Genomic DNA, 502,267 nt, shown 5'->3' with positions numbered 1-502,267 from the left:
GGATATTGCTGCTCTTAGGCCATTAAATTATTGCTTTGTAAAATTGTAAAAAATGATCCTAATTATTACTAGGAATCTCAGATTTTGGTCCTTTTTTTTTTTTTTTAATAGCGTGGCTATCATATTTTCAGAAATCTTTTTTTGGTTGGTTGGTTCAGTGAAAAAAGTTCAGTCTCATGGTAACAAATCAGCAATGTATTTCAGAATATTCTTTTACACTACAGTGACCAAAACAGCGACCAAGTTTTGGGCACTCCAAGAAAGTATGTCTTTGGGTTTCACTGGAGAGCTAGTTTTCACCCTCTCCTTGCTCATGTTTGAACAGTAGAGAATAGAAAATCTAACATTGATGGTTCTTCTTGTAAGTTGAGGCTTTTAAGCTTTCAAGGTACAGAAGTATATGTTTTAAAATGAGAGTAACATTTGTTTAGCTAGTGAATGTGACAATATTTTTTATGTATATAATGAGTCTAATGTAATTTTAATCAACTTGGTAATGATGTTATTAAAGGGCAAAACAAATGCAGTGTATTAGCAGCTGAGCACTGCACAGAAACTCCGAAAAAATCCAGATACCACAAGGCTCCTGACTCAGATCATGTGGAAGCTGCGAAATAAATGTATATAAAAATGGAGCTGGGGATGTGAACTCCAATTTTAAACCATGATTCTGTGACTTGTAATAATCCAGGCTGTACAATTTAGTTTATGATAGCAGCATCAGAGCTGCTTCAAAATATATATATATCAACAGTGGTAAATACTGTAGATTTATATATATATATGCAAAAAATATATACACACACACTATTTTCTTATGTCATCTATGACATTTTTTATCTGTATGCTTTTTTTGATGTGACTGTTTTTAACATGCCGAAGAAGTATATGTTGTTTGTGTCTCTTATGTGCTTTGTTCATGTGGCATCTTTGATTTTTCTAAACCTCGTTCCCTTCTCACTGAGAGGATATGACCCAGTATCCGCCTCCATGACTATATGTATTGCAGTTCTATGTTACCTGCTGTACTAGTTTCCAGTAACTCTGTATTTAGAACCGTATCACCTGCCTTTATTTAATCAGCCATTTTTAATAGCTTACAAGTCTGTTAGTGTGTGAAATTCACTCAGTTGTGTCTAACTTGTTGCTACCCCCGTGGACATATATAGTCATGGAATTCTCCAGGCCAGCACACTGGAGTGGGTAGCCTTTCCCTACTCCAGGGGAATCTTCCCAACCCAGGGATCGAACCAGGTCTTCTGCATTGCAGGCGGATTCTTTACCAGCTGAGCCACAAGGGAAGCCCTTTTAATAGCGCTAAGGAATTATTTTCAGTTTTTCCCCATTGTGAAATGTCGCTGTTGGTTTTTCAAGTAGGAAAGTTTAATTTGAACTTATTTTGCCACCATCCACTTTTTTACTCTTTCAAATTTATCTTTTAATAAAAGATAAATAATGAAATGTTAAAAGATGGAATAATATTCGTATAGGAGGTTAAGTATATTTATAAAAAATCTGGTAAGGATCTTCATTTTTTTTTCTAGATATATATGAGGTAAATATGTTACCACTGTTAAGTCTTTTCTTCATAGCAGTTTTGCTTAACACAGCAAGCACTTTGATATAGTTTATATATTTTTTTTAATACTTTGAAAAATTAAAGAAACTAGACCTAGTGTCTCAAAGAGTTTTAAAACTTCAACTCTTTCAGGTGCTTATGTTGTTTCCAGGATGTTTAAAACAGAAGACAGCTTTGGGAGCCAATAGATGCCTATACTGTCAAACCAGGAACAAAATGGCTTTTCCTCCTGCCATCTAGGTTCTCCATCCCGACCTCGTAGATTGGGCAGATAAAGGACAGACAAGCAGGAGAAAAGCAACCAGAAGGTCATTAACTCTCATGTCCTGCCTTCAGGGGCTATCCAGTGATGAGTTGCCCCAGGGGAGGGTTAGCTTGGGGCCTCTCCACCCAGCTTAGTTGGGGAAAGGAGGGATGGGGAAGAAAGGGCACTTATGTAAAAGCAAATGACTTTCTAGAAAATAAATGGGCCTTCAGCAAAGCAGATGGGAGAAATGATCATGTGTCCTGGGGGTTGAGTGGGGTGCCAGAAGAGGAGATTATATATAAAGTCGCCTGGGGAGGGGATTTATGACAACTGCGTTCTTTGGGAAGGCTCTGCTTTTAGGCAGGTAAAGGATTTCAGGGACTCCGATAACTTCAGCTCAAAAATCATTCATACCCCCAAAGTGGCCTACTTTGGGGTGACAGGTCCTGAGCCTCTTCACCATCAGTGACAGAATGCTTCTCTAAAGAAGGAAAAGAGATTCAGTCAGTGGGACATCTCCAAAGAAGAAAAATAGGTGTTTACAGGGTGTGATGTGATTGTTTTAACTTCTCTCATTTTAAGAAGATAAGAAGTTTTATGTCACAGTGAGCGTCACTTTATATTTGTGATCATTTCCGATCTTTGTCTCAGGGCTCGTTACACCGTAAGCACAAAAATGATGCCTAGTCAATATTTTGCTAAGATCTCTTTTCTTTACTTTTCCTATGATTAGAGAAAAACATTCCAGGTCCACAAACAGGGCTTTATTCACACAGGATCTACAGCTTAACCTTCTGGAAATATTATTACTTCTCAGTTATCTTTTAGATTCACGCCTTTGTTTTCAGATGCTCTTGATTGTGGGTTATTTAAGATTGGTTTTGGCAGTCTGTTTCTTTGTTTTAATTGTCCTTTAATGGATTTTAAATTTCATTTCTAATACTAACATTAATACTTATCGATCAGACAGTTTTAATAAGTCAGACTTTACTTTTACAATGGCGTAAGGTGTTGAGAACAGGAAGAAAGGACTCCATTTAACACTTATTTGTGAATTGTACTCTCAGAAGGGTTTCCAGTTATAGATAAATCTAAGCATAACTGCCACCATTTTATCAGTAAGAATCCAGAAAAATAGAGGAAAAATAACGGATTTCGTAAGAGTGGATCTTGACCCCTGCTGCTCGTTAGAACTAACTGGGGAAATTTTTTAAAAAATCAATTGTATATTCCCACTGTGAGCTGTCTCAAAAATCCTCAACAGACCCCATTCAGAGTTTTGAAACTGATTTCCGGTAAGTTAGGAACATTTCAGCTGGAAAGATGAACATCCCCAGCCACCTCACGGTTCTGATGAACTGCTGGCAGTGGTGGGAACTGGCAGTGACTTCAGCCCAAGGCCAGACCCTGTGCTTCCTCTCATCACCTCTCACAACAGTTCTTCCAAATAGATCGAGCCTTATGAGAATTTCTGTCTTCCTGGATAACTTCTGTCACTTTTCCTTAAGTGACCTGCTGAAAAGAGGCCCAAGCTGTCAGGAAGCCCATGGAGAAGCCGAGAAGGTGCTGCACACTGGTGTCCACCTGACCAGTCAGCATTTCATTGAGCCCATACGGTGTACTAGTCGCCTTGGGACTGTGCTGGGTTCATACTTCAAGATAGGAGGTGTGTTTTATAGTCTGTGTCTCAGGTCAGTGCTGGCGATGGGACGTGTACAGGTGACCACTGTGGGCACAGAAGAGCCCGGTGCTGGAGGGTCTGGGGGGGCCTGTGCGGGAGAAGGCTCAGAGTAGACGGACTGAAGGGAAGGGGAGGGGCGTTTGTAGAGAAGGGATGGACGAGCAGCCTCATGGCGTGTGTGGGGAAGTTCTCGCTTTGGTGTGTGTGTCTGGGATGGAGTGGGAGAGTCTGCAGAGACCTGTCCTGGGGGCATGTGTGCCCTGTGGAGGTGGATGTAAGGGTACAGGCCTGGGGAGGGGAAGTTTGGACAGTTGCAACAGGTGTTATTACTAAAAGGTGGTACAGATCTCAGCATCAGGGAAGAAATTACCAAGAAAAGGTAATGAACTTGAGAGCTATTTAAGTAAAAATCAGCTAAACTTGATAATTGATTGAATGTAATCATAACAGTTAAGGATAATAGCTAACATTACTGAATGCTCGCTGTGTGTCTGGCATTGTGCTAGGCATATTACCTGTATTAACTCAATTCTCACAATAACTGAAGTGTATGACCTTAATTCCCAGTGTACATATGAGAAAACCAAGGCTCAGGGAGTTGAAGTGATTTGCCCCAAGTTACACAGCTGGTAGGAAAAGAGACCCAGGCAGGACTTGAATCTGAGTCTAGAACTTCCATTTCCTCACTGACAATTTTAAGAAAGTATTATTTACCTACCATAAAATTCACCCATTTAAGTATACACATCAGTGATTTTTTAGTAAATTTACAGAGTTGTGCAGCCATCACAGCAAACCAGTCTTCGAACATTTCCATTACCTCAAAAAGCTCTTTTCCCCATTTGCAGGATCCATTCCCACCCACAGCTTCAGGCAACTGTTAATCCACCTTCTATCTTTCTGATTTGCTTTCTCTGGACCTTTCATAGAAATGGAATCAGACAATATGTGGGGCTTTTTGCATCTGGCTGCTGAGGTTCATCCATGGGTAGCAAGTGTCAGTAACCACTTTCTTCTTTGTTGCTGGATAGGATCCTGTTGTCTGACTCACATGTTGTTCCTCACCTCACCAGGTGATAGGCGTTGGATTATTTTCGAGTGTTTGTGTGGCCTTGTTTTCATTTCCCTTGGGTATACATTTAGGTGTGCTGTTGCTAGCTTTTATGATAAGCTTGTGTTTAACTTTTAAAGAAGCTGCCACACTCTTTCCCATCATATCTGTATCATTTACCTTCCCACCAGCAATGTATGAGGGGTCTGATTTCTCCACATCCTCACCGACGCTTGTTGTTTTATATTTTTGGTTAAAGCCATTCTAGTGGGTGTGAAGTGATACCTCATTGTGACTTTGATTTGCATTTCTCAAATGGCTAATGATGTTCAGCGTCTGTTCGTGTTTTTATGACTCATTCGTGTGTATTCTTTGGTGAAATCTCCATTCATATCTTTTGCTCACTTGTTTAATTGGGTTTTCTTATTTTTTTAAAGTAAGCATTCTTAAAATACTCTGGATACAATTCCTTTGTAAGACATAAGATTTGCAACTATTTTCTCCCACTCTGTGACATGTCTTTTCAGTTTCTTAATGATGTCTTTTGAAGTATGAATGTTTTTAACGAAGTCCAGTTTATTGTTTTTTTCTCTGGATCAAGCTTTTAGTATTGTATCTCTCTGCCTAGCCCAAGGTAACAAATGATTTTTCTCCCGTGTCTTATTTCGGAAGTTTTACAGTTTAGCTCTTAATACATTTAGATCTATGAGCCATGTCAAATTATTACTGTTTTAAGGTATGAGGGAAGGATCTAAGTTGATAGGCGTGTTTAGTGGTCTCAGAACCAAGTTTAAAAGACAGTGCTTTCCAAAACTGAATTGCCTTAGTACCTTTATCAAAAAATCGATGAATCATATTATATAAGTGTTTAAGTTTTGAAAACAAGAAGTGTACATCCTCCAACTTTGTTCGTAAGTTGTTTTGACTCTTCCGATCCAGTGTTACGGTTCTTTTGTTAAAATGATTCCTGTTGTATTTTTCTTGCACTTGTGACTAGAATTGTGTTCTTCAGACCCTGTATGCTTGCACACATCATTCTGTACTGCTGAGGGGAACGAAAGGCTGGAGGTTGATTTCTGCAGTTCCCTGAGCGGGTCGTGGGAGGGACAGTGAGGCCACCATCTGATGAAAAGAATCCAGGAGAAGGACTGGGTTTAGGGTTGGCGAGGAGACGGCTTCTGTTTGGACATGTAGAATCTGAACAATGGGGTACGGACATAAGGTGCAGATGGGCAGCTGGCGATTGTGGAGAGAGTTGGACTTGCTGGCATGTAGGGGTCCGTCCAGTCATAGGAGAGCGCCTGCCTGGGGAGGAGATGAGCTGAGGATGGGAGAGCAGGGCGTCACTGACAGTCGAGAGGTGCCCCAGGGAGGGGAGCGTGAAGGACTCAGAGGGACCTGCCTGGACTGGGGTTCCACGGCACACAGAGGCCCGGTGATTAAGGATGGAGCTTCGGCATCAGGCTGAGACGAGTTTGAAATTGGCGCTCAAGGCATCCTCTGGCCTCCGTCCGGGGGAAGGAGGAGCAGGGCCATAGCATCCGTGCCCTTCTCTGGAGTATGCAGACCGCAGTGCTCGTTTCCCGGAGTTGTGAGGCGTCAACAAGCTGATTGGCGCACAGTGTCCAGGACGGCATCACCACACAGTAGTAAGGAGGAAGGTTACCTGTCTTCCCAGCCCCCGCAGAGCTGGGCGTTAGTGACCAGGAGGGCCACGGCCCTGACTTCATGGAGCTGAGAGTCTCATGAGCAACACAGCGGCACATGTGTCATGACAGGACACGTAGGGGGAGGGTGGCCCTGGCTGGGGGGTGCAGGTCCCAGGAAGGAGGAAAGGTCAGCAGCCTAAGTGCAGGAGAAAGATCCAGTGACCTGACTGAAGAGATGGTTGGAGTTTGACGGGGCTTTGGGGCTGTCATCTGCTGTTCCTCCTAGAGCCACGACCAGGTTGGCACGTGTGGGAAGCAATGCCACTCTCCCCAGGGCAGGGTGGGGGCGTAGTGGGAGGGTTGGGTCTACATGGGGCAAATGATGCCAGTTAGAGGGCAGTTCTGACCCTTCACACGCTTGGGAACCACTACCAGGCTGCCCTTGGTTTTATTCCAGTTTCTTACTTTCTGTATTCCTGGAGATTAAAATATCAATAATTAAAACTCCCTGTAGATCAAACTTTCCACTTTAATTTGGAGGAAAGTCAGCATAATTTGAAGATAAAGCCAGTTGCGTCAAGACCTCTCATGCCCTTCCCTGGAACTCTGTTGACTTTGGAGAGCACTTCTGTAAGTTTTGCTGCAGGTGTGGTACCCTAAGGAGATTTGATGTGGGAGTTGCCGTGTGTGGGCGTGGAGAGGCTCACTTCTCTGAAAGCCAAATACGAATCCACTATGAACCACGGCTCCCAGATAGCTCAGCTGGTCTTGAATGCATTCATCAGCTCCATTGAGATCCTGGTGTGACTCTGGACAGGTCCCTGAGCCTTTTGGGGCCTGATCTGCAAACTCTGGAGGTGGAGGGGAGAGTCTGAAAAGGGTTCTGCCCCAAATTCTCTAAGAGGAGGGTGTCCCAACCCCAGGCCTGTTTGTCTGCTTTGTGCAGCTGCCATGTCAGGTGGTCTGGAGATAGTGGTGAGCAAAGAACAGATGGCCTTGTGGCATTAAGGAGCAGGCGGACGTGTGGGGAAGGTTGGCTTCATGCTTTCTTACAAATGAAGACCCACATCTATGGCAGGGACCAGAAGGGTGGGGAACCCAGTGCGCTCAGCCCCTGTATGACAAGCACAAACATGATGCTTGTGAGAAAAGATGCGGCTCAGATTGGACCGGCAGGGAAGTCACCACGGAAACGCACGGAGGAAACCGGCTGACAGCCATGGGAAGTGAGGGACAGCCATGGGAAGTGATGGATGCAAAGGAGCAAACAAGACCTAGACACTCAGGTTGCTATATGAAGGCAGTGCTAAGTCATCAACCGCATCTGTACCCATGAATCACACCATTAGCAGGACCACCTCTGAAAGGGCAGAGCGCGATGGCCCTGGCGGTGCACAGCTTGGTGGAGTGGACTGGAAGTCGTCATAGCTGTGCCGCGGTCTGAGCTGCCACTCACCAGCAGGGTGAGCTTGGGAAAGCCACATTTCCTTCCGGGCCTACTTTCTCAGCTCTAAAACGTGGGCGTTGGAGCTGGATGGGCTGGTGGAGATGACCTCGGAAGAGCAGGTCTCAACCAGGGTGGTGAACCAGAGTCTCTTGGGAAGCTGCCCAAAACACTGGTGCCCAGGCCACCCCAGTGAATGAGGCAGATCTCTGGGAGTGGGGCTCAGGAATTAGGATTCTTCTTAAAAATTAAGCCCACAGCAGCCCAACAGTTCAGGACTCTGTAATCTGTCTATCAGACCTGAACCACATGACACAGTTGTATAGGAATAAGCCACAAGCAGCCGAAGTCCTGGGGTCAAAAACTGATGAGAACCCACGAATGATGTGCCTGCTTCTGCTGCCAAGCAAACTGTTTTGACCATGAAGAAAGGAGATATCGCTCCATCGCCGCCTCTACATCATTGTTCTAACTTCTGTGGCCGCCTTCTGTTACTGTCTGCAAACACCTTACAATCATGTGAGGGCATTTCTATCCAGAGCATGAAGTGGTGTCTGGAAAGAACTCAGGTTTCCAGCAAGCTTGGAGATGAGTCTCAACTTTCCCACTAGCCTTTCTGAACCTTTGCCTCTTGAGTGAAATAGAGAAGATGAGGCGTTCTCCACAGGCCTGCTCTGAAGATGCACTGAGGTTATGTACATGGTGTGCCATACAGTGCCTGGGACCCATGTGCTCAGTAATGTTAAATGATGAATAGAAATGTTTGTATAGGGAATAGACTAGTATCACTTATATTTGAAATTTGTTTTTCCCCCTTGAGACTTGTGAAGTACCCCCAAGTGGAATACGAGCAAAGAACAGTTAAAAGAAAATGTATGGATAGAGAAATACAAAGCTATTAAACATATTCTCCATCCTGCCAGTAATTCAGTTCAGTCGCTCAGTTGTGTCCGACTCGGTGGCCCCATGATGTGCTCTGCATGTGGGCTCCATGGTGGCCCAGTTGTTGAAAGAATCTGCCTGTATTGTGGGAGACCTGGGTTTGATCTCTGGGTTGGGGAGATCCCCTGGAGAAGGGAACAGTTACCCACTCCAGTATTCTGGCCTGGAGAACTCCATGGACTGCGTAGTCCACAGGATCGCAGAGTCAGACACGACTGAGCAACTTTCACTTCACTCTGCATTATAAGTTAAATAAGCGGGGTGACAACATACAGCCTTGACATACTCCTTTCCCAGTTTGGAACCAGTCCATTGTTCCATGTCCGGTTCTAACCGTTGCTTCTTGACCTGCATGCAGATTTCTCAAGAGGCAGAAAAGGTGGTCTGTTATTCCCATCTCTTTAAGAATTTGTTGTGATCCACACAAACTCTTTGGCATAGTCAATAAAGCAGAAGTAGGTGTTTTTCTGGAACGCTTGCTAAATGGAAGCAATGACCGACAAGGCCAGTTGGCAGAAAGGATGTCCATGCCCTGCCAGTGGGAGGAAAGGTGCCTCCTCAACGTGCCGAGTCCCACACCCCTGCATGAGCAGAAGTACAAGCAGAAAAAATTGGGTGTAAAAGGGTGTTTGTCTCACCACTGTTAGAGAAAAAAATGGAAATGGCCTGGATTTCCAACAGCAGAGGATCGGTTAAATTGAGGTTGAGTTCAGTTCAGTTTCTCAGTCGTGTCTGACTCTGCGACCCCATGGACTGCAGCACGCCAGGCTTCCCTGTGCATCACCAACTCCCAGAGCTTATCCAAACTCATGTCTATCGAGTCAGTGATGCCGTCCAACCATCTCACCCTCTGTCGTCCCCTTCTCCTCCCACCTTCAATCTTTCTCAGCGTCAGGGTTTTTTCCAGTGAGTCAGTTCTTCACATCAGGTAGCCAAAGTATTGGAGTTTCAGCTTCAGCATCAGTTCTTCCAATGAATATTCAGGACAGATTTCCTTTAGGATTGACTGGTTTGATCTTGCAGTCCAAGGGATTCTCAAGAGTCTTCTCCAACACCACAGTTCAAAAGCATCAGTTCTTCGGTGCTCAGCTTTCTTTATAGTTCAACTCTCACATCCATACATGACTACAGGAAAAACCATAGCCTGGACTAGATGGACCTTTGTTGGCAAAGTAATGTCTCTGCTTTTTAATATGTTGTCTAGATTTGTCATAGCTTTTCTTCCAAGGAGCAAGAGTCTTTTAATTTCACGGCTGCAGTCACCATCTGCAGTGATTTTGGAGCCCCTCAAAAATAGTCTGCCACTGTTTGCACTGTTTCCCCATCTATTTCCCATGAAGTGATGGGACCAGATGCCATGATCTTAGTTTTCTAAATGTTGAGTTTTAAGCCAACTTTTTCACTCTCCTCTTTCACTTTCATCAAGAGGCTCTTCAGTACCTCTTCGCTTTCTGCCATAAGGATTGTGTCATCTGCATATCTGAGGTTATTGATATCTCTCCAACATCTGGCAATCTTGATTCCAGCTTGTGCGTTATCCAGCCCGGCATTTCGGATGATGTACTCTGCACAGAAGTTAAATAAGCAGGGTGACAATATACAGCCTTGACATACTCCTTTCCAGATTTGGAATCAGTCTGTTGTTCCATGCCCAGTTCTAACTGTTGCTTCATGACCTGCATACAGATTTCTCAGGAGGCAGATAAGGTGGTCTAGTATTCCATCTCTTTCAGAATTTTCCACAGTTTTTTGTGATCCACACAGTAAAAGGCTTTGACGTAGTCAATAAAGCAGAAGTAGATCTTTTTCTGGAACGCTCTTGCTCTTTCCATGATCCAGCAGATGTTGGCAATTTGATCTTTGCTTCCTCTGCCTTTTCTAAATCCAGCTTGAACATCTGGAAGTTCACAGTTCACGTACTGTTGAAGCCTGGCTTGGAGAATTTTGAGTGTTACTTTGCTAGGATGTGAGATGAGTGCAATTGTGTGGTAGTTTGAACATTTTTTGGCGTTGCCCTTCGGGATTGGAATGAAAACTGATCTTTTCCAGTCCTGTGGCTACTGCTGAGTTTTCCAAATTTGTTGGCATATTGAGTGCAGCACTTTCACAGTGTCATCTTTTAGATTTGAAATAGCTCAACTGGAATTCAGTCACCTCCACTAGCTTCACTCATAGTGATGCTTCCTAAATTGGGGTATAACCATATAAAAGAACACTAATACTGTTCACTCTCTAAGAATAGCAGAGATAGCCTGATACGTGCTGCCGTGCAAAGAGGTCTGATTTATTGCTCAGTTAACAGAGCTACAAACAGCCTTCACCTAGACCTTGGTTGGCTTTCCAGCTTCTGCCTTTGCATCAGGCCAACCTTGAAGCTGATGGCGTTGTGCTATTGAAGGTCATGCATCAGGTGGGGTCAGGGGTCACTTAGCGTAGGTTTGGGAGGACCAGGGAAGTTCTATGTATACAAGGGTTCAAAGCCTTGTGGGCAGACACTAAAGAAGGTTTAGAACCAATGGGCAGGTGTCTAGGATTTTAGAAGGAGCCATGTTGAAATAAGAGGGAGGTAAGGAGGGCTTAGGACCCTTGAAGAGGAGAGGTGTCCCAGGCATGTAGGGATGAAAACTAAGAGCCAGCCGAGACGGACAGGTCCCATCTGGGGCACCGTTTAAAGGTTCTAACAATGAATGTGCCTAACAGGGCTTGGGTGGAGCTCAAAGGAAATGGCAGCGTACTCCAGTATTCTTGCCTAGAGAAGCCCGTGGGCAGAGGAGCCTGGTGGGCTACCGTCCATGGGGTCGCAGAGAGTCGGACACGACTGAGCAGCTAAGCAACAGCAGCAGTAAATGCCCATGCTCAGTGAAGAGGCCTTCAAACCTCCATTCCCACCACCCCGCCCCAAACAGTCCTGCTGCTTTCCTGCCTGGTCTGTCAGTTCAGGGGGGAAGAAAGGGAGGAAGTCAGAGGGGCCCCTGGGGCAGCCCTGAAAGGCAGCCGGGGTCACAGGCCTGCCACTCCGAGCTCAGGGCACGTCCGAGTGGAGGCCATGTCCCGATCCCCCAAGGATGGTGTGGCCCAGGACAGAAGGGCACATGCTTGTTTTCATATCAAAGCTACAGGTCAAGTGATGCCAGTGAGTGAAAGTTCGAAAGGCAGTAACTGTTTTTTGGGAAGTGAGACATCTCAGGAACATGGAGACCTTGAAGCAAGGGGAGTCCCATCCCTGCTGGTCTCTTGCTGCCAGTAAGTCGACACTGGACTTCTGTTTCAAAGCCTGTGTGGGAGGCTGTCTTCTCTTCCCTGCTGGCCCCGCAGAAACTGGTGGGTGTTTATCAGTTTGAGAAAGGGATGGGGACGTCTTAAGCCTGGACTTGTCCCATCTTTTAAAAAATCACCGGATGTTTCATTAGCCTGGGATAGCCTATCTTTTGGAGTTCATGGATCAGTAAAATGATTTACAAAATTTGAGGCACATAGAACGGTCTTTTTTTTTTTTTTGGTTGCTCCTTGTGGCACGTGGGATCTTATTTCCTCGAACCACGTGCCCTGCCGTGGAAGCACAGTCTTAACCATACAACCACCAGGGAAGTCCTGTCCATTTTTATTTTATCAAATATATTTGTTAAAAACATCTTAAAGAATGTTGTTACACACATGAGAAAGGAAGAGCATAAACTCAGGACAAATGGACAGTCCATTAAACTGAATGTAGTCAGCCTTTTAAATAATCCACTGCATTGACCTTTTTTTGTTGTTAACACCCTCATTGTCATGGCAGACTGGTGGAGACTGGGTTGGGCGCGGCCCTGGTACAGTCATCAGCGTTTAAAGGCCACTGAATTTGTGTTTGTTTGAGTGCCAGATGATATGATTAGATTGTGGTTTGTAGAAAATTAAATTCTTCAGCTAAACCAGATGCTAAGCCTCTGCCCCGAATCGATCTACTATTCGAAGGCCTGGAAACTAATAAACATACCATAACATTAATTTATGGATGGGTTGTTGGCAAATAACTTCAGAGAAGGAATCCAGGCTTGAAACAGCTTTTGTAATGCCAGATGGAGTGTGGATTCAATCAGTCCTGAGAAGGGGTATCTGTACAGTGTCTTTAAAAAAAAACAACAACACCTTAATCTCAGTTAGGTCTGAGATAAACTCTGAGAAAGCAGGGGAAACCAGAACCTAATTGAAAGTGTACAAGCAATTAAGCCCCATGCAAAGAAAATCAGAGGTTCTTTTATGATGAAACGCATTGGCGGGGTTGGGCAGGGACAACTTACCCACCCAGAGTCCAGTCACTTGGCAGCTTCACCCAAGGACAAGAGGCCACAAGGGACTGGCCTTACTAACCAAGCAAACGTTCTGCACGCAGGGTGGCAGAGCTGGAGCAACTCTCAGGACAACGGACTATGCCCGCCTCCTCAGCACACCATTTCTCTTCCTACCAAGCGTGCACACAGCCCAGACAGCTCAGTAGCGGTTCTTTACTTCTGCGTGGATGACTCTGTGGGGAGAAGACAGTGCAGTTCAGCTGAACCACGCTGTAGGCTGAAAGTTATAACCCACCTAATTCCTTAAGGAAGCTGTAATTAAGGCTGTGTCCCCGCCATCCGCCACGCCTGGGCCTCTTGCCATGCAGGCGGTGGCAACGCTGACCACCTGTCCATGCAGAACCCAGAGGCCCTACTATGTTTGTTTCCAGCAAATCTGTAGCCTCTGCCCTCCTGCCTTGCCCCCACCCCTGCTTCCTCCTACAGCATGTTTTGAAGTCCACGCTGAGACAGGTCACCCAGCCCACTTGTCATTCGATGGGGCTGCAGAGTGTGGTGTCTACTGAAGACTTTATCTGGGCCTTCGGAGGCCAGTCACCTCCCCGAGAGAACATCTGTGTTGACCATTTGGCACAGGAGCCAACACCTTTCCGGCCCAAGAGGTCCTTGGCTTCTCTCCAGGGAGGAGTATGAGGGTTAGAACTCAGAGATAAGGAAAAAATGGGGACAGAACCCCAGGAAAGAGGCCCCCACTGAAGGAAGAGCCTTTGTAAATGTGCCTTTGCTACCTGAGTGGATGTTCAATAAGCATTTGTTGAATGAATGAGTCAAACAAAATCAAACAGGGAAAAGCTATTGCATATGAAGCTCGGGCATCACCACCAAGTGTCCTCCCACCAGTTCCATGTCAGGCTCTTGTCTGAAACACTCTGGGGCCTGTGGGGACCTTGGTGATGGTGTCCCGAGAAGGTGAGTGGTGACTCTTCATGGGGTCGTGGCAGCTGTGAGTGGAGCTCCTGGACCTGGTTGATAGCAGAACCTGGACTAAAACCCATATCCTGTGACCCCCAGCTCAACACGCTGTCTAATCTGTCAGGCTGTTGACCCAGGCAGGAAGTGGGCACCACCCATGTGCACCCGGCTAAGGGCGAGCAGGGGGTGATTCACTCAGGTCCTGCCCCTGACCTCAGTAAAGCCAGGGGCCTCCTTGAGAACTTGCATCCCAGAAGGAAGACTTGACCTTGAACCCTGCTCTCCTCTTCACCTTGGGCAAAGCTTTTTACTCAGAGAGTTTACCTCTGCCCCCTTGTACAGTGAAGATGATGCCTAAGATCAACAGATGAACGAGCTCACCGTGACTCCTCTGTACCTGTGCTGAGTGACAGACGAAGGGACAAGTGCCCAAGTCGCCACAATATTCCCTTCCCTGCCGAGGAAGCACAGAGGGCTCTAGCCTAGAGCCCAGGTGAGGCTCCGCACTGCGTCAGCCTAGATTTTTTTCTGGGTTGTTTGAAGCAAAGAAGTAGTGCATCCCCTTCCCTTTTTCCTTCCCTCCTCTCCCTTGAACAGTTACTGAGTATTTGCTGTATATTGGGTACTGGGGATAGAGCAGTGAGGGGCTTCCCTGGCAGCTCAGATGGGAAGAATCTGCCTGCAATGTGGGACACTTGGGTTTGATCCCTGGGTCAGGAAAAACCCCTGGAGACAGGAATGGCAACCCACTCCAGTGTTCTTGCCTGGAGAATCCCACGGACAGAGGAGCCTGGCGAGCTACCATCCATGGGGTCCCAAAGGGTTGGACGTGACTAACTAACACTTTCACTACACTGTAGAGCAGTGGACAGTGGCTCACATTCCAATGGGGGAGACAATAAAGTCACCACATAGCAAGGTAGCCAGTGAGGAAACAAAGCTTGGAGAGAGGGTTGGAAGGGGTTGTGGTTTTATTTAGGATGGTCAGTGAAGAACCCCCTCCCCTGGGGAGAAGTTGACCTTTGAGAATAGACTGGAAAGAGGGAGCAAGACATTTAGGTATTTGGAGGAGAGTCTTTCAGACTGAAGGAGTAGCTACTGCAAATATCCTGGGGCAAGAGTGGCCCATTTGCTTTAGGAAGAACAGGAGGGGCCACGAAGCTAAAGCCAAGAGTGGGTGTTAGGGGCTGAGACATCTATGAGAGAGAATGTCTGGGGCCGGATCCTGAGATGATGAGGTCATTAGAAAGATGGGAAATCACTGGAGGATTATGAGCAATAAGTAGCTTGATGTGACTTTGGTTTAAACACTGTTCTCCCATCTGCTGGCTAACGAACAGGTCAGGGTGGCAGAGGGCAGGTGGCAACGGGTGGAGGAGTTGGCACATCTCAACTGTTAACCAAGGGGAGGCGATGAGGCCATGGGCAGGGCGGGCCAGTGAGGAGTGAGAAGCGGCGAATATATGTAAAATATATTTCAAAAATGGAACCAGCATCCTTGCTGCTGGACGAGATGTGGGCCATGAGCCAAGGAAAGGGGAGAGGACCACTGCAGGTGTTTGGAGTCTCTTTTTGGCTGAGTAGCTTTGAAGATAATGTGCCCTGACCTGGGATAGGGAAGACGTGGGAAGGGCAGAGGGAGCGTGAGGGCACTTGTATCGGGTGTGTTAATCTTGAGTTCATGTGTAATAAGAGTAAGAACAGCTCTTCCTTTGCGTCAGGCACTGGGCAAAGCATCCTACAGATAGTGTCCCTTTTAATCCTACAACAGCGCCATGGTCGTCTCCATTTTCGATGTAAGAAAATGGGCAGTTGTGCCCATTCACAGCCTGACAAGACCTGCAACAGCAGCAAAAATAGATCTTTCCCGTTTAATTGTTCTGCTCTAACTGCAGGGTCATGGTTGGTACTGGCTCGTCACACTGTTAATGAAGAGATGAGTTTTCTCCTTGCTCCCACTGAAGAGTGAGAGATTATCAGCTTTGTTCTGCTCCTGGAGCCCTGTCGATGCTCCATAGACACTTGAATGACTGAGTGAGTGAGCTTGCGGAACGTGTGGACACCGACCACATGCTGGGCTGAGTACATTTCTTGCAGGATGGGGTCTGTCTATCTACTGGGCACACGACAGGTTCAGGGGCGAGTGAGCTTGAAAACCAAGGGTACGGACGGTTCACGGTGAGCATCTGGGCTTCGTAACTAGAAGCATCGAAAACAGAAAATCTGAGTCAGCACCTGAGGTGAGCAGTGTGGAGCAAAGTACGAGTCATGGGGTAGGAGGAGGTGGGAGGGGCGCAGTTCACGGGTAATCTGCGGGACTAGGCATGCTTTGCTGTTACTAGCTGGGAGGGCCTTACTAGCTGGGGGAGTCCTGAAGAGGTCAGCGGTGTGCGCTGAAAATCAGAGAAGGGGGAAGAGCTCCAGGTGTCCCATTCAAGAAGTGAATTCGTTACCTGTTGGCTGAGTAACGAATCACCCCAAACGGAGTGGCCCACGACTACGTTGATTTACGACATCTCACAATCCAGGAGCAGCCGGTGACATCTTGGAGGCTCGTCGCTCAGGCTGACTGTCAGAAGCCTGTGCCCATGGTTGGCCCTCGTTCAGGGGCAGAGAAGCAGGCTCACCTTTCTCTGGAAGATGAATCCAAGAATGTGCTGCCATGTTTTATAACCACACAGAGGCGTGTGACGTGGTCTGGGGATCTCATAATTATACCATCCTGATTATCCAGGACACTTATCTATCCAGTGGAAAGTTTCTTGGTGCCTTCAATGGTTGGCAATTTGTGTTGGATGGGCAGAGGGGATGATGTGACGTGCAGACAAGTTGGCTGAGTCTAAATATTATGTCAGTGTTATTACCAGGAAACCCCAGGCCTGGAAACACTGTTTTTCTGGCCTCAGGAGGGTATATATCAGAGCAGACTGTAAAGTAGTCTATCCACAGGGATACAAAAGAGAGCGAGGAATGCCGAAAAAGTAAGGAGATTGCGCTGGAAATGAGAAAGTGGGCTTGACTTTGTTGTGTTTTTGACTTGATACAGCAGCAGAAAATTCCAGGTCTTTGAGAGACAGCAATATTCTGGACCACCTAATCGGCTGCCTCCATGACTGTTAAAACCAAGAGGGACACCAGTCCTTGCAAAACCAGACCCCTCGTGCTACTGATCCCAGTGTGAAGGCCCTTGGGGTTCTGTATGTGGAAACTGGACTGTAGATAATTGTTTTGTTAGAGGGGATTGGGATTTTAGTGAATATAGTCACTAAATATAAGTGAATTAGTGAATTCAAATGTATTTCCAAGTGGAGTTTGAAAGCCTCCTGTAAGGACATTGATGGCACCATGGGATGTTTGCCTGATGCCAACTAATTAGAAAAGTCCATTCTGGGCTTGGCTTGAGTGAGCCCAGGGAAGCATAAAGTGTGTCACTGTAGCTGGCACCCTGGAGTTCCTAGGATAACTTGTCATCTCCTTGGTTGAGTTTATTCAACACACAGATTTTCACTAAAGTCCACCATGTCCCACCATGTGAAGCAATTGCCAACATGTTGTGGCACCAACAACTGGAGTTCTCATCTATGGAGGTTAAACAATTAAAGAGGAACCTCAGTGTCACCGGAAGCAATTCCTTGGACCATTTGCCACTGTCTGCAAAAGAGTCCAGATACCACCGCTGCAGGGCCGACTGGCTAGCAAAGACTCACTGAGGCTGGGGGACTTGCCATTTTGGGGTCCAGCCTTAGGACCGACGTCTCAGTGTCTCGGGCTGGGCAGATTCCCATGAGGGCAGACCCCAGACCCGCATGTCTTAGTGTGTGATGTTGTTCAGTTGCTAAATTGTGTCCTCCTCTTTGCAACCCCATGGACTGCAGCACGCTAGGCTACCCTGTTCTTCACTATCTCCTGGAGTTTGCTCAAACTCATGTTCATTGAGTCAGTGATGCTATCCCACCATCTCATCTTTCTTTATCCACTTCTCCTCCTGACTTGTCTTTCCCACCATCAGAGTCTTTTCCAATGAGTTGGCTGTTTGCATCAGGTAGCCAAAGTATTGGAGCTTTATCTTCAGCATCAGTCCTTCCAAGTCCTTCCAATGAATGTTCAGGGTTGATTTCCTTTAGGATTGTCTGGTTTGATCTTGCTGTCCAAGGGACTCTCAAGAGTCTTCTACAGCACTGCAATTTGAAAGCATCAGTTCTTGGGTGCTCAGCCTTCTTTATGGTCCAACTCTCACATCTGTACCTGACTACTAGAAAAACCATAGCTTTGACTATATAGACCAGTGGAATGTAAGTTGGCAAATCTCACATGTATTATACAAAAACAAATTAATAAGTAAAAAAAAAAATTAAAAGGGAGAAAAAGAGAAAGTGAACACATAAATTTGAAAAACTGGACTCAATAAAAAAGTTTATTTTTTGAAACAGGATTCCTCAGAGCCTTTACTATGCTACCATGCCTAGTGAATGTCCAGGACAGGCAGCATTTTCACATCCTGTGTGACCGTCGGAGCCATTTTCCCTGAGATCACCTTGGATGACTTTGTTTTCCAGCAGCAACTTTGGAATACACAGGCCTAGACTAGAACTGCTTAGAGTGTGGTCCTTTGCCTGGTGGTCTCCAATGGGGTAAGTACGGAAATTGGGAATACGTCTTTAGAAAGTTTTCTGGTACTAGGAGAGAGTAATTTTATGTCTGTTGAAACTACCAAAGTGGTGGGCTTATATTTTGTATTTCTTTGGTTTATTTCATGTTCTGAGTCATTATGTTTTAGGGTACTTCATAAAAAATATCCATCTGCAGCATACCAAAAGTGAAAAAAAAACAACAACAGTCCTTCTCCTCATGATTTGAGAGCATCCCCACCAACAACAAACCCCAAATCAGATTTTCCTAGTGTGAGGCCGTGAGCACAAAGGTTGCCCCCAGGTGGACTCTAGACACCCTTCCAGCATCCTCTAGCCCGCAGGGCAGGCAGCCCTGCCTGTTTTCACTACTTCATTCACCCATGATTTTATAGTCTGAGTGTGGAATCTCAGACCCTTGCCATGGTCCATCCACTCCTTGCTCATGGGCGAGAAGCCCCAGGATACTACCTTGTCAGGAGAGAGTTCTGGAGCAGAAAGGAGGCAACAGCCATTAGCCTGCCTGACCTGCCCCACATTGAGCACCTCCCATCCTTGGTGTGTTGCTGACAGCTCTTTGAAAACTTCAGAAAGTATCACAGGCTTTCAGGAATGGTGACTTCCCAACTGGGAGCTGAGACCTGGGAGGATTTAAGGAACTGAGTTTAAACAATGCTTGCCTTTTTTTCTCCCTAATTGTGCTTGTTATGTGGGTTCCCCCCCCTCCCCACCCCTTCACTCCTGCCAGCTTTCTGAAGTGTTCTCCAATAGAGGACTTCAGTGTTTTAAAATAACAATGGTAATTGCCTTAACTGGAGTTCTTTAAAGGTAGATCCTTCTTGCCCACCTCCTCTGAAGATGTAAATCATGCTCTGATTTATTGCTCGATGCTCAGTCCACATGGTATTATTTCCTCTTTATATCTGTTAATGGGCATTGTAGGAGGGGAGGCAAAAACTTCCAGAAGTCCCTATTTTTTTCAGCCTAGAATAATTACAAGTAATTTTTCTTTGTTTCCAGGAAATGGTAGATAATCAGCTTTATGTAAAGAAAAATATGCACATGGCATATGGCTGCACATTCCATCGGGGCCTCTCACGGAGAATTAGAACTCTTAACGCCCCACGTGCTCCCCAGCAGGAGTGGTTTGCCTGTCATGTTTCTGGAGGCCCAGTCCTGTTATTAAGGGACAGTAGTTGGCCCTGCATAGCTTTTATCCCAAATAGCTGCATTCTTTCAAATGGTTGTTTGGTCTGCGTGACACACTCTAGGGAAGCAGGCGAAACACGGTGACCTTCCCTCTGTGTACGAGGAACATGAGGACGAGGCATCCACATAGAAGGGTGCTCATGGCTGGGTGGAGGGAGCCTGGGATAAGTTCAGGAACCAATCCTTGGAGCATCCAGACACCCTCCTCTGCTCCTTATGTTCTTTTGTATGTCAGAGGGGACAGAAACAGGCCAGCTCTGGTGCTTAGAGTTCTAGTTTATGTTGAGTTTTAATCTCCTGGTTGGTGTTGTCTGAAATTGCTGAGAAATGTATCCATCAAAGGTAATCTATAAAGGGGGAAATTGGGAAGCATTGAGTTTTGCTTCTAAAATCCCTCTTGGAGTGTGATGAACAAAAGTGAGTAATTTGTGTTCTGGAGTTCTTATGCACTTACACTTGTGTGTCATTTCTTCGCCTTTGTCCACATTTTAGAAAGACAGTAAAAATGCATGTTTCCTCTGTAGTCTTCTGTCTGTCATCTACCTATCTATTCACCCTATACCTGTATCTTTATCTTTCTATGCATCTATCTAACACATTCATCTAACTATCTGTCTAGCTATCTGTCCATCATTATCTATCCACTGTCAGTCAGTCAGTCAGTCAGTCAGTTCAGTCAGTCAGTCAGTTCAGTCGCTCAGTCGTGTCCGACTCTTTGCAACCCCATGAGTCACAGCACACCAGGCCTCCCTGTCCATCACCAAGTCCTGGAGTTCACTCAGACTCACGTTTATCGAGTCAGTGATGCCATCCAGCCATCTCATCCTCTGTCATCCCCTTCTCCTCCTGCCCCCAATTCCTCCCAGCATCAGAGTCTTTTCCAATGAGTCAACTCTTCACATGACGTGGCCAAAGTACTGGAGTTTCAGCTTTAGCATCATTCCTTCCAAAGAAATCCCAGGGCCGATCGCCTTCAGAATGGACTGGTTGGATCTCCTTGCAGTCCAAGGGACTCTCAAGAGTCTTCTCCAACACCACAGTTCAAAAGCATCAAGTCTTTGGCCCTCAGCTTTCTTCACAGTCCAACTCTCACATCCGTACATGACCACTGGAAAAGCCATAGCCTTGACTAGACGGACCTTAGTTGGCAAAGTAATGTCTCTGCTTTTCAATATGCTATCTAGGTTGGTCATAACTTTCCTTCCAAGGAGTAAGCGTCTTTTAATTTCATGGCTGCAATCACCATCTGCAGTGATTTTGGAGCACCCCCCCCAAAAGTCTGACACTGTTTCCACTGTTTCCCCATCTATTTCCCATGAAGTGATGGGACCAGATGCCATGATCTTCATTTTCTGAATGTTGAGCTTTAAGCCAACTTTTTCACTCTCCTCTTTTACTTTCATCAAGAGGCTTTCTAGTTCCTCTTTGCTTCCTGCCATAACAGTGGTGTCATCTGCATATCTGAGGTTATTGATATTTCTCCCGGCAATCTTGTTTCCAGCTTGTGCTTCTTCCAGCCCAGCGTTTCTCATGATGTACTCTGCATATAAGTTAAATAAGCAGGGTGACAATATACAGCCTTGGCGTACTCCTTTTCCTATTTGGAACCAGTCTGTTGTTCCATGTCCAGTTCTAACTGTTGCTTCCTGACCTGCATATAGGTTTCTCAAGAGGCAGGTCAGGTGGTCTGGTATTTCCATCTCTTTCAGAATTTTCCACAGTTTACTGTGATCCACACAGTCAAAGGTTTTGGCATAGTCAATAAAGCAGAAATAGATGTTTTTCTGGAACTCTCTTGCTTTTTCCATGATCCAGCGGATGTTGGCAATTTGATCTCTGGTTCCTCTGCCTTTTCTAAAACCAGCTTGAACATCTGGGAATTCATGGTTCATGTATTGCTGAAGCCTGGCTTGGAGAATTTTGAGCATTAGGAGGACAAATTCTCCTCTGTCCTCTTTAGGTCTCCAGTTGGGTCTAATTAAACAGACAAAAACAGATGAACAGGGGAAAAGCATACACATTTTAGTAAATTGTTACACATTCATAGGAGCCTCCATAACAGAATGAAGAACTAAAGAAGCAACCAGAGCAGAGTCTTTTTATACATTTTGGAAAGAAAAAATGCATTTGTGAAGAATGGTTAGGACAGAGGGGTTTGGGCCAGAGTTAGTAAGTGGTGGAGTAGTGAGGAAGATGAGGGTTGGCTGAACAAGGTTTGCTTGTACACACTCGGGCATCTGTTCAATTTGTGCTGTATGTCCATTTCAGCCCAAGCTGTCAATGCTTCTTCCAATATGATTTCCTTAAAAATGTTGTGGACGCCCTGTGGATCCTACTGGGGGCTCCTTCCATTAGGAAAACAGCCTCACCTGCAAAGAGCTCCCATGTGCACTTTGTGAGGACAGGGCTTTTGAAGCGCCCAGCCTATGGCACTTCTTGTTTGTATGGGAGCCCAAGCCGACTAAGACAGCCAAACACTTGGGTTCATCCCTAAAACTGATTTTCCTGATGGCACCCTGTACTTAATTTTCCCTAGGAGCCCTTTAAGCTTAACATCATTTACTGTCTGGAGACGGGGAGAGTTTTCAAATCCGGAAAGTTCTGCCTCTCCTTTGGTCAGCAGCTCTGCCTTTAGCTCATTTCTCTTGTCTTTTTACTGAAAGCAGCAAGAAATCAAATGGCCCCTTCAACGTTCTGCTTGAACCATCTCCTCTGCCACCTCACCCCAGACAATAAGGTATATTTTCTACCCTCCTTATTACTTTGGAAACAGTGCTGGTAAAATTGCTGTCTCTACTAACATAACAATTTCCAGGAAGATTTTTCTGTTTCCTTTAATCCCTGGCCATCCATGCCTGATGAGGAAGAGGTGGGACCCTGACTAGTAGGAATACAAGTGCATCCACGTTTGTGAACATGCCACGCTGTCATTTAGAGCCTTGTATCGTTCCAGGCGCTGCTCCGTCTCCTTCCTTCAGAACCTTATTAAGTAGACTCACTGATGAGAACACAAGAAAGTCGTGTGAGTCTCTCAAGTTCACATAGCTTATGGCAGACCGAGATTTGAAAACAAGTCTTTATCAGAGCCCATGACATTTCTAGCATGTCAAAGAGCAGGTTGTCTAAGGGGGCCCTCTGTGTTGGATGGTTGGATGGACGGATGGATGGCTGGATAGGTTCCTCTAAGGTGGCTCTGCCACGGCCCCAGGTTTTGTGGTAGAAATAGCAGGGGGTTCTGTTAGATGGGGATGGGTGGAATGCATGCTGCTGTCCTTGCTAGGTGCTTATGACTGAGGAGTTCAGCTCAACATCAATGACTGATTAAGGCTCTTTGGGTTGACCAGATGGACCCTGGGGGAGGCACACAGGGATCAACTCAGGGGTCTCATTTCCATTCCCACCTGAACCTGAATCCAGTCATTCACAAGGAGCCTATGCCATCCCAGGGGCAGTGACTGCTGCTGCCAGAGCCACTGGCCCTCCATCCCAGGGTCCCTTGAGAGACCCATGGCCTGAACATCTTTGTGCAAGGCAGCCAGAGGATGCTGGCACCACCCCATCACACGCCCTGCTGGAAGCTGTCCACCCTCCTGTCCACTGGAGGGAGGGGCGCTTGCTCCCAGGCCCTGTCTCTGGGAGCAGCCTTGGCCAGAGAAAGGCTGGCTGAGCAGGTTCTGTTCATCTGCTCCATCTGTTCCCATCAGCATGGAAGGAGTCACGATAGCCCACTTGTGCGCAGCAAATTAATCAGGGAGGGTTTTGCTGATATTGGAAGAGGCATGTGTGGGCTTTGGAGTTGACTGGCTCGTGACCAGCTATGTGGTTTTGGCAGGTGACTTCATCTCTCTGAGTCTCTGTGTCCTTATCCACAGGTTGGGGGTGCCAACCTCTTCAGAGTGTTGTGAGAGTTCAGTGTTGGACAAACGGGAGATGTTCAAAGATGTAAGTTTCCTTATTTAGTAATAAGGAAAAAGGTTTCCATTTGGGGAAAAGTGAGGTGCTATGTGTGGGAAAAAAGAAGTTAGAGGGACTTTCCTGGTGGTCCAGTGGCTAAGACTCTGCACTTCTAAGCCCGGGGGCCCTGGTTCAACCCCTGGTCAGGGAACTAGATTTCATGTGCTGCAGCTAAGACCTGGTGAAGCCAAATAAATAGGTATTTTAAAAAATGAGATAGCTTATTAGCTTGATGAGGAAAAAGATGTTGCAAACTCCTGTGCTATACCGTAAAGAACCAGGAGGGCCCCTTCTGTCTACCATGGGGAGGTCCTCAGACCACGTTGCTTAGTCCATGTTATGGACTGAATTTTGTGTCCCCCAAGATTTGCTGAGATCCTGCCTCCCAGGGTGTTGGTATTAGGAGATGGGGCCTTTGGGAGGTGATGAGGTCTTGAGGGTGTAACCCCCTGATGACGTTTTTGTTGTTGTTTAGTTGCTAGGTCATGTCCAGTTTTTTTTGACCCCCTGGACTGCAGCATGCCAGGCTTCCCTGTCCTTCACTATCTCCCAGAGTTTGCTCAAATTCATGTCCATTGAGTCGGTGATGCCATCAAACTATCTCATCCTCTGCCACCCACTTCTCCTCCTGCCCTCAATATTTCCCAGCACCAAGGTCTTTTCCAATGAGTTGGCTCTTTGCATCAGGTGGCCAAAGTACTGGAGTTTTAGCTTTGGCATCAGTGCTTCCAATGAATATTCAAGGTGGATTTTCTTTAGGATGGACTGGTTTGTTCTCCTTGCGGTCGGAGGAACTCTCAAGAGTCCTTAGAATTAGCGTCCCTCTAAAGAGACCCCAGAGAGCTTTCTAGTCCCTTTGTGATGTGAGAACACAGCAGGAAGGCTCCATCTGCAAACCAGGAAGTGGCCCTCACCAGGCACAGAATCTGCAGCCTTCGCCACTGGGAGAAATGAACATCCACTGCTTAGGACACCCGGCCTGTGCTGTATTTGTTACAGCAGTCCTAGCTGACTGAGACAGCCCCATGGCTGATTTGAATGAACCCAGACACAGCATCGGAGAAGGCAATGGCACCCCACTCCAGTACTCTTGCCTGGAAAATCCCATGGGTGGAGGAGCCTGGTAGGCTGCAGTCCATGGGGTCGCTAGAAGTCGGACATGACTGAGCGCCTTCACTTTCACTTTTCACTTTCATGCATTGGAGAAGGAAATGGCAACCCACTCCAGTGTTCTTGCCTGGAGAATCCCAGGGACGGGGGAGCCTGGTGGGCTGGCGTCTATGGGGTCGCACAGAGTCAGACACAACTGAAGCGACTTAGCAGACACAGCATTCCTGTGGTGCAGAAGCAGGCACAGACTTGATCATTTATAATTATTTTTTGGAAAATCGACATTTAATTGTCTCTGTGCCTCAGTTTTTTGGAAGGCAATGGATTTGAGCAGTCCTCAGACAGGCTCGGAGGATGATAGTTCATCATATCTAGGGCCTGACTGCCTTCAAATGGACTCTCAGTCTTGGCTTTGCCCCAGATTGCTTATGTTTCTGTCGCCCAGCACTGCACCGGCACATAATAAGTGTTCAGCAAACCTAGGCTGACTCTTCAGTAAGAATATTTCTCACTCTGCCTGACCTTTATTACATGTCTCCACCATCCGAGATTGCTGGAACTGAAGCAGGATCTCCAGTTTGCCAAACTCTGCCTCCTTCAGTGGCTTTAGCAGAGCCTCTGTGTGTCCAGCCTCCCATGAGTCCTCGTTTATATGTACTTTTTCAACCCTGAAAAAATGTGTGTTTGGGCACTTGATTGGACTGGGCTTACAGGTGAAAGGCAGAAAAAAACTGCCACCCGCCCCCCCTTGCCGCCCCCACCGCCACCGCCAAATCCTCATCTCTGATTCTATTGCAAATCCTCCTCCAAGACTGACCCAGCTTGCAGCCTTGACTTGCAGTCCTGGGAAAGGAGTCACGTGGTTGTGGTCTGTGTCAAGTGTCCTGCTGAGACCCAGTGGGAGGACGAGTCATATTAATTCTGTGTGACTCCAAGGGCCTCCTTGCAATTCTGTGCAGTGCCTGACCAGAGGTCCTCAGAGAAAAGAATGTTTTTAAATCAAGGACAAAAGCTTGGTACAGGCAGCCCCCCTGGGGTTGGTGGCCAGTGCTCGATAGAGAAATCATGTGTCCAGGGTCAGGCTTTCCACATGGAGGGCCCTGCCCACGTCCGTCATGAACGTGGAGCCTGCTGGCCTGCTCCAGTGGTTCCTCCCTGCCCTGGAGCACTCTGTCTGGTGACTGACTGTAAGCTTGGTCACTGAGGGGAGCTGTGGCTCTCCATCCCCGGACTGGTCACCGACCTCGCCCTCCTCAGAGGAGCAGGTCTGTGGCCTGAGAGTCGTTTGATGGGGTCGCTGTCTGGTTGGCCGACCAGGGGCATTGATTCCGTGCTGCTCTGTGAGCTCCCTGTTCATCCGTATGGGAGCTGCCCACGTGGCTCAGGGCTGGGGGCACTGGGGAGCCTGGTGGGTGGCTGTCCCCCAATCATGTGAAATGCTGTGGCCGTGTTTCTTTCCTCTAAGAGCCTGTTGATAAGTGTCATTCTGGATGTGGCTGCATCTCCGCGACAGCTTTGGGTTTTAATTTATTCATGTGTATGTTCTCAGAGCCCCATGCCACTGCCAAAGGCTTTATGGCCTCTTAAAGATTCAGCACGTTTGCTTTATGGCCAGTGTTTGTTGAAGGGAAGTGGTGTTCAGGGAAATGATCAGTCTGCCTTCTGACTGGATGACGGATGAAGGATTAGACTTTCCTCTTTCATTTAGAGCTTGAACACCGCCTGGGCATATGCTGTCCAGCGCCGCCGGTGTTCCAAGGTTTTCATTAATTCGTGCATACGTGCACAGGCCCATGGGGTCCACTCTGCTAGACTCGGCACTAGGTGTGTGCTAAGTTCTCGTGACTCATCATACTGAATCCTGTGGGTCACAGGTTCCTCTAAGTCCTGCTGCAGCACTCTGGGGATCTGGATGTAAGTCCCACATCCTCCAAGTGCCGTGCAAACCCTCTCCAGACTGGCCTGCCCCGGGGCGTGCTAGACTCAAGGCTGAGAGTGTTGATAGCAGTCTACTGAATAGCTTTTTTTTTTTTTTGCATTTCTTTTCCATGGGGATGATCTTGATCCCTCTCTCCTGTACAATGTCACGAACCTCCTTCCATAGTTCATCAGGCACTCTATCAGATCTGGACCCTTAAATCTATTTCTCACTTCCACTGTATAATCATAAGGGATTTGATTTAGGTCCTACCTGAATGATCTAGTGGTTTTCCCTACTTTCTTCAATTTAAGTCTGAATTTGGCAATAAGAAGTTCATGATCTGAGCCACAGTCAGCTCCCAGTCTTGTTTTTGCTGACTGTATAGAGCTTCTCCATCTTTGGCTACAAAAAACATAATCAATCTGATTTCGGTGTTGGCCATCTGGTGATGTCCATGTGTAGAGTCTTCTCTTGTGTTGTTGGAAGAGGGTGTTTGCTATGACCAGTGCATTTTCTTGGCAAAACACTATTAGTCTTTGCCCTGCTTCATTCCGTATTCCAAGGTCAAATTTGCCCATTACTCCAAGTGTTTCTTGACTTCCTACTTTTGTATTCCAGTCCCCTATAATGAAAAGGACATCTTTTTTTGGCATTAGTTCTAAAAGGTCTTGTAGGTCTTCATAGAACCGTTCAACTTCAGCTTCTTCAGTGTTATTGGTTGGGGCATAGACTTGGATTACCATGATATTGAATGGTTTGCCTTGGAAACGAACAGAGGTCATTCTGTCATTTTTGAGATTGCATCCAAGTACTGCATTTTGGACTCTTTTGTTGACCATGATAGCTACTCCATTTCTTCTAAGGGATTCCTGCCCGCAGTAGTAGATATAATGGTCATCTGAGTTAAATTCACCCGCTCCAGTCCATTTTAGTTCACTGATTCCTAGAATGTCGACGTTTACTCTTGTCATCTCCTGTTTGACCACTTTGAATTTGCCTTGATTCATGGACCTGACATTCCAGGTTCCTATGCAATATTTCTCTTTACAGCATTGGACCTTGCTTCTATCACCAGTCACATCTACAGCTGGGTATTGTTTTTGCTTTGGCTCCATCCCTTCATTCTTTTTGGAGTTATTTCTCCACTGATCTCCAATAGCATATTGGGCACCTACTGAGCTGGGGAGTTCCTCTTTCAGTATCCTATCATTTTGCCTTTTCATACTGTTCATGGGGTTCTCAAGGCAAGAATACTGAAGTGGTTTGCCATTCCCTTCTCCAGTGGACCACATTCTGTCAGACCTCTGCACCATGACCCGCCTGTCTTGGGTTGCCCCACACGGCATGGCTTAGTTTCATTGAGTTAGACAAGGCTGTGGTCCGTGTGATTAGATTGACTAGTTTTCTGTGATTATGGTTTCAATGTGGAAAATTCTGAAAGAGATGGGAATACCAGACCACCTGACCTGCCTCTTGAGAAACCTATATGCAGGTCAGGAAGCAACAGTTAGAACTGGACATGGAACAACAGACTGGTTCCAAATAGGAAAAGGAGTACACCAAGGCTGTATATTGTCACCCTGCTTATTTAACTTATATGCAGAGTACATCATGAGAAACGCTGGGATGGAAGAAGCACAAGCTGGAATCAGGATTGCCGGGAGAAATATCAATAACCTCAGGTATGCAGATGACACCACCCTTATGGCAGAAAGTGAAGAGGAACTAAAAAGCCTCTTGATGAAAGTGAAAGAGGAAAATGAAAAAATTGGCTTAAAGCTGAACATTCAGAAAATAAAGATCATGGCATCTGGTCCCATCACTTCATGGGAAATAGATGGGAAACAGTGTCAGACTTTATTTTTTGGGGCTCCAAAATCACTGTAGATGGTGATTGCAGCCATGAAATTAAAAGACACTTACTCCTTGGAAGGAAAGTTATGACCAACCTAGACAGTATATTCAAAAGCAGAGACATTAGTTTACCGACTAAGGTCCGTCTAGTCAAGGCTATGATTTTTCCAGGAGTCATGTATGGATGTGAGTGTTGGACTGTGAAGAAAGCTGAGCACCAAAGAATTGATGCTTTTGAACTGTGGTGTTGGAGAAGACTCTTGAGAGTCCTTTGGACTGCAAGGAGATTCAACCAGTCCATCCTAAAGGAGATCAGTCCTGGGTGTTCATTGGAAGGACTGATGCTGAAGCTGAAACTCCATTACTTTGGCCACCTCATGAGAAGAGTTGACTCATTGGAAAAGACCCTGATGCTGGGAGGGATTGGGGGCAGGAGGAGAAGGGGACGACAGCATGAGATGGCTGGATGGCATCACCGACTCGTCGGACTTGAGTTTCGGTAAACTCTGGAAGTTGGTGATGGACAGGGAGGCCTGGTGTGCTGCGATTCATGGGGTCACAAAGAGTCGGACACGACTGAGTGACTGAACTGAACTGAACTGAATAGCTGTGGGGAGGAGCCAGGTGTCATGGTCAGTGTTCCAGGTGAAGGGAGCACAGGGATGTGGAGACGTGTCTGGGCCCCATCCAGCCTGCCACGCATCAAGGGAACGAGACCGTTGTGAGGAGCAGGAGCAGCAGGGGAAGCAGGTACCACTCACAGCGGTTGGGCGAGTGTGGGTCTCACTGTGCAGGCCTGTTCCACTAGGCGGGGTGGATTCAGCAGGAGCCTCTCTCCTTGCTGCTGCTGCTAAGTAGCTTCAGTCGTGTCCGACTCTGTGCAACCCCATAGATGGCAGCCCACCAGGCTCCCCCGTCCGTGGGATTCTCCAGGCAAGAACAATGGGTTGCCATTTCCTTCTCCAATGCATGAAAGTGAGAAGTGAAAGTGAAGTCACTCAGTTGTATCTGACTCTTAGCGACCCCATGGACTGCAGCCTACCAGGCTCCTCCGTTCGTGAGATTTTCCAGGCAAGAGTACTGGAGTGGATTGCCATTACCTTCTCCGTCTCTCCCTGCAGCCACAACCTTGAAACAGGATTTTATTACCTTCTACCCTGGTGCCTTGTGCAGGACAGCCAGGTACAGCAGCGGGGAGGAGAGACAAGCGTGGTGGGTGGGCGTGGCCAGCGACCCTGTCCCACCAGAACCAGAAGAGAAGTGAAGGGCTCTGAGCTGTCCAGATGAGCAGTGACCCCACCTCCAGTCTGCACGAAGCCAGGAGAGGATTCCTCATCCCCTCCCCACTAGCAGGGAGGTGGAGAGCGACAACTGATATCCAAAGAAAGTCATGGGCTGGACGGACCCTCGCATCCTTGTGACAGTGGCACCCGGTTGGGGTTGAGGGACATTCTGGCTCCTGGAAGGGCCCCTCCCCACTCCCCACCCCCAGGGGGCAAATGTCCTGGCTTTGGAATGACCTGATCCTTTAACATCTTCCTTAACATGAAGTCCCATAACCTTCTTTGGATATCAGTTGTCGGTGACAAAAATTCTTGGGTCAAATTGGAGGATTTCACAGTCTCCTCTACCTAACTTTGGTTTTATGAGTTTGCCCTCCAAAGGAAAGATGGTGGAGCAAGAAGATAGGTGGAAACGCTGCTCCTTTGGCTTTAGATTTTGTCAGAGACAGCAGAGTCAATGGAAATCATGCCAAGCATGGTGTGTCTCACTTAGAATTGTATGAATATGCAAGGAACAGAAAGCCAGCTAAAATGGCTTGAACACATACGGGTTTATTTTTCTCACATAAGCAAATGTTCAGAGGTAGGGCTTGCTGTCCCTGGTTCCCTTCATCCATGATGCTCATGCAAGATCCTCCTTTGCCTCATGGTTGCAAGATAGATGCTCTGGCTCCAGACACTGTGTCTGAATTCAAGGGGGAAAGAAGGGAATCGAAGAGTCAAACCAACCTTGTCTATCACTTTCATGGGAAAAGTGAAGTTATCCCAGAAGTGTTCTTAATCTACTTCTTCCATTTGGGTCCAGAGGGGATTGTGAGGCCACCCTTGGTTGCAAGATAAGTTGGAAACTTGGGGAACAGGATGGTCACAATGATTTGGTCTGGGCATGTGGCCACAGATAAGAGGAAGAAGAGGGGAAGGAGGATGCGGAGGCTACAACAGGCGCTTTGACTGAACTGACTTTTGAGTCACATCTCCAAGCAGAGAACCACCAATCTAGGTTAATTTAGGATCCCATCTCGAGCAAACAGGGTCTTTTCACCTGCTGTCTTATGTAGAAAAATTGTTTCTACAGGTGACATTATTAACTTCTTGGCCCAGCAGCCCCATGGGTTGACCTTCACTTGCCAGTTGAGAGGAAACTGCTGATTCCTGCATCTTTACCAGCTGTTCTGTTCTAAAGGGTTGCCTAGTTGGAAAGAAAATGAAGCAGATGGGTCTGAGGTTTCAGGATGAAGTTGAAGGTAGGAAGGAGGGACATCTTTCTTGAACAACGGAGATCTCCAGTCTCAGTGAAACACTGGTTTGTGACAAGACTTTTGAGAGCCAGGGCCAAGTGGCGGTTGCCCATGGAAACCAAGGGACCTTTATTCCTGATTGGGTAGCTGGTCTCGAAGAGGATTATGGCAGCCTGGCCACCATGTTTATTTATTTTTTTAAATTCTTTTTTAAATTGAAGTATAGTTGATTTACAATGTTGTGTTTCTGATGTACAACAAAGAATGATTCATATACATATATATGGCTTTCCTGATGCCTCAGATGGTAAAGAATCTGCCTGAAATGAAGGAGACCCAGGTTTGATCCCTGGAGAAAGGAATGGCTACCCACTCCAGTATTCTTGCCTGGAGAATTCCATGGACAGAGGAGCCTGGCAAGCTTATAGTCCATGGGGTCACAAATAGTCAGATACAACGGAGTGACTAACACTTTCATAGATATATTTCATATTATTTTTCATTAGGAGTGTATTACAAAACATTGAATATAGTTCCCCATGCTATACAATAGGACCTTGTTCTTCTGGCCGCCATGGTTTCATGGAGGTTTTTTCTTAAAATTACATACATGGAGAGAAAACACAGGATAGGGGATAAGAGCCCACAGCAGATGGACTGTTGGTTTTCTCTCAGAAAGAGACTTCAGGAACCTCCAGCACAGCTCTGCTAGTTATTATTTAAGGATCCAAGGAGAGGCCTCTCTCCTTTAACGCTAATGAGAGATCTGATGTGAAGGGAGTGTTCAGTTCAGTCGCTCAGTCATGTCCGACTCTTTGCGACCCCATGAATCGCAGCACGCCAGGCCTCCCTGTCCATCACCAACTCCCAGAGTTCACTCAGACTCACGTCCATCGAGTCCGTGATGCCATCCAGCCATCTCATCCTCTGTCGTCCCCTTCTCCTCCTGCCCTCAGTCCCTCCCAGCATCGGAGTCTTTTCCAACAAGTCAACTCTTCACATGAGGTGGCCAAAGTACTGGAACTTCAGCTTGAGCGTCATTCCTTCCAAAGAAATCCCAGAGTTGATCTCCTTCAGAATGGACTGGTTGGATCTCCTTGCAGTCCAAGGGACTCTCAAGAGTCTTCTCCAACACCATAGTTCAAAGCATCAATTCTTCAGTGCTCAGCCTTCTTCACAGTCCAACTCTCACATCCATACGTGACCACAGGAAAAACCATAGCCTTGACTAGATGGACCTTAGTCGGCAAAGTAATGTCTCTGCTTTTCAATATGCTATCTAGGTTGGTCATAACTTTTCTTCCAAGGAGTAAGCGTCTTTTAATTTCATGGCTGCAATCACCATCTGCAGTGATTTTGGAGCCCCCCAAAATAAAGTCTGACACTTTCCACTGTTTCCCCATCTATTTCCCATGAAGTGATGGGACCAGATGCCATGATCTTCGTTTTCTGTATGTTCAGCTTTAAGCCAACTTTTTTGCTCTCCTCTTTCACTTTCATCAAGAGGCTTTTTAGCTCCTCTTCACTTTCTGCCATAAGGGTGGTGTCATCTGCATACCTGAGGTTATTGATATTTCTCCCGGCAATCTTAATTCCAGCTTGTGCTTCTTCCAGCCCAGCGTTTCTCATGATGTACTCTGCATATAAGTTAAATAAGCAGGGTGACAATATACAGCCTCGACATACTCCTTTTCCTATTTGGAACCAGTCTGTTGTTCCATGTCCAGTTCTAACCGTTGCTTCCTGACCTGCATACAGATTTCTCAAGAGACATGTTAGGTGGTCTGGTATTCCCATCTCTTTCAGAATTGTCCACAGTTTATTGTGATCCACACAGTCAAAGGCTTTGGCATAGTCAATAAAGCAGAAATAGATGTTTTTCTGGAACTCTGTTGCTTTTTCCATGATCCAGCGGATGTTGGCAATTTGATCTCTGGTTCCTCTGCCTTTTCTAAAACCAGCTTGAACATCTGGGAATTCATGGTTAACGTATTGCTGAAGCCTGGCTTGGAGAATTTTGAGCATTACTTTACTATTATGTGAGATGAGTGCAATCGTGTGGTAGTTTGAGCATTCTTTGGCATTGCCTTTCTTTGGGATTGGAATGAAAACTGACCTTTTCCAGTCCTGTGGCCACTGCTGAGTTTTCCAAATTTGCTGGCATATTGAGTGCAGCACTTTCACAGCATCATCTTTCAGGATTTGAAATAGCTCAACTGGAATTCCATCACCTCCACTAGCTTTGTTCGTAGTGATGCTTTCTAAGGCCCACTTGACTTCACATTCCAGAATGTCTGGCTCTAGATGAGTGATCACACCATCGTGATTATCTTGGTCATGAAGATCTTTTTTGTATAGTCCTTCCATGTATTCTTGCCACCTCTTCTTAATATCTTCTGCTTCTGTTAGGTCCATACCATTTCTGTCCTTTATCAAGCCCATCTTTGCATGAAATGTTTCCTTGGTATCTCTAATTTTCTTGAAGAGATCTCTAGTCTTTCCCATTCTGTTCTTTTCCTCTATTTCTTTGCATTGATCACTGAAGAAGGCTTTCTTATCTCTCCTTGCTATTCTCTGGAACTCTGCATTCAGAAGCTTATATCTTTCCTTTTCTCCTTTGCTTTTTGCTTCTCGTCTTTTCACAGATATTTGTAAGGCCTCCCCAGACAGCCATTTTGCTTTTTTGCATTTCTTTTCCATGGGGATGGTCTTGATCCCTGACTCCTGTACAATGTCAAGAACCTCATTCCATAGTTCATCAGGCACTCTATCTATCAGATCTAGACCCTTAAATCTATTTCTCACTTCCACTGTATAATCATAAGGGATTTGATTTAGGTCATACCTGAATGGTCTAGCGGTTTTCCCTACTTTCTTCAATTTAAGTCTGAATTTGGCAATAAGGAGTTCATGATCTGAGCCACAGTCAGCTCCTGGTCTTGTTTTTGCTGACTGTATACAGCTTCTCCCTCTTTGGCTGCAAAGAATGTAATCAATCTGATTTCGGTGTTGACCATCTGGTGATGTCCATGTGTAGAGTCTTCTCTTGTGTTATTGGAAGAGGGTGTTTGCTATGACCAGTCCTGATATTTCTAATTCTAAAAAATTCAGAGCGTTTTCAACCTGAGGTAAGGTTAGGTGCTGGTTTAAGAGAGGATGAGTTCTTACTTGAGCCAGATGGTTCTTACAAATGAAACTTATGCTTATTTAAATAATATATATGTTTATTTATTTGTATTTACAAAAAGAACTCTGGACTGGCTCACGGGTTTCCTGATTCCACTTTCCTGGCTGGAGAGGAGCGGTCCCTCAGACCCCTCAGGCCACCTGGTGGCCACAACGGGCACTGCAGTGTCCAGCGGGGACAGTGTCCAGGGGGGTGGTCCCTGCCAAATCCAGCTCCTTTCTGTGAGAGAAAAGACACACTGGCTGATCGGTGCTGCTTGGAAGGTGATTTGGGGGACTTTTGGATTTCACCCTCCTGTCTTTTTTCATAAGTGTCTATTGCTATTATGCTTTTTATTGTAAAAAATACATAACAAACTTTGCCTTTTTCATAACATCTTTACTGTTTTCACCTGTACAGTTTACAGTAATATTGAGTATATCCCCATGATTGTGAAGCAGAGCTTCAGAACTTTTCATCTTGTTGAACTGAAACTCTGTATCCGTTAGCCTACAACCCTCTCTGACTTCCTCTCGCATTGTCATTCAGCGGGGAGTGTTTAAGCCTGTCTGGCTGACCACAGCTGAGGACCTGGGGCTTCAGTGGAGAACTGGCAGCTTGCAGCCCATGAGGCCCCTTCTCCACTGAGGGAGATGGAGCTGAAGAAGGTAGAGCAGTTTCCCAATGGAGGGCTTACGGATCACCATGGAAGGGGGGTTGGTGCAGCGGGGAGCCTGTGAGGCGGCCGTGGGCGAATGAGCCAGGCTCCCTCTTGAGGACCCTGCTTCCTGGAGGGGCCAGGGGTCTAATTGCATGAGGTGTTTGCCATGGAAAGAGAAGCTGGTCAGGCCAGTGAGTCAGTTCAAGGCAGTGGAGCTGAACTGTGTCTTTTGTGTCGAATTTGCCTTATGTTGATACGTGGAGGAGACTGTTTTCCTGCTGGTTAATGTGAATTACAGTAATACTTGCTTTCTTTGACAGAATCGTCCCAAAGTGACGGGAAGCAGTCCCCGGTGCTCGTTGCAGCTCAGCCGGGCCCCTCATCTGCTGGGAGGAGGCTGGTTCCGTGGACACGAGCTCCTATCTTCTCCCCAGTATCCCTAGCCACAGGGTAGGACATCTGTGTGTAGATGTATACGTGTGAAGATACAGTCTGTTTGCATGTAAAATGTGTGTCTGTTTATAAAATGGACAAACCAAAGACTGCAGGGGTGCAGGACAGGAGATGCTGCCTGTAGGCCTGGGTGAGAGGAGTCCCTGCCCAGACCTGGGGGTGAGGACCCCAGGGGCCAAGTGACAGGGCGCTGACAGCCTCCTTTCTAGACCATGAGACCCTTAACATCCTACATGACCCCAAGCCCGCTTTGAGGGCCCCATCTCAGGGCCCGTCCTTCTGAGAGCTGACTAGGGCTGGCACGTCCACGCGTGTGTGCAAGGCCCCCTGAGCCGTGGGAAGGTGTGAGGGAAGGGACCAGAGGGGGAGTGAGGGGCAGGCTGCGTGTGCCGCTGTTCTCAGGGTGGGACTCTGGCTGTCGTCCAGTCACTGAGTCACGTCTGACTCTGTGACCCCGTGGACTGTATCCTGCCAGGCTCTTCTGAATGGGATTGTCCAGGCCAGAATACTGGAGTGGGTTGCCATTTCCTTTTCCAGGGCATCTTCCCGATCCAGGGATCAGACCTGTGTTTCCTCTATTGGCAGGAGGTTCGTTACCAGGGGAGCTGTGGGGCTCCGAGGAGCCCGAGTGCTACCTTGGAAACTGGCCTCTGTGTCCACGTGAGGAAGTGCTTCTCCAAGAAGAGGATGGCACATACTCTACTTAAGAATTTGTTGGCTCAATTTATTATTTTAAAATACACGTCCACAAAGAATGTAGGCCTCTGTCTGTGACCTTGTGCCAGAGCCCACACATGTTAAGGGCAGCCTATTAAATTCCCCTTGTGTGTTTACCTTTGAAATCATGAAAATGTGTTACATAATGATGACATGAAATTATATTTTAAGGTGTGCTTCCTAAACGTTGAAAGCAAAGAGAAACAACGGCAGAACTGGGTCTTGGACCAGTGGCGTAACTATCCCCAAAGGGACTGTTTCAGGTGACTATAAACGCAGTCATTTGACACTACATCCCTGCTTGGGCTGTATTCTGAGGATACAAAGAACCGTGAACCATCTTAAGAACTGTATCCAGTGACTCTGTGGTGTGTGGTGGTATTAGGCGGTTTCATTCTGAAATGATCGTGTGTACATTGTGTAATAAAGCACAGGAGTGCGTCCATTTGCCTCCCGGAAGCTCCAGCCCCAGCCTCGTGCTGCCTTTGTAGACAAGCCAACGAGTCTCATGTGCCGGGACTCAGGTCCTCCCGATGAGAGCAGGGCTGGCAGACCCCTTTGCTGAGGTTGCCTAGTGCCGTCCCTGGGGCTGCCGTGAAGGTGAATGACTTAGTTCTCGAACAGGCGCTTAGTCAGCTAGCATCCCTGTTCTCTGGCTGCCTGTGCTAGGACTGGTAGCCACATTAGGGCTCCTGGGGAAGTGTTTGCTGTTTGAGTAAATACATCCTTTCCAGCTGCCCAGCTTCAAATGAAAACACCTCAAAACTACTGTCTGAAAAGCACCATCCTTGCTGGGTGTTTACATCTGGGTCCAATCAGGAGGCAGAAACCATACAATAATTTGAACAAGGGACATTCACTGTAAGAAATTATGAAACAATGGTACGAAGGTGGCTATAAAGATGGAAAAAGAACTCAGGTGCCTTAGGTCAGGAAGACACCCAAGAAAAGGCAGACTTGGAAGGGGGTTCACCATGGATGAAGCAGGTATGGTGTGGGCTGGGGTGGGGACGGTCACTGGCTGGGACAGAAGTTCCCAGTGCTGACCCGTGTCCCCTGGCAGCAGGAACATGTGTCCCAAAGCACAGGCAAACAGGGCTGATAGGTGGGCATGCAGAGAGTGGTCAAGCCACTGCTGCCTGCACAAGGCTGGCAGCACAGCGGTGTCCCCACTGGGGGTCTGCAGCTGGGCAGTCACCAGCCTGGGCCAAGGCTCTGATGCTGCCTGTGCGCTAGGGCGGAGCACCACTGGGCATTCACACACAGACACACACGCATACACACGGCTGACAATGCAACAGGGATGAAAAAGAGCAAACCCTTCTCCCTGAGGGGGAAGGACCTGGCCTTTTCCTGCACGGGTCCTCTCTTGCCCTCTACTGACAGAAATTTAGCATTGCACCCACGGTCAGGGAGAGCCAGTGAGTGCTTACAGCCCCTTATCACAGAGCAGGTGCTGCAGGCGAATTTGGATCCCATAGGCAATAAACTGATAACTGGCTCGCTGGGTGAAAATCTGCAAGATAGAATTGTATGAAGTTATTGAAAATTCTGTTTTATAAAACTATTTCATGCCCTGAGAAAATCCTCATGATATGCTGTGAAAAAGTAGATTACAGAAACAATCAATACACTGTAACCCAAATTTAAAAAAAAAGAGAGAGCTAAGATCTTTGTTTATAAGATTCCTGAATGTCTTCTCTTCTCCCACTGCCTGTCAACCCCCATAATTTGGTGAGAGTGAGAAAATGAGTCAAAGTTCAGGCAGTGATAGTCACCTTGTGAGTTAGAGGAGTGATGATTTTAATTCCCTTCCTGTCATCTCCCTCACCCCTGGCCCAGGAGCAGCTGGGGGAATGTGCAGGGAAAGCATTATGTTACTCAGTTGCTTGGCCACTTTCCTGCTCCTTTTTTGCTTTCAGAATCCCCTCAGTGATGTTGGACTGGCCTCTCCTCAGGCCGGGAGAACTGGAAAGGATTGGACTCCGGCTTCAGGAAAGGGTGTGAGAAAAGATGGTTGCCTTTATCCCTCAGACCAGCAGGGTCAGTGGTTACTTGAAGAAAGGTGATCAGTGGCTGATGGTGCGAGGTAAGCTGTGCTTAATCACTTTTATTGATACAGTTTCTCAGGGTCCCTGTGTGCCCTGGACTCTCTAGCTGGTCAACAGCAAGCCCCAGTTTTTATTTTAATTCATGTGTGTGTGTGTGTGTTGTGGAATATATGCTATGGAAGCATATGAAAGATGTCTACAAACATTTTTAGAGCTATAATACCAAAACACCTTTGACCTCATAGCATATCTTCTTATACTAGTGATTGACTTTTGTTACAAATAAAAGTTGGTCCTCATAAAAATATCACTGCCTCTATATACATATACACACATATATATGCACATGATATACACACATAAATGCACGTAATATACATAAACACAGCACACTCATGTATACATATATATGCACACAACACACACACACCTGCACGTACATGGGTACATACACATACTATACACACGTGTAAACATAATACATGCACATGATATAAAACATATACATATACCTGAGCCGATATATGCATATACATATAGACATACCATATGGATACATATATATATATACATATGTTGGACTGCAAGGAGATCCAACCAATCCATTCTGAAGATCAGCCCTGGGATTTCTTTGGAAGGAATGATGCTAAAGCTGAAACTCCAGTACTTTGACCACCTCATGCAAAGAGTTGACTCACTGGAAAAGACTCTGATGCTGGGAATGATTGGGGGCAGGAGGAGAAGGGGACGACAGAGGATGAGATGGCTGGGTGGCATCACCGACTTGATGAACGTGAGTCTGAGTGAACTCCAGGAGTTGGTGATGGACAGGGAGGCCTGGCGTGCTCCGATTCATGGGGTTGCAAAGAGTTGGACACGACTGAGCGACTGAACTGAACTGAACTGAACACACATAATATGCATACACATATATACACACATACATATACCCTTACATACATACACTGTACAAACATATGCCATCTAGATTTGTCGTCGCTTTTTTCCAAGCAGCAAGTGTCTTTTAATTTCATGGCTGCAGTCACCATCTGCAGTGATTTTGAAGCCCAAGAAAATACTGTCACTGTTTCTATTGTTTCTCTATCTATTTGCCGTGAAGTGATGGGACAAAAAGCCACGATCTTAGTTTTCTGAATGTTGAGTTTTAAACCAACTTTTTCACTCTCGTCTTTCACTTTCATCAAGAGGCTGTTTAGTTCCTCTTTGCTTTTTCCATAATGGCGATGTCATCTGAATAGCTGAGATTATTGATATTTCTCCTGGGAATCTTGATTCTAATTAGTGAGTTATCCAGCCCGGCATTTCATATGATGTACTCTGCATATAAGTTAAATAAGCAGGGTGACAATATACAGCCTTGACGTACTCCTTTCCCAATTTGGAACCAGTCTGTTGTTCCATGTCCAGTTCTAACTGTTTCTTCTTGACCTGCATACAGATTTCTCAGGAGGCAGGTCAAGTGGTCAGGTATTCCCATCCCTTGAAGAATTTTCCACAGGTTGTTGTGATCCATACAGTCAAAAATTTTTAGCATAGTCAATGAAGCAGAATAGATATTTTTCTGGAACTCTCTTGCTTTTTCTATGATCCAATGGATGTTGGCAATGTATACACATATATACAAATAATATACACATATAAACACATGCTTGCATGTGATATGTATTTATAGACATACAGATACACACATACATGTAATGCATATACCCACACATATACACTACACATAATATACATTACACATAATATGCATATAACACACACATGCACTTAGCATATACATGCATATATACATGCACACATGATACAATGTATGTGCACATGCATGCACACAGTATACACTCATGTGCATGCATGTATACATGCACAGAGACACATATCTACACACTGACAAAGATGGAGCCTTCTGTGCCACGAGACAGCTCTCTTCTCGTAGGGATGAAATTATGGGCAATTTATCCTGTCTGTGTGCTTTTGTGTAATCTCCAAAATTCCTGTGGTTGGTTGTTGGTTTTGTACTAAGGCAGAAACACCCGTGAACTGCCTTCTATTGTGTTTTCATTGTAGCGTTACAGCCACTTGGAAGGAGGGCTCGACACACCCCATCAAGGTGACTGCCCAGAGGCTGTCTCTGCCGTCACCTCTCCCGCTGAGGCAGCCCCATTGCAGATGTCAGCGGGGAAACTTCTCTGACCTGCTAATGGGCTGCGTCCAAATCGGCAGGGTCTGCCTGCCTTTTCAGGGTCATGCTTGTGTTTTCTCAGCTGCTGGAGCCTGACCCTCTCTGGCAATTATTACTTCATGTCAGAAGGCTGCTGGGCAAGCTGTCTGGAGCTGCTGGGAGAGACGGAGCTGCCCCCATCAAACTCTGGGTGGTGAGGTTCTGGCAGAGAGTTAAACGTTCCAGAGTTTTATGTAGAAAGACATCTCGGCCGGTTCCTATGCCCACCTCCCTCCTGGGCTCCCTCATACCCCTCACCAGCCTGCAGCTGGAACAGAGGCCTCGGACGGTGGTGCCATCCTGGGGCCGGGTCTGTGTCGTGACAAAGAGACAGGAGAGATGGCCCTGGGCTGCCCAGTGACTATCTTCAGGCAGATGATCTGAGTCTCCTGGGATTTCTCCCAAGAGGAAGTGCAGAAGGCCTCCCTCTCCCTATAATAACGATGACCACCCACTTCGAGAAGGAAATGGCAACCCACTCCAGCATCCTTGCCTGGAAAATCTCATGGACAGAGGAACCTGGTGGATTGTGGTCCATGGGGTCGCAAAGAGTCGGGCACAACTGAGTGACTAACACACACACACACACACTTGGACTCCAGGTTTCCTCCAGGCAGGAGGGAGCGAGGGGGCCAGTGTTTGCTGCCTCCATCGCTTCACCAGCTCTTATTTACAGATGCCGACTGGGGCCTTCCTGGAAGAGGAATTCATCTGAGAGGAAAGCGAGGGTCCCTGAGAAGGATGAGGGGTGGCGGAGGGCAGCCACCAGCTCCTCCCACTTTGTGTGTCCCAGCAGAAGGCCCCAAGATGGCAGGAACCTGCCTGGCTCAGGCAGAAGCTGACGGATCTTCAGATTCTGACTCCCAAGCTCAAGAGCACTGGTGACATGGAGCTCCAACCTGTGGCTTCTCCCACCTCACTCTCTGTGCACCCGGGGGTGGCCTGGGGAAATGCCCCTGCTTCTTGCCAGCACTGAGAGTGCCCTCTGTTTACATGGATGCCTCTGCGATGAAGACGGCTAGTCACCACCACAATGGCTAATGCTTTTGGAAGGCAAAAAGTGCTTGCGATGGATTCTTTCATTTAAAGTAGTCTTTCAACACATACATGAACACATCCTGTGTGCTGGCAAGGTCCTAGGCACTGAAATCAGTCGTAGATGAAAGAGACGAAATCTCATGAAGGAATAACACGTGTCCTGTACACAGGGTGGAACAATATTCAGCCTTTGAGGGGACACAAATGTGCTACAACGCATGAACATGTGAATGTATATGCTGCAACACAGATGAAGCTTGAGGGTGTTGTGAAGGAAATAAGCCAGAAACGAAAGGACAAATACTGTGTGATTCCACTTACCTGGAGCAGTCAGGTGTGTAGGGGTAGGAGCAGAAAAGTGGTTGCCGGGGGCCGATGGGAGGGCGGAAGATGCGACGTTGTTGTTTAATGGTGTTGATTTGAAACAAATAGATGGCTAGATATTTCTCTAGCAAAGAGGTTTGTTCAGAATCAGCAGAGAATTGCAACTCAGCAATGGTGAGCACATCTAAGTCCCTGCCTAGCAAGGGAAGGAGGAGCCTTTTACAGGGGGATCGCGGGGCTTTAAGAACGTGGATGCCCAAAGCCTCTTCCCTGGGTTTTTACAGAAAGCTCCTCAGGTAATTCTCTTGGGCAGCTGGAGCTGAGAATCCCTGTTTCACAATCTTGAGTACACCTTTAATCAACTGGGGAGCTTTAAAAATAATACCGATGTCTGTGTCCCATCCCGAAGTTTTGATGTGGTCTGAGTGCCCTTGAGCTGTGGGGCTTCTGAAAGCTCCCAGGATGGCCCACTTTGCATCCCTGACCATGAGCCGGACTGAAAGCTCTGCGTCTCTCTGCCGAGGCCCAAGCCTCCATCGAGCACAGTGCCTGGGACTCATGATACTCTCAGGGGTCCACAGCACTTAGTTTTCATTTCTTTAAAAATCAGAAGCAAAAAGAAAAGGAACGTTATGTTGAAGAAAATGTTGTCATACCTACTGTTAATATATTCACCTTTGTACCAACACTGCTATAATGTGGAATTTTTAAGACTTTTTTGTTCAGGAAGAGCGCACACAGGTCATGGTACTGTCCTAATGTCTGCTTTGATCTCAGTGGTCCCCCAAGGTCCCATCCAGAGCTTTGAACCCAGTGGGTGCTGAGTGAATGAGGGAGGAGACTCAAAGGATTAAACGGAAACGGCTACAAGGAAAAAAAATTGTGTTACGAAGGGGATGGATGAACATGGAACATTCCATGGAACTCGTCCATGGAATGAACTTGGCAGAGCTTGAAAGATGTGGCGAGATCGGGCTGGGAAGAAAAAATCAGGAGAGTGGATGTCTGCCCCCACCAGGCACCCGTGCTTTTTTAGGGGAAGTGACACCACGCCTTTAATACCCCAGGCCTTCCCTGGTGGCTCAGGTGGTAAAGAATCCACCTGCAATGCAGGAGATCTGGGTTTGATCCCTGGGTCAGGAAGATCCCCTGGAGGAGGAAATGGCAACCCAATCCAGTATTGTTGCCTGGAGGAATCCATGGACAGAGGAGCCTGGCGGGCTTTAGTCCATGGGGTCACAAAGAATCAGAGATGACTAACACACACACACACACACACAAGCAAACTGAGGTTCCATTTTCACTCCCTGTAGAAAGAACCCAGCCCTCCCTGCTCAGCCCCAAAAGCCACTTTGGTCTGGAATCACTGGGATTGTCTCACCTATGTTCTGCTGCCTCTGGACACAGAGCTACCAGCCGGGAATGCAGCCCACTTCCTTCATCCCCTGCAGCACATCAGCCCAGGCCTCTTCCTGACAACTCGTGACAGCAGAGGTGAGTTCATGCCAGAGCTGACAGGTGGCCACTGACCTTGTGCCCGTGTCTGTCCCAAGGGACCCCTGGGTTTTCCACGAACCTCCTCACCAGCCGTCTTCTCTTGGGGTGCTGCCCAGTCCCTCCGTTCCTCCCAGAGCTCCCCCTGCCCCTCTAGCCCTCCAAGGAAACTCCAGATATAGGGCTTAAATCACTGTTGCTTTTTTATGCTGACCTTTGAATCCTTTTGAGGGAAGGGGCAGGCATTTCTTTTAAAGCCCAAAGACCCAAGAAGGCCCACTCAGGGCTTCTGCACCTGCCCCGGCACTCCATGTTGTCTTGTTCCAGAAACGCACTTTCTTCCTTCTTTCTTCACAGCAGGGACTCCATCTTGGGACGGACGCTGATGTCCAGGAAGGGCTGGTAGGTGGACTCCGCAGGACACAGCTTCCTCTCCAAGTTTTGTGATGCCTTGGCATGGTTGTCCAGGTCCCTGGGTGGGCGGGGTTTCCTGTCTTGGGTCTTGCTGAGTGTGCTTTCTCGCTGATTCTTTGGGGGATGGTTCTTCCACGGAAAAGTTCCGCGCAGAGTTCATCTTTCGTTCCAGATCCGGCTGGTAAGTCTGGACAGGGAAGCTTCCTCTGGTCCCTTATGGCTCTTCCTTCTCCAGATGAGGTCATATCCGGTTTGGAAAACTGAGATCCCCAAGGAGACCATCGCTAGGTCTCTGTCCAGATCAGGATCCTCCCGCGTTCTGGCTGAAGTTTGAGGGTGGGGCTGGGCCTCAGGGACTCCCAGTGATTCTGAGTCAGAGAGGACAGCAGGGAGCCTGGCTTCCTGCAGGGTGTTGACCACATGTGCACACATGCACATGTGTGTGCTAACACAAGCACGTGCAAACATGTGCACACCCACGTACATACTCATGAGCACACCCTTAGCTGGCCCTGCACACTCACAGCTGTACATCTAGATGGGGTGCCCAGGGATCTGTGCACACAGCAGTCCTCAGCTTCAGAAACAGTGGTTCTTGGAGTGTATTCTGTCCTAACTTGTAGGCAGCGGAGGAAAATGGCTATGGAAGAGTCTAGCCCCCAACCTGCTTTTGTGGGCAGGCAGACAGGCTTTCGGGGGAAGAGAAAAGTATGAGGTCTGAAGGATTTGGGAAAACAGAAGGACCTAAACTGGGTCTTCACAGATGGGTAGGATTTGGATAAACAGAAGCGTGTGGGGCATTTAAGACAGAGGAGGGTGGTGTAAATAAAGGTTGGTGTCAGAGTTAGGAGCTTGGGTGAGAGCGGGCTGGTGGGACTGGAGTGGAGGTGGATGAACAGACATCATGGGTCAGAGGAAAGGGGGCTTGGAAGTTGGTACAATGCGAGGGGCGCTAGGAACCACTCAAAAAGAACAAGAAGAAAAGGAATGGATGTGACATGCACTTACTATTCACCAGATTCTAAACCAGACACTTTACATTTATTTAGTCTTTTCCATAATTCTCTAAGGTAAGATATTATTCTTCCTGTTTTTACAAATGAGGGAGTTGAGGCTCAGAGGATGATGTAATCACATCTTGTAATTGATGTGGCCAGCTTTCAAACCCAGTTCTCCCAAGTTCCAAAGGTCCTGTTTCTTTCTTGGATCACGCTGTCTCCCAAGAAGAGAAACAGCTAAAATTAATTTGAGGAAAGATTAATCTAGCTGCAGTGAAGACACAGACAGATTGGAGGCGGGGGTCAGGGGACCTGCTATTGAAATAAACAAGACTGAGATGAATGTACAAGATGAGCCTGGACCATCTTGTCACCCCAGAAAGCACAGAAATGTCAGGATAGACGCAGGAGCCAAAGTCCTACTGGCACAAGAGGAGACAATTCAGATGCCACAACTCCCTTGATGACTGCAAGGGACCGACTGCAGTGGATTAGAGCACATCAGATGTGTTGAAATCCGAGCCTTTATTTTATTTTTTAATGTTTATTTTGCCATGTCAGGTCTTAGATACGGGTGCATGGACTCTCTAGTTGTGGCACACGGGGTCAGTTGCTCCACAGCATGTGGCATCTTAGTTCCCCAACCAGGGACTGAACCAGTGTCCCCTGCATTGCAAGGTGGATTCTTAACCACTGGACTACCAATGAAGTCCCAAAAGCCAAGCCTTTATAATGATGCTAAAAATCAGACACTCTTTGGTTACTTTTGAAGAACGTTAGGAGAGCAATTCAACCTTTGGGAAACTGGTATAAGAAGGGAAAGAATCAAGTATTCATTCTGTCCTTCCTGCTCCCAATATGAAGCTTCTCTTTTTTTTAGAAGCATTCTGGCCAATCAATGAAGGAGTTACAGAATTAGAGCACCACCGTGTGACTACCTCTAAGAAACGGATGGATCTGGCATCCATGTCTGTTAACATCTCAGAAGGAACTGACCAGACTTGCTGTACTTGCTGATGGAAGGTACCACTGCCTTTGAGGTGTTTGCCAAAAATAATCCACTCAGTCTCTAGATCTAAATATCCTTTTACAGGGAAGTCAAGGGACAGAGGAATGTATCAAAGGACATCTTGAGGGGCCAGTCTGAAAAATCCAGACGTGGGATCACTGATTGGATATTTGATAATATTCAGAAACTGATATTTTTTAAAGGAACAGCCTTGTGGATGTGGGTTAAGAAAACTGATCTTTTTAAGATACTTTCTATAATAATTACAGATGAAATGGTATGTTGTCTAGGGTGGAGGATGGGAAAAGCAAGCTGGATTATGCATGAAACGCAACTAGCTATGAGGTGGAAACTGCTGAATTTAGGTGATAGAAGTGCATTAATTTATCTTCTTCACTTTTGTAAATGTTTAAAAAGATGTTTCAAGTAGGAAGGTAATGTTGGTGAGTTCACGGCAGTTGGTGCATGAATGGGGCATTTTTAGAAGGGAAAGGAGTGGACCAGAGCTGGATCAGGGCAGGAGGAGCAGGAGGCACCGGGGCAGGAGGGGAGGCGGAGCTCTTGGCACCCCACCAGCGTACAGCCAGGAACGAGGCCTGGCGTGACCCGGGCTCCTGGGGCCAGGCCCTGACTGCAGACGAACTCCTCTGCCTTGGGGAGCTGAGAAGTGTTCCCAGCCCAGCTGGAAGTACTGTCTGCCAGCTCATAATGAGCTGCTCAATGTTCCAGCCCTGAGGTCACCTCCTCTGTGAGTCTCCTGGATCCTCGGGGGCAGAATCGGTCCTGCCCTCCTCCAGGCGCCGCAGCTCCTCAGCCCTGATGGGCGTTGGACTTGCATTTCAGAGACTGTTCAGTCTGTGGTCCCCACTGCCTGTGTCCTCTGGGGCAGAGCCCAGAGCCCTCCACACAGGAGGCATTCAACACCTACACGTTGGTTATGAAATGGACTGCCCCCTTGTTGCCTGGCAGACAAGGACGCAGAAAATGTGGGACTGGGTTGGGGGTCCGGGACCAGAAGAAGGACAGCCTTAGTTTCCCATCGGTGAGCACACCCCCTTTTTCCCTGCCTGGCAGATTGTGAGAATCTGCTGGGGGTGGCCCGGAGGAGAGATCCCTGAGTCACAGGTGGTCCTTCTGGTTGCCATGGTGATAGCTCACTCTTGCTCCCCCATCATGTGACATCATTGGGCTGGCCAAGGCCTTTGGGTTGTGAAACTTTGGTGTCCACATCCCTTTGTTGTTTTTGTTGTTGAGTCGTTAAGTCACGTCCAACTCTTTGTGATTCCATGGGCTGTAGACCTTCAGGCTCCTCTGTCCATGGGATTTTCCAGGCAAGAGTACTGGAGTGGGTTGCCACTTCCTTCTCCAGGGGATCTTCCCAACTCAGGGATTGAACCTGTGTCTCCTGCACTGAAGGCAGGTTCTTTACCAGTGAGCCACCTGAGAAGCCCGTCCACATTCCTCTCCTCTTCTGAGATTTCTGGGACACTCACGTAAGCAGGTCCTTAGGATTCTTCACAATTCCTTTGCAGGTTTCATGATGGATGGGAAGCGGGAAGGGAACTCAGATGGGTCACTGCATTGCTTGGGGTGACCCCAAAGTTTCTTCCCAGCTAAGAAGAACAACAGGAAGCACAGACCAGGGATGAGGTGGAATCTGGTTGAGGAATCCTGATTCTCTTTCCTGAGGTCACTTGCCTGTAAGAAGTGATTCCCAGCCTGATGGGCTTGGAAAGCCTGGGAGCCATGAACCCCTTTGTTTCCATTCAATTTAGTGGGAGTGGCTTTAATAGGACCGGGTAGAACCTGTTTACATTTTCGCCTTCTGGGCACCGGGGCGCTTGACAACACATCTCATCTGTGGAGGTAACCAAACTGCTTTTGTCCTTTCCGGAACACTTGCTGGATCCCCACATGATTAGGGGGCTGCTCTTAGCTTTCTTTTGCATAGAACCCCCAACTCCAAGTTCTCTTCCTTGTTAGGTATCACTTTCTGAAGATCAGATGATTTCTAAGCAAGTGAAAGTGATTGGAGGGCGGCTAGGGCTCAGCATCAGACCTCAGGGCAGTAAGGGGCACTCTCTGTTCTTGTGGCCCCTGGCGGAGGCGCCAATGGAGTCCTGGCCCAGGGAATGCTGCAAGCCCAGAACACTTTCTGTTTTTCCAGCAGCAGCAGACCAGTGCGGCTGAGCCCTGCACACAGGACTGATTACTAGGAACATCTCGGTTGAGTTCTCTGTTTTCAGTTGTCCAGTTGCTATCATATTCTTCACTGTCCCTGGAGAGCGCGTCCTAAGATCAACACAAGTCAGGCAGCTCCCAGCCAATGTCACTTCCCTGGCAGGCAGTCCTGCGGCCTCTGAAGACCTCTTCTGGCTCCAGGAATCTCTCACACTTCCTGCCTACTGGTGAGATTAGCTGTGGAACCTTCTAGAGCACTGGAGATTGGTCACTAGTACACACGGATGAATGTCTGTTCGGCCTATAACCACTGCCTCCTGGTGAATCCATCTTCATGCTCCAGATCACTCATGGTAGGAAGTTCTTCCAAAACTCTTAAAAACTTTGGGGCTATAGTCAGTGACCATTTCCTCCCTGCTTCTCTTCAGAAAGTAGGAGAGGGGCTGGTTTCCCTCCTTCACTTGCTCTTGGGCCATTAGCGGGAGGAGCCGTTCCATTATCTGAGCTCTAATGAGCCCAGGAACTGGAGAAGATGGGCCTGTGGGGGTGATTCGATTTGAAATTCAACAGCCCAGTTATTCCAGGGGGCTTTATTCCTGACCCTGGGGCCCTGCAGAGTGGGGTGTCCTGCGCAGGCAGATCTGGTACCTACTGGGGTGTGGAGGGCATTCAGGCGGTGGTGGAGGAGAGGGACCCAGCCAGGGACGTCTGCCTGTTGTTTTCACTCGTAACAACGGCCCTTAAAATGATCTGGGCCCAGTTGTTGCATGCTCTGTGATTTGCAGCTGTAGGGGCTTAATCACACTTTTCCAGCTTTTATAGTTAATATAAACTGTTTTAGAGAAGAAGCTTGGCTTGTCTGTGGGCAGTCGGATGGCCCACTTCCAGGGGGTAATGGGATGGCTCCTGTCTGCTAGTCCAGACACTGTGCTGCCGAGGGGCATAGGTGGCAATTTGAGGACAAACCTTACTCAAAAAAAAAAAAAGAGCAGGCCTGGTTTGTAGTCTCTCAGCAGATGTGTTGAGTATTCACTCATCAGCTCATTATATTAATTCATTCATTCAGTCCATGTCCATGGTCTACACAGAGTGTCCCCCTGCTTCCTATCCCTTGCATGCTTGTGCATGTGTGTACACACCCCCCCACACCATATGCGTACACACATACCACACACACACACCCCCCACATGCATGCACACACATACCCACACACACACCACACACACTCGCACACACACACACCACACATGCTTGTGCACACACACACCACACGTGTGCACACATACCCACACACACCCCACATGCACGCACACACACCACACATGCTTGCGCGCACACACACCACACGTGTGCACACATACCCACACACACCACACACGTGTGCATGCATGCACACACATGCGTGCACACACATACCACACACACACCACACACCACACATGCACACACACACCCACACACACCACACACGCGCACACACACATACACCACACATGCTCATGCACACACACACACCACACACACACACACATACCCCCCACACCACACATGTGCATGCATGCATATGTGCACACACGCATACACACACACGCGCACACACACACCACACATGCGCACACATACCCCCACACACACCACATGCCTGTGCACACATGCACACACACACACCACACACGTGCGCACGCACGCACGCACACACACACACACACACACCACTTCGTTGGGATGCTTTGATTATAGGCTCTGACTGCTCTTTGTTTCCTGCTTCATTTCTGTTGAGATGGAAGAATTGTCCCTCCTCTTTCTCAAAGCCAGCATTTCCACCTGCCTTCTTGGGATCCAGTGTTTCTCCTCTACTGGCTCTTTTAAAAATTTTTTATTGGAGGATAATTGCTTTACAATATTGGTCTGGTTTCTGCCAAACGTCAACATGAATCAGCCATAGGTATACTCGTGGCCCCTCCCCCTTGGGCCCGTCTCCCGTCTCCCGCCCTGTGCCACCCCACCCCGGGTGGTCACAGAGCACTGGGTTGGGCTGACTGCATCACACAGCAAATTTCCACCTACTGGCTCTTTTCCATCATCGGTCAAGTGTGTTCAGAACTTTTCCCTTTGAAAACACTCCTTTAGGACCCCTAATCTCCCAGCTGTGACTCCTTCTCTCCCCTTGAGTGCCCAGACCAAATATTCCAGTGTTGTCCCCCCACCTCTCCTTCCCATGGATGTCTGTCTGTCAGCCCTACACGCCCCTAAAACTGCCCTCACCCAGGGCACTGCTGGCCTCCAGATAAATCCATCTGACTTCCACTCACTCCCCATCCTCTCATTTTCCAGAGCCTTTCTCACCTGAGCTTTTGGGTGGTCCCCTTGCATGGGAACCCCCCTCCCCGCCCAGCTTCTGCTCCGGAGCTGGGCTCTGGCCCATGTTCGCATCACGTGACCCCTCCCTGCAGTATTGGGCTGAGCTGGGTGTGTAGGCCAATCAGATTTTCACTGTGGGGAGGTTGGACTTGGGCTTCGGAGATGGCCAGCTGGCTGCTGCACGCAGCTGGGTGTGAGGACACACGTGTGTGATCCTGAGACCCCGTGTGTCTTTGTGTGCACTTCTCTGAGGGCTGAGAAGTGAGGGTGCTGGCCTGGAATTAGGTGGTGGGAGGAGTAGGGTGGGGAACTGAAAGAGCCTGGGGGGCGCCCTGGGGGCCTGAAGATAGTCTAGACCCTTGCTCTAGAACTTTTCCCAAGGCCCACTTGAGTGGATTTCCACAAATCACCCTTTGTGTTGAAAGTACATCTCTCTGTTTCTCATAATCTGACTTGGACTGGTTTCTCTTACTGTGACCAAAGGCACTCTGAACTCTTTCCTTCCGTCTCATCACTTTGCTTTTCTCTCTCTTGCCCAGGCCTCTCTCCCTCTCCTCCTGGTTCTCTCTTTTTCTTTCCCTTCCTTTGTTATCGCTGAGCCAAAAGGGAGGGGGTTGTGTTGGGAATAGCAGGCTCCAGGCTGCCACAGCCAGGGTCCTTCTCTTCTCTGAGATGCTGGGGTTCAGTTCTCCCAGGTTCAGTCATGGCATGAGGGGCCTCTGGGCCCCTGTAAGTCATATTACCAAGTTTAGATCTGTTTCTTTGATCTAATAGACGTATTTTTCTTATGTTCTCAAGTTCAAAGCCACTACCCTAGTGATGGGAATAGGCACTTGTTTCTGTATGTTTATATATATATAAATATATATGGGGCTATTTTCATTTATACTTTTGTCTGTATGGCTTTTCCCCAACAAATCCTAAAAGAGATATTAGCTCCTGCAGAGGGGCCTATTGTCCTCATTGGGTAGAAGCAACACAGCAGGCGTGTGTGTAGTTAGTTTATACACAGAATAGAATCACAGTAGTGCAATTTTAATGAACAGGGAGGAAATAAAAACCCTTTAAAACACTTTGCTTGATCAAAATTTCAAGGCCCTGTACTTCCTATTTGCTAACCCTCCTGGAAGAAAAGTGCTCCAGTAATGACTAAAGCATGCTGAGTTTGGCCTGTCTTTATTGAAAATGTTGTTGTTGTTGTTGTTTAAAGTAGTTTAATTTGAGCATCAGCACCAGCCAGTCTCCTTTTAATTACAGCCTTCCCTTTCTGCGGCTAGCTGCACCACGCTCCAGAGAGTCATGGGGCGAAGTGGTGGTGGGGTACAAGCTGGGGAAGCCTTCTTTCTGGGAGGGTTTCAATGGCTTTCATCTGGTTTATTTTTGCTTTCTTAGTAAATGTACACTTAGAACACAGGGTGAACAGTTGAATTCCCAGAGCAGTGCTTGCTGTGAAAGCCTATTATTATTTATTTTTTCCCCCTGGAAAAACTTCCTTTGAGTCTTTTCCTCTTGGTGTCCTGCCCTCCCTGTGTTCCGCTCGCCTGCTAAGTTGTGAGAATCAAAGATCATCACACAAACAGAGGAATCAGGGACCCGAGCAGGTGCTGGCGTTGGTGGTGGGCCGGTCAAGGAGACACTGGAGCTGTCCGCTGTCCCCAGGGATTTGTCTCATCTTCGCGTTGGCCACCTGCCTCTCCCCAGCCCTGTATCCTCCTGGAGGCTGTCTTCAGGGCCCGTCCAGCATGGATGACTCACGGTCCGTCCACCGGTGCCAGATGTCAGCTGTCCAGATGTCAGCTGTCCCTCATCCTCAGGTCCTAGCATTTATGAAGAACAGCCTCTTTCTACCCTGCACCAGCTTGGGAACAGAACTTGAAATGAACAAACCCCTGACCCAAGAACCAAAGTCAGCCAAGCAGGATCCCTAGGGAGGGAAATGAGGGGGTTTGCAGCAAACGACTCAAAGATCCGTTTCAGATGCTCTGCCCCTCGAACATCCTTTCGCGGAGCGTCTTTCCACTTCCCTGTCCCCAGGAAGTGCCCGATCTGGGTGACTGTCCCCTCTTCTTTCATGAGAAGCAGAGCAGCCATGCCCAGCCTCCACTCCCAGACTTGTAGAAAGCTCCGTACAGATCGTGGTGAAGCAGAGGGCGACGGGGTTAACTAGAGCCACATTCCTTAAAGGCCATTCTGTGGCCATTTCTGATGATCGTGTAATTTACCCCAAATGACTTACCAAAATATTTATTTCAGGTAGATGTCTCTGCCTAAGAGGAATAATTGAATAATGATTTCTTTTTCACTGTTGAGTTTTTAAATGGTTGTTGTAAATGTGGTGTCATATTTAGTGTTCTTTACACTCCTTCCCTTTGGATTCCCGTAGATGACACACTATCCATTCACGCACTCTGAGAATCATGTTTAATAAACTCTCGGTTCCGAGTACTGACCTGGAAAGCTGACCAGGGCAGGAGCTGGCATGGGGGAGAAGCATGGAAGAGAGAGGGGCCCTTTGGAGGGCATGAGTGGTGCTGCCAGCATACCTCTGGACACAAATTCCAGTTGCCTCTTGCCCCCTTCATCGCCTTCCCCTTGCTTGCAAGGAAAAGCCACAACTCTTAGCTAGTGTGTGAGGACACCCACAATGGGGCATTAATGGCACTTTCAAACCTCACCTACCACTTCTCCACACTTTAGGCAAGCTGGGTTTTCCTGTAAAATGCTGTTCATTGGGTGTTCTCTTTTTTTTTCATTTTTAAAGATCTATTTATTTATTCGTTGCGGGGGGAGGTCTTTGTTGCTGCACGTGAGCTTTCTCTAGTTGTGGTGAGAGGGGGCTACTGTCTAATTGTGGTGCTCAGGTTTCTCACCGCTGTAGCTTCTGTTCCTGCAGAGCCGGGGCTCTAGGTGCGCAGTCTTCCGTAGCAGCAGCTTGTGGGCTCAGTAATTGCGGGGCACAGGCTTAGGTGCTCTGCGGCAGGTGGAAACTTCCTGGACCAGGGGTCGAGTCAGTGCCCGTCGCATTGCAAGGCAGATTCTTAAGCACTGAACCACCAGGGAAGCCCTTGCTGGGTGTTCTTAATGTGGTCCCTTACACTGTTGCTGTCTTAAGCGCTCTAGGTTCTTGTAGTATCTGAGGCCACACCCCATTCCTACAAGCCCTCTCATGCATGGAAGGCAGACCCTTTAAGCTGAGGGAGGCTAGTCTCCTGGGCCCTGCTCCCCGAGGCTTCTCCACCAGTTTGGTTGCCTTGGAAAGCATGCAGCCCTACCCCTCAGGCCCTTGGAGGTTGGGAGTGAATAGCTGGGATCAGAAGCCATAGTGTTGCTGGATATTGATTCAGCCATATTGCAGGGTAGTACATTAATACCTGGACTGGATGAGAATTTGTCCCAGTAACCTGGACCACACTGACAGATTTTCAGGGTGCAGCATGAGTTCTCTTACCCTCAGGTCATGCCCGGAATTCCTGGCCCATCACCACACACCTCACAGGGGCGTTCTGTCCTGAGCCAGCGTCAGAGGTCCAACTCTGTTGCATCCCTCAGCAGAACCTGGGTGAGATGCTGATGGAGAAGGACTAGGGAGTTTCATCGTGGGACCTAACCTCTGGAATGGCCAGGTGGGTCTCCCCTGCTCTGATTTGCACCTGTATCACTTCTGATTCTGCCAGCCAGGGGGCTGTACATGGGAGCTGTGGGAGCTCTGAGCCTCCCCGAGGCCTGGTCTAGCTTGTTCTGACCTGTGACCTACTTCTTCTCCAACACCAAAGACATTTCAGAGATGCTAAGCAGCTCATCTTAAAACCCCCCTATCCATATGGACTAAAACAAACAAACAAACAAAACAGCTCTGACAAATCTAGACAGCATATTAAAAAGCAGAGACATCACTTTGTCGACAAAGGTCCATATAGTCAAAGCTATAGTTTTTCCAGTAGTCATGTACGGATGTGAGAGTTGGATCATAAAGAAGGCTGAACGCCAAGGAACTGATGCTTTCAAACTGTGGTGTTGGAGAAGACTCTTGAGAGTCCATTGGACTGCAAGGAGATCGAACCAGTCAATCTTAAATCAACCTTGAATATTCATTGGAAGGACTGATGCTGAAGCTCCAATACTTTGGCCACCTGATGCAAAGAGCCAACTCCTTGGAAAAGACCCTAATGCTGGGAAAGATTAAAGGCAAGAAGAGAAGAAGGTGACAGAGGATGGGAAAGATTGAAAGCAGGAGGAGAAGAGGGTAACAGAGGATGAGATGGTTGGATGGCATCATCGACTCAATGGACATTAGTTTGAGCAAACTCCAGGAAGTAGTGAAGGACAGGGAAGCCTGGCGTGCTGCAGTTCATGGGGTCACAAAGAGTCGGACACAACCAAGCAGCTGAACAACACCAATCCATATGAGAACCGAGATTCGGAGGGTGGAACCATGAGCTAGACCTGGTTCCCTGTCCTGGTGGTGGGTTTGGAATATCCCATTTCCACCCTATTGGGGGCAGCTGCTAACCTCTCTCCCTGTGACATTTCTCTTTTAGTCTCTAAGACCTGAGCTTGCAGCCTTATTTTCTTTCTTTAAAATTCCTATGGCCTCGCCTTCCTCTTCCCCACCCAGACTAATCATGAAGGTTCTGGAAGGTCCTCAGGTACTTTACGAAGCCTGAGGTTTTTGTTGAGGCTATGAATGTCTCCAGCAGATGCTTGGCTGGGTCACGCTGAGGCTGAGGGTGAACCTTCCCTGCTTCGCTACCCTTTCCACTGCCTTGTCCATGGAATTCCCCAAACTCACCTCCTGCTCAGGGTCTTTTTACTCGCTTTCTGCCAGGAGGTAAGAAATTTAGCTTGGATTTTCCCAGGACTCTTTCCTTCAACACACTTGCCTCCCCTTTCTGGAGGATGTTTTTGCCTGAAAGCTCGGGGCCAGCAGAAGAGTGCTTACTCCCATTTCCCGAACTGGTTCCCGAACCAAGAGTCTAACTACCCATTCCAAGTGCTTCTCACTCTGCGAGGCTGTTCTTGTTGCCATTACCCCATCTCCACACCCCCTACCCCAGCACTGGAACAGCTCTGCAACTTGGCACTTCCACCTCTGACTCTGTGGGACCCCATGTGGCATTGAGGTGCAGAGGGACCACGCAGTGGTCTGGAGATCCAAGATGCCAGCCTCCCCCACTTTTCTCCTTGTCTTTCCAGCCAGGATGTGAGGCAGACTGGGTAGGAGAGAGCCTGAAGGACCCATTGTCTTCTGTTTTTTAGCTTCTGAAAGTGGCTCATAGCCCACAGTAAAGATATTATTCTTGCCTGGGTTGACTAGAGCTGAGGGTTAGGGCTTTCTCTATACCCTTGGCTGGGGCCCCAACTTGTCCACCATCCCCTTAGAGCCAACAAACATGAACTCAGGAGATGCCACGGATGTTCAGATTCATCATAAGGTGTAAGAAATTTAAACCGAGAAGGAAACCCAGGCATGTTATGCTCCTTCCCACGCCACCCCTGGGCTCCCTCCAGGAGTTGGCTCAGCCCTTTGGGATGACCCTAAGTGGGTGTCCCCCAGGCCAGCATGAAGCATCCCCTCTTGCTTTACTAGCTGTTTCTTTTCTTCCTGCACAAGTTTTTCTGCCTGTTTACCTCTTCCTTCTTTCCTCAAGACCCCTCCCCTTCTTCTCCACCCCCACTCCCAGCCTCCACCAGAATTTGAGAAGTTTCTTCTGCTTGGTGAGCTTTCGCCACCTCTGAATATGGTCGTAAGCCAGTCAAGCCATCCGTTCTGCAGCTTTGTGGAATGAAAGAGGCATTGGCCATTGGTGACTGACTCGGTCTCCAGCTCTGCCCGCTCCGCGGAGCTCAGGGGAGGGGCTGGAAGTGCCAGCCCTTCAGGCACTTCAGTCACATAACAAGGACACTTTTTCAGTCTCCTCCCCTAGGTAATGCCGAGGGTTGGGGAGCTCTGTGCTGGGATCAGGGACTAAGGACAAATTTATTTCCCCTTTTGTAAATTGCAGCATCACAATCCTTCATGGTGGGAAGCCTGGTGTCCAGCGTTCCCCTTCCCCATCCATGTGGGGTTGAGGCCACACGTTACATGAGCCCCTTGGTGCCCACCACCCCTGGACCCCTGTGTGGTCTCCAACTGCCCGAGCTCGGGCAAGCAGGAGAGGAAGCCTCTGTGCTTGCAGGTCCAGCTCCCGGAGCTGCTACCCCCCGCCAGCACTACTTCCCCAGCCATTCCTGTGGTCTGTGAGCCAGAGTGGAGCCAGCCAGGGAGTGAGCCCAGGGCCGGACGGGATCCAGATCCTGGAAGTGGGGAGAGGAGCAGCAGCCAGCGCCTGGCATGGGGGAATAGCAGCTCCGCCAGCCCGGCTCCACGAGGAGCGTGCGGACGGCCCTGCTCCCGCCGGTGACAGATAAAGAGGCTGAGCCAGGGGACCCCTCTGCAGCAGTTAGCAGGCTGAGTGGTGAGTGGCTGTTCCAATTGTGCGTCCAGGGCACTGGGCCATCCAGGGCTCGGGCTCCAGAGGCGGCCAGCAGTGTGGTTCCTGTGAAGAGGATGAGCAGTTGGCAGTTTGAGTTGAAAAGCCAGCTTTTGAAGGGTGATTTCTCGGCTCCTCTAATTAACGAGAAACAGAGGTTTCAGGTTGGCGAACAGGGCTCCCTCTGGCCACATGCACGTTTTTGCACTCTCTTGCTTTTCATGCCTTCATGTCTTTGAAAAAGACTGAAAAGAATAATAATAATAAGCTTTTGGGGGGGCTCCAATTTTCAGATTTGACAGGAATGTGCAGGGCTGAACAAAGAGCTCCAAGAATCCCTGCCTCAAGCCTTGTCTTTGGAAAGTGCTGAGCCAGACCCTCTGTGCCTGGGCTCAGATGGAACCACCCTTCTGCTCAGGCTGGGTCTTCTCACTGTCTTCGAAGTCTGGAGGAGTCCCCAGTTCCCCCTGGGGACACTCCAAATGCCCCAGCCCTGGCGACCAGGTCCTCCGTGGTAGTTTTTTCCCTCTTTCAGGCCAAAATAAGCCCAGCTTCCAAACAGACAGACACTTCCCAGAGGGTCTGTGATGTTCTTGTCCTCTCATCCTTTACGGGCTGGTGGGGGCCCTGGGTGGCTGTCAGATTCCTCACTTATAAAATCAGGAGCCCCTCTCGAGTCAGTGGGTCCCCATCCACTCGGCCCGTGTTCACAGTCCTGCGGGTAGTTCGACAGCTGCGAACCACCGGCCCTGTAACTTCCGGGGTCCCCTCCAGCTACAGAGTTCTGTTTCTGTAATTTATTGAGTGTTCGCAGTTGTTCCAGAGTCAAGTTAATTTGATACATGATCTGCCCTTGAATTAAAACCAAGTCCAGTGGGGGATCTGGCTCAGGCAGGCCGGGGCATGGGACTGGGGGTCCTTGTTTTCATCCTGGTCCTGGGCTAGTCGCTGTCTGTGAAAACAGAGACCGTTTCCCTTTCTCACTCCATTTCCTCGTCTGTCAAGTAATGCGTCGCTGCCTCAGCACAACCTGGTGGAATAGCCAGCCGTGCAGCCACTGCTTGTATCCAGCCAGCAAGTCGGGGGCTGCCTCCCTCCACGGAGCCTTCCTCCTCTCTCCATTTCTTTAGCCCCTCATGGTACAATTATTTTGGGTTAAAATGAATATAAATGCTGCATGAGTTTAAAAAAAAAATCAATTTGTGACACCCCCTGAAGAAGCTGAAGTCTCTCTGGACCATCACCAAGCTAGTCCCTATACTTCGTCTCCAGTGGATCTTCCTGACCCAGGGATGGAAGCTGCGTCTTCTGCATTGCAGGCGGAGTCTTTGCTGCTGAGCCACTGGGGAAGTCCACTGTCCCTTAATTTCCATCCGAAAAGGCAGGGCTCTTGGCCACATACTGCCGCCCGGGGCGGAAGCCAGTATTTCATGTGTTGGGAGAAGCGGCACCAAGGTTTCAGGGTCTCACAGACTCACTTCTCAGCCATGTGACTCTGGGAAGAAAATGAAATGGTGGAATTTGCCAAGGTTCTGTGGGAAGATGAAATCCTGGAAGTCTAAGAAGCCCCTTTCCCCTCCCTCAGGAAAGCTCGAGAAGTGGTGTCTGGCTTCCTCGAGAGACTGTTCGGCTTCTTAAAACCAGAACCCAAAGCGAGAGATGCTGCTCGGGGGCCTGGCTTCCTGTGGGGGCTCCCTGCTGGCTGTTCTCTGCTGCTCAGGCCGCCCTCACACCCTCGCCGGCATCCCAAGGGTGTTCTCCAGGCTGCAGCCACTTGTGATTCTTCCTGCTCACCCTTCCTGCTCACCGGCTCATCTTTGAAGTGAACCCTGGGAATGCAGACGAAGAGGTGAGACGCTTAACTGATGCCTACCGCTAGGTCCAAGGTCTTTTTATTCACCAACCCTGCTCATCTCTTTTGTCCTCGAGAGCTCATTCAAGGGGAGAGTTTGGGCCCAGTTTCCTTTTTCTTCTGCGTGGTCGTTGTGGGCTGTTCTCTGTCCATTTCCTCATCAGCGTATCTGCCTCCGCATCGGGACCTGTGCCTTCTATTTCTCTGCAATTCTGTGCTTTCTGCATGGCAACCAGGTGACTGACCCCTCTTTAAAGCTCAAAGAGCTGTTGCGTAAAGCTTTCTCTGAAAAACAGCACCCTGCCCATATTCAAGCTCCATGGTCGTTAGAACCAAGGGGAACCTTTGAAGTTGCCCTCTCCTTGCCACCAGCCTCTACAAAGAAACAGACCTGCTGGCCACAGCCTTTCCCCGGAGTCTGCCCTACTTAGCTAGCCAAGGACATCCGGCTCTGAGCTTGCCTCTGCGGCCTCTGCCTCTCAGCCATCAGGGTTTATGTGGTATTCAGAGTTTGGACTGTTAGCTAGTCACCCCCTTTCAATCACAGGCCTGGGAGTGCAGGCAACAGAGGGGGTCAGTGTCCAGCCACTTCCCCAGCTGTGGACACCATCCTGGGGAAGCCCCCTGTTTTAGCTGCAGCACAGCAGAGGGGGACAAGCAAGGACACCAGTGGCTGCCACTCGGTCCATTTCTTGAAGCCTCAAGTTTCCTTATTGAGTGTGGGGATGAGAAGCATAGTCAATCAGGTAACGAGGTAAACGTCCAGCCTTGTGTCCACATGTGGTGGGTGGAGTGGGTTGAACAGTGAGCCCTGCAAGGCCATGTCCATCCAGAATCTCAGAATGTGACCTCCTTTGGAAATAGGGTCTCTGCAGGTACAGTGAAGGTAAGGATGGAGATGAGATGAGCCTGGATTAGGGTGGGTCTGGAGTTCACCAAGAGCATCTGTATAGGGGAGAAGGAGACAGGGACAGAGAGAAGGCAGCTGTGTGAGGACAGAGGCAGAGACGGGAGTGATGTGGCCACAAGCCAAGGAGTGCCAGGAGCTGCCAGAAGCTGGAAGAGGCCAGGAAGGTGTCCTCCCCAGAGAGCATGGTTCTGCTGACACCTTGACTTTTGGCCTCTGGCCTCCAGACTGTGAAAGAAGAGTTTCTGTTGCTCCAGGTTTGTAGTGATTTGTTAGGGCAGCAGCAGGGAGCTAATATGGTGTGTGCTTTTTGTTTTTCGGCCACACTGGGCCTTCATTGCAGCTCTCAGGCTCTTTGTTGCTTGACGAAGTTGTGGCGCGTGGGCTTCTCATTGCCGTGGATTCTCACTGCAGAACTTGAGCTTCTGTGGTTGTGGCCTGCGGACTCTAGAGCTCGGGTTCAGTGGCTGTGGTGCGTGGACTTAACTGCTCCATGACATGTGAAATCTTCCCAAACCAAGGATTGAACCCATGTTCACACTGGCAGGCAGATTCTTATCCACTCTGCCACCAGGAAGTCCCATAGCGTATTCTTGATAAGGGATGGTTATTACCGTCTTTCTTTTAAGGAGAAGAGTGAGAGCATTTGGAGGCTTGCTGGCAAAGGAGGACAGAAGGGCAATCAGAGGAGGATGCCCCTGGAGCTGTAGGGGCAGGGCTTTGCAGAGCAGGTCAAGGTGCGTGGGTAGAGGCGCTGGGTGTTAATGCTCTGAGGAGTTGACGTGCCCCTTCCCGTCTTTCCTGCTCCCATCCGTGCTGACACGCTCCCCAGGGGTGGCGAGGGGACACAGAATGCATTCCATAGCCTCAGAAAGCCAGTGGACAGCCCACAGCCCCTGGCCTCCTGAGCCAGGACTGGACAATGCTCAGAGGTGGTGTGACTAAGCCTGGACCTGTGGTCTCCTCGGTGAGGGCTGAGCAGCTGGGTGGGGATGGAGGACCGAGGGGAGAGGGATGCCCCCGGCCCCGACCCGTTCGGCTGCCCTGCACACAGGTGCCCAATAGCAGAAGCTGGTGGAGGTCCCAATTCTGTTGCTCAGTTATGAGGAGACGCAACGTCGGCGCCCTGGTGTCTGGGGTGTGTTTAACCTTTGGAAGCTTCTGACCACAGACATGCAGCAGCACCTACCTGATGGGTATCTGTGGTGCCCCGGGAAACAAAGCCTGCTGCCTACAGATCATCTCACTCTGTGGAGCCTGGGAGGCCTGGACTCCTGAGTCCGACCCTGTTCCAGCAAGAAGTGAGGTGTGCTCCCCCTTCTCATACCGTGGGGGCAGTTTCAGCAGCTCACTCATGTCGCGTTAACGGATCTCAGAAGGGTGGCCCACCTGCTCCCTCATCCTTGCTGCTCCCTCCATCGTCATGAATTTGGTTTGCAAACCCTGAACCACCTTGCAAGAGAGGAGGCTGCAAGGACTAGGTCTCCAGCCCCACTGGAGAGCTGCCTGCCGTAGCTCCCACGCCCACCAGGGAGAGAGACCTGGGCCTTCCCTGTCTGGGGGTTAGGGGTGGGGGGCGCCTGCTCTGACCTTGACCTTCCTCCTCAGGGATGCCACTCCCAGCACAGCCTCCCATGAAGTGGGAGGAGCAAGGCGTGGGATGCGGCTGGAGCCAGGGCACCGCCAGACCTCCTAGTGGTCCAGGCTGGAGCTTTGCATGTTTTCCAGAAGGCAGCGGTAAGCCAGGGGGTGCTGGGCTGGAAGGAAGGTCAGCTTCCTCTTTGTAAAAAGGTTGTTTAAGGGAGAAGAGATGAACATGGGGACAGTGGAGGCAGGGATGTGGGTGAGGATGGAGCAGAGAGCTGTTCTGAGAGGTGAACTCGGACTAGGGTCCATATGCACAGAAGGTGCGGAGAGGGGGAGAATTTTCCCATACAGACCCCGCGCGCTCCCAGATAAACCAGGCCCAGCACACAGTGGGCTTAAAGAAAGACTTGCTTGGTCCCTCCTAGCGCCCACCCAGCGCCTGACCTGCACCCAGTCCTGCATTTCCCGCCCCTCCCCCTCCACGGCTGGATCTGCAGCTCCATCAACCAGGCTCTGACTTTTTTTTTTTTTAAATACTGCAGATGTCACTGATGGGCCACCCCAGAACTGCGACTCTGTAACTCCACGGAATGTGTAATTATAGCAACACAAGCATCAAATTACCAAGGACAAGTAGCTGCAAAGTAATTACATGATTCTTTGTTACTGGGAGGGTTTGGGGATTTCTCCCCCCTTTTAAGCTTTAAAAGCACCCTTTGAGTGGGCGGGTGGGGAAGCAGGTGGCAGGTGGGCCAGAGGATAAGGGAGACTAGTGAGCGAGTTCCATTCGCTCCTCCTCAAGCTGAGAGGGGCCACTGGGTAGAAGGGTCAGGGAGATGGGGGAGCACCAGGGGGTGGGTGGTTGTTCCTTGGGGGGCAAACTCCAGAGCCACTATGAAGTGATGGTCTCCCACGCTATATCCTCAGCATGCTCCCTCAGCCCCTTTCCCCCACCCATCACACATTTCTCATGGACCCTTCAGCCTCTGCAAAAACCACAGGCTGCCACCAGAAGGGGACCTTGGTCTTGGTATGCCTCCTGAGCAGCAGATAGGAGGCTGTGCAGCCCTGGCTCCGACCAGCACCCCAGTGGCCTTGAGGGTGGGGAGGGGTGGTTCTGAGTGTAGCCCTCCCGACCTGCATCTCCTGTCCACCAGCACCTGATGGTTGTTTGTGGTGTAATCATCCCTCCCTTGCTCCCTGGCCCCCACAGCTGCTTGGCCGGCCAGGGACAGCCCCAGCGTGGCCCCTGATGGGCTCAGCCCCAGGCTGCCATCTGCATCTGCCCAGCTCAGGCCTGGGTGGCTGGTGACTATGGAACGGCTGCAGGACTAGACTGAAGTGGGACTTGGCTCTAGAGGCAGGACACCAGGTAGGAGAAGGATGTGCGGTCCCTGTTGTTCTCCAGTGGGTGCCAGGCTGCCCATGGCAACCTGGAGGCAGGTCTGCCTCTGAGACGCTGTGCAGGGGCCCATCCTGTGAGCCCTGTGCTGCTCTGGCAGGCCCTGGTGCTGACTTTAAGATGAATCATCTGCCCCCCGCCTCTCATCCCCTGTGTGCACAGTTGCTAATCTGCACTTACTTGACCTAATGCCTCAGAAAGCTTTGGTCAGCTCCCTGCACAAGTGTGTGCGTGGATCCTGTCTCTACCACTGGACACCCCCGCGGTGCTCTCGCCACCGTGGGACCCCACACGGCCAGCTGGTGCTCTTTTCACAGGACACTGTGTCTTGTGAACGTCCTCAGACGTGCAGAGCAGCCACTCTCTCACACCCATTATGGTTTAGATTACAGAGCAATTATCCCGCTGAGCAGCTGTGTAATTCACAGGTCACATCCACTCACCCTGCTAATGGCATTGGCAGACCCACGGTGAGCAGAACCCAGAAAGCCAGAAGCTGATGTCCTTGAACCCTTAGTGTGGTGGGGAAGTGATGGGGGCTCTTGATTCAGACTCCCAGGTCTGTGGAGTGGGATGTAGGGCTGGGGTCCCTGAGGGAGCATGGGCAAGGGCATTTTGGCTGGGTTTGGGATGTCATGCAGCCAGTTCTTTGAATGGCCCAGTAACATATTTGATCGGGGTGCAAGAATTCCATTTCTAGGTCTCTAGGGGCAGGTGCCCAGCAGAGAAATGCCGCCAACATAGCAGTCCTGCTGGATCCCCATCCACGCCACCATCTGTCTCTCTGTGATGGGAGATCGATGGAAATATCTGGAATTGTAGAGTCAAATACATGTAGAGTCATGTAGAGGATGGTCGTCCAAGACATTTACTCATCTGCTCAGGTTTAGCAAAGTCTAGAATTTAATTACTCGAAGGGAAGGGAGCAAACTAATTATACTTTTCAGCTACTTTCTCCACAGAAGCAGAGAGGGAAGAACAAAAGCCCCTTTTCATCCCAGCCCAAGCCTGGTCTCCCACAAGCCCAGGAACAGCCTTTGGTAACAGGCAGTGTATGTACTTCTTTTAGTTATACATTTATAGAATCCCAGGGACAGGGGAGCCTGGTGGGCTGCCATCTGTGGGGTCGCACAGAGTCGGACACGACTGAAGCGACTTAGCAGCAGCAGCAGCAGCAGCAGCCGATAGGTCATGCACACCTATGATTTTTAAAATCACTTAATGGGCCACTCTTGTTCTGTTAATTTGTTTGTTTTCCTTGACAATCTGCGGGTGGAAGCCTTTCCGTGTCGCTATGTACGTGTACATGTGTGCTCACATCACCTTGTTGCCCACTGTGTAGTGTTCCGTAGTGGGATGGCTCATCATTTATGTCACTGCTCCCATAGCAGCTGTTCCCATTTTATGATATCACAGGTGATCCTCCCGTGTCTGGGAATGCATTTTCCTGTAGGTTATAGATTATGAATAGGAATGAAATATAAACATGTATCTGATGAATAGCCTAAATAAGATTCTTTCCTCCGTCCTTCCTGTTTTGTTTCTTGCTTCTTTCCTTTTCTTAAATGTAACAGGAAGCTGGAGGGAGGTGGTCCAGGGCTGCTCAAGGATGTTTCCTGTCTCCTGGTTCTGCCATCCTCATGTGTGGCTTTGGTCCTCTTAGTGAAAGCTCCATTATCTTCTATATTTCAGCAAGGTAGGAGGAAGAGTGAAAGAGAAGGGCAAGAGCCAAGGGCTTTCTGCTCCTGAGAACTCGTGTGTGTGTGTGTGTGTGTGTGTGTGTGTGTGTGTGTGTGGTGGGAGTGGGTATGGATGGCAACCCTTCCATAGGAGTACACCACTATGTAGATAGCCAGACTGTGTCACGTGGCCAATCTGAGCCTTAAAGATGGCTGGAAAGGGATTTATTTTATAGGCTCAGTTGTTGAGGAAGGCAAGGGAGGAGGTGTTTGAAACCGTGTGTGATCTGTCCTCAGACTTCCTCTGCCCCAGGATATGTGTGGAGAGAGCTGTAGGAGACATTCCTTAGACTGGGTTTTGTTTCATTTCAAGCTGTTTGACCTGCTATTCAGGGTCTAAGGTCTGACCTTCTTTCCTTCCCTGTCCCTCTGGCTCAGTTTCCTCATCTCTGAGCACTGAAGAATCATATGCTCTGTGCACCCTGCCTTGGACCCCACTGTCTGGGGAGGCCTGGCCACCTCTTTCCAGAGCCCACCCTTCTCTGAGGTTCAGTTACATCTGATGTCTTCTCTGAAGCATTCTCCAGCCTGCTCAGCTGGGCAAAGCCTTCTTTTTCCCCACATTGGAGAGTCTGCTTTTGCTCTCAGTTCCCCTCCCCATCTTTCCTAGAATTATTCCCAGGGGTCTGTTTGCCCCAGAAACTAAGGAGGGAAGAAGTAAATCAGCAGAGAGAAGGCCATGGCCTCAGGCTAGATTCAGAGACAAGGCCTGCCACATGGACTCAGGTAGGGTCTGTATTCAGCTAAGGCCTTTTGGATTTGTGCTGCAATTCCGGAGCTTGGTGGCTGCAGGGAGAAAGTGAGGAAGTGATTTTGCCGAGTCTGCCGGGTCTCTGGGGCCAAGGTGGGCACTGGGGTTCTTCTTGGAGTCAATGTTGGAGGGCCTGGGGGGGAGCTGCCGGTGGAGAATCGGGTCAAGAGATCGCCCACCCGAGCCTCTGGGTTCCAGCACCCGTGGAGAGTGACACTTGGAGGTCTGTGAGCAGCAGTGACCTTGGCACAAACATAGGAACCTTTGGCGTCGCTGGTGCTGAAGGCTGAGAGGTGGCAGGTGGCCATGATGGCTGGAGGATGGCCCTGGTGAGCCCCCTCAAGGGGTCCTGGGGGTGGGCAAGGTGGGGGGCTGGAGTTGCAGAGGCCTTCATAGCTGGTGGGCCAGAGCCAAGACGTGGTGCTGTATAACCAGTATGTTGATGCCTGCCTTAAACTGGGGAGCAGATTACTTATGGCAAGGCTGTCTTCAGGTCTGGGTGACAGTCCCACGAAGCCAGGCTCTGTCCAGTTCCTGCTCACACAAGCTGCCTGCTCTCGGGGTGGGTCCTCTTCTGCTTTGCAGCTGCACTTTGCTGCAAGGTGACTTTGGAGAGGACTCCAGGAAGCAGTGCTGTCTGGGTGCTGATCACAGACGTGCCTCCAGGTTCTTCCAGGCAACATCACTGTATTTTCTCGGCAGTGGAGTTCTCAAGTTTCTGCCTTGTGCATGTGAGCTCAGTTGTATCTGACTCTTTGAGACCCCATCGATTGTGTAGTAGCCCACCAGGCCTCTCTGACCTTGGGATTTCCCAGGCAAGAAAACTGGAGTGGGTTGCCATTTCCTCCTCCAAGGGATCTTCCCGACCCCGAGATCAAACCTGCCTCTCCCTACGTCTCCTGCATTGGCAGCTGGATTCTTTGCTGTCGGAACCATTCTGCCTTGTATCAGATTCCAAGTTATTTTCCAAGGAGAGTTGATCTTCTTAATTTTTCTTCCCTTCTGTCTCAGCCAAGCTGACTTCCCTCCGCAGCTATTTATTAAGCTCACAGTCATTGACAGGAACCGTCTCAGACTGGCTTCATCACGTACAAGGTGGCCACGTTGAATGAATTACTTGCCTTCACTGTCCATGGTTGGTTTAATCTATTAAGAGGAGGATAATAGTCATATCTTGTTTGATGTTGGCAGGATTAAGTGGCTTCCTACAGGTTGTGAACCAGTGAAGTGAAGTTGCTCAGTCATTTCTGACTCTTTGTGACCCCATGGACTGTAACCTACCAGGCTCCTCCATCCATGGAATTTTCCAGGCAAGAATACTGGAATGGGTTGCCATTTCCTTCTCCAGGGGATTTTCCCCACCCAGGGATCGAACCCAAGTCTCCCACATTGCAGGCAGATGCTTTACCTTCTGAGCCACCAAGTGCTTAGAATCTCTGATTGGCACCTAGTAAGAAGTAAACAACAGCAATGGTCGCTATTATTATTGCACGTGACAGTAATGGTGGTTGGAGCTCAGTGGACAAAATTGACATGGTTCCTGTCTTCACAGAGCTCACAGCCCAGTGCTTTAATCAGCTCAGGAGCACTGCTGAATGTGATGATACAAGACTTTTGCTTCACTGGGTGCATCAAATAGGTCAGTCCTGGGAAGGATAATGTGATCCGACCATTGCATTTCTTGCACTTACAGGAACACTCAAAGCTTTTCTGCCCATCTTGTCTCCCTTTCTCCCTGCCTTTGAATCTACTGTTTCTTCTACCTAAAAAATAGATAGTAGCACACATTCATGTGGCTGTGACCACGTGCCAGGCGTTGTTCTGACTTATATACATTAACATGTTTAAGTCTCATGTCAGCCCTATGGGGTAAGTGCTGTTGTTATCCTGAGCCACAGAGAGGTCAGATAACTTGCCCAGGGTCACACAGTAGTGAAAGGGCAGACAAAGTAGGATTTGATTCCAGAAAGTCTCTTAAACCCCAGGCTGTGCAGAACACTAGGCTTCCGCCCCCATCTCAGCACTGGGTCCTTTCCTGTCACTCAAGCATATTTCTTCAGAAAACCTTCTCTAACTGTCAAATCTAAACCAGCATAATCCCTCATGTTGCCATATTTCTGTTTCTTTAACATCGTTAACATCATTCTGCAACTTGGGTTTTTGCTCAATAATGTTTCTGAAATTTGTAAACATTGAAGATATGGTTCTAGGTCATTTATTCGAATTAACAGAAGTGTAATCCATTTTATGACTACATACCTATAATTCACCTACTCTTTTTGATGGCCATTTAGGTTGTTTCTGATGTTTTTCTGCTATAAACAATATTGGAATGAGCAGTCTTGGGCATGTGTCCTTGGAGACATGGGAGAAAGCATCTATATAAAAAATTTTGTACTCAGAAGGGTCATGGGTCTTGAAAATATTAAACTTTACTAGATGTTGCCACATTTCTATCTGAGGGAGATGCTAGCAGTTCATTTCCCCGAAAGCAATTTATAAGTCTTTCTTTGTCTCCATGTCAAACAATCCGATTTTGTTCTGAGAAGATCACTCTAGCGACGAGTAAAAAGTGAGCTGGGTGAGGATAGGAAGGAGTGCATGGGGGTCCAGACACATGGAGAGCTAAGAACTGGGACAGTCAAGGTTTCTCGCTCCAAATTGGTAGTGGAGAACTTCCTGCACGGTCCTCTGCTTTCTGTTCCCATTTTCCCTTTTATCTTCGGGCTGGCGAGAATGGAATTATCTGCTTGTCAAGTGTTATCAATCAAATATCAAATTGTGCAGGCAACTGAACTGCTCTTCTTTGTAGAAAATTATTATTTATTTTTTATTTAACAAAACTCAAGGCTGAGAGGGTGCTCCATTTTGCCCTTCTGTGGTTTTAGTGTTTTCTCTGCTTTGGCTCAGCCCTGGGTTGTTTATCATGCGTGTGTTGTAGTGCAAATGTGGAACAAATGAAGCCGAGATATCAAATTAATACTGTGATCTGTTTTTCTGTTTTGTTGCCATAACAATCTGTGGCTCTTGAAGCAAAGAGAAAATTAGAATTGTATTAAAGGTGTTTACACCATGTACACTCCATCCTGCATTATTATTTATTGCTATAATAAGTGTATTTAACATTTTGCTTAAGGAGGGCTCTCTTCTACTTCCTTTTGCCTTGTGGTTTTTCTGCTTGTCCTTCTAACCTGGCTGTGCTTTTGACCTTGATGTTTCCTGTAGTTCTGAGCAGAAAGGATGCTTCATGACCTCATGATTCCTTATATTTATTCCTCCCCTTCGCGCCTCCACTTCCCTCCAATCCTGGGAGCTCCTTTGAGTCAGGAGTCTTGGTTAGAAACAAAACAGGACTTGGAGTATGTTTTCCTCCTTTGTCTGCCTCATTCTTTCCTTCTAAACCTGAATTGGAGGTTCAGCATCGTTTGCGAGAGATGAGGAGAAGCTGGGGTGGAAGAAAGGAGAATTAGAGCAATTTATGCCTCGGAAGAGGAGAAGGCAATGGCACCCCACTCCAGTACTCTTGCCTGAAAAATCCATGGATGGAGGAGCCTGGTAGGCTGCAGTCCATGGGGTCGCTAAGAGTCGGACACAACTGAGCGACTTCACTTTCACTTTTTACTTTCATGCATTGGAGAAGGAAATGGCAACCCACGCCACTGTTCTTGCCTGGAGAATCCCACGGATGGGGAAGCCTGGTGGGCTGCTGTCTATGGGGTCGCACAGAGTCGGACACGACTGAAGCGACTTAGCAGCAGCAGCATGCCTCGGAAGAAGTGCAGTGGAAATCAACACGGCACGTGGAGGCCCAGGATGCGGGTCCCCTAAGATCTCCCTCCATTCCCTCTATTCCCATGGTTAAGTGCTCAGCTCCCCAGAGCCCTCTTTGACAGACGACCTTACTCTCCCAACCATCACAAGCTGCAATCCAGTGGGACACAGTGTGGCTGAAATGGTGGGGTTGGGGTGATGGAAGCCCCTCCCCCCACTAACTAGATCAGGTTACCTGCATGAGTAAACTGGGACCATCCAGTGTCATAAGCTCTTTGAAAGTCGATGCCATTCCTGCTCCATTTATCAGTCTACAATTCCTAGATAATGCTGGGCACACACAAGGAGCTCAAGAAGAGCTTCATCCCCTGATTGTTTGGGTTATTGGTGAGGGAAGATGTGTGTAAAGATGTTTATGAGTTATGCTCACTTCAGGGCATCTGTGGCTCCAGAGGCAATAGAATGAGAAGGAACATTGCTTTTCTTAAAAAAAAAAAGGATTTATTTTTGGCTGTGCTGGGTCTTGAGTGCTGTGTGAGCGGTTTCTCCGGTTTTTGCAGCAGGGGCTCTCTAGTTGCAGTGTGCGGGCTTCTCGTTGCGGTGGCTTCTCTTGTTCAGAGCTCAGCTCTAGACAAGGGCTGCGGCAGCTGTGGCACACAGGCTTAGTTGCCCCACAGCATGTGGGGTGTCCTCGGACCAGGCCTGGAACCTGTATCTGCTGCCTTAGAAACTGGATTCCTAACCGTGGCCCACCAGGGAAATCCTGGAAAGGAACATTTCTGACCCTTCTTGGAAGAGTCCTCCGGGTGACCTGTGTCTGCTTTCTTCTGTGGGGAAGAATGTGGGCAGAGAGAATGGGTCACCTCCACCTGGTGACTCTCTGTTCAAAAAGGTCAGAGCCAAAGAGGCCTTAGAGGGTGACAGATTTTTAAAATGTCCTGTTGTTCTTTACTGCCCAGGGGACCTTGAATCAGGTCTAAAACCTGAGTCAGGGCATGCTGAAAACCCTTCCTTGTGTGAGTCTCTTTTTGAGACTCAAACCAAGGGTGCTCCCTGGTTACGTCCGTAATACAGGCAAATAAAGCCCATTGGGCCCAAGAAAAAAATCAACCTTTCTTTCAAGGCCAAAGTTTTTTTCTTTCTCAGATTCTTGCACACGGGCACACACTTGAGTACACAAACATTTTTTTTTTTCTGGCCAAGGCACATGGCATGCAGGGTCTTAGTTCCCTATCAGGGATGGAACCTGTACCCCCTGCAATAGAAGCGCAGAGTCCTAACCACTGGACAACCTGGGAATTCCAACACACGTGCTCCTAAAAAGAAAGGATAAAGAGGGCAAAATTGGGTTTGTGTCCAGGTTAGCATGTGAGTGGGCTGCTTGTGACTGTGGCAACTGGGATCCCGAGGGAGGAGGGTGAAATGGAAGGAGTATTAAGCAGGCTGGCGAAGGGAAGATGCAGGGAGTGACGGGAGGGTCTGCGATGGTTGGGCAAGGTTGGTTCTGGGCGCATCTTTGAAAAAAGCACGTCCTGTCAGGTTTCCTGTCTCTTTCTTCAGAGGCTCCTTTTTTCGCCTGGATGCCCATCCCAAGTCTTAGGGCAGAGGCTCCTCTAAAAGTAGGGTTGTGGTGGGCAAAATTAGACAGGAGGTACGGCCCAGTCATCCCCAAGCACCCACTCTTTGCATTTATGAATAAACTGTTAAAAATGTTCCTCTTTAGTCCCCTTCTCTCACTCAGTCATGTCTGAGAAAGGTGAGTAAGTACAGTAAATTCTTTTGTATCAGTGGATTTAAATTGCTTAGACAGTGCCGCATCCACTATTTCAGTCAGGATTTCTGACCAGAAGGGTTACTATTGTAGTGTGATTATTTTTATATTGCACCCTTAACTCAGGTATAGGGATGTGAAGTAACTTGTCCAAGTTCACCCAAAGAGGAAATGCATGACTTCAGAGCACTCTGTGATTCTGCTTGCTTCAACAAGCACAGTGTGTATGTGTGAGACTAGGGAGCAGTGGAACTTTGCTTTTATTTGGTTGAATTCCCTTGTGTCTACATGGTCTGAATGTCAGTGGCTGAAACAGGTACAAGGGAGTAGGCTGCAGCAACAGTACTTGCAGAAATGTGCACTTCCTAACTTATGTGGGACATGACAGTTTTGTTTGTTCCAAATAAATTGCAGTATCCTGCAGATAAAATGTGCCTATTATCCTTGCTTTAAAAACCTTCACAGAATGCGTGCACTTCTGTTTGTGTGGGAAGATGTATTGTGAAACATTAATATAATCTTTCTCCTCACAAACACACACACGCAGTTGTTACCCCATGGTACTACACTGAATGAGGGTAACAGAAAACAGGTCTTTCCCAAAATAGAATTGTCAGACTTAGCAAATAAACAGGACACCCAGTTCAATCTGATTCAGATAAATGACAAATACTTTTTAGTATATTCTATGCAACTTATGTGATATACTTGTACTAATTGACATTTATCTGAAATTCAAGTGAAATGGGTGTCTTGTAATTTTCTCTGGCAACCTTATCCCAAAGAATGAAGTCAAACAACGAAAGTAACACGCTTGGCTTTTAAGTTTAAAAACGGTGGCTTAGTGTAAAACAGAAACACCAGGAAGACGAAAGCTCTGGGTTGGGGAAGGGATGATAAGCCAGGGAGGAAAGAGATAATGGTGACTGTAGCTATTTCCCACACCTCTCTGTGTTCCACAGATAACTTCAGGGTTTGCAGGTACCCTGCGGTACCCAGAATCAGCCAGGATGCTGGAACGAGGACCCCCCGCAAGCTCCGCCCACTCTCACCCCACGGCCGTCCCAGAGTGCCTTGCCCCAAAGACCGGATGTCCCAGGATTCCTCGCAGTCCCTCAGGCCGGAAGGAGGTGTTTGGGGTTTGCCCCGGGCCGCGGTGGACCTACGCCACCTCAGCCGTCGTCAAGGGTCACGGGGAAGGTCAGGGACTGGCTGCTGAGAAGCAGCACCAGGACACTGCGGATGCCGGAGGAGGCTGCTGCGCGGAGTTCATGCCCGGCCTACCGCCAGGTAAGCCGCCACAGCCTGTCGAGATTGGCCAGAGTGGGGCAAACACAACGTGATATCCGCGCTTACCCAGAAAACCTGAAACTGATGAGGTTTAAGTTGAAAACAAGGGCCAAGTGAGAGGGGATGAGCGGGAAGGACAATAATGGGCCTTGTGCTCCTGAGGTCGTGGTCGGAGACGTTTGTGCAGCCTGTGGGGTTGCTGTGGGAACCATGCCAAGATGCCGAGGCCAGGACGCCTGTGAGGGGGGAGGGATTCAGCTCCACCTTGTTGTCAAGTGGTGAGGCTGCGGCCTAGTGACCCTGAGGCCTGGCCAAGCACGACTGGGAGGGAGCATATCCTCCCACCCCCTGAATACAGGAGCGCACGCTTCCGTCGCACTTGACAGTGTACTGTGCCCCTTGTAGCCACCAGGGAGCGTCTGGTGATGTGCCGTCCTTGCCCTCCTGATCTGGGCTTTTATCAGCTGTGCGTCTTTAGGTCATTAGGGAAACCCCGGAACCGAACTATTGGCGCAGTTTATTGGCTGATGAACACTCAACAGCTGAAACTCATTTGCTTCCCTATAAAATGGAAACAATAATACCCCCTTCCTTGGGTCCCTCTGAGGATTAAATGAGGTAATGAGCCAGTATAGTGCAACAGGTGGCACATGGCTGGGACACCCAAGGTCAGCTTTTTGGGCAGAAGCGTTTTGTTGGGGCTCCGCCCCCCCACCCCCCAACCACATCCTTGCTCCTCCTCCTTTCGGGCTCCCCCTGCCATCTGTCCTATTAAGATCACCTCCCAGAGAAGGGCCATTCAGGCTTCCAGGTGGAACTGATATTGTATAACCTCTTCCCGAATTGTTGCCTTTTCGGCTTTTACTGAATCGTGGAGTGCAAGGCTTCAGGTTCTAAGTGGAGTTTGTTAGGGAGGAAGTGTTTGGACCAAGGAACCCTTTCCTGCTGTGGTGGAAGGGGGTGGATCAGAGCAGATGGCGAGTGCAGCCTGAGAGGAGCAGGATGGCGCAGTGCTGGGCACTGGTCTGGGCCTGTTCCCCGCACATGGTGATGCTCTGGTGTCTCCAGCAGTTGGCCAGGAGATGCCTCGGTGCTAGGAGCCGGCTGACAAAATTACAAGCCCACGACCCTGTGGTATTTCAGCGTCACACTGCCACAGATGTCTATTCTTGGCTGGGGTGATTAGCCTCAAGGTGGAAAGTTGGCAGGAAGAGAATGCGGCCTTCTTGCAGCGAGGGACTTGATGATGTATATTTGGTACAGTTATCAGCTGCCAGAGAGGAAAGGCAGCTAATCAGATGAGCTCATCCTACCTGGAGATTACAGCTGGTCCAGGCGAGGGTAGAATCATAGCTCCAGGTCAGATGATTCCTTGTACTGATTTTGAGGCAGCCATTTTGACATAGGCATGGCAAAAAGGAAAAGTTCCCCCCCCACCCCCCACACTGTTGAACCTTAACCCATTTTGAACCTCTTCCTTGCTCCTGAGTAAAGTTCAGGGGTGCACTTAAGCCAAGGATGCGGTGAGGGTGTGAAAGGGGTAGGATGAGGGTTTTGAACATGATTTTTTATTGCAGTATAGTTGCTTTACAACGTTGTGTCAGAAACACTGCAGAACAAAGTGAATCAGCCATGTGTATTTATGTATTCTTTCCCTTTGGATTTCCCCCCATTTAGGACATGGCAGTCTATTAAGTTGAGTTCCCTGTGCTATACAGTATGTTCCCATCAGTTGTCTATTTTATTCATGGTATCAGTAGGGGTCCCTAACCTCTAGGATTTGATGCCTGATGATCTGAGGTGAAGCTGTTGTAATAAAGTGCACAGAAATTGTAAAGTGCTTGAATCATCTGAAAACCATTGCCCACCTCTGGTGCATGGGAAAAGTGTCTTCCACGAAACCTGCCCCTGGTGCCAAAAAGGTTGGGGACCACTGTTTCTAGATTTCCACATGGATGCGTTAGTATATGATACTTGTTTTTTCTCTTTCTGACTTCACTCTGTATGACACTCTCTGGATTCATCCGCGTCTCTTCAAATGACCCAGGTTTGTTCCTTTTTATGGCTGCTTGCATGCGTGCTAAGTCATTTCAGTCATGTCTGACTCTGTGTGACCCTATGAACTGTAGCCTGCCAGGCTCCTCTGTCCATGGAATTCTCCAGGCAAGAATACTGGAGTGGGTTACCATTTTATGGCTGAGTAATATTCAGCTGTGTATAGGTGCCATATCTTTTTAATCCATTCCTTTGGTAATGGACATTTAGGTTGCTTCCATGTCCTGGTGATTGCAAATAGTGCTGCTATGAACATTGAGGTGCATGTGTCTTTTTGAATTATGGTTTTCTTTGGTGAAGTCAAGTGGGCCTTAGGAAGCATCACTACAAACGAAACTAGTGGAGATGATGGAATTCCCTAAAAGGTAATACTGTGAAAGTGCTACACTCAAATGCCAGAAAATTCTGAAAACTCAGCAGTGGCTAGAGGACTGGAAAAGGTCAGTTTTCATTTCAATCCCAAGGAAAGGCAATGCCAAAGAATGTTCAGACTACCGCACAATTGGACTCATCTCACATGCTAGCAAAGAAATGCTCAAAATTCTCCAAGCAAGGCTTCAAACAGGACATGAACCAAGAACTTCCAGATATTCAAGCTGGACTTAGAAAAGACAGAGGAACCAGAGATCAAATTGCCAACATCCGCTGGATCAGAGAAAAAGCAACAGAGTTCCAGAAAAACATCTACTTCTGCTTTATTGACTATGCCAAAGCCTTTGACTGTGTGGATCACAGTAAACTGTGGAACATTCTTCAAGAGATGGGAATACCAGACCCTTACCAGCCTCCTGAGAAATATGTATGCAGGTCAAGAAGCAACAGTTAGAACCAGACATGGAACAATGGACTGGTTCCAAATTGGGAAAGGAGTATGTCAAAGTTGAATACTGTCACCTGCTTATTTAATCTATATGCAGAATATATCATGCAAAATGCTGGAGTGGACAAAGCACAAGCTGGAATCAAGATTGCAGGGAGAAATATCAATAACCTCAGATATGCAGATGACACCACCCTTAACAGCAGAAAGCAAAGAGGAACTAAAGAGCCTCTTGATGAAAGTGAAAGAGGAGAGTGAAAAAGCTGGCTTAAAACTCATCTTTTGAAGAATGAAGATCATGGCACCTCCGGTCCCAATACTTCCTGGCAAATAGATGGGGAAACAATGGAAACACTGAGAAGCTTTATTTTCTTGGGCTCCAAAATCACTGCAGAAGGTGACTGCAGCCATGAAATTAAAAGGCACTTGCTCCTTGGAAGAAAAACTATGACAAACCTAGACAGCTGACAAAGGTGTGTATAATCAAAGCTATGGTTTTTCCAGCAGTCATGCATGGATGTGAGAGTTGGCCCATAAAAAAGCTGAGCAAAGAATTGATGTTTTTGAACTGTGTGGTGTTGGAGGAGACTCTTGAGAGTCCCTTGGACTCCAAGGAGGTCAAACCAGTCAATCCTAAAGAAAATCAATCCTAAATATTCATTGGAAGAATTAATGCTGAAGCTCCAATACTTTGGCCATCTGATGCAAAGAACTGACTCCATAGAAAAGACCCTGATGCTGGGAAAGATTGAAGGCAGGAGGAGAAGGGGATGACAGAGGATGATATTGTTGGGTGGCATCACCAGCTCGATGGCTCAGGAAACTCAAATAGGGGCTCTGTATCAACCTAGAGGGGTGGGATGGGGAGGGGGATGGGAGGGGATATATTTATATATATAATATATCTATGGCTGATTAATGTTGAGGTTTGACAGAAAACAAAATTCTGTGAAGCAATTATCCTCCACTTAAAAAAATAAATAAAAAACGACTGAGTGGACATGAATTTGAGCAAGCTCTGGGAGTTGATGATGGACATGGAAGCCCGGCGTGCTGCAGTTCCCTGGGGTCGCAAAGTCAGACACGACTGAGCGACTGGACTGAACTGAACTTTCTCTGGTGTTTGCCCCTAGAGAGATTGCTGAGCCACCTGTTAGTTCTAAGTTTAGGTTGTTGAGGAACCTCCATACTGTTTCTATAGTGGGCTGTATCCAAGTAGCCATTTCAGTTGTAGGGTTTCATGGGCGTGGGTGGAGCTTGGCAGTCCCCTGGCCTGTGTCGAAGAGGGGCAACGGAATTGCCTCCACCAGATAGAAATCCCTGAGTTTTGTCATCAAGTGAGCAGAGGAGGAAGGTGACTGGGGCGCACAGGCTTTGGATGGAATGTAGCCTCAAGATGTTACATGCCAACTTTCCCAGAGTCCGTGTGCTGACCTCCTTTTGGGGATAGGAGAAATAAAGCCCCTGCATGTTATTAAGTGTTGAAGAAGAAACGTTGCCTGCCGTGTTAGTAAACAAAAGATCCTGTGGCTGTCAAACTATCACACTGCAGCCACCCCCAGCATGCGCCGTGAGGAGACTCAGGATGAGAAAGTACAGGACACTGGCCTCAGAGAGCTGAGGTGCACGTCAAAGGAGTGATTCTAGTGAGCCCATCCTCTTGCATCTTCCTATACATAGAAAAGTGCTAACTTTCTTAATTTGAGGTATCTGGTTTTCTTTAAATAACAGTAATCTTTTGATGTTCTGACTACCTGATCTTTGTTGCCAAAATTCTCACATATCCTGGCTCCCCCTTTTACCTCTTTGGAGCAGTCCCTCAGAACTGTTTGAGAGGCTGTGTCTTGGACTTCCCAGGTGGCGCTAGTAGTAAAGAACCCTCCTGCCTGTGCAGGAATCGTGGGTTCGATCCCTGGGTGGGGAAGGTCCCCTGGAGGAGGACATGGTAACTCACTCTAGTATTCCTGCTTGGAGAATCCCATGGACAGAGGAGACTGGTGGACTACAGTCCATAGGGTTGCAAAGACTGCAGTGACTTAGCACGCAAGCGTGCGTGTCTTGGGCTTAAGTCCTCAGTTTTGTCTGCTGAATAAAGCAACTCTGAACTTTTAGGCTGTGCGTTTTTTTCAGTTGACACAGGGACAAGCCCCTTTCCTTCCTTCATTTTTCTTGCCTGTTTTATAATGAATTAAGCTGTGTCGGTTCTTAGTTGCGAATCTCAGGGTCTTTCATCGTGCTGCATGGACTGGCTGTCATCCTCTGCTAGTAGTTGTGGCATGTGGCTCTGCAGCACGTGGGGTCTCAGTCCTCCGACCAGGGATTGACGCCGTGCCTCTCGCATTGCAAGGAAGGTTCTTAACCGCTGGACCACTGGGGAAGTCCCTCCGCCTTCCTCCTGTTGATACTCTTGTAAGGTGAGCCCAGCCACCCCCCTGACTAGTGATCCCCCAGATTCATGTCTCCCACATCTGTTTCTGGCCCTGGCTCCTGAGATCAAGATCAGGAGAGAGATGAACATGACATAAACCTACCTGATAACCCACAACCCCCTCCCAGGATTTCCTTCCTCCCTTCCTCTTTCTCTGATTGTCACATTCAGTATTTTGCTATGTTTGAAGTACCTCTAAACCTGTTTTCCCCTCCAGTCTGACTGCTCCTTTCTTCTCGGCTTACCTGAATTATTACACATCCTTGCATCTAGTCTTTTCCTCTTCAGTTCACTTCCCACATTGATCTTCTGATCTTCGCTGGTTGATTGGTTGGTTTTAACATTTGTGCACCTCAGTCCCTGTGGAAGAAATCTCAAAGCCCTTAGTTTGGAATACAGAACTGCTAAAAATCTAATGTCAATCTCATTTCCAGTGCATCCCCCATCTTCAACCAAGCTGTACTCCAGTCAGATCAGGCTGCTTACTGCTTCCCAGTCAGGAACAGTGTTTGTTGCTATCTTCCCCCACTTCTTTGCTTGGTGACATCCATATGCATTTGAGGATTTCTGTTGATTTGGCTATGGATTCTCTCCTGAAACCACCATCATCATTAGAGATACTATTCCTTCTCCACCTCCAGTTCCAGAGTCCTCATTTGCACCTTGTTCAACACTTTCCATCAGTTATCAGTTTAGTTGCTCTGTCGTGCCTGACTCTTTGCGACCCCATGGACTGTAGCACTCCAGGCTTCCCTTCCATCACCAGCACCCTGAGCTTGCTCAAACTCATGTCTATCAAGTTGGTGATTCCATCCAACCATCTCAGCCTCTGTCATCCCCTTCTCCTCCTGCCTTCCATTTTTCCCAGCATCAAGGTCTTTTCCAGTGAGTCAGTTCTTCACATCAGGTGGCCAGAGTAGCATCAGTGCTTTCAATATTCAGTCCTTCCAGTATTCAGTCAGAATAATCAGGACTGATTTCCTTTAGGATTAACTGGTTTGATCTCCTTGGAGTCTGAGGGACTTTCAAGAGTCTCCTCCAACACCACACAGTTCAAAAACATCAATTCTTTGCTCAGCTTTTTTTATGGTCCAACTTTCACATCCACGCATGACTGCTGGAAAAACGATAGCTTTGATTATATAGACCTTTGTCAGCAAAGTAATGTCTCTGCTTTATAAAGTGCTGTCTAGGGTTGTCATAGTTTTTCTTCCAAGGAGCAAGTGTCTGTTAATTTCATGGCTGCACTCACCCTCTGCAGTGATTTTGGAGCCCAATAAAATAAAGTCTCTCACTGTTTCCATTGTTTCCCCGTCTATTTGCCAGGAAGTATTGGGACTGGATGCCATGATCTTCATTTTTTGAATGTTGAGTTTTAAGTCAGCCTTTTCACTTTCCTCTTTCACTTTAATCAAGAGGCTGTTTAGTTCTTTGCTTTCTGATAGAAGTGTGGTGTCATTTGCATATCTGAGGTTATTGCTATTTCTCCCTACAATCTTGATTCCAGCTTGTACTTTGTCCTGTCCAGCATTTTGTGTGATGTACTCTGCATATAAATTAAATAAGCAGTGTGACAGTATACAGCCTTGACTTACTCCTTTCCCAGTTTGGAACCAGGCCATTGTTCCATGTCTGGTTCTAACTGTTGCTTCTTGACCTGCATACATATTTCTCAGGAGGCTGGTAAGGGTCTGGTATTCCCATCTCTTGAAGAATGTTCCACAGTTTACTGTGATCCACACAGTCAAAGGCTTTGGCATAGTCAATAAAGCAGAAGTAGATGTTTTTCTGGAACTCTGTTGCTTTTTCTCTGATCCAGCGGATGTTGGCAATTTGATCTCTGGTTCCTCTGTCTTTTCTAAGTCCAGCTTGAATATCTGGAAGTTCTTGGTTCATGTCCTGTTTGAAGCCTTGCTTGGAGAATTTTGAGCATTTCTTTGCTAGCATGTGAGATGAGTCCAATTGTGCAGTAGTTTGAACATTCTTTGGCATTGCCTTTCCTTGGGATTGAAATGAAAACTGACCTTTTCCAGTCCTCTAGCCACTGCTGAGTTTTCAGAATTTTCTGGCATATTGAGTGTAGCACTTTTACAGCATCATCTTTTAGGATTTGAAATAGGTCAACTGGAATTCCATCACCTCCACTAGCTTTGTTTGTAGTGATGCTTTCTAAGGCCTACTTGACTTTGCAGTCCAGGATGTCTGGCTTTAGGTGAGTGATCACACCATTGTGGTTCTCTGGGTCATGAAGATCTTTTTTGTACAGTTCTGTGTATTCTTGCTACCTCTTCTCAATAGCTTCTGCTTCTGTTAGGTACATACTGTTTCTGTCCTTTATTTTGCCCATCTTTGCATGAAATGTTCCCTTGGTATCTCTTAATTTTCTTGAAAAGATATCTAGTCTTTCCCTTTCTGTTGTTTCCCTCTATTTCTTTACACTGATCACTGAGGAAGGTTTTCTTATCTCGCCTTGTTATTCTCTGGAACTCTGCATTCAGATGGATATATCTTTTCTTTTCCTTTTCCTTTTGCTTCTCTTCTTTTCTCAGCTATTTGTAAGACCTCCTCAGACAACCATTTTGCCTTTTTGCATTTCTTCTTCTTGGGGGTGCTTTTGATCACTACCTCCTATATAATGTTACAAACCTCTGTCCATATTTTTTAGGTACTCTATCAGATCCAATCCCTTGAATCCATTTGTCACTTCCACTGTATAATTGTAAGGGATTTGATTTAGGTCATATCTGAATAGTCCAGTGGCTTTCCCTACTTTCTTTGATTTAAGTCTGAATTTAGCAATAAGGAGTTCATGATCTGAGCCACAGTCCGCTCCTGATCTTGTTTTTGGTGACTATATAGAGCTTCTCCATCTTCGGCTGTCAAGAATATAATCAGTCTGATCTCAGTATTGACCATCTGGTGATGTCCAGGTGTAGAGTTGTCTCTTGTGTTATTGAAAGAGGGTGTTTTGTATGACAAGTGCTTTCTCTTGGCAAAACTCTGTTACATACTGTGTCACTTTACATATTGTGTCATAATTATATACCCCTGTCTCTAACAAGTTGGTAATCTTCCCATGGAGAGGCAAGAGCCCTGAAATGACTTGATTGTCTACCAGTATTTCTCAAGGTGTGTCTTATAACACTGATTCTTTGGATGTTTGTCAACATTATATAGTGCTTATATTACTGCTGCTGCTGTAAATATTGAGTTGGCCAAAAATTTTGATCAGGATGTTCCATAACCTCTTATGGGAAAACCTGAATGAACTTTTTGGCCAGTTGTATACTTTGCATGTAGGTATGTATTATTGTTATCCATTTTACAGATGAAGAAACTAATAACTAATAAGTGGGAGAGCTAATTAGGATTCAAGTGCAGGCAGTATTGTTCCAAACGCCATGCACTTAACCCGACATGATTTGAACCTATGACATCACACTATGCTGTCCCTTAGGTTAATAGATATTATATGATACAGAGCTTTAAGAATGAATGCCCTGTTTAATAAGCATTAGGTTAAGCAAAGTTAAATAGTTGGCTCTTTGCTTCTTGGAGGTTTTTGTATAAATTTTACTATACATTTTGGATTTTCCAAGAGGAGGCTATTTATTGTGTGTTCTCAGTTATGTCAGCTCTTTGTCACACCATGTGCTGTAGCCCGCCAGGTTCCTCTTTCTCTGCCCATGAAATTTTCCAGGCAAAAATACTGGAGTGGGTTGCCATTTCCTCCTCAGGGGATCTTCCCAACCCAGGGATCGAACCCGGGTCTCCTGCCGTGGCAGGTGGATTCTTGACTGAGTCACCTGGGAAGTTAACGGCATTTCTCACACCTTCTTGGCTACCAAACCCTATTTTTTTCCCTGTAAATTACTTATCTTGCAGGTTAATGTCTGTGGAATGTAATTTGGAAAACATTGCTTTAGATTAGGGTTTTCAAATTTGTGCACACTGTAACTTCATAAATTACCTAAATTTAAACTGTGGACTGTTGTATTTATGTGTGTGAATATTATATATTTGTATTTATCACATTCTTTTTTTCCCTCAGTTTTACTGAGATATAATTGACATACCTCACAGTATAAGTTTTGGAGTAGGAAATGGCAACCCACTCCAGTATTCTTGCCTGGAGAATTCCATGGATGGAGAAGCCTGACGGACTACAGTCCATGGGATCGCAAGGAGTTGGACATGACTGAGTGACTTAACACACACTGTATAAGTTTAAGTTATATAGCATAATGGTTCAACTTCCATGTATTGTGAAATGATTACTGTAGTAACATTAATTAGCATCCATCATGTTATACGGGTACAATAAAAAGAGGCAGCAAAAATTTTTTTCTCATTGAGCTCTTAGGATTTAGTCTCTTAATAACTTTCATTTATTCTGTGCAACTATGTTAACTGTAGTCATCATGTTATATATTACATCCTTCATACTTAACGTTTCTCATAACTGCAATTTTATACCTTTTGACTGTCATCTTCTACTTTTCCCACCTCTGGTAACCACAGATCTGATCTCTTTTATGAGTGGTGTTTTGTTTTTCCCTCCAAAGGGAGATCATATAGTATTTGTCTTTCTCTGTCTGAATTATTTCACTTAGCAAAATGCTTCAAGGTCCATCCATGTTGTTGGAAATGGCAGGATTTCTTCATTTTTTTAAATGGCTGAATAATACTCCATGGTGTGTGTGTGTGTGTTTGTGTATCACAACTTCTTTATCCATTCAGCTGTTGATGTTTCCATGTCTTTTTATTGTAAATAATGCTGCTATGGACATAGTGGTGTAGATATAATTTTGAATTAGTGTTTTCATTTCCTTTGGATATATTCCTTGAGGTGAAATTGCTGGGTCATATAGTAATTCTGTTTTAATTTTTTTAGTATCCTCTATACTGTTTTTCACAGTGGTTGTAAAGTTTACAGTGCACAAGGACTCCCTTTTTGTCCCACCTCTTCATCAAGCATTTCTTTCTTTTTTTTAATGGCCATTCTAACAGGCAGGAGGTGTTATCTGTCTCAGTGTGGTTTTGATTTGTGTTTCTCTGTTGACTAATGTTGTGCGTTTTTTTCATGTACCTGTTGACTGTTCATATATTGGATTTTCAAATTTGTTCAGGTCTTTTGCCCTTTTAAAAAAGTTGGATTATTGGTTTTTGTGTTATGGAATTGTAGATGTTGTTTGTATATTTTGGATATTAACCCCTTATTAGATGTATGGTTTACAGATATTTTTTCCCATTTGTAGTTGTCTTTTCATTTTGTGGATGGTTTCTTTTGCTGTGCAGAGCCTTTTAGTTTGATGTAGTCCATGTTATTCAGTTGCTCAGTCGTGTCTGACTCTTTGCAACCCCATGAATCGCAGCATGCCAGGCCTCCCTGTCCATCACCATCTCCCGGAGTTCATTCAGACTCACATCGATCGAGTCCGTGATGTCATCCAGCCATCTCATCCTCGGTCGTCCCCTTCTCCTCCTGCCCCCAATCCCTCCCAGCATCAGAGTTTTTTCCAGTGAGTCAGCTCTTCTTATGAGGTGGCCAAAGTACTAGAGTTTCAGCTTTAGCATCATTCCTTCCAAAGAAATCCCAGGATTGATCTCCTTCAGAATGGACTGGTTGGATCTCCTTGCAGTCCAAGGGATTCTCAAGAGTCTTCTCCAACACCACAGTTCAAAAGCATCAATTCTTCGGCGCTCAGCCTTCTTCACAGTCCAACTCTCACATCCATACATGACCACTGAAAAACCATAGCCTTGACTAGACGGACCTTAGTCGGCAAAGTAATGTCTGTGCTTTTCAATATGCTATCTAGGTTGGTCATAACTTTTCTTCCAAGGAGTAAGCGTCTTTTAATTTCATGGCTGCAGTCACCATCTGCAGTGATTCTGGAGCCCCCCAAAATAAAGTCTGACACTGTTCCCACTGTTTCCCCATCTATTTCCCATGAAGTGATCGGACCAGATGCCACGATCTTCGCTTTCCTGAATGTTGAGCTTTAAGCCAACTTTTTCGCTCTCCTCTTTCACTTTCCTCAAGAGGCTTTCTAGCTCCTCTTCACTTGCTGCCATAAGAGTGGTGTCCTCTGCATATCTGAGGTTATTGATATTTCTCCCGGCAATCTTGATTCCAGCTTGTGTTTCTTCCAGTCCAGCGTTTCTCATGATGTACTCTGCATAGATAGTCCCACTTACTTTTGATTTTATTCCTTGTGTTTTAGGTGTCATATCTAAAAAATTGTGACCTATGGGTACATGTTCTGTGTCAAGGAGCTTTCCCCCTATGTTTTCTTCTAGGCGTTTCATGGTTTCAGGTCTTACTTTTAAGTCTTTAATCCATTTTGAGTTAATTTTGTGTATGGTGTAAGATGGGGCTTCCAAGGTGGCCAGTGGTAAAGAACCCATTTGCCAATGCAGGAGACATAAAGCAGTTTGATTCCTGGGTTGGAAAAATCCCCTGGAGAAGGAAATGGCACCCCACTCCAGTATTCTTGCCTGGAGAATCCCGTGGCCAGAGGAGCCTGCCAGGATACAGTCCATGGGGTCCCAAAGAGTCGGACACGACTAAGCGACTTCACGTGCACGGTATAAGATAGGGGTCTAGTTTCATTTTTATTAAACTGGAGCGTAATAGCTTTACAGTGTTGTGTTAGTCTCTGCTGTAGAGTGAAGTGAATCAGCTATAGGTGTGTGTATAGCACCTCCCCCCACCCCATTTCTGTGTTATCTCAGAGCGTCAAGCCGTGCTCCCTCTGCTGTACAGCAAGTTCCCGTCATCTGTTTTACACATGGTGGTGTGTATATGTCTATCCTAATCTCCCAGTTTTCCCCACTGTCCCCTCCCCACACTGGCTCCACGTATCCAGTCTCTCTGTGTCTCTGCAGATAGGTTCACCTGTAGCATTCCTTTAGATTCCACATGTATGCATTGATATATGATTCTAGTTTTTCTAACTTCACTCTAGGTCCATCCACATCTCTACAAAGGACACAGTTAAGTTCTCCTTCTTTGAGATTTATCTGTTGCTGGCTGCACTGGCCCGCCGTTGCTGTGCTCGGGCTTTCTCTAGTTGAGGAGAGTGGGAGCTGCTCTTCACAGTGCTGCTGGCGTTGCTCACTGTGGCTTCTCTGGTTGCAGACACAGGCTCTAGGCATGCAGGCTTCGGTACTTGCAGCTCTTGGGCTCTAGAGACTGGGCTTGGAAGATGTGGCACATGGGCTTAGTTGCTCCAAGACACATGTGGCATCTTCCTGGACCAGGGATTGAACCCGTGTCCCCTGCACTGGACCACCAGGACCGCTGGACCACCAGGAAAGTCCTGCGTTCCTTCTTATGGCTGAGTGACTTTCCATTGTTTACATGTAGCACATCTTCTGTGTCCATTCATCTATTGATGAACAGTTATGTTGCTTCCATACTCTGGCTATTGTAAATAGTGCCACAGTGAACATTGGGGTACATGTGTCTTTTTGAATTATGGGTTCTCTCAGGATATGTGCCCAGGAGTGGAATTGCTGCGTTATATGGTAGTTCTATTTTTAGTTTTTAAAGGAACCTCCATATTGTTCTCCGTAGTGAGTGAAAATTGCTGTCGTGTCCAGCTCTTTGCGACCTCATGGACTATACAGTCCATGGAATTCTCCAGGCGAGAATACGGGAATGGGTAGCCTTTCCCTTCTCCAGGGAATCTTTCCCAACCCAAGGATCGAACCCAGATCTCCCACATTGTGGGTGGATTCTTTACCAGCTGAGCCACAAGGGAAGCCCAAGAATACTGGAGTGGGTAGCCTATCCCTTCTCCAGGGGATCTTCCTGACCCAGGAATTGACCCGGGGTCTCCTGCATTGCATGTGGATTCTTTGCCAACTGGGCTATCGGGGAAGCCCATCTCCAAGGCTCTCAGATGGCCCTCCAGAGTTCTCCATAGTGGCTGTATCAATTTACAGTCTCACCAGCAGTGCAGGACGGTTGCCTTTTCTCCATACTCTCTTCAGCATTTATTGTTTTTTGTGATGATGGCCCTTTTGACAGATGTGAGGTAATGTCTTATTGTAGTTTTGATTTGCATTTTGCTTAATAATTAATGACATTGGGCATCTTTTCATGTGCCTCTTGGTCATCTATGTGGCTTCTTTGGATGCCTATTTAGGTCTTGGGCCCATTTTTTGATTGGGTTGTTTTGATATTTAGCTGCATGAGCTATTTTTGTACTTTGTAGTTAATCCTTTGATTGTTGTTTCATTTGCAAATATTTTTTCCCATTCTTAGGGCTGACTTTTTATTTTGTTTATGGGTTCTTTTGTCATGTAGAAGCTTTTGAATTTAATTAGGTCCTGTTTATTTTTATTTTCATTACCCTAGGAGGTGGGTCAAAAAAGCTCTTGCTATGATTTGTGTCAAAGAGTGTTTTTCCCTAAGAATTTTATGGTGTCCAGTCTTATATTTAGGTCTTTAATTCATTTTGAGCTTATTTTTGTGTGTGGTATTTTAGATAGTGTTCTGTTTTTATTCTTTTACATGTAGCTGTCCAGTTTTCTCAGCACTGCTTATTGAAGAGATTGTCTTTCCTCTGTTGTATATTCTTGCCTCCTTAATCGTAGATCAGGTGACCATCTCTGTGTGGGTTTATCTCTTTGCTTTCCATCCTTTCCATTGGTCTGTATTTCTGGTGTTTCTGGTGTGTGCGTGCGCGTGCCAGTACCACACTGTAGCTTTGTAGTGTAGTCTGAAGTCAGGAAGCCTGGTTACTCTAGCTGTTTTTCTTTCTCAAGATTGCACTGGCTGTTTGGGGATTGCACTGGCTGTTCGGGGTCTTCTGTGTTTCCCTACAAATTGTAAAAATGTTTGTTCTAATTCTGTGAAAAGTGCCATTGGTAATTTGATAGGGATTGCATTGAATCTGTAGACTGCTTTGGGTAGTATAGTCATTTTGACAGTATTAATTCTTCCAGTCCAAGAACATGGTATATCTTTCCATCTGTTTGCATCATGTTTGATTTCTTTCATTAGCATTTTATAGTTTTCTGAGGTCTTTTGCATTCTTAGGCAGGTGTATTTCTAGGCATTTAATTCTTCTTGATGCAATGCGAATGGGATTGTTTCCTTAATTTCTCTAATCTTGTGTTGGTTGTTAGTGCATGGAAATGTAAGGTGCATTAATTTAGTGTCCTTTGCAACTATACCAAATTCACTGATTAGGTCTGGTAGTTTTCTGGTGGCACCTTTAGGATTTTCTTGGTGTAGTATCATGTTATCTGCAAACAGTGATAGTTTTACTGCTACTTTTCCAATTTGTGTTCCTTTTACGTCTGTTTCTTCTCTTGTTGCCGTGGCTAGGACTTACAACACTGTGTTGAATAAGAGTGGTGAGACATCTTGTTCCTAATTTTAGAGGAAATACTTTCAGTTTTTCACCATTGAGAATGAATGTTTGCTGTGGGTTTGTCATATTGGCCTTTATTATGTTGAGGTAGGTTCCCTCTATGCCTACTTTCTGTTTTTTTTTTTTTTTTAAATCATAAGTGAGGATTCAATTTTGTCAAAAGCTTTTTCTGCATCTATTGAAATGTTCATGTGGTTTTTATTCTTCAATTTGTTAATATGGTGTGTCATGTTGGTTAATTTTGCATATATTGAAGAATCAGTGCATCCCTGGGATACATTCCAGTTCATCATGGTATATGATCTTTTTAATGTATTGTTGGATTCTGTTTGCTAGTATTTTGCTGAGAATTTTTGCACTTTTGTTCATTGGTGATATTCTGTGATTTTTTTTGATGTGTGTGATATATTTGTCTGGTTTTGATAACAGAGTGATGGTTGCCTTGTAGAATGAGTTTGCGAGTGTTCCTCCCCCTGCAATTTTTGGGAAGAGTTTGAGAAGGATAGGTGTTAGCTCTTTGCTAAGTGTTGGTAGAATTCACTTGTGCAGTTCTCTGGCCCTGGACTTTGTTGGAAGATCTTTAATTACAGTTTCAATTTCATTACTTTTGGTCTGTTTATATTTTCTATTTCTTCCTGGTTCAGTCTTAAGGTTGTACATTTCTAAGAATTTGTTCATTTCTTCCAGGATGTCCATCTTATTTGCATATAGTTGATACAGTAGTCTCATTATTTCTTTTGTAGTTAATTTATTTGGCTGCATTGGGTCTTAGTTGTGGCACTCAGGATCTTTGCTGCTTCGTGCAGGATCTTCTGTTGTGGCTTGCGGGCTCTCTGGTTGTGGTGTGTGGGCTTAGTTGCCCCATGGCATAAAGAATATTAGTTTCCCGACTAGGGGTTGAACCTGTGTCCCCTTCACTGCGAGGCGGATTCTTATGCACTGGACCACCAAGGAAGTTCTTGTTGTAGTCTCTTAAATGATCTTTGTATTTTTGTGATGTCAGTTGTAATTTCTTCTTTTTCATTTCTAATTTTATTTATTTAAATCCTCTTTTTTTTTTTTCCTTTTTGAATCTGGGTAAAGGTTTATCATTTTTATTTTCTTCTCAAAGAACCAAGTTTTAGTTTTATTGATCTTTTCTATTGTTTTCTTCATTTCTATTTCACCTATTTCTGCTCTGATCTTACGATTTCTTTCCTTCTAATAACTTTTTCTTGTTCTTTCCCTGTTTGGTTTAGGTGTATGGCTTGATTGTTTGAGCTTTTTCTTCTTTAGGTGAGACTGAATTGCTCTAAGCTTGCTTCTCAGAACTGCTTTTACTGTGTCCCATGGGTTTTGGGTCATCATGTTTTTGTTGTAATTTGTTTCTGTGTATTTTTTTGATTCCCTCTTTGATTTCTTCAGTGATCTCTTGGTTATTTCGTAGTGCATTATTTAGCCCCCATTTGTTTGTGTTTTTTATAGTTTTTTATTTTTTGCCTGTAGTTGATTTCTAATCTCATAGTATTGTGGTTGGAAAAGATGATTGATGTGATTTCAGTTTTCTTAAGTTTACCAAGGCTTTGATTTTTGACTCAAGATGTGATCTACCCTGGAGAATGTTCCATGTATACTTGAAAAGAAGATGTATTCTGTCACTGTTGGGTGGCATATCCTATAAATATCAATTAAGTCTAGCTTGTCTACTGCATCATGTTTTCCTGTTTATTTTCTGTTCGGATGATCTGTCCATTGGTGTCAGTGGCATGTTAAAGACCCCCATTATTATTGTGGTAGTGTTGACTTCCCATTTTATGGTGGTTAGCATTTGCCTTGTATTGAGGTGCTCCTATGTTGGGTGCATATAGATATATTATTGTTATATCTTCTTCTTGGATTGACCCCTCGGTCATTATGTAGTGATTTTCCTTGTCTCTTGTAATAGTCTTTATAACATCTGTTTTATCTGATTATGAGTATTGCTATTCCAACTTTCTTTTGATTTCCATTTGCATGAAATATCTTTTATCATCCTCCATCAGTCTCTATGTGTCTCTGGGTCTGAAATGGGTCTCCTATGGACAGCATATATATGGGTCTTGTTTTTGTCTCTGCATGTATTTATATGTGAATATCCAGTTTTCCCAGCACCTTGTATTGAAGAGGCTGTCTTCTCTCCATTGAGTATTCTTGGCTCCCTTGTCAAATATTAGTTGACTCTATATGATTGGATTTATTTCTGGACTCTTGATTTTGTTCAGTCAGTCTAGTTTTCTATTTATATGCAGTACTGTACTGCTTTGATTACTGTAGATTTATAGTATAGCTTGGAATCAGAAAGTGTGATGCCTCCTGTTTTGTTTTTGTTTCTTATGATAGCTTTAGCTATTCAGAGTCATTTGAGTTACATATAAATTTTAGAATTATTTTTTCTACTTAAAAAATACCATTAGAATCTTGATAAGAGATTACATTGACTTAATTGATGGCTTTTGGTGGTTTTGACATTTTAACAGTATTAATCTTTGCAATCCAGGAGCATGAGATACATATCCATTTATTTGTATCATCTTTGATTTCTTTCCTCAGTGTCTTGTGATTTTTGATTTTTAGATCTTTCGTCTCATTTTTAAAGTTTATTCCTACATATTTTATTGTTTCTGATGCTATTGTGATTATTTCTTTTATAGATAATTCATTTTTTATAGAAATGCTATGTGATTTTTGCATGTTAATTTTGTATCCTGAAGTTTTACTGAATTTGTTAATTAGATTTTTACTTTTTTTTGGTGGAATCTTTAGGATTTTCTAGATATATAGTTATGTTGTCTGTAAATAGTCTTACTCCTTCTCTCCCCACCGCCCGCCTCCCCCCCCACCAACGCCGGCCCAACTTTTGAGGCCTTGTATTTCTTTTTCTTGCCTAGTTACTCTGGCAAGGACTTCTAGCACTGTGCCGAGAGTAGGAGCAGTGAAAGTGGGAACCCGTGTGTTTCTGTTTTTAGAGGTAAAACTTCCGCTTTCTACCACTGAATATGATGTTAGCTGTGATATAATCATATATGGCCTTTATTATGTTGAGGTACATTTCTATTTCTAACTTATTAATTTTTTTTTTTACCATAAATGGATGCTTAATTTTGTTAGATGCTTTTTCTGCATTTATTGAGATGATAATATGATTTTTTTTTCTTTCCAGTTATGTAATGTCACTTCAACTTGTGTACTTGAACCATGCTTTCAGGTATAAATCCCTCTTGATCATGTGCTAATATGTTATTGAGAATTTTTGTATCTGTATTCGTGAAGGATATTTATGTGGTAGTGTCCTTTCTGGCCTTATAAAATGGATTTAGAAGTGTCCTCTTTAGTTTTTTGGAATAGTTTGAGAAGGATTGGCTGAAGCCTTCTCTAAATGTCTGGTATAATTCACCAGTGAAGCCATCTGGTTCTGGACTTCACTGGGATATTTTTGATTTCTGATTCAACCTCCTTATTAGTAATTGGCCTATTCAGAGTTTCTGTTTCTTACTGAATCAAGCTCCTAGTTTATATGCTTATAAGAATTTTTCTATTTCTTCTAGGTTGGTCAGTTTGCTGTTCTATGGTTGTTCATACTAGCCTCTTAGGATTGCTTGCATTTTTATGGTATTATTTTTAGTGTTTTCTTTATCACTTAAAATTTTCCTGAGTTGGGTCTTCCTTTTTTCCCTGATTGGTCTAGTTAAAATTTTGTCAATTTTGTTTGTCTTTCCGAAGAACTAATTCTTGATTTGGTTAATGTTTTCCAGTTATTTCACTTGTTTCTGCTCCAGTCTTGTTTATTTCCTCCCTTTTGCTAACTTTTGGCTCAGTTTGTTCTTTTTCTGGTTCCTTAAGGCGTAGAGTCAGGCTGTTTATTTGGGATCTTACTTCTTGACACTCAGGCATTTTGCTGTGAACTTCTGTTTTATTTTTTTATTTATTTATTTTTTATAGTTTTTTATTTTTTTAATTTTAAAATCTTTAATTCTTACATGTGTTCCCAAACATGAACTTCTGTTTTAGAACTGCTTTTGCTGCATCCCATATGTTTCGGTATGTTGTGTTTCCATTTTTATTTCAAGATACTTTTAAGTTTATCCTTTAATTTCTTCTTTGTTCTATTGGTTGTTTAGAAGAATGTTACTTAATTTCCATGTTTTTGTGAAGTTTTCCGTTTTTCCCTCATTATTGATTTCTAGATTCATACCATTGTTAGCAGAGGAGACAACTTGATATGATTTCAGTTTTCTTGAATTTGCTAAGACTTGTTTTGTGGCCAAACATGTCATTTATCCTAGAATGTGTGTTCTTGAGAAGAGTGTTGTCTACTTTGTAGGACAGAATGTTCTATATATGTCTGTTAGATTCATTTGCACTACAGTGTTGCTCAAATTCACTGTTTTCTTATTGATTTACTGTCTGGATAATCTATTCAAAGTTAAGAATGAGATGTTAAAAGTCTCCAACTATTATTGTGTTGCCATATATTTTTCTTTTAGCTCTTTTATAGTATTTGCTTTATTCAAGTGCTCTGATGTTGGATGCACACATATTTACAGTTGTTTTACCTTCTCGATGTATTGACTTCTTTATCATTACATAATGACCTTCTTTGTCTTTTTTTGTGTGTGTGTGTGTGTGTGCCATTTTCAGGTTAAAGTCTGATGTAACTTTGTCGGATATAACTATAGTTAACCTTGGTTTTGGTGCTTCCCTGATAGCTCAGTTGGTTAAGAATCTGTATGCAATGCAGGAGACCCCGGTTCGATTCCTGGGTCGGGAAGACCCCCTGGAGGAGGGCCTGGCAACCCACTCCAGTATTCTTGCCTGGAGAATCCCATGGAAAGGGGAGCCTGGTGGGGAACAGTCCATAGAGTCACAAAGAGTTGGACAGGACTGAAGCGGCTGAGCACACATGTGCCCTTGGTTTGATTTGCTTGTGCTTCACTTGAAATAATCTTTCCCTGTCCAGTCATGCTCAGTCTATGTGTGTCTTTAAGGCTAAAATGAGTCTCTTGTATCATTGCATTTTTCTGTTTTTAAGCCATTCTGTATCTTTTCTGTCTTGAAAAGTATCTGCTGAGAATATCTGCTGATAGTCTTATGGGGTTCTCTCTTATGTAACTTCTTTTTTCTTGCCGCTATTAATGATCTTTTGTCTTTGACTTTGACAGTGTAAGCATAGCATGTATTGGTATAGCTCTCCTTGGATTCACCCTGTTTGATAGTTTGGACTTCTTGTATCTGGATATGTAGCTTTTGCCCAGTTTTGGGAAGTTTTTTTTTTTTTTTTGCTTTACATACAACTTTTTAAAGAAAATATATTTTTTTGCTTTCAACATACCTTCTGTGTCTTACTCTTCTGGAGTTTCCACAGTGTGAATATTGTTTCTCTTCATTGTGTCCCATAGGCTTTCTTCACTCTTTTTCATTCTTTTTTCTCTGACTGGATATTTTCACATGTTCTGTCTTCCAGGTCATTGATTCTTTTTTCTGCATGGTTGAGTCTGCTTTTGAAGCTCTCTATTGAATGCCTCAGACAGTTTTTGTGTTTTTCAGCTCTAGTGTTTTTGTGTATTTCATCTTTTTAGATGGTTTCTATTTCTCTGTTGCATTTCTCATTTTGTTAACTTATTTTGTGTAATATTTTCTTAATGTCATTTAGTTGTTTTTATTTCCTTGTATTTCACTAAACTTCTTGAGGGGGATTATTCTGAACTCTTTGACAGTTCATAGGTCTGTATTTCTTTAGGGTCAGTTATTTGAACTTTATTAATTACTTTTGATAGTGTCATATTTTCCTGATTTTTTGTAATCCTTGATTCCTTACACTGGTGTCTGTGCAGTTTGAGTAAGGGGTCTTCTCTTCCAGACTTTGCAGATTTTCTTTGGTCGAGATAGTTTTTACTATTAGCTCATTTTGGGTTTCTGGGCATATGTCCTTAGACAGGTGGCCCCTGATACAAGGTCTGATTTTGGTGCTTTAAGCTGTGAGATGGGATGAGTGGTGTGCACCACTCACTGGGAGCAGCTGGCAGGAACACTAGCTTGTTCTCTGTCTGGGTGAGGCTGTAGGGTGGGCTTTGCGGTTGCCTGGGTTCTCTGGTCAGGCTGGGTTCCTATATTCAGCTGTAGGTGGGGCTAAGAATTAGCATCTCTGCAATTTTAGGACCTGAAGCAGGCAAGAGGGTACACTGAACATTCTAGTCAGATGATGCCACAGGCTTTCCTCTGCATATAGGAAAAGCCACAGCTTTCTGGGCAAGTGTCACTGTAAGTAGGGCTGTTGGATGGGCTGTGCAGCTTCTGTGTGCTCTGGTAAGACTTTCCTGTCTAGCAGGTTGATGGCTGTATTCAGTGATAAGTGGGGCTATGAATTAGTTTCTCTGCCTGGGCACAGAAGCAGCTCCAGTGCCACTCAGGCTGTTTGGGGTCTCGTCTCAAGCTTACCCCTGTCCCAGGTGGTCCTCTGGCTGAACAGGGCCACTGGCTTTGCTTTGGGGGTGATCAGCTCTGCCTACCTGCCTCTTGGCTTGAGCGTTGCTGGGTTATACAGCAAGTTCCAGGTGTTCTCACAGCTCTTTCTGTCAGGCGGGGCTGGGGTTATGCTCTGTAATATATGGGCTGTGTGACTCAGCTCTCCGACCTGGGTGGAACTGAGTTGGGCCCACTTTAGGCAACTCCGAAATTTTCCAAAACAGAGTTTCTGGTGTGGGGTTTGTGGGGGTGAGGGCCATGCTCTGAGCAGGCAGGGCAGACTCAGCTCTCCTGCTTGGGTGTGAGCAGCCCAGGCTCCAGAGCCAGGCCAGCCTATTTGAGGCCCTGGATCAGTCAGACCAGCACCCTGCCGAAGTCTCTGGTCACTCTACCCCACCCAGCTAGTGGGGGCTACGGCTTAGGCTCTGCAGGTGAGAACTCAGTTTGCCAAGGCTCAAGGGCTGGTTGTTGAAGCCTCTCCCCTCTTCTTCATGACCAGATTCTCAGTCATCGAGCCTCACAGACTCCCATGGTTCCTGTGGAGTGGAACTAGAGTTGGGGCTCCTTGTGCTGGGAGGCTGGACATCACCCTGGGCTCTCCTTTCCCACTGGAGGAGCTGGAGGCTCAGGGAAGGCTTCTTGGCGTACTGCTGTGCTGCTCTGGGCCGTGTGGTCAGGGTGTGGCTGCCCCTCCTACTCTTCTGTGGTAGTTTGTCTTGTCTGTGTGGTGGTGGGGAGTGGGGTGCTTCAGCCCCACCACCCTGTTCAGGATTCTCTCAGTGGTGTCTTGACCATTGTAGTTGTTAGCTGTTCTTGTGAAGGGGAGTGAAGTCAGTAGACCTATGTCACCTTCCTGGTGATGAAACTCCTATCATATACTTAAGTGACAGAGTCCTCAGTGTTTCCGTCTTGGTTTATTCTACACAACATGTGACTGGGATGAAACTGATACTAGGAATAGGGGTACACTTTGCCCTGTAGGAGAAAATGAATGGGGCACCTGGATGGTGGAACACACTCCCAGGAGGATGAGGAGGTCGGAACTGGGTGGAGAGCAAGCTTATGGGCTTGAGATCTGGAGCTCTAGGTGGATGGTGACTCCACCATCAGCTCTTCAGGAGTTTTCCTCAAGCCATAACTCCCTCACCCCTCCAGGGCCCTTCTCCCCTTACCAATCCCCTCCCCACCTCATTGTACTCCTCGATGGGAAAGCTCCCATTTGTTTCAGGTTATTGGATGGAACACATTTGGTAGAGTAAGGATGTGCCACAGGTGGCCACTTTGGGAACTGACTCTTGAGCACATAGGACCACTTTGCTCAGCTCTGCCCTGGGTAGAGATGTTGGTATTGAGAAGACCCTTCCAGCTCTTCCACCCCTGTCACTCACTGTATTTCATTCTCCTTCAGGACAGACCTTTAAGCTCTAGCTGGGAAGACATTGTGTCTGAATAGCCCCAAGCTCAGTGAAGGACTAGTCTGTGGATCTTCAGTCTATAATAACCCTGCGTGGGTACTGTGGTGACAAAGTGTCCGTTGTGCGGGGAGAGGGCTGTGTTTGGACATTTACTCTTGCTGCTTTGAAGAGTTTCTCCTTATTTGGCAGATATGCCAGTCAAGGCAGACTTCTGGAAGCAGGGCCATGGACTACTCTCTGCACTACCCGCCCTGGCCTGAGTGCCTCCCATGGGGTAGCTGCTTAATACCTTTCGAACAAGTGACTGATGAGTGGATTGTGCTCTGTCTTTGGGGTAGCTGTTGACAAGTTGGGACACATCACGTAGATTCAGGTGCATTTCCTGGATGCCTGGAGCCACACAGCATCTGGGCAGCAGCATGGACTGCCTGCCTCAGGGCTGTTCTGATGAGTCAGTGGTGCTGTGCTGCTTGTGGGCTGGCGTGGCCCCTCCAGCTCCAGGCCTAACCTGGCGGGTTGAACAGTGGCTGCAGCTGAGAGGGTGAAAGGGTGCTGACCGCTTCTCAAGAGTGCCTTGGCAGTCAGTGTCTTTACTCATAGCTTTCTGTTGGATTGTACTCGGTTCAGTGGTCTGATCTCTTCAATATTAAACATCTAGGGATAGTCCCTAGATTAAAAAATGTTCCCGAGAGGGTTCAAAATTTAGCTTAGGAAAAGCTGACAGTACTGCTCAAGGAGTCTGACCTAATTACAGGAATATCCTTCCATTCAGGACCGAGTAGCTGATGAGCTCTGTGGCAACAAGGCAGAACCTGTCTGTTTGGGATGCACAAGCAGATGAGTGTTCCTCATCCCCATCTGTGCCCCAGGCCTCCCACAGTGGCTCCTGACTTCCACCACCAGTTTCCACCATCCTCATCCCAGACTGTAATCAGACTTCTCTCCACAAATATCTCCTGAGTTGTCCGCTTAACAAGGAATGCTTCTCCCAGCCCTAGCAAAACCACCTGCTGCATTCATCCGTCCACCCGGTGGTTCTGAACACTGACTGTATGGCAGGCACTGTGTTGAGGCACTGGGGATACAGAGATGAATGAGACATAGTCACCGCCTTCACAGCTCCCAGTCTAGCAACATGTAAACAGCACGCAGTAAATAGTGAACGTCATGATGCGTCAGACAGTGAACTATGGGAACACAGAAGCAGTAGAGAGAGGAGGAAGGGAGAGGAAGGAGAGACTGATTCCGAACAATAAATACATGTCACAGAGCTTAAGTAATAGTGACCCTCTCTTAGGACCACACCCATATAAAGCAGTGAGTTTTAATCTTTGTGCTTTTAGTAGCAAAACTATGTTTCTAAATAAAATTCTACTTGGATCACCAGTAATCAAAACAAACAGAAGCAGTTAAGCTGGGACTGGGGTGAAGTGGTCTAGAGAGCTCTGTGCTTGGCCTCATCCAGGCTTCTGAGCCCTGGCCCTGCTCTTACAGAGGTGCTCAGTTGCGGCTTCTGAGCCCAGGCCCTGCTCTTACTGAGGTGCTCAGTTGCGGCTCTGGTGCCGCAACTGAGAACACAAGTGCTTTGGAAGTCTTGTTACAGGCATATCTCCAGGTGATTTCTGTCATTCCCACCTTGGACCTAAACTGGAAAGCGAGGCTTTTCTTTTGGGTAAGAGGTACGTAAGTATAATACTTAAAGGTAGGAAGGGGTGGATTTGAGTGAGGAATGTTTCCTTTTCTGAGAATCGAGTTAGTTGTTACGCAAGGCTTAGGGCAGCCTGAGAGCGGGCCTGCCTCTCATGTAGTTTCTTACAGTGGGCCTTGTTAGTGCACACCACTGTTAACTGGTTGGCCTTACTGAGGGCTTACAACATGATGGACCCTTACCACAAGTGTTTTGTAAATATTGGCTTAGTTAATCCTCCTAACAGCCCTCTGCATTTGGTATTATTCGTGCATCAGTTTTGCCAGTGAGGAAATGAAGACACAGAGAGGCTACACGGGTGATGGGTGCTGGTGCTGGCATCCCCACGGAGGCACGTGGCTCCAGAGGGCACCGAGGCACGTTCTCCACCTTGCACCCCAGCCTCCAGACTGAGGGGCCACCTCACATCTCAGAGCTGGGGATTTTTATTTGGGGGTTTAACTATAATTGATCAGTTGCAGATCATAGGCCATGTCTTTTATGTTTATGTATATAAGTACATATTTATATAGTTTTTATTTGTAAAAACATCCTTCAGATGTGGGCAGGCAGAAGTTGGTGCCAGGTGGCTTTGCTGCCAGTAGAGAAAGTTTCAGAGAAATGGTGCCTTCCTCCTAAAGCAGCTCCCACCTGACAGACCCTCATGCCGTTGCTCTGAGCTGGTCCCCAGCACGCAGCTCTTGGCTGGTGAGTTCTGGAGCGGGGACGATGGAATTGGGGCTGCAGGCTCAAGAGGGGCATACATTGATGTTCATCCTTTTTTCTCTGAGGCTCAGAGCCCATCTTCCCATTATTGCTTTGGATGTGTCCTTTTTCACAAAGAGGATGCTTTCTAGCTGAGACTGATGTTGAAGGCCACCCATTCTTCAACACCCAAGCCCAGTTCATGTAGACCAATGGTTTTCAAAATGTTAGCCTTTTTAAAAACAGAATCTCTGCCTCAACCTTAAACTGCATGAGCTCCAACAAGTGCATCAACTTTGGCCCTGGGACTTTGGTATCCTTGACTGTTTCTCTGATCTCTCACTTTCACTGGAAATTTTGGTTTTGGTCACAAATATGAATTGGAGATTTAGGGTGGGAGGAGGCAGAGACTGGAAGAATAATTTTGGATTATCTGGGGATTTTCATTGACTGTGCTGTCTCTGTCCCTCATTATCGGGATGAATAAGGTTTGTTTTATAAAGGATTAGCATGCCTGTGCCATTTTGCAAGTAGAAGTTTAGGACTTTTTCTTCGAATCAAACACTAAGCAAGAAAAACAAATCTAACACAAAACCTCAAAGCAAAAAAGAAAATCCAACAGAAAATGCCATTCTGTTCAGACTTATGGCCCATAGGAAAAATATCAAAAATATTCCTTCAAAGGGCTGAGCAGCAGGCCTCCCATTTAAGCTTTGCAACTGTTATAGGATGTCTCTCACATGTCACTTTGAAATTTTACCCTTCTCATCCTGAGTGATCAAACCCCTTCTCTTGCTTTCTTTCATTTTGCAGTCCTGAATAGACCCGCCATTGCTCTCCAGCAGGGTATGGTTTTAGTGTCATCTCATTTTGGAAAAGCATTGATGCCAACCAGCAGTATTCTTGGATCTGCCTTTCTTTTTCGTCCCCTTTCTTCTGAGCCTAAAGAGATCACATTCAGAAAGGCAGTGGGGTTTTCTAGGTCAGGGCAGATTCTGGATGCTTTCCAGGGGTCTCTTGGTGGTGAAGGGATTGCTTTCTTCTGCCTCCTCAGATTTGCCACGGCCACCAGTAAGGGAATGGCTTTCCAGATGTTTCTCGCTAAAATACACTCGGAAGAACTCCCCCCATCCCACTCCATTTTGTTTCCAAAGTCAATGTATTAAGTCATAAAGCCAGTGATTATAATTTTAATGAAAAATATCCTGTATCACTCAAGACAGAAAAGAACAAAAATACCTCTTATAAACACTGCTTTGAAAAACAGTTAACATTAACTTTACACACAACAGAATCCTTTCTTAAGCTTTATTTAAGAAATCGAGTACTATATAGTTCAATATATATAAGACACATCCAGTATTGTGTTCCTGATAGCAAGTGCATAGATTTTGTTAAGATATCATTTTCACTCGATATAAACGTTTCATGGTCACATGAAGATAATATTCCCAGTGATTTTGCCCAAGCATGAGAGGAGAAAACAGAACACAGCAGAAATAGTGAACTACAACAACGATGAAAAACAAAAACAGCGAATTAGCAGAACAGTCGATTCCTGATAAGTGAATAAGCTGATTGTTTGGTCACAATGTTTTTATTCACTTATCAGGAACGATTCACAGTACATTAACGTTCACTATGTTTCCTCGCCCGCCAGCTCAGAGTGCCCGCCCGAGACTGCTCAGAACCGCTGTGGGCTGTGCAGACGTGTGACGCTGTCAGCAAAGTCAACCTTGACAGGTCTCTCATTTCCCAGTGTGGTCTGTGCACGGCAGGCAAAGACGCCTTGCTGACACTGCAGGGGCGTTTTACAGAATCAAGAGGGTAAGTGTGAATTTAAGCAGGGACCAGCTTTACATCGTACGTGCTTAAGGGAGCTAGCATTTTTGTCCCCTCCTTTGGAGAATTATTGTTTTCGTTGTTTTTCTAAAACAACAAAAAAAATTCTTGTCTTTCCCTTCTTTTACTTAGCATGAGTATTTTGCCTTGTGCCAAATGGTGGATGTAGATACCTGTATGACTTAAATGTTGAAATAGTAAACACTCGCATCTTGGAAAGAGTTGATCACCCTCTTTACACCCTTCTCCCCTCCCTCACACCCTCCACCCCCGCAAAAGTATTTACAAGAAAGAAAAGGAAATCACACCCTTAGCACTCTTTTCCCCACTAATGTAAGCAGTGGGTTTTCAGAGGCAAACTGATGAAGGCTCTGATGAGGTTTAAAGCAGAAGTATTGGCAGGAAGTCAGCTCCCATCTGTGCGGGTCTGGAGCTAGTGGAGGCTGCTTCGCTGAGGTGTTTGGCCTGTGTGGGAAACTGCCTCCGCCTCACCCAGCCCCTCTGTGCTGTGCCGCCAACTAGAAAAGAGAGGCTAGGGCTCAGAGGGGCTGCTGAAACCGGAGGGCGAGGGGCCTGAGCACCTGCAGGGAGGATCTCATTGGCAGCCGGGGGATGGCTGCCGGTGCCGGGTGGCCTGAGTCAGACAGAGCTTGTGCGTCTGAAGAGTTGGAGGGAGAGATCAGACAGGGAGCAGACGTCAGCGGAATCTTGTAAGAGCACTTGGAGAGCAGTCAGATTCCTGAGCAGAAGAGATGGGCAGAAAGGGAGGAGGGCCTGTGGCTTCAGCTTTCAAGGGTGCACAAAAGGAATGGTTTTCTCTCTAGTTTTCTACCTGGGGTTGGGCGATGGTGGGGGACAAGGCTTTCTACAAAGTATACACTTTCAGGAGGGAGGGTGTGGATGTATATGGCATTCTTGGTTTTCATGTGGAAATGGAAGATGTCTTATGAAGACTTGAGCATGAGAAGCTTTTCCTTTCCCCCTCCCACCCGACCGGACTGAGTAGAGCTTCCATTTGAGCCCTTGCAAGTATTTTCTCTTCCATTAGTTTTAATAATTAAAGCTGCTCCTGGATTCAGCTAGCTCTTAAAATAATTTACTTTTCTACACATATCTATTGATTGATGGCAATGCATGGATTTAAGTTTAACGCCTTTCATATCTATTCACCAGGTAAGTAAAGTTTATTTTCTTCCCTTAAGGAGCTCACTTTAAAAAAAATGTGACTGGTTTCTGAGAAGAGTTTGATGGTAATGATAGGCCTTTGGACTCATGGGTAGATAGAAGAAACCCCAGAGCTGCTGCCTCTCTGCTGATGTTTCTTAAGATTATGAGCAAAGTGGCAGCCATTTTTACTGAGTGTTAAGAACTGCGTACACACATCAAGAGAAGAAGAGAAGGGACAGAGAGCAGAGGAGAAAAGAGATAGTGCAATGTACCAGTGTGGTCAAAAGACCGGACAAGGTCTTGGCAAATCCGACTCTGCAGGCAGTTATGTAGGTGAACCACAGACGTAAGTCTTGGAAGTAGTGGTTAAAATAGGCTGTTGTACGTAAATCCGAGGTGGCTGGTGTGTAGTTCCCCTTCCCCAAATCAGATATTCACTTAGGTGGAATCGACTGTATCTTTTTACACAACATATAGAAAAAAACAGATACGTGAAACAGTGAGGTGTGTAGATGTATCACCAACATACAATGACTACCAACAATACAACACTCAGAGAGAGAAACAAGTATTAGGAAAATGGTTTAATATTGGAGACAGAAGCAAAAAACTGCATCACACAATAACATACGTTACAAAAATAAGTTTGACTGTTTCAACTACACGGTTATGTTCACAATGAGGACAGAAGAATCAGAAAAAACTTTGATCTAAACAGCAAAAAAGCAAACCCCTAAAGTTTTAACTAATACATTTATCCACTTAAAGTGACTGAGTACTTCTAAATCTAATTACCTTATTGTGTAACTGCACAATACAGAATAAAAAGGGAAACTTACCGCGGTATTTTAAAAGACAAAATTCTAATGCTAGATATAAGCAAAGGGAAAAAAGAAATCAAGCCAAAGTTTTTAATTCTCAAAAGAAAAGCAACTTTCTTTCTATCAACCAGAAATCAAACTTGAAATCAGTCATTGTCGGGGGCCCACTAGAGTAAGCCACAAAAATTTCCATTTTTTTTAATCTCCAGTATAAAAAGTTCCACTGGTACAAAATGCAGAAGTACAATCAGTTGTAGAAATAGGAAAGCCTGCGTTATTTTTTTTTTGGCTCAAATTCCATCAAACAACAAAATCCAAATGCATCAATAAAACAAACAATACTCAAATGGTCTTACAGTTTTCCACTAGGTTGCATTAACTTTGGCTTTTCTCAGACAATATTTAAAAACTATTTTGTAATTCTAAACAAAATGATATTATTAATCTACAAACAACAATTCTCACAGCACAAAAAAACACATACTTTTTTTTGTATGACATTATTCAAAAAGGTAATGAAACTACAGGTTTTTTTAAAATTTTATTTCTTCTTAATTAGCACTTAAGATAATTAAAAACAAACAGTAAAATGAATCCAGAGTAGCACAAGCCAAAGAACTATAACCCCTATGGTGAAAGAAAGATGAACTTGTTACGCCTTTGAGGACTGCCATTTAATCACAATTCTCTAATTCAGTTTAAAAATGACTATTCTCTACACTTGATTTTAGAAAAAGCAGTTTCCCTGTGTGTTTTCTTCTGGCACAGGCCCTTCGCACCCTTGCAGCTTTTTCCTTTTGATATTAAAAGAGAAAGTGAAGAAAAGGACAACTTGTCTTTGGAGGAGGGTTATCTTTTTAGCAATGAAACATGCAAAAAAAAAAAAAGGACCTTCCCCCTAACGGTACTGTCTTGGTTGCCTGTAGAATAAACACTTAGCTCTAAGTGCCCGCCCTGAGCCTCTTGTCAAGTGCACTCAGTTCCTCTGGGGGAGGTGGAGGAGGGGAGGGAAGAAGGAGGGCACTGGAGCACTTCTGGCTTCAGTGAAGTGGGGGGAAGATGGTTTAAGGTTTATGTATAATTGATGAGAGATTCTGAATGAAACAGTCCAGGAAATTCAGATGGTGTTGTCTTGTGTTCTTACATGTGTATCTGTGTTACCACCGTATCATATATACGAGAGAGACATGTGCGATAACCTTTATTATTCAGCTGCTTGCTGCGGGAAGTACAAAATAGCCCTCGAAGGATGAAGGAAGGCCCCAGCAGTAGTAAACACATGTGAGGATAATACAGGTCATTTCATTTTAAGTGCATGTGCTGTAAGAAGGAAACTTTTTTTTTTTGCATCATTAGAGGCTAGTCCTTTCCCTCCCAGGGCTATCACATCCACACACACAATAAACCAAACAAGGTGGTCAGTGGGAAATGGAGGGAGAAAGTGGAGCCAGCAGTTTCTGAACTCCTTTACGAAACAAAGAAGGTTCCAAGAAAGGTAGGAGTTTGAGTGGGTTGCAGGGATGACTTGGGGTTTGTCAGGACAGCAAGAGACCTATTCACATGAAGTCAAAGAAACGTGGCACTTTAGAGAATGGCAGCAGGGACTGGCGCTGAGCATTTGGTCAGTAACTGTGATTGAACTGAGTTTGCCTTGAATGCTCAGTCCCCTTTAGATGCATTCAGTTCAGAAGGAACAAAAAGGCAGGGAAAGGATGGTCAGCGTCTAACTCCAGACACGTTGCTTATTCAGAGGTATCCACTGGGGTCGGACAATCCCCAGCACAATGGCTGATAAGAAACATTACCTTGGGAATAAGTAAGAAACGAAAGCAGAATCCCTCCAAAGACTACCCCATCATCACAGAGTGGTTTACCTGGACAGATGCACGATGTTACTGTAAACTGGAACATACCGCTCACCTGACCTCAAAAGCAGACTGAATTTAAGGTTTATTTAGGTGCTTGACTCTATCTACCGTTCCCGTTTATCTCGTAAACTCTCTTCCTTTCTTTTGGATCTCAACCAAAGGATTAAAAAGTAGGAAAGACAGAAACAACTGAAAGATATATGCAGAAAAAGAAATCCAAATTAGAAACACCCCAAACAAACGGAAATGATGACAGTATAAAAAGTTATCAACATTCCAGATAGCTCTGGGTAGAAAGGGTTAAAAGTTCAAAACTTTCTCACCTTAGAGGTTTCCACATATCATGAAGAAAATACATTGTGAGGTTGCCGTCACAGCATTGATGTGCAGAGTGGTTAAAAAAGTGAGACATGGGCACTTATACAATGTCTTACAAAAAACATCATAGAGAAATAACAAACAATAACAATTTCAGGCAACAAGACCACAGGATAGCAAGTTAACAAACTTTTTAACTTTTTTTGTTTTTTGTTTTTTAAATATTAGGGATTTATACAAAACACATAATAAAATACCCATGTTATCAAATTACTTCTCACAAGAAACACACTGAAGCTCTAGGAAGGAAGTACCTTTGGAATTTGGCACTATATATTTTCACTTTTTTTCTTTAAAAGAAAAAAAAAATCACATTTTGCTGAACACAAACACATCTAAATAGTCCACAATTAAAAAAAAAATGACATCAATGCTTTACAAGCCAACACAAAACTTATTCTGGAATAGGTTTTTTTTTTCCCCTCACATGAAATTTTTTTTTAAGCAAACAACTTTTTTTTTGAAATTCTTTTTTGTTTTAAGTAAACCAATTCTAAACTTGTCTTATCAACAAAGAACATTAAGACCATAAGACTCATGATGAAACCACAACTTAATTCACAGAAGCACCAACGTAACACAGTTTACAGTAACCTTTCTCCTGTACATTGAAACAGTATAAAATATAGGTAATTTCATGTGCATTAAACCATGGATTGTCTAACTGTGAGTCAGTTCAGCAAAAGGTGACACAAATAGGTAGCATTTGCCCCAAAACAGGGTAAATATTTTTCTTATACTAATCTACAAAAAGTGGTTCTATATATATATCTTAATGAGAAAGTGAGCCACCTAAAATGGCCTTATCAAAAAACTTTACACTGCCTGAAAAATGTAAAAACTATTACAGACCTCTAGAGACTTAAAATCAGACAGTTTTTTTCTCAAACTGTTTTTGGAAGTAGTCTGTTAGAAACCAACATTCTGTGTCCCTGGACACATATTGCTATTGTTACCAGTGACCGGGAAGAATGCCAATCCCTGTATAATACTTTCAAGTCTGTTTTATGAAAAGAAAGAAAAAATAAGAAAGAAACATTTTTGCCACAGGTTTTTTTCTATAATTAATTTGTCTAATAATAAATTTCAGTCTTGCATGAATGCAGCAATGTTTTTCACATTGACTTCCCAGAATTCATAGCTAGATGAGGTCACATGCAAATTTCAAAGGTCAAACTAGATCAAAGGTCAGTAGGAGAACCAAATATGATGTGAGGTCAGAAAGACATCAGAAACAATGACGGGACGATGAAACTTTTTTGAGACGCCACAGGGACATGCTAGGCAAACGGTGAACTAACGGGCATGAAGATGTCTAGGGAGAAAACAGGGAGAGTAAAAAGTTACACAGAATCTACGCAGCAGCAACAAAATCACTCTTCAGGGTGCAGGAGAGAAACTAATGCAAATCTTAGGTCATTAGGGAGTCTACCAGCCATCCACGTAATTTGCATTTCTTACACTCTTTATCCACAACACAATGGAACCCAAGAGAATCCATCCGGAGAGGGAGAAGGGATGGATTCTGGGTGTTTTGGGGTGAGGGACTGGCAAGGGATGGGGAGAAAGAGGGTCCAGTTTCAACGAATGTAACAGACGGGAAAGTCAGACGACCAAACTGTAAACTAGATAATGGAGGTTACGAACAAAATCATCAGACAGATACAAACACCGAGAGGATAAAGCATGAACTTTAGGCCCAGGGTTCAACGGTGAAAAAAAGCCCGTTCCTAGAATGATTCCTCTAGAGACTACTTCAGAAGAATCTAGCTAGCACAGAGAACTGCTCTTCAGGTACCCAATAAGTTAACAGTAGGCAATAAATAGCTTCCATTATTTCTGAGGCAGTAAAAATTTTGTACAAAAATAGAAATGCTTTTTTTACAAATAAAATTTACAGGCCTGTGGCTTTCTTTTTTATTTATGTATTTATGTATTATTTATTTATTATTAAATTTATCTTTCAAGAAACATCAAGTATTTTCACTCATTTTTAATTTTTAAACCCTGTAGCTTTAAGAAACAGATCTCTAAATCTTTTTTTACATTAATCCTTTCTAAAAACTAAAATAAAACAATAACAAAATAGACAACCAGTGTAATAATCTGACCAATAAATGTCATGTTTCTTTGAACCCTAAAATAAAATCCTACTTCTTAAAACAAACCAAATGTAGTGGAAAGACATTTTGTGTTGTTAATTTTAAGTGCTTCTCCTGGCTTTTCTCTGGCGCTATGCCACCACCTTACCCTCTACAAACAGCTGGCGCCCCCCTACGGGGTGGGCGTGGGCAGGAGGGGCGAATTCTCCAGGCAGTGCTCTGGGGCACAGGGGTCTCAGAGTTAGAATTGCACGTTAGCCTTTGTTTGCCTTGTAAATTCTCAAGATGTCATTTATTGTATACGTGTTTTTCTTAAAAAAAAAAAAAAAGAAAGGCAAAAAACCCCCAAAACAAAACAAAAAAGGTTAAAGGAGATTCAAATTGCAAAACGAAGGAGAATGCAGTGGCACAAGTGGAGGAGGATTTACTTGATAGAAACAAGGTAGCCGAGTTTAGTTATGGCGAACTGGGTGGGGGGCGGGAGGGGAAATGGAGGCCTTATTGTAAAAGAACCGTCTCTCTTGGTAAAAGCTGGCAATGTGGTCCTCCTCTGCCTTTCCTGTTGAGCCCAGGCTGGCTCGTGGGACTTACCCTAAGAAAGCTAAAATAAGAGCAGGGAGCCTCTGGGGGGAGGATCAGTAAGGTTTGCTGTCGTTTTTGGAGCGCTTCAGCTGGACCTTCAAGCGTTTCATGCCAATCTGAAAGCCATTCATAGCCTGGATAGCAGCTTGCGCAGACACGGGATTGTCGTAGCTAACAAAACCTGGAAGACACGAGGGGAAGAAGGGCGGGAATCAGGATGGAAAGGCAGGGGAGCAGTGCAGGGCGGCTGGAGAATGTTTCTGCAGGTGGGAGTGATGGGGCCCAACCTGGGGCTCGGGTCAGCTCTACTCAGTTTGCGGTCGTGGTTTAGGGGCAGCACTGGAAACATCCACTGTGAAGCAGTGGAGGTAACTGGCTGTCATGAGAACAAGCCCCCTCTGCAGAAAGCCAAAACTCACACAGCATTGTCCTGAGTCAGTTTAGTCTGTTGACTAATTCCAGTCGAATCTGTTTGTGTCTAAGTCGCTGAGAATCCTCCTCTAAGAGTCTCCAGTATATCAGTGCATGCAGGGCCCTCAAAGGGCCCCGGGGGCTCCAGGCTCCAGCCAGGTGAGGTTTAGCGGTACGATAATTAAGGGAAGGCAGCTGATGTGCTGCCAAAGACCTGGACTGTTTTCATTCCAGTTCTCCCTGGATACAGGATGGGGTCAGTGAATTAACTCTATAATAATTTGTACTTGATTTCTACCAATTGGAGCTATTACTGAGAGGAACCTAGGGGCCCAGGGGAAATGCTGGGCCATTCTATCTCAACTTACATTTTCAAAGCTCCACTGAATTCACTAGAATGGAAATTGCTACCTTGTATATCCCCAAGTGTTTCTTGGAGAATAAATAGTCTAAACAGCTCAGGGCTTAACAGCCATCCTAACACATACTTCCCACAGTTTTTCTCTGTACCAACACTCAGATGCCTCTGACAACCGTCCAAGCTCTGCCAAGACCTAGACACAGAATTCTGACCACATGGTTTGTATTAGCACTGGGGGTAGGGGTTATTCGCCAAGGCTTCTTCAGTTAATGCTAGTGCAGAAGTGTTGACCCTACTTACTTTTGTTGTTGGAAGAAGTTATACTGATTGGATTTCAACTCCGACCATCCACTGTTCAGAAGGTTTTATACCAAGTTTCTCCATCTAAGGAGAACATTCCTTTACAAGTTAGAGGAAGAAAGGGACATAAATATACCTTTAGCGGAGTTCTTAGCTGGTAATAAGAGGCATATAGTATAAGGCAGAATAGCTTCTCATAGGCTGGCTGTATGCAAAAAGATGGTTTAAGTTTTTATTAAATTTAAATTCCCAATAAATGTGATCTTGGATCTAAGACTTTGCTGATATTCTTCTTCTACATCTTAATCCAGAGGTAGCAAGATGATTACAAGAATGGAAATGTGTCAAGGGTGAAGTGGATAATGAAACCTGGCCAAGAGCTTAGGATAAAGAAATAGGGTGTGGCTTATGACTGGCAAACCTGGGACCCCAAGAAGTGATGCAGTCTCACTGAGACACCTACATATGGGATGCTACAGCTTTTTAATAAAAACCAAAACACAGTGCCTAATGCTAAGTATAATCATCTGCTACATTACTATGTGTTATTATACACACAGTGGTTAAGTAATTTATAGGCTGACTCTTCTCAAGACGGTAAATATTTTCTCAAAATCAAACTGCAAAGTACAACCCTTTCCAATCGCCAAATAAGCTCAGACACTGTTTAGTGATGAGGACTATAAACGTCTGGCTGGAAGCCTGGGGCAGGGAAGCTTCCGGTGGTGAGCTCTTGCAAAACAGGCGCACACACCCTCTGTAACAGCTTACTTTCCATTTCATTCTCTCATGAACCATTACAAGGGCATTTATATACTTGTAATGGGTTCAGGCTAACAGCCTTTCCACTTGGATAGAAACAGTGACTTTAAATGGCTGACACACTGATTCCCCTAACAACAGAGGCTTCAGACCTTCCTGGTGACAGCAGAGAAATTAGAAGGATGTTATGATAATGGAATTTTAGAAGCCAAAGCACTCTCTTTAGACGGGTTGCCCCATTACCCATCAGTCAGATACCAAGTCTGAGGCTCTGCCTCTTTGAGAACCACCCCCACCTGCTTTTCTTTATGCCATGCACTTCTTTTCATTTCCCGCTGGCCCCTATCTGTTCTACTTGATCTTGTTCTGTGCGGCTGTTAGTACCTACGGCCAATGTCAGTCATTAGATCAGAGGAGTGAATAAAGCAGCTGTTACACCTCAGACTGGGCCAGAGCTTGCCACGTGAGGCACATACACCCTAGACATTTGAGCCTCCAAACTACTGTGGGAAACACAGGAGTTCACAACATAAAACGAGAACTAGATTTAATGAATGCTCACCTCTTTTGTAAAATATTAGGGCATGCAGGGAGCCTGCCTTCCTCTCTCTGGGAGCAAAAGTCACCCTGGGGAGGCAGAGTCCAGGCTGCCTGAAGGAGGAGGCTGTGACAGCTCAGGCCACCACAGATCAGGGCTGTCCAGGGTCCTGAGAAGACCTGTGTCTCCGGGGCACTCTGCCTGCCTAGGCCACCACTGCAGACCCCACCCCCGCCAGACCACAGCCTCTCAGGTCACCATGAGCTAAATCTGCCATGGTCCCTGTGCCCGTGGAGCTGGGGCTGTGGGGGCGGCATGTGCACTTAGGTGTGTGCGCGTTTATGTACTACTAGATGCTGGACCATAAGCCCCCAGCACAGTGTGCTGCCCACACCGCAGTGTCTGAGTCACAGTGAGGGGATGGGGTTCACGCCAAGTGTCTGTACTGCCCCTCTATCAGGACAGCCTCGACCACACTACAGTCTAAACCGTATTTCCATCTGGTGAAGCTCGTCGTGTAGACTGTGGGGCCCAGAGACCGATGTTGCTCTACAGTGAAGATGTTAGTTCCCAGTAGTGAGGTCCCTGCACAGTGCAATATAAAGCATCACCTCCTCTGTGGGCATTCAGTTTCCCAGATCTTTCCTTTTTGTATAGCCCCTTTTCCTCTTGTGGTTGAGATGACTTTGCCTAGTCTGCTTAATGGATCTAGAGGGCCAGGAACCACCACACACACTGAAGGCCCTGTCCTGGCGTCTAGAATACTGGCCATTGTACTTTGCCTCCCAGGACGCCTTACTGGGAGCGCCCTGTAATGTTCTAACTGGGTTTCTTTTGCATACCAAAGCACTTGCTCAGATTGGTCTGTTTGTCAATGAAGACTTTAGCAGAGATAACATTTCCAAAAGGCATGAACATCTGCAGGATGTCCTGGTCTCCAAACTCCTGTGGAAGGTGGTAAATAAAGAGGTTTGCACCCTCTGGACCTAAAGAGGAAAAAAAAAAAATCAGAGTAAGGTATTCTTCACTTCTCAGTTTCCAAAGCTGCTTCTTAGGAATGTTTTAACAACAGATGGGCTAAAGCACGTGGCTTTCTCTCCTGTTGAATGAGAATGGAGACAGACAGATGTCCAGTGCTGGTATGTCTTTTAGGATAGGAGTCATGCTTCATATGTTTCTGATTTCCAAAGAGAAACCGGTTAAGAATGGCGTCCTTTTCATCTATAATCTGTGGGTCACATTTGCTTACTGTGCGTGAGCACATATTTTCAGTCTTCCTGGGTGTGAAGGTAGCAGTCATGGGGTGGAGTGGAGGGCAGAATTCAGGTGTGGGTTTTTCCTGAGTGGCTGTGTTTTGTAGCACATAGTATATACTGTCACTTGGATAGAGTATCCTGTCTATTCTACGCAAACTGCAGCAATTTAGACATAATGGATATAGCAGTAATGCTGCTTGGATTTCTCAATCATTTACCTAATTATCCATCCAGTTTTGATCTGGCAAATCGCTTAACACACAGTCTAATAATCATCTTTATTAGAAGTGACTGGCAGTGAGTCAAGGCAGGGAAAAATAGGTAGCCAGACTTTCACAACTGTGATCAGAAGGATGTCCCTGGGAATTAGCCTTGCACACTGAATGTACAAGGTACAGAAGCTGCTCAGACACTAAGCTGAGCTTCACTCTTAACCATCACTTCCAGAAATACAAGGAGGAAGAGCAGAACAGGGGAGAGCTTAGCTGTACCAGAGAGGAAAGCTCTCTGAACTTTATTTCCATTCCATTCTCCCATCTCTCTAATTCCCCGCATAAGAAGTATCTTCAGCTTAGAGAAGGCAAAAAGGAGGGACTCCCAGTGACCTGACGGCAGATAGTCACCTTCTAATACGTAACAGGTAAGCATGCTTTCCAGGTCAAAGGGTGTTTGGGGGCATTGCAGATCCCTCTGCAGAGGTTCTGGGGAGGCCCTGTGGCTGGATGCCTCTGGGATGTTCTGGGCACGGTGTCTGGGAAGAGGGGAGCTCATCCAGCTGGTGAAGTGGCCAGGCCATTGGTTCCTGGGACCTGAACTGACCTTCATGAGCAAGGACTACCTGTGCCCCTGGGAAGCCCCAGGGGACAAGGTGCAGTGGGTCCCCAGGGGTTGTGTAGAGCATATCTATCTGAATGGGTTGAAGAAAAATAAAACTGGGGTAAAAAGAACTTTGTAAAAATATAAAGGATAAACATCTTTGCAAAGAAAACTCAAAACAAGTTTCTTTCCACACACACAATCATAGAAGAAAAAAGTATTGTAATGAATGGAACTTTTCACAAGGAAATCTTTTTGGAGCAAATTTCTGAAGCCACAGAGATGAAGCATTTCCTTTTATTTAAGTCTCAATGAGGCTACTTTAATTTTCTGTGTTGCTCACAATTTCCAAGGGCATAGCCAGTGCAAGAGATGCAGTTTGTATTTAAAGGGACACAATTACAGGGTTTAGGTCCCCAGATGTTTCCTGGTTAAAAAAAAAAAAAGCTAAAAGAAGTCAACACGTAACATAAATAGATGCAAAACCAGAACCCGGGAGATGGATGTTCCCAGAGCCACCATGCAGCATGTGAAGCAGGAGGCCTGGTACGGCCCAAACGGGTCGTGCTTCTAAATAAAAAATCCAGATAAACAATGAGAATTAATGGGACCCAATTTGAATTGTGAAGTCATCTCACCTCAAGCCCAGGGAGAAAATGCAGTTTTAATGCACTATGACAGATTACTGGCTGCGCATGGCAGTGCTGGCCTTCTCGAATGCCTTTTGAATGTGTCTGGGGCAGACAGGGAACCGAGGACATAGGAAGAAAGTAAATAAGCCCAAGGAGGCTCTGTCTTCCCCCTCATCACCAAGAAATATTTGGATTTTGCCAAAGTTGTTAACACAAAAATGAGAAAGAGGTGACTTGGTATGGAATCTCTCTTTAACATTCAGTGAAGGTGGCTACTGCTAGAGATGCCAAGGGCAAAGAAACAATTTTTCGAGGGTTCACCCTCTGTATCTTCCTTCCATCTCCCTTCAGTAAGAAACCTGCTGATCAACCACGCACTTGTTGGACTTCCACTACACCTGACTTGACTTGCCAAAGCTCATCAGATTGTGTTATTCATTGGTCCAGATGGCTGGCACCCGAGTTCTTCTCACAGGGCCCCAGGGCCCCTGATGCAGCAGGAAGCACTGGGGGTGCCAGCGTCTTGTTGGGATCTGGGGGCTCTACCTACACGCGCACGCGTGAGTGTGTGTGTGTGTGAAATGTGCCTCCTGCAAACTCAGGGAGACAGGAACGTGTGAAAGAGGTCAGAGGCTATTTGGGAATGGCAGGAAAGGTGATCAAGTTGCCTGAATTCAGATCTGTAGGGATGCCTAATGCTTCAAAGTCTTAGCTGGGAGAAATACTAAAACCATTTCTTTACAAGGCCAGACTGGTTCACTTCCCTATGGGAAAATATATACCAGGGTACATGACTAAATATATCAGGTTGACCACGCTCTCTAGATTAAAGAACTAAGGAATAGGAAATCTAAAACTGTTTAGCAGTGGAATTCACTGTGGCATTTTTCTTTCCTTCTCAGTATTACTTGCCTTTTAAAATATGTTTTAGTTACGCTAATGTTGTGCTGTGCTCTGTCGCTCAGTTGTGTCTGACTCTGTGACCCCGTGGGCTGCAGCTCACCAGGCCCCTTTGTCCATTGGGAGTCTGAAGGCAAGAATACTGGAGTTTGTAGCCATGCCCTCCTCCTCAGGATCTTCCCAACCCAGGAATCGAATCCAGGTCTCCCTCATTGCAGGTAGATTCTTTACTGTCTGAGCCACCAGGAAGAGATGGTTTAAGTTTGTTGAGTACACGTTAACAGGGTGAGATGATGATGATTGGAAGAGACATGCAAAAAGATGGGAGATTAAAAAAGACCTGACCTGAACAATCCCGAGACACCGCCAACAAAGACTGAGCACCTACCATGTTGCTGGTAGCCCGCACACCTGATATAAATAACCTGGAGAGGCAGTGTTTATTCTGAATTATTCTACGTTAATCCCAGAGGGTTCATTATTGCACAAGCAGTGCCTGAAACTCAAGGCACAGAAATTTAGGGCTCTGAGCTGGGGTGAAGCAACTTCGGGGCCCAGACTCTCCTAAGCCACTAACTTTCTAGTCTGCTGGTATCTAGTGTGATCTGGGTTACACGGTTTGCCCCAAGGCCATCCCTGCTGGGTGATGGGGAAGTGACCAGCACGCAGATGCACGTGGGGAACTGGCTTTCCTGGCTTCTCTCAAGGACATGATTATCTCGTGGGATATTTCCTACCTCCCTCATCTGTTACCGGGGAAGTCAGACCTCAGAAAGAGGGACTGCCACACAGGCTTTCCCTGGGGAAGCTGAGGTATTCATGGCACGGGGTCTCCACACACCTGGGAAAACGCAGCTGTCTGGACAGTTGTGTGAGCTTTAAAATAAACTACAATAACATAACTGAGAGGAAAGAGAGTTGAGAGAAACTCAGATTTTCAAGTTCCTTCTACTTTGAATGCTGTTACAGAAAAACAGAAAAAAACCCTTAAAAAAACAAAACAAAATGACAGATCTTTAAAGTTGTGTCCCTGTTACAGTTCCCAACTTGACAAAGTAAAACCATTCTACTTCTTATTGGACACCATGTTTAAAGTCAAAGTCTTCAGACAAAAACCAGTTTGGAACTATGGGGTGAGGATCACAACAAAAAGGAATTTTTAAAATGTCTTCAACACTTTATCCTTGCTTCTTGTATGCAAAACAAGTCAGAAAGAGAATAAATATCTCAGTGCACATTTTGCTTTAAAAGCAACTTCAGTCAGGAAGAAGGAACCAAAAGGAGGAAAGAGAGAAGCCCTCCCTAGTCAGGCCAGTTCATTAACTGCTTTATAATTAGTCTTCATGTATTCTTAGCATTCACTTCCTGATGTTTATTTTGCCTTATTGGCAGAGAAGCAAGGCAATCAATCACTTATTTGCTTCCCCAGAAGACCCTGACTAAACAAAGACCGGGTCGATCTTCAAGAGTAGATTTTGTCATTAACCTGGACACCATCACCACCTGCAAGGCCAGCTTCCCCATCAAGGGGGACGTGGACCCTGCAAAAGCCGGGTGAGACCACAGGACGCTGCATTGACTTGGCCTTCTTCTAACGGACTCTACATGGAGGGGGAGAAAGGAGATGGCCCTTCTGATTCGGGAGAGGGGGCTCCTGGCAATGGTTTGGCAGCAGCAGCTACCAGGTAACTGCAATATGGCACACAGAGGGTGGCAGGTCCATCTGACCAGAGAGTGGGATGGTAAATGAAAAGACAGCTAGAAGACTGCAACAGAGTGTTCAGGCCTGTCAGATGTCTTAAGCCATGAGCAGGAGAAATGAAACAGCCGCTCTTCTTAGGACAGCGGCTTATCACTTCCCTTGGGACTCTGCTCCGGGGCCGAACGCTGCCCACGGGCCGGGTTGGGCACCCACCTTCCTTCTGGCTGCCGGCGGCGCTCTGCTGCTGTAGCAGGCTCTGGCTGTACAGCGTGGGCAGCGCCGCGGCCGCGTACTGCTGGATCCCTGAGTAGGCCTGGGTGAGGGCGTCCATGGTGCCCGCCGTGCCATTCGTCAAGCCCGTGGCGCCAAGTCCTCCATTCAGAGCCGCCATACCTGAGAGCATTTGAGCAACTTTACAAAAAACCCAACAATAGAGAAGAGAAACAGCACTTTTCATTAGTGCTTTCCAAAGGAAGTCAGAGAATCATTTGACACAAGTACGACAGCAAGTGCATGCAGCAAGCACACCAGTTACACCAACATGAACTTAAAGACAAACCCATGAAGGAACAAGTCGTAAATAATGGCAGACATACAGACAACCACCACAACCCCCTGAGCGATGGTGAGCCTCACTCCCTAGGCCAGGGAGCGAATGCTCTGAGGCACTATAGGTGGGCAGGACATCTGAACTCCGTGCAGGGTGCTACTGGCAAGACTGGGGCTCTGTCTTTGAAATAAGAGCCTTCTGCTTCTTATAGCTTGGCAGCACGAAAAAAAAAAACATTAGTGGCAGAGGCCTGTGATCTGTACACTTAACTCTGTTTACGGGGTTCTTGAGGAGCCATGGGATGGCCAGGGGGTTGAGAAAGGAAAGGAGAGGATGAACCTTCTCACCCTAAGCTGCCTGATATGGAAATGGCCGGGAAGATGAGCGCTGTACTCAGTGAACTGTCCGTTCCTTTCACTGGCTTCCTAAGCAGCTGAAGGATGCTGTTGGGGATGAGGATCTTAGGGAGAGTCTTGCTGATGAAGAATTAAGGTGCAGGAAAAAATGCAGCTCCCTCCCTTCATTGAGGAGGACTGAAGCCGCTTATTCAGTATGAAAGGCTAGAAAGGGGATGGGACCATTCTCAGAAGCAAACACACACACACGCCCAAATAATAATTAGTGCTCGAGGAACTGGGATTTCCATCAAAGAGAGCATTCCACGCCATGTTTTCCAGTTAACTGAAGTGACCCTGCATCTGGAGCTGGGTCTTGGCTATTAACCCATGTGAACTGGGTGGCGGCCAGGACACTTCTGATTTTTTTCCTTGTCTTCTGGCTGCTCTTTTGCTCTGTTATGGTTGCCGACGGTGTCACTTTTTCCTGAATACTGAGTAAAAACAAGTATGCTTTAATAGAGTGTGAACTTTTCAATGAACTCAGGAAATGGAAGAGGTGACATCATAATTCCTTTGAGTTCCCTTTACGATGAAGACTTTTTTTTTTTTGTAAAGACCTGTTTCTGCAAAGAACTAACTCAGTGAAAACATTAATGAAAATCGAAGGAATTAGGGCTATTGATTAAGGATGTTAAAATAGCAAAGATGATTAACTGAAAAAAAATTGTAATAAGCAGTCTGGTGAGAATAGAGAACAACAAAATAAGGATGCTTAGATATCATACAGAGGACTCAAATATCAGAATCATCTCAATACTTCCATGCATATTTTTGCTTGCCATCCACAGGACACAGGGGAGAGGGGACAGGTACTTACTCCATCATGCTCTGTTCTTCTGACACCTTCACCTCTTAGAAGATTACACACGAGACAGGAATGAGAGCATGGCTTAACCGTAGAGGAATCTCATGGTGCCTCAGGGCTGGTATTCTCCCTGGAGGGCTTGAGGGGACAGTGCTGCCCCTGGGTGATGTTTGGGGTGAGGAAAGCCTGGGGGTCATGAGCATGGAAAGCCAACTTCCTGAAAAAGGAAGTGATTTCAAGCAGCTCTAGCTGATCCCAATTAAGCTCAGGAGGTGCTGGCCAGCAGAGGCCTGCTAACTCTGCTTCAGGTTTCTTTCCATGAAGGAATTTATTCTGACTGTTTCTGAGGTGTGTGTGCCAATGCCAAGGTGGAATGGGTAACTGATCACCAGGCAGAATTCAAAGAACCATCAGAGAAGGATTGCAACTTCTGAGAGTTATTCCTGTTGATGATTTAATGTTATTCTACATTAAATAATCATTATATGACATTAACACTTGTCAGTTCAGCTGCTGGTATTTGATTCCACCTAAGCACTTTGGACAACAGAAATAGAGGTTTGAAGGTTAACTGCATAAAATGCTTCCCCTTAAAAGAACAGGGCTTTCTTCGAAAAAGCCAAATGGATTGATCATTTCATCCCAATTTGATTGAGATTCCCACAGGTGCTATTTGTGTGAGGAAGGCTGGAACAAAAGGACAGGTGTGGCAAACCTCAGTGAGGGCGGGAAGGCCTCTGCAAATGGTCTAGCGATAAAGTTAGTGCACGTCTTAGTTCAGCTGTTAGTATGTGCCACCTGCCTCACATAATCCAGGAGGGAAAGCTCTTGGCAGTGAACTGCCTGTGCTCCCTCCTTCTCATCTTGCTGTTCTGCTTTTAGCTTTAGAGTAGTGTCCTCCTTTTTAGTCCCTCCATCCATGCATGAACTTACAAAGGAAGAACAAGGATATGGAGCTCAAATAGTGTAGCTACTTGTTTACTAACCTAAACTTCTGTTTTGTGGGGAGATGAGGAACCCTCTGGGAGGGAAGAAGTAAAATCTGGGAATTAACTGGATCCATCTACCACCTACGTTCTCCTTGGCTCCTTTGTCTGCAGAGAAGAGTTGGTTCTACTCAGAACACCAGAAACCTCTCCTTACGATGGCAGGTAGTGGTTCCTAGGTGGAGTCAGGGAGCAGATGGCAATGACACGGAAACTGGTCTAGTGGCCTCTGCCCAGGTTCCCATTTCTTGCCTTCCTTCTCTGAGGGACTGTCCAGTGGGATGGGTGGCGTCACTGTCTGTGAAGGAGCGGTCTGAACGAGGACCCTCTACATTAGGTTTTCTTTTGCTGTCTGAGAAGCAAGTATAAGCTCCAAGACAGTGTTGGGATTGTGAAATAGCTCTGATGGTAATTCACCGCAGCAGGCAGAATGTACTTTTCTTTGTGCCTGACTTTGGGTTTAACTAAACATTTTCTTAGTTCATACTGGTTAGCAGGGGTTATTTGAGACTAGAAACAGTCTTAATTTCCCATGAACTATACTTATAGTTATCTAGTAGCAAAGTATTTAAAAAACACAACAATAAGGCCGTTGTTCTTGCCAGAAGCAAAATTGAATAACACAGACCCCACACAAGAACCAACCATGGTCTCTCTGCCATTCAGCAGAGTCCCTCCCTAGCCGCTCACGATAACAATGGGAAGACCCCAACAAAGGGCAACAGGACAGGCTGAGGAGGCGGACCACACGGACAGGACGACACACAGCAGTCATGAGCACGCGCTGAGGAGGACAGCCACTCCCACTGGCCTGGTACTGTGCAGACCCAGGACAGGCAGGCGGTCAAATCAAATTCCTTGTTTTAGGGGAACTAGGTCCTGGGGCATAGAAGCAGCATGGAGGGGTGTGTGCAAACACTCGTCTGCAACCGAGGGGAAGGACAAGTGAGTTGGAGCGTCTGCAGAACAAGGTCAGAAACAGGAGTCAAGGCCATGTGGGCTGCTGGCAAGAGGGGCGCTGGAGGCAGCTTTAGTGGGGTACAGTACTCTGCTGTCACTGGTTACCACTGTATTTACTGTTTGCTCGCTAATCAGGAGCCATCCGGTCTGGAAAGAAAAAAAATCTTTTTCCTTTCTGCTTTCTTTGGCCTCTGGTCAGATAACACTCAGTCCAAGTTCATGTTTGTTTTCCCCAGGGCATCTGCATAAAAGGATTCCATAAGACCTGAAAGAATTCCCTACCTCTAAATGTGTGACTTATACTTTCTATTCTGGGTGATAACAGCTAGTCTTCATTTGGGTGAGTTCTAGGTTCTTCTTTACAAAATAAATTACAAGGTATTCTTTCGGGATTTTAGGATATAGAATTATTCGTGTTTTTGTTTTTTCTTTTAAATAGACTGTATTTCTTGATCACCCTTTAAAAACTGTTCACTTAGTGAATTGTGGCTAAGAATAAGGAAACTTGTCAAAACTCTTTTCTTAATACTTAAAACGGGCAGAGGTTGGGTGGCCTGCTAGGTAAATGGCTCCCCAAGTCCCATCTCCTTAGGCTGTTGTGGGCCTGCTGGGTGTGGCTGTTGTCAGGCACAGGGTGTGGGGACCGAGCTGCAGGAAAGGCAGACCCGGGGTCCCCTCTGCGGACTGAGGGCTGTTCCCTCTAGTGGAGGAGCCGAGGCTGAGCTCGAGCCTCAGCCGTGACTCATCCTCGGGCTGGGAGCCATTCTCCCCACAGATCTAAAGCACCGGAAGTGGGCAGGCCGCGTAGACAGAACTCAAGAGTTCTTTGGTTAGTCTGTGTGTTTCAGAGCTGAGGAATTCTGTACATGATCTGCCTCACTCTGCTTCAGCCTGCTATAGGAGAATGGGGCCCTTCAGGAGACGCACTGCTGTAGGGTGACCCCGGCCGCCGAAGGCTTAAGAAAGACCCTAGACGTTGGCTCCAGGGGCGACTCCTCTCCACTCAGCCTTATTTCCTGCTTCCCTCTTCTCTCCTCCTGGATGACTGTCATAAACCTCTGGATTTTAGACCTGGAGGGGACCCTGAAGATCACCTGATCCAGAACGTCCCATTTTCAGATGGGACCTGAAGTCCAGAATGGGGGCAGTGACTGGCTGAGATTCCTGCAGGAGACTGACAGCAGACTGGGCGCTGGCCCCGTGGGCCTGACCTCCACCCCACCGATTCCTCTGTTATAACTTATTCACAGCCTCTCAGAAGAAGGGCACCAAACCAGAACCCAGCCAGAGTCCCGGGAACCTGCGGCTGCCTGTCAACCGCAGACACCTGTGAGCAAGCACACACCCTGCACCCCTGAAGACTCAGGGTGGTGCGGGGGCTGTCTGTGGAGACACAGAGTGGACACAGGCAGCACAGCCCTGCCTGAGCGGGTGCTCCTGCCCCTCCTCCCAAGCTGCAGTTCTCCGTGATGCAGCCTCTGCAGGCTGTCTCTGGCTGAGCACTATCTGCGGAGAATTTGGGGGAAGGCTGTCCACCAGAGCAGCAAATACGCACTGTTGATGGTACCTGCTAGTGCATTAATGTTATTCAGTCCGACAGTGGCTCCCGCCAGTCCTTGCAGAGTCCCGAGAGAGGTCAGCGAGTTCATGGCTGCACCAGCGGTGGAGCTGGGGGTTGAAGCCGCCACTGCAAGACAGACAGGGAGACAAGGGAATGGGGAGAGAGAGGCACTGTGAGTGAGAGCCCGCTGGCCCAGGACGCAGTCTGTCCCGTCCTAGCAGACAGAGCTGGGGGCGTTCAGTCACGGAACGACCAGGAGCCTCGCTTAGGCTTTAGCGTGAGAGACATGGCTTGTAGCAATTGTGACTGTGACATTTAGTGGAAAAAAAATCATCACGGCTCTGCTATGCCAGCCAGTGAATACGCGCTCTGCTGGCTGGGGGGGGCAAGCCACCAGAGGAGGGCCCTTCCTCCTGAGTGGTGGGTCTTTCATCAGCCCCTCTTTAGGAACCTCTAAACAAATGACCAGCACAAAGTGGGGGAGGGGGAGTGAAATGGCAATTCTTGGCTTTCTTGTTCTTTATGCTTCAGACACGGCATTTTCTCAATGAAGTTAAAAAAAAAAAAGTCATACATATTCCTGGGTTTGACAGAAGACTTCAAGATCCAAGTAGTGGTGCTTATAGAAGGGGAGATGAAACAATCCCCCACCTTTAACTAATAGCTTCATTGGGATATAATTCATGTTATAAAATTTACTCCTTGAAAGTATGCAATTCCCTGATCAGTATATTCATAGAGTTGTACAACCAGCACCACAGTCTAATTTTGGAACATTTTTATTACCCTCTAAAGAAACCCATACTCATTAGCGCTCATTCTACATTCTCTCCCCTCTCCTTGGACAATGGCAACCACTGGTCTACTTTCTATCTCTGTGGATTTGCTTAATCTGGGTATTTCATATTATAATATGAAATCATAAAATATGTCATCTTTTGTGACTGGCTTCTTTCACTGAGCAAAACGTTTTCAAGGTTCATCCATGTGGCAGCATGCGTCAGTACTCTATCCCTTTTTATTACTGAATAATAGTCCACTGTATGGAAACACTCCACTTTGTCCATTCATCAGCCGTGGACACGTTGATTGTTTTCACTCTGGGGCTGTTATGAGTAACGCTGCTGTGAACATCTGTACTCAAGTTTCTGGGCAGACATACGTCTTCGGTTCTCTTGAATATGTAGCTAGGAGGGGGACTGCTGGTCATATGATAAAGCTCTGTTTTCCATTTTGAGGAAATGCTAAAATATTCTCCAAAGTGGCTGTCTTCCCTATTCATTTTTTAATAATTTTCATTAGTTATGAGTATTTCCCTGGGAAAAAGTCCTCAGATGTCCTCATACTGAAGACCATTCTGGAAGGTCTTCTCTGGTGTCACCTGAAATCATGTGAAAGCTCTTCAGGGCTTTACCTTTTCATTTTCTTTCTCCCAGGCCTTTATTACTGGCTGAGAAACAGAACATGCCCCAGGGATAGTTTCTGTCCCTCACTCGCTGGCACATTAGTTTGATAAGAGCTGTCACATGTAGGCTCATGTCAGACTAAAATGCATTTCTCCATGGGAAATGCAGGGGGCTTCTGTTTCTAGTGGTTAGGTGGTCTAGGTACTGGAGAGACTCTCCCACTGAAACTAAAATGCTCAATAAGATATTTTAAAGGATGCTTTAAATTGCATCAATAACTGACCATTTGGTAAGAGATACTCAGAATCAATGATATAAGTGAAAGTGGGAACCGGGAAGGTAAGCAGCACACTGAAGGCAGCATTTGCCTTAAGGGTATCTGGTGAGCCAGACAAACTTAAGCTCCAGTTCCCAAAGCCTTCCAGTGCATGACAGATACGAGAAGTCTAGGGTCCACCTGAGGTGAAGTGCGTAAGAAGAGACTTCCAGCAAGAATTCTGGAACCCTTGAAGGCTAAACAAGCAGTGTGAGGATGAACAAGATACACTTCCCACTTCACAAACTATAAGGACAACTGCCTGTATCAAATCAGTGCTGAGCAGGTGGAGGGGACTCCCTCTGATAGTATATAATAAACTAGACCTCACGTAAGTCTGCAAAACAACTTTGTTTTGTCTGATTGGTCAAAACCCATCCAACCATCAATTTAAAGTGGTCCCCAGCTTATACTCTCTTCTAGCAGAAGAGGGTACAAGATTCTTGTAGAATCAACTGTAAGTCAACCTTGAAAGGGCCCATTTTCAACAAAGAACTCTCAGAAATAAGGCTCCAAGACAGTTAAGCTCACAATTAAAAAAAACAAACAAGTAAACCAAGTACCAAGAGTAAGAATCAACAGAGACAGAGTTAGACACTATAGTTAGATCCACCAAAACTTCAGATACTGGAATTATTGGTGCGCAATAGAAAGGAAGTGTATTTAACATGTCTGCACAATATGAAAGGGTGAAAAATGAAAAAAAAAAAATGAGGCTACAGCTGTAAATTACACACCATCACCATTTCATTGCCCTCTTTAAAAAACCCAGGAAACTGGAAGCAAGTGGGGCTGCAGTTAAGACTTGAGAGCTTTACAGCAGTTATTTATAACAGCAAAGATATGGAAGCAACCTAATGTCCACTGACAAATGAATGGATAAAGACATGCATATATATGCAAAAATATATATAAAATGGAATACTATTCAGCCATAAAAAGAATGAAGTAGTACCATCTGCAGCAACATGAATGGACCTACAGATTGCCATATTAAGTGCACTAAGTCAGGCAGAAGAAGGCAAATACATATCACCTATATGTGGAATCTAAAAAAAAAGAAGAATTTATTTATTAAAAAAATAGAGCCCTAGACATAGAAAACAACTTAGGTTACTGAAGGGGGAAAGTGGTGCAGGGATAAATTAGGATTTGGGGGTTAACATACACACACTGCTATATGTAAAATAGATAATCAGTAGGAAAATTCTGAAAGAGATGGGAATACCAGACCACCTGACCTGCCTCTTGAGAAACCTGTATGCAGGTCAGGAAGCAACAGTCAGAACTGGGCATGGAACAACAGACTGGTTCCAAATAGGAAAAGGAGTACCTCAAGGCTGTATAGTGTCACCCTGCTTATTTAACTTATATGCAGAGTACATCAAGAGAAACGCTGGGCTGGAAGAAGCTCAAGTGGGAATCAAGATTGCCTGGAGAAATATCAATAACCTCAGATATGCAGATGACACCACCCTTATGGCAGAAAGTGAAGAGGAGCTAAAAAGCCTACTTGATGAAAGTGAAAGAGGAGAGTGAAAAAGTTGGCCTAAAGCTCAACATTCAGAAAATGAAGATCATGGCATCCGGTCCCATCACTTCATGGCAAATAGATGGGGAAACAGTGGAAACAGTGTCAGACCTTATTTTTTGGGGCTCCAAAATCACTGCAGATGGTGACTGCAGCCATGAAATTAAAAGACGCTTGCTCCTTGGAAGGAAAGTTATGACCAACCTAGACAGTATATTCAAAAGCAGAGACATTACTTTGCCAACAAAGGTCCATCTAGTCAAGGCTATGGTTTTTCCAGTGGTCATGTATGGATGTGAGAGTTGAACTGTGAAGAAAGCTGAGTGCTGAAGAATTGATGCTTTTGAACTGTGGTGTTGGAGAAGACTCTTGAAAGTCCCTTGGACTGCAAGGAGATCCAACCAGTCCATTCTAAAGGCGATCAGCCCTGAGATTTCTTTGGAAGGACTGATGTTGAAGCTGAAACTCCAGTACTTTGGCCACCTCACGCGAAGAGTTGACTCACTGGAAAAGACTCTGATGCTGGGAGGGATTGGGGGCAGGAGGAGAAGGGGACAACCGAGGATGAGATGGCTGGATGGCATCACCGACTCGATGGACAGGAGTCTGAGTGAACTCTGGGAGCTGGAGATGGACAGGGAGGCCTGGCGTGCTGCGATTCACAGGGTCGCCAAGAGTCGGACTCGACTGAGCGACTGAACTGAACTGAACTGAACTGAAGGACCTACTGTAGAGCACAGGGAACTCTACTCAATGCTCTATAATAACCTATATGAAAAAAGGGTCTGGAAAAGAATGGATGTATGTATAACTGCATCACTCTGCTGTATACCTGAAACTAACACAACATTGTAAATCAGCTATATGCCAATGAAAAACAAAAAAAATCTGCAAGTTGGAGGTCTCTGCTTTGCTTTTCTATTTATTTAAAGCCCAGAAGACCGGCTGTCGTGCACTGTAGTCTTCTGCCCTCTTGCTGTGCTGTTCCCGGGTAGTCCAAGTAGGCAGGTGGGAAGAGGGTGAAAAATAGCGGGGAGAGGAACCAGACATCAGAGTAACTGAACTAAACAACCTGCCTTAACGTGAGAAGACTCCGTGTGCGCCAGTGCTTTGGACAATACTCTGAAAATTTAGCCCAGTTTAAGTCTAAATTGGGAAAGATATCTCAGTTGTGTATCTGGCTGCCTTTAAGAACCTTCTGGGTTCTAGAAAATAATCTCTTTAAAGCAAAAGGAAAACTTAAATGTGTCACACAACCAGTCTCAATCAAGTACTTCAAATATTCAGGAGAAACACAACAGAGAAGCCCCTCGACACGAAAGACAGAGATGAACTAAATGCCACTGACATGTCTGTTTTTCTTATTTCTGTGCTGGCAGCCTGGCAGGAGGCTGCCTGCGTTCTGCCCACCTAACATTAAAATTCCCTTCTGTCTCCACTAAGAACCGTATCCTCTGCTTTCTCAATTAAACTGTTTACAAGATGGCACAGGAACGTTTCAAGAGAAGGTGGTAAATAAACATTGGTTCATCTTTGCCCACGGCATCTCTTTTAGTCAAAGGATGCTCCATGCAGGGGATAGGCTGTACCTCAAAGCCTAGAGGAACGTGGGGCGTGGGGGGGGAATAGGGGGCAAAGCTGCCTCACTTTCCGGGCAGTGAGGGGCAGACCTGGTTACACACCATGTTTCATGCCTGCAGTACCGCTGGCTCTAGACCACCAAGCAGGCCAAAGAGGTGGTGAGCAGCTGGCCAGCCAGGAGGCGAAACAGCCACGCGACCCATCAGAGCCATGTGTATGTGACCCCACACAACAACTCAGTTCTGGGCCTTCTGAGGACAAGCTGGGAGGGGTGAGGGTGCTGGAGAAGGAGGGGGACTGGGACCAGGTCAGGAGCAGGGGCCCCCTTCTGCGAAAGGAACCAGAGCCCACTGAGGTTTCTGAGGCTACACGCTGGCGCAGCCCCTGGAGAGGCAGGAGCCAGCCCTGACGGCCTCGTCCCCCTTTCCCTGGACTGTGAGCAGGGACACAGAGGAGATGCGGCCTCCTTCTTATTCTCTACACGAGGCGGGGTGACAAGCAATCTGGGGGGAGGCCGACTGCTGAATGGAGGGAATGCGGCTCTTCCCCCTTTCACAGATTGCAGATCCAGCCAGAAAGGTGGCCGTTTGGGGCACCAGCCTCTGACACTGACCACGTCTGCACCATCCTTCCTACACGAAGGGGAACCTTCTCTCCGTTTTATGGGCGCCCTGGCAAGTCCTGTCTCCAGTACTCGGTTCTAGAGATGATCATGCCTCCTAGGAACCCAGTGCCTCCATCTCCACCTGTGAACCCTCTCCCCACTTTTCCTGGACTGCAAGATTTTTTTAACTTTTCATTTTGTATTGGGGTATAGCCGATCAGCAAACAATGCTGTGAACAGAGAAGGGACTCAAGTGTACATATACATGTATCCTTTCTCTCTACAAACCCCTGCCCATCCACTGCCACATAACATTGGGCAGAGTTCCACGGTGGACCACAAGAGTTTCAAAAAGCTACAATGAAATGACATCAACAGAAGACACCAAGAATCTGCCTTCAGCGTATCTGCAAGACATTCAGAGCACAGCAGCTTCGTGGTTTAGGAAATACAACAACTGCAAACACAAGAGAACACTGCCTGCACGGACCAGATGCACTCAGGACAGCGGAGCCTGCAGTCACTGCTCTGCGTCACACAGCGCTGGTGTTCCGAAGGGGGCAGAGTGGTGAAGTGGTGACAAGGGTGCCTCTGTCGTTAGCGCATCACAACCCGAGGGGGAGCTCAGCACCTCCTCTCTTGTGGGGTCTAGTTACTCCACAATGACCACACCTCTTACTTCCACTTCTTCCCTAAAAGGATTTTTCAGGGGGAGTGATGGGGAGAGGAGAGATGACAGGGTGGGAGGAGGCTGTTTGCCTTAGAAAAGGACACTGAACGCTGCTGCGGTGTTCTGATCTCAGTGCCCAGCCATCTGTAATGCGCATGCCCATTACCCCACAAACACCCGCATCATCTTCTTCCTTCGCTAACCCACTTCCAAGTCACAAGGAGCTCAGTCAGCAACCTGGCTTGTGCCACACTGGGACAGACAAGTTCTGCAGATGGGCCAGAGGAAGCCTCTGGGTCTGAAGGGCTGACTAGAGGAAGAAGTCCCTTGCAGGGACTCGGAGCCCCTTTCGAGGCGTTACTCTACAACAGGGGACGTCTCCAAAGATGAGAGAGTGGTATGGGAATGGACGTGAGCAGTATCATCCCCTCTGTGTCCACAATTGGTCCCGCCGTTTTCCTCACTTTAATCTCCAGTGCTCCCTGGAGCCGTCATTGGGGGGTGCTACTAAGAAAGAATCTACTCAAGAGTTGTCAACAAGCTGCACACCTCCTCACCTCACCTCATTTCCAGGGTCCTCCCCGGCCTGTAAAGAGGGACACAAGAGTGACGGTGTCATTTGGGACCATAAACTTATTTTAAACAGTTTTATATAAACTCCAGTCTACCTGGATCAAACAAGAATGGAGCAAAGGAAAGGACAAATTGGACCTGCTTTCTCATCTAGTAATATTTTGCTTATGAATCACCAAACTAAAAGCACACCCTTCCTGTAGCTGGCCCCAGGTATTTGCCTCTTTTTTTACAGATGGTCACGGACACAGCTTGAAAAAAATTCATGGTGATTTCAACCTGAAATATAATTCTAGGTGCCCAGGAGCTCCTGCTTTTGAACATTTCCTGGGGCGGCAGGAGCGGTGACCCCTCAGTTGCGGTTAATAGCCTGTGTTTCCTTGGCAGGTCACTTGACCTTGTAGGCTTCTGTTTCCTCATGTGGATCACAGAGGGAGGCATCTTCATGAATGAATGATCTTAAAGATTCCAGGTGCTTATGAAACGGGTCAGATTACTGTTTGACCAGGCTCTAGAGAGGAAACACCAGGAACACAGATTTCTGTAGAAAGCAAGTCCCTGGGAGGGTCCTGGAAGACCTGTCTGGATGCTGGTCTTAGGATGTCCTGGGAAGAGGCAGCTTTCCCTGAGGACAAGAGGAGCACACGGCCGGCAAGAGGTGACCTGGCAGAGTCCAAGGTCTGACATGCTGTGAACCACCCTTCAGCTATTTGCATGGTTTCCTTTGGAAATGACAGACCACAGAGCACATGCTCAGTATACTGCCTGAAAAAACCCACCATTCACCAAGGGCTTCACCCTCAGTGATGACAGCTATAAGGAAATGGGTCCGGTCAAAGTCACCATGCTCTCTTTACTCCCACGGTGGCCACTCTGTCTTTGATAAGCAGGGTGTGTTGATTCTGTGACCTCAAATCAAGTTTGAAGTTCACTGCCAACTTCAGCGAAGTCCCAGAGCAGAAAGAAGGAAGGAAAGGCTCTACTCCCTGCATTTATAGTCTAATATTTTTAGAACAGTGGGGAGGTATTTGCTTTCCAAAGTCAAATGTTTAGAGAAAAAAATATCACTGGGGCTTATTCCAGGTTTAACCAATTTCTTATTGTTCAGAGGAGCAGAATTTTGTCATTCCAAAATAATCATCTTACCCATATGATACTTTAATGCTGTCTTAAAAAGCAATAGCATACATTATATAAACATTCCTTTGATAGTTCAGTACATGTAAAAATGGACAATTTGATTTCACGATGGAGAAACTAAACAAAGAAAGATGAAATGACTTGCTTTAGTCACAGTCTTCCAGCTCTTGGTCAAGATGTCCACGTCTTCTAAATGAAAGTGAAACTGTAGTTCCTCTATCGCATTCTTTTAACTATTTTTTTAAACCTCTGCACCAGGCATGAATTTTTTATGGTTTCTAGCCCTAGACATGTACATTCTTGTCTTCCGCGTGATGTGAATACCTGTCTCAAATCCTTCACAGCCTGCATAGTCCTGGGTGTCTCAGTGGTGGAGGTGTTCCCTCTCTTACGGGTACCCAGTCCACTCACTGAGCATCCTCTCCGCTCTGTGCCCTGTCCTGTATGATGGTGTCTATCCCAATGCTGGGCCGCAGCTCAGAAGGTGGGGTGGGGGGGGTTGGGGGGATGGGGTGGGGACGGGGCCTCACACATGCTGCTGTTTCAGGCACCAGAGAGGAGGGTTTGAGTCCTTCCCTCCAGACTCCTTCCCCCTTCAGTTCGTCAGTTTTTGCCTCTTGTCGGCCTCTCATCACCTCTGTTCCATCTCCTCTTAAGTCTAGAAATATGTCTTTCTCTATTGTAAAATTTCTCCTTCTATTGACCCTTTTAGACTTAAAAAAAAATCACCACACTGCAGGAAGATGTCATCTATAAACACATAGCTCCTGCCTCCAGTCTCATGCCCCCTCTCACAGCTTCCAGAACTGTGACATCCCTTCCACGATCACAGTGACCCCCAACTCAGGGTGGGGCGGTGAACTGCCTGCCCGTGGCCGAACTCAAACACCTCTTCTCCGCCCTCACCTCGATCTCCTTCCTGTTGGAAACTCCCGCACTTGGTTCCCCGAAACCACGCTTCCTCAGGGCTCCCTTCCCACCATGTGGCTCCTCCCCTCTGCCCCGCAACCCCCAGCCTGCTGCTCTGCTGCGCTTCCAGCTCGGTGGTCCCCCTCAGGCCCACACTGACACCTGCCCACCTTTGCAGCTGCTCTGGGACAAGCTCAGGGGTCAGGGACCCATCTGCTTGTGGGATGTATTTACACGACATATCAGTTCATGCGTGCCCCGCTGCTCAATGTGCGCGAGTACGGAGTACCTTCCGCCGCAAGCTCCACCTGCTCCCTACCGCCCTCTCTCTGCTGAAGATGCTGCGTTACTGGTCCCCTCACTCGGCACCTCTTTCCCTCTGCTCCCTCACATCCAGTCAGCACCCAAGCCTCGCTGACACCCCTGTGCTCAGAGTCCTCACCTGGCTCTTCACCGCCTGCAAGAGGAAGCCCCAGCTTCTCAGCCACAGCTTCCAGGGTTCGCCCTCCCTCCCTGGTTCCTATTTCCCGTCTATCTCACGCTGGTGAAAAGGGAGATGGATTTCCATTTGCTGACAGAATGCCTTTTCTGTATTTTCTCACACCTGACACGTCTGATAAATCTTCCATTTCTACCTCAGAAAGCTTAACGCATCTTAAAGTTCTGGCTCCAGCGCTGACTCTCCTGTTACAAGTCACCCATTAAGACAGGATCTCTCCTGTCACTCACACCGTGGGCCTTATCCGATTCCCGTTCTTCCACCGGAAGAGCCCATGTTGGGGCATCCTGCTTGTTTCATACATGTGGCCACTGCATCCAGTTTATGGGACTAAGCCACCTACGAAAGTAGCATTTATATTTTGCTGCTTTTAAGTCTTAAAGCACAGACCTTAGGTCATAAACTTCTGAGAAGCTGGGACTAAAAGTGTTGTTGCTTTTCCATTTAATACAAAACACAAGCAATCCATACACGCTTTTACCAGTGGCAGCAGTGATATGAAGGTCATGTCAGACAGTGGGAGAGAGTGTCTGGGGTCGGGCGGGGGGATGGGTCTCACCGAGTGCTTGTGTTGTGCAGCAGACATGCCTCTGAGCTCACACACACCTCACAAGGGCCCCACACACAATGCCTGGGACTGTGCAAGGCAGTTTATGCTGAATCATGGAAACAGCATGGTCTCCAGAGCCTCTAAAGCAGGGAACGAAAGCCCCTATCTCAAATACTGAGAACGTGCACCCCAAACAAAGTGAGCAAGTCCGAAGCGAAGCCACAGCTCTACGAATGCACGACGGGGTGGGTCTGCGCACCCAGGGTCAGACTTGCAGACAGTCAAGCTCTGCAGCAGAGGGGAGATCCGTATCTACCGCCACCCCCTGGGCCGGGCAGCTTTCGTGTTAGCTCAGCACTAGGAAGAGACAGCCCGGGGGCAAGGGGACTTACCCCAGCGGGGCTGTGTCAGTGCTGGAGGAAAAGAGAGAGAGAACTGACTGGACACGGTGACCGATTAAGGACAGTGGACCACAGGCTGGCTGAGAAGGTCCCGCAGGGGCTAAGGATGGGTCAGGGAGAGAAAGAGGATGTCTCCATGCGGCAAGAACAGGTTTGTAGAAGAATGGCTGGCTTTAGTCTTCCCGAGGTTGTGGCATCACCGCAGCAGCCACAGGGATGGCCTCTCCCAGAGGCTGCTGTCTGTCTGTCCCTCCAGGCTTAACCGACTGTCCCTTGCATGCAACGGACCGGAGGGGCGGCGCGGGTCCAACCCGTTCTCACGGACTTGCCTGGCCAAGCAGAAGGCTAGGGAATTCAGGTTAAATCAGCCTGGGAATCCACATCTTCCCACAAGGTGAGCTCTCTTGTGACACACGTGTGGGGACCCTTGGGGGATGGAAGGGAGGAAGCCTCTCGTGACACTGAAGGGCTCTGGGATGACTCAGAGGGTGACTTCCGAGTCCCCACCACTCAGCCAGCCTGGTGACGCTGGCAGATGACACACCACTCGCCGGCCCTTCTTGTGTGAGGAGCCAGGGCAGGTCTGAATCTCATGGGAATATGGGATTTGTTTCCCTCAAGGAGTCCTCGAGGAAGCATCTCCGGTCCCCAGGACGCAGTGTCTGTTGCGGCCTCTGAGGAGGCGGCCATGTCTCCAAGGTGGGAAAAGACGCTGCCTAGACTTCACAGCAAAATCTCAGGGGAAAGCCAATGGCAGGAGTGCGAGAATGTGCCCAAGTATCTAAAAATGTGCTAGACCCTGGAAAGAAATCTGTTATTCTGAAGTGTGCACTTGACTGAGTGCACTTACAGAAGGATTAGAGAATTTTAAACCATCTTTTTAAAAAAGAAAGAAAATAGGTCAGCAGGATGATGTACACAGATAAGACGTTACGTTTTGGACAGAGAACGCCAGAGAAATGCTCTCAAGTGGGAATGCTGACGCTTGTGTCCATGCTCTCAAAGCCACCAGGCCGAGGCAACAGATCCACAAGCTGGGCAGACTTTAGTATCTTTCTTTAAGACCCAGCCACATAAGTGTCCCTTACAGACACTTTATCCCTTTCTACCAATACTGAGACTTATGCCTCAACAACAGGTTTGAAATGGGGTAAGAAGAAATGACCTAAGAATTAATTAACTACATAGGAGACTGTAGTAAACAAAAGGAAAAATTATCATACCAAAATAAAAGACAAGAAACACGATTAAATCAGGCTTCAAAAGACCCATAAGAAACTCATAAAAGGCATAATAATGCATTTAGCTGGTTTTTATTCTTTCCTGATTTCTAATTTTATTCCTTACCATCTGATAATTGCATGAAACACTTATTCTAACCATGGGCAACTGAGACTATTTTCATGTTTATTCCAAGGCCAGGAGTCAAAGAAACCTATATTTATTGCCTAAGGGGATCTTTTTTTTTTTTTAACAAAAAAATAATTCTTAATCTTTCATGTTTTAAAGCATAGACTGTTTAAAATCATTTACAATAATGCTGTAGGGAGTTTGTTCCTGGGTGTACAGAACTGAAATGATAAATTTACAGTTGTTAAAAAATGAATAGTTTGGGGGTGCTGAGCTGTCCCTGTACTTCCGAGATGGATTTGTCTGAAGCACAAGAGGTGTCTCAAGAACAGGTGAACCAAGATCTGGGCAGGCCGGGAGATGAAGATCTGCTTTCAGTTTGAATGGACTGGCTGGTTATGCATGGTTCAACAGGAAGCCCTGTTGAACATTGGCGTTGGGACCAGCATTCCATCCCTTTTATTTCCTGGGAAATTGCTCTGATGAAGTGGAGAGTCATGAATTGTTACTAACCACGTTTTCTGTGACTTTGAAGAGTCCCTGATGGAAATTAGACAAATAATTTACTTTCACTTAAACACCAAATTTTTTTAGTTACACTTAAGATAAATAATTGAAATGTAGATTTAAATCGCTTCTGCTGCCCACATTTCAGGACTCTAATGAAACATTTTCAGCTCTTATGCAAAGCTCTGCTCAACACAGAAGAGAGAAACACATCTCCCTAACACAGTGCTTGGCAGGATTTCTGGTCGGGCCAGACGCCATGTGAAGAGCAAAGGGAAGGATGCCTGGCTGGGGTCGGAAGAAAGAAAATACATCTCAGGACACATTTTCCCTTTCATTCAAGTCTCAGGAAAAAAGCTGAAAATGGCCAAGTATGTTTCAAGTTTCCTTACACACTCTGGCCACCTTCCTAGGCTGTTGGAGTGCTCTGCATTTTAAGAAGGTCACTACATCCTCGCGTTCCTGACCGCACTGGATGGAATGAGCGTGGATCCGCGGACATGGACCTCACCTCTCACCGCTTCCTCAGGATGGCGTCACGCCAGTCTGCCGCCTCCTCGCAGCCTGCTCCTGCTGGGTCCTCTGCCTGGACAGCCCTGCCCCAGATCATCGCCATGCTTCCATCACCTTCCTCAGGTTTGTGCTCACACGCCACCTTTCGGAAGGGGAAAGCCTCCTTCCATCCCCTCTCTCCATATTCTGCCTGGGCCCTCTTCGCAGCGCTTGCCTGGCATACACACGGCTCCCGTGACTGCTCCCTGTCCGAATTCCCGTAAGAGACAGGAGACCCCCGGGGGCAGGAGTGTGTCCTGCTCCCGGCTGTGTCCCCAGCACCCAGGCCCGCGCCTAAGGCTACACAGTCCCTTGAAAGCACTAGCTATCAATCACAGGATCAACACTGATCAGCTGACAGACGCTTTTGCACTTGGCTTCTTAAACCCACGAGCCTTCTACTAAAGGAGAACAAAATGTTGGAATATTAATTCCGATTCCCTGGAACCAAGGCACATTCCCAACCCAGCTATCACAATGGACGAATATATTTTCATAAAGTTGAATGAAGCTTCCCAAGCAAAAAACAGGCCACATACTCTTCACCAAAATGTCCATATATGATAATGGTCACTTCTAGAACAGGAGAATAATTTCAATGTAGTGACAGTGTTAAACTCTTTAAAGCCTGCTATTGGTGAGCCAAATAGCAGACTGCCTCCTTGCCATGTAAGGAAGAGTCTTTATGGGAAAAAGTGTTCTTTTTTCCCTACCTTGTTATCAGTGATGTGGTCAGCTGCTTCTTTTTACTCTCAATAAAAGGTAGTCGTCAGCCATGGTTGGAAAAATTACAATCATCTACCTCTGCCAAATTAAAGTTAATAGTGTTTTCTCTTAAAAAAAAAAAGACCTAATCCTTTTCCTTCTTATATAAACAAATAAAACACCCCTCAGATCTTGAGAAGTGTGTAGTTTTTTCACTCCAAACAAAATATAGTTAAAAATGCTGACAAACAGTCCATGTATATACACTGTTTTTTTAAAAAAAATTTTATTGGGGTAGAAATTTTTATAGTTGATTTATAATATTGTATTAGTTTCAGGTATTCAGACTGCTGTTTTAATATAATCTTTTCACAGTCCTCACAGGGAGATGTCCCTTTTTTTTTTGGCCTCACAGCATGCAAGATCTTAGTTCCCCGAGCAGGGGGTCAATCCAGCACCCCTTGCAGTGGAAAGAGTCTTAACACTGTCGGGGAAGCCCGAGATGGTTAATTCTTAGTTTTCTTATTTAGCAAAACACTCTTCAGTCTAATGTCTAAAACAAGGACACTAGTGAGGTCAAATACTTGTGTTTTTAAGAAAAACAAAAAATCACTATCATTTTCATAAGGGGGAATACATTGTGTCAAAAATGCATATTTCTTTAAAAGGATATATTTAAATAACCAGTTTATGTTTTGCATTAGTTATAACTTAATCTCTTGAAAAAAATTACAAAGTTGATTTTTCAGGAGTATTATCTGTTGTGTGGAATGAGGCCCACATGTTGTCATGGTATGTTTTTGAAGACATTTCAAGAATGAAGGCAATGTCCCACATGCTGTTGCTCTGAGATGAGGTGATGGGTACACTGTCCAGCCTTTCCTCAACATCTCTTCAAGTTTCTCCCTCAACACTGAACTCAGAGGGAAATGAGTTAGAAACGTGGTGTTCAGGAAACAAATCAAGGACTGTGGGGCATCTCTCCTCCCCACGGTGGTTGCCTGAAGAAGGCTGGTCTCCTGGGCACTGTAGCGTCCCTTCTCCATTTTTCTAGAAGAAAACCCTGCATTGTTACAGAGAAGTGTAGGGGCCAGTCAGCTCATCTTTTGCGAGTGGCTGACAGAGGGCCGTGGGGTTGTCAGTTAGAAAGGGGCCTGGACATTGTCCAGGCCAGTGCCTCCACGTACCAGAGCAGAAGGTGAGATCATCCATCAAGGCCCAGAAAACCCAGAGAGGAAGGCAAGCCAGCAAAACACTTTTTAAAAAACAAATCCTGGTGTCTAAGCAACCACATTTGGTCTGGCTCATATGAAAAAGAAAACAGCATCTGCCTTTGAATAAGGCAACAGAATTTCTAAGGAGGGGGAAAGAAAACCTCACTTTAAATGACAAGGCCCAGAAGGGGACCACAGAGGAGCAACAGAGACAGTCCCCTTTGGACCTCCATGCTGAAAACCAAAAGTAAAGGACGAAGCTGGTGTGAAGTCTCACAGGTGATGATTCGGGGTTTTGAGTTTTAACAGGGAATTCTTAAATTGCTAAAAACCACCACCACAAAACGAGGAGAAAAGAGCTTTCCTGAGGAACTGAGGCGCCTCGTCACTGGGCAACTTCACCAGCATGGAAGGGACGGCACAATTTTCAAACAAAAGGAATGTGAGAGAATTCCCTCGCAAAGCTTTTCTTCTCATTTTATCCTTGGAAGATAAAACTGCACATGCTCAAACTTTTGTTTCTTTAAAGGGTAACTGCACACCTATGTTCATAACAGCACAATTCATAGTGGCCAAGACACAGAAACAGCCTAAATGCCCACTGCCAGCTGAAAGGATAAACAAGATGTGGTGCACGTATACAATAGAATAGTACTCAGCCATTAAAAAAAAAAAAGCCATCTGCAGCAGTATCAACCAGAGATGATCATACCAAGGGAAGTCAGTCAGACAGAGACAAATACCACATGCTGTCACTTCTATGTGGAATCTAAATTATGGCATAAATGAACTTACCTACGAAACAGAAACAGACTCATGACATGGAGAACAGACTTGTGGCTACCAGGTGGGGAGCAGGGCAGGGATGAACTGAGTTTGGAATTAGCAGGTGCAAACTGTTTTGTATAGAATGGATAAGCAATGCGGTCCTCCTGTACAGCACAGGGAACTATGTTCAAAATCCAGGCATAATCCATAATGGAAAAGAATATAAAAAAGACTGTTGACATATGTATAACTTTGCTGTGCAGCAGAAATGAATACAACGTTGTAAATCAACTCTGTTTCTATAAAGATACATTAAAAAGACAAATGAAGTAAAGTGGTAACTAAGTCTGATGCCTGGCGGGGTCTGGGCATGTCCACCCTGCACCTGGCCCTGCCCCCCGCGTCCTGTCTCCCAGCGGCAGGACCACCCCTTACCGGGACTGGTGAGAGCTCCCAGGGCGCTGCTCGTGGTGGACAGAGGATTTGCATTGGTGGTGGTGGCTGAGGTCTGGGCTGCGGCTGCAGCCGCCGCCAGCGTGGCCAGGTTCTGTAACTGTAAAGCATTCATGCCTGCAGTGGGGAGACAGAGGGCACGTCAGCACCAGGCCCACTTTACCCGTTTCCCAAAAGAGAGGGCAGGTGATGAGCACAGAGGGCCCTGGGGCTGGCACACTCACCCAGCTGCCCTGAGGACTTGGGCAGTACCACATGTCCCGTCCCAGCCCAGGACCCTCTGCCCAACTGACCCCTCCTGGGCAGTGCAGCTCAGCACAAAAGACAAGAGGTTTCCGTATGGACCATGCATGGCAGGGCCTTCCACTTCGAGGCTGTCACCTGGAGGGAGGGCTTCAGGGTACACTCTCCATCCTTAAACTCGACAAGTGTGCATTTGGGGTGTGACAGAAGAACTGATGCTTTATTGCTCTGAAGTTACACTGATCTGTCTTCCAGGATCTGTAAGCTGTGTGACTCTGGACAGATTTCTCAACCTCTCTGATTCTTGCTTCCTGAATGAGTAGTAACAGTTACTTACCTCCTCACTCATGTGGTGGTTGTGCAGATTAAATAATGAATGAAAAGTGACTCAGCACAATAACTGGCATGACATGAGCCCCCCAAATTATCAGCAACTACTGTGACTGTCACCATCATTACAGACCCCCCAAAGCTCTCTCAGTTTACTTAGGAACTCAAATAATATTTGCGAAGGAAGAGAATGAAAAATGGCAGTGCCGTAATACTTTTATTTGAAATATTTGTATTTTAAATATATTTGTATCTCAAAGAGGAACTACTTACTAGAATGAATTGTGGGCTAATGAAAATCAAGAAAAGAATGGAGAGAAACGAAACTCTGCAGACAGGTCTGGGGGGACTGGCCAGGCACAGACTCTATGCCTGAGTCCCCCAGAGGTTCAAAGATTCTCTACACTACGTCTTTTTTCCATGATTCATTTCTCCATCATGTACATTTGAGAAGCAGGCAACAGCAGTTCTTTCCTCATACAGTGGAATTCTGCACAGAAAGGTAATGAAGTTAGCGGCCTACTTTTACCTTTTTCTCATGCCTCAAATCCAGGCATTCGATACACGTCTACATAGTGAATCCAAACTGCTTTTCAGACAGTGGCCTGACGACAGGGCTGGGGGATGGGAGATGGAGAAGGGGCAAGAGAACATTCTAGGAGCACGCCTGCTGGAGGCCCTCAGCCGTGTGGAGCCTCAGCTGGACTCAGAGCCTGGATGCCAGGCTCACTTACCTACCCTGCTCCTCCACCCCAGGTGCCTTCGTCAGGACTTCATCCTACTCAGGAAAGAGTTCCTCAGGTCCATACTGCGATCTGGGTTCCCATTTTGCACACAGTGATACTCAGGCTCCTTCTGGGAGGCATCCAGCCCTGGTGGCTTAGGGAGAAAGCCAGCACCTGTTTTGCAAACCCACATAGGTCCTGGGGATGCTGGGAACAGGACGAGGCACCAGCGGCATCCTGCAAGCGTGAACACGTTGCTCCATCGAGCACGTGCCACTGGGGACAAAGCTCTGTCCCCCGCTGGGGTCAGGGGTCAGGCAGGGTGGTGGTGACAGAACCCTGTGAAGGGAAAGTGCAGGGCCTATTTTTTCAGGTTTGCCTGAGGAAAACGGAGCTGGGAGAACATGAACTGCACACAGGCCTCCCTGGGGTCCCCTGGGTGTGGCTCCTGAAAGCAGCGGACCACACTGGCTTATACGCCTACGGGCTGGGCTTGGGGGGATGCTACCACGGACCCGCCTGGTCCCTGCGGCCCCTCTAACGTGCTCAGGATGTAACGCAGATGACCAGACACCAGCACGGGCAGACGGCTGTGCACACGAGACAAGGGTTTAGCACCGATGTTGCAGTCTGCACATCTGGCCACGGGTAACCATCAGCCGAGCACCCTCCTCAGCCTGCGTTTCCCAGGATACCTGCTCTGACCCGCGCTGCGGAACCGTGGCCCAGTGCTGGGGTGGAGGAGCTCAGCCTGCTCCTCTGGGTCAGAGCCTTGCGGGCCCTCCCGACATTGAGGCTCTTCCCCTCGGAGGGTGACTGACGGGCCGTGTCCAATGGCACCTTTACTGGTTAGCTGTCCTCCTCCGGCTCGCCATCTAACTCCCAACGCATCCATCTCAGCCTGCTTCCACATCACACGCAGGGACTGCTGACCTCCATGGCTAGACACTAAGCTCCTTGAGGACAAGCCAACGTTGTCTTATTTGCTTTCAAGCCCACCTGCACACACACACAGAGCCATGTTCATTCACAGTAGGTGAAAAGTGGGGCCACAGGAGATGGATGAACAGGGCAACCAAGAGCACGAAATGTTCCCACGCTGCTATAAAGAGCATTGCCTACAGACCCAAACGAGGTTTTCCTTGTTTGTTCTTCGTTCTTCAGTATTTGCAACAGCTTCAAATATTGACTATTTTCCTCAGTCATTAATTAATCCATTCTGCAAATATTTATTAGGTCTGTGCGTTTTCTTCCTCTCACCCACCAACACTCGGCGTTGCCCTGGAGTCCAGCCGACCACCCTCGGGTTCTGTGTCCCGCCGTCTTCCCCGAGTGTCCCCTTAGCCCCTCACCCCGAGGGGCTGCCTTGCCTCCACTGTGAAGGCCAGGTTCTGGGGCGCCACACTGGGAGTGGCCAGCTCTGTTCAACCACCGACCACTACGGAGCAGGAGAACATGGACCCCACCCAGCAAAGCAGAGATGAAGGTGGGGAGGAGAGGCGTCACGACCCCAGCATCGGAGGGTTTGAGGCGAGGAGGTGGGGGTTAGGTAGAGAGAAGCAGAGGCAGGAGGACCTGCAGATGCTGCCTAGCTCGCCAGCTGTCAGCACGTGGCCACGACAGGCCAGACCCCAGGCCCCGGGCTGAAAACTAAGCCTCCCATCCAAGCGGAGGGGAGCCAGGGACTGGGGGAAATTCTGTTTCTGGAAATAAGACTCGGACCCAGAAGCTCATTCTCACGAAATGTCCTAAAAGGGCCGCGAGTCCTGGTAGAAAACCATCGAACGACAGCCCTGGGCTTAGCAACAGCCACTGGGAGGAGTCAAGAAATCCGAGCTCAGGAATGACAGCGCAGAGAATGGAGCAAAGAACACAGCTCCCCACAACCCGCTCCCCACCAGCCCCGAACCATGATGCATATACAGTCAAGCCAACGGAAGAGAACAAAACCAGCCAGAGATTCTCCGAGAACATCGGCGCTGCAGGCTGACACAGGGCAGGGGCCATGCCAAGGCCGGACCCAGGAGCCCAGGGGCAGCGGGCACGGGGGATGTGACGGGCGCTCCTGTCCACCTCCCAAGGGCAACAGAGGCAGCTGCTCCCTGCAGTGTCCTCCTGTCCGGCCAGGCAGCGGCCTGAGGCCGGTTCCCCAGACCGTCCCTCCAGCAGGAAAGCCTCCCAGCGAGGACACCCCGGCCCCACGGCTGGCATCGGCACGTCGCAGGGACACGTGTGGGGTGCGGGGAGAGCCCCGGACACCAGTGGGGCAGGATCCCACTGTGCTCACAGCAGGCGTGCAGGGCCCTGGAGACGGACGCTTTGGCTCTTCTTGCCCCTGGCGCTCCCGTAACCAGAGGGTCTCACCTGCAGTGTGGACATCTCCCCTCCCCTTCCGTTTCGTTCAGGGCAGGAGCTTGGGGGCCTGGCAGCCCCACTGCTGCTGGGAAACGCCTCGGACTCCAGCTAGGAAGGCAGCTCAGGAGGCTCCGAGGGGACACACCCTGAGCTCCGTCCTCTGCCTGGTGAACTGCACCGACTTCCCGGTACCAGCATCTTTCTAGACCTCCAGCTGCCACAGGCTCAGCCCCGATGGACAGTCAATCCTGGCCACCCCGTCCTGCTCCGGCTGTCTGAAAGAGGGTGTTGCTTCTGCTGATGCTGAACTCACATGTCTGGTTCTTCGTTGTTTTCTGTGTGTGTGTAAGCACACCCTGTCCTGTCCTTCTCAGCTCTTTTCTCCACCCCCTGGGGCCCCCCTGGGGGGGGGCCCTCCCCACCCCCATCTTATCTCTGCTCCCCTGACACAAAAATCTTCAAAGGGCATGGGACGGCGGAGGGCTGGCCAGGGAGGAGGGCGGGCGGGCGAGGTGATGCTGGTTCTGGTTGGGAAACAGCTCTTCCCTGAGAAGAGAACCACCACCTTTTAACCTCACAAAGCACTCTGCTCGGGTGGGCATCCCGCAAACCAGGGGCAAATAATCTGAGCGACGAGAAATGCAAAACACTGAGATAAGTTTTAGGAAATCCAACAATGTGCCAAGATCGAGATGGCCGCGGCGGGGGGGGGGGGGGGGGGGGGGGGATATTTGGGCATACAGGGGTTCAACTTTCCCCTCATTACTCTGGAAAAAAACAACCCTTCTCCAAATGAGGAAAGTGTGTACCGAACAGTGCACACTGTGCCTACTTGAAACTGAAGGTTGTTTTTTTTTTTTTTAATTATTTATAAGGAGAAAGGCATGAAAATTTAATTGAATGTTCACCTTAGGTAATTCTGTGTCTTATTGTTCAGAGCAATTACCATAAATCTGCATTTCAATAAGCGAGAACAGATGTCAGTTGTTACCAGCGCTTGCCAATCAGGTCTGTTAGAAAGTGACAGATGGGTGGTTATGGAGCATTCTCGTAAGGACTATTAGCAGGGAGTGCAGGGTGTGGAGGAGGGGAGGCTGGGCTCTGGGAAGAACCTGGGGCCTTTGTGGGTCCAGTTTGCACACCTTCCAAGTGTGTCCCCAACATGAGGTCCAATTTTGGCCAAAGTCTTCTCTCTTCTCTGCTCATCACAGACATGCTGAGACCATCTTTGCTCTGAGCCAGATCTCCAACCCATACAGAAGTCGCTATGTGGTTCTTTCAGGCAAACACTTGCCCTCTATGATTTCGCTCTGACTTTGGAAACTTAGGCCAGAGATTCTGAAAGCGAATTACTACACGCTTCTGAACGTCAGCCCTGGAGAAGGAAATGGCACCCCACTCCAGTACTCTTGCCTGGAGAATCCCATGGAGGGAGGAGCCTAGTAGGCTACAGTCCATGGGGTCACAAAGAGTCGGACATGACTGGGCAACTTCACTTTCTGAATGTCAGAAATCAAGCGAAGCAGTTTTCCCTTTGTCTGTCATCAGATCCTCTTCTTAGGCCACTGCTTCATAACCTCTGCAATTTCGTACTAACAAGCCCCCCCGATCCTAGAAAAATATTTCCCTTAGCAGAAAACCACCCCTTGATAAATCTGTGATGCTGTCCAGAATGAAAGGGGGTTTTCCTGAGGCCGACACTGGATTGCTTCTCTTGGAGCGGTTTTGGGGTTCTTGTGCGTTGTTCATTGACGGCTCAGATTTGCCTCTTAGTTGGTCTCTTCACTCGTCTGAGTGATAACATACCTGGATTTGTGGACGCGCAGTGCACTGAGTGACGGCCGGGGGGCGGGGACAGGGAGCTCAGGCCACTTTGAAATGTGGATCCGCCATTTCTTACCTTGGTGACTCTGCGCAAGTTTGTTCTGTACCTTCTCTCATCCTCAGTTGCCCCGTCTATGGAATGGGATGCTGAGAGTCCCTATGCCGCACAGCGCTGCCATGTGTGGGAGTGCTGTATTCTGACCCGTGTACCACCACTTCCTTGCCCTTTTCCTACTTCGGTTTTTCCAACTGTTACGTAGTAACCGGTGGTGGTTTTCTCCTGGGCATGCTGTGAAGTGTGAGGATGAACCCCAGGATTATTTCGAAGTGCTCTGTGAAAAGCAACCTGGTGTAATGCTACCCTCGTTTTTCTAACACGATGCTTTTTCCAGATGATCGTTGTCATAAAGAAACGAAAGACTGAAAAACCGGTTTCCCCTTATTCTTTCTTTTCTGGAAAAATCCAGACTCTCGGCCTGAACTCAGACCCCAAGTTACGGAGATTTCAGAAATTCATGGGGAAAGTACCACAGTGTGAGTGGGAAATGGACGAATTTTTATCACAAGAGGGAAAGTAAAATCAATCAACTTGATGGATGCACAAAAAATGAAAAGGACGCACATAACAGCAGTCGGCTTATGAAGATTTCAGCCTTACTGTTATGTTCTCTGCTTTTTAAACTTCAGATTTATGAAAGGTTCCCTTTCATAAAATCGTAAAACACTTCTGAAGTTACTTTTAATTTGAAAGGAAAAAAATTTTTTTTAGAACAAAGAAGTATATAGTTGATGTCTCATTTGATTTTATTGATGTAACTACTTTAGAAACTTGTCACCTAATTTTTTTTTTTTTCCTTTTCCAGCTTTATTTTCTCCTCAAACAGAAAATGTTTAGTCATTCAGATGAGACATTCTAGACTGTGGTGAGACACCTCAGTTTCCTGTAGGACAGACCCTGTTTTCAGAGCTGTTCACAACATGGTATCACTGCTTTCCGAGATGATATTCACCGTCTGTGGATGGTGCTCTCAGCTGCAGTACTCAAGTCTGCCACGTGGAGTCGGCTCTCTAGACATGAACATGGGTCTTCCCAGGTGGTTCTAGTGGTAAAGAACCCACCTACCAACGCAGGAGACATAAGAGATGCAAGTTCAATCTCTGGGCCGGGAAGACACCCTGGAGGAGAAAATGGCCACCCACTGCAGTATTCTTGCCTGGAGAATCCCATGGACAGAGGAGCCTGGCGGGCTACAGTCCACGGGGTTTCAAGAGTCGGACACTGCTCTCGCTCCTCCACAGCCTCACTCGCTTACAGGCGCTGTGGCCCCAGGAGGGGTCTGGGATGAGGCACCTCTTCGTGACAGCATGGTGAGAACCACGCTCGTGTGTTAACGTGCAGGACACTGTACCCATTCGCTGACCCCAAACCTTCCACAACTCATTCTTTTTTTGTTTTGTTTCTTATCTTTTATTATTTTTTTTACAAGTCATTCTTAAAGATACTGCTGTTAGTTTATGGAATGGTTTGTGGCTTAGATGTCTGGCTAAAGTCAAATTTCTTAATTCAAAAACCAGGCATTTCACTTGAGTTTCATTGGGACTGTATGCAGAACGTAAATTTGCACTTGCCAATTTATAAGTTTACTCACTCTCAGCAGCCCCAAAATAGTCCACAAATGCCAGTTAGAGGAGGCCACACCCTCTTAGCGTCGATACTTCAGGAGAACTCACAGGTGAGGGAGGACGGGAAGGAAGTGAAAGTTTTTAGGGAAACGGGGAAGAGGGCCCCCCCATTCAGTGCGTGGGGGAACCTTCTTCCATGAAGGGACCCCTATGACCCCTCCACTTTCCAGGATGGGTTTAGGTGACTGACGGTGAGAAAAGCCCTACTTTGGGGAGACAATGAAAGAGCCGGGGGCCACACAACTTGGTTGAATAAAAAAATACCATAATGCTTCCTGATTTTCCATAGGAATGAAGGGCACTCGTTACAGAAATGGTGAAGCAGAAGAACCCTGACACCCCCATCCTCAGTCCTCACTACTCAAGGTGACAGCAGAAAATGGGACACTCGGCCTTTGACTGCACAGCCTGGGCAGCCTTGGTGCTGGGTTTCACACTGAGGGTTCGAGAAAGGGGTATTTTGGAAGGCCGAGCGCATTTACAGACTGACTTTAAATTGGCCATCTGCTCCACACACCTAAGGTGACTCCCAGATACCCTCCATTGATAAATGAGTGCGCGGTGCACAGACGCCAACATCCTGACCCAAGCTGGTGCGCCACGGGCTCACAGCCTAATGAAGAGTGGCAGGGCGCCCTGTCCACCCGGGAAGACACGCCCGGCAGCAGCCTCGGGACCCAGTGACCTTCTCTGCATAATGGAACCACAGCAATGGGAGAGCCTGAGGCTTCCTCTAAGGGAAGACTCTTATTCTGAATTTGGGGGCGGGGGGTTCCGACTGATTAGAAGAAAAATCCTGCCTTGGTGGAAAACACGATGCATCTTGACATTTCTTTCAGAGTGTGCAATCCGGAGGTTTTCTCTTTAAAAATGTAGAAAACTCCCTGAATATTTAAGTTCTGTCTCTCCAGCCCCCTTCACAGAACTAAAAATAAATCAACCGTTCAAGGAGATGCTTAGCTCTGAGGCCAGCTTTCTCAACTGTGTTCATTAACATTCTGCCGAATGATTTCACTCCTTATTATTTTAACATCTATTTTTTATAATAATCCCAAAGCTGTCTTATGACAGAATAGGTGGGCGGTGCCCGCAGATTTAAAGGGCCACGGGTAACCGAGCGTTGCTCTTACTGTAGGCCAGTCCACCCCGTCAGAAAGGGCACAGTTTAGCCCCAGGGGCCACCACGGAAGGTGGGGCTGACCGCCACAGGACGCACAGGAGGAGGGATCTGAGTGTGCTCCTGCCAAGTCTCTCCAGTTCCATCCAAAGTGACACAGGAGAAGAAAAATTGTAACACAAGGCTATGGATTCAGGAGAAAAAGAGAAAAAAGGAGCTTTCACGGTGACAGATAAAGAAATCAGGCTTAGACTCTGCATATCCTGGGTTTATCTCATTGACTCAGGGTGCCACTGATGGAAGCAACTGTGCTTGCCTCTAATATGCCAACAATCTGTTCTCCTCACCCACTCTCCTCGACATTTTTGGAACTGAGGAAGAAGCTTCCTGACTGTTCTTCACGTCAGGTTACTGGCCCCCATGTCCTGATTCGCTGCACGGGTCAGGGTATCAGCCTGGAAGGTGACTCAGTGGATCCACCTTTCACTAACCACTGTCCCTAGGTCACTGCCAACACAGCTCATTATCAAAAGAAACGCTTCACGGGCTGGCTTTCACTTTCAGTCCTACTGTGATTTTTTTCCCGACAGCGAAGATTTCCACTTTCCCATAAAAGCTTCTGATGCACAATTCTATCAAGTGGGATTCTTTTAAATTAAAAAAAAAAAGGCACCCCTGTTAATTGTGGTTATCAAGGGACTGAAATGGTATCAGTCAGAGATAGGTCTGCAAGTCTAGCTTTCATTATGGAGGACAAAACATTTTTATTGACTGCCTGTTATTAAAATTTTAGAAGGACGTCAATCATGGCGGCTGCCTTGGATACACGACTCTTGCTGGAAATCCACCCCCTCCCCACCTCCCAGCAGTCAAACCCATTGGAAAAAAAAAACACACACACACAACTCTGGAGGGTAAAAGAATCTGCCTGCAATGCAGGAAACCTGGGTTCTATCCCTGGGTCGGGAAGATCCCCTGGAGAAGGAAATGGCAACCCACTCCAGTATGCTTGCCTGGAGAATCCCGTGGACAGAGGTGCCTGGGGGGCTATAGTCCATGGGATCGCAGATAGACACAGCTCAGCGACTAACACTTTCTATTTTCTGGAGGGTACTATGCAGGAATTCTCAGCCCCCAATTTTCTCGTTATGTAACTGTTGGAGATGCCAGGGGTAAAAAATCAACTTCTGAGCAGCTTACTCTAAGGTTTAACACCTAAGCCAACAGGTCAGGTTTGTGGTTCTTTCCCCTTACTGTCTTCTTCGCCCTCTGAACCCACCCCAAAGTCAGACAACAGCGCAGTCCAAACGCCAGGCGGGCCTCATGACTTACCCGCCATCTGCTGAATGCCACTGAATGCACCCAGGTTGCTGGAGGAGGTGGCCTGCTGCAGAAGCTGGAAAAAAAACAAAACACCAAGAACAGAAATGTGCTGTCATAAAGAAATGGAGCTGAGGACAGAGGAACTCCCTGCGTCCACAGGGACACATCCAGTTCCTTTACATTCACACAGTCAGCTACTGCTGCCTCTTAATGGGTAAAGGTTCCCAGTGCTGGAGCCATAAATCCGCATTAATGTCTAATCTCTATTAAGAAGCACAGACACCGGGGAGACCCAATAACGTCACTGCCTTAAACAATTCATCAATTTACGATTTTTAACAACCAGGTGTTAGATCTATGGGAACCAACATGGCGTGACTAATGCTATCTCTCTGGAGCTTAGTAGTTCTCGTAACTCATCTCTGTCAATCAGGGTCCAACCCTGGGTCTCCTCCGCTTTCCTTCACAGCTCCCTGTCCTACGGCCTTCATTAGGAACGCACAGAGTCGCTGACTCCTGGACTAACAGAGAAACCGCTGAGATACCTACAGAGAGAGATGTATCTATTCACAGCTCCACAGCTGCAGTCATAACTACAGGATAAAGACAACGGTCAACCATTTTAAGGTGGGCACGGAGGAACATACTATTTGTCAAAACTTAGAACTATCTGGTGCTATATACACTGATGCTATTATTATAAATATAATCAGCATCTTCTAAAAAGAAATGAAGACAGCTGCGAAAAGGTCTCTGCATTTTGTCTCTGGAGCTTCCAGAAGTACATTTATCCTGCATAGAGACACAGGGCAGCACAAGGTAAGGCATGTGATTACCATTTGAAAGCACTCCTTTATTTATCCAAATAGGTTGAATAACAGGTTAACTTAGGGTTTCTCTAGTGGCTCAGAGGGTAAAGACCTGACTGCAGTGTGGGGAAACCGGATTTGATCCCTGGGCCGGGAAGATCCCCTGGAGAAGGAAATATCAACCCACTCCAGTAGCCTTGCCTGGAGAATCCCATGGACAGAGGAGCCTGACAGGCTACAGTCCATGTGGTCGCAAAGAGTCAGACAGGACTGAGCGACTTTCAGTTAGGTGCTGCACTAAGTGTGTGCCTAGACTTACTGATACCCTCCTCCTGGTAGACCAGTAGAGCCACAGTCTGTACCCTGGAGCGAGTGTGGGGCTGTCTCCTATACTCAGAAGTCCATGGATGTCAAAAGCACAGATTCACCAAACCTATTATTAAAAAACTGCCACGGTTCTGTGAGCTGAGGAGGAACCAGAAGAATTCACTATTACAAAACAGGCTCTCATCATTCACTTGGAGCTCTGCGCAGCCTAACGGAGAGTGCCGCCACTCTGGCAGGTTGTCGGTTTCCTCAGCTCTAGGAGGAGGAGACTCCATGACGGTACGGGACTCACAAATGGGCATCCAGCAGCTGACTCGATTCTACCCAAGTCCTAGTTGCCACGATACTATGCGGATTAATGTGAACAGTTATCAGAAACAGGTCTCCACCTTTCACTCATCCTTCTGGATTCAGTGTAACAGACTACCCAGATACTATACTCAGACACACACACACAGAGTGAGGAAGAGGAAGAAGCCAGGGATGATCCGTTTTGACAGAAATCCCTTCTCTTGGTTTGATTTCTAGGGTTTCCCATTCTCTTGTGGTTGCAAGAGAATGGAGCTCTGCACAATTTTTTAAAAACCGAAGTTTAGTCAAATTAAATTAGCTTTGAAGATCCTTTGAGGGATTAATAATTTCTACTGGAGAAAGTTGCAATACCTGGAGGGTCATTAACCTGAGGATTCTTTCCACTGACAACCACACTCTGGTGAGCCAGAGTCAGAATCTACCCTCCACACAAAAAAACAGGTGCTGGGGAGTGGGGCCAGAAGACTGGGACAGGCACAGGGGTCCTGGTTCCTGGAAACAGTGGAACACGAAGCTGGACTCTTAGAAACTCTGAAAAGGTGAGCTTGCCACCAACCTAGGATAGAAATCCTTGTTTTTATTTTAGCAATAAAACTTTTAAATATTTTATTTCATATTTAATATATTATATAAAACAAATATATGACTGATATATAAATATATAACTATATAAATTATAGATAACTTATTTTATATTTTATTTCAGCAATTTTACTTCAGCAAGATATGAGGAAATTTCACACGGGGTCCTTGTGGATAAGATGGAAAAATGGCAAGAAGGTGACAGCAAACTTGGTTACTGCTTCTGTCAGTGACTCAGGGGAAGGCAGGAGAGGCATGCTTCTCCCGCAAGACACGCAGACGTGTCATGAGCAGTTACTGCTCGTCAGACCCCGACAGGCCTGAGGGTGGGAAAGGAGGACTGAAGGGGCTTCCCTGGTGGTCAGTGGTGGAGGGTCCGCCTTGCAATGCAGCAGATGCAGGTGTGATCTCTGATCTGGAAACTACGATCCCACCTGCATGGAGCAACCAAGCCTGCATACCGCAACTGGAGAGCCTGTGTGCTGCTATGAAAAATACTGCGTGCTAACAATGAAGATCCCACAAACCTCGACTAAGATCCGACATGGCCACACCAGTAAATATTAAAATAAAAGGGGAATATGAGTCACATCTCCTTGGAGAAGCAGCCAGGCTGGATGGAGAGAGCACATGGAGCGTTGAAATCCTGCCTGACCACCAGCGCCACGACCTTGGGTGAAGTAACAAAACCTCTTTAAGCCGCTTCTTTCCCTCACCTGCAACAAGGGGATCACCTTTCAAGGTTACAGGGAGGGCTGTTTTGCAGAACAGTATCAGTTCTACTACCAAGTACAGCTCCTGGGTCATACTATCCTGAGGGCAACAGTTCAAAGGTCAGGACAGAATTAGGATACACATACATGGACAGCGGCTAGCATCAAAGGCCCAAATGCACAATATAAAATTACATTAATTAATGTGTAGCCCTGCAGAAAAGTGGGGTAGCGAAGCATAGTTCGGCAATGGTTCAAGAAAAAGTAAGCAAAACCTTAGAGGAGTATGAAGTGCCTTCCACCACTTTCAAGTGACATGCAGGTGCTCTGAAGTTCACACTAGGGCTTGCTCCTCGTGCTGTTTAGATCTTACCAGGGGAACAGTCCTAGGCTTTGACTCTGGCATTTTAATAAAGACAGTGGCAAAGTGAAATGGGCAGCACAAAGGGGCAAAAAACCAAAAAAGGAGGTGAAAGTTTAGAAACAGTGAACTGTAAGGGATGGCCGAAAGAACAGGGTCTATTTGTTCTGAAATAGGATCTGAGTTTTGGGTTTCCAACAGATAAAGAAATATTTGAACTGAATCAACATCCCTCCTCTGGGAAGACCCAGTGAAGGACGGTTCCACGAGGCCTCCCTCCTAGGTCCTGCCGAGGAACGCCCTGTCCCGGGCATAGAGAGGGGGCATACCATGGCTGCCTGGGGACCTTAAATCACAGTGCAGGGAGCGTGCTGCACCCCTCCTAATGCAGGAGTTGATGCTGGAACACTGGTTAACACCCAGCCTTGTGGAGCCCAGCTTAGCCTCCATCTAGGTAGGCAGAAGGGCCCATCCTTATGCTCATCAATTTCACCTGGAAAAACTCTGCACTGAGGCCCAGAATTTCCTGGCATTCACAGCGTCCTGAGGCTGAGCTTTTGGTGTACTGAGGGAACAAGGAGTCTGGAAGAGTTCCAGGGCGGGGCTCTCTCTCTCCCTGGGGACCCCACGTCCCCCACCCGCAGGAACTTACCGCCAGGTACTGCGGGGTGAGGCCGCCCAGACCCGTCAGGTTCCCCCAGGTGGCAGTGTTGAGCTGCTGCATCTGCTGCGCCAGCTGCTGCTGGAGGCGCCTTTGCTCCTTGTCCTTCTGGGTGTCCGCGAACTTCACCACGATCGGTGAAGAGCAGCCCTGTGGTCAGACACAGCGGAAAGTGAAGAGGGGGTTACAGCCTGGTCCACTGGGCTCGGGACATTCAGTCAGCGTGGGGCCTAGCTTTCTGAATGACTGCAGCAGAGGGGACGGTCCTTCGTCTTCTCTGAATAGCACCATCAACAGAGTATTATTCCAGGGTCTCTCACTGGTGTCTTTGGGGCTCTGGTGCTTGAAAAAGCCATTTTGCTCTTGTGATCTGCTGATTACACTGCCTCGCCTTCTCTCTTCAGGGGTCTTCCTTCCACCATCCCCAGGACCTCCTCAGGGACAAGAGACCTGATCACTGGCGCTTAATTAAGCTTCACAGTTCATTTGTCTGAAAGATGGACTTGTCGTGGTGTGTCTGTCTGTTGCTATGTGTAACCAGGGCACAAAGAGGGGGAGACGTAATGGGAGTGAGAGTGCCTGTCATTCACGTCTTTTTTTTTTTTTTTTTTTTTTTAACTCTTTCCAATGCTCAGTTAAGCATTTTTTAACTTTGGAATGGTGGGAATTACATCAACCCAGCAATACAATCGGGAGCAGTGGGTTTCGTTTTTAGGAACATGGATGAAGGAAGGAGATATTCAGGGAATGCAGGCATGAACCAATGTCCCGGTCCCCATGTTTTTAGAAAGGTCTCCTCCTCCTCTACCACATCTAATCTATCACTAATCCTAGGCTACTGCAAATCACAAAGGACATATCAGGATCGTGTTCTAGTCCAGGGAGGTGGAGGTTTCAAATGGAAGGTGGAGATTTCTACTTGGCTTCTTTTCCTAATCAATCTTGCTGTTCTAGGAGCTTCTTTCCATGTTCATTTCCTTTAAAAGGCAGGATCAGGGGTAGTGAGCGAGAAATGGCCATAGGTTATATAACAGGACCAGCATCTTTGAGATGGAGGCGGTCCTTAGGGAAAGTAAGGGCCTAACACCCCAGGCAGGAGGACTTCCTTTTAAAAGCACTTTTCAACATTCGCCACTTGGAAACACTCAGTGGAAACCAATTGGTTTCCCTCTCCATACAGCTTACTACACATTCCATCACAATTAAAGCTGTGAAATTTTGCTGAGAAAAAAGAAGTTAATTCTACCCAAGTGATTAAAAAGAAAACAACAAACTTTTATTGAAACTCAGCGTGATAACAGACCTCTCTCTTCTGTCAGAAATTTAATATTCCTATTTAAATGAGCTTCCCCCTTCCCTTTGGGTTAATTTTTCTCTCTCTTAGAAAACAAAGTTGCATTTTTTTTTCTTGTCACCTTGGGTAGTTCCTGGGGATGGAGCTATGCATAGATGAGGCAATCATGCCTGTTATTAACCCCCAAAATGTGGGAAAACTGAGGTGACTGGTTGCTGAACCTCCAGTGGCTTGATCTTCAGCTCTGGGGGGTCACAGTCACAACCCAGGACGTTAAGAGTCAATAAACTAAATAAAAGTAACATTTCCACCATTAAAAAAAAAATCTATACTTCAGTTTTTGTCCGCTCTGTGTATTTTAGTGCTTCATCATTTTAAACAGAGCAAAACCACTCTGAAGATGGAAATTACAGAGAGCAAGGGTTTTGCACAGAAAGGGTTGTTATTCTATCAAATTCATTCCATAACAAATTAGAGCATCTCCTAACAGTTCTCTTATGGTTGACTTTTTTTCCTCCTTAAATACCAGAAAATGATATAAAAGCAGAAATTCAGGCCAATGATTATAGCTCAAAAAATGACTTGTATAAACTATGAAAGGGAAAAACAGGGTGGGCAGAGATTGGAGGAAGGTGGGAAAAATCAAGGTACCATATAAAATTAATGACTTCTTTTTCTTTAAAGAATGTGTTCATTTAAACTTAAACAGTCATATCATTTTGAATTCGTATCTCTTAGATCATACATCTTGGTTGAAGATGTGAGCCAGAGTCCTAAAAATAATGTGATTAATTAAAAAAAAGAAAACAAACTTCAGTTATACAACTCTAATGAGACTGCATAATAGATAATCTTCTATTTAAATGTCAATATTTTTGAATTAAACAAGAAATTTAAGTGTCTAAGGGCCCCTCTGATTAAGCATGGATGTCCATATTTAAAAACAAGTGCATCAGATCTGATTTCTGATACGACCGATATTAACAAAGGGTCAACGACTTCTGAAGAATAAATATGCCCCACTCTCTATAGCAAATTCTTTTCCTTCTGAGAGCCTGTTATTTTCTTGGTTTGGGTTCATATCTCGTGTTCTCCGTCTGTAGGGACGTACAGAACATGGTCCTCCCATTCGGGTGGGGGGCCCTGGGTGAGGGTACTGGGGTGGCAATGTTTCCAACAGGCCTGAAATAGCTGGGGTGAAAAAAATAATCTAAGGTGAGACCAATCGGGAACGGATCACTCCACCACAGGAAATAAAAATATTTAAGAGTGAAACACACATGTATATCAAGACTTTCTTTCTCTTAACAGTCCTTTTGTTTTCATTTCCAGGCTGATCTGCAGCTGGAAACCAGGGTGATCCACCACAGTGGAGCTGCCCAAGGTAAGAGAAAGGGGCGGGGACGAGGGTGGGAGGGGTCAAACACACGATCACATGTGTAACTGCTTGTTGTTCGAGACTGGATTCCTAGGTATTTCAAATCCCGCTAATTCTCTTATTGTGGCCGACTTTCACCTGAGCTTGCCTTCACGTAGGGGGGTGTGAATGCCTTAAAAATGCATTGCACTGAAAGGAAAACACAGTGATTATATAAGGTATGTTAGGAATACTGAAGTCAAAAGGAAGTTTGAAAAAGACAATAGGCTTTGCAATGCTATCAAAACTCAGAAAAGTACAGTAAACACTGAATGACAATGCCATGCACACTCTCGTCCCCCACACTTCCACCCACCCCTCTGCTCCCTAGAAAAAGTCTGCCCACAGAACAAGACCCAGAAAGATCACTGAGCTCCCGGCATGCTTCGGGAGATGCAGCATGGCCAAAAAAAAACAAAAACAAAAAAACCGAACAACAAAAAAATCAAAACCCCCCGCAAAAGTGGAGGCAAAAAAGAAGCTCAAACAATAGAGAACTTTTGGCACATTAAATAAAACTGAAAAAAAAAATTCTTTTTTTCTTTCAAAAGATGAAAAACATAACTTGAGGTAAGAGTACAAAGCCACCTCCAGAAAAGATCACCCATACACAAAGATACAGTTTACATGATACAGCAGAACATGCACTCCCAAAGGATTCTATCAGACAATACAGAGTAAGGAACTGCATATCACTCTTGGAATGCTTTTGTGCAAAATCCTGAAAGGCCATGACCCGAATCACAGACTCAAAGGACAGGGCCGTCGTCTACATTTGTGGGCCCATGCCAGCGTATTTCTCTTCCCCCATAGCCACTGTGTCTCTCATTAGGAGATCACATTGGAGCCTTCGAGTTTCTTGGTTACTGTTTTTATTTTTTAGCAAGGGGGCAAATCTAATTTTCGGGGGGGGGTGTGCTCTCATACATGAACATTTGCACTGGTTCCATCTTGTAGGAGAAGTCTTAACTTTCTCCAACACCGCTGACGCAAAAACAATTCTGTTTGTCTTGATTAAAGGTCACTTGACCTCACATTTAAAAAGAAGACAAAAAAGAAATCAAAGAACGCTGTGACTGAGCACGGGGCCCACTGCAGTTTGGAATGGGGGCTGTCAGCGTTCAACCCATCCCACCCTGGGGGCTGGCGAATGTACTTGTTCCTTGAGGGGCAAGAGGATGCCCGGGTTAAATGGCATCATGCACTTTACGCGGCAGGACCTGGGCCACCGCCAACAAAAGGCTCAGCAAAGAAGGCAGAGCAAGTGGAAGGCTTTACTAGGTGCGTCTCCAGCCATTAGGGGAAAAATTCAGAGGAGAGAGAGAGCGGGAGGGAGAAGGAAGTGGGGCGGGGGGAGAGAGATTCAGGGAGGAGGAGCATGGACAAACGGAGAGGGAGGAGGTGAAAGTTTGCATCTGTGATTGCCATGGGAACAGTCCACACAGGAGAGGCTCGCGTCCCACTCCCCACCATTTGCACAGGAAACGAAGGAAGGGCAGATGATACAGTACCTCCATGGTCTGGGACTGGTGCATGGCTTTGATTGCATTCTGTGCCATTGCCCTTGTAGAAAATGTGACAAACGCACAGCCTGTGGGAAACAAGGGGGCAGGGAGCAGGAAAGACAAAAACAACAAGACAAAAGGTTTGGACGCTTGTTAAACCAACACAGTCTACGAGAACCGCCACAGGACGACACTGTTCTCAGTAGTACATGAAATCAACAACTTCTCTCTCTGGTTTTCATCTCATGTTGCTTTTTTACTTGCAGTGCTGACTTGCTAATCTGACCAAAGCAGAGAGATTTACTGATGGATTAGTTTATTTATTTTTAGAATGCAGTCCAGGGAAAGGAGGCTGGGTACTCATTCTTTTGTTTTTTTAATTTTTAAGTTTTTTTTAGCCACAGGTTTGAAATGTGCAAGACCTAGTTTGCATTTTCTAAAATAAAGAGTTGCAATTTTATATTTTCTCCTTGGCTGACTATCATGACTGAGGGCATCCACCCATTCTGGTTCTATATTTCAAACGGGAGCCTTGATTTTTAAGCAGCCAATAATAAAATCCTCACACCCGGGGCAAATTAGCAAAGAGATTCCAATAGCTTGAAATGTCAGCAAATAAATATACTTCATCTTTTCTGGGTGGTTTAAAAATTAGATATATGTATAAATACACATTCATGTTACTTAAATGCAAATAAATACACCCAAATCCTGTACAAACTACTTAGTAACTGTTAATGATGAACAAAAACAAACCCCCTATTAACAAATGCGCCATTACTCTGGGAATATTCAACAGTGCATATAAAGTAAAATGTAAACATTTGCATTGGATTTGTTATTTGTATCAAATCTTCATGACTTCTGAAAGGTGCAACTTGCGGTTTCTATCAGAGACTGGACCTCAAGACAAAGCACATTTCTCTGAATGTCTCCCCTGAGGCCCAGTGAACCCTCCATGGCTATTTCTTTTTCCGGCTGTAAAATAACTAGCATCCATAGGACTCCTTGTAGCAGTGTCAGCTACCATGCAGGTCACCGCTCCAACTACATGGCTCACTGCCCTTTCCACTAATACAAACACTGCCTTCTAAAATTTACATTTTATTTATCATGCACCCTTGGGCTTCTCAGAGAAAAAGACTGTGAAATTAATGCAGATTCAGGCTGATTTTATAATAATACCACGGCACACTAAAAGCTTAGCTAAAGCAATGCAGACTATTTCACTTATGATCTCTAATGACTTTAAAAGTGCATTGATTTTCAGCTTCTTTAGCCTTGCACAGTTTGAACTTAGGTATCAGAGAATAATTTAGTGTTCCACTCAACTGCCTCAAAACATTATTATTATTGCTACTTAAAAAGATTTGCAAATGAAGCAGATCTAAACACTGAGGGGCCAAAGCCTGTCATCTCGGAGTGCACAGAAGTGGAATTCTGGCGCCCATCACACGAGATGGGCGCCTCTGTGGCCAAGAAGCCAAGCAGAAAACTCTACATCTAGACAACCAGCACGTGGCTCGTGCATGGGAGTCCCTGTGGGGGCCATCAAGTACGTTTTCTCTGTTTGCTCTGCATGGGTACCTGGTGAGATTATCAAGTCAATACTGTATTAGCACTTTTTCATCAAACAGCAATAAGAGAAAGCAATGCCTGCCCACACCCCCAAAGCACAACAACATCCAGTCATGAAAAAAAGTCAATGCATTTTTTTTTTTTTGCATCATGCTGTAAGTTTTAATACACAAAAACTCTCAGTACATGGGAGGTTCATCTCATTCACCTCTACGTTAAGCTGTCCTAATGAAGCCTGCAGTCTAGCTCACTAAGAATGCCAAGCTATTTCTTAGTTCTCCCGACATTACAGCAGCTGGTGAAGCTGTTTGAGCATGGTGCCTATATCTATACTGGCTGTGGTTTCTGTCATCAACAGAAGCAGCTGGGCGGCCTCCTCTAAGGCATCTAGATGAGATGATGTGTGTAATGCCGTGAGAGACCTACAGCGGGACCTCTGCTGGCTCCATACTGAAATGTACTCAGCTCCAAGATGAGAGAGTCCCAAATTTACCATCCGTTTCAAAGTAATATCTCTTGAAGACTGTGATTATCACTGACACGATTAGCAGGGGAAATAAGACCGGGAGACTTTTCTTTCTTATTTCTTATCTGGAGACTGCAGGAGAGGCATAGGAAATCATCTCACGGAGGCAGATCTGAAACCGTGGGCTAACTCTGTTTCATTCGCTTTGCTCTTATTGTTCGGGGGCATGTGCCAAACTGAGTGTCCAAACGGAGGTTCAGAACGCATAAAAAAACATGTAAAATGTCAACAAAAATCAATAAGGCACAGTATATGCATTTACTACAGTTTCAGAGCAAGCAGAACTTTTGTTAACTTCAGGAGAAAGATCTAGCAATTAACAGGTCTCAAAAGAAAAGTCTAGCAAGAGAACAATGAAGTGATCTCTCTATAAACTCGAACCATTCACTGCCCTTTGCTCTATGAAACCTGCAATTAAAAGCTTGACTGATGCTTCTAATTATACAGTCCTCATCCCCTCCCAAAAAATGATCTGACAAGTCTGATGACTTCTTTAACCTTTTAATTCTGTCGGCAGCAGTGCAGGGAGAGAAAACCTGTCTCCTAGGGACTCTGTCAAGTTCCACGCTCTGTGCTGTGTTCAGTTACTTAAGGGAGAAAAACGACTGTGTCATTTATAAAAGGGGAGCACGTGTCTGTTTGCTGCTCTGGATAAAGTCACGCAACTTCAGAACCAGATGTTCCACAGGCTGGTAGCTTGTTAATCTTTGCAACGTCTCTAAAACAGGAGGGTGTGGGTAGTCCTACGACTAGGTTCATTTTGTTTTAAGCACCACTGAAAACACTGGCTTTGGAGTGAGCCCTCAAATCTGTGGCTTTTCACTAACACTCGAGTGCCTATGGTCAAAATGGACTGGCACCTTCTTCCACAAGCCAATCGGATGACTTTCCACTGGACAGAAATGTCTTAGGTCCACTGTCCCCCTTCTCTTTCTACAAGTGAGCTTCTGGGTACAGTGGAGTCCACTGGGTCTCAACAGGACAAGTGCTCTGATCTTACACGGTCAGCCCTCAACTGTTCTAGGCTGTCGCACATGCTGGCAAAATGCGGGAGAACTTAGATTTTGGGGAAAGAAGTACCGGTACCAAGATAATGAAGCCACTTTTGGTGGTGGTGGTAGGGTGGGGAAGACAGCCTATATATCTTAAAGGTTCCAAATACATAATAGCAAAAAAAAAAAGCAAAAATTCCATCTGTAAATGTATCCAACCTGTAATTTAGCTTGCCACTATTTATTGTCTCCACTTTCAGGGTGTCAGAGACTGCTAATAGAAAAGAAAGGAGTTGAATTTCTCTTATGACGGTGACACTGTCTTCCTGCCATTGGAGTAGATGAATGATTGACTGGGGAAAGGGTTCTCAGAGTGATTTCCTCCTACAGACAGGATCTAAGGGGAGCGCAGAGCCCTGTCGCCGAGCGGGTTTTGGTCCCTGTCTAATACACTTGTCATTTCGATTGAAAGGATGTCTTAACTCAGGTGTTCTACCTTTTCTCTAGGGTGCAAGGGAATTTTGAGAGAACTAGATGAATTCTTGCTGTGGACCAAAAAGAGAGCAGAAGAGAAGACAGACAGAAAGGAAAAAAGCAGAGGCACTAGCACTTTTAAAAGCACATAAAATGATGCCAAGGCCTCTTGTTCTCTGCTGCTTCTTTGAAAGAGCAGCAACAGCCACTTTACTTCAACTGAAGGAAGCATAATTTAAGATAACTTGTGTGGCATGAGAAGATGTCAGCTTACGGAAAACCTCTTCAGCTGTAGGAAGATCTTAGCGCAGCCAGTTTTCTTCTCTGTATCTTCTGAGCAGGATTTAAACTACTCCATAAGTAAGACACTGGAGCATCAGAGTTAATACTATGATGCACAACCCCAAGGTAAGGTTCGTTTATTTAAAACTGGCATGGAGAGATCGTTCATTCATGGCTCCCGAGGTTGAGGGAAGGCTGGGACTTCAGAGTTGGCAAAATCTCACCCCTGAGATGAGCCTGGAAGAGTATCCAGAACAGGACGACATGCGTGCTCAGTCACGTCTGACTCTTTGTGACCCCGTGGACTGCACCCACCAGGCTCCTCTGTCCATGGAATCCTCCAGGCAAGAATACTGGAGTGGGTTGCCGTTTCCTACTCCAGCAGATCTTCCTGACCCAGGGATCGAACCCACATCTCTTGCGTCTCCTGCATTGATAGGTGGATTCTTTACCACTGAGCTACCTGGGCAGGATGACAAGATGCAGCTAATAACTCAGGAGGCCTCTGGCACAGGTTCCCATATATCTGAACATTTGGGCACCATGTGGACATGACTAAAATGTCACGGTCAAAACTGAGTCCTCTCCCTGTACATGTTTTAAAAGTCAAAAGCCCACTCCCATATTTCAGATCAGATATAATGAAAACAAATGAGGACATAATGGCTACATCCAGACTGTGCTCACCAACATCCCTGAAAATATCGCCAATTCCTGTGTCAAGGGTTTTGGCAGGAGAATGTTGGAACATCATAAACACAGCTGGAATATTCTTAAACAAGCAGAAAGTTACCTTAAATGGCAGTGAAGATCTGACTGCAGTTCATGGGAAAGAAGAATGAAATCAACCCCTTCACTGTCTCTGAGTTACAGATATTCCGTTGCCACGGTGTAGCAAACCCAGCAGATCGTACCCAGGTCATTCAATCTGACCATGGGATTGCGGGTGAGAACGTTTATATTTTAGGAAACGGACACGCTCAGGTTACACTGTCCAGCAGATGTGTTGGTGTGGCAGTCTGAGGCTGTGCTTCTAACAGCAGACGTCTTGTTTTGCCTGCCACGGGTGGGCTCATGGAATCTGGCCTGCTTCTTAGTGGAGGCTCACGTGGGGGCCCTGAGAGGCACATCTGCCATTGCAGAAAGATCTGAATCTCATGAGGGGCTGAAAAGCATTCCAAACTAGGTTTTCCAAAATGGCAGAATGGGTTACTGCCCCCAAAGGAGAAGATGCATGTTTAGATGTGGGCACACGGTGTAAAGTGAGCAGAGTCCGGATGTCTGTTGGGTCGTTTCAACAGGCCTGGCAGGTGCTGTCCACGTGTAGACACGACAGTTTCCCTGGGGGAGAGGGCAGGATAGGAGGTTCTGTCTCAAAACACCGCACAGATCTGGGTGCTGGTGAATAACTATGGGGCCTTTAAAACAGTCTTTCCTGCCTATATGGAGGTCATGATTTTTTTCTTTTTTAAACAGTGACTCTAACTGAAAGTATAGTAAGGCTTGATAAATGTGAGCTCTGGCAACTCCTCTCACTTGGGGCAAGGGTACTCAATCAACAAGCCTGGAGGAACCGCAGCGTAACACCTGCCAGGTAGGAATGTCAACTAGTGACATGGCAGTAGAGAAGGAAAGACATCAGACGCCTGTTGGAGACCCAGGGCTACTAACTGGAAATGTGCTCGGCTCAAGGGCATCTCTCCCCTATCATAATCACGTGGTTTGATTTAAATCCTTTCCTACTGACTAGTTTATACTCTGGTTTAGTATTAAAAGGTGCTTTTCAAAGCAGCCAATCTCTCATTTCACTTCATTTTTATTTATTCTGTAAACAGCTGAGCCAGCAACAGGCATGGAGACTGGAAATGCTGAGTGTTCCTGCTCAGGAGTGCCGCTGATGGAGATACTTATTAATATTTGATTGAAAACTGCAATTTTTTAATGAAAGCAAAATAGTAGCATGAAAGAGAATTGTTCTTTCAACAAATACACTGATTCAGGAGCAGTCCCCAGTACCCAGGAGACCCTGGGTACTGCTAATTGAAAAATGCACCACTGTCTGTCTTTATATTTCAGAACAAATGACTATAAATGAGTATTTTCTTTTTGCCATAGGGGATTCTCATCAGTTTGCTAGAAATTCAGAAATTACTTTTCTGTTGGAAAAAAAGCGGGGGGCAAGAAAGAGGATTCTGCTCTTTACATTAAACTGGTATTTGCATAAAATATTGAAGAAAGTGTAACTTGTTTCAGAAATAGGCTGCTTCTGGTGCCAAGTGCTGGTTCATCAGCCGAACGGCAGGTTGAACTGGCCAATTTCTCTCAAGTACAGTGTCTTGATGCTGTTTTCTGTGAAAGTTTTGGGTGCTTTAAAATCTCAACTGCAAAAGTTATCTACCATATGCTTGAGGATCTCGAGACACCAGTGCTGTTCCCATCTCTGCCCCCCGCGGAGAGGTGGAGAAACTGAGTCAGAGACTCAGTTTGTAAATCAGCAGAGGGAGAACAGAAGTCCAGCGTGCCTACTTCATAGTCAAGGCCTCCAGGACACCCTATGAATGGTCTGCTTCTACAAACACACAGAAGCATCCCCTGGCGGTCCCGCGGTTAGGACGCCGCGCTTTCACTGCCAAGGGACCGGGTTCGATTTCTGATTGGGGAACTAATCACACTGCAAGCTGCAGTGTGGCCAAAAAAAAAAAAGATAATAAAAGTGTGGACGCTAACCACGCCCTATTCGAGAAGGGCACATATTTTGACTGCTGCCATCATCATGGGGGAAACTGAGGACAGAGACAGGGAAAGGAGTGGACAGCGCCCCAGGAGTTTCTCTGGAGAAGCTCTAGGTCTGGACCCCAGGGTCACCGACCTCCAAGGCACTATACAGCTCACTATGGCGGTCTGTTCCTTGTCCATACAGCACACCTGAGCAAATGCAAAATGCAAAGGAAACACGGAAAGGCGACTAAGAATTCTAACGGGGGAGAATGGTGGTGCTTAGGAGTAAACTGGCAGCAGACAAGGGTTCACAAAAATACTCTCGTCTTTCTTGCCTATGTAATTCAGCCACGCTGTATTTCCCCCAGGCATTTGCTCTCCCGGACTGTGTGCCTATCTGCCTCTCCCGGCTGCAGCAGGCCTGGATGACCAGATGTGATGATCAGCTCTCCTGGCGTGGGGGCTGCTGGGGTGCTGCAGAGTGATCCAGGATGCAAACCCCAGCAGCCTTCTGCTTGCGAGGCTGTCCAGGCCCCCAGCACAAGGAGCCAGCCGGGGTGATGCTGGTGGAGGCACAGGCGCTAAGTGACAGATTAGCTCAAGGCACCGGGTCTGCTACACAGGGACCCCACTTGACATGGTGTTGTGCTCAGCTTTTACACTCCCATCTTTTCAGGGCGTGTTAAGCGTCTTTTCCAGGCCGCCGCCTCCTCCTCTCTGTCTCCTTTTTAAAGCCACCTTCAGAAGGAAATGTAGGGATCACAAGATTGGAGTTGTTCCTCCTCCGCCCATAGTCTTCCTCAGCACTCCCTTTGTTTGGGGCTCTGGGGGTGGAGGCAGGTGGAAAGCTTTTGTTCCCTGTGCCTCCGAGCAGCTGACATTGTGTTTTATGTCTAAAAGTCAAAAGAACACATGTTCTTCTTCCCAGGGTGGAGAGTTTAGGTAAGACAAGGGAGATGGGTGAACACTAGTGCCTTGATACTTAAGGCCCAAACTTTTCTTTCAACACAGGGTTCAGGGCAGAGGCAGGCAGTGCAGTCCTAGAAACCAGAGATGGGGACCCGAGAGACGTTTCTAATTATCCCTGTGGAACCTGCCTCGGAAACTTGACTAATTGAATGAAATCCTCTCTGTGTTGCCAAAACAGCTTTCTTATGAGAATGGACAAATGTGTTTTACATGTACGGCTTCCCCTGGGCCTCGCTGAGCTGACTCAGGTAACTTAGATGACTGGGGACCCGGTGACAAGCCTTATGAGTGGTTTCAGGAAGGAGGTGTATGGCCTTGTCAAAGGGGGAGATAAGTGTGGAAACAGAACAGTCACCTCCAACCACCTTACATCGCTGTTGGTGAAAATGCTGGTTTTCATCAGTGCTGGAAAGCCCAGCCTTTGCCTCTATCCTGGTGACAAAGAAGAACCTGCAATCTCCTGGATGAAGTCATTTCTCTGTCACTTAATGGCTCTCTATGTTTAGGACTCCAGAAGGTTTGCTCCTTGCTGTAAAACCCTAACACCCTGAGACAGGCTGGGTTACTCTGAGTCTGTATCTGCTCTATGCTATGCAGGGCAATTTTTTTCCTTGGTTTATTTCTCTGTTAAGATGCCCACACCCTCAACACCTCTTCCAGGAACACGCAGAAAGTCAGAAAACTAAGATGCAAGCGGCACACATTCTCTCTCGCCCGCCAAGTCTCTCCCCCACCCGTCCCCAATCTCCTCTAATCTGAGACTGAAAAGCGATGTGTAATGACAGGGCAGCCTGAAGGCCTCCTGACTGACAGTGATAACCTGAGCTAATATGCTGGCACCAGGACCTTCTCGACTCAAGAAATAAGAGGTGATCATCCCCGCCACGGTGAAAAGTTCGGGCTGGCTAAGTTCGTCCCGTGGGGCGTGTCTCAGGCGACCTCCGGCCGTGCGCGTGGCTGCGTCTACCTTGGCTGGGACGCGGGGGCTCCAATTAGCGCAGAAGGGCAGAGACGCTGCAGACGGCACACTCACCTCGGCTCAGCCCGTCGGGCCCCCGGAGGATCCGGCATTCTTCTATCTGGCCAAACGGAGAAAACATCACCCGGATATCATTCTCGTTACATTTCTTCGAAACCATTCCTATGAACAATTTTCTGTCTTCCACGGCTAGGAGATAGAAATAATGAATGAGCCGAGGCCATTTCATCTTACTTCTTGCAGGCAACGTTTTATCACCACCTCCGACTGGGCCCTGAGGCTAAATCTTCAGACGCCCAGGCCATGCACAGGCCACCTCTGCCCTCCCACCCGGCCCTTACTCAGCGTCTCAGCTCCTATTCCGACGCCAGGAGTTTGTACACTAACAAAACATCTCCAACGGACATGGAACACTGTTTTTAAGTCCTTTCCCTCCCATTTTTAAGCAAACAGTAATATGTTCACTAAAACGGTAAAGTTCTGGGTAACTGCGAAGTGATACCCTTGCACAGAGGTATTTAGGGACACAAATTTTGTTTTGTGGTTGCGGGTGGGGGATAGATGTTCTTCTAACTTGAGTGACAGGGAAAGGGAACGGTCAGGAGAGGAAAAACAACAGAAACTGAGTGAAAAAGTGGTCAACAAAGCTTTTAACAAAGCGCTGACGGAAGAAAACATTCTCCTGCCTTGATTTCAAACAGCTTCGTCCTCGGGGGTCCACACGAGAACAGGAGAGAAGAGATGAGAATTTCTCCAGGGGGCTGAGCAATGGCCTTCTGTCCGTAGCACTGGCTACACAGCCCCACCCAGGGCAGCACACGTGGTCTGCACGTTATGATTAAAGATGAAGGCAACTGCCGTCAGGTGAGTGTGGCTGCAGTTATCTGAGAATCTCGTGTGGGGGGTGGGCCCCGTCTCAGGGTGAAATCTATCAACGGCAACAAAAGCATAAGGAAGGAACAATACTATTCTGTCCTTTGGGAGGCACTTTCTTTTTTTTTGTGTGTGTGTGGCTGTACACAGCATGTGGGATCTTATGGGGGGCCTTAGTTCCCCGGCCAGGAATCAAACCTGTGCCCCTTGAAGTGGAAGCTCAAGAGTCTTAACCACTAAACCACCAGGGAAGCCTGCGACGTAGGATTCATGATGCACAGAAATGCATTTGGGTGTCAGGGCAACAACGCACAAAGTCTAACCTTGGAAGCTGACAGTGGGTAGAGATCAGGGAAGGTTTATTCCTGATGACCTGGGAGATTTTCCCCCTAAACCAATGTGCTTGAGCTCAGGATAACAGCGTATGCTTAGTCTCAAAGGCAGGACTACTATGAATTTCAACACAGCCTTCTGTAGGAGAGTGCACAAGATCGTCCTAGAAGCCCTCAGGGAGAAGGCTTGCTTATTTCCCATGTTTCACTTCATTTCTTAGAATAATAATAATAAAAATAATAATAAAAAATGGCCAGCTACAGCAGCACTTCAGAAAGTCCTAGCTTAAGGGATCCTTTTTTATCTGTATTATAATCTTGTCATTGCTATTTAATTGGCTTTCATTCCTGTTTCTCTTACTCTTTCCCTGGACAGTAAGTATCTCATTATCCTCTAACTGGCAAGAGTGTATTTGAGACTTGCCAGGGCCAATTGCTTCAGGTACCGAAGTCAGACTCTGTGGTCTGTGTCTTCCAGGAGCTGGAACGGACGATCTGTTGATGTAATAGAGAAAGACTGGTTTCCTCTGAAGCAATGCCATCCAGGAGAGCTCGGCAAGAAGGGGGAGTCTGGTCTGTGACGTCCACCCCAGTAGCTAAAGCCGCCTGAGGCCACTGAGCACTCTGAAAGCTGGCCACTGTGCGCGAGAAGGTGAATTCTTCCTGTGACATAATTTTCACTAATTTAAAAGCCGCATGTGACTGCTACATTGGACAGGGTGGCACTCAGGGGCTAAGAGCTTGCAGTCACAGAATCCCAGGCTGGAAGCAACAGCCTTGAAAGACGTGTTGTATGACTCTAATGAGACGCCCGAGGCCCAGCAGGGGGAAGGGTCCAGCCAGGGGTCCTTCCGCAAGTGGGTAGCCTGACCTGGACCAGGATCCGGTCCCCTCTCCAGCCGGGGGTTCTGCTCCCTCCACTGTGTTTCTGGCAAGTCCGGAGAAGGCAGATGAGGCCAGGAGAGGAGGCCAGTGCTGTGAGCTGGGGACCCTGGTCCTCACTCCAGCACTGCCCAGAAGGTGATGGGTGACCTTGGGGGCTAAGCAGACCTCTCTGGACCTTAGTCTTATCATCCATGGAATGAAGGTTTCCATTCTTTTTCTTTTCTTTCCTCTCTCTCTCTCTCTCTCTCTCAAGTGATGGAGAGAAGGCAGCCTGGTTATATGGTTCGCCTACCATGAAATTAAAAGACACTTACTCCTTGGAAGGAAAGTTATGACCAACCTAGACAGCATATTCAAAAGCAGAGACATTACTTTGCCAACAAAGGTCTGTCTAGTCAAGGCTATGGTTTTTCCAGTGGTCATGTATGGATGTGAGAGTTGGACTATAAAGAAAGCTGAGCGCTCAAGAATTGATGCTTTTGAACTGTGGTGTTGCAGAAGACTCTTGAGAGTCCCTTGGACTGCAAGGAGATCCAACCAGTCCAACCTAAAGGAGATCAGTCCCAGGTTTTCATTGGAAGGACTGATGTGGAAGCTGAAACTCCAATACTTTGGCCACCTGATGCAAAGAGCTGACTCATTGGAAAAGACCCTGATGCTGGGAAAGATTGAGGGCAGGAGGAGAAGGGGACGACAGAGGATGAGATGGTTGGATGGCATCACCGACTCGATGGACATGGGTTGGGTGGACTCCGGGAGTTGGTGATGGACAGGGAGGCCTGGCGTGCTGCAGTTCACGGGGTCGCAAAGAGTTGGACACCACTGAGCGACTAAACAGAACGGAATGGAACAGAACTAAAGCACTTGGGTTTGGAGGCTCATGGACTTCAGAATCCCTTTCTACTAGCCCCCCTCTCCATACCAGTCGCAGCTCCCAAGACAATGCAGAGAAAAGAGGGTTCCAAGGAATTTAGGCTGAAAACCACAATTCCACAATCCCTGTGAACTATGAATTGTGCTCCAGAGATTGAGAAAGGCTTGACATTAGATGTGGAACTGAAGCTGGACTTTAAGAAGTATTGGCAGGGTCTGGATGGACTGGTAGTGGGCTGGGGACATCACATATTAATCAGACAAAGTGCAGAGTTAGGGTAGAACAAGGACGGTCCTTGGGGTGTGCAGAGGCAGGCAGCCTTACTGGAGAATCATATGTATGAGTTTCTGCTTCACCAGCAGAGAGGGGCTCATTGCGGAAGGAGGGTCACCAGTGGTCCAGGGCCCTTGACCCTGTTGAGACTTGTCGAGGAAGCAATGGGAATCACAGGCTCTGATTCCTGGGCAGAGGCTGTGGAGAACCCCAGTTACTTTGTGCAGATGAAGATTTTTTAATTTAAGAAAACTTTTTTTCTCCTGTCAGAGTAAGTGGACTCCCGGTCATCTAGTAGGAGCTGGTGAAGCACAGTTAAGTCGAAGGTTGGGTTGGCCCAAGGATCCAAGCATTTCTAGAAGCATCAGATACCAGAGAGGATGGTTTCTTGCCAATGGGAGCTTCTGAGCTCCAGTGTGAGGGCCCCGAGAGTATGAGGACCCCGACAGTATGAGGCATTCCCATGAACCAGAAGGGGAAGACGGGACTGACGGAAATGAGACCGAGGAGGGAGGGAAACTTAGGGAAGGAGGGGAACTGTCCCGACCCCTTCCCACCCTCATCTCTGGGACTCCCACCCTCAAGAAGCTATGGCTGATATCTCGATGAGTACAAAGCTAATTTCTGTTGTATTTCTTCTTATCCAGAAGAATCCAGTTTTGGTTCTTTCAAACAAAAGCGAGGGATAAAGTCCCAGTTGGTCCTTGGTTTCCCTGGTAAACCTATAATTACAGTCTTTAACCAAAACAGGTCTCAGGGTTTGAGCTTTGCTGGGGTGGGACAATGCTAGAGCCACCTAAACGTGCAGCTCCTGAGGAAGCTAAAAAATGATTTCTTCCTATAAGAACATTAAAAAAAAAACGGAAACCACTTAAGAAATCCTGACTTCCTAGGCTCAATGGAGGGGTAAACTCTGACAAGCAGAGGGAGGAAACATCACTGTCACTTTTTCCAGTAACAAGTATTAGCTTAAAGAAAATCTACACCATCCACATGCTACTGAAAGTGCTAACTTCCTTCCCTGTGTGTGGATGTGTGTGTAACATATGTGTGTGGACATGCCTGTGTGCATGCATGTGAGTGGACACGTGTGGGGACATATGTGTGTGAACGCACATGTATGCATGTGTGAGTGGACATATGTGTGTGGACACGTGTGCATGCTGAGTGGACATGTGCTTGGACACGTGTGCATGCATTGTGAGTGGACATATGTGTGTATGCATGTGTGAGTGGACGTGTGTGTGAACACGTGTGCATGCATTGTGAGTGGACATGTGTGTATGCATGTGTGAGTGGAAATGTGTGTGCACGTGTGTATGCATGTGTGAGTGGACATGTGCGTGTATGTGGTGCCACGTGTGTGCATGTATATAGGAACCTGAATGGCAGCAATCTCTTGAGCCAAAGCTGCTCTGTCGTTTTAACAGTTGGACCTTGTTTACTGTAGTGGCAAAATGGGAGTAACTACAAACACTGAGCTTTCCTCTCCTTGAGTTCTCCTGGATCTTCCAGTGAAAATTTATTCCTGAAATTTATTCCTCAGATTCCCATTCTAAGGATCGCTGAACAGTTCCGTCAACATGTTAAATAAACATAATCATCCTGAATTCACTTAACTTTTTCATCAACGTTAGATGCATTTTCTGCTGGGCCTTGCCTAAGTACTCCCAAGCAGTTACGTAGCTCACTAATTTTCTTTCCCTCCACAAGAATGCCAGGTGCTTAAATAAACCTACCACATCCATAATGTTCTGCTAAGTGCTTTAGGGAAACTAAAAAAAAGAAAGATAACGTCTTTTCCCTCTGGAGGAAAAGTCCATCTTCCTTTAGGATAACCAATGAATGAATGAGGGGAAATGCTTCATACACCAGGGGCTATACAGTCGCGGTGGCCACAAATGCCGGCAGTGGATTCACAGCAGTGATCACTGCCAGCTCCCCTTCCACAGGGTAAATAGGAAGGGTTAATATTACAGGTACCTGGGGACTTTTTAAGTTCATGGACTAGAAACTTAATTTTTAATGCGCCCCCACCCCCAACTGTAAGTCTGTGCTAATACCCTGGTGTACAACCTGTCAAAGTCGCACCTGTATTCAGGGAGGCCTGAATTCATTAACAACTTTCCAATGTGTTGGTGCTAACATACGGCATTTAATTACGGCCTCTGAATGGCAGAGTCTACTTTGAATTTCAAAATGATTTCTTCCTTTTCCAGTGCATCAGCAAGTGACTGCAGGGGGACACCCAGATCCCCATCTCTACAGGCTTCACCCTCCCTGGACAGACAGCGTCCCCTCATACTGGCTCTCGTGAGCCTGGAACTGGATGGCCGGTCACTGGAGGTTTCAGAGGCCTTGAGGAAAGAGATGGGGGCTTAAGTGGCATTTCTGGATGTGAGGCTCTTGGGACCCTTGACAGGCTGTGAGGCTGGAAGTTAAAGCAGAATGAACCTGAACATTCTGTCCACCGAGTCAAAAAATAATCCTTGAAGCTAGGAGCATGACCTCATAAGTACACATGGCTCCAGCCCCTGGGACCCCAAGTCCAGAACCAAAGGCGACCACCACGACTTCCTCATCACCCACTGCTGGACTGACTTCAGACCTAGTAACTGCCTTTAACCGATGGAGGATTAAAAGCTGGAAACAGGCCCTCTGATGGGAGAGAGAACGAAGAAGAGTGTGTGTGTGTGAGTGTGGCTGGTCCCTGCAATAATCCACGCCTCCTCAAACGCTCTTCCTATACTGCCCACTCAACTAGGTGCAAGGGAAAAACAGCCACGAAAGGTGGGTGCTGTTGAGACCCGGGCATATCTTCAGTGTGTTCCTCTCAAAGTCCCTGATGTTTTATTGCTGGTCCAGAGTAGGACCTTTTTATTTGGATGCCTGGTGCAGTAGAAGCGCAAGAACATGAAGTATTGATGAAATGCTGGGAGTCTGCATAAATGTGCTGGAGGCTACAGCTGACGCCGGAGCCACTGGAAGCGCAGGTTCCAGGAAGGCTGGAGATCTCGCAGGTTTGTTCCAAAAAACATTCAAGTGCAGGGAACACATACGAGAGCAGACTCACATTTCTCAGTGGGGGGCTTCCCTGATGGCTCAGTGGTAAAGAACCTGCCTGCAATGCAGGAGACCTAGGTGTGATCCCTGGGTCGGGAAGATCCCTGGACAATGAAAGGTCAACCCACTCCAGTATTCTTGCCTGGGAAATCCCATGGACAGAGGAGCCTGGCGGGCTACAGTCCATGGGGTCATAAAGAGTCGGACATGACTTAGTAACTGAACAACAAACCACATTTCTGGGCCCAGCACAGAGGTTCCCTCTGTCAGAATCCCTGAGTGGACAAAAGCTTAAAGGAGTGATTGCTTTTCTGGAGTTCATTTGTACATCACTAATGAATCTGTGATGAATCTTGCTCAGCAAATATGAAGTTGGAGAAATCTGAACACACTGATAATGAAGAGAGTAACTGTCTCACTATGATGAGTCCTTTGTGCCATCCATAAATGTCAGCAAACTCAGAAAAAAAAGTGCAATTAGAGCTCATTATACTTCTTTCACAGCCACAGGAGCTATTTTGAGCATCTGAGCCCAAGAAATCTTGATGCTCTCTGAGCTGCAGAAACTATGAAAAAGTGAAAAGTTAAAGTAAAAGTCTCTCAGTCGTGTCTGACTCTGTGACCCCATGGACTGTAGCCCGCCAGGCTCCTCTGTCCATGGAATTCTCCAGGCAAGAGCACTGGAGTGGGTAGCCATTCCCTTCTGCAGGGGATCTTTCTAACTCAGGAACTGAACTGGGGTCTCCGGCATTGCAGGCGGATTCTTTACCAGCTGAACTACCAGGGAAGCCTCTCAGAAACTATGCTTACCTGTCAAAAATGCCATGTGACATCAGAAACGGCCTGCAGCGTATATCCCTGGCTTTGGGACATAATACCTTTCTCCTTCTTCCACTCAGGTCCAAGGAGAACCCTGAAGTCTGCTCATGACTACGCAAGGCGGGAGCCTCCGTGAAGAAGAGCTCTTTAAAAGCCACCTTCGGTCCCTTTATACTATTTGATTTTTTGTTTCTTAAATGAAAATTCAGAAAATGAAGTTCAGTCTGCAAGCCAAGGGACCAATGGCCCAGAAAGAAGGTTTGTGGGTTTTCCTTTGTGTGTTCATATCTAAGGTTTGGCAGGAAGAGCCCAAGGCTGGAAGGGCCAGCCTCTGGTCTCAGGAGGCACCAGAGAAGCTGCCTCTGAGGGCTAGAGTTATGTCCTCAGCAGAGCCGAGTGGATGCTCGCCTCGCACCAGGTGTGACCTTAAGTTCTGCAGATGTCAACTGTGGGATGACACTGTCAGGCGGGCCTTACGGGCAGAGCACAGACTAGAACACCACAGCCCTTCTTACAGCTGGAGACTTGGAGGCTGGGTGCGGTTAGAGGAACTTGCCCAAGGTCACAACCAACAAGTGCACGGTCAGGGGTCAAGTCCGGGCTCCTCGAAAGAGGGTGCTTCTTGAGAGCTGGCATTTTTGGGTATTTGCTTATCTTAGTAAAACTGTGCCCAGTCCTGCTTGGCTTCTGAGACTGTGCAAAATGGGGTGTGGCCCTGGCAGTTGCACCCTGTTGCTGTGGTTCCAGACCCCAAGCAGACACCACCCTCAGTGTCCAGAGGACCGTCACGGTTTGTACCTGCCCAGCAGGCAATGCAGAAGAAACCTTCTCTTGGTTCGACTCTTCAGGTATTTTAAGTCACACATTTCCAACTCGGTTCTCTGTCAGATTTATCACGATGGCCTAAGGCTCAAATGAAGCCTCTTTTGCAGACTTTGATCCCATGACTGGTGTCCTGACAGTTTGGAGGATTACGGAGCCAAAGGACAGGGAGGATCTCCTGGTGGCTGGACACGCCAGCATGACCTTCGCTGATTCATCCCACAAATACCAGCTCCATCCTTCCCCTCTCCCAGGAGGAAGAGAACGGACTGCAGGAATGCCCACCTGGAGCATGTGGGCTCAGGGAGCCCGCCTTCTGCCTGGGCAGATGCCCTGGGTGCAGGACCCTAAGGGCTAGGGAAGAATGGGGGTGGAGACGCCAAGCAACACTTTATACAAGCGCTCAGTCACTTACAGCACTATCCCAAATATCTAGGAAAAAAGCTCAGCTCTGAGAGGCAGTTACCTTTATTTCTATTCTATGAATGAGACTAAAGTCCAGTCTCTCCGTTACTGTCAGATACTGAAACCAGTGACAACGGACATGAGTTCCAGGAGAGAAGGGACAGTGTCTTTTGCATCCTTTTCTGCTTTTAAAAATTCACTGCTGCAGCCCCGGCCCCTGGCAACCTGCCCGGCAGAGTGAGTAACTGACGAAGAATTGTCAAACAAAGGATGAAGCAAGTGGACTAAGACCCCACAACAAAGCAGTGGCGGGTTTTAGACCCTCTGACACCCAACACCACAACTGTGATAAAGCTCTGTAGGAAAAAGGGAATCAGACCCAAAGAGAAGGGTGCGGCTGGTTAGGATGGCGGTGAAGCACCAATGTTTACTCCCCGACAGGCGAATCAAGTGCCAGCAGCCTCCCCATATGAAAAGGAACTCCCTTCAAAACTTTCCAGTTGATGTGGCCAGAAAATGGGATGCGCTACAATCAGCAAAAACACACCTCGTGGAGAGGCAGAGCCTCATCATAATTTACACATGCGGATATGCGGATCTCCGAGTGCGTGCCTTCTGCCCCATGACTAATTAATGAGGTGCAGAGCTGCCTGGAGGCCGGAAGCCACGCTGATTGTGTCAGTCTTGTGGGATGGGGGTGCTGGGCTCCAGGAAAGCAGGAGATTCCTCTAACACACATTCAGTCAATCCCAAGAACAAAATGGGGAGAGACGGTCTGCACAAGTGGAAGCAGAAACTCCAGAGAGAAACGTGCCCATCAACCCTCCGGTGTCATGGAGAGGCAAGTCCATTATTCCACGGACCTCATCAAATGCATACATAATTTTTTTTTTTTTTTGCACTTAAGTGTGTGTTTATTAACCAGCAGACTGAATTCTGAATGAACATAGATGCAAATGCATGGATACAACCTAGAGAAAAGTGCAATCAGACACTCTCAAAGCCAGAGGACCAAAGGAAAGGAGGGAAAAAAAGACAGCCCAAGTCCTGGTGGGCGAGGCCCTCCTCACCTGGCTTCTCTGCCTGGTGTCATCCCTCCCTCTTGGGCGCCTGTGCCACTGTCAGAGGAGGTAGACAAGAGCCAAAGGTCACAGGGTCACCATACTGATCACGTCCCAAACAGAGCGACACGGAAAACTGATACTTGTAGCATCTTCACAGGTCTTTACAGCAGATACAGGAGGGAGGGGACTGAAGTTCACGTTTCTCCAGAGGTGCCCACCCCAACAGAAGCTCCTGGAGCACAGCTCTCCTCCTTCCCCAGAGAAACAGCCAGCTCCTCCCCGCACCCCCTCCCTCCGGCAGCCTCACTTCTGTGCTTAAGAAAACAGACATTAATAGGAGACAATTGGTCACCACCTACCGTTTGATTTTTCACTATCTGCAGGTTTCATCTGAATGGGATGATGCATCTAAAAATAGAAAAGTGAGAAGGTAAGGCAGATTGAACAACAGTTCAACAGTCTCAGAAACCCCATGCTGTTCAGCAAGACTACAGATACCTTTAAAAGGGCATTTAAATAATAACGAGACCTCTCTCAGTTAACAGAAACTATTATATACTAAATGCAAGCATGTGTTTGACGTTCAGCAACAGGATGCTTTTAAGTCCCAGGGCTCTGTGACATGGTATCTTAACACGTGAGCTTTGCAGTCAGGCTCAAGTTCAAAACCTGGTTCTACCACTCAGTGTGGTTTCTGCCTGGATCTGACAGGTGACTCTGGCTCTGCTGTTCATTACAGCGGCGTGACCTTGGGCAAGCGTCTTCTCTGAGCTTTAGTCGCCTCATCTGTAAGATGGAGGTGACATCTATACAGTAGGGGTGGAGAGAATTATCAGAGAAGATGCATGTGATGTGCTTAACAAATGAGGCATAGGAAAAAAACAGCTATCATTATTTTGTGTTATTACAAACGGTCCATTTTCCTCCTGGTCATTCTATATCTGCTGCATGGCTGTTTCTTGGGTTTTGGAGTTCTGAGTAATTTGCAGGTTGACCCATTGATTGATTTAGGTGTCATCATCTAATTTTTATTAAACATGAAGTATGACACAGGAATGCAAAGGCAGTGAAAGAATGGACAGAAGGTGAGAGGGAGGGAGTAAAGGATGAGGGAGGGGCTGACAATCTCATTTAGTGCGCACGTAGGTGGAGAAAGCACCTGAGACAACGTGGGACCAAGATCCTGCATCTTGGAGGAACAAGACGCTCCACGCTCTTTAAATGATGCCAATCACACTCCTGTGCGTGATCTGCAGAGTTGACTCCAAGCACAGAAAGCTGCCACCGTTTCCAATTAAAATAAATTCCTCAAATGACTTTCACGGGCTCTCTCGCTTCATATTTCATCCTACCCCAAGGACTGTCGACGCCACGGGGTAGATGGAATCAGTGGCTGTGCAAATGCTTTTATTATAATGGGTCCCATTCTGTCTGAACCTTTAATTTCCCCAGTGGACTTCCCTCACTTGCCAGCCACAGCTCTGGGTTTTATCTAATTTAAATGAAAGGGGAATGCTACTTGGCTCTGGCACCGAAATGATGGGAAGTGATTATCGGGCGGTTGAGACCATGTGCACCTAATGCCTGCCAGGGTCTTCCAAACACTAGAGGAAGAGGATGAGAGAGCAATACCGGGGGACGAGAGGCTAAATAATTCAGAGCTGCTTCGTTTACGCTCCAAGGCAAGATGCTCTTACGCACAGAACACAGGCCTTGAGGTGTGGGGTCTACTTGTATTCCCACTCCACTCATTAATACGTTCAATTTGTAGAGAAGAGACCAGCATGAGAGTGGAACGCTTAGGGGTCAGTAAGCAGACTTGTCTTTTCAGAAAAGGGGCTGGGGGAGTCCAGGGGAGCAGGCACTTCACTCTGCCTGGTGAGGCCCGTGGGGGTGCTGCGGCAAAGGGCCCATCTGCTTGGAGTCCTAAAGGCTGGCGGACTTGCCAGCAGAGGCGGGGCAGCCGGTGGACTGTTCCACACACAGACACGGTGGTGAGGAGGCGCCCGGCCCTCCTGGAGGCAGAGCACAGTGTGAGTATCTGTGTCAGTGGTGGGGGGGAAGGCACATGAGAAGGGGTGCCGGGGCAGCTGGTGTCCAGGCTGCTGACCATCTCACAGGCTAAGGCATTGCAATTTCACCTAAAAGTCAGCGATCAGGTATAGAATGTTTAAGCAGCAAAGCCATGAGATCCCATTTGCTTTCTTGAAAAGCCACCTTTGGCTGCAGCGTTGGAGGGTGGAGACTCAGGAGGCGAGGGGCGCAGTTCAGAGGCGACTGACTACGAACAGCCCCCGGGAGCTGGTGAAGGCCTGAACCTCAGAGGGAACTGGCTGGTGGTGGCAGAAGCCCAGGCCTGGACAGCTGGACATGCAGCGGGGGCCCGGCCTGTTCACTTCACCTCTGTGTCCTGCATATAATGCCGTGCCCTACAAGTAACTCCCTCAGCAGGGAAAACACGAGAAAGCTGGCTGGGGAGGCGGTGGGCAGAGACTGAGGGGCACAGGTCAGGATGCCCTGCACTTGGTGTGAAGCTGGAAACATGGGTCTCGACTGTCAGGACGGCTCTGGGAGTGGGCTGATGCCACAGGTGTGGCTGAAACTGTCCAGAGAAGGAAGTGAGAGAAGGGAGATGACAGCCAAGGGCAGCACCAAAGGGACAGCAGGAAGAGGAGTCTTCAGAGGCAGAGCAGGGGCCAGCCCAGAGAAGCAGGAACAGAACCGCGTGCCCCACAGGCGCCACCCAGGGAGAGTTTCAAGAACAAGGTGGTGGTCAGAGCGAGTGCTGTCAGATGCTGCGATCCACGTGCCCCATGGTCCTTCTGCATCTGGCAATACAGATTTTTAATTTATCAAAAGAGCTTCTGTGGGGTAGTGGGGGCCAGAATGCCAACGTGCACGTGGTGGGAGGGTAACAGGAAGGTAATGGTTGACATGACAGATGCAGACAATCACTTCGAGATTTGCTCTAAGAGGTGGCAGGGAGGAAGACAGGAGGCTTGGTGGCTGATGAGGGTGCAGTCTTTCCAGACAGGGAACACTTGTACAGGTCCATGAGCTGAGAAGACTCAGATGAATTTCACAGGTTAAAAGAACAGGAGAGATAAGAGTACCAACATTACACACAGGACACAAAAATTCAATGAACAGGACTCTTGCCTTCAAGACGCTGCCCACCCAACATGGTGACTGACATGCACGTAAATAAAGGAGAAAGCTGGTGATGAGAATCAGAAAAGCAGTACAGAGAGAGTGCTGTGAGCCCTCAGATCCATCAGCGATGTGCACAGAGGGCAGGATGAGGAAATCTGGGAGCTGCAAGGACAGACTCATTTGACTGAAGCTGCCAAGGGCCCTGGGAATCATCTCGCCCAATACTCTCAATGTCTGAAGGAACAAGGGACTCCACGAAGGACACACAGCTGGGATCAGAAATCAGAGTTCCCTACTCTTCAACCAGGGCCAATTCCCACAAACCGCTGGGCTTCCCCCACAAATGCCCACCGTGGTGTCTGGACTCCTGAGCCTACGAGGAGAAGCTGCCGGAGCCAGAGAGACGCTCACTTGGAGGCGCCAGCAGTGCCCCTTGGGGAAAAGCAGTCTTCCTCTGCCTTCCCACCACACTTCACCAACAGAACTCCACCATGGGTACTGTGCGAAGACTTGACTCTGGGTTTTCCTGCTGTTGCTGGTAACTGACCCTGATTCTGATCTAAGACTATCCAGGAGGCTCAGGAATGGACCACCGGTAGCAATGAAACAGCCGGGGCCACTATGGCCTTGAATTGGGTTTCTCTGAACTTGAACTCCTGGATCCGGAGAGGAGAAGAAGAGATCTCCTTATGGAGATCTGGATTGTCAGACCAACGTGATTCTAAACGGGTGGTCACCCTACTCCAGGGATGTTCTGAAACCAACTGTGATAAAACGTAAAGCGCCTTGACCTTCTTGGAGAGAGGTGTTCAATCAGGACAGTATTAGGAATGGCTCATTATCACGAACAGTTCATTTGAGTTTCAAATTCCTGATCAGGTACAGGATGTAAATGTCAAGGAAGAAAAAAAAAAAAAAGGTTTGGAGGAGTCATCCTCGTAATGTTATGTCACTTCCTCAGTCTTATGATTCCAAGAACTTTGGGAGAACTTGTTGAGTGGAGTAGGGAAGTTCCTGCAAAGGAGGGGGCATTCCAGTTTAAAGTTTCAATATAATATAATGTTATAATATAGGGAGATTCCTCCCCTGTAACAGGAAATGGTGTCAAAGATTCACCTCAGCAGGGTGCCAAGACAACTCACACATTCACTTCATTCCGCTCTGTTACATGGTGGGAATAATGGGTAAACAAGAGTTCTCATCACAACAGAGTGTCTAATGTAAGGGTAGAGAGAGACACACCAGGCATTTTCCACGTGCAGCGTGGGGACTCAGACACCCGGCACAAAGGAAGGGCAAGTGCAGAACGCATCTCAGCTGGAGCGATGGTCAGGCTCAATCCTGAAGGGACCCTGATGCTAACCAGGACTTGAGTGAAGGGCGTTTCAGGGAAGGAACAACCTACCTGAAGGCAGAGGGTCAGAGAAACGAAGCCGCACCGCTCCTAATGAAAGATGATGCATCCTGACCAACAGAGGGCGCAACACATGTCGCCAGAGACCATTCACCAAACCCCAAATAACAAAGCGCTACAAGATCCACCGTAAGGGATAAGCTCACGATCAGAGGAGCTCAAGCACAGAGAAAACAGCACACATCTCAGCCCTGAAAGAGAACGGCCCTGGGCTGGCAGCCAGAGGCCACACCCTCAGTGCCCTCCTCGAGGACTGAAGATGACACCCGCGGCATGAGAACTGCAGCTTGGCAACACAGCTGTTATCACGATGGGGACACTGGCCACCTCCACCGCCCGAGCTGGAGGGCGGGGTATGCACCGTGCTCTGCAGTTGGGCACGCGACAGCAGTAATGGGAGGAAGGGCCCAAGAGCTCGGCGTCGCTGTTCCAGTCTCCTACCTGAACCAGCTATGCGCACATCCACTCTGGTTTAGATCCTTTTCCCACACAGGCCATTACAGAGTACTGAGCAGAGTTCCTTGTGCTATATAGCGGATTCTTACTTTATACGTAGTAGTGTGTATATGTCAGCCCCCATCTCTCACTTAATCTCACCTCCTTTCCCCCTTGGTAACCAACAGTTTGTTTTCTGCATCTGTGACCCTATTTCTGTTTTATAAGCAAGTCCGTTTGTATGTTTTTTAGATTCCACATATGAGCGATCATATTTGTCTCTGTCTTACTTCACTCAGTATGACTATCTCTAGGTCATCTGTGTTACCGCACATGGCATCATCTTGTTCTTTTCAATAGCCGAGTAATATTTCATCGTATGTATGTTAAGAGGCATGTTAATTACTCCGAGGCTGCATCTCCATGGTTACACAGGATCGGCGGGGTCTGAAAAAACCTTCACTGGTCTGTATTGTTATGATCTGTTTACACAGTCAGAGGAGTCTAGGGATTTATAACCTCAAGCCAGTGGCACTGACAGGGTAGCTTCCTTGAGGCCTGGAGGAACAGCAGCAGTGAAATGAAGCGTGAGTGCTAAGTCACTAAGTTGTGTCCAACTCTTTGAGACCCTACGGACCATAGCCCGCCAGGCTCCTGTCCATGGGATTCATTCTCCAGGCAAGAATACTGCAGTGGGTAGCCATTTCCTTCTCCAGGGGACCTTCCTGACCCGGGGATTGGACCCTCAACTCTTCCTGTCTCCTGCATCGGCAGGCGGGTTCTTTACCACTAGCGCCACCTGGGAAGCCAGTGAGTCTAAGACTTGAGTCCAGCTCGGCTGCCCTTGGAGCAGAGACCACAGCAGGGCCTGGGCTGTCCTACTCCAGGTTCCCCACAGCAGAGGGCCTGTCCAGGGAAATGGCAAAATCAAGTATTTTGGAAACAGATCCGCTTCATGGCAGCGCATGTAACCGAGTCCATCAAGTTTACGTGTCTATGAAGAAAGCCTTCTCAACCCTTTCCCATGAAGACTGCTTTGCATGTGAATTTGTTTTACATTTTATTACAGAACAGTGACATGATATCTCACGTTCCACAGTAAGGTATTGGGTAACTTGATGGTTTCTATTTAGTCCTACTCACTTCAAGGCAAATGAAATCTATAGATAAACAACTAGGATTTACTGTATATTACAGGGCATTATGTTCAATATCTCAGAATAAACTATAACAGAAAAGAATAAAGGAATATATATAATTATACATACATATATATGTATACCTGAATCACTTTGCTATACACCTGAAACTAATGTAACACTATCAACTATATTTCAATTAAACAAACAAATGCAAATGAAGTCTGATGAAAGGGGGACTAGTCAAGCAGATTCGAGAAAAACTGGCTGTTACTTTCAGTTACATCTGAGTATTCAGTATTGATCATGAAAGCAAAGGGCACTGCGACTGCAGCCCACTGAGCTGCTGCCTCTCGGGGGCCGATCAGGGCTTCTTGACCTGTGGGCCCTCCTCTCTGGCTTGGGCTAGTTTCATCTCGTGCCTCCGCTCTCTCAGGAAGCTGTCAGCGCCCAGGGCTCCAGCCTCCAGGAAGCCTCACCCTGTAGCCTGCCTCCTAACGGTGAGTGCGTGGCCCCTGGCCCTCCCTCAGCGTCTCCCCCACTTTCACAGGGGCCCTAGATCTGAGGCCCTTACTGCTGGCAGGACCTGCTGCTTCTCACTCTGGAACATGTCAGCCTTGGATGCATCACCAGGAGCCTGGCTGTGTCTCACAGAAATGAATATGAGGACGTAACTATGGGACAAAGGCACCCCCCACCCCCGCAAAGGCTGTGGAGGTGACAGCATGGTGAGGGGCTACAGACGCCCCTGGCGGCAGTCGTCACCACCCTCATGATGAGTCCCACCACATCCCAGTGACAAGGACAAGCCTGGACCACAACCACCAGCATCCACGAACCACACTCTCTATGAAGTCTGAGTCCTTTCCCCAGATCTTTCTGCCTTGACCATGTGATGGCTAAGGAGGTGATTCTGCGCTGAAACGGCCAGTGTTAACCCAGATGGAGGCTGGAAGACCCAGGACCCTGTTTCTCACACCAAGGAGAATTTGTGTTGAAATTTGTTTAACCCCAGCCATCACCAAAGGATGAGTGAACCACCTTTAACACCAGACTCAGTATAAAACATGCCACTTTTTAACCTGAAATGGGTTTTATAGAATCACCACTATGCATCTCATTATTAACCCCACTGTGACCCCTAGACACAGCAGCCATGATGGCACATATTATAAGCTTACTGCCCACAAAGTATTGAAAGGGAGGAAGAGAGGGGAGGGAAGAAGTGAATGCATGAAAGAGCCATGTGCCGAATGAGAAAATTAGCAGACTCCACTCAGGAGAGACGAACTGGAATTTCTCTTCTGCTCCCTCCCTGACAACGCAAACCTGACTCACGGAGAATATACGTCATATCCTGTTGGACAGCAGACTATGAGATACCAAAGGCATTTTCGCTTCCTCAATTTTTCTCCAAAATGTTTTGCAAATGGGCAAAAATAAATTTCAGAAGCACTGCCACCAGCTGGAGGCAGGCCATCACCCCAAAGGCAGATGGACTGTCAAGGGAACTTCTACGACCATAAGGAACTCCCAGAGCCATAGAGGCCCCCCAACTCTCTAGGAAGGAAATTCCGCCATTTTCACCACTGCTTTTTATACTCTGCGTAAAGTAGACTGGGAAGAAACAAAGGGAGTTTTAGGAATGTTGACCTCTCAGTATTGAATAAGGACCTTTGAATTTCTCTGATTTTTGAAAATGGTGACGTATCGCTAAACTTCCCAAAACATCTTTAACAGAGTGACGCCTCTGCAAGAATACAGATGATCAGAGTCACATGTGGGATCCGTCTCCATCAGGATAAAGCTGGGCTTGGCGCTCACAGTTGTGTTTGCTACGTAAGTAGAGCATTTAGGCAATTTTGGTGAAAACAGGAACTCTGCCCTGTGCTCTCAGTTTTCCCAGGCTAAGCATTGCTTACTGTAGGCTCTTTATACGTATCCTACCTAATTTAATTCTCACAACAACCCTGAGATAGATGTGAGTAAGGAACTAATGGGACAGGGTTGGGGGAGGGATGGAAGGAGGAACACAAAGAGAGATTAAAGAACTTGGCTGAGGCACACAGCACATCAGCAGTGGAGCAGGGATTTGAACTGGGGCTGTCTCAGGCTCGAGCACAGACTCTCAACCCCCCTTGCATACTGAGCCTCCCCTTAGCATATCCAGACAGCTATGCTGTGAGATGGTGGTTTCTAAGAACCGAGAGCATTACCAAAATCTCCTCTTCCACGCTAGACATAAAGACTGTCTCAGTCTGGAGGGTACCTCCCCATTAGAAACTTATATATGAATGTGTGTATATGTGTACATTCATATACACTTCACATGCCATAGGAAATAATATTTTAAAGACTTATTTAAACAAACAAAGACCCAAGTTCAGCAATTTTCCCCACCACTCACTCCCAGCCTCTGGCAATCACCTATCCTCTGTATCTGTGAGCTTTTTTATTTTTTAATTAATTTTTAGATTCCACACATAAGGGAGATCATAAAATATCTTTTTCTGTGACTTATTTCAATTTAGCATAATACCTTCAGGGTCCATCATTTGTCCAAAGGCCTGATTTCAGTTTTTAAATAGCTGAATGATATTTCATTATGAATGTATATATGTGTATATGTATATATACACAAATATATACATACACATATATTTAAATATGAAACAATTTCTGTATCCATTCATCCAACATTTTGGTAGCTTTCATATCTTGGCTATTGTAAATATATGCTGCAATGGACATGGGAGTACTAGTTATCATTTTCAAGTTAATGTCTTTGTTTCTTTCAGATAAATACCTAGAAGGAGAAGTGAGCTATCACATGGTAGTTTTATTTTTAATTTTTTGAGGAAATTCCACACTACTTTTCATAGTGGCTGCATCCATTCATATTCCCACCAACAGTGGACAAAGGTTCCCTTTTCTCCACATCCTCAGCAACACTTTTTATTTTTTATCTTTTTGACAACAGCTCTTCTGACAGGTGTGAAGTTATAGCTCACTGTGGTTCTGATTTGCAATTCCCTGAAGAATAATGATGCTGAGCATCTTCTCGTGTGCCTATTGGCCATCAAGATGTCTTCTTAGGAAAAATGTCTATTCAGATCTTCTGCCCATTTTTTAATCACATTGTTTTTTTTGCTACTGAGTTTATGAGTTCCTTATATATTTTGGATATTAATCCCTTGAATATACGATTTGCAAATAATTTGCTCCCATTCACTAGACTGACTGTTCATTTTGTTAATAGTTTGCTTTGCTGTGCAGAAGTTTTTTAGTGTGATGTAGCATCACTCATTTATTTTTGCTTTTCTTGCCTCTGCTTTGGTGACAGTTTCAAAAAAAATCATCACCAAGAGCTATGTCAAGGAGCTTGCCACCTATGTTTTCTTCTTGGAGTCTTATGATTTCAGGTCTTATACTAAAGTCTTTAATCCATTTTCTTAATTTTAATCCATTTTCTTAACTTTTGTGTATTGTGTGAGACAGTGGTCCAGTTTTCCCAACATCATTTACTTGAGACTGTTCTTTGCCCACGGTATATTCTTGGCTCCTCTGTCATAAATTGACTATATATGTGTGAGTTTCTTTTCTGGGTTTCTATTCTGCTCCATTGATCTGTGTGTTTGTTTTTAATGTCCATTCCATACTCTTTTGATTACTACAGCTTTGTAATATACTTTGAAATAAGGGGCATGTTGCTTCCAGCTTTGTTCTTTTTCAAGACTGCTTTGCCCATTCAGGGTCTTCTGTTGTTCCATACAAATTTTACAACTATTTGTTCTGTTTCTGTGAAGCATATCAGTGGAACTTTGTCAGGGATGGCACCAAATCTGTAGCTTGCCTTGGGTAGAATGGGAACTATAACAATATTAATTCTTCCGATCATGAACACAGAAAATCCTTACGTTTATTCGTGTCTTCTCCCATGCCTTTCATTAAGGTCCTGCAGTTTTCTGTATACACTCCTTGGTTAAATTTATTATTTTAGATGCAACTGTAAATGGAACTGTTTTCTTAATTTCTCTGATATTTCATTATTAGTGAATAGAAACACAGCAGTTTTTTTGTGTATTCACTTTGAATCCTGTGACTTTACTAAATTTGCTTATGAGTTCAAACAGTTTTTTGATGGAGTCTAAGGTTTTCTCTATATAATATCATGTATCATCTTCAAATAGTGAGAATTTTTACGAAAAAAAGGATAGCTTAAGGGACTTATGAGACAACACCAAAAAGGACAGGCATTCATATTCTAGGGAATCCCACAAGGAAAATAGACAAATGGGAAGAATAATTATTTAAGGAAATAATGGCTGAAAGCTTACTTAACCTGGGGAAGAAAACAGACATTCAGATCCAGGAGCCCAGAGTGTCTCAAATAACTCAAAGAGATCCACACAAAGGTTATAATTAAAATGTCAGAAGTTAAAGACAAGGAAAGACTATTAAAAGCCGCAAGAGAAAAACAACTTATTATGTACAAAGAAGCCCCCATAAGATTACTAGCAGATTTTTCAGGAGAAACAATGAAGGCCACAAGGGAATGGCACAATACATTCAAAGTGCTGAGAAAAAAACACAAAAAACTCCCAAGACTACTCGACCCAACAGATTGATCATTCAGAATTGAGATAGTCTCCCAGACAAGCAGAAACCAAGTGAATTCAGTAATACACTAAAAAGTCATATGCCATGATCAAACAGGATTCATTCCAGGGATGCAAGGATGGTTCAACATCCACAAATCAGGCAGTGTGATACACCGTTTTAAAATGAAGTGTAAAAATCATGTGATAATCAACAGATGCAGAAGAAGTGTTTGACAAAATTCAACATCTATTTGTGAGAGGGGAAAAAAAACCTCTCAACAAAGGGGGTACAGAGGGAATGCACCTCCATCTAATAACAAGCTCACAGATAATACACTACACTGTGAAAAATGGAAAGCTTTTCCTTCAAGCTCAGCAACAAGACAAGGATGCCCACTTCTGCCACTTTCATTCAACATAATACGGGAAGTCTTAGCCACAGCAATGAGGCGAGAGAAAGAAATAAAAGACATATAGACCGGAAAGGAGGAAGTAAAATATTTTAGTCTTAGAACAAAAATGACTGTCTAGGTTTTCTCTATGAAAAAGGTAGGAAAGAAAACTTAAAATGCTGTCATGAGTCAAAGAAAAACAGCCTTATAGCCATACCAGGAAAGTATAGCTCTGATCTGTGTGCCATCTGACCACGAATTGTATGCTCTAATTCAGAGAGATTAAATGTTAATTCTTCTACAGTTCCTTCAGGTCATTTAAAATACATGCAAAATGGAATTAGACTGTGAAGTTTATATTATGGGCCAAGTTATCCAAAATGTTCTATACCTACGATGATGAGTAACAATTGATAACAAGCAAAATTAGCTCTCAGTTTAGAAGAGAATAATAGTTTTGAATTACTGACAACTGATCCTACAGTTTGTGGTTTCTTCACAAACTGTTAGTGGGAAAAGTACACTGGAATCTATAAAATGAATCAAGTACAGACCACTTTATTAGATAAGTCAGCATTCACACAGGTAGGCACTGGTATTTGGCTTTATGAGAGCTGACTGAATTGTACAAGGCCTGTTTCTATTTGAATGTGTGTGTGTGGTCACGCTCAGTTGTGTCCAACTCTTTGCAACTCCATGGACTGTAGCCCACCAAGCTCCTCTGTCCATTGAATTCTTCAGGCAAGAATACTGGAGTGGGTTCCTATTTACAACTTCAGGGGATCTTCCTGACCCAAGGATCAAACCCATGTCTCTTGTGTCTCCTGCACTGGCAGGTAGATTCTTCACTGTTCTACCTGGGAAGCCAAGTAATCATCTGAATACTGATTTGGAAGGCAGCTATGCTCACCACTACACCACCAACGCTGAATGCTGCTTTGGAAATTCTGGAGGACACTGTGTAGACAGTGGCCTTTTGAAGATGCAGATTCACTGGTGGAAGCAGAGTGTATGGGATTCATTTATGCTTTGAGTCACAGTACTATTCCAAATTGCTGTTTTGTGCATCTCTAACTAAGTTAATAGAGAAGGCACACAGAAAACTTTAAACGAGTATTTGCCAATGTATATCTTTACAAAAGTGATCAAAGCCAAGAATAAAAGGGGATGTGAATATGAGGACAGCAAAGAAACATGTTATCCTTTCTCTTCCCATGGCAAATCACAACCAGAGGAAAAAACCTACAGTGGAAATAAATGACTATTTCTTCCTAATAGCCATTGATACATGTGAAGTGCTTAAAGCACTGCCTGCATAATATGTGCCCAATAAAGTTATCATTATCATTGTCATTACTATCTGACAAAGCAAAAGGAGATCGCTGAGGGAAAAGGCCCCAATCAAAACATGCTGGAAGGAACAGCCTTTCTTGGTCCCATGGGAAGTATACAGCTAATACTGCTCCCAGCCTTCTCCATATATACCAACAACCCAGTGAGAGAAAACGCCCTACAGAACCCAGGATTATGTATCTGCTTTAGGCTTCTCGGGCTCCAAAGGCAGCCTTTTTTTTTTTTTTTGCTGTAATGTTACTAGCTATTTACATTTCTGTTACAATCATGTGGTACAGGAGAGGGGGAAAGTCAAGCAGCATAACCATTTAGTCCTGGCAAAAAATAAAACAAATAAAATATTGCAGGAAAATTAGATTACTCTGGGTGGAATTATAGGAGGGGAGCTAGAGTCTGCTACAGTGATTAAGTCATCATTTCTGACAGATGACTCTAATCGCCTATCAAATAGCATTCCTCAACCCCATCTGTAACTTGGCGTCCTCGTTACTCAGCCCATGTTACCTTCTGTATAGAAAACACACACAGACAAGGGGCGGTGCAGCCCAGCGATTATTACACTCATTAGCTATAATTAGGTTCTGTGTTTTCATACTAAGTAATAACATGAGCTTCCATTTTGCTTTATTTATTCTTAAAATTAGAAGAAAAATGAACAGGCTCAAAATAGGAGGCACAGAACGTGAACGAAAAATAATTGTTATAACAAAGTGTGAGCGTAATGCTTTCTGAAGCATCCCTATTGAAGAAGGATGTTAATCCTTTCTTAATTTTTCATGGAACTGTTGTAAGTATATTACTTAGGTAAATCTATGACACCTTTTAACCCTCTAGTCAGATGCGGGGCCTAATTAGCTGTGATTTCAGTAGAAGGTATTATTACTGTTTAGTCTTATTTTTACAAACAGAAAGCAATTTCTTTGATAAGATTTTGGTTCTTCCCTCTGTCACTGACTCTCTGGGATACAGTAGAAACAAATGATCCAATTAGTTGCGCTCCCAAATAAATACAATGAAAAGCAAAGCAGAACCAGTTAAAATTGAGTGACTGTACTTAGGCTTTCTGGAATCCTGTTTAGAGCTGCATGTTTTAATGACACAAGACTGGGGGGTCTAGAACAAATCCAGAAATGGAGGTAAGTGGAAAAACAACATAGGAAGAGGCGTGCAGGATCACAGTGCCACTCAGGCCGCAGGACAACCCCCATAAGCACAGCAGAAGACCACACAAGTCACACACACACACACAGGACAGAGTGCAACAGCCATTCCTGATTAATAAGCCCGAATTAACAATCGACAGATATGCTTTCTAACCACGATTTCCTTCTGACAGTGGAATTGTCTTCCCAAACCCAGTGATGAATGCGCCAAGAGTCACTCTTCCAGATGTTACCCAGACGCTCCATTAGATACGCCCCCTGACTGAGCCAGGGAAACACAGATGGAAATGATAGCGCCTGACCCGGCCACAGAGGAGAGACTTAATGATCTGGTCGTTCCCCTACATTGCCAGTATGATGGTTCTACAGGCCACAAACTTAGTATCCTCTCGTATTTTAAGACAGATGAGTCTGGTTTAACAATAAATTGTCCTCTTGACATTAGCCTTGACCCGTCTCGGCCACCATCGGGCTCGCCTCTCACATGGCCGGGGTCTAACCCCGAAGCCAGCCCACTGGGCTCACGGTGGCCCCCTGCCCGACAGCTGTCATCCAAGTGGTCGCGGTTACCCAGGTCTCAGCTCCCTGGACTGGGGGCAGCGAAGCCTGTGGGCTGGTGAGCAGAGGGTGGTCCACCTCCCTCACTGACGTGCCCTGTGGGGGGAGATGCCCGTTGTGCTTAACTGGCCCTTCTGCTGGGTCCGCGTGGCTGGCAGACTCCTCATCCCGCCGTGAAGCTCAGTCAGACTGGGGGCATGTTTCCTCCTCGATCTCTCTGCCCCCTTCCCAGGACCCAGCTCAGGTCCTGACACTCCCTGGGACAGTTTCCCAGGCTTCTCTCTACTCAATTTCAGCCACACTCCTGCCTCACTCTTGTAGGAAGCAGCCTTTTGCTCAGTGAAAGCTGCCCACACTGCACTGGGTTTCGGTCGGGCCCGGGAAACCCCAGTGCAGGGCTGAGCCTGGGGCTTAAGCAGCATCAGCTCAGGACTGGCAGCAGCTGTCTGCTCTGTGTTCCCTCGTGGGACCGGAACTCGGGCCACACCGGCTTACTCTTCGGCTTCTTGGAATTCTCACTCTAGATCTGTCTCTGTTAAGTTTCTTTCCCACTCCTGCTCACACGGATGCCTGCAACGGACTCCTTGCATGCTGGTCCTTGCCTCCCAGGGCATCGTACACACTGCTGCCTCTTTAATCCATCGAAAATGCAGGCGTAGTGATGTCTGTGCCCGGCTCAGACACTTTCAATGATCTATCAAATTACATTCTGGCTCCTTGGCCCATCTTTCAAGGAACTCCATGCTTTGCTCCCAAATTACCTTTTCAGGCTGACTTCCCAAGATTGCTCTACATTTCCCATCTCTTCTAGTCAAATTGAAGAACCTCCTCTTCTTGGTTCTTCTGCCTCAGGCTCACCCATAGAAAGGCATCATGACCCTTTCCATGCATCTACAGAGTATTTTCTTTGTCAATAATAGCCTCTGTATATTTGTTACTCAGAAACACCTATATGTCAAGTTACAGGCCAATCATGTGAAATTGCCATTTTCATAGATTAACAATGGTTGAATGGTGAGAATTTCATACAGTATGACCTCCCATCCTGCATAGCAAGGAATGGTATCATCTTCTTTTCGGATGACCCATAAGGAGCCCTAAACATTCAAGTCATGCAGGATACCTCCTTTGCTAGGCTTGAAGATCTTTCCAGTAATCCATCTGCATATTTACAAGCTGTATCAGTTCAATTAAACATTGACTTGATAACATAAAATAACATGACCCTCTAAACCAACCTTGGACTCGATGGGTATTTGGTGTGCAACCCAAGACACTTTTTATCTGCTCTTAGTAGCTTCCATGCTCTCTCAAGATCAGTGATGCTTTATTCAGTAATCTCCAGTTTCCTTTGAACTCTAAGGCAAACCAAAGCCACCACACCACAATGCCCCTCTAACAAGCAAATCTTTAAAACCTCTGGTTCAAAACTAACTTGGAAGATTTAAGCCAACTGTATCTTATCTTGAACCTTCTGACAGGGAAAGGCGTTTCATCTGATCAGCAGAAAAGCATCACTGAAGCCTGTATTCTAATGACCCTGCCAGAGCTTAGCTTCTCAGTTCTGAGTGTTTGAGTTGCTCTGCCAGCCACGTTTATTAATTAGTGTATAACATTTCCATCTCCCTGCAAGTTGCAACCTCTCATAAAAAATGCATGATTTGATTGGCTTAGGAATGACAACTTCATTTACAACAGTCAAATAAATACCATACCTCACTCAGCAGTCTCTTCCCATTTTTTAATTTAACTACCCCCATGGCCTTTGGGATTTGTACTGACTCAGTGAATGAAAGGAGATAACTAGTGTAATTTCCTTTTCTTAATCATGTTTAGGCAAAAATGATTAAATCTCTTTTTTTAAAGAAACGAGGACTGGCTGAAAAAAAATTCCCTACTAAAAATAGATGGCAAATCTGAAAAAATGCCTTAAGGGCTATTTCATACTACCCATGTTTAAAATGCAAATCCATTAAACATCTGAGCAGGACATCTGATATTGTTTTTAGCAGCTATATTTATTCATCTCATCTTCCGCCATGGTACTAAACTTCGGTTGATATTTTGCCAAATGAGGATCTCTCCTCCAGCGCTGCGAATTCTTTATGAGTTTGAGCTTAATTTCACGGTCTCGTTTTGATCTCCACCTTCTATTCTAATGTGCAAGATCGTTTACCAACTTTGGAAACGACTTGTTGGCAGAGCTTAGGGAAATTATGACGGTTCGATTGTTCTATAAATACCTTCCCCTGAAGCTCAGTCTTCTAGAGATCAAATTCAAGGCTTGGGCCTTTCAATATATGGCATGTGACCAAAGTTTAAATGGCAAAGGGAAACTAAGAAAGGGGATCCATGAGATAAGACTTTCCTAAGAAATTTATTCTAAGGAAATAAAGGGAGAACCCTTCACTGACATTCAAGCTACAGGGGCAAATCTACTTTGATGGTTTCTTACTTCTCTGGATGTGCTGTACTGAATGTGGGTCTGGGAAACTGTGGTTGCTTTCTGTTTGCTTTGTAACGGAAAGAACACCTCAGTCAGAATCAGGAGGTTTGGTGGGGTTTGCATGTTGGCTTTGCCAATGCTAAGTACCTAGAGTCAAGCCACTCGGCCTGGTTAAGCTCCAGGAAACTAATGTTGGAAGCAAGGATCATATCAGCAAATTCACTGTCCAGTCTTGAGTCCATGTTTCATCTTGTGCTTCTAGTCTGTAGGGTAGGAGTCTACGTGACCCAAAGGGGTGTGAAAGACCATGCAAGAGCCGAGACTATGTACACTCCTCTTACGTTCACCCCACCAGTGTGTGAAGGGCTCTCGAGATTATCTGACACTGTGAGAGTGTCCATGAATAGAAGCTATCCCCTTGGGAGTTTGTTTACTCAACAAACATTTGCGGAGCCAGAACCAGAGCCCAAGGCACGAGGCACCACCCTGGCCTCTGACGTGACTTCTGAAGCTGCAGCTCCGTGTGGGAGATACTGACGCGTAAGTCACAGGGGAACAGACACAGCAGTGGGGAGGGTGAATTTCAGCACAGGCGAAATTATGCACAGAGGACCACAAAGCAGGAATATTCACCCCTACCTTCCCAAAGCGGGAGGCTGTGTTTTCACGGCGGGAACACAGCGTGTGAGCAAGGACGGCGAAGAAACTGAAGACACGGTGGAGACACGAGTTGGAGTTCCCACCTCACCCTCTAGAGTCGACAGTTGTGTTCATTGTTTTTCAGCCAAAAGACACAACACAACAATGTTCACACACTCCCAAGAGCAGCTAAGGAAACGTGAAGCCCCCAGCATCTGGCGGTAATTCCACCATCCGCTCCCCCTGCAGGAAAGCACTTAAAAGACTTAACAAGTTTAGCTCTAGGTAGGATAACTCCAAAAATTCCCCTAAGCCCATCTATGCTTTTGTTAGCTGTGAGGACAACGGATGAGACCCAAGTGATGAAGAGGCTGAAGCTGCAGAGCTGCTTCTCGGGGAGCACACAGACCTCCTCACTGATAATAAATGGGGCCCAGGCAGGGGGAAGACACAGGATGAGGGGAACCTGAGGATGATTTCAGCTCTTGTCCTGGTTGGCCCTCATGCCCATGTAGGTGACGCACGAGGAGGGCTGGGCTTGTAGGAGGAGAGGACTTCAGGTTTGGAATTTCCTGTGGGCCATCTGGATGGAACTTCCCAATAACAGACGCTGAATATCAAGGTTTGGGGCTTGACAGAACGGTCTGATGTCAAGGTCAAGCGTGGGGATCCAACAGCCTACAGGAGGTGGAGGGAAGCCAGGGGAATTTGAATGACGGAGACACAGTGAAGTTGGCCCGTATGAGAAAGTGACCCTAGGGCGCAGAGAGGTTTAAGGCGTAGTCCTCTGCTTGCCATCTTTAGGAGAAATATACGTTTTCATAAGAACGTCATTGATCATTTCTCTCCACTGTGTGTGGGAGGCACTGGGAAGACACAGCTTGAGACGCCTTTCTGTTCTCGTCTGCACTCAGCTCTGTTCTGCTCCAGCTTCATCCGTGTTCCAAGCTTTAGGCCAGACCCAGCCTCCCCTTCCATAAATCAGTATCAGGGCGGCCAGCTGGTGGTTTTTTTTTTTTTTCCCTTTCATTTCTTAGAATTTTGTTAAAGTCTCAGCTACATTTTCTTATTCCCAATAAAGCTCTTAAAAGATACAATGGAAATGTTGATATACTGCGTTTCATAAAACTCATCTTCGAGCCTATCATGTTTAGAGAAGAGACTCAAACTAAAATGCTGACGAAAACACCCCAAGAATCCAACTACCACATCTGTCCAACCAAATGCTGCCAGAGACTGAAGGTCATGCTCAAATGAGACTCTGAGATGTTATTCTGGGAGCTGGGCACTTGGCACAGTTGCGGTGGAAAGACCCGCTCTGTTGGAGCCCTAACCTGTATGCCAAGGGTTTTTCATTTTCCTTTTCTGGTCGGTGACTCTGAGTGGCTTTCACCTGAGAAGCAAACGATACAGAAATACAAGGGTGTGTCTTTAAAATCGATACAGGGTATTTCTTTCTGATCTGCATCATCAGGGTACCTCTCAGGAGGCGTCTCAAGGATTGACACCTCCTTAGCCTCGAGTTCTCTCCTCCTTCCTGAAGGATAAGAGGGGTTCATGGTTAGTCAGCTGCGTTACCGGCTTCTGATTGTTTCCAAGACCAAAGATGAGGGGGCTCAACTCGTGGGACTCAGAGCACAGTGAGAAAACAGTAAGGGTTATGAACCTCCAAACCGCCTAAGGAAGAAGCAGAAGCTTTTTTTTTTTTTTCTTCTAAAGCTCAAATCCAGCTCAAATCAGAGACTGAAATAAAAAAAACAGGCAGAGGAAGGTGAGCATGACAGAGTAGGCATCACCTGTACACAAACCCAGCTGATGCAAGTTCTTCCTCAAGGGCTAGTCATTTGCTTGCGCTAAAAACGAGGGGGCACAAGGTGCGCACGGCAGGTCCAGAGGAAGCCCGGTGGTCTCTCTCTTGCACAGAGTGTTCTCCTTTTGGGTCCCCTTTTCTCCTGGGGTCTAATACACCACCAGCAGGTGTGATGCCGGACTCTTCTTCCTCTGGGCACCTCCTGTCCTGCCCACTGCCTGGCCTCCTGCTGCTGCTTTGGTCAACCAGCCACGATTCATGCTTTGACGCTGGCGTGACAAGTGACAGCTGTGACTTCGGGAGAGGTTGGCTGTGGATTCCATTCTTTGTGGCGACACGTGACCCTGTGCGAACAGACTGCTACCGAGGACGCTTGAGGATTAGAAATAAGCCAAAATGCGAAAAACGTCTTTAGATTTGTAAGAAGAATGGAGGGAAAACGAGAACCCAGTCAAGGTGAAGTCTCAAAATGACTCTTTAGGGCAGGTGACCTTCCTTTCAAGCCTTCCAAACTGCAGAAACGTAGGGACCTAAAGCATCTCTTGCCAGCAGACAGTCTATGCTCTACCCTAGCGTTCGGGTGGTAGTTTCAGCTTCTTGCCTCTCAAGCTGTGGATTCCAAGAGAAAGAGGAGAGTAAGCCCTCTGCTTTTCTCTGAAGGCATTTCAAGTCCACGAAGGATGAAGCAGCAGGGATTCTAGAAGTTCCTGCAGGGTGGGGCTGGGCTGACGAGTATTACTGATTAACTCTTGGTGGCAGAAAATCGCTCTTCTTGCTTCAGAATAAAACTGGGCTGAAAACAGCACTCACTCCACCCATCCCCTGCCAGTCTGGGACCCGTGAACTCTGCATCAGTCTCATCTATCTCATCTGTGGGTCTTTTGAGGGACGATGGAGTGGAAAAATACAAGTGCCCAGAAACAACGATGCTGGAGAAGGAAGGGCCCCTTCCAGGCCCAGTGGAGCTGCCTCCTCCTTCACCTGTCCTGGATGGGCAGGTCGCCCCGACGCACCGCTAAAGAGTGCCCCCAAGGGCGCCAGGGAAGGTGCCCGTGTCTCCGCCTTCTCCAGGACTCAGATGAGTGGAGAGAGACGGAGCGGTGGCAAGAGGCACGTAAGCACACACATTCAGAGCAGCTTAAAGGGAACGGTGATGGATTCCCAGGACAGCAGCACTGATGAGGCCTACTTCTACCAGTGCATAAGCCTCAAACTTCACACACTAGGAATTCACATCATCCAGGGATCCAGTTCAAATGCAGGTCTGGGGTGGGGCCAGAGGACATTTCTAACATGTCCCCAGATGATGGCCACGCCACTGGTCCACAGACCACAGCTTGAGTAGCAAGGCTATGCTGTGCCCGTGGGAGGACAACCAGCAGGTAAGGCGCTCGCAGGCATCAGGATGGACAGCAGAAGAAGCAACCTGCTCACCACCACCACCCGCCTCTGGGGGTTGATGGCGATCCTCCCAGCTGCCGTTCTCAAATCTGCCGAAACATGGGGCTCGCTGGGAGGACTTTAAAAACACTGAAGCTAAGCTCCCACCCTGAGAAATTCTTTGCTAATTTGCTCGAGGTATGGCCTGGGTATGTGCAGTTTCAAAAATTCCCCGGGTGAGACTGGTTATCAGTCAGGGTTACTAATCACTGCCCCAGCTGTGGATGCAAATGGACTTCATGATTAAGGACTTTCCTCTTTCTCCTTCCATTCTTCATAAGTTCATCTCATTCGTCTGTCATTTTAGGTAAGTGGCCAGAAAGAGTATCGTCATTATCTCTCTGGGTCTTGCTCGGAGAATGGAAATGAGAAAAGGAATCGCCACATTCGCTTGCCTCACATCACAGAGTGTAATCCAGGGACAGACTGGTAATCTTGGCTCTGAATTTCTGATTCCTTAAAATGCTGTTTTGGCATCATTGCCAAGAGAAGTTTTAGGGACCTGAGAAAAAAACAACAGGTGCAGAACTGAGAGGCGTGGAGTTGTCCCACCTGCACTGCCAGGTGGCTGTGTGACCTTCCGCACATCACCTAACGTCTCTGGGTTTCCGTTTCCTCGACCATAAAGTGGGGACATCGGACGGTGCTGTTTCTAAGTACACTTATGATCAGATCTGGTCTTCTCCCTCTGCATGCCGTGTGTTCCTCTGCTGACCCAGAGAACAACACTGAAATAAGCAGAAACCTGCTGAGATTAACCATGATTTCCTAAGTCTGTGACTCTGACTTTTCTTTTCCTTACTGATGAGTTAGTTTTTGTCAATGACCTCCAGGGGTTTATCTGGACAACTTTGACTTAGGAGTGATTTCAGTAACTCAGAAGTGATTTGAGTGAGGAAGATTCTTTGATAAATGACTCACTGGTACCTGTGAGTTTCTTTTTCTTTTTTTTTTAGGGGTTGTGATTATAGTTAGTGCCTCCATGAGCAGAAGAAATGTAAGTGAGAACTCACTGAGTTTTGGGCTAATGCTCTTCTTTCTCTTTAAATGATATCCTATAAATATTAGACTATCATAAAGCAGGTACTACAGATGGATGAAGGTGACAAGAAGTTAGCCTGAAATTAGCTCATAGCTGTCTCTCCCATCCAACTTGTGTCTAGTACAGGAGGGAAATTATTAGCCGTAGAGGTCAGTAAGCATTCACTATCAGTATGATTTTTATTAACTGAACATTGATTATCTAAATTCTGAAAGCCAGTGAAAAATATCAGGTTTACTGAATCAAAACTTGCTAGAAACCTAATCCTCCCAGGGTTCCACCACTATGGGTCTGACATCACACCCGGGATGCAGGATGGAATGAGGGGATACCAATGGATTTTCTCTTTCCTAATCCACACGACTTGTTGACAGTTCATCTATGGTACCCTGGACCCCATACAACACTTAATGCAAAATATCTGGCACAGTTTTCTGGTATATACTTAAATATATGCTCTCCTGGAGAAACGACGATACACTCTCCACGTGGGAAGGGCATGATGCGCGGAACTGAATATCCCAGAACATACTCCACGGACCTTCCAGGGAAGGAGGCCAGTTTTCCAGGGAGCCTGCTCTTTGCTCTCTCGTGGCCCCTCCTGGCCCTAAGGAAGGCAGGGGGTCAGAGAGCACAGGACTTTGGGTCTCATAACCTCACACGCCCAGGGTCACATGTTTCCATGACCAGGACAGCGGCAGAGGTGACACGTGTCTAAGCCTGCACAATAATCCACTTACCCCCCTCCCCCCCCTTCTTAGCCACAGAGAAATCACAGCGTGATGACTGGACAGGATTTCTCACATCCCCTGCCCTCGTATCTTCATTGATCCTCCAGCCTTTGATCCGAACTCGAAGGGGGAGGACAGAGCCAATGGTGGAGGGGCGGGGGTGGGGCCCAGACAGGACAGCTGAGCTCCTGAATCCAGGGCAAAGCAGCTGCTGGCCTGGCCTCCCTGCCCGTTACGTGCTGTAGCCACAAAGACAGCACTGTTGGTGTGGCTGCTTAGGGAGGCTGTACCACCCGCCCGTAGTGGCTGCTGCAGATTTAAGTGCCCTCATTTGGGGGGAGTCTGGCCCCTTGTTTTCAGAAGCAGAGGATGCAGATGCCTAGATGGTTTTGCAGACCTCACCCCCCAGACCCTGGTTCCTCACCCACAAAGTAAGAGGGTGGGTGGGCCTGATTGTTCTGTAAAGGCCCCCAGGTCTTGTCGAGGCCACAGGGTGGGTGAGGGTGGCGGGCCTGGAGCTTTTCTGAGATTCCCCCCTGCTGGCCCACAGCTTTGGATGGCACGTGATAGGGTTTATGCTTCATCTTCGGAGATGAGTCCTGTCCCTATCTGCCCTCACCCCTTGGACAAAGAGCCCAGAGATGGAAGAGGACAGGGAGGCCAGCTGGACAGAGACAGGACATTAGAATGCAGATTGTGGAGCTGGGGCTGAGAGCCTGGGGTTGCAGATAAAGAAAAGAACCCTAATAACCTGAATGTTAATGAGCCGACGTTGGTGAAGCTACGCTCCTCTGAAGAGAGGTGCTGCATTTATAATCATGTCTGCAAAGCAGATCCTCCTACAGTAAGGACCACCTCTGATATGTGGCTCCATCTCAGTGAACCTGGTGTCAGTCACCTTGGACCCAAGTGACCAGGAAATCCTGCCTCTCACACCTGCTGTTTGTGGGGACCTCAGTCGGGGCTGGAGAGTGTGGTTTCACGTCTTGGGCAGGGTGAGAGGCTGAGGCCTCATGCCCCAACTCATGGGGACGGGCTGGGGACACATTTCCTGCTGCAGGAATGGGGGTGCCCAACGGGGCTTAGGACCTGTAAGCCTCTGTGAGCCTGTAGAGTGGGGTGCAAACTTGACAGGTGCCAGAGGTGCTCCTCTGAACCTGACCGTCTGTCCACGCCCCACTACGGATTGTGCCACCCTGGACAAGTCGCTCCCTTTCTCTGAGGTTCAGCTTCTTTACCAGCAAAGGGGCTGGGTGACACCTGCCTCGTGCAGCAGCTGTGACAATGCCAAGTGCTACATCCTGGAAGCTCCGTTCATCGGGGGCCTGACACCTGGGCCACTGACAGTCGTTACTACGTGGTGATTTTCACTGTGGTGCTGCACTGGCCTCTTGAGTCTGACTCCCTAGCCCCTCCAAGGAGGCAGGCATCAGACCAAAATCTCCCATCAGGAGGCCAGGCTATCGGGGAGGCTGAGGGACTGTGACTTTAATTCTGGTTCCATCACTCCTGTGCCAGGGGAGGGCAGAGAAGTTAATTTAATCTTCCAGAGCCTCTGCGTCCTCTGCACAAGGTGAATGCTATCACTTCATCCCGAAATGTTTTTTGGATGGGCAGCAAATAAACAATATCAGAAAGCCGTCTACAAACACAGGCAGCTCACTATGGATGTGGATCAGCGCCAGACACCAACGACAAAGGAAACCCACCTCCATCCTGGAGCCTCGTTAGGTTAGACACCCTCGTCAGACCAAGACCGGAAGCGGGGAAATGGACCGACCTGCTGGCATTCATCGCCTTCCCTTTACTTTCTCTGTTCCGGCAGAAGAATCGTGAGCGCTAAGCCCCCGCCAGTCCTCCACCCAGGGGAGCAAACGGGCTGGGAACCTCAGAGGGGAGCATCACACGCTGGATGGCCCGCTGCGTCTCTCTCTGCCGTCACCACCCCACACCCGCAGCAAATCACTCAGGGACGTTTACCTTCCTCCTACCTATGGACCCACGTTCCTACCTAGACACTAGTGCGATCAACGAACAGGCGCCCGAGAAGGGCTCTAAGGAGCATTGCAGTCTGACCGCTTCACCCTTCGATGAATAAAGGATGGACTCGTGAGTGCTTCTGGAGTACTCGAGGGGAGGGGATGGCACTGCAGACATGAACTTTGACCTGCCACCGCCTGATGGCAGGCGAGGAGGTCAGGAACAGCAAAGGAGACAGAAGGGAACACGGGTCACAGTGCCCCCACCCCGCCCCAAGCGTCCCACAGCCGCCCTTTCTCCTTTCGTCTCCGTGACTCGTGGCTGGTGAGAGCAGGAATGATCTGGTCCTGACATACTGCTTTGTTATTGAAACAACTTCACTAGCCCATGTCATAAGATGCTTCCTGAGCTCCTGTGCACTGTGACACCATGAGCAGAGGACACGTGAGGTCCCCCACAGGCCCCAGGTGCTGGTCTCCTTCCCCTGCTCCCAAGCAGACTGGCTCCAGCCGGCAGTGGAGCGCCGAGGCTCCCTCTCCCGGCCTCCCTGGCCCCAGCTCAGCCGCTCTCTGTTTTTTGGTGGCTAGAGAAGACCTCAGGGCTCCTAGACAGCGCTCCTCACAGCTCCCCATGTCATATACTCTGTTTGGTGGCCCAGAGTTGGAGGCTCTGAACTGGCTATCCCACCTCCCCCAGACGTCTCCTGAGTTGGGCTCAGCCCACCCGTGAAAGAGTACAGGTCTGCCCAGCTTAACAGCCCTGTTTCAGGTGATGCATTCTCGCACAGACCACTCACTCTAAAGACGGAATCTGGACTCTTTCCCAACTTTTAAAAATTTCCCCTTTCATCCGACTGTCATAATCCCTTCCTCCACAGTTCCATCCAGACCTTTAGTCAAATTCATGGGTTTCCCCCCCCAATATTCTCTTGAATGAAATCTTATCAGCCTTGTTGGAACGGAGATTTGTGTAACTGAACCGAATACAGTTAAGTCTCTGACACACGGGGGGCTTCCTGGTGGCTCAGCGGTAAAGAATCTGCCTGCAATTCAGCAGATGTGGGTTTGACCCTTGGGTCGAGGAAGATGTCCTAAAGAAGGAAACGGCAACCCACTCCAGTATTCTTGCCTGGGAAATCCCATGCACAGAGGAGCCACGGCAGGCTACCGTCCGTGGGACTGCAAGAGAGTCAGGCACGACTGAGCGACTGAACAACCACCCGCACGTGAACCTCCACGGTGCAAACTTTCAAAGATCCAAATGTGCGCTGACACGCTCAACTGCGGGAGTGAGTTTACAGGTCTGGGGTACACTGTCTCACGCAAGCATCCTCTACAGGTGGCTGTGCTTTAGTGTACTTTACTGTGAAGTAACTGCATAGAGCACAGCAGCATAGCATCTTTATTTCAAGCCCAGGATGTCTGGAAGCAAGTGCAAAAGCAGTAGCGTACAGTCAACTGTGTTAGTCGGGTATCTAGGCTAACTTTCTTGGACTTACCTACAAATCGGGCTTATGCAAGTGCTCCTGAAATGGAATGTGCTCTTGGAACAGACCTCGTTCGTACGTAGGAGCCTTGCTGTATTCCCAAGTGATAAACTCTGAAATCTAACTATGACTTCATTTTGCCATCCATTCCCTTCAGACACCAACATTTCTCAGACAATGCCATAGGTGACAGTGCAGATGTGGCCGAACATCTGTGCTAGGTTACCGGCATGCACACTTGGGTAAGCCATTTCCTTCTCCAGAGGATCTTCCCAGACCAGGGGTCAAACCTGTGTCTCCTGCATTGGCAGCTGGGTTCTTTACCACTGAGCCATGTGGGAAGTTGCTAAGCTCTCAGAACAGTCCTATTAATTAGGTTGGTGTTTGAGACTGTGTTGTTTGCAAAACAAAACTGGAAGGCCTCCCACTGAGTTCTGTTACCAAAAAAGTGGTGTAGCTGTTTCCTGTTTTAACCCAGGCCTTCGCACCTCAGCCATTCTCAACTTGCCACCACTAAGGATCCCTCATGAATCACCTCCCACAGGCTTCCTTGCTTTAAGGAGGCCATATTCTTAAAAACACACACACACACAAAACCTGGCTTTTCATTTAAGGTAATTTAACCCAAACACCAGGAAATGCCCAAAGTTACTGAATGGATAGTTGGCCTGTCCAAAGCAGAAGCGCCCACTATACAGGTAGCTTGTAAAACCTTATGGTGGGTAAATGGGCAGTTTCCAACAGCCTAAAAAAAAATTTTTTTTATTGGAGAATAGTTGGTTTAAAATGTTGTATTAGTTTTTGCTGTACAGTAAAGTGAATTAGTTATACATATACATCTATCCACTATCCCTTTTTTATTAAAGATTCTTATCCCATGTGGGTCATTACTGAGTATTGAGAAGAGTTCCCTGTGATATACAGTAGATCCTTATTAGTTATCTATTTTATATACACCAACGGACTTTTGTCTGTTAGTTGCCTACTTGCATCTAACTCTTTGCGACCCCATGGACTTTAGCCCACCAGGCTCCTCTGTCCATGGAATTCTCCAGGCAAGAATACTGGAGTGGGTTGTCATTCCCTTCTCCAGGGAATCTTCCTGACCCAGGGTCTCCTGCATTGCAGGCAGATTCCTTATCATCTGAGCCACCATGGAAGCCGAATAGCTTTTTATAAAGTATTAAAACATACCTTCCCAGATCCCCTGGGATTGGCCTGAAGCCTGTGAAGGACCAGACCAAGGATTTCTTCCTCCCTCCAACTTTCTTGGGTCTCAGACAATGAGTTGGTCGGCAATCCTGCCACCCAGGCTGAGATCCCTTTGGGGCTGGTTCTATACCCTGCACCTGTCTTCATGCTGGCTTGGCTCCGGAGGTGCAGGTGGTGGGGTGGGGGGCTTCTGCACCCACCCCTCCCAGGAGCTCCTCCGCAGCCACTCGGTGGTGCTCTCCACCACAGGCCTTTTAAAGTGATTTTATTGATATCAAGGACTTCCCCGGTGGCTCAACCACTAAAAGAATCCACCTGCAATGCAACAGGCACAAGACACAGGTTTGATCCCTGAGTTGGGAAGATCCCTGGAGGAAGGGAACGGCTACCCACTCCAGTATTCTTGCCTTGGGAATCTCACGGACAGAGGAGCCTGGCGGGCTACAGTCCCTAGTGAGAAAGCACAGACACAGTAGGGAAAACAGCCGCTCAGGGCTAGAAAGACCAAATATCTCGGCTCTGACCAAATTCTGCAAAGGCTAAGTTTGAAGAATCTACACCCAACGGGTGTCCTGACATTGTCTCCAGCAAATACATTATATCTGTTGGGTTGCTCCCCCAAACAACTTCACACCTACAGAAACTGTCAAGTAGAAATAATGTCTTATAAGTCCATTTCTTCAGGGGCTCAGAAAGCTTTACATACATTCTCTCATTTAGCACCTACTCTTCTCTTATGGAGGTGGAAGGCAGGGATTATCATCATTAAATGGCAGTTGTCAAGTGCCGTTGTACTTGTGCTGTGAATCAGCTATGATCCTAAGCGGAAACGAAACCCAACCGAACAACAAAAGTGAAGAATTACACAGCTTATGAAGCCTAAGCTAAGAAAAGTGACCACCAGGTAAGGAACAATATGTGGGCAGGCCAAACAGAAAAAGGGATTTTCTATTTCTTCCTGTGTTTATTTGACTGAACTGATAACCACATATGGATGTGTGTGAATGTTTTTCCTGTAGGAGTACAGAGATATACATAAATATATAGATCTCTATATGTGAACCAAACTATCATTATATAAACAGTTCGATTCAGTCACTCAGTCGTGTCAGGCTCTTTGCGACTCCACGGACTGCAGCACACCAGTCTTTCTTGTCCATCACCAATTCCTGGAGCTTGCTCAAACTCATGTCCATCAAGTTGGTGACATCATGCAACCATCTCATCCTCTGTTGTCCCCTCTTCCTCCTGCCTTCAGTCTTTCCCAGAATCAGGGTCTTTTCAAATGAGTCACTTCTTCACATCAGGTGGCCAAAGTTTTGGCGTTTCAGCTTCAGCATCAGTCCTTCCAATGAATATTCAGGACTGATTTCCTTTAGGATGGACTAGTTGGATCTCCTTGCAGTCCAAGGGACTCTCAAGAGTATTTTCCAACACCACAGTTCAAAAGCATCAATTCTTTATAGTCCAACTCTCACATCCATACATGACCACTGGAAAAACCATAGCCTTGACTAGACGGACCTTTGTTGACAAAGTAATGTCTCTGCTCTTTAATATGCTGTCTAGGTTGGTCATAGCTTTTCTTCCAAGGAGAAAGTGTCTTTTAATTTCATGGCTACAGTCACCCTCTGCAGTGATTCTGGAGCTCCCCAAAATAAAGTTTCTGTTTCCATTGTTTCCCCATCTATTTGCCATGAAGTGATGGCACCAGATGCCATGATCTTAGTTTTCTGAATGTTGAGTTTTAAGCCAACTTTTTCACTCTCCTCTTTCACTTTCATCAAGAGGCTTTTTAGTTCTTCTTTGCTTTCTGCCATAAGGGTGGTGTCATCTGCATATCTGAGGTTATTGCTATTTCTCCTGGCAATCTTGATTCTAGCTTGTGTTTCATCCAGCCCAGCATTTCTCATGATGTACTCTGCATAGAAGTTAAATAAGCAGGGTGACAATATACAGCCTTGACATACTTCTTTCCCGATTTGGAACTAGTCTGTTCTATGTCCATTTGCTTCTTTACCTGCATATAGATTTCTCAGGAGGCAGGTCAGGTGGTCTGGTATTCCCATCTCTTTAATGCAGAGATATACATAATACATAAATATATAGCTCTCTCTGTATGAAACAAGCTATCATTATATACACGTGGAATCACAAATCTGCATGCAGTTTGCATTTTGGAGTGTTTGGGCAAAATCATTTTTTTGAATAAAACTCAACTCCTCTACAGGTATTTTTCTTTGACTCATTTGGGCATTAAATATCCAAGAGCAATTTATTAAACACTAACTATACATAGGCACATTGGCTGGCTTTGTTTCTTAAAGATTTAGTTATAAACATCACAGTAACTACTATAGGTGTCTGGAACCTAGAATGGCACCTGACCAACCATAAAAATTCAGTAAATATTTGTTGGACGAAGGTACGAATATTTTGTGTGTTCTCCATGGCACAGGAGTTTGAGGACTCAAACCTGTTCATAGTGATCTTTTGCCCTTTTTTTTTTTTCCCCTCTCTAACAATTTTCAATAAAAGGCGCCTGAGGGGAAAAAAAATACTTTGAGCACAACCTCGTCAGGCTTTGATTCAAATGGGATGGTTTAGGGGGAAATTTCCATGATGGGAAGAGATAGAGTTTGAGATATTTTTATGACAGAGATAACGATGATGATGATGATAAAATAATCACCACGGCTCTGAGAACAAAGACATTAAGTACATATCAGTAATCAGAAGAGGTGGTGCAGAGTGAGTGAGCCCCTGGAAAAGCATCACAGTGGGCCAAGTGAATTTGCTCTCAGTGCCAGTCACTGCTGCTCTGCTGCAAGAAACGAAGCCCCAGCACGCCTCTCTAAGAGGACACTGGGGGACAATTCTATGGAGGGCTGTGTTCCAGGCCACCGGGGAGGGCTGCCCGCCCACACAGGGCCAGCCGGGAAGGGGGGCATTCACGCCATGCGGGCGAGCACATGTGGCCCAAGAGGGCATTTCATTTACAGCTTCCTCCTGTTGGATCAAGCCCATTGGTTTTTATCTCTCAGATCTACGTGTCATTTCCGTCTGCCACGGCTAACATGCAGCGCTCTAAACAAATGTGCTCTTAGGGCAGTAACGCCTTAATATAAACTGCATTTAATAAAACTGGTAGGGACTCTTAGAAAGGAGGGAGGCAGGTTTGGAGAAAGTGGCTGGAAGAAATTTGCAATTAATATTCCAATTTCTCCTTGCCGTTCAAATTTAAGAGCTTTTTCAAAACTGTATTCGTCTCTGTTATTACATCCTTAATTAAATTAATTTATATGGTGAATGCTCTAACGATGCTGCTGGAGATTTTCAATCAAAAAGCCTTATTGCAAGAGACAATGTGTGTGAAGACCTTGAAAAAAGAGTGGCGCTAGGCCTGGAGCAGGGGGATATTTGGCTGTGACACCCGATTATTGAAGGGGTCGTGGCAGTTTTCCTGGGCCTCCACTGAGGTCGTTACTTTATTTTTTAATTAAGCTAAATTAGGTCAGGGAAAACAAAATGAATCTCAAGAGTTTCCCTCACAGGGTTTTTCTCTCTGGCAAGCACCATGGCAGACGATGACATTTCTATTGAGTAATTCTACCAGTGAGGTTGTGCCTGCCTGAAACCCTGAACAAAGACAGTACCTCTCAGCCTGATCGGCTATATGGGAATCAGGATTTGTCCAAGGACACAAGTAGCTCAGCTATGGAAAAGGTCAGGCTCAGAAGTCAGTACCAGGGCTAGTGACTCATCCAGTCCTTTCTGCACAGACATGGTCACAGACCCACTAGGGATTTCCAGGGCATGTGCGTGGTGTAACTGTAGAGCTCTGCTGCCTGGCACACCAGCAGCACCCGATACTCATGAGTGGATGTTAACCTAATGTGCCTGTGTGCTCAGTCATGTCCGACTCTTTGCGACCCCATGGACTGTAGCCCGCCAGGCTCCTGTGTCCATGGGATTCTCCAGGCAAGAATACTGGAGTGGGTTGCCATTTCCTCCTCCAGGGGATCTTCCCGACCTGGGGATTGAACCCGTGTCTCCTGTGTCTCCTGCACTGCGGGCAGATTCTTTACCTGCTGAGCCATCAGGGAAGCTCTAACCTAATGAAATGTTAGTAATAAATCATGCCTGTGCCTAAGATTTGATCTCTTCCTTAAGTGTCAAACCACTATCTCTAGAGCAGAGTGTCATCAAACCAGGAGAAGGACCGCCCAACCCTCTGAGGCTCATTTCTTGCTCCCTATGTAGAGCTGCTGAATTTGCTCCCCTATCTTCTAAGAGTGTATTTCTAGGATTTATTTTGAGCATTTCAGAGGATGTAAGACCCAGTGTCTTTCTCAGTCACACAGTAAGAGATAGGCTTAAGAGATGTGTCCTTGATGACTTTGTGCTGCTAAGTAATGCCCTGATGCTTCACCCTACACCCCACCAAGGAAAGGGTCTCTATAATCCACACATTACACAGGAGGAAGAGTGCATAAAAGAATGTTCACTTGCATAAAAGAACGGCCCATCAGCTTTCCTTTCTTTTCCATATGAACCAAGTTCTTTGTTTCTCTCAAGAATGAAAATTCCTTGACATCACCAAGTTTGGCTGCATGATGAAAAGTTCCATATGACAAAACACATCAACTGTAAGAGAAAATTAAACAGGAAAGAAAAAAAAAAAAAAAAGGCAAACCAAACACCCAGCACTATTTGATCTTGCTTTAAATGGAAAGTTTTGGACACTTTAGAAAAAAAAAAAGGCAGCAAGTGCCTTTTTAATGGATTTTATCCACAGGAGAAGTGATTACAACCAGAAAAGCTTTAAAGTGTCAGCTGGTGATGCATTTTTCTTTATCCTTTTTATTTTTATTCAGAAAGAAACTGAAGGCATATGGCAAAGTGCATCATTAATTTCTTATTAATTTCATAATAGGAAGGCGACCAGTTAAAATAGTAGTGCTACAACTTTAAATTACTGAACTTGCTTGGTATTTAATGAGAGATTTAGCACAGCAGGGATTCTATTAAATTAAGTTGTGCCTTCACATCACAGTGGGAAAACAGGTGTATATTGGTTTAGAATTATGGAAATGTTGACTAATTCCAAGGCTTGTAATCAAACAGCAAGGCACCCTGTAATATTTTTTCCCTGAGAATATGCATTAATCTTTTATGTCTGGTCCCATTTCTTCCCGTCCACCAAAGCTCCCAGCTGATAGGAAACCACTTTCATGTTCTTGCTGGAGCTGTTAAGGGTGATGCTGATCAGATAAAGCAATACATAAATGCAAGATGCGGGACTCTGCTCCCATTCACCTAATTTGAAATGGCAGATGTAGCAACAGTGTGTGTGCTGTGAAGCCTCGGAGCTTACAAATCAGACCTGACTTCTCAGAATTTTCACTTAACCTGCCTCAAGTAATTGGGCAGAGGAAATTGAACTGGATGAAAAGAAAGCCGGAAACAATCCACAAACCGTCTTTTCCAACCCCAGAATTCTTGCTCTTAATAAGGGGTTTCCAGAATCAGCAGCCCTGACTTCTGCATGCAGAAAATTTTAGAGCAAAAAAGAGACATGAGTAACTGGTTTTTTTTTTTAAATACAGAAGATGCTATTTGTTTGCTGAGAAAGGGGTCAGAGTGAAATGTCCGACGTCCCAAACAGAAGCAAGCTCATCAGTCATTTGTACGAGTTTCAACACAGCCCATTCATTAACTCTGGGTTTTGAGGAGCATCTTCACACATGAAAATGGCATGTCAGGAGTTGTGCTCCTTCCAGTGGAGGGGATGAACTCAAATGAACCAAGCTTCACATTAATTTAAAATAGGATGAGATCTGGCACCAACAGACCCTAAATGCTATAATAACAATTCATCATCTCAAGTAATTTGTTTAAACACATAGAAGGGATTTTGCACACTAATTACTGTAAAGTATTTCATTCTAAAAGAAGGAATACCAAGTGGTCTCTGGGTTGGGTTAGGAGCCTGGGAAATAAAAATTATTATTTTTTCTGCTATAGACAGTAAATATTTACTTTGGTTGCTTCATTCAATAATGTAACCTAACACTGCAACCTCCCAGAACTTACACTGGAAAAATTCCATTTATACAGGGAATGAAGCAGAAATAATACTAAAAAAATCATCAGGCAAAGCACTTAGACCCAGTAAAATCTTCCCTACTAAAAAAGTACCTAAGATGTTTCAGAGAGAAGTAGTTAAATTAAATTAGGAGGGAGAATTCTGGTATTACACTTGCTTTTCTGAATCTCAGTCTGTCTGATTTGCTCACACAAAAAGGGGAAAACCAAAGCAGTGTGGTTTGAGACCACAGGTTGTAATTTACTACTTTTTTGTTATTACCAAGTTAATGTTTTGAAAACCTTTTACTGAGTATCTTGCCACTAAAATATATGATTTTCAATGGAGCTAAGGTGAAGTAAGCAAATGCTATCTTCTCTGGGGGTGACAGGGTATCAAATGACTTGTGTACATAGGTTTGCATGGCAGATAAATGATAAGACATTACAATTATACCCTGAAAACATTAGGGACATCATGTTATTTTTCTTTTACTCTTATCAAACCAGGTTTCAATAAAATCATTAACACAGCACTGCTTACCAGAGGTTCTTCATTATCAGCAACACACATCATTCTGCCATTAAATAAACTCATCCCTGATATCTGAATCAACAGGGAAAATATCCCACCTAGCACAGAGAAATTTACACCAGCATGCACTAGATAAAACGGTCACAAACCCCCAGAACTCCTGTATTCGGATGCAGCAGCTACAGCCAACATTAGTTCATTTCTAGTGAATGGTACCAAACGTCCAGTATGACTGGGAAGGAAATGCAAACAAAAAATTGTAAGCTTCGTATTTTCTGTTCTCTATCGACATGAAGCCACAAATTGGGCATTAAAACATTGACTTTGTTAACCACCACTGACTGTTTAGAAGCCATTAGGAGGTTGAATATTACGGCTGTGCAGAGTACATTTTGTCCTTTCAAAAGAAAAATCTAAGGACTAAATTTGAAAAGAGGCTCCTGGTGAGTAAAAGCTTTTCCTTTTCCATTTGCTCCTCTGGTGTATTGCATGCGTGTGTGCGTGCATTCTTTTTTTCCCCTTTACAATCGCTGCCCACCCAATCCTCTGTAGCAGCCACTGCGACCCAGTGGGGTCATTCTGATTTTCTGGCCAGGAGACACACTCTCTGAGAGGTCTTTCTGTCAGCATTAATGCCAGCGCTTCTTGAGGGGCTGGCTAGCCGCTCTGGCTGCTGCAAGGTGGACCGAGGGCCAGGTCTTGGGGGGGTAGTCAGCACACCCTCCTCAAAAGCCCAAAGTCATTTTTGGCACTAAGAGCCCATCACTAGAACCTTCAGTTGAAAGGACCATTTTCAAGCAATAAAGTGATTTTGGTACAAAAGTAAACCGACTCACCCCAGGTAAAGTTTTAATATTGTGCAGTGCATTCTGGGCCTCAAGTGCAGCTTTTCTTGTATAAAATGTTACGAAACAACAACCTACAGAGAGAAATGAAAAGGTTTTAGAAATTTCTGTGAATGCTTTGCTCAGATATAATGGAGACTGGGGCGAACGAGTCAACTACTTAAAAGGATGCACAATTTAAAAATAAGGTGCACGGCAACAGTAGTAACAACAGCTCAAGCATTTACCCAGCGCCTTTCATCCTAAATCATATTTATTAGCTTTTCCCCACGTTGGGGAATCAATTCATAACTGCGCACCAACTACCGGGAACCTGGGTCTTCAGGAACGGGGGTGGGAGGCTGTGGGCGAGTTGTCAATGGGACTTGTGGCGCAGTCACAGCATCAAGTGAAGTGTTTAATCACAACCACAAGAGCAGACACTTATATTAACTATAATTGTCTTAGAGGCTATCTCTAGAACATCACCCTTTTAAAACACTTTCTCGACTCCGAGGCTTAGACAACTGGATAACAAGCTGCCTAGGAGCTGAGAACAAGCCCTCTTCTTTCCAATTTCCATCATAGCACATAATGCGAAGTTCCACACACAAAACATGCAATATTTGTTTGCTGAAATTAAAGACTCTATTTTAGCCAGTTGAGAAAGTGAGCTATACGTGGTGGGCAGATGCTGAAACAGATGTTTGCACTGTCTGTGCTGAGAATGAAACATGGCCATGGGACGTCAACCACTAATCTCTTGATTCCTCATTTCTAAGAGGTGATGGGAGTCCAAGCCGAAGGCTCCTCCAAGGGAGACCAGCCGATGCTCTTCTCCAAACCACCTCCCTCCACCAAAGAAAATGGTCTTGAAACCTCTCATTCCTTCTGTATTCTAAAGCAAGGCTCACCCCTTCTTCAGCCTGTGCCTAAAGATACTGGTTAACATGGTTAAACCAGATGAAGACACTGGTTAATAATCTGTTAATTAACAAAGCATTTCTTAGCACAACCAAGTGTAGATAAAAGGGATAAAAAACTTTAGAAATTAAAAGAAAAAGATGCTCCCTCTGACCTGCCTGTCTTGGATGAGTTGGGTGGAGAAAAAGAGGCAGAGAGATGCAGTCACACTCAATTAGCTCTGATTCTTACCCTCATGCTTAGAGAGATGGGGAGAGCCTCGAGAGGTCCTCAAATGCCAAGTACAGCAAGTGGCTGGAGAGAAATTCACGGCACTAAGGCATCAACTTTGGCTCTATTTAGGGGAATGATGTAAGACCACGGACAGAAAAAAGTGGCACATTTGGAGAGCAGGAAGTTGGCATCACAAACCATCAAAGGTTCCAAGTTACACATTAGCATCTACTTTTCAGAACAAAAAACTCATTGGAAGGAGTAGAAGACGAAGTACTATACCACCCCTACAGCATTCTGAAATACATGTAAGATGCTTCCTCCTTATTTGGGAAAAAGAACAAAACTTGGATCCTTGTCATATACTATTTCACTGGAGTCTACTGAGATTAAATATGCAAATCCTTCACCTTCTGGATAAAGGAGAGTATGATCCTAGCTTTTTGGCATTTAAAAACCTCCATGTCTCCAAGGATGGGAGACTCTTCACGTGTTTAATTTGCATGAAGGGAGGTATATGAAAATTATGAAGGGTCTTTAAAGAATCACAGATGGACAGAGTGGGCCTTTATATATGAGCTTGCCACTTCAGCTATTTGACTTCTTAGACCAGAGTGTATTTGGTCATGCTGCCTGGTGGTAGATTATTTTTCCTAAACTGATCAAATTAATGTGCGATTTTCAGCTCCACTGGCATAACCTAAGCCCAGAAAAGCTATAGGAACTGCTTTAAATCAAGGAATGATTTTAAACAGCAAAGTCCAGTTCCAGCTTCTGGTATCCACTGTAATCACTTTAAGAGGAGGAAAAATACCAATTATCTTCTATTAGACTTGATACAGAAAGAAAAACATGGAGAAAAAAATCGTAAAGGAAAAGAACACATAAAAAAAGAAGGTATAACTCAACTGCTATGCAGTACAGTAAAAATTAACACAACATTGTAAATCAACTATATTTCAATAAAATCGAAAAGAAAAACAGAAAAAGACATTATCTCTGTCTTCTAAAAGCTTCTAACAACCAGACTCTCAGGAAGTTCTCCTTTTTCTCTTCTGGGCTTATGGGCTTGGCTTCTGGGTAAGCAAGCAATGGGGATGCTCTGAACTTCGACTTCAAAACCGAAGCCTCAGAAAGGGGCAGAATCCGACGCTTTCAAGCAGGTAGATTTTAGGGGTATGACACTTAAAAGAGAGAAGCTTTCAGATGCAGTAGAAGGCACAGAGCAGTTTGCTTGCCTGGAAAGAAGGCAATTAAGGAAGAATTTCCTAAGCAGAAGGAAAACAAATGCTAGTCCAGCCAAGTTCAGAGACAAGAAGAAAAGCTGAGGTCAACCTAAAAGAACAGTGGAATGACAGGGGAACCTGTCATGGTGACTGACATGCATGGTAGGACAAAAGCAAAGAGGAACAAATGATGTAAACTGAGGCAGACTTGTTTTGGGGCCACCCTGGACCCAGTGCGGTGGTCTCAGGAATAGAGTGGTCCCCACTCTTGCCTTAAACACCCAAACAAAATTCCAACCACTTTCCATGGCCTGGAAGTCCACTAGGAAGGTGTAGTTCATCTGCTACTGAAGCAATAAAACGCTACCCTTGAGGAAGGTAATATTTAATTGTTCCTAGCTATTTACACCTTAGTATGAATTTGGCAACTCCAAGTGTTTCCGTCTTGAACAAGGTTCTTGGTGAACAGACAGTGGTTTCTGTGTTTGTTTTGCTTTGAGAAAGTTTGAAGCTGATCTCTGAGCAGCATGGGATGGGGTGAGGAGGGGCAAGAAAGCAGAGAAGAATCTAGGGGGTGAAGGAAAGGTATTTCAAATCTCTAACTCTCTCCAATTTCATGCAGGGTCCACTCTGCCTGTGCAGCTGAGAGGGTGACCTCAGGGATCTGCCCTTGACAGACCTCTCTGGGAACTGTGCATACCTCTTAACTCTTCTCCTGGGTTGGCCAACAAGTCGGTTTGGGTTTTTCCATAACATCTCACGGAAAAACCCAAATGAACTTTTTGGTCAACTCAATACTTTAGTCCCATTGAAACAAAGACTCTGGAAGAACATGCCCCCCAAAGCTCTAGTTCTAGCTGTAATACAAAGAAGAGTATCCTGGACACCACTGCTGACTCGCCTCCCCTTCACTGCTCACTGACTCCCAATCCGACAGCGCGTCCCTGGGTACCTCGCACTTAGGACCTTTGAAAAGAGGCAGCCTATCCCCATGTGGGCATGGCCCCCGTGGCTTGGTGACTTAGAGCTTGGGCTGAATTTCTGCCCCAAAGTGTAGCCTCAGCTGGATGCCCTCACGCAATGAACAACTTGCACCAGTGTGGGGGCTCTGGGGGAAATCTCACTCCAAGACTCTTCTTTTGGTTCCCTACTTTCAGTTCCTGGATGCCTCGGTGGAAAACACCTTACTTCCTCTATACCTGAGCTACTTGTGCTGTATCACCTCGGAATCAACCCACAAAAACCAGGGCTGCCCACCGCTACTTCCTCCCTGAGAAAAGAACCCTACCTGGATATATAGCCAAAAGGTTTCATTCAGAATAAACTTAACAGTCAAAACTATTCCTGCCCTTTCTTGGGCGAAAAAATGTCTTGCACTTCACTCCGCATGCATACTAACTGATTTAATAAAAATAGCGTTTGATTAAGTTATCAGAAAAATCTGCAGTAGAAATAGAGAACTCCCAATTTCAACATTCATCTCTGAGGCAGCCATTTGTGGTTTTCCCCCGATGGGACTTGAGTCTGGATGTTTCCAGAATAACAATGTGTTTCAGAGACTCCTGCTTCTCTGAGTCCTCTCCCAGCTAAACAACCAGACTTTTTAAGCAACCGGTTCACTTGATACGCTCATTAAAATCTTAAGATTCATTGACCTGAGGAAATCATTTCAACACACGAAGGGAAAAGTATCGTCAGTATCTGCCCTAAGGTGGTGGTGATCACCATGGCAAAAGGTCGGGGAGAGACTCCAGGTCCTAGAAAACTCATGGTGATGTAACAGGGTGGGCAGTTTCTTTCCTGCCTACACCACCTGGATGGACAGCTGTTAAGGCAGCCACGTGGCTTGTGGACTTCCCCGTGCCAGCTGTAACTCAGGTGTGAAGTTCAATGGATTTGTCTGCAGGTCAGCTGTAACACCAGATGGCCCTGCAGTCTGATTCTGGGACAGACCTTTCTCCTTTACCAGGTTCTGCTTCCAACATCCTTGAAGGTGGGTGGTTAAACACCGACCACAGTTCTGGGCGCCCTTTAGCGGTAAGCGGCTGCACTGTGCGCCCGAGGGGACCACCCTTCCGGCGTCAGCATCACTCCTGGCACCTGCTTTCTCTGCTGCCCATGAGTGCAGAGCGAGGCTTGCTCTACATCACAGAGGGGAAGTGACCTGCCAGCGAATTCCAAGGATGGGCAGGGGCAGAGGCTTCAGCCTACATCACAGAGGGGAAGCGACCTGCCAGCGAATTCCAAGGATGGGCAGGGGCAGAGGCTTCAGCCAGGCTCAGCCCTCCTGTTTCTGCTCTGGGCTCCGCATTTCTTTTCTCTGCCTGTCTGACACAGTCTCATAAGCACTCACACTTTATGATTCTTGCCACCTTTATCCTCTGGCTCCAGAGTTTCTGCCGGTGGCAGCAGCTGGCTTAGAAAAGATAAACCTGCTGTCCCATGCCCAGGTGATTTTAAGGCATCCCACTTTCCAAGAGTTTCAACAATTCATTGCCTTAATAAGAGCTCTGGATTCTGGAGTGAAAAATTAAAAAATCCATCTTTTGCATGTCTATTCATTGGCCCCACCCCTTACTCCTCACTGAAAGTGAAAGTTGCTCGGTCATGTCTGATTCTTTGCGACCCCATAGACTATAACTCCATGGAATTCTCCAGGCCAGAATACTGGAGTGGCTTGCCTTTCCCTTCTCCAGGGGATCTTCCCAACCCAAGGATCGAACCCAGGTCTCCCACATTGCAGGCGAATTCTTTACCAGATAAGCCACAAGGAAAGCCCTTACTCCTCACTAGGGCGCTTTAAATTCACAGGTGAAATGGGTTTGGGGGTAAAACCTGAGAGGTGACCCAGAACCAAGTATTAGTGTCTCAGGTTTGTACAGAGTCCACCAGTGACGACTCCTCACTGACCCCCCAAGTGCTGCTGGGTCTGTACATATAGCTGGGGGTGGCACATGAGCGCTTACTGGCCATTACTGTCTCCCGTGAATTCATTTTGCAGCTTAACTGTGAATACCTGGCTAACCCCTCAGATGGCCACTTAAGCCAGATCCATTTGGGTGGTAAAGGTCTAGACAGAAAGGTCCTGGGGTGCAGAGCACCCACGGTGAAGGCGACCGGTGTGAGGCCTTGCCGTGGGCATCTCTGGATGATCAGGAGGCGGCCAGGGGGTGCTGGGCCCGGAGAGAATGAGTCGGGGTGGGGTGGGAGCTTTAGAGGGCCCCAACTCCCAGCAGTCGGCAAGTTCAGCAATGTGGCTGCGCATACTCAGCTTGTCATCAGTATTATAATGCTGAGGTATGATTAGACCACCTCGCACCAGAAGCTGAGAATGGTAATTCCTAGAGACGCCATGAGCCACCTACTCCAGATAGGGATGTTGGTGTCTGACTGACTGCCTCTCCTCACAATTTCTGCTGCCATTAAAGGTTCCCTCAGATATTCTGCCAGCTTTACTGCTGAATAACCAGAGACACGGTGATGAGGTTTTTGCTGTTTTCAAAGATAAAGCCTCAGATGAGATGGGCCAATGGTATCTACACACAGACACACGTGCGTGCGTGCGCGCACACACACACAGCAGTCGTGTATTTAAAGCCATCAGGAAGATGCTCGACTTTACTGAAAGATTTTAATTTTAAATGACCAAGTAAACTTATCCTCAAAGAAACCATCTGGATTATCACCAATCTTTTCAAACCACAGCTGTTTCTTTTGGAAAGCTTGACTTGGAGACTTGGTAAAAATATGCTCAAGGGAAAAAAAAAATGCACCGCTTATGTAGAGATAATCAGTCTATATCACGGCCTGTCCAGAGTCAAACAGCACTGAATTCACATTCTTCGGTGTGAAGGGCTGTGTAGACACTGCCTGAGAGAATGATCCTGAGATTGGATTTTAAAATTAGTTCTGCCCTGAAGAAAACTGACCCCACGCTTGTTAAGGAAACTTTCTCTGAGGCTACCAAACTGGGGAGGAAGGAAACGGAGGTCTGATGCTCTGAAGACACCATTTTACTAAAAGGCAGTTTTCTTCAAGTCTTTAGCTCTAAAATATGGACAAGGTAGTTTTTTGTTCTGTGTGTTTGTTTTTAAAGTATCCAGGTATAGAGATGGGAAGTCAGTGACTTGGATGGTTTGCAATTATTCAAAGAGTCACTTGTCAGCTGTAGGGGAGAAATTTCAGATCACACGCCAACAATTTAGACTCTCAGCTGGTCATTCCCCACGATTCTCCTCAAGCCACCAGCCTGGATGGACGATAAATTCTCTTTGAAAGGCTGCTCCCATAAACCTGAGAAAGGGCCTCTTAGGAACATTCCAGGCCTGACTGATAATTCTTTAGTAATATCTTAATATGGGAAATTATGGGATGTTTTCTGAAATACAAACAACAACTTGAGGATAGACGTTGAGAAGGTGTGGCAAGCTGGTAAAATAATAAGTGCGGAGCTTCTGGTCTTGTGCACCTGGACATCTGACCCTCCAAGTCAACTCCAACCCCAGGGTAAAAGAGGGGTCGCCCACATCCTCAAGGTCATTCCACATCTCAGTCCAGAAATTTCCATCACTGTCCAAACCCACACAAATAAACACTTGACAACGACCACAAAAAGATCATGCGCAGACTGAACCTTGTACTTATTTATTAAAAAAAAAAGGAATAGTCCTGGCGGACAGATTCAGCTCAAGCTACATTTGAATTCAAGACAGCAATAGAGTCATCATGTAGTGAATTGAAAATTCCCTTCAAGTCTGCCTTTGAATTCTAACGGGCCAACAGATCAAGAGACCGAGGCCCTGCAAGGCTAAATTAGTGAACCCTCTATGGTGTTTTTTTTTCTTTCTGTGAATGAAGCTCTCTTTTGTCTACACATTTGCAAGCCAAGCAGGCGCCTCCTTCACACAACTGAATTGCTACTGGGATCTTGGCTTCTTGGAGAGTTAGTTGCCAGTTTAAGTCAGAAGAGGACAGGCTCCTCCTCCTCCCGTCATTGGCTTTCTCCCTCCATCTCAGCCACTGTGTAGAGAATTTCATGCCTCTTTCAAAGTCCAAAGGTCCAAAGGTTTTCGGACTTCGTGGGGCATCCTGTGCTCTAAATGAAGCTCTCGTCCGGTGAGACTGTCAACCATGGGCCAAGACACTTTCAGTTTCTACAAAGCAGTTAAAGGCTCAAAAACCCCATCAAAAATCCCCTGAATTAAAATTGTAAAGTTAACGTAGCTTTGACCTTAAAAAAGCAGTTTTCCAGTGGTGTAGCAGGTGGCCCTCAGCGTCATGGGGAAAAGGACAATAACGAAACCCTGTTCTTCCAGCTGGTCCCCCGGGAAGTACAGATGGCGCACTTTTACTAACTTAGGGCACCCACGGCCCTTGGTCTTTATTCTTTCTACTTTGTCCTCCAAATGTGCTTGATATACGTGCAACATGGGTATGCGACTGAGGTCACAGCGGCACTTAAGATTCAGTCCCCTGGAGCCCTCCTCCACTGCTGGTGGAGACGTGAGCTGGTGTAGCCAGCACGGAAAACAGCATGGAGGTTCCTTAGAAAATGAAGACTGGAGCTGTCATATGGTCCATCTATCTCACTTCTGAGCATGTATCTAGAAAACACTGGAAACTCTAATTCAGAAAGATACATGCACTCCAATGTTCACAGCAGCACCGGTTACAACAGCCGAGCCACGTAACCTGTGTCCATCAAAGACGAATGAATGAATGAAGATGTGGTATGCACACACAACGGAATACCACTCGGCCGTAAGAAAGAATGGAACGTGGCCACGTGCAGCAGCGTGGGTGGCCCCAGAGATGATCACACTGAGGGGAGTGAAATCAGACAGAGGCAAATGTCACATGACACCATTTGTATGTGAAACCTAAAAAATAACGGAGATGAATTTGTTTACAAAAACAGAGAGAGACTCACAGACAGAGAAAACAAACTGATGGTTACCTAAGGGGAAAGGTGTAGGGCAGATAAAAATTAGGAGTACAGGACTAACAGATACACACCAATACATAAACACACACACACACGCACACACAATAGATGAACAGGATCTACTGTAAAGTACAGGGCACTATACCCAATATCTTGCATTAATAACTCATAATGGAAAAGAATCTGAAAAGGAGTCTGTGAACTCTGTCAGTCTGTCTATCTACTGTCCATCCATCCATCATCCACCACGTGACATATACATCTATATATGCATCTATCTATCTGGATCACTTTGCTGTATACCTGAAACTAACAAAGTACTGTAAAAAATCAAGTACAGCTCAATAAAAAAACTACAACATTCATTCTGCTGGCTGGTAGACACATTTCTGTACTCCAGAGTATGGTTTCCTCAAGGTGGCCCATCTGAACTGCTGCACCAAGCTGGTCGTGACAACATCAACTGAGATACAAAGGAAAGGAACTGTAAAGAGCGGCAAAGCAGAAATTCCTTTCGGGAAGCACCTGCAAGAAGATAAAAGAGTTTTGTATCCCATTTTTTTTTTTTTTTTTTGCTTTAAACGCAAAAGTAAGAAAAATAAAATTAGAGGAAGTCAATGCATCACCTTTCTGTCTGATTCCACAGAATCACAGAATCTTACAATGATTAAGAGTTAACTAGAGTCACCCAACTCTCCAGTTCCCTTCCATCTCAGGTGAGCCGACTGCCCACAATCACGCAAGAGGCTCAGAGCAAAGGCTAAGTCATCCGCATCATTAGTGGTTGACAACAGCCTTCACAGTCAATGCCATCACAGGAGCGCCCTCCACCAAGCAGTCCTGGTAGCTTCGGATTTCCTCGAAAAGATTCCAGAACCACTTTAACCTTCTCCCATGTCACCGAAAATGTCTTTTTATACCTGAAATCTCCCCTGTTTTAAACCAGTGGTCTCCTAGGACAAGCCACTGTCTCCCTCTCTATCTAAAAGTGAGACTCCAGAACAAGAATCACAGCTCCGCAATTACAAATGCCACATCCTGTAGAAGTCAACTTTTAATGAAACTGTGATAGGCACCCTGATGTAAAAAGTAATGCCATCTGGCCACCACCTAGGAGCAGAGATGGAGCCATTGTTCTGCTTTCAGTGCTTGAATTACGTGGACACTGCTGTCTGGCTCACCAACTGCAATCCCAGGGAATCCCCTGGGAATTTCTGACAAAGGAAGAGCTGAGCCTATGACTTGTGGCTGCCTCGGGCAGGGATCTGATGTTCCCTCCAAGAACCCTGGCTCCTGTCCCCAGCAGGAGGACTCCGAGACAGTACATCAGTGCCAACTTTCCAACCAAGGAGAGACTGCTGATCTCACCAGGCTCCATGCAACCCGCACGCTGAGAGTCTGCACCTGGCGCCTGGGACCACACTCAGCTAACTGGCCTCAAGATCAAGGCCACTACCAGCCTCCCTCGGCTGGGGCACTTTTCTTGGAGGAACCATCTCCTGATTTCCCCATGGCTCTGTTAAGTCAGGCAGGCTTTCTAAATCTCTGCCAGGAAAATGGAGGGTTTTTGTTTTTTGTTTTATCTAGATTAAATCTACCACATTTTTAAGCCTCTTGGGAAAGCAAGGAGGGATGTGCCTGGCTCTGCACACACTGCAACCGTTCCTCACCAATTATGATGGAAATCCCAACGACTGCAGGACACAGGGAAAAGACACCAAGGGCAAAACCGGGACCTGCTGTTTCCCCCTTCCCCAGGCCTCTGAAATAAGCCACTCAGGGTAAAGCATTTCAGTGTCATAGCTATCAATGTATCTGGAGAACTTAAACATCACCCCTTTTCCTGGATGGGACAGTCACTGCAAATCGTGTTCCTTAAAGGCCTGCACTCTGCTCTAAGCATCGGGAGGTGAGTTTATGGTGACCTGCGTCTTTGTCAGGCTTCCCAGGTGGTGCTAGTGGTAAAGAATCCACCTGCCAGGAGATGTAAGAGACACAGGTTCGATCCCCGAGTTGGGAAGATCCCCTGGAGCAGGAAATGGCAACCCACTCAAGTACGCTTGATTGGAGAATTCCATGGACAGAGGAGCCTGGAGGGCTACAGTCCATGGGGTTGCAAAGAGTCAGACACGACTGAGTGTGTACACACGTGTTTGTCAAGGAGCTGTGGGGACAGAATGGAGAAAGCAAGCAGTCTCCTTTGTTAAGAAATGCAAGAGAAAAAGCAAACTGTGAATTTGGTTAATTTGTGTTTTTTACATGTTAATTCTAGAGTGTGGAAGAGGCCTATATATTTTTCCCTCAAGGTAAGAAAAATAACTTTAGGATGAACATGATAAGACAACAAGAAGGCCATACAGTGGTCTGGCCCCAATCCCTGGGCTGGTCAGTCCCCTACAAGTCTGGGTGGCTGAGAGGGTCCCAGGGGGCCATGGCAACAAATGATTCTTCTCCAAGGGGCCAGAGGATGGAGCAAGGCCTCAGGCTCAGTTAACCAAGACACCCTCACATCGATTAATCTGGAAGGTGTCCCAGGGTTAAGTGTGGTAGGAGGTAGTTCCATCTTGAATCCCATTAAAAAAGGATTTTAGTTTCAAAAGCACTGAGGGATCTCATTAAAAAGTTTTTAATATAAGGTTATTGGGTACATACACTCTCTTGGGGACAGGACGGCATTATAATTAGGAGTCTGGTGATGAGAGCAGGTTACAATCATATCTATCTTCCTGTGATTCTCAGGTCAGCACACTGGCCCATAAGATGCGGGCCCGACCACTGTCTTAAGTCTCAATTTCATGATCCTGCTTGGATGGTGGGGCGACCTATATCTGCCAAGTCTACACATATTGACCCCTTATGCCACCTGGAATAAAATACAGGTCAGCACTTACTAGCAGCATCACTGATGAAAACGTATGGCCCTGTTTTAGGTGGGGCTGGCTCTTAGAAGAGCTTTTCAATTCAGAGGAGAAGCAAGGTATTTTTTCTGTTATGGAGAGGTGAGGAGAGTCATGTTGACTTCCTCATTCTGGTCTTTGGGTGCCATGCTGGCTCAAGGAAAGATCTGACCTTATTTCAGACTTTCTTCCTGTGGCAGATGGCTCTGGAGAGCTGATATTTATGGCCACTGTAACTGCTTAGCCCACTCCCACAATAACGAAGGCATCTTTCATGCGCATGCAGATCAGGGAGGGAGACATTTTTATGAATTGCCTGGGGCAGTGGAAATCATATAAGCAATGCACTTTTGTAGCCAATTGTATAAATTGATGTTCTAGCAATAACAGGCAAGCAGCCGTGATCCCAGAGTTCTCAGGGCAGAGACTACTCAGGTTCCAAAGTGGCTGTGGATACTCCCCTTTGCTCTGCTCATAAAGCTTCGCTGAGCAACAAAATCATCCTTTACCAGCGCTTCAGACAGACTCGGGGTTGGACACATTTCTCTAAGCCTCTTTTCTTTACTTATAAAATGGCCTGAGTAACAGCAGCTCTGTCCCAGGGTTATTATATTAAAAAAGGTAATTTATGAAAATGTATATATAACACAGGTCCTGGTATATACAACTGACGTGGTTAAATAAATATCAGGGATTACTGCCCACTGTAAACTGGTCACGTTCCTCCATAGAGCCCCTGGCCCACACGGACCCTGTGCAGGTGAGGGACACTCAGCATTACCCTGATAATTTAATATGCGCCCCCCCAACCCTGAGGAGCAGAGAGGCGGCATTCCCACGCCAGCCATGCCAACACGTGGCTCTCCACCAGCCTCCGGACGGAAGGGGGACAAGCCAGCCTCTTTGGTAAGTGATGACCCCACGCCCTGTAATAAGGTTTGGAATTGATTTTGTTGTCTTGCTTTCTGGAGTAATTACTTGGAACTGGCCAAGTGCACCCATTTGCATGGCCCGCGAGGAACCTGGACGTCTATTTACATGGCTTCTGAGCAGTCGATCCATGTTAATAGAATCATCTTGAGGACTTTTCCTATACAGGGTACCACAGAATTTCCCCCATCCCTATGGTTGGTGGCACTCCCCCAAGCGGCAAAAATTCCCTAAGACAGTGAGCTTTTAGGAAAGAGCCCTGTGGCTGTCTAATGAGGACGCCTGGGTTTCCTTCCTGAAAGAGGAGCCAAAGCACAGACCTGCCCTTTCTCCGTATTTTACGACAACAAGGGAGGGGAAAGAAGAAGAGGAGGAGCAGAGACACTGGGCTCTGCATGAAGAGGTGGGGTTCCAAACATCACGGTCAGGAGCGCAGAGAGGGGGAGCGTGTCAGGAGGGCCGCAGGTACATCAGGTACCCCCTGGGAAAAGGGGTTCCCAGGGGCGTGATTTCATTTTGAGAGTCACCATCACAAAATGATAAAACACAAGGAAAAAAAAAAAAAGCACTGCTTGCTGGATGACCCACTGTCTTCTTCAGTCGTTCAGCTATTACCTCATCATCTGCCGTCTAAGGACCGTCTTGAAGGGCAGGGAGGCACGTCTGAAGGCTCCCTGGTCCCCTTCACAAGGCTCAGCAGGAAGTTGGGCTCGTGGGTGCTTCTGAAATACTGATGGACTGTCCTTAGGGCCTCTCCCCATCTGCTCGCCCCACAGCCAGACGTCATCTGCCAGGAGTCTTTCTGACACAGGCTATGCAGTACTCCTGAATCCATTTTCTGACAAATGACCCTGTATACTTGTCGTATACCTGTATGTTTCCGACCTAAGATAGGTTTGATAGTCAGGTGAAACAGATTTCACTGGGTTCGTTTAGCATGAATACTCAATATTAAGCTCCAAACTGGGCACGCAGCAAACACAAAGGAACAGCCTCAGCTTGCTTTCTTCCTTCTACTTTCTGGTATCATTCCAGGGGAACCCTGAGGGCTTCTTCCACACCTAGAGTGACCAAGAATTCATCATCCCAGTGGGGACACTTCGGAAAGTGGAAGGGGGACTATCAGTTATCATTCTGGGACAACAGATGAAAGTCGGGCTGCCGCAGACAAACCCAAAGTATCCTTCTCCACCAGGTTCTCTCCCAGCTCTGCCCCTTCTCCTTCAAGCTTCATCCTTATGACCTGAAGCTCAGATTTGTATTCAAACAAAGTTCCCTTAGAATAAACAACACTATGATCTGTTTTTCCAGTGATTCACACTGGAGTGTAAATCAATCCCTGGCTACAAGCTTTGATACGAGTTTATGCAGCGAGAATGCTGTGGCTGGGGCACAAATTAGTGTCATGGAAAATACACAGTGACCAGGGGAAAGAAACTTCACTTATGTTGTAATTTTGACAAGGGTTGGTCCAGATCTGACTGTGATCCAGTTTAAATCCTGGACTGGAGTCTGGAAAGGGGGCCTTAGTAATCATCTAAGTCCCGACTGCCAGCCCAGGGACTGGCGAAAGAAACCGAGGCACAGAGAGAAAGTATTTGGATCGGCAAAGCCTGAACCCCAATCTCACTCTTGACAAAGACCTAGAGATGATCACACCAAGTGAAGTAAGTCAGACAAAGACAAATGCATATATTACTTAAATGTGGGCTCTAAAATATGATACAAATGAACTTAGGTACAAAACAGACTCATAGACATAGAAAGGATGGTCACCCAAGGGGAAAGGTGGGGAAGAGGGATAAAGTAGGAGTTTGGGACTAGCAGATACACACTATTATATACAACACAGATGAGCAACAAGGACCTACTGTAGAGTACAGGGAGCTATACTCAGTATCTTGTAGTAGCCTGTAATGGAAAAAGCATCTGAAAGTGTGTGTGTGTGTAACTGAATCACTTTGCTATATATCTGAAACTAACACAACACTGTAAATCAACTCTACTTCAATAAAAGTGTTATGAAAAGAAAAAAAGACCATCATGCTTCCTCATTGCTCTAAATCTCAACCTAGATAAATACTGAGCATGGCTTTCCATTTGTCAGGAAATTAAATAAGTATAACTGATGATGGATACAAGAAAAATATAATACACGCTCCCCTGGACTTGATGCGTTTAATATTTAGCTACAGAGTTAACTGCTCATTCTTGAGCAGGTAGAGAGAAGATTCGTCTTCTTTGCCAGAGAATCTCTCCCTAGAAAACCTCAGAGGGAAAAGTGAAATATTGCCTTGATTTCAAGATTATGGAAAACTCTGCATACTGCACACTGATTAGCAGCCACTGGGCTTCACTCAAGAATAACACGCCATCTACTTGCCTTCCCCATGCTGCACGGATGCCGAAGCAATATTTGATCTAAGAACTTTCATTTTTCTCCATCACTGCCCAATGATACTTATTCTTCTGTTCAACCTTTAGCAAAAGGAGAAAGGAAATAATGCCCCACAGGCTCTCATTCCAGCCTCCAATGACTAGATGAAGATGGATTTCCAAGTCTTTAGTCCCTTTTGAATGGAAGGGCTTCTGCTCGTCTGGATTTCAAACAAACCCAAATGATATTTAAGATGGGGGTGGGAAGAAAGGCAGGTTGTGAAACACTCTGCAAGGAGCTAAAAGGCTCCAGGCATCAAAGATCACTGTACAGAGAAGCCTTTGCTCTCTAATCGTGCAGGTAACAGATGATAATAACACTGCTTTGGAGTTACAAGAGACGTTCTTCCACCACTAAGGGTCTCATAGTCAGTTCTCAATTTTACCGTATCATGACCAGATCAGTAACTCAAGCGATCTAAAACAGCGGCTGTCACAAATATCTTTTCATCATTGTCCTGGAATATCTTCTATGTTAGTGAGAGGACAAGTTGTCGCTGTCGTTCAGTTGCTAAGTTTGTCTGACTCTCTGCGACTCCATGGACTATGGCACGCCAGACTCCTCTGTCCTAGGAGGACAAACTACCTCCTGGAGTGTGCTCAAATTCATGTCCATTGAATCGGTGACGCTATCTAACATCTCATCCTCTGTCGCTCCCTTCTCCTCTTGCCCTCGATTTTTCCCAGCATCAGGGTCTTTTCCAATGGGCTGGCTGTTCGCATCGGTGGCCAAAGTATTGGAGCTTCAGCATCAATCCTTCCAGTGAATACTCAGGGCTGATCTCCTTTAGGATGGACTGGTTTGATCTCCCTGTAGTCCGAGATACTCTCAAGAATTTTCTCCAGCACCACAATTTGAAAAGACAAGCTACCTTCCTGGATATAACTGTCTTAGGCTAACCTTAAAGTTGGTTTCAACTTGTTGAAAAGGACATGATCCACATCATTGCTGGGGGGAGTGAAGAAGGCGGTCTAGGGTTCAAACGCACCGTGGAAAGTACCCGGTGGAACTCCCCACAACTGTGTCATTCTTCTGGAACATTCAGAAGGCTGAGTGGAGCAGCTTTCCAGCCTTCATTTCTGGACTGAGGTCACTGATTAATAATTCAACCACTACCTGCCAAATATATTTATACTTTAAATTTCCATGATGGCAGGTTTCTAAAGGATTCAACATTATCACAAGAGGGGCGAAATCCTAGGAGTTCTTTCCTTGTCAATCTTATACACTGAATTATGTGTTAAAGACCTGTCATAAATGGATATATTCCAAGTATCTATATAAATCATAGAATAACTGTGTCAAAATGACTGGTGAACTTGATCAACTAAGGGAGAGTTAGTCACTCAGTCATGTCTGACTCCTTATGACCCCATGGACTGTGTAGCCCATCAGGCTCCTCTGTCCATGGAATTCTCCAGGCAAGAATACTGGAGTGGGTTGCCATTTCCTTCTCCCAACTAAGGGAAGCAGTCAGCTAATTCAAAGAAAACTTCGGGTTTGGACAGGTGTTTAAGTAGTACATGGAAGAGTCACTGAATAATCTAGTCTACACAGCAAGGCCTGAAGCTAAACCTGAAGACTAAAGACATTTAGATCAGGGGGCCAGGGGCTGGGCTCAGCACCACTCCTGGGCAGCTCAAACGGTTAAGAATCTGCTGCAGTGAGGGAGCCCTGGGCTCGATCCCTGGATTGGGAAGATCCCCTGGAAAAGGGCATGGCTACCCACCTCCAGTATTCCTGCCTGGAGAATTCCATGGACAGAGGCCATGGGGTCTCAAAGAGTGGGACATTACTGAGCAACTAACACTTTCACATAACGTAGCATTCTCAGCCTAAGACTGCAACAGGGACTTCCTTGGTGGTCCAGCGTTAAGACTCTGACTTCCAATGCAGGCAGGAGGGGAGGGCGGTGGTGGTGGTGTGGGTTTGATCACTGATGCTGAGGCTGAAACTCCAGTACTTTGGCCACCTCATGTGAAGAGCTGACTCATTGGAAAAGACTATGATGCTGGGAGGGATTGGGGGCAGGAGGAGAAGGGGACGACAGAGGATGAGATGGCTGGATGGCATCCCTGACTCGATGGACGTTTGGGTGAACTCTGGGAGTTGGTGATGGACAGGGAGGCCTGGAGTGCTGCGATTCACGGGGTTGCAAAGAGTCGGACACGACTGAGTGACTGAACTTAACTGGGTAGCTAAGATCCCAAGTGCCTCAAGGCCAAAAAACCACAACATAAAAAGCAGAAACTAGATTGTAACAAATTCAATTAAAGGCTTTTAAAATAGTCCACTTCAAAAAAAAATCTTAAAAAGAAAAAGACTGCAACAAATGTTCAAAGTACCTTTCCCACTATCCATTTACATCTTAAGACAGTGTTTCTCAAGCCTTCCTGAAGATAATAAATCACTTGCTTATAAACTCCTTGGGACTAACCCAGGTCCTGGGATCAGTTTTTTCAGGACCAAGGCCTGGTCAGCTGTAAAGTGTCCCCAATGATTCTTACCCTCTAGGAAGGCTGGGAAACACTGCCTATGGCAGAGCTCAGCAGGTGCCACCCAAGTCCATCCTCTCCTCCCATGGGGACAGGACTGCACCGGAGGGCATGGCGAGCCCACGTGGGCTGGCCTCTTGCCTTGTGACAAAGCACAGAGTCTAAAGGGATGTGAGTGGAGTGTTACTGCTGCTGCAGGGCTTTTAACAGAGCAGATGGAGGTCCTCCACATGTTCCTTCCCTTACTTCTGGATGGAGGCACATGGCCAAAGATAAAAATAAAAAAATAAATAAAGAGGGTATTCTCACCACAAAACTTAGTTACAAGTTTAGAGGCACCATCACTTTATTTACCTGATTTTTCAACAGCAGCAGCAGCAACAGCAAACCAAGGGAAAGGCCAGGGGACAAGGTGAAGAACGCTGGTTCCCTGTGTCACCACCAACCCAGAACTCCCAGAAAGGATTCCTGACATGAGCAAGAAAGAAAACTGCCACAGTGTCTGAAGTCCTAATACCTTTTCAGGCCTATTATAGCAGTTCAGCCTCTTCTGGTGACTACAACATCTAATGGCAGAAAAATACGTGTGTAGAAAGGTAATCGACACGTGGACAATCATGTTAGTGCTCTTTGTCCTATACCTTTCACACATTTTCGAGGTCCTGACCAAAGCGGCTGTGTTAAAAGATACACCAGAAGGGCTGAAATGAGGCAACATCTCATTGTTCAGAGACAATGAGTTTAGAATCTGGTTCCAGAAAATGAGAAGTTGGTGGATGGCTATAGAAGAATCAGGTAGACACAGTGAATGATGCATTTAAACTCATAACTAATAGTTTTGTGGTGAGACTACCTTCTTTTTTTTTTAATTTAAATCACTTACTAAAATTGACTCGACTGAGCGGAGGATGTAACTTTTGATAAACAAGTCTATCTACATTTCAACCCACATCAGTAAACAATTTCTAAGTTCATCTGCTTCTATGGTGAGGTTTAGTTCATAAATACAAGTTTTTTTTTTTGGTCTTCTCTTTCCATCTTTGCTCTTTCTTCTTTTTGTTACTGCTTTTCAAAGCACTGACCCAACTCAGGTCTGTGCCCTATTCTCCCACTTAGGTGGCGCTAGTGGTAAAGAACCCATCTGCCAACGCAGGAGACATAAGAGACACGGGTTCCATCCCTGGGTTGCGACGCTTCCCTGGAGGAGGGCGTGGCAACCCACTCCAGTATTCTGGCCTGGAGAATTCCACGGACTGAGGAGCCTGGAGGGCTACAGTCCATGGGGTCACAAACAGTCAGACACTACTAAAGCAACTTAGCATGCACCCTTCCTCAACTGCTTCTTGAACTTATTAGCATCTCAAGTGGGTCTGGGGCCGGGAAACGGCCCGCTGTGCAGGTGGGTACAAGAAATCTGACCTGGAAAGGTCTCGAGCAGTCTGGACTAAGTTGGCAGAAGAAAAAGACAACCTCCTGTAACTATTTTCCTGTGTGAAGTTACAGGAGAGCAAGCAGTGTCTCCAAGTCCTTTCAGTGCCTAGGGAGATCTGCAATTACTTACATGCCTCCAAAACACCCATGGAAATAAGTGCATGCCCAAGTAAAACTGAATATACGGTATCAAGGTATAGGTTATGAAAATCTAGGGAATGGGTATTTAAAAAATTTAATAAAATCACCTTTTTATCCCCGTTGGTTGAGAGTTCATATAAATCTAAACCAGGATATAGAATACCAAGTGTCTTTGCCTAAGAAGATGCTTTGATGCCTAAGTCTTAATATTGTGATACAGGAACGAAGAAACAGTAACACTTGGAACGCAGTTGAGGGTGACGCTGACTATGAGAGATACACCTCCATGTGAACGTGACTACTGAACAGTTTGCAGGCAGCATGGAAATCAGATAGGCTACCTGGCTCTTGCTAACTATTTGCAAAACTTCTAGGGTGGCCCTAAAGGGTTCGTGTGCTCCCTTAAAACTCTCATAGGACTGCCAAGATGAGAGCTGGAAAGTATTGATGTTATTTGAACATCATTCATTGTCTCCCACCACAGCAAGAAACCTCGAAGGTCCCTCAAAATATGTCCCTGGAAGACCTGCCCTAAATGACATTCTCTAGAATGTACCTTTCATGACCCAGTTTCTAGACATTTATGCCAGGGTACCTCTGGGTGCTGACTGCGTTGGAATGCTCCCAGGTGGGAAATGCAGGCCATCCAATCAGCATGCATCTGGGTTACCCAGAGCCTGAGGATTCTGGCTTTATCTCACCAGAGTTCATCATATCCCTTGTTCTATGCCTTCCTCAGAACTGCTTCAGGGAAGCCATGCATAGATTGTAGAGAGAGTTAAAAAAAATTCTGAATCCCCCATCAAGGCTAACTTCTTGCCTGTCATCAGCTTTTCAATTATTGATGGCTTCTTCCCCTAACAGACAAGCTATGGTTTTTCCAGTAGTCATGTACGGTTGTGAGAGCTGGACCATTAAGAAGGCTGAGAGCTGAAGAATTGATGCTTTCAGATTGTGGTGCTGGAGAAGACTCTTGAGAGTCCCATGGACAGCAAGGAGGTCAAATCAGTCAATCCTAAAGGAAATCAACCCTGAATATTCATTGGGAGGACTGATGCTAAAGCTCCAATACTCTGGCCACCTGATGTGAAGGGCCGACTCACTGGAAAAGATCCTGATGCTGGGAAAGAATGAAGGCAAATGAGAAGGGGGCAATAGAGGAAGAAATGGTTACATATCGTCACCGAATCAATGGACATGAATCTGAGCAAATGCCGGGAGATAGTGGAGAACAAGGGGGCCTGGTGTTCTACAGTTCATGGGGTTGCAAAGAGTTGAATACAACTTAGTGTCTGAATAACAACAACAGGCAAGCTGAGTGGAGTCCAGAGGGCCTGCTCTTAACTGTGATCAGAGATGGACTCCGTGTAATTAGATATATGTTTCAAGAGGAGACGTACTCAGGAGAGGAGGGGAGCAGGGATCACCAACCCTCTTTCCAGGTCCGATCTGTCCAATGCAGACTCTAGATGGTACAGTAATATATAGGCTGGTTCTGCTCACAAGCCTGTCATCTACTTCTTTCTATCTTAAAAAAATTACTGGCTGCATGATGTGGCATGTGGACTCTCAGTTCCCTGACCAGGGATTGAACCTGTGGCCCCCTGCACTGGAAGCGAGGCGTTTTCCTTGACACCTGCTTCTGATGTTCTCACTGGGGGTAATGAACTGTGGGGCTGAGTTGAAGCAATGATAAAAGTAGTGTTTGGCTGGAGGGACCGGAGTCTGCTTGGGAGTGACTTACTGTATCTTCAAGAGGGAGAGGAGAGGCTAACAGGCGATGAGCAATCGAGTCAGGAAGCGTAAATCATCACAGAAACAAACAGGAAGCACCTCGTACTGCTGTCTTAGCCAAACAGCTTCTCACTGTCCCCAGGTGAAGAGGCTGGGGCCAGACAGAATATTCTGGGGTTCGAAGAAAACTAAAATTTCTTCTTTGATTACTTTTCACCTATGAAAAACAAACCCATGACCGTACATCACACTACACCCACCACAACAAATCCCTCTCCACGAGGCATTCCTCCTCAGCCAACAGAGGAACGTTTTGGGCCACAAGATGAGACGTGCCCTCAAATACAATGAACTCATTGTATCCTTTTTTCCCCACAAACTGAAAAACCTACATTCTACTTTCAGTTCCAGACAGGTTGTGTAATTTCATCAGCAGACCTTTATATACAAGATTTTATTCTCAGTCTTGGGTCTTCTTTGAAACGTCAATAAAATGTCTATGGATTTCTTTTAAAAACATCTTTATAATGAGCAATTATCCCTGGAGACTACATAGTTTATGGAGGGGGTGCGGAAAACTATGACGCTTTTTCTTCAGATGAGCTTTGCAGAAAATGCTAGGTCTGAAGCTGACCAAATGACCTCTCCCTTTCAGGTCTTTTTCAATAGATGGCGATGAAAGGAGAATGCTAAAAAGTGGATACTGGTCTGGAATTTTTTTTTTTTTTCAAATCCCCTGAATTTTAAGTATCTTCTGATTACTTTCAGGACAAAAGAAAACTCTAAGAATCAGTAACCTTATTTCCAAGGGGCCTACCTACATCCAGATGAGCGAATTGAAGTCTAATCAAGTTCATCCAAAAAAAAAGGTCAAAGGTAGAAAGACCCACTGACAATAGATTAAGTGTTCCTACTCCCAGGCCTCGCCCTAAGCTGTCAGGCTCCCAGGAGGTCTGACCATCACAACCCATGTTCTCCCTTTAAGAAGATAACCAAACAGAACTATTCAGTTTGGAAAGGACTTGCTGAATGCAGTTTTATATCAGGGGCTGCATTTGGCTCCCACGTTTTAACTACAGCAGAATAATTATTTTGGAGATTGTATACTGCCAAGCGGAATAAGCTGTAACACTGGGAGATAACTGACTGATTACATAGCCATCTTTTAAACATTTCATCAGTCTCAGAACAGCAGATAAAACAACTATTTCATGTGTACCAGCAGGCTCCAGATTAACCCTGCAGAGTTCAAAACTGTGGAACCAAACATCAGCTGATTCCAATTTAAAGCCATAAATCACTGGTGAATGTTGACACAGTTCTATGGGGTCTGGTTACCAGGTGACAGTTACTGTACATTTTAATCCAGCTTGTGTATTAAAAAAAAAAAAAAAGAGTATTTTGCAACTGCCTCAAAGCTGCCACAACATTACATTTTTAAAGGAGTAACAACCACCAAATCCAAAGAAACAGCCTTAATAAAACTGTCAACATCAAAAAAGATACAGAATCTTCCTCGTAAAGATGTGAATTAAAATCAGCAGTAAATATCTACCCATAAAGCAGGCAGGAACAGATTTTGTCCACATGCTCTGAAATATCAGATACCCGCTTGGGAATAAAAGTTTTAAGAATTGCCCCCACCCTACCCTGCCATTGACAATGTCAGTCAAAGAGAAGTGAGCTTCCATTCAGTGCATTGAGCATGCTGGTCCAAAGGCCAGTCTGTGTGTCTTCCACCACGCATTGTTTAAAAGCAAAGTGGCTCTCTGAGAGGCAGCCGCTAAATGCTATACCGCCTTCCTTGGAGGTATCGTGCAACCTGGGCCCCGAGCTGGGTACTGGAGAGCACAGAGAGTGAGCTGTGTTTCTTTTTTTCCCCTGTGACATTTGATAAGGGACACTTTGCTACCCACTGTCCTTTTCATGGGAACTAGAACTTGAGATGACAACGGATGCCTCTGAAACCACAGAGCCTTTTTGACTCTTTCGTGGAGAAAGGAGGTGTCCCACGTGGTGACGGGAGGCGCCAGGATGAAGCTGTCCACCTGGTGGGACAGAAGGAGCACTGGCCTGAGTCCAAGGTGGTGGCCTTGGTCCCCAGTCTCCCATCTGGGCAAGTCCCTGACCGCCTTCGACCAGAGTCCCATTCGGTGTAACACCCGGACGCTACGGCCAACATGTGCGCTCACAGGGTACTGATGGGGGATAAATGCAGTGATGACTTGGAAACGGGGCCTCTACAGATGGAAGTTGTTATCAGATAGGGTTGTCAACCTGCTGGTTTGTAAACCTGGACTGGCGGCTGCAGAGGCTGAGCAGGTCCTGGGAAACTGCTTTCCATCCTTTCTTGTTGCCTACACAGTGGTCCCCGGCCTTTCTGGCATGAGGGACCAGTTTCGCGGAAGACAATGTTTCTGCCGACTGGGGGTTGGGGGGGGATAGTTTAGGATGATGCAAGCGCACTACGTTTATGGTGCACTTTATTTCTATTATTATTACATCAGCTCCACCTCAGGTCATCCAGCATTAGATCCCAGAGGTTGGGGACCCCTGCTCTACAAGGAGCCAACCACAATCAGGGGCTTCCCAGGTTTGCTCTGGGATGACAGGTCCAAATCACTCTAGATGACATCTTTCTGGGTGTTTACGGTCACATGCTGCTGACCCTGAGAAACAGCCCACTCACAGATTCGAACCATATGAAAACGGGAAGGATAAAGCCGTTTTCGAGGGGCTAATTTCTTCCCCAAGGTTCGGGTGCCCCACAGACGTGGACAGAGCAGGTTTACATGAAGACTGACCTGCCACGGAGAAGGAAGAGCATTAACAGGTACGGACTACGTCTGTGAATGAAGATGTCCAAAGAGCCATTATGTTTTCAATGCAGGTTAATAACAAGGCTATTTTTCCACCCACCCTTTGGCACGGTCATACTGTTTCTGGCCTCAAGTCGCAGGCAATGTGAAATGAAGGTTTGGAAGATAAATGATAGTTACCGGTGCCAGTTTATATAAAATATTACCAGACTGGAAACAGGCTGTTTATCGTCTTAGAGATCACGGCTCCTTTTTTTCCTCTTTCTGAGTAAATGCAGAGTTGTGATGCCAAGGCCTACCAACAGAGCCTAGTTTGCAGTATTGAGGTAATGGCAATTAATTTGTGTCCTAATTCCGATCTGATGCCAGCCAAAACCTCAAACATGATTTAGCTCCCATCCTATTCTCTTTGGTGACACTGCTTTCGTAAGCTCTGCTGTTGGCCTGCATGGGTGTGGCGGGGGCAGAACCAAGTCTGATGATTACGAAAGAGGAAGGGATAAAAAGCAAGGCTATCAGGCCTTGTGACCCAGTGCAGGGAAAGCACAGAAGCAGGGGTCAGGAGATGCTGAATTTTACTGGCTGCTGTTCAGAACCACCTATTGACTGCACACTAAATCTCCTGGTGCCTGGTGTGCTCCTGCCCTCTCAGGTGCAGAAACAAAGTGGCAAAGAGCAGTTAACACTCTCGGAGAGCACTTTGGGGATATTCGAGGAAAAGGACAGTAAAAGTGCCAAGTGTGACATTACTTGGTTGTGATAGAAAAAGAAATATTATCACACCTAGAGGTGTGATAGGAGGTGATTTTAAGTTCAGAGTGGAACACTGACAATAAATATCATAGATTTCCATGGCTTCCAAAAGGACACTTCAAAAGCTCCTTTCGAACCGTGCAGGGGAAGGCACTGATGTCACTGTTAAACCCGGATGAGACGAAGGAAACAGCAGGCCTAAAAGTGACCCACTGAAAATCACAGCTCAGGGCAGAGACCACCAGGATCAAAGCTCACCCCCATTCCTTCCTGAGATTACAGCTCATCCAGCCAAGAGCCATGGCACCATAAAAGCAATGCACCATAAAAAATGATGCTGAATTGTTTGGTGTGTAACAGACAGCCAGTAAAAACTGGGTTGAACTCCTCTGTGGTAAAGAATACCTATGAAAGGAAGTGAAAGTGTTAGTCGCTTAGTTGTGTCCGACTTTGAGACCCCATGGACTGTAGCCTGCCAGGCTCCTCTGTCCTTGGAATTCTCCAGGCAAGGATACTGGACGTTGCCATTCCCTCCTCCAGGGCATCTTCCAACCCAGAGATCAAACCTCGGTCTCCTGCATTGCAGGCAGATTCTTTACCATCTGAGCCACCTGGTAAGCCCAGAAATAATACATATGGGTTTCTGCAATCAATGCCACTTTCTTCTGGGTTCAGACATTGCTATCTGACTCGATGAGAATTAAAATTCAGTGTCACTGACCTTTGCTAATAATTACAGAAAGGTGGGGGCAGGGTTAGGAAGAGTTTATATCAAGGATCCAGGCATTTAATGCAGCCTGCTTTCCTTTTCTTCCGACCTGTCTACAGTCAGTTACTTAAACCCTGAATGCTGCAGGAAACCCTTTGCAGAAAAAGGACTTTGATGATTCTCAAGGGCCAGATGAAGGCAAAGGGAGATATATTCTGGTTACTGGGCAAAGGAAGGCTGCTTTTCTCAAAATTTTTCAATTTCCTCATTCTTTTACTTCAAAATGAAAACTTGACTTAAAAATCTTAATTTTTTAAAGCACAAAGTAAAACCACAGGAACATTTATAAGGAAGAAAAATCACAAAAACGAGTCTTAAGATGAGTCCAATGCACGGAGGACCTAACTTCCAGCCTGTTGTTGTTCAGCTGCCCAGTCGTCTCCAACTCTTTGTGACCCCATGGACTGCAGCACGCCTGGCCTCCCTGTCCCTCACCATCTCCCAAAGTGTGCCCAAGTTCATGTCCAATTTCCAGATATGTGACCCTTATTTCCACAGTAAATCTCAGTTTTCTCATCTGCAAAATGAGGGTGACTAGACGTCTCACAGCCTCTTCTCAGGATCATACTGGGAATTAATAGTTTACAACTCTGTAAACGTGAAGCCCCATAGAAGCACACGTATTATAGCGTTTTTTGGAAAAGCGATTCCATCAACAAAGTGATGCAAACACACATGATATCAAACAGTGCCTTAAAAGCTCATATTCTGTTAAATCTGCATTTTTTCCCCTCATAGCACAAACTGTATTAGACCCTCATTAGGTGTTACGTCTTCTGATGAAAATCCACCCCCTTAGATGGGTTTGATCCACACACCCGCCCCAATCCTTGGGTGGAACCAATCGGAATGCTCTGCTGGAGGCTGCACTAACTTTAATGTTAACTCAATTATACCCCATTGTGGACAACCTTCTTTAGTTAATGCAGTTTGTGGTGAAATTTTCTACTGAGCTAATTTAAATACAATTACGGCACTTATCTTGTCACTGTGAAACTCTTCAGTTTTTCTTTTCAGATTCACATAAACCTGTGATTTCCTGCAGACCCTTCCTTGTAAGGTTTCTAGGCTGAAATTAACTACCTTATCCATCAAAATCATTTTCTCCCTTACCCTCCTGTTTGGCATCTGTCTCACTGAAGATCCCCCAGCAGTTTCCAACCAGGAAGCAATTTCCTGGAGTCCCAAGCCTGGAGAGGCAGCGTGGTTTTTCCCCGGTTCACAGTAAAACCATGGTCTCCTAGGGAAGGGCTGTTATGATGTTCTATGAAAAGTCACTGCAAGACTGGTGAGATGTTCAACATTGGGGGTGTTTGTGTTTCAGGCAGCGAATTACCTAATCCTCACTTGAAAATGGCCGGCACTGGGTGCTGGAAGGAATATTAAGAAAAACAAAACCAAGCCAGGTCATGAATGATTATAATGGCATTATATCAATTGGGTTAAACTCCTCAGTCATCACCAAAACAAGCAGAAAATGTAACAGTAACACCAAATAGGTTTGCTGTAAGAAACCTAGACAGCATATTAAAAAGCAGAGACATCACTTTGCCAACAAAAGTTCCGTATAGTCAAAGTTATGATTTTCCCAGTAGTCATATATGGATGTGAGAGCTGGACTATAAAGAAGGCTGAGAGCTGAAGGACTGTGGTGCTGGAGAAGACTCTTGAGAGTCCCTTGGAGAGCAAGGAGATCAAACCAGTCAATCCTAAAGGAAATCAACCCTGAATATTCACTGGAAGGACTGATGCTGACGCTCCAATACTTTGGCCACCTGATGTGAAGAGCTGACTCATTAGAAAAGACCCTGATGCTGGGAAAGACTGAAGGCAGGAGAAGGGGGCAACAGAGGATGAGATGGTTGGATGGCATCCCTGGATGGACGTGAATTTGAGCAAACTCAGGGAGACAGTGAAGGACAGGGAAGCCTGGCGTGCTGCAGTCCATGGGATCGCAAGGAGTCAGACATGACTTAGGGACTGAATAATACCACCACCACCACCAAATAAGTTAATGGAGTGCCTTTCCTTTTCTCCAAGTACCCCTGTCCCATCTAACCTGCTGCCAATCCCTGAGCACCTTTAGTTGCTGCCCGGGCCCTTATGGAGAGGAATGAAGTCCGCATCCCTGGGGGCGGAGGGTAGGCGTTGGTGCTTCAGCTTCTTAGTCTCTCCAGGTGATTCTAACAGGCACGTGTGGACGTGCACACATGCACACGCAAATCACTGCATCTCCTTTGAACCTCCTATCAACTTTGTGAAACAGGCACTGAGAGGGCAGGCGACTTACTCCAGGCCACACAGGAGACTCATTCTGAGTCTTGATCAGAACTCAGAATCCCTGACACCTTTCCAAAACAGCAGGGCTCACTTGTCAGGGTTATAGGAGACTTTCAAGTGGGTGCTGTGAGGTTCAAGAGCAGAGTGACTGGTTCCATGGAATCCCAGCTCCCCCCAGATCTAGTTTGTGGGTGTCCGCGGGTGACACAGCCTCCCCTCCAACAGTCAGGGCCCTGGCAGCAGGGGAGGCAGGACTGTGGGACAAATACATTCTGCCCCCGGCTCCTCGGCAACACCAGCTGGGACCCTATACCACTGCCAGAGTAACCTAGCAGCCGGCCGGGCTTCTAACCAACTGCAGTGTGCTCTCTCGCCTCCAACCCTGCCTGGACAAAGGGGTCCTCATTCAGGGGGTGGCTCTTCCTCCGTGTTTGGAGCTGGGCATCTGGGGATGAGCTGGAGCCCCATGTAAATCATCATCAGTACCCTAGTTTGTGCAAGTGAGTTTGACAAGATCACAGCCCGGGGGCGCACAGCTGTACGCCTGGGACAGCTGCTGCTTACAGGGGTTGGACGAGCTTGTACAAAGGCTTGTGCGGCCAGAGTGGAGCAGACGGCAATCCCTCACCACTAACTGGCTCTTTCGGGCAAACTGCCACCAATCAAGTGACACTGACTCCACTCTCCCCCAGAAAATTCCTGGACTGTCGATTCTGTGAGAGACTGAAGACACACGAGAGTCAACACACTTGCATGTGAGGGGGAGGGCGGGAGACTATAAACCAGAAAAAAAAGAGGAACAGTCCTCCTCCCCTCTTACTGGAAATTGATTTCCCCATAGTCAGACTCTGGATAACTGCTTTGCTCAGACATCTGAACACTAACACAACCACCATTCACTACTTCTTATTTACAAAAGAAGCTGAGTCTGATGACTTGGGAATGATCTAAGCTTTGAAAATGAGGCTGCTTGGGGGTTTACAACCTGGGGAGTGCATGCGGAAATGAGAAACCAGAAAGGCAGAGGGGTACCCAGCAGGGGCTCTTATTTCCCCCAGATGTTCAGTGACTTGAGATGGTGTGTCCCCTGACAGGTCACTTTCCTGAGACTGCCTTTTAGGAGCTGTTCCCGTGGCGAGTCCTGGACCAGAGTCCACGGCGACACCTGGAGCCCAGGGACACCGCCTGAGACCCCAGTCTCTGTGCTGTGGTTCGGCCTCTCATAGACATGCAGACAGGTGAGCAAAACCAAACACTGCATCTCCCAAAGTCTCGCCCCCTGCATCTTCCAAGCCCATGACCAGGGCAGGAATTTCAGAGTCAAAAGACATTCATCACAACGCTGAAAAGGGAAGAACAAGACAGATGTCTGTGAGTGCCCACTATGTTACAGGCTGGCTTGGTGCTTCTAAATACCTTAAGTGCCATTTACAGATGAGAAAACAGATTCAGAGAGGGCAAACTGCTGACCCAACATCACACAGCTATCAGAAATGGAATTTAAACTTCACTTATGATCTTTCTATAAATATACCCAAGACCTCAAATTCTTTTTCTTTTTTTCCTTTGAGATTGCGGCATACTGTCAGTATAGAATCCACCTGGATTCTATGTGGGATACCTCGGTTTGATCCCTGGCTCAGGAAAATCCCCTGGAGCAGGGAATGGCAACCCATTCCAGTATTCTTGCCTGAGGAATTCCATGGAAAGAGGAGCCCGGTGGGTTATACAGTCCATGGGGTCGCAAAGAGCCTGACACAACTGAGGGACTAACTCTTCCACTTTATGATCTTTTCATAAACATGCCCAAGACTTCAAAAAATTTTTTTCTTTGAGGTTGGGACAAACTATCCGTAACTTAAACTGTACCATTATAACCAGTTTTAAGTGTACGGCGAGGCACTCAGCACAGTCACACTGCTGTGTAGCCATCCCCACCATCCACCTGCAGAACTTTTTCATCCTCTCAAACTGAAAGTCTGCACCCACAAAACAACAACTTCCCATTTACCCTCCCCCCAGCTCCTGACAACCTCCAACTCCACTTTTGGTCTCGCAGAATCTGACTACTCTAGGCGCCTCATGCGAGGGGAATCATTTATAAAGAGAGAAGAACTGGGGTCTCAGAGTCTAGTTTTGTCTTCTTCCTCGAATGCTTTCAGTATTTCAGACAGATTTTGGAAGAAGACAAAAGCTCTCTGTACCACATCCAGGGTCTAGTCTGCTTTGTGGAAATTAAAAAAAAAAAAAATTCTCTTAAGAGGACCTCCTGTTGGGAGTTACTGCTGTGATTAAACAGCTATTTCTTGAGCCAGGTATAGTACTGTGTCGCAGGGAGACAAAGACATTGATAGAAAAATCCCTGCTTTCAGAATCCTTATTTCAAAGGGACAAGGGCATCTCTTGTTGGTAGGCCGACACACAGATAAGAAAGAGGAGGCTACATCAGCTCAGTGAGGAGTGGACTGCAGCGTCCTGTAAACGTTAAACATCCCCAGTTACTTTTACTGATATTCTTTATCACTGGGTTAGAATTTCATCAGCCCAGTGTTCATTCCTCATTCCCCATAAATGGGTACTGAATGGCCACTTCCAGATTGCCTTAATGTGTGCCCATTGTATTATTTCTAAAAGCATCTGCAGATGACAGATAACCTCAAGGGATTTAGAAAGAATAGGTAAGACGTGTGTCTACATAAGCTAATACACATTAGAAGGTGATAGGTTGAAGAAAAGAGGCACATACAAGTTTTTATAGGAGTCTGGAGAGAGAAGAGATTATTTTCAATCTGGAAATTTGATAAAAATTTTGTAGGAAATGGTAGGTCCCAAAGTCAAGCTGCTATGAGAAAGAGATGGAGTATTGGAATTCTACCTTATAAAGGAGAGTTCTGTAGGAATGAAAATCACCAAGAGAATCAGAAAAAGCAGAATGGTTTACATAAGTCCTAAAATATACGGCCAAGGAATCTGAGCTTTACTTACTAGGCTACACGAAGCTAAAGCTCCAATACTTTGGCCACCTGATGTGAAGAGCCAACTGACTGGAAAAGATCCCGATGCTGGGAAAGACTGAGGGCAGGAGGAGAAGGGGGTGACAGAGGATGAGATGGTTGGATGACATCACTGACTCAATGGACAGGAGTTTGAGCAAATTCCTGGAGATCGTGAAGGACAGGGAAGCCTGGCACGCTGCAGTCCATGCCGTTACAAAGAGTCAGACACAGCTTAGCAACTGCATTCACGTACCATAACTGGTGTTCTGTCTCCTCTGGGCATATAGGAGGGCATTTGGAGGAAGAAAAAAAATCAGGGATAAAATGTATAACTTAGAAGAGCAGACATCTGCTTCTGGCTTGAGATGGTAACTTTCCAGCCTGAAACAGCTGACTTCCCTAAAAAGTTTCTAGACTACAGGACAAGGAGAGGGAGGCCAGGTAGAATATGGTAGCCATCCTGAACTGATTTAAGCTGAGAGTCTAGGGGAGACAAACCAGTTAGAATTCACGGGAAAGAGGACTGGAGAGGAACGAGCTACACAGAGAGAACCCCAGATATCTGCAGAGGGTCCCTGGAGTATTCAGCAGAGTACTGATCAGTCCACGTGAGAAAAGAAACTCCTAAATTCTAAACAAAATCAACCCTGAATACTCATTGGAAGGGCTGAAGCTGAAGCTCCAATATTTTGGCCACCTGATGTGAAGAGCCGACTCACTGGAAAAGATCCCGATGCTGGAAAAGACTGAAGGCAAGAGGAGAAGGGGGCAGAAGAGGATGAGATGGTTAGATAGCATCACTAACTCAATGGAGGTGAATCTGGGCAATCGCCAAGAGACAGTGGAGGACAGGGGAACCTGGCGTGCTGCAGTCCGTGGGGTCACTAAGAGTCAGACATGACTCAGTGACTGAAGAACAGCAGCGAAAACAAAGACCAGGAGTGAAAACATTATCCAAAGGATTAAAAGTAAGAGTACTGCCATTCCCAGAAGCCAGACTCCTAATTCATGGCACACTGGTAAGAGAAATAAGGAAAGCCTTACCTTCAAAGTATGAAATAATTAGCCTTAGGCCGGGTATTGTTTCGGACCTGCCTAACACATCAAAAAGGCAAAACTCAAAAGGACTGTGTTACTTTCAAGTAACTTAACTGCACTGCAGAACAAACCTCAAAAATGTTAAAGGCAGGCAAGTCTCTAGTACCGAACAAGATGGATTTCAGAAGGTATGGGTATCTTGGTAATTAGAGATTTCTAGCCATGCAAAGAATAAGGTAACCACAGTCTGTAGACAGAAAAATCAACTAATTTAAACCAACCTAGAGATAATACAGATGTTAGGATTAGCAGACAAGGACATTAAAATAGTTATTATCCCTGTATTTGGTATGTTTCAAAACATAGGCAGAGATTTGAAAGATATAAAAAAGACCCAAATGGACTTACAGAGATTTAAAATTATAATATCTGAGATGAGAGAAGCTGGATGGGATTAATGGCTGATTACACATTTTAGAAGAAAAGATTAGTGAGCGAACTGTGTTCAAAGTGAAATACAGCAAGAAGCAAGAATTTTAAAAGAAGTGGGAAAACACATTAGTGAGCCATTGAACGACTTCACTTGGCCAAATATGTGACTACCTGGAGCCTCCAAAGGAGAGAGAAAAGGGGGACAGAAAAAATATTTGAACAAAAGGAGGGCTGGAAAAGTTGCAGTTTCTTGAAAACTATATAGTTCATAGATCCGAGAAGTTCAGTGACGCTCAAGTGGAAGAAACAGAAGAAAACGAAATCAAGACACACTTTATAATCAAGCTGCTCAAAACCAGTAATAAAGAGACATGCTTAAAAGCACACCAGAAAGACTCACATATACATGGAAAAACAAAGGGAAGGATTTCCTTATCAGGACAAACACACGTTCAGAAGATAGTGGATCTCTAAAATAAAGAAATGAACTCTAGCTACAGAGAACAGATTGGTGGTCGACAAGAGATAGGAGCTGGAGGGTAGGTGAAACGGGTGAAGGGGGTCAAAAGTAAACTTCCACTTATAAGTTCTGGGGATGAAACATATGGCACGCTGGCCATGGTTGGTAATACTGTATTGTACGCTTGAAAGTTGCTAACAGTAAATCTTAAAAGCTCTCATTATAAGACAGAAAGCTAACTATATGAAGAGACGGGTGTTAAGTAAACTTATTGCGGTAATCATTTCGTGAAGTAGACATATGTCAAAATACCATAAAGTACACTAAACTAATATAATGTTTTAGGTCAATTAAATCTCAATAGAGCTGAACAACATAATTTAAAAATACTCAAAGGAAAAAAGAATACATGGAAATCTATATCCAGTGGGAATATATTGCAAGAATACATGTTTTAGACATACAACAGATGACCTACTCTGTAAGAAATGCTAATGAAGTCCTTCAGTACAAAGAAAGTGCTACCAGAGGAAAATAGGGGTCTACACAGATGAACGGAGAACACCAGAAATACTAACTACATGGGCAAACTAGTTGTTTTTTTTCCTAAATTTACATCTCTTTTAAAGAAATCTCACCACCTAAGCAAAAAATTATAACTATGTATTGTGGGCTTTTCCACATATGTAAAAACAAAATTATGGCAATAATAGCATAAATTGCAGAAGGGGAAAAAATGGAAGCATACTGTTGTATAGTTGAACTATAGTAAAATTCTCAAACTATATGGAAGTTGTACACTATTATTTGAAGGCAAATTCTAACAAAGTAAAAATACTATAAACCCTAAGACAACCCTTAAAATAACAAAACAATTTGATAGTTCATAAGTCAATAAAAGAGATAAAATGGAATAAAAATAATCCTAGGAGGCAGAAAAAGAGGAAAAAGAGAAGAACAGATGAGAGAAATAAAAAGTAAACACTGAAAAGACAGATCTACACTCAACTTTATCAGCAACCACATTAAATGTTAATTATGTAAGTACTTCCATTAAAAGACAGAACTTGCCACAGCGATTTAAAAAGAAGTCTGCTATCTGTAAGAAATGCACTTTAAATTATACTCACACAATAAGTTAAAAGTGAAAGAATGGAAAAAAATATAACATCATAACACTAATTAAAAGAAAACATGATCAGCTTCATTAACATCCGTCAGAGTAGACACAAAGCAAAGGATAATATAAAAAATAAAGAATATCATTTCAAAGTGATAAAGGAGAAATTCATCAAGAGGACAAAAAAATTCTAAACATTTACGCACCAAATAACAGAACTTCAAAATACATAAAGTAAAAGCTGACAGAACTGCAGTAATAAACAGAAAACTTCACCATAATATTTTGAGAGTTCGACAGCCTGCCTGATAGAATATGCAGGGAAGCAGTAAGGGCATAGAAGATGTGCATATCATCATCAACCAAACTGACATTTATAGAGCACTCTGCCCCAAAACAACAGGATACGCATTATTTTCAAACACAAATTGAATACTCACCAAGATAGGCCATAGTTCAGTGCATCAAACAAGTCTCAATAAACCTGAAAGTCTGCAAGCCATTCAAGGTATGTTATTTTCCCTAACCACAATATAATTAAATTAGAAATCAATAATAGAACAATCTCTGTAAAATCTTTGAATACTTAGAAACCATATAACACACTTTGAATAACCACGGGTCAATGAAGAAATCAAAAGAAATTAGAAAGTATTTTGAATGGAACGAAAGCGAAACCACAACATACCAAGACTTGTGGGATGTAGCTAAGGCAGAATGTTAGTCAGGTGTGTACCGGTAGATGTGATCATTAGAAAAGAAGAGAGTTTTCAAATCAATGACCTCCACTTTTACCTTTTAATCTAGAAGAATGAGAGTGAATTAAACCCAAAGTAGGTAAAAGAAGAAAAGTAATAAAAATCAAAGTGAAAATCAATAAAATAGAGAAAACAATAGCAATGAAGAAAATCAATAAAACCAAAGGCTAGTTATTGAAGCAGACAAATAAAACAGAGACACTTTCAGGCATATGAAGAAAAAGGAGAGCTAAAGCACAAAGTATAAATATCAAGAATGAGAGAGATGATATCACTATAGAATCTATAGATAAAATAAAAAATACTATATACAGCTTTGTGCAAATAAAACTTGGTAATTTAGATGAAGCAGATAATCTCTAAAGGAAACTCAAGAATATATGAACTAAATAGACCTATAAGTACATATATATATATATTTAGTACATATAGGTTTATAAATACTAATGAATTGGTGCTTAAAAACTTTCTTTCTCACAATGAAAACTTGAGTTCCAGATGATTGAGGTGATGAATTCTACCAGTTAAGAAAATAATAATACAGGTTAACAAACTTTTCTAGGAAATTGAAGAGGGAGTATTTTCTAACTCACTCATGAGTCCAGATTACATTACGCCAAAATCAGCTAAAGAAATGAGAAGAAAACTACAAAACGACATTTCTCCTGAATAGAGTAGCACACGTTCTGAATAAAATTTGAGCAAACAGAATCTAATAACACAAGGGCTGTATCTCACAATAAAGTCGAGTTTATCTCCCAGCAGTGCAAGGCTGATTTAATGTTGAGAATCAACGTGTTGTAAACTGGGCCAGCCAGGAGTGCTGTTTTTTCCTACCTGAGGTCCTCACTCAGGTCCTCGGACCTTCCTTTGTTCTGTTTTCCCGGGCTTTTCCCTTTCTTGTCTTTTAGCCACCACCATTCTGGACTCCTTTTTCCTGTCCTACCTACCTAACAAACCAATGCAATTAACCATACTTACAATCTAAAAAATAAAACCATGTGATCATCTCAATAGATATGGAAAAAGCAAATGACAAAGCCCAACATCCATTCTTGATAATACTTTCCAGCAACATGAGCAGGGAATGTTCTCAACTTGATAAAGGGCATCTGTGAAAAACCTACAGCTTATATCATACTTAATGGTAAAAGACAGATGATTTTCTTCTAAGATCAAGAACATGATAGTGATGTCCATTCTCACTTCTTCTATTCAACTCCGACCTGGAGATTTTAGCCAGAAGGAGGCGGCAAGGAAGTAAAACTCTTTTTGTGACTGTGGGTTAGGTTTTCCTTGATACAAAGCGAAAAGCACAATCAGTAAAGGAACAAATTAATAACAGTTCATCAAAATGGAAAACTCTGGCTTTTAAAAAGACATGATTAAGAGAATGAAAAGACATGACACAGAATGACAGTATTTGTATATATACAAAACACTGATCTGATAAAAGGACTTGTACTGTCAAAGTTCAACAATGAGGAAACAACCCAATTAAAGACAGGCATAAGACTTAAACAGATAGTTCAAAGAAGATATACAGGTGTCAGATAAGCTCATAAAAATATGCTTAGCATCTTTAGCTATATGAAAATTAAAACCACAATGACATATGCCACTACACCTTTTAGAATGGTTAAAATTAGAAACAGTGATTATACCCAGTGTTGGTGAGGATGTGTAGGAACTGAAACTCCTAAACTGCTTGTGGGACTGTAAAATGGTACAATCACTGTAGAAAACAGTTTCTTTAAAAGTTAAATATACCCCCACCATCTGATTCAGCCATTCCACTCCTAGATGTTTGATCAAGAGAAACAAAAGGAAACAACACTTGTATATGAAGGTTCATAACAACTTCATTTCTTAATCATCAAAAACTGGAAACCACCCAAATGCCCATAAATGGGAGAACTGAAAAGCTGCAGTATATTCGTTCAGTGGAATGCTACTTAGCAATTAATAGGAGTGCATTACTGATATAAGTGAACCACTAATATTAAACCTTGAAATAATTATATGGTGTGAAAGAAGCCACACCAAAAAAATTTTAAAACGCACACACTGTATGACTGCAATTACAAAAAAATTCTAGGAAATGTACAGTGACTGAAGGCAAATCAGTGATGGTGGGCAGGGCAGGGCAGAAAGGATTTCTATGGAAGATGAGCACGTTTTTCAGGGTGATGGATATGTTTGCTATTTTGATTGTGGTGATGGTTTCAGAAGTGTACACCTATGTTAAAAATGATCAGATTTTATACATTCAGTATGTGAAATTTATTGTATACTAATTGTGGCTCAACAAAGCTGCGAAGAAGACATCTGAAAGGTTACTTGCAATGTCCTAAGGAAGCAGGAGAAACAGTAGGTTTGTAGGAAGGAGAGAATCGCTGTCAGAACACAAACGACTCAAGTTCATAAGATGTGGATATGAAGGCGAAGATTTGGAAACTAGCTGGGAGGAAGAAAGATGGCACCATGAACAGAATACAGATGGCCGAAGAAGAGCAGGAGGATCCACGTGTGGAGATGCTGTATGCGGCCAGATCATCTCGTTCCCAGGGGACAGTTTAAAAACCTGGGAGCAGAAACGAGGCAAGAAACCCAGCCTGTGGACTCTCCACCCTTTCTTCAGCTTTGGACTTCCTCTTCCCCCTTGGGTAGGATACAATTTCTTCTATGTCATAATCTTGCAGGAAGAAAACCCAAGTCTGGAAGATATCCATTCACCTACGCGTGACCTCTGGGGAATTTCTAGGATCACAATCAGAGAGTCCTCATCTCACAGAGTTCCAAAATGCGCTCAGCCAAGTGGAGCTTTCACAACCTCATAAAAAGGTTGTGTATGTGCTGGCACCAAGTGAATAGAGTGATGTATCAACATTCGACGGGGAAAGGCAGTGCACACCACAGGATCTGAGAAACTCGGAACGGAGGAGACCTATGAGGTCATTCCCCTGCTCGCTGCCCCACTCCCTGTTACACCGCTCCCTGCCAGAGTGGAGCTGTCCCTGAGAACTGCGCTGTGGCTTGTCGCACTGGAGCCAAAGGAAACATCTGTAAGTCTGGCAGGGTTTCAGGTGAGCATGCCGCTGCGAGGGCGCTGAGCCTTTGCTGGCAACAGATTCCAACCGCACAGTGAACTGTTTTTCTCCTTCCCTATTTTACTTCAAATGTCAAAGCTCTTCACACTACAGTGACACCCTAAAATGATTCTCTACTTCTGTGGCTCCAGTTGAAACAGTATCTTTTCATGCTCCATAGACTGCCCACCAGCTGACTCAAAACTAGCAATGTGACGGGGCACTCTATCTCAATGTGCCATGAAAAGGAAAACAAGGAAAAAAGGTAGAATCAGCCAGCGAGGAAAATATTCCTTTCACTTGAGCCTTTGGCACTCACTCACTCAACTGGTGTTCATTACAGTTTTACGCACTCTATTAAGTCCTATACTATATGGACATGAATTTGAGCAAACTCTGGGGGATAGTGGAGGACAGAGGAACCTAGCATGCTGCAGTCTATAGGGTCTCGAAGAGTTGGACATGACTTAGTAACTGAACAACAGTTCTGTGAGGTTCTATGAGGTATACCAGTTGACTAGAATAACCCCTCACTTCTAGAAGCTTCAGGTTCACTTAAGACCACTGCAGTTTGGGAACGCATGTACACTCATGGTGGATTCATGTCAATGTATGGCAAAACCAATACAGTACTGTAAAGTAAAATAAAGTAAAAAAATAAAAAAATTAAATTAAAAGGAAAAAAAAGACCACTGCAAACCCAACTGTAGCATGACACAGAAAGCAATGCTCATGGGGCGTGGGGGCCACAATGCCATACAACTTTCAGTGGAGTGGACATTACTCTTTGAAGGGATGTCCAGAAGGAGCAGTCATGAATGGCACGGCATTTGCCATTCCATTATGTCCACTTTGAAAGACCAGGACATAAGCATCAGAACAGGCAAAAAGAAGAAATAATATGTCCAGGTAGAGAAAATGGATATAACAATACACAGAAGAACTACACAAAAAAGGTCTTAATGACTCGGATAACCAGATCACTCACCTAGAGTCAGATGTCCTGGGGTGTGAAGTCAAATGGGCCCTAGGAAGCATCACTATGAACAAAGCTAGTGGAGGTGATGGAATTCCAGCTTACCTACTTAAAATCCTAAAAGACGGTGCTGTTAAAGTGCTGCACTCAATATGCCAACAAATTTGGAAAACTCAGCAGTAGCCACAGGATTGGAAAAGGTCAGTTTTCATTTGAATCCCAAAGAAGGGCAATGCCAAAGAATGCTCAAACTACCGTACAACTGCACTCATTTCACATGCTAGCAAGGTAACGCTAAAAATCTTTCAAGCTAGGCTTCAACAGTATGTTGAATCGAGAACTTCCAGATGTAGAAGCTGGATTTAGAAAAGACAGAGGAACCAGAAACTGAATTGCCAACTACAGTTGGATAGCAAAAAGAGCAAGAGAGTTCCACAAAAACATCTACATCTGCTTCACTGACTATGCTAAAGCCTTTGACTGTGTCAATCACAACATACCGGAAAGTTCTTCAAGAGATGGGAATACCAGACCACCTGACCTGCCTGCCTCCTGAGAAACCTGTATGCAGGTCAAGAAGCAACAGTTAGAACTGGACATGGAACAACGGTCTGGTTCCAAACTGGGAAAGGAGTATGTTAAGGCTGTATATTGTCACCCTGCTTATTTAACTTATATGCAGAGTACATTATGTAAAATGCCAGGCTGGATGAAGCCAAGCTGGAATCAAGATTGCAGGGAGAAATATCAATAACCTCAGCTATGCAGATGATACCACCCTTATGGCAGAAAGCGAAGAACTAAAGAGCCTCTTGATGAAAGTGAAAGAAGAGAGTGAACAAGTTGGCTTAAAGCTCAACATTCAGAAAACTAAGATCATGGCATCTGGTCCCATCACTTCATGGCAAATAGTTGGGGAAACACTGCAAACAGTGAGAGATTTTATTTTTTTGGCTCCAAAATCACTGCAGAGGGTGACTGCGGCCATGAAATTAAAAGGTGTGAAATTAAAAGATGCTTGCTCCTTAGAAGGAAAGCTATGACAAACCTAGACAGTGTATTAAAAAGCAGAGATATCACTTTGAGGACAAAGGTCCATATAGTCAAGCAATGTATTTTCCAGTGGTCATGTATGGATGTGAGAGTTGCGCCATAAAGAAGGCTGGGCACTGAAGAACTGATGCTTTTGAACTGTGGTGCTGGAGAAGACTCTTGAGAGTTCTGTGGACAGCAAGGTGATCAAAGCAGTCAATCCTAAAGGAAATCAACCCTGAATATTCACTGAAAGGATTGATGCTGAAGCTCCAATCCTTTGGTCACTTGATGTGAAGAGCTGACTCACTGGAGAAGACTCTGATGCTGGGAAAGATTGAGAGCAGGAGGAGAAGGGGATGACAGAGGATGAGATGGTTGGATGGCATCACCAACTCAATGGACATGAGTTTGAGCAACCTCTGGGAGATGGTGAAGGACAGGGAAGCCTGGCGTGCTGCAGTCCATGGGCTGCAAAGAGTAGGACGTGACTTAGTGAGATGAACAACAACAGAGGAAATAGGAAAGACACAAGGCATGAAATCCAACGAGTGCTTAGGGAATAACCTGTATACCATTTAACATTATTAAGCACCTACTGGATGCTTAATTCGCCAAGTGGTAGGCATACAGAAATGTCAAATGCAACTCACACTCCAGAGGAGCATGCAGTCTGAGGAAAAAACCCAGGTAAGTTTAATTAGTAATTTCAATTATAATTTATAATTAGTAACTGTAAGTACAAAGAATAGAGGCATACCCAGAGTGCTGGAGGAACTCAGGAGGCAGGGCAGTGATGGTTAGGAGCATGGACTCTAAACACAAACTACTTAGGTGTGAATCCCCTGTCTGCCACTTACTTATGTGTTTGTTTTTCAAATTTCAGTTTTCTTTGGTATAAAATGGGCTCAATAAATGGTACTTGCATCAAAAGACTGTTGGAAGGGTGTTAAGTTAAAATAAGATATTGTATGGTGTCAATATAAGCCCCTGGTGTAGGAGCTGGCACGTATCAAGTACTCCGCATAGATATTAGCTGTTGTTACTATTATTGGCGATACTACTGAGAAGTGATCCTGCTCTTACTGAAAGGTCAGTTTATTCTGAATGCAGGCTGCATGCAGAGGTGCTGCTAGGAGGCTATGCTGAATTGTGATGCTCACCTAACCTCTCTGCACTTCAGGTTCCTCACCTAGAGTAGACTAAGCTTACTACTTGCCAGGTGCTGTTCTGAGCGCTTTATGTGTATGATCTCACTGCATCTCTGTAACAGCCCTATGCATCTTGCAGATGAGGAAACTGAGGCACGGAGCCATCAGGCAACACACACAGAAACGGTTGGGGGGGGGTCACAATGAAGGCACTTATTGGTGAAGGCCTGTTCTTCTTCAGCCCTGCACCTCACTGTCTTTCTGTTCTACCGCCATCCAATCCCAGAGCATCTGACTGCAAGCTGGCATTTTATTTTGCAGGTAAAGAGTACACAAGAGCCAAACATGCCATGGTGATGAGCCTAAACCAGGAAAAGGACACCTAATACACAAAGCTACGTATCACACCTCCCATTTGTGTGGAGTTTGACAATTTATTAAATGCTTTCAGTTACTTGATGTACTTATCTTTCCTTCTGGCCCCAAATAACTGAGCACCAAAAATGGACTAGTAAACATGGTCTCATGTAAGAGACACTTGAGTCCTGTGGATTTGTGGGTGTGGATAGATACTAACCTGGGGATGAGCAAGGGCAGAGTGGGGGACTTCCCTGGTGGCTAAGATGATAAAGTATCTGCCTGCAATGCAGGAATTTGATCCCTGGGTCAGGAAGATCCCCTGGAGAAGGGAATGGCAACCTACTCCAATGTTCTTGCCTGGAGAATCCCATGGTCAGAGGAACCTGGTGGGCTACAGTCCATGGGGTCGCAAACACTTGGATGTGACTGAGTGATGAACACTTAACAGGGACAGAGTGGAAATTCGTTTTGGAACAGTGCTGAGGGCTGATGGTGGGCTCAGCTCTTCCCAACATCTGATAAGCTTTCCCAGCTGAAGGCTTGGTTCTGAGAACCTACAAGATGGATACAAGTTGGACAACTAAGAAGTCCCTCCCGCTATGTGCACATTGCTGTTTTTCTGAAATTTTATTGGGTCAGGGAGCTTCTAAGGGAAAAATTTCATAGATTGTCTCTCCACTCCACACACACACGTCCTTTGCGCTCCCACCCCTCTGTCCTGCAGACACGGGCCACGTCTTTTGTCTTTGTAACTCTAGAACGGTAAGCCCCCTACATACGGAAAAGCTCCATTCTGAGAGCATGTTGGCAAGTCCAACAAAGCTGGCCTAGGTACCCAACTAACACAACTGACTGTATAATACTGTACAAATGAATGAAAACCTCCCTGCTTACCAGCAAAAATTCTGTAAAAAAAAAAAAAAAAATGGGTACGTCAGTGTTGAGCCCAAGAGAGGTAGTAGTTACTTTAGTCACTAATCCTGATCCCCTGGTCCATGCCAGGCCCTGGGCTAGGCACAGGAATTCCAGAGACACAAAAGATACAGTTGGCTAACAAGCCATCTTCAGCAAGTTGCATGAAAGACACTTATGAAAATAAGTGTTAGAAATTCTAAAAGGTTTTCAAAGTGTGCCTGGAGCTTTGATTTTTACAAGACAGTATTATGTGCCTGTTATTATTTGAATGAATGCCACGAAAGAAAATGGGAGACTGAGTTGTCTTTTGAGCTCCACATGCAATATCCAGGCTTAGATTCAAGGTCATATGGAGCCCACACGGTGTAGGTAAAAAGGAGTGGGAGCCTTAGAAAAACCACCTCGGAGCGTGCGTTGGATTTTTAAGACGAGATCAGCAATTTCCCCCTGGCATTATCAGCTTTGCTCAAAATATCACTTAATCTTTGTCTCCGGCTCCTCTTCCAGAAGATGGGGGCGATGTTCCTGGGGGGCACAGAGGAAGCGGCCGGAGGGCAAGGAAGGATGTGATAGGGCTTTAACGGTTTCCTCACTTTGAAGTGTTCTAAAAATACAGCGTTTTCATCGCAAACATGTGATGGGCTATGTGTCAACACAGCATTTCGTGTTGCTAGGGCCGTCTAGCCAATAGTTGTGTGAGTGCTCGCGCAGCTATTCAGCTAATGCAGGGGGAGAGAAAACCGGGGAGAGGCAGGCCCCCCTCTGACCCATGGAGCAGTCCCAGTGGGGCATCCTGAAGCCACGGGCAGGCCTTCCGACTGCTGATGAGCCCAGGCTCCACAGTCAGTCTCTGCCAGTGGCCAGAGACTCTCTCCTGCCTCTTAAACTGCAAGTTTTATTTGCCTGGGGGTTTTATCTGTGATGTAAAAGCCTGACACACCCCACTTCACCACTGTGCTCCGAAGTACAGATTAGAGAACAATTAGGAAGAGAGGAAAACCCAGAGACCCGATTAAAAAAAAAAAAGTGTCTTTAATTTATTCATTACCTTTTCGTACTCACTGGAAAAGACCCTGATGCTGGGAAAGAGTGAAGGCAAGAGGAGAAGGGGGCGACACAGGATGAGATGGCTGGATGGCATCACTGACTCAATGGACATGAGTTTGAGCGAAGTCTGGGAGATAGCGAAGAACAGGGAAGCCAGGCGTGCTGCAGTCCGCGGGGTCACAAAGAGTCAGACATGACTTGGTGACTGAACAATATACCTTTTAAGTTTTTTTCCACCTTCAAGGAGATCAGAGTGGAGCCTTGGCTCTTGGAAGCCTGGCCTTTTGCAAGCACGTGGGCTGGGTAGAAGGACCCACCCCTTGTCTACCTCCAGAGGGGAACACGGCCCGCACTGGACTCACAAAACAGCTAGGGGCCGTCACCATCTGGCAGCTGTGTGGCGGCCTCTGTCCAATGAACGGGTGGTCACAATCCAGCTCCCATTAGGCAGGTGGCCCCTCCACAAAGAGAGCATCTCGCTCAGCAGCCTGCTCGGCCAAGAGGAGAGTGGGCGGGGCATGGGAATTGTATCCACTTGTTCTGCAGAACCAGGCTGCTTCCGGGGTGAGGTGGAAGGGAGCCTGGAGGGGGGAGAGGGAGGAGGGCAGTGGCACCAGAGGCACGTCTGTGCCTTTACAGAACACCTCGGCCCACTCCTCAGGTGTGTCTCGTTTACCCCACTGGCCTTTGCCTTATGCAACCACCCAGCGGCTATTTTCTGAGATCAGCCCCAGACACGATGACTTCAATCGGGGGTGGGGTGGGGATGTTGGTGGAGATGCAATGCCCGCCACACTCTCTCATCAGCCTCCCTTATGCTATGAATAGGGGCCACGTGTGAGGCAGAGGCTGCTGAGAAAGGTCCTCTCTCAACCTTTCTGGGGTTGACTAGCATTCTCACCCCAAAGGAACAAGTTACGGCTGATGCTAAAGACAGAGGGAGTGCTGTCTACTGGACAACTCATGGGCATCTTGGAGCATTAACGTGATGAAAGCCCAGCTTGCTGCTCTGCCAGTGAGCAACCTGATTCCATCTAGGGAGTGAAAAAGTCAGCCTACGTCCTCCCAGCCTAAGGGAAGTGTCCCTCCCCCCTGCATAGGGGAAGGGCCCTCCACCCGGCACAGCAGCAGTGAATAAATTAAGCAATGTTTTTTCATAACTCATGCAAACAGTTTTGCTTACATCCTCCTTTTAACAACCTGGAATTCTTTTCAAAATCTAAAATTCATACACATAAACAGACAAAAACCAAACACCCAGCTCAACAAACACCAACCAACTTGACCATGAAGAATCTTTAAGCAGCAACAGAGAACGTACAAATAAGAATCTTGGATGAGGTTGCAGGAACTCTATAATGTGCTAGGAAAACCTGTTCAGAATTGGTATCCATGACTACATTACTTCTCGACTCAACAGAATGTAGGTCCCACCGAAGGGATGCCTCAAGAGTATAAGTTTTGTAGGGAGAAATGTTAATGTACGTGAAAGCGCATGTTAGTCAACATGCTTATCTCCTTCTCAAAGTGGTGACTCTTCCAATAATTACATTAATGGTAATTAAGGGTCACATCCAAAATGAGCTACACTGCATAGGCTTCTGAAAGCAGCAGTGATGCTGGGTAGGGTGTAGCAGTGGGTTAAGAACTAGCTTCTGTGTGAAATATCTTCTTGAGGATGGTTAGTCTAGTAAGCCTAGGGATCCCTGCCATGAAAATCAGGAAACTCCACTCATGGTCCCAAAACGCGCCTTTAATGCCAATCAACCATCTTCAAAACTGAGTGCAGCTGGTAACGAGATAGTCTGCATACAAGAGGATGAAGGCACTGGGACAAACGTTTGAAAATAACTCAAAAGTAACATCGTATGGGATGGTAGTTTAGCTGCAATGTCAGCTCTGAGCTGATTGTACAGAAACGACTGAGTGCCAGAGACCAAAAAAAAAACTGAAAGGCCTCAAACGGAAAGCCCAGTACAATATTAAACACGGTCCAGTGAGCAATTATGACGTGAGGCCTGCAGTCATTACACAATGTCCACAGGAATCAGGACCGGAGCAAAAATAATCAGAAAGAATTATTCTGAAGAACTATTCTGAAAGAGTCTGTTGCCCTCCAGACCGGGCGTGTTAGGATCCAGAATTCTGAACAACTACTTAGGTTTGGAATCTATAGGAGATCCTCTAAAAAATCTCTTGAGTTGCAAATACTTATTTTACTGAATTTTACCCCCATTCTCCAGAGTTCACTGGTCTTTACTGACTACCCCATCCCTGTCTCACGCTACCACATCCTTCTCTTTTCCTACACAATGCAGATTTAAATTGCGTATAATATTTTCTAGCACACTTGTTGAGAAAGAATCATTAGGTTTATAAAAGCCCTTCCCATACATGTGGATTGTATAAGATCCTCCACATGGGTAAGAACCCACTAGTGTTGTCTTTTCTCATCTGTCTTCTTCTCCCACACCTACTCTGCAGAGCCCACATCCTTCCCTCAGTCCCCACCCTACATCAGGCACTGTACCAGGCAATTTACAAACAATATTTTATGAATAATTTGCTTCTCAGAAGTCTATCATGCATGCAATAATGCATACAATGGAAGAAACAGTGTTCAAAGAGGTAAATTTCGGTTACCAGAAAGTTCAAAACGTAGGGGGGTGTGTGTGTGTGTGTGTGTTGTACACGGGACACATATACACGCATACCTCCCCTGTCAACTGGACGCAGCTCCACCAGGTTGGGGCCAGCCCTATCTTCAGGACCTGGCACCAAACAGGGTGACGTTGAGGGGGACAGTAAGGACCATAGCCTCAGTCATGCCAACAGGGGGCTGCAAACTGTGTGCCCTTGGATGGAACGGAGAACCCTCAGCAAAGCTGACGGAGTAACACTTAGGCTGATCTCGTCCTCAACCCCCTACAGGGAGGAGAAAGAAGGAAAAATAAGGCTGAGGAAAAAGGGGATAGGGCGTACTGGGGGTGGGGTGCGTGGCTGAAAAGAAAAAACCTCAGACTCCCACCATCGTACAACCTCGGGGTCCCCCAACCCCTACTCCACCACTGTTGAACACATGGCACAGGGTGCTCGGTTCACGGGGCCTCCTGAGCGTCTGCTCTGAAAGAGTCAACACACACACACCCCAAGTGGTCCGTGATGACCCCAAGCTGCCTGCATGTTTCTAAAGGACTCAGGTAGTCCTCCCTTTATTGCCAGTCAATGCTTTCTCTCCTGGTGGGGCCAAGAACACGGCCTGTTCATCTCTACATTACAGCAGTTAAGTACAATGCCTGGCACACAGTAGGCATGTGTGCGACTCTGCGATCCCGTGGACTGTAGTCTGCCAGGCCCCTCTGTCCATGGGATTTTCCAGGCAAGAATAGTGGAGGGGGTTGCTATGCCCTCCTCCAGCAGATCTTCCCGACCCAGGGATCAAACTTGCATCTCCTGTGGCTTCTGCATCGCTGAGCCACCTGGGAAGTCCACACACAGTAGGTACTGATGGACATTTATTGCCGTGTGATGGGTCCGTGGGTAAACGCGTGGCTAGTTTCCTGGGCCACATTTTTTATCTTTTCTGTTGGACATTAAAATTCCACACTAAATGGGTCCTGGGGCTTTCAAGGTTACCCTAAGCTCCAGATCCTTCTTACAAAAGAGGGAGGCACAAGGTCCCGGCGGGGAGCACCGATCTGAGGACTACTCCTGGGGGGTGCTGGAAGCAGCTGTCCCCATCCTTGCCCTAACTTTCATCCTTTTCTCTAAGTTCACCATCTCTTCTGTGTAAAAGTTTGCTCCAACTCTACACCTGGCCTGCTGCACCAACATTTTAAGGCTAAGCCCCAGAATCCTGGGGTTCAGCATTAACTGAAAGAGCTTATCTATACATAGCCTCACTCTGTACCTTAGCATCTCCCAAACTTCAACCACATTCTCTTCTTTTTATTTTGGAGAGCACAGTCCATCTTTTTACGTTTGGCTGCAGCCTTTCTCTCTTTTCATCCTTATGACTCCATGCTCTCGGGCCTTTTAAGTTGACCTTTGGGACCTCTCCAGACGGGAGCACCTTCCTGGACCTTTGTGATTTGTGCTGCTTTGCCTCTGAAGTGTGTTCATTTCCTTGATGGAACTTCAATAACGGTTCCTCCTATGAGGCACCATGGCCTATATACGAGCAAAAAGCTCTGCACAAAGGGGTGAGTTACTTGTTCCTTAACACTGGGCGTCTGCCATCTTCCTTTGGAACATTTAGCCTTTGGGGAACCATTTTGGACCATTCACTCATCAGAAGCCTTTTTTATGCCTCTTCCCCTCTCCACTGATCTGATCACTCTATACGACTATGATGTGGTTTCCATTAAACCACAGGGAGTTTGGGAGGTACTTTTTTTCACCTAAAACTGAAAAGAAGGCAACAAGAACTAGCTGGCAAGAGGCCACAAACAGCACAGAGGACCCTGAAAACAGTTTTGAAGAGACAGGTCTCCACCCACATGTAGGTTCTGAACTTGTTCTACAAACATCTAATACACCCCAAAATATTTTACAATGACTCAGATTTTGGGTCACTTAAAGAGTGTGATGGGTGGATATTCTCTTTCAATCTCTTGAATCACTTCTCTAATTCCAATTCATGATTCTCTAATAGAAATGAGAAAATAATATTCATTTATTCTTCCAACTGATCACTGCCCCAGGTATACTTCTCCAGTTGGGTTTCTCCAATTTGAACTAATGAAAGAACATGGATACTATATTGGGGATATCTTTCTCAGTCATTTACACAGAAAGTGAAAAAGTATTGATTCTAATATCAATTCCTGTGGTGTTTAGATTGCCATCCCCATTCTCCTGGAACCACTAGATTTTTTTTTTTTCCTACCATTATAACCTGTCCCTCTTCAGCCAAATAACTCGCTTTTCCATTTAGAGCAAACCTACTTCTTTGCTTGCTGTTTGTCTACGTGACTCAGTGAAAAACGGGCTTGTGAAATCATAATACATCATTCCACACATGGCTTTTTTCCTGTGCTCCTTTCTCTAGCACATGTACTCATCAAAGCAGATTTGAAAATATCTTTGGACATTTGAAGTCCCTGATTCTTTACTATATTTAACTGGTCTAGTTCATTGCACATTTCTCTAGTGAGATACCTAATTTCTAAATGATTTTTCCCTGCATTTCAGAGGATGGGTCAGAACATATTCAATTCTTTTGACCAACACTGTCATCTATCATTTCTGCTACCAGAGCCTATAAAAAAAACCCATATCAATCATTTGGTAACTCATTATTTTAGCATTCTACTTTTCGCCATTTGACCAACTCTGTTTTCATCCTTGTTTGGTTTCTGTTGGTTTTGGAGGTCACAATGATTGCATTTATTCATGATAGGTAATCCTGGACATAATCACTTATGTCCAATGGGAAGGAGGATTGTTCTAGCAAGAGGTTTGGACTAGCCAATATCAGATAACAAAACTTGAGAATGGACTGTCTCAAGATCAGTGAAACTGGACAAGGAATAAAAATCTCATGCCTAAATTATGGTAGTATTTGGTATCACAGGTCCAAGAGTGAAAATTCAGTCTTTTAAGAAAATCTACAAACACAAGGTTAAAAAACGGGAGGGGGGAAGCTAATTTTGCTAACAACATGGTATATTTTTATCGTGGTTGGGGTGACCAAAGATAATATATTATCTACAGACCTAATGCTTCATAAAGCATGTCATGATTTTATTTATATTTTTAGTGCTAGCATTTCTAAACACTTCTAAAATAGGACATAACCATGGCTGACTGGAAATTTTAATTGGAAGCCAAGATGGGAGGAGGGGGAAAGTCAACCTTTCCACCCGGTGACCTGACTGTCTGGGGTCCTTGGCGCGAGAGAGAGAGGAGCCAAGGTCATGCAAAGGCCATTCCCAGGCAAGGCCTGCGTCGTGCAGAGTAGCCAGCAGCATCACCCAGGGAGAGCACGTCTCCTTCTGGCCAGGACACTGGACTTCCCATTTCCAAGGACTAATGACCCACAGCATGGTGACCCAGGGTGGTACAACTGCGCACCAGACGGTGGAGAATCTCTGATGTGGAGACATCTCCTTGGGTGCAAATACAAAGGCAAGTCAGACTTCCAGGCAGGAAAACTACCAATGCATCCGTGGGAATTGTGAGTTGCGAGACCTCCTGAACTTGGCTTTTTCGGTCAGCCTCAAACATGTGTTGGAGGGATTCAAACAGAAGCCAGGAAGCCCTAGGTTTACAGTTTACGGCAAATTTCTACCCCAAGGGCCCATTCTCCTTTTGTTTGGAGCCTGTTTTCTTTATTCTTTTGACACTTTAATTCCAGAAATACAAATCTATAGAGGACAAAATGACTGGGGAGCAGCTCATGTACCAGACAGAGGGGAGGAAAACAAAATGGTGAGACGCAGCCTTCGGTTAATTTCATTTCTTCTCTGATCCTGGCCCAGTCTCTGTGTGTCCTCTGGATCTCCCTCCTGCCCCTTCTTCCTCTCTTTTCCCTCCAGAGATATAAGGATCAAAATGTACCCAAGACAGGTTATTATCTGCTGGGGTAGACGCTGCCCTTCTGATATAAATAATGGAAATTCAGGCTGAGGTGGACAAGTATAGCCCCATCTCTGGGCATGGAGTGATGGGGGTATTTAACAGGATTCCTTCTCACTATGATTTCATCAAGGGTTACGTAACATTTCTCTCTCATTTATCTCAATCAGTTCCTTGGGTGTGGTCTACATAAGCTGTAATAATTTAAGACTCCCAATTTCAAAAGACTGAATTGTTAATTTTTTAAAAAATATAACCATATGCTAAATCTGATGAATCTACCTCTCCCAAGGACGTGATAAAACTTCCTGCAGGCTTGAATATAAAGCCTCTGACTGCACCTCATATTTATCCTGCAGGACCTCGGTGATGAAAGGATGTCATGATACGCTACACAGCAATTTCTGTTAACATAAAGTTAATTTAGAGTGAAAGCACCCTTCCTGTGGGCCACTGAGGCAGCACTAACACAACTGGGACTGTCCCAGACAATCTAGGGCAGCCTGCCACCCTCATTTGAAAGAAATTCAGGGCAGAAATCCTATCCCTGTGTCCATTAAAAATGTAAAACTGGTTCATCTTCCTGCGTTCTGAATTCTTTCTCAATTACCGATTTTGAGAGGAAAGCGTTGAAATAAACTGGCTCCAAGGACGTTTTTACTACTCAAGGGAAGTTCCTGAGCATCTTTGGGAAGGAAAGCAAAGGCAAGGAACATGAAAATGAGCCTTTCTGCTCCCACTCCAGCCCCTCAATATTCTTCCTCAAATAACAAGGTTGAAGGTGCTCTTCACAAGCCTTGCACATTTTGAAGAAGACTTGGAAGGTTAAAAGATGATCAACTCCCTCTGGAGTCTACCAGCAGCATCCCACTGCTTTGTCCTCCCACTGAATATATACAACTTGGAGGTAGGCATTATCACTCCCTGCAAAGGTACAGAGATTGAAGCTGGTTCTCTCTAGACTAGTCCACGATAATAAACACCAGTTTCAAGTCAAATGGCTCCAGGGCCTGCTCTCATTTGAGCCCAGAGGAATGTTCTAGCCTCCAGGCTGTCTTGCCAGATTCTGAAATAAAGACAATTAGCTTTGGTGCTTTCCACCCTTCTCTTCCTCCTCTTCACCTCCTCTGTTCATTCCTTGACATCTCATTCTCCATGAAAACTTTTCCATCGTATTGAACTGGGAAGAGAGGAGGATGAATGTAGATTTTTCTGAATGAATTCCTGAAGACTGAAATAAGGAAAAAAGCAACTCATGTTCTATCACCTAAGATCAGTGGAGGGAAAAGAAAAGGATGAAATCACCCAAAGCGAGCCCTGGCACCTCTCCAACTGCGGCCTGACCAACCAGGAGATGAAAGGGCAAAAGCTGCTCTTTTGAAGCTTAAAGGTAATCCCCCTTCCCTGAGCAGCGGTGAATGTGACTTTTATTCCACCCACCCTGGACTCGCAGCGCTGGAAGGGCTGTAGCTGCATGGTGGTTACGCCATGAACCCTGAGCATATTTCAAGAAAAAAGGAAGTTCTGTTTTTCAGGCCTCTGCCACGGAGCACTAGTCAACGCAGGCCACTTCCCGTTCCTGGTTCTCTCTCAGCTGAGAAGTCAAAGAGAGACAGTAAAACTGATGGGCGAGGCACCGGTCAGGGCCAAGGGCCTGCTTCTGCCTCCCCATCTCAATCATCAAATGACTATTCTGGTCACTCAGCACAGAGTCTGAAGAGTTCCTTCCAGTAAAATCAGAATAATAATACCCAACTGGTGGAGCTCAGAGAAATATAATTTAGCATTCATTAGAGAGTAGGTTTTTCCAGGGTGCTGCGATCCTGGGGTGTAATTCTGATTAAAATGGAAACTGCAAGAGTGATGGTCCAAGGCACACAAATTTATGTACCACTTACAGGTTCTGAGTTGGGTGTCACTGGACACCATTCCCACAAGCTGCCGCCCCTTGCACTGTATGTCACTCACCACCTCCACTCCCCAGCTCTTCCTTCTCCCAGACCAGAGCTACCCTATGTTTTCACCAGCTTCCCCACCTGAGATGTCAGTGAATATCCTGATGCAACGAGTACCCTTCCTGACCTCCAGCCGCATCTCTTGGGCTCACTCGCTGATGGACAGAGAACCACAATGGCCAGGGCCCGCTGTAAACAGACACAACCTGAGGGTGACCGTACTCTCCTCCAAGTTCAATAATCCGGGAGTGGGGTTCAGGATGGGGAACACGTGTATACTTGTGGCAGATTCATGCTGATGTATGGCAAAACCAATACAATATTGAAAATAATTAACTTCCAATTAAAATAAAAAAATAAAAAAATAATAATCCCCTTGTTCTTTCCCTACTGGATTTTCCAAGGCAGTTATTTCACACCTTTTCTTCTTAAGTCTTTGATTCCACCCAGACTTCTCAGAAACGTACTACCTCTAGAGAAGTCCAAGGGCACGTGTACCGAGTCTCATCTCCTTCCACTAGACCAAAATTCACTCTGGTGTTACTTCGTCCCAACAGCCCCACTGTCTCGACTAAAGCATCTCTCCACCTGCTGACACGTGCTCTTCAGCCACTCCTTGCATCCCTTCCAGGACCCTGAGCCCCATCTACCTTGCACTAACTTTTTTCATTCTATCTTCTTACCTTTGGCTCCAAAAAAAAAAAAAAAAGTGCTGCATCTAAGCTTTTTTTCCTTTCATTCTCTGACTCCCAGAAAAGGTAGTCCCACTTATAGCCCTACACGGAAACCTACATGCTCCCTCTCCCAACCTCCCCCATCCTTCTGAAATGCTCCCAGGTCCTCCAATCATCAAATACGACCACTTTCCTTGGCCTACATTCTGCTCGACTCTTCTGAGCCACCTCAGACTCGATATGATCAAGATTAAACTGACCACCTGGCTCCCTGTCAGCTCCCACCTGCTGACTCCTTCCCCAGGTAGGCCACAACCTCCCAACTGTTACCGCCCCAAAAGGGTTCTCAAGTCCACTTCCTCCCACATGCTCACATCTAGGTGACTTGGTTTCTTCCTCTCCGTTGCCATGACAGTGTCCTGTCTAGGCTCCATGGACTCCCTGACACAGGCCACCAGGGTCCTGGCCACCCTCCCTGTTGCTGAAATACCTTCCCAGTCCCTTGGCTCTCTAAGAAATAAAACGCAAATATTTTAGCCTGAGATATAAGCTCTTAGCAACTGACTCTAGCCTTAATTGCTAAGCCTCCTCCTCATCCCCTCTTCCTTCATTTTCTATATTTCACCTTTTCTCTGGACTCTGGGAGAATGCACAGTTCCCAGAACCCAACCTGCATGTTCTCCTCTCCATACCAGAATCAGGCCAGTCCATCTACTTGCATGTTCAATATTGTCTTTATTTGTTTATTCAGTCATTAAGTTGTGTACCACTCTTTGTGACCCCATGGACTACAGCATACCAGCCTTCCTTGTCCTTTGTTCCCTCCCGGAGTTTGCTCAAATTCATGTCCATTGAGTTGGTGATGTCTTTACTTACTCAAATCTTATCGTTTTTTTCAAGACTTGGTAAGGATGCCATTTTGTCCCATTTCTTTAGTTGCAAGTTATTCATGCCTCCTCTGAACCCCTACAATTCAAATATGCTCATCTCTTTCTTCTTTATTCTTATCTCATTCTCTTACATCACAGCGACCTGTGTATTTATTTGCCTCACTGTCCCTATTAGATATCAGGGACAGTGATGATACTAATAACTGTCGTAACAACCAGCACCATAGTGAGCTCCTACCACAGACCAGTTCTGTGCAAAGCATGTGATTTCTCCATCTCAGCAACCCACTGGGGACTGTCTCCCTTGTCAGCTGAGATTAAGTAACGTGCTCAAGGCCAGCATGCAGTAAGCGATGGAACTAGAAACTGAACTGAGGTTTGTTGAGGTCAAAAGCCATCTCTTAACTACTATATAGTATTCCTCAGTATCTTTACTCGACCAATAACTGCTCAACAAAACACGCTCTTCCTAGGACCTCAGAGGTCTGATGGTTTACTGAGCCAGGTTCCCCAGAGTTGCTGAGGCTGCTCAGTGAACACATACACTTATGTAAGAGAAGAAACAGTTTAGGTTTCCTTAAAGGATATTTTCAAAGATAGAAAAAAGTTTTTATTCCTCAAGATTAAATAGCACATCACATACAAAATGAGAGGAAAAACCTAACTCACCTGTATTAGGTAAATGCCTGATTTTGTCTCCTTCTTTGGAACCACTGATGTCAGTAATGCAATGCATCAAGGCCACCCTGAAAGCCTTCGATAATTTAAACCATGTTTAGAGAAAAGCCTCCAAATTTCTAATTTCTGAGGCTCTGACATCAGCCCCAGGAAAGCAGGACAATTTTACTATGTTAATAGAGTCAGAACCAGTGTAAATGTGGGCTCATTGTTTTACCTATGAACACAAAGGTAACGTATGACACACTTCGGTCTCTGTGTAAGGAAAAGTGGTGATGGTTGATCTCTATGCGTAAGCGGCTAAGGGCTGTAATCCTCCAAGAGGAATGTCATTATACAGCCCAAATCCCATCACAACAAACACCGTTACAACAGAGATGTCTGTATAACAAAAACCCTTCCAAGCTTTGGCTGACAGCCCATATACTTCAAGCAATATTTGATGTGAGACCTGGAGTTCACAGTACTGGGAACTGACCTATATTTGCAAAGGTAAGACCTGAATGATTTCAGCTGTGACTTCTATCCCATGATGCCATGAGTTGTAGTGATGTATAATCTCAACCCAGGAGTACAAAAACTAAGGACAAAGACAGAAGCAGAATCAACCCTGTTCTTGAAGGGCAAAATTCCTGCCTCTCACTTGGGGAACCCTTAGAGAAAGGGCCTCTTACCCAATCCTGAAATAAAGCCGACCAAGGGCTTCCCTGGTGGCTCAAGCAGTAAAGAATCTGCCTGCAGAGCAGGAGACGTAGGTTTGATCCCTGGGTCAGGAATATCCCCTGGAGAAGGGAATGGCAACCCACTCCAGTATTCTTGTCTGGGAAATCCCATGGACAGAGGAGCCTGGCAGGCTATAGTCTATGGGGTTGCAAAGAGTCGGACATGACTGAGAGGCTAACACACTTTCACTTTCAAGGCTGGATGCAGCCTCATCTCATTGAGAAGTAAGATGGGGTGGCCTGTGAAGACAGATGAACTGGGCTGAAATTTCTACTCTGATGCTTACTAGCTGGGTAAACTAGGCTACATCTCTTAGGTTTTTGTGATCCTCATTTTTCTCATCTGTAAAATGTGACTAGGACCATCTGCTTTCAGGATTCCAGTAAGAATTAAATGAGATAACTATACAAAGCTCTTGGAGAATGAAATGGCAATGCCCTCCATTATTCTTGCCTGGAGAATTCCATGGACAGAGAAACCTGGTGGGCTACACAGTCCATGGGGTCACAAAGAGTCAGACGTGACTGAGAGGCTAACACACACACATACAAAGCTCCTAACACAGAGCCTGGTACACAGCATGGGCTGAAAAAAGTAAGTCCCCTTGCCAGGTCTCCCTTTCTCTCCAAGACTGTGGGCTGATACAAACTATTTTAATAGTTATAAGACTGAGTGAATGAAGTTAAAATATAAACTTACAAATATAGCCTGGTAAAGATACTGCTCAGAGGAACATGGGGGAAAAGAGAGCAAACAGTATAAGAACCAGGCCAGGCACAGACACTTACTTGACTTAGAGAAAGGTCTTCTTGGCTAAAGTGGGACACGTGTAATCAAAAGCTAAAATGCACGTAACCAGGTGTTGTAGCAATAAAGCTTTGATCATTGTGTCAGAAGTCATTTTAAAAATGCTGAATAAACTGAAATTTGCAGGCATGTTTTCCTAGTCAAGGATGAACTGTGGTTACTGACTCCCAAGCACCTGTTTACTGCTGACAGCCTAGTTTTCTGTGGGGGCTATTCCAGAAGGTGGGAGGGCCCTTCTTAGCTAAGTCCTCGGCTTCAGCCCATTCATTATACTGTCTTTGGATGCCGTAAAAATATTAAAACACATTCTAGTCTTCTCCATTTGGGAAATAGGTCAGTAAAGAGTTTAGAAATATGATCAATATTAGGGATATGCCCTATTTGTGATATTTTTAACCCTCTTGACTTTGAGATACCTAATTTATATTTTTCAAATTATGGGACAATCAAGCATGTGGTGACAAAATTTTTCTATACATTCTTCTGAAAACACTCTTGGTGTTACATGACAGTTTTTGAGATAGAAAAGGAGAGTCCTATAAACATAATCTGAAGGCATGCCTGTTCACCTTTATAAAATAGATATGATCCAGGGGTTTTACTTTGGCCACCTGATGCAAAGAGCTGACTCATTGGAAAAGACCCTGATGCTGGGAAAGACTGAAGGCAGGAGGAGAAGGCGGCAAAAGAATACAAGATGGTTGGATGGCATCACCCACTCAATGGACATGAGTCTGAGCAAGCTCTGGGAGATGGTGATGAACGGGAAGCCTGGCGGCGTGCTGTAGTCCACGGGGTCACGAGAGTCAGACATGACTGAACGACTGAACAGCAACAACAAGGGGTTTCAAAATTTCTCGAACATTTCCAAAAAGTCCTATCAGACCTCAGCAACTACAGGGAACGAGAGATGGCCCAACATTTCTCGGAGTCAGAACGTCAGCGTTCCAACAATGACTTAGTAGTCCTTTGCCTTGACAGTAAGGAAGAGGCTCAGAGACGAGAATGGGCTGATGTTCCTGTGTTCAACTAAAGTGTGTGCACAAGCCATACACTGAGCTTACAGAACCTCTTTTAAGAGGAAGCAGAGAAAAAAGATAACAAGCCAGACAGAAGTACTGAGGTGCAGGGAAACAGCAACTGTGAGACTCACAAAGGGTTGGAGGAGCCCTGGGTAGGAAGATCAAAAGAGAGAAACAATTATCGAAGTGAGGTTGAAACATGGACAGAGAACAGATGGTAGCAGCAGAGGAGATACCGTAAGTTCATTTCTACACAGAGCTCACAATGGGTGACTCCAATATCCAGAAGCTTCAACCTGGACAGACGTTTCCAGCCTCTATTTAAGAATGGTGCCTCCCTCCCCATCACCCTCATCTTAAAATGGAGGCAGTGACAGTCTACAGATTGCACACGTGAATCTTACCACTGCTAAGGGCGTAAACCACAAGCATTTCTGAAGGTGCGCTAACTATTTCAGGCCACTAGGGTGCTACTTCCCTCTCCCCAAAGGCACACTTCATTTAATGATCTCCATCTAGACCCCAAGAATTAATGTCCCTCCTAGAAGTGTACCCTTTATTCCTTACGCCAGTGCTTATTGCTGTTTCTAGGGTACTTCAAGATCCCCACAGGCTACGGAAAAGTGAAATGCAATTGTAATTACATGGGCAGTAACAGAAAAGTGGGGGGGTAGAAAGAGCTCCTGAAATGCAAGGCTAAGAAACACTATTCCTCTGAGAGGCTAGCCACTCTGCCCAGAAGAGCCTGTGCTGCCTAGAAAGTGACCTCAGGGAGGAATCACGCGCCTGGAGAGAGGCGCGGCCGCCCCCTGCTCCTCCCTCCCTGCATCCGAGGCCAGCTGGTCCACCTGTCCGGGAGGCAGGCAGGGGCGCTGGGAGGAGCCCCGTTGGCCACGGGGCACAGGGGCGGCGGGGCGGGTCTTTCTCACCCTCCTCCCTTCCCGCGAATAACCAGGACCCCCACCCCACCCCCCGCAGGCCTGGCCTGCACGCCCGCGACCCCTCGCGCGAGCGCCCTGCTGTCTGTACCTTTACTCTGGGGAGGGTTCTGACTCCGGTCCCGGAGGACGTTGATCTGGTAGACGGCTCCGTAAGGCTCAAAAAGTTCTTTCAGCTCCTTTTCTGACCAGGACCGGGGGATCTGTCCGACAAACATCTTAATGGCATCTGGGTCTGGTTGGTCTGAGTGATCCAAAGCGCCGTTCATCTTGTTGGCTGTGCCGTTACTGTCAAAAAGGGAAGCGGGAGCCAGAGTTAGGGCTGCAGGGCGAGGGACAGGAAGACAAAAAATCGGGGGTGGGGTGGGGGCGGGGAGGCGGAAGGAGGAGGAAGAGGAGCACGGGGCAAAGTGCCTAATGAGTCGTGGAAATGTGATGAACTAAAACAAAGCACAGGCACCATTAGGTTGCTCCTCGGTGGCCGCAGCGCGGGCTCTCACTGCAGGCTGCTGTTCGGCACCGCCGCCTGAGCCCGGGGCAGCGCCCCACCGGGTGTCACCCGGGGCGTGGACATCTTGAAACCCGGCTCGGGAGGCAGCTGCAAGTTAAGTGCAGGTCTCGCTCCGCGAGGCTGCCATCAACGCATCCGCAGCGTTATCAGTCTCACACTGGCTCTCATGTGGAAAGAAAGGCAAGGCTGGATTTCTGCTGCCTTTCCCACCAGCCCCCTCCACCCCTTTCGGAAGGTTTTAGGAAGACAGGAGAGAGGTGGTAATAATAAAGTCACATGAAAAGAAAATGAAACACTTGGCAGTCCGTCAGATGACTAATGCAAGATGCTGGTGATGAATTTGCAGAGCGCGCGAGGCATCCATGTGTGCATCAAATTAGTACGTTGTTGCTGCTCAGAAGAGAAAGTGCTCCAGCAATGCGGCTGGGTGCACCCGATTGGCTGCCCACGCTGGAGAAAAGGGCCCTGGCGGGGAGGGGGGCTCCCGTTTAAAAAGCACATTGTTTATGGGACCCGGGCACAAAGGCTCTAATTCAGAGAGGCAAAGGCGATCTCAGAATTGCCTGCTTTGTGATAGGAGGGGGAAAAGAAAAGCAGTCCCAGAAAGTTGAGTTCCCGCTAAAGGACACTGAATATTTCAAATCTTTCACACTCCATAAATTGCTCTCTGTATATCTGACATCCAGATGTTGCACTTGAGTTCTAAACAATCACACGTTTGGGAGGGAAAAGAGTAAAGTCTGCCTTTCCTTCTCCCAGCTTCAATAAATTTTGGGGGCTGATACAAAGAGCAAAGACCGTAAGCTTTTACATATCAATCTTCCTTAATGCTGTTTTCCAAAACCCTCATTTGAAAGAGAGAATGCTTGTTTAGAACCTGCAATTCTAGTCACCGACACGTAAAAGGATGAAGGCATTCATATTTGCTTGGTTCCCTCCACCTTGTAAGCTGCAGTAAGTAATAAAGCAAAGCCACATACTCTTTTCATCTCCCCCCACCCCCCAATGCACCCTAAAGCCACCTACTCTGCCAAGTGACAAGGCTGAATGCCCTGAGCAGCACTGATTTGCAGTGCTAATCCTCAGTCTGTGAAAACATATAAAATGCACTTAAATTCAGCAAACATAGAACCTACAGAGCCATGTTCATGACTGCCCCCCAACCCCAGCCTCTAGCCCAGGAGGCAAAAAGGTCAAGAAATGGCCACATGGACGATGGCTTCACTGAAAATGGTCTCTTCACGGTAGCCTAGGGTAACAGTAAGAAGGTTTTCAAAGATCTTAAGTAGGTTTCTTTATTTCAGTCAAAACCCCTCAGAGCACCTTAAATTTGCTGCAAAACTAGGTTAGTCCTGAGCTCTTGGGGGAAAAAAAAGACACTGATGGCTAACAAACAGCAGCAGTAAAACTTATGGAAAGGAGAAATTCTGAATTCAGTTTAATCCAGAGAGGAAAAAGATGGTAAATACTCTTCAACTAGGTCCTGGCTTCAATTTCTATTTCTCCTTATCCCCCAATTTACCACTCTATTTTTTTTTTCTTTAATCCTTGAGATAAACAATCAGACTAACTTGAAAGCACTTTCAGAGCTTTCTCTAATCAACCTTATTGTTATAAAAAAAAATGTTCTACTGAATACAATGTTGAGCACAAAACCTTCCTTCAACAATTTAGGTGTAATGTAACGCTTGTTTATATTAGAGCTGGAGTGTTTATCTTCTTCCCATGCACCTCGACTGCTTTTCAAATTGCCCTCTGGGAATTCAATAAACACTTTTTAACCCCACAGGGCTGACTCTGGCAAGGGGGAGGTGGCAGAGCCCCACGCAGAACAGAATGTAGTGCTCACAGCTCGCTGAGAGCTGAGAGTGTGGCAAGACTTATTTCTGGGACAGGAAGGGCCTGTGGTTACCGCTGTTGACAATCAGCTAGAATGAAAAGAGGAAGGCGTTGCCACAGGTCCCAGCTAACAGGGAACGGAAGTTCAGAAAATGGGGCTCCTGCATCTCCTCTGAACAGAGTTAACACAACAGATGGGCCAGGTGGCAGCACACTCACTGGTCCTTATACCTCAGCTTAGAATTCTAGAGCAAGTGTTCTTTCGTGGGTCTCCAAACAAGGGCCCGTTTCTACTTTCTAAAAAAAAAAGAAAAAAAAAAAAACACACTCCCTGGGGTGCATAGGGAGAAACACCATGAAGAGGGGCTTATGCTTCACCTTTTGGCTTTTATGTTGGGAAGTGTGTATTTAAAATTCATGTCCCTCAGTCATCCTTTACAGATGCCTTTAGACCTCTCGTATCCTGATGCAGGCGGGGGTTGGCACTTGAGGTTTGAATCCTGGCATCATCATTTCCTAACTGTGCCTCTCTGGGCCTCAGACTCTTCATCTGTAAGATGGAAACAGACTTCACCTCTGTTGAGCCATGTGCTAACTACAGGATGTGGCCCCGGGTTCAAAATGTCTAATGGTGTCAGCTGTTCCCACTGTTAATCTTTTCTGGGCACTTGTGAAGCACTAGAAATGAATGACCACTACGAGTCTACTTCTCAATCCAAAGTTTTTCCTAGTGTGGACTCAAATACAGCTCATATCCTAAGTAATAATAATAGGCATCTTTCAGTGAGCCCTTCTAGGCCAGATACCATGCCAGGTGCTTTACATATATTATCTAATCCTTTTACCATTTCTATGAGAAATTTTTCAGATGCAGATATCTAAGAAATAATTCCCTTTTCTAAGATTACCAGTTTATACACTGTAGAAGTAGAATTTGAACACAGGCCCAATGGGCTCCAAAGCACAGAGTATTTCTAAACCATCATGAGGCCAAGTATTGTATAAGGTCTGTTTTGGGCTGTGAGTAAACAGCTTGTGCAAAAATCTATGAGAAGACAAGGCTAAGAACAAGACCTATCGGTTCCCTGGAATTAGCTGCCAGACAAAAGGCAGCACTAACACACACACACACACACATCTCTCCTCTTTTGGTGTGTGAGAACCAGGGTGCAAAGTAAGGAACTTAAGAGTCTATTAAGACTACGTTACAATCCACACTTTCTCCATAATCATACAAAGCGTCTCCAACTCCAGAGACTGCCTCCCTTTCTACTCCCACAGGATCCCATGAATGAGCACCTCTCCTCCACATCTGAATCCTTTCCACTACCTGCCCATTTTGCAAACAAATGTTCCAAAGGTCTGCATCAAATGCTAAGAGCATGACTATCCATTAACTAAGTCCAACAATATCTAGCTGTTACACAAACTCACAGCAAAGACACATCTTCCTGATCGAAGCATCAGTGGTCCTATCCCATTGATGACCCCTGTGTTGCTGAATCCCATGCCCTGGATCCCGATGGTATGTTATCAGGAGCCTGGGTAACTTAGTTCTAACACACGAGCTCCTCCTTCTTTGGACTTACCACTTTCTTCCCGGCTGACATTCATCTCTATAGAAGACATACTGACTCTTTTGTCCTCATGGGGCTATAAGTGCTGATACTTCTAAGGAAGACAGAAATCATGTGCGTGACAGTTAAACCTTTCGGGGTACTTGCTAGAGACCACAGGAAAATCAATTTGATCTACAAAGAAGGGTAATTATGGGAACAGATACCCTAACTCTCACTAAGACTCTCAGTAACACCTTCTATTTATTGCAATCTGATCTCAGACTTAGAAAATTAGACTAGCTCGCTTCCCACCCTCCCTAGTGATCCTCGGCCCCCAGCACAAGGCAGGAATTAGATTCAAATTCAAAGATTTATTGACAGCCTACTCTTTGCCAAACAACTTTTCCAGGTACAGGACACAAGAGCACCACAACAGCTCCCCAAAGATGAAATTATCATCCTCTATTTGGAAATGAAGCCACTGAGAGGCACAGAGGTAGAGTGGCTGTTCAATGCCACACTCCTAAGAGAAGGTGTCTGCAGAATCTGAACAGTGACTGTTCAATGCCACACTCCTAAGAGGAGGCGTCTGCAGAATCGGAACACAGCACACAGAGGCCGGACACAGTAACAAAGGCCGACAGTTACTGCTTAATAGTCTGTGAACTGGGTTTCTTGAGGGTGATGTTTCCTGTGGATTCAGTGGCCGCTGGCAGCCCTGAGACGCAAGCCCATACATCTCTGCTACCTACAAACTACGATACTATCCTCGGTCTCAATTCTACTTTTGCTCTTGGCAAAGAGCCACATGAGGTTCCGCCAGGCCAGATGCCATATGGAATCGGACCACGAGTTGGAGAGCACTAAGCCAGCAGGCACTGGTGATATTGATCTCAGAGCCAAGACGAAAATATGATGATGTTGGGGGGAAAAATGATAGTGCTTACTCGTTGCTTTAAGCGCTGGCACTGACCCACTTCCCTACTCTATTTTCGAGTAGAGAGAACTAGATCAACAGAGGACATGCAGACTCTTCTGAGGTTCCTCTAAGTAGCAGAATATTACAGACATTATCACAACTGATTTAATGCGTTCTTGTTATTAACTCCAGGATGCAAGCTTTTACGAAGCCCAGGGAATGCAGGCTTCTTTTTGGAGAATGCAAACAAATGACACTTTATCTTGTTCCTTGGACAGCAACTTTCTGTATTATATGTCCCTTATCTACACAACGGAGAAGGCAATGGCAGGCACCCCACTCCAGTACTCTTGCCTGGAAGAAAGAATAACAAACTTACAACACGGGTATGAGAAATCCCAAGTGGCTATAAATGATTTTATGAAAGTTGAAAAAAGGAAATAAAATGTCACCATCAGAAGATATACCAACCTGAAACCAACACAGAAAGACGCCTTGTCTTGGAAAAATTTTGGATAAAATTAGCTAATCTCCTTGGTGGTTGTTGTTCAGTCACTGTCACGTTCAGCTCTTCTGTGACCCCCATGGACGTTGCCCGCCAAGCTCCTCTGTCCATGGGATTTCCCAGGCAAAAATACTGCAGCGGGTTGCCATTTTCTTCTCCAGGGGATCTTCCCGACCCAGGGATGGAACGTGCATCTCCTGCTTGGCAGGCAGATTCTAAACCACTGAGCCACCTGCGAAGCCCAATCTCCTTGGTAGTTACTAATAGTTTTATTACTCCATACTTTTTTTATCCATCTTACTTTTTTTTGTTCCTTGGCACTTCCTGTGTCAGTGCTGCCAACTGTGTGCAATGATGGGAATGGAGCCTACACAATCCAATATGGTAACCATGGGTTACACGTGGCTACTGCACACTTGAAGTTACTGCAACTGAAAAAACGAATTTCAAAATTTTACTTTAATGAACTTCAAGATCTAAATGTAAATGTTAAGTGGTTTATTTTTTAAAGACAAATAAAGAGTTGAGATTCACCAAAACATTGCATCAGGAAGTTGTTTTGGGTAAACAGAAATGAGGGGCCAGGAATATGACACCAATGCTTGAGTCACCCAGAAGTTATTAAGTCAGTTGGCCGTGGACTGGCCAGCCTGGGTTCTTGTCTTGGCTCAGCATTAAATTAATGGTGAGATCTCAAGGTAATCGAGTAACCACTCAGTTTCCTTATGTGTAAAACAAAGAGACACCACGGTCCCCATATGGCTCTTTGCTTCTCTGACTCTGCAAGCGTCTGAGTGGCTGGTGGCTTGGGGCCGCCCCCAGAGCATCCTTTCTCTCAACTTGTGCCAGGTCTGCTTGGCGTCCCAGCTGCAGCCCCATCCTTGCAGTCAGCGGACAGGCTGCTCCTTTAAAGGGCCAAGGGGCCACTTTTTAATATCCTCATACTTACGACTGACAGACTTCATTTGACTTTTCACTTTCATGCATTGGAGAAGGAAATGGCAACCCATGCCAGTATTCTTGCCTAGAGAATCCCAGGGATGGGGGAGCCTGGTGGGCTGCCATCTATGGAGTCGCACAGAGTTGGACACGACTGAAGGGACTTAGCAGCAGCAGCAGCAGCATACTTAGGTAATAGCCCACGAAGAAACAGGCTTTGTGTGGTGACTGCAGCAAACTGCCCAGGGCTGAGCTGTGTGCGGCACAAGCAGGAAGAGCTTGGCAATGGGCCTGGGGCTTTCTGGTGGGCAACGGGACAGCGTGAGACTCAGCCACGTTAACAGCCTTCTACACTGCTCCTGTTGCTGTGGCGTATTATTTAAGAGCAGAATTCTCTCCCTGATGGACTGGCAACATGGTGCGTGGGGCACATCATCAGTTCTTTCTCATGCCATTCTCTGGGGGAACGCATCAGAGACTGGCCCTGCAACAGTGCCGTGACCCTCTGCTCTAAACCTAACCTCTCCATTTAGGAAGAGGCATCAGCTGTCACCCAGCCTTGAGTTCTGGGAACTGCAGCTCCCTTTGAAAACACACCACTTTGGGGTTGCCATGAAGAACACCTCCATCTTCTGTGACTGCCTTTCAACAGAGCACCTCTGCTAGTGGACCGACACAGCTGCATCTCAGTCAGGGAGATGCTGGATGGCTGGAAGATTCTGGTAGATCTAACAAAACTCTCCGGGTATCAGTTTTCTCAGCATCGGACGATGAAACCAAGCCCATTCCCATATTTACTTGGAAGGGACTGGTATCATTTCTCACGTGCAGCTGAAGCTTTGTGAGTCTCCTGTTCACCAGTTACAGAATGGGGCCCCACATCGGCTTCACCAGTAACAGGACGGGGCCCTCAGTCTTGGAGGTGAGACTTCTGCAAACAGGATTGGCGAACTTACAGAAAATCAAATGGATCCAATAATACCCAGCATCACTGAAGACGGCAAGGCCTTTCTCCAAATTGTAAATAAATCCGTCTGTGCTCCTCTGAAGAAAAGTCTAAGTTTCCTACAAGTATAACCACATGTACAATGTTCACCCCTGGGCTTTGACAAAATGTGAAAAGAAACAGAATTTATTAAGAGTGGACAGGACACCGATTTCATTCACAGGGAAAGCAGGCACTTGTGACGGGTGTTCCGCTGGACAGCTGGAGTCAGTGCAGGACTGCACGTGGACGCAGGTCTAAAAGCTGTACATTCAGTCACCAGGATGAAGTGCAACCCTGACCGGCAGGAAACCATGCCAGCAGAAAACTGCACAACATGGGCGTATGGACTCACCCAGGAAAAGGGAGACCTCACTAGCTTATCTCAACTGGACTGCTGGCAAGAAGCAGAAAGCTGGAAAAGCCCCACAAAGAAGCAAACGTGGCGACATCCAGCGGGTCCCTGGAGTCTGAACACACGACCGACCTCGCTGGGAAGGCAGTCGGGTATCAGCTCTGGACAGCTGACTTTCCTCATGGATTTATCAGAAAGAGTTCTGTGGACTGCAGAGCAGAAGGCATTCGTATAGGAGAGTTTGTAGATGAACCTTTAGAAATGGCAACAGGGAAATAATCATCACGCAGATTTATATTGGGCTTCACCTTTCCCAAGTGCTGCTGGAGCTCACATTAATTAATCCTCCCCCTCCAGGGGCGGGGGTCAATGTTCCAGAGAAGCCAACAGAGGCGAGGGCAGGGGTGTGCTGGCTTGGGCACACCTTCCAGGCTGATTCACCTGCCCATGGCTAAATGCTGAGGAAGCCACCTGTGGGCATGGGCAACTTCTTGCAAGTGGCTCTTCTGCATGATGGAGAAGACATTGGCTTGGCCCCACATCAATTAACTGAAATATGAATCATTATGAAATGAAGACAAGAGGCGGGGGACAACTCAATAATGGTCTGAACTTCCCAAAGCGAACACTGATTCTTACCTAAAAGTGAAAGGAAAGTGAAAGTGAAGTCGCTCAGTCGTGTCCGACTCTTTGCGACCCCATGGACTGTAGCTTACCAGGCTCCTCTGTCCATGGGATTTTCCAGGCAACAGTACTGGAGTGGATTGCCATTTCTTTCTCCAGGAGATCGTCCCAACCCAGGGACCGAACCCAGGTCTCTCGCACTGTAGACAGACGCTTTCCTGTCTGAGCCACCAGGGAAGTCCAAGCTTGATTCTTACCTAAAATGCCTCCCATATTCACATTCTGGCAGCAAATGATGAAGACACGGGATGTATTATGTTGACAGTGATAACACAGAACAGACCCAGTGCCTGGTACCTGTAGCTGGGATTCAGTGACTGTGCTTTCCAAGGCAAATAACTCCTGCTTCCACCACCGGCTACAATATTTCACCTCGACTGACGTGTGTGAGAGAAAGAATGCAATCAGGTCAGGTTTACAACACCCTCCATCTACTGAAGAAATACTGATGGTAGAAGTGGAGGGTTCACCTTGGTGGGATTTTGCCCCCTTCCCCTCCCCTGAGAGTTATTCACCCACAAGGCCCTTTTCTTTCCTTTTATTACATAGGTGTTGACATACACAGGTGCCGTGTAGGTCAGGAACAGTGCTGGGTCTGAAGGAGAGAGAATGGAAACGTGTAATTTATGCCTTTAAGCCACCAGTAGCCACTGAGAAGAACCAGCCATATGTATAATACAGAACCAAACCACAGAGCCTGAGGCCCAGAGGAGAAGGTACATAAGGGCTCATGGTCAGCCAGCCACAGGGACTCATCTGGCCACGGGACCTGGCGTTCAGCAATGTGACCCCATTTGGTCCAGTTTGCCAGGGGAGTCTGCAATAACGAGAGCCACAGGGTGACAATCTGTACTGTTCCCTGAGTTGCCAATGAGACGGAAAGAAAACCACTGCGGCAAGGAAGCTGGGCCTGGAGAGAACGTGGCTCAGGGTCCCCCCTCCCCTCCCCCTGCATCTGAGATGAGGGACTGGAGCCTGGAGACAGTGTCACACGGACCCACAACTGGATGGCCATCATCTGCTCTGCTGACCCACACCGTGGGGACGGCCCAGGGTCTCACCTCTGCTCCAAGGAACCGGGAGGCTGTTCTGTCCATGAGGCCCTTCCAGCGCCACTCTTCACTCTGGCCTAGCTACGCTGGGGCCACCCCACCAGCCGTCCTGGCACTCACTATCACTCCCCCTGGGCTTGTCCGCTCAAGCCTCCCATCTGACCCTCTCTAGAGACAGTCAGCAGAAGGGCTGGCACTACCTCCAGCTCAGTGCCTCTACAAATAACCTCTTCCCGTCTTCCCTTCGGCCAGCTGGGTTTCACATTCAACTTCCCTGTTTTCTTACTGCCTCAATCTGCCCCCTGCCCCACCCCAAATCGGAGACCAGGAATACGTCTTAGAACATGCACGTGACACAGGGCGACCACGAGCCTGAACCTGCCCATTCTCTGACTGTCCAACCCATGGAAACCTTCGTTAACTGAGCCCCCAGTCAGGCACACAGTGAGACTGCGGGACGCCTGAGGACACGGATGTCTTAATCATTCCCTCAATATAACCCTGAGGTGGCCTGCTATTCAGGCCTTATTCAACGTGCAAGGGATAAAACGGTGAATCAGATCAGGTACAACTGCCTTTATGGAGCTTCTAGTCAAGAGCAGGGCGTAAAACAAGCTAACTAAACAAATCTTGTAAGCAAGCATTTCAGTGGAGAAAAGGTAAAGCAGGAAAGGGAGATGGAGAGGGGCTGGGTGCCAGGGAGCAGCTCTAAATAAAAGTGCTCAGAGAAGGCCAGCACAGAGCCCTGCATTCAGTTTCAGTATAAGGGGTGTCTTTTGAATGAACAGATCCAACACAGCGCGAAGTCTTAAAAGTTGTCACACACTACACAATTCATCACCACAATTGTAAAGAACCAAGTTACCCCATCTGGAACTGCTATACCGAACCTGGGGGTCACTACACCTATTACCGATGAGTTACGAGTCAGGCCTGTTTCCCTCGAAATGCCCGCTAGGCCCACTTGTCCTGGTGCAGCCACTGACCTAATTCTGACTACTCTGATGATAGAATTATTTCAAGACTGTTCAGGGGGCTCTCCCACTCTGGACGAAAGCACAAAGATTTCACTGACCTTTGAGTTTGCCTGGCACTCAGAACTCTATCTGTCCTTCCGTTAAATATTGATCATCTGTCCATTCATTATTCATTTCACCATTTATCAATGGCAAAATTTAATCTCAGGCTGCTCTTTCCTCAATCTGCTTCTGGACTACCTTCCTTGGTCATAAATGATGTGTGATCAACGAATACAACTTAAGTCCTGAATGCCTGCCTCAGGGATGCAACCAGCAGTAGAAGCTGGAGGATAAACACGGAGATCAGCAGTGCTGCTTCTCCTTCCACTGATCTGGAAAATCAAAAGCTGACGGTTAATAAGAACTAATTACGTCACACTAATGACTGTAGTTTAGATCAGAAAACAGAATCCATTTGTGTATTCCTGTGCATTTGCCATTTATGAGGTTCAGATGTATTTCTTTTTTTTTTTGATAATGCCTTCAACTCACATATTTGTGAAATGTCAAACACAGGATACCGAAAAACACAAACCAACCAACCCCAGGACATCAGGACTTCCCTGGCAGACTTCATGCTTCCAATGCTTGGGTTCGAGCCCTAGCCGGGAAAACTAAGAGTCCACAAGTTGTGCGGCACACAAAGAAAAACACAAGGTTTTTTTTTTTTTTTTTAAACAAAGAACATCAGAGCAGTCAAAAACATATTTCACAAAGTTTCCAACCTGATGCCTGTGCCCCTTAAGCTCTCTGGGGAGCTTCCCAATCCATTCTTCAAAGATTTCCTGTTTTATGTTGGTAGATGGCTGGGCTGACTTCCATTCTCCAGGAGTTCCCAAGGACAGCTGCCCAGAAGAATAATTAATCTGCATAATGACTATCCTTGTCTCATCTAAAGGGTCACCTTATGCTCAATAAATTTTCTTTAAGAATGCAAGAAAATATATAATTTATTGTTAAGAAGAATTCCTTCACAAATAAGACAACAAAGAGAACTACTGCCTCAAGGGTAAGCTTTCAACTCGGCTACAAACTCAGCTGATCAGACTGACTCCCTCCCCGGGGGGCTCTGGGAAGCTGAGATTTTACTTCCTCGTTCTAACAACGCTGTGAGCATCAGAAGTCAAGATCTGTGGACCACGAAATTTGTGGTCGTCACATGCAGCAACCTATTTTGCTGAGACGCTTTGGCTCTTAACTTTACATTTTCTGCTCAATTTTTTACCTGCCTTTTTGGCTGGGAGAAGTGAGAGAATCGTGGGTGGGTGGGGACTGAAGCAAAGATGAGGTGTTTCCCTTGTGGGAGGTGGTTTCTCCAAAGTAAACTGTTTGTTCCCTAATCAAGCAGCCAACTTTAACTGTTTCTCTTTAAGATAATCACAAAACATGATGTTTGAGGTTTGAGAATTGGAAAAGAGGGCCCATATGAGAGAGGGCTGTGACACCATTCACGAGACTAACCATCAACTTTCTGGCATCTTTCCGTCCCAACATAAGAAAAGGCGATGAGAGGTTTCAGAGGGATCGCACAAAACTCCTAGAGAGCGATCCAAAATACTTGCCTCTCTGATAGTCTGCTTAAAGCAATGGAAAAGAATGTTGCCAAGTTTGTGTAATTACTCGAAGACGACCTCCAGAATTGTACGCATGTCAGCTCTTTGCATACGGCTCCCTATGAGACAAACACGTTGGCATGTCATGCTGCAAAACTCCATTTCAAAAGACAAAGTCCAAATGACATTCTACTTTGCTAGCTTTTAAAACCCTAAATCACATCTAAGATGAAATCAATACCAAACACCACATTCTGATTTGGAAATCTATAGGTCTTCTCTCTCTCTCCACATGTCATAAATTCCATTTATCATCTTAAATCACCAATTAAAATAGGCTTTGACATTTAATTTGCCTTTTTCTTAAAAAAAAAAAACCAAACCATCAGCTCTAACCCTCTAAACAAATAAGAATAGAAATAGGATTATGTGCAAAATTATAAAAGCTGTTATTCCAGAGGCTGAATATCATCATATCAAAATTCCCCATCGTTGATTTTTTTAAAGCCATTTCTTCATTTTTTGACACTACATCTGGCACAATGAATACAGATGATCATTTGTTTATATATCTGTCTAACTGCCTTTCCCAAACACAGCCAGATGGAGTCTTTCAGAATCAAATTAATTTCAGATTAATTCACTCTGGACCCACTCCAGTTCCATGACGCCTTGCTTTGAGGCACCAACCAAACTGATGGGAGGTCGTGAACTGAAAAGAGCACAGGCTCCTCAGTATTGAGGGGGAACATGTGACCTAAGGCTGTAGCTGCTCCCCTTACCCAGAAAGCGACCCATTTGGGTACTGCAAGTTGCTGAGAGAAGGCCCGGCCAACATTTCAGAGACAAAAGCATCCAGCAAGAATTTCCTCTTCGATTTCAAAGAGGAACACCGTCAGTTTTATATCCATTATTTGTAATGCCTCATGAGGATGCCAGTCAAAATGAGCGACCTACTTACTAACATGAGAACCAGGGAGGTCACAGTAGAACTTGCCGTCTATTCATAGTCAGGGTGGACACAGGATGTGGGAGTGAATTCTCAATGCCCCTGTGCACAGAATCTCTATCTTGAGGTGTAGGAAGGAACCATCAACAGACGTAACCAGGCTCTGCTCCCTGTCAATCTTGGTGGATGCCTTTATTATCACACTTGTTTCAATTGCAATTTGGGTTTCCATGGAGACACAACAGTTAGCTCCAGAAAATTATAAGATAAATGTCAGGCGGTGATAACGGTGTTAATGAAGCTTCTGTGACGAGCAGCTCAGCGCTTCAAATAATAAGCTTATTTCTATAGCATATGTACAACCTGTCAGAAAACCTGGGAAAGAATATTAAAAATTAAATATCGATTTATCTACATTTAAGAGAGAGTGGGGAGAGACCCCTCTGGAGTGACTTAAGTTTGGTGGGTCAAGGTGAACAAGAATAAAAAAGATAAAGTAAGCACTGCTTTTTGGGGAAAATGGGGTACCAGTCACAGCCCGCAATGATGCTTTAGCTGACATTCAAAAATACCTTATTTCATCCAGCAGTAGAGAGAATTTCTTCTTATAATATGATTAAAGCAATCCCTTTTGTTTTTGGAAGCTAACAGTTCAACTCACTAAGTCTGACTGTGAAAGACATGGGCTCCAGAGATATAAATGCTACATCCAACCACACGGTGACGGGATAGAAGGCAGGCCTCCCACCCCCGACTCTAGGCTGCTGAAAAACTATAACTGGATTACTAGAATTCAGGATTCAGAACCATCCTTGACTAGTCTACAGCCAAACATGTACCACCTGAAAATTTACGAGGAAGTATGTCAAATTGAAAAAAAAAACAACAAACGACAACTGTGGATTTATGTAAATTGGATGCATTCTGAAAACACAAGCTGATACAGTGCAATGGCAAAGAGCAGCGCGATTTAAGGCTAAGACTCGAATGGCAGAAAGCCAACAGGAACTAAAGAGCCTCTCGATGAGGGTGAAAGAGGAGAGTGACAAAGCTGGCTTCAAACTTAACATGAAGAAAACTAAGATCGTGACATCTGATCCCATTACCTCATAGGTGGGAAAATAGGGAAACAGTGACAGATTTTCTTTTCTAGGGCTCCAAAATCAACTGCAGATGATGACTGCAGCCATGAAATTAAAAGACACTTGCTCCCCGGAAGGAAAGCTATGACAAGCCTACAAAGTGCATTAAAAAGAAGAGACATCACTTTGCCAACAAAGGTCCATATAGTCAAAGCTATGGTTTTCCCAGGAGTCATGTACAGAGGTGAGAGTGGACCATAAAGAAGGTTGAGCGCCAAAGAGTTGATGCTTTTGTACTGTGGAGTTGGAGAAGACTCTTGAGAGTCTCTTGGACTGCAAAGAGATCAAACCAGTCATTCCCAAAGGAAGTCAAACCTGAATATTCACTGGAAGGACTGATGCTGAAGCTTCAATACTTTGGCCACCTGATGTGAAGAGTCAACACACTGGAAAAGACCGTGATGCTGGGAAAGATTGAGGGCAGGAGGAAAAGGGGGTGACAGAGGATGAGGTGGTTGAATGGCATCACCAACTTAATGGACATGAATCTTAGCTAAGTCCGGAAGACAGGGAAGGGCAGAGAAATCTGGCATGATGCAGTCCATGGAGTCATAAAGAGTTGGACAAGACTTAGCAACTGAACAACCACCACCAGGAAAAGAAATGGAAAGAAAAATACGTTTCCTTTTATTTGGAAAAGATGATTTAAGAACAGAACAAAAGTTTTATGTCTCCTCCATGGACATCCTTAAAGACCTTGAAAAGTTAAAAGGTTGACAATTTTGCAAATCAAAGTCTTTACAGGGAGACATGAGAGAGACCTGCATTATACACACTTCTTCACAGTTCACACTCTCTGAATGATCCCTGCCCCAGTACCCACTATTATTTCACTCCTTCTACCATATTTTCTATTCACTTATTTAACCACTATTTATTGAGTGCCAGACACTGTGCTCAGTATACAGTGATGAGTAAGACAGTCTCTGCCTTCATATTTCTCACTATTTAGTAGCTCGTACAACTGAATACCCAAGGTCTTCTCCCATGCCCTGCACCCCCAAGGTCTTGAATCAAGTGTCACGATGATCTTTTCTGTCCAAACTTTGGTCCTTTTTGAAGCTGACTACATAACCATGCTTTTCTGGGGCAAGGCAATTCTTTCTGCTACACCTCTGCACTAGAACAGCTGGGTGCTCAAATCCTCTTCTACACACCCTGTCTTCGTCTGGATTGTTGCTGTTGTTCAGTTTCTAAGTTGTGCCCAACTCTTCGCAACCCCAGGGACTGCAGGATGTCAAGCTTCCCTATCCTTCACTGTCTCCCGGAGTTTGCCCAAATTCATGTCCGTTGAGCCAGTGATGCCATCCAACCATCTCATCCTCTGTTGTCCCCTTCTCCTCCTGCCTTCAATCTTTCCCAGCATCAGGGTCTTTTCCAATGAGTTGGCTCTTCGTATCATGTGGCGAAAGTACTGTCTGGATTACTATAACAAAAATACCATGAATTGAATGGTTTATAAAATAAGAGATACTTATTTTTTACAGCTCTGGAAGTCCAAGACCAAAGTAGTGGCAGATTCAGAGTCTCAGAGCCGGCTTTCTAGTTCCTAGACGGCCAACTTCTCCCAGTGTCCCTACCTGAAGAAAGGGGCCAGGGAGCTCCCTGGGGTCTCCCCTATAAGGGCACTGATCTCATCATGGGGGATCCACCCTCAGGACCTCATCACCCCCAAAGGCCACGTCTACTTTTTAATATCATCATCCTGGGCCATAGGTTTCAACGTATGAATTTTGGGAAAGAAACATTCAGCAGATAGCACACTCCTTAAGCACTCAAAACTCCTCTCCCTCCCCTGGCTTCACTCTTCAGGAGGAAAGTTAATGGGGTCAAACCCAAGCTCAAGGCTTTTACTGGACCATGGTGCACGGGTAGCAACTTTCAGTGCAGCTTTTGAAGAAGCTACAAGTTCTTGCTTCCCCATAAAAGGTTTCTTTTTTCTCTTTGGAAAGCTCTCTCGTAACTCCATATGGGTGGTGCCAAATGCGCCAGGGCTGGCCCCCACTGCAAGGGGTGGGCGCCTCTCCCATTTCTGCAAGGTCCAGCAAGGCAGAGCCACAAACGGCTGAAGCCAGATGCTCTGGTTTGGACGAGAGAGGCGACGCGGATTTCCCTAAGAGCCTTCTTCCCTGAATGAATTCATCATGAGGACGTGAAGAACCAGGGATTACAATTAGGGTCTGGTCCAGAAGACAAAGCCTCAGGCCTCCTTTCGGTGAAGGCTTTAGCTCACGAGATCTTCCAGATCTACTGCAGCCAAGCTGGTTCTCAGAGCCAGGGTTCCCACACAATGGCTCATGGCCATACACTGTCCCCTGGGCATATGGAACGGAAATCTGCAGGAATGATAAACCTGATGGAGGATTCCAGAGCCTGAAAGCCCCTCGACCTCACTCCACGGCAAGGAATTAAAGCATCCTTACCTCAAGGCACAGTAACGATGCAAAACGAGCCAAAAACCATCAACTGCAGCAGCAGAAGTCTATATTACTACGACGGACGCTCATTCTCCTGGCTTCTCTTCCTGCTGTCCCACCCACGCAAAAGACATGAAAGGAAAAAACCATTCAAGAGCACACAGTGCCCAAGACACGAGCAATAGGATACCTTAATAAGCCAAAGCAGAGTCATGAGGTTTAAATTTAATAACTCAATGTGGATCCTGGGACTTGAGGTTGAAACGTTTTGGTTGTAAATCAAGCACAGTACTATGTTACTAAGAAGTGGGTGAAGAAACATCTGTGGTCATGGAAACAGAAATTACAAACAGCATGCCTTTTTCTCATCAGTTAAAATATTCTCATCCTGTTGGGGTTCATGATCAGGGCTCTTCATTTACTCTTTCCATTGTTAAAACTTTTCAACACTTCGCATCGCTCTTGCAAAGTCCTGGGGAGTCAAACAGAGAAGTTGAAAAGTCACCTGCAATGGACATGACTTTGAGCAAGCTCTGGGAGATGGTGAAGGACAGGGAAGCCTAGTGTGCTGGGTCCATGGGGTTGCAAAGAGTTGGACATGATTGAGTGACTGAACAACAACAATGATTATTGTGGGTATTTTTTAATTGCTGAAATAATTACTGTTATCTTTAATAACAATGCGAGGCTTATTACAATAGTTCTTCAATTTTAAAATGACAGCTCTAAACTGGGGCAACCAAAATTACAATCATAATTTCCCGGAATTGACAATATTTGCTAAACAGACTCCTTGAGGAGGAGGAGGTTATACATGCGGGAAATGAATAGGAGATGATAATTCGAGTGTGGCACAGCTTTAAAAGTGACTTCAAAATTGAAATTCGAAAACAAATCGCTACGGGGCTTTTTGTTTTGATTTCTTCTTGTTGTTGAATGTTAACAGGTTTCACTACATTTTGGCAGCTCAGCTTTAACTGATCTGAAGCTGACCATGATTGGAAAGGTGTTACAAGTATCTTTTAGATTCTAGGGTTGTATTTTCTAATAGACAATGGCATAAGGGCAATCAAATCCAATAAAGTGAAGAGGAATTCCCCTATCAATGGAGTCATCAAAATACAACCATGAAAGAAGCCTTTCCAATAATGCAGAATGGACAGTAAGTCCCTCTAGGACGTGGGTGGACAGGGTTCACGTTCATATGACAATGGACACAGTGACTATGCTGGAAACACGCACAGAGTTAGGACCTGGGCCACAGCAACGAAGGTGACCACCCCGGACGGCGTGACACCTAGGACCCTGCTTTCAGCTCCACGTTCACTTCCAAAACCACGATCTGTGGGTTGGTTTGTTTCTTGAAGATGGATTGAGGGAAAGCACAACTACTTGGAAAGATCTGTTTCTTATGTTAGCGAAACTGACAATAAAACAGAAACACTATGGATACTGAAACCCCAAAACACGGAAAGTGCAAAAAGATACAGAAACATGGAAAACCGCCACCCAAATGACTCCGAAAACAATTTCAGCTCTCCTCCCTGAATCATATGGTATCAATTCCGGAAACCACACTTCCCCTGGGAAACAGAACTATATAAGGCTTTGTGTGTCCATAATATTATGAATATATTGAATGGCAGAAAGGCAATCACCATTTTGGAAATCAGCTGACCAGAGAGTATACACCTGAGTGAATAAATACCTTAGGATGGAGGATATTCACACGGTTGTGCTGGTGGGGGGGCCAAGATGATGAGGAAAGGTCCTAACTACGTACCTACAACTCTACATATGATCTGACATCAGCCTGTTTTTGAGGCTTCGACACTGAGGTTTCATCAGCAACCCAAAGCATCATGGCAACAGCTTGGCAACATTCCACCTCTGCACACAAGGACTGTGAGTGCAGGGCATGGAAAGAGTCAGGAATAACAGGAATGCCAGAGGTGTCCCAGAGCTACATTTAGAATGTGCAAAGCCTCCGTGTTCATTTCAGACACTGTATCTGGAAATCCCACCTCCTCTGGCCACCGGGCTCATCTTCATGTGTATTGTGTTTATAGAAAGGACTTGTTCAGGGGGATTTTCACCTAGATCCTCTAAAACCTCAAGATCTGTGGGTTGAGCTGTGTAGGAAAGCCAAACTGTACCAGCTGATGAGGCTGATTCAGGGCATCTCCTGAATATGCAGCTTAATAATTTAGATGTGGGTGGGAGGGACTGGAAATGCGTAGAAGATTCCCTCTGGTCAATGGGTCACTCAAGATAAATGGGTTCCAGGTAGGGGTCAGCTCACCTGTGAACCTAGAATGATGAGATTTACTAAGTCAGTTTTTAACTCACTAACTGGTCATTATTGACAGGGTACTAGAGCTGTTTAGGGGGTTGCTTTTAAGACAACAATTGCTAACAACAAGGGCAACTGGCTTCACTGGCTGAAGGGAGAAAATGCCTTTTTCCTCCTCTTAATTAACAATAACATTCAAAACCCTGACAGAGAATAATGGTGAAATAAATTATGGAATCACTTATGTATGAAACCATACATTATTAAAACTACTCTAAATGGGTCCTTAATTTAAATAAAGATGGCCATTCTAAGAAGCCAAGCATCTCAGAAATGAGAAAGGACACCACGTTCTCCTGACCTAAGATGCCAAAAGTGTATTGTTTTGCCAATGGGACAAGCATCAACCATCCTTGACTCTTATGAAGATCCACACAGGTCTCTTCTGCTGAGTCTTGGATTTAATTATTCACGGCCCTATATTCCGGTTGGTTAAAGACAGGACAAAGCAGCAGATAGGGCAAAATTCACCTTTAAAATGTATACTTTGCCTATTCTAACCAGTCAGCAAAAGCCATTCTATCTGTTCTATGCTGTGTGCATGAGTTTCAGGACCACCTTTGGCAAAATCTGAATAAAGCATCGATCGGCTCTCTTAGTTACTAAAAATATTGACCTGGTGATGGTGGGAATACCTTTCACTCTGTTAGTTTTAAGACACGGGATCACAGTGTATACTTAGGTAAAGCACAGAGCCCCTCAATAAACCAAACACCAGTTGCAGGCTCACACCTACTTAATTTATGCAAATAAACAAGAAAGGGTGTTTTTCTGGCAGCTCTGGTGGTGCTAAGCTCTTGTCCCCCTTTTATGTAAAATTCATCTGAATCTAACATTGGCATACTATTTCGAACAACGTCAGGCCCATCATCCTTCTGATGTGTGACTCTTGATGGGAAAAGCAACCTCTTGGCTGCAAATACAACCACCTCCCCAGCTGCAGGAAGGATACCTCCCCACTTGTGATACCTGGACATGGTTCTGCATGGCAGTTTGACAAACTGTGGTCACATGTTCAAAAAAATTTTTTTTCAAGTGATGCAGAATGAACTCTCCATTCTCCTCCTTGGAGACAAGGACAATTAGAGCTGTCTCCTCCTAATAAAACCAGCAAACAGTGATTATATATGTTTCTATAACTTAAGAGTCTACACTCTTAAGAGAAGTGCAAGAGAAAAGCACTCACTCACATCTCTTGCCATGTGATTACAAAACACTGAGCTCAATTGTTCTAACAGGCTCACCCTACTTAATTAACAAAGACATCCTGGTTTGTATGCACGGGGCCATGCTCAAAACAGGCTTATGAGGACAAGTTCTGCACAAGCATCTTATTTTTTAATGACTACAGAAGCTCTTGGGGCCCATCGTATTAAAAGTAACAAAAAAGGAGGGAAGTAGCACTGGTTCTTAGTTACTTTTAACTCTGAAGCTAGGGGCTTCCCTGGTGGCCCAGTGGTAAAGAATCTGCCTGCAATGTAGGAGACCTGGGCTGGGAAGATCCCCTGGAGGAGGGAATGACTACTCACTCCAATGTTCTTGCCTGGGAAATCCCATGGACAGAGGAGCCTAATGGGCTACAGTCCATGGGGTCACAAAGAGTCAGACACGACTGAATGACTCTTTCCCTTCTTCTGAAGTTAACAATCTCCAAACGGGAGCTCCTTAAATATTCAGCAACCAACTAAACTGCAACCTTTCTGACTTGGACAGACGCTAGTTTTCTGTCAGGCTCCTACTGCCAGCACCATGATGATTCCTCACTAAGAGGTGGAAGACCAGAGCAAATGAGAAGTCGCGATTCCTCTCCCCAAGGTTTCATCCTTCACAAAGGCAAGAAGCTCAAAGTCCCAAGCGCTAGTTTCACTTGACTCCATCACCACCTGTTCATTCCTACGTTACCATCCTGCAGTATCTCTGTTTTTAAGTGATTACCTTGGTGCAGATAAGGAATCTGCAGGTGGGGGATGAAAGGATGAAGTGCTGGATGGGGGGAGGGATGGGATAAACAACTAGAATACAAGAATCTGCCTCTTAGTTCATGTGCGTGCATGTTCAGTCATGTCTGACTCTTTGAGACCCCATGGACTGTAGCCCACCAGGCTCCTCTGTCCATGGGATTCTCCAGGCAAGAATACTGGAGTGGGTTGCCATGCCCTCCTCCAGGGGATCTTCCTGACCCCGGGACTGAACCTGTGTCTTCTTCATTTCCTGCACTGGCAGGCCAATTCTTTATCACTGAGCCATCTGGGAAGCCTCTTAATTCAGGTGCTGGAGTCTAATGACTCCTAGTAAATTTATTAAGGCACCATTCAATCCTAAATACCACTTTGCAAAGCTACATTTACCATTTGGGGTCCACCTTTTTCCTTCAAATAAACACATTCAGTCTAGTTTCTGACTTCACGCGTCACGGCCTTTGGCTGGCTGCTGAACTGCCTTACTGTTTTCACTGAAGCCATGTCAGGGGAATCAGGACACGGTAACACTACATGGATCAACACGCTGGGCTGCGGCTGTGGATTGTAAGAGGAGCCATCTATTGACATGGAGAATCAGGTGCCTCTGGCCTCAGGAGGAAAGAATCCTGAAAAGACCTCTTCAAGGACAGGAAAGATTCCATCATTCAGGAACGTGAAGAGCAACAACCCTGAGACACGGTATGTGAGCACATGGCCGGCAGGGAATCGCGGAATGTGGTTCACAGAGCCAGACATTCTTCTCCGCTTCACTCTGTGTACCCTCCCTCAGCCAGCTAAGGAGATGCATGCGTGGCATGGGAGATACACAGGTCACACAGGGATAATAAAATGGAAAGGGAACGCAAACCAAGGTTTTTGTTTAGATTGTAGACAAAAATGTTTCCTCCCCATGAATGCATAAAAACACTACTTAGTAAGGTACTGTTATCTGAACCACTCATTCACTCGTAATTGATTGCTTTACTGAGTGCCTTTAAAATATTACAAAACACCTCTAGGAAGTAAAAGCAGTGGGAAAGACGGAGGGTTTAATGCGAGGCAGATTCAAGTTCAAATCCCAGCTCTACAGCCTTCTTGTTAAGTGATCCTGGGTAAGACATCCAAGTTCCAAGCCCTTCAGCTGGAGAAGGAACACAATGAGGCCTATCCTTGCGCTGTTGTGAGGATTAAATGAGCTACTCTGAATGTTAAACTGCACATGGAAAGAACAGAAGTGTTTTCCCATGGTTCTTTAATTGTTAAGTAATATCTGAGAAGTGGAAAAGTGCTTAAATAAGGAATAACTGTTTCTCACACAAGGTGGTGGTGGTTGTTCAGTTACTAAGTTGTATCCGACTTTTGGTGACCCCATGGACTGCAGCAAGCCAGCCTTTCCTGTTCTTCACCATCTTCCAGAGTTTGCTCAAACTCATGTTCATTAAGTCAGTGATACCATCCAACCATCTCATCCTCTGTCATTTCCCTCTCCTCCTGTCCTCGATCTTTCCCAGCATCAGGGTCTTTTCCAGTGAGTTGGCTCTTTGCATCAGGTGGCCAAAGGATTGGAGCTTCGGCATCAGTCTTTTCAATGAATATTCAGGGTTGATTTCCTTTAGGATGGATTGGTTTGATCTCCTTGCTGTCCAAGGGACTCTCAAGAGTCTTCTCCAGCATTACAATTTGAAAGCATCATTTTTCAGTGCTCAGCCTTCTTTATACAAGGTGAATAGCAGGATATAAAGTCACGACACCTCAAGCAGCACCCAGAAAGCTCTATACAACTTTAAACTAATATCGACAATGATGCTAAATGAAGAAAAACCAATTAAACAACTTCCTGTACTGTACAGAGGCCTGTCTGGGATCATCCACTTGGTTCAGCTGTGGTTATTCCACTTTCAGATTAAAGGGAGTTCACTGCTTACCAGCCTCTCTCTGTAGTCACCACGCATCTCCCCACAGCTCGCTTCCTCTCTCTATTTCCACTTCCTCAGCATCTCCACCCTTCTCCAGTAACTGATTTGAGAATAGAGATTTCCCCAAGCAATTCTAGCCTTTAATGTCTCCACCCCACCAATCGGTTCTGGGCGAACAACTCTACCTGATTCTCATATTAAATGTAATCACTCACCAGGCAATCGCGCCTGCGAACGTGGGAGTCCTACGTACAACCTGCCGCTATTTGCTTGGTCAGCAGAAAATGCCTCGTACAGCCGCTTAGGCGTCCTGATGCCCTCGCAAACCTATCTGAAGTGCAGCCAGCGCTTTCAGTGATACATAAAAGTATCTCTGCCTCACAGATGCTGGAGACTCATTTATGGACCAATTACAGGACTGGAGCAGCAGCGACGTTTCACATTTGTTCTGTTTTGTATTTTTAGCCCGGGCTTTTTTTTCCTTTCGTGGATTATGGTAAATACAACATTTGCTTCCAGAATGTGGGACTTGCTGGGATCAGAAAGGAAAGTGCCTGACAAGCAGATTACCTTGGGCTACTGCATTACGGGGATGCAGACAGTTACGCTATGGGGCTGGATTTAGTCATTCTCAAGTTGTATTAAGCTTCCCTGGCTTCAACACAGAAATAAACAAGAGAGCCTTGGTGTGTAGGGCATTTTCAGCTTCCTGGTCCTCCAATCAGCACATCCCTATGAAGGCTCCATGGGGAAGGAGGGCCAAGAAAACTCTATGGGGGAAAAAAAAATCTTTCAATGTTTCTTTAAATTTGTTCCTGAAGTTTCTTTCCTTTGTAAGTGGCTTGCTCAACATCAAACTAACAACGGAGTTGGGAGAGAAAGCAAAATAAGCATGATTCCACTGGAAACGACACACTGCCCATTTGTGGAGCCAAACAGTAAACACTCCAGAACCCCGTGCTCTGTCCTGAGCAGATGGCACCCTGCAGCTATACCTATTAATGCAACATCAAACTACAAGCTGGGTATTTTGCCTCCTTGTCCAGGTAACAAATCAGTCTGAGCCTGGGAGACAGATGTTTTCTCCTTCTCTTGACTCACACGCCTGCTGCTTTTCAGACCTTGCCTTAAATGAGTGAGATAGTGAGCTGCAAGCGCAGAGCTGAGAATGCCTTTCAGAGGCAATTATGCTGAAACTTTGTTCCAACATCAGGAAATGTGGCATTTTCACCAGATAATGTCCATATGAAACACATCCACCAGAGGCCCAGAGAGTGAAAATGAAAATGTAACCAGTGGCCGGGCATTAACCAGGAAATGTGGTCTGGACACGAGTGCCATTGGCCCAGGGCTGTACCAGGACTACACTGTGTTCGCTGAAGAACTGACTTCTGCACATCTGTGCATTTCATTTCATAGTTTCCCTTGTGTGAGGAGTAAAGATATCCCACCCCCACCGTGATTTTGTTTTTAAGTCAAGGATAGCCTTTGAAGAGAAATACAGTTGAAGAAAAGAGATAACCGTAAACACAGAGCTATTTCTAGAAACTTCCAAATATAAGAAGATGCTCATGGAGCACTGAAAAGGTGAAGGTAACCTGGATGGGTGCCTTAGGTAGGGATTCTGAACTGGGGAAAAAACAACATGAAATACTGCAGGGTTTGCATGGGGCTAAAGCAACCAATGCGAGGCATACACGACATGACACATAAGGGAAAAAGACAAAAAGTGGTGCGTGTATTAGAAGACTTCCAACCAATTCATCCTGCGTGAACGTCATTCCCAACGCAGAGTCCTAAGTGCTGATGAAGGGAGCAACACAGAAGAGCAAGAATTATTCCAGCTGGAGGGAAGGGGGGCGGCCAGGACAACAGGTAATGTGAAGTGGAAGGAAAAAGTAGTGAGATCTTTAGCTGCAGGAGTATGTCCTCAGGACCTGGAAAGCAGTGAATGTGTTTCTCTGGAAGCTGCTAGCATTGCAGTGTTCGAAACACTTCAGTAGAGAGGCTCACCTCGCAGATACTCTGGGTTGTGTCCCAGACCCCTTCAATGAAGCGAATAATGCAATAAACTGAGTTGCACACATTTTTTGATTTTCTGGTGCGTACAGAAGCCACACATATATAATTTTTACTCTATCTGGGCTTCCCTGGTGGCTCAGACAGTAAAGAATCTGCCTGCAGTGCAGGAGACCCAGGTTCAATCCCTGGTCAGGAAGATCCCCTGGACAAGGAAGTGGCCACCCACTCCAGTACTCCTGACTGGAGAATTCCAGGGACTCAGGAGCCGAGTGGGCTACCATCCACAGGGTCGCAGAGTCAGACGTGACTGCCTGCCTAACACGTTCACTTTCATACTGTAACTGTCTATTCCATGTGCAATGCCATTATGTATTAGAAGGCACTGTACATGCTTTACACTGCTATATTTAACACAGGTAACCGACAAGGATAAACGCAGACAGCATATCAAAAAGCAGAGACATTACTTTGCCAACAAAGGTCCGTCTAGTCAAAGCTATGGTCCTTCCAGTAGTCATGGATGGACGTGAGAGTTGGACCATAAGGAAGACTGAGTGCTGAAGAATTGATGCTCATGAACTGTGGTGTTGGAGCAGACTGTTGAGAGTCCCTTGGACAGCAAGGAGATCAAACCAGTCAATCCTGAAGGAAATCAACTCTGAATATTCACCGGAAGGACTGATGCTGAAGCTGAAGCTCCCATACTTTGGCCACCTGATGTGAAGAGCCAGCTCACTGGAAAAGACCTTGATGCTGGGAAAGACTGAAGACAGGAGGAGAAGGAAAGAACAGAGGATGAGATGGTTGGGTGGCATCGCCGACTCAATGAACATGAGTTTGAGCAAGCTCTGGAAGATGGTGAAGGACAGGGAGGCCTGGTGTGCTGCGGTCCACTGGGGAGCGAAGAATCAGACACAACTGAGCGACTGAACAACAACAGCTACCTACTGTGTAGCACGGGGAACTCTACTCAGTGTTACGTGGCAGCCTGGACGGGAGGGGGGTCTGGGAAAGGATGGACACGGGCATACGTATGGCTGAGTCCCTTCACTGTTCACCTGAAACTATCACCACAGTGTGAATCGGCTATATCCCAAGACAAAATAAAAAGTTAAAAAAAAGAATGACATTCCTTTGCTTAGACAATATATTAACATTCATGTATTAAAAAAACAATGTACATACCTTAAAAAATGATGTATTGCTAGAAAAAATGCTAACCGTCATCTGACCACATGGCATTGCCCCAAAGCTTCAATTGGTTAAAAATGCATTATCTGTAAAGTCTAATACAGTGAAGTGTAATAAAACTAGGTAAAAGCCTGTATGGGAATCATAATTACGAAAAAGCAGCAAAAACAGTTTATTGAACTGGATGTCAGGATTATGAAAAAGTGACAAAGAATCACCTTAGGAATCGGTTCAGTTCAGTTCAGTCGCTCAGTCGTGTCCGACTCTTTGCGATCCCATGAATCGCAGCACGCCAGGCCTCCCTGTTCATCACCATCTCCCGGAGATCACTCAGATGCACGTCCATCGAGTCCGTGATGCCATCCAGCCATCTCATCCTCTGTTGTCCCCTTCTCCTCCTGCCCCCCAATCCCTCCCAGCATCAGAGTCTTTTCCAGTGAGTCAACTCTTCGCAAGAGGTGGCCAAAGTACTGGAGTTTCAGCTTTAGCATCATTCCTTCCAAAGAAATCCCAGGGTTGATCTCCTTCAGAATGGACTGGTTGGATCTCCTTGCAGTCCAAGGGACTCTCAAGAGTCTTCTCCAACACCACAGTCCAAAAGCATCAATTCTTCGGCGCTCAGCTTTCTTCACAGTCCAACTCTCACATCCATACATGACCACAGGAAAAACCATAGCCTTGACTAGACGGACCTTAGTCGGCAAAATAATGTCTCTGCTTTTGAATATACTATCTAGGTTGGTCATAACTTTTCTTCCAAGGAGTAAGCGTCTTTTAATTTCATGGCTGCAGTCACCATCTGCAGTGATTTTGGAATCGGTAGCTGTGGGGAACTATCTCTATCATCTCAAATATGAAAGAAATGCAGACCGCATGAGTGACAATGAGAGGCTCAAGAGACAGAAGAAATGAAGACAGAGGCGGGTGGAAGTTCCCCAGGGGAGGGAACACGTGCTTTGGCGTTACTGTTTCTCGTCCTAAACCACCTGACTTTACATCTCACCTGCTCATTAATTCCATGCATCACTGCCAAGTTCTTTTTTTCCGACTTTTATATTTCTAAGACTCCTGCAGTCACCACACACTGCAGGACAATCCACATACTTTTAACCTTGACATCTGAATTTTTCACCATAGGATCCAACTGAACATTCCAGTTCTTTCCCTGTTTCTCCTATGAGAACCCCTGGGCACATGCTTTTCTATCCACTGTCTAACTCTGCACCCTTCTTCATTCATGTCTGCACCCAGAATTAGCTTCCTACTCCATCAAGAAGCAAATTACCATTCAAGACAGAGCAATTGATTCCTCTCCAAACTCCCCACATAGTTCTCGTCTACATAAGACATCTGATGAATAACTGCATTTTATTTAGCCTATGTATTTTCATCTTATATAGTTCTCTATTATTGGGAGTCCCTTGCGTTGCAAGGAGATCAAACCAGTCAATCCCAAAGGAAATCAATCCTAATATTCACTGGAGGAACTGATGCTGAAGCTCCAGTACTTTGGCCACCTGATGCCTAGAAGCTGACTCACTGGAAAAGATCCTGACGCTGGGAAACATTGATGGCAAAAGGAGAAGGGGGAAGCAGATGATGAGATGGTTAGATAGCATCACTGATTCAATGGACATAAATTTAAGCAAACTCTGGGAGAGAGTGGAGAAGAGAGGGGCCTGGCATGCAATAACAATAACAAAAAATTATTGGATTATTACTTATTATTTAAACAGTGCAGAGAAGACCTTGGTTGGAGTTCCACAGCTTTCAAACGGGGCCACAAAAGATGGATAAATATGTAGTATCGACTTTCACTAATAAAATGTTGGGTGTAATCCCGTGCTAGATCATAGCTGTTTCCAGGCTCAGAATTGCTTCCTCTGAAAGCAATTAAAACACTATATATATTATGTGATCGTCTTTCTTCCTGATTTGACTGTAAATGTCTTTAGGGATCGAACTAGGGCCAAAAGATCTTTGGATTCTCATCTATCAAGGCACATGGGTATCTAAATAAACTCATCAAGAACTAAAGAAATATGCAGCAATTAATTATTCCACACTCCAAAGTCAACAGCAAAGGGCCCGAGGAAGCAAGGCCCATTGCTTCTGTGCCCCTCGCACTCTATGGCTGTCGAGTCTGGACCATCATCATTCGTTCCCCACTTGGCTCTCAGCGGGGTCTTTTAAGGATGTGAAACTGCCTCTGTTGCTCCAGCTCCTTTAGAGAATTCAAACTCTTCAGGATGATCAAGGCTTTTTAGGCGCTAGTTCCAGAGCCTTGCTTTCAGCACTCTACTGCTCAGGTCCCACATGAACCAAACTCAGCCTTCCACAGTCCTCCAGCTCCATTTGCTTGGCCTGTCCTATTTGCCCGTGACACACTCCTCAGGGGACCCTGCTCTCCCTCCTCTACAGGTTAGGGGGGACTGAGCTCTGTGTCACACACAGGACGCTGATGGCCAGGCCCTTGGATCTGCATTCCCAGAGCTCAGCACAGTGCCTGGCACAGGGTGAGGACTGCCAGTTTTGTACCGAACGAATGACTCTGCAGATGAATTAAAAAAAAAAAATCAGCAATTCCATTTTTAATGAAAATAAACTATGGGCATTATTCCACAAAACTGTTGTCATTTAACACACACAAAGGCATTACATGTCAAAGCTATATTTATGAGACTAAGGAACTTAGTATTTTGTGCACTTCTGCAACATATCAAAAGGTTTTTTAAGATTAAAAATTGCTGCTGTTGTTATTTGGTCACTAAATCGTGTCCGACTTCTTGCGACCCCATGGACTGCAGCACGTCAGGGTCCCCTGTCTTTTCACTATTTTCCGGAATTTGCTCAAACTCATGAGCCTTGAGTCGGTGATGCCATCCAACTATCTCATCCTTTCTTGCCCCCTTCTCCTCCTGTCCTCAAGTTTTCCAGCATCAGGGTCTTTTCCAATGAGTCACCTCTTCGTGTCAGGTGGCCGAAGATTAAAAACAGGGTTTCATAAAGTGAAATGCATCTTGTTAAAGTGGATGTAACCACTGAAGAAGAAACTTGCTTGAGGCTAAAAGGCAGAGCAGGGCAGAAGGGAAGACTATTCCACGTCTGCCGTATTTCATGGAGATGCCTATGTATCCTCTCCTTCAGGGTTCCTATAACTGGGGAAGAGTGACAAGCTACCAGCTAGATTTCCCTTAAGCCAAGTTTAGTTACTGTTAGCATTTCTGATTAATTGATTAAGCAGTGAGGCTGTCTTCCGAAATATGTTAGGATTGTGAGTGCTTGCTAAATTGCTTGCTTGTGTCCCATTCTTTTGAGACTACCTGGACTGTAGCCCGCCAGGCTCCTCTGTCCATGGAATTTCCCAGGCAAGAATACTGGAGTGGGTTGCCTTTTCTTACTCCAGGGGATCTTTCCAACCCAGGGATCAAACCTGAGGATCCTGTGGCTCCTGCAGAGGCAGGCGGATTCTTTACCACTGAGCCACCTGGGAAGCCTACATTAGGCTCATCATTGTATAAAAACTAGGAATGTCTACGTTATCTTTTTACATTAAGTTAAATCCCAAGAAACTACACCTGACTTAAACCTCTTAAAAAAGAATGCAGATGAGAAACTGAACGTGGTGACGAAGAGACATTAGAGAGGCAGAATGGGAGGATTTTTCAGTGATTGGTATGTATGACTTGAAAGGGAGTTTTGTTGAATAAGACATAATTGAATCATAAGGGCTAATTTGGGAGGCTAGGGATGAAAAAGGGGGGATCAAGAATAGGCACTTGAATGGAATTTCCAGGAAAACAAACCTGATGTGGGGGGTGGGAAGGAAAGAGAAGAGGAAAGAGGAAAAAGGTAAAGATTTGATGGATTTTATAACTAAGCTACTGTTTTTCCAGTAGTCATGTATGGATGTGAAAGTGGGACTATAAAGAAAGCTGAGCGCTGAAGAACTGATGCTTTTGAACTGTGGTGTTGGAGGAGACTCTTGAGAGTTCCCCTTGGACTGCAAGGAGATCCAACCAGTCCATCCTAAAGGAGATCAGTCCTGAATATTCATTGGAAGGACTGATGCTGAAGCTGAAACTCCAATACTGTGGCCACCTGATGAGAAGAATGACTCACTAGAAAAGATCCTGATGCTGGGAAAGAGTGAAGGGGGAGAAGGGGCCGACAGAGCATGAGACGGTTGGATGGACACGAGTTTGAGCAAGCTCTGGGAGTTGCTGATGGACAGGGAAGCCTGGTGTGCTGCCGTCCGTGGGTTGGAAAGAGTCAGACACAACTGAGCGACTGAACTAATAATAAAATAAATTAGAAGACTCCGAGTTCCTGGGTCGGGAAAATCTCCTGGAGAAGGAAATGGCAACTCAATTCAGTATTCCTGCTTGGAAAATACCACGGACAGAGGAGCCTGGCGGGCTATAGTTCATGGGGTCGCAGAGTCAGACACAACTGAGCGAGTAACACTCTCATAACCTAGAAGACTCAGAGAATTCCTCTGAGCTCTCCAATGGCATCAGTGTACCCTAAAGAAGCTACTAGAATAATCATGGGAAAATACATGTATTAACTGCACTGAAATACCTTACAAACTTGGGTAATCAGAAGTTCTTCTCTGTAGGTTTTCCTTTTACATAAAATACACATAATATACATAATTTGTGTGAAAGTTTCATCCTTAAAAAGTAACTGAAATACTTATAAGGAAACATAAATATGGCCCCTTTTAGCATATAATGCCATTAATATTAATGCAATGATTTTGTCATTTAAAAATTAAAAATATTCCTCAAAAAGTTGATTAATGGTTCAAAAATAATCCTGAGTTTTAACAGGATTTCTTATCCCCCTCTTTTTAAACTATATACATATTTTTTTTGCAAAAATAAGGTTTCTAGAAATGTAATTTCTATAATTTAAAAATTTACCATTAAAACTAAAGGGTGAAGACTCATAAAATATATTAGGATTTAAAGATAACAGCGAGCTACACAATTCTGGTATTTGTTTTCATTGTTTAACACTGTACAGATTTCAGCATAAATTCAGCATTTATTCATTTCCATTTCTTTACAAGTAATATTCTCAGAAGCATTATTATTTTAGGAGATGGTCTATATGGGTTGGTTGAAAAATTCCTCAATGTGATGATGGTAATTCATTTTCATGACTTAAGTAATTGAGCCTAGTTTTAGTGTTATTAATTATAATTACATTATACTGTATTTCCAAAGGAAAACAGAATAAACATATCATAATCACTATAAACATACTGTAAAAAAACAGTAATTACATATTAATTTCCATCAGTTGAGTCACATACCATTGCACTTAATGCCTTCAATATGTTTCAGGCTTATTATACAATAAGCCCTGACTTTCACTTAGACTTGATAATTCATGGACTTTCTCAACCATAGTACTCAAGGTTCCATCTTAAATCATTATAGATGAGACTTGGGTTCAATCCCTGTCAGGAGAATCCCCTGGAGCAGGAAATGGAAATCCACTCCAGTATTCTTGCCTGGAAAATTCTATGGACGGAGGAGCCTGGGGGCCTACAGCCCATGGGGTCACAAAGAGTCAGACATGACAGAGAGCACACGCGCACGCGCGCGTACACCCACCCACCCCCCCACACACACAGACTGCGCAGGAGGGAGAACACAGCTCTGTTTAAACACTCAAGAGATGGCCTGAACACATTTTAGTATGCTGGTGTCTCAGACAACAAGGTTTTGACATACATTCAACAGAGGCAGTTCATGACACCTGCTCACATCTTTTAAAAACAGAAATCTGGGAGCAGGTATTAAGGCTACCCATTTTCTGCTAGATTATAAATTCCTTGAGGGTCAGGCTCATTCTCATAAACACCATGCACCCAGCACAATCCTGAATACTCTATGCTCTTGGAACGTGTCTAGGTAGAGTGAATAAAGTCTCTCCAGGAAGAAATAGGGGACAAGTATGTGAGAGTTATATGGCTTATAACAGCTCTATGCTCAGAAGGTCCCTGTGCTTCAGCTCAAAATTGGGCCCAGCTGGCTGCAAGCTCCAGGTGGCCCACCTAGGAAATGTCATTCGCGATGGCCAGGCACCCTCTGGGTCCCAGGCCTGGGCTTCAGGACAAAGCTGATTCCATCCAGTGTCTCAGTTTATAGTTTAGCAATGTTCTAATACTGAATATGCTAAACAGCTCCAAGAAACCCAGCTGCTGGGAGGAGAAAATTCCATCATTGTTACTGTCAATACTGCCAGGCCTCCTTTATGGGAATTGCTACGTTCTGCTTCAGGACAGCTTCACATTGTGCTAATTTTGTTCCAATTATTTTTATCATCCTAAACTGAGCATGTATTGGTGGGTATATGCACTGTGAGTACTAAATAACGCATCTGTAAATTCACACCCTCCTTGGCGTACAGATCAAAAGCAAATACATTTGAAGCTTGTCTCTAAAATTTCAAGATTCTGAATAACTGGAAGAATATGGATGATCCTATTTTAAAAAGTTTTCCCATCTGCTGAAATACAGGTGGAACTACTTGCTGAAAAGGGCCGATAGGTTATTTTGTAGATCCTATTTTCTCTTACTTTTTAGAGAAAGTCAAATGGATAAATATACAGTGGATCCTCCTAACAAACAGGAAATAACGATGATAAAGTCAGAGCTCATACTTCTTGAGACTTGATGTCAGGCCTGTGGGTAAGGGCTTAACCTGTTAACTTACCTAACAGTGATATGTTACACATTACTAAGAACGAAGTGTCTAAGAATTTTAAGTCCCATGGCCACACAGAAAAGGGAGAGAACTTGATCTGAACACAGACCCATCTGACTCTAAAACCAAAATACCAAACCACTGCACTGATACAACCTCTGCCTGCTGGGATTTCTAAGCATCCAGCTCTCTAAATTGTGCCTTAAATTCAGGGTACTTAAACCACAGAGAGGCCAACCCAGGAGAGCTAACTGGTGAGTGTGACACAGAACATTTATAACTTGCTGCAATCTACGAGCCTCTTCAAAATTCTCAAGCATTCTTTCCTCTGTAAAGCCAACCTGCAGCAATCTCCAGTATCTCAAATGATGAAAAGAGTTCTTATAACTTTCAGTTGAGTTACTGTACTCTGAATCACATATTTTCCAAGCCTGTCTTCTTTCTCCTTGGATTTTTCCTGTGTGTGTACATGTATATACACACATACATAGGCACACACATACACACTCATACACACACATACACACTCATACAAATACGCCATGCAATGCTGCATTTTTGTTTAGTTGCTCTGTCATCTCCAACTCTTTGCAACCCCATGAGCCCACCAGGCTCCTCTGTCCATGAGATTCTCTAGAAATACTGAAGTGGGTTGCTATGCCCTTCTCCAGGGGATCTTCCTGACCCAGGGAATGAACCCTTGTCTCCTGCATTGACAGGCGGATTCTTTACCACTGAGCTACCAGGGAGGCAGGATGCCATGCGCACACACACACACACACACACACACACACACACTCACTCACTCACTCACTCAAACTAGGTAGCATTTCGAGAACCAAAAAGTGCCTACTTTATCTGAGTAGGTGTGTGCGTGCTCCGTTGCATCTGACTCTTTGAGACCCTATGGACCGCAGCCTGCCAGGCTCCTCAAAGCTGGGGCCTCCTGTGTCTCTGCGTTGCAGGTGGCTTCTTTACCGCTGAGCCACCAGGGAAGCCTTATCTGAGTATGCCGCCGCATAATTAGGTGACTAACCTTTGCTTTATAGTTGGATAATGTTAAGTCAGCAACATGATCTGAAGAAGAACCTTCTGTTTCAAAAATTCCCAATAGTCTATGGTACAATATGAAACATTTTAAGAGTGACACTGAATATTATATAATTTTTAAAAAGAATTCTAGAGATAGGATGGACTCAGGATGAAGAAAAAGCCAGGTGGAAGGAAATGAAGAGGAAAGAGTGACACTTAAGACATTAACAGTTATTGTTAGCACCACTCAGCAGTTAACCATACACAAGATGACAGTTGCTTCATAGTCGTGAATGAATCGACTCCTCTCCTTTTATATAACTTTTCATATAGTGTTCTCTCAACCAGACTAAGAAGCTCCTCAACTGGCTAATTTGGCTGACGGATTAAACATGTCAGCTCCAGGTTTTCGGGTCTCTCTCTGAACCTCACCATCCAAGGCCGCGTCACATTCCTGAACAAATGTAAAGCAGCATGCTAGAGGGTCAAATCCATTCCTGTGCGTCCTTCTATTCCCAGGATTTAGGGGAGTGACTGGTGTATTTCAGACCATCATGAGTATTTGCTCAATGGATCTAATCGTTCTTAAACAGCCAAGAATCACCTGAGAGCTTGACAGAAGTGCAAAATCTCAGGCTCCACCACCCCAAAAATCTGATTCCATAGATTTGGGGAGGGATCCTTGAATCTGCATACCCCTGCCCCAAGCTGGTACTTAGAGACAAGACCAAATGTAGACAAGTCCACCTGCTGCCAGGACTTCTGGGGAAGGCCTTTGGTCAGGGGAGTCTATGCTATTTGATCAAAATCCAAGGGAGTGGTGTAACAGTTGAGTTTTCCAAAGGAAAGACAAACAAGAACATTTATAAGTACAAAGCAGCTTATAGCACCCTCACTCTGCAGCATAAAGTTTTATTATCCTTTAACAAGGAGGGAAAAAATGTGTATGTTTAGAATATTTCGTGGAAAGGGAAGGGTCTTTCTTGCTGTGTATTTCTTGGGCACTGACAAAATTAATTTTCCTTTTAGAAAATCTGTTTGCTAAGTTGTAAGCTGTAGTGGAGTCATGTTGGAAGAGATGTCTTTTTAATACATAAGAGTCCAGGATTTCTGATAAACCAAAAGAAACATAATGTACAAGCCATGCACTTGGTCTCGGCCCCTGACCTCCACTATTTCAAGTCATGTACCTAAAAAAGACATGTCAGGGAAGGGAGAAATGGCTTTTAAAAAAAAAAGGTGCACAGGTTAATACAGAAGCTGTATATAAATTATTTTGAAACAAGTACAAAGACAGCAAGGGCACTCTGGGAGAAAAATTCAGGCAGTGTTTCCTGAAGAGAAGGTGCCCAATAATGTCAGAGCACATTATGTCACAACTGGCTGGTGGAGGAAAGTGAACTGGAGTGGGGACCAGGGATCAAGTCTTACCCAGGGTGTCACCCACCCTCAAAGCATGCTTTCAGAAAAAGGCCTCGCCTATTAGGATTCTTGTGAAGCCACACAGCACTTGAGGGTCACACAGAGAATGTCAGATTCCCGACAGCATGGACACTAGGCATTGAGATTTAGGTTATGCCCTCTGGAGCCACTGGCCAAAGCTGCTTCAATTACTTGAAAAGGACAGTGTTTCAATTCAATTACAGACATGCAGCCCTCTTGGGTTTGCCAGATCTGCTGGCCCCTCCCACCAGGCGGACGCGCTCTGCACGGGTTGGGACTCTTAGGTGCCTTCCCCATTTTCTCGTCCCGAGCTCCTCCTTCACATCCTGCTGCCAAAGGAAATGCAGAAACTGAGAAGCAAGTGTTCACTTGGTCAGCCCTCCGCAGCAGGCATCTATGTGAAGGTCTAGCCCCTAGCATGGAGGACTGGCTCCCCCATGGGAGACTCTGAGAATGAAGGATGCTGAAAGGGAGAAGCACAAGATGCTCGGGTGACCCACAGTGACCCAGTCAGACCAATGGTCTGTTAAGAACCACTTCTGTTGAGAGCCTTCTTTGTGACCATCTCCAACTCCCAAGGGGATGCTTTTTCATTAATTTTTTTTTTTGAGCCAGCCCTGACTACTCTCTCTTTTGGCATTGGTGGGCCCAGGGCACCCAGCAGCTAACCCACCATGCCTTTTTTTTGTTGTTGTTAACCATGAATAAGCAGGTCTGTGGGATCCACAGGAAAATCTCATAACAGCACCTACACACAACACACAGGGAAAGGACAGAGGCAAAGACTCTCCTGCAGGAGGCGCCTTTTCATTTGGTTTCAACACTGGGCTTGGCTGCAACACTCCCTTCTTTCAGGCAGGAGAGAAAGGACAGGTATTCATCTCTCTTTAGATGGGTAACTGACTTTCTTTGCCAGATATATGCAAGCATCGTTATGCTAATTAATGCTACGCTCTTTGGAAAATACCCAACAACACACAATTGTAACCAGAAAAAAACACAAGAGAATCTATTTGTGACAGGCAACTGAAAATACAAGGTCTGCTGCACAAATACTGAATTTTTCAGCCTCTGTGCAACACTTGTTGACCTGGGGAGGGAGCAGTCTTTAAAGATTTCAAAGTCCTCTGCAGAGTCAGCCCTAAGGAATGACTCCTCCTGTGAGAAGCTGTGTCTTTTACTGGATCCCTAGGGAAAAAATACTGGGTGTATGAAGACAAAGGTGAAGGACAGGGCAGATGCTACAGGTGGGGGAAGTGGGAAACTCACACAGAAGCTACCCTTCTGAGATTCAGATTTCCTCTATGAAGCAGGGTTAATGCTACTCACTGGATCATAGTGATACAAATGTCTCTTAGGACAGCCTCGCACACTTATTTCCCTTTTGTTTTTTAAGAAATATAATGCCTGCTCTTTTGTTCAGACATTTAAAACAGTTCTATATCTTGTATGTACAGGTATAAGATTTCCCTTTCACAATGATCATTATTGTGACCTTTAATTGTGAAATGTGAAGAATTATTTTTATCGTTCTTCCTGGTCCCAAAGCAGAAGATGCTGGTTCAAAGAATCAGTATTTCAATGGTAAGAAAGTTCAACATTTGAATTATCGGTCATTATTTGAATGAGGAGATTGATACCTGAATGAAGGGCACTTAATGGCTCCAACTTTCTAGATTCTGATAATTTAAAGAAATCTAGATCCTTGACCCTAAAGGAAATCAGTCCTGAATATTCACTGGAAGGACTGATGTTGAAGCTGAAACTCTAATACTTTGGCCACCTGATGCGAAGAGCTGACTCATTTGAAAAGACCCTGATGCTGGGAAAGATTGAAGGTGGGAGGAGAAGGGGACGGCAGAGGATGCGATGGTGGGATGGCATCACTGAATTAATGGACATGAGTTTCAGTAACTCCGGGAGTTGGCGATGGACAGGGAGGCCTGGTGTGCTGCAGTCCAAGGGGTTGCAAGGAGTGGGACACGACTGAGCGACTGAACTGAACTGAACTGACTTAGTCAATTCAAGGCTCCAAACATCTGTTATTTCACCTGACTGCCCTCTGCTTCCACGGTTCCTTGTGCACTCAAGGGTTTCCTTAGGGGAAATGAGATGTGTTCATCTTCTTCCCTAGACTTTCACATTTTCTTGTTTCCTACTCGACGATGGAAAGCTCACTGGAATTCTAGAAGAGAGCACACATGTAACCCAGCTGTCTTTAAGCCCCTTCCAGTATTATACTTTCAAATAAAACAGCATTATTTAATTAACGGCATTTTCATCACTCACATTTGACCCAACATTTCTGCCATCACCTTCATTATACTGAGCGCTAGATACCAGGAACCACCAGTACCACCTCTGAGATTATTCAGAATCCTCATCTGTCCTGCTGTGAGGCTGAGAAACTGCTGGTGCCTGAACAAAGCACACGTTACTGTACAGACGACCAGTATTTGGGATGCATGATTCACCAAGACCCAAAGGTCCTCTTGGCAGCCCTGGTTCTGTGTGCATGACACCCTCTGGACATGGGACTAGCTCAGACTGCGTGATGTTTCCTCCCAGGCAGGCAGTTAGCAGTCCTTCTCATTTCACTCTTTCGCTGGCAGAGTGACTTTGCTGCTGTCAGACTGCATTATGGATATTAGCTCTTGAATGAGCTGTAACTTACTGCAATTGAAAATTCATAACACAAAGACAATTTCATTGGGCCCTGTCAACTGTTTAATACACACTTCCATGAGTTTGCAGGATCCTGTGGGTTTTTGAGACACTACACCTGGACTGCCCACAACTGCCGAGTTACGAAGAGGTTTATTTTCATTCGTTGGCTGTGCTCTTAAGCCAATCCAGCCTCACTGTGATGAAAGCACGTCCCTACTTCCTTCCCTTGATAGTCTACTTTCTTGTATACAAGGTCGTTGCCCTCTTAACAGCATAACCTGCTTAGAACACTGGTACAAGTAGAGAAATAAGATAACAATCATTAACATTTACCTACAGGCTGATTTTAAATATTAGATTTTCAGCAAGAAATACATGTTTCGTAAGAAGTAATATGGATCATCTTCCCCTTTTCTTCCTTGTTCTTGACTACACAGTGATGGACGTGTTTAACTGGCAGTGAAATTCTTAAAATCCAAGCAAGAAGGAAGGAAGCAAGGAACCTGGATGAAATCGGATAACCAACTTGGACACCTATTTGCACACAGATATAAACGCTACCTTTTATAAAATTTTTTGAATAGTAATTTGTCCACTTTTTTTAAAATTATGAGTTTTGTCCACAAACACAAGACTTAAAACTCAACATCCATCCAAAATATTGCTTGGAATCTGCTCTGAGTTTTATCTATGAATTAGTAGAAAGCCAGTTCTTTCCCTAGAAGTGCTGGCTATTACAACGAACCAGCTACAAAACTAGATCTCTGGGCCAACCCTTCAAATCACGTTCTTGCTTTCACCATGGAGTCTTGTTTCCCTGAAAAACAAACAAAGAAACAAACAAACAAAAAACCCCAAGGTCAACTGATTATTGAGCTACAACTAGCTGCAAAGTGTAGCTCATATATAACAGTTTATCCTACATTAACAGAGCTGAGGGTGTCTCATCCCGTTTCATGGTCCATATTAAGCCAGGACGAAGATGATGCAGGGAGGAGGTCTGAGCCTCAAGACTGGGGAAAGATTCTTGGTCCACAGACCTGCACTAGTTATTTGATATTTTCGGACTTTACAAACCAAAATGAATGCAGAGGGGGCATCAGAGTCAGCTTTCAGAACAGGTCTGTTAAGTGCAGGATAAGCCCCAGCAACTAAGAGGAATGTTTCTCCAGCTGCAATGATGAGAACTCAGAATTGGGCAGAAGTCCTGCAAAAGTGTCATGATACTCTTCCTTCAGTGACTGAGTATACAGTGTCCATAAGGGGCCCCAGGGGTTCTCATGCTTCTTGGTACAACGTGTTCTCCACAAACCTCAACAAACGAGAGCTGGCTTCCTTCAGGACACGCTTCAAAGGTATCGTGAGCTTCAAAATGGTCTTTTTGTCCTTGGGCTTCTAAGGCATCGTGTCAACATTATACCCAACTATATTAGTGTCCTGCCAAGTCTTCAAAGAAGTCAAATATCCAAACTTTCAAGCTGCTACATTATGAACTTTTTTCAGTGGAATTGCAATTTGAAGGCAAGTTGTTTAAATTTATTTTACATTATTTTTTGGTTTAATACCACAACACACAGATAACAATGGTCAAGTTTGTCTTGGGTGTTCAATGCATATCTCCCAGTTAATAAGCAGATGCACTAAAATGCAGCTTTAGGGGTTTGTCATATTTCTAACATTGGATGTAATTCTGTGTTCTGAGGTTCAATATCTAGTTTGTATAAACCAGTAGTGGGGGCTTCCCTGGTGGCTCAGTGGTAAAGAATTCGCTTGCTGATGCTGGAGACGTGAGTTCGATCCCTGGTCTGGGAAGACCCCACAAGCCACGGGGCAACTAAGCCCACGCACCGCAACTACTGAGCCTGTGCCCTTGAGCCTGAGAGTTGCGACTGCTGAGCCCACGTGCTGCAACTACTGAGCCCACGCGCCACGACTGCCGAGCCCACGTGCCGCGACTGCTGAGCCCACGCACCCTAGAGCCCATGCTCGCAAAGAGAGAAGCCTGTGCACTGCAACCAGAGAGTAGCCCCCACTTCCCACAACTAGAGCAAAGCCCACATGGCAATGAGTACCCAGAAGCACAAATAAATAAAAATATAAAACCAATAGTGAAAGGGTAGAGCAGAGAAAAGAAACTGACATTTAGTGGACTAGTAACAGAATAGGTTTCAGCAATATTCATGTACCCCCAAACTATTCAGTCAGCATTTATAAACACAAATGCCAACATGCAAGTATGCACACATGTACAAATACATGCACCTATACAAAAACACTCCTTATTGCAAATAAGTGTATTGCATACACCTATATAAAGACACTCCTTACTGCAAATAGATGTATTGCATACACTTATACAAAAACACTTCTTATTGCAAATAACAACAAAAAAAATACACCTCCTTATTGAAAAATTCAGATTGAAATTGAAGAAAGTAGGGAAAACTACTAGAACATTCAGGTATGACCTAAACCAAATCTCTTACAATTATACAGTGGAAGTGAGAAATAAGATTCCAGGGATTAGATCTGACAGGCAGAGTGCCTGAAGAACTATGGACAGTGTTCGTGACACTGTACAGAAGGCAGTGATCAAGACCATCTCCAAGAAAAAGAAATGCAAAAGGGCAAAATGGTTGTCTGAGGAGGCCTTACAAATAGCTGATAAAAGAAGAGAAGTTAAAGGCAAAAGAGAAAAGGAAAGATATACCCATTTGAATGCAGAGTTCCAAAGAACAGCAAGGATAAGAAAGCCTTCCTCAGTGATCAATGCAAAGAAATAGAGTAAAACAATAGAATGGGAAAAACTAGAGCTCTCTTCAAGAAAATTAGAGATACCAAGGGAACACTTCATGCAAAGACAGGCACAATAAAGGACAGAAATGGTATGGACCTAAGAGAAGCAGAAGATATTAATAAGAGGTAGTAAGACTACACAGAAGAACTGTACAAAACAGATCTTCATGACCCAGATGATCACAATGGTGTCATCACTCACCTAGAGCCAGATATCCTGGAATGCGAAGTCAAGTGGGCCTTAGGAAGCATCATTACGAACAAAGCTAGTGGAGGTGATGGAATTCCAGTGGAGCTGTTTCAAATCCTAAAAGATGATGATGCTAAGATGCTGCACTCAATATGCCAGCAAACTTGGAAAACCCAGCAGGGGCCACAAGACTGGAAATGGTCCGTTTTCATTCCAATCGCAAAGAAAGGTAATGTCAAAGAATGTTCAAACTACTGCACAATTGTACTCATCATTGGATCAAAAAAGCAAGGGAGTTACAGAAAATATCTACTTTTGCTTTTTTGACTGTGCCAAAGCCTTTGACTGTGTGGATCACAACAAACTGTGAAAATTCTTAAAGAGATGGGACTACCAGACCACCTGACCTGCCTCTTGAGAAATCTGTATGCAGGTCAAGAAGCAACAGTTAGAACTGGACATGAAATAACAGACTGGTTCCAAATAGAGAAAGGAGTACATCGAGGCTGTATACTGTCACCCTGCTTATTTAACTTATATGCAGAGTACATCATGAGAAATGCTGGGCTGGATGAAGCACAAGCTGGAATCAAGATTGCCAGGAGAAATATCAATAACCTCAGATATGCAGATGACACCACCCTTATGGCAGAAAGTGAAGAGGAACTAAGAAGCCTCTTGATGAAAGTGAAAGAGGAGAGTGAAAAAGCTGGCTTAAAACTCAACATTCAGAAAACTAAGATCATGGCATCTGGTGCCATCACTTCACGGCAAATAGATGGGGAAACAATGGAAACAGTGTCAGACTTTATTTTTTGGGGCTCCAAAATCACTGCAGATGGTGACTGCAGCCATGAAATTAAAAGATGCTTGCTCCTTGGAAGAAAAGCTATGACCAACCTAGAAAGCATATTAAAAAGCAGAGACATTACTTTACCAACAAAGGTCCGTCTAGTCAAAGCTATGGTTTTTCCAGTAGTCACGTATGGATGTGAGAGTTGGACTATAAAGAAAGCTGAGCACTGAAGAATTGATGCATTTAAACTGCGGTGTTGGAGAAGACTCTTGAGAGTCCCTTGAACTGCAAGGAGATCCAACCAGTCCATCCTAAAGGAAATCAGTCCTGAATATTCATGGGAAGGACTGATGCTGAAGCTCAAAACTCCAATACTCTGGCCATCTGATGCGAAGAACTGACTCACTGGAAAAGACTCTGATGCTGGGAAAGACTGAAGGCAGGAGGAGAAGGGGACAACAGAGGATAAGAGGGTTGAATGGCATCATCTACTCGATGGGCATGAGTCTGAGCAAGCTCTGGGAGTTGGTGATGGACAGGGAAGCCTGGTGTGCTGCAGTCCACGGGGTAGCAAAGAGTTGGACACGACTGAGCGACGGAACTGATATAAAAACACACAGGCATGTGCATAGTGTTAGTCACTCAGTCTTGTCCAACTATTTGTGACCCCATGGACTGTAGCCAGACAGGATCCTCCATCCATGGGATTCTCCAGGCAAGAATACTGGAGTGGGTTGCCATGCCTTCCTCCAGGGGAGTCTTCCTGACTCAGGGATCAAACTCAGGTCTCCTGCACTGCAGGCAGATTCTTTACTGTCTTCCCTAGCATCAGTCTGCTTCCGCATCAGATTTGCGTCAGCATTAGACCTGCTTCAGCATCAGTCCTTCCCATGAATATTTTGAAAGCCCAGGCATATGCATATACAAACATATAAGATTATGCTAGTAGTGATGTAGGAATAAAAATTAAAAACTATATTGTACTCCCAGAAACCCATCATTTGGTTAGAAATATGAAAATTATTTACATTTTAGAATGCAAGACCATTCATATAAATACGTATGTTGCATACACATATCTTCATATACCTAAGATATATATACACACACACATACAGATATGTATATACACTTCAGATCTCTCCACTTATGATACAAATTAGTGACCAATGCCTTAGAAGAATAACGTGCCAATGGGGCATCAGAAGAAAACACAACTTCAGCTCCTACCTCCTGCTCACCTCGTGAGACGGTCTTGTTCCCCTAAGGGTTTAAGCATTAGGAAAACTCGGAGCCGTAGTAATGCTGGCATAAAGCGCTTGCGGAAAGATGGGTGAAAGTACGAATGAGCACCAATTCTGAAGAGAAGGTTCCCTGGGATATGAAATAAACTGAAGGCAAAGGCTCAGAAGATTAGAAGGCCACAGAAGATGCGAACTGCCAACAGCCCGTACATCAAGAAATCTGCCAAACCTCAAAGACCCACTCTGCATCCACAGATAGTAAAAGAATGGAAGAAAATGGTCCTGACACATTTCCTTTTGTGTATCACTGATGGTCACACAATCCTGTGCAAAGAATATTAATCAACTGGAACCAAAATTAACCAAGAGAAAGACAATTTTTTAAATACACATCACCAGTGTTTCTTTTTCAGAAAATAGCTGAAAAGAAGATCCATGGATGTAACTATTTACAGATACATACGCACATGTTCACATATCTTCTTTCCCGAGAGATTTCTGGAGATGCGCCAAACTCCGCTCAGACTCCTAGTTTGCCTGACATTATAACCCACTTCTGCAAGGGCTGAATTTGATATTTTCCTAAATGTAGTACTTCTAAGTCCACTGTTGACATCTTGAAATGTATGAATAGTTAAGAGAGAGAAGAAATAAGTGCTTCAGAGATGTAAGGGGGACCCTGGGCTCTGGGAAGATTCCTAAGTTACCACAGAAAAAGTGGTGAGTGATGATGGATATAAATACAGAAGGAAGAACTGGGAGTTCAGGTACAGGTATTCTTTCTTTCGAGACACGGGTCATCCCCACTGAATAGTCTTCCCACCCGCCCTGTTCACAACAGTACTTTCTGGTTACTCAGAAGCTGTGTGAAGTGGCTCAAGTTACCAAAGCCCCAGGATTTCCCACGTTCTGTCCGCTGGACAGGAAGATCGTATTCTGAGTGATGGAAGGAAAATCTGACGAAATATACTAAAAATGGTAAGTGGGGGTCGACAGAAGATTGAGATGAACGGTCTGCACTGGTTAGAAGCTGCACAGACCCAGCAAAGGCTGCGATGTTAAAAAAAGGAAATTAGAGTCAGCGTTGGGGGGCGACTCTGTTCCAAGAAGAGCAGACATATAAATTAAGCTGCCAAGGCAGACGTCAGAAACAAACAGTACAGGTGAGTTTTAGGAGACAAGCCAACACTTTAATGGGGGCAGCGGGGATTTAAGGCTACAGTGACAAAGCTAGGAGGCGGGGCGGCAAAACCGAGAGGGGACAGGCAGGGAGACAAAACGCTGCCGCTGCTGACTTAATAGCATCCACTCTGGACCACTGTGCCACCTAAGAGCAACTTGAGATGGGCAAGGTGCATTATTAGATAATAGATCATTGGTTTATTAAAACAGGCAGTGAGTGGAGGAACTCGACCTCTCACTGGAAGAGTCTCCAAAGTTACGCTGTGAAGGCTGAGCTATTCTTTCTCAGCTGCTCATTTCCGTGCGAGAAACTCGCATTTTCTTCACCAAATGAATCCATCCTAAACCTGCCTCTCTGTCTCCATTATCTCCTACTCAAGGGCTTTCTCTTATGGCCACATTATAAATAACAAAGGTCATGAAATCATCCCAATTCTTGGCTCACAGAAGTTTGGATGTGTCCAAGCAAATTAATTTTACAGCCAGCAAAGGACAGGACGCTTCCTCCTACCCAAGCCTCTCTGCTCAGAGGTGGGTTTGCACAGGACCTGCTGTTTCATGGTCTATGCTTGGCTGGGGCCCGAGGTCCTCATCCCACATTTGCATAAGTTCTTGACCGTTTCCACCACTGATCAGGTCAATTTCAAGAGAGAGACCCTTGAACCTGAAATGATTATCATTAATGGTCCAGCTAAGGAGTTCCTATTAGAAAGGAAGCCATTTAGACAGAAGTAACTTAGAAATCAGGGCTTCCCAGGTGGCTCAGTGGTAAAGAATCAGCCTACCAATGGAGGAGATGAAGGTTCGATTCCTGGGTTGGGAAGATCCCTTGGAGAAGGAAATGGCAACCCACTCCAGTATTCTTGCCTGAAAAATGCCATGGACAGAGGAGCCTGGTGGGCTACAGTCCACGGGGCTGTAAAAAGTTGAACACAACTGAGCAACTGAACACACACATGCAACCTGCAGGACAATCTCATGCAGCCTGTGGGGAAATTCCACCCTGTGCCTCCTTGGGATCTCCTGTTTTTCCAAGAAAGTGAAGCTTTGTCAGCGTTTTCTTCCTCCATACCATTTTTAAGAAAGCACTCAAGCTTTTCTTTAAAATGCATGTATGTGAATCCAAGGGAAATATAATGTTGTCCAAAGGTACAGAGAGTTAATTAGCAGAGGAATTTATGAAGATGAATCAGAGGGATTTTCACTCTGTTGAACATCTTTTGAAATTTCCTATACAGTTACAGGCTATAAGCTCCGTGAGAGCAAGGACTGAGTATGTCGTAAGAACCACTATGTACCCAGAACTTAAGAGTGTCTGGCCCAGAGCAGGCATCCTCAAATATGTGTTGTATAAATAAATGGGAAGAAGGGACAATGCTTTATTATATTTTCTATCAGCCTGACATAAATGATCACTAAATTCTGGGAAAACTTTAAACACTTTAACATCACACCTTAAATGCTGAATCACTTTCTGTTCTAGATATGAAACACCTGAAGTAAATTATATGCATATTTGGACTGCAATTTATTTTCAACGGAGCAACCTTTATCCCAACCCATTTCCATCTTTATTAGGAATAAAGAAGCTAAGTGATACCATCCTTTTCTCAAACAGGCACGAAAACATTTGGAACTAATCGCATTTCACAGGAAAGTCATGAAGAGCAAGCATGACCACATTAGGTGTGTGCAGGTGTACATGTGTATAGAAATCTCTCATTTTTCAGCACTGGGAGCGCGTGTATGCTGCAGGCCCAGAACTTACAACTGTGCTACTAGGTCCTAGGAAGGATGCTCCAATGTCGACCCCCACTGGCTCAGGAGTCCTGCTCCCAACGCCCACAGAGCAGTTATTTACTTCCATGCCAGTGACTTCAGACTCTAAAATACCCTCCTGTATTTGTGTTCAAGACTCTCTGTTTCCGGGGGACAAAAATTACATTTTGCAGGCTGCCAAGCTGGCTAATGTCCATACTTGATATATACAAACAATGCTCTAACACTTCACACGAGACTTTTTCCCCCAAAAGGCTTGATTTTCAGGGGCCCATTCCTCGGAGTTTCAAAGAAATACATCTAAAACAGAACTACATTCTGCAGACATCCTGCATCACCACACCTGGGTGGCTTTCTGCGGTCGCTGTTTGGAGGGGACAGCTGGCTGCAAACCGGCAAAAGAGTCAATTGATTTTACCATTTGGTTTTTTGACTTTGTCTAACAGGCAATTTCTGAACATCATAAAAGCCTTCTTAATTTGGCTCCGTATTGTGTAAAGCAGCTGTCCTTGGTTACTAAACTGATTAGTAAGTGGTTTATATTATTCTAATGGTTGCCATCGTAATTGAAAAAAAAAAAAAAGTTGAGTGAATAAGGCTGCAAAGTAAGGCTGCTCTGCCTAGTACTGGGGGCAGCAGGATGTCGCCTTCAGGAAGGAGTCGGGTCTATAGCCTGGGCCTTGCTGCAAAGACCCACCTTCCAAGAACTGTTCCAAACACCGATCAATGCCATGCTGTTAAAAAAGGAATGTTCCTGTTCAGTAGCTTTCTTAAGATGATGGAAGGCAGGGTGGAAACCAAACGCAGTTCCCAGAGATGCTGTAATCACCTGGACTCCTCACCTGGATCTGAAATGCACCAGACCCTTTAAACTGGGTCCACATCCTGCCACGATGCTCAGCCATCGGTGACCTGGCACGTATGGACAAAACATGCCCCACCCCCTTCAGTCTGCACGAGCTGCGCTCTTCCTTGAGAAGTCAATTTCCTCAGTAAGAGGCATAATAATTTCCATGAAAGACATGCCTGTCATCAGAGCCTCTCTCTCAGCCTGCTGGGTTCTACATACTCAGAATAAGACCTCCTGAAAGACAGTACTGGAAAGGCCCTTCAGAGACAGACAGCACCACCTTTCTTCCCCAAATGAAAAGCTCAAGGCAGCAAGGAAAGACGAACCTCTCAGCACTGGGTATGTTTTCTTCATTGCACTCACTGAAATTTGTAATTTATATGGATTTTTGTGCCTATTTGCCTAGTGCCTACCTGCCTGCCTCCTTGATTTGACCATCAGCTCCTTGAGAGCACAGACCAGCTTTGCTTTTGGTGATTCTTGTTTCCCTGGCAAAGCATGGAATCTGGCACTTAGTAGGACTTCAAATATTTAACAAGGGAGGGAGGGAAGAGAGAATTGGAGGGGAGCCAAAGAAGGAAGGAATAGGCCCCAAGGTAGAAAATGCTACCTCCTGGCTGGCATTCTTCTAGAATTTGCCTAATTCCTTTCATGTGAACAGCCCAGACCTACAAACATCTTACATGCGTTTATATTCAGAAGCCCACAGAGAGGGGCCAAGCTCAGAAAATACTAAGATAGGTCTTAAAATTTTATTTCAACCATGTAATTGGACCCATCAAGGGAGAAATTGGTTTTCTATGCCTGGAAATTGGGGGGAATTTTATTATTTCTGAATCTGCAAAAATAGCATTGAGTTGAAAAGTCCCATTGTGTCAACTTCACAACTTCCCAGCCAGGTCTGGGTCTACAGTGCTGATTTCTGTCCCCAGCAGCAACATGCCTTGGCAGCTAAGGCACAGAAACCGTATAGACTCGGAGCTCATTTACAGGCGGTATGGCTACCTGCAAGCTCACGACGCTTCTGCAGATGGACACGCTTTAAAAGCTGTTGATTCGAGAGGCACTGGTTGGCTGATCTGTGCAGTTTTTGAACTGCACCTGCAGTAATTTTGCATTTCAAGGACTGCAGGCTTCAGACAGGAGCACCAGTGAAGGATCTGTAAGAGCCTCAGCACTCTCTCGAGAGCCGCTCCGGGGCTGGCTACAGCTCTTGTCCTTTCCCAGAGGGTAATCTAGGAAATCAAGGGCCCGCTGACCAGAGCGGATGGAGGCCCTGGGTGGGGTGGGGAGGGGTGGGGATGCTGGAGGATGAATTGAGAGGCCCCAGATGCAGGAAGAGTGAAAGCGCAGCCTCCTCCCATCTCCCTGCTGAATGGAGCTTTCCCATTTGCTTTCGGCTTTTTCAACAGTGGAAGCTGGTTCTTGGAGGTGGGTCTTTGGTGATGCTTAAGATTAGCAGGAACATCAATCGCAAAGACTGTGGGGCTGAGAGTGTTTCTGAACATGGTGAAGGATGTCTGAAGCCTGACCTGCTCCTAGTAAATCTCCTCTTATTCAAAATGATGAAATCCTGTTACAACATGGAGAATCTAGAGCAAAACTCAGCAAAGCTTTTCTTCTCAAAGGGAGGAGGAGCACAGGGAAAGGGGACAGGCTAGCCCACTGAGAAATCTCGCTCCCTAGCGCTGATAATCAGGCATCCTTTCCTTCATCAGAGCGTAAAGGAACAACCAAGCACACAAGCATTCTCTCTGCAACGGCTGACACTTCTAGGGACAGAAACTTCACCAACTCAGTACTCCCTGTACCTGGCGAGAGTGCCTGACATACACAGGCTCAAAGGGTGTCTGTGACTTGCACCAACCGCTCCCTTGGCCTGAGCGCTCAGCGCCATACCTGGTCCGACCAAAGCCGGCATGATCGGGAAGAGTTGCTGCTGATGAGTCGCAGCATTAAAAAAGGAAGGAAACTGACTGGGGAGTAGCCCACGCCTTGGAGAAGGCAATGGCACCCCACTCCAGCGTTCTTGCCTGGAAAATCCTATGGATGGAGGAGCCTAGTGGGCTGCAGTCCACGGGGTCGCGAAGAGTCGGACACGACTGAGCAACTTCACTTTCATTTTTCACTTTCATGCATTGGAGAAGGAAATGGCAAGCCACTCCAGTGTTCTTGCCTGGAGAATCCCATGGACGGAGGAGCCTGGTAGGCTGCAGTCCATGGGGTCGCGAAGAGTCGGACACGACTAAGCGACTTCCCTTTCACTTTCATGAATTGGAGAAGGAAATGGCAAGCCACACCAGTGTTCTTGCCTGGAGAATCCCAGGGACGGGGGAGCCTGGTGGGCTCCCATCTATGGGGTCACACAGAGTCAGACACGATTGAAGCGACTTAGCAGCAGCAGCAGCAGCCCATGACTACAGACAACTATCAAAGCGCATTAAATTCCACTGTATGTAAATAATACCTTAATAAACAAAAGGAGAGGGCAGACTTCCCTGGTAGCCCAGTGGCTGGGAATCCACTTGCCAGTGCAGGGGACGCAGGTAGATCTCTGGTTCAGGAAGATTTCACACGCTGTGGAGCAACTAGGCCTGTGAGCCACAGCTATTGAGCCTGTACTCTAGAGCCTGGGGGCCGCAGCTTCTGAAGCCCGTGCACTCTAGAGCCCATGCTCCGCAAGAAGAGACTAGGCCACAACTAGAGAAAGCCCACATGCTGCAGCTAAGGCCCAGCCAAAGATAAAGGTAATGTTTAAAAAAAAAATAAAACAGAGGAGAAAAATCCTACACCCCAAGTGAGTAGCACTGTCAGGATTTGAACCCAGATATCCTGTTTGATCTTTATCGAGGGAGGCTGAAAGCAGTTTTCATGCCCCTCTTAGCCACTGGCATTTCTTCTATGAAAAGCCAACTTGAATCCCTTGCCCGTTTCTTTATTGGGGTTTTGGAGTTTTCAGATATAACTTATGGGAGATTTTAAAATATTAAAATATATTAACTTTGTCAATAAAAGGAACCTCCAGATTTATAATACAAACATGACATTTCTGACCACTACATTTCTCTTGAAATTTATAGAATAAGTTATTAACGGTTAGACTATGTGAGGGGAGAACCATAAATTTGATTGGTGTTATAATAGAATTTTTTTCTCTTAAACTATTTTTAAAAAACGTTATGAAAGGGTCTGTGAAGAAAGTGCTTGTCACCAGCTTTCACAAGAAATTATGGATGCTGTCCTGAATCAAAAGAAATTTCCTAGCTTGCTCAGAGGGAGCTGGTTGACAGCAACCGTTCCTCAAGAAAGACGGAAGGAGGTCAAGTAAAGCCTGACTTTTTAGGAAGCATGTCTATTGAACTTCCCTAACTCAGTTTACTGCCCTGTTTTATCAGACCCTCATAAATATGCCTGTTCAAGTTTACTCAAGGTATCTCAAATTTCAGGGTTACCAAAAAAAAAACCCAGAAAAACAGACCTCTGCACTCTCAAACCTTCATTAATCCAGGGAGATGAAAGGTGTCAAGGTTTCGATGCTGCTGATCTGGCGCATCTTTTCATTAAAGAATCAGGAGTCCCCATCTAGCATCAGCCTCATTTATGTATCTGGTCAACTGGAGGGTGGCCTGGGCACGCGTCTTGAGATGCTCTGTCTGAGCATCTCCACTCACCTTTCCTGATAAAGTCACCCTTGGAGACAGGCAGGGGACAGGCTCCTCCATCCTCATTTCACAGAGAGTGACAGAGCAGTTAAGTGGCTTGGGAAAGGTCAAACAACCAGTCGCTGGTCAGGACCAAAATAGAAGCAGGTTTGCTGACCTCCCTGTCTCCTGCTCAAGTGACGCAAGGACAAGAGAAGTGACTCCTGAGCTACACACCAACACGACAGGCTTTTAATCGTCTCATCCTTGGACAGACCGAGCTGAGGCATGGAGCTGGCTTAACGCTGTCCTTGGTACACACACATCAGAGGCTGTGGAACTGCTGGGGGAAACCCAGGGCCAAGAATCCCAAAGAGGGTAACTTCAGCTTTCCCACTGGCTAGCTTTACCCTTATGCAACAATCAGGGGCTGCTATGGCTCAGTTTTTCTCTCTGTGAAATGGGGGACACTGCAGACTGCTTCTCGAATACACCAATCTTGTTACAGAAGTATGTTATTCAGGAGTGCTGCGGCAGAAAGCTTTGGGGATGGAAGAGATGAATATGGTTTGGGGGTGGGCATGACATGGTGATAATAAACAAGAGAAGGCAAATCGTGAAAACACTACACTGCACCTTTGACTGAGACTGAGAAGAGGAATAGGAAAGCAGCACACACTTAAATGGGGCTCACCTTTATAACTGGGCTGCGAGCCCTCAGTTTGGGCACTGCTAGAAACCAGCCCCTTTGCTGGGCACATTGGGCTTGACATGGGGCCTAATTTCTTTCACAGATGTGTTTACACTTCTGCAAAACCACACACAAGAAACAGCTTTAATTACTATTTGTAGAGCATCGAAGACAATTAAATGCTTGTGATTACCCTTTTGTTTTTTAAAAACATAGAACCAGAGTAGTAAACATTTCTTCACAGCCATTAGAGCAAAATGCCTTTTGAAGCAGAATGCTCTGAATACATTCTGCCTTATAAAAAATGTATAAAAGGATAGCACAGAAAAAGGCTGTGAGGCGTGACACGGCCTGATCATGTCACGCGTGCATGAGTTAGCCGGGACAAGATCAGAACCAACGCTGAGATTAAGCCGACCCACCCGGAGCCCAGGGCTGGGAGCTCCAGCATCACACAGCTTGGGGTCAGCGGTGGGGCCGCTCCAAGGTACCCTTTTCTGGAGACTCATCCAGTTTAGAAGTTATGTATCACCCCGAATGGAGACTCTGTTCCCCATTTTAATGTGAACAGGGGTCATGTTCCTGTCATGATCCCATCACATCCAGTCTTTCTTTCGATCGTGAATGTTAAAGAGTTAAACATAAACCCCGACTAGGTCGTATGGCATGACCTCAAATGACACCCACGCCCCGAGGCAGTCTCCAGAGAACTCACAGGCAGTAATACGAAATTCAGGGAAAGGCCAAGACCCCCTTGGGCACTGCTGTCACTGGAGAACCACTGGTCTCTGGGAAGGATGCCTGGCCCATTTCCACAGTGCTTTGCACTCTTAGAACATTTTGACTTCTGTGACATCATCATACCCACTTGGCAAATGAAAGCAACTCGGGCAATGCTTCTCAAGCCACATGGCTAGTAGATGTCAGCATTCAAGGCAGGTCTTTTAAACCAGCACACTTCACATTCAGTAAAAATCTCTTAATGGTCTTAATATAAAGGGGTGAATGCAGAGATGATACAAAGGAATAAAATTCACTGGGTTACAGGGACTTTATTACTGGTTGTAGGGCTTCCCAGGTGGTGTAGCGATAAAGAATCTGTCTGCCAATGATGCAGACCTGGGTTCAATCCCTGGGTCAGGAAGATCCCCTGGAGAGGGGCATGGCAACCCACTCCAGTATTCTTGCCTGGAGAATCCCATGGACAGAGGAGCCTGGAGCAGGAGCTACAGTCCATGGTGTTGCAAAGAGTCAGACATGACTGACTGACTAAGCGCAAACACACCACTGCTCGTCAAAATGATTCAGAAATCACACCTCACAGGATGTGGAAGAAGAAGCATGGCTTAGTGGGTTGAACCTGGAGTCTTGAGCCAGACCACCTAGACTCAAGGCCAAGTTCTGCCATTACTAGCTGTGTGATCCTGGACAACTTCCTCATTTCTCTGGGCCTGTGTTTCTTTATCTTTAAAATGACAGTGATAATGGAACCTTACCAGGTCAAATAAAATAACTTTGAAAAACATTTAGAATAACATCTGCCATATAATAAGTGCTTTATATGTGTTTGTTCAATTAACCATTCTACTATGATGTTGCATGTTCTTCTCCAACCAGAACAAACAACTTGTTGATGAATTTTTAATACAGGAACATCTCCTCCCTGGTATCCTGTTAAAAGTTTCCTTGGACTCATCCCAGTGCCGTTCTGGATCAAGCGACCGGCAGGAACATGGGGCCTCTCTCATTGATTTTCAAAAGCAAACCCACCAGGACTCAGCATTCAACCTGTTCCCCAGACTTGCCAGGGTCGCTCTTCTTCCCACGCAGCTCAGAAAACCACTGACAAATTTTATCGAATAAGGACATGGGTGGATCCAAGAAAGATACTTTTTCCACCAAAATGGGCACCACACCCCCCTGCTGGGCTGGTGCATTGTGGCTCAGAATCTGCAAACCCTGCTCGTCAGAGTCTGGTTATGAACCCTTAAGCCTCAGAGGCCTCATGCATATGGTATGTATGTGAATAAACAGAGGCTCCTCACTGACAAGCCTAACAGACTCATCAGAGGAACTGCTGCCTCTTAAAAACCATCCGGCCTTGAAAAGTAGTCAGAGAACACAGCACTGAAACACATCTGCTGAGGAGGAGATTGGCGGTTTACTGCCAGTTAAATTTCCATCCAGCCTGATCCTTTGATCTTCTGAAGGATGATCTATAAATTTCTGTGGTCTCCAGTTCTTGTAGAGAAGCAATTCAAACACATTACCATAGAGACCTCAATTAAAAGGATTTTACGTGAGAAATGTCTAACACCATCCCGTAGGATCATGGACATTTTAAACATACTTTTTTTTTTTTTTTCCTGCATTTATCTTTTGGAAACTAGGATATACAAGCACTGTGCCGGCTTCTATGGGGAAAAAGGTCCTTCCTGCTATCTTCATACACCAACTGTTAAGAGCACAAATGTCAGGTATATTTCAAAGGAGGGTGGTCTAAGAAGTGGAAACTCAACCTACTTTTCACTCCATGAGGGTGAAGACTTCCATAAAACTGCTCCCTATGAAAATTCTATTTTTAATCCCACTGACAGCACCAAACTGGATAAACGGTGCTGAGGCGCTAACTTGAATCTACCTATATTTTCATCATGCATTTCGGGATTTTTGTTTCTTAGGTCTATTGTTTTTCCCCTGGAGCTCAGTCGAGTGTCAGCTCTGACTTTCTGAGTAGCTTTGAGTAATGGGATCAGCTAACGTTCTGTACATGAAGAAATTCCATATCATTCGCTCCTCTAAAAATACTGCTGCCTGCCAGCGGAGCCAATCAACAGTGATGAATAGCTGAAGGGACGTGTAGGTCCCTAAATGCACTTCCTATCTGACAGCTCTTCAGCAGATATGGAGAATGGGTCCCTGTAACTCACACACCCAGCTCCCTCCTCCGGCAAGCCAGACCTTTCTCTCCCTAGTGAGAAGGAGCATGTATTCTTAACAACCCAATACGTCCCCCATCCCTTTTTACAACAACCCAACAGAAAGCTGTTCAGTGCCTACAGTGTCTGGTTCTCGGCAACTGCTGGGCTAGAAATAAAAAGCTGAATAACGCATATGTCCTTTTTTTTTTTTTCCTTAGTCATGCCACGGGGCATGCGGGATCTTAGTTTTCAGACCAGGGATCGAACGCGCACCTTCTGCAGTGGAAGCCTGGAGTCTCTTAACCACTGGATGGCCAGGGAAGTTCCAATAGATCCTTTTAACCCACTACAACTCAGTTAGGAGGCGGCTTCTGACTCTCTCTGAATTAATGTTACCGTCTGAAAAAACTTGAGTTTGTGTGCTCTAGACACATCTCATTGCTGAAGTTCACTGACCTCCAGAACAATCTGCAACACAGATCTCCATACATTGACGGAGGGCCAAAGGTGTGGTGTGTTTAATTGGACTCTTCACTCCAAAATATTTCTGAAGCCTCTACTCCATGCCAGAAGGTACAGGCTATCTGTCGGGAACCTACTGGTGATACAAAATAGGCAACAATACATAAGGTCATTTACCCAGTAATTTGATGACCTTAAATCAAAAACCAAATAGAATTTTGATGCAGGTGGCTATATGTTTTGGCTAAGCAGAACTGAAAAGTACCAAGATGAGTGCATTTTCTGCTGTGGGTGTTCAGACTAGGAAATGATCTTTTCAAGTCACAAGACAGAAAGGGCCTTTGCTCACCTGTGACAACAGACAGTCGCTTAATAAGGGCCTTTGCTTTTTCAAAACCCACCACCATCATCCACTTGCTCGACTTCACACACAGCAGTGCTTGGCTGCTCTGGCACGCCATCCGTGTGTCTGACCTGCAAGTCCTCTGCTGATGGTCACTCAGTAACACTGTCAAGGTCTCAAAGCCTCCCTGGGGCCCTCTCTTGCTAACTTCTACTCCTGCACTTCTAGCTGCTGGAATGCTCCTGAGCTCAGTCCATGGACCTCGTCTCTTCTCTGTCTCTGCTCATCCTCAGATGCTCCCATTTGTTCTCAGCACTTTAAGTATCATTCCAGAAATGATTTTTTCTTTTTTTGCAGGTGCCAATCTAGGAAGTCTCTCATATGGTTTATGCTATTTTGAACTGACTCAACCTGTTGCAATTTAATCTTTATGACACTCACTCCAACCCCCCAAAAATAAATGTAACCGTTTCAGTCAAAAAAAAAAAAAAAAAAAAAGTCCAGTATGATGAAACCTAAATTTGTATCTTTTGCCTTCACCTCTCTCCTGAGGTCCTGAGTTCCTGATTCATATATCTAATTGCCTACTTTAATATTTGGGTGGCTGTTAGGCATTTCAAATTTATGATCATTAAACATACTGTTTTATTTTAATGCCGAATGGGGAAACTGATAAGTTTTTAAAGTCAACAAACCAAAGGGAATGAGGAGAATTTAAATGGTCTCTGTTCTTGGGAAAGCACAAGATATTAGGTGATGGGTAGAATGTCAACTCATCTTTATTTATGGGCAATTCCAAAGGTATTCTGTCCCCTCATGAAAAAAAGAGTAGCAGTAAATCATTTTTTTAAACAGACCCAATGACATGGAAATGGCACCCCACTCCAGGACTCTTGCCTGGAGAATCCCATGGAGGGAGGAGCCTGGTAGGCTACAGTCCATAGGGTCGCAAAGAGTCGGACACGACTGAGCGACTTCACTTAACGACACAGAGGGCCTGCCTTGGTGGCTCAGTTGTAAAGAACCCAGTTGTAGGGATGTGGGTGGGATCCCTGAGTTGGGAAGATCCCCTGGAGAAGGAAATCACAACCATTCCAGTATTCTTGCCTGGGAAATCCCATGGACAGAGGAGCCTGGTGGTCTACAGTACATGGGGTTGCAAAAAGAGTCAGACACGACTCAGTGACTAGACAATGACAAGACTGTAGCCAATATGAGTCGGTTTCCAGTAGCCGCCGAGTGACTTGGGGCAAGCACAAATCTGGCGTTATGGAAAGATTTGATACAATATCAAAAACTGTCAAATTGTCTTCAACATGCTACAGATTTGCTGATAACATTATGTTTTTTCATTAACTTCGCTTCCTATCCATTTTATCCTGATATTTTACAGAAGTACCACTGGCCTACACAATGCTTGTGGACACTAAGAAACCATGATTTTTCGTATTCAACATATTTTTGAAGGTTGATCACTGTATTCTTGTGCTAAGTTACTTCAGTTGTGTCCAACTCTTTGCGACTCCATGGATCGTAGCCCCACAGGCTCCTCGGTCCATGGGATTCTCTAGGCAACTGGAGGAGGTAGCCGTGTGTTCCCACCAGGTTTTGATCATTATTCACTCTCTTTTATTGTTTTTACTCTCAATATTTTCTATGCACCAGGCCCCTCACTAGGCACTAGGGCTAGAAAGACAAATGAGAAATGGGGAATCCTTAATTGAGCTATAACATCACATTTAAAAAAATTAAGCGGGCGAAATAGGGAGGAACGTGATAATCAGAGCATAGAGGCACTTCCCAGAACTGGATTTGTTATGAGCCGTTTTTGGCCAATTACTGTTTTAATTGAGCCATCTATAATTTTTTCCACTTATATTTTCAGTCTAGAGGAAACCAGACAGAAGATGTTATACATGGAGCCAGAAGCTGACATTGTTTTCTGACAGCAGAGATTCCCTGATGACCACCAGATCATAAAAAGAAAGAAGAAATCAAGAAGTGATGCCCCTGGAAAATGACACCTGTCAAATCCAGAACCTGACTTCAGCTCTAATGTTCCTGGGCTGGCTGCATGGAGGGGACACACCAAGACCCTGATGCCGGCGATTCTGCACAAGGGGAGTTGGCTGTGGATCCAGGTCAAGGCAGACCATCATGTTCAAAAGGGGACTGTCAAGACTCCAGCTCCACCCTTTGTTTCTGCTTTAAAGAATCCCTGCTTCTAACCATCATATATACGATGAATAAACCAGGTCAACACACAAAGAGTCGGACACGACTGAATGACTAACACTTTCAAACAAGGTCCTACTTTACATTACAGGGAACTATATTCAATATCCTGTGACAAGCCATAATGGAACAGATTATGAAAAAGAAAAAAAATACACATATGTGTGTCTGTGTATGCATGTATAACTGAGTCACTTTGCTGTATAGAAAAAACTAACATAACGTTGTAGATTGTGTGTGTGTGTGTGTGTGTGTGTGTATGTGTTCAGTTGCTAAGTCCTGTTCAACTCCTTGTGACCCCATGGACTGTAGCCTGCCAGGCTCCTCTGTCCATGGGATTTTTTCAGGCAAGGATACTGGAATGGGTTGCCATTTACTTCTCCTGGGATCTTCTGGACCCAGGGATCAAACCTGCGTCTCTTGTGTCTCCTGAATTGGCAGGTGGATTCTTTCTGTGCCGCCACGTGGGAAGCCCAGATCAACTACACGTCTATAAAGTTAAAAAAAAACAACAAAGAATCCCTGCTTCTGATACAGAACACTTAGAACACATAAGCACATTACCCCGCTTCTGTCTTTCACGTCTATGTACAGACCCACATATGGAAGGCTGTGTCTCCTGCCTGGCTTCCTCCCCGCTCCATCCCCAGCACAAATCTAATTACTGAGGAAAGTGCACTGGATGCTACCATGACCTTTTCATCTGATACACGTCGGTATTCCCTTAACAGCCAATTAGTGACAGCATCAGGAGTATGGATCCCATCATCGTCGGTGCCTCCAATTCCCCACGCACCGCCTAGTGGTGATAATTATATTAATAGTCATGATGATGCTGATGACGCTCTTCTCACTGAATTTAAAACACAAAAGGGCCACTGTAACAGTGAGTGGAACAGAACCTTCGTTTTCCTTCTGGAAACATTTCTCAAGACATATAAAGCAGTGCTCTTACTACCTTGACAAGAATCATCAGGGCCTAAATTTAGGTTCCAATGCAAGTGAGAATCATCTGTATTTTGAAATAGGAAGGTATTGATTTACTGAGCAACTGAAAATTGCATTTCCCTGTTCACTGGCTTTCCAAATATGGGTGCTAAGAAAATAAAGTGTTTCTGTGGTTGGAGCAGAGGCTTCAGATACGGGCCACACACGCGGAAATGCAATGCTTTTACTATTGTGACCCAGTCAACTACCTTCCGTCATGATTTCATATTTACTCCTCTTATTTTCATCTATACGCCACTTTTGTTGTTCGAACTTTGCTTGTCTCCAAGATGCCGACAGAAGAACTGATTATTGCCATTGCTTCCCCCCCAACAAATACTGCTGTCTGTAGCTGACTGCCACTTGAATCCTTTCTCCTTCAGTTCAATTGCTCAGTCATGCCCGACTCTTTGCGAGCCCATGAATTGCAGCACGCCAGGCCTCCCTGTCCATCACCAACTCCCAGAGTTCACTCAAACTCCTTAAACAAACACAATGGCATCTCTCCGGCTATCCACCATAGACACTTTTTCCTTGGCTTTTAAAAAGTAAAAAAACAAAAAGGCAGTAAACACAGTCCATGTTAAAACTTTCACTTCTATTACCTGTTGGAAAATTGATAAACAATTGCGCCAACTAACAGCTCTAGTCCTAATTCAAACGTGTGTGTAGATAAAGTTAGGGGGATAAACACACATACCACGAGTATTATATGTGTATACACACGCTTCACAAGAGCCATCAATTTGGACTCATCTTTCCTCCCCTCCTGTAGTCTCTGAGTCTCTTTTCCTGGTTCATGACTGAATGCTTTCCACTCCCTGAGATACATCTTCAAGAAACGAAAACGCTTACCATCCCCATGGCTGAGATGAAGAAGAATATGCAAGAGCCTACAAAGTGAGATTTTCTTGAAAGGACATTAATACTTAATAAAAATGCGGCTTGAAGAAGAGTGTAAGCTCAGAATTCGCGTGGATACAGGACATTTCTAAAATTTTTGCTATGACGTTTCATGTGTATTTAGAGGAGCAAACACGAAGGAGGCCCTTTTGGAAGCCAAAAATGGATACAAGAGACAAACAGGCAGGCAAAGCTTTACCTGTGGAAGATTCAAGAGATGGGCACAACAGACCACCTGACCTGCCTCCTGAGAAGCCTATATGCAGGCCAGGAAGCAACAGCTAGAACTGGGCACGGAACACCAGACTGGTTCCAAATCGGAAAAGGAGTATGTTAAGGCTGCATATTGTCACCCTGCTTCTTTAACTTATATGCAGAATACATCATGAGAAACGCTGGGCTGGAGGAAGCACAAGCTGGGATCAAGATTACCGGGAGAAATATCAATAACCTCAGATATGCAGATGATACCACCCTTATGGCAGAAAGTGAAGAGGAACTAAAGAGCCTCTTGAGAGTGAAAAAGTTGGCTTAAAACTCAACATTCAGAAAACGAAGATCATAGCATCCAGTCCCATCACTTCATGGGAAATAGATGGGGAAACAGTAGAAACAGTGAGAGACTTTATTTTCTTGGGCTCCAAAATCACTGCAGGTGGTGATTGCAACCATGAAATTAAAATACACTTGCTCCTTGGAAGAAAAGCTATGACCAACCTAGACAGCATATTAAAATACAGAGACATTACTTTATCAACAAAGATCAGTCTAGTCAAAGCTATGGTTTTTCCAGTGGTCACGTATGGATGTGAGAGTTGGACTATAAAGAAAGCTGCGCACTGAAGAATTGATGCTTTTGAATTGTGGTGTTGGAGAAGACTCCTGAGAGTCCCTTGGACTGCAAGGAGATCCAACCAGTCAATTCTAAAGGCGATCAGTCCTGAATATTCAATGGAAGGACTGATGCTAAAGCTGAAACTCCAATACTTTGGCCACCTGATGCTAAGAGCCAACTCACTGGAAAAGATCCTGATGCTGGGAAAGCCTGAAGGTAGAAGAGGAAGGGGACAACAGGGGATGAGATGGTTGGATGGCATCACCAACGTGATAGACATGAGTTTGAGTAGGCTCCGGGAGTTGGTGATGGACAGGGAAGCCTGGCGTGCTGCAGTCCATGGGGTCGCAAAGAGTCAGAAATGACTGAGTGACTGAACTGAACTGACCAAGACTTTTAACAAAGCTGCTCTGGGGGTAGACCCCACATTCTTGGCGTGTTTGCTGTACAAAAACCAAGCCTACCACACAGGTTGCACGGACTCTTCTTCTCAGAGCACAGGTATCTCCCACTCCAAATGTCTGATTAATGTTGTTATTGCTCAGTTGCTAAGTAGTGTCTGACTCTTTGCGACCCCACGGACTGCAGCATGCCAGGCACCCCTGTCATTCACTATATCCCTGAGCTGGCTGAAACTCATGTCCATTGTGTTCGTGATGCTATCTAACCATCTCATCCTGTCGACCCCTTCTCCTCCTGCCTTCCCAGTCTTTCCCAGCATCAGGGTCTTTTCCAATGAGTCGGCTCCTTGAGGTGGCCGACAAACGTCCATTTGATTATTCAAGTCCACCAAATTCATAAGATGCAAATTCTATTGCTTTGTATGAGAAATGGTTTCCTAAAATGTATCACTGTCTGAGGTATTGATTTGTTCTCAAAGTGCTTGTGGAAACACATTGAGTTCCGGTGTCTCCACCAGAAATCCAGGGCATTTTGCCTGCTTTACAGACACAGCCCAGGAAGATTTATTCCTACCATCTCCATCATTTTTCATCTGTAACCTCTATGACATAAGGCTAGTGAGAGAGAGCACGCTTTCACATCAGGCAGACAAGCATTTAGATCCTCTCCAGGCCATAAACCAAGAACAGTTTCCCATTTAAAGGAAAATAAATCCTCTTTATAATTGAAAATAGCATTCCTTTACAACTCTGTTCGGCTTTGCTGGGAAGAAAAAACTTTCTTATTTTATGAAGCAGATTTCACTGAATATGGAGAAATGGGCAACTAAGCTGCTGCTTCTTACAAATCAGCCTTAGAATGTCCATCATTTACAAAAGCATTGTCTGTGGCTACTATTGTTTTGGAGAAGGGGATGACCACCCACTCCAGTATTCTTGCCTGGAGAATTCCACGGAAAGACGAGCCTGGTGGGCTATACTGGGATCGCACAGAGTCACATGTGACTTAGCGACTAACACAGGCTATCATTTCAGATATCACGAGGCAGCCTAGTTAGTAAATAGGGAAGCTGTGCAGTGGGGCTTCCATGGCAGCTCTGCGGTAAAGAATCCACCTGCCAGTGCAGGAAACATGGGTTCGATTCCTGGGTGGGGAAGATTCCCTGGAGAAGGAAATGGCAACCCACTCCAGGATTATTGCCTGGGAAATTCTATGGACAGAGGAGCCTGGTGGGCTATAGTCCGTGGGTTCGCAAGGGGTCGGACACGACTTAGTGACTGAACAGCAACAAGCTGTACAACAGTTCTGGTGGGTCATTTTGCCCGTCTTTAACGTGGGTATTTGGGAAGTCAGTAAAACACTTGGCAGAAAGATGAAGATCATCATTAAGAGGCCCATAAGATTTCTGTGCCCCTGAGGGGGAAATCCTCATTCTGTGAATAAGTGCTACATATTATTTTTTCATCCAAGGATTGCAAATCCCTTCTAGATGACAGCTCCCGTTTCAGGGACAGACGAGATCATGGAGATGATCGGGAGCCCAGGGAGACCCTGGGTGTGTTGTCTTCCAGTCTGCCAGCCCTGCTCCTGATACACTTGGCTCCACATCCATTGGGATGTGCCACATTTCAAAGGGCCTCTCCACCTGGTTCACAGGGATCAGGGCATCCACGTGCTCAGGGGTTACAAGAGCAGGCTTACAGATCCTGGACACGAGGAGAAACGGCACGTGATGGGACTCCGCCTTGGCACGCCTGACTCTCGGTGTTCTACAGGGAAGTGGCCCTTTGCTGGTGGACTTGCTGAGAATGGCCCTGGCCTCAAAAGTCATCCTCAGGACCACCCTGCCTGCCTTCCTGCCTTCTTCCCTCATCCAACAGCAAAGTCCCCAAGCCTCTCTCTTCCCACGGACTCTCTGCCTCCGGATGTTACCTCCCATTCAGATTCTTCGGTTTCTGTTCCATGAAGTAACATTTTTATACACCTAGACCTGCTGAGACTAGAAACAAAATGATAGTGGATGACAATACCAGAGCCTGAGCAGGGTCTGCCCCCACACTTAGGGCTTCCTGGTGGCTTGGGGGTAAATAATTCGTCTGCAATGCAAGAGACACAGGTTCCACCCCTGGGTCGGGAAGATCCCCTGGAGAAGGCAACAGCTCCCCACTTTGGTACTCCTGCCTTAGAGACCCATGGACAGAGGAGCCTGGCGGGCTACCGTCCATGGCGTCAGAAAGAGTAGTACAAAACTGAGCAACTAACAGTTTCACTTTGGGGAGAAAAGGGGGAAACACGCAAGAGACCGGATGGCTTCTGACAATGCTTTCTGTTCCACAACATTTTTTTTTTCTGTTCTACTCAATAAGAGAGAAAGAAAAGAAGCTTTTCACACAAAGAACCAGACTCTGGTAAAGCATCTGAAGTCACAGTGTGTCTACGAAGGAATGGCAGTCAGATTAATTTTTCTGAGTCATATATTAAAATGCAGAGCATCAAGAGGCGATTCCCATCATCTCTGCTCTCCAGCCTGCCTTGCCGTCTAGACGGACATCAATAAACTCCTTCTTGCTACAAAAAGGAAAGAAGGGAGTGAGGGAGGAAGTTAGAAAAGGAGAGGAAAATATAAACTAGCTACACCTGGTAGTTACAGGTAATAACCAGCCTACATAGCGAAACTTCTGGTCACTTAACGAGGTCACTCGAAACCCACAAAACTGTGACAGGTGGGAGCAGAAAGTGAGGCCAAAAACCAAACTGCTCTGCTCCCAGAGAGGCGGGAGAGCCGGAGCCGAATCAGAGAACATGAGGGCCGTGCTGGAGGAAACCGGGTCACGGCGCAGTGTCTGCCCCTGGCACGGGACTCTGAGGACTCCGACCCCTGCATTTCAGACTCTTCACATAAAAATGAAAGCGTGCAGTAGATTACATATACAGGCCCTTCTAGCTTTAAAATTCTAGGTGGAAACTCCAAGCCCAACTCCCAGGTGCAATGAGGCACTGGGGTTCCTGGTATCCAAGATGCTCAGGTCTGTTTGCTGTTCTAGAAATGGAATCAGGGTCCCCAAGCTGTTCCTGTGTATATGCGGTAACCTGTTACATGTTACAGGTAGCAACAAGAATTAGGGGGAAATAAATGGATTATTTAAGGGATAGTGTTATAGAAACTAGCTTGTCATGGAGAGAAACTGTTAGATCCATATCTCCTCACTATAAAAACAAAACAAATCCTCCAAACCTCCTCCCGGAATGTGGTCAAGGTCTAGATATAAAGCGCAGTCAAGACTCTTGAGAGTCCCTTGGACAACGAGGGGATCAAACCAGTCAATGCTAAAGGAAACCCTGAATATTCGTTGGCAGGACTGATGCTGAAGCTAAAGCTCCAATACTTTGGCCAAAGAGCTGATTCAGTGGAAAAGACTCTGATGCTGGGAAAGACTGAGGGCAGGGGGTGACAGAGGACAAGATGGTTAATGGCATCATCAACTCAATGAACATGAGTCTGAGCAAACTCTGGGAGGTGGAGAAGGACAGGGAAGCCTGGTGTGCTGCCATTCATGGGGCTGCAAAGAGCTGGACATGACTGAGTGATTGAACAGCAACAACATGAAGCAAAGAGAAATAGCTATTGGAAAATGTTCTTGATTGCTTGAAGAAAGACTTCTTAAACATGATTTATTTTTAACTCATAAAAGAAAAGAATGGATCTGCCTCCACAAATGACGACACAGAAGTGACGGACACCTTCACCTCTAAAGAGGAACACAAGATTAATATCCAGACTGCACAAGAGATCAAGAAGAAAAAAAGAGAAGAAACCCAACAGAAAAATGTGCATAAAATACAAACAGGTAATTCACAGAAGGAAAAATCCAAATGGCTAAGAGGAATATAAAAAGAAGCTTGATCTTATTAGTCATCAGAGAAATGCAAGTTTAATGGACACTGATCCAGCTACCAGACTAGAGCCAGCAAGTCACACAGTGCCTTGTGGAGGGGCAGGGTGACAGCAGGGCTCGTTCACAGCTTTGGGAGGAGGGACTGGATCCACCCTCCTGGCAAACAATCTCCTGCAGTTGGAGAGGTGAAGTGGGCTCCTGCCCCACCACCCTGAGAAAATAATCCACAGCCACACCCCCACAAAACACCATACAAGGACACGTATGTTCATTAGAGCAGGATTTGGAATATCTGGGAGCTGTGGGTGACCAGTACTAAGCGAGTGAATAAATGAAACTGTAGAAAGTTGACAGGAGGGTATATACCATGTGAGGGCTTCCTAGGTGGGTCAGTAGTAAAGAGTCCACCTGTCAATGCAGGAGACGTGGGTTCGATCCCTGGGTCGGGAAGATCCCTTGGAAAAGGACATGGCAACCCACTCCAGTATTCTTGCCTGGGAAACCCCATGGACAGAGGAGCCTGGCAGGCTACAGTCCATGGGGTCGCAGAGAGTTGGACAAAACTTAGTGAACAGATAACAACATATATCACACGGCAGCCAGAAATGAGAATACAACGCAAGCCCACAACCTGTGTAGCTCTAAAAGCAGCACCAACCGAAAAAAAAAAAAAAAAAAGGAATCACAACCTATACTCCAGAGATGCATATTATAAAATTCATTCAAAGAAATAAATACTTTTCAAGGAAAAACATGCACCTAAAGAAATGCTGAATGCATTACAATGGTGACCTCTGAAGGGGATGGGGGCAAAGGGGGCAGAAAGAATGAAACAAGCCATTAAAGGCAAGGAATGATGGTATGATTGGGCACCTGACTGGGGGTGGTGGGGAGACAGGGGCTGATGCCGTCGTCAGAAGTCACTGGTGTTTCGGAAGTAAATGAAATGCCCAAATCTGGGCCAACCCATCCTGAAGGGTAACACCAACAGCAGCTGCTCCCACGTCTTCCTCTGAGTCAGAAAATGTGCTACAGTTTTACAAACACGTGATCTCACTTAAGCTCCACAATGGCTCTTCTAGATGGGCACTTAGCTATTCCATTTTACCGATGAAGAACCTGAGCCCCCAGAGGTGAACCAATTCAAGCTCACAACTAGGAAGTTGCAAAGTTAAAGATGTTTGTTGCTCAGCTGTGTCCGACTCTTGTGCGATCCCATGGACTGTAGCCTACCAGGCTCCTCTGTCCATGGAATTCTCCAGGCAAGAATACTGGAGTGGGTTGCCATTGCCTTCCCCAGGCGGTCTTCCCAACCCAGGCATCAAACCTGGGTCTCCTGAATTGCAGGAGGATTCTTTACCATCTGAGCCCACAAGGGAAGCCGAGGAAGCTGCAAAGTCATGTTCAAACCCAGTACCTGGCTCCAGATTGCGTGCTCTTAGTCACCACTGTAGATGGAAAAAAGGGCTATCTTTATTTTTCACCCACCATAAATCAGGAGATACCGTGATTCATCTGGACAGAAAAGTTCTCACTCCCCATCACAAAGCCCAAATGGATATGGATTTGGATCCTTGTTTTAATTATGCTCATCATGAAATCCTAGGGTTGCAAAGAAAAGGCTTGGCCCCAACGACATGTCAGCTGAACCCGGGTTTTTATTCTTTAATCGTGGATCTTCAGAGAAGGTGATTACAAGGCTGTAACCAGGATCTTGTTCAGTGTCTCAGAGTCCATGGTCCCAAGTTATTGTGTCGGCCATATGTCACACATGGCATAGCCAGTCCAGGCACAAAGAACACACTGATGCTGAGGTTCTGAACATCCCTGCGCTTCTCTAGGAGACTCCCATACTTACCAATCCCAATGAGCATTATTAGAAAATGCAGTCACTAGTGTTTAATGATTTTTTTTCCCCCTCTTAGTACACTGGTGAAATTTTTTCTTAGCTCAAGGTTGTTTCTTGTAACTTATATTCCTGGTAAATGTTAAGTTCATGAAGTAACCTCATCAAAATATGTTGCTTCCTGGAAGCTGAAATGCAGATTTTTAAAAATTTATCCAAAGAATGGGAGGGCGGTTTGAGGGAGAATGGGTACACACATTTGTATGCCTGAGCCCCTTTGCTGTTCACCTGAAACTATTATAATGTTGTTAATCGGCTATACCCCAAACCAAATAAAAAGTTCAAAAGAAAAAAAAAATCTGAAGAGTCTAATGTTTCATCATCCAAAAAAGGATTATAGTAATTTATAGCATGAGGCAATAGATAAGCAAATGAGTTAGAAATATTAGAAGAATAAGCTCTTTAAAAATTTACTTTCCTCCAAATATAAGAATTGTGTAATTTTGACATGATTCACAGCATTCTACACAAGGTATGATATGAAGAGCAGTCAAGATCTGTGATAATCGAATTAATGCTGCAGACCAAACTGTAAGGGGAAAGGGGTGATGTCGTCCATATTTATTTATTTAAATACTTGTCACGCTTTGCTGAATAAAAGCAGACTGACCAACTATGATAGCACAACTCGAACTTCTCACATTTCAGGAGAGGATGAATTTAGGGGTTACTAAATTTCACTCATCCACGTTTTAAAACACTGGATAACTTTTTGGCCTTCTAATCTCAACAACAATATCATGTCTTTGGAGATTTTTTAATCATTGGGATTACCAAAATACATTCACGTGTGGATTTCCTACTTGCTATCTATTCACTGACCATTTATTGGAGTTCTACTAAGGACCAGCTAATGGAATCCACAATCTGGAAAGAATGACAACCACCACCACCACTGTAACAAGTAAACATATACCAGGGGTAGTCTTCAATGTGTCCAGTGCTTTACATCGCTTAGGTAATTATGATGACACTTTGAAAAAGGCACTACAATGATTCCCATTTCACAGATGAGCAAAGTGAGGTTCAGAGAAAACACATAATTTCAGCTCAAGTTAGTCAGGTTTCAAGCTCAGGTTCAGTTCAGTTGCTCAGTTGTGTCCAACTCTTTGCAACCCCATGAATTGCAGCATGCAAGGCCTCCCTGTCCATCACCAACTCCCAGAGTTCACTAAAACTCACGTCCATCGCATAGTGATGCCATCCAGCCATCTCATCCTCTGTCGTCCCCTTCTCCACCTGCCCCCAATCCCTCCCAGCATCAGAGTCTTTTCCAATGAGTCAACTCTTCTCATGAGGTGGCCAAAGTATTGGAGTTCCAGCTTTAGCATCAGTCCTTCCAATGAACACCTAGGAATGATCTCCTTCAGAATGGACTGGTTGGATCTCCTTGCAGTCCAAGGGACTCTCAAGAGTCTTCTCCAACACCACAGTTCAAGAGCATCAATTCTTTGGCACTCAGCTTTCTTCACAGTCCAACTCTCACATCCATACATGACTACTGGAAAAACCATAGCCTTAACCTGATCCAAAAGCCTGTGCTTTAGAAACGACTAGGCTCTAATGACTCTTGAAGTTTTACTAAAAATAATCCCCCCAAAATGTATTCACTAGAAGCTTATTCAACACCACGGGAACAGAAAGAAGGAAACATTCAGCTCTGGAAATACAGGAAGTCATTAGGGGGACATTACACTGAATTGAATCTTGAATGATAAGCAGAATCTCAAAGATGGAGGGATGGTGTGGGGCTGGCTATGACAAGATGTGGATTTTTTCAGATACTGATAAATGGTTTTGTGTAGCTGGGTGAAGAGTTTATGCAAGTCGCCAACTAAGAGGTTAGAAAAAGGCAGGTTGGAGCTTCATTGTAAACTGCCCTTCAGACATGCGAAGAAGTTGAAACTTCACCCAGTCCACAAAGGGGAAAGTGAAAGTGAAAGTCACCCAGTCGTGTCTGACTCTTTGCAACGACATGGGCTCTATAGTCCATGGAATTCTCCAGGCCAGAATACTGGAGTGGGTAGCCTTTCCCTTCTTCAGGGGATTTTCCCAACCCAGGGATCGAACCCAGGTCTCCCGCATTGCAGGCGGATTCTTTACCAGCTGAACCACAAGGGAATCCCAACATACCCTGAGAAAACCATAATTCAAAGAGACAGATGTACCCCAATGTGCTATTTATATTAGCTACGACATGGAAGCAATCTAAATGTCCATTGAGAGATGAGTGGATAAAGAAGGCGTGGTGCATATACACAATGGAATATCACTCAGCTGCAAAACGAGCGAAACTGGGTCATTAGCAGAGACATGGATGGACCTAGAGTATGCCGTACACAGCGAAACGAGTCCGAAGAGAAAAACAAATGTTACGTATTAACACCGATATGTGCAATCTAGAAAAACAGTACAGATGAACCTATGTGCAGGGCAGGAACAGGGTCACAGATGTAGACAACAGCCGTGTGGACAGTGTGGGGAGGGAAGGGTGGGATGAATGGAGAGACTGGGGTCAACGTATATACACTACCCCGTGTAAAACAGCGAGTGGGAAGCTGCTGTGTAGCACAGAGAGCTTACTCGGTGCTCTGCGATGACCTGGAGGGGTGTGGGAAGCAGCTCCGAAAGGGGGGTCTGTATATATATAGCTGCTTCACCTCCTTGTACAGGAGAAATAAATGCAACACTGTAACGCAATTATACTCCCCCCCCCCCCCCCCAAAAGCCACATGCATGGCTGAAGTTGAGACTGGACGGGCAAATGGGCCCAGAGTTCCAGGGACAGGCAGAAAACATCCACCGCAGAAGTTACAGGCAACTGTCTGCTTCTAAGGCCAGAAGGGAAATCTGTGTGTTTTAAAATCTGAAGACTCTTAAATTATAAAATAAGGCTCAAGGATGCGTGCTACAGTCCACGGGGTCGCAAAGAGTCAGACACAACTTAGCAATTGAACAACAAGGTTCAAGGAAGGAGTGCAAGAAAGTTTAACTTGTCAAAAATAATTAACAGCCCGTGCCTTTGTTTCATCCTCAAGGAGGGCATTGTTTATACAGGGAAAGTAAAGTTACTTGAGGAACCAAGACTTGTTGAAGTATTTAGAATTTTTTTCTTATCTCATACCCCTCAAAAAAGCACCAGTTACCGCCTCTTCTTCACTATCGATAATTTTAAAACTGGCATATTGGGGGAAATATCTTGCCATCGATTGAGGGTCTATTTTGGTCCTGGACTACAAAAGCTTTTTGTAAACAACCACGGCTATTTTTGTGAATTTATTTCTGCTTCTGCAGTGGAGTCACCGGATCATAGTCTGATCTAATAACACGCGTCAAACCTTCAAACTCGGAAACATCAATGTGATAAATAAAGTTGTGGGGTGGGCAGCTCTCTCTGCTCTTCCACTCAAAACCAGGGCAGCACTATCAATAGTCCTGACAGTATAATTAGTTCAATAAAAGGCCCCTCTGCTTCTACGTGGAAGCGAAAACACTTTGGAAAATACATTTATTAAATCTGGACTATCATGTTATTAGGGGCATCTGATGCCTGCTCCCAGGAAACTGCTATAAAATTGGGACAACTCAGCAATGAGGATACTTTCCTGTCATTATCCAAATTGTCGACAAAAGGAAAGATCATTAGGATCCCATATACAATAGAAAGAACGGAGCAATAAACTAGATTCATTTCCCACAGGATGATATTAAAGCAAAATGATTCCAGGCCGGGGAGACAGGAGGCTTGGTACGCAGAGGCTGGGAAGTTTTTCTCGTGTGACACAGTGGTAAAGATATGCAGTCAGCAACCAGAAGGGGTGAATCCTTGCTGTGTACATGGCACAGCCAATCTTTCTACAAAGCAGTTCAGATTACGATGCTGCCAACAACCGACGAGGCCTGAATTAGGGGAGAAAGCCACGCACCCCATTACCAAGGATGCGCTCCTGTCTTGGGTTCTGAGACGCCCATCATCCCTGGAATCCCAGCCCCGACCTCCCGGGCTCCTCCTCTTACTCTTAGCAGCTGAGAGTCGTTAGGCGACCTGATCCATATTCACATCTGGAGTGATTCCTTCGGACTCACAGTCACTGCCTGCATCTTCACACCCAGGCTTTCCCTGTGCCGCCCAGGTCTGCACATCCACTCTTCCATCCGCCATCTCCACCTGGACGTCTCCAAGCACTGCAGCTTCCTCCTAAAACCTGACGCTCCTGATCTGTGCCCCAAAGCAGCTAACTCTCCAACCGGCTACCACAATTTCCCATTCAAGTACACAAGAAACCCTGGGACCATCACTGATGCCTGCCTTCCCCACCTTCCATCCGCAAGCCCCAGCCTCCATATTTAATCCGTGTTGGTTTCCCCTAATAAATATCTCTCAAATGTCCAATGAAAAGCAATGCCCACAGACATAAAGAACAGACCCGTGGACACAGCAAGGTAAGGAGAGGGTGGCAGGAGGAACTGAGAAAGCAGCATTGACATATACACACTACACGTGTTAACAGCTAGCTAGTGGGAAGCTGCTGTGTAACACAGGAGTCCAGCCTGGTGCTCTGTGACGACTGAGAGGGGCAGCATGGGGGATGAGGTGTGGGGAGGAGGCTTTAGACGGAGGGGACACAGCTATACTTGTGGCTCATTCACATTGTTGTTGTATGGCTTAAAACACTTTACTGAAAATAAAAGAAATGGAGGATTCAGAAATAAAAATGGGCTTCCCCAGTGGCTTAGATGGCAAAGAATCTGCCTGCAATGTGGGAGACCTGGGTTTGATCCCTGGTGGTGGGGGGGCGGAGATAGTGGCAAAGGTTATTTAGTGGCACACGTGCCTTCTTTGCCTGGTTTTGTTTCATTGAACGCAACGTTCCATTTCATAGGAGGAGGAGAAGAAAACCAGACAGCTGGTATCTGAGACCTCCCATTCCAGCCAGCACGGCAGGGGAGTTGGCGGCTCCTGCTCTCCTCCAAGGTGCTGGTCACTGGGTTTGCATGCTTCTGTGTGCTGGCAACTTCTCCCTGCTCCAAGAGGTCTCATGTTATAAAATGCTACGGGACCTCTTTCTGGCCTGGAAGACTCTGTACATTATTCCGTTGGTGGACTTAGAATGAATGCTTCGGGAGCTCCCTGGTGGTCCAGTGGTCAGGACTCCGCACTTTCACTGTCAAGTGCTTAGGGCTTGGTTCCTCGTCAGGGAACTAAGATCCCACAAACGTCACGCTATGGCCAAAAATACATAAAAATACAAAATTAAAAAATCATTTAAATAAAAACCTGTAACCGGTGGTGGGATGTGATGAATGGAAAGTTGAGTGGGGTTGAGTATCATCTTTTCCTGCCAGCATAAGAATGAATTTCACAGACTTTGGCAAGTTCTCTCTTCCTGGACAGTATAATCCACCTTGATTTATTAGGAACTCCCATCTGGCCCTGCACAAAGAAAGCCCCATGTCACTTAGGAATAACGTGTTGACGTTGCAGGAATGGAAAAGGAGAGGGACGAGTTTCTACAATTAGCATCACCTTCATCCAAGAGCCTACAGCATCAACTTTTTGACCCTGGGCCATTTTGCATTGTAAATATAAACTATGGGTTGAAGAAAGCAGGAATGCAGAGTTCTCATCAAGAGAGGTAACTATGTAATATGTAACAAATTGAGAAATCTACCACTGAAAATGATAGCAACCTACCATTTATCAGACAGACTGTAATTTACACAGCAGTGAAGATAAATAAGGTATTTCACAAAGAAAAAGTCAAATATATAGGGGTAATGACACAGGACTGTGTTGAGAAATAATTTCCCCTGATCGTAAACGGCAACTACAAAATTTCAGTAGAATTTGAGTACACTGGTGTTAACATGCTTACTATCACCCAAAAGCAGAAAGAGAAGGAAATTGAGAATCCCACACCCAGAAGCTAGTCCTTTTATTTTTTTAAATCTGCCTCTGAAATGTATTTGTCTTAGGCAGAAACCTAGTAAAAAGCCAATGAACAGAAGGAAAAAAGTCGACCCTAAGATAATTTTAAGTGAGTAATACAATCTGGAGGGAAGCCATGTCAGAATTTACTGAAAAACAGATTTTTCTCCTTCAAAAGTATTATTAAAAAATACGACTGCTTTTGTGACTTATTGCCGAGTATATTGTGTAAGCTCTCTGCTCCTCGGATGTACCATGCTGTCCAGCGTGATGGATGGGGGCTCCACATCACTTATGCTGCAGGGCAGAGCCACCGGGGCTCCAGCGGAAGGTGAGGGGGCCCCAGGAGTACACGGCTTCCTCATCACGGCACCCTTCACACGGTGCCTGGCTGTTCAAACAATGCCTCCCGATGGACTCGCACACCCGCAGGTCCTCGGAGACGGGATGGCTGGTGGCCAAGGGCCGTCAGTCACACCGTCCCCAGGAGGACAGTCCTCATACTCCGGCTGCACTTTCACCTGAAGCCATCCTGGTGTTTCTCATAACACAACCCGATCTAGAGTTCTGTCCGTTTTCTGCGTTTTAAAGCAAAGCCAGCTTCACATAGTCCTTCCTGGACCGTACTCTAACCGAGAGGATGGAAAGAAGTATGGGGAAGCTGTCCTCACCCCCGGCCAGCAGCACGGGGAGTGTCGTGTCTCCATGCAATCAGCTGCCAGTAAGTCCAGAGGAATTAACCGCTGATGAGTAGATGGAGGCCCCCAACCACAGGAGAGAAAGAGGCATGACTCTAAGTGGGGCCCTTCCTATTTCACAGAAAAAACAACTTGTTACGTGTATTTGTGAAAGTTGCTCAGTCCCGTCTGACTCCTTGCGACCCCAGGGACTGCCGCCCACCAGAATTCTCCAGGCAAGAATACTGGAGTGGGCTGCCATTTCCTCCTCTAGGGGATCTTCCCGACCCAGGGACAGAACTTGTGCCTCTTGCGTTGGCAGGTGGATTCTTTACTGTCTGAGCCACAGGGAAGTTTGTGTATATTTGTACCTATTATGAATTTTCTTAAATAGGAATAAAACAGATGAGATGGAGTCATTTGAATAGTCTCCTTTCTAAAGGGACAGATGAGGCTTACGGTGTTTGTCATCTCATTTTCTCTTTTCCTTACCTTTTTTTTTCTCTCTTCTCTCCTGAGTCCTCCCTTGCTCTGTAATTCCTTTTTCAAAACTTGCTTCTTCATTTCCCTCTAGGACCCTGGGACCTGAGCTGAAGTCCGACTCCCGCTGACTCCTGGGGTGAAGGGGACAGAGCCGAAGGAAGAACCAGACACATCTCTCGACTTGCTAAGTGGAGCCAGAGCCCCGAGCACGCTGCACCCTGACCCTTCACATTAAGAAAAGGTGACGCTTTCCGAGGGCCTGTCTCTATCCATGGCAAAGGCCATTTTGCTCATGAGCTTCTTTATCCCAGTCCTACTGGGTGGGCCATTCAATCTAAAACCTAGACGTGTATCTACTGGACAGCACAGGGAACCATGTTCAATATCCCGTGATAAACCACAATGGGAAAAGAGTATGAAAAAGCATGTATATATGTATAACCAAATCACTATGGTCACTATACAGCAGAAACTAACACTGTAAATCATACTCCAATTAAAAAAAAGAAGGAAAAATCTAGGCATGTATAACAGACTTTACCTTTCGAATAGATAAAACTTGACACCTCCATGAACTCTCAGACTCCCTTTGAAAAATAATTCTGAATTGGCCTTCCTGGCTAATACACGGGGGATATTGTGGTTTGCTGTCAAGATCTCACGGCCTCTGGCGAGTGCTCACTTGAACAACTGAAGCCCAATGACTGAAGGACAACACCCAATTTCATGTGACTTGGTGTGTTCAAATCTCACGGTTGGTGGCAGGAGAGGGGATACCCCCGAGCCTGGAGAAGAGACCCACCTGTGGTTAGTTGGGGAAGACCCACCACAAGTGATTACAACAGCGTGCTGCTGCTGCTGCTAAGTCGCGTCAGTCGTGTCCAACTCTGTGCGACCCCGTAAACGGCAGCCCACCAGGCTCCTCCGTCCCTGGGATTCTCCAGGCAAGAACACTGGAGTGGGTTGCCATTTCCTTCTCCAATGCATGGAAGTGCAAAGTGAAAGCGAAGTCGCTTAGTCGTGTCCGACTTAGCCTACCAGGCTCCTCCGTCCATGAGATTTTCCAGGCAAGAGTACTGGAGCGGGTTGCCATTGCCTTCTCCCACAACAGCATAGTTGATCAGAAAAAGAACCACTGTGAGCAGGGGTCCCTGGCAGGGCACACAGTAGCAGAAAAACCCCAGAGAAACGGAGGGACCCAGAAGGACCCTAAAAGCAGGAAGGGGAAGAGCAGGACATGCTTTCACGCAGGCACCTGGTCACAAGGCAGACAGGGTGGGACAGATTTCAGAACTAAAGACTCAAGTCAGTCAGTCAGGGTGACGTGAGATTTAGCCACTGAAGCAAAACACTCGACTCCTTCCAATCTCCAGACCTGGGGTTCAGAGTCAGGCAGAACTTACCACGATGGGAATCAAGAGTTTCCAGGTCGAGGACTAGAATCAAGTAGGTCATTCTGTTGGGTGTTCTCATTTTTCCCGATTTCCGTTTCCCATCTACCCCTCTTCTCCTAAACCCACTCAACTCAGAAATCAAAATCTTCTGTCCTTTCTTCATCTCTTTCAAGATGAGCACTTGAAAAGCAAAAGGAACTTCTTTATGAATATCTGTCCAGCGAAAAAGATGACATGAAACATTTTTAAAGCCAAGTTCCTTATATTAATGGGTCAATGAAATAATTCTCCTTTCTCTTGCTTTTTATGACAATACCCACAGGCACACGATGAAAATGAAAGGAAAGACCAGCCCCGCCTTTGTTGGGATATTTATAGGGGATATTCTAAATCACTAAATGGCATAGGATAGAAAAATACAGAAATCGCAGAGTTCAAACAGGATCAGGAGAACTGTGTGTGGAAAGACAAACATTCCTCAGACCACACTGTTTTAGAACCAGTGATTAAAAACTTCATTTCATTGTTGGCTTTAAACTCCGCTAGACTGGAATGCATCTGAAGACACCAGCTACTAGGGCTAAAGATATTCAAGCAGGAGATGAAGGATCTGGTTAGTAATAAGCTTATTTCAGACCTCTTCAGATTAAGGTCAAGTATAAAATTCTCTTAGTTTCCAGTTTATTTACAGTAGGGTGGGCGGGAGTTGAAAGTCACCTCCATTCAGTTCAGTTGCTCAGTCGTGTCCGACTCTTTGCGACCCCATGAATCGCAGCACACCAGGCCTCCCTGTCCATCATCAACTCCCGGAGTTCACTCAGACTCACATCCATCGAGTCCGTGATGCCATCCAACCATCTCATCCTCTGTCATCCCCTTCTCCTCCTGCCCCCAATCCCTCCCAGCATCAGAGTTTTTTCCATTGAGTCAACTCTTTGCATGAGGTTGCCAAAGTACTGGAGTTTCAGCTTTAGCATCATTCCTTCCAAAGAAATCCCAGGGCTGATCTCCTTCAGAATGGACTGGTTGGATCTCCTTGCAGTCCAAGGGACTCTCAAGAGTCTTCTCCAACACCACAGTTCAAAAGCATCAATTCTTTGGCGCTCAGCCTTCTTCACAGTCCAACTCTCACATCCATACATGACCACTGGAAAAACCATAGCCTTGACTAGATGGACCTTTGTTGGCAAAGTAATGTCTCTGCTTTTGAATATGCTATCTAAGTTGGTCATAACTTTTCTTCCAAGGAGTAAGTGTCTTTTAATTTCATGGCTGCAGTCACCATCTGCAGTGATTTTGGAGCCCCCCAAAATAAAGTTTGACACTGTTTCCACTGTTTCCCCATCTATTTCCCATGAAGGGATGGGACTGGATGCCATGATCTTCGTTTTCTGAATGTTGAGCTTTAAGTCAACTTTTTCACTCTCCACTTTCACTTTCATTAAGAGGGTTTTTAGTTCCTCTTCACTTTCTGCCATAAGGGCGGTGTCATCTGCATATCTGAGGTTATTGATATTTCTCCCGGCAATCTTGATTCCACCTTGTGTTTCTTCCAGTCCAGCGTTTCTCATGATGTGCTCTGCACATCCTCTGCTAAAGAAGGAAAAGAGGGTGGGCAGGTCCCCCAGGACCCAACAGAAAGGGCTGTGGCTTCCTCATTTACAGGAAACCCTCAGAACTGCTCACACCTGAAGCTGTTTTTGAATCATCTTGGTCTCATTCTTTGCAAAGGGGGTTCCATGGAGCAAAGTTCTGCCAACCCCTTTGATCAGTCCTCAAACCCGGCTGCCTTCAATGAGCTGGGGAACCAGACTTGTGAGATGGCAAGCGTTTCCCCTCTTTGACTGGTAACCGCTTTTATTTTCCATTTTATTTAAGATGCTTAATCTGTTTTTAGTGATTTACTTCTCTTTTTAATTAGATGGAGCGATTAGTGAGCATCTTTTCTCTGGCAAGGCAGTTTTCCTTGAACAGAAATGAGCTTAAGTCAACAGTACAGGGGCTGCTCCTAAGTAGGAGGATTTGCAAAGGGGGAACCACCAGCCAGATTCTCTCTCTCTCTGGCGCTTCAGGGGTGCAAATAAGAGGTAAGACAAAGAAAGATGTAATTAGGAGAAGGCAGGCAAGGAAATGGATATTTTAAATGCAGCATCCATTCATAACACAGCACTTCTAACAGATCACCTTGGTGGAATGCATTATTTAAGATTTGGTTATTTAGAGCTAGAAGTAAATGTATGTCCTCTGCATTTGGTGCATTAATGCCTTTTGCCATAGATGCAGGTCCATATGAGGCTACTTATTTCTCTGTAAAATCAGATCTGATATCAGCACAAAGGCAAGAGAAAATAAAAGGGGCTGTTAATATCCATCAGTGTGAGAGAGATGTCCAGACATCCTTTCGTGACAGTATAGACTAAATATGGCAAAATGTGAAAGCATATTGTGACTACCAAGGAAATTAAAAAAAAAAAAGTTTTACTCTGCAAATCAGTTAAAATATATGCATCTTTTTTCACCAGGAAATTTCACAACGGATTTTATCACTTTTCTCCTGATTCTAAGTGTTGGTCTCCTGTTTCGTAGGAATTTCATTTCAAAGTGTCTCCCGGGGAGATGATGAACGCCCACAGCCCAGCTTCTCCTGCTGGGGAGGATCGCACGTCTCCTTCTCTCACTTGCTTTTTCTGGTCTCCAAACAAAAATTCCAGCACCACCTCTTTCAAGCTGAAAGGCAAGGAGGCCTTTCCCCCAGCTGGGAGGCTGTTTCCAAGTGACAAGGCCTTGTCACAGTTAAAATGTGAGCGGAAGACAAGGAGGTTTACACGCCTCTGCTAAACCTCTGCAACATGGATTAAAAAGTGTCTGGGCTGCATCCTGGTTACAGGTAAACCAGCACAGGCGAAAGGACAATAAGCGGACACCCGGGAGCTGAAATGTGGGCAAGACCATCACGGACGGCAACTTGGATGGTGCCAGTGGATTTCAGTCCAGATGACACACTCTGGCTGCAGACAACCAGGCAGTTCGCAGCTCCCCCCGCCACCCCATCCCAGCCTCCCAGAGCAAGGATTCCCCTTTAAATTAAGTCACAAACTCTGGTTAATTAAGTGTGTGGGTGGGTGTCCCTGTGTGCACGTGCTTGCTTCTCTCAGGGTCGAAACTCAAAGCATCTGGCCCACAAGCCCAGGAAGAAACTCCGTTTTGCAAACACCGTGCCCCCCCAAAAAGACAGGGCTGAGTGTCAGGGCCAGTGCCCGTCTTGGTGCAGAACTAAGAAGAGAGAGAGAAAAGGATGGTGAGCACGATGATTGACAGGAGTAATACATCACTGCCCGAGATCAACAGCAAAGCCAATCCGGTTTGGACTCCACCCCAAAATATCAAAACGTAATTATACTGTTCTGACACATCCTTATTTGCCATGTGGGGAAATGAGAATGGACACATTAATTAATGTCCAAAATGATATTCGATTAAAACAAGTGCAGTGTATCCTTCAAGGTCTGGCCCAAGGATCTTTTCAGCGTCCGCTACTTGAGCAGTTCAGACAAGTGAGTCTCGCGCATGTTTATCTGGTGGGTAAGGTTTATCTGCCAGCGACAGAGGCTGCCTTGTGAAGCTGCAGACAGACACCCAGGCATGAGCACACCCCAGACAGCGCTTTCTCCCAGAGCCTGACATGCCCCCTTTTCTACCTTCAGAAGTCAATCAGCAGATGCATTTAACACAGAGACGAGGCTCCTGCTCTCCTGATGCTCCCCCTCCCCTTCCAGAGAAGATGTTTTCAGGAAAAGACTGGTTGCTATGGAAGCTTTATTGTCGCCCACTTCGGTATTAGAAGGTTGGAAAACATTCAACCAGTCACCTGATCTGCTCAGCATCCCCAAGTTCATTAAAATAAGAATCAGGAGGAGACAGACAAGGTGATTTCAAAAAAACAGAGTGGTTCTTTGCCCATAAGAGGACTACACGGCTTAGTAACCAGACTCTCCACAACCACGGCCGACTCTGACACACTTTTCTTCCAAAGCTACTCTTACCCACGGCGGCATTTGAGGAGAATAACACAGGATCGCATATTTCTAGAATAACAGGCGGTTTCTGTCATTGTTACGTGCTTAACATAAAGTGAATGCTCTGGAATTCAATTCAGTCCGGCTGCTAGGTCTCCAGCAAGTTAATGCGCCATAAAGACACGTTCTCATAAACAAAAGTACAATTAAAGAATTGGAATCCACAGAAAGCAGTTCTCCAAACTGGCCTGAAAAAACAGAATGGCCTGCAATCCACCACCTGGACATCCAGTCTGAGAACTGCTGGACTATGATGTGGTCAATAGGCTCTCATCCTAATACCATTAGCAGAAATGAACTGGAACCAATTGTAAGTGGCTACTAATTGCCCATGACAGTGATGGAAAATACTGACTCGACCTCAGAAGAGTTCATTTAGTCAGAGTGGTAGAGATGGAGGCTGAGGCTGCCATACTTCTATCACGGGTTGACCTTATTAACTCGCCATTCTGGGGTTCTAGCTGAAAACAGGGATCAAGAAATGAATGATAAGCTGTGACCACTTTGACAGTTTGGGCCAAGCGACCTCAACTGACTGGCTGATTCAGCTGGCAGGAAAAAAAGGGGCCTGGATAATATTTGTAAAAAGAGGTTGTTCCCTAGTAAAATCAAAACTGCTTGTTTTATACGTGGAGATTACTATTCACATCAACACCTGCATGCTTAGCCATGTCTGATGCTTTGTGACTCCATGAACACTATACAGCCCTCCAGGCTGCTCTGAGCATGGGATTTTCCAGGCAAGAATACTGGAGTGGATGGCCATTTCCTTCTCCAGGGGATCTTTCCCACTCAGGGATCGAACCTGCGTCTCCTGCACTGGCAGGCAAATTCTTTACCACTGAGCCACCTGGGAAGCCCTTATTAGCATCAGGTTTTGTTTAAAAGTTTGCTGACCCATCAAAACAGTTTCACTGGAATCCCTGATTTGATGATACTAAGGTAGTGATGTGTTAACATTATAAAGCTGGGATATGCCTTACGGCTGTTGGTGTGATTCTCTAACATCTCAGATACTCTTCTTCCTTCTCTTTCCCCCACTCTTCTTCCACATGCCTGGTGTGCGCAGCAGGTGTACATTTAAACATTCAAATAACGATTCGTGCATGTATTTCATGGCACTTTCTGTCAGGACAGAGAACCTGGAGGTTCAAACAAATGTTGGTTGTTGTGACTTTTAAGACTAGGCTCCAATCCCAGGAACAGTCCCGAGGAATCTGTACACTAATTCCCAAACTCCAGACTCCTGCCTCATTGGAAAAGACCCTGATACTGGGAGAGGCAGAGGGCAAGAGGAGAAGCGGGAGACAGAGGAAGACAGGGAAGCTAGGCATGCTGTGGTCCATGAGGTCACTAGGAGTTGGACATGACTTAGCAACTGAACAATGCCAACAAAACTCCTGCCATCTCAGAAGCACCCTCTGAAGAGGAAACAGGACAAGTGTCCTGCTAAATGACTGACAGCAGCATTAACTCCTCCTGCAGGCGAGGAAATGAACATACCAACAGATGCAAAAAAAAAAGCTAGGAGACAATTACAAGTGACCACGTGATACTGCGTCTATCGGCAAGCGAAATCCATGACAGAACAGAAAATTAAGGCTGATGCCGACCAGGAAGCATGGCCTCCGGTCACACACACTGAAAGACACGATCACACTGAGGCTTTCACAGCACCCACATGCCAGGAACTGCATCTGCTCTTTCGGCGAGAACTGCAAAGTGAGGCTGCAAGTTCAGAGATGGCTGCAGAATAAGACATGTGCGTCCCACATGCACGCATGTGTGTGCAACTGGCTATCTGTCCAGCTGTGAGGCTGAGTTTATATATCAGTCTAAGATGACATGGCCTGAAGTCAGGGGCTGAGGGGTATCCACAAGACCCCCCGGCGAGAGTCTGACTCTGTTTTGATCACGACCACCACTCTAAGAAAGCTCTATGTTGCGTTGCATTCCTTAAAACATTTTGCAAAGGTGAGGAAAAAAACGTAAACCGTGCGGTTAAGAAAGCTGACCTAAAGCTTACAAGGTGGCATGGGAGGGGAGTGTTCAGCAGGTTCTCATATCGTCACACTGGGGCACTGCTTAATGGGTCAAATATTATTTAATTCTCTAGAAAATACCTGTGTCTGATTTTGCTGTTTAGTATTTGATCGAGACTTATAGGTTAATTTCTAGATTTACCTCGGTTGAAAAGAGTACCCCAAAGCATGAGGTCTCATTGCTACCTAGGAAATTAATCAGTTCAATATATAATCAAGAAATTCTAATGTAATACTCTTTCTTCAATGCCTTCTAAACACCTGGTTCCTCAAATGCTCTTTAAATCCTTGTGACCACCTTATAGGAGTCCTCACTGATGAGATCAATCAGTGAATGACCCACGTTAATTCTTTTTCTGACGAAGAATTTCAGTTTTCACTGTGAGATAGTTCAATGGTCAGAAGCTCACTTTTAGTCATTCACGAGAATTCCACTGCTAACCTTTCTCCATTTTCCTATGGGTTCTATTTTCCTGAAGGTTAACTTCTACAAAACAACTTCAGAAACTACTATGCCAGTGCTGGGCAGGGTTGAGGTTCTGTGTGTGTGGGAGGGTGTTTCCTTCACGTTTGGTTTAATTTTTCCTCGCATTACTCCCAAATCAGTAAAGAACGCCTTAGCCACCATCTCCCTGGAGACAAGTGATGTCACTTAGCTCTCTAAGCGCCCTGACTATACAGCACCTTGTTCAAAGCATGACCTGAATTCAGGGGGGGAGGTGCTGGTAAGGTTGTCCTAGAGTCATTGTATTTGGGGAAGCCAGTGGGACAAAACATAGCGGACGTTCATGCGTTCTTACTGCTTGATATCTTTTGGCTTGAAAACATCCTCTTTGAAAGGTTTCCAAAGGTAACACCAATCACTGATACTTACAAGTCTACACATGACCTTGCCCCACACTCCCCAAGGGCTGCAAAACTAAGAATGGTGTTGAAGGTGACAATCACATCTTTTTAAAAAACATGATCACATTATAGAAAATCCAGGAAACGGAAGAAAACATAGGACCTTGTTCCTGTAACAAAACTACCACTGGTGTTTTGATATATTTCCAGTCTGTACTTTTTAAACAGTGTTTTACATACCCAAGTACACACATGATTTTTCACTTAGACTATATCAATTATCTATAAATGGGTGCAAGTAAAGCCTACGCCTCATAATATTGTTCTAAAACTCTGCTCCATCACTGATGTTGTCTCCAAATTTTGGCAAATAGAAGACAGTCAATAAACAGCAGCCATTTTTCATAGCTACTGTTCTGATTTTAAGTAGCTATAAAACTTTCAATTAAGTGGCAATACCATAAACTCCGTATCTATCCCATGACTGAGTGACTGCATCCTACCTGTCTGATGACCAAGAATCTCTCCTTGACCACACTCCCACCAGGTTCCTCTGAGTCCCTCAGCTAAGTCTGACTGACCCCAGCGGATAAAGACTTGAACAAATTCTATGCAGTGTTTCCAGTAGCTCAAGACCACCTCCGTAAGAAGATCCTTCCCTCCCCCACCACTTAAAGGGCCCGTGAGAGAAAGGTCAGGGCAGCAAAAGAATTGTTGTGTATTCCAGCCAAGATCTGGCCTCTGAGGAGACCCCAGCCTCTGTGGTAGGGACTGGGGGGGATGAGTAGGAGCCTGACTTCCTTAAGAGGCACTTAGCAAACCCACGTGGGTTTCACGTGAACCAAAGGCCTCCTTCCTTTCCATTGTAACTGTCACATTCCTAATTCTGCCAACCCCCACCCACCCCCTCTCCAATCCCTCACTCTCCCTAACATCCAAGTGAGAGTGAAAGTGTTGGTCACACAGTTGTGTCTGACTCTGCAACCTCATGGACAGAAGCCCGCCAGGCTCCTCCTCTCCATGGGACTCTCCAGGCAAGTATACTGGAGTGGGTAGCCATCCCCTTCTCCAGGGGATCTTTCTGAGCCAGGGGTCAAACCCGGGTCTCCTACGCTGCAGGTGGATCCCTTAATGGCTGAGCCACCAGAGAAGCCCAAAGCTCTGGAAAAATCCAAGTGGAACTCCATTCTTGCTGGACTCTTTCCTATGGCAACAGTGTGTCACTGATTGAACATGGTCCTGACTACTGTGCGTGCGTGTGCTAAGTTGCTTCAGTCATGTCTGACTCTTTGTGACCCTATGGACCATAGCTCACAAGGCTCCTCTGTCCATGGGATTCTCCAGGCAACTCTCTTGTCCAGAGTTGTTTATCTTGACACAGACATGTGACTGAAAACACTGGGAACAATGCTCATTCTGAAAGACACTGCCAGTCCTCTGAGTCTTTCCCCAGATGCCACAGAACAGAGACAAGCCATCATCACTATGTCCTGTCCAAATTCTCCTCCCACACATTCCAGTGATGTGGTTGCTTTACATCATGAAGTTTGGGCTGATGTGTTATGCAGCAGTAGGTAACTGCTACACCCAACAGAACCACCCATTCTGCCCAGGGCATTTGTCTTCTCAGCTTACCCATCCACACAACTGAATCACATAATCATTTCAAGGGTCTAGACAAGCAGCAATACACACGTGGGCTCTGCTTCCAGGCTCTTTTTTTTTTGCTTCGAGTCGATTTTGACTATTGCTAAAATAATATTAACCTTTTTAAACTGCAGGCCCAATCATGTCATTTCCCTGCTTCAAACCCTTTAATAGAGTGCCAGTGTGTACTGAGAAAAGCCCACACTCCTCAGCACAGTGTGCCAAGTCCGTTCTAACTTGGTCTCAATCAACGCTCTCTGTCTCAGACTCCCATTCTTCACTGCCTTCCCCAGCCCAGCTGGATCCGTCACTCTTCTCCAGAAATGTCCAATATCTCCCATGGCTTTGCCCTGCTCACGCTACTCACGCAGCCTCGGTGTGTTTTCCTCTCGTGGGTATAAGCTGATGCTCTTTCTTCCCCTCTCTTTTCCAGTTTTACTGAGATATGACATACAGTACTAGGTAAGTTCAAGGCGCACAGAGTACAAAGCAATGATTTCCCTTACATATATCATGAAATGTTATCTCTTCACTATTAAGTCAATATTCAGTTAATCATACCTACTACCAATTTAAAATATGAAAAGTGAAAGTCACTCAGTTGCGTCTGACTCTTCGACCCCATAGACTGTAGCCTACCAGCTCCTCTGTCCATGGAATTCTCCAGGCCAGAACATACTGGAGTGGGTAGCCATTCCCTTCTCCAGGGTACCTGCCCAACCCAAGGAGTGAACCCAGGTCTCCTGCATTGCAGGCGGATTATACCTCATCCTATTTCATATATAACTGACAAAAAATTTATGTATTTCCAATTAAGCATTTTTTTAAAAAGTTATTTTTAATTGAAGGATAATTACAATATTGTGTTGGTTTCTGCTACACATAAACATGAATCATAGGCACACATTATGTCCCCTTCCTCTCAAGACTCTCTCCCATCTCCAACCCGAGATGCCCTTCTTTAATGAATCACTTTGCCTCTCCTGAATGTCCTCATCAGGTGGAACACCACCTTCATCCTGGCACACCTTTCATCTTGTACAAATCTTTGTTTTTTTTGCCTCCTGTCTCCTCTACTGGACTGCCTCATTCACCAAGAGTACAGATAATGTCTGGGATATCTCTCTGTCCCAGGACCTAACATTCTGCCTTGCACACTAAGGGTTATTCAGTTTCTCTGTCCTTGCTGTGACTGTATCAGAAAGACAGACTGTGTTGGCAGGAAAACGTTGAATCACTGGTTCTGGAAATTCTTCTGCCATAATGTTTAATAAATTCGAATGAGGCAGAAGGTGGCTGTGAGAATCACCACCTCCAGATCCTCCCGGGAAGTTCAGGGACAGCAGAATGGCTTTGCTTCAGGTAGAAACAGAGAAGCTGAGAGTGAAATTTTAACTTCAGGTGCTTGGAGAAGAATGGACTCTGGCCAGTACTCTCCAGCATCTATGAACCCCTGATTCTGTGGGCACTTGCTGTGGCGATAGGTCAATTATTCCTGCTGACTGAATACTGTGGAGTCAAATCTCCTCATAAATGTGATGTATCTCATTCCAGGCCCTGCTGCAGTGCGCTGGCATTTTGATAACAAAATGATGGACAGGTGCAGCTTGTCATTACAGGATGATAAAGCCACTGACCACATCAACTGCAATGCCATCAGAAATACATTGTGCACGAGGGGGAGCTAGTAATTTCCTTCACCAGGGTGACTTCAGGGAGCCCTCTTTCCAGCACTCAATTAGATACTCGTTTTTGCTCCTTGCCAAAGACCTGAGAGTTTTTAAGTTTAAGATAATTTGGTATCATGTATTCAAAAAATGTTACCGCCCATACACGACTCCACCATGCAGGAGACCCATTTCTCATCATCCACACGCTCTTCTGCTGCCGTTCATTCTGCTTGGCACCTGGTATCTGGTGAGCACTCCGGAGGAGATAAACACAGTCTGGGAATGTGAAGCAATTTCTCCAACTCAGCAAAAATCCTGAAACCCAAAATGTCAACTTCACAGAAAAAAGATATCATCCCCTTGCTTTCTATTTTTTTCCCTGCAATTCTTCTTTGAGAGACTCAGTTCAGTTCAGTCATTCAGTCGCGTCCGACTCTTTGCAACCCCATGAATCGCAGCACGCCAGGCCTCCCTGGCCATCACCAACTCCCAGAGTTCACTCAGACTCACGTCCATCGAGTCGGTGATGCCATCCAGCCATCTCATCCTCTGTCGTCCCCTTCTCCTCCTGCCCCTAATCCCTCCCAGCATCAGAGTCTTTTCCAATGAGTCAGCTCTTTGCATAAGGTGGCCAAAGTACTGGAGTTTCAGCTTTAGCATCATTCCTTCCAAAGAACACCCAGGGCTGATCTCCTTCAGAATGGACTGGTTGGATCTGGAACTGCACAATTCTCTGTCTCTCATGGCCTAATCTCTCTCCAAACTACCTCCCAGTGACACACTGACATACAAGCTGGCCAGTGTCCCCGAGAAAATCAAACACACCTAATTCTTTTTAAAAACCCAATCTGCGATGATCAATTTCTTTCTCCGTGGTTCATCCCCCCCATCTCCTCCTGCCCCTTTAAGAAGGAGGAAAGCACCTTTCCCGGGAATGTGCAGAAACACATTTTTAGATAAAATTTTATTTTGGTCTCGCCAGGCAGGAAGCTATTACCCCTCTGTTGTTATCTTTATGTGCATGATTAGGAATAATAGCTGATTTGTGAAGTTATCTATTACGGGAAATAATCAAGATTAATGAGCCCCGTGGCACTTGCTGAATGCCTCTGGAGATTTATTGCTCAGCCTGGGCGTTTCTCTTGTGTTGTTGGTACTGTCAGTTTCTTTTTTTTTTTTTTTAACACGTGCAAATAGAGACATGGATTAATTGTGAAAGAGGAAAAAAGCTCTTTCAATGTTATCAAATACTGGGCACTGCTCAGCCCCGCCTTGCCCAATGAGACCCTTTTGTGACATATAATGATGCTGGAGTCTAGTCCCCACCCTGCTTTAGATTCAGGCAGGGAGTGTTTGTTAGCTTGTACCCTCCAGGGTGTGTGGACTGTCCCCTAGAAGTCCTGTCCCAAAGTCAAGATTTGGCTGAGGGCTTCCCTGGTGGCTCAGTGGTAAAGAATCTGCCTGCCAATGCAGGAGACACAGGACCGATCCCTGACCTGGGAAGATCTCACATGCCACGGGACAGCTAAGCCTGTGCACCACAGCTACTGAACCTGAGCTCCAGGAGCTGCAAAGACTAAGGCCTGTGCGCCCTAGAGCCTATGCACCACAAGGAAGCCACTGGAAGAAGGCTTCACTCTGCAACAAGGAGCAGCCCTGGCCAGCCCCAACTTGAGAAAAGCCTGTGTAGCAATGAAGACCCAGTGCAGCCAAGACTAAATAAGCACATACGTTTATTAAAAAAAGAAAGATTTGCCCTAGATGGAGAGAAATTTATGGTGCTGGGGCTGCAAGCGCTCAGGGAGTTTCAACCACCTGCTCAAGCAGGGACATACTATCTTCTCCTCTGTGGATCTGCCCGGCAGCCACAGGGCTGCTATGGATGGCAAAACCACGGCTGCAGTGCCAGCGTGCCTTTGTTCCGAATGTCTGGATTGATGCCGGACATTCTGTACGCTGGGCCTCTCTGGAAATGGACCAGTGATCCAGGATCCAAATGAAATTCTGGTGGTACAGCCTCTGTATGGTAGCAACTTCACAGTCAAAGTGCATGCTCAGTCGCTTCGGTCATGTCCGACTCATTGCAACCCCTTGGACTGAAGCCCACTAGGCTCCTCTGTCCATGGGATTTCCCAGCCAAGAATACTGGAGTGGGTTGCCATGCCCACCCCCAGGGAATCTTCCCCACCCAGGGGCTGAACTCCCATTGCAGGCGGATTCTTTCCCCACTGAGCCACCTGGGAAGCCAATAGGAACAGTCAATAAGGAATTACAAAGACTGCTTCCTGACACAGGCAGGTGGGACGTAGGGAAAAAAGCTCTCTGTGACCAGACCTCAATTAGTGGAAGCAGACAGAGGTGCTGAATCTCTGCCTGCCAGGGTCGGGATCCCAGCTCTGCAACGCATAGCCACACCCCTGCTGCGAAATGTAAACTTTACACACTTCCATGGCCCATCTGGAAGCTGAGGGGATAACACTATCGATACCACAAGGTGACTGTGATGAATAAAATGGCATGAATACATGTACCAGTGCTTAGGAGAACTTTATAGTAGTTATTTTTAAACAACAATTTGTCAGCCAAAATGTACCTGAAACATCCTGGACTAGAGACCCATGGTGTTCTATTATATTGCTTTAAAACCTGTTAAGTTCCAGTTTGTTTTTTCCCAATGGGCAGAATGAGGGTGTAACAGATGAACCCCAATCCAACAGTTAAAAAGTCCGGCTTCCAGAACCAGATCAGTCACCAACAGTATGATGTTGGGTCAGTGCACTTTATATTTTTGGGTCTAGTTTCCCTATAGATTATATATAGATTTGCAAAATGACCTCGAGTGTCTTCAGTGATGGTATCATATAAACCTTTAGGCCACATGCATGTTCTTTTTTGTTAACTTAGGTGGAGAAACAGCCCCAGGAGTGAATGCAAAGACCAATGTAACATATACTTGAAATTTTATACAAATAGAGAGATGCCCTAAGAAAGGTACTTTTGAATATTTAGAAAATCACTGCATTACCAACTAATAAAACTGCAGGGTATTTATTTGCAGACTTTTAAGAAGTCAAAGCCTCTAAAAACACACTTGGCAAAATACAGCAATAGCCAAGTGTCCCAACAGAATACTTTTTAATGTGCTGGAGCCTGCATTTCCATAAGATATTAAGAGGATCATTGGGTTTATTTAAAAGCATGTATACTGATGACCTCAGCAGACAGACGATAATGGCCTTTCCTTGAAGGGGTTTATACTCTCTAGACCATGATTTTCATATGATCTTGGCAGAGGGGTAGAAAACACTTTTGTCATTTTATCCTTTTCCCAGGGACTTGTTAATTCATGACCAGGTAGGGCCTGAGATTTCTACACCAAAACCGAATTGGCTGGTTTTTTAAGCAATATACTGACTTTTCCATTTGAAAGCAGGAATTACTGCAGGTGACATCCATCACTTACATGTTCAAAAGGAAGGGTGCTTTCTTCACTCCCTTTTCCCAATCCCACCCTTGACTCTGCCCATCAACATCCTGTCTTTTTTAGGCCCGAGTCAGATTCATAGACTTCATCTTTAACCTGTCTAAAGGCATTCATTTCTCTTTTCGCAGGGCCCCCAAGCCTTTCACATTTCTAATGGCAAGAATACACAGAAGAGCTGTACAAAAAAGATCTTCACGACCAAGATAATCACGATGGTGTGATCACTCACCTAGAGCCAGACATCCTGGAATGTGAAGTCAAGTGGGCCTTAGAAAGCATCACTATGAACAAAGCTAGTGGAGGTGATGGAATTCCAGTGGAGCTGTTTCAAATCCTGAAAGATGATGCTGTGAAAGTGCTGCACTCAATATGCCAGCAAATTTGGAAAACTCAGCAGTGGCCACAGGACTGGAAAAGGTCAGTTTTCATTCCAATCCCAAAGAAAGGCAATGTAAAAGAATGCTCAAACTACCACACAATTGCACTCATCTCACACGCTAGTAAAGTAATGCTCAAAATTCTCCAAGCCAGGCTTCAGCAATGTGTGAACCGTGAACTTCCAGATGTTCAACCTGGTTTTAGAAAAGGCAGAGGAACCAGAGATCAAAAAAACTGCCAACATCCGCTGTATCATGGAGAAAGCAAGAGAGTTCCAGAAAAACATCTATTTCTGCTTTATTGACTATGCCAAAGCCTTTGACTGTGTGGATCACAATAAACTGGAAAATTCTGAAAGAGATGGGAATATCAGACCACCTGACCTGCCTCTTGAGAAACCTATATGCAGGTCAGGAAGCAACAGTTAGAACTGGACATGGAACAACAGACTGGTTCCAAGTAGGAAAAGGAGTACGTCAAGGCTGTATATTGTCACCCTGCTTATTTAACTTCTATGCAGAGTACATCATGAGAAACACTGGGCTGGAAGAAGCACAAGCTGGAATCAAGATTGCCAGGAGAAATATCAATAACCTCAGATATGCAGATGACACCACCCTTATGGCAGAAAGTGAAGAGGAACTAAAAAGCCTCTTGACGAAAGTGAAAGTGGAGAGTGAAAAAGTTGGCTTGAAGCTCAACATTCAGAAAACTAAGATCTTGGCATCTGGTCCCATCACTTAATGGCAAAGAGATGGGGAAACAGTAGAAACAGTGTCAGACTTTATTTTTTTTGGGCTCCAAAATCACTGCAGATGGTGATTGCAGCCAGGAAATTAAAAGACACTTACTCCTTGGAAGGAAAGTTATGACCAACCTAGACAGCATATTCAAAAGCAGAGACATCACTTTATCAACAAAGGTCCATCTAGTCAAGGCTATGGTTTTTCCAGTAGTCATGTATGGATGTCAGAGTTGGACTGTGAAGAAAGCTGAGCACCAAAGAATTGATGCTTTTGAGCTGTGGTGTTGGAGAAGACTCTTGAGAGTCCCTTGGACTGCAAGGAGATCCAACCAGTCCATTCTAAAGGAGATCAGTCCTGGGTGTTCTTTGGAAGGAATGATGCTAAAGCTGAAACTCCAATACTTTGGCCACTTCCTGCGAAGAGTTGACTTATTGGAAAAGACTGATGCTGGGAGGGACTGGGGGCAGGTGGAGAAGGGGACGACAGAGGATGAGATGGCTGGATGGCATCACCGACTTGATGGACGTGAGTTTTAGTGAACTCTGGGAGTTGGTGATGGACAGGGAGGCCTGGCGTGCTGCGATTCATGGGATCGCAAAGAGTCGGACACGACTGAACGACTGAACTGAACTGAATGGAATACCTGCACATCACATTTAACTGTGGGCTGCTACATCCCCTCATTCAACTCAGTAAGACCTTCAGCATGGAGACCATCCCCAGTCCACACTTACTCAAAGGCAAAATCAGTCAAGTGTCTGGGTATTCCTCTATCTGTCCAACAAGATCAAAAATGTCTTAATTGGTGTTTATTCCCACCACATTTGCTGGCACATACCATCAGTAAAGCTACAGATCAAGTTCAGTCACAGAATTACATACTTTCTCTTCTTGGGCTTAACATCCAACTAGAGAACAAGAAAGTGGGCTCTCCTGGATTCTTCCCGTTCCTGGAGGGAAATGAATTATCCACAGGATAGTTTCTTTTCTTTGCCCAAAATTATTAGTGCAGACCACGGACAATCAGTCTAGACTGGCTCTTCACAGTGGTTGGTACCTGCTCTGAATCTTTGATCCCAGAGTTCAGCCTGCTGACTGAGAGAATTTAAATAAATTCTAAAGCAGCTCATATTTTGGTTGCTGAGACTGGCTGTGGGAGACAAGCAACAAAGATGCCGTTACTATATGGCAGGCCCTGTGTTAAAGTCCTCTCCATCAGGTATGATTTAATCCTACCTATGGCTAAATGCTGACAAAGGTCTATATAGTCAAAGCTATGGTTTTTCCAGTAGTCATATACAGATGTGAGAGTTGTATTATAAAAAAGGCTAAGTGCCAAGGAATTGATGGTTTTGAACTGTGGTGCTGGAGAAGACTCTTGAGAGTCCCTTGAACAGGAAGGAGATCCAACCAGTCAATCCTAAAGGAAATAAACTCTTGAATATTCACTCGAAGGACTGATGGTAAAGCACCAATACTCTGGCCACCTGATGTGAAGAGTCGACTCACTGGAAAAGACTCTGATACTGGGAAAGACTGAGAGTGGGAGGGCAGGGGGCGACAGAGGATGAGATGGCTAGATGGTATCACTGACTCAATGGACATGAGTCTGAGAAAACTCTGGGAGATAGTGATGGTCAGAGGAGCCTGGCGCGCTGCAGGCCATGGGTTGCAGAGTCAGACATGACTTAGCAACTGCACAACAACAACACGACTACACGAGAAAAGCATTATTCACCCTCTTTTTAAGGATGGAGAAACTGCGTACCAAGACAGTGAGAGGCTTGTCCAAGTAGGTGATGGAATCAAGATTCCAATTCAAGCTGTCTGAAGCCAGAGTCCTGGCTCTTAAACCATGAAACGGTTCCGGGCGGGGAGCAGGGGGAGGAGGCGACCAACGCATTTCTCACCCACTGAAGGACAAGGGGAAGCAGGCATATGGAAAGTGGAAGATACATGGTGCTACCTTAGTAAAAGCTTTCGTGTAAAACTTGAGTTGGGCTTCCCTGGTGGCTCAGAGGTTAAATCGCCTGCCTGCAATGCGGGAGACCTGAGTTCGATCCCTGGGTTGGGAAGATCCCCTGGAGAAGGAAATGGCAACCCACTCCAGTATTCTTGCCTGGAGAATCCCATGGATGGAGGAGCCTGGCGAGCTACAGTCCATGGGGTCGCAAAGAGTTGGACATGACTGAGCGACTTCACTTTCACTTTACCTGGTGGTTCAGTGGTAAAGAATTCCACCTGCAATGCAGGAGACCCGGGTACCATTCCTGGGTCAGGAAGATCCCCTGGAGACAGAAAGGGCAACCCACTGCAGTATTCTTGCCTGGCAAATCTCATGTCCAGAGGAGCCTGGCAGGCTACAGTCCATGGGGTTGCGAAGAGTGGGACACGACTTAGGGGCTAAACAACAACAAAACTTGAGTTATCTTTCGTCATTCACAGGTTGGTTATTCTCACTCCTGGAGAGGACAGAGATAACATAAAACAGTCACCAAACCACCCTCTGCATCGGTCTCCACTGCCTTCTCCAGTTGTTTCTTATTTAATCACATTTTAAGTTCAAGGGCTCCTGTAAGGAATTGGCAAAGTGAGTCAAGAAGCAGAAATACACATTTGTTTCCTATTATTAGGAACATGCCAACTGGCATAGCCCTGATCATGGGCATCTGTCAAGATAAGTCTTTCACCAGCTCATTTTTATTTCCCCAACAGACTCTGTAATAAGAACAGAAGGGTCATTATGACCTCTGACCTCACTGCCAGTCAAGACAGAATAAAAACTGTGACCACAGGAAACAAAGCATGTAGGGATGGGGCCTGGGGTTGGGATCTGTCTGCATAGGTGACTCCTCTGAAAGGAGAAAGACAACATGTTTTCTTATTTCAGTGGAATTCTTCATCTGGCATCTGGTTGCAGATATCAGGATAAGGTAAAAAACCTCACCCCATTTTAAGCAGCATTAAGACACCAGCGATTTCATAACTGCCAGTTAGTACATACAAAAGGGTATACAACACATAATATTCAAAAGACGGCAAAGCTCTGACGTGTCTGTTTGGAAGTCTGGCCTCCCTGGCCATCTACACTAAGCATCTTCAGTAGGTTTACTGTGTCCACGGTGAGACAGCCAAGCATCTCCAACCATGGACCTCTTCACAGGCCACCCTGTACTTCAGGCTGAGAGTCGAAAGAACTGAGTTTTCAGCCTAAACTCGGAATCATGGATTACTGGCTCGAGAGATTTGTAATCAGAAAATCACAGAAGTTTTAGAACGGGAAGGGGTCTCAGAGCTCAAAGTAATCCCTTCATTTTACAGGTGAGAGAGGAGCTAGCCAGGCAGGAGGAGCAGTTTACATACAGTGATGGCTCACACGGTAAAGGGTCTGCCTGGTGACTTCCCTTTCCCTTTTCACTTTCATGAACTGGAGAAGGAAATGGCAACCCACTCCAGTGTTCTTGCCTGGAGAATCCCAGGGACGGGGGAGCCTGGTGGGCTGCCGTCTATGGGGTCGCACAGAGTCGGACACGACTGAAGCGACTTAGCAGCGGCAGCAGCAATGCAGCAGAGCAGGCTCAATCCCTGGGCCAGAGAGGGTGCCTGAGAAGGGAAAGGCTGCCCATTCTAGTCCTCTTGCCTGGAGAAGTCCACGGACAGAGGAGCCTGGTGGGCTACAGTCCACGGGGTCACAGAGACTCGGACACGACTGAGCAACTAACACTTTTCTTCGCACTCAGTCGCTCACAGCACAATGGAACCTGCAACCCGTGCTTCAAGACCCTTAGGCCACCATGCTTTCTGCTCTGCAGGGAAACCCAGCACATCGCCTTGCCCCTGGCAGCCACCAATGTTCTGTACAAGAATGAACAGCTGAATGACCCAGAAATCCAGAAGAGCTGAGAGGAATGTCATCACCTGGGCCTGGTCACTGAGTTGATCTCTCCTGTAATTTCAACAAAAGACAGGAGTCTGCCTACTGGACAGGTTTTCTTTAGGTCTTCTGCTAGAAGGAGCTAAAGGCTGGGTATCATTTTTGGGTGTGTCTTTTGGGGAGTAATTAAGAGTTTTGAATTCTTGAGAAAAAAGCAATGGGGCTTAAGCAAGGGATTAACATAGGGGTGGATGGGACTGGAGTCTGATTTTTTAAAACTTTTTATTGTATTGTTGATTTACGTGGTGCTAGCTTCAGGGACACAAGTAAGGTGAATCAGCCACACATATACATATAATCCACTTTTTTTTAAGATTCTTTTCACATGCAGGCTGTTACAGAGTGTTGAGCTCTTATTAGTTACCTATTTTATATATAGTAGTGTGTATATGGAGAAGGCGATGGCACCCCACTCCAGTACTCTTGCCTAGAAAATCCCAGGGATGGAGGAGCCTGGTGGGCTGCAGTCCATGGGGTCGCGAAGAGTCAGACACGACTGAGCGACTTCACTTTCACTTTTTACTCTCATGCATTGGAGAAGGCAATGGCAACCCACTCCAGTGTTCTTGCCTGGAGAATCCCAGGGACGGGGGAGCCTGGTGGGCTGCCGTCTATGGGGTCACACAGAGTCGGACACGACTGAAGCGACTTTGCAGCAGTAGCAGCAGCAGTGTGTATATGTCAGTTTCAATCTCCCAATTTTTCCCCATCCCTTATCCCCTGGTAAACATAAGTTTGTTTTCTATATCCATGTGGAGTCTTACATTTATGTTCCCTTCCTTATTCCTCTCCTCCAAGGAACCCTGGCTCCAACCAGAAAGGAGGAATCCAGGTCTCAGGCCCCGTTCACTAGAATATTTACCATTCTGGGATCAACCGGCCAAAGTCACAGGAAAATCTGGGAGTCCCTCCAGGGAAAGAAAAGTAGGTGAGAGCGGCATGCTATTGGCCTCAGAGCAAAGCTTGATGTGTTTTTCTTTTCTATGAGTTAAAAAGGTATGGAAGAAAGCACCAATATTATGAGGAAATTAGAATCTAGGGAAAGTATGTCAATAATGACCAATGCACCCTGAAGAAATCTTTCTTTTACAAGAGATGTATATGGGAAACCCTTTAGCAAACCATTCACCAGAAAGGTGGGTCATGAATCAAGTACTTCAGGCAATTAAAAAAAAAAAATATATATATATACACACACACATACACACACATATATATATGTTCAAATTTTCATCTATTTCTAAATGAGTACTCCATGAAAACCTTTTTAGAGGTTCGAACATGTCAGTTTAATGAACTTTCCCCCCACCCCCATCTCAACTCTCCTAGGCTCTGGCTAGTGTTTGAATCAGTGGTGCCAAAATAGTGAAGCAGGATCCTGATGTATAATTTCCACCTTTTCTGGGAACAAATTCTACTGGGAATGGATATGCTCTTGTCCTAACATTCTTTAGTCAGGCCCCACTATATAAAAAATTCCTTCTAGAACAGAACGTAAACTAGTAAATGCTTCACTGTACCAAAGAATTGATCACAAAATTGAGCCTGTCCCCTCCTCTAAAATAATCCATCTTACAGTTATAGAATTTCAGTTTTTGAAAGTTTGATTTCTAGGAAATAGATGCTTAAGCAACTGGGAGAAGTTCAACACACACAGATATTTTTTTCTCAAACAAATACTAGACTAACTTATCTAACAAAGCCAATTAGAAACGGAAAAATAGGCAGATGCTGAGACGGAAAGCTACAGCCACCTGCCTCCAGGAACTGGCAGCTGGTTAGACTTAATTCTAGTAACAGGAGATGTCGGTCAAATGATAGTTCCAACAACCTTCTTTTCATTAAATGAGTATTAGGACTCTGACTCCAATCAAAGGTTGTCCCAGAAGAGAGTGGCCACCATTCTCCTCCACCTCTGAATGCCTTCTCCTTACTGCATGCTTCAAATCAAGCACATGGATGAGGTTCCCTCTACAAGACACAATGAAAAGGTCCTCCAATATCGGACTCAGTGCCATGCAGAAGTCATATTTTCACAAAGTGAGTGTGTGATGGAGAAGAAGGCAATGGTTAATACATATAGGAACTAATACTGCGTTTGCCTGAAATTTACAAGAGCTGTACAGTACATTTCTAGATGTCTGTGTAGGCAGTGACTCCATCCTCTGGGTAATCTTGGGGAAAACTACGAACTCTACGTTCCTTGTCTAATAGAGGGGAAAAAATGGCCACACCCCACTAAATATATGTAACCATCCACTCACTCATTCCCTGAACATTTTAGTGAGCAATCACGATGGGTCAGAAACTGGGCACTTACTAAGAAATAACCCATTAAAGATGCTAGCACAAAGACTTGTAAATATACAAATTTGTTCAAACAAAGACAGAAAAAGCAAAGGGAACTAACATGAAGGAGGTCCCTACTTGCACCATTTATACACGACCCCACTTAATTCTCATAAAATGAGAATATGTAATTTCCATTTTTTTAGATGGCTATATAACTTTAGTGGTTAAAGAACTCATTAAGATGACACTCAGTAGCAAAGCCAGTCTTTGAACTAGTGTCTGCCAAGTGCAAACCCTTTTCATCCTACCTTACTAGGTCTTACAAATACAGCCAAGACATTTCTGAACCTGGGAGCAGGTAACAGTGGTTTATACTCTTGATTATTCAGCCAGGTTCATTTTTTCAGTTACGAGTGATACAAATGATGAGCAACTAATTGATCCCACAGCGATCTGGTTTTCATTATGAAACGCTGCTGGCATCTGTGCTGTGCCACGGTAATTCTGACCACACACCAGGATGCAGCCAGGCGACAGCAAAGCCAGCCCAAGAGACGGCTAAGTGACCACCTCTCTATTCTGAATATCCAGACTCCATGGACCTGCAGTTTCCCCACGTTTTTGTGGAGGAGATAACTGTCCATCAACCCCCAAAGCTGGGCACGTACTAAAACCAAAGTCCACACGTGGAATATAAAGAAATTATGGAATAAGAAATCATTTAGGTGATAGGACTTTGAGTAGATCCTAAAAAAATGAATGAAATCTACACTTTTTTTTTTCCAGATGCCTTCCTCTGTACCCAATCATTCTGAAGAAGTTTTTTACTTCTAGGCTAATAAATACAAAGAGTATCCTGAATACCACAGAGAGGGCACGGAGGTAAAACAGGAGGCAGAGCAGTTTTGGTCAGTGCATGAAGGAGTGCAAGGCTCTCACACCTCAGCTGCACTCTCAGAATACAAACAGTTGAAAGGAGGCAGCGATCTGCTCGAGGGAATTAATCGACTGGAGAACAACTCTCTTCTGGTCCCAAAGTGTTTGCTTATTTAATTCTTTAATCACATCACATCGACACTAAAGATGGGAGCAGTATGACTCTCAAACACATCCCCAGAAACGAAATTCCTCCTGGATCCTCTCTCTGGAGCATCCGCGGGTTTACAGTCTCACCCATGGTGGTTAAGAGTACATCACAAGGACAAGAACACAGAATCGCCGGTGTTCTTTTTGTACTCTTTGTAGGCAGTGCATGAAGAGACAGAATGACCCACACTTTGCTGATCTGATACCCCTATGCATTCAGCAAGGTTTTGATGGGTACAGGACACTGTCCCGCTACATTCTTACACAGCCTTCCTGAGTGGTCAGTGCGTATGGGGTAGGGCTTGGAGTTGGAAGATGGTGTTTTCAGGGAGGAAGAAGGTTTGCGATAAATGAGGCCAGTGACTCTAGAAATGGGCCAAGAACTAGAATAAGGGTAGTGAAAAAATACATTCAGGCAACCTCTCTCCTCCAGGACTCAGGCTCCAGCTAGTCTCTGTGGGCACCTTTATTACAGGCAGAACTTGTTCAGCTCTGGAAAAGCGGTGAATTCATTCCCTTTGTAGTCATTTTCCGTGAGCAAAGCATCAGTTTATGAAAGGTGAAATTTGTAGCACCCCAGAGGAAAAAACTGAACACTCCTTCCCACTCCACATGTTCCCCACAAACTCCTTTTAGGATAATACAAGAAAGGGCAATTACAGAGACACTGGGAGAGGAAATTAAAAGAAAATTTAGGCTGACTGTCTTAAAGAAGCTTTCAAATATCTCAAGCCATTAGGCTGTGGAAATGCCCTCCAAGGGAATGTGTTCAAAACTCACATGGATGAGACATCAAGGCCTGTCAGAGGGAATGACCTTGAACTAGCAGAAAACAGCTTGCTCTAGTCAATCTAAGCAGGTCATTTCCCAAACTAATTTGTATTTCTCCATTCCCTTCGGTACTTGTTTCTCAAAGATTATTTTGGGCTTTCGTTGCAAAACTCCTCACATATATAATTTACGTCTGGATCCTGACGTAGCAGTTTATGTATCAGACAATTGTCTTCCTCCTACAAATTTTTCTTCTGTTCACACACAACTTCTAGAGCTATGGGACTGGAGTTCATAAAAGTGAAATTACCTTTATGTTTATGTGTGCTGGATGGTAAAGATTATGGGGGAATCGTTCATAATTCATCTGTCAAGAGGCTCACTTGGCCTTTCCATTCTGAGAGTGTCAGGGTGCTGAACACTCTTAGCAATAAATAGCTAACTCTGAAATTAATGACTTTCCAGTTCCAACTTTAAGTTTTGCTAACAGAACTAATAACATGTATTTTTATAGGGCTCGGAGGACTTGCATCATTTTCCAGGAGGCAGAATACATACTCACAACCACATATTTGGAGGACAGAAGCTTCTAACACCACAGGCTGACCTAATTACTTTTGATATTTTGCTCCCAGTTATGGTGTCAAGTCTCTAGTCAATAAAGACTTAAACACCTTAAATATTGGACTAAATCAGACCTGACCCACTTGGGATGATTTATGATTTTTTTCCAGTACAGTATTTGCTCACTTAACTAATTTTGCCTTTAAAAAGAAAGAAGAAAAACAGTAGCAGTTATCATCATTACAGAAATGTCAATCAAAACAAAGCTAACCAAGGAGAAGCCTTTTCCCATTCTAGGTTCACACATCACTTCCATCTCTTCACACAGTTTCTCTAGCCATTCTATAGGTAGACAATCCGATTTTTCTAATGCTAACCCTAAGCTTTATCTGAACTACCATCCTGCCAGGAGACACTGATGACATGTCTCAGGGTTAATCGTTTTTAAAACCATAATGGATCTGGGAAATAACCATGTTGTACACGAGCAAATTTAGGCCCAGAAAAAATACAGCAACTCACCTAAGGTGACGCAGCCTTGAATGACAGCGAGAACTAGAAGGCAGGTCTGAGCTCCAAGCCCAAGATCTCTTGCCCAGACTCTGTTTACTGTAATCCACTTTCTGGAAGGCTCCATGCTACCAATAACCCAAGTTAGATTTCCAAGGCAAGCTCTCCTCTTGTCAATCCCCTTTAAGCCTGAAAACCCACTACTGATGACCAATGCCTTGATTTGTGGAGCTCACACCAGGTAACTTAAAATTTCCTCAGGCTTTAGGAAGCTGAAAACAAGATAATGCCCAGGATCCAAGCAATGCTTCCTGTCTCATCTGCTCTTACTTAAAAATGTCTGGTTTTTATGTCATCAGCAATCTAACTAGACTTCTTAAAAACAAGGTATCATAACTTTTCTCAGAACTTCAGAGTTTTTTTTCTAAACCAATGTTCTGAAATAATCAGGGTCCCTCACACTAAAAAAAGCATGCTGAGGCATCATTGTAAAGAAAGCTTTTAACAAAAATTTGGAAAAAAAGAAGAGATTTTTGCTTTGATCCTTCTGAGATATTAATGTTAGCAGTAAATTAAAGATTCTGTCAAGTAAGATTTTGCTCTCACGCCAGTAACTTTTTTCTTGCCCAGACAGTTTCTAGGCATCATTTCACAGTATCTGTTTGCCTAGGTTCTTCATCAGTATTACTCTTCATTTCATTCCTAAGAATTTTCAACAGTTTCTCCCTCCATTTCGTCCTTGCCAATGGTGTCACCTGCTCTGCTGCAAATATTTTATCCCCAAAAGACAAGTCTCTTAAATGCCAAACCAAACGGAAACAAAGGTGAGAGGACATATATTCACATTTAGAGTCTGGACATCTGAATCAATACATATGGCTCAGAGCATTAACCCACTTTATTGACAAAGCGGCCTTCTTCTGAGCTTCTTAAACATCTTGATAGAAAGAACAAAAGAGATCTTAATGACCCAGATAACCACGATGGTGTGATCACTCACCTAGAGCCAGACATCCTGGAGTGTGAAGTCAAGTGGGCCTTAGGAAGCATCACTATGAACAAAACTAGTGGAGGTGATGAAATCCCAGTTGAGCTATTTCAAATCCTAAAAGATGACGCTGTGAAAGTGCTTCACTCAATATGCCAGGAAGTTTGGAAAACTCAGCAGTGGCTATAGGACCAGAAAAGGTCAGTTTCCATTTCAATCCCAAAGAAAAGCAATGCCAAACAATGTTCAAACTACCACACAATTGCACTCATTCCACCAGCTAGCAAAGTAATGCTCAAAATTCTCCAAGCCAGGCTTCAACAGTACGTGAAACGAGAACTTCCAGATGTTCAAGCTGGATTTAGAAAATCCAGAGAAACAGAGATCAAATTGCCAACATCCACTGGATCATAGAAAAAGCAAGAGAATTCTAGAAAAACATCTACCTCTGTTTCACTGACTAAAGCCTTTGACTGTATGGATCACAATAAACTGGAAAATTCTTCAAGAGATGGGGGCCACCTTGCCTGCCTCATTGAAACCTGTATGCAGGTAAAGAAGCAACAGTTAGACGTGAAACAACAGACTAGTTCCAAATTGGGAAAGGAGTATGTCAAGGCTATGCACTGTCACCCTGCTTATTTAACTTATATGCAGAGTACATCATGTGAAATGCCGGGCTGGATGAAGCACAAGCTGGAATCAAGACTGCTGGGAGAAACAGCAATAACCTCAGATATACAGATGACACCACCCTTATGGGAGAAAGTGAAGAGGAACTAAAGAGCCTCTTGATGAAGGTGAAAGGGAAGAGAGAAAAAGTTGGCTTATAGCTCAACATTAAAAAAACCAAGATCATGGCATTTGGTCCCATCACTTCATGGCAAATAGATGGGGAAACAATAGAAACAGTGAGAGACTATTTTCTTGGGCTCCAAAATCACTGCAGATGGTTTCTGCAGCCATGAAATTAAAAGACGCTTGCTCCTTGGAAGAAAAGCTATGACAAACCTAGACAGTGTATTAAACAGCAGAGATATTACTTTGCTGACAAAGGTCCATGTAGTCAAAGCTATGGTTTTTCCAGTAGTCATGTACGGGTCTAAGAATTGGGCCATAAAGAAAGCTGAGCACCAAAGAATTGATGCTTTTGAACTGTGGTGCTGGAGAAGACTCTTGAGAGTCCCTTGGACTGCAAGGAGATCAAACCAATCAATCCTAAGGGAAATCAGTCCTGAGTATTCATTGGAAGGACTGATGCTGAAGCTGAAACTCCAATACTTTGGCTGCTTGATGAGAAGAACAGACTCAGAAAAGATCCTGATGTTGGGAAAGACTGAAGGCAGGAGGAGAAGGGGATGACAGAGGAGGAGATGGTTGGATGGCATCACCGACTCAATGGACATGAGTTTGAGCAAGCTCCAGGAGATGGTAAAGGGCAGGGTAGCCTGGAGTGCTGTAGTCCATGGGGTTGCAAAGAGTTGGACGCGACTGAACGACAAAATTGAATAAAACACTCCATCAGACTAGTCTTGATGATCAAACTACCATCTCTCTTGAACTTTCCTGATCATGTCCTTCTTATACACAGGGACTCCACCCTAGTTAATCTTTACTCCTTAACGAGGTGTTGTTCCACAGAACAATCTTTCTATTGAACAGCTCTCACACTAACCTGCATCACTTTGTTCTATTTAAAAAGTGCACGTGCGTATATGATATGCTAATAGAATAAGGTGGTGTGGCATGACAGTCTCTTTCACTATTTTGTACAGGAATTAGAAACATGGCCTTAGATAATAAGCACGCGTTACGAAAGCAGAGGTGACTGTGCGGCTCCCCACGCCTCTGCCACTCAGACGTAGTCATCGAGGAAGGAGGGGGCAGTCATGTGGCAAGGGCCAAGGTGGCTCACTTCTCAAGCCCAGGGATCCAGACAGAGAGGCATCTTCCCACAGTAACAGCGGCAAACTAGAATATCATGAAAAACAGCTCTTAGCTCATTCCCTTCTGAGTTCAACAGGGTCTTTTTTCTGTACCCCAACTGAGAACCTACCTGTGAACTGTTTTCTAGGAGAAAATAAGCTCTAAAATTTAAATATGCAGCTTAACATGGCCCCTAAATGGCATCAGCCAGTAGTTCAGATTGTTCTGCTTCAGATATTTGAACGTAAGAAGGACACACAGGTCCCACTGCTGGACAAGGCCACAGTGGGTTTCCACTAAAGGAATGGGTGTCTTCCTACGCAGAGGTTCAAACAAGGCCATGCCCAGGTGATCACTCTGATTTGGGTCTGCTTACACTTGTGCTGCCAGTAACACTGGGTCACAGAAGAACTGCAGGGAATGGAGGGCATCTGTTCACCCATCTTTCAGTCGTGTCCAGCTCTGTGACCGCGTGGACTGTAGGCTACCAGGCTCCTCTGTCCATGGGATTCTCCAGGCAAGGATCCTGGAGTGGGTAGCCACTCCTTTCTCCAGGGGATCTTCCCAACCGAGGGACAAAACCCGGATCTCCTGCATTTCAGGAAGATTCTTTACCATCTGAACCACAGGGAAGGTCCCATTTCAAAGAATAACGGGTCCCATTTCCATGCTAAATATTAGTTAGGGAACCCAAATAACACCAACCAGACCTTGGGTGGAATCTCTCGCTTTAATTCCACATTGCTCCTAAGGCAGTGCCAAGATATTTTGAGAATGGAGGTATTCATTTCAGTGATGACATCTGACTTCAGAATAGAACTGACATGCTTTCCAAGAATGGAGAACTAGGCTAGAAGCCAAAGTCACTAAGCAACTTCCAATCTTTGGCCATTTTTTTCAAACTCCCTTGAACAGTAATACCTACCTTTTTTGAACATATTCAAAAAGATTTTTTGCTCCATCATGCGATATCAGTTGAACTTTTTCGATACCTGATGACTGAGAATATACAGAAGGGTGTGTAAAGTATTTGAGTTTAGTAATTACGGTTCAAAACTTTCCACTTTACTGATCAAAACAGCAACAAAACGGATGACACAAATGTTGTGACGCACACATGTGCACACAGACCTCTACAGATAACGCTTGATGTGCTCAAGGATTTTAGAATTTCTGCTTATAACTCTGCAGTCCTCTCAGGGGCTTAGGGGCACAGAGGCTGGAAACGATTTCTCTAAAATAGTTTTTTAAATCCCAAGCTTCCAAGTTCTATGACCCAAACATACAAAAATATTTTCACTTGGCATACACTTGTTTTGCACAAGCCCCTGGCTGGGACAGGCACTGACTCTCGTCATTATGCTGTGAAGGGTGTGATGTTCGGTGAGAACAGGTGCCCAACATGCTTTGCGCGTGCTAAGTCGCTTCAGTCACGTCTGACTCTTTGCGACGCTATGGACCATAGCCCACCAGGCTCCTCTGTCCAGGGGATTCTCCAGGCGAGAACACTGGAGTGGGTTGCCATGCCTTCCTCTGGGGATCTTCCCGACTCAGGGATGGGACCCACGCCTCTCACATCCCCTGCAGTGGCAGATGGGTTCTTTACCACTAGTGCCACGTGAGAGGCCCAATGGGCTTTATCTCAATTTTAATCCTCAACATAGCCCCTTGAGGAGCTGATCCATTGTCTCCACATTACAGACAACAAATCCAAGGTTCAGAGAGGGCCATGGTTAAACATCCAGGACGGGGAAGAGCAGGATTCAAACCGTCTAGGCCAGCTGCCGCCTCATGCTTCATATCTCCCAATTTGCTGCCTATGCTGTGGATCACCTCACCTAAAATAAACTGCCTTTCCATCTGGCTCAGTTCCAACATGTCCCTGATTGTTTACTTATCTATTTATTCACCTGGCTGTGCTGGGTCTTCACTGCAGCCTGTGGGATCTAGTTCCCCAACCAGGGATCAAACCAGGGGCCCTGCCTTGGGGTGCAGAGTTTTAGCCACTGGACCACCAGGGAAGTCACCGTGTGAGTGTTTAATCCATGTCTGCTAACCCACAACACCACGAAGATTATGAGGGCAAAGCCTATGTATGATTTGATTCCCAGCACCTGGAATCAAGCAGGGCGCATAAGTTCTCAACAGGGACCTTAGGAAAAGTGGATCCCAACTCCAGTTTTGTTTTTCTCACCACATTCTGTGAAATAAGTGAAACTGCCCATTATTGCTTCATCATTTTTCTCTATGATTATATGTTTGCATACTTTCCTTCACCTCTCCAGCCTGGACAGCAAGATACTTGACAACAATGAAGGGGACAAATATTTACTAAGTACTTACTGGGGGCAGATGGTTTACCTGTTTGGCTTTGAAATTCCCAACACTGTGCAAAGTGAATGAGTGTTCTCCTTTTACAGATGGGAAACCGGGATTCAGAAGGTGAGTTAGCTTGCCCAAGATCACAGAACCCATAAAGAGAAAAAGAGAGGTTCAGATTCCTGCCTGATCTGACTCTAAATAACCTGTGATTTACTCCACCCCCTGAAACATACACGAGGGAGCCATGTTCTCTCTCCTTTACAACCACCCAGAACATCAAGTTTCCTGCCTTGGAAACAACAGTGACTAAGTGGTATTGTCCAAAGAGCTATGACTCGATTTAAATCAATATTTAGATTTAAAAAGTTTTTTTTTCCCCTGTAAAGCTGGTACTCTCCCTACCGTGTGTGTAGAATCTTAAGTAAAAGTGGAATATATGCCACAGGATTGAGCAGCACTTTTAGTTTCCTTAGAAAACATAAAGTCAGCTCCAATACATTAATCCCGGCAAAGGGTTATGCATCTCACACATCTCAGATCTTCAGAAAATTCAGAAAGTTAGTTCCCCGGTGAGGGATCTGCCTTTTACCAGCACCTAAAAAATATATTTCCACTGGCTCTCATAATGCTTGTTCCCATAAAATCGAATGGCGTCAAGTTAAGCCCCGTGATTTTAAATCTGTCCAACACGCACATGTGTACATGCTCTTGAAAAGAGGTTACAACGACTTCTCCCTCAGAACTTTTTGGCCTCAAACGTTTCTGTTAGATGTTTGGGCTCCTCCTTTCAAAATGCAGAAGGGAATTCATGAGATGACGTTGTTAACAGCCATTAAGAGGTTAGTGCGGCATTAAGTGAGGAACAACGGGAGGTAGGAGGGAACTGGGAGTGCATGTCACAAATTCAACCCCCTCACACTGCAGCTTCTGCCTCTTGGGAGGATTATCTGTCACGTCACATGATATTGCTGCTGCAGACCCAGGAACAGGGTCTGACTGCTGAGCTTATGGCCCAGCAACATCTGTGCCACTGGTCTCGGGGTGGGGGTGGGTGGTGGTTACAACCCTCAGCATCACCAGGGATCCCGTATTCACGGGACGGGGTCTCTGCCCCCAGCAGCCCCACCACCTGGTACATGGGAAAAGATTCTATAATACAGGGGGAGACTAATTTCATTAAGGGCTTCCCTGGTGGCCTGGATGGTTAAGAATCTGCCTGCAAGGCAGGAAACCTGGGTTCGATCCCTGGGTTGGAAAGATTCCCTGGAGAAGGGAATGGCAATTCACTCCTGTATTCTCACCTGGAGAATCCCACGGACGGAGGAAACTCCACAGATGACTCTGATAAAAGCAACAATGTCTCCTCCCAAAACCTCCACAGACACACAGGTAGTGTGTGTGTCCAGGAGCGGGCTGCATGCTCCGACTGGCCGGGGAGAGGGGACTGTTTTTCTTTTTCACCGCTGCTCCACAGACGTATTTATTGACTGAATAAGGCCTGACCTTAGTATTTTACATTTTCTCTAAGTTTTTCCCTACTGGTTTGAAGAGGAAAACCGCCTTCTTGCCATCTTCCCATTTTGACATGAATTTGTCGAAACCAACTACTGAAGCCCCTTATGAATGATCCGGGACACCATCACAAGAGTTGTTTACTGAGTAGGAAACCAACAGGTGTGTTGTTGCTGCGTAGCTGCTAAGCTGAGTCTGACTCTTTGCCACCCCAGGGACCAGAGCCCACCAGGCTCCTCTGTCCGTGGGCTTCTCCAGGCAAGAACACTGGAGCGCATTGCCATTTCCTTGTCCAGGGGATCTTCCCGACTCAGGGACTGAACCCAAGTCCCCTGTGTTGGCAGGCAGATTCTTTACCACTGGGCCACTAGGGAAGCCCAAAACTAACTGGTATACTGACTTTATTTTTCCCTATCTCCTTCCAAAAAGCATCTGAGACAGCTCCAGCGCTAAGGCACTTCCCTTCAGCAATATAGACATTTACTGTCAGAGAAGAAGGCTAAAGGGAACAAAAAGAACCTCACATGTTTGCAAAAGGCATCATCATGGTTAAGAAATGCACACTTGGCTACACATTGCAGAGTACTGACCCCCAGGATAGGTAAAGATGCTCTGGTGATGACGATGCCCGTCCAACGTGTGAATACCCCCAAACCCTAGCATACATCGACCATCTCCAAAGGGGAAACCCTTTTTAACAGAAGGTGTGAGTCCCAAATTATGAACCGAAAACCAACCTTAAAATATATAAATCACTTAATTGCTCAAACCCTTTGATACCAAGGCACTTCAAACTAATAAAAGACAAGCTTTAAAGGATTAGCAGGAACAGTCCAGCTGACAAATGATACACGTCTCAAGAAAGAAATATTCCTGGAATCGAGATGAGGTTTGCACAGCTTTTGCCATATTTTCCTGCCGGAGCTTATTTCCGCGGATTCTCTGATCACTGCAGAGTCTGTTCTATGCCAGAATTACCCCAGTTCAATCAGCAGATTCCATCCCCATGACTGCAGGTCACATTATCTCATGAATGAACTGCTATTTGGGTCAGTTAAGAGTCTCTGCCTAGTTGAACGTGTGTTTTTTCTTTGGTCTTCACGCTCTATATATCAAGATTTCAGATAGTTATTGGGGGGTGGGGAAGAGACAAAATATTGGTAATCAGGATACACAAGGGGCTGTGTTAATTATACTCAGTTTGAAGCAGAACAATTTACATCCTGAATAATTTAAAGTCTTTCAGTCTTGAATGATGGGTTTACTTTTAAATTGAATCATTATTTTATATTCAATTACTTGCTTACCTACTACTTCCCCAGTATTAAACTTTCATTTTTTTAAACCAAGAAATGTTTGATTTTAACTTTAACACTTAGGATTCTAGGAAAATAAAAGCAAGGTACTATTTGTCTTTCTATAACAGGCAAACAAAAACAATTCTGTGGTTACATGGCCAGTCCTGGGTGGAATGCGGTGGAGAAGAACTTGCTGAAAATCATGAATTAATCCAACATCACGCATGTGGTGGGGGAGAAACAGAACCCACAAGTCAGAACAAGCATCAAGCCCCATGAACTGATTCTGATCACCCAGCCCAGACCCAAGAATTAGGTTAAACCGACGGACAATAGGACCCTGCCAGGGGTATGTTCAGACAGTGACAAGGCGATAAGTCATCTTTTGCCAAAACCTAAACTCCAGAAGGAGGGGACCAAGTCTTTCCAGTTTTTTCCAGGTGCTGGAAAAAATCCTGGTATGGAGGAGACCCTTAAAGGATATGCTGAGCAGACTCATGGATAAAGGGTCTCCTGTGCTTCAACTGAGTGGACACAACTAATGCAATGAGCACATCCCCAGGAGCGGCATTAGATGACCGACACAGAGCTCAGAAGGCCCAGACTGCCCCATCCCCACGCAGAACAAGCACACAAACAATGTTCAGGTTCCCCCTATCAGAAAGGCGAATTTATCTGGTCAAAATGGGACCCGAGTGTCAGCATGCTCAAAGAATGATCCAGGGGATTCTAATGTGGCAGCCGAAAAGGAAAACCACTTACCTACACAACACAGAGCTCTTAAATCTATACTTTTTTATATAATAATGTTTTTTCTGTCTTGACAAGCAAAAAAAAAAAAAAAGTTGTGTCCCTTTTTAAAGTTATCTGCCATACTCGCGTAACAGATCAAAAAGCATCAGAATGTTCAAATTTAAAATCGGTTAAGTATATTCTAAGAACATTTTACTTACTACTAAGTCAGAAACATAAACTGTAAAATAGACACACAAACATAGAGAACAGACATGGATACCAAGGGAGAAAGGGAAGGTGGGATGAATTGGGAGATTGAGATGGACACATATTAAAACTATGTACAAAACAGACAACCAATAAGAGCCGACTGTATAGCACAGTGAGCTCTACTCAGTGCTCTACGGGGAAAGAAATCCAAAAAAGAGGGGACAGACGTATATGCGTAGCTGATTCACTTGGCTATACAGCAGAAACCAACACGGCAGTATAAAGCAACTGCGTGCTACGTGCTAAGTCACTTCAGTCGTGTCTGACTCTGTGCAACCCCATGGACTGTAGCCCACCAGGCTCCTCTGTCCGTGGGATTCTCCTGGCAAGAATACTGGAGTGGGTTGCCATCTCCTTCTCCGGGGGATCTTCCCCACCCAGAGGTTGAACCCGTATCTCTTTAAGTCTCCTGCACTGGCAGGCGGGTTTTTAAACCACTAGCGCCACCTGGGATTACCAAAAGCAACTATACTCCAGTAAAAGTTAATTAAAACAAAACAAATAAACAACAGATCTATGAGGCTTTAACTTAAATGTGCTCCCAAGAGACTTTAAAAATAGAAATTCTCCACACAGTGCCTGGCACACAGCAATGCTTTCAAATAAAAATTGACAGATAAAATCCTACAGTTTAACTATTGAGGTTTGCATGTTTCTGTGCCTAGAGTTTAAAGAGAGACCACAAGCGTTACGGTGGCTACCATGCCATCTCAAATCAGCATTTTTTACTGAACGATATCCAATCACTTCACAGATAATCAAATGGGAGTAAACGTGGAAAAGGCAGCCCATTCCCTTACACGGAACACGTCCCTAATTATTCTACATCAAGGTACATCCAAGAAGGATGACACCCCAACTCCAGGCAAAGGAGAGATCTCAAAGCAGCAGAACCAAGGCTGTGAAATGCAGAGACAGCAGGAGAAAAGAAACCCCGCCATTTACCCAAATTATGCTTTTCCTGAAATGATGAGATCGTGACGACCAAATCTGGCATGAGGGAGGGGGGCTCCTCCTGCCTCCCGAGAGTGTGCCTGTGTGTGTGCGCCTGTGTGTGGGCGTGCCGGGCTGTGTCCGACTCTGTGAGACCCCATGGACTGCGGTCCACCAGGCTCCTCTGTCCATGGGATTTCCCAGGTAAGAATACTGGAGTGGGTTGCCATTTCCTCCTTCCGGGGATCTTCTCGATCCAGGGATCAAAGCTATGTCTCTCGCACCTCCTGCGCTGGCAGGAGGATTCTTTTCCACTGTGCCACTGGGAGGTGCCAAAGTGCTCTTTGGATCCCAAGGACACCACTCATCCTGGTGGGAAAGTGGCTTCATGGGCTGGCGGGTCCTGGAAGCCTTGTGGGGGAGGTTCCCTCTGCACCCAGGGGTTGGGTTCAGTCACAAGGTGGCCTCCACTGTATCTAAGGTATCAGAAGAGAGGAAAACCACGGGCACCCCTCTGAGATCTTGAGGCTGTTCAGACACCTGATGAGACAAAGTGAAATGTGAGTACCCCAGCCCTGTGCTGGCCCCTCCACAGGCAGTCAAGCCCCCCGCCCCCCTGCACCCCGAAATGGTCTGCGTCTCTCTTCTCTTCCTCTTTGAGCACAAGCATTTCATTTCGATGGTGAGCACTTCAGATAAGCTTTTTAAGGGAGAGAATCTGAGAAAAAGAACCACGGCCAAGTCCACTGGTTTCTGAGTACCTGCGCCAAGCTTCTGAAGGCTGAAACTGGTACTTAATCAGATAAATGCAAATAATTTAAATGCAAGGTTCTCCACCCTCCTTTAGGCAAGCGGTGAGGAGACAGAAACTCCACACGTTGGAGGAATGTCACATATTCAATAAACAGGCTGGGGAGGCCTTGAAGGGTTCAGTTTCCTTAAGAGAAAGCACCACTCAGAGGCTCTGGTGGCGCCCTGGGCCAGGCTTCCCCAGGGCTGATGGACATCGCACGCTGGCCTGCCTCTGTGCTGACAGCTTTACCTGGAAAAGCTTACTGCAGGGGCTCAATTCTTTTCTTTGGGCTCCATGCCTTCCTTTCAAGGTTTAAAATCCGTGATGCACAGAAATGAGAGTGCTCACGTGGGATGCTCTCACTCTCTCACCCCAGGCTTTCCCTCCAAAAGGCTCAGCCTGGAGAAGGCCACAGCAGCAAACACTGTTCCACATTCCCACGCACCAGCTTAGTGGGGGCCCCTAGCAGTCCGTTTTCACTTCAGTAAAATGGCTCCAACCTCCCCCAGTTCTTAAGAGGCAGGCCATCCATGTTATTAAGCCCGCTATAAACACCAAAACACTCAAGCACAGGATCATCCATCCTGAAACAGAAATGAGATTCAAATTGAATGGTCAGGGATTAAGGATCTGAATACACATTATTTTAGCTGATTCACTAAAACTGCATTATCTATCGTGTGGCCAAGCTGTGGGATGGAATGGAAGAAGCAGTGGACGAGGGTCAGGACACCTGGGTGGGCAGACCAAACCTTACTGTGCTTCGTGATACCGAGCCTTTTGTTTTCCTTCTAACACATTGAAGGTTAGTGGCAACCCTGTGCTGAGCAAGTCTTTCAGGGACGTTTTTTCAATAGCATTTGCTCACGTCATGTCTCTTTGTCTCATTTTGGTAATTCTTGCAACATTTCAAGCCTTTTCATTATCATTCTCTGTTCTGGTGATCAGTGATCTTTGACGTTCCAAGGCAAAAAGATCGACTCGCTAGCGGTTCAGATGATGGTTATTATTTTTCTAGCAAGAAAGTATTTTTAAATTAAGACATGTACTTTCTTTTAGACATAATGTGATGACACACTTAACAGACTTTAGCATAAATGTAACTTTTCTATGTACTGGAAAACAAAATATTCACATGACTCACTTTCTTGTAGGGGTCTAGAACTGAGCCCCCGATATCTCTGAGGCATATTATGGAGGCGGCTTTACTCCTCGGTGTCAGGCCCTGAAGGCATCATTTCACCTGCCCGTGGCTTCGTTTTCTTACATGTGGAATACAGGAAGCAATGCCTCACCTGCTGGCTTAAGCTGATGGTTGAAAAATGGCTCTAATACCTCTAATAGCTCTTACAACCAACAGAAGTGTGATGCAAACCCGATGTAACTCATTGGAATGCAGCCTTTAAAACTTTCCACCAAAGAAACACACAGGAGACCTAGAGAGATTCCACCTGCAGGACAATTGGCAGACAGTACATACAACGCGACTACGTGGCTGAGTTCAGGCTAACCTGGTCTTGTGTTTTATCTTCTTTTGCACTCATAGAAATACTAAAACCTAAACAGGGCATGTTGAATTCTCCAGGAGTTACAGGTGAGAGGTTTTTAACATTAGATCTGTATTTTTTATCCCTTCAGATAATATATTTCCATTTGGTTGGGAATAAAATATTTTTCTTTTGGGCAGTTTCAGTGGATTTCCAGGCAATCTAAGGACACTACCCAAAAAAGAGAAGAAAAAAAAATATTCCACTTAACTTGTAAACTTGGCTAACTTGGTTACAGGCAAAAGCAGAACTAGTTTTGCTCAATATATTTATTCCTTGAGGGGGACTGCCAGCCAATAGCAGGATCTCACTGGAAGCCATATCTTAAGATGCATCTTTGTGATAACAGGGGTTAGAGGAATGAGGCTGGGTTTTGGGGAAACAGGCAAGAATACAGGCTTCTGGGTCAGCACGGAGGTTCCTTAAGAAACTAAAACTAGAACCACTACCATGTGACCCAGTCATCCCACTTCTGGGCATATATATGGAGAAAAACAGAGTTCAAAAGGAGACAAGCTCCCCAGTGTTCACTGTAGCGCTGTATGCAACAGTGAGAACATGGAAGCAACTAGAAGTCCACTGACGGAGGCAATGGAATACTTCTCAGCCATGAAAAGAATGAAATGATGTCATCTGGATAACTGGAATTGACCTGGAGATTATCCTACTAAGTGAAGTAAGCCAGACAAAGGTACATATCCTAAGATAAAAGGAGAAGGGGGCATCAGAGGATGAGACGGTTCGACAGCATCACCTACTCAATGGACATGAATTTGACCAAACTCTGGGAGGATAGCGGAGGACAGGGGAGCCTGGCGTGCTGCAGTCTATGGGGTTGCAAAGAGTCAGACGTGACTTACCGACCGAACAACAGCAACCAATCACTTATATGCGGAATCTACAAAAAACAGGACACAGGCGAACTTATTTACAAAACAGAAACAGACGCAGAGACGTAGAGAAGGAATTTAAGGTTACCTGGGAGGAAGGGTGTGGGGGAGGGACAGATTGGGGATTTGGGATCAACATGGACAAACTGTTAAAACAGATAACCAACAAGGACCTACTGTAGTGCATAGGGAAGTCTGCTCAATATTCTGAGTAACCTAAATGGGAAAAGAAGTTGAAAAAGAACAGATACATCTATTACTGAATCACTTTGCTATATGGCTGAAACTAACAACACTGTTAATTGACTATGCTCCAACATAAAATAAAACTTAAAAAGAAAACGGGCTCCTGTATTCCCCAAGTAACACCTTGACAATCATCACTCCTAGTTAAGACCTCACAGCTAGCGGCCAGCTTCTAGAACTTCATTAGGAAAAAGAAAAGAAAAAAAAAAAAGGAATAATATTTCAATGACTTTGAGCACAAAATTAGCATTTGTATCCATAGAGGCCAAGCACTGGTGGATTAACACTTATTCAAATGAAATCCTCCCCGTCAAGGCCCTGCCTGGGGCTTCTTTCTAAGAGTTCCATGGTGAGCAGTTGTTTATTATGCCATTAACTTGTTTTTTCCTTTTTCTCCTTCTCTAGATTAACATTTAGCAAAATGAAAACCTCCTCCGGCTAGTTACCTGGCTGTATACAAGACATTCACAGAAGTTGCTGCTCGCTGGGGCTCCCAGAGCACCCCAACAGGGGGAGGGGGGGGGGGGCGGGGCGGGGGGGTGGCGGGGAGGGCGCCCCCTGTAGGCAGCCCCCTCCCATCACCTCCCAGAGCCGAGCCCGCGGGCATCATCCTCAAAGTCAGCACGAGGACCTCTGGTTCTTTCCCGGGCTGGACCAACCGCCTCTGGAGATCACTGGTTCATCAGGGCGGCCCAATTCCGTGTCACACAGCTGGCATCGGAGCCTACTGGCGCGGCTGCTTACTAACTGTCCTAGCATGGCCTCCCCTGGGCCCACCTTTGGTATTCAACTGGAAGCAGCAGACAGATAGCTCACCCAGCTGTTGAGGACCCCCTACTCCTCCCGGGGAAGGTCCCTTCAGAACAGTGTGGCTGGGAGCCTGGCCTGGGGACCCAATTTTACTCCTATGGGCCCTTCCCTTCTATGTACGTAAATTCCTCCAGTTTCAGGACTTCTGGATTTCTTTGTTTTGATCTAAGTTTACAATCATTTCTAATGACTGTGGCCTGTCTGATGCTTCGTCTTGCTTCTCTTTCTGGACTGCTGCTCTGTTTAACCAGGATGATGATGTTTCTAGCACTAGCTCTGAGAGTCTTCTTTATGTCACCTCTTTGGAGATGAGAGGTCTACTATGTTAACAAAGCTAAAGCTTCCCATGCTGGTTCCTCGGAGACATTCTGGGATGCTTCTATCTAGAAGTCAATCAGCACACTGGGCAAACATTTCATTCTGACTCTTATCATGTAAAACCCTTGACTCCCTTCCTGTACAACTTAAATACCTTTCCGACCTACATAAGGGTTCCTCAAAGATCCAACCGTGTTCCTCCAATCTCTCATTTTGTATCATAAATTCATTTTGTGGAATTTATGCTTATAATATCACCTAACACCTCTCTTTACCTTGTACAGAGACTGTCACAGTACTGAGAAGTTTGAACACATGTAATAAACCTTAATGGGCTTCCCAGGTGGCTCAGTGGTAAAGAATTCACCTTCCAACGCAGGAGACGCATGCTCGGTCCCTGGGTTGGGAAGATCCCATGGAGGAGGAAATGGCAGCCCACTCCAGTATTCTTGCCTGGAAAATCCCATGGACAGAGGAGCCTGGAGGCAACAGTCCAGGGGGTCACAAAGAGTCAAACACGATTGAACATGCACATACAAATAAACCATTATAACCTGATGGATTACAAAATACAGAGCATGCTACTAGCCACCCATCCCCAGCTCTGCATTTCAGAAAAGGCAGAAGGCAGAAGATCTAACCATTAATTCTAACTATTCATATCCCATAGGAACAACAAAGCCCCATTTATAGAATAACCATAAAATAAAATGGAGTGTGAAAGGGCATATTCTATACGCAGAATAATCTGTTCCTGCGACTATAAACTGTATCTTAAGTAGTTTTATAGAAGTGAAGAATATAAAGTACTGTGGTGCACATATATTTCTACCTCTAACAAAAATCTCCAGGTTCCTAGGACGATCTTTTTTTTTTAATCTATACATGAGTTCAGTATTCTCCATTTTCATTGGACAAACATGCTGAAACCAACTGTGCCTAAAAGAAACAAAAACTCCTTCTAAATGCACTTCTTGGATTTAGGCCCTTGTCACAAAGTCACTACTCCCCAGTGTGTCTCCCCTGGCTGCTTTTAAAGCTTCGTTTTCAAGTACAAGAGCAGATTTGAGCCTTGCTTGCCGAGAGTGCTGTAGATGGGATTTAAATAATACAGCAGTTGGGACTTAAAAGGAACCTTTAGAAGTGCTTGGACAGCGTATACACCAGATGGGGAAGAGAGAAAAATTCACAGGCAAAAATTCACAGGCCAGAGCTTTCAAGAGGGTGCCTGGTATCTGTTGGGTTTATCGAGTCTGCCGTGCTTTCTAACACTATCTAGAGTTTGGGGGAGCAACTGGGATCAGAACTAGGTCAGGTTTATAAAAAAAAAAAAACCTTTGTTTTTCCTCTTCAGAACCCATTCCCTAGTGTCAGGGTTAGAACAGATCATAAAGACCTTCTAAGACCAGTACACCTATTCCACTCACCTACTCAGCTCTCACAGAGGAAAAGGAATATTTTGAAAAGAAGAAAATGCACTGAGGTGAGCTGGCCATATCTGTACCTTTGTTAAAACTATGTTGGATAAAATGATTATGTTCTGTTAGCCAAGTCCCTCCCTTTATTGTTCTCCTTTCAGTTATTCCAATTCAGAAACTTGGTAGAGACAAGAATTTGTCCTATTTATAAAGCACCCTGATGACGATTAAACTGTAGTGCTAAATATAGGATAATAATGGGCCAAGGTGGACTTTAAAGGCATTCTACACACTGCAGAATCTACCTACTTCTTTTGTGTGAATATATATCTTTCAGCTATATTCACTCTGTGCCAATCAAGAATCCTGGGAGGAAAGACAGATAAAACAAGACTTAACACCTTTCCCATCAATACCTTTTTCAATTATCCTGGACAACAGGAAATTTGTATAAATGATATATATATATATATATATATATATATATATATATATATATCTCATCACATGGTATACAGGTTATGACCATTATGGCAACAGCAACAATTCAATAAATTTCATTATCTACTATAGCCAGATTATGGATTTAGATCTCATATGTTAGAAAAAGGAGTTTACAATATTCTCTCAACAGCATCTTAACTCTTGCTCAGTCCTTCATTTGACCTTCATGGTTCACCCAATCACTGTCAGCTCAGAGTTCCCTCTAATCCACGGTGAAATGAGATCAATAGGACAATATAAAGACTTTTCATAAATTGAAATTATGATAAAAGCCAGTGCTATTAATACCCACAAAGACTGTCTACTTCTTTTGAAAATTACGATGAAAGTTGATGACAGATTTTCTAATGTCCTTCCCTATCAAAATAAAATCTTAGCAATTTTATGCTCTGAAACTGAAGCTCCAATACTTTGGCCACCTGATGCAAAGGGCTGACTCACTGGAAAAGACCCTGAGGCTGAGAAAGACTGAGGGCAGGAGGAGAAGGGGGCAACAGAGGATGAGACGTTGGATAGCATCACTGACTCTATGGACTTGAGTTTGAGCAAATTCTGGAAGATTGTGAAGGACAGGGAAGCCTGGCGTGCTGCAGTTCACAGAGTTGCAAAGAGTTGGACACAACTTAGCGGCTAAATAACAGCAACAAAACCTTATGCTTATCCTTCCTGGTCTAAGAACCACAGCCCTAAATATCAACCTCTTCCTAATGATACCTCAGTACCTATGGGATGGTGAAATAAGAGTGAAAAGTGTTAGTCACTCACTCGTGCACTACTCTCTGCGATCCCATGGACTGTAAGCCACCAGGTTCTTCTGTCCACGAGATTCTCCAGACAAGAATACTGGAGTGGGTAGCCATCTCCTTCTCCAGGGGATCTTCCTGACTCAGGGACCAAACTAGGGTCTCCTGCATTGCAGCCAGATTCTTTACTGTCTGAGTCCTCAGGGGAGTAGGAAAGATGGAAGATTAAAACTTTGATGAAGAAAGGCATAAAGGAAGAAAAGGTGTGGCTATGGCCCCCGGGGACTGTGACTGTATAAATACACCCCAGCTTTGCAAGAGTCGCCATCAGCAGCATCTCCTGTGCACGTCTGTGTGCCAGGCACCGCACTGTTCCCTGTCTCATCACACCACACAACTGAAGGAGTCAGTCCAAGGATTTGTTGCTTTCTGAAGAGACTACCATCGGAATTCATAGCAGCTTTGTTTAGGCTATATCAAAATGGGACAGTCACTTGTCTTTATTTTTCAAATTATCCAAACACAGTTCCGCTATTTATAATACTATCAAAAACTATAAACAAAACTGCCAAAAGTAAATTCAAGATGAGCCGATAGAAAGATCAGAGTCTGAATCCGCAAATAAACTGGTTTGGTCTTTTTAAAACATGTATTTATTGGAACAAAGAAAAATGATAAAAATTTGTTGATGCCAAAGAAAAACAATTATGTTAGCCTACAAGTGAAGAGGGAAAAGGAAAAAGATAACACCCTGGGATACCTCCTCCTAATCCAGCCACCACACATAGTTAAAACTGCTCTTGAATGTGTTTACCTGCATTTTATGTCCTTGGATGTGTCTCAGGTGAAACACAAGATGAGCGTGGTTGAAAGGAAAGGATCTGTGAAAATCCTGAACAAGATCAGAACATCCATCTACTTAACCGAAGAGATGGTCCAGAGAGGAAAAACTAATTAACAGTTGATCCAAGGGACAAAAGAATGCCCTTGTGTGACATTTCATTGGTAAAGTGACTGTAACAATAATAACAATACATGTCCAGAGAATATGTCCATAATGACAGAGTTTGTGGCTGATAATTTAAAGACACAGAGTGGATTCTTTTGAAGGACTCCTCCAACCTGTAAGACTACAACTTACTGTGCTGTGACCTTGATTTTCTATTAAATAAAAATCTCTGTAGCAATAAACCCAATACTATAGATTATACTGAAAAAGAAAAAAAAATTTTTTTTTTTTTTTTGCTTGTTTCTGGCCACGCTGTGGGCCATGTAGGATCTTTGTCCCCTGACCAGGGATTAAAGTGGCACCCTCTGCAGTGGAAGCAGAGTCTTAATCACTGGACTGCCATGGAAGTCAAGAGAAGAAAATATTTTTTAACAAAATGACTCAGGATCCAGTCGAGAGAGAAGTGAAATAAGACCATGTGGAATTTCACTCTAAGGAAAGTAACCAGCTCTGAAGAGTCAATATCGAGCAGCCAGGTGTCACCATGAGGAAAATGCTAGATTGTGACATTAGAAGACTTCAGCGCCATGCTTCTGCCAGCTGGACCACCTGCATCCACTCGCTGCATCTTCCCAGGCGGCAATTTCTTCCTGTGAGTATCATTATTATAGCAGGACTATTTGTTTCATGGAGCTAACGGATCAAACAAGACTCTGGTTGTGAAAGAGCTTCCTTTGTAAAGGATCCTACAATGTAATTGCCAGAGAAATTTACAGGGATCCAGAGAAAGACCAACCACCAACAAGACCAGTAAATTATGGTGAGTTACACTCTGTGCTGTGCTTAGTCTCTCAGTCATGTCTGACTCTTTGCAACCCTGTGGACTGCAGCCTGCCAGGCTCCTCCGTCCATGGGATTCTCCAGGCAAGAATATTGGAGTGGGTTGCCATGCCCTCCTCCAGGGGATCTTCCACAGGGACTGAGCCCACATCTCCCACATTGCAGGCAGACTCTTCACCAGCTGAGCCACCAGGGAAGCCCAAGGATACTGGAGTGCATAGCCTATCCCACCTCCAGAGGATCTTCCCTACCCGGGAACTGAACTGGCGTCTCCTACATTGCAGGCAGATTCTTTACCAGCTGAGCTACCAGGAAAGCCCAAGGATACCGGAGTGCATAGCCTATCCCTTCTCCAGAGGATCTTCCCTACCCGGGAACTGAACTGGCATCTCCTACATTGCAGGCAGATTCTTTACCAGCTGAGCTACCAGGGAAGCCTGAATTATACTCTATCTGCAGTTAATTTTTTAAACATGGCAGCTCTTGGTTCTGGGCAGGGTAAAGTCCCATCTGATAAAGCTACAGAGCAGGACCCAAGACCCTTGCAACAGTGATCATTTCCTGAAGAAACCGCCTCAGTACTTGGCAATTGGGTGATTTTTCAGGCCAAACCACCTAACAGGATAAAGGAAAAGTCTCTCCTAGGTGTCTGGATCAAGCAAAGTGGGATCATAGTAACTCAAAACCAGATTATCTCAACTATATTTTGCAATGTCTTTGAAAAAAGGTAATGATCTCTACTGCTACATCTTCTCCAAATTCCCCCAAATGGTCTACAGGTCCAATTTTAGTAAAGCAAAAAGTATTAATGGCAGCAACAAACACACAAATGAGAACAGAAATCTCGAAGTCCAGGAAGCAGTTAAGGTCATGAAACTGTAGGTGAATCCTGTGCAGCAGACAACAGGAAGATGTTTCACCTGAAGCTCAAACCTCTCATTCAAGTGAAGCCTGGACCAGTTCCATGCCCAATTAAATCAGAATTATATAATTGTGTGATTATTTGATTAGTATCTGTCCTCCTCTTGAGTGTAAGTGCCAGAAAAAGCAGTCATCGTATCTACCCTGAAACACTAGCCCGCAGAACGGTGCTGTCACTTAGGAGGCACTGAAAAAAGTCAAATGCAGTATCTGATCGGGAAGGCATCAGACTGACTTTCATAAGCATGCACTGCTAGGGTTATTATTACGTTTCATCTAAGCCAGCTAAGCCAAAGAAGCAAACCCGGAAGAATATAAGCTAGCACCTGCTGGATTTAAATATTTTCCATAAATAATACATAAATGGATAATTGAAAGAGAACTGAATATGTTTCAGTTGTTTTCAATATTCAAAATGTAAGGAGGCATTTTGTGTGAAATGAAGTAGAAAGGATGCTTTTAAGACGGCATCCTCCTCACTGCATGGCCCCTGTGCAATCCATCACGAGTTTTCTTTTAAGAAGGTTCTTAAAGGGTAAGCTTTTCAAGAAGAGTTCTCTTTTTTAAGAAACTAGAAACCACAGCTCACAGAGATTTTTAGCTCTGAATCCTTACCCCTTCCAGACACCAGGTCTTTCTCTTTTAAGAAATCCACCTGCAAGGCAGGAAACATGGGTTGGATCCCCGGGATGGGAAGATCCCCTGGTGAAGGGAATGGCTACCCACTCCGGTATTCTTGCCTGGAAAATCCTATGGAGAGAGTAGCCTGGCAGGTGATCGTCCATCGGGTTGCAAAGAATTGGAGACTAGCTTTCACTTTGCTTTCCCTGTGCATTAAAGAAGGGGACTGTGAATCACAGCATGTTCATTCACTTTCCATGTGTGCAGGTCTGGCTGCTGAAAGCCGACACAGTCCTGGGGATATGTGAGGTTCTGGGAGGGTGTCTGTGTCGGGAGCAGGGTGTTGGGCTCTTATGTTGATCCAGTCTCAGCAGAACCAAATTAGCCCTTGGTTCTGGCTCAAGAAAGGCTAGGTTCTGGTAACACAAATGTCTCCTACTTGCCAGTTTCTGCCTCTTTGTCCTGTCAATCATCTCATTCTCCAAACTGTGGGGAGACACTGTGAAGACTGTCACACTGACCATCTCCCTCCCCCTCATACCCAAGTGCATGCAAAAAAAAAAAAAAAAAGCAAGAAGAAAACAAACAAAAAAAAACCCTGGCTGAAGGAGGTAGGCCAGATCTCACAACGAACCATTCTTTAAGGACCTTTCCTACTCTAAATTCTGAATGCAAGGATATACTAGAAGCACGGGATAGGGGGAAGGAAGGAGAGATGCAGAAACAGGATGATCGAGTAAGATTTATTATTTTGGAAACGAAAAAGGAAGGCAGTCACAATGAAAGAAAAGGACAGGAGAGACCCAGAAATATCCAATTGGAAGGAAAAAAGAAAACAGCAAATGAGAAGCACCAAATAAAGGCCGTTTTGAGTGACGCAGGCTTCCCAGGTGGAGCTAGTGGTAAAGAATCCACCTGCCAATGCAGGAGACGCAGGAGATGAGGGTTCGATCCCTGGGTTGGGAAGATCCCCTGGAGAAGGAAATGGCAACCCACTCCAGTGTTCTAACCTGGGAAATTCCATGGACAGAGGAGCCTGGCGGGGCCACAGTCTATGGGGTTGCAAAGAGTTGGACACGACTGAGCACACACACATACACAGCCTGGGGAAAAGCAGAGGTCCAGGCATACAGAGTTTCCACGGGCTGTCCGTAACATCCCCTCGTCTGTTTCGCCATAAATGATCAGATACGAGCGAGGCGCGCAGGCCTGCACAACCCTGTTGACATCAGAATACGGCGGTAAAGAGATGATGGAATCCAGTACGCTGTCATCTTCCAAATAATTAAAATACCATCAAAAGTCAAGCTGCTGGCCTCTCCGCCCAGGCTCACATCTGCAACCCAGCATTTGGGAACTTGGGAGCGGGGGTAGGAGGGAGCAACAGAGAGATGCAGTTTCAAAAACAATTTTAAAAAGCACACAAACAAGTTGAGCTCTCAAAAATAAGGCTCAAGTCTGACTCTTTTCTTTCCCCCAGCAAGGGAAAAAGTAAAGACTTTGCAAGAGAACAGTGTGTTCAAGGTTACGTAAGAACACGCAGAAAACAAGAAGTGATTTGCTCCCTGCCAATTTTTCATGGTAAGAGGTTACACCCAAGTTCCCACTCAATCCTGTACATATTTTGCAGCTCCTCTGGCTTCTGATACAGGAAGACGGCATGCAGAGACAAAGAAAGGGCTGTAAAATACCTAATTTCTGTTTTCCTGACAACTTCCGCGATGTTGTCCTCCTTGTCTTCTTTAAATGAGGTATCCTGTACTTAGAACTTTTACATGCAATGCGTGTGTGTGTGTGTGTGTGTTTGGGGAGCTTTTAACCAACGAATCCATACCACCTACACTCATAATTATACTCGCTGAATGAGAACCAGATTGGCTGCGACAGAAAAACCCAGTGCTTTATGACGCACTGTGTTAAAAAGTTCGGCTGGCCCCTGGAGGGGAGAGGAAGATGACCACGTTCTTAAATTCTACCTTCCGTGTTTTATGGATATGTTTTTCACAGCTCGGTGGATCCTAACACGCGTAACACTGCCGTCAAACGGGGGTGACCCCAGCTCTTCCCAATGCCAACATCAGTTGCATGGGTTGGGGGTTGGAGGTGGGGATAAGATAGCCAACAAGGACAGGTGGCGCTAAGACATTCGCGGACACAAGCAGCCACCCTGGAAATGAAAAGCTGAATGGCACAGAATGTCGGGTGGGCCAAAAAGTTTGTTTGGGGTTTTCTATGCCATCCTATGGGAAAACCCAAACTCACTCTTCGGCTAACCCAGTAGCTAAGACTGCCCTAATTCCAGAAAGTCAACCATCTCTCTATCAAGTCTATGCTTGGCTTCACCTCTCACCACTTGTCTATATGGGCTCTTCCAACAGCTAAAAATGCACACCCTGTTCTCTGTCAACAGTTAAACCGTGGCAACAGCCCAACTGCAAAGGGGACTTTTCTACTGTCAGCAGCGCTAATAACCTACAGCTATAACTCCACTCTTCCCTTTGACAGCATCTCAGAGATGAATAGCCTCCAAAGCCCGAACTATACTCCTTGGTGTTTTCTAGTGACTGAGAAAATGGGGTGACACACGGCGTATTGCTAACAGGAATACAGCCTTGGGGTGTTGGGGGAGGTGAACAGGAAGAAAGACCAATGAACCTGGAAGAGCATAAAGCAGCAAGCCACGGTCCTTACGCATGGACTCCTGGCTTTGTGGGCTTGTTTAAATTATGACTGACGGAGTTTCAAACAGAGGGAAGTAAGTCAGGAAAACAAATGTCATGTATTAAATCACATATGTGGAGTCTAGAAAAATGGTACCGATGAACCTATTTGCCAGGCAGGAACTGCGACGCAGGCAACAGACACGTGGACGCTAGGGGCGGGGGGTGAGGGGAGGTGGGATGAACTGGGAGGCTCAGAGTGCGGTAGGCGCTCTGCCGTGTGTGAAACAGATAGCCGGTGGGAGTCTGTGGGAGAGCACAGCGAGGTTAGTGACCGAGATGGATGGAGCGGGGAGCGAGGGAGCTCAAGGCGGAAGGGGTGCGTGTACGCATACAGCTGACTCACTTCATCGCACAGCAGAAACCAATACTACATTGCAAAGCGACCACACCCCAGTTAAGGGGAAAAAAAAATTACTAGTAACTTAAATTTTTCCATGATTCTGAAAGTTGACATCTGGGAGGGGAGGAAAAAAACTTAGGACCTCTCTGCATGGTCTCACCCCAGAAGTACATGTAGCAACAGAATGCGGGGTGAATCGGGCAGTGGCATTTTGCCTAAATTCAACGATGCAAAATGAAAATTTCTACATTCAAGAAGAATTCAGCCAGAAATCAGCATTCAGGGTAGGCACTGGGGCCGTAAGTGTGACACAATGAGTGACATACTACCGTGCATTTTTGGAAAAGAAATTTTTCCTACTTCTGAAAGGAACCAAAATCACGTCGCTTGTTTGTACAGAAAAAGAGTAGCTTTCTCTATCCTATATCCCTGAGTCTTCTTTAGGAATCAAAAATTATGACACTACCCAAGAATCTGTACACAGTACTCCCCCAAAGTCTGTACTAAATGACACGAACACCATAAGAAGCTCTACCAAAAGTTCCTATGCCGAAGAGTCTAGCAACACCTCTCTCCCTTATCCACAAGGCCTAAAACTCATATTAAAGATTAGTCTTGAATAACAAATTAAAAATACTTGTTTAACTTTATTTAGACCTGTGATTGCTAAGCTTTATTTCTGTCACTGAATGCTTTCCATCCATAAAACATCCTCCTAGTGTTCCATGGAATCTACTTTGCAAAACACGGAAACCTGAACTCGAGTGCTGGCTGGAAGCAAAGAGTGAAAATTGTACTAAGAAATTCAGTGAAAAAGCTATTTAAAGGTCTTTATTATCTTTGCATAGAAGGCTCCGCTGTAAGTGGTAATGGGTCTGTGGAAGTGGAAACTGACTTTTTTTTCTATTTTTGTGAAGGAAAACACTACTTTCCTCTAAAATTTGTTGATGCTCAAATAGGAGGACTTTCATGGATATGCAAAACCACCCCTTAAAATTCTTTTCTGGTGAAGGAATACCCGTAGTGCTCACACTCAGAAAAATGAGAGAGCAATAAACAATGAATTTGGTAATACAATAATTCCAAACAATCCCTCCTCTAGTCCAGTTTGTTTTGTACTGCTTTCCTACAAACCCTTTCTCTCTCCCCAGGGACTCAATCCAATGTCAGCTTAGCACAGGCACACTTTCGATCAAATTTGAAGTTTCAGAAAATGAAGCCACAAGCCAAAGGCTCCAGCCTTCAGTTAAGGGGTGGAGGGACCAGAAATGAGATGGACAACAAGGGGCTTATAGAGACGCTCTTTGGGAGGTAAAAGAATTCTCACACACATACTGGTCCAGAGGGTTCCCAGGGTTACGATGAGCAGTCTGTCTGTCTAGAGATTCGAGAACAGAAAGGGTAAATGAGGAGAGCCTTGGACTAGATGAAAACAACAGAACGCCAGGGACGCAGAAGCCATGGAAATTAGCCCACAGCCCACACGCCCAGGACATAAAAGAAATCAGGACAGTCTTAATGAGGATTAGGCAGGGCGCCCAATGAGAACTGTAATATACTTCATCTTGCTTTTATATTTCATCTCAGTGACCTCAGACACCAACAAGTGTATATCCTGAGCGCGTACCCCATGCCCAGCTCCGGGCCTGAGCGCTGGGGAGACCTCCAAGTGCTTGCAGCCGTCCTCTCTCCTGGCCGGTGCAGGAGCACCACCTCGGAGCTCCTCAGAGAGGCAGATTCTCAGCACCCCCAGGGACCCACGGGATCAGGAAGACTGGGGGTGGGCCGGATTTCAGGGTTTCCAACAAGCCTGCAGTGCTCCCGCTGTGCAGCCCTGGGAACCTCTGTGCAGACGTCCGGCCGAGGAGGCGTGAACTCGCTCAATGGTGGCCGACACCAGAGCGGAGCTGAAGGCTAGGAGAGCCGGGCAGCCTCCCTGCTCAGACTTGGGTGACCATGTCATTGCTTTTGCCTTTAAAAACAAACGGGGTATTTTCAGTTCTGGGTTTGTCCTCTCACTACCACCCCCAGAGGCTCAGATTCACAGGAGGAAGAGAATGTCAACGGCCATTACAAGAGCTAAATGAGCACAAAAGCTAATGGGTGTCCTGAGTGTCTTGGCCAGAGTCGGTGCTACAGAAAGATCCATTCTTGTTCTCTAAATAGGCTATAAACATGTATGGTACCTTAAGGGGGCCTCTTTCTGTATTATTTTGTTACGCTGTGTTTAGCGGCAGCCCAGTTCTCTTTTTCCAGGAGCTGAATGAGATACAGTTCTGGAGTGGGGTGGGGGGGGGTGGGCGGAGCAATGGGAATACATCTGAATTTTACTGCTCTATTTAAAGCGGGTTTACTACTCTCCCTGATATCCCTCAGCAAAACGATGCTAGAATGACTATTTCTTCAGCCAGAGTGCGCAAATGTTTTAAGACAGTAATAGTACTAATAAGTGCAGTTAACATTTATTGCACATTTTATTACCAGCCAGGTACTTGAAATGAATCATTTCAATTCTCACACAACCTCAGGAAGCGGCTTACTGTTTTTCATCCCATTCCTACAGGTGAGGTAACACTGATGAGAAAGAGACAGTCTCATGGGCACACAGCACCTTCAAGACGAAAGACTCAGGGAAACACTGACTATAACTCAGTTATTGTCACACTCAGGGAAACCTGACTATAAGAGCAAGTCCCTTCTCCTGAATTACTCATCTACTTGGACAATGTGGAATGTTAGAGAACAATGTGTAACAAGCAAGATGACTGGATTAAACTCTGCATGTTCAGCTTATATACATAAATATATACTGTCAACATCCCATTTGGTAGCTTATGTTTTAAACAAGATTCTCAACAAATTATTGTCCCTGAATGTTTATTAAAAAAAATAAAAATACTAAGGCTCTGTGCATATGTAAGTGAGATCCTTATTAGCAGGAGCACAGCAATAAGATATTATTATATTACAATATTATATCCTAGGATATTATAATGCAAGGCCATTATCACATACTTGGCTAACAGGGTCCATACTGTAGTAATGTATTAAAACCAGACTGAGTAATAAAAATGACAACAATATAATCATCATCTTTGTTACTTGGTGGGGGCATTTTTCAGATGAGGTCTCAGAGCACCTGCCAAGCACGCTTGCAAATTTATCTATGAAGGAACTGTGCTATGGAAAGGCTTGCACAGATTTATACACAACGACAGGGGAAGACCTTTTGCAAAATGGAAGAAAGATTAAAAGCTCACTCAACACAGGCTGACAGCAAAATGATTCTGAGTGATACCAGGAAGAAGAATACAACAGCCTGCTCCTTCAAGGGTAATTGATTGAGGGCCTAGCACGTGTTAAGTCTGATCTCAACCTCGATGATAGAGCAGTAAAACCAAGACAGGAAGTGTCTGCTGTCTCAGGGCTTAAATCCTCAAAGGTAGGCAGAAAATAAGCAAATACACATGCCCGAGCATCTTCAGAGGAAAGCTAAGAGTTAGAAACTGGGAGGGCTAGAATAAGCAGAATATGGCAGGAACCGAGGGGCATGGGGCAGTCAAGGGCTTTAGAATGGTACAAGGACTTTACGTTTCTTTCTAGGCCTGAAAAGAAGCCATGGAAGTGGGGTGGCCAGAGGATAGGCAAGGTTTGACGTCCAGTAAGAGGACGCTAGAGATGACAGTGCCTTGGTCAAGGGAGTGATAATGAAGCAGCTTGAAGAGAAGTGACTATGGGATGAACTGTTAGGATTCAGTGATGGGCTGGATCTGGAGGATGAGAGAATGAGAAGTTTGGAAGCATCTCAGGTTTTTGTCCTGAGCTGCTGGGTACCACTCAGGGAGATTGGAATGGAAGAGGGAGGGGACAAGAGTCTGGTTTGGGACAAGCCTGAGATACCAAGTCCACGCCCAAGTGGAGACAGGCAAGGAAGCAGCTGGCTATTCAAGTTCCATGTTCAGATAAAAGGCTGAGGTTGGAGATACACAACCAGATAATGAAGAAACAAAGCACTCTATTCTTATGATGGGGATATAAGAATAGATCAATTCCAGAATAATGATTTTTTTCACATCTGGTTTTCCTGAAACAAAATGTGACAGGAAAATAGTGACTATGGTCAGGAAACACAAATTCTATCCCTGATCCTACCTATGACCCTCTGACGGTTTGACTCTTACCTTCTATACTCTAATCTTCTCATCCACAAAATAAACATAAATAAGAACACTGTGACAGATGACAACAGAAGTCGACAAGGATGTAGAGACATTAGAGCTTCACATGCTAATAGGTGCAAGGTGAGACGCTGCATTCACTTTGGAAGACAGGCTGTCAGCTTCTCAAAAAGTTAAACACAGAATTACCGCATGACCTAGCGATTCTACTCCTTTTAGTCCAAGAGGGCTAAAAATATATGTTTGCACAAACACTTGGATGTGAATGTTCACCGCAGCCCTATTCATGTCAATCAAAACAACCTAAATGTCCATCAACTGATGAACAAATAAACTGCAGTTTATCTATACAATGGAATGCTACCCAGCCATAAAAGGAATGAAATACTGATGAAGGCTGTAATATGGTGACCCTTGGAAAACATTGTTCAGTCACTTAAATCATGTCAGACTCTTTGTGACCCCATGGACTGCAGCACACCAGGCTCCCCCGTCCTTCACTATCTTGCAGAGTTTGCTCAAAGTCATGTTCAATGAATTGGTGATGCCAACCACCTAACTCATCCTCTTCCGAGGCCTTCTCCTCCTGCCCTCAATCTTTCCCAGAAAACACTCCACGGAGTGAAAGAAGCCAGACACAGGAGTTTACGTGTTGCATGAATGCATTTATGTCACAGGCACAGAAGAGGCAAGCCACAGACAGAGAAAGCAGACAGGTGGCTGCCCAGGGCTCACAGGCTGGGAGGGGAGTGCTAGGTGGTGACGGGCACAGGTGAGGCATGGGGCTTCTTTCTGGAGGCGATGAAAACAGACAGTGATGATGGCTGCACAATTTTGGGACTATACTAAAAACCACTCAACTGTACACTTTAGAAGGGTGGCCATCTCAGTAAAGCAAAACCAACCAACCAAACAAGGATGATGCTGGGGGATGCAGGATGGGGGTGTTGACAGCCAATCACAGTTTCTCATATAAAAAGGAAGGAAAACCAGGTTAAAATCTGTTGTTAGAAGAAACATCAGGGTGGCTCTCTGAAGTCCCCAGGGACTGTCAGATCATTTGCACGCTGGGGTGGCTTTGATGCCTGCCAACTGTGTCCTCATTTCCACCTTGACTATGACCCCTGCTTCCAAAGAACATGGACCTCTGATCTCCCAGTTAAAAGTCATTCACTCTACTGCAATGTTTTCAGGCTCTCACAAGCTCTGAATTAAATATAGTATCTACTGTGGAAAGTAACAGAAATATGAAAGGAAAGGTCACAGATATAAAATTTCCCTCCCCCACCCCCCACAACAGAAATCCAACCTCTTGGTGATTTCCTGAAATATCAACCCTGTGCTAAGCCCTCAGCTTTCCTTTTCATTTCATTTTCCTAACGAGATTCTGATCATATTTCTGATGAAAATAGTTCATCACAAATGTTCTAGCCTATCCTGCTAACCATGGGCCCATAACGGTGTCCCCAAGGAGCAGGTCATAATATAATTTTAGTGAAAACCACATAGAGAATAATGGAACTAATCTCAGAAAAGCAGAGCTAGGCATGCACCAAATATCTGAAAATCCAAATAACCCTGACAGAGTTCTTTTCATATACAGTAACAGGGCTGTGAACATACAAAAATGTCCACTTACATTCTGTAACATCTCCAGGATGCATTCAATTCCAAAGGGATTCCTGGCAGAAGGCTTACAGAGATCCTGCTGGGTAAACCACGGAAAAGGGCCCAGAGAGATCTCTTTACAAAAGGCAATTTTCTCAAGAAAACGATCTGGAAAACCGGATGAGAAAAGTTCCTGTAACTTGACTGAGCAGAAATTAAACACGTGTACAGAGAACTAAGAAATATGAGGGGTATTTTCAATATGAAGCCTTACAATCTCAGTACTATCAATGCTCACAATGTTCATTTCCTCAGCCTCACGAAATGAGAGGGTTTGGGAACTTTCTCTGGTATGTCTTTCTGAGTGCGTAGGCTCCAAGTTCGAAAGGGAAATCCCAAAGAACGTGTGTTAACAGTGAACCACCCTTCACAGCTAACAGCCTTGGTGTCACACTGTCATGTTCCGAACTCTATCCCACTCAGCAGGGTAGACTGTGGTTGTTCCACTTCTCCTTTGGGATCTGCTTCTATGACTTGGTGGTGTCATTATTTGTCATAGACAGAATGTTTATATCCCTCCAAAATCCATATGCTGCAACCCCAACAGCCAAAGTATTTGGAGGTGGACCTTTAGGGAGCTAGTTAGGTTTAAATGAGGTTAGAGGATGGGGCCCTCATGATGGGATTAGTGCCCTTGTAAGAGGCAAAGACTGCAGAACTTCTTTCTGCAAAAAAAGGCAACTGTGTGCAAACCAAGAGAGCCCTCATCAAGAATCAGAACTGTGCCAGTGCCTTGATCTGGATTTTCCAACATTCAGAACTGTGAGAAATAAATATCTGCTGTTTAAGCACCCCGTCTGTGGTAATTTGTTATAGCAGCCATGAGCTAAGACACTATTAGGGGCAGGAGGCTGGAAAATAGCAACTAAAACAACCTACCACAGAGACGGAGGTAAACAGCAGGCACCACACAGCTGCACCATGGAAAAGTCTACAGCGTAGAAGGTGAAATGGCCGGAAGAAGGGAATTCACAAGGCAGAAGGCAAGCGAAAAAGTATCTCTTCTACAAATGGCTGCACCTAGAACAGTCACTGGCACATATGCAGGCATTTAAGAAGTATTTGTTAAGCCAAGAAATAATTACTAAAGTCATGGGATAGGGAAGAGGGAGAGACCAACAGGACCAGAACAATAAAAAGGTGCAACACAGCAAGTTGCTACATAGGAAATACAGCATAAAATAGGTTTTCCTGGTGGCTCAGAGCTCTACCGCTCCATAATTAAAATTCCATACAAATTATACCTTTAAAGTCTCTATAAACTATTGTTACTTTGATTATATGATGCAATTTATCAGATGTGAAAATGTCATTACAGCAGACTAAGGCCTCATCAGGCACTAACCATCCGTTGGTGTGTTTACGTAACAGAGAACCTATTTTATTTCTTCTCTAAAACATGATGTCTGAGTCTTGTATATGCTTGTTTTGAATTATCTCCTTGTTGTTGGAGGCAATTCTCACAAAGAACATCGTGAAGATGTGGTTAAGTACAGGAATGCCACCTGGTCTGCACTGGCATGGGATTTCTTTCACTTCTCCCATCCCCATTTCCCTTAGAATACCTGGTCCCCCTGCCTATGACATGGAAATGACACTTCTTTTTTTTTTTTTTTTTTGTCAAAATTTACAGTTTCCTAAGAGACACTGAATCTAAAGGAAATCAACCCTGAATACTCATCAGAAGGACTGATCCTAAAGCTGAAGTTCCAATACTGTGGCCACCTGATAAGAACAGCGGACTCCTTGGAAAAGACCCTGCTGCTGGGAAAGACTGAAGGCAGGAGCAGGAGGGGACAGCAGAGAAGGAGACGGTTGGATGGCATCATCAAGTCAATGGACATGAACTTGGGCAAACTCTGGAGATGGTGAGGGACAGGGGAGCCCAGCGTGCTGCAGTCCCTGGGGTCGCAAAGTCGGACACAACGATTGAACAAAGAGACACTGAACTCCTGGAAAATGGGAAATCTTCAATTAAAAATCAGTTTCTAGTAGCCCAGATACACACCATCAACCCATTTTGTTCTTCTCAATCCCTAGAGTGTCTTCGGGATCCTTTCTGTGGAGATGACACGGTAACATCAGCATGACAGAAGAACAGAAAAGATAACTACTGTCTTCTCCACCCCCGTGCACCGCCCCCGGCCCCCAACGCATACTATGTTCTGAAGTTACAGTGGATGTTAAAAAGTCTCTATCTACATATTTGCATTGCTTGGACCCATGGTCACCCCCAGTAGCACTGGCATAAAAGTGTAAAATATAAGAAATATATAATTATCCTTTAGCCTGTAATGAAACTAGCCCGAAAAACTGATATGCAAGTTCTTACTTCAATGACCACAGTTATTACACACACACACTTAACACTGATCTTCCACTGAGTGGCTTTCAAAAAAGCTTTAAAAACAAACTTGTGACTTTCCAGTTATTTTTCTTCAATAATGTGCATTTGGAAGCTCCTAACGCTTACACGAGGAAACCAAATGTGCACTTGGGCCAATATAGCAAAGTCCACAGCCAAAGGTTTGAAGTTCAGGTTTAAGGCACTCAGAGTCTGAACTCAAGGATTTCAGAAAGTGCCGCTGTCAGCTCCGATGACATGTTCTTTGTCTGTGTGTCCCTACATTCCCAGCCTAGGCGGGAATTCCAGGACAATTTGCTCAGCTCACTTCCACCCCAGCAATGTTAGTTCCTGAGTTTTCTTCCTGTTCCACGCCATGTGACACACCCTCACCTCCTCTGGGCTGGAAGGAATGCCAGGCGCTGTGGTCATCAGCTCACTGAATCTTGGTTTCTGATTTCAGGGTACTGTAGTCTAATGGAAGAGACACAACTCAGACGCAGAATGCCACGGGAGGACAGGGTGCTCAGCGCTGGGGGCAGTGAGGGGTGGGGAAGGACTGAGAAGGCAAGGCAGCTGGCTTCCCACATAAAGTGCCTGTTCAGTCACTGACCACGTCTGACTCTTTGTGACCCCATGGACTGTAGCCCAGACAGGCTTCTCTGTCCATGGGATTCTCCAGGCAAGAATACTGGAGTGGGTGGCCATGTGCTTCTCCAGGTCATTTCTTCTTCCTGACCCAAGGATCAAGCCCACATCTCTTACATCTCCTGCATCGGCACGTGGATTCTTTACCACTGAGACGCCAGGGAAGCCCTTACAGAAGGCCCCTCTCCTCCATTTCCATGATTCTGTAAAGCTTTCCAGTTTTAATTCCAAAATCAAACTTAATAAGTGCGTTTCATCACTGCCAGAAATATTTTAATAAAAATGCACCCAACCCATATAATTTATACTAACTGTCTGATTTTAAGCCCATAGCTGGGGTTCCAAATATTGAGAGAGTCTGACATATGACATTTACACAAAAGGTTATAGCACATTTTGAAACCATAATCCTTAGGAGGCTGGGATTAGCAGACGATAGATAAACAAGATCCTACTATATAGCACAGGGAACTATGTTCAATATACCGTGATAAACCATAACGGAAAAGAATATGGAAAAATATGTACATGTTATACATATAACTAAATCACTTGGCTCTATAGCAGAAATTAACACATTATAAATTAACTCTACTTGAATACAATTAAAAAAACATAACCCTTAAGAAAGAGCACTGAACCCCACCTCTATCTGTAATTTACATATGATCTCTATATGGATGAGCATAATATATATGAGATCCCCAGTGCGGCTACAGACATTCTGTCATTCCAGAATTCATTTTGATGACTGTGTATTGCATAATACTAAATTGATCCCAGAAATCCTGTCAGAATTCCTACTGTCCCAGGATTGTATCTTTTTTAATGAATTTGCAGTAGAAGAGTAATCACTTTCTAATAGGATTATCTCCACACCTTGCCTAAGTTGACAACTATCCTGTATCAATAACTTAATAAGCCCCACAGTCTGAAAGACCATTCGATTTCACACACCACATACCTCCACCAGCACAACCTGGTGGCACAGTGCAGTGCAAACCACCCTAGATGCATTCTTTATAAGAAGAGAAGCATTTCCCCCCGTAAGAACAAAGGCCAGTTCCAAAAGGACTTCACAAAGAGCCGCCAGGATGCAGGTGGGGCCGAGGGAAGTCATTTCTCCAGTGAGGCTGGAATGGGGCGATCCCCGCCCGCCCCCCAATCTGACCCAGGCTTCTCCTTGCTGGTGTGCCTTGGGCCCTCCAGAGGCAGCCATCCCGGCAGCTGAGGACACACACTAGTGTGCATGCCTGCCTTCAGCATCTCTTACTATTAGAGATGGCAGATTTCTACTGCAGCATGACTATCTACCTGGAGGTCTAGGCACTGTCAAGCAGTTTTGTTTTTTTCTATTTTTACAAACTCCACTAAAAACCACAGGCTACCATCGCTTTGGTTTTGCTATAAACCTAACCTCCTGGATAACAAAGGATTTAATACTTTCCACTTTGCCCTGCTCTTTAATTCAACCTGTAGCTTGATTCTTTCTTGCTCTCAACCGTTCTGATTTTTTTTTTTAAATAAGTTTTGGGGCTATGGAACAGAAGCACATCATCACACGAAAGCCAAGTATTACGGCAGATCCACTTCAAAGAGGAGATGGAGATGTCAGTAAGAAATGAAACAGTCCAAGCTGGGCGGGGAAGTTACTTGAGCTTGTGAATCATCAAGTCTAATAAATAAATGAACAAACAACTCTTTTTTTTTTTTTTCAGTAAATTACCAAACCCTTCCTGAGATTCCTAATGCTCTTAACAAACTGCTGAAAAGGAACTGCAGCCAACTCAAGGTTCTCAGGAAGTAGCCATCACCAAGCAGACAGGCTCCACTTGACTCAAAGCACGGCTACTAGGGCAGAAATACCACTCTCCAGAAGACATCCAGATAGAACACCAGGTCAAACGTTGAGACATATCCCCCCCCTCCCCCTCTCAGGCTAGACAGATTAGTCGAGGATGTAAGCTTTCTAGAAAAGGAAGTTTGAGAACGACACTGAGAATCAAAGACTGTGCAATGCAAGATGCCAAATATCCAGAAGACATGCAATGCATACTTAATGACGCAAAAAACACAGAGCCACAGCGATGCTTCCCTCAAGCCTCCAGTAGGGAGCAAGGCTAACTTCAAATCCCCAGAGAGGCTGTGGGGTGAAACGAAGAAGGGAACAGACCCTAGGTACCATCTTCTCATCAGAAACTGGTCTAAGGAGGCTATGAAAGACAAAGACACCACCAGATGGCAACACAGAGCCAAATATGAGTCCCACGTCTCTCTCTGAGAGGTATAACAACACTGGATCATAGGAATGGCCAATATATCACTGGAATATCTACTTTTATGTTTAATAAAAGATAAGATGAGAGAAATAAAAATCGGACCCCACAGAAAGGTAAATATTGAGACGGAAGAAGTCGCTTGTCACTGTACAGAACAGACCCTCAATTAGAAACTGCACTTTTGCTGTGTAAATGGCAAGGGAATGTAATTAACAATTAATAGAAGCTGCCCTCAATTTAAAGCCTCCAAGGGAAGTAATTAAATTTGGTAGAAGCTATAGCCTCTAAACAAAGATACATCATACAAATACAAAAGGAGACACATATTTGAATAATAAGTGCAAACCAGAAACAAGGTTTGACTATAGAAGGCAGAGAAATGATCCTAAGGTTATTTTTCCTAAGAAATGTTCTCTTCAAGAGACTAGTTTACGAACTTATTTTAATCTGGGCCAAGGTTGGCTATGAATCCTGGCCAACGTTTCTCGAGTACAACCTTGCTTGCAGAGTGTCATGCATGCAGATCAGACAGCTAGCTTCCTGCCGTCTGAATTAGCCGAACAAGCACCTTTCATATCAGTGTGGATGTACTTGATATATACAGTGTCAACACTGCTACTGGGGATGGAGATCGCAAACACCGCTCAGCTTGCTGGTCGTGAAATAAAACTGCCAGGCAGAATTTGTGTAGCTCCAGAGGATAAATTAATGCCAGCAACCTGGTTATCAGCAGTTGTGAGCCTGCCTCTCTAAGCTTTCTAACGGAAACATTTAGAGAGCAGAAGTGTTACATCTGGCTACAGCTGCACATTACATGGTCCATTGAGACTCAGATGCTGATGGCTGCACTGAATAACAAACAGCTGGGTATAAATGTAAAAAAAAAAAAATCAGGAAATCGATTTTAAACACACGGATTGCACAAATTCTCTGAAATTCCAGTATGGAAGGAGAAAGACGAATTAGCATGGGTGAGGGCAAAAGGCACCCCAGAGACTGAAATTCAAAAACATCAGTGGACACCCTGGGGCCATCCTACGTTCACTGGGCTCTCCTGCTCCCATCTCACCAGGGAGAGCATGAGGACAAAGAAAGGCTGCGCCATCAGATCATTCTCTGGCTCCGCTCACGCGCCAGCTGAACTTTAACAAAACTAATGGAGCTACCAAGTTGAGCTTTCCAGAATGTGGCAGTTATTTCATGAATTTAACAGAGCCGAATGGAAAGGCAGCCCTGTAAATACGGTGTCCACGTCCTCAAATGCTGAATCCGTGTGCTGGGGGAATGGTGATCAGACAAAGTTGTGGACGAGAATTTTCAGAACAAGAGGTCTCAGTCAGAAAGAAACGATCTAATGAGCTAGTCCATCCCAAAGTGCCCGTACAAATGCATTAGAAACAGCGAGCAAACTTCTGTTCAATTCTGAAGAACTTTTCTAAGGATTTAAGCAAGGGAACAGATCAGACAAAATAAGGCTGGAAGTTGCTTTTTTTTGAATGTGTCAAAGCATGGATAATAACCCTTTTGTGGAAAGGTTTGGGTTAGTCCTATGTATCGACTTTTATAAGCTGGCAAACATGTTTATATTTAAGAAAGCTAGTGATACAGGACCAAACATGAGAAGGGGACCACGTAATTTATCATCAAATATGGGACACTTTTTAGAGTGAAAGGCAGATGCTATTGATGACGACGCCAGTATGACAGGGGCAAACTGGCAGACTCTCCAGAAACCAGGGCACATACTCATTGTGTCTTGAGTCCCAGCTGGAGGTCATATCTTGAGCTACTGGTACGTGGCTGCTAGGACACTGGCTTATTTTCCCACTACATGCCTGCTTGGTCTCCAGATTCTAGATCAAGCATAAATTCAAGAGTCTGTCTACAGGAAGCTGAAGGTGCAAAAAGTTGGATAGGATAAAAATCCAGATTTCTTTGCTTGCACAATTAATTCTGTGGATCACATCTGATCCGACTGGACCTAACAGAGTGGGTGGAGCACTATTACTCTTGCAGCTTTTTTTTTTTTTAATGGGAAAGAACTGCAATATTACATGTTTCAGTGAACGTTTCCCCCTCTCTCTCAAGTTGTCTGGCTTCTACAGTCCAGGTGGCCAAGACCATAAACGTACATGCATATCACCACCAAGAGACCACGTTTCCTCCACTTAATGTCCTTAGTAATCATATTCTTAAGAACTCCAGGAAGGATGCATGTATAGCAAAAAACTAAGGCAATATCATATTCCCCTCACCTGATCCACAGGATGATGAACAAAGGTCTTTAGAAAGACATAACAGTTATATTTTCATTTTCCAACAAGAAAATCCTTTATTAATCTTGGCAGAACCCAAAAACAAAGAGTGCAGAACCTTCTTCATCTTAAACCTGCATTTCCTCGAAAAAGAAAGAAACTGATAGACAAAACCTCAGAGTAACCAAATGTTTAACTTAAAATATGAACTACTGTTAACACTCCATAAAATTCTGTAACACCTAGAATGAGCAGCAACCAGCCAATACATTAAAGGCTGACACTTAACACAGGTTCCAACTCTTGTTCACGGGCAGGAATTTTAGAGCTAAAGAAACACACGCAGATTTCAGTTGAGAAAATGTTTAGAACTGATTGATTCAGCCAATGAATAGGTCAGTGGTGACTCACAAATCCTCAACTCCTCAGCTGTCCAACTTAATTTTAACCGTTCAGTGTGCAGCACAAACTGTACAACGGCCAGTACAACTGTACGTTCTGACTCGCGCTCGAGTGACTACACCACAGTGGAGTCAATTTGCTACCGCAGCAGCAAACAAGAAACCCTGAGAATTAGATAACTTTAAAAGCTAATTTATTTTGGCTCTAGGCTAATTAAATTTCTTCAAGTAAGTTTTGCTGATTGGTTAAGAACCCAAGCTATGGGAAGCCCAGGCACTTAGAGACATAAACACATAACCTGTCAAAAAAGCATGCTGAATGTGGCAGAGTGTAATTCACAAAGGGAATTGGTAAAATACACAAACTGAGTTGCCCTCACTTACACCTCACAATCTGGCAATTATATTCTATTATAGAGAATGGCTAGGTCTCAGGATTTCCGCTGCCACAAAAGTGTCAACAGCTGCAACAACCCCTTTAGATTTTTTAAAATGAAAAAAAAAAATCACACACACAATCTTGTTGATTTATTGTATTACACATAGAAAGCATTTTACCTGGACTCCCAAATTATCTCATTTTCATCTCTATGAATGTTAAAAACATAACTTCCATATTACAGTATAAAGTGGTCTATCCATATCCCAACTGTACACACATTTGAGTTTATAATTTATGTCAGAAAAGGTAACACAATATTGTGTGTTACAATACACTATGACAGACACGTGTTTTCACCTTCTAGAATCTTTACTTACACACACACACACGAGCATCCAGTTCACCAGATATACACCAGAACTAAGTGGATTCCAACTGCCCACACTTTAATTATGACCTGAAAAACGCCTCTTTGATGACACTGGGGTCCTACCTGTCAGGGCAGAACTCGACAGAATCAGGAAAGGTCTGTGGGTTTCCTGGGAGCCTGACTCAAGTGTTTGCCCAGCTCCTTTTCTGAATTAAAGCACCCCAATGATTTTTTCAGTTTTGCAAAGAGCCTGAACTCTACTAGGGCTGAGACAGCACGTTGTGGTTTTGCGAACCATGTCAGTGACAAGTTTAATATCCTAGAAGCAAATTAACAATAACGTCACTATAATTTCTTACTCCTGTTTGCCTTCCATCCAAAACCAAGGAATACTTTCTATTTCAAGGGTTCCCTGAATTTTCGGACGCTAATCAACAATGAGCGAAGTACTATGGTCTCACATGTCAGATTCTCTCTTTTTTTTTAATTCCATGTGGTTTAAGTTCTCAGTGAAAACAGATTTGGTGGGGGGGGTCTTATCTTGAGTCTAGAAGAATGAGGTTGGCCAGGATATTTTTCTTGTCCCATGGCCGGGTTCTAAGACCAAGGCAAAGGTCTAACTTGCAGTAGGTCCCCATGGAGGCAATTTTATTTTTTAAATCGCACCCTAGGTGGGAAGCCAGGCAGCCTTAAGACAATGTGTCATAAGGATGTAACAGAATCTACCCCAGGAAAACAACAGTGTCTTTATCTCAACCAACTCCCTCAAAGTGGCCCACCATTCCTTGGATCTAAATCAAATTGTGGCTTCTGGATATGACATCCTGTAAACAGAGGATTTGTGAGATCCTGACACTGTGACAGAGTTGACAATGGAGCCGGCAGAGCACTAAGAGAGTAATAACATTTTCCTCCAATTTTATGATCATCGTTGGGAACCCAGCACTTTGACAAAGTGTTCAAACATCAGAGAATGGAGCTGGTATCATGTCGTTTGAGAGCCACAGTATTGGGCCTTATAGTCTGATTTCTGAAAGCCTTATAATGAGGGTGGAGTGGATATACATTCCATTCTTTGGCTGTATTTTTGTTCAACAAAGCCTGCAATTTTCAGTCACTTGAAAATGTAATTATAGATAATGTTTGCATCAGTAGCAAGAATACAATAACCACACGGGGCATGAAAACTCCACTCCAATCACGTCCTCTTAGGTTACAACGCGCCTCCTGCCAAGAATAGAGGCATTTCGACAAGCTGATATCTGGTACTGAAATGATGTGTGGGTTAGACAGACCCAGGCCTGAATTCTACTCTTAACTTTTCTGTGACTGGTTCTTCTACTCTGGTGATCTACAGAGGAAACACAAATTTCTGATGTGCTGAAAACCCAGAGTCCCATCAAATGTTTATCGTTGTTTAGTTGCTAAGACATGTCCGACTCTTTGCAACCCCCATGGACTGGACACCACCAGGCTCCTCTATCCATCAGATTTCCTAGGCAACAATACTGGAGTTGGTTGCCATTTCATTCTCCAGGAGATTTTCCTGATCCAGGGATCGAACCTGCGTCTCCTGCACGGCAGGTGGGCTAAACTTTACTGCTGAGCCACCAAGGAAGCCCTCCGATGTTTATACACTTGAGCAAAATGCTATGAAAAGGTCAAAAGAGTACTGACATTTGAAAGGGACCAGGGATCATGCCTGCGTTGGTCACGACTGTCAATCATCTAAAACCCATGTGTTACCTTGTACAGAGACATTTATTCTATTGCAGACTTCTCTGGCCACTTATGAAGAGGGGGTAAAACCGCAAGTTAACTATAGAAAGGGCACGGTGGCAAGTAACCACCTGAGGGGGACAGCGGGGACTGAATGCCATGCAAGAATCTTTTTCTAATTCACAAGATGACATGCTACGGGCTGGAAGCACCCTGAGAAAGCCCAGGTAGTCCTCTAAATCAGGTGCAAAAATCAGGAAGAAGAAATTAAATGGGGGTGGGATGCCAGGCGTCTGATGAAATCCCACAAACAGATCTCTTCCTGGAAGACAGTTTCTTCAATGAAGAAAAAGGAGCTACACTGGCTCCCTGGTGGCTCAGATGGTAAAAAATCTGCCTGCGATGATGGAGACCTGGGTTTGATCCCTGGGTCAGGAAGAGCCCTTTAAGAAGGGAGTGGCTACCCACTCCAGTATTCTTGCCTGGAGAATTCCACAGACAGAGGAGCCTGGAGGGCTATGGTCCTTGCGGTTGCAAAGAGTCCAACAGGACTGCATGACTAACACTTAACATTCAAAGTTAACTGCTTCCTTATCTCAGCTTTAAGAAAGACCCTGCCTCTGGCATTAAGGGATCTCAGTTTTGCTACGGTGACCCTTTCTTCTAACACTTGCTTTCTGGGCTCAGAAATTGGTCTCACGATGAAACAAAATCAAGAGCAAGCAATTCATGTGAAAGAGTATCAAAAAAGTGGGTTATTATTATTTTTGTCGTTCAGTCACTAAGTCGCATCTGACTCTTTGCAGCCTCGTGGACTGCAGCATCCCAGCATCCTCTGTCCCTCACTATCTCCCAGAGTTTGCCCAAATTCATGCCCACTGAGTTGGTGATGCTATCTAACCATCTCATCCTCTGCCGTCTCCTTCTCCTTTTGTCTTCAATCTTTATTAGGTCACAGCTAAGAAACTATTTCATACTCAAGATCCACATACTCAGCAGCCAATTCTCCAATGCGTCTGAAATTCAACTGGATACGTGCCTTCATTTTCTAGAACCTTCCTTTCCTCGTCTGCAAAACAAGAACAGTACAACTTACGTTGCCACCGTTTTCTGAAGATCACTGATAGTTTATACAAGTCCTAGCTTCGTGGCTGGTAAATCAAGAACAGCGAATGTCACAAAATATTTCGGAAAGCACATCCACAAGAAGGCAACACTCTTTAAAACATCAGGAGTCAGAATTATGAGAAACATACTAAAAAGAAGTATGCTGTTGTCAAAGAATTATAGTTTTGTTGACACCAGAAGACATTGTCTTTGGCTTCTGGGAAGATATTGTTATTTTATTGAACAGAAAATACAAGATCAATTTGGATCAAAGTGTCACATTCTGAGTAGATCTGAAAAAGACAGAGAGGCCCGATCAAGGCCATTCCATGGCTCCTGAGGCTGAGAAGAGTCCAATTTTGAAAACTACCAGAGGACACAGCAATCTCACTACTGGGCATACACACTTGAGAAGCCATAATCAGAAAAGACACATGTACCCCACTGTTCATGACAGCACTAGGTACGTCAGCTAGGACATGGAAGCAAGCCAAATGTCCACCGGCAGATAAGTGGATAATTAAGCTGTGGTGCATATATAAAACGGAGTACTACTCAGCCCATACAAAGGAATGCATCTGAGCCAGTTCTAATGAGGTGGATGAACCCAGAGACTTTTATACAGTGAAGTCAAGTCAGAAAGAGAAAAATATCCTATATTAATGTATATGTATGGAATCTACATATAGCACTGAAACATATACATTACCCTAAGTAAAACAGATAGCCAGTGGGAATTTGCTGTATGACACAGCGAGCTCAAATCTGTTTGCTCTGTGACAATCTGGAGGGGTGGGTTGGGGTGGGAGGGAGGGGACATATGTATACCTATGGCTGATTCACGCTGATGTATGGCAGAAACCAACACAATATTGTAAAGCAATTGTCCTCCAATTAAAAATAAACTTAAAAAAGGAGTACAATTTTGGTCACTTTTTATGATAGCTGGATGCTAAGTCTTGGCCCAATTGAAAGGCTGCCTACAAAGTGAATTAGATGTCTTAGATGCTGAGAAGATAAAACGTGCCAATTGCAAAGAACTCATCAATTTGTAAAGAAACAGTTGTAGAATCTGTAAGGCAGCCCCTTTTCAAAAGATTCTGCCAGCTTTCACCCATGGATCCCATGTCCCTCCCACAATGATCTCAGAATCAGCTGTCATCTCTGATAGTACCTGAGTTCACCCTCATGCAAAGTGGTCTGCGACAGGAGGCAATGGATTTTTGGTTGGGAGGTTACGTTCATGACCTGGGGGTGTCTCACCGGCAACATCACTCCCTTGACCAGAGTGGGTGCCACGTGGCCCCTGACCTACCATGGAGGACATCCTTCAGTCAATGGACTCAGAGGAGGTGCCAGGCTTCCCAGCTGAATCTGATCATAATCCATCAACTGACCTATAACCTTCAACTGGTTGCAGCAACTCTGGCTTTTTAGGACTTCAAGGACACTATCCACTGTGTCACGAGAAGTAAGGGCTTGTATAATCAGAGCAGAAAAGCAGGATGAGCCGTGTGCCCAGCTGCCCACCTCCACCCACTGTGCCAACTCCTAAAAAAAAAAAATCACTGATTCCAAGTCATTTCCTTCTTCAGAGACTCTTGGCATTTTCTCATCTGGGCCCCTCACGAGGCCAGCAGGCAACGGAGGCCTACAATACTCATCTCCACATTCATATCGTGGTTGGGTTTCTGCCAGGGTTAGGAGCCCCATCAGATGAGATGAGCAGCTGAGGCTCCTCCCATAAGAAAATCAAGATCTGTTCCAGCTGGTGTACAGATTGGCTTTTCCAAATATACCTATGGGGATACTGGAGGGAGGTATTGCTTTCTGCTTCACCCCATTTCAGAATGTAAGGTCTGACCACAAATTCACAACTGGAACATGAACTGTATTTTATTTCTCAATCATCGAGCAGAAAGAGAGAGAGAGGGGGAAAAAAAAAATCAGTCTTCTTAATGTGGTCCTGTCTGAAAGTTTATATGGGAGCAATATTGCTTTATGAGTCTTTAGCCAAGACATTAGAGCATGAATGTTCTGAGGGAGAAGACATTAACTGGTCAGTTTTAATGAAGTTTCCCTGCGTGTGCTTCCCCCAGGAAAGGCAGGTGAGCTTTGGTCGGTCTTAAGTAACACGAAGCTGTAAAATATTTAGGTTGTCATCCCTCTCAGGACATGAGCTTCACAACAATCCTGGCATACACGCAAGGCAGTGTACCCGAGTCTCCTTATGTTCTACATGAGTCTTGGCAAGTCACCTGAGACTAGGGGGGCTGTGGGACAAATCAGGAGACAGGCCGGGAGAAGGCTGGAGACTCTTGTTTAGGAAAAGATGCTCATCCTTCAAGGATGACCTTCCAGCCCCTGGTGGAGAGATCCTGCAGCCACATCCCTGGTGGTGCCCTTCTGCTACACAGAGCAGCCCCTGATGTAGGGCAAGCATCCCCAGCAAGCAGAAGCGATCCAAGAGGAAGTTCTAATTTAAGATTAAGGCCCACGCACAGACAACTGAAGTTACACGGTTTCTATATGAAGACCAACCTTTACTGAAATCTTGGGAGAAAAGAAAATTCTGTGGGAGGGGCTCAGCTAACAGGAAAAAAATGCTCGAAGTCTCCTCTGCAATGAGGTGCTTTGTGAGGTGTCTGAAAATACCAAGAGTAAAAATCTGCTCTGTCCTGACTCTGTCCATTGTCAGATGAATGGGTAACTATGTGATATAGATATATATGTATGTGTGTGTGTGTATACATATATATATATATATATATATGATGGAATATTACTCAACCATGAAAAGGAACAAACTGGGTCATTTGCAGAGACATGGATGGACCTAGAGTCTATCATACAGACTGAAGCAAGTCAGAAAGAGAAACACATCACTCTCGGGTTGCTATATTCCATGTATATTGCTAATGCATATATGTGGAATCTACAAAAAAAAGTGGGATAGATTGAACCTATTTTCAGGGCAGGAACAGAGAAGCAGACATAGAAAACAGGCATAGGGAGACAGAGGGGTGGGACAGATTAGGATACTGGTATTGGCATTATAGACTGGGACTTGCCTGGTGGCTCAGACGGTAAAGCGCCTGTCACATTATAGACTGCCCTGTGTTAAACAGAGCGCTAGTGGGAAGCTGCTGCACACCCAGGGAGCTCAGCTCGGTGCTCTGTGATGACCTAGATGGGTGGGGTGAGGGATCTGAGGCGGGACTGCTGTCCAAGAGGGAGGGGATATATGCATACAGACAGCTGATTCGCCTTGTTGTACAGCAGAAAATACAACACTCTAAAGCAATTATACGCAAAACCGAAATAAAACCTGCTCTGAACTGCTCTAGTAATACAGACAAGGAAGAAATACTGTCCATCAGTAGATGCTGGCATCGACTCTTTGCCTTTAAAGAGCAATAGAGAAGTAGGAGAAAAAAAAGGGGGAAATATGGGCTTTTTGTGAAGAGAAAGCAGCACCCTGACAGGTCTCACCAGAATGTAAAATGAAGATGACTTAGCTGTTACTGTCTTGAGATGGAGTTGCCAGTTGTGTTAACCAGCCATGAGGTTTTCCCCAAGGAACTCGTGTGTTGCCTTTGACTCCTGACGCTGAGGCAAGATGGCAGGGTGGACCACAGGAATCACAAGGAAGGATGCTACCAGCACAAACTGAAGGGAATAACTGCAGCTGGAGGCCTCCTGGTGACAATTTTGAGAAGGCAAACACAGCTGCAGCAGAGCCAAATAGAGCAGGCGAAGACAATGACGTCCATAAAGTTAATCACTCCGAAATATGCTGCCCTTCTGCCCAACCAGAAAACTCAACACCCCTCCCATAGTCTAGGAAGTCAAAATATAGTTCTATGCACAGAAACACCAGCTGTGCCAGGGATGCTGCAAGGGATGGCCACGGGGTTCAGGTGTTGCCCTTCTCAAGGCTGCAGTTCTGAGAACGGTGTTGCAGACGGATGCGGCCCCCTCTCTTGAAATTCAGGAAACTCCTCAGAAGAGGGACCATACATTGGGCTTAGAGAAGCCCACTGGAAGACTCACAGAAAAGAATGCAAAAGATATACATCAGGAAGACCTAAGAAAAGCAGGTAGAAAACTTTAGAAGAGCTGTTCTGTTAACGACCTAGAGAAGACTGGGTTAGGGTGCAAAGATTCAGGAGAGCTGAATAAGAGCACGGAATGACTATCCATTAGTCCACAACCCAAAGTTTTCCTTCCTACGCTTTTTCCTATCATCTGTCTCTTTTATGACTCCCCTAAGATTTCCCTCCTCCTCCAAGGAGAATATGAAACACCAGATTTCAGCCTACATCGGCCTCATTTGTGTGACACCCAATGTCTTACTCTGGAGATGTACAGAGAAAACAATCGGGCATCAAGGTGTGCCTGTGTGCTGAAGAAGGTTTATACCAACATATCCCCTTACAGGTCCACAAATCTCCTGTAGCTTTAGCCTTTTTAAGATGTTCAGTTGATGTGCTGGAATCCCACTACACGTGGGATTTCAAATTCTCCTTTCAGCAGCAACAGGAAGCCCCAGCCACATCTACCCAAGAAAATATTGATGGAGGGTCTACTGATATGCTTCTGTGAAGCCCCTTTCTTCCTGCGCTAAACCTGTAAGGTCTTGATATGAGCAACATCTCAACAGCACCTGAGAAACTGAAGCAGTCCCCAGATCTGAGGACTTTGCAGCAAGGAGAGAAAAGTCACTCAATTGGGTGGGAAGGGTCTCAGCTTTTCACCCAGAAGGTGGGACAGGTCCATCACAGTGACACTTTCTTGACCTTTAACAGAAGCTTCTCTGAGCTTCTGGGCCAAAGAGTCAAAACAACGTTCGAAGAACTATTTCCAGCAGTGTCACTAATATTTCATAATTTTTAGAGACAAAGACCATTAAATGGAAGGTATTTTAAGAAAGTGAAGAATTATGCCAAAGATATGCCATATAGATGTGTGTATATATATATGCATACATTTATTTATATGTGCATATACTTAATATACATATGTGCATTTTATATGTGTAATTTATATATAATTTATATTATATATAGTTACATGATATTGAGCCTACATAATTATTAAAAATATATATGTATGTGTGTGTATATGTATATGTGTGTGTGTACATTTGAAGGCAAAAGGAGAAGTGGGGGGCCAAGGATGAGATGGGATGGTTAGATAACATCACCAACTCAATGGACATGAATCTGAGCAAAGTCCAGGAAGATAGTGGAAGACAGAGGAGCCTTGCGCACTGCAGTCCATGGGATCACAAAGAGTCGGACATGACTTGGTAAATGAGCAACAACAAATACATATATATATATTTCACCTATATCTACATACATATATCTTTATACACGTGTGCACCCATTTTTACACACATTTACAACCAGGTGAACAACAAAATATTTTGCTCTTTTAGCCTGAAGATCAGCTGACTTTGTCACATAAATGTGGTACAAATTTCCTGCTACAGGAGGAGACCAGGAGACAGGAAGACATCATTCAAGGAAAAGGATCTAAAATACCATCTTAAAATTTAATGAGCCCAAGTCTGGCTATGGACTTCTTTGTGAAAAGGCACGAAAATGAAGCCCCTTCAGCATAAAAACATTGAATTTTCGATCCTAGTATGGAAGCTGAACAACTATTTCGTTCCATGAAGCTCAAAAACAAATTTTTTTCAAAAGCTGTCCACAAGCGATGTCAAAATGTCAGAGAAATCAGCTGAAATGAAATGCATTCTCTGAGGAGTGAGTCAGCACCATCATCTGTGACCCCTGGAAGTCTTCAGCCCTGTTTGAGTCTATAAATGTCAGGCAAATGGGCTGGGGGAACTTGATTTCTACGATCATGACAGACAGAATCATAAACAATCTCACAGAGAAAACAAACCACCGATTTCTTTAATTATTAAGACTTAAAATTCACACACTGCCCGTACCCCATTTTTAAAGCACTATCACTATTAAAGGAACTTCTGCTGATGGAAAGGGGGCATGCATCATTTAAACTGAGGTCTCTTTCAAACAGATTTATTTAAAAATCTGACCTTAAGGAGAAGGCCACATGAATCTGGCAGAAAAGTTGAGAAGAATAAACTAAAATGATATTTTAGTCTAAATGCAGCCTAAACTTGATTTACATATATCTTTAGGAGGGGAAATTAAAAAATATGGGTCTAATAATTTGCCAACAAGTTGGCTCTGAGGCATTCATTCAAATGGAGGAATTAAAATTAAACCAAAAAATGAATTTGTACTCATCCGTCATTTTGAGAACCATATGATTACATATTTATTAGCACTTCATTTTAAATCATCAGCTGATTTTAAAGCATCACTCTCGGGATCTGAACATAATATACAATCTGCAGTTCATAAAACAGACTGCTCATAAAACTCCATGGGTAACAATGTGAACATGTACATCTCAAATATGTTCACAAGGTATTTCAGCCACATAAGTGGAATTGTACTTCTATAAAACTAGTTGAATTAATCCCTTTCCATCACGGTTTAGAACAAACGGGAAGAGTGAAGCTGCTGAAAATCCCCCGTACGTTTCCCCTCATTCTTCTTAACAGTCCTTTCAGAAGAGTCTGAAGCTTACAGTAAATGAAAAAGACATTCCCAGGAGGAGATGGGGGGTTTCCATCCCTTCACATCTAGATTCAGAGCATGAGAATATTGGATGGCACAATTAAACACTGATGATGCTAGAGGGGAATAATTATTTTACAATTACCTGCGAGCATCACATTTACCGCGCTAATTAGTTTTTGTTTCCCACCAAGGTTTTTCCAGGAATGTGCAGCTCTGTTTCCCTTCAAGTTCAGCAAGAGCTTTTTCTTGAGGAAAAATAAAAATGCATTTTCTGCACCGCTACACAAGTAGCACAGAGCGGAGGCTGGCTTCCTTATATCACCTGCTCCACCCAGATAGTGGAAATACACACAGAAGGGCACGAGAACAGGGAGGGGCTAATGAGCTGGAAATCACTTGGACTTTACAAAGCCTCTCTTCTGCAGTTTTGTAGAACAAATATGACACTGAGAAATAGCTACCTCTTCATCACGGCCTAATCTGCCAACGCAAAGCAAAAACCGAAGCCTCCTCTGAAAGAAAAAAAAAAAAAAACTTCCGGTATTAATACTCTAAATGGGAAATAAAGATTTTTTAAGTTTGGAGGTTCAGCATGGGAAGTGAAAAAGACATCAGTGACTGATTTCTCACTGGGCTCCTTGCCACGTACTGAAAATCCCAAGGTTTCCCAGTGAAATGCAAATCAGGCAAGAGATTCTGATAGTATTGACAACTGTGAGGTCTGTCTACAATTTACTACAGCGACATCAGACCCCCATCATACATGGCTGTATATAAAAGCCTCAATGAGAAGAGAGTGGGTGCTGAACTTGTAAGAAACAAAGCTACGAGGAAGGAGTAAGGAGGAGTGAAAAATCTGGGGATTTACGTAAAAGAGGGAAGGAGACTGCAGTTTTTTATCAGAAGGCAAATATGCTATTATGATAGTGTTGGGGGGGAGGGGCCGCTGGGATGGAAAACATTCTTAATGAGGCTATGAAATCTTAATCACTGGGTTCATATCTGAAAATCCTATCTTCTTTTCATCTTATCTTGCAAGGTTCTTATTCCTCCCAGCTGACCACATCTCATCAACAGATGCCAGAGTAATCTCAATCCAGCAAATTACAATTAAACAGCAACACTCAGTTAAAATAATACCTCTAACCCAGATCAAAGATAACATTAGTGTTCTAAATGCCAACATGGGAGGAATTTTTGGTTTCAGGAAGCAGTTGGTACTGAGATAGGCACTCAGAAATCCCACCTGAAAATACTTCTTTAAAAATTTCCTTAAAGTACCATACACACCATCCTTCTTTTAGCGTCTTCACGTTTTAATTTCTTCTTACGTCTATTAAGGAATTGGGTGACAAATCTCAGCACTGTATTTTATTATTATTGGTAATGGCATTTTCCAAAAAAACTTTAAATGCCATCTGAAAAAAAAATAAAGAACTCAAGGCTTTTGACTTTCATCTTGCTGGTACTTGGTAAACAAAAAGAAAAGTTTTAAATTAAAATATATTTTCTTTAGTTCATGAGCTCATGGAATAACTGTGAATTTGAATCAAACAAGAGTGATCAATTCACTAATTTGAATCAAATTAGACAGTCAATCCTAAATAAGTGATAGGCATGTATCTCCTATAACTCTCCACCATTCCCAACAAAAATTCTGTCCTCTCTTCTCTCTGTATCAACACATAAACATGTGTTTATATAATACACACATACACACATACACACACAAGCGAACCACAGCTTCACCATTTACTGCCTGTATAGCATGCACAAGAATGTAATCTATTCAAACATCATCTGTGAAATGGGTGCAACACCCACCACCCTTATAGCTACTATGAAAGCATAAGTACAGTGTCCTGGTACACAGTAGGCATTCAATGAATGACTCCTGCATTTGTCCTTTTAGTGGGGAGGGGGAAGCAGTAATACCACTGCCTTCTTGGACTGGTCCCATTGCTCCTCTAATGGTTTCTTTATCTATAAAATAATGAGGTCTGGTGTAACAGCTTTAACAGTGATGTCCCTAGAACTGCCTTCCAGTTTAATTAGACCCATATAGATATCTTTCAGGTTATCCTGACTTGGGGGCACTCAACAAAAAAAAGGTTAATGCACCAAGTTGACTCAGGGTTAACTTTTTCTCTTTGTCAGTAAGATTACCCACCAAATGTGGCGGGGGAGGGGGGAGGAGGCAGATTTCATTTTAATTTACAGGTGCCTTCTCCTCAGCATCTTACTCTTAACATCACAAATCTGAACTAATACTTTAAAGGTGCACTCATAGATTTTTCCACCTCTAATTTCTCAGTTCCAAGATAGCATCTCTTAGATTTTGTTTAAAATTTGTTTAAAAATTCAAACACATTAAAAAAAAAAAAAACAAAAACCTAATGCATACATACGATCAGTCAAAAGGTGAAACAAAGAAAAAAAATCCCCATCTCCAACTATAATCCAAAACCAATTGCCCCAGTTTAAAAAAGGATTTAAAATGTCAGCTCTGGTGTTGTTTTCATTATGCTCTGTTGCAAATGACATTCTATAGTAACACAAGAACAACAAAAGTTTGATAGTTAAGATCATTTAAAGATCTATTTCCATGTACAGTTTTGATGTCGAACACTGAAAACCCCAGGACCTTGAAGCCCATGTCACAACAATTCTATACCCACTAAAGAGCCTTAAACAATCCGACTTTTTAAACACCTGATGGCTCATGGGGCCATCAATCATAATCATTTACCTCACAAGCTATCTGTCCATCTGCCTTAAGGACTCAAACATATTACATCTTGCAAACTTATCTAATAGATTCTTGTGGGAAAACGCCATTGAAAATATGTGCCACAGATTTAGAAAAATCAACACCAGAAAAGCCCTGTGTCTTACATAAGTTCCTTTTAGGAACAGGCCAGTATCTAGCTGACGGCATTTCAAGTCCAAATGGCAACAGACCGTAAAACACAAGGGGTCCAGAAAACAATAAACCCGTACCTCTACCCTCTCAACTGTCTGCATGTGGCAGTAAGATACACTTGGAGGTGAATTTCAAGCATTTTCAACTTGTCATATTCCTTCCCACGCACCCCTATTCCCCAAAGACCGACTCTAATGTGAGTTAATTACAAACTCTTAAGGAAAACATGCTACAGTACTCTTAGGGCTTAAGGAGACATAGAATCGATATTTTGGAAACAATAATATTATTTACAAATCCTCTATTTTTTTTAAAGCTTTAATTAAGCTAGAGTTGAAAAAGACTCTGAAAACAACTTGAGTTTAACTCAATAATCTAACACATGGAATAACTAACACATGAAGAGAAATGGGTTGAAGTCATATTAGGATCTTCAGAGCTGACTCCATCCTTAAGACAAAAACGCTCTATTCAGAGTAGTTTGCGCCAGTCACATTCATCCACTAAATGAAAACGATAAATCAAATTTTCATAATTAATAATTTAACTGAAAAGAGAGAGCATCTTTCAGAGGCCATTAACACTTTACACTCAGAGTATTCTTAGCAGGTGACCATCAATTGCACAATTATGACCAAGAAAATCTTTGGTTCGGCCTTGACACGCTAAGGAGCAGAGGAGAAAACACACAGAACTTTCAAATTAGCTACCTGTGTAAACTTGTGTTGAAGCCCTATAAAGGTAGCTATTTTAGGGGTGGTGGGGTGAGAAGCCAGCGATCTCTCAAAACAAATATCATGGGAACGGTACTAATCAAGATTAACTTCACAGAGAAAACTGCCAAAGAGAAATTCAATATTTTAATTTACATTATCTGATTATCTTAGTTGAACAATGAACCTGACCACGTGTAAAAGCAAGTTAACATTCTTAATATCGACAAGAAGGACAATTCACATTTAACAGATTTTCATCCCTCTCCTCACCTTTTCTTTTTCCCCCTCCTAAATCCTAGGGGCTCAAATAATTGGCCACTGCGGAGCTTCTCAAGAATCTCTCAGCTCATAACATTTAACATCCTAGAAAAAGAATCTAGCACCGTAGGGGAAAGTTAGTTGCCAGGGAAATGGATCATAAAGCTCGGAATGGCCTGAAAATTGCAACGGATACAGCAAAGTGCCAGAAAGAATATGAATGTTATCTAGGGGTGCGTACAATAGGAAACATTTTATACGTACTCTTACCAAGGAGAGCAGTCCCTTTTTCGCTCGATTAATTGTAGCTTAGATTCACTATCACATTTCTTGACTGATAAGAGACAACTGTGTATATTCCAAGCCTGAAATGGACACAGACCTTTCATCCCCACTCCTGGCAGCCTTCGAGGCTGTCTTTTCAAACATGCCTGAAATACAAGCAGATCCTATTGCCTCCAGAGTGCCCCAGCTGATAAGAGTAACTTTCCTATCAAGACTAACGAGACCGGAGAAAAATGAGGCATACTTTCCTTTCCTAAGGAATCCGAGCTCTCGACTTCTCCCAATAAACTCTCTACTCTAGTTTGACGACGTGTAAAACAACCACAATCACATTAATTATTAAATTATAGGCTGCATATTAGACAAACCACCGTGATTACGTAAAAATTACCTCTAATTTCTGCAGAGTACACCTGGCTATTTTAATGTTTTGTAATTATCTCCTCCTCCCCTTTTTTCCCTCCCCCCGCCCCCCCACCCCAGGAAAAGGATTTTTGCGAAGGGTAAGACAAGAGGAGCCGACAATTTGGCAAGAAGAGATCTGTAAACGGGCCACGAGAGCTCCAGCAGCCCCGAATTTCAAATGACACGAGCGTGCACGCGCCCACCCCACCCTGGGACGCCGCGCCCCGCTCGCCGATCCCCGCGGGCCGGACCCCACGCCCAGACCCCGGGACCCCGCGTCCGGCTCTCTGGTCCCCGCTCTCCGCCCCACCCCGGGCTCCGCCGCTCCTCCGGACGCGCTCCCACCTCTCCCCGCATCCAGCGCCGGCTCCGAACCCCAGGGCGCGGCCGAACCGGAGCCGCCCCCCGCGTCCCCAGGGCGCAGGAGCGCCGCCGCCCGCCCTCTCCCTCCGCGGAGCTCCGGACCAGCGTCCCGGAGGCGGCCGGGCGGCCACACTCACATTCTGTCTGCAACTAGCAGACGGCCCTCGACCATCATGTCCGGGAGGAAATCCAGCTTGAAGGCAGAAGTCATGTTCGCGGCGCGCGCTCTGCGCTCGGGCGCGGGGGGCGGCGGTGCGCGCGGCCGAGCGGCGGCGGGCGGCGCAGACGGGCAGGGACAGGTGCGCGCGGCCTCCCCGCGGCGGCCGCCCGAGCCGGCACTTGTCACATTCTCTCCACGCCGCTCTCCGCCAATCCCTGCCGACACCCAGCGCCCGGGCCGCGGGCCGCCGAGCGCCAGGTGCGGCGAGCGGGGGCGGAGCGCCGCGGCCGCCGCGCAGCCGCTTAACCCCTGCGGGCCCGCGCGCCCGGCCCCCGCGGGGAGGAGGGCGCGGCGGGACCGCCCCCTGGACAGATCGCCGCCCGGCCTGCGGTCCTTGGCGTCCAGACTTGCACACCCGTCCCCCGCGCCGGCTGTGTCCGGTCCCGTTTCCAGGCGCCTGGCACGAGGCCCGAATGACCGCTTGTCGTGGGTTGAATGCCACCGTATTGCCCAAGCCCCGTGCACGCCACGAGCGCACCCGAACTCCCCAACGGAAGCCACGAGAGACGAATCATCACCGGGGTTAGTTTAAATGCTCGTCGGTGGGCTGTGCTCGCCCGTGTATGAACTCACCACAATAACTGAAATAGCATTCGTGGTTGAGCCAAAGTAAATATCAGAGAAACGGCCCAAGTTGACATTTGGGGACTTTTCAGTGCTTCAAAGAGAAAGATGCACGAATCCCTGCACGATTATATTTCCTTTTGTATCATCTTGAAAACATTGAGACGTATACGGGACTGAAACTAAGAGTGATAAATCACCTTTTCTTTTAAAACGATACATCACGAATTGGTCATTTCCAAGTATTTAACACAATGCTTAAAAACCAAGAGTGGCTTCACGAGAGTGCCGAGTCTGTAATGGCCATGAAGCTTAAATACTCGTTTAAGATCTGTGACCAATTTACTAATAGGAATTGGGAAACAGGACAGAACTCTCAGGAAGACAAGAAGGGAGTTCAATTTTCCCAAGTGATTTGTGAAAATTTTTAAAAGATAAGTATAAGGTGATGTTCTAATTTGGCGGCCTCGTGACTTTTGTTGCTACATTTTTTTGATGAAACTGAAATTTTCACAAGGTCAGAAGCCTGTAAAACTTCTGTGTAGTCTATTTCACATTCTAAAGTAACCTCATAAATTGCATACTAGAAGTTCCATAGCTTGCCTCTTTTGGTAATCACTTTGAATTTTATTTTGAAATGATGTTTCACACCTAGGGGTGTAGTTAGCCAGCAGAGGGTTAAATAGGTCACGTGGCATTGTATCACGTGGCATTGTATCACGTGGCTTTAAATGTATCTGACACCATTATAGGAGAAAAAAATTGTTTTTCTCACCAATTATTATAATGAGATAGGATCATCTTTAGAGGTTATGAAGGAATATGGATATTTATATACCAATATGAAATCCACAGATCAATTGTAAATCCTGCCTTGAGCAATTTGGAATAACAGGCCTGGTGTACTCAGTTAGGTCCATACATACTTAATTGACTTGATTTTCTTCTTCAGCTGAGCAATATATTTGGCTTTTGACTGAAAGGGTTCTAAGATAGGTGGAGGGCTAGGACCAACCTTCCTCTTAAATATTGCCTTTCTGTGGAACCAGGTCTAGATTCATTGCTAAGTCGCTTCAGTCATGTCCGACTCTGTGTGACCCCATAGACAGCAGCCCACCAGGCTCCGCCGTCCCTGGGATTCTCCAGGCAAGAACACTGGAGTGGGTTGCCATTTCCTTCTCCAGTGCATGAAAGTGAAAAGTGAAAGTGAAGTCGCTCAGTCATGTCCGACTTAGCGGCCCCATGGACTGAAGCCTTCCAGGCTCCTCCATCCATGGGATTTTCCAGGCAAGAGTACTGGAGTGGGGTGCCATTGCTAGATTCATAAAGAACTGAAAAACAGATGCATTAAATGAATTCTTATACCCAAATGCCCCAACTTTTCCTAATAAGTTACATTTTCTCCCTATCCTCATTACTGCAGACTGTCTTTGAAATTGTAAGAATTTTGTTGGTCTTTCAATAACCTTGATAAAATTAGCCAGATAAATGAGACAAACCTCGACAGTTCCTGATTTTGAAGATATGATTTATATAACTCCCAAATGTAGATAAGCAGCTGACTCTATAATAAAATTATCTGAAGAACGAACGAACAGAACCGGCCTCCAGAACACAACTGCATTCATCAAAAAGGAAAATGTTTTCCAGGCTGCTATGGAATGAAGCTCCATGCACATCTACATCCTAGAAGGTGGAAAAAGCTTCATTAACACGTGCACTTCTGAAATATTTATTTTCTCTTTAATTGCATGTGAATTAGTTGGGAGACGCTGTAGGGGAAGGCCTCTTACTGACTTAAGCCTTCTCAGCAGTTTGTTAAATTCTAGGCTCCAATCCCTTGAGGCAATAGTGGATTCAAAGCAGCTTTTAATCATACTATAAGGAGGGTGAGGAAGTATGTAAGTAGGTCATAGAGAAAGAACCACGAGTGCATAGGTTACTGCCTTATTTAACAACTACAGTGTGTCCCAGAGTTTTCAAAGCACATTTGCTTTGGCCATGTAAAGTCAGAAGCAAACCCGGGGTCAGATATAAAAGAAGACTGGCTCGTACATGAAATACAGTGACAACGCGAACGAAGGAAAGCTTCGGATGTAGCTGAGCTGAAATAGTTTGGTTGCCAAATACATAAATAATAGAGTGACTGCATGGGCTCTTAATGTAGGTGCTGGAGAGAAACAAAGTGCACACACATATACATCCACCCCATTGGGGTGTGTTTCTATGATCACAGCACCTCCACAATAGCTGTTTTAAAAAAATACAAAAATTCAAAAGCTCTTGAGCTTAAAAACAGAAACAAAACAAAACATCCAAACAAATACCACTTGATGAAAAGCTTCAATCTATCATTTCTCTGCTTCGGCAGAAGGAAAAAAAAACAAAAACCTAAAACAACTCGACGCCACCCCCCACCCCCCCACCGCCCCACCGCCTTTTTAATTTTCACTCTGTGACTAGCCGTCAGGTATTATGATTTGGTAGTTGGAATTATTTTGCAGAAAGCTTGACTGAGCCGCTGCTAAACACACGGGGTTCAGAGACGCTATTTTATTGCCAAGGTTCTTACCAACAGCAGTGAAAGGGGGTGAGGCCATGGTGAGCACCCCCTCCTGGGCCCAACCTGGTGGGTGACACCTCTGTGTGCTGACCACCCTGGGGACCAGGCAGTGGGGAACCACGCAATTTCCTCACCATTTTTGCTTCACTGTAGAAAAACCTTAAGCTGGTCCCTAAGCCCATCCCCCTACCTTCCCTAATTGTCTATTTTTTTTAATCAACTTGCTATTCATTTCCCAAACAAAAGGCAATTCAAGAATTGGAAGCACTTCAAGGGAAAGTTTCTGAATGACCTCATTTTATACGAGGCCTCCCAAGGCAATCGGGTGCACGGCGCTGTTTCAGCACTGCCCCGCTTCGCTGCCCCCCCACCCCCAGCCTCATCTCAGACGGAGTTTTCTCCCATGGTCATTGTTTGAGTGCTGAATTATCACGGGCAGTAAAACACACACACACACACACACACACACACACACACAACCTCTCAAAAGAAACAGAGTATTAATGAATGCATCTTTCCGTGGAGTACACACTGCTCCAGTGCAAAGTGTTTGATTTCCGTCACCCGCCTTCATGCACCAGGATAGAGTCCCTGACCATAAACATTCCAACATTTTTGCACAAAGTTTATACCGTAACTTAAGAGACCGGGGCCCGATAGTGATAGATGCTTATAACCCAACAGCTAATCTTCTTCTCCTGCAGAAACCCCTGTATATTTTATGACAAATTTCCATGTTTTAATTATTCCCACATATAACATCATGGGTCACAGCCTCTGTAAAGCAGCAGACAGTCGGCCACGCAACTATAGATGTACGCATCCTGTTCCATCTCCTCAACAGGCACCTTCACTAAAGGGTTTTTCTCCCCTCACTTCTGGCTCTTTATTACAAACTAGAACCCAAAACATCTTTCCCCATCACCTTTTCAAAGTCAAATTTTATTAACATAGCTGTTCCAGTTTAAAAAAAGCCCAGTGTGCTGAGATTCATTTGGAGCAAGAAAGGCCCTAGAAGGGACGCGGGGAATGGGATTCCCATCACTGGGGGTTTTCCAGCCAACAAATGTGAAATCCACATGAATTTTAAGTACCTGGGAAAGTTTCTCCATGGCCATGTGTTTGTTCTTGGCTTACCCCAGTTTCATCAGCAACTTGCAAAAATAAACAACGGTGTCTTTTTCCATGTGCTTAAAAACCCCCAGATAGATCCTAGGTGATGCATTATAAAGGTATATTTTCTTAGCTCCATAATAAAAGTACCCCTAAAATACTTCCATCACCAGTCATAAGTTTAAGTGATCTTATTATCCGCTGCCCCCCGCCCCCATTTTGAAAGGTTCTGGAATAGTGACTTTGTCACATTCCTAAATGGACTTCAGTAAAGTCACACTCCAGTAAAGATGACATTGTGATCAAACTCTTATTTTACATTTTTTTTTTTTTTACGGGAATTTTCAGCCGTTGCTCTACCTCGAGAGCAGCTGCTACTGGCTTTTTGCAATCTTGTGTTTTTCTGAATCTGTTTTCCACAGAGCCGAAGACATAATGGTGAACTTCCCTCCCATCTGAAGAGACCCTCCAACGGAAGATGGGTTGTTTGTGTACGTACCTTCGCACTTGGAAATGAGGTGCCCCTCTAGGGTTTCCAGAAGCTTCCACTCCAAGGGGATGAAATGCTAACACCGTGGACCTGGCAGGCCTCGCGCCCAACCAGCTCATCACTTCCCGCTCGGCCTTACATTTCCCTTTTCCTTTCTTCATTATCCTTGCCGCGGCCTTCTTTCTCTCCCTCCCCCCTCAGCTTTCTCTTTCTCTCTCCCGCTTTCTCTCTCCAACGGAAGCCAGACAATGCCAGACAGCCTTCCTCCACAGCTGCGGCGCTGAGGAGGCAGGTGACCACCAAAGTGACCAGTCTTGGGGGCTCATCTGTCGGGGAAGTCAAGTTTGCCTGGACCAAGGCTGCATTCTCAGCTAGGAACAGCTGTCTCTGGGGTGCCCCCTCTCCACACATCATCATGGGGCGGAGGGGGGAGGATGTAAGACAGTGTCCCGCAGAGTGAATAAACAGGATTTGAAAACTGGGGAGGAGAAGAAGGCTGGCCTGGTGATGTGTACATGGAGGCACTCAGAAAACACAGCCTCCGAAGGAATGTCCCAGCGGCCTCTCAAAGATGCTGAGATTTGTCAAGGCTGTATCGGGTACCTTTATCTGGTGCCAGCCTGGCGGCAGGAACAAAATTTATAGCTATCAGGATGGGGTTTTCAGTTCCCTGGCAATCGGCCCTTGAACCACCCCCTCCCCCAAATGTTTTCCCCAATCGGTCAGAAGTTCTCATTTTACTGCCACATGCTATAAATTTCAAAAAGAGAAACTACTGTTTGACAAAACACAACAGCTGAGGGGCGACAGCTGGGTGGATGTGGCAGTAGGCATAACATTAGGTCCAGAGAGAAAGCTCCAACAGGTGGGGGTGGATAAATAGAGAAAGGAAGTTTTAAGCTTTCCTGGAGGGATTGAGGGAGTAGTCTGAGGCTGATCTTGGCAAGAATCAAAATCTGGAACTGAGAGGGACTCTCCAGAGGTCTGAGAGCCCCACTGGCCTCAGTGTCTCTCCTTTTTCTGAACAAATACATCTTGAAGAAGAGGAAGGATTAAAGAGACCAAATGCTTGGATTGCATGTAAAACAAAACACATTTACCCACATGATGATGGATTCCCCATCAAAGAGCTTTTCCTTCCAAGGATCAGAAGTCATCTGAAACGGTGCATGCAGATCCCACTCTCTAAGACAAATGCTACTTGCAAATGGGGTGAAATAGATGATAAGACTTAAGAACCAAACCTGTTGGATTCTGCATCTGATTCTGTCAGTGCAGACTCACACTGGGAACACGTCACTGAATTTTCTGATTGATCATCTAGATCTTTGCATGTGCTTGGCCATCATTTCCTCCTCGGGATGGATGGCTGAAAAAATCAAAATCTACCATGATCCTCAGATGAGAGGTACAATGTGTTAACCTAATTATTACAACAGCAATTATATAACCAATCTATTAAAGTGACATGTAGGTTGAAAATACATTAAGGTTTCGAGCACAGGAAATTTATTTTTTCTCTATAATATAGTTCAAATCTCTAACTATTTTTAGCTTTATGATAGAGGTTTTTGAAAATCCCAAATGACTTTTTCTTTAAATTTGCTTGTGATGCTAATTCCGATGAAGTCCATTAGGGGAAAATAATTCTTTTTTTCTTCCTCTTAAAAGAACTACCCAAAACCGTCATGAAAAAGCGGTGTAGTGATCTACCCAAGCTGAGTGGAAATGTGTTGTCTTGTCTTATCTCTATGGATGAGTGTAAACCTTTATGTGACCTAATCAATTAGTCTCTCAACACTCCCTGGTGGAGGCTAACAGCTGCATTTGCACCATATCATAGGAATATGGTGAAGTGAGAGCCCAGGAGCAATGTGAATGACCCTCTGGTCTGAGGAAGAAAGGGAATGAAGTGAAGGAGTTTTGTTTGGCTTTGTTTTAATAACAAAGATGAATCCAAGGTGGTCCAAGGACAACTTCCTCCTGCTCCCTCCTCTGTCCTTCAAGACCCCCTCCCCTGCAATACACACTGCTTGATACCTTCGTGCCCATTGTTCCCGCTCTGTTTCAAGACTGTTGTGAACTTCCTAACTGCTGAGATTATGTCACATAGTGTATCTGTTGCTTGGTTGGTTCTGATTACAGTATGACAGATTTTGGTCCCTGATGTAGGTTTAAAGACACATTTTAATTTCATCATGCTTCAGATTGCCCTATTATTCCTTCCAACATGTGTTCCCATTACACAGATTAAAGGATGACAAAAGTGAGGCATAGGTGCTTTAATTCAAAGACCTCAAGGGAGTTGTAAGAACTCAGAAGCAAAAATGGCTATGGTTTTCCCTTTCTTACTGTACAGCTTCCCTGGTATGATACTAAGTATGGACAAATTGAAGTGCATTGTGAAGATGTGGCACCAGAGGAAAATATGACTTTCAAGGGTCAAATATCCAACAGTTGTACTTTCAAGTTGGCCATGGAGGAGTCTGCCTGAGTCCTCACTTAGAATCCCTTCCACCATGGGTTATGTGTCTAGGGGCATTACTTTTCTCCTCTTAGTGTGAAAAGTGTTAGTCACTCAGTCGTGTCTGACTCTTCGAGACCCCATGGACTGCAGCATGCCAGGCTCCTCTGTCCATGGAATTCTCCAGGCAAGACTACTGGAGTGGGTAGCCATTCCCTTCTCCAGGGGATCTTCCCAACTCCAGGATCGAATATGGGTCTCTCTCTTGGTCTCAGTTTTTTTCATCTTTGAAATGGAAATAACATAACTACCATTATCTCTTAGATATCTGGGACGATTAAATTATATAAAATAAAAGAGATCCCCTAGTGTAGCATCAGGTACAGAGTCAATAAGGTTGGGATTTATTCTTAATTCCAATTATAATACTCCCACCTCCCCATCTTTATTTAAACCTGGAACTGGCAGATGGGTAAGAAAAGAGAACGGCAGTCCTAATCCTTTTGTCCTTGTAGCATTAAAGTTTTCCCTGATACTTCTAAGGCCAGCAGCCCTAACCCAGGGTGGGAAGAAGGGTACAGTTTATACAGGACGGGCATTGAACAGCCGGCAGCTGGTGACAAGAGCTCCATCCCTTTTGATCAAGTCAGTTTCCAAAGAGAAAGTCAAAATGAACCCTAATTGCCACCACCAGGAATTTTCACCGTCCATCACCAGCTCAGTGCATTTTCACTCACAGAGATGCTTCCTAAGTCATCTCTGAATGAATGGGGAAGCCATGTCACAGAACCCGAAAGAGCTGAGGTCCCAGACCAAAAAAGCAAGGCGTGACGATGACGACACCTGCAAGCGCCTGTGCCGCTGAGATGGGCAGTTTTGCAGGAGGGAAGAGGAGCGTCTGATTTGTTCCTGCAGCAGGTACCATGGTGCCCCTTCGCGTCAGTTCACACACCAGCTGGGAGCCAGCAATGCCATCCATAAGTTTCAACACAGTTTTTACCGACTGCAGCTGCAAGCCTTCTCAGCCAGGGATTTGAAAAGCCACGGCTATCGATAACTTCAAACCTCATGCTCTTCGTGTTCATGACAACAAAGTTTGCTGAACTGAATGATTATGGAGGAAAATTCTGGTTTTTGTTGTTCTCCGAGGGCACACTGGCATATCCTGCTTCCTAAACGGCAGTGATTCATCACGACCCTAGGCAGCCAATCATGGGCGGGTCACCATGGAAGGGGGTGAGGGAGCGGCCGAGCTGTCCTGGTAACACATGCCACTCTGGGCTGCTGCCACCCTCCCCCACAGATGCCGTTCCCCATTAGCTATGACGGTCTTGACGTACCAGAAAATGTGCTGGGATAAGTCACAGTCAGAGGAAAGCTCTGGATCAGATAAACGTACCTGCACAGGACAACCCCTGATGACACTGTATGAAGCGGAAGGCTGCATCTGGGGACAAAGGGTCCTTCATCTGAAATCAGGTTAACCGGCACACTTCTGAGTGGAGTGGAGGATCAGCACACACGCACACACACGCACACACGCACACATGCACATACACACACATGCACACACATGGGCGCATGCGTGCACACACACGCACACATGCACATGCACGCACGCACATACACACATGCACACACATGGGTGCATGTGCACGCGCGCGCACACACACACACACACACACACACTCTGTCTCTCCCTCTTACATGTACATCTAGCTTCCATCTCAGCCTGACCTCTGGAGATGAGTACCGTGGGATCAGAAAGGTGTTTCAGCTCCAGGACACTTCATTTCAATTCTTAATGGGCTACAGCCATGAAACCTCACACACACGTTCCTTCCTCCGACACCCTCTTCCCCATGTCAGTTAAATGAAATGCCACGGATCTTAATCCTCTCCAAAAACCATTGCCTCATCTTTCCTACAGAATAAAAGTCACTGCGAGTTCAGAAAAATTCCCAAAGCCAGTAATAACCAAGAAGGAAGCAATCAATAGTGTGATGAAAGGAGAACCCACCTCCCCACCCTCAACATATCCCCCAGGAATTACCAAAATATAGAAAGAAATTCAATGAAGGCTAATCAAGATGATCTAAGACGTTACTGCCACAGAGTGAAATATACTTTTTACTGTTGGAAGAACGGCAGATAAATGCTGTGGGAGCTGCAGGAGATGATTCTTAACAAACTGCTTTCTGTTAATGACTTTTATAGAAATCTCTACACAAGAGACTGAGTCTGATATTTCTGGTTTTCTCACTGTTATGATTATACCAAATCGAGGTATGTTTTTCGTGGACAGATTCTGACCCCCTAAACATGGGGAGATCATTCCCAGGTACCACGCTTGCTTTTGGATTTTACCTTCTTTTCATCAACCTAGGTATTTCCAGGGCTGCGAGCAATGAACTTTCTATCAGCCACATTTTCACTTAATTAACCACCCTGATTACAATAATTAGTATTGATTCACTCTTCCAATGACTTCCTAGGTATTCCAGCACAATCTGCACTTGCTCTAAAGTTCTAGATATGAATATTAATCAAAGGCCTTTCTTTGTTTTTCAGCCCCAAAGGGATATTATGCAATAGTATGCACTCATATTTTGAAAAGGAAAAACTGTGAGGTTTCATTTTCACAAATAAAAGAACTCTTCGGACGTTGAGGTTACATATCTTGCAGCCTGTGGTCTGCTGAACACAGCTGCGTATTCCCGAGGCTCCTGTGTGCAAGGACTCGGGTGCAACTGTGACTCTATTGAAAGAAGCCATTTTCCCAGTTTGACTCATCTGTTCCTTTTCTGCAAGTCTGGGCTTAGGATTAAAATTCATTTTGACATTTGTTTAGGTCACCTTGGAAGGGAATCATCCCAACATAGAAGTTGATGGCACGATACAGATTGCATAGCTTGTTACTGTTGTGGAAATAGATGTAGACAAGTTGGCCAACTTCCGGCCATCTCCCACTCCCTCATCAGGCTAGAGGACAAGATAGCTATGTGTTGGACGCTGGAATGGGGGCCTCAGAATTCTGGAAGCTGGTAATGATTGGGTCAAAGCACGAGTGGGTAGGGGGTTCCCTTGTTCTTGGACCTAATATGATCACCCAGGGATTAAGGTGAATAGATCACATTTGAATGATAATAATTTAGTCAAAAATTTAACGTGGAGTTTTCTAAGGTATTTTTTTATTTCAGTGTGCTTCTGACAGGCAGCTGGGAAACACAGGACACTACTTTTTTTCCCCCAAATCACAAAAAAATTGCTTTGTGACCTTTGTTTCAGAAAAAAAAATGTTTTTCTATGAAAGCAGAATCTAGGTGTGCTGGTAACAGTGGGCCAGTTTCAGATAGAAAAGGTTCACCAATTACCTTTTATAAGCTCATCCAAAAGCAATTATTGGCTAACCCAATGGAATGAGCCGTTCATATCCCTTTGGAAGTAAGAGAACATAATCATAAAATCCACTTTACTTACAATGGATAACTTTAAAAATATAATTATTCTACAGATACATTATGGGTTCAGCCAGGCTCTGAAAATATTATCAATAGAAAATTTATGTTTGAGAAGGCAATTTATTGAGCTTGCAACATGAATTTTTCACAATTTTGTATTAAATATAACATTTCAGCCTAAGTTTGAAAAATTGAATGCATGTCCAAACTCTGAAAAATAGTTAATGTTTCATAGCTGGTTTATAAGGGCTACATCTTGCTCCTTATTTACTGGGCACATCACTAATCTGAACACAATATAATCCAAGAAGAAATATTTGTAATTAAATATATATATCTTTTAAAATTTGCCCTTTAAAATAATTTCCCTTCTGTTTCTAAGAATTAGGTTCTAAATCTCAATGAATTTACGAATATTTTTCAATCTACTGCTCTGGCACAAACAGCTAATTAAAGCAAAACATTAAAATGTTAGAAAAGACATATTCCTTATGGAAACAAATGTCAGTGACATAATTTTCATGTATATCAATTACCATTTAATCTTCTAGGATCAGTTCCTTTATATCTAGTATGAAAATAAAAATCTTTTTAATGTTGGAGAAGTTTGAAACTGATTTTTCTATTTTCTCTTTTTGAAGTCTCACTGTTTTCACCTGAGAAACCAGTGCCTATGTTATAAAAGGAAAGATTTTTGAAGATGTGAGACATGTTTGCCCTGCATAGAAATGCATTTTATAAGCACATAATCACATATCAAAAATCAGTATATTCTGTAGAGACCTTTAACTTAATGATTTAAGAGGCTGGCTAGTCATAGTTTGTGACCAAAATTAGGAGGGCAAAAGTTCTCACTTGTCCTTGAATTTCTAAACGGTTTATCTACCTGGATGACAAAAGAGGAAGCAGACACCAGAAATCATAATTTACTTAAACATTAGAAATATTCTTCTTAACTTTGCTTTAGTGCTATGTTCCGTAAGTCCACCAAACAGGCATATTTTAAATCCCCAAGCATTAAATACTGTAGAGGCATGTCTGATAACAAGGTATTTGCTAGAATGATAATGGTATTACAAGCGTTCTCAATCAATGAGTTTCTTTCTGTAGTTTAACAGAGAGGTAAGTAATAAATCTCTAACTTAATCCAACCAACATAGCTGCAAAATGCAAAAAGCCCTACGAACGGCAGATATTAAATTTTTTAAATGCACAAAACCACAAACAAGCAGTCCTAAAAGCTCTTCAATCTGGATAGTCTATACAAACAAGATTAAAACAGATAAAAAGGGTGTTGAGAAAGAAGAAGAAGAAAAAAAAAAAACACCCAGACATGCATTAAGCTAGTTTGACAGCTCCATTGTTCAACGGGTCCCATTGTCAGACCCATAGATGTATTCAGTGCTACAATGTCTGCTAGCAAATAAACAAAAGACTACATTTTTCAAAGCAGGATGCCAATTCTATCATAATTCTTTCTCTGCTTCCCGAAAGGTGGCTCATTCTTGGTAAGCGGTAGGACCCTTACACAGATGCAGGAAACAAATATTTGCTTTCAATACAGAGGGACCCAGGACGCCATGCATGAATAGAGGTCTTTAAACAGGTACACATTTTGGCAAACAGGATAAAGTGATCCAAACCTGGTAACACAGAAGGACTATTTAGGTAGGCTAAGTCCAGATTAGAGCGGTATCTGGAACGCAAGTCTAATATGGAGTCTCCTTAGCTCCTTTCTCGCTGAGTATTCCATGCAGAGTGCATAATAATGAAAGAGGCTTAGACATTGCAAAGGAAAAGACAAACCCAGAGCCAGATTCGGAGCCTTTAAAATTATCCACTGGCCGCGCACAAATAGCAGCAAGCAAATACATGATATGCTTGCAAAAGGCAACTCCTGCAAATATAACTCGTCCACAGGAGTCCTTCTCCTTTCTCTCGCTTGCTCTCTCTTTCTCCCAATCTTTTGGTCTCGATTTCGTTTCCCTCTTTCCCCCCTCTCTCTCTCTAGATTCTTTTTTATTTTTTTCTTCTAAGATAAGGAAGCTGCTTGATTCTGACCGTGATGACAGTCTCAGCCAGCTCTGAAAACTAGCAAGGCATACATTAAAACAAAGAACACAGCAACATACCTTAAAAGCAGCTCTTCATTTCTCATAGTAACAGCGGATTTGGGACAGCGCATGCTTTCTGCACAGATACACTGATAGTCTCAACAAAAGCCAGTTCAGAAGTGCGCTCCAACATCAATGCCACAGTAGCTGTTCACTAATGCGCGCTCCCCCCTCTCTCTCTCCCTCTCTCTCTCCCTCCCTCCCTCTCTTTCTCTCTCTCTTTCTTCACTCTCTTCTCTAGTCAAATTCTGAATGGTAGAGCAAAGGGGCTCCTGCAGATCCACTAAGTAGAAATAATCCTCTCTGACAAGTTATGTTGTCTAAGCATATTTTTACATTAATACACCGTGCTGCCTATAGGGGTCTTGCTTGCATTCGCTCAAGCCTGGCTGGTGTGAGTTCTCCTAATTACCATCTTCAGAAATTGGAAAGAAAAATAAGTCACTCATTTACCTCTTTGTCTTATACATTTCATATCAAAACCAAGTACATGTTTTCTCTTTGCCATCCACTGTCAGCAAGCCTCGCAGATGACTCACAGAAGATGTGGGTGGGTCAGGGTGCTAAAAAGGAATTTTTGCTTCTCTTTTTTGGGATGCTGAATTCACAGCTGGATTCATCTCTTCCTCGCCCCTTGTCCTCAGAAAGAGTGACAAGGTCAAGACCCTTAGCCCCACTCTGGATTGAGGATGGGGAGGACAGAGGTTGCAGAAACTTGGAAAGATTTTAACTCTGTGAGCACCAGAGTTCTTGGAGGTCAGGGCATAACCCACCCGCAGCAGGACTTCTAAAAGAGGTAGGCAAAGCAAAGACTGTTTGGTCATACTGAAATCCTAATAGACAGTGGAGCATCTGCCTCAAAAGACCAATTAGGATGCTCTTTTCCAAAACAAGAAAAAAACTCCTGCTTCCGTCCTTCATTATCCTCACTGGGCTTAGCATATACAGTTAGCCAAGGAAATACACACTGTACTTCTGTTTATTGGAATTATAAGAATTCCAGGCATATTAACCAAGCAAAACAGTAGGTTAAACACACACAGGAAAGACAAGATGCTATGGATGGAATAGTCAGTTGTCCAAAACTGCAAATGAAGGCTTTGATCCAGGAGGTGTGTGCTGATCGGAAGCCAAGAATGCGCTCAGCTTGGATGGAGCGACACAGAACACAGCCTGAAACAGAGCTGGCTCACGGAACACTGGTTTCCACACTCCCGGGATCCAACACGTCACCTGTTCTCATCAGCACAATCGTGCACCTCCATAATAATCGGGACTCAAAATATTTGGGGGAACAATAGTGGAGTGGGGAAAATCATGGTGCGCCCCATTATCCTCTCTTTTGGAGCTCTGGAATGCACCCCAATATCTTCTGTAAAAGATTTGTGGACCATTTTTTTAAGTCTTTCCTGAACCTGTTATAATAGTGCTTCTGTTTTTTATGTATTTTGTTTTACTGCGGGGACAGGGAGCATGTGGGATCTTAGTTCCCCCACTAGCAACTGAGCCTGTACCCCCTGCACTGGAAGGTGATGTCTTAACTGCTGGACCACCAGGGAAGGACCACACCCCCAGCATCTTCCTCGATCTCTGACCTCTGAACTTAGTCTTGGCCCACAGATAAGGAGATGAAGATGTTCTAGAGGGTGCGGATGGTGCTTTCAGAGTCACTGCCCAGTAATCACGCTTCGTTTATCAATAGGGCTGATAATAACAAGCAGCAGCGACTGAAAGCAGTCCCCATTCCCATTGCTAGACGGCAAGGAGTTCCCATGATGAAGCACTGGACTGGGATCAGAGAATGAAGCCATGGCTCTGTCCCTAAAACAAGCATATTTTCACATTGCCTTCCTTCATCATCACGTCTGAGAGAGAATATATAAAAATGAAGGACCTTGCCAGGGAGACGTCGTATGTGCAACCTAAGGTACTCTTTTGGAGCAAGATCAACATCACATAAATGATTTGGAACCAGAGACCCTGCAGAGAGAGGGTTTTGAGCTATCTCCCTAGTCACCTGTGTTGAGAGCTGAGGCAGGGCTCAGCTCCCCTCTCTAGAGCTCTCTTTGCCCTGTAGATAAACAGGGGCAACAAATGCTCATTTTATATTTTTAATTAATTTATTTTGATTGATTGTTAAATTAATAATTTATTAGTAATAAATACTATATTTATTGTTTGTTATCTATATCACTAATATCACCCAGCTGTGCTGGGTCTTTGTTGCTGCACGCAGGTTTTCTCTAGTTTCAGCGAGTGGAAGCTACTCTTTGTTGCAGCAAACGGGCTTCTCATTGTGGTGGCTTCTCCTGTTGAGGAGCACAGGCTCCGAGTGGGCAGGCTTCTGTAGCTGTGGTACATGGGCTCAGTTGCCCTGCAGCATGTGGAATCGTCCCTGACCAGGGATCGAACCCATGTCCCCTGCACTGGCAGGCAGATTCTTAACCCTTGGACCACCAGGAAGTGCTGCTCAGTTATTTCAAAGCCCTGGACGTGTGTATAATGAAATGATGTGTTCTGTTAGTGCAAATATTAACAAAAAGTGGAATGAGTGGCTTGACACAGGCCATGGTTTTGTGCATCAGAGCAAACTAAAAATACACTGTTCTGACACAAAACCCTATTTTAATACTTCCATCCAGTTTCTGACAGGGCTAAACTCCGAGGCAAGTACTAACACGTAGCACTAATGCATTTGCTAATCCATAAATAGATTCTTAGCACTGGAAGCCAGAGCTGCTGTGCATGGGGCTATTCCTCTAGTGAAACGAATTATGGATCCGGAGTAGCAAGGACTGGGATGGAATCAAACCGTTAAATATTTTATATTCCCTCCACTTCCATTTGAGTCTAGGGACCTAAATAATGAGAAAGCTATTGAGGTAAGAGTTTAGTGCTTATCCAAACACCAGTAAGGTGACAAATTGGGGGCCTTACACTCGCCAGTTGCCTGTGCTGAACTTGGGGATAGAAATATGAGTGAATATAAGACAGGTGTGTCCTACTGCATAGGAATTCTCTGACTCCAAATCCACGTTGGATCAATCTTTGTATTCTTCATCCAGCCAATAGAATAAACTCCCTTTAGCTGATTCTTAGTAAGAGTTTGTGAAATAAAGGCATGATAACACTTGAGAAGACTTGTGTGTCCCATTATTCCTTTATGTGCTTGCATGCTCACTCCCTTAGTCATGTCTGACTCTTTGCAACCCCCTGGACTGTAGCCCACCAGGCTCCTCCTTCCATGGAATTTTCCAGGCGAGAATGCTGGAGTGGTAGCCATTTCCTTCTCCAGGGGCTCTTCCTGACCAAGCGATGGAACCTGAGCCTCCTGCATCTCTTGGATTGGCAGGTGCATTCTCTACCACTGTGCCATCTGTAGTTGTCGTAACAATTATGGGGTGGGGCACCACTTCTTCCTCTAATTCAAGCATTCCACCGGCACAGCTCACAACCCTGAGAAGGCCTTCCCTGACACTTTGCCTGTTTCCCTGTTGAATCCCTACAACACTGCGGGGTGTGCACAGCTGGTCCTGTTACCTGTTGTGCTGAAAAAGTTCAGGCACAGAAACAGTGCCCACAGAAGGTGGATAATGACAGAGCATGGGAGCCCTGTCTAGGCCCCTGTTCTTTCTACTGGGTTGCGGCGCGACTCAGCAGCCCCACTGTGCCCAGGGCTGACAGACGCAACCGGGAAGGCAAGCCTTTTGAGTGGTATTGTAATGAAGAACTTCACACTTTTCCAGTGTGATACTAATAACCTTAGAGCATCAGTCTAACCTTCTTGGCACCAGGGACCAGTTTCATGAAAGACAATTTTTCCATGGACCGGGGGTGGGAGTGGGGTGGGGGAATGGTTTCCAGATGATTCAAATGCATTTCATTTATTGTGCAGTTTATTTCTGTCATTATTACATCTGCTCCACCTCAGATCACCAGACATTAGATCCTCAAGGTTACCTATCTTAGAGGACAGATAGTAAACGAATAAAAAATTGATTCGAAGGTTGTGTCTGAGCTACTAGTATTTGTCAGTTTCTTTCAAAACTTTATTTCAAATACAGTTTGAGTTGAAACTAGACAGCCTAAGCACTTTTGGAGACCAATTTTTTGAGGTCATCTCCTATAGGAATTAATTTTTAACAACCCTGATGATTATTAAATTTGGTTTGTAGGGGAAAGTTTTTAAGAGGATAAGGATTATAGCAGTAATTAGCAAAGAACAAAAACAAAAACTATTTCAATGCTCTCTATATCCAAGAAGTTTGTTATTAACTGTAGAAATTAATTGTTGAGCTAATAATGCAAGCTTGGTGAGGGGAAAACTGGAGAGGTATAGCAATTGAGAAGTATGGAGCTGAGCTGAGAATCAGCTAGATTTCGTGACCTTTCTAGATATGAGCTTCCTAAAAAAATTGTTTAAAGCTGTATTATATGTGAGTTTCTTTATATTGTAGGTAATTTCTGGGATTAAAAAGCCAAATTTCCAAATCCAACAAAAAACGAATTCAACTTTTTTCTGCCTTCTGTGCCTTGTCTTTGCATTTTGATATGTACATTGCAAAAGTAATGGAAAATACCATTTCAATAGAAGGGTACAATATGAAGTATTTGAGATGTAGGACCTGGCTGAATAAAATCCTTTGATAAAACAGATGGGACACTAGGGACTTCCCTGGTGGTCCAGTGGTTAAGAATCCTCCTTTCAAAGCAGGGGATGTGGGTTCAATCCCTGACTGAGGAACTAAGATCCCACATGCCGTGGAGCAACTAAGCCCATGTCTTGCAACTACTGAGCCTGCATGCCACAACTAGAGAGAGTCCGTGCCCCAGAATGGAAGATCCACATGGTGCAATGAAGGTCCTGTGTGCCACAACTAAGACCCAATAACAACCAGACATAAATAAGTGAATATTAAAAAAAATAAAAGGACAGGACTCTAAATAACATCTAATCTGCTCCTTAGATTCCCGTCAAAAAAGAACCATCTTGGAATGTGGAGGCACTGAAGATATTAAATCTATTTAGTTGCTAGTTTCAGATACTGCCATAGGCCATTCAGGCTGCTAAAGCAAAATACCACAGACCTGGGCCCTTGAAGAAGAAAATGTTTATTTCTCATGGCTCTGGAGGCTGGGAAGTCCTAGAGCAAGGCACCAGCTTGGTTAAGTTCTGATGAAGGTCCTCCTCCTGGTTCATAGTGGGCACCTCCTTGCTTTGTCCTCACGTGGTGGAAGGGATGAGGGGTCACTGTGGGGTTTCCTTTATGAGAACACTAATCCCATGCATGAAGATTCTACCCTCATGACTTAATCCAGAGACCCCACCTCCTAATGCATTGGGCATTGAGCTTTCAACATATGAAATTCGTTGGGGTGGTGGTGGGGGTTGTCACAAACATTCAGACCATAGCAGACATCAAGAATTGCCAGGCTGAACTAAGAAACATACCACATTGTTGTGAAAGGTGGAAAGAACACACGAAGTCTGTGAAGCGAATACGAAGTGACAATCAAGGTCTACAAGAAATAGATTTGCGGCGAAGGCCATGCATGACCCCTAGGAGGTGCTCAGTAAAGTGTTGAGTGCCTGTGTGAGGAGGTGGGTTTCCATCTAGAGCTGATGTCAAACAGAAGACACAAAGTTCCCCTGACCAGGTCTAAGCTTCCGAGGAAGGGTGTCCGTGGACAGAATGAGACAAAGCGGTGAAATCTGGCAGGAGCCAGACTGAATGGCACACGGGAACAATCCTGTGCTTGCAGACCCCATGCTCCCTCCTGCCTTGAGGGGAAAGACCTCCAAAGCCCCAAGGATACAAGGATCACAGATCACTACCTGACACATAAAATTGACAGTTGGTTTAATGTAAGACCTTGGCAGCCTTAGCAAAGAAAGGATTTGATGGTAATCTGAAGATCTATGTAACTGGAGTTCCTCTCACTTGAGGACTCAAAAAGCACCTCCAAGTCATGATTAAGAAGTAGCTGTCCCTGTGAGCAATCCAGGGGCCCCACGTTCCACATGGATATTCCTTCTCCAAGCTGTGGGATGACGTACTCATTTTGCAAAATGGAGATGTTTTGCTAGAAGTGGGGCCGGGGGATGAGTAATTAGTAAGAATAATTACAAAGCCCCTTCAAAAGATCAAGTGTCATATTTATCAATGAGTAGGTGTAAATAATAAACCACAAAGTACTTAGAGCTCCAAGAAACCACTTGAAAATACGCCCTAGATAAATTTAAGGTTTTATTATTATAAAGAGTAATAATAACTTGCTTTCTATAGACAAGCAGGGCTGCGGAAAGACACCACGAAGTGAGTTGGGAGATCTATTTCCATGTAGGTAGGTCTGTGAAAGACAAAGAGAAGAAAGTCAAAGATTTCCCATGAAAATGGTTACCATAAGTGACCCTGCTGATAAAATAACTAACTTTGGCTTGTGAACTCATTGTTTAGTTGCTAAGTCATGTTCAAATCTTTTATGATCCCATGGACTTTAGTCCACCAGGCTCCTCTGTCCATGGGATTTCCTAGGCCAGAATACTGGAGTGGGTTACAATTTCCTTCTCCAGGAGATCTTCCAGACTCAGGGATCAAACCCGTGTCTCCTGCATTGACAGGTGGGTTCTTTAATAGTGAGCCACCAGGGCTTGTGAACTCATATGACATCATAAATAACACATTCACAATTGAGTGGTTATTTTTGGCCTAAAGTTTTGCCAAGGGCCACCCCTGGTCATATCAGAAATCTTGAGAAAACCACAGGTGAATACATGTAAGTTAGGCATTAATATTTGCATGGAAAATGGGCCACTTTTATTATTGTGGTTACAGTTGGATGGCATCATCAATTCAATGGACATGAGTTTGAGCAAACTCTGGGAGATAGTGAAGTACGGGGAAGCCTGGCGTGTTGTAACCCATTGGGTCACAAAGAGTCAGACAGGACTTAGCAACTAAACCACCACAACAAAGACAGACACATGCACACACCATCATCTTCTGCTCAGGCTGGCGCATCCCAGAAATTCTGTAACGTGACTACTGTCCCATCTGAGTTCAGAGTCCCAAACAATAGCAAAGAGAGATAAGAAAGCCTTCCTCAGCGAACAATGCAAAGAAATAGAAGAAAACAATAGAATGGGAAAGTCTAGAGATCTCTGCAAGAAAATTAGGGATACCGAGGGAACATTTCATGCAAAGATGGGCACAATAAAGGACAGAAATGGTCTGGACCTAAGAGAAGTAGAAGATAGTAAGAAGAAATGGCAAGAACACACAGAAGAACTAAACAAAAAAGATCTTCACGACCCAGATAATCACAATGGCGTGATCACCAACCTGGAGCCAGACATCCTGGAATGCGAAGTCAAGTGGGCCTTAGGAATTATCACTATGAACAAAGCTTGTGGAGGTGATGGAATTCCAGTTGAGCTATTTTAAATCCTGAAAGATGATGCTGTAAAAGTGCTGCACTCAATATGCCAGCAAATTTGGAAAACTCAGCAGTGGCCATAGGACTGGAAAAGGTCAGTTTTCATTCCAATCTCAAAGAAAGGCAATGCCAAAGAATGCTCAAACTACTGCACAATTGCACTCATCTCACACACTAGTAAAGTAATGCTCAAAATTCTCCAAGCCAGGCTTCAACAGTACATGAACCATAAACTTCCAGATGTTCAAGCTGGATTTAGGAAAGGCAGTGAAACCAGAGATCAAATTGCCAACATCCGCTGGATCATGGAAAAAGCAAGAGAGTTCCAGTAAAATATCTACTTCTGCTTTATTGACTACGCCAAAGGCTTTGACTATGCGGATCACAATAAACTGTGGAAAATTCTTAAAGAGATGGGAATACCAGACTACCTGACCTGCCTCTTGAGAAATCTGTAGGCAGGTCAAGAAGCAATAGTTAGAACTGGACATGGAACAACAGACTGGTTCCAAATAGGGAAAGGAGTACATCAAGGCTGTATATTGTCACCCTGCTTATTTAGCTTATATGCAGAGTACATCATGAGAAACGCTGGGCTGGATGAAGCACAAGCTGGAATCAAGATTGCTGGGAGAAATATCAGTAACTTCAGATATGCAGATGACACCATCCTTATGGCAGAAAGCAAAGAGGAACTAAAAAGCCTCTTGATGAAAGTGAAAGAGGAGAGTGAAAAAGTTGGCTTAAAGCTCAACATTCAGAAAACTGAGATCATGTCATCTGGTCCCATCACTTCATGGCAAATAGATGGGGAAACAGTGGAAACAGTGGCAGATTTTATTTTGGGGGGCTCCAAAATCACTGCAGATGGTGACTGCAGCCATGAAATTAAAATACGCTTGCTCCTTGGAAGGAAAGTTGTGACCAACCTAGGCAGCATATTAAGAAGCAGAGACATTACTTTGCCGACAAAGGTCCATCTAGTCACCGTATGGATGTGAGAGCTGGACTATAAAGAAAGCTGAGTGCGGAATAATGGATGCTTTTGAACTGTGGTGTTGGAGAAGACTCTTGAGAGTCTTAACACAACAGAGATGAAACAGAAACCCAGATGGTCTGGAAAAGACGGTTTTGCAACGACCACGACAGCTCTTTTAGAATACGCAGGTGCTTTGCATGTTACCTTTCTTTATAAATATCACTCTCTGAAATGAGATTATCTGCTTATTTTCTTGTTTATGATCTCTCCCCTCCATCTGAACTGAAGCTGCATTAAAGCAGGAACTCACTCCATGTTTATCATCACTTTAGGCCAATGTGCGGCATGTGCTGGACACTTAATATTTGTTCAAGAGCTAAATTTCTTTGTGAAACCCACTTCTTATTAAGTGACCCAAACTCAGTGGCTTACAGCTACATGACATGACTTGTGCAATAAGTACCACTTTCAACTGTGAGCAGTCACTCTGTTAGACCCAGGAAGGGACAGATAGATGCAGAAAGCCCTGCTCTGACTTTAAGAACTTTATCAATTCATTGAGATGGAATGATCAGCTTGATGTTTTACTATTTTTTAAAACTTTGTTGCTGTTGTTGTTAAATCGCCAAGTTGTGTCTGATTCTTTGTGACCCCACTGACAGTTGCCCTCCACACTCCTCTGTCCATGGGATTCTCCAGGCAAGAATACTGGAGTGGGTAGCCATTTCCTTCTCCAGGGGATCTTGCCAACCCAGGAACTGAACCCATGTCTCCTGCTTGGCAGGTGGATTCTTTACCACTGAGGCAACAGGGAAACCTTTTCTAACTTTAAGGCACCATTTATATGGGTGAATAGAAAACAAAGTGGTAAATGATACATTTCCCTCATTACTTTCCATCAGTGCTGAAGTTTGGGAGTTGACAAATTGCCAGCAGGTAGGATCAGGCTCAAAATTCTTCAAGTCAGGCTTCAACAGTACATAACCATGAACTTCCAGATGTTCAAGCTGGATTTACAAAAGGCAGAGGAACCAGAGATCAAATTGTCAACATCTACTGGATCATCGAAAAAGCAAGAGAGTTCCAGAAAAACATCTACTTCTGCTTTATTGACTATGCCAAAGCCTTTGACTGTGTGGATCACAACGAGCTGTGGGAAACTCTTAAAGAGGGGAATACCAGACCACCTGACCTGCCTCTTGAGAAATCTGTATACAGGTCAAGAAGCAACTGTTAAAAGTGGACATGGAACAACAGACTGGTTCCAAATAGGAAAAGGAGTATGTCAAGGCTGTATATTGTTACCCTGCTTATTTAACTTATATGCAGAGTACCTCATGCAAAATGCCAGACTGAATGAAGCACTGGAATCAAGATTGCAGGGAGAAATATCAATAACCTCAGATATGCAGATGACACCACCCTTATGGCAGAAAGTAAAGAGGAACTAAAAAGCCTCTTGATGAAATTGAAAGAGGAGAGTGAACAAGTTGGCTTAAAGCTCAGCATTCAGAAAACTAAGATCATGGCATCCGGTCCCATCACTTCATGGCAAATAGATGGGGAAACAATGGAAACAGTGGGAGACTTTATTTTTGGGGGCTTGAAAATCACTGCAGATGGTAACTGCAGCCATGAAATTAAAATATGCTTGCTCCTTGGAAGAAAAGCTGTGAGCAACCTAGATAGCATATTCAAAAGCAGAGACATTACTTTGCCAACAAAGGTCCATCTAGTCAAAGCTATCATTTTCCCAGTAGTCAGGTATGGATGTGAGAGTTGGATATAAAGAAAGTTGAGTGCTGAAGAACTGATGCTTTTGAACTGTGGTGTTGGAGAAGACTCTTGAGAGCTGAAAGGAGATTCAACCAGTCCATCCTAAAGGAAATCAGCTTGAATATTCATTAGAAGGACTGATGCTAAAGGTGAAACTCCACTACTTTGGCCACCTGATGCAAAGAACTGACTCACTGGAAAAGACCCTGATGCTGGGAAAGATTGAAGGCAGGAGGAGAAGGGGACAACAGAGGATGAGATGGTTGGATGGCATCACTGACTCAATGGACATGAGTTTCAGTAAACTCTGGAGTTGGTGATGGACACGGAAGCCTGGCGTGTTGCAGTCCATGGGGTCGGAAAGAGTCGGACATGACTGAGCGACTGAACTGAACTGAGGACCAGGCATTGTGGATAAAATGAGTTGACAAAACTTTCAGAATTAAGAGCAGTGGGAGTTGGAGGGTGATTTGTCGGGTATCTTGGAAAAAGCAAATGTCTTTATGGGCAGGGAACAGACATCAGAATCAGTCTAATTTTTGCTTCATCCGTTTTCAGTCAACCTGTTTCCCATATTTAACTCTCTCTATATATTGGTAGGTCACCCCTTTCACCCTGTGTAGTCCTGTTCTCCTTCCCTGTTAGTTCACAAGATCCCCAGGGATTTACAGCAAGTCATCCCCTTATTGGGACTATCCCCTGGAGGAGGGCATGGCAACATACTCCAGCATTGTTGCCTGGAGAACCCATGGACAGAGGACACTGGTGGGTTATAGTCCACAGGGTCACAAAGAATCGGACATGGCTAAAGTGACTTAGCACAGCATACACATCCCCTTATTAAGCGGCTCAGTGGTAAAGAATCTGCCTGCCAAGCAGGAGACACAGGTTTGATCTGCAGGTTGGGAAGATCCCCTGGCAAAAGAAATGGCAACCCATTCTAGTATTCTTGCTTGGGAAATCCCATGGACAGAGGAGCCTGGTGGGCTACAGTCCACGGGATTGCAAAAGAGTCAGACAGAACCTAGCGACTAAAATAACAACATGCCCTTATAAAGTTTCATCCTCCACCTGCTATTAAAAACAAAACAGTAAATGCTATTAAAGACCATAGACATATTTTCAAGGCAATTCTTAATGAGATGCCTCCTCACTTTCAAAAGTGTATTAGCTTGATTTTGTTCTTTATTGCAGGGATTGACACAAAACTTGACATTGACCTCTCTATTCCTGTTACAACTAAATATTGTTATGGTGGATACCGGAAAAGCACAAAGAACATGACTAGGTCGTGATCATCAAAGGAAAGTTCCTAGAGGCCAAAGGAGGATGAGGCAGAGAGTGGCCCCAAGTCGAGGGAGGAGGGACACAGCATCCTGGACTGAAACCTGGCTGTCTGAAGCCATGAAAGATTTTAAATGGCTCTGGCTCTGGAAAAATGTCTCTGGTTTCAGCATGACCCCAAAACAGACAAGAGCATGGAGTCAGGGAGATGGTAGGGGAGCTGCTGAATAGCCATGAGGCCACGTGGCTGGCAAGATGGGTCTTCTACTCATGGACCACTGTCTACTGGCTGGGCTTGAGGGCCTCCATTTAAGATCAAATCACTCAATTACCAGAGCAATTCAGTAAATTGCTATTATCATCCATACCACACAGATGAGGACATGGGGGCCTAGGAGGTCAAGAGAGGCCCAAGCCGACAAGTACAGTGAAACTGGCAAAGATGGGGGGTGGGACTCAGCTCTTTTCACTGTTTTACATGGTCCTGGTGGTAAGGATCAGGGGAGAAAAGGGGGTCAAGTCACTATAAGGACAACTGAATGGATGGAATGAAGAAAACGGCTGAGTCAAAGAAAATCCTGATGTTTTTTAACCTGGAAAATTTAGCAAATGATGACACTGCTAAGTAAATGAAAACCCCAAAGAGCAGAACAGGGTGGATGGGGAAGATGATCAGTTTCACTGGGGATGAGCTGAGCTGGAGACCCCTGCAGCTGGGTCTTCTAAGCAGAGGGAACAGTTAAAACCACTGCAGGGGTATCAAGGGCAAGGAATGAGAACGGGTCCCAGGCAGACCGGAATTGGAGGGGGGAGGCAAAGAAAGATGCTCCTCTGAAAGACAGGGTTGAACCCATCACTAAGGAGCTTAAATCTGGCAGGAGAGAGAAAACATATGTATATGAGGTTTTGAGTTACCTTTCCTGCTGTATATGAGATCATGAGTTATATGTTTAGACACTAAGTGAAAAAAGCAGGGCAGTGCAAATCCGATGTAGGAAGATTCAGAAAGTTTCAGGAATCAGTTAAGAACTGGGGCAGTAACTCCAGCAGGCAGCCTGATTTTAAATGGAGGAAGTAGGCTGCTTTCACACCTGCATACTCACTGGAGGTGGAGGCAGGGGCGAGGTTGGCGCAGGGGCCGGGGGTGGGGGGGTGGGGGGGGGAGTGATCCAATTCAAGAGATTTGGGATCAAATCCTTGCTTGCTCCAGCCTGACTCTAGCCCAACTTTCAGCTACTTGTCCTGAATTTGAGATGGCAGTGACAAGTGCCCTGCTTTTGGTCACCATCTCCTTGAAGGCATAACTAAAATACCAAGAAGGGAGGGGTCGGGGCTGGGGGGCTGCAGTTAGCTTGTAGAACAGGAAAGCAGTCACGCAGAACAAACACGTATGCTCCCACAGGCTGGCTGAGTCCACCAGTTCAAACAGGCAACAGCAAAAGCAGTTGTTGAACATGGCTGTGCATTTGGCCAGACTGGGATTCCAAAAGTTATAAGGAACTATACACTCTAGACTTGGTGAGCATATTGTGGGGTCAAGGGTTTTAAACTTTTGAGTGGTGTATCACACACTTAGAAAAAAAGACCCACAAATGCTCCCTGAAAATTCACAGAGTGAACAGACTCGATGCAACTAGACCCATTCAACTAAACCTTGCATTCGCTTTTTTTTTTTTAATTTTTTATTTATTTATTTATTTTTTATTTTTTTAATTTTAAAATCTTTAATTCTTACATGTGTTCCCAAACATGAACCCCCCTCCCACCTCCCTCCCCACTGGTGCATGGGGATGACCCACAGAGATGTTGCATTCGCTTTTAATTCCATAGCCAAAGTGTGACCGAGTGATTATAAATATACAGGAATTAGAATGCTTGTGAGTAAAAGCTGTCAGGGAGACAGTCAGTCAACTGAACCAGACTTTCTCTAGAACCCATCTACTTATCACCATCACAGTCAGTTCAGTCCAGTCGACTCTTTGCAACCCCAAGGATTGCAGTATGCCAGGCCTCCCTGTTCATCACCAACTCCTGGAGTTTTTGCTCAAACTCATGTCCATCGAGTCAGTGATGCCATCCAACCATCTCATCCTCTGTTATCCCCTTCTCCTCCCACCTCAGTCTTTCCCAGCATCAAGGTCTTTTCCAGTAAGTTGGTTGTTCACATCAGGTGGCCAAAGTATTAGAATTTCAGCTTCAGCATCAGTCCTTCCAATGAATATTCAGGACTGATTTCCTTTAGGATGGACTGGTTGGATCTCCTGGCAGTCCAAGGGACTCTCAAGAGTCTTCTCCAACTCCACAGTTCAAAAGCATCCATTATTCTGCACTCAGCTTTCTTTATAGTCCACCTCTCACATCCATACGGTGACTAGATGGACCTTTGTTGGCAAAGTAATGTCTCTGCTTCTTAATATGCTGCCTAGGTTGGTCACAACTTTCCTTCCAAGGAGCAAGCGTATTTTAATTTCATGGCTGCAAGTCACCATCTGCAGTGATTTTGGAGCCCCCCAAAATAAGACCTGCCACTGTTTCTACTGTTTCCCCATCTATTTGCCGTGAAGTGATGGGACCAGATGCCATGGTCTTAGTTTTCTGAATATTGAGCTTTAAGCCAACTTTTTCATTCTCCGCTTTCACTTTCTTCAAGAGGCTCTTTAGTCCTTCTTCGCTTTCTGCCATAAGGGTGGTATCATCTGCATATCTGAGGTTATTGATATTTCTCCCGGCAATCTTGATTCCAGCTTGTGCTTCTTCCAGTCCAGCATTTCTCAAGATGTACTCTGCATATAAGTTAAATAAGCAGGGTGACAATATACAGCCTTGATGTACTCCTTTCCCTATTTGGAACCAGTCTGCTGTTCCATGTCCAGTTCTAACTGTTGCCTCCTGACCTGCATACAGATTTCTCAAGAGGCAGGTCAGGTGGTCCAGTATTCCCATCTCTTTAAGAATTTTCCACAGTTTGTTGTGGTCCAAGCAGTCAAAGGCTTTGGCACAGTCAATAAAGCAGATGTTTTACTGGAACTCTCTTGCTTTTTCCATGATCCAGCAGATGTTGGCAATTTGATCTCTGGTTTCTCTGCCTTTTCTAAATCCAGCTTGAACATCTGGAAGTTTATGGTTCATGTACTGTTGAAGCCTGGCTTGGAGAATTTTGAGCATTACTTTCCTAGCGTGTGAGATGAGTGCAATTGTGCAGTAGTTTGAGCATTCTTTGGCATTGCCTTTCTTTGAGATTGGAATGAAAACTGACTTTTTCCAGTCCTGTGGCCACTGCTGAGTTTTCCAAATTTGCTAGCATATTGAGTGCAGCACTTTCACAGCATCATCTTTTAGGATATGAAATAGTTCAACTGGAATTCCATCACCTCCACTAGCTTTGTTCGTAGTGATGCTTCCTAAGTGCAACACAGGAGAGATAAGAGATGTAGGTTTGATCCCTGGGTTGGGAAGATCCCCTGGAGGAGGGCATAGCAACCCACTCTAGTATTCCTGCCTAGAGAATCCCATGGACAGAGGAGCCTGGTGGGCTATGGTCCATAGAGTCACAGAGTCAGATGTAACTAAGGCAACTTAGCACAAATGCCTGCAAGTCTCTAATATGGTCACTAGTTGCCCCAACTTAGAGCTCATCAGAGCTTTCCTCTTGTCCTTACGATGAAGTCTAAGCCACAAAATATGGTTCACAAAACCCACCCACACCTGAAACCTCTTCTGGCGGGTTTTCTCAGAAGACGCGCCACACTCTCTGCGCCAGGCCCTTCTCTGAAGTCCTAGTGTGCGAACGGTCTCTCTCGCCTCTGTGCTCTCGTCCATGTTGTTTCTGACAGGGGTAAGACGCTCCCAGTCATCTCCATCCCCTCACCAGATTTATTTCTGCATATCCTCCAGGACTTCACTTTACCAACTGCTGAGCACAAATATAGGGACTGAAAAAATAGGGACTCAAAAAATACTTGCTGGCTGTCTGGCTGAATCCATGAATAAGGCGAGGACATCATCTCAGTGGCAGAGGAAATGCACAGATGTCATAATATGGTCCCAGTTTTGTGTGTGTGTGTGTGTGTGTGTTTTTTAAAGCACAACATTGTGATGAGATAAACCAAGCAGATTTTTTGTTTTTGAGGGACTGACATGCTAGCTGGGGCTTCCCTGGTGCCTCAGTGGTAATGAATCTGCTTTTGATGCAGGAGACTGCCTGCAACGCAGGAGACAGGTTCAATCCCTAGGTTGGGAAGATCCCTTGGAGAAGGAAATGGCAACACGCTCCGGTATTCTTGCCTGGGGAATCTGATGGACAGAGGAGCCTGGCAGGTTGCCGTCCATGGGGCCGCAAAGAGTAGGACATGACTTAGGAACTAAACAACAAGCTAGTCATCTAAAACTGAATTCAGGAGAGGTATCAGTCATGGCCCCTGTCCTCAGTGAACGTATAAGCATGTTAGAAAGACAGAACTATGTGAAACAAAGAACAATATCGAGTCTACTGCGGGCATGTTTCATTAGCCCTGAGTTCCAACAAAGAGAGGTTCGAGTGGCAGGAGTGATCGAAGAGCCTTTCTTGGAGGAATAAAGTTGAGGGCATCTTGAGGAATCCACTTGCATTTGGACACGGAGTCAAAGGGTGAGGACACCCCTGGTGGAGGGAAGCATCATGAGGAGAGTTCATTCAGGAGACAGTGAAGACAAAGTCTGAACAGAAGAGCACAGATGCTGACAAATGTGGGGAAAGAAAAGTAAGGAGGAAGAGGGAGGCCAGATTATGAACGTCGCCAATGGAGCAAGGGGTCTGGATTCCACAGGTCAGAAGAAATGAAGATTCAATGTACTTTGTGGATCAGGAAATGAGCATCCTTTTTGAACATGCCGATGCGAAACTGAAAAACTACTCTGGCAGCTGGTAGCTGATAGGTATGCCATGATGTGTCCAACAGAATATAAAAATATTCAGACTCTGAAATTTCAGTGGAACAAGAGAAAGACAAAAACACTGCAACTACAAAAATAACTTTCTTTTAATAAACTGTTTCTGGTTGGAGTGAGCTGCAGGGATAGTCCTGGGAGATATGTGGGCCAGAAGAGAAACTGCATTTTGCAGCTTGCACACATGCATGCTGATATGCTGACTGGCCTCCTTGTGACAGGGAGCAGCTCTGCCTTCCCAGTCTTCCGGAAGGCCCCTGACTCCTGGCCAGGTGTGTGTGTTGACCTCTGTCCCCAAGGTTCCCAAGGCAGAGGCAACTAGAACTGTCCTGTGTTTTAGCATCTCCTCGAATACAAACATGCATTATTTGAGGTTCTGGCTTGCCCTGGGTTGCTCCAACTGTACATCTATTTTCCTTTTTTGACTGTTTGGCTTGTGGACATCAAGTTCCATATCTGATGCAAAAAAGCCTTACAGAGACTGCTTAACCTACTGCCACAATTACTAAAGTCAAATCCTTGTAACAACTGTGTATCTATGCATCTAACCAGAGATCAAATTGCCAACATCTGCTGGATCATGGAAAAAGCAAGAAAGTTCCAGAAAAACATCTATTTCTGCTTTACTGACTATGCCAAAGCCTTTGACTGTGTGGATCACAATAAACTGTGGGAAATTCTGAAAGAGATGGGAAAAGGAGTACGTCAAGGCTGTATATTGTCACCCTGCTTATTTAACTTCTAGGCAGAGTACATCATGAGAAACGCTGGGCTGGAAGAAGCACAAGCTGGAATCAAGATTGCCGGGAGAAATATCAATAACCTCAGATATGCAGATGACACCACCCTTATGGCAGAAAGTGAAGAGGAGCTAAAAAGCCTCTTGATGAACGTGAAAGTGGAGAGTGAAAAAGTTGGCTTAAAGCTCAACATTCAGAAAAGGAAGATCATGGCATCCGGTCCCATCACTTCATGGGAAATAGATGGGGAAACAGTGCAAACAGTGTCAGACTTTATTTTTTTGGGCTCCAAAATCACTGCAGATGGTGACTGCAGCCATGAAATTAAAAGACGCTTACTCCTTGGAAGAAAAGTTTTGAGCAACCTAGACAGCATATTCAAAAGCAGAGACATTACTTTGCCGACTAAGGTCCGTCTAGTCAAGGCTATGGTTTTTCCAGTGGTCATGTATGGATGTGAGAGTTGGACTGTGAAGAAGGCTGAGCGCCGAAGAATTGATGCTTTCGAACTGTGGTGTTGGAGAAAACTCTTGAGAGTCCCTTGGACTGCAAGGAGATCCAACCAGTCCATTCTAAAGGAGATCAGCCCTGGGTGTTCATTGGAAGGACTGATGCTGAAGCTGAAACTCCATTACTTTGGCCACCTCATGCGAAGAGTTGACTCATTGGAAAAGACTCTGATGCTGGGAGGGATTGGCGGCAGGAGGAGAAGGGGACGACTGAGGATGAGATGGTTGGATGGCATCACTGACTCGATGGACGTGAATCTGAGCGAACTCTGGGAGTTGGTGATGGTCAGGGAGGCCTGGCGTGCTGCGATTCATGGGGTCGCAAAGAGTCGGACATGACTGAGCGACTGAATTGAACTGAACTGAACCACCATCCATGTATCATCTATTTATGTAGATGGCTCATCAATCAATCTATCCACTTTCTTTTTCTTTTCTTTCCTTTTCTTGCTTTCCTTCCTTCCCTCCATCCATCCATTTATTATCCACCTTATATCTATCAACTATCTTCTATTATCTAAACTCTATAGTCTAATGTCTATCTACCTATATATCTTTCTATCCATCCATCACCTATCTATGTATCTTTCCATTCATCTATCCATGTACCTATCTTTCCATCCATCCATCCATTCATCCATCCATCATCTACCTGACTGTCTGTCTATCTCTCTGTCTTTTGTCTATCGAACCATCCATCACCTATCTATCTATCCTATTGGATCTGCTTCTGTGGTTGAATCCTGACTGATGCGCCTGGCCCTCCCTGAGATATTTCCCTATTCTTCCTCTATATCTTCAATACACTTCTCTTCTACCATTTAACATACTTTAACACCACAGTTGTTACTGTAGATTAACTACCTTGCAAATTCTTCATGCCTTCCCTCTATCATGTGACCTCGTCATGCACTATAATGGGTAAAATACACTCTCCACTCCATTGACATTGGACTTGACAATGTGACCTGCCTCAGCTGTTGAAACATTACAGGCATTATATTAAAAGTGCTTGTGTGGTATAATTGGGTGTTGATGCTCTGGGACCTGCCCATGAGAGAAGCATGCCTCAGGGAACTGCTGCCCCTTCCACCTGAGCCTCAAGACAAATATACATGGAGAAGATCTGAGCCCAAAAAACATTGTGGAGCCAAGCATAGCTGAATCACAGCCTGAAAGAGAGCCATTCAGCCAACCTCTGCCAAACTACCATTGACCTGCAGACTCATTGTGCATGAATAAACATGTATTGTTGCAAACCACCGTACTGCAGAAGCATTTGTATGCAACCTTATTGCAGCAACTGACTAGGAAATTACTCTTCATCGGTTCCTTGAGACGAGGGAATGTGATGATAATTGCTATTTCTCCAGTGCTTACTAAGATGCCTTATAGATAGGAGGTGCTCAATGAATGTTCTTCGTATCCTAGAATAAACAAACAAATGACTAAATAATCAAAGAACCAGAATGAAGAGAGGCATGGCACAGGGGTGTCCTGTGGAAGGAGAAACTAATAGAGGTGGACAGAATGGAAAGGAGGGAGTGAGTGTGGTGAGTGAGTAGGTGTCAGCCTACTGTGGTCCATGCACAATCATGTGATACAAACTTAGCTGCCTTTTATTTTCAGATGATCAAATGTTCAACTGGCCACAGAGGTTCCATGTGACTCAGTCCCTTTGAAGAGCATTTTCTCCTGCTCTGAACTCTCATGAGTCTCTGGGGGCGGCTGACAATAAAAGCCACAGCGCCTGTCTGTAGCCACACATAGTAAGGGAACTGACAAAAGATGAAGAGCCGGAACCACCTCCAAAGAAAAAGAAAAAATCAAGGAAACAAAATTACTAGGAAGTAAAACTTTGCTACTCTTCCTTCAGGTAACCTTGTCCCTGTGTAATTATCTAATCTGATGCAGTCAGTTTATAGACCCCATGGATCATTACTGTTTTCTATTATTGTTGAGAGGCTGGTGTGATACCATATGTGAGGCTCACAGCCTGGTCACTGGAGGTCTATGCAACCTGGGCCAACACACCAGGGAGATGAAAGCAGGTCTCCACAGCAGCAGTCCTCCCAATGGAGACTGCTGTCACCTTCTTCGTGACATCAGAATTGCTCCTCATGAGTCACAGCTTGAAGGATGCCAAATTCATTAGTCTGCCATTCAACTTTTCAAATCTTTTTCCTTCTTTCAACAAACCACATCCACAGATGTGCACACAAAGACACACACGGGCCTGCACACACATGTGCACATCCAACACTTACACGTGTGCACACACTCCACTGTGTTTTGGAGAACAAAGAACTAGCGTGCATTTTGTTTGGTGTCAATCAGAACGTGAGATTAAAGCTGCTATTTTATGCATTCGAAAGCCACACCTGCCAAACTCATGCTTGTCTGACTAAGCTCTGAACTTCAAAAGGAATATTTCATAGGAAAACACACACACACACATACACACACACACCAAAACAACAGACACCCAGAAGAAAACAACACACACAAACCTCAGAAAGATGCCACAAGCACCAGAAGCATTCCTATAAAGGAAGGCTCAATGTTGGAAGACTTGCTAGCCCACTAAGGTTATACAAACTACTGGGAACACTTGCTGCCCCAAATAATACCCAAACCATGTTGATAATATAGATACTACAAGCCTGTCAGTCTCATTATTTGTGAGTAACTTATTGAATCCTACTTCCAGGCTGTTTCAGGCTGAAACCAAACATTTTTGATAACAATTATTTATCTATTTCTGGGAAATAATTGCCTTTTTTTAGCCTATATTTAGCATTATACTCCAAATGATACTTATCAATATAACATACTGAATTCCCACTGAGCATGTAACATTATACTATTAAAAACTCTACTATTAAAATGTTCTTAATTTAGATGCCATTAACTCAGATTTAGGAAAAATTTGAGCATCGAATGTGATTCTTTTAAAAAATAACATTAACTGTTTTTAACGATTATCAAAGCAATTCAAGTTCAAAATATTGCCTGGAAATAGAAAAAAGTATAAAAAAGAAAAATTATCACCTAAATCTGACTAGAGGAAAGTAATTGTTTAACTTTTGGTACATTTCCTTTTATTTTCACTACACGTACTTCATCTTTTTATATACAAACAGGGGTATACTGGGGGTTCCCAGGTGGCCCTAGTGGTAAAGAATCTGCCTGCCAATGCAGGAGTTGCAAGGATCATGGGTTCGACACTATGCAGGTTCTGTCCCTGGGTAGGGAAGATCCCCTGGAGGAGGACATGGTAACCCACTCCAGTACTCTTGCCTGGAGAGTCCCATGGACAGAGGAGCCTGGCGGGCTACAGTCCGTGGGGTCACAAAGAATTGGACATGACTGAAGTGACTTAGCATGCACATGTGGGGGTGTACTGATCATATAATTTTTAATCATTTTTTTAAAACATGAGCTATTTTTCTCCCATAAGTAGCTCCTTTTTCTTAGCCACCCTGTGGAGGATATGGGATCCTAGTTCCTCAACCAGGGATCGAACCCTGGCCCCTGGCATTGAGTGTGCCAAATTCTAATCACTGGACCTCCAGGGAATTTCCCAATAATTTTGAAAAAAATGTTTTCTAAGGATGTCATGTTATTTCATCTTACTATGTCTCATAATTTAGTTTTGCAAAATTAGATATTAGCAGTGTTTCTACATTTTCACTTTTATACATAACACTGAGATGAAAATTCTGAAACATGAATGTTTATGGTCTTTTCTGACTTTCTTCTGAGAGATGAGTACTAAGTTAAGTCTTAATACAAATTACTAAATTGTTTCGCAGAAGAGGTGCAACAGTTAATACCTGCCCACAAGGTAAGAAGAGTTCTTGGTTTACCAGTCTCTCAAACACACTGACTTTTGATTTTAAATCTGCAAAAGTGTTGAGTGAAGCAACTTATGTCACGGTTTGATTTGTGTTTCTTTCTAATGAAGGTAAATATTTTCCCCAAAGCTTACTGTCCTTTGTCTTCTTTTCTGAAAGATCAGTTTCTGTGCCTCAGTCAAAAACTGGTGATTTTTGAGTATAGCTGTAGCACTTCTCTATATATTGCTGTATTTTAATTCTTTTAAAAAAAGGTTTATAAATATGTCCCAGATTCATCATTTACTTTGCTTTCAATTAAAATAATTGGGGTGCTGAATTAAAAATTTTTATAGAATTATTTCAATAATTTCCCTTATATTTTTATTTATTACATAAAAGGTCTTCCTTGTTCTGAAAGTAAATTAAACTTTGTTACCTTTATATCTTGTTGGTTTTAATTTTTACTGTTTTATTCATATAGAATTTTGTTGGATAAACTCCAACTTGAGTTTCCCCTCTTTTACAAAAAGGCAGCTTTATCTCTCTCATTTGTTTTATGATTCATTCTTTTTTCCAGGCTATGATGCATGTATTGATGTATTAGATTAAGCTCCATTTAATCTCTCCCTCATTTCTTACATTGATATCTCTTTGTATTAAGTTGGAACACTTGGTAGCTTTATTTTATAACAGCTAGAATGCCCATTACTCTAATCATTACTCTTTTCTTGCAAAGGGAAATTCAAGTTGAAGTTTAAAATAATCTTGTTCATGAAAAAACATGTTCTACTGAGACTCTGAATCGTATTTGAATTGAACCCTTAGATGTCTTTGGGAAAACTTAATATCTATACAGAACTTGCTCTTTCCACTCGGAAACATAGGTAAATTCTAAATTTACCAAAATCTTAATTTTTAGCTCTCTCAGGGAGAACTTAATGTTTTCTTTAGTTTCCACATGTGTTACTACCAATTTGGGTAAAGTTATTGATTTGAAACATTTGTTATTATCTTCTCAAACTCAAGAGATTTTTAGTTGACGACCTTGTTTTTTCATGATCATAGTCATAGACATGCATGTCACATGCAAACATCATATTTTTTATCTTTGTGTTTCTAATTGTCGTATCAATACTTCAGTTCCAGGGACTTTCCTGGTAGTCCCGTGCCCAAGACTTCACGCTCCTAATGCAGGGGCTGAAGTTTGATCCCTGATCAGGGAACTAGATCCCATGTGCCACAGCTAAGAAATCACATGCTGGAACTAGATTCTGCATGTCGCAGCAAAGACCTGGTGAAGCCAAGTAAATAAATAAATATTCCAAAAATATTTCAGTTCCACGTCTTATGGCTATGATCCAACTCCTTCCAAACCATTATTTAATGAATGTTGATAATCTGCATGCTTGCTCATCTCTCCTTCAAGGACTGGTTTAAGATAGCTGTATTTTATTAAGTTTTAAAAAGTTTCTGTTCATTCCTGGTTTTCTCAGAGTCCCCCCCACTCCACCCCCGCCTCAGGAACAAGGGTTTAATTTTACTTACTGTCTTTTGAGATCTTTTTTTTCTTGCGGACCTACAGAGATGATGTATTCTATTAACAGATTTTCCTAAAGCAAAAGCATCTTTTTATTCTTGGCATAAAACCATAATTGCTTGTGGAGGATTTTCTTTTTTTTTCGAGTACTCTATCTTTGAATCATGTCAAGGGCATAAGTCAAAACAACCATCTTAACTAGAAATCCCAAAGAATATGTAATTCTTTTGGATACAATTTTAAGAAGTGATGTAACTAGATACGGTTAAGTTTAGAAAATACATGTACTCTAGCCCTGTTGTGACATATTTTTTTCATTTAACATATTTAATTCCACTAAGTAGCACAAGTATGCCTTAGTATAATATTTACAAAAATAGTTTATTTGGGAAATTTTCCAATTTTAGGAGAGACTGTTTTGAATTAGTAAGGTTTTAGCACACTACCAGAAATGGAAAAAAATATCTCTGAAGATCGGTTAGTTTTTCACTACTGAATGACCAGACATTTTAAAGTTATCAGCCATTTTGCAGTCTGCTTTTTGCAATCAAGTGTCATTATGGTCTTGCCAATCTTAATTTCTTTCATTAATACCTTGAAACATGTTTCAAATAGCAGAAGCAGATTGAGGTGGCAGGATTTGAAAATTAAAGATCACTACTGCCAAGAAGGCTGTCCATGGGTGACCTTCAGAAAATCTCTTCCTGACTTTTAGCTTCTTCCCGTAAAGTAAACAATTTATACACTTCTACAGCATTCTTCCAACACTTTCACCAATTACCCGCTGGGCTTGTGCTGAGGGGAGAGTCCACAGGGCAGGGGGTCTTCTCTGAATGCAGAGTTCTCTCCTCCATACACTCACGCTTGGCCTGCCTGCTAAGTGCTTCAGTTGTGTCTGATTTTTTGCGACCCTACGGACTGTAGCCCACCAGGCTCCTCTGTTCGTTGAATTCTCCGGGCAAGAATTCTGGAGTGGGTTGCTATGCCCTCCTTCAGGGGATCTTCCCGATCCGGGCATCGAACCCATGTCTCTCCTGTCTCCTGCACTGGCAGGCAGATTCTTTAACACTGAAGCCACCTGGGAAGCCCTCAATACACTCATATAGACCCGTTATATTTAGTAGTAGGAGAGCATGGCCATTACGATTCCAATGCTAACACTTCCCACATATCCTCCTAGAGAGGTCGGCCATGTGGCAGAGAGGTTGGCGTTACATTACCCATAACAGGTGTGCACTTCCAGTGTGGTTGGAACCCCTCCAATTCATTAATTCATTTTTTAAAAATCACTGAGTATCATGGCTTCCCTGGTGGCTCGATAGTAAAGAATCTCATGAATGCAGGCGACATGGGTTCCAACCCTGGTCTGGGAAGATCCCACATGTCACGGAGCAAATAAGCCCCTGTGCCTCAACTACTGAGTCTGCGCTCTGGAGCCCAAAGCTGCAACCGCCAGAGCCCGCGTGCCCAGAGCCCGAACTCCCCAACAAGAGAAGCCACCGCGAAGAGCCGCCCAGGCACTGCAGCTAGAGAGCCGCACCCACTTGCCGCAACTAGAGAAAGCCCTCCTGAAGCAATAAAGACCAAAAACAAACAAATAAATAAAATTTAAAAACAAATCACTGAGTATCTGTAGTGTGCATTGGAACTATTCTACAGTGTAAGGATACTCAGTCTGATTATATGAGACTCTTTTCTCCTTCCTGGTTAAATAAAAATTTTAATTTCTACCATCTGAATACCAACATATAACTAGTTTCAATAATTTTAAAATTACTTACACATCATCCATCATCCCCGTTCACTTCTAATGTGATGCATTTATCTTACATTGAAATCCTATAAAATCTATGAATTAAATAATACTTTGAAGCAGATGGGGCTTCCCCTGTGGCTCAGTGGTAAAGAATCTGCTTGCCAACGCAGGAGACACAGGAGATGTAGGTTCCATCCCTCAGTCGGGAAGATGTCCTGCAGGAGGGCATGGCAACCTACTCCAGTATTCTTGCCTGGAGAATCCCATGGACAGCAGAGCCTGGTGGGCTACAGTCCATGGGATCGTGAAGAGTTAGACGTGACTGAAATGACACACGCAGGAAGCAGATAAATCTTTATGAGATTAGTGGAGCTCACATAAAACTTGACTATGTCCATATTATAAAATACCTCTCTTAGATATTATAGGGAAAAAAACTGTATTGGTATTTGACCTATTTCAGAGTCTAGCAAATTGTATATAGAGACATCCTTTGATTTTTTTTGACTTTTTCATAGTTTAAAATACAGAAAACACATTCTGTTTTTTTTAAGGTTTACACTAAATGGATAAACTTCATTGTTACTATATGTTGTAAAGAAATGAAGAAAAGTAAGAATTGATCAATTATCTATGAAATTTTTATGTGTTCCATCTGAGAAAAACTATATCAGTGATTAGAATTCCTTCTCAAATGGAGTTTGTGTTTTTGCATTTTAATCTAAACATAGAAATTCTTTTAACTGGAATTCTGGATGCTCTACAAATTTCCAAGAATAATTCCACAATTTCCTGGGGTGGGGTAGTACAAATTTCACACAAACATAGCCTACATGCTTCTCCTATGGTTTGAGAGGATAAGGTCAATGCCTGTCCCCCCACCCCCACCCGCGGCATCTGTGTGGCTATCATCACGGTAACATGAAGACCCAGCCTTGTGACCACACATTCATCATTCTTTAGAGAAATGAAGGAAGAGGAGAAGCGAACAGAAAGTGAGGAATCTGGACTCTCAAAGTGGAAAGCTTCTAACTTTATGAAGGTTTAAAGGTCGCTGTGAATTCCAAATCTCACCAAGGACACTGCTTCTCCCATGAACCACACTCCCACACACAGCCTAGAAATCCTCACAAAAGGAAACTTGTAAAAGATGATTACCAAGCACATATATGGAGACAATGTGTTCTTTGTGATCAATTAAAATGCAAGAATAGTCTGTAGTAGGATGTCTTACAAAGGAGCCCTTTCTTCTTAGTCCTTTAAAACAGGCAGATCTATCAAACTTATGATAATGCCTTGCCATGCTGATTTAATTGTCAATTACAAATTACTTAAGTGTACTTTAATGATCTATATAAAGCCTTATTTTTTTCTTAACCTCTAATAGCTATTAATGGTTGTTAAAGAAAATGAAACCACTTTACTGAAATGTAATGTGAGGGTCTATTAAGAATAAGTTTTCAAAATGATAAAATATTATCACAAAGTGTGAACCTCAATACATTTTAATATTCCAGAGCAGGTCGATTTTCACGCCACTGAAAGAATATTTCCTTCAAATTGCACACAATTACAGTTTAAACATCTTCACTTATATGTAGAATAAATTCCACCCAGTCAAAATGCTTCTTTGGAAGTTGGGAAAGGAGTCGGGGGGAGTATATTATTGTATTTCTTCCCAAAGTGGTAGAAGATTTGAAATACTGGCTATTAGGATAAACCTCAGTGAACTCATTCACACACATGTCTCTCTTCATCTCTGTACTGGTCCCTATTTGCTTTTAAAGTTATTAAAAGAATGCTTGAGATCGCATAAGAGAAGTGTTTGTGCTTTACATCAGGACAAATATTTGATCAATTCAAGACACAAATGTGCCTCACTTAGCATAAAAGATACATTTCTAAAATGAAGTGCAATTCAAATTCCTATATTAAAATCATATTTTTTAGATTTTTAAAAATTGAAGTACAGTTGATTTACAGTGTTCTGTTTCTGCTGTATAGTAAAGTGAGTCACTTAAAAATATATATATATATACACATATACATATTCTTTTTTGTACTCTTTTCTATTATGGTCTATTGCAGGATATTGAATATAGGTCCCTGTGCTATACCGTAGGACCTTGTTTTTTATAAAATAATATTTTAAATATACTTACTAATTAAATTAAATTAAATTAAATTTGTGGTGCATTCCTTTAAGAGAGAAGACTTGTTTTGTATCTGTAAGCCTGACTTTTCTGTATGGAATTTCTTTAAAGGGGGTCATACCTGTCTTGCTCTAAGGACTACCAAACATCACAACGGAAGACATTCTCAAAATGTACCTTTCCCTCTCCTCCAGGATAGCCACAGACAAAGAGCTATTAGAGATATGAAATTAAATATAATTAGAGTCAGAATAAGACCGTGTCAGGCTTATGTCCACATAACCTAAAGTAATTTAGAGACTTAACAATTATCCATTTAACTCGTAACTGTAGACAGTTAAATAAGCCAAATAGTCAAAGCAAAATAGCTATTTTAGACTCTTAATTATTCTATTTGGCCTCCTGCATTGAGCATATTAAAAAGCTATCAAAACCTTATTTAATTTTATATTTTATGATTGGATATGAAAAGTACCAGTAAGAAGACAGGTTTTAGAGTAAGACAGAGCTTGAATCAAATTCAGACTCAGTGACCATCATTCTGTTTCCTTGAGCAAGTTTCTTATCTGGAACTATTTCCTCATCTGTAAATTGGGGATAATGAATGCTGCAAAGATAAAATGATTGAACAAATGTTAAGAACCTATCACATAATATACTCTATATAAGTGTTACTGTTTCTTACCATGATCTCTTCCACCCTGAGGTCTTGAATCAAACTCCCACGAGTGAGCCTGCCATTTTCCACTTGAGTTCAGTAATTGAGCTCAGAGCTTATAAGCCAACTGAAATGTTGGTTTTTAAAGCATAAAGGGCAAGATTCAAAAGTTACATTAAAACATATTTGTCCTCACGGCTTCCCTGGTGGTCCAGGGACTAAGACTCCATACTCCTAACACAGGGGCCCTGGGTTCTATACCTATTTGGGGAATGAGATTCCACATGTCCCAACTAAGACTTCGCATGCCACAAGGAAGACCTAGGACAGCCAAAATGAATAAACAAATTAAATAACAAGATATTTAAAAACACACATCCACAATAATAGCTACCACAGCACAGGGTTTCTATAGACATTCTGCAAAAAGTGTAGATTGAATTAGCGAGTCCAGTAGAAAAACCACATGTCTGTTCTTTTGTTCTAAAGGCTAATTTCATTTTTCCTCTGTCCCTAATCCAGTCAGCCACATAAACCATTAGGTTAGAGAGGATGTGTCAATTTAGGTACAAGTTACCTACTGAATATCACCCCCAAACACCCTTTATTTTACTATGATGTATGTATGTAATGCGAATACATGATACTTAAGTAAGAAGTACATCAATCAAATGTATCTCTAATTTTATTTAATAATTTCATTTTGTACAAGTGGTCCATGGGTCTGAATATGCCTCCTGAAAAAAAACTGGAAGAAAAATAATTTAAAAGGGGTTTAAATCACTGAAAAAATTAATCCCTGAGCTAAAGCAAAAAGTGAAAGTTGCTCAGTTATGTCCAACTCTTTGTGACCCCATGGACTGTATATTCTGGACTGAATTCTCCAGGCCAGAATACTGGAGTGGGTAGCCTTTCCCTTCTCCAGGGGATCTTCCCAACCCAGGGATCCAACCCAGGTCACCCTCATTGAGGGTGGATTCTTTACCAGCTGAGTCTCAAGGGAAGCCTAAGAATACTGGAATGGTAGCCTATCCCTTCTCCAGGGGATCTTCCCGACCCAGGAATTAAACCGGGGTCTCCTGCATTGCAGGCAGATTCTTTACCTACTGAGCTATCAGGGAAGCCCTGAGCTAAACTGCTGGGTTAAGATGCAGTCCTCCAGCCAATTAAGGGTTAATAACCCCATCAATACAGCAAAACTGGAAGGGACTTCTTCAGCATATGACAACATGCCTTCTGCCAATTGAAATGAATAAATCCAGAAGCACAGTATTCCCATAAAATTTCAAACACGAAAATAAGTGAGGAAAGCTCTAGTGGACTTTTCATTTCTAGAGAAATGAAAGTCACTTCAAAACCAAAAGCATTTTACAAATGGAAGATTAGGTGTAGTTCTGAACAAGAATATGAAAAGTGGCAAGTGCTTGATAAATTAATTAGCTTTCAGGTAGTGGTGGAAAAATATAATCCTTGAGTTGCCTGGATGAATATGCCTCAGGTCATAAATGAATCTGGCCTGGACACAGAACCAACTTCTTCCCTTCAGATCAAAGCTGAAAGCACAGGGCAGTAAGAAGGCATTAGATAAGTTTTCTCATCCTCCGAGCTGATGAGAAGCTCTTGCCTGGCCCTAATTTCTTCTTGCTCTGGCCTCATCCCCCTTCCTTCTGGACCTCTAGCCTGGCAGAGCTGGGTTCTGTCCTCCCATCTCTTTTCCAAAGGACCCACAAGCTGATTAACCTCAGCTATGCCCCCAGGATGGCTAGGTTCATACATTTCTGTAGCAGCTAATGACTCATTTCCCAAGTGAGTTTGAAGGCTGGTTTTCTTTTGTCGGTTTAGAAATATAATGTCAGGCACATGCATGCGAAAGGGGGGTTCTGGGTCATTGTAAAACCTCCTATACCTCCACCTATGATTTCTGTGTGACTCCAGGGGCCAGAGAATCCTGTTGGCCTAAATGCCAGGAAGTAGAGGAGGTCACCTACCAAGCAGTTGGGAGCAGAGGCTTAGAGACGTGACAGATCACAGTGTAAATCCTGAGTGATCCCTCTAAATCTCAATTTTCTCAATTCTCAGGTGAGAAGAGTATAATTTTACCTGCCTAATAGAATTAAGTGAGGAAATTCCTGAAAAAGACCTTGGCACAATGCCTGGCACATGGAATGTGCACAAAAATGCCAGCTGTTCTTATCATTTCCTAATCTCTCAGTGGGAAAGGGTTAGTGTAAAATATAATAAAATCATTGATGTCCTAGAAAGGGGAGTAGCTCTGGCCAACACGGTTCAAAATACCTGCTTTTCAGGGAAAATAACGCATGCATGAACAACAGACAACTTTGCACATATCTTTGCTATTTGTAAAACAGGTAGAGAAACCTGGGATTTAAAAAATGCAGATGGCAACCTCTGAGGCATTCATGAACCTCTGAAAATTACTGTAGGTGCTGACTCTCCAATCTTGACTACATTAGGCTACATGCATCCTATTTTTTCCAGCTATTGCTTTTCAGTGCTCTCAAAATGCAGTATCAATAGAGGATTGCTAAGTGCAAGGTACAAGCCAATAAATGTTTTGACAGGTGGGTGAAGTTTAAGAAGTTTATTCCCTGCTCAGCCTTCAAACAGATCACATCGCTCCAACAGCCACAGAGACTACAGAGAAAAAAGACTTTTGATGAGAGGCATTTTACAGAAGTCTGTATCATAAAGTAGGAGAAGGCAATGGCACCCCACTCCAGTACTCTTGCCTAGAAAATCCCATGGACGGAGGAGCCTGGTAGGCTGCAGTCCATGGGGTCGCTAACAGTCGGACACGACTGAGCAATTTCACTTTCACTTTTCACTTTCATGCATTGGAGAAGGAAATGGCAACCCACTCCAGTGTTCTTGCCTGGAGAATCCAGGGACGGGGGAGCCTGGTGGGCTGCCGTCTATGGGGTCGCACAGAGTTGGACACGACTGAAGTGACTTAGCAGCAGCAGCATATCATAAAGTGGAATCCCAGATGAGAAGAAAGGAATAAAACAAGTGCAAAGCATTCATTCATTCATTCAACGATACTTATTGGACATCTGATTTATATCAGCTCTGAGAATTCGGCTGATGTGTCATGAGGGCCCTGGTGTACCACCAACCCACAGCCCTTGTGTACTAGTGGCTCAGGGTTTTTGTGACCATCTTTGTTGGAAAAGATGAACGAGAGAGAGAAAGAGGCATATAAGAAAGAGAACATGAGCCCTGAGAAGAGCAAGTGCACATTTCTGAGTCTATTGGCAGTTTTTAGGAACCATCCAGATGGCCAGCACAGCTGAGCAGAGGAAGTTAAGTGATAAGTACAAGAACAAGGCCACAAAGAATGTGGACTTCGCAGGAAGGTCCAAATAGAGACACACCAGAGCGAAGGTCCAAGAAGGCCTTCGAAGATAACATTCCTTGTAAAATAAGATGGATACTGTCTTGGGAGCAAAGGAAAAAAAGACACAGCTTCTTTTAGATGAACAGTTACATCTGTAAAGAAAAAAAAAAAACAACTCAGTGATTAGGAAGAGAAGCTCAAAAGTGCAACAAAGCAGAGTCACCAGCAGAGACACTGGAAAAGCAAAAAATAAAACGGAAACCGGGCTCGACGTGGTCCCGTGTGTCTATTTTTGCTTTTGCTGCCTGTGCTTTTGGTATTACGTCTGTGAAATCGTTGCCAAGACCGATGTCATGAAGTTTTTCTCCTCTGTTTCCTTCCAGGAGTCTTTCCATTTCAGGTCTCATGTTTAAGTCTGTGATCCATTTTGAGCTGGCTTTTGTGTGTGTGAGAGAAAAGCCCCCAAACTTCGGCACAGCTAAGGACACAATCAACAGAATGAAAAAGCAACCTACACAACAGGAGAAAATATTTGCAGACCCTGTATCTGATAAGGAGTTAGTTTCCAAAATTTAGAAGGAACGCCTATTATTCAGTAGCAAAACAAAAACTAATAAGTGGATTAAAACATGGGCTAAAGAGTTGAATAGACATTTTTCCAAAGAAGACACAGAACAAATGGTCAACAGGTGCATGAAGAGATGCCCACCAGCACTAAACATCAGAGAAATGCAAATCAGAAAACGAGATATCACCTCACACTTCTAAGGAGGCTATTATAAAAAAAAAGATAACAAGTAATGGTAAGGATGTGGAGAAACTGGAATCCTGTACACTATAGCTGGGAATGGAAAAAGGCACAGTGTCTATTAAAAATAGGGGTTCCCAAAGAAATTAAAAGTAGAACCACCATGTGATCCAACAAGGGCTTCCCTGGTGGCTCAGTGGTAAAGAATCTGCCTGCCAATGCAGGAGACATGGGTTCGATCACTGTTTGGGGAAGATCCCTTGGAGAAGGAAATGGCAATATCCTTGCCTGGGAAATCCCATGAACAGACAGACGAGCCAGGCAGGCTGCAGTTTACAGAGTCACAAACAGTCGGACACGACTTAACAATAAAACAACAACAGCAACAGTGATCCAACAAGCCCACTTCTGGGTAGCCAAAGGACTGAAAGCAGAATTTCAATGAAATGTCCATACCCTTACGTTCATGCGTGCATGAGTATAAATTGCTTCAGTCGTGTCCAACTCTTTGCAACCCTAAGGACTATAGCCTGCCAGGCTCCTCTGTCCATGGGATTCTCCAGGCAAGAATACTGGAGTGGGTTGCCACGCCCTTTCCCAGGGCATCTTCCACCCCGGGGATCTTACACCTCCTACACTGGTAGGCATGTTCTTTACCACTAGTGCCACGTTCACTGCAGCATTACTCACAGCAACCGAGATGGGGAAACAACCTAAATGTCCATTAATGGATGAACGGGAAAGAAAATGCACGCGCACGCACGCACGCGCGCGCGTGCACACACACACACACACACACACACACACACACACACACTGGAATATTATTCAGCCTAAAAAGAGTCCTGCAATACGTGACAACATGGATGAATCTCGAGGATCTTATGAAGTGAAATAAGCCAGTCACAGAATGACAAGTCCTGTGTGACTGCACTTATAGATAGAAATGTCTAAAATAGTCAAGACTCACGGAAGGAGAGAGCAGAATGGTGGTTGTGAGGGACTCAGGAGGGTGAAATGGCGAGTTGCTCATGTAGAGTTTCAGTCGTGCAAGATGAATACCTAGAATTCTAAAGATCTGCTGTGCAACACAGTGGCGATAGTTATCAACACTGCACATACACTTAAAAATCTGTGACGTGTAACCTGGACTGCTCCACTGCCTTTTCGTTCTTTGGCATTTAAAGCTATTACAGTTTTTCTCTCTCTTTCCTTGTATTCTTCTCCCTTTCCTCTGTTTCTAGCAACTTATCAGAAAAAAGTCAGATGTCTCTTTGTTGAATTATGAACCCAGGGTCCTGGTTTGCTGAGTGCCTTCTTATTGATTACCTTTAGCTTTGCTTCTACAAATGCTTTGCATGTTCTCCCTAAAAATACTGCCCTTTCACTTTCTCAAAACAACCATGCCATTGAAAAATATTCTCTTTTTATCAAAAAGGGACCAAAACATTGTTACTAAAATCTCTGCCATTACAGGATTTTTCTCTTCCTGCTTATTATTATTAATCCTCCACCCTCTCTCCCCCAATCCCCGACCCCCGTCATTCAGTAGTTTTACCAAATACGTTCTGATGTAATTATGCTTCTCCAGGAATCATGAAGTCTGATTTGCTCTTTAGCTGAGAACTTGGCAAATTGCAGAGCTACAATTCCACCTGATTTCTACAATAATTGTTATTTACTATCATCAAAGATTATTTAAGCAATTCCCGTGACTCTCCCCTACAGCGCCTTCTTGGATTTACAGTTTGCGGTTTGCTGATCAGTGACTCACTGGGCCTCATCTTATCTGGACAGTTGGGAGATGCCTGCGCAGAGCCAAGAGAAGAGAATCACTGCAGCAAAACACGGGTGCAGAGGCAGGACCCCAAGTATGCTCTGTTTCGGTCTTTCCTTGCTCACAGGCAGCTGTGTTTCAGCCTTTATTTTTTTTTCCCCTGGAAAATGGTGGCCAAACCTCAGGCCAGAAAGTGGACGGGAAAACTTCTAAGGCAGAGAACTGGCTAGAATGTGCAAGTTGAAGGACAGTTTCCAGGTTTGGAAAACAAGAAGCCTGGACTCCTGGATACGGGCTGCACGGTAATCAGGAGCTGTGTCCTGCCAAGGAGCCAAAATTGTTTTCTTCCTGACTTCTCAAAAGGCGTGAAATATGCTTACATAAGGCTCTCTTTGCTCTTGAATATTTCTGTTAATTTTCCTCATATGCATCAGCAATACTGACATTGTTTGGACACTGGGCTTTTCATATTGCCCCTTTCTCTTTTCATAAGTCTTTTTCTCCTCCTTTCAGCATCCAGGCTTAGGGCAACAGCCTCCAGCATCAGTTCAGTTCAGTTCAGTCACTCAGTCGTGTCCGACACTTTGCAACCCCAGGACTGCAGCATTCCAGGCTTCCGTGTCCATCACCAACTCCTGGAGTGTACCCAAACTCATGTCCATTCAGTCGGTGATGCCATCCAACCATCTCATCCTCTGTCGTCCCCTTCTTTCCCAGCATCAGGGTCTTTTCTAATGAGTCAGCTCTTCACATCAGGTGGCCAAAGTATTGGAGTTTCAGCCTCAACATCAGTCCTTCAATGAACACTCAGGACTGATCTCCTTTAGGATGGACTGGTTGGATCTCCTTGCAGTCCAAGGGACTCTCAAGAGTCTTCTCCAACACCACAGTTCAAAAGCATCAGTTCTTTGGTGCTCAGCTTTCTTTATACTCCAACTCTCATATCCACACATGACTACTGGAAAAACCATAGCTTTAACTAGAGGAACCTTTGTTGGGAAAGTAATGACTCCGCTTTTTAATATGCTGTCTAGGTTGGTCATAACTTTTCATCTAAGTAGTAAGCGTCTTTTAATTTCATGGCTGCAGTCACCATCTGCAGTGATTTTCGAGCCCCCCAAAATAGTCTCTCACTGTTTCCATTGTTTCCCCATCTATTTCCCATGAAGTGATGGGACCGGATGCCATGATCTTAGTTTTCTGAATGCTGAGTTTTAAGCCAACTTTTTCACGTTCCTCTTTCACTTTCATCAAGAGGCTCTTTAGTTCTTTGCTTTCCACCATAAAAGTGGTGTCATCTGCATATCTGAGGTTATTGATATTTCTCCTGACAATCTTGATTCCCAGCTTGTGCTTCATCCAATCCAGCATTTCTCATGATGTACTCTGCATATAAGCTAAATAAGCAAGATGACAATATACAACCTTGACACACTCCTTGCCTGATTTGGAACCAGTATGTTGTTCCATGTCCACTTTTAACAGTTGCTTCTTGACCTGCATACAGATTTCTCAAGAGGCAGGTCAGGTGGTCTGGTATTCCCATCACTAAGAATTTTGCACAGTTTGTTGTGATCCACACAGTCAAAGGCTTTGACATAGTCAAGAAAGCAGAAATAGATGTTTTTCTGGAACTCTCTTACTTTTTTGATGATCCAACGGATGTTGGCAATTTGATCTCTGGTTCCTCTGGCTTTTCTAAATCCAGACTGAACATCTGGAAGTTCACGGTTCATGTACTGTTAAAGCCTGGCTTGGAGAATTTTAAGCATTACTTTACTAGTATGTGAGATAAGTACAAGTCTGCGGTAGTTTGAGCATTCTTTGGCATTGCCTTTCTTTGAGATTGGAATGAAAACTGACCTTTTCCAGTCCTGTGGCCACTGCTGAGTTTTCCAAATTTGCTGGCATAAAGCCTCCAGCATCACTGGTGGCTTTTGAACCTTGCCAGTTTCTCCCGGCTCCCTCTTCATAGGCAATTGCTAGATAGGCCTCTCGTCTTCCCATTCACAAGCTACTATAATATTTGCAGTAGCTTTTATTGCATTCTTGGCACATAAGACACAACTTTTGAGCTCAAATTCAATCATTTCGGATGCTGATTAAACTGTGCCAGTCACCCATCACCTTTATGTCTTAAAAATGTGCAAACCACCTCAGAGAGCCATAAAGAAAATTATCAGGAATGCTTCAGTGCTTGCCTTCCTAATTTGCCACCAATTGAGGTCATTGATTAAAAAAAACCATAAATATAAACAAAAAAATCTTGAGCTAGACTACTTTTTTAACACAACTTTCTAAAAAGAAGCCAATTGTGTCTGCTTGCCATTTGATCGATACTCCCACAAGACCTACATTATCAGAACTGCAAGAAGGTGGTAAAATGGTTAAACTATGACAGAGACTGACTTTGCAAAGCGTTAGGATCCTACTGGATATCCATTTTTTGAATAACTCAAAAACAACAGGGTCACACTGAAAGCCTGGAAATGTTTCAAGAGCTGTTCTTCTGTTTTGATTTTTGAGTCAAATAATTTCAAAAGGAGTCAAGTATGGTGATTTCATAGGAACATTTTCTATAAATCTCTTATCAACCTCAAAAAAGTCTCATTTAATGTTAACCACTTTTCTTTGGGGAAAAAAAATCTGGAGGAAAAACTGCTTATACCTTCTTTGGTACATCTACTTCCATGTAATAGCAAAATAGCAGCTGACATTTATTGAGCATTTACTGCACAGGCACTGGGTTTAACTCTTTGTAGGCAAGATATTTATGCCTACAACACTTCCAGGAGATGTGGCGCTACTGATACCTCAGAGGGAGGTATTACAGACGGAGACTCTGAGCCCTGATGAGTTAGATCCCACATTCAAGATCATATAGCTATGAGGCAGTGGGTGCAGCTCAAAGTGAACCCAGTCTAATTCCAGGGCACAGGACAGTGAACTGTCAAGTAGGCATCAAGGAACCTGAGTAAACTGAACAAATACAGTGTACAAAACTCCTCCATTTCCCTTTTTTAAAACTGCACAATTCCTCCCCCTCTATAATTTCAGAAGAGGATGACATTCAGAATAAGGCTTTCTTTCCATTTTTGTGCTTCAGAGTATCCAAATTGACTCCCTCCTAATCTTTAAAATTTCTACATTTCACACCAGGAAAGACAGTCAGAGAAGGGAACGTTTTATTCCCAAGTGACATTCTGGGTTTAAATATCCTTTGCAACAGTTTTGTTTTGAAAGATTTCAGTGGTTACATATGAACCAGCCAGATGTCAATGATGAGTCTACCATGGACAATATTCCCCAGAGACTAAAATAGTCCTTGCCGATAAGAGTATTTGGAAATACCGCACACGCCATTGGACCTGTCGCATCCCTAAGTGTCCGTGTCAGCACGTTTGAAACAACAGATGTTCTAGGCTCTCACTGTTCCTTTTGAATAACAAAATGACTCGTGAAGAGCTTCCTCTCACTCTTCCACAGAAGTTTCCAGAAGAATTGGCTCCTTTCAACTTCCAAAAGGAGCACCAGACACCGTGCAGGCTCTGGACTCCGCCTGCGGCTCCAGGCAGGTTTCTGCAGGCCTTTGCCTAGGATGCTGTCAAGAGTGGGTCCCAGTCAGGCAGTGCTCCTGACAGAAGGGGATTAACCAGGGGGAACTTTCTAGGGGCAGGAATACCTCTCCTAGACACAGACAGGTAGGTGGGATCTGTGCTCAAAAATAACTCAGTGATGGGGACAGCAGAAAACACAATGGCCGAGCAGAGCAGACGGAAGGACAGTTTCCTAGAAAATGCACAGCAAGTGATAAAAATTGACATGTACACGGCGGGAATCCAGAGGGAGACCCAGAGTTGCATTCTGAATTCCCTCAAGGGAGGAGAGTGGACATTTCTAGCAGCCAGATCCTATAAGACAAGGGAAGATGACATTCAACATAAATGAACGTGGAACTGTGGTCTGAATTGCAAGGTCAGCCATCGTGCTGATGATCACCAATTCCTTGTGTCTACAAGTGCTCTGCAATTTCCAAAGCCTCACTAAGGGCACTGTGTCACGTGATTGATTAGAAACTTGGGACTAGAAAGTGGAATCAGGTCTTGAATCTTGAAAAGGGAATAGAAGAAAAAGGGAACAAAATGAAAGGTGATTTCAATTCCTCCTCCCCAAAACTAAAGGCATGGGAAAGGAAAGGGTAAAACAGCTTAAAATAAACAGAATCCCCAAGCCTGACAAGAGACAAGACGTCATGAAGATAAATGCAGACACAAGGTACTCTGTCTGCCGCGTCGTCTCACAATGCTGAGAAGCATCAGATAGTTCTAATTTTTCTCAGGCAGAAGACCCACATTCTAGACTTGGCTTAATCAGTGAGCAACTAGGAGCCTTTGGACATGTTATTTACCACCAGGAGCCCATGATTCCTTATCTACAAAACAGGAGTATGGGATCTGCTTTCCACCACATACTCAAATGCATGTATGGTATTGCTTGGCATTTAGGAAGCGTGCAAAAATGTTAGCTTAAAATGACATCAGATTCCTTTCAGGCAATCACCTATGAATGTTTCTCCACACAACAAATTCATGTCCAAGATCTCTACGAGTTAGATGTTGTTCTAACTCTATGGTGCAAAAAAAAAAATTGAAATTGAATGCTCAGTTTGTGGACCTGTCATTAGAGAACAAGTCTTCAAACTTCTGATCCCTGGATCTTTTCACTGGGGAAAATAAATCACTTGAGCAATGTGTCCCATGTCACACAGTTAGAAAGGAGGTGAGAGACACAATTGTGCTTTATTACCTGTGAAAACTAAAAACTTCTGGCTTTCTTCCACCGTCTATCTACTGTTGCTAACAAGTGACTATTACTCATTTTCAGATAAATATGTAAACAGAGTTCTGCCAATATGGAAAGATAAATCTTTGAGTCAGAGCACGGTACAATCACTGCTTTACTTTTATGGTAAAAACAGAAGTTTGACTCCACATTAATGATCTGGAAACTAATTTCGGTTTTGGTTTATGAGAGCACTTGACTAGGCAGGTCACGCTGTTCATTTACACTCAACTTAGTTATCATAGTTGAGAGGTGGGACCAGGGAAAAGAGCAATTCAGCAAGCATTTCTTCTCCTTTCACTGATAGGAAATTGCTATATATAATCACATAGCCAGAGGGCAGAGCTTAGTACATTAAGCTTCAGGTTTGCTTTGCCTAGGCTGCTTTAAGCCTCAAGTTCAAATCCCAGCAGAGACCATATGACTCTTCATCTCCTTGAGTTTGATCAATTACATTTCATAGATTTTTTATTATGTGAGAGACTCAAATAAGGCTTTATAACCCAAATCCAGTTTATCTTAGGGAGACTCTAAACATCTTGGACTTTTTATTTAAGTATTGAATTTCAGGCTTACTCTCTCTAACACCTTCCCAGCACTTAGGAAATTATGTGAAAACTTTTAATGAAGATGAGAATATTTCAGTGGAGTCACGAGTTATAATATTTATATAAGTGATCTGCCAGTACTGATAAAGCAAGGGGTGCAAAAGAAATACAGTCAGGGAAAATAAAGATGAATTCAACATACGAAGTGGGAGTAACCACCATTAGTAGTATGCTGTCATTTACCATAGTAAATGACTGCTATGTGCGTGACACTCAATGTGAATGATCTCATTTAAGCCTCATGGCTCCTCTAGAAGGTATTTTTATCCCAGTTGACAGAGAATTCTCAATGCCCTGTGCAAAGTCACATGAGCTGAAATAGGAGAGCTGGAATTTAGATACAGGTGTGTCTGATTCCAAGCCCATGATGTTCCATTTATCTAGCCTGCCATAGCATCACTGTATGCCTCATTAGAAAATAAGAATGACATGCATGAAAGGTACCAGAAACGGAGTTGAAAAGTGAAAGCCCAAATCAGGAAGGCAGCCAGATCCGGGGACTCAAGAAGAAAACTTGGGTCAAACTGTCCTCATTTTATATCAAGATTGTCCTTAAAGAGCTGGTGGCGGATCTTCCCACTCATGCCGGGCCTCTTCCACATGGTGAGTAGGCAGGCTCACAGGCACGGTCTCCAGAAGAGCCCAGCGTGGGTGGGTGCCAGGATTTAATACCCTTTCAAAATGTCACAGATAAAGTTCTCCCACCTAGTAGAGTGATACTCTGCTGCGCTGCATGGCCTGGGGGGCTGGGGCCCCAGAAGTCATATTACCATCTGGGAGGATATTCTGTTGTCTTCTGCTTTGTCCAGCCAACTCCCTAGGTTTCTGTATTCTTTGCTCTAGAAGAAACATTTCATCCTCTGTTTGACATTCTTGTTGGGAGATTTGTAGTGCAGACTGAGTTGGGAGGAAGTCATGGGCAAGATCAGCTCTGCTCCCATGCTTTCCAGCAAAGGGGAATCTCTGGGTGCCATTCACTAATACCATTCACTAATAGTCAGGGACAGAAACAGGGCAAAACCGAAGGGTGTACATGGAAATAATCATATCAGTTGCAGACAAGTTGGGTTTGAATTGCCTGGAAAGCATCAAGGTGAAGAAAGTATCTAGAAACATGCAAGGGGAGAAATAGGGTAGAAATTTGGATATGTGGGTCTGAAGTGGATGAGAGGTTCAGAACTGGAGACCTATACTGGGACCCATCAATATGTAGGAGGTACTTAAAACCACAGAGAGGACAAGCTCTCCAAGGAGAGAATATAAGGAAAGAAAAACAGTGGGTCCAAGCAGAATGCTAGGAAGTACCCAAGCGGGGAGGGGAAGAGAGAGAGAATTGAGAGCCACAGAGGCTCCCAGAACCAGAAGAGCAGAGCAATGGTGGGTTCAAGGTTGAGGGGCAGCATTTCCCAAATGGTATTCCTGGTATTTTAATAGGACGAGTTTTACAGATTAACACTAGCTTGCTAATTTGCAGTGCAAGTCTTTAAAGAAGATAATACTATGTAAAGCTTTCTAAAATTAATTGACCATGGAACTCATTTTATATAAAACCTATTCATATTCTCCAAGACTAACGTTTCTTGGAGCATACTTTGAGGAAACCTGGGGTGAGTTCCCCCACACAAGAAATTGCCTGTGATATCAGTATCACAGGGAGATCCAGTGTATGAAAACTCAATAAAGGCTACATTTTGACAAACAGCAAGTCATTGATCACCTTTATCAGAGCAATTTTAGTGGAGCAATAAGGACGGGACAAGACAGGATTAACTAATAAATAAGATGTGAGGATGTAAAAACCACTGCATGTTGTTGACTCTTTCAAGAGACTTGGGTTTCAAAGGAAAGACACACAGGATAGGACAATTTCAGGATGCCAGAGCTTTGTACACATTTATAGGCTGAAAGGGAAAACCAAACAGAGAGAAGCCAAAAATACATGGGGGTGTGAGAATGGGACACAATGGACAAGCTGGAGCAAGGGACTGAAGATCTGGAAAGAAACCAGACTTAAAATAGAATATGGGATGAGGAGTTCACATAAAAGTAACCATCTCAGAGAAGACACAGGAGGAAGAGCTCGGTACTCACTGTGAGGACCAGGCAGGACTCCTTGTAAGAGATAGCCTTTGATTTGTAAGAGGTAGCCTCTTCTTCGAAGAAGCAGAGAAAAAAAGGCATGCAGGAAATGAAAGCCATACCAAAGACCAGAGTCAGAAGGAAAGTTGTGGAGTCACTGAGGGGCAGAGTGAAACTAAGGAAGGACACCTGGGATTGGAATCCTGGCACTCTTCATTTTCAGCTAATTCTCTTATTGGACGACACTGGTTCCATGGAATGGGATGGCTAATTGAATACAGGATCCTTAACGACTACCCTCTCCATCCGTCTGTTCATCTGTAAGTTGGGGTCCTATTTTATTACTTGATTCCCAAGCTCTAAAGAGACACACCTCAAGTTTTCTATGAAAAAGAAAAGGAGAGTGAAGAAACACATAGTTGACTGGGTGAACTGAAGAGTATAAGTAGATAGAACCAGCTAAAACCTCGGGCATGAAAGAACCGCACGTGGTGCACTCTGCTAATGCAGAGCTAGGAGTTGTATCAAATGACTGATACAAGAACCGAATCTGGAAAGAGAAGAGCCACAGACCAAACGAGATGGCAGCTTCTACCCTGTTGGAATGATATCTTTTTCCTAAATGAGAAAGTGGGTGCGTTCTTGATGATTACTGTTTACCACCTAAACGTATGAAATAATCAGTATTTTGGGTCACAGTTTGAAAAACAATGATGAGTCTTTCTTATCTGTGCGGTTTGAACCAAGGACTTGCTAGTTAGCTCCTGTTTTTAGAGAGGACATGAATACTGGGGTTTGGAAGTATTCAGGAGACATTTCAGCAAAACATTTCTGTCCTAAGCAGATGGCATAAACAGAACCTTCTCAGCTGTTTTCTTCTAAACATTACATTTCAATCCTTTAGCTAAAGTCATATTAAAAATAATAGCAGAAATGCAAACTATTCTGTTCTAAAGATGTTGCTTTAATCAGAAGCCTGCCTCACTCAGTTGCTTGATGAAATTTCATTGTTAGTCTCTGTTAGCAGCTGGGGAAAGTTGTTTCCCACCCCAAACAAGTATTTAAATAATAATTATTAATTAGGTGGCAAATTGGTAATCTATGACATAAGCATCGACCAACACCCTATTGAAAACAGGACCATTAAATGTGTGTATCTCTCATTGGAGGACAGGGTGGCAGAGGATGAGACGGTTAGATAGCATCATCGACTCAATGGACACGAATCTGAGCAAACTCCGGGAGGCAGTGATGGACAAGGAAGCCTGGCGGGCTGCAGTCCGTGGGGTTGCAAAGAGTTGGACGTGACTGAGCAACTGAACAACAACAACGGATAAACACCTCCATTGATGTGGGAAAATCTTATATAAATAGACCTCAAATAACTACACATTACTTCAGATGTATAACTGAAGGGGATGCATTTCTACTTGATATATGTTCTGAGGCAAAGAACTACAGAGAGCATCTTTCCTTTTTGGGTAGGGTGAAGGAAAGAGGGTGCCTACAAGTGAGTGTGTGAGTGAGAGAGAGACAGACAGACAGAAAGACATAGCATGGAATACTGTGTGTGTTTCAGTATGTGTAGCAAAATAGGAATGTCGGTAGTTTGTTCCTTATTATCACAAAAACCAAGGGCATAGACTGGCTTCATCTACAGGCCATGATTTTGCTCATCTTTTTTTTTTTTTTTCCTTTTTAAAAAATTTGGTGCAGACCATTTTAAAAGTCTTCATTGAATTTGTTACAATATTGTTTCTGCTTCACATTTTGATTTTTTGGCCACGAGGCATGTGGGACCTTAGCTCTCCAACCAGGCATCAAATCCGTAACCCCTGCATTGGAAGGCAAAATCTTAACCACTGGACAGCCTGTGTTGCACTTCTTAACAGCTAAATCTCCACTTCACATAAGATAATGCACCTTCCTGAAACACGGGAAGCCCTTGCAAGTCACAGTTCTTAGAAACACCTCCCTGTTTCTATTCCCTGGAATGTCTACCCCTAGCCTGCAACTTACTGGATTTTGTTTCATGCCTTTTGGGGTTCACCCAAGTCTCACATTTTGAAACTGTCTCTGAATCCATCTGTCATTGTAATCATAATTTTAGCAGTTCTTGCTCTCAGAAAACACAAGTTCTTTGTTCATCTCTTTTGTGTATTATTAGAACTGTCTAATGTATTTTCATTCTGAACAAGGACCAAAAAAAACACAGGTCTTTCATTATCTTGCTATTAATTTGAACTCCAGTCATTAGAAGTGTATCTCCTTAACCACACAATTAGCAACTTCATCAGTTACCATAAGGGCCTGACCTTTATCTATTCTTTACCAAGAAAAGTAATACTGAACAGTCAGCAACTGCCCCACTCTGATGCCTGAATGGCTTTCATCATGTTTTAAGCAAAAGCCATGGATAGGTTGTCATTTTGTGACACATTATTTTCAGCCTAAAGGAACAGGGTGTGAAGAGCCCTACAATTAGAATACAATACGCCTGCACCGTCACAGGAACTTCTGCATTAGTTAAGCTTTTCAAAAGTCATCTCAAAGAACTCCTGAGGCCCCTGCACCCACACCTCCCACAAACAGCCTCAAAAAGACAAGAGTCATTGGGTTTTGAAAACTGTAAGCTCTCATTTCTCCAATTCAACATCAGAAATCAGAAAGCAAATTATTTACATAATTTAAAATACAGCATGATACATGTATATTTAACTTTGGGAATATCGCTAGGTGGCAGCTGGTATTCTGAACATCATCGAGCGTTCCATCCAGTGGAATGGAACACAGATTATTTACAAAATGAAAAATTAGGTGCTCCACATTTAAAGGCCAGGACTTTTTTTCTAGGTCAAAAGAATGAAAATTTTAGCCATCAAAAAAAAAAAAAAAAAAAGATGCATTTCCAATTCTTGACTATGAAGTAGCAATTATTCAGTTGGTGCTTTTTCCAGCCTCCCCCTCCCCCATCTCCCCCCTCCCTCTGGCAGCAGGCTCCGTGGCATTTTGTTGCCCTTTCATTAAGCACTGAGAGAAAAATGAGGCCAAGGCAGATCATTTTGCTCCTCTTCCCAGCTCTTAAGACCAGTCCGGAGGGACAGACAGGCTGAAACTGTAGGCTTAAAGTAAAATTTTCAGATCATGGCAGATTTTAATGGTCTCTGCTCTCTACTTTCAAAGTATTGAAGATAATGAAGCATTTTTCTTTTCTTTCTTTTTTTTTTTTTTTGGCTTTAATAACCATTCCCATTGCAAAGCACAACTTTTCATTGACCCAGGACGCTCTGGCTATTGGTGTATGTGAAGGAAACACACCAGACAGAAAGCCCAGGAGAGGGGCCACCAGTGACCACAGGTCCCCAGAGACCAGGCTCTGAAGCCCATCTGCACGTGTGCGCTCCAGACAACACTTCACACTGTCTGTTCCCAGCCACAGACTGAGCACAGCAGGACCGTCAGGGCAGGTCTGTTCCTGGGAGACACGGGACAGCTCTGGGAGGCAGGTTCACTCAAAGACCAGCCAGAGCTTCCACGTGGGTCTGGGATGCTTCCACCAAGCTTGCCTTCCCTCGGGGTCGGGCATGCACTGCAGTTGGGCCACTCTCTCAGCCTTTTCTGGCTCTTTCCCATTTTCTCCTGATGAAATCCTAGCAACGTGTCTCCTACGTCTCCTGCATTGGCAGGCAGGTTCTTTACCACTAGGGCCATGTGGGAAGCCTGCCCCCACCCCCCCGCCCCCCCCCCCCCCCACCACACACGATGGACAGGCAGCTCTCTCTGGACTCAACAGCTCTGGCTGTGCTATCGACCTGGTTATGGAAGAAAGGCACCTTGAGTTCCCCTTATCACTGGCTGACAAACGGAGGGGGCACATGTAATTTGTGAGTCGGCTAGAGTGGAGCTGTGGATATACCCATAATGCTGTGCACAGTGACCATCACCTGGATGGGCCAAAGACCTCAACATGTCCAAAACAGAATATCCACCCCTTCCTCGCTGCTATTCTATCTGGGTGCCCTCTTCAGCTGGCAGTGATATAAAGCTATACCCCTAACCTTGTGCCTTGGAAACCTGTGGTACTATTAGAACTATCTTCGGGAGAATTATGAGTTAGACGTTTGTAAGGATTGCTTCTCACAATTCTTTTGTGGCAAAACACATTCTGAGTTCCAAATACAACAGACTCCAAATAAATGGTGGAATATGATCCATTCATAAGTTGGGTAATAGCTGTGCTAATGATGTGGGATACATCCTCATTTCGAAAATTATCATTATCATTAATCAGAGTTATTCACTCATATAGCTTGATATATTTGCAGCTCAGCTGGGTTTCTTTTAGGTCTTTTGTGGGTTTAGTAGTAAGTTCCCGATGACATTTGTTTCTGTGACTAATGTTGCTTTGTGCTCTTAAAGGGCTTCCCAACTAGACATTGGTAGAAATCTTAAATATCATCAAATAAAATTTGGAGGCAACTTTACACCTGAATCTAATGCAATGATCCTCAAAGTGTGGTCTCAGGACCTGTAGCATCAGCATCATCTGGGAGTTATTAGAAATGCAATTTATCAGCCTGACTCTATACCTCCTAAAGCAGAATCTCCTGGGGTGGAGCCAGGCTCAAGTTCAGAAACCACTGCTTCCTCTATCTACTGTCTTCAGGCTGGGATTATATTACGGAGAAGGCAACGGTGACCCACTCCAGTACTCTTGCCTAGAAAATCCCATGGACAGAGGAGCCTGGTAGGCTGCAGTCCATGGGGTTGCTAGGAGTCGGGCACGACTGAGCGACTTCACTTTCACTTTTCACTTTCATGCATTGGAGAAGGAAATGGCAACCCACTCCAGTGTTCTTGCCTGGAGGATCCCAAGGACGGGGGAGCCTGGTAGGCTGCTGTCTACGGGGTCGCACAGAGTTGGACATGACTGAAGCAATTATTTTAGATCAGATAAAAAGTTCATTTGTGTTTTCCTGTAACATCTTGTGGAAAAACCTAAATGAACTTTTTAGCCAACCCAATATCAATGATGGGTCAATTAAACTGTTTTAAATGTCCTATATGTAATAATCCCTGTGGAGAGTATAAAAGTGATTCCAAGAATGAGTTTCATTAAAAGTTTTCAATCAAGTTGGGGAAACACACACACATGACGTTTTAACAGAAAACTAACAGGATAATAAAAAATGAAATGTATGCAAATCAAATGAGTGAGTGAAAGTTGCTCAGTCATGTCTGACTCTTTGTGACCCCATGGACTATACAGTTCATGGAATTCTCCAGGCCAGAATACTGGAGTGGGCAGCCATTCCCTTCTCCAGGAGAACTTCCCAACTCAGGGATTGAACCCAGGTCTCCTTCATCGTAGGAGGATTCTTTATCAGCTGAGCCACGAAGGAAGCCCAATCAAATGATACCAAAGGGAGGAGAACCAGAAATTAACACAACATTGTAAATCAACTCTACATCAATAAAACAAAGCAAAAAACAGACTTGTGGTTACGAAGGGGGAGGATGGGAAGGGGAGGAATGGATCGGGAATTTGAGATTATAAGATGAGAACTACAATATTATATAGGTGATGGATAAGCAATAAGGTCCTGGGAACTTCCCTGTGGCTAAGACTCTTCACTCCTAATGCAGGGCCCTGGGTTCAAGCCTTGGTCAGGGAACTAGAGCGCCTGTGCAGCAGCTGAGAGTTCACATGCCGCAAGAAAGACTGAAGATCCTGAGAGCCCCAACCAAGACCCAGCCCAATAAATAAATATTTGGAAAAGTATTAAAAAGGAAAGAAAGTCCTGCTCTATTGCAGCACATGAAACTATATTCAACATCCTGTGATAAATAATAATTGAAAAGAATATGCAAAGGTATATACACTTGTACCTGAATCACTTTGCTATACAGCAGAAATTAACACTATTATAAATCAACTATGCTTCAGTAAAATAAATTTTAAAAAGAGAGGGGGACCATATTTATTGGACTTTATCTATTTTGGATATGATTCAATATTTGCATATGAATTTATTTATTGATGGAAAGGTAGGAGATTCTTCTAGTAAAAAGAGAAAAGTAGCAACAACCTTTTTTCCTGGACCCCAAGAACTGGGTTAGAGGCAAATTTAATTGTGTCTTTAAATATACTTTGGTTTCATCATCAAAGATAATGATGGCTCCACAGTCTTTCTCAATAAACCATGCCAGCATCTTACCACTGTGAAAGCTGAAAGTTTTTTCATGCCCAGCTAAAATCTTTCCATATCAATCAGAAAAAAAAAAGGTTTTTCATAGCTACTTCATAATTGACACTGTGAGACAGTGGGATGGAAAAACACTTTGTAAAGTCTGAAATGTTATACAAAACGTATATACCTGTTATTATTGTAATTATTTTTATTGTTTGATGTAAAGAGTTGCACTGCTTCTGCATGAGAGTCTTAATGATTTTGTTGATTCTCAAATGACAATATGAGAAGGGAAGGTTCACATTCAGCTTAAAATTTTAAAAAATCTATTTTCCTATTCCTTCTGTAGATGTGTCTGAAAACGTACAACAGACAAATCAAAAGCCCCAGGCTTTCTTTTGCTCTTCAGATGATATTTTTTTAAGTCGCTGAAATGACATAAAATCAAATCCCTTTGAAAGGTGGATGGCCTCACATATAATTCTATTAGACCTGATTCTAAAACTGAAAAAGGAACAATTTGCTCACTTTCGATGATCATTAATTCTCTTAAGTTACAAAAGTACCATTTAGTAAATTACCTTTTCTGGGGCACCAAATGACATCATAAAGAGCTGAAATGTTAAATCACCTTCAAAAGTGGTCAGTTTACCCCCTAATCAGTGATAAGATCCATCCAAATGACTTTTTTTTCAGTGCTGGAGTCTGATATACATAAAGCACTATTATAGACACTGTTAAGTTGATCCTGAATACCGTAGTCAGGGTGGAGGAAGGGGGAGCCCTGAGGAAAGATTTTAGAATTTCCCTAGTAACTAAGTAAAGGAATGCTACAGTTTCCAAATTTTTGAATCATAAAATTGTTCAATAACTGCAAAGTCATATTATCCAAACGCTACTATTTCTCTTTTGTTGGCCAGGCTTTGCAATGCTAAGAAAGACATCTAGTCTCATATCTCCTTGATTCTAATTTATGCTTTCAGGCTGAGTGGGAGCATATGGTTTTAGATTTTAGAGTTTGGTCTAGGGGAGAATCTGCTGATTTTTTTTTTTTTTTTGGCAACTGTGAACTTGGTAGAAGTCAATAGCCTTGTTCACGAAGAGTCTGCAGGGGGTAGGTATGTATACTAGAATGGGAAAGGTTGAGATTTCGCTGCTACATTGAGTTTGGGCTCCCTGTGCTCGGGGTGACAATATTAGGAAGATAAATTCCCTCCTTCACCTTCAATGGACACTTTCACCTCTTCTTGCAACCTTCACTCTGATGTCAATTTAGCACTCTTACCCAAAAGTCATAAATTAAGTCCTGGTCATGAGCTACCTTATCATTTTCCAACTAACCAATGACTAACAGCTCCCCTAAGAGTAATAATTCATCAATAAAAACACACGTACAGGGCTTCTCTAGCAGTCCAGTGGTTGAGAATCTGCCTGCCAATGCCAGGGACATGGGTTTGACCCTTGGTCCAGGAAGATCCTACATTCTGAGGGGCAACTAAGCCCATGCACCACTGAGCCTGTACTCCAAAGTCCTTGAGCTGCAACCACTGAGCCTTCGTGCCACAGCTACTGAAGCCTGGGTGTACAGAACCTGTGCTCGGCAACCAGAGACTGCACTGAAAAGCCCACGCACTTGCCGCAGCTAGAGAAAGCCCACCTGCAGCAAGGAAGACCCAGCACACCAAAAATAAACAATAATTTAAAATAAACACGTATCAGATATAATGTCCCTGTAATTAGGTCCATACGTAGAGGAACAAGGCAGAGATTTCACACTGTCAGGCAGAAGCTAGCCAGGGTGGGTCCTGCTCCCATCCTTCACGTAAGTGTCTCCAGTTTTCAGCTTGTACATACATATCTGACAAATTTCAAGGAAAAGCTCTAATCCTCATTGGCAAGAAATGTTAAAGACTCCCATTAAGGGGACAAAATTGAAGATGATAACTTCAAGTGTGGAAGGGAAGGGATATTTTTTTCCCAGCATAGACTAAAACAGAATTTACTCATTGAAAAGGTGGGGATCAGAAGGCTGGGAAACAGCGAGGAGCTGCCTGTGGAGGGAGCCAAGGGTCTGCAGGACCTCTGGAGGGCCTGGAAGAAATATCTGATTATGTCTCCTCCTCTTCCCCTGTTATCTCCCTCCTCCCTCCCCTGCCTTCCTCAGTCTGAAAAGTGAGACTCTGCGAACCCAAGGACTGTAGCCCCTCGAGCTCCTCTGTCTATGGGATTCTCCAGGCAAGGATACTGGAGTGGGTTGCCCTGCCTTTCTCCAGGGGATCTTCCTGACCCAGGGATCGAACCTGGGTCTCCTGCCTTGCAAGCAGATTCTTTAACGTCTGAGCCACCAGGGGAGCCCCCTCCTCATTCTAAGTTGTTCAAAAAGAGATTTCTCGTGAAGGTATATTTTCTCTGTTACTTCAAGCATGGCAGCCTCTTTGGGCAGAACGATGAGTCTGTCCTACAGCAATCAGTGGTTCTGAGAACCCTTCAAAGCCTGTGTGTGATGATAGAAAGAGGAGCCAGAGCCGGGAGGAGAGAGTGGTAATGAGCATTCCTCTTGTTTCTCCTGAAACCTTCATTATGCAGATCCATGGGGCCTGTGGATTGAGAAGAGGGGAGAAGAAAGAGCCTTTTCTAATTTTAGATTAAATTTTTGTTTTTCATCCATATTTGATTGTGGAAAAAAAAAAAGATCTGAGGGGAAAAAAGAAAAGAAAGTATACCCAGGAAGGCAGTGAAATATTCACTTAAAAGTCCCAAGTTGAATAATGTGCAAAACATTTTTCAAAGATCATAAAAAGAAAATAACCCTAAAACCAAAACTAAATCTTTGGTGTCGCTGGCACCATTGTTTAATTAGTCACATGAAGAAGTTTACCTGAATGGGAATGTCACACATTTCTTCTTTAACACGATAACATTCCCCAATATATTTTTAGTGTTTGTCTTCAAGAAGTCAATATCACAAACTATAAATACACAGTGTAAGCGTCTGCCAATAAAACGAGGTCAGCTTTCCTTTGGGTCTCCTTTAAACCTTGAGATCATTAACTCTAAATCCCCTCACCTACTTGAAGAACTTACCTCTTCTCTATTTTGGGGGTGGGATGGCGGGGAACAGAGGAATTTCAGTTCCAAATGAAACTCTTTGGCCTTCCTCAGGCCTAAAAATATTCCTTATAAGAGGGATCGTTTTGGAATTCAAATTCCATTGAGAAGCTGGGGGCTGTGCTCAAGAAATAGGAAGAGATATCAGAGCAATGAAAAAGATTCCTTTTATCCCATTACCCAAAGAGGATGCCAAACTTTGAGACACTTAGGAGCAGCTAGTTGTCTGGCTGAGGGCACAACTAGTTACAATATCTCCCTCTAAAATGTGCCTTCTGTATTTCAATCCATAAAGTTAATGCCTGATTTAAAAAAAAAAAAAAGGAGGCAGATTCTAACACACGCCTATTAAGTTCCCCATAAAAAAATAAGAAACACCTAACTCTGCCTTGAGCAAAAACAACCAGCCAGATGTAACAAGAAGTCTCTGCTAGGAAATGGGATATTGTGTCAAATCAAATGCTCAGTTTAATAGAGTATCACCAAAAATACTAGGTATGTATTAGCAATTTGCAAGAAATGGAACACAATAGAATACTATTAATGCTAAAACAACATATTTTAATCGTTCTCTGATGATTCAAGGTGTTTCAAAATATTTCATTGCCTCTAGGTCACCATTCTGAATCTCAATTTTCATTGCGCCCAGTGAAGCATGGTTATATCAATTAAACGGAGGTTTCCATATGACAGGATGTTCTACCAACTAGCTTTAAGAACACAGGCATATTTCGACAATATTATGGGTTTGGTTCCAGACGACTGTGACAAAGTGAATGTTGCAATAAAGTGAGTCCCACAGAATTTTTGGCTTCCTAGTGCATATAAAAGTTATGTTTGCACTACACTGATCTGTTAAGCGTATAATGCGTGCTTAGTCGCTCAGTTGTGTCCAACTCTTGCGACCCCATAGAGTGTAGCCTGCCAGACTCCTCTATCCATGGGATTCTCCAGGCAAGAATACTGGAGTGGGTTGCCATTCCCTTCTCCAAGTGTATGTAATAACAGCATGTAAAACAATGCACATACCTTAGCTTTAAAATACATTATTGCTAAAAAAACAAACAAACAAACCATAATCTGACAAGTTGCCACAAACCTTCAATCTGTAAAAAACTGCAGAATAAAGTAACATGCAAAAACTAGGTCTGCCTGCATATTGCTTCTACTGGGTGGGTACTAACATGAATTCTAATCAGTTGGATTTTCTGCACTATATGGTGGTTCATTGGTTCAATGCCTCAAAGGGTATTGGCTTCAAGTGGTTTGAATGATAAAGTTTTGGGGAAAGAAGATTCAGACACTACACATTAGAAGGAATGGAGAGAGAAGGAAAAGTTCCTTGAGTTCTTTCTTCCACCACTGTTCTTGCAGCCCTTTTATGAGAAAGGTTTCCAGTTGCCAACATCTCGTGCTTCTAGAGCCCCATGATCCCTAAGGATGAGTGTGCCACTGGCAGAAATGACTTCTAAGAAGTTCACTATCTGGCTACGAAATCCAAATGCAGTTTAAAGCCATCCTGAGTGGCTGGAGAGTTTTGGAGCCTGTAGCCAGAATCCTGACAGCTTCATGTGTATGCTGATAATCACAGCCTTGGAATAAAGGCATGTTGATGCTAATCCTTTTTCAGTTTGGGTCACATGAGGTGACAGCTCCTGGTGCTAATTGAAAAGGAAAACGATAATTCAATGCTATAATAGTTTGCACCGACTTCATGCTTTTTCATCCAGGAAACATTTTTTTACAGAGGAAAATAATCTAAGGCAACTTCCCCTGGGGCTTGGGGTCAATCTCTATTTCTGAGAAGGCCAGACAATACCTGTGTGATGACAGCACTTCCTGCAGATGGATCAGGAATACCCAAGGAGGAAAAATGTAATATTCAGTCTTAGGAAGATGGTAGAATTGCCCTGAAATAACACAGGCTGGAGATTGAAGAATATTCTTATAATCCCAGCTTGGTTCTCCATGTTGAACAAATCACCTAGCTGGAACCTTATCTGTCTCCCTTGTAAAATGCAGGTAATAATTTATTGTGAACATTTGCTTTCTTCTGGGGAGAACTCAGAGTATTTTAATGCTCAGTAAATACTGACAGAAGATGAACAGGGTCTCACAACACTGATGAGAAGTACAATGTCAAACAGAACCTAGTGGGCCGTGATGGACTGGGTGACTTGGATGACTGATATGTAGAAGGCCATAACTGTGACGTGCATCTGTCTTAGTCTGCTTGGGCTGCTATAACAAAAACAGCATGACCGCAGACTGGATGGCTTAAAAACGAAGCACTTCTCTCTTATAGTCTAGATGCTAATAGTCTGAGACCAGAGTGCCCACAGGGCTTGGTTCACAGTGGGGGCCTTCCTCCTGGTTTGCAGATGGCTGTCTTCTGACTGTGTCTCGCAAGGCTGAGTAAGATACTCTCTTGTCTGTTCTTAAAAGGACACTAATCTCATTCATGAGGGCTCCACCCTCATGACCTAATCACCTCCCAAAGGTCTCACCCCCAAGCACCATCACACTGGTGCTTACAGCTTAAATTTATGAAGTTTGGAGGGAGAAACATTCAGTCCATGGCAGTATTAAACTGGATTTGGGGCTTTTCTGTACTAGAAAGATGTGTTGGCTGAGTCTTTGGTATGCCAACCCAGCACAGTGCCTTCACACACAGGGGTGATACGGTGGCTCTCTTTTTGTTTGTTTTTTTTTTTGATAGTTACTTATTGTGGTTGCATCAGCTCTTCATTGCAGCACACAGGATCTTTCATTGCAGGGTACAGACTTTTGCGGTGCACTGGCTCAGTAGTTGGGGTGCCTGGGTTTAGTTGCTCCATAGCATGTAGAATCTTAGTTTCCCCACCAGGGATCAAGCCTGTATCCCCTACATGGCAAGGCAGATTCTTAACCACTGGACCACTAGGGAAGTCCCCTTATTCTTTGTTTTCTAACATATCTGAAAGGCAGAGCAGTGAAATGACACTTCAAAGTGGCAGACAGGGCAGTTCCGAATCAGAGGGTTTTCGCCACAGTTTTGCCAGGATGTTCTGTGTTCCATGTGTTTGCTCCAGAGAGCCTCAGGCTGGGCTGCAAAATATCTCGGCAGATGGCTGGTTTCTCACTTCCATCATCCTGGCTCCACTGTTTGTTCCGTGCTCCCCCTTAAAAATGTGGTTCCTTCTAGAAGCAGATGCATTGGTACACATGGTCCTTCTGAGGATAAATCCCTGAGAATTCAGCTGCAAAGTCCAGGAGAAGCGTCATCTCCGGGAAGAAGCCAAGCACAGATTTCAGGGCAACGTTTCCCTCATGCTTGCACAAGTTTTCCTTTCTTGTTGAATCTGTTCAATTCCCTCTACACACCCTCCTCTCTAGACAGATGTACGAAGAGGCAGACACATGCTTCTTTTGGTCTAAACATTTCTTTGATGAAGGAGAGCTTTCACCAAGGCTCAATTACTGACTCCTAAATAATCACTCACATTTCATCTGTCTACTTCATCCAAGCCTACTGAACACTCCATAAACATTCCTGAAGTCCTATACTCCTCTGACAGAAAACCAAAGCGGCAACAATACAGTGGACACTCCAATTGTATCCTCCATATTCTTAGGTTCCTCATCTGCAGATGTGACCAACCACGAATAGAAAATACTATGGAAAAAAATTTCCAGAACGTTCCACAAAGCAAAACTTGAATTTGTCATAAGCCAGCAACTATTCACACAGCATTTGCATTGCATTAGGTATTTTAAGGACTTCCCAGGTGGCTCAGACAATAAAGAACCTGCCTGCAATTCAGGAGACCCTGGTTCTGTCCCTGAGTTGGGAAGATCCCCTGGAGAAGGAAATGGCAATCCACTCCAGTATTCTTGCCTGAAGAATCCCATGGATGGAGGAACCTGGCAGGCTACAGTCCATGGGGTCTTAAAGAGTCAGACATGAGCAACTAACACTTTCACTCTTTTCAGGTATTATAAGCAACCTAGAAATGATTTGAACTATACAGGAGGGCTGCATACATTATATGCAAATACTTTTTCTATAAGGGACTTGAGCATCTATGGATTTTGGTACACGCAGAGGAGGGGGCAGTCCTCGAAGCAATCCCCTGAGAATACTGAGGGAGGGCTCTGATGAAATGACCTTCTTCCGAACAATGTGAGGTGATTCTAGTGGTTTTTTTTAAGATTCTTTTGGAGGTGGACCACTTAAAAAAATCTTTATTGAATTTGTTGCACTGTTGCTTGTTTTATGTTTTGTTTTTTTTGGCCATGAGACATGTGGGGTCTTAGCTTCCCAACCAGCAATTGAACCTGAATTGCCTGCGCTGGTCCATGGGGTCGCAGAGAGTTGGACACGACTGAGTGACTGAACTGAACCGAACACCTGCACTGGAAGGCAAAGTGTTAACCACCAGCTTAACAGGGAAGTCCTGTGATTCTACTATTTAGCCTCATATAATATCACCAGCATGGTATGAAGAACATGATCCCAAAGAGGAAAACGGGGAAGGCTAAAGGAAAACATAGTTTGTTTGCGGGTAAAGAACTTATTTTTGTCTGTTCTGACCTCCAAACCGTTTCTATCCACAACTACCAACTCTTCGCTGAATCACAGGGACTATTCTACAATCTAGTAAGCCTGAGCTGTTGTTGAAAGCATGACCTGGTTAATTCCAGCGGGAGTCTTCCGGCCTTAACTCACATCGCCTCATAAGTGAATCAATCCGTTCTTTTACATTCAAACAGCAGGCTTTCTGGGATCACCTTTAGCGAGTGAGTGACCGAGTGCACCCCTGAGGGTTGTTATTGTCGTTCCTCAGTCACTAAATCACTCTTTGCCACCCCGTGGACGGCAGCATGCCAGGCTCCTCTCTTCTTCATTATCTCCCATAGTTTGCTCAAATTCATGTCCACTGAGTTCGTGATGCCTGCTAACAATCTCATCCTCTGCTGCCCCCTTCTCCTTTGGCCTTCTTTCCCAGCATCAGGGTCTTTTCCAGTGAGTCAGCTCTTTGCATCAGGTAGCCAAAGTACTGGAGCTTCAGCTTCAGCTTCAGCATTAGTCCTTGCAATGAATATTCACAGTTGATTTCCTTTAGGATTGTCTAGCTTGATCTCCTTGCAGTCCAAGGGACTCTCAAGAGTCTTATCCAGATTTAGATTAGAAACCACAATTAGAAAGCATCAATTCTTCTGTGCTCAGCTTTCTTTATGGTCCAACTTGCATATCTGTATATGACTACTGGAAATACCATACAGACCTTCGCTGGCAAAGTGATGTTTCTGCTTTTAAATAAACTCTCTAGGTTTCTCATAGGTTTCCTTCCAAGGAGCAAGGCTAATTCTATCTTGGCACTAATGTACCATTAGTACCAGTATTCTTCTTTCTATAAATTAACCAGGATCTTCTATCATGCTAAGTCACTTCAGTCATGTCCGACTCTGTGCGACCCCGTAGACGGCAGCCCACCAGGCTCCCCCGTCCCTGGGATTCTCCAGGCAAGAACACTGGAGTGGGTTGCCATTTCCTTCTCCAGTGCATGAAACTGAAAAGTGAAAGTGAAGTCGCTCAGTCATGTCTGACTCTTAGCGACCCATGGACTGCAGCCTACCAGGCTCCTCTGTCCATGGGATTTTCCAGGCAAGAGCACTGGACTTGGCTGCCATTGCCTCCTCTTGGCACTAATGTACCATTACTACTAGTATTCTTCTTTCAATAAATTAAACAGGACCTTCTATCATAGCTAAACACATAAACCAGTTTGAATGAATTGGTGGAAAAATTGGTTAAATGACATAGAGATCAAAAATTATCATATAAGAAGAAGTCAAAACTCCAGAGTGCTGAAGCAAGGGGAGGATTTGGGTGAGAAGGTGGTTGCTTTTAAATGTTTGGGGAGCTGCCCTGTGGGAGATTTTACCCTTGATCCTGAGAGCTCAGCTATCAGAGCTGGGGTCAGTCGTCAAATTATAAGGAGGTAGTTTATCTCATTATTAGAGAAATCTGAGATGTAAGCGGCATTGAGTATGTGAGGGCCACTCTGGTGAGCGCTTTCACAAATGGTGTTCACTGAACCTTCTGCCTCACAGTCCTGACCAGTAGCTATTATTTAACACTGTGGTACAGAAGTTTAACAATCAAGGTTCAGAGAGGTTAAGACGCTTGCTTCAAGTCACACCGTGTAAAAGAGGCCGAAATAGGCTTTGATCCAAGTATGGGCTCCTCCCAAGGTTGTACGCAGTTGATGGATGCCACGGGGTGAGGGGTGGGGACTGCTAAAAAGGGGAAGAAATATGCAAATAAAAAGAGCGCCTGAAGCATTTTCTTCTGGTGACAGGAAAGCATTTTCTCTAAAAAGAACTTTAAACCCTAAAACTTTGATGATGGGCTTCTGTGGAAGAAATAGAGTGGAGAGACCATAAGCTTTCATTCTTCTTTCTTTCACTTTTTATTAAGGGCAGTATTGTGGCAGCAATAAAGTAAAATAACTCAGTATCGATGTTCGGTAAGCTCCCCATCAAACACAGAGATAAAAAAAAGAAGAAGAAGGATGTTGCTATAAAAATATCTGTAAACTGATGCATTCACGAAAGACAACCTTAAAAACCAGAGCAAATGGATTCTCGGTTGCCCTTTCTTCCCATCTCTTTCTAACAAGTACAATCTTTTCTAACTTAGGTCTGGGCAATTTTAAATAATGACTTGATGTGATGGACAAAAAAGGAAGATGGACACAGAAGGAAGCAGGGAGTTCTGTTGAGCATTTATTTAGACTATTGCGATCCTTCACTTCTCTGAGTTTCAGTTTCCTGATGAGTAACAGAAGGAAGCCCCATATTCCTTTTCAACTGAGCCCACGTATCCACCATCATGGCCCCAGAACAATATCCTGGTGTCCAACCTTATGACGGCTAATCACTCCATGCGAGCACTGTATGTGGCTGAGAATGTAGCCCGATGGATCAGAGTCCAGGAGCCAGACTATCTGGCCTTAAACCTCAGCTCCCACCCCATCATTAGCCCTGTGGCAGGGGCAGATTATTTCACTTCTTGCCTGAAGCCTGAGTGTCCATGTCTGTGAAATGGGCACACTGATAGGACCTACTTCACGTGGCTATCTGATGATAAAACAAGTGAATGTGGGTGGGTGCTACTTGTCTTACTTATTACTGAGTGGCAGTGCTTCTGAAGCTCCATGTTCATCAGGCTCCTCCAAGGAGCTTTGAAAAGCCCTCGTGTTAAGGTTCTATTCCACTGGGTTGGATGAATAGATTTAGGATGGAGCCCAAACTTAGGATCCTAGATTTAGGATGTGTGTGTTACTTGCTTAGTTGTGTCCGACTCTTTTGACCCCATGGACTGCAGCCCACCAGGCTCCTCTGTCCATGGGATTCTCCAGGCAACAGTACTGGAGTGGGTTGCCATTCCCTTCTCCAGGGCATCTTCCCAACCCAGGGATTGAACCCGGGTCTCCTGCTTTACAGGTAGATTCTTTACCAACTGAGCTACTAGGGAAGCCCTAGGATGGGGCCTAGGAAGCTGCAAAGTCCATGGGCCACCCTCATGCTCAGCTAGAATTTCATCAGTTTATGTGAAATGAGAAAAGCGAGGCATGCTTGCTCAGCCTGGCTGAGCAGGAAGCACACAAGCTTTAGGCCCAGACAGACTTGGGCCTGGCTTTGCAACTTCTCGAGCTTCCCTTGTGGCTCAGCTGGTGAAGAATCTGCCTGCAATGTGGGAGACCTGGGTTCAATCCCTGGGTTGGGAAGACACCCCTGGAGAAGGGAAGGGCTACCCACTCCAGTGTTCTGGCCTAGAGAATTCCATGCACTGTACAGTCCATGGGGTAGCAGAGAGTCGGACATGACTGAGTGACTTTCACTTCACTTGCAACTTCTTAGCCACGTGGCCTTGAGTGAGTTGCTTGCCATCTCTGAGTCTCAGTTATTTCATCCGTAAAACAGACGCATCACCATCTTTCTGAAAATGTTGTTCTGAGGTTTAAAGAGAGATCTGTGGAAGCTCTAGGAAGCAATCAGTAAATGATGCTTTAAAAAATGCAGTTATCTTTACGGAGATTGCTCAAACCAGGAGGAAAGATAATAGAAAGGGGGAGAAGTACTGAGTATCTGGAGCCTTTGGAAGAGCAGTTAATTGTCTAAGAACCAAAGATGATGATTTATCTTTTTAAAACAATGAATGAATCTGCCTATTTTTTCCCTTTTGAACAAAACGTATTTATGTATGTGCTACGTATTGCTGCCTTTAAAAAAAAAACTTCACAATATAACTTGGGGATTTTCCTAAATTAGTGCATAAAAACATCTGTATTTTTATTCCACAGAAACATAAGTGTTCCGCTGGATTGTTGTCTCGTAATTTAACTTGTTTCCCACTGAGGGGCATTTAGGTGGTTTTCTTGCATTTTCTTTTACAAACAATGCAGGAATGGGTAACTTTGAAATAAATCTCTTCACATAAATGTATCTGTAGGATAAATTCCTAGCGGTGGGATTGCTGGATTGGAAGGTTTGTACATTTGTCATTTTGTTTGAAGTCGCCAAGCTGTCCCCCACAGAATCTGTACCAATTTCTACTCTAATCAGCAATGGGAAAGAACCTGCTTCTCATGTTCCCATCAACAAAACCTCTTGTACAACTCTCTGATCATCAAAAACTGCTATCTCATTGTAGTTTAATTTGGCATTTACCTTTTGAATGGAGCTGGGCATATTTTCATATGTTTTAGTAAAATGTGAATACTCTATTCTGGGAAATGATTATTCATACCCTTGCCTATTTCTCCATTGGTTTGCTAGACTTTGTCATTTTGATTTATAGCAGCTCTTTACATATTTGAGATAGCAGGCCTCAGTCTGTGATATGAAATGCAAATATTTTTTTTTTCCTAGCTTGTCATTTATTTTTTGACTTGGTTTATTGCTGTTTTGGTCTGTTTTTGTCAGTTTGCCATGTAGAACTTTTTTTTTTTTTTTGGAGTTGAATTTATCTAATATTTCTTTGATAGGTTTTGGATTTTGTATCATGGTTTTTAAAAAGGCTTCCCTGCTATGGTGTTATCGAAGAATTCTCCCATGATTTCTTCTGATACATTTATTGTTTCATATTTTACATTAAAATCTTGGATCCCTTTGAAATATATCCTGGTGCAAGGTATGGATCTAACTCTTTTTTAATTGGCTGAACTTTCTTTCTTATCTTGAGAGAAGAACAATTTGTAAGACATGATATGCAGGGCAAGAAAAATAAATAGACTTGAAGATTTCAATCAAAGAGAAAATGAACAGTTATTCTTGTTCGATAACTTCAGCAGCTTGACTTTCTCCCAGGTTTTCTGGTGTGAAAGCATATTAAATATTCTTCTCCCTCTTTTCAACAGTTGTCACTCACTTACTAAAAATATTAGTCTTCACAGTGAATTGAGTTAAAAATTACAGATGGTAAGAGTGAGTGAAAATCTCTGATGATGACTCGAGCGATGGGGCCGAAATTTCCCCCCTTTCAGAGGATTCTTCTTTTGTGGGCATCGAATCTCCTTTATCGCCAATGCTTTAAATGCCTCCATGCAATAACAGTATAGTCATAAAAGCTAATTAGTAAAGATTTTGTGTCTTGTTAATGATGTACAATTGATTATGGCTGGAGGACAGAATGAGCCTAACCAGTCATCCGTGATGAGCCCCACATTTGTCTTCCCACAATATGGAGGTGATGGCATTTTTATTACTGTTTTTCTATTATGTAGGCAATCTGAACCCACTCACCCATCTGTTTTTCTCCAGCATCATCTTTTACGACCACTGAACCTGAGCCCTTTAAAAATGTCGGCATCACTCTGGATGCCTGATTACAGGAAGAATGAGCAAACTTAATTGCACGTGGACCAAATGGGGGACCAGCATCAGAGAGCATTCCTTTTCCACACTATCTTGGCTTAATTTCTTAAACTATAGTTTTCTCCCATAAAGCCATGGGCCATAATTACATGATACAAATGTCTGATTAAAACTAACTTTAAAGTAGCCACTGAAATAACTGCAATCCTTTTTCTGGACCATCTCATACTCATTAATTCTTTATAAAGAGAGGTAGCTAGATAGAGATAAGCGTTCAAATATTTACGGAGAAAAAGGAACAAGATGTAGAGACTCTGGGGCTTCACTGTCAAGGCCTCTTCCCAGGGTTTCATGTTCTGCCACTTTCTCCCCAAAGTCTAACTCCTATTTTTTTTTTTCTTCCCTCACTGTCTTTCTTCCCTATTAATATCTGCCTTTTCCATGAAGCCATGTGCAATGATTGCTCTTTTTTTGAGTCGGCAGGGTTACAGAGTAAAGTAAGCCCAGTGAAAGTTGCTCAGTCGTGTCCAACTCTTTGCAACCCCATGGACTATACAGCCCATGGAATTCTCCAGGCCAGAACACTGGAGTGGGTAGCCACTCCCTTCTCCAGGGGATCTTCCCAACCCAGGAATCAAACTGGGGTCTCCTGCACTGCAGGCCGATTCTTTGCTAACTTAGTTATCAGGGAAGCCCCCAATACGGAAGCAAAACTTACACTCCCAAATGTCTCTTAAGCATATGAAAACAATAAAGGCTCAAAAGACTCAGGAAGAACCTGTGACCATCCCTACAACCCCCTAAAATAATGTAGGGGACCTCCCTGGGGGTACAGTGGGTAAATATCTGCTTGCTAATGCAGGGGACATGGGTTCGATCACTGACCTGGGAGGATCCCAAATGCTGAGGTGCAACTAAGCTGGTGCACCACAACCACTGAGGCTGTGCTCCAGAGCCTGGGAGCTGCAACTCCTGAGTCCGTGGGCTCACACTACTGAAGCCTGAGTATCTGCAGACCCTGTGCTCTGCGAAAAAAGAAGCTACAGCAACGAGAAGCCCATGCACTGCAAGCAGAGAAAGCCCATGCAGCAACGAAGACCCCATGCAGCCAAAAGTAAAACAAATAAACAAAATTAAAAAATAAAATAATGCAGATGGAGGACTCAGTCCAAGAAGGGAGTGACCAACATAAACTATTAGAGTATGAACTAGGTGTGCATCCAGGGAGCAATTCTGCTTGTTAGAATTCCTTTCTATGTCCCATTGTCTCCACATGGCCCAGCAAACATTTGTTTATCTAACAACTGCTTTTCCAATGTCATGTGAACAACCTTCCTTCCCTTTGAAGTCCCAAGCCCCGCCCCCAACGTCCGTTTGTTTTCAGCCAAAGATGGTGTTGAAGGTGAGGGTGTCAGCCATTTTGGTGAGTGACTCAGTTTCCCTAGGTCTCTCCCACATACACATGTTATTAAACTTTTGTTTGACTTTCTGTGTTAATTTGTCTTATGTCAGTTTAATTTTCAGACCAGGTAGAAGAACCAAGAAGGGTGGAGGAAATCTCCCTTCCCAACCGTGGGCATGGTCCAACAGCCAAGTTTTCAACAGGATGGGGGTTTGGCTCTTTTCCGAGCTGGTCCGAGTACCCAGCTGTGATAAGAAAAGTACATAATAGCTGCAGAACTTCAGCGGGTGAGGATTAAGAGTTTGTTATGACATGGCTCTTCCCTTAGAACGTACAACCAAGACAGTAATTCTGGCAGAGTAATTCCCCGTTGCTATTTCCTGACACTGGAAAATGTCCAAAGACACTCTCCTTGTCTGCGTAGAGCAGCCCTGGGGCCCCCACTCCTGAGGCTGAGGGCAGCCATGCTCCCCTCTCTGACTTGGGGCCACCGGCTCTGTTTGCCATCCACTCACCCTCCTGTCCTTGGACAGTGGGGCTGAAGGGGCCCTGTGGCCAGTGGGACGGCCCCAGAAGTCCCAAGCACAGAAGACCGAGGGGGAGTCTGTCAGTGGAAGAAACTTTGGGCACTGGAGACTGGCCCCAGACACCTGTGTGCAGAACACCCTTCCCCTCCGGGGCTCGCCTCTTGGCTAAGCCACGGCTTTATTTTACATCTGGGCTGCTGCGTCAAAGGGGCAAGGTACAGGGTTTGAGGGACATGTGATAGAATGGGAGATGACCTCTTCATCTATACCCCACCTTTGGTGACTAGTGAGTGAGGGAAAGTTGCTCAGTCGTGTCTGACTCTTTGTGACCCCATGGACTGTAGCCCACCAGGCTCCTCTGTCCAAGGGATTCTCCAGGCAAGAATACTGGAGTGGGCCGCCATTCCCTTCTCCAGGAGATCTTCCTGACCCTGGATTGAACCAGGGTCTCCTGCGTTGCAGGCAGATTCTTTACTGTCTGAGCCACCAGGGAAGCCCCCTTAGGTGACTAGGATGTGATTTAAATGGAAAAGCAAGAGCTGTCTTCTTTCCTCTTTGTTCAAGGGATAAAATGAAAGGACTGGCGTTAAGCAGGGAATACTAGCTGAACTGAAACACTGAACAGTCTGCTAATGACGGACTCCCCCTTGGTCTTCTGCACTTTGGGCTTCTGGAGTTGTCCCACCAGCCATAGGGTGCCTTCAGCCCCACTGTCCCAGGAAGGGAGGGAGAGTGGACGGCCAGGGGTTGGGGGTCGGGGGATGCAGTCTTCATCCTTCGAAGTTAGTGTCCTCGAAGGAATGAAACACATGGAGCCGCGCTCACCCACCCAATCATTCTTCTCTTTAAGTGGTAGCTGTTCATTGAACAGAAACTTAGCAACGTCAGGGCATGAATATTTGGAACTACAGGAAAGAAGACTAGTACTAAAGATGAGTTTCCAGTCGGCTCATTCTGGTGGCTTTGGTAACTGGCTTTCATAGACTCTAAGAGTCTCACTAAATAGTAGATCAGGAAACACAGGCTCGCCAGTCAGACACAGTGATGTTCTCAAGTTACCATGATACCATCACTAAAGTAACCACTGCAACCAACACATCCCACCAAGCTACAACCCACCTGTTCTCAAATGTGATCTTCAAAGTACTTCTCATGGAAATTCCACTTTAGTGGAGGCCAGGCCTGGATGTGTGACCTACCTTCCTAAGAAGCACTGAACAGTAGAGATTTTAATACGTGCTGATAGCTGCTGCTGTTCCGCCTTGTAGACTTTAACGGAATTTTATGTTCTGTACTCGTGCCCTGGGGCAACATAATTGCGAGAATTACAATTTTACATGCAGAGATGATAAATAAGTAAATGGTCTCCAATTTCCAAAAGAGGGTGGCAGCAATGGAAAATCATATGTAGAAGTGGTCATTCTTCACATCTCTCTTCTGAGACCCCTGCCATCCTTCCATTCTTCCCCAAGCAGGAAGCCCCTGGTAGCATCCTATTATTAAAGGAATCATACATCTACCCCTCCCCCCCAAAAAAGGAGGAGAATATTAAGGACCATCCCCATCTCCACTTGCGGCAGCTACTGTTTAAGGGAACACTGCCTGGTTCCTTTGACCCTTTGGCCAGGCTGCCATCTGAAATCTGCTGAGTTTAAGACACTCCATTGGCTCTGATCCAGCGTTTGCGGAGATTCCATTCAGAGCAGCTGATCCTACAGGGCTAAGGTCACCGTTCTCCCCGCGGCCTCTTTCCTCTGTGTGCCCTAGTTATGTTCAGATCACGGCCCTTGCCCACCCCAGCTTCCCACCCTGCTTGAGAACACACAAGGCAGGCAGAGGCACAGAGTCTGCACCAGTGACGGGGCACAAGCGTGGTCAGAGACCTGCCCTGGGCCCTCCCCCAACCCCTCCTGTAGCCACGGGAGGAAGGCAGGGAGGCAATCAGAGAAGACCCTCCAGCAAGCCAGGCTCAGAGAGGGTACGGATGCTCTTTGGGCACTAAAAATTGTCAAAGATGGGTCAGTCTGAAGAAGGGGACTCTCTTCCTTAGGCTAAGCAAGGGTTTTCAGCCAGAAATGGATCCTTGAAGCATGATCTGAGTCCAAATTTCTAGACGGGACTTTAAAACAACATAATAAACAGTCTGCAACTCCGAGAGAAGATCCCCCTGCCATTCCCTCACCCACATCATACCGTCCTCCACTTTGTCCCCCAGTGCTCCCCACCCCCCACCATTCACACAGTGAAATGAGGCTGGGGAGAGACCCCTGGGAGTCACAGCCCCCTGGGGACACAGGTAGGGTTGGGGGACTGATAGGCTTTTCCAGAAGATGCAGGGGCTTTGGGAGGGGGGCAGAGCTTGAAGGAGAGAAAGAGAATATGGGAGGAGCTGAAGTTGGAGCAGGCTGGATGGGGCAGGCTACGGGGCAGGCTTCTAGACGGAGGGAGCAGCTTGGGCACCCTCAAATGCTGGAGCAGGGTTGTCTCATGCTTAATCTTAGTCTTCTTGGGCTGCTGTAACAGAAATCCACAGTCAGGGTGGCTTTCAAGCAACAGAAACGTATATCTCACTGTTCTGGAGCTGGAAGTCCAAGGTAAAGGTGTCAGCAGTCCTGTTCTCATGAAGGACCTCTTGCTGGCTCAGAGCTAGCACCTTGTCCCTCTGTTTTCAGAAGGGGAAAGGGCACAGCTTGGGAGAGGAGAGGAAAATCAGGCTGAAAAGTATCTGGCCTATGCGCTATGGTCAGAGCATATGGTCATACGCTATATGGTCAGAGTGTCGGTGTGCCGCAGATCGGCACCTTCACAACCAAGCAGCTCCCAAGCACTCTCGCCTCCCCTCCAACACCATCGCCTCTGGGGATCGGGATTTCAGCATGGCACATTCAGGGGACACAGGCATGCCGCCCAGAAAGCACAGGCCAAATACTTCAGCCCAGATTTCCTTCTCCTCCACCAAGCTGTCCCCTTTCCCCCTCTTACTCTCTGGATAGATACCAGTTCCACCTCCCGTGTGTCTGTGTGAGTGTTCACGCTGGGGCACGCAGATCAAGGCAGTATCTGGGGTACACAAAGGACTTGCTCCCCCTTCGCTCTGTCCAGAAGCAGGCCCTGCGTCTTCAAGGCGAGTTCAGAGGTGACTAAGGATATCCACTGGCTTCTGGTTAATTTCCAACGTGTATCCCGGGGTCTTTACCTACAGCCCAGTATAGGCTGGCAGCAAAGAGAGCTAGCACCTTCACTGGGCACCTAGCTGTGCAGAGTCAGGGGTTTCTGTGACGTGTGAAGGGGTGGGGAGGGTGGAGAAGAAAAAGGAAAAAAGAAGCTTTTTCTTCATGTGAACTGTCTCCAGTTTGAGAGGAGGCCAGTATGGATTCCATGTCCCATCAATCGTCTGCATCTAATGAAGAAGGTAGCTTGGAAAATGAACTATTAGGAGGTACAATGTCTCTTCTACATTATGTGTAGAAGGACTTTCAAGGAGCATGAATAATGGTTCCTTAATCAGGCACGGAACTATCCTGTGGGGGGTAGGCTTGATGCTGCCTTTTGATGTGTGTTAACTTTGTGGCCCTTAGTGAAGGATGCAGGACACAGCCTATACTCACAAAGGGGTCATGGGTCAGAAACCTACTTCTGCCCTGAACACGGCCTGCCCCGCCAACCATGGGGAACTAATCTAAGTCTGAGGGCTCAGTGAGTGTTGTCCAAGACGACTGCTAACTCGTTCAGCGACCTGACCTAGGGCCCGAGGCAGTCCCACGGATGGACACATGAATGGACAGCTTCATTTCTTCCCTGAATCACTGGGGAGGCTGGGAACAGAGACATGGGAAGTTCGTGGACCAGATACTCCAAGGCCAGAACTTAAAGCGAAGGGCCCTTTGTATCACATACAGAATCCTGTTCTGAGAAGTGGGAGAGGGTCCAGGGACTAGAAGACCCCCAAGAAGGAGTTGTATCAAGGCAGAGCTTCCTGGCAGAGGGCTTGAGATGCTTAGAACATCTGTGGCTATTAACATGGAGACTCTGAGGGGAGGAGGGGCAGGGTCTGAATTTCATATTAGAAATATCATTCTCACTCATGTGTTGGAAGGAGGCTAAAATGTTCCAGGCTGGAAGAAGGGAAAACAGCTAGAGGACTGCTGACTTCCAAACAACTGAGTCTACTATCACCAGGCAGTGGGGATGGGCTGGTACCACCGTCCCAACAGAAGTCATCCTGAAGTCTGCCTGGACGTGCGCCCCAGGCAGCAGGAACTGGAGAGGGTGGGGGTGGACTCTGGTCAGCTCAGTTCAGCTCAGTGCATGCTCAGGCGTGTCTGACTCTGCTACCCCATGGACTGTAGCTCGCCAGACTCCTCTGTCCATGGGATTTCCCAGGCAAACTGGAATGTGTTGCCATTTCTTTCTCCAGGGGATCTTCCCCATTCAGGGATCAAACATGCATCTTCTGCATTTGCAAGGGGGTTCTTTACCACCTGGGAATCCCGATCCTGGTCACCTATGGGGAAATACGAGTTTCCACCCTTGGCCACTTTGTGCTCATGAAACACGAATGATGGATCTTCTTGTTGATCTGACTGTGTCGGAGCCATCCTGGGGTACCTCACGTTACTCATTTTCCCTCAGGGCTCTGGTTCATCATCACCTCCTCCACCATCACTTCCATGGAGATGCTCCTGGGCTTGGCCACTCCCACCCACACATCTCTAACTGCCAAGCATACAGTTTGCGATCCTCCATGTCCCACCACAGGAAACCCAACTGGGCATCTTCTCTCCTACACTCACTCTTCCTCCTGACCCCCCAGATCTCCCAGTTCAGATTTTTTAGTTGTAACTTAAACTTCCCTTGGTTTTAGTTCCCCTCCAAACAACTCTGATTCCTCTAAGTTACACTTGAGAGATGTCTCTTCTCTCCAGCCCCACCACTGCCATCTTGGTTCCGGCTTCCCTTCCTCTAGATAACTCTCATATCCTCCCAGCAGCTCTCTCTGCTCCCGGTTCATCCCTCACGACAGACCCTTGGAGCTTAACCCTTCCAAAGGCGAGCTGTGAGCTTTGCTTCAAAATCTTCCACTGTCCTTCACTGCCTGGTCTACCACACACAAATGCCCCAGCTTGGCAGTCACACTCCTCACCATTATGTCAAAACCTATCTCAGCTTTATTATTTCTTTTATAACCTGTACATGCCTAACACTCTTGTGAACTTTCTACCAGATCCTCCTCATCCCTTAAGAGTCCACCTAGCTTCTGCCACCTTTTTTTCAATAGCCTCTTCACAAAGATTTTCCTATTTCCCCAAGCATTTTCTCTCTCCTCTAAATGCCATTTTTCTTGTAACGCATCTGTGCGACAGATGTGTATATTTGTCCCATTATATTACTTACAGAGCTTCCCAGGTGGTGTAGTGGTAAAGAATCCACCTGCCAAGCAGGAGATGCGAGAGATGAGGGTTTGATCCCTTGCCTAGAGAATCCCATGGACAGAGGTGCCTGGCAGGCTACAGTCCATGGGGTTGCAAAGAATCAGACATGACCGAGCAAGTATAAACTATGTATTACTTATGACCCTGAAAGCAGAAAGCCAAAGGCCCTCTTGAATGACTCCAGATATCTAGCAGGGAGTCTTCTGAATGCTAGGTGCTCCACCAACATTGGAAGCCAGCCACTGTTTTAGGCACCGAGGACACAAAAGTGGTGAGATGCCATTCCCCTCTTCAATATGCTGCTTAGGTATGCCGTGTGGCATGAAATAAGTTACAAATTACAGGCATGGTAATCTGACCATCCTCACTTAACAACGACGTTTGCTGCTTCCTTCCACTCCTGCCCTCATAAATCATGGTAATTGCTTGGCAATCTGGCTAAGCCTTGTAAGGCGAAAGAGTTGTTCATGTCTGTGTCTAATGGTGAACAGGGAGCGGGAGGAATAGGGTAAATTACTCTGCCTCCCACTTGTACTCCACCAGTTCTAAATCTTCAGGAAAAATTATGCTCAGTGTGGCCGAAGAAAGGCCCTTCCAGCCGAGCATCCCAAAGGAGGGTCTAAAGCCATGCGTAAGGTCGCCCGCGGATCTGAGACTTCGTGCTGGCCTTCCGCGCTTGAGTGAGCCTGCACGTCTAGGAGGCTCCCGCGGGCGCCGTACCTCCCCCGACTGTGCGCAGAGCAAGCGGGCAGGGCTCTGAAGCTCTGACAGGGACCCACTCTGCGCGCTTGAAACACGCCTTGTGAAGTGGAAAACACCACCATCTGCTCAAGTTCAAGCGCCATTCTGATACCCACCCACCGTCAATGCAGTGATGTCTAACACGCTGAGATTTCAAACTGCATTCTCCCCCAGAAAGAGGGGACAAGTAATTTAAAGGCCCCTTGAAACTGAAAATGAGCAAAATGTGTGCAAGGCAGCCAGTGGATAGCAGTGGTCAGGAGCCTCCTGGTGCAGGAACCCCAGCCTCACCACGTCCTGACTGTGTGACCTTGGATGAGTCCCTCACCTCCTTCATGCTGATGAAGGAGTATCCAAAGATGCTGATGCTCCTTAAAAGTGTTACTGTGAATATGGAAAGAGTGAATTTTTATAAGATGCTTAAAAGCAATGCCGGGCAATAATTAGCACCAAATAAGTTTAAATGGTGCCATCATATTAAACTGACAACATTCAGACTTTATCTTTAAAAAAACAAAAACAAAAACACTTCATCTTTTTAAGGAAAAAATAGAGCACATAGGTATATCAGTTACCTCGCCCAGCACCCTTGTATGGCCTCTTCATTATTTGGAGCCCACTCTGGATTTCCCATCATCTACTGGGCAGCCACCATGATTGGTAGGAAAAGGAAGGGGGTACCTTTTGTCATATGTTTATGGGCTTCCCAAGTAGCTCAGCTGGTAAAGAATCCACCCACAATGCGGGAGACTCTGGTTCAATTCCAGGGTTGGGAAGATCCCCTGGAGAAGGGATAGGCTACCCACTCCAGTATTCTTGGTCTTCCCTGGTGGCTCAGACAGTAAAGAATCTGCCTGCAATGTGGGAGACCTGGGTTCATTCCCTGGGTTGGGAAGAGCCCCTGGAAGAGAGCATGGCAACCCACTCTAGTATTCTTGCCTAGAGAGTCCCCATGGACAGAGAAGCCTGGCAGGCTATAGTCCATGGGGTCGCAAAGAGCTGGACATGGACTGAGCAACCAAGCACGGCACAGCACAGGCGGCGCAGGGGTAAAGGACCCACCTGCAACGCAGGAGACTCAAAAGACGTGGGTTTGATCCCAGGGTCCGGAAGATCCAGGCAATTCACTCCAGTATTCTTGCCTGAAAGATCCCAAAGACAGAGGAGCCTGGTGGGCTACAGTCCTGGTGGGTTGCAAAGAGTCAGACACGACTGAGCACACACACAGTACATTTTTATACTCACTACTCTCCTAAATGGAAGAAAAACATACAGAGAGGAAAAAAATCTTTTCCAAATGAAATTTGAATAAGCCCCCCCAAAATGAAAGCGATGTAGGTAACATAACCGTCTGGATAGAGTGATGGAAACGCTGCACCATTAATGAGAACCACGTGCTGTCCTGTGGGGCGAGAAAGTCCCCCAGTTGGTCCTCTTTATGCCTTGTTTCCTCCTTCATGTGCAATTTCATCTTTCAGGGGCCGATATAAACCTCTCTCCCCCCGTATTATCTTCCCATTAGGAGCGCATGGCCATAATGACAGCCACCTGTTTCAGTGACGGAGCCAGGATGCCATCATTTTCCACGGAATGTCGTTAATCTGAGTAACCTTCCCCTCCAGGAGCGCGGTCCCCGCCCTCACGCAGTCACGAGCCATTTCCAGAGCACCTGTTCCCCCTCTGGCTTCAAAAGGTAAATTCCTCCCAAGGGGCCCCCCCGCCCCACACCCGCTCCCATCCCAAACCCCTGCTATGCTCTCTGGATAAATCTTGCACTTTCGGTGGCTATGATTTTCTCAATCAAACCAGCAGGGGGAAAAAAAAGCAGTGCTGGAAACATATTGTTGGAGAATGCACATTAACATATTGTCGCGGCCCTGTCAGAAATTTGTCAGCAGTTAACTGCCACCTTGCCAGACTCGCGTCCAGGAGCAGCTGCTGACAGGTCCTTGCATGGCCTCCTCCCGGTCAGGTGTGCGGCACCCATGGACATCCCCGTGGGGTGGAGCGCCACCAACACCACTTGGCACTCAGATTCGCCCAGCTGCCCCCTCTGATCAGGCTCACCCAGGCTCACCGGTGCTGCTGGCCCACGTTGGCCCCAGCTTCTCTGGTGTCAAAGCTGCTCTGCCCAGCGCAGCCACGCTCTCGACTTGGCCACACAGCCCTCAGGAGGCAGAGCGGCATACACTGGAGACACACAGCCTGAGGTCAGGGCCCGGCTGCTCATCTAGCAGCCCAAGGACGTGGGGCACGTCTTGTCCCTTCTCTGACAAAAGGCTACGGGAAAGTGGGTGACAGGTGCTAACATCATACCGGGAGCAGGTTCTCAGCACATGTGGTTACCTGCTTTCCTCCTTCCCCAGAACACCTGAGTCCTGACCATCCTCCAAGATACAGGACCCCTAGTCACACCTCCTCCAGGAAGCCTTCCCTGACTTGGCAGCTTGCCAGGCTCCCTCCTGGCTACCGGAGGAGCTCCCTGCCCTACAAACAACTCCTCCTCCCTCTACCTAAGTGCAGGTGGCAGGGTTGAAGGGAGGGAGATGCTGTCAGACATCTCCACTGCCCTCCAGCCTTGCTCTTCCTGTCCCATGTCAGGCTCAGTAACAGCCACCCCTGCTCCTGGGCCATTGGCCACATCCCTGCTGCTCCCGTCTGCTCTTGGGTAAGGAGACCCGTTGAAGCTGCCAGTCCCACAGGTTGATCTAAGGCCACACACACCTTTCTTTCTTCCTCTGTCCATGGACTTCTCCAGGCAAGAATATTGGAGTGGTTAGTCAGTCCCTTCTCCAGGGGATCTTCCCAACCCAGCGATTGAACCCAGGCCTCCTGCATGGCACACAGATTCTGTACTGTCTCAGCCACCAGGAAAGCCCTTTTCCCTTCCATCCTATTTAAATGGAGGCGTTGGGTGTCTTCTCTTAGGCTAACCCCTTTGGCCTCCCCAGAAACTGCACCCCCATCCTTCTATGCATTTAAACATGTATAAGTCTCCTCTCTTTAAGAAACAAGCCACCTCAAGTTCATTACTTCCCATCAGCTCCCAGCACCTCTCTGTGATCCCTTTCGGAGCTGAGCTTCTTGAATGAATCTTCTGGATTTGCTCCCTTCCAACTCACTGCTAAAACCACTCCAATCTCAACCTTCCTACTCTTAGGTGTATCTGCTGGATACACCTTCTTCCCCTGGTCCCTGGTGCATGCAATTACTGAGGTGCTCGTCTAGCCCTCCACTCTCTGCATGCAAAATGCCTCCCCTGGGTCAAATATGCCCTCACATTTCAAAGACAAACTGTTTGGTAATGACTTCCGAAATGATATCGACACAATGGAAGAAGTGCTTCGAGGAGAAGGAGGTGGTCAATGGTATTGAATACAACAGACAGAGTACACGCTGTGTGCACAGAAGTGTCTACACATGGGACTGGACGGCACTGTTCATGGGCCTCTGGCAACCTCTTTAAGGCACCGTAGGTGGGGGGTGAGGCAAATCTCTACTTCATTCCATAGATCAGCTTCCTAAACCCAAGGAGGCCAAGCGACTAAAGAGACTCAAAGATACACACTTGGATCTAGCAACACTTCCATAGATCCAGGGACACCTACCGAGATCCAGCCCTGGAACAGGCACTCCTGACATCCAGCTCAGTGGGTGCCAAAGGCACGCTGACTATGGCGTTCTACAGTGAGCAGAGACCAGGTTCCATATGGATGGAACACCACCCTTTGGACCACGGCCAGCCCACCATCAGGTGGTCAGGCTGCAGAGTGAACCCAGCCACCCTGCATAGGTGATAGTATTAGTGTTTTGAGAACAGTGTTTTTCCTAGGCCTCCAAAGTTCTTCTAGATCATGCTGATCTTTGCACATGCAGTCCTAGAGGAGGGACTGTTTTGTTTCCTAACACAATCTGCTTGTTCCAGTAGGAAGAGGACAGTCAGGATCCTCCTCCCACCGTCTCTCGAGGTCTCAGATCCACAGGTCCTTCTGCTATCAGAGCTCAAACAACTTGGCCTTCAGCCCTCACAGAACATACTCTTGGCTTGCACTCTGGTTTCTTCTTAGCCATAGTGGGGCACATTTCAATTACCAAGTAGATAACTATCACATTTTTCATGGCCCTAGGATTTCTCTCTTCTGTATCTGCAAAGGATCAATCCACATTACCACCGATAATGAGTTTATCTCAGAACATATCCTGTCACTGCAGCAAAGACAACTCTCCATCACATTGGGATTTGGAATCATATCTGTGTAAGCACCTTCTACAGTGGCCCCCAGGGATCTCCACCTCTTGCTATTTGTGTCCATGTATAACCCCTCTTTTGAGCAGGGGCTGGGTCCTGTGACTCATCTGCAATGAAGAGAACACTATAGCTGATAGGATCTCACTTACGACATTAGGCCATAAAAAGATGGCAGCTTCCATCTTACTGGCCGTATCTTCTTCTCACTCTTGTTTGCTGCCATGGAAGTCAACCCCAGTCAACAGAAAGCCAGGGACTTAAGCCCTCAGTCCAACAGCCCATGAAGAACTGAATTCTTCCAACAACCACAAGAAACCATGAGAGAAAGCTTGAAGATGGGTCATTTCTCAGTTGGGTTTTCATATGAGATTGCAGCCCCAGCTAAAATCATGACGGAAGCTTTGTGAGAAAATCGTGAAATGTGCTGCTGCTGCTGCTAAGTCGCTTCAGTCGTGTCCGACTCTGTGTGACTCCATAGACGGCAGCCCACCAGGCTCCCCCATCCCTGGGATTCTCCACGCAAGAACACTGGAGTGGGTTGCCATTTCCTTCTCCAATGCATGAAAGTGAAAAGTGAGAGTGAAGTCGCTCAGTCATGTCCAACTCTTAGTGACCCCATGGACTGCAGCCCACCAGGCTCCTCTGTCCATGGGCTTGAAATGTGAGCCCTCAGCTAAGTCAGGCCCAGACTCCTGACTCAGATAAACTGAGATAACAAATGTTTGTTTCTTTAAGCTGCTAGGTTTTAGGGTAATTTGTTACACTAAGACATGTTTAAGAGTAGTGAAGAATCCAAGACAATTTCTTTTTTTTTTTTTCTGATTCCTAAATCAAAATGAAGATAGAGAAATACATAGCTGGAATTCAAACACAATGACACATGTGGTTTTAGTGATGGTCACTTGACTGTTGATTTCTAAGGTTAACAATTAAGAGGAAAACAGCCTTCCATACCCTTCAATTCCCACCATCCCAGCAGAATAAACGGAGGAGATAATTAGTTGTCACTTGCTTGGTGTCACTTCCTTGTTTTATTTGGCTGTTTTGGGCAGATGGGAAGTGAATCTAGCATCCAAGTGCAGAGTTAGCATTAATGAATTCCCAGAATACCCTTTTTTTTCTGGGGTGAATTTACTTTGTAACTACCACCACTGCCAACCAAAAATTAAATCAATAAATCAGTATGAGGAAATTGTCAGGCAGAGCTAGGCGTCCTGCTAGAAGGAAGAGAGTGTTTATGGGTTGAATTCCCACACCACTCGTGGCTAACTGGCCCGCCACCCAGTTCCAGGGCCATGGAGGGGCCTCGGGGGAGGGAGACGTGTCTAGCTCCTGAGGACAGGAAGATACTTTAGTACTCTGAGTCCACCACGCTGGCCCCAGTATCTCTGTAACCCACTCTGCCTTCACTCCAGGAAAAAAGGAAGGGATCATTGCCAAATGCTTGCTGCTCCTGTTTCTGGCAGCAAATGAGCATGTCTCGCTTATTAACCCTTTGCTGACACTGTTAAGCTCTGCTTTCTTGATGCCACTTCCCTATGGGTCCCTTTTTCTTTGAACGTGATTTATCTAGAACAATATCACTCAGGGTCCATAAAAAGGGACAAAAGAGCACAGGTTTGCATACCTGTCAGCGTTAGAGGGGGTTGTCTAGTATAGAATATGGCCTTCTGAGGTTTTTGCATTCACTGAATTATGGAATATGTGTGAGTGTTATAATACAAGAGTTACAAATGATTAAAACCAGCAAAAAACAAAATAAAAAGAAGCCAAAACCCTCCACTTACTTTGGGGGAGGAGTCCCTCCTTCCAGCCTTCCTCCCAACATGCCACACAGATATATATAAACACATTCAGGTCCATGCTTGGCTAAAGAGAAACACTCTCAGGGGAAACTATCTACTTACATAATGAAAACCATCAGAATAATAAATGCAAGTAATCACATGCTATTTCTAGAAATTCCTGTGCTTAGGGCCATGTATCTGAAATATCTGTGTGATTTACTGACTGTTGTACTCTTCACTCAAATATGTTAGCCGAATGTGAACAAAGTCACTGCCCATCTGCAAACATCCAGGTGACTAAGGTAGTTTTTCCATTTTTGCCTCTGCTGGCCTTACCTCAAACCCGGGCTCCCCAGCTCACCCCACAAGCCAAGAAGTTAAGTCCTTTAACCTAATTCCTCATCAAGAACTTGGCATGGATAATCCATGCAGCTCTTCAGTGATTCATAGATAACGACGAACATATATATACTGAATAATCAAAGATAAACACACTGTTAATCTTTTAAAAAATTAAGTGGATATAATATAACTATTGATGCTAAAAGTCAAGTCCCCAAGCTCCAGACTTTAGAACTGAGGTTGTTGATACACAGAGCTGTCTGCTCTCTCATGCCTATCTTTTCTTGTCCCGTCTCCTCATGCATAATAAATTTGGCAAGCGTAAAATTTCAATGTTAGCTTGAGGACTTAAGTCAGAAGTGAGATACCATTTAAAAAAATTACCTCTAATCTTCAGTCTATTACTGTTGTTGGCTGGCAGGTAGCCAATGCCAGCTTTTCCCATTTTATTTGAGTCAAGTGTTTTCCTCTCTCCTTGCCTTCCTCCTCTGAATAAATATTTAAGGCTGATTGCTGAAGAATTGATGCTTTCAAATTGTGGTACTAGAGAAGACTCTTGAGAGTTCCTTGGACTGCAAGGAGATCAAACCAGTCAATCCTAAAGGAAATCATCCCTGAATATTCATTGGAAGCACTGATACTGAAGCTAACGCTCCAATACTTTGGCCACCTGATGTGAAGAGCTGACACATTGGAAAAGACCCTGATGCTGGGAAAGATTAAAGGCCTAATGAGAAGAGGGCAGCAGAGGATGAGATGGTTAGGTAGCATCACCAACTCAATGGGCATGAATTTGAGCAAACTCTGAGAGACAGTGAAGAACAGGGAAGGCTGCTGTGTTGCAGTCTATGGGGCTGGACACAAATTATAATGACTAAACAGCAACAAGAAGCATCTGCTGGGTACCAGGCACTGTCACGTGTGCTTGGATACAGTGGTGACCACACTGGTAACACAGATATTGTTAATGGCCTGCTTTTAATTTGTCCTGAGGGTCGCCTGCAGATGCTTTGCAGAAGCCTAGAGATTCCTCTTGTTGCTGCCTTTCAGAGTGCGTCTTCTCTGGCCTTAGAAGTGCTTGGACTGAGCATGGGGAAGGGAGAAGTGCCCATGAACGAATTCCCCCTGCGGGACATCAACCACTGAAGGACAAGGTATTATGGAACATACAGCAGCTTGCTCGCCCTTCAGTGGACGGTGTTCCATGGGGGCCCGGGGCACCCAGGCAGTAACCCACTCCTGAGCACATGTCCGCTGGCCGGCCTCCCCGCCCGCCTCCCTTCCTCACTCCCTCATGTCCTTGGACTCCAATCTATGTCTCAAAGGTCTTCTTTGTGCAAACCCACTGGGGGAGACACAGAAAGGAAACTCCAAATTGTCACAAACTCCTATTTTTTTTTTTCCAAATAGGGTAACAGCAGCATGCTATAATCATTCAAATCGAGAATTATCTAAACCTGAGTTCCCTGGTATGTTTGCAATGGTATTTTAACATGTTCCCAAGTGTCACAGAAATCCATAAAGCATTCATTCAGATGAAATTTGAAGGACATAGAAAACACAGGCAGAATAGTCTCTGAAAGAATTATCATGCATTGCCTTACATATAAGGCAGCAACATTTTTCATTCTCTAAAGAGAATCCTTTGGTATTTGGGTCTTTTGGACTGGCTGGACTGTTCAGCTTTTTGTTCAACCTAAATAACATTTCCTATTCTGCAGAATAATATAATACCCTGAATCAAACCAGTCCTACTTGGTAAACTTTGCTTGAATGCTATTTTTCATCAACATCACATGCCTATTAGGAAAGAAAGAACAGCTGGCTTTTCACTAAAGTAATTATTTTTCATTATTGAATTCTGAGTATTCAGTGTTACCTATCTTTTTCTGTATCTCTCTTGAGTCATCCCAAATTAGATTGCAATATCCAGATACCTCAGTTTACTTTAGTAAAGGGGATAGGATGAATGGGAATAGAGGGGAAAGAAGAGAGTGAAGTAAGCCAGAAAGAAAAACACCAATACAGTATACTAACACATATATATGGAATTTAGAAAGATGGCAATGACGACCCTGTATGCAAGACAGGAAAAAAGACACAGCTGTGTATAACGGACTTTTGGACTCAGAGGGAGAGGGAGAGGGTGGGATGATTTGGGAGAATGGCATTCTATCATGTATACTATCATGTAAGAATTGAATCGCCAGTCTATGTCTGACGCAGGATACAGCATGCTTGGGGCTGGTGCATGGGGATGACCCACAGAGATGTTATGGGGAGGGAGGTGGGAGGGGGGTTCATGTTTGGGAACACATGTAAGAATTAAAGATTTTAAAATTAAAAAAATAAAAAACTATTAAAAAAAAAAGAGAAGTAATATTGCTTCTAGAATCCTTTGCAGGCTCATATGGAATAAATAAAACAAAGACAATTTTATCATCTGCATAGTCAATAAACGCCAGTTTCCAGGAATGAGCAAGCTAACCTGTGAATTGACTGTAGTGTTGAGGCTGACTCCTGAATATGAATGTGAATACATATATATTCATTGTGTCATATTACCAAGGCTGACACTGTTTACAGTCACTGATACAGAATGAGAACATCTGGGAACTCAATTACTCGACATAAATAAGTCTTTGTATTTGTAAAATAAAAACTTTCTAATAGCCAAAGTTCTGGTTTCTTCTTCAATGGGAGCTGCTCATCATAAACCCAGAATTGAAAGTCAAATCTTGATTGATATTGAATCCTAAACTTACATGGGCTTGATAACCTAAGATTGCCTTTATATAGATCAATCCACAGGCTGCTACAGTGGGTTTATAGTATCTCAGACTTTGCAAAGAAATTACTCCTGCAGTGGCGGTTTGCAGAACACTCTGTAGCATCTCCTCTAAAAGGAAACAAGCCAACCAGAGGTAAGAGATAATAAAAGTACTGTATTCCTAAAGAGATGGATGCAGAACTTGGAAAGTGATGGGGACTTCTTTCAAACAAGATGTGGCTTGTGGGTCTGCAGTTCCTTGCTGCTCAAGGGGTGGTCAGAATCAGCTT

General features: G+C 45.1%; 1 protein-coding gene across 2 annotated transcripts; it reads right to left on the bottom strand.

Annotated features, from left to right (window-relative positions):
* Positions 1 to 103,789: 103,789 nt before the first annotated feature.
* Positions 103,790 to 411,791, bottom strand: CELF2 (CUGBP Elav-like family member 2). Of its 2 annotated transcripts, none has more exons than XM_052650849.1 (14): positions 411,707 to 411,791; positions 260,763 to 260,959; positions 204,051 to 204,133; positions 169,958 to 170,006; positions 160,243 to 160,377; positions 151,677 to 151,756; positions 147,446 to 147,604; positions 143,699 to 143,762; positions 134,072 to 134,206; positions 118,367 to 118,486; positions 113,314 to 113,511; positions 108,637 to 108,780; positions 105,432 to 105,603; positions 103,790 to 104,053 (listed from the first exon to the last, which is right to left on the bottom strand). In XM_052650849.1, exons 1-13 carry the CDS (start codon positions 411,778 to 411,780, stop codon positions 105,476 to 105,478), a joined length of 1,566 nt encoding a protein of 521 aa, XP_052506809.1. In that variant the 5' UTR covers positions 411,781 to 411,791; the 3' UTR covers positions 103,790 to 104,053; positions 105,432 to 105,475. The 2 variants fall into 2 exon arrangements, with proteins under 2 accessions (XP_052506809.1, XP_052506810.1); XM_052650850.1 differs by having other exon boundaries at positions 113,314 to 113,493.
* Positions 411,792 to 502,267: the final 90,476 nt, after the last annotated feature.

Source organism: Budorcas taxicolor, chromosome 13 (assembly GCF_023091745.1).
Source record: "Budorcas taxicolor isolate Tak-1 chromosome 13, Takin1.1, whole genome shotgun sequence".
Taxonomy (NCBI): Eukaryota; Metazoa; Chordata; class Mammalia; order Artiodactyla; family Bovidae; genus Budorcas; species Budorcas taxicolor.
This window is presented reverse-complemented; position numbering and strand designations above follow the sequence as displayed.

Bases quoted from the DNA above. Each gene is read 5' to 3' on its own strand.
- CELF2 (XM_052650849.1), bottom strand. From the start codon at position 411,780: ATGACTTCTGCCTTCAAGCTGGATTTCCTCCCGGACATGATGGTCGAG. The intron at 134,207-143,698 runs GTAAGTCATGAG...TCCCCACTGCAG, and splicing joins TGGCATTCAGCAGATGGCGG to GCATGAATGCTTTACAGTTA. The intron at 108,781-113,313 runs GTGGGTGCCCAA...TTTCCTCTTTAG, and splicing joins CGCCGGCAGCCAGAAGGAAG to GTCCAGAGGGTGCAAACCTC.